The sequence below is a fragment of the Panthera pardus genome, unplaced genomic scaffold (genome assembly GCF_024362965.1).
Source record: "Panthera pardus isolate Hobbes unplaced genomic scaffold, ASM2436296v1 HiC_scaffold_8, whole genome shotgun sequence".
In the NCBI taxonomy this organism is placed as follows: Eukaryota; Metazoa; Chordata; class Mammalia; order Carnivora; family Felidae; genus Panthera; species Panthera pardus.
The window spans coordinates 21,246,281-21,819,924 of NW_026527013.1; the positions used below are offsets into that span (position 1 = coordinate 21,246,281).

Below are 573,644 nucleotides of genomic sequence, written 5' to 3' on the forward strand. Positions count from 1 at the left end.
CTTGCCACATTTATGTGCAACCCACAAGAAGTGAATAAATACTATGTCTATTGTGGGGATAGAAATAGTCTGTTAATTTGCTCAGTTCTGAACATTCATTCAGCTGACCTAGCACACTTCCAAGCTAAAAAGGAACACAGTAACAGTACTTGTTTGCTCATGGTGTTCAGCAGGAAATGTCTGACTACATATCAATGATCATTCAAAATATGCCCATGAGCATAGATGCAGTACAGCCCCAAACATTTAGGAGAACAGAGCCACAGGGATTTGCAAAGTGATATTAGAGGAAAACAGTTGGTTGATTTTACCAACACTTTCTATTAAAAGTGTGGTCATGTCTTTAAGAGCTGTATTACAAGCATGTGTAAAGACATAACTGGGCCACTGGTCTCTTCTGGCCACAGGCAGCTATTTCAAATGGCTTACACTGCTTTATGATATAAGACACGCTTTCCTGACTTCCACCATCAGTAACTACAATTTAAACTTCGACCTGTATTTCCACCCATGGTGAGGACATGTCAGGAATTCCTTGACTGCCTGCCTGAGACGCTTGGCGTGGGGCATGTCAAGCTGCAGTGTGACTACATTCAGCTTGTGTTAATGCAGCCTAAGCCCTGAACCAGGGTCTGGTCACTGACTTGTGCCTCCACCTGAGGAGCTTTGTTCCCTTAAATTGGCAGCTGTGTCCCTGTCAGCATAAAATCTAGACTTGCAGCAATTAAATCTGCTTGACACTTACATCTGACACAAGCTTTAACAGAACAACCAAACCTGGTTAATCCAAATCACTTTGCAAACTCCATTTTTATTTGGATTAAAAAGCTTTAAATGAACAAACATATGATACATACATGTTATAAGACTAGTTCCCACTTAAACCTCCTTTGATACAGAAATTAGAATAAACCAAGTTTTAATTAGGTCTGAAAATGTTCAAGCTCAAAAGTCAACAACACCAGTTTGAGATTTCACACAGGGAAGCATCCCCTTTCAGTGCTTCCTCATAGGAAGAGAAGGGGGGGTTCAAAACAAGGCAATTCAGTGCCTTTTAAATCAGTTGGCTGACCTACTATTTTAAACCAATAGGTTTTTCCCCCATATAAACAAAACTCTTTTCCATATGAACTTACATTTTGAAAACATTTAGGCCATTATACTTTCTAAGCCATATCACTAGTTCCTAAAATTCATTGGGGAAAAAAAAAAAAAAAAAAAAAGATGTATATAGTTTACTTGTACTTTTTTAAGTCAGGACTTTTTTTTTTTTTTTTTTTTTTGGCTTATCTTTTTTGGAAGATGGTTGACCTCAAATCTTATATCCTAAATATTAACTGATATTCTCCAAGTTAATATACAGAAAGACATGATTCTAAAATAAATACATAGATTTTCTTTTTTAAACTTAATTAGGGCCTGCCTACCGGCCCCCTGGCCCGGCTCTGCACTGCCTTCGGGAAGCCCCTGGCTGGATCTATGGTTTCTACAGCACCTCTGGACACTGGGAAGGAGCCGGGAGGAGGAGTGCCCTGGCTTCTAATGCCCCACCCTAGCCCACAGTGAAGAGTTTGTAGAGGCTTCCCAAAGAAGTCTCATCCAGACCTTAAAAGGGGAAATAAAATGGGTGAATGAAATAAATAAATAACTTAACCAAAATTAGATTTCAGGTTCTTTGGTGTAATTCAAGAATGTCTAGAAATAAAATAATCTGATTGTATTATACAGTCCATGATGATTCAATGGCCCAAATAACTAGGAACTGAAGATTTCTTTATCTGATTCAGTTTAACAATAAGGTACTGACATACTACTGCAATACATTTTTTAAAAGTCAGAATTATTTAAAATACTTGATGCAAACTGAGATCCAGTGGTTGACTATACGCAATTAAGTTACAAGGGCCTCCTGTATTTAAAGCACCTAGATACAAGAGGCTTTTCTTCCATTCTACACTCTTTTTGTCCTCATGATTTAGTAAGAATGGCAATTAAATATCCAGGTATTGATTTATACCAGATTAAAAGAAGAAAGTATCCTGTGAGGGTCACTCTCTCCATTTACAAACAGTAAGGGAAGCTCCACCAGCATGGCAACCATCTTGTTACAAAAAAGCAGGTTTCAAAACCGTGGAGTTTTCTACCTGTCTGAGCATCATACACTACCTGAAAATATTTCTTCTAGGGTCACCTAGGAGAGACAGGGTCAAGCCCAAGTGTCTGGGATCCGTAATGGTCTTTTTTAGTATTTTCTTAAATTATAATTATTTTCTCCTGAAATTCAAAAGCACAAGCTAAATTTAAAAAAACATTCTAGAAAGCCTTAAATTTCTGGTTGAGATTTGCAATGCTGAAAGTCAGAAGGAAAAAAATGCCACATCTGATGAGGAAATAAAGGTACGAAAACATATTTGCATATGTAGACAATCTACTCTTTTACAATTATGCTTCTGACACAGCTCATATACACTCCCTTCCCTATGCTGGGTTAGGTGTTAGGTTTGAAAAATAAATCACCTCCATGCACACCTCAATGCTTTCTTCAAGGTAAACTTCAATTTTTTCAATGTAAGAGATTTAAAATTTTAAATCTAAGAAGTATAGGATTAAATTGTGAATTCATTATAAATAGATCAAAAGTACCCTTAAACTTACCTGCCAAGACTAAATACAATTCAGGGTTGTGCACATGTTCTGCAAAAATAACTGACACCATATATGACCAACAGCACAAGAAACAGTGCTCTGCCCCGCAGGTGTCTGGGCAATGTACCAGCTGCAGAAGGATGCACAGCACTGACTTCAGATTTCTGGAGCAAGCCTCTGAGTCCATAGAGCAAATGTGCCATGTCTGCCAAACACCTAGAACCTAAAAACCACCCTTCACTTCTGCTAAAGTGACTTGAGATACTGAGGCACATGAAGCAGACATCAGTGCACTCCCCTCTGTAAGATGTAAACTAGGACCAACTTCACATTTCATTGTCAAATTAAACTAATCTGTAAACTCTCATGGGTGCGTGTGTGTGCGTGTGTGTGTACGTATTTTTTTTTCATTTTGTTTGTTCTTTTTTAAAAAACAAAACCAAAAACCAAAATCAAAAACCCCAAGCCAAGACAAAAACCTTTGATGGTTTCAGTTCCATGGCAACAAGTAAAAAGATAAAACTCCAAGTCTACATATACAACCAATTATGAAACTGGTTTTAAACGAAGGAAACATATGCAAAAAAATCTCTGTGTATTTGATAAAATCAACTTAATATAACAAAAACAAATTGAAATAGCTTATTAAAAGTGTCCTTATATAAAAATGGCCTTGTGATGTACAGTAAAATGCAATAAAAATCATCCTTTGTTCCTCCCCCCCCCGCCCCCAGTAACTAAAATGGCTACTGTTCCACAAAACTCTTTATGCTTCTATAAAAGAAACGTAATTGACGTGATTAAAGATTTTCTAGATTGTATGCTTGGCGAATGTTGAGGGTATCTCGGAGCATCAAATCCCGAAGGCGCCAGAGGGCATCTGCCATGGTGGTATGGGCCCCTTTACTTTTCAGCCAGTGAGAGGGCAGGCGGCTCTCCTGTTCTTTTGACAAATGGACATCGCGTCTTCGAGCTGAAAATTAAAATACACACGGAGAAATATAAGTAGGAATAAGGAGAAATATAAGTAGGAATAAGGAGAAATATAAGTAGGTAACAATTCCCCCTCAGCCCTAAGGCCTGACAGATTTACTAAAGCATATAACATTTAATATTTTTTAAAGATTTTTTTAAAGTTTAAAGTTTATTTATTTTGAGGTGCACGCATGCTCCAGTGGGGGAGGCTCAGAGAGAAAGAATCCCAGGCCGGCTCCGTATTGTCAGCGCAGAGCCCAGCGCAGGGCTTGAACCCACGAACTAACTGTGAGACTGTGGCCTGGATGGAAACCAGGAGTTGGATGCTTAACCAGCTGCGTCACCCAGGTACCCCTAACACTTATTATTTATTAAATATTATGAATTTTAACCCTGCAGTGTATTTCCAAGCAAATGCCTATTATTTTATTAGGCATCTTGGTTTTTAGAAAACCACGTGCTTAGGTATGAGACTACCTAGCTAAGGATGTCTTATTTTATGCTATGTATTTTAGAAATTATCTAATTTATAATAATGACTTCACAAAAGAGCTGCACAATATAACATAATTCTCTAAAAGGGAACACATGAGTTGCACAAACACCTAAAAGATCTGATCACTACTATTTTGTTGTAGGCAGTCCTGATAATCAATTTCTTTAGTGTTAACAAAAATTCCTAAAAAGGTAAATGTGAGGAAAGGGAAACCATACTTCTGAAAGAAATCAAATTAGGTTTAGAAATGAAGAATGAGTAGGAACTTCCACATTTCTTCCCAGAAGCCAGGCACGTTATTTTAGTGGGTACTGAAAACACAGGAAGTCCTCTGAGCTAAATGAAGACTCAACAGGTTATCTGAAACATGTTTTCCAATATTCTTTTCTTTTTTAAAATTGAACTTAATTTTTAATTTACCCAAGTGCATCTGTGCTGATGCTCAAATGCCTGAAAAACTGTTGAAAAAATTCAGAATATACTTTTATTTTTTACTTATTTATTTTTTTAACGTTTATTTATTTTTGAGACAGAGAGAGACAGAACATGAACGGGGGAGGGTCAGAGAGAGGGAGACACAGAATCTGAAACAGGCTCCAGGCTGAGCTGTCAGCACAGAGCCTGACGCGGGGCTCGAACTCACAGACCGTGAGATCATGACCTGAGCCGAAGTGGGCCGCTCAACCGACTGAGCCACCCAGGCGCCCCCAGAATATACTTAAAAAGACAGCAGTGATGCTTATGACAAAACAAAGTCTAGAAATTGAGCAAAAAAACCCCACCATCTTCGGTGTGTCATGTTCAAGATAAAATTTATTTTACTTATATACGAAAAGTAGATCTCTACCCCATGACATAACACGCCAATCACAGTGAGAGGACTTTGATGATGCACGGCTTTCACAAAGGCTTGTTGAGAAGGACTCTCCTTACCTGCCAGGGTTTGGTCCCACTTGCTAATGCTGTTGGACTCAGCACTGAGTCCTTCAATGTACTTCAGGTAGGCCTCTGAGTGGAGAAGCCGTTGTGTCTTCGGTGGGGGAGCCACAAACATGGGTGTTGTTGGCTGCTGTATGACAGGGGGGCCGGCTGGATGTGGGCCAGGATACGGAGGTGGCGCCTGCTGCCCTGGAGGCCCCAAAACTCCCACCTGAAAGAGCACAGGGCACATGGTGAGGGAAAAAATACTTGGCACATGCTCTGAGAAAGAGGATAACCTGAATTCTGTCAAGTCCTAGAAAATCCAGCTGGGAGGCTCACCTGCTGTCCGTACGGACTTCCGCCTGGCGCTGGAGTCCCTACCATAGGGGCCACTCCTTGGTTCATCACACCTATAATTCAGAACGCAATGGCACAGTTAGAGGTTCTGAGTTGAGATGGCTACTGAAAAACTACTGTCTGATAAGAAATGATGCCATTTATAATGCAAACCTATGGATCTCTGCCCTTGAATCTTTGTGGATAAGAACCCTAAGCACCCAGAACAGGATGCAGCATTCAAATAGAAAGTTCACATTCTTTGGTTTTCTAGCTATTTTAAGTACAAAGGTAGTACAACTTGTCAGATGTACATTAATTATTCATGGCTTAGAAATGATTTGAACCCTGCATAAAATTCTAGTATTTCCCTAGGTAAACTATAGTCAGAATACACCTCTATTTTCAAGGTATTGTTCTTCTGACAACACATTTTCCTGAAACTGGAGCCCATGTTTCATTTTGGCAGTGATGGTGCCGCAGTCAGGCTCAGCAGCAGGCGGTGTGCTAGGACAGCAGGGACACAGGGGAGAGGCTGTGCAAGTGCACGGTTAAATGAGCTCTGTGGTGGCTGGAGGCACATCCTTGCGGTCCACTCACAGGCCCCCAGCACCCCTGGTTCTAACTGGAGTCACTAATACTGGCAGACAGGTCACTTCCATCTGGTAGAGCAGTACTTGGAAAAGGATCATCTGGAAGTAAATCAGCCTCGTTGCTATCACTTCAAATGCAAAAATGACAAAGGGAAAGAGAAAAGATTTCGTGGTCTTACTACATTTGCACTCTGTTATGTTTATAAACTTTGTACTCTTTCTACATTTGTACTCTGTAAGTTTATAAACTTCCCAGTGATGATGCCTCACAAGCAACTTCTGTCCCACAGGTACTAGCTGATAAAGGTGAGATGTCCTAACTTTAGTGTCTGGGGCTGTTTTCATCTCAGGACTGTCCATTTATTATTCTCATAAAACACTGAAATAAGGAAGGGTTCCAGTTTGTTAAAAACTAACAAACTACAGTCAAACAAACCCCTGTTTAAACTTTTAAACAAGTCCTGCTGGCTGCAAAGAAGGGTCTAAAGGAGCTCACTTCACATACTAGATTTTCTAGATTCAAAATGTTGCTATTTTGGCCAGGCAGCACCAGTACACTATTCTAAGGTTCTGAATTGCTAAATGCCACTTCAGGAAGTATTAGACATTTGTTAAAGAGAACGTAGTAGTACAAATAAGCTTTCTGTTTACAAAGTGGGGATTTTTATATTCCAGATCACCACAGCAGAATCCTGATGATTATTTGTGACTGGGTTAAGAGGCTGTGGTGGGTAAGCTGCTGCTCCAACATACTAACCCCTGTGCACTGCCCCCCTCCGGGACACTCACCCTCCTCAGATCCCACAACATGGGGGGCCTCCCTGAGCTGCCTTTCTCCTTTTCTGCAGGGGAGCACAGACAACTCAGCAATCCCCTCTGCTTCCTGTTTTAAAATGCCATGCAAAGGGGCAGCCAGTGAGAGCATGGGCTGAGTCAGCAGAGGAGCTCCCAGAGTCCTCCTCTCCTCCAAGCCTAAGCAGGTGTGTGCTGCATGTGTGTGGGCACTAAGAGTTCTTCCCTGTCTCCCCGACTAAAAGTTAAGTGTGTGCCTCCTTCAAATGCACTTTAAACACCCGAAGAAGTGGGGAAAGGGACACAGATGTGCTCAACACCCACCAAAAGGTATCTGCTACTTAGAGGGTACTGGCCTCAGACGTGGCTCCCACTGAGTACCAAATGCACCCAGAAGTCAACTCCAACCTGGTCTGAGTCAGTCAGATAGGGTACCCTAAGTCAAGGTGAGAAGGTACAGAATTAAGGCCAATTCTACTTGCCACAGGGGCACACCCATCTTATGACTGACTTTTGCTGCAAGAGTAACTCCCACACAGGCCACTACTTCTAAAATGAAGTATCCACTGCCATAAACATTTCCTCTTCGGGTATATCTGAATCAAACACTTGTGTGGAGTTATGGCCATTCTCTAAGCAATACTCATAAGAGTGTGGCCGGAGGCTCTAGGCCAAGCCACCAGGTTCACTCACCCTGCCCACTGCTGGGTGTACCTCTGAAGCACTTCTGGAACTCTGTATAACCCAACACTGCTGGAGGCAAGTCTAACATTTCTACATTTTGTCCTCTGGGCCAGGCCTTTAGCTGGTATTTTGGATAATGGCCCCAGTGCTCTTCTAAGTTATCTTCAGGTCACATTCCCTCCAACTAGATTACGGCTAAAGGTCAGTTCTTTTGCATTTGATGGCAATCAATATGGGAACCTGCGATCTTCCTTTCACAATAAAGTAATATTTCAACTTACTATTTACAAAGTAAATCTGTAGCTAGTTCTGAACTCCATTTATATGCTTCTACATGAAATAAATTCTGAGCTTCTGCTGACAGATAAACCAGTGTCCACAGTTAGTATGGGAGGGCTATGCTGCTCTTTAAGGTCTTATGTCATACTTCTTAGGGGACTCATATACAGAAAGCGTGTTCATTGCAAATTCGTTCCCTCCCTCCTTTTTGTTCCTAGAATGACTGGCTGAAGGATTTATTCACCGTGATCAGTGACTCTGCAATCCCCTTAGAAGGGCTATTTGAGAAGCAGGAGATGGAGCAGGGATTCCATACAGAAGACCTTGTGAGAGAACTGAATCAGAGGAAGAAGTGCCCTCAGGACCCAAAGTGCTTTCCTATGTGACTCAGAACTAGCCATTTGGGATATCGTTCACTGATCATCCATGTATCATTCACTGATAAAGAGGGCATGACCTTCCTAGGCTGTATTCGGTTTTCTGAGCACACGTCAAATTGTTTGAGTGGTATGAGAGTATGCCTTCTGCCCCCTGGTCTGCTGAGTCTGGTCTCTGCCATGTGTCCTCTGCTGCTGCTAGGGAGCCAGGTGCCCAAGGGCACAGGTGCTGAGCCGCCTGCTCAAATACACGGGACAGGCCCTGCTGCTGACATCCCTGGGATTCTCAGTGAGGAAAGGCCTGGCCACAGTGGGCAGCAGGTACCTCCGGGAACAACTGGCTGAGGGAGGAAAAAAGAATATGAAGATGAGATTAATGAGTGAAGGAGGATGAAGTTCTTACCCGGTGGTGGGATGCCCGGGAGGCCGGGCACACCTGGCGGAAGATGGTGGGGTGGAGGCCCCCCAGGGTGAAGTGGCTGCATGCTGCCCATGCTAACAAGGCCATCAACTGGGCCCTGCAAAGGTGGAAGGCCTGGCGGATAGCCACCCATCATGCCTTGAAGGACACAACAAATTTCAGACATGCATCATTAACATGCAACATGAGCGAAGTAATAACAAATCCCCCCCATGCACTACCAATGAATAAAGCGCCCTTAGTACTGTGTGAGATAACAGCAATTAGTGCAATTATTTTGTTGCAATAATGAACAAAATAAAAAGTTACAAATATGAAATCCAACACTTGTGGATGAATTAGTACTTAGTAGATTATTATTTGTAGTTATCTTCCCTGGGATAAATATGTTGCGTGTTTTTAATTAAATAATAATAAAGAGGAGTTCCAGTAACAGCCTTCCCAAGGTCATGTTATTGCAAGCTGTTCAAACAGAGTGACCAGTTCTGCAACTGCGGTTCTAATTCAACAGACTAAACCCCATCACCCCACTCTGCCCACACTCTTACGCCTATCATGGGTACACATGAGGGCACACTGGAATGGAGGGAAATGAGGCGCATAGCCCTGATCACAAAGCATGGTTCTCCAGCTTGGGGTGCGTGGGGGTGGAGGGGGGGAGTGGGCAAGAGCCTTTCAAGGCTTCCTCTTCCCTTCTGGCCCCACCACTACTTGGTAAAAATGGATCATGTTCAGGCTTGAGCTGGGGAACAGAGAAGAGCCATCACAATGGATGATGTTTCATCTTTAGATCTCTAAACATGTAAAACAAAGGTAAAACCTAAACCCTCCCAAGCCAAGCTAAGCTAATCCCAGGTCACTCGGTAGCAGGCACGCAGACCTCAGAAGGAATGGCTGGAGAATCAGGCTCTGCTGATGTGAGAAAATGCCAATTGTCATTACTGTCTCCAAGTTCACAAATGCCCTCACATAAACCTTCAGTTAACAGGGAACATTTTAAATGAGGTACAGACTTTCTGTGAACAGAGGCCTTTATTCCTTTATTTTCAAAGCGTATCTTCATAACACAAAATATTTTCTGCTGGCTAGGGAAGAGTTTCAGGAAACCAGTATTTTTGGCAAAAGGAGTGAAAGAAAGAAAATAATTTCAAAATGTCAAAAACTCACCTATCAAAAGAACTTTAAAGCCACACGACATTTTTTTTGAGCAAGAAAAACAACTTAACTCTTCTGGGATTTGAAATGATCACAATAAACAAAACATAAGGCTCCCCCCAGAATGCAATCACCTTTCGTCCCAGCTTCCCGCACGAAGGGAAGCTTGAGGGACGGGTGCCAAACCTCATTTTTACAAAACACTCTTTGTAGGAGGACCCTGGGAAACAGTGGAAAACTCCAGATTCTAAGGACTTTACTCTTTGACTTTCCCGTAAGGATTATTGAAAGGTATCTATTGATAAAAGTTTAGTCTTTTGAAGCTATAAAATTACTGAAAATTCTGAGATTGGTTCAGCCTGCTTCATTAGTCATATCTAAGCTGACTGAAAAACTTAAAATCACACACACCAATAAAGCGAATTCTAAATAGTACCTCTATACATGAAATAGGATTATGAGTTTCATGGTTTTTAAAATGAGAGTTCAGAGAGTAAAAACTACTTTTGAACAGATACCATCATCTTAAACAAAACTGCCAAACTGCCTTTTAACCACACCACCAGCTCCAGCTCTTATGGGTAAATAGGTGGGAATTTAAGGACATTAGGAGGCTTTGCTTTCAATTACAAAAGCCCATCTGAACGCAGCCTTCACGGGCTGTGGTTGAAGAAAAGTATTAAGAACTGAAAGCCATGACACTTGTCTTCATTAAACTGTACTTTGGCACTTATTATCCCAGTCACATGTGTTCAAATGAGCTTTAATGCTTGTAAGCAAAGCTGGTCTCAGACAGCAACAAGGCTAAGACTTAGGCCCTAAGCAATCTGTAAACCCAAGAAAAATCACCCTGTCAGCTGCAAAGTTCCCACTGTGGACCAAAGACTGGTGACCGTACAGGATGCTTGCTTGCCCTTCACTCCCATGGCCTGGAATCTGGGCAGCACATGCTTAATAATGTGAAGGGGTCCCCCCCTCCTTGCCCCTCAGAGCGCTATGATGGTATTCCCCAACAGGGAGCTAAAATGCTGCAGCTGCTGTGTTTTAATAGTTTTAGCTGTTTGAATTCATTTTGTTAATGTGTCCCTGGGCTTTTTAGTCAAGGGCACAGTGCTACAGTATCACATATCAAACGCAACAAAACAGGATGTCAACGAGGGAATTCTAACTTTCAAAAGTCCCCATGTTCAAGGCCTGATTTCTAAAACCCTCTGGAATCCCGTTAACCAAAATGGGCCATGGAATAGAGCAGGCGATTATGAGATTTGTTAGATCAACGTCAGTTACACTGAGAGTACTGAAAAGCCATGATTCAGATGTGCTCTGGCGAGTGCAACTGCTGAGTTGAGCGACAGTGCATTTGAGAACTTGCCATCACAAAAGGTAGGAGCGACAATGAAAAAGTTATCCTATGCTACTCTTCCTTCAAAAGCAAATACAAAAAAGCAAAAACAAAAACAGCATCCCAATGAGCCTGCCTTGAACAACACTGTCTTGGACTCCCTGCGAAAAGAAGTCAGACCGCTTGCTTCAGAAGACACTCAGGTGGCTTGTATGGACCTCACCAGGCTTAGGGAGATCACGAAGGAAGGACCCGAGAAGTGATCTACGGGCTTCTCGTTGGAGACACATCAGACAAGGCTATTCAATTCAAGAACAGCCAAATTTGCCATGGCTACCAGAACCAGAGACAACACACACAAGCAAACCACATTCATCATTTTCTTTTCTTTTTTTTAAAAATATGTGACTGGGATACTAACAGAAAATGCAGTTTAATGTAATTAAATAGAAAAGCATTACAGAGTGGGCACAATGAATTGAATAAGGACTTTGTACTCCACTTAGCAGTCATGCACATTAGTGACCAAGAAAGGATTTAGAATTCACTGTCAAAAATCCTTTTAAATGGTCAGTCTTTTAAGGATGGCTGCAGCAGAACAAGGCAAACTGAACCCTGGAATGAGACGGGAAAATCGGTATCACCTAAGAGCTTAGTTTCGTGTTTTCTCTCGGGAGCCCCTCCAGAACAGAATTCAGGGTCTGTTTAGGTTTTCTGCTATAGGGCTCTATATCCAGAGCAGTCTGGGGTGGAGAGTATCGCCAGACCATGCCCACAGCCAGGCTAGAGCTGCTCCCTACTAATTCCCAGGGCTGGGCCCAGGGCCCATTTCTGGGGCAGAGGGGAGGCATTGCCCATATGGGAAAGGCGACAGAAGGACGACATGGACGACTGGAAACTTTGACTCTGCCATGAGAAAAGCCTAGAGATTGTGGCCTACTCCTCATTGGAGAAAAAAAAAAATGAAGGAATTTCTTAAAGTGGAAAAAAATGGTCTTAGCTCCTGTTTTTACCTGCAACAGGTGTCAACTGCTGATTGAGCATCCCCATTGGTGTTGGTGGTGGCACCACCCCCATGAGAGCCCCCACAGGGGTGCCTGCTCGGGGAGAAGCACTCGGCTGCTGTTGCTGTGCTGCTCGCTCTCTCTCCTGCTGCTCAGCAACTTTAGCTGCCCGCTCTGTAAAGGCATTTCAGATTTTCAATTCTGTTTTTAACCCAGGAATTCAAAATACCATCCATTGCATTCAACAGGACTAGTAAAAACACAGGCAACAGTTCTGTCTCAACGGAAGGAACAGTAGATGACTAGTCTCAACACAGGAGGAGTCGGGCCGATTTCACTTGGTAACCTAGCGTCCAGCTTTCCTATCCCATCTTGAGAACTGGTCTGCAAAGATTTCAAGAATGTTAAGACTGCAACACACATTCAGAAAGCACAGGTTTTATTTAAACACGTCACCAGCGTAACCAACGTGGTTAATCTCACAAGGCACCCTGAAGATGAGAAGCGCTACCATTATTCTAGTATTAATAGCATTATAAATTATTTATAATTTCAACATGAAGCAATTCCATGGCCCATTATAATTTTTGGCACAATTGTTACTTACACTATTTTCCTGATTCCTTGCACCCAATTTTACTACGATTTGAGGATTCTTGTCATTAGTGTCATGGGGTTTAGCAGCTGAAGAAAATTAACTCTGTAAGGGAAAAGTAGCTTACTGCCTCCTTCACAAGGTTTTAGGGAAAATTAAACACTACTTTCTACATCCTAATGAAGCAAAGAGGTCATGTTTAATAAACCCCGAGGGGAAAAAATGCATGATACTCCAGGCTACAGTCATCAGAAGCAGGGAATATATATACACATATGAAACAATGGACAATGTACTGACAGAACCAGGTTTCCTGAGGCTGAGCAGTTCAATACTGACCATAGATCATCCTAAATCAGCTAAAGTTCCAAGAAATCACTCTTCTTTCATCCAAAATACAAGAGGAGCATTTGCTTGTGCCAGTTCTGGGTTGTGGAGCACCGCTTGCTGTACCCTTTTCTCCTTCGAGCTGCTCTGTCCTACCCCTCCATAGCCAGTAGCCCCAACAATCACATTCCCAGTCTTTTTGGGAGCTAGCAGGCTGGACCGTTACTAGAAAAGTCTAGAAATGTGCTCCCAAAGCTCTCACAATACAGGGATTATTTTGCTTCACTATTCATAAACGGGAAATCTTCCCCACTCCTCACATGGGCAAGCTGAGGTTGGGAGATAGGTAGTAACTTGTCCAAGGATACAGAGAGAACCAGCAACATGTAGCCCTGACTTATGATAGCACATTCCACTGCCACACATTAACCCTCCAACATGGAATTCAAAAGGCTACTGTTGGCTGATCTAAGGAGTGGAAAATAGCTCAAGATCACATGGCTTTAAAGAGAATCAAGAAGCAACAGCTCCAGTCCTCCATGAGCATAAGAATGTGAAAGTCAAGCAAGTCAGAGCTTCCTTGCTGTGAGAGTTGCCTGTATGGGCCTGTCATCACTCATTAACACTGTCCCAGTTTATAGATCCTCTGTACAATGAACGTGAGGGACAAAGGCCATTGGAACAACCCACTTCCTTGTGCTAGCAGTAAAAAAAAAAACAAAAAACAAAACCACTGAATGACCTAGACCCCCACATTAAATTCTAGTATTTTCATTACACAAATGACACAGTAAAATGGGAGAGTAAAAAAATGAAGTTGAAAAAAGAAAAATTCAGGTCTGTGGATCGAATATTGGACTGGCTACCTGTTGGCTCCTTCTGGGAAGAGCCCAACGGGCTGCGTTGGAAAAGACTGTTAAATGAAACTAGCCCAACTCGAAACTTTGGGTTTTGAGTTCAAACCCACACTGGGTTTTGGTCCAAATACCACAAGTTCAGATTTTGTGTCTCAGGCAGACACTGCTGAGTCATACCCAGCTCATTCTCACTTGGTTTTCCCATTTCAGACTCCTATTTGAATTTAGGAGACTTTCCTGGAAGCCCTCCTTTCCCCCTCTCTCCAGCCCTGCTCCAGTGTTTGTACTTTTACATCCAGCACATTTGTCTCTCTTGTTCACGCTCTAAATAACCAGCCACATGTGACTGGCTTCATCTGCCCTAGACTGGGCTTTACATTCACATGAGCTTTGTTTCCAATATTCCTCCAATGGAGTGATATTTGGTCTTAACTGTCAGTAAGGTCTAATACCAAAGAAAAGTTTGAGGTTTTTATGGAATTGACTAGGGTTTCTTAAAGAGTGTTCTGCAAAATATTTGTTCTTTATGATTCTAGAAAGTATTATATGAATACTTGATCAAGTTTCAGAAAATGCCAGGTGACAAAACACAGGTGTTTATGGTAGGTCTTAAAGACTTTACTATGGGAATATGCACTATAAGTTTCCAAGAGTGGAAGTGTTTGGAATGCTTCTCAAACTGGTTTTGCCACAAAGGTTTTTCTGTCTGAGCATCTTGTAGGATTAGAATTCTGCAGAAGATGTTTGGGGAAGCCTGTCAGATAATTTTACAATTATCAATCAATTGATATAAATGAAAAGACTAAAATCTTTTTTTTAGAAAAATTTCTTAGGAAATACCATAAATTTTAATAAAGGAGGCAGGCTTAACAATTAATTTCTTTATTCTTGCTGGAAAATAGCAGATTTAGACCCAGCCAAGAAGAGTAATGGTTGATCACAGTGGTGAACCATAGAGACACAGCTCTAAGCTGGCAAAATGAACAATATATACAATTCCAAATGGAAAAAATATAGCTCCACGGCAAGAGTCCTGCCTAATCTAATGTTCACTACTCATTTCTTTATTAAAGGTATGTCTGACATTTAAAAAAAACAATACCTGCCCCCCCCCCCCCCCCCCAGTATCTCTCAGGTATTCGTCCCTAAAGGCTAATTAAGAACCACCAAATCTTTAAATGATAGCTCATGGCCCCAAATAACTTAATTACAGAGTTAAAAGGAAAATGAAGGCAGGTGAACTTTATCAGGGACTCCAAGTGCCTTAAAAGTAGCTATGACTGCAGACATAGCACAGGCCAAGACTGGCCTAGGAAACCAAGCGCTTTCAGCCAAGCCTCAGCCTGGAGCTTAAATATGTGGCTTATCGAGAGCCATAATAGATCCTGATTTTGAATGTTCCCTTTTGGATGAATTTTAACCAAAATTCGACTTAACATTCTTATATAATCATTCCCCAGCTCAACACACGTATGCTTATAGGACTCAACAAAAGAAGAAAACCATGCAATTTTTAATAGCAAAATATTTGAGAAATTTTTTTAGGGGAAAAAAAAAACCCACCAGGACCAAAGGCCAAGTCAGGGGCAGTGCTTGCTCAGTCAGGACAAGGCTGGCATTTAAACTGTTGGCTGGGAGCCATTTGAGACAGTCCCCAACACACAGTTCATGTGCAAGAGGTAAGAACAAGAGAGTAAAACCTGTCTACGCACGTGCATTCCTGAAAACACCCCCTTGTTTAGAAAGCTGAGATAGTTGCACCTAGTCTCTATTTACCTTCATATTCTGCTTTCTTAGCTGTCTCAAGGTTTCTCCATTCTGTCCCCACCAGTCGGCTGAGCTCCCCAAAAGAGTAGTCTGGATGCTGGGCCTTAATCACAGCTCTCATCTCACTGCTGAACAGGATGTAGCCACTCATGTTGATTTTCCGTTTGGAGCCTTCCTTCTTTGCACTGCCTTTGGCAGACTTTGGGGTAGACTGTAAGACAGAAAGCTCTTATAGTGCATCAGAACACTCCATCTGGTCAACTGCTCAAGGTTTCTGGAAGCCAGGAACATGTGATTCAATAGTTATTATTATTTTGCAGACACGTTTAGTTTATAGCTGGTCATTTTCTTGGTCAAAACAGTTCTTCCTTGCCTCTTACCATTTAAGAAATAAATGAAAGTTTCTCTGAATTCCATGACTGTAATCTGTAATGGTGACCTCACAATTATGTCTTGGGAAAATTCTGAATGAGAACAAAATACCACCAGGGATCACCTCGACCCAGATAAGGGCCTGAAGGAGGAGAGACGAGAAAGATATGGGCAGGAAAGGCTAAAGTCACAGGGCGATGCTGCTCCTCACTGCTCACCTTCAACACAAGGTAGGCAGAGCTTTCTAAGTTAACATGCCATTAAAAATAGCTATCTATGAAAAGTTTAAAACGGTATGAAATTTAAAATTCTTTGTGGCATCAAGAAAGAAAAAAAATTTGTTCCTTCCTGCATAATTCTAGGTTGAAGCTCACATATATGAGGGCTGGGTATCTCCTTCCTTCAGCTTGAGTGTGCTATGAACCAAAGCTGAGAGAAAGACAAGTAACAGGAACTTGTTACCATCACCTGTGGGGGTGTGTAGGGCATGAGATCCAGCTCACTGGCCAGTGGGGTCTGAAGCTGAGGCAGAGAAGGAGGTTCAATGACCTCACTATCTTCTTCCCCCATCTCTTCAATATCATCATCTCCACCTTCTAACTCAGCAAATTTAGCTTCTAGCAACTGGATCTTCTTTTCCAACAGAGGTGAGGGCTCCTTCTGAGGAACTATTGGTTTTCTAAAAGAAGTGAAATTAAAAAAAAAAGAAAACAATCACCAAATACCACTCCAGGATTGGTCAGAAAGCAATGCTCTGCCTTAATATTTAGAAAAGACTTCCTGCAATCTGCAATGTATGTTCTAAGTCAGCAAAGGAAAGAATTTAAATGGGTATTTATAAAGTCACCCCTATTTATAGACGTTTGTTTTTCAAAGAATTCTGCTGAAAATCCACCCAAAATCCACAAAACTGGATCCAAAGTTGAGATCTAGTTGCCTATATAATACAGTGAAGAGAATTTTCATACTGTGGAACTAGGCAAGATCTCTTAATAGATAGGCTATAAACCAGAACCAAGGATTTCTGCCTCCAAATTACAATTACTGGAGTCTATGCCAAGGGCAGTTATTACATCTCGACAATGAGGATTTTCCTTTAATTTTTAGCCGAATTAATATTTTCTATTTGAAATGTACACAGCTCTAGTTTAAGAATAAGAAAAACAAACAAAAAACCACCATGGGCTATACTATTTGGGTATCAATTTTCCTATTGGGAGTTGAAGTTTTTTAAGCTTTACCTGAAGTAATAAATTTCATCATCTACCACTTTAGCAGACAGCGAAAACCTCTTCAGTCCTTTGAATTTCTTCATCTGCTTGTCACTCTCGTTGTAGCGGCTCTCACAAAGCAGAATGTCATTTTCTGGTATTTCAGTTGGTCTGCAGGAGAGGAAGTCCTTGAATGACAACACAGCGCACTTTCCTGAAAGGCAAATTGGAGGGGAATTAAAGGAGTAAATTGTGGTCATAGCTAACAATCATTTTAAAATTTTATTATTTTTGAATGAATATATTCGCATGACTCAAAAGTCAGAAGATTTAAAAGGTGTACACAGGCATAAAAATAGACACGCAGATCAACAGAATAGAATTACAAGTCTAGAAACAAACCCACACAGTTGGGTTTTTACAAGCAACTGATTTTTTTTTTTAATGTTTATTTTTGAGAGAGAGAGAGGTGGGGAGGGGGAGTGCACGAGTATGAGCAGAAAAGGGGCAGAGAGAGAGGGAGACAGAGGATCCAAAGCAGGCTCTGCCCTGTCAGCTCAGGGCCTGATGTGGAGCTCGAGCTCACAAACCATGAAAGATCATGACCTAAGCTGAAGTTGGATTCTTAACCGACTGAGACACCTAGGCACCGCCTACAAGAAACTGATTTTTTACAAGGGTGCCAAGACAATTTTTTTTTTGTTTTTAATGTTTGTTTAGTTTTGAGAGGCTGCAGGCCCTAGGCTCTGATCTGTCAGCAGAGCCCGATGAGGGGCTCAAACCCATGAACCATGAGATCATGACCTGAGCCGAAGTTGGACGCTTAACTGACTGAGGCGCCCAGGTACCCCAAGGGTGCCAAGACAATTTGATGGGGAGAAGAGTCATGTTAACACTGGCACAAGTGAATTTCCACATGCAGAAGAGTGGACTCTGAACCTTACCTCACACCATATGCAAAATGTAACTTCAAAATGGATCAAAGACCCAAACATAAGAGCTCCAACTATAAAACTCTTAGAAGAAAATATAGGTATAAATCTTTATGACCTTCTATTAGGCAGATGTGACATCAAAATCACAAGCAAGCAAAGAAAATAAACCGGACTTCATCGAAATGAAAACCTTTTGTGCTTCAGAGCCCACTATCAAGAAAGTGAAAAGGCAACCCACAGAAGAAAATATGTGTAAATCGTGTCTCTGGTGTAAGTCTAATACCCAGAACATACAAAGAACTCCTACAGCTCAACAATAACCAGACAAATAACCTAATTAAAAAACAGGCAAAGGATCTGAACAGACCTTTCCCCATAAACCCACAAAAAAATGAAAATAACAAGTGTGGGCAAGGATGTGGAGAAATTGGAATCCTTACGCATTGCTGATGGGACTGTAAACGGCTACAACTTCTGTGGAAAACTGCATGGCAGTTTCTCAAAAAGTTAAACAGGGCTGCTGTATGATCCAGCAATTCTACTTCTAGATAAATATCCAAAAGAACTGAAAGCAAGAACTCAATTAGATACTCATACACCAATGTTCACAGCAGCATTATTCACAACAGCCAGAAGGTAAAAACTACCCAAATGTCCATCTACAGATGAGTGAATAAACAAAATGTTATGTATACATCAATGGAATACTATTCAGCCATAAAAGGGAATAAAATTCTGATAATGCTACACCATGGATGAACCTTGAAACATTATGCTAAGCAAAAAAAGCCAGACACAAAAAGGCAAACAGCACATCATTTCACTATTATGAGGTACCTAGAATAGACAAAAATCATAGAGACAGAAAGTAGAACAGATATTACCAAGGACTGGGAGTAGTGGGTAGTTACAGCTTGTCGGGTAGCAAGTTTCTACTTGGGAAGGTGACAAGTTCTAGAAATGAATAGTGACGGTTGCACAATATTGTCATGGGACTTAAGGTCAATGAATTGTACACTTAGAAATGATTAAAAAACTCCATTTTATGTTATGTATTTTACAATTAAAAAATGGTAGCATATCACTTACATTATTTTACAACTAAATTTTGTTGTAAAATAATGTATCTTGAGGATCACTGCTGGTGTTAACATATTTATTGAACTAATTCCCTATTGATGGACATTTAGGCTATTTCCAATTTTTTGCTCTCCCCCTGAAACAAATAATGCTGATATAAATAATTTAACACATATATCAATTTGTACATGTGTGAGTATATCCGAGGTACAAACTTCTAAAAGTATACAACCTGGGTCAAAGGTATGGGCACTGTAATTTTTATAGGTATAACCAAATTACCTTCCATAAAAGTTGTGCTAATTCATAAACCCACCACAAAGTAGGTAAATGCCACTTCCCTATGTTCTTGTCAACTAGTTAATACTGGAAATTTTGACAATCTGGTAGGTAATTAAAATAAAGAAAAAGAACATCTGGGTACGTTTATTTCTCTAAGGGCTGAGGTTGGGCATATTTTCATTTAAGAAACACTGGTAACTTCTGTCTATTCTTATCCTTTGCCCATTTTTCTGTTCAGTGTTGATCTTTTCTATTTTTTATTTTTATTTTGACAGAAAGAGAGAGTGGGCATGAGTGGGGGAGAAGGACGGGGGGGGGGGGGAGAGGGGGAGGGGGAGGGAGAGAGGGGGAGGGAGGGAGGGAGGGAGGGAGGGAGGGAGAGAGAGAGAGAGAGAGAGAGAGAGAGAGAGATTGATTGATTCCCAAGCAGGCTCCATGCTCAGTGCAGATCTTGATGCGGGGCTTGATCCTATGACCCTGGGATCATGACCTGAGCTGAAAAGCTGAAATCAAGAGTTGGATGCTCGACAGACTGAGCCACCCAGGTGCCCCATGTTGATTTTTTCTAAAGGTTTTATAGAAGTTCTTCATATGTGAAGGAAATTTGATCTTTATGTATTACATACATTGCAAGTACTTTCCTAAAAGTTGTCATTTATCTTTGTTTCTGCCTGTTTTGGTTATGCGAACATTTTCAACTTTTACATAGTCCAATTTATCCCTGTTTTTCTGTATGGGTTCTAGGTTTATGTCAAAGGTTATCAAAATTTCTTTCCCATCATTTCTTTTGGTATCTTTGCTGTTTCACTTTATGTTCATTTAAACCTGTAATTCATCTGGATATTTATTCTGAAGTTGATGTGAGGGATGAATACAAGTTTATTTTTTCCAAATGTCTATGCTCTTTCCAAATACCACTTAACAGAAAAATCCATCTTTTCCCCCTTACCTGGGATGTCACCTTTATCATAAGTTAGTTTATATTTGATTCTACTGCTAAACTTTCTATTCTGTTCAAAGAATCTGTGTATTTATATCATATAAATAATTTTAATATCTGATCAGGACAGACCCTCACCCCCTATTATACTTTTCATATTTTCCTGATTTTTGCTTCTCTTTGAGATTTTTTTTTTAAGTTTATTTATTTGGGGGGTGGGGCAGAGAGAGAAAGAATTCCAAGCATGCTTTGCACCATCAGTGTGGAGCCGGAAATAGGGCTTGACCTGAGCCAAAATCAAGAGTCAATGCTTAACCAACTGAGCCACCCAGGCACCCCATTATTTTAAACATCAGTTTATTTAAGTCCCAAAGTCCTCACAAGAAAATTCCCATTGGTACATATACTGGAACCACATTAAAGATTAACTTAGGGAGAATGAACATCTCTATGATGTTGAGACTTCTCATTCAAGTACACGGTATGCTTTTCAATTTGTTCAAGCACTCCCTTTTAAATGCATTAAAAGCAGCATTTAAAAACTTTATACAGATGTGGCATGTATCTTGTTAAATTTATCCCAACGTGTTTTATCTTTTTATTATTATTCAATCTCTTAAGGCAGTTGCTTTGTTATCCATGTTATACTCAATCTTATCTTCCTTCTAATTTTTTTAAACTATTTTTTTTTCAAATGTTTATTTATTTTTGAGACAGAGAGAGATGGAGCATGAGTTGGGGAGGGGCAGAGAGAGAGGGAGACAGAATCCGAAGCAGGCTCCAGGCTCTGAGCTGTCAGCACAGAGCCGGAGGCAGGGCTCGAACCCACAGACTGTGAGATCATGACCTGAGCTGAAGTCGGACGCCTAACCAACTGAACCACCCAGGTGCCCCTAATTTAATATTTTTATGTTTATTTTTGAGAGAGAGAAAGACAGAGCGTGAGCAGGGGAGGGGAAGAGAAAGGAGACACAGATCCAAAGCAGGCTCCAGGCTCTGAGCTGTCAGTACAGATCCTGACGCGGGGTTCAAACTCATGGACTGTGAGATCATGACCTGAGCTGAAGTCAGACACTTAACCAAATGAGCCACCCAGGTATACCACATTTTTTCTTCTTCTAAATGTTAACTTATTTTGAAAGAGAGAGTGTGAAGGGGAGGGCAGAGAGAGACGGAGAGAGAGAGAATCCCAAGCAGGTTCTGGACTGTCAGTGCAGAGCCCCATGTGGGGCTCGATCTCACAACTGTGAGATCATGACCTGAACAGAAATCAAGAGTCAGATGCTTAACCAACTGAGCCACCTGTGAACCCCCCATCTTCTCCTATTATGGAGTAATTCCTAGTTGATCCTCCTGAATTATCACCCCACTGTAGATCTTGTTTCTTACTTTTAATTGTGCTGGCTAGTACCTCCACAACTCAGTTAAATAACAATGATAAGAACACCCTGATTTTGCTCTTGACTTTAACAGGAGTGTTCATAGCTAATAACTTATTAACCATTTACATGCAAAATAGCTAAAACATGGAAAAACAGGTCAGAAACATTTTAGAAGCTGAAAATAGCTATAATTATTATCACTGCTTCTGACTTACAGCACTTGACTTACACAATCCAAAGCCTTTTCAATTCAGAGGAGGCATAGTTACCATTTTCCATATTTCACAGAAGGAAAAAGAGAGATTTGGAAAAGGTAAGAATTGTGCTCATAGCTAAAGAGTAAAATTGACTGGTAGCCCTGGAATGGATGTGGTCTCTCTGTGCCCTGACCTGGGCTTCCTCCCAGGCCTTCAGAAGACATGGAAAAGATAAAAGCTTAGAAAGCTTCATTAAAAAAATTTTTTTTAAATGTTTTATTTTATATTTCAGAGAGAGAGAGAAAGAGAATGAGCAAGGGAGGGACAGAGAGAGATGGAGACACAGAATCCAAAGCAGGCTCCAGGCTCCAAGCTGCCAGCACAGAGCCCAACATGGGGCTCAAACTACTGAACCGCGAGATCATGACCTGAGCCGAAGTCGGACTCTCAACCGACTGAGCCACCCAGGTGCCCCAGGAAGCTTCATTTAACAAAGCATACAAAACTGATAAAAGCCTGCTGGATTCTGACTGGAACTATAATGAATTAGATAGATCGATATGGGAGAAAATGACTTCTTTTAATACTGAACTTTTGGGGCACCCAGGGTGGCTCAGTGGGTTAAGCGTTTGACTTTGGCTCAGGTCATGATACCATGGTTCGTGAGTTCAAGCCCTGCGTCGGGCTCTGTGCTGAAAGCTTGGAGCCTGCTTTGGATTCTGTGTCTCCCCCCTCTCTGCTCCTTCCCTGTTCATGCCTGGTCTCTCTCAAAAATAAATAAACATTATAAAAATAATTTATAATACTGAACTTACAGCTATACACATGATGAATCACTTCATTAATTTAGGTCTTTTTTGATTTCATTCAATCATTTCCTCAGAGGGGTGTGTGTGTAGAAGTCTTATACATCTTTTGTAAAATTTTTTAATTTTTTAATGTTTGAGAGTGAGAGAGTGCAAATGGGAGAGGGGCAGAAAGAGAGGGAGACTATATCCATAGTCTTATACAACTTTTTAAAATATTTATTCCTAGGTATGTAACATAAATGGTGTATTTTTAAACTTCAACTTTCTGTTCATTGACCACAAATAAAAGTATAGATAATCTTGGTATTTTCATTTATTAATTCTAAATGTTTGAGAGAGAGAGACTGCACATGAGTGGGAGAGGGGCAGAAAGGGAGAGAGAACCCGAAGCAGATCATGACCTGAGCCAAAAGCAAGAGTCGGATGTTTAATCAACTGAGCCACCCAGGCACCTCTCATTTATTAATTCTAATAGTTTATCCAAATACCTTTTCAATTTTCTATGTACCTAACAATCTCTTTGCAAAACCTGATTCTTTTAATTTTTCCTTTCTAATCTTTAAAAACCTTTTAATTTTCTTACCTTAGTAAGAACAGTTTTTCAATTAATGCAGCATTAAAAAAAACCTACTATAAAGAAAACAGAACTGGCAAATAAATTAGGAATTGACATGTTTCAGAAACCCAGGTTCCTGGAAATTTTATGATCCAAGTGCCTAGGCTGGAGGCACTTTCTGTCAGGTGTGGCCATGTTCATTCCTAAAAGCAACTTCTCTGTGGCTGTCTGATTACTATTTAAGTTACTGAAGGCAATGAACAAAAAGCATTAGTTAGCAAAACAGTACTGTCTCCTGAGTGAAATATGCCCATCAGGTCTACATTACAGAAGATGAGAAATGCACAAGCCGGGCTGAAATCCCATTTTGTGACCACTAGATCCATTTCCTTTTGGGGAATGCATCATCTCAAGATGAAGTAACCATACATCTCACTGCTTTCCTGGTATCCTGCCTAATAATACTAGCACCTCTTTTCACTCTCAAAAGCGTTCCAAACACCAGTACAGAAGTAGAAGTGAAAAGACCCAGGTTTTAGTTTTGGCCATGTATTGGACAGTAACTTCAATTTTCTGAGAATGACAGCATCTTTAGTATGGGGTCATGGTGAGAAATAAGTGAGAGCCTGGATATGTGGTTTATAAACTACAGAGTGCAACAAATTCTACTAAGCGTCTATAAAAAGGAATTACTCCAAATGATGTTTGGCTGTTTTCCAGAGTTCTAATAATGTCGATTCTGACAGCTTTTGTGGGCTTTTCTCCCATGTTTCTGTGAGGGAATGGCCCTCAAATCTTCCTACTTCACTATTTTCACTGACATCATTTGGAAAACTATTCCAAAAGATGGAGAGTAGCTGGTTTGTAAGTAAGCCGTAGTGTTAACTCTGGGCCGGAAGAAATGCAATAGCTGAAAATAATGACAGTATATGATGCACAGAACTACGTTTGAGCAGCAGAGTGTGTGTGAACACTCAGGATGACTGAATGGAAACCTCAGCACGAGCCCTGCACATTTCTGGATCAGGGACAGTAACATTGCTAGGGTTGAGTCCAAGAGACTAGAAGTCTTTCAACTCCTTCCCCCGAATCCTACCTTATTCTTACACATTCCCCATCCTGCAGCTGCAGGGACTCCTCCAGTGCATATGCTGGCCCACACAGCTGCTCTGCTCACACCCAGACAGGACTTCCCATCTGCTCCAAACTCCATCTGAGCACTGTCTAGTAGACCTACTGTGAGTGTGCCCCCAGGCACCTCAGGGGGCTCATTCTCTACCACACCCTCCTGGTCTGCCCCAGCCACCTGGCTTTCTTACTGTTATCTCAACCATGCCCAGCTACTTTGCCTTAAGGGCTTTGCATTTCATGTTTGCTGTGCCTAAAATGAGTAAAATCTCAGACACAGGCACACTTCAGAGATATTGCAGGTTCAGCTCCAGATCACCTCAATAAAGCAAATATCATAATAAAGTGATTGAAATGATTTTCTGGTTTCCATTAAAAGTAATGTTTACATTATACTGTAGTCTATTAGGTGTGCAATAGCATTGAGTCTAAAAAAACAATATATATACTGTAATTAAAAACCACTTTATTGCCACAAAATGCTAACCATCATCTGAGCTTTCAGTGAGTTGTAATCTTTTTTTTTTTTTAAGTAAACTCTATGCCCAACATGGGGCTCAAACTCATGACCCCGAGATCAAAAATCACATGCTCTACCGACTGAGCCAGCCAGGTGTCCCCATCTTTTTGGGGATAGAGGGTCTTGCTTCAATGTTGATGGTTGCTGATTGCTCAGGATGGTGTTTGCTAAAGGCTGGGGTAGCGGTGGCAATTTCTTAAAATATGACAACAGTGAAGTTTGCAACATCAGCAGACTCTTCCTTTCACAAATGATTTCTCAGTAGCACGTGATGTGATTTGATAGCATTTTACCCACAAACTTCTTTCAAAATTGGGAGTTAATCCTCTCAAATCCTGCTGATGCATTATCAACTAAGTTTATGTGATATTCACAATCCTTTGTTGTCATTTCAACAACCTTCACAGCGTCTTCACCAGGAGATTCTGCCTCAAGAAGCCACATTCTTTGCTCCTCCATAACAAGCAATTCCTCGTCCATTAAAGTTTTATCATAAGACTGCAGCATCTCAAATATAATAGCAATCAAGTTTGAAATATTGTGAGAGTTACCAAAATGTGACACAGGAACGTGAAATGAGCAAATGCTGCTGGGAAAATGGCGCCAACAGACTTGCTCCACACAGGGTTGCTGCAAACCTTCATTCTGTAACAAACCTAGCATCTGGGAAGGGCAATAAAGCAAAGCGCACTAAAATGAAGCATGCCTGTATTTGGGTGGATTTCTCCCTGACTGCCTTCAGGGCTCTATTCACGTCACCCATCAGAAATGCTTTTGGTGACCACATTACCTACAAGACCTCCCCTCAACATTTTGCTCTATCCTCTTCCTCTGCCTTATTCTCATTCAGAGCTCTAATTACTATCTGATGTTCTATAGATTTAATTTTAATTTACTTACTGACTCTGGTCTGTTTACTGCTGTATACCTAGCACCTAGAGCAGTGCCTAACACAGGAGGAGTATTCAGTCAACTGTAGCAGAATCAATGTGATTAAGTGAAAAGGCAGAAATACGTACCCAGAATACATGTCATGGGGCAGGTTTCTTCCAGATTACTCAGAAACACTTCTTTTTTGTAGAACATTTTTGTGGGCTCATGTTCTGTCTCTTCTGGGTGAATGAAGATAGGGCCATAAAAATATGCAGCTCCATCTCGGACCCATACCTTTTCAATTCTTGGGGGAAAAACGGAGAAATTCCATTAAAATGAATTGACAGGTTTCATTCTTGAAGGATTAATCTACCAAAAATTCTGCTAGCCAAAAACCTAATGATATTTACTATTTAAAAAAAATAAAAATTTGAGAGAGAATGAGCGCGAGTCAGGGAGGGGCAGGGGAAGAGGGCGAGAGAATCTTAAGCAGGCTCCACACCCAGTACGGAGCCTGACATGGGGTCCATCTCACGACTGTGAGATCATGACCTGAGCTGAAATCAAGAGTGGGATGCTTAACCCACTGAGCCACCCAGGCGCCTCGATGATATTTACTATTTTAGAGAAGTTTCACTGACTATTTTGATAAAAAGACAATTTCTTTGATGTTTCGCCCTCTTTGAGCACAGGAGAAGATACTCAGAAAGAGAAACAAACATTTGGCTACTTATCTAAGGGGAAAACAATTTTTTTTTTAAATGTTTATTTATTTTTGAGACAGAGAGAGACAGAGCATGAACGGGGGAGGGTCAGAGAGAGAGGGAGACACAGAATCTGAAACAGGCTCCAGGCTCTGAGCCGTCAGCACAGAGCCCGACGCGGGGCTCGAACTCACGGACCGTGAGATCATGACCTGAGCCGAAGTCGGACGCTTAACCGACTGAGCCACCCAGGTGCCCCAGGGGAAAACAATTTTAACACAATACTAAGGCATATCTCCCAGGTGTTTTCCCTGAGATGCTCATGGTGAAACAAAACTAAGCATCTGTCATTGGACTTGTCAGCCAAATACACACGCAAACCATCGATATTTGGGGTCAGCTCACATGAATGGCAGATATTCCTGTAAGGCAATGGTTGGTTCATGACTTTTGAGTGCCAAGAAATAAGAGCCCTTCACCCCTTGAGAATCTGACCAAAGCCAGATACTATCTCCCTAGAAAAAAATAAAAATTCACATGTGACTGCTATGTACTAGGAACTGTATCATTCCTCACAACCACCCCACCAGCTTGGTATTATGGTCTCCAATGTCTTGTGGTTCCTAACAAGAAGCAGTATCCTCATCTCAGTTACTGTTAACTCTACCTTCCAGTTCCTCAAGACAAGAGACAGAAGTTACCCTTGACTCCTTTCTCTCTCTCAGACCACACATCTCATTTATCAGAAATCCTATTAACTCAACCTTTTAAAACAGGGTCTGACTACTGGTCTGAGCCATCATCGTTTGCTGCCTGGATTACTGCAACAGCCAGCCTTCTAGCAGATCTCCTTGCTTCTCTTTGATCCTTTAAGTCTATTCTCAACAACCAGTAGGCAGAGCAATCTTGCTAAGAACTAATTCAACTGTCACACTGATGCTTAAAAGAATCCAATGGTATTCTTTTTAATTCAGTGAAAGCCCAAGTGCCTACATCGGTCTCTGAGGTCCACAAGGGTTGCACTGTATGCCGTGGCCCTCATCTCCTATCTAACTCAACACGCTGCTTACTCCCCCTGTAACAAACTCTCCTGATTTGACAGGCCAGGAACGCTTCTCTCTCAGGTCTTTATCTTGCCTGTTCTCACTTCCCGGAAAGCTTTCCCCATGGATATTCACATAACTCACTCAGTTTCTTCGTTGACTCAACTATTAACTCTCAGTGAGGCCTATATACATCACCCTACTTAAACTTTTGCACTTCCTCACTGTGACCACGGCATTCCTGAGTGTTCTCATACTCTTATTTTTTCGTGACCTAATGTACCTTACACTTTACTTTTTCATGATGTTTACTGTTTGTCTTCCCACTGGAACGAAGATCCCGGGCACTAAGAATGTTTGTTTTATTCACTAATGTAGCTTCAGAGCCTGGCAAATAGGTTTGTAATAAATGATTACTGAATGAGGAAAAAATGGAATGAGGAAACTGAAGCTCAGGGAAGTAAATCATTTGCCTAAGGACATGAAGCTAGCAGGGCTGGACTTACACCAGGATCTCTTGGAACCAACTACTACTCTTAACCACTATCCTCTACTGCCCAATTCTGTACCTGACTCCGTCACTGCTATTTTATGCCATGCAAACACTCTTCCATCCATTTACTTGTTCAACCAATATCTGAGCCCTTACTATGTTTCATGAACTGTATGCTTGAAGCAGGGAAGACAAAGGTGAGCAAAAAGACAGGGACCCTACTGTCAGGGCATTTGCAGTCTGGTATGGCAACCTGACAGTAAAATAACATGACAAGTGCTCTGAGAATACAAGGACACCTAATCCAGTCTGGAGGGTACAGGAGAAGCTTCCTTAAGGAAGTGTCATCTTAAATTGAAGCTAAAGAGAGTTCATCATGTGAGGTGGGCAGGGAGATTTCTGGGTTGAGAATTGAGTAAATGGTAAGAGAAGAAAAAAAAAGTTCACAAGAGGAATTTAAAGAAGCATGGCTAGAGACGAAAGCAGGGCAAGGGTGTTCAAGGAAGCTGGGGAAGTTAACAGGATTGCGGGGTGTGGGGGGGTTGATGATGACGTGTGTCTTCATCCTCAAGAGTGATGAATTTCCACTTGCTCCAAATCTCTCCGACCGAACTGCATCTTCGCTGCTTCAGTAACACTCACCTGCCCACACGTGGGCGCACCAGGCCATGGGACTTGATGAACACACAGTCACCAACCTTCAGCCACATGTCATTGTAACGGAGCTGCTCAAAGTAGTGGCAACCTGGCTCACCGTTTGACATTTCCACAGGGACATCTTCTTTCTCCTGTGGTAAAGGAAACTGGTTGAAGAGAGGCAGCTCATAATTAAGGAGTAGACAGAGAAGGTAAGAAAGGAAAATTGACTTTCCTTCATATTAACTTAGAAGAAAAAAATAACCATAAACATAAGTTTTGATGAAGATCAGAAACCAAAAGATTAGGGCACTGAAACCAAACTAAGTCTTCTCAAATAATGCATTTATTTTAAATTTCTAGTTAAGTTTCACAAAATGTTACTCCAAGATGCTTTTATTCCCCTAGTCCAGTGCAAAAAGAGCACCGGAGAGGACTTAGCAGCATTCAGGAGCAGCCTCACTCATGTGTTACCATGGAGGATAAGGAGCAAATGCTGCATAAGCTTCCTCTTCACCACATTTACTGAGCTCTCAATGTCTTAGCATTAACAGCTGATAGATTTAAAATGATAATTTTGCTTTATTCTAGCATGGAAAGGAATAGTATAGCCTCTGTGATACAAACACATACTCTCAATTTTTAAATAAATTACAAGGTCTGTCACCTACTGGCTACTGTGACATTAGGCAAATTACTTGACCTCTTAGGCCTTAGTTTCCTCATCTGGAAAATGAAGACAGTGTGCCTATTACATGGGATTGTTAGGAAGCTTTAAGGATATTCTCCCCATTAACTACACAGAGCAATGCCTGACTTATGAAAAGCGCTTTAACAAACATTATTATTGTTTTATAGTGTTGGCAGAAAAAGGGAAAAAAAGAAAAACAAGTTCTGATCTGATGCAGATAGTGGGCACAGCACGAGGTGTTGTAAACATATTAATTTCAAAACATATAAAAGCTCCTCGAGGAAACCCCAGAACCCCCAAGTTTTCTACTGCACCTCCCTGAGAGTATCTGAAACTTCAAACAAAAATCTCTCTTTCAGAAGGTCCAAACGGTTTGCTTCTTTCTTTACAACTATAAATGTGCAATCTAAATGCTCCTCCTGGAAAACCCTTAAGAATGAGATGTGCTGGATGAGGAACACCTGCAGGAAAGGGAGCTATAAAGTGACCCTTGAGAGTAAGAATAACTTTTTCTTTCAGGAATGGTCTGTTCTGAAGTTCTTTTCTTTTCTTTTTTTTTTCTGTAACGTCATCTTCCCGCCCAATGTGGGGCTTGACCTCACAATCCCAAGACTGAGAGCTGCATGCTCTACCTGCTGAAGGTATTCTTTTAAAAAGTTCCAGGAATGACCTGTTTTGGCCAGGCAGCATTAAAATAGATAGGAGACAAGAACAGAAAAAAAAAAAAGAAAAAAAAAATGTGTGCACAGAGAGGATCCTGGGGACTTATGAATTTTAAGAAAAAATTGCTAACTTGGACGTAAATTAAAAAATTAACTAATTAATTTTAAAAAAAGAAAAAGAAGAAATCTATGTTATTCCCACACTGGCTTCCTTTGGTATTTCTTATTCTTTCGTAATTAACGTCTCTACAATTCCCAGACATATTGGTAAAGTGTAAAAAATATCATGTTCTTTCCCAGGCTCCCTTTCTCTTGTAAAACTGTTAGGACACTGAAATGGACTCAAGGAATTCAATATTTTCCAGTTTTTATGTTAACAATATAAAAGTTTTATCTTTCTTGATTATATAAAAGAAGTACATTCATTGGCAACAAGTCAACATTACAGCATGTAAAACTTAAAAACAATCTTCTGTGATCCAACTCCAGAGATAAGCACCTAGTTTAGCACACAGCAGTATTTCATGCTGTTTTCATTTTCTCATTCATGTATGTAAATATACATTTTTCTTTGTTTTGAATAATGATGGAACTGCATCCCATTCTGCTGCCTGTTAATCATGAACATCCTCCTACCACAGGACTTGGAAAATTTTCCACGTGACATGTATAAACCTACTTCAATGCTTTCACTGGCCGTACAGCTGGCATGCTATGGATGTATGACAACTTACTCAATTCCTATTCATGGCATTTGAGTTTGGCCAAGGGTTTTGCTTTACAGGTAACACTGATGTCACTCCTTGTAGACAACCCTTTGGTGTGCCTGAGTACTGAGTTGGAACACATTCCCTGGCATCAAACTGTAGGGTCAAAGGGAATGCCATGGATGGGAGAGAAGTGTACTGCCCACACTCACATCAGGTGTGCCCAGTATTAGCAGTCTTTAGAACTCCTGACAATCTGCCAGGCATTTAAAAACATTTTACCTTTTTGGCTATCTTCCCTCTTACAAATCATCTATTTGGTCCTTTGCCTATTTTTCTAGTGTAGCTTTTTTCCTAGGTTTCCAAGAGCTCATTGTGTTAAAAATGGCAGTCCTTAGACTCTTTTATTAAACTAATGGATATTTTCCATTGTACACTGATAAAATGCCCCCCCCCCTTTTATGGATACTGGATTTTATATCATGTATAGAATGGACCCATTCCAAGCTTATAAATACATACATACATACATAAAAGAATATAGGTAAATAATAGTAAATATGTTTATGTTAGCAACTAGTACTCTGTTTTTTGATCTTTTTGGAATATCAAGAGAGAATTCAGATGGGTTTTTTCCTTCTTTTTTTTCTTTTATTTTCAAATGGCTACCAGTTTTTCCAGTATCATTTGATTCCATCCTCTCCTGCTGATTTAAAATCCTACCTTTATATTCTAGATTTTAGTTGTGAAAAGCCTATTCCTTCCACTGACTGGTCCTGAGCTACTATCCCAATTTTTAAAAAATGTTGTTTTATAAAATACAATAGTACCTAGCAGGGCAAAGCACTTTGATTACTTTTCTCCCTTTTTTTCCTGGTAACTAACATGTTGATCCCTTCATAAGAATGCCAGCATAATTCTGTCAGGTTCCAAAAACAAGTCTTTCATGTCCATAGACTGTTTCTCTTCCCATAGATTCCATATATTCCTTTTAAGGTTATTTCTTTTTTATTGTTGTTTGTTTAGAGAGAGAGAGAGAGAGAGAGAGAGAGAGACAGAGAGACAGAGAGACAGAGAGACAGAGTGGAGTGGGGAGGGGCAGAGAGAGAATCCCAAGCAGGCTTCACGCTGTCAGCACAGAGCCTGATATGGGGCTTGAATTCACAAACCGTGAGATCATGACCCGAGCCGAAATCAAGAGTCAGACACTTACCCAACTGAGCCACCCAGCAGCGCTCCCAAGATTATTTCTTAATGAATCTTGTGGTTAAGATGAATCAGATATTTTCTTCTACATGACTTTCCTAACAGCTGCTAAAGCGTATTCAACATTTTTATCTTACTCTCAAAAGTCTTGTGAATTACTGTTTTGTTTATATAAGAAAGCTATTGACTTGTATATGGACTTTGAAATTCCTATTTGTTGAATTCTTGGTTTTCAAAACTTTAGTTAATTTCTCCCCCATTATCTGCAAAAAAAAGTTTTGCCTCTATTGTCAATATTTTTAGTATTTTGTTTGTCTGCATTGGCTACTTTCAGAAAAATATAGATAATAGTAGTAGAGCAAGCACATTTAGGTGTGAGAAACAAATGTAATTTTAAAAAATCACTTTGAGGAAATATCCATCTAAAGACTTAAGTAAATGAAGACAGTTACTATACTTTATCAAATAATTTCTCCTTAGATCTATTAATGCAATGAAATGTTTTACTGAATTTTCCTAATTTTGACCAATCCTTGCATTTGTAGAATGAACTTCCACCTACTTGGTCATATTGTTCTTAAATAACTACTTTGATTTCATTTATAAAAATATATTTTCTCCGAGTATTTTTTGCATTAATATTCATAAGTTAGACTGAACTATAGCTTTTCCGGTTTTATTTTGTCAGGCTTTGAAATCAAGATTATTCTGGTTTTGTAAAATAACTGGGAAGTTTTCTTTGTTTTCTATGCTCTGAAAGAATTTAAACCATAGTATAATTATAGGTCTCTTAAAGGGTTAAAAGAACTCACCTACAGAATTATCTGATCTGAGTACTCTGTGATTAGCTCTCAAGACATTAAAAAAAATTTCTTCTTGTTGTTGTCCACTTACGTGTTACACCTCTTCTTGATGCCACTTTAGTGATTTATATTGTCCTAGGAAATTATTCATTTTATTCAGGATTTCAATTTATTAACAAAATTTACAAGTCTTTAAATTTCTTCCACATTTATATGTCTGAGCTTAATTCTCTTCTTTTTTTTATTAGGAGAGTTGGTCATTTATTTCACTGGACTTGTCAAATGATTAGCACTTGGATTCACTTCTTTCTTTATTATTTGAGAGAGGGAGGGAGAGGGAGAGAGGACGTGAGCACATGCATGCACGTAAGCCAGCAGGAGAGAGGGGAAGAGGGGGAGAAACCAAATCTCAAGCAGGCTCCATGCTTAGTGTGGAGCCTGACACGGGGCTCAATCCCATGACCCTGAGACCATGACACGAGCTGAAATCAAGTCAATCGACTGAGCCACCCAGGCGCTCCTATTTAATTTTTTTTTAAAGTAGGCTGCATGCCCAACGGGGGACTTAAACTCATGACCCTGAGATCAAGAGTCTCATGCTCTACTCATTGAACCAGTAGGTGCCCCTGGATTTACTTTTCAGCTCTACTGTTGTTTTCTAAGTATTAATTTCTGTCTCTTTTATAGTTCCCTTCTTTCTGTTTATGTAAGGTTTTATGTTGTTGCTCTTTTTCTAATTCTGATTTTGAATGCTTTATTCATTTATTTTCTGGAATAGGTATTTTGAAGTGTAAAATTCTTTTCTGTGTGGCTTTTAGCTACATACCTTTTCCAAGTTAAAACTGTCTTCAGTTCGACTATCCTCTGAGTTGTCTGTGTTCTTCTCATCATCCCCTTTATCTGCATTTGCAAATACAGAGGCCACTCGGACCACAGGCAAGGGCACATCCCGAGGGACAAACCTCACTGAACTGATGGGCATGGTCCACAGTTTAATTTTCTTAAAAGATTTGGTTTTGGCAGAATACCGTGATTCACAGACAAAAACATCCTCATCTCGAAAGTTTTCTGGGCATAATTTAAAGTATTCCTGGGAGATATAATAAAATTAATAAGTTAGGTGAATATTCTGAAAACCAGTCAACCATAAAAACCAAAACCACACATCAATCAAGCAAACAAACAAAAGCTAAACTGTTAAGACTTTTTGACAGTTAACCACAAATAGTAAATGGCTAGAGATGTAGGAGCAATTTCTTGCTACAAAATAGCCTTATTAAATACACACCCTTTAGCTTATTTAAAAAAAAATTTTTTTAATGTTTATTTTATTTTTGACAGAGAGAGACAGAGCATGAGTGGGGGAGGGGCAGAGAAAGAGGGAGACCCAGAATCCAAAGCAGGCTCCAGGCTCTGAGCTGTCAGCACAGAGCCTGATGTGGGGCTCGAACTCACAGACCGTGAGATCATGACCTAAGCTGAAGTTGGACGCTCAATCGACTGAGCCACCCAGGCGCCCCCACACCCTTTAGCTTATTTAGCTTACCAACAGCCCTTCTGAAAATATATTAACATTTCATAATACAGCTATAACGTTCTTGAAAGCTTTGGGGCAGGGGTCAATGTGCCTGTATCAGATAGATACACAAAAAGTATACTTTATTACCTAAAAAAGCATACTGACAGTTTTCAGAAAATTATCTTTCAGAAAATGTCATCCTCAAAAATTAACCTCGCAGTATAAAAAAAACTTTAAGCTAACTGCATTCAACTATATGATGTAGGCAGCAAATGGTCTTCCATCATCATGATCAGATTAATTTCTTCCCAAATCTTTTACACACAGCCATACAGATACAGTTTAAAAAAAAAAAATCAAACGGTTTAAAACAGAGCTTCTAATTTGTAAATACTGATTTTTCCATGTTCGTAAATTTTATTTTCATGGAATGATTTGTACTTTGGGAACTAATGAGTTTCTTACCTTGACAAACATGACCACACATTTTCCTAGAATTTTACTAACAGGAACTTTATTGTAATAGTCACTCTTAAAAACTTCTTTTTCTAGAAATTTTCGTGTAGCCAGATGGAATGTTTCATTTGGCCGATAAAACCAACAGCCATACAACCATTTTTCACCTCAAAAACAAAAAGGGAGAGAGAGAGAGAGAGAGAGAGAGAGACAGAATTACCATTAACAGAAATCACACATTCTTTGCAAAACGAGCAAATTCTCCATCTATTCTCTTATGGCCCGAACCCAATGATGTGCTTTTTAAGCCACAGGTCCTTAAAATAATTATCTTAGAAGAAATGATACTTGAAAATAATGAAGTATAAGAAGGCCTAAAAAATGCTACTCTCCCTCTCACATGAAAAGATAGGTAATATACCAGATGAGGAGGGTGATGAGAGCTGCTCCACTCTGCCGGGGCCAGGACACGGCCAGGGATGCATGCTTAAGAAGGATACCACATACTAAAGGACGCAGTTAGCACTCAGGGCAAGGGATGCAAAGCTGAGGGAATTGGATTGCCTGGATCACATTTCTGCCTGCTTCTGGCTTCATTAACTCCTAAGGTAAAGGCAACTGTTCTAGGACACCTTTTTAAAATCAAATTCTAGGGGCGCCTGGGTGGCTCAGTCGGTTAAGCGTCTGACTTTGGCTCAGGTCACGATCTCGCGGTATGTGAGTTCGAGCCCCGTGTCGGGCTCTGTGCTGACAGCTCAGAGCCTGGAGCCTGTTTCAGATTCTGTGTCTCCCTCTCTCTCTGACCCTCCCCCGTTCATGCTCTGTCTCTCTCTGTCTCAAAAATAAATAAACGTTAAAAAAAAAAAAAAAATTTAAAATCAAATTCTAAGCCAAGGCACATGTCTCTCTATAATTTATTCTTCACTTGTGATTTATACCAGACTGGTTTTGCCAGAAGCAAAACGTGAGCCTTTAGTTCCTGTGAGTCTCTGCCATCCTCCAGAGTTTGGCTGACTGGTTTTAATAAACACCAGTGGAGCAAATGAATCTCAGCTTCACTTCAAGAAGATGCATTTCTTTTGACTCAATTGTACCACTCACTGGCCCAAGAGTGCTAGATCCCATGTTTTCATATAGTGGGTGCTTACTTATATTTACTGATACACTATAGAACAACTATTGTCTGAGTGACAGTTTTCTTCCTTGAGACCCAAGGAGGAGTAAAATAGTTACATGTCACCAATCTGTCCTTTGATTTAAAATGAACTTACCAGCAGAATCTTCCCACAGTCTCTCAATACAGACTATGTGTGGCTGCAGGCTGGCCTCCGCGGGCTCCACGTAGACGTAATCTCCAACATGGTACATGCTGTTCTTAAAGCTGCAGTCCTGGCTGTATGTGCGGTGTAAGCCTGAGAGGCCTGCAGTGCCTGAGGAGTCTTCACTCTTTTCAGCTTCTTAGGTGAAAAAGAAAAAAAGGTTCCCATTCAAAGCATGTTGGAATCAGACATAGGATTCAAACAACACATACTACTACATTTCATTCTTTTCTAGACCTTCAAGGTCTAGTGCCTTTTTGAATTATAACCGCCATTAATTTAAGTAAGTCCATAAATAAAGGATCTACAGAATAAAAATAACCACCTTAATAATAAATGCTCGAGACAGTCATTCTGGATAATAATGAAAGGTATAAAGAAGAAAATAGGTAGAAGGTAAAGAAGGTAAAGAAGAAAATAGATTACATGTAAATCATGTAATCTGGAAATAATCTCATATGTACTTCCTCTTCATCTTAATGCCTCTGAAAAAATTTTCCCTAAGTTACTCTATGGGTATGTCACAATTAATGGAATCTTAGAACTGAGAAAATACGAACATGCATATTATGCAATATAATGTGAACTATACATGTCTACACTAAAGACAGAACTGTGCAGTTCCCCTGAGATTAATGCTTTTCAATAGGACTTATTTTTGTTAAATAATACTTTTTAATGGCTCCCATACAAGCCATCATTTACAAATACCACAGGGTTTTTGTTTTTTAAGATAAAACTGTGCCCACATCTTTGATTACTTCTTTATGGTAATTTTCTATAAATAGGACAGCTAGAAAGAAGCATTTTAAATGTTTTTAATATGCCTATTCCAAACCAACCCCCCAAATTCTGTACCAATTTAAGTCCCTCACTGTGTGGCTACAGGGTCTGTTTCTCCATTCTCATGCTCCAACATTTCTAATTTTTTAAGTTTTGACAATATTGGTGGAAAATGTTATCTAGTATTCGATTAGTCAAATATAACAAATATAACATATAACATATACAAGAAATTCTGTAACATATACAAGAAATTCACAAGGTACTTGAGATTATACACCAACAAGAACATGGTCAACTGTATGGAAAAGGACAGAGAGAGTACAAAACCCCCAAATTCTAGAGACAGGAAACAGGATGATAAAACAACTCAGCTGAAAATATGAAAAAGGATGATTTAGAGGGCAGAGTCCTGAGCCATAAAGGACTATTTCTAGGCCTTGAAACCTAATGGTTCTGCCTCGCTGGATTTCAAGATTGCTTGGAATTGAAGACCCTTTCCCTTCCATTTCTCCCTTTCTCAATGGGAATGTCTCTTAATTATTATTCTATGCATGTCCCATCAATGTATTGTAGGAGCAAAGGACTTGTTTTTGGTTTCATAGGTCCACAGAGGGAGAGGAACTGTGTCCCAGGATGGGTCACACCCAGAGCCTCACCTATATATACCAACTTAAATGATTTAATTAAAAAAATTTTTTTAACATTTATTTATTTTTGAGACAGAGAGAGACAGAGCATGAACAGGGAAGGGGCAGAGAGAGAGGGAGACACAGAATCTGAAACAGGCTCCAGGCTCTGAGCTGTCAGCACAGAGCCCGACACGGGGCTCGAACTCACGGACCGTGAGATCATGACCTGAGCTGAAGTCGGATGCTTAACCGACCAAGCCACCCAGGCACCCCTTAAATGATTTAAATAGTAAGATTGGAGGCTTTTGAGCTCATAAAGCTGATAATATTTAGATAAGATTTTGATACCCGCCAGCAGGGTGTTATTGCAACAAATAACTAAGAAATATGAAGCGACTTTGGAATTGGGCAGTAACAGAAACTGGGAGAATTTTGAACAGAGCAAAGGCCTCAGTTGCCTTGCATAGACTATGGTAGAGAAACGGACATTAAAGACTTGGCAGTAGAAGGCTCAGGTGGAAATGAAAATGTTACTGGAAAGGGGGTCCTTGTTACACAGTGGCAGAAAGCTTAGCAGAACTATGTCTGCAATTACTTGGATTCTGGCTTCCTGGGCTGATCTTTGGTTATCTTTCTCCTTCTTTGTTCATTTGTTGTTCTGCTACCTCTTGAGATTTCTTCCACTTCATCTTCTAATCCTTCTCTAAATGATTCCTTTCTGCTATCATTAAAAATATATATATTTATTTATGTATGTACATATTTCTTTATTTTTAGGAGAGTGCAAGCAGGCGAGGGGCAGTGAGGGGGACAGAGGACCTGAAGCAGGCTCTGTGCTGACAGCAGTGAGCCTGATGTGGGGCTGGAACTCACGAACCGCAAGATCATCACCTGAGCTGAAGTCAGACGTTCAACTGACTGAGCCACCTGGGGGGCTCATTAAAAAAATTTTTAAACGAATCAATTTGACATATAACAATGTGTAAATTTAAGCTGTACAACCAGTTACTTCAATACACTTATATATTGTTGCCACTACAGTGACACTTACCACATTACTTAATCATAGTACAGTACTATTGGCTATATTCACTTTACTGTGCATTAGCTCTCCATGGCTATTTACCACTCCTTACAAGGTTGTACCCTTAAACACCCTCACTCTTATCGCCTCACCCCACTCTATTGTTTTTATTCAAAGGGGACCTTATTTAAAAAAAAATTTTTTTTAAGTTTATTTATTTTTGAGAGAGAGAGAGAGAGAATGCAAGCAGGGGAGGGACAGAGAGAGGGAGAGAGAGAGCATTCAAAACAGGCTCTGCACTGTCAGTACAGAGTCTGATGTGGGGCTCGAACCCAAGAACCGTGAGATCATGACATGAGCTGAACTCAAGAGCCAGGTGCTCAGCCAACTGAGCCACCCAGGCGCCCCTCTGCTATCATTTTTTAAAAACAGTTGCATTGAGGGCGCCTGTGGCTCAGTCAGTTAAGCATCCGACTCTTGGTTTCAGCTCAGGTCATGATCTCAGGGCTTCTTCGTGAGTCTGAGCTCCATATCAGGCTCTGTGCTGGCAGTGTGGAGTCTGCTTGGGATTCTTTCTCTCTGCCCCTTCACCACTTGTGCTGTCTCTGTCTCTCTCAAAAGTAAATAAACTTAAAACAAAAAAAGTTTCATTGAGATATAATTTACACAACATATACATACAATTCCCCTACTTCAAGTGTGTAATTCAGTTTCTTGGTATGTTACTAATTTAAAAAAGTGTAGGGGCGCCTGGGTGGCGCAGTCGGTTAAGCGTCCGACTTCAGCCAGGTCACGATCTCGCGGCCCGTGAGTTCGAGCCCCGCGTCAGGCTCTGGGCTGATGGCTCGGAGCCTGGAGCCTGTTTCCGATTCTGTGTCTCCCTCTCTCTCTGCCCCTCCCCCGTTCATGCTCTGTCTCTCTCTGTCCCAAAAATAAATAAAAAACGTTGAAAAAAAAAAATTAAAAAAAAAAAAAAAGTGTGATAATATACCACATAAAATTTGCCATTTTTTGACCATTCTTAAGCACGTATTTCAGTGGCATTAATTACATTCACAATGTTGTGCAGTCAGAACCACTTCTATTTACAAAACTTTTCATTTCAAACAGAAACTCTGTAACCATTAAGCACATTTCTCATCCCCACCAGACCCTGGTAACCTCTATACTACTTTCTGTCTCTATGAATTTGCTACTCTAGGTACCTTATGTAAGTGGAATCATACACTATTTGTCCTTTCATGTCTGGCCTATTTCAGTTAGCATAATGTTTTCAAGGTTCATCCATGTTGTAGCATGTCGTTATCACCATTTCATTACATTTTATGGGGGAATAACACTCTATTGTATGTATATGTACCACATTCATCCGTTGTTAATGGACATTTGGGTTGTATCTGTCTTTTGCCTCTTGTGAATAATGCTGTTCTGGATATTGGTATACAATTATGTGCAGGAGTCCCTGCTTTCAGTTCTTTGGGTATACACCACGAGTGGAACTAATGGATCACATGGTAATTCAATAATTACCTTTGTAAGGAATTGCCAAACTGTTTTGCCATAATGGCGGTACCATTTTACATTCCCACCATCAATGTATAAGGGCGCCAATTTCTCCACATCCTCAACAACACTTGCTGGTTGTTGTTTGTTTGTTTGTTTTTTATAACAGCCATCCTAAAAAGAAGTGGTATCTCAATGTAGGTTTGATTTGCATTCCCCTAACGATTAATGATATTGAACATTCTTCATGTGATTACAGCCATCTGTACAATTTCTTTGGAGATAGGTCTGTTTCCATACTTTGCCCAGTTTTGAATTGTTTTGTTACTGAATTTACATATCCTGGACATCAGACTCTTATCAGATGTATGATTTGTGAATATTTTCTCTCATTCTGTTGGTTTGCCGTATTTTCAATTTCCAAGAAATTTTCTGTTCTGTGACTATTCGTTTTTATGGCCTCCTGTTTTTATTTTATGGATGCAGTAGCTTGTCATCTCTCTGAAGGTCTAAATCTTTATCAGTTTTTTTTTTAATGTTTATATATTATTTATTTATTATTATTTTTAATATTTATTTATTTTTGAAAGAGATAGGGAGAGCACAAGCAGGGGAGAGGCAGAGAGGATCTGAAGCAGGCTCTGTGCTGACAGCTGAGAGCCCATGTGGGGCTCAAACTCATGAACCCCGAGATCATGACCCGACCTGAAGTCGGATGCTCAACTGACAGAGCCACCCAGGTGCCCCTAAATGTTTATTTTTGAGAGAGAGAGGGAGAGCATGAGCGGGGGAGGGCAGAGAGAGATGGGTACAGAGGATCTGAAGCAGGATCTGAGCTGACAGACAGCTGACAGCAGACAGCCGGGCATGGGGCTCACACAAACTGTGAGATCATGACCTGAGCCGATGTGGGATGCTCAACCGAGCCACTCAGGCACCCGTTTTTGTTTTGTTTTTAAAAATTTTCTCCATCTGCCTTGTTTTTTTCCAAGGTCCTTTTTCTCTTTTTGTTTTGTTCTCTATCTTACATCTTAGAGGTTTGCCTTAAATATTTGATCCTATTTAAATTAAGTACCTGCTCCTATTTAAAAGCAAAATACTAAAAAAACTGACTAGAAGCTCTTTATGTACATAATTTTGCCCCACTGCCTGATCCATTTCTCAAGAGAAAAATCTCCTATTTCAAAACTAGAAGCCTGACTGCCAGCATTCTTGGAGCAAAAGAGTTACAAGGGGTCTCACTACTTAGTATAAACCCTCTTATGACCCCCCTCTTCAGAACTGTACCTCTAACCTTTCAGTATGCTGCTGTCTCTCAGACTAGACTCTTGAAGGCAAACAGTCACAGGAAAGGTTGGTAAGTGATCTGGTGGTTGAACTCAAATTTAGAGTTAACTAATCCTCCTGTTTTCAGCACCTCCATTTGTAGAAGTACCTGGTGCTCTAATCCCTGCACCATTCTAGACAGGAATTGGCCTACTTAAGGTCTTCATCTGATGCCAGCACTGAAGTCAGTGTTAGCAACCTACTCGTACATTTTCTAGCTCCCAAATTCCCATTGCCACCGTCTCCTTTTCAATGGTTTCCCTTTTTTTTTTTTTTTTTTTTTTTTTTGAGGGAGGGGAATGTTTTACATTTATGTCTTTTGTTTTGCTTTAAAATCCATTTTCCATCATTTTAGAGGTGTTTTGGGATGTACTAGTAGTACGCATCTGTACAACCTGCCACATTTAGGTGACAAGTCCTTCATATTGTTTTACTTTTGCTTACTTACCTTTGAGTACTTAGTTCTGGTAGTTAATACAAAAACACAGTGTGTGAGATCTTCTCGTTTCCCTCAATTTTCATCATTATTAAGAAAACTCCTCTTATGGCTTAAAGGCAGAGAAGAATGACTGACACACACAACCACTACACTACTTTCTGGTGATTGCTGTCTTTTTAATATTCATTAAGTAACTCAACATAGGATGATCTGAAGCAGACTACAGTTGTCTCACGGCTAGTAATAACTAGTTACAATAACCCTCTGGGTCCCCTTTCTTAGTCCTTCCAGTGTTAACTTCACATTCTATGGCAAACACCACTTCTTACCTACTTCCAGTTACACTGCTGGGAAATACAGTCCCTGAGTTGGTATATATAAAAAAGAAGTATTAACAGAGCTGGTCTTGGCAGCCTTAGAAAGTAGCTTTGGGCAGCAGGGCTCTGGCTCCTCTCATCAACAAAGGCCTGCAGGCTCCTGAGATAGGCACAGTGATGGGAAAGGAAAATCTCCTACATATAGATTTTTTTTTCTTTTCTAAGTTTTTGTTTTTGTTTTTTTAATGCTTATTTTGTGTGTGTTTGTGTGGGGGAGAAGAGAGAGAGGAGAGGAGAGGAGAGGAGAGGAGAGGAGAGGAGAGGAGAGAGAGGAGAGGAGAGGAGAGGAGAAGAGAGGAGAGGAGAGGAGAGGAGAGGAGAGGAGAGGAGAGGAGAGGAGAGGAGAGGAGAGGAGAAGAGAGGAGAGGAGAAGAGAGGAGAGGAGAGGAGAGGAGAGGAGAGGAGAGGACAGGAGAGGAGAGGAGAGGACAGGAGAGGAGAGGACAGGAGAGGAGAGGACAGGAGAGGAGAGGAGAGGACAGGAGAGGACAGGAGAGGAGAGGAGAGGACAGGAGAGGAGAGGACAGGAGAGGAGAGGACAGGAGAGGAGAGGAGAGGACAGGAGAGGAGAGGAGAGGACAGGAGAGGAGAGGAGAGGACAGGAGAGGAGAGGAGAGGAGAGGACAGGAGAGGAGAGGAGAGGACAGGAGAGGAGAGGAGAGGAGAGGACAGGAGAGGAGAGGAGAGGACAGGAGAGGACAGGAGAGGAGAGGAGAGGACAGGAGAGGAGAGGAGAGGACAGGAGAGGAGAGGAGAGGAGAGGACAGGAGAGGAGAGGAGAGGACAGGAGAGGAGAGGAGAGGAGAGGACAGGAGAGGAGAGGAGAGGACAGGAGAGGACAGGAGAGGAGAGGAGAGGAGAGGAGAGGACAGGAGAGGAGAGGAGAGGAGAGGAGAGGACAGGAGAGGAGAGGACAGGAGAGGAGAGGAGAGGACAGGAGAGGAGAGGACAGGAGAGGAGAGGAGAGGAGAGGAGAGGAGAGGAGAGGACAGGAGAGGAGAGGAGAGGACAGGAGAGGAGAGGACAGGAGAGGAGAGGACAGGAGAGGAGAGGAGAGGACAGAAGAGGAGAGGAGAGGACAGGAGAGGAGAGGAGAGGACAGGAGAGGAGAGGAGAGGAGAGGAGAGGAGAGGACAGGAGAGGAGAGGAGAGGAGAGGACAGGAGAGGAGAGGAGAGGAGAGGACAGGAGAGGAGAGGGAGAATCCTAAGCAGGCTCCATGCTCAGCATGGAGCCCAACGTAGGGCTTGAGGTAGGGCTCAAACTCACGTACTGTGAGATCATGATCTGAACAGAAATCAAGAGTCAGACACTTAACCAACTGAGCCACCCAGGTGCCCCTCCTGGGGCACCCCTCCTGTCTTTTTATATGGCTTTGCTTTTCTACCACATGTCTTCTTCACAGACTAAGTCACTGGAAATATTTCCTGGTAGCAAAGGATCAATCAAGGGTAGTGACCAATAATCTTTAAAATGTCAGTATTGGGGTGCCTGGGTCCATTAAGTGTCCGACTTTGGCTCAGGTCATGATCTTGCAGTTCGTGAGTTCGAGTCCCACAGCAGGCTCTGTGCTGACTGCACAGAGCCTGGAACCTGTTTCAGATTCTGTGTCTTCCTCTCTCTGCCCCTCCCCTGCTCATGCTCATGCTCTGTCTCTCTCTCTCTCTCTCAAAACTAAATACATTTAAAAAAAAGAAAATGTCAGAACTATTTTTTCTCTAGAATGTACGAGGATTACATAATGGGTTCATGTATCATTACTAATCCACCATGAAGCAAGATAGGTGTCCTAAGTTCCTGCTCCTCTATTAGATCCAAGGCCCAAGAAGCAGTAAGTCCCACAACTAAGTGTGCATCAGAACCACCTACGGGGCTTGTTAAAACATAGACTCTGCCTTCAGAGTTTCTGAGTCTGTAGGTCTGGAGTGGGACCAGAGAACGTGTATTTCTAACAAGCTCTCAGGTGATGCTGATGTGATGCTGCTTGCCTTTAGGTCACATTTTGAGAACTGCCTCAGTAATTCAAGAAGCCACTGTTGCTAATTTTGTATCACCAGATAAAGTGTCAACAAAACTTAAAAAAAAAAAAAAAATCCCAAGTATAAGAAATTTTGTCAGTAGAAACAATGTGAATCGTCCTAAATGTCATACCCATTACAGCACTGGCATTTTCTGTTTTCTCTTTCACTGATTTCCATTCTGATCTTTAGTATTTCTTTTTTTTTTTTTTTACGTTTATTTATTTTTGAGACAGAGAGAGACAAAGCATGAACGGGGGAGGGTCAGAGAGAGGGAGACGGGGGAGGGTCAGAGAGAGGGAGACACAGAATCTGAAACAGGCTCCAGGCTCTGAGCTGTCAGCAAAGAGCCCGACGCGAGGCTCGAACTCACAGACCGTGAGATCATGACCTGAGCCGAAGTCGGCCGCTTAACCGACTGAGCCACCCAGGCGCCCCTGATCTTTAGTATTTCTACTTCAAGTGTGATTGGCTTTTCTTTTGCTAACTTCCTGAGGTGCAAACGTAGACTTATTTTAGCTCTTTATTCCTTTCCTGGTATATGTATCTAAAGCTGTAAGTTTCCTTTCACAAACTCCTTTAGCTATATCCCATAAATTTTAATATACTGTGTTTTCATTTGGGTTCAGTTCAAGATTTTCCTAATTGTCCTTGCAATATCTTCTATGATCCACGGATTATTTAGAAGTGTACTGCTTCATTTTCAAATATTTGGGGATTTTCCAGCTTTCTTTCTTTGCTGATTTCTAGTCTAATCCCATTGTGTTCAGAAAACTGGGTATGATTTCAATCCTTTTAAATCTTCTGAAACTTGCTTCATGACCTAACATATGGTCCATCCTTGATAATGTTCCATGTGTGCTTGATAAGAATGTGCATTTTGCAGTCCTTGGGTGCAGGTTTCACATCTCAGTCAGGTCAAGCTGGTTGACAGTCCATCTTAGTCAGCTCAGGCTGCTATAAAAAACCTACCACAGCCAGGGTGGCTTAAACAGCATTGATTTCTCATAGTTCTGGGGGGTAAGAAATCCAAGATCAAGGTGCCACCAGACGTAGTTTCTGGTGAGAAGTCCGCTTTCTGGTTCATGGACAGTTGTCTTCTTGCTCTTCATCCCCTTACAATGGTAATGAGCCCATTGTGGTGGCTCCACCTCTATGACCACATTCAATTACCTCCTAAAGGCCTGACCTCCAAATACATCACACAGGAGATGAGGCTACAATATATGAATTTTGGGGAGACAAACTTTCAGTCCATATTCAAGTCTTCTGTACTTTTTGCTAGTTGGTCTATCAATTGCTGAGAAAAGAGTATTGATTTTTGGTGTACTTGGTCTATCATTGCTGAGAAAGGAGTATTGAGACTTAATTGCTAAACAATTTCTCTTTTCCATTATGGTCAGTTTTGCTTTATGTATTTCCAGGCTCCATTGTTAGGTGTATATACATTTATAAATATTGTATGTTCCAATGTCCCCACCCTTTTAATATTATGAGATATCCCTCTTTGTTTTCAGCAATATTTCTTCTCTTAAAGTCTATCTGAGGGATGCCTGGGTGGCTCAGTCAGTTAAGCATCCGACTCCTGGCTTCACCTCAGGGCATGATCTCAGAGTTCATGAGTTCGAACCCTGGGTCGGGCTCTGTGCTGCCTGTGCAGAGCCTTCTTGGGATTGTCTCTCTCTCCCTCTTTCTCCGCTCGTTCTCTGTTAGTGCTCGCTCTCTTTCAAAATAAATAAATAAACTTAAAAAAAAAAGTCTATTGATGTTAATACAGCCATTCCAACTCACTACAGTTACTATCTGCACGGTGTATCTTTCCCCCTCCTTCTCCTTTCAACCTATTTGTGTTTTCGAATCTGAAATGAGTTTCTTACACATAGCACAGAGTTGGATCTCTTAAAATTCAGTCTGTATTTTGATTGGAGTGCTTAGTCTATTCGCAACATATAATAAAATTATTGCTATGACTGAATTCACATCTACCATTTGCTACTTTTTTTTTTTACATGTCTTACGTTTTTTGTTCCTCTTTTCCTTCCTTACTGCCTTCTTTTAAGCAAGTATTTCTGGTGTACCATTTTAATTCTATGTTGGATTTTTATTGCTATTTGTTTTTAGTGGCATTCCAGTATGCATCTTTCACTTATCACCATCTACTTCAGGTTAATACTGACTTGATTTTGTTAAATAGTGCAACTTTGCTCCAAAATAGCTCTATTCCTTTGTGCTACTACTGTTCACATACATTACTTCTATAAATGTTGTAAACCTAAAATTGATGATGCAACTATTTCTTTAAACAATCTAATGTTTTCTAAAGAAATTAAGAAAAGAGAAAAAATATATAGTGTTCTATATTTACCCACATATTTACCATTTCCACTACTCTTCAGTCCTTCTTGTGGATTTGAGTCAACCATCTGGTGGTATTTTCTTTTGGCCTGAAGCTCTTCCTTTAGGATTTCTTATAGGGAAGATCTGGCAGCAGTGAATTCTGTTTCTATTTATCTAGGAATGTCTTATTTCAGCTTCATTTTTGAAAGATGGTGTCACTGGATATACAATTGTTGGTTCAGTTTTTGTCCCTTTCAGCACTTTGAATATCGTGTCACTGCTTTCTGGTTTCCATGATTTCTTATGAACCATTATCATATTTCTGTTTTCTTGGACCTGAGAAGTTTTGCTACCTTCACAGTTTTCTCTTTCAGTAGTTTATGGTGTACCTAGATGTGGTCTCTCTGTGTTCTCTTAGTGTTCTTAGAGCTGTAGGTTAATATTCTCCATCAAATTTGAAGTTTTCAGCCATTATGTCTTCAGGTATTTCCTCCCGCTTTCTTTCTCTTCCGTCGAGACTCCCAATATAAGTATACTAGAATACATGGCATGAGGGTTTGCTCCTAAGTCTGCTTAGCTATGGGTCAGCCAATGATTTAGGTGAAGACTGTCCTCAAACACTTAAAACTTTTAAGGATTCACCTTCCAATGACTGATGTGCATGTGGCTTGGGGGACCCACTCAAAGCTGTAACCAATGTCCAAGGACCGCTTGCATTTTGCTTGCAAAATGGTTCTCCTAGCTCCTTTGCACAGGCATGGTTTCCCAGTCAGCCAAGAACGTGTGAGAGCTAGCTCACTCCTCTATGGCTGACTTCCAGGATAGTCCTCACCCTCAACTGTAATGTTGGCCCGTTTATCTCTGCATCGACCACTTTTAGCTGGCAAAGACATCCCCTGCCCATACACTCTCGCCATCCTGAATCAGTACATCTCCTCTGGCAGAAAAGTCGCTGGGTCTTGCAGATAGCCTTATGCTGGTAAATTATTCTCACCAACCAGGTTCCCTTCTCGTCTTTGCATATGCCACTGCTTATGAGAATTTGCTTCAAATCAACTTTGTTTTCTGGCCTAAGGAAAAAAAAGCCCTAAGGAGCAGATGTGATGTTGAAACTAATGTAACTCTCAGAAAATCACATAGTCTAGGTATCTATGTGAACTCAAATTTTACAAGATATGCACCTGAAACTAATGTAACGTTGTGTGTCAACTATGCTCAAAAAAAAAAAATAAATAAATAAAAAGATAGCTATCTAATGAAAATAAATAAAAATAATGATAAAAACTTTACAAGAAATGATCAAATTTTTTTTCATTACAATAATGCTTCTTAATATTCTGAGTAAAAAAGCTATTTTACCAGGTTTAATATAAATCATTTTTCTTAAACAGAAGCTATTTGCTGCATTTCAGGTAAATTCATTTTGTAGTTTTCAAACATAATGACTTATATTCAACTTCCTTTCTTTTAGCCATGTAAGGATTAAGCACCTTGGTTCCTGACACACTTCTTTATGAGACCTTATATCATCTTCTCAAATCATGTAAATAGATGGTAAAAGCAAACAGTCTCTTCTTTTCTGAAGAAATGTGCTTTTTTTTTTTTTTTTTAACATTATCTTCTCCCTGACGACCCGGTTAAGGTAGTAACAGCACGGGAACCATTTAAAGATTTACAGCAACTAAGGAAGCCTTAGGACACTACTGAGAGCAGCATTATTTAAAAAGCTACAGAGTGGGGGCACCTGGGTGGCTCAGTTGGTTAAGTGTCCAACTTCGGCTCAGGTCATGATCTCATAGTTCATGGGTTTGAGCCCCGCACCGGGCTCTGTGTGGACAGCTTGGGGCCTGGAACCTGCTTCTGATGCTGTCTCTCTCTCTCTCTCTCTGCCCCTCCCCCACTCATGCCTTGTCTCTCAAAAATGAATAAACGTTTAAAAAAAAAAAAAAAGAAAAGCTACAGAGTGAAGTTGGGGGCATGGAGTTTTGGACCTGACCTAAGTTGGTCCATGTCTGGTACACCTTACAAAAGGACACCAGAAATGACTTACACAAAATTCCCTGCATCCTTTTTTCTTTTGCAAGCCCACTTATGGGCAACAAATAAATAAATAATAAAATAAAATAAAATAAAATAAAATAAAATAAAATAAAATAAAAGTAAAATAAAAGTGTAAATGTGTGTATGTATGTGTTTTGAGTGGAGGACACTGATTATACAGTGTCCACCTAGGTGGGGAAATCAAATTCAGGAAAAGTTTTATGAACTTTTGCTCTAGGTAAGGTAGTTATTACTTTAGATTTGAAAAGTGGAAGAAAAAAAAAAGTTCTTTATAAGAAATGGTCTTGCCCTATGTTGGATCAATAACACCCAGTCCTGTCAGACACAAATGGACCATGAGGTGGAAGTTCCATTTGTGTCTCACTAGGTGTGGTTTGGCCACACATACACATGTGCACAGTAACACAGGCCAGTCCTGCCGGACAGACTTGGGCAGCTCAGACACAGCTGTGGGTGAGTGAGGTCCTCTCTCCAACACGATGGCTTCCAGGAATTAAGAACACATCTTTGAGTACCTTCAAATGCCAATGGGCAATCTGAATCTGGTACTTGCTCCTCTTCAAGGAGCACAGTTTGAAAATTATTTGCAATTGAAGGAGAAAAACTTGTAATGAAAGATACCTCTATGAAAATGGCTTCAAAATATGAAAAAAATCTAGCAACCACATCTTCCAAGAAATCCACGAACAGTCCAACTGTATTTTATAAACAGGCAAGCAAGCAAATAAACAAACCAGCACGTGAAACAAAACTAGTTAATGTGGGAATCGTTCCACAGAGAAACATTAATCCCTTCAAACCTTATTTGAGCCATTCTAAGCAACCTCACATACGCTGTTAAATCTATTTTCTGCTTCACTGAAATATGACATAATATTCTTGAGGTGGCCCTATTTTTGGTCCACCAAAGTAGTCCAGGACCTGGAGGTTGGCTATATTCAACTTAGCAAAAAACCAATGATGGTTGCAAGGCCAGGTTTTCAAATCAGGGTGTCGGATGAACAGTGAACCCTTGGCAAAGACCATTTCCATTTCATTTACCTCAGTAATAATTCCTGACACTATTGTGTGAGCACAGAAGGGACTCTGGGGATCAAATCCATGCTTCCTGTAGAAGTTAGTGTGTGCCAGACATGGTGAGTGTAGCATATGGATTCTTCTGCAGGTTGCCCACCAACTGTGGTAGTAGGTTCAGGTGGAAGTAGGGCATACTGCTGCCCAGTCACAGATGTGCGTCCAGAAGTAGGCCATGCATACCACGTCCTCGCGGGGAGGGGGAAGGCAGGCAGCGGCGGCAGAGAGAGGTGCCCCAGCCCTGCACCAGCCCCGTGCCAGTGCTGCGGCCAGCACAACTATTAGCGCCAGCTCCGGCAGGGTGAGGAGCAGCGCGCATGCATGGCTTGGTGGGCCACGGTGGTGACTCCAGTGAGAGCCCAGAAATGGCCAAATTCTTTTTTTTTTTTTTTAATTTTTTATTATGTTTCTTTATTTTTGAGAGGCAGAGAGAAACAGAGCACCAGCGGGGGAGGGGCAGAGAGAGAGAGGGAGACACAGAATCCGAAGCCGGCTCCAGGCTCCCAGCTGTTGGCACAGAGCCTGAGGCGGGGCTTCAACCCACGAACCGTGAGATCATGACCTGAGCTGAAGTCGGACCCTCAACCGTCTGAGCCACCCAGGCGCCCCTAGAAATGGTCAAATTTCTAACAAGAGTTCTCACTGTCAAAATATTTCTAAATTCTAGCAAGTGACTCCAAGTAACATTTTTGGGTTGATAAATGAAAATAAAAATTTCCTCCTAGTATTGTGGTTCAACCAAAGTATCATCTACTAATCTGGCCTGAGTCTGCGGGAGGAAAGTCAGTCTACTAAATGGCAGGGTAGAGCCTTGATGCACTCACTGCTGAGAATGCTTTCTAGCTCCAGATGGGCTCCTTAGGTTTTATCTCCTCACAATACTAGACTGTTGAGCTCCCACACTTGTGAACGAACGGACTCCATTCCTGAAATACTAGGATAACAGCTGTGCCACATGAAACTTCCCATTTAACAGTCTGATGACCAAACTGATGATGATAAAATCATTTCTATCAATACATGATTTTGAAAGAGTCAACATTTACACACACAGGATTCATGCCCACAGCTCCCAGTGCGAACCACAACTAGAACACAGTATAACGTTTCCTCATATTTAACAAGATGAAAAGAAACCAACCTCTTTTTTCTTCTTCTCTCTTTAATTTGTCTTCCTCGATTTCTTTTGGTAATTTTTCCTTTTTCTCTTTCTCCACGTCGTTATGCAAGTGCTTCGTGGTGTAGCTGAGCGCTGGTGATAGGAGGATCTCCCCATTTTTGCAGAGCTCATCACGGATTTTAATAAAAAACTGCTGCAGCTCCACTGCATCCTCATATATTTCAGAGTCTGTCCTATAAGGGGATCAAGAGTATCCACTGACATACAAGCTGCTTCCTTTACACACCTCGATTACATGTTTAGTTACCAATAATGTTACAGGACATAAGGGTACTTCTGTACAGTAGGGCATCTCCTTGAAAAGTTTTACAACAGAATCTGAAGTGTTGTTTGACCTCGAGGAGGAGTCCCATGGCCACCAGTCTGCTTTTCCTTACGGTTTACTCCTTGTACAGCACATATAAAAGAAAAGGCCTCATATGGTTTTGGGGGAGAAATGTGGTGCAAATATCAACTGATTTTGGCAACAGAAGGGGGCAGCCAGAATCAAGGACTACACCGAGCCTCCCCACCGTGTACAGCACTTGTATCTAATCCTTGGATTAATTTTTACTTTCTCTTAATTGAGGGACCAACACATTATATAAAGTGTTAACAGAAGACTTAGGCAGTGTCGGCTTTCTTCTTTTTGAATCTGTATCATCCTTGCCTCAGCTGGGAGGCCTCAGCAAAAATTTGACCCTAAACTGCAAAGTCATGAGGGCATTCACCCTACAACGGCGAAAGGCCTCAAAGTCTGTGTTCATGTTAGTTTCCCCAGCAGTAACTACACAATGCTGGGGAATCAGCAGAGACAACATAGTGAAAAAGAGAAAAATAATTATCTGTCATACTGAAAGCTTTTTAAAGACTCTTTCTTCATTTACAGAATGAGAGACCTGGGCAAAATCAACTTCAGAATTCAGACTGGAAGAACTTTTATTACTATCTCTATTCCACTGTGGTCTGAGGATCGCTTAAACAGAATTCTATTAACTAAGAATCCCAGGGGCTGAAAAATCATTCACAAAGGAAACCACAAAGTCTCAGCAGCATCTACAGAGACATTCTGGTCAGAGGGGTGTGGCAGGTGTAGCAAGCCCAGTGAGCTGCTTGTTGCCACTGACCACTAGAGCATCACATTTTAGTAAAGCCTCCAGAATGCTTCTCCTCATCAACAAAAGTGAACTGGCAAACAATCTAAAAACACTGCCAACAATACCCTAAATGAATGTTTCTGGAAAGGTTTTAAAACTCCTTTCAAATTACAGAAATGCTAACACTTGTAGGAAACCAATACAAAAAGTGGTCAAAGGAAGAAATTCCTATGATCTCTCGATGCCTGTTTTCTGAAGAGATGTCTGAAGACTGTTCACTTGACATTAAAATTCATTTTATAATAGCTTACAATTTTAAGTATAAAATTAAAGTGAAAATCCATTTTTGGTAATCCCTGTTACACTGAAAGGGGAGATTCCTAACTCCATCATGTCATGTTGTCTAGTAAGGAAAGTTCTGTACATAGCCATTAGACGTCTGACAGATCTTTCCTGTTTTATTTAAACAAAGTAATATGAACAATTAATTTATTAATCTAAGAGGCTCGGTATTCCCTGTACACACAAGAACAAAAACTCAAGCTGGCAAAACAAAGAGCTCTTATTCCCTTACTAGTATATAATCTTTATTTGTAACGTAGACATTCAATAGAATGAAATAATTAAGAGTTTAGGAAGCTCTTACTGCTTCCATTGTCCTGGTCGTCCCAAGTCCCTGTAAGGTAGTCAGAGAACTTAATTCAGGAATACTGCCAGCATATTATTAGGAAAGCCAGCAGCTAACTGGCATGAGTCAGTGCTGTGCTGTTACCGAGTATTGCTGATGGACAAACCACTCTCCCGAGTGAACTTTTCTACACCTCACTTTTCAGACTCCTTCTATTTCAGGATGTAAAGTCCTAGGTGATACTGGCTGGTAGTGGTAGGTAGGGGTGAGTGTAAAGAAGCATGAACACTGCTGGATATCAACATGGAAATCTAGTGCATATGGACTTCATTAAATTCATGAAATTATGTTTCTGAGAGGTCTTTTTTTTTTTAAATGTTTTTATTTTTGATAAATAGTGTGCATGGAGAAGGGGCAGAGAGAGAGGGAGACAGAGGATCTGAAGTGGACTCTGGGCTGACAGCAGAGAGCCCAACATGGGGCTCGAACTCACGAACTGTGAGATCATGACCTGAACTGAAGTCGGACACTTAACCAACTGAGCTACCCAAGCGCCCCTAAGATGTCTATCTTCATTACTGGCAAAGTAGATAAAATGATGGTTTATCATTCAACTAAACGGATGCATCTCTACCTCAGCAGCATGGGGTTACCCTTAAGTACTATAAGCAGTCATAAGATGACCTTCATTCGCAAAGGTAAAAATGGCTTCCCATAAAAATGGTTTTGCAAAGCTCTGGGCCAAAGAGTGAAACTCCTCATTGTATCATATAAATAAATGCACCCTAGACTCTACCTCCCAGGCCTCAAAAGCAAATTATCAATCATGTCAGTAATGGGAGAATGAAAAGAGCTCATTTCCTAGAGATACAAATCTGTTTATTTCTTGAAATTGTCACGTCATCTATATAAGATACACAAAGCTGTTAATGATTTAAGAGACAAACGCACTTTTAGAAGACTCACAGAACTAACCCCAAGATGTAATGGGGATGGGGCAGGGGTGGAGGAGAGGGGTGACTTTAGATTTAAGAACTATTTAAAAAAACTGAGAACAAAAATGAAGTCTAAGCTCCATGAAAGCAGGATTCGTCTGTTTTGTCCATTGGTATATCCTATGTATCTAGAACAGACTTATAACTCGTAGCCACTCAATTAACATTTGTTGAATAAATGAAAATAATGAATGTAAATTCTGACTGCAAGATGTCTCCCCATCTTTCTCTTCATTTGTATCTCCAACGTTGAACAATAAGGACCATTTCCTACATGTGTCATCACTCAAGGGCCTCTCCAATCTGACCTCCACTTCACCCATCTCTTGAACATATTAGTTTCCTAACCCTATGCCTTTCCTCAGGCCACTTGCCTTATCTGCATCCCACCCATTCCCCCATTCTTCCCTGATGCCTCATGTCTTTTATAGAACTCCAGTGCAGAGTTTCTACTCCACCGTCTTTACTACCTATCAAGTTGTTATATGTTGTCTCATGCCTGGAATTATTCTTCCCCAAGCATAGGACCGATCCCAACTGTCAGGCTTCAAGCTCTTAGAGCACAGAGCACAAGCCTTATCATCCATGGCTGGGCTCCATGACTGGTGTCTTAGTGACTGGCTCTGTGGTGGGGAATAAGATGAACCACTTACAAGTTGTGTGACTTTAGGCAACTTCTATAAGTTTAGGTACCACTTTTTCATATGCAAAGTGGGAAGATTATCATCTAGAATGGCTACAAGGGTTAGAGACTATCTACATAAAGTGTTCAGCACGCTTCTTTATAAAGAGCAGGTGCTTAATGGGAAGAGCATACCTTATTACTAATTTTTCTTTCAAAATCCAGAGCGAATGCAGGCTTCACCCGATTCCCCAGCTAGAATTACCTCACACCCAATGCCTAAAAGTCTCCTTTCAGCATGGTACCCTATAAGCTCCAGAAAGGTTTGTATCTTTGGCTTTTTATATTTCCCCAAGTGACTCTAAGAGCAACCAGAAGACATGCCATAACCACTGAACTGAAATTGTTTTAATAGTCGATTTATACCAGTGTTATGTGACAAAGATATACTGTAGATCAAAATTAAAAGGGAATTCAAATTTGATGGAAAATTAAACTTGACTGCTTCTTTCAGTGCTTCTAATGCTACAAAAGGCACTTAAAAGTGAGAAATCTGAGATTAAAAAAAAAAAAAGAAGCCACCCTTTTAGGAACAGGAAATGGTGATCAAATTTAAATCAGTCTAACCTCAGATCAAGAACTTAGGGCTATCTGCATTTATTTAAAGCATGCTCGGATTGAACTCAAAGTTTAAAAGAAAATCACAATACGATTTCAATTTATAAGTACTTTATCCTTTAGAAACGTGTTCTGTGAAAGGCTATATTTTAAGAGTTTATGCTTTTCAACAGATCTTCAACTCCGCCCTCTACTCTTTCTCAAAGGTCCTTACCTAGATGATTTAGTAGCGTGACTTCTCTACGCTGTAGCATACACTTGCTCTCTACAAGTTGTGGCAAATTAGAATTCAAAACAGCACCCCACCAACTGGAATCATGTACCTAAGCTGAAATAGTATATCAAAGCAGAATTTTCTTCTGTTTTGTATTAAATATCACACCTTCTCAAAAAGAAATAGCTTTGAAAACCTACCGATTCATCCTTCTTGCCCTTTCCAAGACTTCAAACATATGCTCTTGAAATAAATCAAGCCGCCGGTAGCGATTATTTTCAACATTCTTTCTAATTATGTCAAAAGTAAGAGGAGGTTTGTTTGGAAAGTTGGGATCCACAGCAGGAATTTCTGCTAAGGAATCACTGTAGCATCTTCCCTCATCATCCTGATGACTCATGACTGACACAAAAAGATTGTGGATAAGCTCTTGAATCAGCAAGGTCACATTTGGGACATGAGAGTCCTCATCTCCCTCCAGGTCTCTCCGAGTTTCAAGCAGGACTTTGTGCAGGACAAGAGCATCTTTGTAGATCAAAGACTCAGGCTCATTGTATGTGCACGCATTGTTAAACATCATGACGAAGTCCTCAACCATGGAGTCTATATCTTGGTATTTATTGGCCATCATGTGACTTCGAATTTTTTCCATGTCCATGGGCTTTTTAATGGTCAGGTAGTAGTCAGGCAGCTCAGATCTAGAGGGAAGCCTCAGAAATATGGCACTGAGGCGGCGACCCCTCTTATCAGTATAGTTCTTTACAGCTTCATAGACTTCATTTAGTTTCTGCTGCATTGGAGTCATGTATTTTGATTTTTTAGGAGAAATTCCACTCTTCCTACCTAAAGGAAGCGATTTAATGTTAAATGGGTAAAATGAAATAAATGAACCCAAATTTGTATACAGTTGGTAAAGCATAACCATAACAAAGGGACTACTCCAAACGATTCGTAAAACACAATTTAATGTATATCCTAGGGACAACAAAAAAACTGGAAAAAAATTTAAACTGTTTTCAGTAATCATTTTTTAGTGAGAGAGCTAGCACTACCATGTTGAGATAGTTGTGAATAAGGTAGAATAAAGCAAATGAATAGCTATGTGGCATTCTAATTCCATCACCTGTAGTACCCTTGAGAACTGAGATTTTTATCACAGTAGGAAAAAAGATACAGATGTTAAAACAGAGAACACTGCATAAAAACCCTACAGCCATAAAGCTCAGTTAAGAGCATCAGTATGAACTTATGATGTATTTTATCTTTATTTTTATTTAAAAAAAATTTTTTTAACATTTATTCATCTTTGAGAGACAGAGAGAGACAGAGCATGAGCGGGGAAGGGGCAGAGAGAGGGAGACACAGAATCTGAAGCAGGCTCCAGGCTCCGAGCTGTCAGCACAGAGCGCGACGCAGGGCTCAAACTCACGAATGTGAGATCATGACCTGAGTTGAAGTCAGACGCTCAACTGACTGAACCACCCAGGCGCCCCTTGATGTATTTTATCTTTAAATATAAAACAAACACACACAAAATTTCTTATCTCTGTCCACTGAAAATCTTAGAAACAATGACCAATCCAGTATCAGTATAATCCCATGGGGTTTTGACTATAATTTTGAAATAGGGATTTCAAATACTGACACCAGTAACTCTTCAGCAAATGGCAGATGCACAGTTGGCATAAGATGAACCTCGTGTATCTTGAAACACGAGATAGTAAAGAATCTATCAATGCCTCCTTACTATGGTCATGTCAAAAGAACATGGCAGCCAGCCTGGGACAACAGGAGCATCAATAAAGGCAACTGCAATGGGTTAAAACCCAGCTACATGTCTAAATTTAGGAGTTCTTAATGATATATAAAACTGAACAAATGAGCTGGGTAAATGTTGGAGGATGTTGGTAAATCAATGCATTATTCTGAAAAGTAGTAAGCCAAGGGGGGAGGGGGGCATCTTTTATCCTTTCAAAACAAAAAACCAAACCAAACCAAACCAAACCAAACCAAACCAAACCAAGATGAACAAAAAACTACCACTGGGTAACCAAATTCTGGATGAGGCATAGTTTCTCTATACAGAAGTATTCCAGTTGGTAAATGAGCAAGGAATGATAAAATCCCACTATTGCTATTTTATACCTCTTTAATGAATTAAGGTAGTCAGCATCAATAGCTGTTAACACATGGGAGAAACAACCAGCTGTTACAGGGTCACCCAATGAAAGCCCATATACCACCTCTGAAGTTCGTTTCTGTACCAAAAGGAGGGGATGAAGATCAAATCTAATTTAAATCTGATCAAGCCTCTTGCTCCAATTGCCAATTTAAAGGAAATGTCAAGCACACTAAAACATGTTAAACTATAGCAAAGGAACGCAATTAGCAAAACCCAGACTACGGGAAGCTACAGTAAAATCCCAGTTTCTTCAACAAATAAACTGCAAGGCAAAAAAAAAAAAGAAAGATGAGAGGAGAATTTATGGATTAGAAGTATCAATCAAATGCACTATACGGACCTTATTTAGATTCTACCTCAACCAGACACTGCTTCAACCTGTGATGTAATGTATGTATAGAAAACCTATTACGAAGCATCCTTGCTGAACTGAAACTTAATCTAATCAAGCCTCTGGAGTAAATGTTTTTAAGAAATGAGAGGAATAAAGACGAAAAGTTAGCTGATATCACAAAGAAGTGAACTGATTAATCCAGAACATGAAAGTGTACAAGAAAGTGATCTAGGAGGGCACCTGGGTGGCTCAGTTGGTTAAGCACCTGACTTCAGCTCAGGTCATGATCTCATGGTGGGTTCGAGCCCCGTGTTGGGCTCTGTGCTGACAGTTCAGAGCCTGGAGCCTGCTTCGGGTTCTGTGTCTCTCACTCTCTCTGCTCCTCTCCCACTCATGCTCGGTCTCTCTCTTCCTCTCTCTCTCTCTCTCTCTCTCTCTCAAAAATAAATAAAAACATTAAAAAGATTAAAAAAAAAAAGTGGTCTGGTTTTTGAAGAGTCAATGGCTTGACCATAAAAAAAAAAAAGGGAGGGGTTTGCTCTAGGTTAGGCCAGAGGGCATAATGATTAAATAGAACATAAAGAACTTAACTAAATCCTGATTTGAAGAAACCAACTGTAAAAATACATTTTGAGACAATCAGCAAAATTTGGAAATTTGTCAGGTATTAGGTGAAACCAAGAAATGGTTTTGTTAGTTGCAATGATTTTATGGATATTTAACAAAATACCTGCAAATATTAGAGATATGTACTGAATTATGTAAAAATGAAGTGACATGCCTGAATTTCCTTTAAAATAATTTAGAACAAAAAACACAGAGAGAAAAGTGGATATAGGAGATAAGGCACAACCTTGATAAATGCTGAGTAACAGTACTACTCTTCATATCTGTAGATGTTTGAAATTTTTCATAATACAAAACAGAAATGAAAAGGAAATCAACATTAAAATTTCTTTTCCCTGAGCTTTAAAAAATATATGTATATTTAGTTACTGTTGAATTATCTACCATTTCCTAACTCAACTTATGGAATTATTTCCATTTTTTAAAAACCCTTCTTAAAAATTTTATTTATTTATTTATTTACTTGGGTTATTTGTTTATTCATTTATTTAGAGGGGGGAGGGGCAGAAAGAGAGGGAGAGAGATAATCCCAAGCAGACTCTGCTCTGTCAGCATAGAGCCCAATATGATGCTTGATCCGAGCTGTGAAATCACGACCTGAGCCAAAATCAAGAGTTAGACACTTATTTGACTGAGCCACCCAGGTGCCCCTTAAATTAATTTTTAAAAGTAATCTCTAAACCAATCTGGGGCTTGAACACATGCCCCCAAGATCAAGAGTTGCATGCTCCACTGAGCTAGTCAGATGCTCCCTAGAATGAATACTATTTTTATAAGGCACTGTGTCCCTAAAAAGTAAAACAAAGGTTTTCATTTCTGCAAAACTTCTGCATGCTTTTACAATTCCATAAAAAGATAAATCCCTTAATATGAAGGAATCACCACTTAGCAGTAAGTCATGCTCAAAACTATTATAATACTTCATTTATAGTAATTTCATATAAAAAAGCAAGGTCTGTTTGTTTTTCCCCTTTCAGCAAATATACTTCCAAAGAATATTTGACGACACCATTATCATAGGCTTGGTATTTATTTTACTTACATACTGTAAATAAGGCAGAAACCTCTTGTTTAGCCCAATGCTATTAACTGCTTTTGTTGTCTTTTCTCCCCTCAGTTTTTTTGTTTTGCTTTGAATTTCTTTAACATTTATTTAATTTTGGGGGAGAGAGAGAGAGAGAGAGAGAGAGACAGTGAGCGAGCATGGGGGAGGGGCAGAGAGAGAGGGAGACACAGAATCTGAAGCAGGCTCCAGGTTCTGAGCTGTCAGTACAGAGACCGATGCGGGGCTTAAACTCATGGAGAGTGAGATCATGACCTGAGTGGAAGTCAGATGCTTAACCGACTGAGCCACCCAGGAGCCCCTCCTTCCCTCACAGTTTTAATAAAATCACCATCCACAAACCAACTCAAAAGACAAGTGCAGTGGCTGAGCATCTAATACTTTGAATTCTATGTAGGATCTGCTGCTGGGATTCACTTTTAATTCCAGTAATCAGCAAACAAGCAAACATATAAAATACCAAATCTGCCACTACACTCTTGCAGGCATAATATGTGGGAAAAGTTATCTATTCTTACCATTTAAATTTTACAAAATGTCCCCAGCATTTAAGAAAGTTAACAAAACCTCTGACATTATATACTATTCCCCACATGCTCTTCACATTTTAACTACTTAAAATATAGAAGAGAGTGCTTGAGGGGAAGAGAAAAAACTCCATGCTGGAAGTGTCAGTCCAAACATATTCACCAATAAATTAAGTATTATCTCGGTGAATCAGTACTATCCTTGACAGACTAAACTGAAAAACAAAGTGTGAGGCTGCCTTACTCAGCTTGAGTTTGGGAGAAGCCACGTCATCATCATCAGGCAATGGGCCCAGCTCTTTCCTTTTATCCTTGAGTAACTTTTCCAGGATATGCGCATCGTTGTACACCTATATTCCATAAATATATTTAAAATTATTTTCTAAAAAATGTTCTATTCAAGTATAACATACATCTATAAAGAAGTTTTCAAGACACAGGTTAGCATAGATGAGAACTAAAGAAATAAAGCTTGAGATCACTACAGAGTAACAAAATCGCATCTTTGAGGGGTGGGCCTCAGCCTCAAATGGTTTGTTGTTTAAGCTTTCCAGGTGATTCTAATGTGCAGACATGCATGCTACAGTTTCAGAACTATTGCAGTAGAATCACTGCAAGTTTTTACAGAACTTCTGAAACATATTTACGTGTGTTGCTTTTTTCATAAATCTCTCTCCCACTGGACCCTCAAGGTAGCTGACTTAGTTCAATGGGAATTAAAACTGAAAAATATCTGATAGACAGTAATAGCTCAAATATTGTTAAATGGGATTTAATATCAGTCTGAGTTCACAATGTAGACTCTGATCTGTGAAAAGCAACAATCCCTGCTTGGGATTGCTCTCTGAAGACTGAGCCAAGGGTGGTAATATGTAGCCAAGAACAAGGTTATTCACCTAATGGCCACACCACAAGAGCTATATCCCCCTGACTCTCTCCACAGAGGCTCCCCTGACCGCCACCACAGCAGAGGGGCTGAAGGAATAAATGCTCTCTCTTCTTTGGCTACTTTTCTTAAGGGTGGCTTTTTTCTCAATCAGTAGCAGACAAGTGGCAAATTCGCCAATAATACTAAGGAGAGTGTAAACCCCTATGATAGGGTGTTTGATCACAAGTACCCTCAATGCCTAGTTTATTTTGTAAGAGCAAAAGAAAAGAAATACATGATTTTAAAGTTATTTTATTTCTGGGAGATTTAATGTAGAAAAAGGAAATTCGAAAAGTATATGCACTCTCACCCATGTTCAGTGCATTATTTACCATAACCAAGGTATGGAAGCAAACTAAGTGTCCATCAATAGATGAATGGATAAAGAAAACACACGTGCGTGCGCACGCATGCATGGGGAGGGAGAGGGAGAGGGAGTGGGGGAGAGTATTATTCAGCCATAAAAAAAAAAATGAAATCTTGTCCTTTGTGACAATGTGGATGAACTCTGATGGCATTATGCTAGCTGAAATAAGTCAGACAGAGAAAGACAAACACCATATCATCTCACATATATGCAGATTCTAAACAAACAAACAAACAAACAAACCAAAAACCCAAGCTCATACAGAACAGATCAGTGGTTCGCAGAGAGAGGGGGTGGGGATAGGTGGAATGGATGAAGGGGGTCAAAAGCACAAACTTCTAGTTAGAAAATAAGATATAGTGTACAGCATGGTGACTAGTTATTAAAACTGTAGTGCATATCTGAAAGCTGCTAAGAGAGTAGATCTAAAGATTTCACCACAAGAAAAAAAATTTTGTAACTATGCATGATGACAGATGTTAATGAGGTTTACTATAATCACATGGCAATATATACAAATACAAAAGCATTATGTTGCACACTTGAAACTAATATAATGGTACAGGTCAATTAAATTTCAACAAAAAATAAAGAATATGAAATAAAAAAACAAAAGAATATATCATAGTTATACTGATAAAGAACTGAAAATCAAGATGCTTCATAACAAAATCAATGATTTAGAGGTACATTTATGAATATATCTTAATTCTTATATGACCATACCATTCTGTGGACTCTCCCCGGAGAAGTATGTTATTGAGGGTAGTAATAATGAGGAAAGATTTTAATGTCACTGGTTTTCATTTGAATGCTTATTTGAACACCAGGCACCATGCCACATGCTCTGTGTACATTCTCTCATTTAAATCCTATGATAACCCTGTTGGAAGTACTATTATTATCTCCACTGCACAGATGAGGAAAATGAAGCTCAGAGAAGATAAGTTACTTACATGGGCTTTGGAAGAGCAGAATTCAAATTTGGGATGTCAAACTACATAGCATAAGCTTTTAACCTATACAGTGTACTGTCTCCCATTTTAAACAATTAAGAAAAGACAAAGTATTAAGCTACTCATTGAGAAGAGTAACCTGAGTGAGGCATCTAGATCTGGTCTCTCAAGATGTATTACTCTACCAGCACCCAAAAGAAAATGTGCCTCCTGCAGGATTCCTACACATTTTTTACCTGGGAGCCCTCCTCGTTGTAATGCCTGGCATTCCGGAACATCAGCTTCATGTCTTCTATCATTCCCTCTTCCCCTGCGTATTTGTCATTGCGGATGTTATGTTCAATTATTTTCAAGTCCATTGGCTCCAATATGATTTTATAATAATCAGGATAGTCCTTTTTGGATGGTTTAACCATAAACAGATCACAAAGCCTTCTGCCTGAACCTGGCTCACGAGCTTCAAGAACAACATTGAATAAGATTTTCATTCGCTGCTTTCTTATGTTCTTTTTACTGTTGAGGCGGGAGGTAGAAAAGGGGAGAAATGAGAAGAGGTTCAGTTTTCTTTATACAGGGATGAACATGAGATGAAACAAACTAAACTTGTGGGAAGGTGCTTTATAATGATCATAATTTACTGATTACATATGCCACAAACACAGTAAACATGCTGGAAGCTATAAGCAAATATTAGGAGAATTTCCAAATAGTTAAAATTAAAACAGTGACTCTAGTAGGAGCAGCCAATGAACACCAGACAAACCTGTTTAAAATATTTATGAAATGCAATGCTTAAAAAAAAGCCTTCTCTAACATCCAAAGAAAATGAAACTCTATTATCAGTTGAAATATACTTTTTGTTTTTAAGAACACAGCAAAAGTGGAATAAAACTACTGATTCCCTGCTGTTACTAACAGTCTCACTTCAAAACACCAAAACCAGGGGAGCCTGGGTGGCTCAGTCGGTTAAGTGACCAACTTTGGCTCAGGTCATGATCTCACGGTTTGTGAGTTCGAGCCCTGTGTCGGGTTCTTGTGCTGACAGCTCAGAGCCTGGAGCCCCTCCCCTACTCATGCTGTCTCTGTCTCAGAAATACACAAACATTAAAAAAAAAAAAAATTTTTTTTTAAAAGACACCAAAACCAAACACACACACAGAGAATATCCCATCTCTTAAAACAACCACTCTGAGTACCTGCATATCCTGGTTACCAGAAAACAAAGGGAGGCTACCTGCAAGACTAGAGTCTCTACAATGCATACAGGTCTCTCTTGCATTTATCCTGTCTAGGTCAGTCCCTGCTCCCTCCAGCTCTGTCAGCATTACTCCAAAATCCCAATCTAGCCTAAGGAATAAATGCTCAGTGGTTCACCTGAGCTCTTGAGAAAATTTTCATCTTGAATGTGAGTCCTTGTCTTGTTCTCCAAATTCTCCCTGTGAGATGTGATGTGAAACTAAGCCACAAATATGTGTAGTGTGGAACAAAGTCAAGGGGCCACAGGTTAGAACCTGAGTTAAAAAGGAGACCAAGAGAACAGACAGTCTGTCTCTTAACTGTTGAGGAAACTGGCTCAGAGAGGCTAAATGACTTGCCCAAGGCGAGTGGTCCAGTGAATTATTAGAAGAGATGATTTTCCAGCATGATTTCCGGCCCACTATGTGTATGTTTTCAGGACACTGATAAATTCCACCAAAGCTCAGACCAGCAGTCTCAAGATGAATACTCAGGTAGGTAATAAAACGAAATGATTTATGACTTAATTTCTATTCAACAAATGCTTATAAGGTGCTATAATGTAGTACTTAGAGGTAAATATTTTTTATCTGTTTCCTGTCTTATAAATGGAAGGAAGTTCATTTCTGAAGAAAACTATGTGGACAAATGGGTCTTCTGGTTCAGTGACTCACTCTACTGTGTCACGATGAGGCCAAAGGCCAGATATTTTCTCTCCCAAGTTCAAAATATGTCTTTTAAAAAAGAAAACCCAATACCGAATAATTAATAGACAAGAAAAGAAATATCCACCTTTAAGTCAAGCTTTTAAAATGTGTCAGAAACGAGGGGCGCCTGGGTAGCTCAGTCACCTTGGTTTGGCTCAGGTCATGTTCTCTTACAGTTTCGTGGATTCAAGCCCTGCATCGGGCTCTGCGCTGGCAGCATGGAGTCTGCTTGGGATTCTCTCTCTTTTTCTCTTTCTCTCTCTCTCTCTCTCTCTCTCTCTCTCTGCCCCACCCCCACTCATGCTATCTCTGTCTCTCTCAAAATAAATAAACTTAAATGTGTCAGAAATGGGAAAATAAAAATAAGTAATAAAATGTCAAAAATGCCTATCTTCCAAGCATCATGGAGCTAAGACAGTGTGGAAGTGGTTAGTTAGGAAGGGAAAAAGAACCTGTTTCCTTTGCCTTCACTCAGACTGCTCATTTCCCTTGGGTAATCCTGAATGGCCCTGGGGCCATTTCTGCTGTTTTCCCCTCTTAGTACTTTTGTGTCTCTGCATCAGGTAAATAATTGTTAGATATGTTAGAAGTTTCATCCAGTGGGAATTATTTCCCTGAAGAGACATCTGGGGAGAGCCAAGAGTCCTCTTAGTCCAGGACTCTAGCAAATGGATAATGGAAAGGGAACTTGGGACAGAGCTCCAAAACCACAGAGCTCCACATCTGGGCAGAGATTAGAACACAGATGACATTAACCTTCAGGAAGCCTCTAAAGAAAAATTTCAGAATCTCAATTTGATACCCAGGAAATCTATGTTAGAACTACTAAAGACACTTATGGTTTCTTTGGGTCTCACTTGTGTGTGAGGGGGTAGAACTTCAAAACGAAGACTCAGAAATCCCATTTTGGTTTTTCTGTTTGTTTTCCAGAATTAATTGTTTTCTTTCTTTTTTAAAAAAATATAATTTATTATCAACTTGGCTAACACACAGTGTATACAGTGTGCTGTTGGTTTTGGGAGTAGATTCCCATGGTTCATCGCTTACATACAACACCCAGTGCTCATCCCAGCAAGTGCCCTCCTCAATGCCCATCACCCATTTTCCCCTCTCCCCAACTCCCATCATCCATCCCTCAGTCTGTTCTCTGTATTTCAGAGTCTCTTATGGTTTGCTTCCCTCCCTTTCTGCTTGTAACTATTTTTTCCATTCCCCTCCCCCACGGTCTTCTGTTAAGTTTCTCAAGATCCACATGAGTGACAACATACGGTATCTGTCTTTCTCTGACTGACTTAATTCACTTAGCATGATACTTTCAGTTCCATCCACAGAAATCCCATTTTGAACCCAAGCTTAAAAAATCTCTTCAATCATCAACTCAAAATGAAATCACTCCTCATTCCAGGAATACCATACATAACAATTCAAGGTGCCTTACTTAGTCCAGGTAAGCTCTCTTCCTTTCCTAGTTCTAGTACACTACTCCCAATTACCACTGGACTTTTCTATATGAAGCTACAAATACTCTGACAGTGGATCTAGGGCAGATTTTCATGAGCTTTTTGAAGAGGAGGGAAAGCTTTTAACTGGATTTTAGAAAAAGGGTCAACAAAGGAAAAGATGGGCGAGTGGGATAACTCTGACACTAGGCAGCCTTATATGAGACATATCCAAAACATGAAATCTGGGGCACCTGGGTAGCTCAGCTGGTTAGGCATCTCACTTTGACTCAGGTCATGATCTCACGGTTCATGAGTTCGAGCCCTGCTTCGGGCTCTGTGCTGACAGCTCAGTGCCTGGAGCCTACTTCGGATTCTGTGCCCCCCACCCCTGCCCCTCCCCTGCTTGTGTTCTCTCTCTCTCTCTCTCTCTCTCAAAAAAAACCCCAAAAAACCAAACATGTAAAAAAATATATAATTCAAAATGGGAAATCTGAGTTTATTTAAGACAGTGCTCTAATAACTGAAATGTACCGTTTTAGGACTTTTATTACCAATAGTATCCTTTTCCCATTTGTATCATTCACTCTTTAAGAGAGTGATGTGTAATTGGTTTCTATCCTCAAAGGCAAGCAAAACTTTTGTTATCAGGGCCACTTATAACCTTGTCTGAACAAACTCAGTTTTGTTACTTTGCTGACATTTTCCTGGATCCTTATATTGCCTTTGTGACTGAGAACTACTGGTTCATTAGTTTTAATCTGGCTGCCAGAAAAAACTCAAGAGCTAAATTTCATTCTCTCTATAGCAACTGTTTTAGCTTGGGTGGCTGGCGTATTTACTTTATCTCTTTGCAATATGGATGCTGAACTTTATTATATCCATGACTCTTGGAAGTAACTTCAAGTACTTTCTGAAAGCAGTAAACTCTACATTACAAAAAACAGATACCATATTCCCCTAACTGGTACTTTCTGTTCAGTTTTCTTTCTTTTTTTTTTTTTTTTTTTTTAGCGTTTATTCATTTTTGAGAGATGGAAAGATGAATACAAAGCAGAGATGGCGGAGGGAGAGGAGGAAACACAGAATCTGAAGCAGGCTCCAGGCTCTGAGCTGTCAGCACAGAGCCCGATGCAGGGCTTGACCTTACCAACTGCGAGATCATGACCTGAGCTGAAGTCGGACGCTCAACAGACTGAGCCACCTAGCTGCCCTTCTGTTCACTGTTTTCAATGTTACTTTGTTTTTCAGATTCTTCTTAGAATGCTTCCTTCCATGCGTCTTACCTGTCCTCCTCTCTCAGACCACCAACTGTAAATAGTTTGTTTACTCCTCCCCATTTTGGGAAAGGCACATAAATCTCGGACCTTGTAACTGGCATACTCATTCTTTTTTTAATCAGCACCTTTGAACATACTAAAGTAAACTATATCTCAAGGGAGTTCAAATCCAGGGCTGTTTATCATTGTGCACTTACAGGTGCCACACTTAAGGGGATGCCAATTCAGAAAACAGACACTGTTGTAATAAATATGCAGTTCTAGAATTTTATAAGGGATGGGCCATAAAGGGGTCTGTGCTAACAAAATCATTCTATTATAGCAATTTTCTAACAAATGAAAGTGTCTTGAGAAATGGGTGCTTTTTCTAATTTGCACAATGATTAGAAGCTAGAAAAGGCTCTGTTCTGAATCTGATTTTCCAGGGCTACCACTACCACATCCTCCTGACTCCCAACCAGTCTCAAACACTGTAATCACTGTCACTTTTTGCTTCTCTTAGTTTATCACCAAGTTTTAGAGGGCCTCCACAGCCCTTCTGGGTCTGATCTTGCCTTTCAATTTTTCATGCCACAGTGTTAGTCCTCACCCTCACACTCTGAGGCTGACCACTTTCTCAAATGTCCTTAACAATTACTCTTCCTCGGAAGCTGTTATTTTTTATATGTATTCATATTTGCATGTAAACACAAAATTCCCATTTATAGTTACAGTTAACACTTCTTCCATGTGCCAGGGACTGTGCTAATGAGCACTACATGTGCAACCTCATTCAATCCTCAAACTCTAAGAACCGGAGGTACACTTACAATCCCAACTTTGCCGATGGAAAACTGGAGGATTAGAGAAATCAAGCAAATACCTAACGTCATAAAGTGACCAACGAGAACTGAGACCAGGCTGCTTTTATGATGTGGCTCCCAGGGCACCTGGGTGGTCAGTTGGTTAGGCGACCGACTTCGGCTCAGGTCACGATCTTGCAGTCTGTGAGTTTGAGCCCTGTGTCAGGCTCTGTGCTGACAGCTCAGAGCCTGGAGCCTGCTTCAGATTCTGTGTCTCCCTCTCTTTCTCCCCCTCCCCCCTGCTCACACTCTATGTCTCTCTGTCTCTCAATAATAAATAAATGTTAAAACAAACAAAGAAAAATGTATGATGTTGCTCCCTTTCCTAAAAGTCAGCACTTACCAAGAGCCTCTCTACCCTCATAGGCGTCCAGGTCTACCAGCATTTAACAACCTGGTCCTAGAGTTTCAGCGGTGTCTGCTGTTAAGCTAAGTAAACCCAAAGGTTCTCTCCTTTACAAGTCTCACTACATTCACTGCATCTTAAGCCTTTAAGGAATAAAACCTTTTAATAAGTAAAACCTTTTAATAAATAATAAACCTTTTCCAATGAGTTTCCCAGACTACACACTGGACTAAACACAAAATGAAATCTACCGAGTCTTAATGTCATAGGAACTACTCCCAGGAAATAATCAGAGTTACAATCAGAGTACTAACTGCATCTAGGTCCAGTTCTAAGGGCTTCAAACACATTAACCACTCAGGTCCCCACAACAATCTTATGTAGGTATAGTTACCAATTCCCTTTTCAGATGAGGAAATTGAGGCGAGGTTCAGATCACAAAGCTAATTAGAATAACTAGGATTTGAACTTGGGAAGTTAAGTTCTAGAGCTCGGGAGTATGATACTACTCCATGATGTCCCACGTTTCTATTTCTACTACTACCCAGAGCTAGTGGCATACACTATGAACGATACAAAAAAAATACAACCCGTGGTCTTTTCCTTAAATTTGTGACCTAAGAAACCTTTTCTTAAGCACGATAGGGAAATCATATTTCCTAGAGCTACCTGGGCAATCATGCATGTAGTTCTATAGTACTACACAACAGTGTACCTTGTGCAATTATTTTCTTACATTGCTTCCACATAATTTCATTTGTTTTCAACCTGCCGCTTCTGGCCAGTAAGTTCCCGGCAGGTAGAGATGATGCCTAACCATTTTCCTTTATGGCCTGTAAGAGCAGAGTCTGGTGTTCTTAATAGCAATTGACACTCCATGAATGCCAGAAGGCTAAGGTAAAAATAAAAGCACCACACAATGATCACTGAGACTATAACATGGCAACTTGCAGGCTGTTTTCAAAATCATAAGTGACATGCAAAAGAATGGATGCTATCAAAGAAACAAAACATGGGCAAGATCAGAGACTGAGGAGATGTATTCATGCTCGAGAAGCACTAACCCAACGCACAGGCGCCAATACAGGCTGACATCACCTGGAATGTCAACATTGATTTTGATCCTTCCACCACCCCTCAATCTGTAAAAGACATCCTGAAAGGGAATCAGCATCCGCCAGCCTCTGGACCCTGGCGATGCCACCGTATTCCCAGCCTCAGCCTTCTGCTGCACAAGCACAACCACAACGACTGGTGAGGGGGATTGCTGCCCCTGGCAAAGCTGGCAACAAATTAAGGCTTCTGAACTACCTAGGCTAACTAATTCTGAATTGATTTTACCAACTATACTTCCAAACAATACTGCTTTCTTTATTCATAAAATAAACTGGCTCCCAAATAAAAACTGTCATTTCACATGCTTAAGTCTTCACTTTTCACCTTCTGACCATGCTACAGAAGTTATACTTTTAAAAATATGTTTATGCATAAAAAAGGACTGCACACCTGGAGAGCCTCCTGAGACCCAACATCTCACTGTCAAGAGTGTTCCTGGGAAAGCAGAAACAAACATTACATGTGAAGAGAAACAAAACAAGCAACATCGGAGGATCACGTATAAACCAAATAAGGTTGCGAAAAAAGAAGATTCTTCAATCCAAAGGATAAAAGACATTAAGAATACTTGGAACATTTTAACCTGGAAGACAGCAGGTAGGTTTTTGGGCAAAGGGGTGGGGGAGAAGAATGCACTCCCAGAATGAAGAAAACATACATTAATTGTTTTCATACTCTGTGATATTAAAAAAAATAAGGCAAAGATCGAGTCATACACAATATTCAGGAGTCATCAAGTCGAATGGTACTTGGAAAACCTGGCCCTGACTTCTGTGGACAAGCTGAACTTATTAACCTATTAGGCAGCTATGTTTGCCTGAATTCTGGAAAAAGTCTATTTCTCATCAGCAAAACCTCTTAACATAACTAGCTACCTTCTAAAGGCTCATTATGTTTCTTCCTTTGCCACACAGTTCAGAGTATAGGACTTGCTTCTCTCAACTTCTTACTGGCTGCTCATGCCTAGATTTCAAAACCAGGTATGTTCTTTTACTGCCTGAGCTTTGATTTATGTTTGCTCTTCTCTTGTGTTTTTCACCTCATTATTCAAAACACTTCCTAGGAAACCTGCTCATGGAGACTTTTTGTCTGAAGTGGGATTTTTATGATTTCAACAACATAATTCTTAGTTTTGTTTTTAATGGGAGGTTTTAGAGTAATAACTTTTTTTTGATGTACTTGGGTTGTCCCACAAACTACAAGTGACAGAGAGAGATAGGTACTTTTAAGTTTCTGGCCTGGGCTAAGGCTTCTTCGGAACTGCTTTTTTAACACTCAACTAGTTTAAGATCTCTCTTTTCATTCAGTGTTGGCACTAACTGTACCATCACTTTTGCCTCCATTACCTTCTTTTGCCTTAGAAGTTTTTATCTTTGATGGGTGACTGATCTGGAAAACACAGGTGATGCTGTAGTAGAGTTATATAATTATACTCAAAGATGTTCTTGATTTGATGTCTCTGATCTGGTTTCACATTTTTCCTCCGTTGTCCCTGGTATAACAAGGAATTAAGAACTTGGAAGGATGAAATTCATAGGCCAGCAATGGAGGAGACTCACATCTCAGGGCACACCAATCAATTTAATTCCCATGGCATAGCACAGCAGTTATTTTCAAAGCTAAAACATTTTTCCCAAATGCTATTTCTAAGAGGAAAAGACAGGACAGCTTCTCTTTTGTAAACCACTTCTTTAATCCTCTGATCTTAGTGGATCTGTTAGTGCATGAACAGAACAGTGTCAACAGTTACTAGTAACTTCTTTATTCAACTTTGAACCTGTCCCCGCTATTAGTGATTAGCTTATTTCTTGTTTAAGGTGTCCTCCCTGGAGTGACTGCTGCTACAGAGATGGTGAAACAGTTAAGGCTGAGGGAGAATATGGTGTTCCACAAAGATCAAGCCAGAGAAACTCTGTGTGGGAGGCGTAGATAGAAGAGATGTTCTTGTATGACTTTTTATGGAGTCCAGCTTCAGAATCTCACAGTGAGGTGCCCTTCCATACAACCCGTGAGAGAAAGGAAGGGTTAGGGAAGTTCAGAGAGAGATTAGAAAGAGGAGAAAAGCAAACATCTAGCTTAGCATTTTATGATCTACAAGAAGTTATGACTTGGTAGTTTACAATCTGATATCCTTAAAATGGCAAATAAAGATCAGATTCATAAGGAAAAACAAGGATGTAAGAGTATCAATGACTTACTTCACTGCAGTGATAGTACTGAATGTTTTGCAATTCACCATGTAGAAATTACCTAAATCACATTTAAGTGGCACTCTTGAAATGCCACATTAAACAAAATAACCTGGACAGCAAAAAGAGGAACACATTCTTCCAAGCTACGTAAGTAGTCACCATTTTTCATCTTGATCATCTAACACCCGTACGGTACTTGCACCAACAAAAGTGCTAATCACACAATTTACAAATGAATTCTAACAAAAGATGTGTTATTAGATAATTAAAGCTTATAAGAAAATTCATACCTGATCACTTAAAAACACATTTTTCTGCATTTCTCAAAAACAAAATAATAGAAACGGAGGTGTCTCCAGCTGTGAGAAGAGTGTGTACCTTTTTCTTTTGGCGCTACCAGCGTCAGAGGTGGCCGAAGAGATCATGCTGTCTCCATCCTCAATGTCGTCCCTCCTGGCAAGCTCCTTTTTCTTTGCCTGAAACAGAGCAGATCCCAGGAGTCAAGCTCACTTGTTGAACACTCCTAGAATATATGATTATTAATGAGCTAGACATAGCAGATTCTTTTAGAAAAACACAACCGCATGGAGGATGCACAAAATTAGAGTCCGTAAAGATTTTCAATAACCCAATCAACAAAAGCCTGCTTGACAGAAAAGTAGGTTAAAAAAACAGATCCAGAGGGTTGAGGAATCAACAATAGCTAAAATGCAAGACTACAAAGGGCACAGACATTAAAAGCACTGAAGCAAGTTGTAGGGGCATCCGGCCCCAGGGGTCATTTTAAGTAAAGCCAATTCAAAGACGGTTTCTGGTACCCTTAACTTCTTAAGCAATGGTGTGGCTAAGAAGAAAGTTTAATGTGAGAGGTGAAAGAAGATCTACTTTTCAACACATGCATTTTTAAAGACCTTCTGCAAAACAGCTGAAAGTCCAACCACCGCACTTAGAGAAGATATACAGAGTACTGAAAGAAAATACTTGAAATCCACAGCACTGATGCTAGTATTGACTATACAAAATGAAGATTCTATAGGTGGTCTAAAATTGCTTTTGTTGCTTCCTTGCTCTGAGATTCTCTTTCCAGAAAGAGTCTACCCAAAACCAACGGACACACTTTGTATTTCGTATCTATGCCTTTATCTTTCAAAACCCATAAGGGACCCATGACTCCAGATGCCCATCAGAAAGGATCTGATAAATTCATGGACACTGTACAATGATGAATTAGCTCTAAGGTGTCCTTTCTCCTAGGACTAATCCTACCTTAGCAAAGTCTAGGACAAAAGAAATAAAATCTAAATAACAGAATATTGTCTGTGATTGGAAGGAAACTTCCTGAGGACTGTAAAATTACTCCCCAGGCACAAATCCCCGCTCCTTCCACTCACAAAGGCAACTAAGTCTAAACTATTCTTTTACTCTACATGGTCCTGACAACTCTAAAAAAGTACCCAGCAGGACTTGTGGCTGAAATAAATGATGTGTCATTGCTGGGAGAAATCACACCTCTTAAAAGCGCAGCCTCGTACTTTGTGAAATCACCTCAGTCACACACGCTGCAGCCAAGCAAACCCAAGGCATCATACCTGCATGACTTGCTGCAATCTTAGGACCCGCTTGTAGATGGCTGAGTTGGGAACATTATAGCGCTTGGCATTTTCAAACATTAAATTCAGATCACACTCCAAATGATCTAAAGTTTCATATTCTTGGTTCTTGAGCTTTGTTCTGTGAAAGACAAACACATAGCTACACTTTGCCTTTACGAAAACGATGGAACATCCTTACTGAAAGTCTTAACAAGCAGTGACTGGCCTCTTCACTGGTGACGCTGATTAGAGGCCTGGTAGGGGCACTTTCAATACAGGAAGCAAAAGCACCATTGTAGTTAACACAACAGTCTACCTGAAAATCCAGAAGAATGAAACACTAGAAGAAGTAATAAGAGGACCTAGGTGTCAAGGTGGTCAATTACAAAGCACATATACTAGCAAAAATCCTAATGGAAAACCCATAGTGGCTAATATTCAAACCCCAAGAAGAGAAAAAAAAAATCAAGGAGGTTTTAAGCTACCTTAATGAAGAACCATGGTGATCTAGCCACTTCTGAAAATAAAAGTCCGTTCCCATTCATAAGGGTGAAAGAAAAGAGAAAGTACTGGCAACACCATGAAAGAGCAACTCAGGGGATACATGTATGTACAACGAAGATATCTTAAGATGGTAAATGAGACGCACACACATCAGAGTCCATTCACCACCACCCTTCCAATACAAACATTTGTAACTCATTATGATGGCTTAAAATTGACATTTTTACTTATTTTACTTAAAAGTCTTAAGAATTCTTTTTTTTTTTTTTTAATTTTTTAACATTTAGTTATTTTTGAGAGAGAGAGCATGCAAGCAGGGGAGGGGCAGAGTGAGAGGGAGACACAGAATCTGAAGCGGGCTCCAGGTTCCGAGCTGTCAGCACAGAGCCCAACGCGGGGCTTGAATTCACAAGCTATGACACATCATGACTGGAGTCAAAGTCGCTCAACCGAGCCACCCAGGCACCCCAAAAGCCTTAAGAATTCTGATACGTCTCTCAGACACTATGGCTATTGCTAATACCAATTCTCATAAAGTCCCTTATACATTTTATATGAAGTTAAGAGTCAGTTTGCCCTAACTATATGCACTTAGGATAGACTTTGAAATCTTCTGATGGAAGCACCCACAAACTATGTGCAGATTCCATGTGGGCTTAAAAAGACACGAGTGTTAGAGGACATCTCTGGGATGAAGCAAACAACAACGATGCAGAAACTCAGTTCTCAGTACCAGCTTATGTAGCTAGCACCCAGAATTTAAATTACAGCCTCAGACATCATTATTCAGGCCAACTCCCGGGGTAATGTGCTGAGTATTCTCAATACCCACAAAGAACAGACATGGAACTCAAACTTGTAAGTGACAATCTACAGTAAATCTTCAGATATTCATCAGACTGATGTTAATCAAGCATAGTAGGGATGGGATGGGCCGAATGGGGAATAAAAGACGGGGCTGACAAGCCTCAGCACAGTGATAGGTGGCATATGGAGCCACACTGTCTAGTTCCTGACCACTCTTCCATTTCTGTTGCTTTTGATGACACTCAACTATCATACTTCTGCCAACAAATCTTCCTAGGACTAGGCTATATAATAGAGTAGCCACTAGCCACGTGTAGCTATTTAAATCAAAATAAAATTTAAAATCTAGCTCCTTAGTTGCACCTGCCACGTATCAAGTGCTCCACAGTCACGTGTGACTAGTGGTTGCCATAATGGACAGGGCAGAGAAAACAGCATTTCCACCATCACAGAAAGTTCTAGTCAGCAGTACTGCTGTCAATTTCCCTGTCGCTCCTATGGAGAGACAACGGAAGGTGGTCCAGCTCCTGTCAGGCACCACTGGCTTGTGGGTCCTTAGAAAGGAGGTAGATGAGTCACCCTAAAAACTGACCCTGCAGAATTCTACTGTGCTCCCAGCTAGTTCTCAGCCACTTCTCCATTCCTCACACTCCCCTACCTGTGTGCCAGACAACTGTCAAAAAGTAAATTTAAAAAGGGGGAAGGCGCAGAATTATTGACTTAACAAAGCAAGGTTTAGACTAGAAAATTTTAACCAGAAGAAGGTTGTAGGCAGGTGACTGAGTTGGCTTGAAATATGTCTTCTTTTGAATTAATTAGACTGAACAACAACAACAAAGACTGAGGGAGAAAAGAAACTAAGGACAAAAATTGCTGAGTTAAAAGAGAACCTCTCAACATCTAGAAGACTGTCACTACCTTTTCCAACATAAAGAGTATAAAAGACAATTTCCAAATGATTTTCTTCATGAATGGCAGCTTTAATTTCAATATTATTTTAAGAGGGCAAAATAAGCTGATTTTCTATTATCCTACCTGTGTACAAAACCTCCAAAGTTTGGATTAAGTAAAAACACCATAAATTTTACTGATCAAATAATGAACATGGAAATTACAAATGCAAAACCATGAAACACCTGTTGCTAGCCAAACTTATTTTCTAGGATCCAGCAAGTATAAGAATTTTAATTTCTATTATTTGGAAAGTGAGTTACCTGCCCTGGTAAATATCAGCTTAGTGTGATTTTACCCAATTATTTTTGTGTTGTTACCTCTATTTAGGTATACTATAAAACCTAACCCACACTGTGAGAGTTACAATATTACTTATTTCCTATTATTTTTAATAATGTGGTGGTTTCAGTATTCTGTCTGGCTGATTTCCCAATGATTATTTATTTGTTTGTTTATTTAAAAGTAGTCTCCATGCCCAATGTGGGGCTAGAACTCACAACCCTGAGATCAAGAGTTACCATGCTCTACCAACTGAGCCAGCCAGTCATCCCTCAATGGTAATTTTCTTTTTTTTTAAAGTTTATTTATTTTTGAGAGAGTGAGAGAGAGAGAATGCACACAAGCAGGGGAGGGGCAGAGAGAGAGGAAGAGAGAGGATCCCAAGCAGGCTCTGCACTATCAGCACAGAGCCCCACAAGGGGCCTGAACCCACAAACTGTGAGATCATGACCTGAGCCAAAATCAAGAGTTGGATGCTTAACCAACTGAGCCACCTAGGCTCTTCTGATTATTTTACCATTTTCTATACAGAAAAGGGAAACCAAGATGGGCCATCTTTCAGGTATTGTTTCAAATAATGAATTCTCTAAGAGCTAACTATACTTATTCTGGGGGCTCAACTGTAGATACAAAATTTAAATACAGTTAAACTGTTATAATTAAAATATCACTGAGAGGTATAAGCAGAAAGATTTTTGTGTTTTGCTCAGTTGTAAGAAAATGGACAGTTAAATTCTGAGCTACATGACTTTTGAGTTGCCTAGCTGGAATAACTTTGGTTCACTTGCCTTGACTCTATTGTAGTACAAAGAATACCATTTGAATGTAATCAAATTTATTTCTCACCCTTCACATAGGAGTAATATTCAAGCATACTCTAGACATGCAAACATTTTTACCTTTAATATCCTTATCCATTTTAGGAAGGAGATAGATATGCAGGGCTCAACCATAAGAAAATGGATTTCTACGGAATAATGTAGAAGACATCTTACCTGATCTGTTGTAGGGATATGGGCATTTTAATTTGCTGATAATAATCAGGGTATTTTTTCTTTGAAGGCAAATGAAAAAAAGGTTCAGCTATAAGCTGCCCTTGGTTATTCCGACAGCTCCTAACTGTGTCATAAAGCTGATAAAAAGGATTTGAAACATCCATAAATGAAGTAATGCTCTCTGCTTCCGACTCTCCTTCTTCATAACGTGCAGCTAAATAAAAGACAAAAAAGGTATTTATTTATAAGGGGAAGAGAGAACCAACCTCTAAAGCTTCTAACCACCTTCCAGTTTAAGCTTATGTATGTTTGAGAATACTTACATTAAAAGAATAGCTTCCAGCCCTCATTAAAGATGTTAGTAATGCTTAATTGCATGTGTAGAGAAATGTTACACAGAAACAGAATAAAATGTTACATAGAATATGTTATACTGTTTTTTAAAAGTTACAAAATAGTTTCTTTAAAGAAAATTTTTTTTAATGTTTATTTATTTTGGAGAATGAGAGAGATAGAGCATGAGTGGGGGAGAGTCGGAAAGAGAGGGAGACACAGAGTCCGAAGCAGGCTCCAGGCTCTGAGCTGTCAGCACAGAGCCCAACGCGGGGCCCGAACTCACAAACGGTGAGATCATGACCTGAGCCGAAGTCAGACGCCCAAATGACTGAGCCACCCAGGTGCCCCAAAATAGTTTCTCTTTTTTAAATGTGACTCCTTTAGAGACTCCTTGCTGTATGTGTCTGGCCAAGAAAAGCAGCAACCAGCCATACACAGATCTCAGAACTAAAGCAACAGCATGCAGTTTATGGTCATAGAAATGTATACTGATGTTGGGTTGATATTGGTAGATCTGGTTTTGCTTTAACTCTGTGTGATTTTGCCCCACTCATCTATAGCATCCCTTAAGAATGAGGTCTTCCCTTACTGAGGGAAGTTTCAGACAGAAGCTTATCATAAAAACACCAAAACAAACAACATATAGTCATTTTTATAGAAAAACAAAATATATTCTTCATTTCCCTAAATTCTGTAACAGCATATAAGGACCATAATTTAAGTTTTCCTTAATCAAAATCACTACTGTTCCCAGGTAAGAATGACAATCATTTATTAATTAAGTACTTAGTTACAGTGTTAAGAGATGGGTACACTACCAGTCTCAGGGGATTTGAGAGAGGATCTGGATCTAGTCATGGAGACAGAAGCAAAGAGAGGATCTGAAACTAGTTTTTTCTGACCCTACTACTGCTGACTTTCTCTGTAGAGAGCTTGCACATAGGTAGTTGATTTATATACCTAGATATGTTTTGTTGCTACTTCAACCCTATCTTTAAAAAATTACATTTTTTGGGGCGCCTGGGTGGCTCAGTCGGTTGAGCGTCCGACTTCAGCTCAGGTCATGATCTCATAGTCGGTGAGTTCGAGCCCCATGTCGGGCTCTGTGTGGACAGCTCAGAGCCTGGAGCCTACTTCAGATTCTGTGTCTCCCTTTCTCTGCCCCAAACCCACTCGCATTCTGTCTCCGTCTCTCTCAAAAATAAACGTTAAGAAAAAAAAATTACATTTTCTTTTTGTGGCTGATTCCAGAAATTAAATAAATTTTTAGATAATGATCTTATATCTAGCACCTTATTATTCTTATTAATTCCAATAATTTATCTGTATAGTCTTTTCAGTAGAAAACTCAAAAAACAATCTTTCAACTGCAATCTTTATAAATCCTTCTTCTTTTCTGATTCTTACTCCTTCATTGTTGTCTGGCCTCTGATCAAAAGAGGTAACAACATTCTTACTTACAGTAAAGGGAATGCTGTAAGTATTTCCCTTGTGCTCTTTTTACCTTATTCTAATACTGAAGTGACCTAGCATTCCTGGAGCAAAACCAACTGTGTCATCATGCATTATCTTTTACAAATACTGCTAGATACAGTGTGTTTCTTTTTGTTTAGTTTGAATATCTAGGTTCTATCAGATTTAAAAAATAAACTGGAGAGCTCCTTTTTGGAGCTCCTTTTCTATTTTATGCAGGAGTTTGTATATAATTCTGTTCCTTGAATGTCTGGCCTGGTGTTTTTATGGGAAAAGATTTATAATAATTTTTTTAATGCTGATACAACTAATAAGCCTTTTTCTTCTTGAACCAGTTTTAGGTTTGTTTGTTTACTTACTTATTTATTTAATTTATGGGGGAGCGCACGTGGGGGAGGGGTAGAGAGATGGGCACAGAGGATCTGAGGCGGGCTCCACATTGACACACTGACAGCAGTGAGCCTGATGTGGGGCTCGAGCTCATGAACTGCGAGACTGTGACCTGTGCCAAAGTCGGACACTCAACTGACTGAAACACCCAGGTGCCCCAGGTATTTATCACTTTCTAGGAGTTTGCCCATTTCAACTTTCTAGGAGTTTGCCCATTTCATCTAAATGTTCAAATTTGTTTGCATAAAGCAGTTCATACATTCTTTCTAATCTGTATGCTCCCTGTTTCCCCTAGTATTTTTTATTTGTTCCTTCAGTTTCTTTCTTGATATTCTCACCACAGATTTGCCTATTTTATTAACAGTTGTAACAGAAAAACTTTGACTTCACTGATCTTCTCTACTATAGGGTTTCTTTTCAAACAAATTAGTTTCTGCTCTTAGCTTTCTTACCTTTTTTCCTATGTCTCTGCTTTTATTCTCTTATTATTTACTTATGTTGGGTGCTTAGTTCATTGACTTTCAGTTGCTTTTCTAAACAGAAGCAATCAGCCCTGTAAGTTTCCCTCCAAAATAGCCCTTTAGTGTATCCCTACTGTTTCGACATATACTATGTTCATTATTGCTATTGTTCAATTTCAGGTAATTAAATTTCTATTATAATTTTTCTTTTTAAAAAAGAGAAACCCAAACATTTGGAAATTTTTCTCTTTCCTAAGTGTTTGGTTTTTTAAATTTTATCTTTTCAAGATTGGGTGCTTATGATAGGTGCATTATGGTCAGAAATTTGGTCTGTAAAATACCGAACTTTCAAATTGGTTGAAATTTGTTTCATGGCTAAGTACATGGGCAATTTTTATGACTATTCTATGTGAATCTGAGAAGAACATGTATTCTCTAACTGCAGAACATTTGCCTGTTTATATTGATCTTGTTGTCTTAGGCTGCTCTGGTTGTAATTTATGTCTGTCTTCAATCAGAAGTTCCTGCCAAAAAGAAACTATAGCTTACTAAAAATGTAAGGCAGTGGCCTGGAAATCTAAGATGGCGTGAATGTCTCTCTCGGGGTTTCCTGATGGCATCACTAGTACTCACTATTTATCATTTATAGGCTTGAAACCGGGATGTGCTAAGGCTAGCAAACGAACTGTTTGGCAAAAGTATTTACTTATTAGATACAAGCTATAACACAAAATAAACAAGCTTTTGATAAGTTTGCCAACCAAAGAGTGGAATCAAAATGCAACAAAATAGCATGTACTCCAAAACTGACAAACTCCCAGATAGACCAAAGTTACTGTAACTTTCCTTCACCAGAAGGATCAGCTGAGAAGGCATTAACTTGTCAAGACCTAACACCTACCAGCTAAAGCATCCTCCTCACTTTCTGAGCCATACTGAAGTGCCATGGTAATTGCTGACAAACGACCCCCTTGGACTGTTCTTTTATTTCTACAAAGAAAAACAAGCAATCAGAAGACAGGAAAAAAATGTTATAATAATTTGGTTACTTTACAGGAAATAGGAACTATTAACAAAGCATTCACATAAAAAAAAAAAAAGAATTTCTATTCAACTGTGTGCTCAATTTATCTTTATACTTTTTATATTCCCCATAATTAATCTAATCCAAGAAGACCAATTTTTTTCTCTCAGAGTGGTAGAAAGCCTAAAGCAGGCTACTTGCAATTGTGTTACTTAAATGTAGCACTACTCTTTATTTTATGAAAAATACAGATTCATTCATAATTACTGGTTAATTCTCTTCTAAGATGCTCATATTCTACAGTGAAAAGAAATCTTACTTTTGATACCAAATCTTTTAGTATTTTACTACACATTTATTTTATTGTAAATATTAAACATTACCAGACAAACAACTTATGCTTATGCATTTTTCAGAGGTGAGATCAGGCCAACTATAGCACTTAACTTTTAAAAAGGCATTTGATAACAATTCTCATAATAACCCAATTATACCCAAAAGAAGTATTTCAAGATAGCCATCAGGCAAACACTAATATGCCTCGCCTCAAAAACATGGTCAGTTCTCAGATTAAACACACTCACTCTCTCACCGGTAATACTTGCTAGTGGGATTTCTCTCTTCACTAAGGCTGCCTTTACTGTGTGAAGGACCTGTCAGCCTGGCTGTGGCCAAATTTGATGGAGTCCTATCACAGATAAGATAAAAAAACCTTAGAAAATTGACAGCTGAAATCAGAATGCTGGGTAGACAAAAAGGAAACAAGCATTTTTTGGTTTCTAAATAGAAATGTTCAAGTATTTCTGAGCCTCCACAGCAGGCTTTGCTCCAAAGCCTGAAGACTGCAGAAGAGAATGGACCAGGGCTGGTCCTAGAGAGCTCAAGGTCCCTGCCGTAACAGAGGATCTGGTAATGAAACAAATGTCAGGGTCAGGAGAAAGCTTTGAAAGCAGCCACTCCAGCTTCCATTTCCAGTAGGAAGAAATGGAATCCAAGAAATAAGACTTGTTCAAAGTCCTGGAAGAGCCAGGATGAGACTTTAGATCTCCTGACACCTGGCTATATGCTCTCGCTGCTGATATAAATATATACTATTATGTGTTACATACAAATACCATATTACACATGCACTTATCACATATAATGTGTTATATACATGTTATATATAGTATATATAAAAACAAATATATACATATATAGCAATAAAAGTAAATAGTGATGTTAAGCCTCAAAAATTGTTTCTTTTTATTTTTTATTTATTTTTAAAGAAGAATGTTTTTATTTTTTTTATTTTTATTTTTTTTTAACGTTTATTTATTTTTGAGACAGAGAGAGAGACAGAGCATGAACGGGGGAGGGTCAGAGAGAGGGAGACACAGAATCCGAAACAGGCTCCAGGCTCCGAGCTGTCAGCACAGAGCCCGACGCGGGGCTTGAACTCACGGACCGTGAGATCATGACCTGAGCCGAAGTCGGCCGCTCAACTGACTGAGCCACCCAGGCGCCCCAAAAATTGTTTCTTTTTAAATAAAGCCTTTCAGCTGCAACGAAGGGGCTGGGTAAGAGTTAATCTCTCTTCTCTTCAGAATTACATTACTAACTGTAAACATAATCTTCGAATGCAACATACATTTTGTTTTACACTGCACTGATCCCACTAGCTAGAAAATTTGGCAAATAATAAAGGCACAAGGATTTTAAACATTTTAAAAACATACCTCATTCGAAGGCTTGACTTAGCCATTTCATGATGTTCAATTTCTGCCTTTTTCATATAAAATATTTTTTTTATAGAATTTGCATCCTGTCAACATAAAATTATTTGGTTTAGAAAAAAAGGACAGTTTAAAATGCCATCAATCATGCACTGGACACTTTACGGCACTCTTCCATTTGGAGTAGACTTCCATGTAATGCCCATAAAGCTGCATCCTCTAACCTTTCCGTAACTTTCAAAAACACAGTCATAATTCTATAGAAGTTAAAAAGCCTCCTACCTCTTTCACAATTAGTCAAGTAATACACAAAAATCTAACAGTGAACAAGGAAAAATGAGTGAAAATGAACAACTCTACCTATGTCCACTGACCTAAAAATTGATATACTTCTAAGATTAAAGATTACACACACAAATTTAGGATGAATGTACTTACTGAAATCAATAGCATACAATAGATCAAATCTAGTTTCCCTTTTCTCTAAAATTTATTTTAGGGAAAATAATCAGACCAAAAAGTACAATCTTAACTGCATCAACAAACTATTGGTACTGTACTACTAAAGTGTCCTATTAAGGACTAAAAATTTAAGAACTTTATTGTTCGTTTCTCTGATTTTTCACTTGAAGTTTCTTAAAAGATGAAAGTTTACTAAAAGATGAAAGATAAATGAACTACCAAAAGCAACTATATATGAATCAGTATTCTGGAAGTCAATGATTTTATTCTCAAAAGGTTTTCTGAGAATCCTTTGCTAAATTCCCAATGACATATGATTAATTCAAGGCATTTCTAAAGCAACTGTGTTATAGGACTACAAAATTTCTAGGAAAGACTCACATCACAAAGCAGTGAAGTAGTCATTTTACATTGTGTATTATACTATAGAAGTCGCTTTCTATATTTATGAGGTTTAAAAGGAGACATTAAATCAATGTTTAAAGTGGCTCAAAAATGAACCTTACCTCTGGCATAAAGAGACATATAAATGAATGGAAGAGTACTGAGCTTCCAGAAATAAACCCATGCACTGATAGTCAACCTCTAGCCAACACAACTCAATGGGGAAAGAACAGTCTTTTCAATATAAGGTGGTGGGACAAATGAGTATCTCATGGGGAAGAATCAATGTAGATCCCCTACCTCACACCTACCTCAGGTATACACAAATTAATTCAAAATGGATACATTTAGATCTAAGAGCTGAATCTATAAAGTTCCTAGAAGAGAACAAAGGTGTAAATCTTTGTGGCTTTGGATTAAGTAATATATGACACTGAAAATTATAAGCAACCAACAGAAAAACAGACAAACTGCACTAAATAACATTAAAAACTCTGTGTCAAAGGACACTATCATGAAGGTGAAAACAATCCACAGAATGGGAGAAAATATTTGTAAATCATATATCTACTCTAATGTCCAGACTATGTAAAGAAATCTAACAATTCAACAATAAAAAGACAAGTAACCCAATAAAAAAATGGGCTAAGGATCTGAACAGAAATTTTTTCAAAGAAGATATATGAATGGCTGATATGCACATAAAAAGATGTTCAACATCACTAATCATCAGGGAAATGCTAATCAAAACACAATGAGATACTACTTCACACCCATGAGCATGGCTATCATAAAAACAAAAACAAAAACAAAAACAAAAATGGCAAGGAAATGTTAGTGAGAAGGTGGAGAAATTTCAACTGCACATTGCTAGTGGGAATGTAAAATGGTGTATCTACTTTGGAAAACAATGTGGTGGTTCCTCAAAAAGTTAAATATAAAGTTAACCATGTGAACCGACAATTCCATTCCTAGGTATGTACCTAAGGAAAATGAAGATATTATGTCTACATAAAAGCTTACACAGCATTATTTATAATAGCCAAAACGTGGAAATAACCAAATGTCTAGCAACTGACAAGCGGGTAAACAATAAGCGGTATATAAATGTAACAGACGAGAACAAAGTACTGACACCTACTGCAGCATGAGCTCCGTGAGAGCACCGTAAAAGCACTGCGCTCAGGGCAAGAGGCCAGACACACAGGACCACATGCTGTATGACTCCACTGATATGAAATGTCCAGAACAGGCAAGCAAATTCAGAGACAGAGAGTGGACTGAGCTCCTAGGGCTGAGAGACGGGGGGCAGGGGAGGAATGGAGCGACTGCTACCCGATTGTGGTGATGGCTGCACAACTCTGTGAACACACTAAAAACTATTAAATTAACCTGGAGTGAAATGTATGGTATGTGAATTTTAACTCAATAAAGTCATTATATAAAAACTGTTGGCTCGGGTGCCTGGGTGGCTCAGTCAATTAAGTGTCCGACTTTGGCTCAGGTCATGATCTCATGGTTCATGAGTTCAAGTCCCGCATCGGACTCTGTGCTGACAGCTCAGAGCCTGGAGCCTGCTTCAGATTCTGTGTTTCCCTCTCCCTCTTTCTCTGCACCCCCCCCCCCCACTCTGTCTTTCTCTCTCAAAATAAATAAACATTAAAAAATTAAAAAGAAAAACAAAAAACTGTTGGCTCTACATTAAGGTATCACTCTTACCAATGAAAACAACAACAAAACACTAACCTTGAATACTTGAGAACCAGGCTCATTATAAGTTTTGGCATTTTTTGCTAGGAGATCTATATCTTTGGCCATTGCATGAATGCTCTTGTAGCTTCCATTCTAGAGTAAACAACAAAATACAACAGTTCCTCTTATTGAGAGTTAATCGGTATGACCTTTTAAAAAAAAGAACTCCACATATTTTTATTATTATTATTTTTTAATGTTTATTTATTTTTGAGAGCAAGAGAGACAGAGCATGAGTGGAAGAGGGGCAGAGAGAGAGGGAGATATAGAATCCGAAGCAGGCTCCAGGCTCGGAGCTGTCAGCACAGAGCTTGATGCGGGGCTCAAACTCACAGACTGCGAGATCATGACCTGAGCCAAAGTCGGCCACTTAACCAACTGAGCCACCCAGGCGCCCCCTAACTCCATACAATTGTCACCATATTCAAAGACTTCATTGGAAAATACACGTCAACAATATATAAAGTCATTCTCTCTTTTATAAACTATTACAATAGTCCATTTACACACAAGTTTTTGAGATAGATAACAAAACTAGAGCTATGTTAAGAATCATAAAAACATAACTTTTAAAAGATCAAATAAGACAAAAGTCATTTAATTTAGCAAACATGTAGTGCTTACTATGTGTTAAGCACTGTTCTAAGTGCTTTATGAATACTAATCCATTAAGGTGGACTTGAGAGTGTGAAGTAAGACTCCTCTAGTTTTTTGTTTTTTTTGTTTTTTTTTTTTTTTAACGTTTATTTATTTTTGAGACAGAGAGAGGCAGAGCATGAACAGGGGAGGGTCAGAGAGAGAGGGAGACACAGAATCGGAAGCAGGCTCCAGGCTCTGGGCCATCATCAGCCCACAGCCCGACGCGGGGCTTGAACTCACGGACCATGAGATCGTGACCCGAGCTGAAGTCGGACGCTTAACCGACTGAGCCACCCAGGCGCCCCTAGACTCCTCTAGTTGTACAGACTACTTCAGATGAAATAGCCTAGCACAGAGGTTAACATTTTGTGAGTACCTACTATGCACTAGGCTCCATGTTAGAGCTGTTACATCTTAAAGCTCACTCAGGTCCAAATAACCGAGGGAAACTTAGAACTGCCTTCAATTTACAAAGAAAAGGAAGAAGGGAGACAATCTAGGCTAAAGGTACACATGACTAATGAGAAAGACACAGAAATGAACAAACACATTCTAGAAAGACTGAGAAAACCAAATTAAGTAGAGTGGAAGGTTAGGGAGGGCAGAACCACAGCACAGGCTGCAAAGGTGAGGATAAATAAGGCAGAATCCAGGCAGCCAAAGGAGAGTAGCGGGTTATTTGCCATGTGAGAATACCCAACATCTGAGCATCCTCTTTTTTTTTTTTTTTTTTTTTAAGATTTTATTTTTAAGTTATCTCTACACCCAACATGGGGCTCAAACTCACAACCCCAAGATCAAGAGTCACACGCTCTACTGAAGGAGCTGGCCAGGAGCCCCTGAGCACCCTACCCTCTTTATTTGGAGAAAATCCCAGCATAGGTGGTAGGGAGGGACCTGTCCTACACAACAGTGGGTAGAAGTAAGCAGATGGTAGCACTGCCAGCAGCCTGGCACCCAGGCAAGGGGAGATCACTCATGCTTGAGTCTTGAGGGACTAGAGTGAGGGCAAAGGAATAGAGAAAATGAATTCCTAACCCCCATGAAGGGCACGTAAAGCAGAGTGGAGCAGCGAGCAACCAGGGCCCATAGTGGTGAATGACATTAGGAACAGCAATGGCACCACAAAGACACTGTGCGTTGACCTCAGCTGTACCACAATGTCCCTGAGTTCCTCCCACTTCTCTAAGGCTACTTCTCCTGCCTATCTTCCTAACAATTCCATGAGCTACCCAGTATCCTTTCAATGGATACCACTTCTACTGGAGTTATTCAGAGTTGGTTACTATTGCACCAGTACAAGAAACTGGGACTCGCTGCAAAAGGCACTAGAAAACAAGTGACAAGGCTCTGGGCTGTGGAATCAAAAAGAAAAGAAAGAGGAAGGAAGCTAGGGTCAGGAAGCAACATGCAGAAAGGACTAGAGAGTCTTTCATCAGAGAGGTAAGAAAGACCATTACAGTAATTTGGACATAAATGGATGAGATCTTGATTAGGGTGATGGCAAAAGGAGGTGCTTCTATGGGGTTTCTAGAAGGAAGAACAGACAAGATAAGAAGTGAGGTCTTGGAGAGAAGACTGGGGCTAGGGCAGGGGTTTCCAAAGATCTGATTTGAACTTCAGGATTATAAAAACATCTTCCCCCCCAGATAGACATTAGGAACCGCAGAAATTTAGGTTCCAGGAGACTAAGTCATTACCAGCAGCAGCTAGGGAGCTGCCTTAAAAACCAGGTGATACATTAGGGAATCTGTATTTTAACATTCTGTGAAAATGTATTACAATACCAGTAATTACTACACTGTTATTCTTTACGGCTCTCCTAGAACTTGATTTAAAAAAAATTTTTTTAATGTTTATTTATTTTTGAGAGAGAGCACGCGAGCGAGAGAGCCCAGCAGGGGAGGATCAGAGAAAGAGGGAGACACAGAATCCGAAGCAGGCTCCAGGCTCCGAGCTGTCAGCCCAGAGCCCAACGTGGGGCTAGAACTCCCAAACTGCGAGATCATGACCTAAGCTGAAGTCGGACGCTTAACCAACTGAGCCACCTAGGCACCCCAAACTCTCCTAGAACTTTAAAGCCAATGAAGTTTCTCCCTTCTGGCAAACCACTTGCTTTCAGTCTCCTTTCTCAACAAGACTATGCAACACATTAAAATTTCCTTTTTGTTTTATCTACCAGGAGCCCCAAACCTTCCTTACTCTGGGAGGATCAGTAACTCACACAGTCCAAGGCCACATCCCATAGGTGCTCTGTGAGATGCTTCACATGCATGATCATTGCCCCCTCCAACTCTGCAAAGTGGGAACACTACACTCAGTGCACAACAGAGGAAAGCAGGAAAGTCGCCTGACCGAAGCAACACAGCCAGTAAGGAACAGAGCTAGGAAATTAACCCACGTCAGCACAACTCTAAAGACCAGATTTTTTGTAAAATTTAGCTCCTTCTCCCTACACTTTCCTTAACCTCTGATCATCAAGTTTTAAATTTCAGTCACTGATTCACTCAATAAATATCTATGGAGAGGTAGGAATAGTGCAGGGGTTAAGAGTACAGACTCTGGAGGCAGAATGTCTGGATTCAAATCCTAACCCTTCTCCTTACTAGCTGATGACTTACGCAAGTGACTTATCACCTCTGTGCTTCAGTTTTCTCATCTGTGAAACAGGAATAATAATAGAGTCCACCTCACGGAGTGGCTATAAAAATTAATCAGCTAATGCATATAAAGCACTTAGAACAGAGCAGACACCTACCAATGCCAGGTGAGTGTTCTGCTGCTATTGCTGGAGATACAGGGAGGAAGGCACTCGAAGAGAATGAAGTCTCTGTTTTCACTAACCTTACACTCTAAAATATGTTGCAGGTAACTTATTCTGAGATATCCTAAAACTATTTGGAAGCAGGTAAGAATAAACAACAAAGCTTTAATGCCAATGTATCTTTCACAACCAGAAACGTCTATGCCCAATGCTTTTTAATTACTGTCCTAATTATTGTCTTTTTAAAATATTGTCCTATTGTTACCATGCCAATGAAAATTCTGCTTTCCTCCCTATAGAAAAAATGCTAAAGAGACACCATGCTGCCTTTTCCAAAGCTATAATCAACTAATCCATTTACATTATATGCTAAAAATCCCTTACAGAGACATCTGCTTCTCCATTTTCTAAAAGCCTCTAAAAGAGACCACAAGCCAATCTTCCCTAAACTACATATAGTTACATATGGTAATCTGCATACCTGTATCCTCTGGGCAATGGTCTTGAGATCTATAGGCTCCTTAATTATTGCATAATAATCTGGATATTGCTGGAAGACAAAAACCCAGGCAGGCTAAATAAATGAGAAGTATCCAACTAATAAGAAAACAAAGAAGTGCACTGACAACGTATTGATCAACTGAACAGCTCTGTGAGGTGCAAGGTTACTGACAAAGCTGTACAGCATACTGTTATGTTTGAAGCAGACAGAATTTGATTTTAACCAGCTTCATGAAATACACAAGAGTATGCTGTAGGAGTTTATAGTTAGCATTTGGTAATTATCATTATCCAACTAACACACCATAATTTAATGTTTTAAAAAATTCTAAATTCACAGAATCACACAGTTTTAAATTTAAGGTTCTAACGTATCTATTCCTGGCAATGAAGTAGAGGAATGTTTCTGAATGTTCTCATAAACTCTTAAAACTGCAATCTAAATCACACAATATTATCCTATTTCATATAAAATTGTTAATGGTCTACAAGACATAAGGGTGCATGCTTGTTAGCTTCAGGTTTAAAGCTTTCACTTATTTTGGCCAAATTAATTTTCTACAAAATAAAACATATTTTAAGTAAAACTACATTAAAGAAACAGTAAAATCATAAGCACGTTCTGCTTTCTCAGCAAAGACTACGTCAACACAAGAAGTTAAGCGTGTTAGAGGAATGTCCCTGAAGCATCTCACAAAGCCCACAGTGTGTTCACTGCCTTGAGCCTTTCCTACATCTTTAGTTCCTTAGAGGAAACAACTGAAGTTGACCAAAAGTCAAAAGTTGGTAGGTGAGAGAGGTGTCAGGGAAGGTGAGGCTGTGCTCTCCATGCTCTTCTGACCTGTTCAAATCCTTGCAGCCCGTACAATAACAAAAAGCCAAGAGGTTACAGCCTTCACTCAGTTGCTGGGCTGAGGGCATGATCTCAGGGATGCTACCTCTCATCTGAGTCCTCAGCGTATCCCTTCTTTTTTAACCCCTACTGTGTGTGTGGGGGGGGGGGCCGGGAGGGGTTGTTTTTGGGGGTTTTTTGGCTTGATCCAACCCCTTTTCTGCCCCCCTCTTAACCAATACTACTTCTGAGAAACAGTTCAGAAGACAAATTATGACAAGGCCACCCAGGCTGGGATAGCATGTAATCCCGGCTGTTGGGCCCACAATAGTCAGAATCTCCTCTCCCACTTAGCCAGTCCAGCCTAGGAAGGGCTCATAAAGGAAAGGTAAACACTGCTCCACCCTCCCAGCCTCAGTCCTTACTGTCTTTGAAACTGTCACTCTCTGAGGGGCCAATGGGAACCTGCTTTTTCCAACCAACTCCTGCTGCATGGTGTCCCTGGAAGCCGTCCCGGAATGGGGGAACAGAATATCAATGTTTTAGTGCTCCAAGTCACCTTTGGTGGCTTGACCACTAGGGATGATCTCCTGCTACTCAGGAGTAGATCTTGAGTAAAGGCTATACTCTTTTCTCATAGTTTTATTGTGATTAAAGATACAAAAGATTTACCATTTAACCTTCTAAGTGTGTGGTTCGGTGGCATTAAGTACATTCACATTATTGTGCAGTCATTGCCATCGTCCACCTCCCAAACTTTTCATCTTCCCAAACTGAAACTCCATACCCACTGAACAGCAGCTCCCCCCTTTCCCTTCCTGTCAGCCCCTAGAAACCACAATTCTACTTTCTCTCTCTATGAATTTGACTACTCTGAATACTTCCTACAAGAGGAGTCATGCAATATTGGTCCTTTTGTGACTCTCTTCTTTCACTTATGTGTTCCGGGTTCATTCTTACTGTAGTGTGTGTCAGAATTTCATTCTTTCTTAAACGCTGAATAACGCTCCATTGTGTGTATATGCCACATTTCATTTATCTATTCATCTGTCGAAGGACATATGGTTTGCTCCCATGTTTCAGCTACTGTGAATAATGCTGCTATGAACATGACTGTACAAATACCTCTTTGAGATCTTGCTTTCAGTTCCTTTAGGTATGCACCCAAAGTGGAATTGTGGGATCATGCGGTAATTCTAAGTTTAATTATTTGAGAAATCATCATACTGTTTTCCTTTTTTTTTTTTAAATTTAAAACATTTGAAAAAAAAATTTAAACATATGACCAATATCATCATTATGTTTTTGTAATCAGATCCACATTTAGGATAGATAGCAGTAGTCATATATGCTTTCTTTCTTTTTTTAACTTTTTTTTTAAAGTCTATACCCAACATGGGGCTTGAACACATAACCCTGAGATCAAGAATCACATGTTCTACCAACTGAGCCACCCAACTGCCTCTAGGCTTTATTTCTATGTGAGAACTGTCTTACAACTAGTCAAGACACACCTTTAAATAACCAGTCTTGTCGGTGACTGATGGGGAAAGCTGCAAGCCACTTATCAGTCAATAAGCACTTCTTACACACCTAGGACATGCTGGGTTCCAGCTACATGGCAGGGACACAAAAGAAAATATGATATAATCTTTGTTTTTCAATTCAAGAACCAGGGAAGAAGGTAGATAAATAGTAAATGATCACAAAGGAGTTATGTGCTACAGTGGAGTACCTCTGAAAGTATATTCTTGTCTAGAAATACAAGAATGCTGAGGCCATGGAAATTTTTGTAGTTCCACAGCTAAAGTGGAACTTTAGCTATGTTCATTGCCTTTTAGGTATGAAGCCACAACAGGCCCTCCCACTTTTAAAGTGTCTCACTACTCTAGAAAGTTCCTCCTCTTTGGGGTAGAAGAGTACTAGTCAGTCTCTCTCTTCTCCATCACCAGGAAATCCAGAGACATAAAAGAGGAAGAACTCATTTAGCTTCCTCTCATTCTGTCCCTGAGCAAAGAGAATGTTTCGTCTCTGTTATAAATAAAAGGTTTAGTTTAGGTACTTACTTTGTTATTTAAGAATTACCAATCTTGGAAACAACCCAAATGTCAATTGACAGATGAACGGATAAACAAAATGTGGTATATGCATACGGTAATATATTATTTAATGTTTATTTTAGAGAGAGAGAGAGACAGTGACAGAGAGTAGAGGAGGGACAGAGAGAGGGAGACACAGAACCCAAAGCAGGCTCTAGGCTCTGAGCTGTCAGCACAAATCCTGACACAGGGCTCGAACCCACGAACTGCGAGATCGTGACCTGGGCTGAAGTGGGACACGTAACCGACTGAGCAACCTAGGCACCCCCAGTGGAGTATTATTTAGCCTTAAAAAGGAAGGAAATTCTTCATGGATTCCATGAATGAACACTGGGAAGGAAATTCCATGGATGAACCCTGGAATACATAATGCTAAATGAAATAAGCCAGATATAAAAGGAGAGATATTGTGTGAGTCCTCTTATTATCAGGTACTTAGAGTGGTCAAATTCATAGAGAGAGAACAGAGAATGGTAGTTGCCAGGGCTGGGGGATGGGAGGACATGGGGAATTACTATTGAATGGATACGGAATTTCAGTTAAGGCAATAGACGTACAATATGAATGTACTTGACATCACTGAACCACACACTTAAAGAGGTTAAATGGTAAATCATGTGTATTTTATGACCATGAAAAACAAAAAACAAACAGTAAGAATTACCAATCAAAAACAAATATTTAAAAAAAACTACAACCTTTAGGCAAGTAAAATTATAGAACATGTCTTATGTGGTTGCTATTGAGGCCACAAGAAGGATCTCTCAGCAGCCTCCAATGCCTTCCGTTAACTTACCTTATTTGCTAAGAACTAAGTACAAAACCAAAAACAAAACAAAAATAAAAACACTTTAATTGATTCCCCTGTCTTTAATTACATCACTTACCACTTTAGAAGGCAGTTTCTGAAAAAGCTCACTAATGAGACGTCCTGATGGATTTGTGGCTACAACTATGGCTTCAAGAAGCTGCTCCAGGATCTCCTTCAAGTAACTTGGAGAAGACTGGGAGGAGGGGGTTAGCAGGAAGGAGAGAAAGGAGAAAGACTGTGAGAAAAATCCAAAAATAAATGCCAATATTAAACAGCTTCTAAATTTTAAAGCTAATTGAAAAAAACAACTTCTAAACAGTACTTATTTTAAATGTAAGTTTCAAGAATACCACAAAAGTGCTCTGATGTTGGACCCCCAGAATGATGTATGTGAAACTAATGAGGCTCCTTGTATTAGTTCAGTAACTAAATCTCTTAGATCAGGTCCTTTTACCAAACTCTAATGGTGCCATATGTGTGAAATGATGGAAATACATACCTTTTTAGGGTTTGAGCAACTGAGACAGAGAAAACATGCTCGGTGATACCTGACCATCTCTATATCTGCTGTTCATATCTACTGAAGTGTTGATATTCTGGTACAACGACATACGTTTTTTACCCATGGGGTGCATGGCCAGATCTAACAATAGAATTCAAGCTATCTCAAAAGTGAAGGACTGGGGCACCTGGGTGGCTCAGTCAGTTAAGTGTCTTAGTTCGACTCAGGTCATGATCTTGCACTCTGTGAGTTCGAGCCCCGTGTCGGGCTCTGTGCTGACAGCTCAGAGCCTGGAGCCTGCTTCGGATTCTGTGTCTCCTTCTCTCTCTGCTCCTCTAGCTCTCATGCTGTCGCTGTGTCTCTCTCTCTCTCTCTCAAAAATAAATAAACATTAAAAAAATTTTAAAAAGTAAGGACTATTATTAAGTCAACTAAAGTATCTCATTTCTGCTCTGCAGACTGGCTGACTTACTCCTCCTGCCTTAGCCATCATTTCAACATGAGAAAGTTTATGCCCCAAAGAGTACATGGCAGGGAAGGGTCTGAGTCTGAAGCTAGTTTTTATTGTGAGCAATGGCATGTGTCAGTCAAGAGTTATATTAAATGTACTTCATGTCCAAACCATGTTTTGTACATATAAAAGAAAGATTAATGGTATTTCTGGTTTAAATCATAAAAGCACTGTTATTTGCGTCCTCATCCATCCAACATGTCTTTTTTATTTAGTATAGTCTCAATTTTAAGGTCCAACGTTAACTCCACAGAGAGCAATAACATCTCTTGGGCCTTGTGCATCGTATCTGGAAATAGCAGACACACAACAAACATTTAACATATAAAAAACATGTGATTAGCTGTGAGTCCCTAACCATATAAGCTTAGAGAACCACCAGAACACCAATGATAGCAGACTAAAAATAACCCATGTTTAAGTCATTTACTTCCTGGCTGAAACACAGCACCACAGAGTTAGCTTCAAAGAGAGGAGAGTTCTATTCTGCAGCCAAGATTCCTCTCCTTCCAACCCAACTAGCTACTTTGGAAACATGCATTGCACGTGACAAAGGGAGTGGGGTGTGCAAATGCATTCATAAACCTATTTCCACAACTGGGAAAACTCCAAGGAAATCATTCTGAATTTAAAAATAAAAGCTTGAAAATTCCCTCTCTCTCCACAAGAGCTTAGAATAAGGAAGAAGCTTGGGAGGTATAAATATGAGTGTGCAAGATCCTCCCAATTTCTCACCAAAAGAAACATAGGCAAGTCCTAAATGTAGGCAATTTCATTTTTTGACTAGAACCTTGGAGGCCTATAAGACTCAGCCCTCTGTAGGTAATGTTCTACCCGAGAAAGCATGGGGTAAGCTGCTGTTCCTATATTAATATCAGAGAGTAAAATTCCAGGGAAACCCTAGTTAACTGCCTTCTACCTATTTTAATTTTTTTTAAACGTTTATTTATTTTTGAGACAGAGAGAGACAGAGCATGAACGGGGGAGGGTCAGAGAGAGAGAGGGAGGGAGACACAGAATCGGAAACAGGCTCCAGGCTCTGAGCTCTCAGCACAGAGCCTGACGCGGGGCTTGAACTCACGAACCTCAAGATCATGACCTGAGCCGAAGTCGGGCGCTTAACCGGCTGAGCCACCCAGGTGCCCCGCCTTCTACCTATTTTAATCATTTAACTGCGAGAAAGAAATTGACAAAGTGCCTAGGAAGTACATTTTGAGACTCTAAGTAGTTACATTTTTGAGAAATTCACCCTACCACTTCTTTTTTCTGTGTTGAGAGTTTCAGCAAAAGGCCTATTTAGATTAATTTAGGGAAGAAAGGGGAAGGCTCTGCTTTAGGTATCTCACTATTTAGCTACAGATGAGATGTCCTTCCTTTTACTATCCTTTTCCCTTTTTTAAACATGTGTGTTCACTCATCAAGTATTTAACAGTACCTACATGCCACACACAGTCTAGATGCCAGGAACAGGTGAATAAGGCAGTATCTTTTGTGGAGCTATCATTCTCCTTGGTAGAAGACAGAAAGTAAACATGTAAACAAATAAACAAGCTATTTCACATACATTGATACAAACTAAAGACCACAGAACAGAGTGATGTGATGATGGGAAAGGAGGGATGTGAGGCAAACAATTTAGATAGAGGGTCAAGAAAGTCCTCTCCTAGCTGACGTTGTTTTAATGGATGTTACAATCATGAAAAAAAAGGGAAGCCTGGGTGGCTCAGTCAGTTGAACGTCCGACTCCTGATCTCGGCTCAGGTCATATCTCACAATTTGTGAGTTCGAGCCCCATGTCGGGCTCCTCGCTGACAGTGCAGAGCCTGCTTGGGATTCTCTCTTTCGCTCTCTCTCTGTCCCTCCCCACCCCCCCAAAAAAGAAAAAAGAACCATGAAAAAGAGCAAGTCACAGAAAGAGCCAAAGGAAGCACGTTCTAGGCAGAAGAGCAACTGCAAAATTCCAGAGGCAGGAGCATACCCTGGCATGTTCTAGGAACAGCACCAGTCTAATCTACAAAAATATCCCTAAGGTGATTCTCCTGATTCTGCAACTTTTAATCACAACACTGCCCACCCTTATAAGATACCTCAATCTAGCAATACTGAACAATCCTTGATAATATGAAGGTTCTCCTTAAAACTGGGCAGGAAATATGCATTAATGTAAGAGCAACTCATGAAAATAACCACTCATGGCATACACTGTCCAGGATGTCCTAGTATCCCTTGCAATTGCAGTGGGGCTCTCTGGCTGTATGCCCCTTTGCCCTCCTAGTTACCAACACAACTCCACAGGAAGCCCAGCTGCCCAAGCAGCACAGAAGAAATCACAGGCAGGGCCCTTGTCTACCTCCCAGTGGTCCATCTCACCCATTCCAGCTGCACACTTACTCCTTCAGTCACTGTGCCTTGATTGTCTTGCCCATCGTCATCATCATCTTCATCATCTGCTTCTCCTTTCTGAACAAACTCATTTCTTGTTCGAAGGTACAAATCCCAGAGTTTGCAAGCAGCTTTATATTCAGGAGAATCTGGCTGTACATTAACAAAGAGAAGAGAAAAAAATAGCACTTTAGTTATTTTATTGTAAGTCAGTGATTACTTTTAAAGTATCCTAATCCAGAAGAGACTAGTATTCTAAGACATAACTTTGAAACTTAATTATAAATTTAGAAACCCTTGTGATTAAAGATACACGGGCCTTAATTCCTCCTTGGAACTAAGTGTATGTTTTAAAGGCATTCTAGAATCATATTATTTTATTGATTTATAACCTACTACCTCATTACAGAAAGACTTGAGGGATAATATAGATGATTTGCTAAATTAAGACAAATTATTAGTGATACACTATGAAAAACACTTTTAAATTTTATTAAATTTTTTTTTCATGTTTGTTTATTTTGAGAGAGAGAGAGCACAAGCAGGGGAGGGGCAGAGAGAGAGGGGGAGACAGAGAATCCCAAGCATGGGGCTTGATCTCACAAACCATGAGATGATGACCTGAGCTGAAATCAAGAGCTAGATGCTCAACCAACTGAGCCACCCAGGAGCCCCAAGAAAGACAATTTAAAAAATAAGACCCAATTTAAGGGATATAAGTAAAAAGGATAGAAGCTAATGATTTTTCTAATACTACTTCTATTTTTTAAAACTATTTATTATTTTATTTGAAGATTTATTTTCCTGAATAGGGATGAACTCAAACTGAAACTTTCCAGTAAAAGCAATGCTGGATGCAATCTTAAAACCAATCAATCAAATAAACAAAACTTCCAAAATGCATCCATGTGCTGCCAATAAGGAGTAAGCTATGTTCAAAAAAGCAAGAGTAGAGGGGCGCCTGGGTGGCTTAGTCGGTTAAATGTCAGACTTCAGCTCAGGTCATGATCTCACAATTTGTGGGTTCAAGCCCCACATGGGGCTCCGTGCTGACAGCTCGGAGCCTGGAGCCTACTTCCGATTCTGTGTCTCCCTCTCTCTCTGCCCCTGGCCTGCTCACACTCTGTTTCCCTCTCTCTCAAAAATAAATAAACATAAAAAAAAATTTTTTTAAAAGCAATAGTAGAATAAAAGCAGGAACTCAGATGAATAAGCAGAACACAGAAGCCAATGTTCACCTGAGGATATTTTTTATTTTGTTTTGTGTTTTTTTGTTTGTTTTTTTTTTTTTTTTGTATTTTAGAGAGAAAGAGAGAATCTCAAGTAGGCTCCATGCTCAGTGTGGAGCTCAACACAGGGCTTGATCCCATAACTCTGGGATCATGATCTGAGCCGAAATCAAGAGCCAAAATCAAGACTCAACCAACTAAGCCACCCAGGTGCCCCTCACCTGAGGACATCTGTAAGACAAGATAAAGCTAAGCTTTAGTTTTCAAGGCTCCCTGAGGCTACAAGAACAAGAGATATAGGTCAAGGCCCACCAAAAGCTGGGATTCCAAAGGCCACAGTTGCTGTGTAAGTGGGAATTCAAAACAATTCAGCCTCCACCTCAGCCTCCACACAGTTCAACCTGTTCCTATCTCAAACCATGGCATTGCAGGGAGAAAGAGAGGTACGGGAATGCTCTGCTCTGAGAACTCTTCATAAGCTAGCCCTAACAGAGACAGGCCAGTGCCTGGGATAAGCAACACGCTTCCCTGAATGAACTCAACTTCAATATAAGCCTCAAAGGATCTCTAGAGATCAAGTTCCAAGAAATATGAGCTCAAGGTTAAAATCCATGAAACACACAAGAGTGATGTCAGCAGAAATGACCACAAAATCAGACATGCAAGTATTTCAGATACTGGAACTATCTGCCACAGAATTAAAAATAAGTAGCTTGAACACGCTTAAAGAACCAAGGGGGTAGAAAATATAAGTACAGAAGACCCTGAAAAAGAAACTATTTCCAAAATATGAAAAATATAAAATTAAAATGTAAGAACTGAATAGATTAGTTTAAGAGGAGATTACAAAGTAAACTGGCAGAACTAAAGAAATTACCTAAAAAGTAATACAGGAGGGGCACCTGGGTGGCTCAGTCAGTTAAGCATCCGACTTCAGCGCAGGTCATGATCTTACAGTTTGTGGGTTCGAGCCCCGTGTCAGGCTTTGTGCTGACAGCTCAGAGCCTGGAGCCTGCTTTGGATTCTGTGTCTCCCTCTCTCTCTCTCTGCCCCTCCCCTTCAAAAATAAATGTTAAAAAAAAAAAAAAAAAGGCAACACAGGCACTATAAAGGGAACTATGAACTGTTAGGAGAGACAGAGACCTGAGGGAGGTCTAACAGAACCCCAATCAGAGTTCCATCAGGGGAGAGAGAGAGAGGAGTGGGGCAGGGGCAGTATACAAAGACATAACAGCTGCAAACTTGTCACAGTTGATGAAAAACACCAACTCCAAAGATTTAGGAAGCCCTACAACTTCCAAATTATACAAAGAAAAAGACATTCATATCTAGACATATCACCATGAAACTACAGAACACAAAAGACACAAGGAAGATACCAAAGACAGCCAGAAAGAAAAGATAGCTAACCTTTAAAGGAACTAAAATTATACTGACAGAGAACTTCCTGATGGCAATAAAAGAATAAAGAATAGGAGCACCTGGCTGGCTGAGTAGGAAAAGCATGTAACTCTTGATCTCGGGGTGATGAGTTCAAGCCCCACATTGGATGTAGAGATTACATAAGATAAATAAATAGACTTAAGAGGCGCCTGCGTGGCTCAGTCGGTTAAGCATCTGACTTCGGCTTAGGTCATGATCTCACAGCTTGTGAGTTTGGGCCCCGTGTCGGGCTCTGTGCTGACAGTTTGGAGCCTAGAGCCTGCTTCAGATTTTGCGTCTCCCTCTCTCTGACCTTCCCCCACTCATGCTCGCTCGTTTTCTCTCTCTCTCAAAAATAAACACTAAAATAACTTTTTTAAAAAGAATAAAGAGTATAATGCAAATAAAAACAAATACCATATATAAAACAACATTACTTTATGGGATTAAAAATCTGTCAACAACAGCGGCACCTGGCTGGCTCAGTTGGTGGAGCATGGGACTCCTGATCTCGGAGTTGTGGGTTTTAGCCCCACATTTGGTACAAAGATTACTTAAAAATAAAATCTTAAAAAAAACCCTGCCACAACAGAACTAAAATACAAAACATCAGTAGCATAAATAGGGAGATCTGAGTTGAGTTATGCTAAAGTCTTTGTGTTGTTTAGAGGGAGGTTTAAGATGCTGATTAACTTTTGACTTTGATAAGTTAATTATGCATATTAAAACTTCTTAAGAATAGATTATCAACAGATCTTAGAATCCCCAAATCACAAGAAAAGAAGAGGGAATAATAACAAAATGAAACCAAAAGGCAGAAAGAAAAACAAAATAAGAAAAAAAAAATTTACAAAATGAAATAGAAAGTAGAAATTTAGATGACAGGAATACATCCAAACATAATGCTAATTACTAAAACTGTAAAGACATGAAATGTTCCAGTTAAAAGGCAAAGATTATCACCTGTATTAATAGAAATTCATGTATATGCTGTTTACAAGTGATATATCAGCATGAAAAGGTTGAAGGAAAAGAAGGCAAAAAAATAAACTAGGTAAACATAAAAATAAAAGCTGACATAACTACACTAATATCATATAAAACAGACTTCAACAAAAGACACTAGTAATGATACAACAGAACCCCCCCAAAACTTCAATTTGCTAGGACAATATAACAATTTTAAACTTGTATGCTCACATTTGCATATTAAAACTTAAATAATACACAAAAATACATAAAGCAGGAGGGCCAGGGTGGCTCAGTCAAGCATCTGACTCTTGACTTTGGCTGAGGTCATGATCTCATGGTTCCAGAGTTCGAGCCCCCTCATCAAACTCTGCTGATAGCGCAGAGCCTGCTTGGGATCCTCTGTTTCCCTCTCTCTCTGTCCCTCCCCTGCTTGCTCTCTCTCGAAATAAATAAAAAAGATTCTCTCTCTCTCTCCTGCCCCTCTCCCCTACTTTGCATGAGCGCTCCCTCTTAAAAAAAAAAAAAGAAAAAAAAAAAACAACTAAGAAAGCAAGCAAAAAAAAAAAAAAAAGGTGGTATAGCGATATAATAGCATATTATATAGTCATAAGAAGGAATGAAATACTGGGGCACCTGGGTGGCTTACTCAGTCAGTTGAGCCTCTGACTTTGGCTCAGGTCATATCTCATGGTTCCTGAGTTCAAGCCCCACATCGAGCTCGCTGCTGTCAGCACAGAGCCTCCTTTGCGTCCTCTGTCCCCCGCCTCTATCTGCCCCTCCCCGACTTGTGCTCTCTCTCAAAAATAAATAAAACGCTAAAAAGAAAAGTTGGGAATGCAAGCTGGTGCAGCCACTCTGGAAAACAGTATGGAGGTTCCTCAAAAAACTAAAATTAGAACTACCCTCTGACCCAGCAATGGCACTACTAGGCATTTATCCAAGGGATACAGGTGTGCTGTTTCAAAGGGACACATGCACCCCTATGTTTATAGCAGCACTATCAACAATAGCCGAAGTATGGAAAGAGCCCAAATGTCCCTTGATGGATGAATGGATAAAGAAGATGTGGTATGTACGTACACACACACACACACACACACACACACACACACACACACACACACAATGGAATATTACTCAGCAGTCAAAAAGAATGAAATCTTGCCATTTGCAACTACATGGATGGAACTGGAGGGTATTATGCTAAGTGAAATTAGTCAGTCAGAGAAAGACAAAAATCATATGACTTCACTCATATGAGGACTTTAAGAGACAAAACAGATGAACATAAGGGAAGGGAAACAAAAATAATATAAAAACAAGGAGGGGGACAAAACAGAAGAGACTTAAATATGGAGAACAAACTGAGGGTTACTGGAGGAGTTGTGGGAGGGGGGATGGGCTAAATGGGTAAGGGGCACAAAGGAATCTACTCCTGAAATCATTGTTGCACTATATGCTAACTAATTTGGATGTAAATTAAAAAAAATAAAAAATAAAACAAGTTAAAATAAAAATAAATAAATAAATAATTAAAAAAGAGAAAAAGAAATGAAAAGTAAAGAAAGAAGTACTAATATATGTTACAGCATGGATGAACTTTGAAGACACCTCCGTGAAAGCAGCTAGTAACCTAAGGCCATACAGTATTCGATTCCATTTACATGCAGTGTGCTGAACAGGAAAATCCACAAGGAAAGAAAGTAGATTAGTGGTTGCCAGAGGCAGGGAGGAAGGGAAATGGAGAACACCTGTTAATGGTATGGTTTTCATCTTGGAGTAGTGAAAATATTCTGGAGGTAGATAATGGTGATCTTTGCACAACTTTGTGAGTATACTAACCCTCCCAGAATTCTACACTTTTTTAAAAAGTGTGAATTGTATCTCAATTAAAGAAAAAAAAACCATAATATATATACACACAATATTAAGAATAAATCTAATAACATTTTGCAGAATCTTTAAGAAGCTTTACTAAGATAAATTAAAGAAGACTTAAATAAATGAAGACATATCAAATTCAAAGACTGGAAAAGTCAGTATCACAATTATGTCAATTCCCCAAAATATGATATAAGGAGTCAATGCAATCCAATAAAACTTCCAACAATTTTTTTGTGCTTGACCTAACATACTAATAATATAGACATGTATGAGAAAAGGGCTGAGAAGGGGCGCCTGGGTGGCTCAGTCGGTTAAGCATCCGACTCTGGCTCAGGTCATGATCTTGCGGTCCGTGAGTTCGAGCCCCGCGTTGGGCTCTGTGCTGACAGCTCAGAGCCTGGAGCCTGTTTCGGATTCTGTGTCTCCCTCTCTCTCTGACCCTCCCCCGTTCATGCTCTGTCTCTCCCTGTCTCAAAAATAAATAAAAACGTTAAAAAAAAAAAGGGCTGAGAATAATCAAGAATGATCAATAACCAGTGCTTTCCTTACCTAATAAGGAATTATAAAGGCATAATAATTAAGGCAAGAATGTAATAGCCCAATAATAGATAAACTTGCTAGAACAAAAAGAACAAAATAAAAGGCCAGAAAGGGACCCATGAGTACATGGAAATGGTGTCAGCACTGACAGAGCAAACAAATATGGAGAGGTTGCCACTTCAAGGTGCTGCTTATCCCTGTTAGGAAAAAAAAAATAGGTCCTTACCTCACAGAAGACACCAAAAGCCAATGTGAGCTGCCTTAAAGGCTTACATGCGAAAAACAAACATTTAGGAGAAAATATATAAGAACTTTTTTGTTTGTTTGTTTCAAGGTTTTAGTTGAGTTCTAGTTAGTTAACATATACTGTAATATTTAAGAGAAGAATATCTTTGGGCGCCTGGGTGGCTCAGTCGTTAAGCATCTGACTTTGGCTCAGCTCATTATCCTACAGTTTGTGAATTAGAGTCCCACATTGGGTGAGCTCGTGCCCCACTTCAGGTGAGCTCATGCCCCACTTAGGGTAAAACACGAGCGGCGGGTAAGCTCCGCTTCTCTCGTTCTCTCTGCCCCTTGCTCACTTGTGCCCTCTCTCTTTCAAAAAAAAAAAAAGAGAGAGAAAGAGAGGAAGAGAGAGAGAGATTATCTCTATAATCTTTGAATAAGAGGGATTTTTGAAATAAGACACAAATAACAAACTACAAAGACTAATAAGTTTGATTATATTAACATAAAAATATTCTGTTCATCAAGACATCACAAAGAATGAAAATAGCTACATAGTGGGAAAAGATACTTGCAACAAATACAACAAAAGAGGATTAGTCTCTACAGTATATAAAAAATTTCTAAAAATATGAAAATGACAACTCCAGAGAAAAATGGGCAAAAGATTTGAACAGACTCAAAAGGAACAAAAATGGTTCATGTTATATGAATCTTCAGTCTATTTTATTTTCTTTAACATGTTTATTTTTGAGAGAGCACGAGTAGGGGAGGAGCAGAGAGAGGTGGGGACAGAAGATCCAAAGTGGGCTTTGCACTGACAGCAGTAAGCCCAATGTGGGGCTCGAACTCAGGAATTGTGAGATCATGACCTAAAATGAAGTCAGATGCCCAACCAACTGAGCCATGCAGGTGCCCCCAGTCTCTTTAGTAGCAAGAGAAACACAAACTCAAACCACTCAATGAGTAAACACTACTTACCTACCAGACTGATAAATATTAAAAAAGCCAAATTATTATCAAATAGGATACCTTCCAAGTTTGATGGTTTCTTACCTTATAATAGGCCTTTGCATTGTTAAAAAGGAGCTGGAAGTCAGCAGTCAGCAGATTAACATCATCATACTCTTCCATTTTTAACTTTTGTTGGATTTTCATCAAATCAATGGGCTGAGAAACCACTTCATAATAGTCTGGTTGATTTCTGTTATAATTTTTTTAAAAAAAGTATTAGTCCAAAGCCTATGAAAAGTTATATTTCAAAACTATTTTTTGTCCAACATTCCAAGTGACAGAACATATTAGACTTATTCCATTAGAACTAAAAGGGAGTAACAAAAGGTGCATATGCAAGGCCTTTTTTAAGTATATGTTAGTGACATAAAAACCTAACAACGCTTGTGATGATCATTTTTATGCTAAATATTTAAGATTTAGGGCACTAACACTAAAACTATATGTATCTTCTGCAAATGAAAATAACTTACCTTTCATGTTCAATAGTGGCTGAAAACAGATTCAGGTTTCAAAACTCTTTAAAACTTATTTTCTGTATGACCTTCACTATCCTCCCTTCCAAGAAATAATTACCATCCTGGATTTTGTATTTACCATTCCTATGTGTTTTTCTTTTTTTAATAGTTTGGTCATGTTTATTTGTTCTTACGCCCTTTTATCTTTGGTAAGCTCTTTGTGCCAAGGACCACATCTTTCTTCTTTGTAAGTTTAGTAATTGATATTAGAGAAGTTTATACATAACAGGCACTTGATAGTACTTGGCAGAAAAAGCTCCATGGTCACCAAGCAAAGGTCATGCAGGAAATTTCAAAAGTAGTGTTTTTTTTAAGTTTTTTTTTTTTTTTTTTTTTTTTTTATATTGAGAGAGAGAGAGAAAGAATGTGAGCGCACACACATGTGCCGGGGAGGAAACGAGAGAGAGGACAGAGAACCCCAAGCAGGATGTCAATGCAGAGCCTGATGTGGGGGCTTGATCTCAGGAACTATGAGATCATGATCTGAACAGAGACCAAAAGTTGGACACTCAATAGACTGAGCTACCCCGACGTTTTCATGGTTTTTTTTTTTTAATGTTTATTTATTTTGAGAGAAAGAGAGCATGAGTGGGGGAGGGGCAGAGAGAGAGAGGAAGGAAGAGAATCCCAAGCAGGCTCCATACTGTCAGAGCAGAGCTTGACACAAGGGTCAAACTCATGAACTGTGAGACCAAAACCTGAGCTGAAATTAAGAGTCAGATGCTTAAGTGACTCAGCCACCCAGGTGTCCCTCAAAGGCAGTTCTAATGATAATGTCTTAGGTTGGGTTTTGGGTTCATGGATGTTTATTCTTCTTCTTTCTGGCTTTTTTTCAAACGAAATTTCATGAGACAAGTATATAAGTGACTATTTCTCTCAATTCTCCTTCAGGGGTAGGTAGTTAACTCCATTCTAGATGTATAAGAAACCTGTTATTACATACAAAGAATGTCATGGTCATTAAGGCTTTACTCTCTCTTGGGACTGTGATTGACATATTATAGCCATATATGTAGGATATATTTAATTTTTAAAATCATCTTATTCTGACATAAAAATTGCAGTAACAGTACAAAGCGTGTTTCCCGGAACCACTAGAAAGCTGCTCAGATGAGGTCTTATCACCCCTAAATAGTTTAGTATTTCCTACAAACAAGGACCACTGCTCAACCAACAAAATCAGAAAACTGACTTTGATAGTATCACTATCTAATCCTCAGACCCCATTCATGTTCTGCAACTGTTCCAAAATCGTCTTTTATAGCAAAAGGATCAAGTCCAGAATCGCATGTTGCATTTAGTTCTATTTCTTTAGTCTCTTTCATTCTGAAACAGTTCCTCAGTCCTTCCTCAACTTTCAGGATCTTCATACTTTTGAAGATTACGGGCCATTTATTTTATAGGGTGTCCCTCAATTTGAGTTTGTCTGTTTTCCCAATGAATAAACGCAGGTTACACTTCTTTGGCAGGACTATGACAGACATGATATTGTGTTCGTCACACCTGATAAAATATTAGGTGGCACACAATTTCAACTTGTCTCAGTACTTAGGCGAGGCTGAATTTGATCACTTGATTTTAGTGGTGTCCACCAAGCTTCTCAATTGCTCCCTGTATTTTATAGAGCAGTACCTCCTGACTATATTAAGTCCATTCCTAATCAATTTACTCATTTATTTATATCCATATGGATTCCTGGATTCCTATTTGGAAGTCATTAAAATCCATTAACTATTCTGATGTTCAATCTGTTCAAGGTTGGGCCAGTTGGAATCCTTTCAAGATGGTTTCTATTCTCTATGTCCTTTTGACACCCATCACCCTTTGAACATCTGCTTACTTTCTGGCTGCCTAAGATATTACAGGCTCATCTTGTACTTTCCCTGCCATTAAAATCAGCCATTTCCCCAAAGAACTACTGGTGTGTTGCTGCTCCCAGGCTGTGTCAATGGACAAAGCTGTGGATAGACATAAGCTCACTTATACCTAAATTTCTATTACCAACATATGTTGGAAACCATGAATTCACACCAACGTTTCCAATTCCAATCCTACAACAGAGTTCATTCTAGTTTCCTTGCCATATTTGTACTCCCTTTCTTAGATAATGAGAAGCCCGGGTCATATTATTCACAATGTATCTACTACAATGATTCATCTCCTGTATGTAACCAATCTCCTCTTGCTGCTGTCTACCCGGACCCCACAAGGCTTCTCCTCACCTCACTAAGGCTATAGCCCCCTGCCTGGGCTAGGTCACAACCCCAGCAGATGTCCTCCCGACCCCATCCATGATAGGCCACTACCAACACCACTCTCCCAACATGGACATCCTCCCCTCTCCACTCAGGCCTCCAGACCCTGTGCCAGGAAGTCCTACTACATGACCCCCCTCTTTCCCATGCTCAAGCTGACACTCCGTGACGTGATACTGCTACTGTCCAAACCCTCTCCCCAACACCCCAACACCTGTCTTCCCTGTAGATGTCAAGCTTGCTCAGTCTCACCTAATGGCTTCTGGATTAAGTTCTTCAGGAAGAGAAATGAGGAGGAAGAACAAACTGAATTTTTTAAAACTTTTACCAATCATTTATGATTTTAGTGAACTATAAAATTAAGTATAAGGGAAATAAAAGGAGTACTCATTCTGCTATTCAGACAAAGTACAAGAACATAAAGGTCTTAGCGAGTAACAACAAAGGACCACCTAGGCCTAATATCGATGTCGTCAGTGGCATCAAGGGACTTTCCTAGGGTGAGCGTTAGGGCTTTGTTAACCTGACGTTCACAATGGCTCTCTCCACCTGGACCTGACAGGCCAGTCCACTGCTCCTTGCTGAGGCTGGACCTCAGCAGCCTTTCAGGCTTGGGAGATTATCTGTAGACAACTGAGCACCCAATGAGTACATGTGCCTAGAAAGAACACTCTCTCCCAGAAGCTCTGTGAGAGGGCTCCTCACAAACATTTTCAGACTTACCAGACAAAACAGAAATCAGGATCCCCAGATTTCACTCTCTGTGATAAGGTTAAGACAAGGTCCTCATCTTTTGAAAACAAAATAGTTCTACTAATTTTTCCCGCTTAAATCAACATACGGAAAAGAATAAAATAACAAACATTGTCCCTATTCATCTAGAGGTAAAAGCACAATCAGTATTCTTTCAGACTTCCAGGCACACACATACACAAACAGCACTGTGCAATACATACATGTTCTTGCATAGCAGCTTTTCTCTTTCAACAATAGGCGAGGGCACCCTGCTATGATATGGCAGAACAGTCAAACCGTAAGTGACATTTTTAACCAGAAAAGTGAAAAATACTAGGCTTGACAGGCAGAGCCTACTGGCTATCCCCAAATTCATTTTCCCTTATCCTCAGGATGGCAGCACTCTGAGCTGCTGTGTGGGTACTAAAGAGCATATTCCCCAGCCTTGCTGCACCCAAGTTCTGACCAATACAAGAGCCAAGGTGTACGATACCCTTAACAGACTTTCTTTTTCCTATGGGCTGAAAGACAGCTGTGCTGGTGAGCCATCTCAGGCTATACAGCTAAGAGCGATACCCCAACGACAGCAAAAGAAAGACGGTTCCTAGACCCTGAGAACTTGACAGAACAGAACTTTTACATGAGAAAAAGCAGTTTTTCTTGTTTCGGCCATTGTTAATTTGGGTATCTTAGCACAAGTAGCTTAATATACTAATCAAAACAAAGTCTCAAAAAGAGATTCACAATTGTGTAGCTCTGAGCATTACTGCTCCCCACAAACTCTTAAGAAAACATACCCATTCCAAAGAAGGTAGAGCTGTCCTCTGGTACAGCACTGGGGGAAGGCAATCAGTGCTCACAGGGTGCCACATCTTGGGAAGCAAGGAGACAGTGCTCTAGCACCCAAAGTCTGTATCCTCCACCCCTCAGGACTCACTAACCTGCTGGGGGTGGAAGGCAGCAGATGGGCAGTCCTTTTCAATGAGGGGCTTGTGTGCTCCAGTACGATGCTGTTCCTCTATACAACATACTGGTTAAGAGCACTGGCTCTAGAATCAGAAAGACTGGAGTCTGTACCCTGGTTATCTTTTAGTAGTTCTGAGAACTTGTGCAAGTTCTCACCTATAAACCATGATAATAATATTTTACAAGTTTGAACAATATGAAGAAAGTACTTGGCAATACATCTAATATATAGTACGAAATAAATATGGGCTTTTATTATATGCTAAGTAACTTTTAAAAGATGACTATGGTAAACCAAATGAAATCTGGAGAGTTACCTCATTTTAAAAAGAACCCTTCTTTTTTAGCCATGACTAATTTACATTCTTTAATTCAGGATGTTGTGCTGTGTTCTTAATGGCTCTGCTCTCTGAGGTGAAAAGTTTGCCTTCAACTTCAGCTTGGCATTAACAACCACGAATGAACCTAAATCTTTAGTTAACTCAATGTACTAGTTTCCTAGAGCTGCTGTAAAAAGCTACTACAAACTTAATGGCTTAAAACAACACAAATTTATTATTTTACAGAAGTCCAAAATGGGTCTTGCAGGGCTAAAAATCAAGATGTTGGTGTTCCTCCTGGAGGTTCTAGGGAAGAATCCATTCTTCACCTTTTCTAGCTTCTAGAGGCTGCCTGAATTTATTGGCTTGTAGCCCTCTTCCTCCATCTTCAAAAGTCAGGAGTGTAGCATCTTCAAATCTCTCTCTGACTCTGACTCTTCTGTCTCCCTCCTCTCTGTTTAAGGACTCTTGTGATTACACTGAGCCCATCTAGATAATCCAGGATAATGTCTCCAAGTCAGAGTCAGTTGGTTAACAATTTAATTTCTTTCTAGCATGTAATCTAACATATTTATAGGTTCTAGGGATTGAAACATGGACATATCTGGGGACCATCATTCTGTCTACCACACTTCTGTATGTTTTCAGAACAAATAACTTCAACTTCCTGAGTTAGAAGGGAATAGTGATGTTATCTTGATAGCAAGAGAAGAAGGAAGTTCTAGTCAGGGAGAACATAGCTTCTAAAGGGAGGTGTGTGCAATGTGCATACTAGGCCAGCAATTTTTTTTGTTTGTTTCACTGGACTACAGAAGTCAAGCCCAAGAGTATGGGGACAAAGCAAAAAAGCAAGATGAAAACAATGTGCGCTCTCTGTATACTTTGAAAAATTTACTTCTTTTAATGATAACAGCTATAACTTTAATGTTACCTTAAATGCTATAAATAAATTTTAAAAATATGCTTCACTCTCAAGAACTAGAGAAAGAACATAAGCCCCAAACCAGCAGGAGGAAGGAAATGATATATAGAGATAAAAGAAAACAAAAAATAGAAAAACATAAAAATCAATTAAAGCTAAGAGTCAGTTTTTTGAAAGGATCAATATAATGGACAAACCCTTATCCAGATGAACTAAGAAAAAGAGAAGACTTAAAAAAAATCAGAAATGCCATTAAAACCAATGCCACAGAAATAAAAAGGATTATAAAAGAATACTATGAATAACTGTATGCCAATAAACTGGATAACTTAGAAGAAAGGGATAAATTCCTAGGAACATAAAACCTATCAAGACTGGATATGAAGAAACAGAAAATCTGAATAGACCTATGACTATTATGAAAATTGAACCAGTAACCAAAAATCTTCCGGCAAAACCACTGGGTATTTACCCAAAAAATACAAAAACGGTAATTCAATGGGATACATACACTTCTACGTTTACTGCAGCATTATTTTATAACAGCCAAATATGGAAGTAACCCAAGAGTCCACTGATAGATGAATGGATAAAGAAGACATGGTATATATGTACAATGGAATATTATTCAGCCATAAGAAAGAAATCTTGCCTGTCGTAACAACGCGGATAGAGCAGGAGACTATAATGCTAAGTCAAATTAAGTTAGAGGAAGACAAATACCATATGATTTCATTCATATGTGGAATTCAAGAGGTAAAACAAGCAAAGGAAAAAAAAGAGGCAAACCAAGAAAGAGACTCTTAACAAACTGAAGAACTGAAGGTTACCAGAATGGAGGTGTGTGGCTGGGGGTGGGCATACTAGGTGATGGGGATTAAAGAGTACACTTATCGTGATGAACACTGAGTAATGTACAGAACTGTTTAACCACTATATCGCACACCTGAAACTAATATTACACTGTATACTAACTATACTGGAATTTAAAATTTTAATTAAAAAAAAAAAAAAAAAAAAACAACTCCCAGAAAAGTCCTGGACCTAATGGCTTTATTGGTGAATTCTACCAAACATTTAAAGAACATTAATCCTTCTCAAACTTTTCCCAAAAAATTGGAGGAAAAATTCACTTATTTTGTGAGGCCAGCAATACCCTCATACCAAAGCCAAAAGACACTATAAGGAAAGTATAGACCAATGTCCCTTATGAACACTGATAAAAATTCCTCAACAAAATACTAGCAAAATGAAGTCAGCAGCATATTAAAAGGATAATACACCATAAACAAGTGGGATTTATTCCTGGAATTCAAGGATGATTCAACCTATGAAAATTGTTAAAAGTAACTCGTCACAGTAACAAATGAAGGAAAATAACCTCATGATCATCTCAATTGATGCAAAAAAAGAATCTGACAAAATTCATGATAAAAACTCTCAACAAATTAGGTATAGATGGAAAGTACCTCAACATAATAAAGACCATATATGAAAAGCACACAACTGCCATCATACTCAAAATCATGAAAGACTGAAAGCTTTTCCTCTAAGTTGAGGAAAAAAAACAAGGATGTTTGCTCTCACTTCTTTTCAGCACATTACTGGAAGTCCAAACCAAAACAATTAGGCAACAAAAAGAAAAGCTCTCCTAATTGAAGAGGAAGAAGTAAAATTATCTCTGTTCACAGGTAACATGATCTCACATGCAAAAAACTTAAAGATTAAAAAAAAAAAAAAAGTAGAATGAGTGAATTTGCAGTTTCATTATACAAAATTACCACATGCAAAAATCCATTGCATTTCTATACACTAAGACTGAACAATCCAAAAAGGAAATTAGGAAAACAATTCAACTTTAATACCATCAAAACAAAAAACAAAACAAAAAAACTTATGAATAAACCTAACCAACAAGTTGAAAAACTTGTACACTGAAAACTACACATTTCTGTAAGAAATTAAAGACATAAATAAATGGAAAGATATCCCATGTTCATGGATTAGTAAACTTAAGTACTGTTAAAATACCAATACTACCCAAAGCTATCTACAAATTCAACGCAATGCCTATCAAAATTCCCACAGCATTTTTTACAGAAACAGAAAAATCCATCCTGAAATTCACATGGTATCTCAAAGAGCCCCAAATAGCCAAAACTATCCTGAAAAGGAAGAACAAAGTTGGAAGACTGTATTAGGGTTTTTCAGAGAAACAAAACCAACAGGAGATACACACACACACACACGTATGTTATAGGAATTGGCTCATGAGATTATAGAGGCCAAGAAGCCCAGGATCTGCCATCTGCCAGTCAGAGAACCAGAAAAGTCAGTGGTATGTATAATTCAGTATGAGTCTGAAGGCCCAAGAACCAGGAGCTCTGAGATCTAAAGGCAGGAGGAAATGGATGTCTCAGCTCAGAGAGCACTAATTCATCCTTCCTTCCCCCTTTTGTTCTATTCAAGGCCTCAGGGCATTGGATGATACCCAACTGCGCAGGTTAAGGCCATCTTCTTTACTCAGTCTACTTATTCAGATGCTAACCTCTTCCAGAGACATCCCTATAGACGCACTCAGAAATGCTTCCCCAGCTATGTGGCCATGCCTTAGACCAGCCAAGCTGACACATAGAATTAACCATCACAATGACTCACACTTTTGATTTCAAAACTTACTACAAAACTACAAGTGTAGCAAGGATATGGAGAAATTGGAACCTTTGTACATCGTTAGTGGGAATGTAAAATGGTACAGTGATGTGGAAAACAGTATGGTAGTTGCTCAAAAAATTAAAAATAGAATTACTATAAGATCCAGAGATGCCACTTCCGGGAATATATCCAAAAGAACTGAAAGCAGCATCAGAGGTATTTACACACCCATGTTCACTGCAGCATTATTCCCAATAGCCAAGAGGTGAAAGCAACCCAAGTGTTTATCAATGGATAAATGGACAAACAAAAGACAGTATATCCATACAATGGAGTATTATTCTGCCTTTAAAAAGAAGAAAATCCTATCACATGCTACAACATGGATGACCATTAAAAACATTATACTAAGTTAAAGAAGCCAGTCACAAAAGACAAATATTGTATGATTCCACTTACATAAAATCCCTAACATAGTTAAATTTAGAAAAACAAAGTGTAATGGTGGCTGTCAGGGGCTGGGGGCAGGAGGAGAGGCATTGGGAGTTCTCTAATGGGTACAGAGTTTGAATTTTGCATTATGAAAAAGTTTTGTAGATCTGTTGTACACCCATGTGAATAAAAAACACTCAATGAACTGCTGCTGTCCACTTAAAAATGTAAAATGCATAAATTTTACGTTGTGTATTTTACAATAAATTTTTTTTTAAATATGCTTCACTGCATCTTGACAACTAAAACTAAAATGGGGACTCCAGTTATCATTTAAGCCATTCCTTCTAAAAAAACTCAACTACCAAACACCATAAACATGGACCCAGGACCAAATCCCTCCCATTCACCTTCCAACTCACCTTCGCTTTGGTGCCCTAATGAAGAGCTCACAGAGTAGCCTGCCCTGCTCATCCTTATAGTCTCGAATGGTGTTGTAGAGTTCATGGCACACAGCAATCTACACATATGAAAAGATGAAAAAAATCACCAGAAATGTGAAAACAGAGCCAGTGTAGGCATAAGGACTATCCTTAATAAAAAGAGACCCCTAAAAGGCAAGCAGAGAAAATGGACAAATCCCCAAGTTCCCACATAGGATCCCAGGTCTGAAATGTGCTGACATGACAGTATCTCCTTATTTAAAATAATTTAACTTTGGCGCCTGGGTGGTTCAGTCAGCTGAGCATCCAACTTCAGCTCAGGTCATGATCTTACAGTTTGTAAGTTCAAGCCCCACATCAGGCTCACTGCTATCATCCCAGAACCTGCTTCAGATCCTCTATCCCTGTCTCTCTGCCCTTCTCCCCCCTCTCAAAAATTTAAAAAAAACATTAAAAAATTTTTTAATAATTTAACTTCATGGGGTGCCTGGGTGGCTCAGTCGGTTGAGCGTCCAACTCCTGATGTTGGCTCAGGTCATGATCCCACAGTGGTGGGACTGAGCCCCGTATTGGGCTCCACACTGAGCATGGAACCTGCTTGGGATTCTCTCTCTCACTCTCTCTCTCTCTCAAAATAAATAAACATTTTTAAAAATAAAATAAAATAACTTATTAAACATTTTGGTATCTTTCATCAGATTTATGCTATTGGTGATTATTCTTTTAAGCTAAATCAGTTTATATCACTTTCTTGCTTAAAATCATCCAAAAGAGGGGCTTCTTACTAATCAGAGAATAAAATCTAAATTTGTAATAATGACCACAGAGTAGGTAAGGTAACTACATACTGTGGCTGGGCAGACTCTGCCAGTCTCCTTCTCCCTCTTGACTATTGTTCTGTAATCACAACACAACAAACCCATTCCTGACCTAGTTCTTCTGCATTGGGTCCCTCCTCCCTGGAACACCCTTCCCCAGTATTCTGTGGGGCCAGTGCCTTCCAATCGCAAAGAAATGCCTCAAGGTTTGGACCCAAGAAGCCCAAATCAGCCAAACTCTTCTTCTTAACACTTAATATTAGTTGGGAGTACTTTATTATCTATTTGTTCATCTGTTTACATTCTGCTTCTGCTGCACTAGAATCTAAGCTCCATGTGAAAACTGGCTTGTCCTACACATGGCTATATCCCAACCATCAGAATAGTGAGTGCCTAGCACATGACAAGCACAAAGTTATTTGAATGAACGTATAATGCAAATACCAACATTTTAAAATTTTTTGTCAAAAGGTACAAACTTCTGGTTATTATAAATAAGTACTAGGAATATAAAGTACAACATGGTAACTATAGTTAATACTCCTACACTGTATATTTTAAAGTTGCCACAAGAGTAGATCCTAAGAGTTCTCATCACAAGGAAAAAAAACATTTTTTTTGGTCATCTATATGATACGATAGACGTTAAACTAATTGTGGCAATCATTTCACAAAATATATGTCAAATCATTATAGTGTACACCCTGAACTTATATGGTGCTGTCTGTCAATTACATCTCAATAAAATTACAAAACAAATTTGTACATATTTCTATTTCATTGTCTGCCATTCTCTGGCCTGTTGAATTGCTAACCCATTTGGTTATTTTTAATTAGAATTAAGGTAAGTGCTTCAGCAGATTACACTCTTAGAAAAACATGTTTTCATCAAAACAGGAATCACTTTATGCAAATTTCCCATTCTAAATGTATTCAGAGAAATTACTTTTCTTGAGAGCTCTTGAATACTAATTTTTTAAGTGCATTATTGAATTATACCTGACATACAATATCATATGTACAACAATGATTCAATAAACCTACACATTATTCACTGCTCATTACAGTAAGTGTAGTTACTATCTGTCACCACATAATGTTATTACAACACTGCTGACTGTATTCTCTGTGCTGTGCTTTTCATCTCTGTGACTTTTTTTATTCTGTAACTGGAAGTTTATACCTCTTAATCCCCTTAAATAGGATAACCTATTTTACCCACCCACACCCACCCACCATTATTTCTTAACACTGAATTACACTATTACTGTTAAGATTGTTAGCTACATTAGGAAAGAGATTAGGAATATCTAGCCAGAGGAGAAAGAAGTGGTGAGGCCTGGATCTTAACTGCTTATCCTTAAAGGAAGAGCAGGAAAAGCAGGCAGAAGCTGCAGTGCCAGTTACTCACAGGATCTACAGTCGGAAGATTGGAAAGTCTCCTCCTTTTCCTGCTTGGGCCTGGTGTGGATACAGAATGGTGCCCGTCATCAAAGTCCCCGCTGACACTACTAGAAGGGGAGGTAGCTCGTCTTCTCTTGGAACCCATGGAATCCAACTTCTTCTATAAGAAATAATCAGCCATGTTCTTATACTTAAATTTAGACACTGCCACCAAGCCCTCAGCTAGCCACCTGCTACCAAGATTCGGGTTCACTTAGGAGGATATTTTAACTCTTGTAAAGAAACTTAACTGTCAAGTTTTTTCAGGGGAAATTCTGGACCTTGTTGGCTTTAGCCCCTTCACTTACCAGAATGCTACACTTTCAATTCAGATAGGACAAATTCAACAAAAGTAGATCCGTTTATGTATCACCAATTTTGAATGACCCAATCACGTCTGGCTCCAAATTTACTCCTCACTGGATTTTAAAAACCTGCATGTAGTGCAGTGCAAGCCCCTAAGGCAGCCAGACAGGTCATGGGGACAGAAACCCCAAGGCAATCACCTCTGGAGTCAGCAGCTTCATCTGTTTTCCCCAGTGTGTCTTACAATTATGATCATTTTCCAGGTGGGCCATGATATGGAAAAAATAGAAATCAGTGCTTGAGGAAAATGAGCAGTGGCAGTGTAGAGGGCAGAGGACAATGAATCTTCTAGCATTTTAGATGAACTCTAAGAATAATGCACTGAAAATGAATTTTCTCCACTCATTAAAGAAGGCCACAACACATATTCCTGGAAAACACTTAATGTGACTTACCACACCTATGTCAAAGAAGTAAAACTGCTTTGAAACTTTTCTGTCAATCAGACTGATCTCCTTTTCAGTCAGTCATATGAGGTATTCTATGCTCATGAATCTTGAAATCATAGCTTTAAGTTTCAACAGATAATTTGGAACAGTACCTCAGAAGTGAACTTTTAGGTCCTACTTGGCCTTTCAGAAGCACATAAATATTTGCTCTTGGGTTTAGGTAGGCTGTCTAGTAACTAATATTAACACGACTTTACTAATGTATACATTTGATGGTAACACAAAAAATGCAACCGTTAAAATGATCTGCTACAGCTACAGGGAAAAGGTATATGCCTGAGAAGGTTCTATAATGCTTGTACAATTTAACAATAGTATGAAATAGTATACTATGATTTCAAAGATCTTTCTCTAAAGCTAAAAGAAAAACCTGATCCCAGTTTCACTCATCAACGTTCAACTTCAGTAAACTAAGACACAATCAGCTGAAAGAATGGGTTGCCAGTAGGTATGGAGAAAAAATTGGGCATCTTCAGGGAACAGAAAGGAGGGGCAAAACCAACCAAAAAAAAAAAAAAAATTCTGATTACCAACTAAGAAGCAAGAGGAGTCCCCTATGTCTTCCTCTGAAATACCGTCCACATGGTATTTAAAAACAGCCTACCATGACGATATTCCCTCCTCTAGGCTTTGGTTTGTTATGAGGTATATTAGTTTGCAATTGGCTACAAGTGGCTAAAAGGTTCAACGGGCTTATGCCAAGGACAGCCAGGTTTTGTTGATTTTCTTTTATTTATAATAGGCTGATCAACTGGCCTTAATTCACTAAGATGAAGAAACTAAGGACCAAACCTAATTAAACAAGCTATGACAAGGACACAAGTGAATTTGATGAAAACAAGGAGGGACTCTTTATGGAAAGGATAACAAAATTCAAGAAAAGTGGAAGGCAAAAGGCAGGGAAGGACAGAAAAGAGAAAAGGTGTAGATGATCAGTAATTTACCAGCTTTACCAGAGCACAACCAGCGCCTCGAAAAGCCAGTCTCCTCATTATGTCTGAAGGCCAAGTGAAGCCAGTGGGAGAAGGCAGGGCTTTAGAAGTGCTGATTCAGTGTTAATATATTCAAAACTGAAAGAGAAGAACAAAGCAGAGAAAGGGGAAATAAAAAAAAAAAAGGTCAGAAGGAATAAAAATGAGTACGAATAGATAGAAAACATTAAAGTAGAACTGCTAAAGAAAGATAAGAGAACTGGAAAACATAGGCATATCAGTTCTCTTGAGCCAAACTGCTGCAAAGGCTCAGGCACTAACAGTACCTGACATTTCTTTCCATTTTAAAACCAAATGCTTTTCATATACTTAAAGAAGGCTCACTGAGATTCCACTTTACTCACATGGAATGACTGTCAATTCCAGGAATGAAGCATGCCTGCCCAAATGCCCCCTAGTCAATAAGAGCAGAGTTCAATCACAGAGCTGGAATGGAGAGTGAACACATGTGGAAGGCTCACATGTGACCCCAAGTGTTGGCAAGCTGGAACAAACCAAGAATGGCCCATGTGAGCAGAGTCTGGAAAACTCCTCCCCCCCTAAAAAAAAAAAAAAATTCAGAGAAAGACATTTCTTTCCAAAAGTCCTATCAGCATTGGAAAGACACCACACACAAGTTTAGAAAGATTAAAAACAAAACCTTCAATCATTTTGGCAGGTCATAATTATCTTCATAAATAATCCAGTGAAAAGCAAATGACCAAAAAAAAGTAAATCATTGGTGTGTATACCAGTTTAGACCACACAATATCCAAAACTCCTTAAAGATGCAACTTAAGGGTAATTTTCAATTATTTTCTTATTCAACGGACACATTTTTAAACGTAGTTTGGAAGTTGGCAAGAGAGGCAATGTGACTTGGCAGGTGGGAGAGGTAACAGGACTTGAACTGAGAAGACCACAATGTGAGTTTCAAGTCCGCCACCTTAAATTATCTGTTTGATGTTGCTTGAGTCACAACCTCAGATCTGGTTCTTCACTTCTAAAATGAGAGCAGTCAGGTGTACATATCTCCTTTAGATTATTGGGACTGTGAAACGTACATGAAATCACTTTGAAACTTCAAAGCACAACAAAGAAGTTTCAACTGTAGGATTACATGCTCCCTGGGAACAGGAAGAACATTTTATTCATCTTTGTAGCACTGGCTTATAAAACAGTATTTGGCATAGCGTGAAAGATCAATTCATCTTTTTAATAAATGTGTTAAAAGTATACATAAGTGGGACATTTAGAAAAGTTTGTGCAATTTAAAAAGATTGTGAGCATCCCTTCAGCAATTCTTTTCCCATAAAGAGGAAAGACATCATGAAGCTCGGTTAGAAATTTTAAAATGGCACTGATTACAGTCACATGTCCAAAAGTCTGGCAACCAATAAATTACAGTGGACACTAAAGAATAACTTTATAATGTGCAACTGGGAAAATATTTACTCATTATAACCATATGGTGTATTCTGACAGTTTATAAACTTTTAGTACTCTCCTTTATTTCTCATGATACTCAGTATCGTAATGCATGATTAAAATAAGAATCTTGGAGAACAGGATTCAAAGGGGGAAAAAAAAACCTTACAATCCTTTCTAGAAAAAACCATCCTTAACACTGGCATTCAGTTTTCTGTATTTATTCTATGCTTTATTTACCTTTTTTAACAAAAGTGTTAAACCATATGTATTATTTTGCAACTTGTGTTTTAACTTGGGATTCTTCCGAGTCAACAATCTTCCACGTAATGTTTGATGGCTTGATAACAGCCTATCATATACACATATACCACAATTTATTAATCTTGGGGTTTGGGATAGAATATTAATATTTGAGGTATTTTGTAGACCCCCAAATCAAAGAAAACAATCAAGGCCCTTCCATTTATCCACACACATATTTGTTACTGTTTTAATTGGAAGTATTTCTTCAAAAGATACTTTCTAATCTTCCTTTGAATCTTAAAATACTACAATACGTTAGCAAGTAATAAAGCAAAACCATACTACTCTTCGTGGGGAAAAAAATCACCTCAAAATCATTTTTGAGGAGTCCTAGTTCTTTGGAAAATAAGTTGATAAGAATGTTTTATTCCAACATGTTTCTCTAACTATAGCAATAATTTCTGTATCTGTTTATAATACCGTGTATTTGCCATTTTTCAGTATTTCTTCTACATTTTGCCAATCTTTCTTCATTAAATCACCAAACCTGCCCTATCACAACAAAACTACGCTTCTCTTAGAGTAAAATATTTTAAGAGGTGGACAATTAAAAACCAGGAAACGTACACAGTTTTAAAAGCTTATTTTTTGTGGTGTTACATATAAATAAGATACTTAAATATCTAGCCTTTACTATAAATACAAGTCCCACTGATACAACATTCAGTCTTAACACAGTCATCTGTAAAACGGAAAAAAAAAAAATCACTAGTTGAGTTTGCGTCCGAACCGACAAGAAACAACTAAAAAAGGAGGCCCTGACCTGCGGAAGAAATGAAAGACTTTCCGGACCTGTCACTGGTACGGGGACTAAGGGAAACGTTGACAGCTTTGAAGCTGCCCGCGACGAGCGCTCGGCCAGCGGCTGGGGCGGGAAAGAAGCGGAGTTTCCGGGCCGCGGCGCGCCTTTGTCCCGGCCGGCAGGTGCGGCAAGGCGGCCGGGCCGTCCCGACGCCCGCCGCCGAGCCCCGCCCCGCGCGCCTGGCCCGACCGGCGCGTCCCCACGGCTGGGGCGGGGCCTCCGCTGCTGCTCCCGCCCGCCGGGGCCCACACAAAGGCCCGGCAGCCGGCCGAGTGGGAGCGGCCCCACCCGCCCCGGGCCCGGCCTTACCCAGCCGCTTCGCCGTCTGCAGCCCCGGCCGCGGTCGCCGACCGCCACGCCCCGCCCCGTGGCCGCCACGGCTGCTGCTATTGCTCCTCCGGCTGCGGCCGCTGCCGTCGCTCCAGCACCCGCCGCCCTCACCACCCTCACCCCTCCCGGTGCCGCCGCAAAACCAGTCCCGCGGCCGCCAAGCGAACCCGGCTCCGCACGACACTGCGTGCGCGCGCACGCGGGCGGACGGCGGCGCTGTTTACGGCGGTAGCGTCAGTGCGTGTTGCTCGCGCTTGTCCGCAGTTCACACGTGGCTGTGTCGGAGGCGCGTTGTAGCTTCTGCCGCTGCTTCCTTTCCCGCTACCAGGATGAAGCGACCGAGTGAGTGGGGTCGGAAAGCGGGTATGGAGGGGCTTCTGCCTCTTGGCCGATGCACCACCAGGGCGCTCCTCTGCGGGAATGGGAGAGCCTGCGGGTAGGCCGTCGCGCTGGTCCCTGGTAGTAGAACCAAGAGCGGGAAGGCCCCACGTTAACCGTGGGCCTGTTCTGTTGTACGAAACGAAGACAAAAGTGGAGACTAGGCAAGGAAACTGAGTCTGAACCATGTTTCGGGCCCGGCGTTTTCCCTTCCATGACCACGTTCAGTCTGGCCCTGGTGAGGTCCGAGAGCCGCCTCTGAAACCCACTGTTTGCTCCTAACTTGTAATTCATGGTGTTTGACCAGAAGTGGCTGCTGTTTGGGGTCTCATGTGCTCCTGTGCGCAACCCGTCTATATGAGAAGAGTGGGAGCAAGGAAGCTGGGCTCTGCTCCGGACCTGTTGAGTCTACTTTTCTAGGATTTTAGAGTGGTGTATGTTTATTATCCGCCACATATGATACTTAAATTAAGTTTGAGAGTTACTTAACTACTTAATAGGAAAAGGGATATGATTCTAGAGCACAGTCACTAAAAACGAAACAAATTGATCATTTGTGCCTAATCCTTTTGTGACCGGTTTCTTTGTAGAGTTAAAGAAAGCAAGTAAACGCATGACCTGCCATAAGCGGTATAAAATCCAAAAAAAGGTAAGTCCAGTGCTTAGGAGAACTGTATTAAGTATAATCCTAACGTGATTTCTGCTCCACCTCTCCTCCACTAGGAGGTCTGGATTAATAGGATTTCACCTCATGAAACTGAAGTTAAATAGACTGTCCATGGGTACAAGTTCTTAGGCATCAGGAATATGGCTGTGGGAAAGTGCAGTAATTTGGTGATAAGAAAGTCTGTAAACTCTGATCAGTATGTTAACCCTTGCAGAGAATCTTCTGGTGACATTTTTTTTTGCTACAGCTTTTCTAGGTTATTTAACAGGCATAACTAACTTTAGCCAGATTGGCTAGTAAATTTCATAAACTAATAAAAATTTTTATTATGATAGGTTCGAGAGCACCATCGAAAATTGAGGAAGGAGGCCAAAAAACAGGGTCGCAGAAAGCCTAGAAAAGACCCAGGAGTTCCAAACAGTGCTCCCTTTAAAGAGGCTCTTCTTCGGGAAGCTGAGCTAAGGAAACAGCGAGTAAGATATGTTAGCTGAAACTTTGAACAAGTGATGTGTGGGTATGTGTATTTTTTGAAAGTAAAGTAATACCAAGTTGCTTTGGCTCACCCTTTTCTCTTATGACTTGGATACAGCTTGAAGAACTAAAACAGCAGCAGAAACTCGATAGGCAGAAAGAACAGGAAAAGAAAAGGAAACTTGAAACTAACCCTGGTGTTAAGGCATCTAACTTGGAACCTGTGAACGAGGTATGATCAAGTGTCTTTGTGAATGAGAGTTCTATTGTAGAAGCAAAAGTACAGACTTAGGGCAGGGGCTGTTGTACCTCCTGGGCAGAAAAAGACCATTCTCACTCTGTTTTACCTATAGAAGTAACAATTGCAGTGCTCCTAATTAGCCATGGAAAGTGGAGAAAGACGTTACAACTGAACTGCTAATTTTGTGTCTTTTTTCCTTTGTTTTTTTATCTTGTAGGAATTTGGGCAGCGTAAAGCTAAGAACAAAGCCAAGGCAGGCAAACAGAATCCAAAGAAGTTGTATTGTCAGGAACTTAAAAAGGTATTTTAGTCTAGGCTAGTGTGTAAAAATGGTAATGAGGTTGGAAAAGACTAGAGTCATTCTTTTTTCCTGTTACCAACCCTGAAAAGGTGGAAGTGGAATTCACTTGAGCTAGAAAAATTTTTCAGAAAGTTGGCTTATCCTATTTGTTTATTGTGGCTTATTCTATTTACAGCCTTTTCTGTTTAGCTAAAGGAAATATTCTTGTGTTTTAAATTTTTTGCACAGGAACAGTTTCCTATGAGCATGATTTACAAAAGTGGTACTTTGTGTTAAAGTAACATGATGATATAGCACATTTTAAAATAGAGTAAAACATGGGGTGCTTAGGTGACTCATTCAGTTAAGCATCCATGGTTGTTCCAGCTCAGGTCATGATCTCATGGTTCGTGCGATTGAGTCCCACATCCATGTTGTTAGCATGGAGCCTGCTTAGGATTTTCTCTCTCCCTCTCTCTCTGCCCCTCCCCCAACATGTGGGCACTTGCACTCTCAAAAATAAAACTTAATAGAGAAAAATACATTATAGCAAGCAGTGTGGAAAAAGTCTTTAAAATACTCTTGTTGGAAGTATTGTGTGACCTCCTAAGTGAAGGAGGTCAAGGGAGTGTCTTGGCATAGCTGCTCCCCAGAACTCCCATCCCCAATGCCCATTTTCCTAAGCTCACTCCCCTCTGTGAATAGAACATGACTGCTGCTCAGCAGTCTTGGCAGGGCCACAGGAGCCTATCAAACTACATAATTCACTATGGGAGGGTAATATGTTCAAGACAGTGGGGTATTTCCACTTTGATGAGAGACCAGAGGCTGCCAAGCAAACTTGTGTTTCACTTTCCTATGAGAAATGATATGTGAACATCCTTCATGCCAAAGTGAAGACAAAAGATCCAACTTTGAGTTGCAAAGTGGAAAACGCCAGTATACTTGTATGGAGGGTGTTGCCAGACAGAGTAAGGGATGCTCCTCTGATAGTTTCTGCCTTGACAGGTGATTGAAGCCTCAGATGTTGTGCTGGAGGTGTTGGATGCCAGAGATCCTCTTGGTTGCAGGTGTCCCCAGGTAGAAGAGGCCATTGTCCAGGGTGGACAGAAAAAGCTGGTACTTGTATTAAATAAATCAGGTGAGCAAAAGGGATGTTTTATGTTCCATATGCACTAGTGAGGTATGAGGAAAACATGTGAGCAGTCTGATTTTTACTGAGGACTGTTAAGATCCAACTCTGATCTCAGTAAAGCCAGTGTATATGGTCTTGTTGCCAAAGACAGTGCTGGGCAATGGGGTGGAGGTATTTTCTATGAGAGATCAATTGGTTTCAACTTTCTTTTTGACATTCATTACTTAGCACTTTGTCTTATTCAAGAGTGTAGGCTTCTGTACATAGCTTACTGTGCAGTATATTTCACATAGGAAGAGATGGCAGTATGACAGTATTTATGTGAAGTGCAAGTACGTACGGGTTTGAGCATCAGGGCCAGGAAAACCCAGAACAGAGACTTGGGAAGCAGAAAGTAATATTGGGATCCACAGTTACTGCTGGGGCCAGTAAACATGGCTGATATGTGAGAGTAAATTTTGGAAACATAGCCCTAGGGTTAGTAGGGTAATGATCTACAGGTTGACTTAATTCTGAAAGGGTGAGTAGTACAGAGGAGAATTGAAGAAATATAGAGGTATAGATACCAAAATCTGTTGAGATAAGGGCAGCATAGTGGGGAGCTTACCCTCTCCCCATCTTCCACTTAAATCTTTTTGAAAAAACTGAAGAGACAAACCAGAGTGAAATCCAGTTTATCAGATAGTGCATATTCCTATCAACAAAATTACCAAATTGGAGTATGTGTCTTATTCCTAATTCCTATTAGATTTGGTACCAAAGGAGAATTTGGAGAACTGGCTAAATTATTTGAAGAAGGAATTACCAACAGTGGTGTTCAGAGCCTCAACAAATCTGAAGGACAAGGGCAAGATAATCAAGGTACTCTTCACTGTTAGTGGTGGGAAGTATGGTTCTTTCAGATTTTGGATGGCTGAAATATGATGAGTGTACAAAATCTTGATTAAAAAATGAGAACTCATAAGATCCAACTCTGATTTCATCCAGAGATAATCTGAAAGATAATAGTGTGATTTTAATAGCTGGGTTCTGGAACCAGATTGCTTGGGTTTTATCTGGTGAGTTATCAGAAGTAAACTTGGAATTTTATTTAGCATTTGAAGTTAAAGAAGAGAGCTCCATTCAAAAATGAAGTCTGTGTTGGGAAAGAAGGCCTTTGGAAGCTTCTTAGAAGTTTTCAGGAGACTTACGGCAAAGCCATTCGGGTTGGAGTAATTGGTGAGTTTCAGTTCAACACATCTTACGTATTACCTCTTAAGTGCCGAGAATTTTTCCATGTTAACTGTGTGGGGTTGGTGCTTAATAAAGGGCTTGTTCAAACATTAGCTTCTTGCCCATTTCAGATGCACACAAAGAAACGTTAATTGCTGCCTATTTCAGTCTTTTGCCAGATGTGCACTGTAGGAAGTTGGCTTCTGAAAGCTCCCTAGTTTATTTGAATTAATCCTCCTACCCTTGATTTCTTGTGCAAGAAATGAAGATGCTAAGATTTGTCTTAGTGTTGAAATGAAGACACTCAGATCCAACTCTGATCTTGCTCTAAACATCAGGCAAACCTAAAATAAGGCAGTGGAAATTTGGTAATTACCAATATAATACATAATGCCTTTTGTTCTGTGGATTTCCCACTTGTAGGTTTCCCAAATGTGGGGAAAAGCAGCATCATCAATAGCTTGAAACAAGAACGGATATGTAATGTTGGTGTATCCATGGGGCTGACAAGGTAAAAGTGAGTTCTTACATAATTATAATATTTTATCATAGATGAGTCAATATTTTGTTTTCAATAGCTTAAGGAAGACCATTCTTTCTTTAGAGGTGTCAGTGAAAGGAACAGGGTTAGGTTAGTGCTAGGTTTAGGGAAGAATGGATTAGAGTGGAATAGCTCACATCTAGTTTGAAAGACAAGCAAATAGATTGAGGGGAGGGGAAATCTTTATGGCAGAGGAAACAGCATGCATTTAGGTCAACATATAGGCTATAACGTAGTGTTTCTTTTTAGAAGTAGATGGAGCACCGTTAGGGTTTCAGATAAAACACGAAGCGAATGATGATAAACTGGATCTGACAGACTGTGTGCTGAGTTTGTTCAATCCAACCCTGAGCTTCGCGTTGTCTCTCATCCTTCAGGTAAACCAGTGCTCCCATCAGTTACCATCCCTCTTGTTCTAGGTGCATGCAGGTTGTCACCTTGGACAAACAGATCACAGTCATAGACAGTCCAAGCTGCATCGTGTCTCCGCTTAACTCTGCCAGCACACTTGCTCTGAGGAGTCCAGCGAGTATTGAAATGGTGAAACCAGTAGAGGCCGCTAGCGCCATCTTGTCCCAGGCTGATGCTCGACAGGTATAAGAACCTCTTCCCTTGAGCTCCCATTTTCTCTTTCATCATAAGCATTTAAGTGGGAGATTTTTCAAGGCTTTTTACACTGTATCAGATGAATGAAATTTTCAGTTTTCCTTTTTTTTTTTTCTTAAGGTAGTACTGAAATTTACTGTCCCAGACTTTAAGAATCCTCTGGAATTTTTTACATTGCTTGCTCAGAGAAGAGGACTGCACCAAAAAGGTGGAAGCCCAAATGTAGAAGGTGCAGCCAAACTGATGTGGTCTGAGTGGACAGGGTAAGACTCCTTTCTCTTGGCATTTTGAGGACCACATGGAATGAAGACCCCTGGTTTTTGACAAATCTTGTTTTTAATACTAGTGCCTCCTTAGGTTACTATTGCCATCCCCCTACATCCTGGACTCCTTCTCCACATTTTAATGAGGGCATCATGACAGACATGAAACAGGGCTTTAATCTGGAAGAATTGGAAAAGAACAATGCACACAGCATACACAGTAAGCAAGGCTTGTGTTTGCTCTCTTCGTTGGCTGACAGGGCAGTAAAAGGTCTCTGTGTACATGGACTATGTTCCTTCCCTAGGCATCAGGGGCCCTTGTTCAGCCAGGAGCATCCTTTTCCAGTCTTCAGGTCTAACAAATGGAATAATAGAAGAAAAGGACATTCCTGAAGAACTGCCAAGACAGAAACAGCAGGAGGAGGGGGAGGACCACAACGACCTTGACAGTGACCAGGAAAGTGTTGATGAAGAAGCTGATGTAAGTATGTTGCACACAAGTTGCTTAAGCTTGAGTGCATTTTTTAGCATTAATAATGTTTAACAAATGGGAAAGGGATGAAAGTAGAAATTAAACAGTTCGTGATAGACTACCAAAAAAAAAAAAAACAAGAAAAAAACCTAAGATTTAGTATTTAAGGTTTGCAATCATTAGTCTTAATTTTGTGTGTCTCATTACAAGTACCTTCAGAGTCTTTCCAGATGTGCAGTTACTTAGATTAATGAGCAGACAAGGGTTACTAATCTTGCACTGCTTCTTTGTCCCACAGGAAGAGAGCTTAGCCATGGTCCCGGCGGAAGAGACGTGGGCACTGCCTGAAGAGTCTCAAGCAGGTGGGTTGGTGGAGGGATTTACCAATAACAAAGCGGCATGGTATGGAATTTTAACCTTAACTTTTCTTTTCTCCAATATAGATGAGTCAGCACAATCTTACATCTCAGATAAAATGGCTGAAGAGGAAGATGATGCTTATGACTTCAGTACAGACTATGTGTAACAACCTTGTCTTTTTAGAAGGTGTTTGTTGGGTTTTGTGGTTTGTTTTTTTTTTTACATTTTGAGCAGACTGCTGAGCTGTTCTATTGTGTGTGATGTATAGTTTGTTGCTATATGCCATAAGCTGTGTAAATTTTGCAAATATATATCATGGTACACTCATTCTTTAAAAATGAGGCAATTATAAAGTGTCTGAATTCTATAGCAGCACCGCTCTCTTAACAACTGGGTAGAAGTATACTTAATCACCTGGAAGCAAACCATCAGACACCTATTGAAAAATGTAGGTTTCACTTTATTAACAGATCAGACCACAGGTTAATATTACAAAAGTAAAACCAAGCAGTAGTGTTGAACTAGCCGTACCATCCCTGTCAGTCCTTCAGTATGGCAGTAAGCAAACATTTGGTAAGGCAGATGGAGACATTTATAGCCTATCTGGGAAGCTGACTGCTAAACAGGGTAGTTCATCCTCTTTACCCAGCTGAAATGTCCCTCTTTCCATGGGTTGCTGCAGATAGGCATTGAAGCCTTGCAACTGTTAATTCCCACACATACTGTCTTCCAGGATTTCCTGAGAAATGCTTATAGCATAAATTATGTTTTATTTTGTATTTGAGATCTCCATATGTCTTCGGATCAGGCTGAATTTGCCTGTGGGGTCTGGAATATACCATTTTTCCCAGACATCAGAATAGGAAGCAGTTCTTCCCCATGGCTTAAAGTGACCATTCCAATGAAGTAACTTGGCAGCCTTTACAAACTGGGGTGAATATCGTTTTCCAGCACTGGAACCTTACATTGAGAAAAAAAGAGCCAAATGATTGTACCTAGTACTAGTCAGAAATAAGAATGCTACATCAAACTCCAGAAAACTTAAAGGGAACTGGATATATCCCATCCCTGAGGAAAGACACTTAAATTCTTTATTAGTTAGGCCTTTGGTTAATTTTTTCAACTTACCGAGGTGGCGGACATTCCACATGGGGTCAATTGTAGAGTGCTGTTGATAAAATACGATCAACAGAGGTGGTGTTGTGGTGCTGCCAGCCAGTGTTCTGCTGTACAGTCCCTCTCTTGGGGGGACAAATGACAAATGTAAACTGTTAGTGGAGAATCCTTAAAAATTCCTCTTAAACAAGACTACCCGGGTTGAAATAAGCATCTTTACAGCATGGTCAGCTATATATACTTACTCTACGTTGAGTTTCATCCATTTTTCCAGCTGGTTGGTTATATTCTGTCTTTTCCATTCTGTCAAGTTTGCAACAAAAACTCCAGGATTAAATGAGCAGGTGCTGGCTTTCATGGAAAGTTTACGAATTCTTTCTTTTTTATAGTCAAGATAGCCAATGTAATTATACTAAAACACAAATGGGATATATAGTAGGTTTATTGCTTCAAACAGAATAGATGTAACTGATAGCCAGTTTAAAAAAAAAAAAAACCTGCTTATTAAACTCAGATTATTAGCAAAGGGGCTCTGTGTAAAGCAATGAAAAGTGACATTTGGGGGATGCCTGGGTGGCTTGGTCAGTTAAGCATCCAACTCTTGATCTTGGTTCAGGTCATACGGAGCCTGCTTGGGATGCTCTCTCTCTCTCCCTGCCCTTCCTGCACACATGTGCCCATGCTCTCTCTTCCCCCTCTCCAATAAACATTTTTAACAAAACAGTGACATTTCGGATTCCAAATTAACAATAGGAACCTAGAATAAACCTACTAAGCCAGATGTTCAAGGAGAATCAGGTTGTTAAAATCATGAACCAGTCCACAGAAAAGCGGCCTTGAATTTGGGGATGAACTGGGGAATGGGAAATGTAGCAAAAAGTAAAGGGCCCCTTGATTTTGCTGCCTCTCCCCATTACCCTGCAGTATAGAGAGTGGCGTGTCTATGTAAGATCTTGAATAAGTACTTTACCTGGTTCCCTGCTCCACGGATGACAACTTTGGTAGAGGCTGAGTCACAATCTTCTGAAAATGCAGCTGCATGCCCTGGCTTCAGTGGTGTATTGTAAAGGGTAAGAATATCCCCTGAAACAGACAAGGTGTAAGATTTAGATTTACTTTTTTTTTTCTTTTAAGATTTACACTTTGAGTTGCCTCAAGATGCACATTCCTCCCACTTAGGATGAACTTTTATAAGATACCATAAATAAAACAATTGCTACCGCCCACACTCTGGATAGAGAACAGCACTAATGGTGACAGTCTTTGGTACCTTGCACAATTACATCATCATCCATATATATGGCCTTCTTTGCACTGGGAACCAGAATTGGCAAGTAGAACCTTGCAAAGGTTAACTGGGAAAGGAAAAAGAAAGAGCCATTGGCACAGGATTCATCAGTGACTATGCCTTTATTAGAAACTCCCAGAGTGCTCTCAGTACCCATGCAGGAGAAGACCGCTAAAGGTCTCTCAGAACTGCCCAACCTTGATCCCCAGGGAACCATACCCAGTTACCCAAGTATCCCAATCACTTCCTAACACAGTGGACTCCTGAAGAACTTGGGGTTTAGGGACACTGGCCCCCTGCACAAAAATCCACATACAACTTTTTAAGTCTCCCAAAACTTAATAGCCTACTGTTGACCTTACCTATAACAGTCCATACATCTGGTATACATACTATATGCTGTATTAGAATAACGTAAGCTAGGGAAAAATGTTAAAATCGTAAGAACAAACATTTATAGTACTGTATCGAAAAAAATCTGCATATAGGTGGACCCATGCAGTTCAAACCTGTGTTCGAGTCCACCAAACTCCCAAGTACAAATAAGGATGTATGGAACTCACTGGTTTTATGGATTCACCCTGGTCAGGATCCTCCTTGACTTTCCCTTCCAAAAGTTTAGTGTCAAAATCCACAATTTTGTACCTGATGCTTTTCAAGGTACTGCTGCTGAGCCAGGACCTGATGAAAATAAAGCACCGAATTTGTTTTAAATAACCATGTCCTTGGGGCGCCTGGGTGGCTCAGTCGGTTAAGCACCCAACTTTGGCTCAGGTCATGATCTTGCAGTTGATGGGTTCGAGCCCCGCATTGGGCTCCGTGCTCACAGCTCGGAGCCTGGCGCCTGCTTTGGATTCTGTGTGTGTGTCTCTCTCTCTCTGCCCCTCCCCTACTTGCACTCTCTCTCTCTCAAAAATAGATAAACATTAAAGAAAAATTTTTAAATAACCATGTCCCCAGGAACTCCTGGGTGGCTCAGTCAGTTAAGTGTCCAACTTCAGCTCAGGTCACAATCTCACGTCATGGTTCGTTAGGTATGCTAACAGCTCAGAGCTTGGAGCCCACTTCAGATTCTGTGTCTCCCTCACTTTCTGCCCCTCCCACACATGTGCGTGCGCGTGCTCTCTTTCAAAAATAAACATTAAAAAAAAATTATTTTTTTATTTTTTTTTTTTTAACGTTTATTTTTGAGACAGAGAGAGACAGAGCATGAACGGGGGAGAGTCAGAGACAGAGGGAGACACAGAATCTGAAACAGGCTCCAGGCTCCGAGCTGATAGCACAGAGCCCGACGCAGGGCTTGAACTCACAGACCGTGAGATCATGACCTGAGCCGAAGTCGGCCGCTTAACCAACTGAGCCACCCAGGCGCCCCTAAAAAATTTTTTTAAATAAGTAACTATGTCCCCAAACTATAGCCTTCTCTGTCTTCCAATGAGGGCATAATGTAGTTTAAGAGAAACCCTGGGGACCATATAGATGTCTTCAAGCCTCTTCTATGAGCCTTGGTTTCCTCATCTAAGTGAAGGTATGCCCATCAAAGTCCCTGCCTGAACCAAGATTCTGTGGTGATGGACAGTGCTCCCACCAGGCTCACATTCAGGATCAGTGCTGGAGAGAAACCAGTTGAGAACATCCCATCATCACACGGACCAATCAACTCTTGTTTCTCCAAATACGTGGTGAAGAAAAGTCAAAATATGATGGCAGTGAAAGCTAATTGTCGACAAAACTGGTAGTCAGCCTGTTCTTTTAGACTCATTAATTCACTGTAATGACTAAGTAATTCCTCCACCAGTGTCTAAGGTACTAACTCTAAGAAAGTCTGTGTTCTGTAAATAACTGCACATTTTTCCTGTAGTCTCTGCTAGTGCAGTATTTCTACATTATTTTAGATGGTTTTGGAGTTTTTATTTACTTTTTTAAAGTTTATTTTTGAGACCGAGAGAGAGACAGAGCATGAGCAAGGGAGGGGCAGAGAGAGAGAGGGAGACCCAAAATCTAAAGCAGGCTCCAGGCTCTGAGCTGTTAGCACAGAGCCGGAGGCAGGGCTTGAACCCACGAGCCACGAGATTGTGACCTGAGCCAAAGTCAGACACTCAACAAACTGAGCCACCCAAGCGCCCCTTGGAGTCCTTAAAATATAGGAAAAATAATAACAACTTTCACAAACTAAACAGGAACTATGGAGAAAGTCACAAGGACAGAAATGTTTTAGAACAGTGACAACTGTTAGCCTATTAAATAAGATGTTTCTTTGAATATCATAAATCTGAATTCAGAGCATTTTCAAGATCTGGATGACTTTATCAGATTAGGATTCTTTGATTAATCACAATTACAGTAAGGAACGTTTACTGACTATTATGTTCTTAATGTTTTTTTATATATTCTCATTTTCAACACAATAATCCTCTAAGTTGGACATTTTCACCCCATACTTAGAGATGAGGAAATGGGCTCCCAGGGGTTAAGTAATTCTCCCCAATCACTGGGCCAGGATCCGGATTCTCATCTATATGCTCACTTCACCACACCACCTTGCCATCGTTCCCCTGACCCATCCCACTCTAGAACTAACTACTCAGGGTGTGTCCATGAGATAAGGAACTTGTAACAGAATGTAAATCAACATATTGCTTCCTTCACTGAGAAACTATTACTAAAAAAAACCCTTGATTTAATAATGTGTGTATGACAGAATTAATTTACATCTTGGTACAAATTCCTTATATTCTTTGTCCTACCACAGGGATGTGTTTATGATACAATCACATGGAAAAACCTCTCATGTGCAGTTTTTATGTGGTATGATCTCAATTGTATAGAAGAAGTATACACATATGGAAAAAAACATTCCTGGATTGGCAGCTGGCCTGTTCTAGAGCATCCTCTAGAAGCAGAATCATCAGGCAAGCAGAACTCACCGGAGATGGTCTGCTGTACCATTGAGCGTAACAATGTAAAACATCACATTGGAGCGAGTGTTGTGCTGAATGCTGTTTATGGCTGCAATGGCCCCCCCGAGCCTATCTTCAGATGCAGCGATGACCACAGGAATCTCCTCTTGTCTCCCGTCTACAGCTTGTCGGGGAACATTTGGGACAAAGTCTATGGGCTGAAACCCCACAATTCCTGAATCTGCAAAGAACACACACAAGGAAAGTATTGTGATACAAAACCTCATAAGCTTTCGATCTAGAGTCCAAGACATGATAAGAGGTAAGGTGAGGATTATACTTACTTCATTCTCCCCCCATTACAACATGAGGCAGATAGCCCAGAAACTCTGTGTTTTCCTATGTGTGACAAGGCTTTTGGAAAAATAGAAACATTAAAAAAAATATTGGTGGACTGAATTCTGATACATTACTGGTGGGAATACAATAGAATCTTTCCAGAATGTCTTTTTAGCAATTTGTATCAAGAACCTTAAACAGGTACATGATCTCTGACCCAGTAATTCCCCTTGCCTCTCTTAAGTACAAATCTGAGAGGTAATCCAAAGTCACAAGTGTGTTTATAATTGTGAAAACCTAGAAACTGACTAAACCATTTTTTTCTTTTTTTAAAAAAAAATTTTTTTTTTTAACGTTTATTTATTTTTGAGACAGAGAGAGACAGAGCATGAGCAGGGGAGGGTCAGAGAGAGAGGGAGACACAGAATCTGAAACGGGCTCCAGGCTCTGAGCTGTCAGCACAGAGCCCGACGCGGGGCTTGAACTCACGGACCGTGAGATCATGACCTGAGCTGAAGTCGGCCGCTTAACCGACTGAGCCACCCAGGCGCCCCTAAACCATTTTTTTTCAAACCATGAACTGTGTCCCATAAATAGGCATGAAATCAATTTAGTGGGTCACAATCAGAATTTGAGTAGAAAAGCAATTCCTGAATTGGAATAGAGCACCAAATCAGAAAAGTATCAGACCACACACCACACACAGCAATTCTAAGTACTGTTTTGTAAACGTTCCTTTTTGCCTTTTACAATATATATTCATTCATTTACATTCATTGGACACTGAGCATCTAATATGTGCTAGGCATTGGGGTCATAGCCATAAGTAAAACACAAATCTCTACCACCATGAAGGGTAGATGGACAATAAGCAAATACACATGTATATTTGGGTGCTATCTATAACATGTTACAGTGGGAATGCCATCAAAAAAAGGCTGAGTCACATTGTTCCAAGACTATTTTTCCTGTGGAAAACAAACTATGTGGCATTAAAATTATATATGAAGAATATCTACCATCACGGTGACTTGCTTCAGATATAATCACATGGAAAAACAGGTCATTGCAGTTTATATATTACATCATCTCATGACAGAAAAAATACATACACAGAAAAAAAAGGCAGGAAGGTACTAAGCCAAAATTTTAGTAATAGCTGTATCTAGGCAATGAAATAATTTTCAATGAAAATTTATTGAGCACCTCCTGTGTACTAGCCATCATCCAACTACATAGGAGATAAAGCAGTGAACAAAGTATTCTCGTGGAGCCTGAATGCTGTTTTCCTTTTTCTAAATGTTCCCACCAAGAGCATACATTATGCATACATTATACATATCATACTTGCTTAATGTATGTTGTATGTATATATGTAAATACATACTGTTATTTCAGAGCACTCTGTGAAGGTCAGGCAAAAGCTATTCGTCTTTTCTTGTTCTGGTCAACTAGGGTGGGTAGCAACCGCAAAATGATTTTTGACAAACATCCTGAAACCTCCCAATACTGTAGTAGAGCAATGGAATTATGCAATAAAGTGATTTTTTACATCAGTTAATAAGGCTTTCTGGTTTTGTTTTACTACTATGGTCCCAGTACTACTGTTCCACACGTTAAAGGAAAGAACAGATGAAGGAAAGGAGCCCAATGACACCAGTAAACAGGGCAGGCATCAAGTAGAAGCTTCACATACCTGTCCCCACCTTCTGAAGCCCTCCCCTGCTGCAATGAGCAGACAGTTCCCCTAAGGCCTCTGCTTTGGTGAAAAGGGGTCTGCGGTAAGATCAAACCCTTAGCAAATCTCCACAACAGGGAGGTGGGGGTGGGGCTATAAGAACAAAAGGAGCACCACTACCTTTTCCTAGCAGCTTTTGTAAGGACAAGAAGAAAACTTTATTTTCCTTTAGCCTAGTGTTATAACTTTTAGGATGTGGGACACAGGGAACCCCGGGTCCTCAACAGATGCCAAAACATTAGTAAGGGTTCCCATACCTGAAACCTCATTCCTTAGCAAACTGCTCAGGCCGAGAAAGTTATGGTGCAAAACCAGTAGGAAGAGAACAACAACCAGGACCAGGACGATGATGTTTACTGAAACAAAGAGGAAAAGCCTGCATTACATCTCTTTACCTTTTGAGCAGCTATAAAAACAAGAAAATTTGTAGAAAGAGCATACCTTTACGGAATGACATCTTTCTCTTCTGTCTTATATAAATATTAGTTTTTAACCCTACAAAACAAAAACAAGCCCCCAAAGTCAGCAGGTACATGAGAATGGCCATCGAAATGCCTCAGCATTTTATTTAGATAGAAACAAGAAATGCATACAAGTATTTTCTGCCAGAAGTTCATTCTGAATTAATAGTCTCCAAGAACCCAATTTGGGATCTGAATTTTATATAGTTGTCATGATAATAAAATACTTGCAAATAACCTGGGAGAAATAGATAGCCTTGTATGTTAAATGTCACCAGATGAAAAGCAAAATAAATTCTACCAAGAGGACTACCTGAGGTCTAACCACTATGGAAATGTTCTCCAGGTGAAATTTCTAGTTAAATTAGACATGGACTCTGTTGTCTATAGCCTGAGGTCGGCCTCACTGGCACAAAACGTCCCTGTTCTGAGTTGTATCCCATTCAGCTTTAACTGGAATTAAAGAGAAAAAATTTTCCAACTTCATTTAAAACAAAATTTCATTTAAAGAGAAATTCATTTAAAGAAACATAATTACAAAAATGCACAAAACCCAATTTTGCCGTCAAAATTTGAGACTGCTGTTCTCAAAAATTAAAAATCCCCTAAAAGAAAAATGAGCTTCTTTCCAGGGTTTCATTTCTGTTGGTAACTACTCATCTCTTCCTAAAGTGGTATCCAATACTGTCACTCTGCCTGTGGCTTGTGCTCCCCAGCTCATCTGATGCTTTCACTTAAAAAAAGATTAATAGCCTGGCTGGCTCTGTCAGAAGAGCATGGGGTTGTGAGTTCAAGCCCTGCAATGAGTGTAAAGATTACTTAAAAAATAAATAAAAAAGAAAACTGTAAAATAATAATAATGATCATCCAATGAAAATGAGATTGTGTGTGGAACAAAATTAAATGATGAGATTTCTACAACAATCTCTGGGTAACATTTCCTTATAAAAACAGGTTTATGCAACCAGGATATTATAATCCTACCTTTGAGACATTTACCATTTTCTACTTCATCTTCCCCCTCATGGAAGCATCTAACATTTACATAAGGCTACTAACTTCACAATGCACCCTGAATTATAGCATATTTCTACATCAAAGTGTGGTGCCTGGGTGGCTCAATTGGTTAAGCATCTGACTTCAGCTCAGGTCATGATCTTACAGCTAGCTGTACTGAGCTGTACAGCAAGCCCCATGTCGGGCTCTGTGCTGACAGCTCAGAGCCTGGATCCTGCTTTGGATTCTGTGTCTCCCTCTCTCTCTGCCCCTCCTCCACTTGTACTCTGTCTCTCAAAAATGAATAAAGATTAAAAAAAAATTTTTTTTAATAAAAAAAATTTAAATAATTAAATAAAAGTAAGTTTGAATTAATTTCATCTTAAGTGTGTGCCTATCAGGCACTTGATTTCTCAAGACCTTTGAAAAAAAGAGAAAAAAAAGAAATCTATTGAAGGGTTGTTTTAAGAACTGAGAATCACAGATTAGACTACAAACTGGGGAGAAAATAATTCAGACTCCCAAAGAACAATCTAAAATACGTACACACACACTCTCTCCCTCTCTCCCATTTCTTTCTAGAGCAGTATATATAAAGTACATTATACCAGTGAACTTCTCTAAAGAATGCACGTCATTATATACACTGTGTGCTTTTCACATGGTGGGCTGAGCCTTACTTACCTACAAAAACTGATTGACCAGGAGCCCCGCAGACAAAACTCTAACATCTGCCTGCTTGGAGTCAATTTCCACCACAAATAAAGAGAACCATCTCACTCGAATAAATCTCATTTAACTTAATGATACAAGGGACAGTGTTTTAGCTCAACAACGTCCAGTAAGTTACTTAGAGATAGTATGTGGATTGAGAGGTAATTAGCTAGACACAAGAAAACCACAATCCTGACAGGTACTTGATGTACTTAAATAAACCACCATGGCAGAAACCATTTGCTTCTAAAACTTCCACAGTTATCTCTCTGCCAAATGCTAATTATTATGAAGTATGTCTGATCCATATTTTCTTTCCTATTGCTACTCCTTGTAATGAAACTCACTGATGTGGTTAGAAAGAATTCTCAAAACCTCATGTAGACCCTGGATGTGTAATAGTGGCTATATTTTTTAAGAGTACACAGCTAAGAACAATTTGATCAGCAATATTCAATTTTTCACTAGGGAAGTTAATATTTTGTTTAGAAATTATAAAACCTTTACATTCCCAAATCACTCACAAAACACACACACACAACCAGGACAGGCGTATCCAAAAAATATGGCTGAAGAAACCTTAGGGAGAAAGAATACCATTTTCTTTTTAACTTGCTAGTTACCGGCATTAGCACCCATTCTTGGCAGATGTACCCACCTTTTCTGCTCTCCCTTTTGTTAATATGTAGTCCCAAGAAAGGTCATTCCACTTACGCTCTGTAAGCTAATCTCTACTTGTTTCCTTGGCGCAACATCAGCACACTCACTCTCTGCTGGATCACACCCATCAGCATACTATCATGCTCTTGTATCTTTCCAGTTAATTAATTAAAAAAAAAAAAAAAAAAAGACACCACTCCCCTCACCCAGTTGATCCACGGACCCATTTTTCTGCTCCCCTCACTCTAAATGCTTGAAAAAATTTTACCTCTAGCTCTTCCTCATCCTCTTCTTTTAGCCTCCTCCAGGCCAGACTTCTGTCCCTACTGTTCCATTCAAACTCATCTTGTTGAGGTCACCAAAGCCCAAGGTCATTTTTTAAAATGTTTGTTTATTTTGAGAGAGAGAAAGAGAGAGGGAGGGGCAGAAAGAGAGAGAAAATCCCAAGCAAACTCCACATCCAGCGAGGAGCCCAATACGGAACTCAATCTCACAACTGTATCTCAGGCCAAGGTCATCTTTCTATACTGTTATCCATCCCCTCAGAGGCCATCAGGAAAGTTCACCACATCCCCTCCTCAATTATGAAATCCTCTCATTTATTATTTTTTTTAATGTTTATTTTTGAGAGAGAGAGATAGAGCATGAGCAGGGGAGGGGCAGAGAGCAAGGGAGACACAGAATCTGAAGCAGGGTACAGGCTCTGAGCTGTCAGCACAGAGCCCCTGTATTGGGCTCGAACTCAGGAACGGTGAGATCATGACCAGAGCCCAAGTCGCACACTTAACCAACTGAGCTATCCAGGTGCCCTTCATTTCTTTGTTTCTTTATATCTGTCTTCTGGGCCTAGAATGTGAGCCCTAATGAGAACAGAGACCCCAATGAAACAAAGTGTTTACTGATGCATCCTCACCATCAAAAACCTCCACTGGTAGTGGGCAGGTGATATTTGTTGAATGATCTTGTAAATAGGAGCATTGGTGGTTCTCAGCTCAGAAAGGGAACACAATCTTTGATAATGGTCATGAAAACACATTTCAACATAAGGAACGACATGGATTCCAGCAGAGATCTCTCTCAAATAGAACCTCACAAGCAATTTCCTTTTTTCATATCTTCATAGCTCAAATACCGTACTGCCTCTATAGCAACTGACACGTTGTAAAGTGCATTTAAAAAGGAGTAAAACGGGGGTGCCTGGTTGGCTCAGTTGCAGGAGCAAGCGACTCTTGACACCAGGCTGTGAGTCTGAGCCCCATTTTGGGTGTAGAGATTTCCTAAATAAATAAAATTTTTTAAAAGGAAGGGGGAGGGTGTAACAGAGGGATATGTCAATTTCTACATACAGCAGAAAGTCTATTAAGTCTCTGCCAGGCTGAAAAGTGGAAAAGCACTAAAGATATACATCCACTTTCTCCTACCTCTTCATCTGGCTAACTCCTACTTGGCTTTCAGGACTCGAGGGAGCCTCTCCTCCCCTCCCCCTGCCCCCTTCAAGATGCAGCTGCCCTGAGCTCCCACATCTCCTGGCCCTCCCTATCCAAGAATAAAGCTGGCTGTCATTTATTTCTAGGGTTACACCATTGTCTCCCTTGACACACTCTGGGCTCTAGGAAGGTAAGGACCTGAGGTTGGTCACAGCCGTATCCTAGGCCCACTGCGTGGCAGAGAAAAAGGTACCGCGAAATGTGCTGAATGTATGAATGTGGGCGGCAGCCTGCCCGGGGAAAGCTGAGCATCCCACTGTCTGTGACCCTGACACGCAACACAGCATAGAGGCCAGAGAGCCACCTAGGATTCACAGGCCTAGGTTCCCCAGGGAGGTTTCTCTCCCAAGCGTGGGCACCCCATCTCGCTCAGGGGGTAACAAGGGAGGGCCTAAGTTTTTGAGATAGACACCAGCTTCGAAAGAGAGGCAAAGCGAACCCTTGGCCCCTATAGGGAGGGGCCGGTGCAGCCGGCAAGCGTGTTGGACGGCCAACCTGGGAGACTCTCCGAATGGAGGCCATCTCTCCATTTCGGTGCAAGGGACGGCGGAGGGGGGGGTCCCCTCTTTGAGAGGATGCCCTTTCTATTGGGCGATGTGGCCTGGGGTACTGCCCTCTAAATTCTAGGGGTCAACACGGCCCCCTTACGCTTAGGGGTGCTAAGGACGGTGTGACGCTCCGTAGGACCTCCCCACCCCCCACGCCCAGAGACCCCCGGTTAGGGCCGGGGCAAGCAGCTCATCTCAGACGCTCCCCGCGGCCGCCCTTACCTGCAGCCAGAGGAGGAGGAGCCACCGTCCGGGCCCCGGCCCGCCCCGCCAGCTCAGCGCCCGCGCGGCAGGCCCGGGGGCCCAGTCCGCCGCCGGGCCGCCCGCCTCCCCTGCACTCCGGACCAAACCCGCCCTCCTGCTAGTTCTGCGGCCGCGGCGCAGCCCCGACACCTGAAACCCACCCGCCGCTCCGACCGCGGAATCGTGGCGCCGAACAGGCGCGCCGGGCAGCCCCACCGCCCGGGTCCTCGCAGAGAAAAGCCGGTCGCCATGGAGACGGGGCGCGCTCTGGCGGCCGTTAGGCCGCGGGGGCGCTGAGGAGGACAGTTTGGAGGGCCGGGGCCGCGGCTCCCGCCATTACACTACTGACGGCTAACCCCTCCCGGACGCGCGATGCCTCTGCTCGACCGCCACTGTCGCCACCTCAGCCCTCGCGGGCAGTGCGCCGGGCTACAGCTGGCTCCGAAAGCGCAGATGGCCTAGCGATGGTGCGGGGCGGAGCCTCGGGCCGTTCGGGTCTGTGGGAGACATCCGCTTCCGGGGCCGCGGCCGTCTCATTGCCCGGCTCTGCGGGCCCGCGGTCCTGCACTTGGAACCCGACCCCGGCGCCTACGATCCCTGAGTCGCGCCTGCCTTCGCTCTGCCGCCAGCTTTCTCAGCTAGTCATGCTGGAGCATCTGAGCTCGCTGCCCACGCAAATGGTGAGGGCTCGACCCCAAGACCCCCCGCCCCGCACGCTTCTCTGGAGCTGGCAGCTCCGGCGGCCCTTGTCTCTTCCCTGAATTGTGCTTCCCGGGTCCCCGTCTCTCTTCGCCCGCGAGGAGCCCCCTGCCCATGCGCCGTTAGGATGCTTCAGTTCTCCGGAAAACCTAGAATTTCATTTCTTGTCCGGTCCTTGGGGAGGCCCCTGATGCCGGGGTTGCCCGGTGCCAAAGCTGTGAGGCCAGAGCAGGAACCACCTCTTCGGTGGTGGAACCAATTCCTGCTTTGCTCTCCTTCGCTTCTAGGATTACAAGGGGCAGAAGCTAGCTGAACAGATGTTTCAGGGAATTATTCTTTTTTCTGCAGTAAGTATTGTTTTTGCATAGTATTCTTTTTCTTCTCCCCCTCCCCCAGCCCCCCCCCCCCAACCAGCTTGATTGTATTTAATGTACTTCGTTTGTCTCCAGATAGTTGGATTTATCTACGGGTACGTGGCTGAACAGTTCGGGTGGACTGTGTACATAGTTATGGCCGGATTTGCTTTTTCGTGTTTGGTAAGAAGATTGTGGGTATTTGGATGTTAGTGGCAAGTTTTCTAAATTGGGTTGGTTTGGTTGGAGCTGGTAGTGAGAACCAGCACCAGCTTTTCAAAACCTCCTCTTTTTGCCATCAGTGTTTCACCTTGCTATCTATCACTGGAAAAGTAGAATACCAAATAAGTGGCAGATAAAGTAAGCTGCATAAAAGGATACAGTTTATTTCTTAACAGCAGCTGCTCCAAGCAGTAATCTTAAGGTCAAAACTAGCAGGAATTTCTTAGGGTCTTCACAATGCGCTCTCCTCACTTTTTAGCTTCTAAAGCCTTATGTGTAAATGGTGAGGCTTGTTTGCAATTCTTAAATATCTTATCTGGGTGAATGAGTTTTCACTGGAATGTCAGTTTTGCTGTTGTTTTTTTACCTCTAGTAGCATAGAGGACTTATTTAGGAATATTACACGTAATGCTCTTTTAAACTTTTGATGTTTAATATTGACGGATTTCCTCTGTTCTGGCTCAGTTGACACTTCCTCCATGGCCCATTTATCGCCGGCATCCCCTCAAGTGGTTACCTGTTCAAGATTCAGGCTCCGAAGACAAGAAACCAGGGGAAAGAAAAGTTAAGAGGCATGCTAAAAATAATTAGGGTTTTCATGATTCAGCTTTACTGTTGCACCTGCTTTCGTTTTGTATGAGATGAGCTAAATTGTTTTCGTATCCAAAACATGAGTTGAAACCCATCGCTGCTCCTCCAGCACAGCTGTGTATAGATTTTGTTGTCTTTATATTTCATTTCTAACTCCGTTGGCTTTTGACTTATAATTATTTTAGGCCTTCTCTTCATAATCTTTATCTGAAATGAGAGCAGAAAACACAAGTATGCAAAGTTTCTTTCAGGTCTACAAAAATAATGAATAAATGCCTCATAAAAGTACAATTTGACTGTCAGAGTTTTATAATTCATTATGAGTGGTTAAATCGTTTTAAGGTTTTCAGTTAAAACTCAACACCAGTCTATGTCTAAAGAGTCTTCTGTCCATTGTTGTGAAAGCGAACCTACCAGTAAATGCCAGAGTTAGTTTGTGGTTCTGAAAACATCACTGAGCACCATTTCTATTTTCTGTAGCTGTAAGTTCCTAATACATGTCTTTCTTGACAACAGTAAGTGCCTATGAAAAAATGTAGTGTAAATTTGTGGGACGGTCATAGTTTGGTACCACTAAAATAAGGGTGTTGTTAAGCAGAAAAATTTCAATCCATCCTTTACTTGAGATGGAGCAAAGTGGAAACCTATAAAAACTAAATTCTTTTTAAATTTTCCAGAGGACTGAACAGAAAAATATTCTAAAGGTTTGTGTACAGAATGGAAGTGGGAGAGTTATTGTAGGTAATATTCTATTTCTCAGTACCAGGATACAGGACTTGATAAAATACGTGTTTAAAAAATGAGAACAATGACCTTAATAAACAAAAGTCAGGAAAGCTTAAAGAAAAAAAAAAAGAGAGAGAAAATTAAGACCACATAAATAAGACTAAGCATATAAATAAGAGTAATTAATGTGATTTAAAAGTTAGGAGCTCCCAAATAGTGTTAAAAATCAAGTTACCTTGGGGTGCCTGGGTGAATGACTCTTGGTTTCAGCTCAGCTCATGATCTCACAGTTCATGGGTTTGAGCCCCAAGTTGGGCTGGCTCCGTGCTGACAGCATGGAGCCTGCTTGGGATTCTCTGCCCCTCCCGCATGCATAGGCTTTCTCCATCTCAAAATAAATAAACTTAAAAAAAATCAAGTTACCTCCTGTTTTCCAGATGACACCCAAAGGTTGAAAACAGGGAAAAGGATATCTTAGGTGGATGCAAGCAGAAAGGAGGGGTAATTAGAAAGTCATACTTAACATCAGAAATGCGGCAAGGAGGGACATCTGGAGCTGCCAAAATGTGCTGTTCTGAATCATTATACATTAAATAAGACATGAAATTGTATAAAGAAAGAATTTTACATACGTAAGAGTTTGGCAACGCTACCACTGTGTAGGAGACCCAATACTACCTTTCAGATTTTGGTAGATAAGTGGGCATATATTGAAAGGGAAGACTTTTGCACTTGTTCTCTATACTTGGAACATTTCCCCTCAGATACACAGGACTTGTTCTTTACTTTCATTCAGGTCTCTACTCGGATGGGACTATAAAGAAGCATCTCCTACTGCCCTGTCAAAATAAAGTGGTATGCCCCATCCTCTATGCACTGATCTATCTCACATTACATATTTTTCATTGTTGCCACCCCCCCTCCACAGAATGTAAGCTCCATGGGAGGGAACAGGGATCTTGTTTGCTCACTGCTGTTTGCCCAGTACTTCTAAGAGTTGGGGAGACATTGTAGGTGCTCAGTAAATAGTTAATGAATGATTCAGAGGTGCATTGCCATTAGTCACCTGGTCTACTTAAGTTTAATTAAAACTAAAATTAAAAATGGAGTCCTTCAAACTAGCTACATTTCAAGAGCTCAAAAGCCATATATGACCAGTGGCTACCTTATCACAGAATACAGATAAAGAACATTTCCATCATCACAAAACTACTGATCAGGTCTTCTACAGGTTTGAATAATAGAGAAAGGCAAGTGATTGTGTTTGTGCATAACAATCTTTACTAAATGCCCATTGGACTGTTCCCTCTACTGGCTCATCTACTGAGCCACAAGGAAGAACAATCCCAAGAAGTAAAAGTTAATGCAGGTCATATTCAGTAACCACACTGCAATGACTCCCGCCCCGCCAGACAGAGAGCACGTGAGTGAGCACCAGCAGGGAAGGGGCAGCAGGAGAGGGAAGGAGAGAATCGTAAGCAGGCTCCACGCTCAATGCAGAGCCCGATGTGGGGTTCGATCTCACTACTGACTGAGATCATGAGTCGGACACTTAACCGACTGAGACACCCAGGTGCCCCGAATTTTTTTGGCTTTCTAAATACATGTATCCCTACTTTCCAAAAGGTCGTTTCACGCCACTTCACTTTTCTGCAAGTCTTACGTTACTACAGCAATGGCTTTTTTCATAAAAGCAAAAATCCTCTTCAGATTTCTTTCAACAAAAACAGGTACTACTGTAGGTCTTAAGTGTGAAGAACTTTCAGAGAGTGGGAGATACTCTGTTTTTCACCATTTCAGCTTACCAAAGGTTTCATAGGACTGCTTTTTGGGGGTAATGAGAAAATATGTATATGGAAATTAAGGAATATTTCTTAAGGAGAAAACCACAATTACTGACTATTTACAAACTGTCAAAAGTATATCAAAGTCTGAAATATGGTCAAAGGTATAATGAGAAGAAAATTCATACTGTTAAAGGTGTTTTATATTTAAGAAAGATAAAAAATGATTAAGCACTCAAAAACCACAGAGTAACCAAAAGATACTGGGATGAAAACCAAAATGAATGTTTAGACAAAATAAAACTATACAGAATGGGAATAATAACATATGGGGGAGAATTTTTTAATTCTAAGAAAATATGTACATTATACAAATTAGAAAACTTAACTAAAACTGATGTTTCTCCAGAAAGATGTATTCATAAAACATGCAAGAAACGGTGAATAGTTCAGAAAGACCCACCCACAGTTTGCCAAGGATTTGCCTCAGACTGGGACTGGGATGAGATGGTTTTACTGTTGAGTTCTAACAAACCCTTCAAAGTGAAAATAAGAGATCTCAGAAACCAGGCTATGAGCACCTTAAGGACAGGGAGTAAGTGTTTTCCTCACCACCATATCCCCAGCTCCTGCCAGAGCACCTGACACAGAGTAAAAACTAAAAATCTGTTAAGTGGCTAGAAAGGGAACATTTCATTAGAGTATTTTATGTGTGTGTAATTTTAAAGAAGGTAAGATAACACTTTATATTATAAAAAGTGAAAACGTTTCCGGAACAGCATTTATTTTTAAAGTCCCTCGAATACAAAAGTGAAAATTTACTAATCAAGACTTTTATTTTATAAAAACAACTTATTTCCCACATGGGAATTACTCCTCATTAAACAACTAATAAAATATGTGATATACAGTCATACATTTACAACATGGGAAGACAACCAATAATTTGACAGACAAAAAGACAAACTTCAGGAGGTAAGTATGTCCAACATAACTAAAAGGAGCTGGACTTCACTTACAAATTGCTTAACTGGAAAAGGAATTCGTGTTTTAGAAATGTTTTCACTGATGAAAAGTTACTCTAAAAAAAGCCAGCAGAAACATGGATTTACAAAGCCAAATTATTTTAGTTTCAATTCTTGCATATCCTAAATGAGGTTCATATTAAATGAAAATAAAAGGTTTATTAAACATCCATCAATATATAAAAAAGGAACTGCTCAATTACTAGATACTACATATTCTTTATATCTACTCCCAGAATCATGAATTGATTTTCTTAAAAAAATAATTTTTCAACTACTACCTAAGGTTATTAACAATGACAACTCGCATCACTAGACATATTATGTCACTTATTTATCCTATTACTTTTATCACTATAGTGCAATATAAAACTTCCAATCCAATATTTTATGGCCCTTACGTATCAAACTAATCAGTACCTTAGAAAAATAAAATTCTAAATATAAAGTTGGTGGTTTAAGGCTCAGTAAACAGTAACCAAACAAAAGTCTTATAACAGATTTTCCTCATCAAGAGTAAGATTAGCCACAGATTTTTTTCCTTTGTTTTGTGACATTGCTTCATTTTACTCTGTTCCATCCCATTTTTTCCCCAGTTAAAAAAAAAGATATAAGGATGTTGAATGGCCTCCAGCCATTATTATGGGTTTGTTTCTGTTTAAGCCAAAAACCTTTGAAAATAGGTCTTTAGTTCTGGCAGATTAGAATAAATTATCAAAAATTCACATTTTCTTCAAAAAATTTCAACTGGCGAGCTTTCACACTGTAAGTTGTGTATTTTTCACCCATGTGCTCCTGCAAACGTACCTAGTGGAGAAACAAAAAGAAAATCAGTATGTAGTAGAAAAAATATTTTTTGCAATTTTAGAAGAAAGGCTTTTCAAGAAAAAAGAGAAGGGCTTTTCTTTAAAAAAAATTTTTTTTTAATGTTTATTTTTGAGAGAGAGAGTGTGAGTGGTGGACGGGGAGAGAGAGGGAGACACAGAATCAGAAGCTGGCTCCAGGCTCCAAGCTGTCAGCACAGAGCCCAACACGGGCCTTGAACTCACAAACTGAGATCGTGACCTGAGCTGAAGTCAGCGGCCCAACCGACCAAGCCACCCAGGTGTCCCAAGAAGGACTTCTTAAGCATGATACCAGAGGTGGAAACCACATGGGAAAATGCTATCATTTAAAAAACATTTGAAACTTCAAGATGTCAAAAAATTGTCATGAGATGTTAAAGAACAAACAATACACTGGGGAAAATTTGCAACATACATACCAAAGAATTAATACCATTAATATAATATAGAGCCCTTGGGGGTGCCTAGGTGGCTCAGTCCGTTAAGCATCTGACTCTTGGTTTCACCTTAGCTCATGATCTCATAGTTTGTGGGATTGAGCCCTGTGTTGAGCTCTGCATTGACAGTGTGGAGCCTGCTTGGAATTCTCTCTCTCCCTCTCTCTCTGTCCCTCTCCCCCACTCTCTCTCAAGAAATCAAACTTTAAACAGCATAGAGTTTCCCTATTTAAAAAAAAAAAAATAGAGCTCTTAGAACCAGTAAAACACATAATATTAGAACATTAGAATTAGTAAAACAACAAAATCAATCTCATAGATAATTCAGCAAAGGCATTTACAAATTAATACAAATAGCCAATTAAAACAGAAATTTCAATCTAATAAAAAAAAAAATACATACAATGTGACACTCAATATATGCCTGGAATTAAAATAACACCTAACAATATGTTAAACAGATGTCACACACCTCCTATCCAGTGCACAGAGAAGGACACAATATCACTTTTGTGGTATTCCTGCCAAAAATACAGAATCTGAACCTATTTAACAGGAAACACATCAAATCCAAATGGAGGGTCATTTTATAAAACATGGCCAATACTCTTCAAAAATGTCCTAACTGTCCCAGATTAGATGAGACATAACAAATACAATCCCAATTGGTTCCACATCTGGCATGATGGCTTGAAGAGCTCTGAAGACCCCCTCCTCACTGAAACTGGTGAAAATTATTTTCTAAACTAACCATTTAAAGTCTCTGGAAGCGGTCCTGAGGGCATACAGCAAATAAAGACACTTTTTTTTTTTTTTCTCAAGAAAATCTACCAAAACCCATTAAGAACAGTGAGAGCGGGTGGTATCTAAGCTAAGATCAAAGGCCTCCCTCCCCAGTCCCAGCTGAGTGAGACAAAAACTCTACACCAAACTGTAGCCAACAACACAGGGTTCCCTTTCCATCAGCTCCTAGTCCAAAGGCAATCTTCCTGGGAGGGGCAGGACATCATATCTCATCCTGCCCCCCCACATCTGTGGTTAAGGATAAATTTTGAGAGAGTGCAGCCAAGATGTGGGAATTTCCTTTTTATACCAGGTTAGACTTGTAGGATGGAGGCTGTACCTTGGGAGCAAGGCCAATGAAAATACTGGGGCCCCAGTCACCTTTGCCCCAGACCATAAAGTGAAAATCCCATGCTCAGGTGAAGCATGCCAAGAAGACCAGCCCTCCCCGCCACTGAGCTTCTAAAGTAGGGGTATCACTCATAGACAAGTATGCTATTGTCTTTGCTCCCAGCTGTGTTCTGAGATTTTTCCTGGGGTGAGAAGCAAGACCTAAAACAGCACCAAAACTTTTCCTTAATGGACTGACCTCATTTAGAACAGAGTGGAAAAACTCAAGCCTACAAGTGCTCTCAAAAACTGGAAGTAGTGGTGAATGGCAACTAGGAGGAGACTGGTAGAGTCACTGGGTGTATAGGCTAAACTGTGGGCAGCCTACTTTGATGGAGACAACTATGAAGCTGAGAGGAACCCTCCCCCACCCCCGCCCCGCCCCCCACCCTGGGGTCAAAACTAATTTCAAACACGGACCCTGGGAACTATCCCAAATTTTACTGGATCAGTTTGTGGAGCAATGTGTGCCCCAGGACATTGTTGGAAACAGGAGAGCCATCAATTAGCAACTAAAAAACCTTAACAGCTAAGGGAAGGACAGGGAGAGTCAAAAGAGTTCTGCAAAACCCACCATCATCCCAAGGTGGCTGTGGATACAACCAAGGCCTTGCCAGCTGAGAGGCAACATCAGATTTACATTGTGGAGACATGAAGAAGGGATAAAATAGACTTTACTAAAAAATTCAGCCAATCACTAAAGAAGCAAATAATAATAGCAACTCTCCTCCCTGGGGAGGCCAGTGCCCAGACTTGTACAATATACTTTCTGAAATGTCCAGTTTTCAATAGACGGTTATAAGACACATACACTGGGGGAAAAAAGAAGGCAAGAGAGGCACTACCTGGGAGAGTAACCAGATACTAGAGTTAACCAGCAAAGATATCATCAGAAACATGTTCACAGAACTAAAGAAAACTATGATTAAAGTAGTTGTAAGAAGAGCTAAGTGGAAATTCTGGAATGGAAAAGTATAATGACAAATGAAAAACTCAAGAGGGGCTCAACAGTTTATTTGAACTGGCAGAAAGAAAAGTAAGCGGGCTGGAGATAGATCAATATATAATTGATAATCAGTATATAATATCAATATATAATTCACATTATAGATTGATAGATCAATATATAATTCTTTGATTATACAATCAAAGAACAGGGAGAAAAGAAAATGAAGTGAATATCACTTCAGAGAAAAGTGGGACTTCACTCAACACACCAACACATGTATAATGGGACCATCAGAAGGAGAAGAGCGAGAAAGGAGCAGAAAAATTACTTAAAGAAATAATGGCTGGGCAATCCCTATCAAAATAACACCAGCAATCTTCACAGAGCTAGAACAAACAATCCTAAAACTTGTATGGAACCAGAAAAGACCCCAAATAGCCAAAGCCAAATCTTGAAAAAGAAAACCAAAGCTGCAGGCATGACAATCCCGGACTTCAAGCTATATTACAAAGCTGTAATCATCAAGACACAGTATGGTACTGGCACAAAAACAGACACTCAGATCAATGGGACAGAATAGAGTGTGGTAGGGTCCTTTCCCTCAGGAAAGAAAAAAACCTCAAGGTAACCTGGCTATATGCGTATGTGACAACATCCCTCACAATCTTGTAACATGAGACCACTTAATCAGACTACATGTTTGTGGGTTACCATATATGGGAGACAAGGAAGCAAAAAATATATAAAAAGCTACAGCATGTGGCATTCGGGGCTCAGTTCTTTGGGAACCCAACTGAGTGGTGCAGGCAGGAATAAAGTTGCTTCCTGGAAAGAAAAGCCTTGGTGTCACGACTCTGTGCGAGAATCCTGCTACATTACTTGGGGGCTTGTCCGGGATTCAGAGACGGTTCATTTCCTCCTCCTTTGCCACCAGGGATATGGACCTCGGAATGCCGGGAGAGGCAGCCTTGCCTGGTGCCAGCAGACCGCTTGATCTGCAGGAGACTAGCCCTCCCAGCATGCCGGGGCGAGGACCCCGTGTGCCCCAATGGAACTCATGAGGCCCAGACACCAGCTCAGGGAGTGCCACCTGGCAGACTGGTAAGAACCTGGGTTCGTTTTGGCACACCTGCCCCCAAGAGGCAGAAGGGGAGCCTGATCACCTCCCAGAGTTGCCCTAGTAGTTCCACAAATTCCACAACTCTAAGGCACTGGGTAGCAGATTGTGGAGTCGCCATGTGACTGTGTGTGGGGACTTGTCTCTCATTCATTTCCTGGGTTAATGACTATGATAATTAGAGCCAACCATCTCTGGTTATTCTACCTCAGAACAGGGACTTTAAGGAATATTCCCAAGCAGCTGCCGAAACTCCTTTTGTTTCAGGGAAATTCCCTGTCTTCTCCAGACTGACACGGACTGCCCAATTCCACTGGTGGAAAACAAAACAAAACAAAACAAAACAAAACAAAACAAAACAAAACAAACCTGGAGTCTGCTCCTCTGTCTGAGCTGACAAGAGTTAAAACTGGGAATTCTCTTTCTCTGCCTTTTGCTGGCACCTCTCCTCTTCTGCCTTCCCTCCCCCACCTTCTTTTCTGTGCCACTTTGGGGGTGGCCGGCATAACTGGCTCCTCAATGCCTTAGGCACCATCAGCTCCTCCTCCCACCCTAGAGGTTGTGGAGTGAAGACCACCCACTTCAGATTTCCCCACTGGTGCCCCAGATACAAATAGACAAGGGGGAACAAATTGATTAACTTTTAAATGGACACAGATGGAACACATTTGGTATTTAAATGGATTTAAGTTTTTTGGTTTAAAATAGACATGTCTTTAGAGTTATCAGCATTAAACATATAAAACTGTTTTCTAAAGGTCAAGTAAGCTCTTTTATCTCTGTTGCAATTTGTCAGCAAAAAGGTGACTTAAAATGATGGTTAATTTTGTCTGTCTCAAAGCTTTCACGGGTAATTGTTAAGATAGCTTTCAAAGTCTTTGGTAACCTAAAACGTTAAAGTTTGGCTTGCATGATAAATTGAGATTGAATTCATTGGATATCTAAAGAGATAAGAGGCTAAAGCACTAATTACTAGATGTAGGTTTGTGCTTCTGACTTGTTGCAGAGAAACTCTAGACATTTGGATCTATGGGAAAACATGCTTTATCCTTAATGGATTCATAATTTTGCCATCTAAAAACATTCAGATATAACATCAAGTTCACAATTGGTTACTACTTAGTTTTCACTGGAGACTAAGGTTTCTAAGAGGTAAAATTCTACTAAATGTAGTTAAAACTAATAAAAATAAGACAAGCAACTCTGTATCTAGAAAAGTAGGAGATATGAAAGAAAGATATAAGAAATGGAAATATATTTTTGTTGAAGGTAAAAGAAAGTAATTTTGTTCTAAATGGGACTGGTTATTTGGAGAAAAATGGCTTGGACAAAATCTAAATGTAAAGAAAAATTGCAGAAAGTTCATGAAGGAAAATCTTTAAAAAGAAATTTTATGTGTGGTCAGGATGGACTAAGGTTAAAATAAATGGATTTTAAAAGTACATTGGGTTAAGATTAAATTCCTCCTCTTTTGACCCAAAGGCCGAGAAAATGATAGCAATACCCTTGGTGCCAGCCTCCAAATCCTCCACATTTCTGTTGTTCCTGTTCAGCAGAGGACTGGATGCCTCTGCCGTATGAGGGATGGGTGATATATGAAGGGCTTTTACTAAGGTACATGGGAGCCATTTTACTACACTTAGCCCACTGTATGCTAAAAATGGATATTCACACGGCTGAAACATATTTATGTGAGCATTGTTGAAAAAAGGGAATAGACCTTGACTTTGGCCCTTTAACCCCCTCCCTCAGTGGCCAATGATCAATATGGAAGTTACTGTTGGGCCAAAATAAAATTAGTGCATCCTACAACAACCAGGAAAGTCTTGCTTGGTCACAGTCCATACCCCAAGGTCCTGCAGGCAGGAAATGGAGGGGTAAGAAAAAAACAGGAAAGACCAGGTCAGCTCTTGGAGGTGGGGTCAAGCCTGGGTAAGAATGACTATTCTCAGCACCTCCTGAGACTGGCAGGGCTTTTGGCTGACAGCTGCAGAGCCAGCCAAAATGCAGGACAGGAGATGAGGTTTCTCCTGGCCAGCTATAGGAAATTGAGATAAGGGACAACTTTCTTCCTTTTTCCTATAGATGGTTAATTCCCCAACCAAGGCCATTACTCCTTTGGAATGCATTATGATTCGTTTTCTTTTGTACAAAGGTTTGGCCCCAATACAAATTGGAAGAGGGAACCTGGCCCCCAAAGGGAAATATCAATGACAATACTATCCTACAATTGGACTTGTTTTGCAAATGTGAAGGGAAATGGGGAGAATTCCCCTATGTTGTTTTTGGGCCTTAAGAAAAAAAATCGAGATATGTGTAAGCAATATAAGGTGGATCCTAATTTTTTTTTTAATTTTTTTTAATGTTTATTTTATTATTTTTGAGACAGAGAGAGACAGAGCATGAACGGGGGAGGGGCAGAGAGAGAGGGAGACACAGAGTCCAAAGCAGGCTCCAGGCTCTGAGCCATCAGCCCAGAGCCCGACGTGGGGCTCGAACTCACGGACCTCGAGATCGTGACCTGAGCCGAAGTCGGATGCTTAACCGACTGAGCCACCCAGGTGCCCCAGGTGGATCCTAATTTAATGGCAACCCTTTCTGAAGTCCAGCAATCAGTGGGGGAAGTAATTAAGGGCCCCTTACCTGTATCTAAAACAGACCTAGAGAAGGAGGAAGGGAGTTCTTTCACCTCAACCTCCTTCTCCTTGGGTCCTCAATCTATTAAATATATATATATTTATATATATATGTATATATATATATACACATATATATATATACATATATATATATTTATACACACACACATATATATATACACATACACACACAATTCTGCTCGCTGCTACTCACCTTATCCAGGCCCTCCTCATAATGTAACAGGCATGTTTGCCTTACAAGAAAGCTAGAATGCCAGAAGAAAAAACCTTTATATTACAAGATTTAAGGCAGATAAAAGGAGATCTAGGTAAATTTTCTGATCAGATAAGTATATAAGGGCTTTTCAGAACATTATGTATGTTTTTGAGTTGAACTGGAAAGATATAATGTTTTTGTTAAATCAGACTCTTAGTGACACAGATTTTTGGAAAAAAAACTAAGGAAATCTAAGATTTAGCCCTTAAATTATGCTAAATTAGCCACTATTTTACAAACACAAAATGAGAGCCCGATGGCATTCCTGGAGAGGTTGAGGAAGGCTCTCATTAAATATATGGCTATCTCCCCTGACACCCCTAAGGCTGAGATGGTTTGAAAGGACAAATTTGTCACTCAATCAGCCCTAGATATTCAGAGAAAATGCAAAAATTGGCTGTTGGCCTTGAAGGGACCCTGGAGGAACTCTTACAAGTTGCCAATTGAGTATATTACAACCAAAATTAACAAAACAAAACACAAAACAAAACAAAAAACAGAAAAGGAGGCTTAAAAAAAAAAAACCTGAGGCCTTAGTTGTGGCCTTCCGTACTACGTCAGATCAGACTTCCCGAGGTTCTGGCACCAAGTGCCATTTATATCGCCATTCAGAGCACTAAAATGATGAGAATGTCCTCAGAGGGGACAACCAAAATGAAAACCCCATAAGCCATGCCCCTTCTGTGGTGACAATCACTGGAGATCTGAAGGCCCTCGGGGACCTCTATCTGTGAGGGCTCAGATAACCAATGTCCCTGGGAGGGACTAACTGGAGTCTGGGGCTCTTCATGGTGGCTCCCCTAAACAAACTGTCTATCAGAAACCCAGAGCCTCGGGTAACTCAGGTAAATACAGAAAGAAAACTGGTTGATTTCCTTCTTAACACCAGAGCTACCTTTTCTGACCTCCTTTCCACTCCAGGCCAACTATCCAAACACAGCATGACGATTAGAGGTATCTCCGGAAAACTGCTAACTAAATTTTTCTCTAAGCCCCTGGGATGTATGTGGGGAAACCTAATTTTTTTTCTCATTCTTTCCTGATAATGCCAGAGAGTCTTACTCCCTTGCTAGAAAGGGACATTATAACTAAAATAGAGACTATGGTGCTACCAACTCCAGGACAGGTAAACAATATGTGAGTTGTTGGAAATTACTGGATATGGTAGACTGTAGATACCAGGGTTCAGAAAAATAGTTTGCCTGCTATATCAATTATTAAAGGAGACTCCCAAAAAAATAAATAAATAAACTGGGGTCTGACTCCTAGATACCGTCTCCAGCCCTTGGTTACAACAGAGCAAAGCAATTACTATTACCAAGCTCGCAGAAATAAAAGATCATTAAAACACAGGATCAGGCCTTTCATTTAGGGAGAGGCAAAACTTATCAAATGACCCAAAGGATGTTTACTGGGAAAAAAATTTTTCAAAGAGAGTTCTGAAAGTAGTATCAGCCTGTGAAGTATGTCTTAAAAACAATACTTTCAACCACAAACTTGCTCTCCCAGGCAATCAAGGAACTGGAGGCTATCCAGGAAAGACTAACAATTAGGTTTCACTCATATGCCAAGGTCAAAGGAATTCCAACATCTGTGGGTATGGATTGATACTTTCACTAATTGAGTAAAGGCCTTCTTCTGCAAGACAAAAAAGGCATAAAAAGCAATAAAAGTTTTGCTTTATAAAATAATACCCACTTTTGGCTTACCTAAAATTTTGCAAATTAATAATGGTAAATGGCTGTTTTGACTCTTTCTCTAGCAGAACTCCTGGCTCTTAAAAAAGTTTTATACCTCAGGGCGCCTGGGTGGCTCAGTCTGTTGAGCATCCGGCTTCGGCTCAGGTCATGATCTCGCAGTCTGTGACTTCGAGCCCGGCATCAGGCTCTGTGCTGACAGCTCAGAGCCTGGAGCCTGCTTCGGATTCTGTGTCTCCCTCCCTCTGCCCCTCCCCCACTCATGCTCTGTCTCTCTCTGTCTCAGAAATAAATATACATTAAAAAAAAAAGTTTTATACCTCAAAATAAATCAGACTGTCTGCTTATACTCAGCAAAACTCTAAATAACACCTCACAAGTGGTATATGATTTAAAAAAATTTTTTTAATTAAATTAGGGCCAAACTCTTGGAAATAGAGCCACCATTGATTACTTATTACTCCTGCTCTTCCATCACCTGGGTCATGAGAGATTCCCTGACATATGTTGTTTACAAAGTCAGAGTCTCTCCTAGGTTGTTTGACAGGTTTGGAAACTGTAGACATTATCTTAAGATGCCACCTTGTTGGTCAGTATAATCTTTACTTTGCGTTCTTCTCTTTGTGTCTGCTAATAATTATGCCACCTCATGCCTGCCAGCCTTCCTGTAGAACCATACTGTGGGCTACTTGACCGACCCTGGGGTAGACTCTAACTGCTGTACCCCCACACTGTCTCTTATCAGCTTAAAAAAGCTAGAACGGTCATCATCCCTGTTTCCTAACAGCAGGTACAGGCCCTATTCTGGGGGAGAAATAAATAGGGAAAGGGTTAACATTAGGCAGGGAGAGATAGGGAAACTTCAAAAAGCAGACTACAGCTGCAAGTGGGAGGCTAAAGAAGTAGATGGGGTTCTCCCTTTATAAAATCCTTTTTGGGTGCCTTCCCCCCATTATCAAGGGCATAAGGGGGGATCTAAGTGAGATAGGCAATCTAACTCTAAGACAACAGATGCAGGCCCTTGGCTTTACCCTAACCACCTTACACCACTGAGTCAGGGAGCGATTACCTGTGAATCTGACCACAGATGCTCACCCCTTTAAACCAGGAGATGCAATATAGATAAAGGAGTGGAATGTCCAGCCCCTAAAACCCCTCTGCAGGGGCTCATTCACTGTCGTTTTGTCCACCCCTACTGCAGTAAAGGTAGCTGAAGTGGGTCCTTGGATTCACCACAAGCAGAATGAAGCCAGCATCTCAAAACTGGGAGTGCATTCCTAATCCACCAATGCTATGCAAGCTGACCATATGAAAAAAGCAATCCGCAATTCCAGAGGCTCCAAGAGACTACAACCCTGCTTTAGTCACTCCAGAAGCTGACTAATGTAGGCACGGCAGAAGCTTGAGGAATCGATGGTCCGATGAAACAAAAGACTGTGCTTATTTTCTATGTTTCCGTACTGTGATGCACTGTCATGCCTTGTTTCTCACTATTATTGTGATTCGTGCTCTACTCTTTGCCATAGGATTGTCCAAGGCCACCCCAGCCAGCTGGAAATGTGAGAGGTTTCTGTTAACACTCACCTTCCTTTTGTGGATAGGATACTTCATTGGTACCAACATGGGGAAACAATGGCCATAAGAGACTAAAAAATTAGATTCCCACAACTTTATAGTAAAACAACATACCCCAGTCCTACTACCAGGGTTTGGCTCTCAAAAGCTCAATTACTGGGAAAAACTATCTTGCCTAGTGGGGAAAAAGTTCATCATCGTCTCTGTTAAAAACTTAACATGCCTAAGCCAAAGATTTTATAACTCAACTGCCCAGAAAACCCAATGGTGGGGGACCCCAGATCACCTTGAGCCAGATCAGATCCCCACCCCTTGTTTAACTTCTCTCACCTCTGAGAGGTCTGAGACAATATCAATGCAGCCATCAAATGGCAGGCCCCAGGTGGACTATACTAGATATGTGGAAAGACAGCCTATATAGTACTTCCCTCAGTCTGGTCAGGGTCATATGTGCTGAAAACTATTCATCCATCTTTCTTCCTGTTTCCACCTGACAGAGAGAAACATTTGAGAGTTCAAATGTATAGGGACAGGAGACTCAAAGGAAGAAGCGTGCCTTACAAACTGGCAATTAAAAAGATGATAAATGGCCTCCCAAGTGTATAATCCATTATTATAGCCCTGCCACCTGGCCAGAAGATGGGTCTTAGGGTTACCACACTCCCATTTACATGCAAATAAACCACATAATGAGACTATAAGCAGTTATAAAAATTGTAACCAATAAAACTGCCAGAGCTCTTACCTTACTAGCCAAGCAACAAACCAAAATGTGCCATGCTATCTATCAAAATCGCTTGGCCTTAGATTACCTACTTATTTCTGAGGGAAAAGTTTGTAAAAAGTTTAACCTAAGCAACTGCTGCCTACAGATAGATAACAAGAAAAAAAGTCATAGAAGAGATCACAAGTCAAATAAAAAAGACTGCTCATGTCCCTGTCCAGACCTGTAACAGTTAAAACCCCAGGGAGTTATTTGGAAGATGGTTTTCAACTTTCAGGGGATTCCAAAGTCTCATAAAAATTATCCTCCTAATTCTGGGAGGTTGCTTAATCCTCCTACCTTGCTTGGGTCCCCTGGTCTGCCTCCAGTCTCACTGAGGCCATAATTTAAAAAAAAAAAAAAAAAAAAAAAAGGATGGCCACTCATATAATGATGTTATAAAAATATAAACCTCTAAATCAAGATGATGTTCTTTGACCCAAAATAGAGGGGTCCGAGCATCAAAGTGGGGAAGGTGGTAGGGTCCCCTCCCTAAGAAAAAAAATCTCAAGGCAACCTGACTATACGGCCTATATGACAACATCCCTCATGACCTTGTAACATGAGACCACTTAATCAGACTACATGTTTGTGTGTTACCGTATATGGGAGGCAAAGAAGTAAAAAATATATAAAAAAGTATGCCACGTGGCATTCAGGGCTCAGTTCTTTGGGTACGAACCCAACTGAGCAGTGCCAACAGGAATAAAGTTGCTTCCTGGAAAGAAAAGCCTCAGTGTCATGACTCTCTGCGTGAGAATCCTGCTACAAGAGAACCCAGAAATGGACCCACAAACATATGGCCAACTAAATCTTTGACAAAGCAGGAAAGAATATCCAATGGAATAAAGACAGTCTCTTCAGCAAATGGTGCTGGGAAAACTGGACAGCGACATGCAGAAAAATGAACTTGGACCACTTTCTTATACCACGAGAAAAATAAACTCCAAATGGATGAAAGACCTAAATGTAAGACAGGAAGACATCAAAATCCTCAAGGAGAAAGCAGGCAAAACCTCCTTGACCTCAACTACAGCAACTTCTTACTCAACACGTCTCTGGAGGCAAGGGAAACAAAAGCAAAAATGACCTATTGGGACCTCATCAAGATAAAAAGCTTCTGCACAGTGAAGGAAACAATCAGCAAAACTAAAAGGCAACCAACGGAATGGGAGAAGATATTTGCAAAGGACATATCAGATAAAGGGTTAGTATCCGAAATCTATAAAGAACTTATCAAACTCAACACCCAAATAACAAATAATCCAGTGAAGAAATGGGCAAAAGACATGAATAGACATTTCTCCAAAGAAGACATCCAGATGGCCAACTGACACATGAAAAAATGCTCAACATCACTCATCATCAGGGAAATACAAATCAAAATCACAATGAGATACCACCTCACACCTGTCAGAATGGTTAACATTAACAACTCAGGCAACAACAGATGTTGGCGAGGATGCGGAGAAAGAGGATCTCTTTTGCACTGCTGGTGGGAATGCAAACTGGTGCAGCCACTCTGGAAAACAGTACGGAGGTTCCTCAAAAAATTAAAACTAGAACTACCCTATGACCCAGCAATTGCATTACTACGTATTCATCCAGGGGGACACATGCAACCAATGTTTATAGCGGCACTATCAACAATAGCCAAAGTATGAAAAGAGCCCAAATGTCCATCAATGGATGAATGGATAAAGAAGATGTGGTATATACATACACAATGGAGTATTACTCAGCAATCAAAAAGAATGAAATCTTGCCATTTGCAACTACATGGATGGAACTGGAGGGTATTATGCTAAGTGAAATTAGAGAAAGACAAAAGTCATATGACGTTACTCATATGAGGACTTTAAGAGACAAAACAGATGAACATAAGGGAAGGGAAACAAAACTAATATAAAAATAGGGAGGGGGACAAAGCATAAGAGACTCATAAATATGGAGAACAAACAGAGGGTTACTGGAGGGTGTGTGGGAGGGGGGATGGGCTAAATGGGTAAGGGGCACTAAAGAATCTACTCCTAAAATCATTGTTGCACTATATGCTAACTAATTTGGATGTAAATTAAAAATACATATATAAAAAAATAAAAAAAGAATGAAATCTTGCCATTTGCAACTACGTGGATGGAACCAGAGGGTATTATGCTAAGTGAAATTAGTCAGAGAAAGACAAGTATCATATAACTTCACTCATATGAGGAATTTAAGGTATGAACAGATGAAAACAAGGGAAGAGAAGCAAAAATAATATAAAAACAGGGAGGGGGACAAAACATAAGAGACTCTTAAATATAGAGAACAGAGGGTTGCTGGAGCAGTTGTGGGAGGGGGGATGGGCTAAATGGGTAAGGGGCATTAAGGAATCTACTCCTGAAATCATGGTTGCACTATATGCTAACTTGGATATAAATTTAAACAAACAAACAAATAAATAATAAAATACGTCTAAAAAAAAAGGAAATAATGACTGAAAACTTCCAAATGTATTGAAAAACACTGATCTACACATCCAGGAATCTCCATGAACTCCAAGCAGGATCAACTCAAAGAGATCTACAGACACATTAAAGCAAAAGTGCTAAAAGCCAAAGACAAGGAAACAATCATGAAAGTGGCAAGAGGAAAACTGTATCACTTATAAAGGAACTGAAATAACATTAACAGCTAACATAAACAACAGAGACCAAGGGGCAGTGGAATACTATATTCAAAGTGTTCAAAGAAAAAAAATTGTCAAGCAAGAAGAATCCCATAGCCAGTAAAGCTGTCTTTCAAAAATAAAAGGTGAAGTAAAGACATTCCCTGGTGAAGAATTTGTCGCTAGCAGACCACTTTACAAGAACTGTTAAAGGCAGGGTTGCCTGGGTGGCTCACTTGGTTAGGCATCCAACTTCAGCTCAGGTCATGATCTCATGGTTCATGGGTTCAAGCCCTGCATTAGACTCTGGCTGACAGCTCGGAGCCTGGAGCCTGCTTCGGATTCTGTGTCTCCCTCTCTCTCTGCCCCGCCCCCTCTTGCTTTGTCTCTGTCTCTCAAAAATGAATAAACATTAAAAAAAAAAAAAAAAAAAGAAAGAACTACTACTAAAGGTAGTTTATCAAGCTGAAATCAAAAAGACCCTAGACAACAATTTTAATTTACATGGAAACATAAAAGCACTACTTTGAGGGGAGGTTATGGAGAGGATGTGACCTCTGGTTCACTTGTGAACCTAATCCTGGCAACTAGAGGTTCCCATCCTCTCCTGTCCTTGGAATGTACATTCCATTTGCCTTCCCTACTCCCAAAGGCTGCCCAAGGGCATAGCCTTGAGATAGTGATGTGGTGTTGAGACCATCTGGACAGTATATGTGATTGAACTCAGTTAATATAACATATATATATATATATATGTGAACTTCTGAGATTTGGCAGGTAGGTGTGGACATCTACTCATCCTGTGGCTGCCCAAGACAAGCCTCATATGTAAGTTCCCTTCCTTATTAAAACTGCCACCTACCAATGTGGAGCGTTTGCCTCTTCCTTCCCCCTCTCTCTGCCCTCCTCCTACCAGGGGCCAATTTCAGATGACACCTCAGAGTAATTATGAAAATAAAACCTAATATATATGCATATTGTTTTTCCTTTCTTCTCGGAACTGATTTTAAAATAATTATACAATACAGGGTGCCTGGTTGGCTCAGTTGGTTAAGCGTCAGACTTTGGCTCAGGTCATGATCTTGCAGTTTGGGCGTTCCAGCCCAGCATCAGGCTCTATGCTGACAACTCAGAGCCTGAAACGTGCTTTGGATTCTGTGTCTCCCTCTCTCTCTGCCCCTCCTCCACTCATACTCTGTGTTTCTCTCAAAAATAAAAAAAACTAAAAATTTTTTAAAAAGTAATTACACAATATGTATGAAAGCGGGCAGAGGAGAAAGCACCAGGACTTCTTCTCCTCACATGGACAAAAAACTGCCCTGACAAAATGCCTGATGTAACTATATTGGACCTCTGCAGTCTATTAAAGACTTGTAACTTCCAGGGGAAGGCTGGTAAATTGTGGTTAATTTCAGTCAATTTCAGTCCCTAGCACCCCCAAGCCTGGTAGCAGGCAGCTGGGTGGGCAGATGTTCCTGGAGCAGTCTGCACACAGCTTGTGGAGCCAGGGTAGGCAATAAGAACTTGTCCTCCAAGTCCTGGGGGTCTGTGTACTAACAGATGATTGCTTCTTCTGCTCACAGAGTTGCAAACACAGAAGCAGGCAACCACTGTTGCAGCCCTCAGTGACAGTTACAAACCTCTCCCCCTCCAGCTGATGCAACTCTCAGGGGATTTGAAGAGACAGATATATGTGTATAGTGGGAGTCCCAGAAGAGGAAGAAAGAGAAAGAGAGATTTGAAGAAATAATAGCCAAGATGTATGAAGTTTTAACAAAGACATGAATATAAACATCCGAAAGTTCAATGAACTCTAGGATGAAACAAACAGTTCTTACCCAGACACATTATAATCAAACTGTTGAAAGCTGAAGAGAAAGGGAGAATCTTGAAAGCAGCAATAAAGGAGCAACTTATCACATACAAGGGATCTCCAATATGATATCAGATTTCTCATCAGAAGCTTTGGAGGGCGGAAGACAGTAGTGCAGTATTTTCAAAGTGAAACAACAACACAACACAAAAACCCAACTGTCAACCAAGAATCTTTTATCTGGCAAAAATGTCCTTTAAAAGTGAGGGAGAAAAAAACAGTGCCATTTGCAACAACATCAATGAAACTTGAAGGCATTATTCTAAGTGAAATAAGTCAAACAGAGAAATACAAATACTGTATGATCTCACTTATATGCAGAATCTTAAAAAAATGAACTCTCTAGGGGCTCCTGGGTGGCTCCATTGAGTGTCCGACTTCAGCTCAGGTCGTGATCTCATAGTTTCTGAGTTCAAGCCCCGCACCAGGCTCTGTGTTGACAGCTCAGAGACTGGAGCCTGCTTCAGATTCTGTGTCTCCCCTTCTCTCTGCCCCTCTCCCGCTCGCACTCTGTCTCTTTCTGTCTCTCTCAAAAATAAACGTTAAAAAAAATTTTTTTTAATGAACTCTCTCTCTCAAATAAACAACAAAAAAATTAAGAATACCAATTACTCACTAAGTCTTTCAAAAAACAGAAGGTGAGGGAACATTCCCCAACTCATTCTATGAAGCCATTATTACCCCGATAACACAACCAAAGACATCACAGAAAACTAAAGACCAATATCTGGTAAGAATATGACAAAAGAATCTTCAACAAAATACTAGAAACATGACTCCAGTAACATAGAAGTAGTAGTATGACCAAGTGAGGTTTATCTCAGGAATGCAAGGATGGTTTAACATCCCCAAATCAATAATGTTACACACCCTATCAACAGAATTAAAAACAAAAACCATATGATCATTGAAATAAAAAGCATCTGACAAACCTAATACCTTTTCATGATTAAAAAAAAAAAAAAAACAAAACACTCAACAAACCAGGAAAAGAAAGAACCTTCTTCAAGCTGGTAAGTGGTATCTATAAAAACACACAGGCAACTAATGGTGAAAGACTGGATGCTTTCCCTCCTAGATCAGAAACAAGTCAAGGACCTCCACTTGTACCACTTCTACTCAATACTGTACTGGAGGTTTTAGCCAGGGCAATGAGGCAAGAAAAAGAAGTAAAAGACATCCAGACTATAAAGTAAAGCTAACTCTATTCACAGATGATGTGATATTATATAGAGAAGATTCCAAGGAGTGCACAAAAAAAAAAAAAAAAAAAAAGAGTATTAAACCCAATAAACAAGTTAAGCAAGGTTGCAGGACACAAGGTCAAGATTTCCAAAATCAAATTTATTTCTGTGCATTTGCAGTAAATAATCCCAAATAAATATAAGAAAATTCCATTAAGATCAAAAGAATAAAATACTCAGGAATAAATTTAACGAGAGGTATAAAACTTATGCTCTGAAAACTATAAAACATTGTTTAAAGAAATTTAGATCTAAAATTTAATAAACATAAAATCACCTCATGTTTATGAACTGGAAGTCTTAACTCTGTTAAGATGGTAATACTCTATATAAACTAATCTGCAGGTTCAATGCAATCCCTATAAGAATCCCAACTGGCTTCTTTGAAGAAATTGACAAGCAAATTCTAACATTCATAGAATTATAAGGGACCCAGAATAGCCAGAACAATTTTGTTTTTTGTTTTTTTCAATATATGAAATTTATTGTCAAATTGGTTTCCATACAACACCCAGTGCTCATCCCAAAAGGTGCCCTCCTCAATACCCATCACCCACCTCCCCTCCCTCCCACCCCCCATCAACCCTCAGTTTGTTCTCAGTTTCTAAGAGTCTCTTACGCTTTGGCTCTCTCCCACTCTAACCTCTTTTTTTTTTTCCTTCCCCTCCCCCATGGGTTTCTGTTAAGTTTCTCAGGATCCACATAAGAGTGAACACATATGGTGTCTGTCTTTCTCTGTATGGCTTATTTCACTTAGCATAACACTCTCCAGTTCCATCCACGTTGCTACAAAGGGCCATATTTCATTCTTTCTCATTGCCACGTAGAACGCCATTTTGTATATAAACCACAATTTCTTTATCCATTCATCAGTTGATGGACATTGAGGCTCTTTCCATAATTTGGCTATTGTTGAGAGTGCTGCTATAAACATTGGGGTACAAGTGCCCCTATGCATCAGCACTCCTGTATCCCCTGGGTAAATTCCTAGCAGTGCTGTTGCTGGGTCATAGGGTAGGTCTATTTTTAATTTTTTGAGGAACCTCCACACTGTTTTCCAGAGTGGCTGTACCAGTTTGCATTCCCACCAACAGTGCAGGAGGGTTCCCGTTTCTCCACATCCTCTCTAGCATCTATAGTCTCCTGATTTGTTCATTTTGGCCACTCTGACTTAGCCAGAACAATTTTGAAAAATAACCAAGTTGGAGGATTCATCTATCTTGATTTTAAAACTTACTACAAATCAACAGTTAACAAGACTGTATGGTACTGGCATAAGGACAGACACAGATTAAAGGAGCAGAATTGAGAGTCTAAAAATAAGCCCAAGTGTATATGGTCAACTTGTTTCTTTTTTGACCAGGGGGCAGAACAGTCTTTCCAAGAAATGGAGGTCAGACAACAAGATAGCCACATACATAAGAATGAAGATGGACCTTTACTGCATACAATATACAAAAATTAACTCAAAATACATCAAAGACCTAAATACACAGATTAAAACTACAAACCTTTTAGAAGAAAACATAGAGGTAAACCTACATGATCTTGGATTTGGCAAAGGATTCTTTGATGACACCAAAAACACAAGTAGCAAAAGAAAAATAGGGGCGCCTGGGTGGCTCAGTCGGTTGAGCATCCAGCTTCAACTCAGGTCATGATCTAGCGGTTTTTGAGTTTGAGCCCCACGGTGGGCTCTGTGCTGACAGCTCAGAGCCCGGAGCCTGTTTCAGATTCTGTGTCTCCCTCTCTCTCTGCCCCTTCCCTGTTCACGTACTATCTCTCTCCATCTCTCAAAAATAAATAAACATTAAGAAATAAAAATAAAAATAAATTGGACTTCATCAAAAATGAAAATTTTTGTGCTTCAAAGAACACTATCAAGAAAGTAAAAAGACATTCTCCCATTCCCACAGAATGGGAAAAATATACACAGATCATGTATTTGATAATATGACTTGTATCTAGAATATATAGACAATTCCTATAACTCATTAATTAAAATATAAATAACTCAATTTAAAAATAGGCAAAGAACCTAAGTAGACATACCTCCAAAGAAAATATACAAATGCAAAGTAATATATGAAAAGATGCTCAACATCAGTTGCAATCTGGGAAATGCAAACCAAACCACAATAAATACTACTTCACACTTGCTAGGATGGCTATAAACCAAAGGTCAGATAATAACAAGTGTTGACTAAGATGGGGAGAAATCAGAACCCTCTTACACTGGTGGTAGAAATATAAAATGATGCAGTTGCTTTAGAAAGCAGTCTGGAATTGGGGCGCGTGGGTGGCTCAGTTAAGCATTCGACTTTAGCTCAAGTCATGATTTCACGGTCCATGTGTTCGAGCCCCACATCAGGCTTTGTGCTGACAGCTCAGAGCCTGGAGCCTGCTTCGAATTCTGTGTCTCTGTCTTTCTCCGCCCCTCCCCTGCTCATGCTCTCTCTCTCTCAAAAATAAATAAGCATTAAAAACAAAAAAACAAAAAGCACAGTCTGGAAGTTCCTCAAACATTTAAATGAACAGTTACCATGTGACCCAGCAATTCCACTCCTCATTATACATCCAAGGGAACTGAATCCACACTGAAGCCTGCACACCAATGTTTATATCAGATTTAGTCACAATAGGCAAAAGGTGGAAACAATCCAAATGTCCAACAACTTATAAAAAAATTAAACAAAATGTGGCATATCCACACAACAGAACACTATTCAGTTGGAATGAGGTACTGATAAATGTTCCTGTACACATGAACCTTGAAGACATTATGCTAAGTGAAAAAAAGTCACAAAAAACTATATATTTTATATGATTCTATTAAATGAAATGTCCAGAAAGGCAAATCTATACAGAGAGAAGGCAGATTTAGTGGTTCCTTAGGATTGGAAGGAAGAGAAGATAGAGGGTCAATAGCTAAAAGTACAAGGTTTCTTTTTAAGGAGACAAAAATATTTAAAATTGACTGTAGTGATATGTGTATTTGTGAATATATTAAAAACCACTGAAGTGCACATTGAAAATAATTTTTAACATTTACTTATTTTTGACAGAGAGAGAGAGAATGAAAGCAGAGAAGGGGCAGGGAGAGAGGGGGACAGAGGATCTGAAGCAGGCTCTGCACTGACAGCAGAGAGCCCAGTGTGGTGCTCAAACTCATGAACTGTGCGATCATAACCTGAGCCAAAGTCTGACGCTTAACCAACTGAGCTACCCAGGTGCCCCTGAAGTATATACTTTAGTGGGTGAGTTGCATGGTATGTGAATTATATCTTAATAAAGCTATTAAAAAAAGTAATCCTTTATTTAATCACAATTGAGTTGAATCAACTGAATCCTAGAACAGAATGATTTTTTTTTCTTTTGCTATAAAGGATATCAGTGACAACTCATGAAATTTAAATAACGTCTGTAGATTAGATAATGGTATTATATCAGTGTTAACTTTCTGAATCTGATCACTGTGCTGTAGTTATATAAGGACATATTCTTGTTCCTAGGAAATAAAATGAAGAATTCAGGGGTGGAGGGACATCATGTCCACAACATTCTCACAAATGGACAGAAAAATAATTGTACATATGGAGAAAAAGAATAATGAAGCAAAAGTGGTAGAATAGTAATGTTAGGGAATATAGATGAGTATTCAGGAATTCTTTATACTATTTTTGCAACTGCTAGTCTAAAATTATTTTAAAATAAAAAATTAAAACAACACAACAAAGTCATCTAGTATTAAATTGCTGGAGAAGTGACATTCAGTGGCTGTCCAGAGCAATGGCCCAGTTTGTTCATAACCCTGCAGAGAAGGCTCCAGTGCTGCTGTGACTTACTCGAAGCACTGACTGGCCACATTTTGGCACTATGCTGAGGTTGAACTAGTTCCTCCCACCAGTCTTTGCTGAGATCCCTACTGCTATTCAGAGCTTGAAAAAAAGTCAAGAGTGCTAAACTGACAGCTTCCAACAGCTCACAGTCAAGGAAGCTCTGCTGAATAGACTAGAGCGGTAGCCACTGAGGTGTGGACGTGTTGTGTTGTTTTTAATTTATTTAAATCCAAGTTAGTTAACATATAGGGTAATAATGATTTCAGGAATAGAATTTAGTGATTCATCACATATAACACCCAGTGCTCATCCCAACAAGTGCCCTCTTAATGCCCATCACCCATTTAGCCCATCCCCCGCAATACCCCACCAGCAACCCTTACTTTGTTCTCTATATTTGAGTCTTTTATGGTGTGCCTCCCTCTCTGTTTTTATATTATTTATGCTTCCCTTCCCCTATGTTCATCTGTTTTGTTTCTTAAATTCCACATGAGTGAAATGATATATTCCTTTCTCTGACTTACTTTGTTTAGCATAATACACTTTAGTTCCATCCACATTGTTGCAAACGGCAAGATTTCATTCTTTTTGATCACCAAGTAATATTCTATTGTATATACCACATCTTCTTTATCCATTCATCAGTCGATGGACATTTGGGCTCTTTCCATACTTTGGCTATTGTCGATAGCACTGCTATAAATATTGGGGTGCGTGTGCCCCTCTGAATCAGCATTTCTGTATCCTTTGGATAAATACCTAGCAGTGCAATTGCTGAGTTTAGGGTTGTTCTATTTTTAATTTTTTGAGGAATGTCCATACTGTTTTCCAGAGTGGTTGTACCACTCTGCATTCCCACCAGCAGTGCCAAAGGGTTCCTCTTTCTCCACATCCTCACCAATATCTTCACCAATATCTTGTTGTCTGAGTTGTTAATGTTAGCCACTCTGACCAGTGTGAGGTGGTATCTAATTGTGGTTTTGATTTGTATCTCCCTGATGATGAATGATATTGAGCATCTTTTCATGTGTCTGTTAGCCATCTGGATGTCTTCTTTGGAAAAAAGTCTATTTGTGTCTTTTGTTCATTTCTTCACTGGATTATCTTGTTCTTGGATGTTGAGCTTAAGATTTTGGATACTAACCCTTTATTTGATATGTCATTTGCAAATATCTTCTCCCATTCTGGTGGGTGCCTTTTAGTTTTGCCGATTATTTCCTTCGCTGTGCAGCTTTTTATCTTGATAAGGTCCCAATAGTTCATTTTTGCTTGTGTTTCCCTTGCCTCCAGGGACATGTCAAGTAAGAAGCTGCTACAGCCGAGGTCAAAGAAGTTGTTGCCTGTTTTCTCCTCTAGGATTTTGATAGCTTCCTGTCTTACGTTTAGGTCTTTCATCCATTTTCAGTTTATTTTTGTGTATGGTGTAAGAAAGTGGTCCAGGTTCATTCTTCTGCTAAGTCATTGTCCAGTTTTCCCAACACCATTTGCTAAAGAGACTGTCTTTTTTCCACTGGATATTCTTTACTGCTTTGTCCAAGATTAGTTGGCCATACAATCGTGGGTCCATTTCTGGGTTCTCTATTCTGTTCCCATTGACCTGTGTGTCTGTTTTTGTGCCAGTACCATACTGTCTTGATGATTACAGCTTTGTAATACAGCTTGAAGTCTGGAATTGTGATGCCTCCAGCTTTGGTTTTCTTTTTCAACATTACATTGGCTATTCAGAGTCTTTCCTGGTTCCATGCAAATTTTAGAATTGTTTGTTCTAGCTCTGTGAAGAATGCTGGTGTTATTTTGATAGGGATTGTGGTGTGGATGTGGTTTTATGTCAATGAGATCATAGGTAAGCATGGCATCGTTGGCTATAATGTTTGAAGACCAATCTTTAAAAAATTTTTTTTTTGACGTTTATTTATTTTTGAGACAGAGAGAGACAGAGCATGAACGGGGGAGGGTCAGAGAGAGAGAGACACAGAATCCGAAACAGGCTGTAGGCTCTGAGCTGTCAGCACAGAGCCCGATGCGGGGCTCGAACTCACAGACCACGAGATCATGACCTGAGCCGAAGTCGGCTGCCCAGCCGACTGAGCCACCCAGGCGCCCCATGAAGACCAATCTTTAACATCTGTTTATATTTGGTTTATTATTTGAGTGTTCTTGGACCATGTGTGTTCAGACTAGTGTCTGGATAAAATAAGATAATGCATCAAAAACAATATAAATAAATTGGTGGAGAAGCAACTGTATTTCTAGGAATTTAAGGCTTCATTGTCATTGCTATTATTATCACCAAACAACTAGAAATACAAATATTTAAAAATAAAGCTAGTCAAAAGAATGTTTGTTCAGGCACTTCTACTACTTTGAAAATTTTCTGTTTTTTAATTTTTTTAACATTTATTTATTTCTGAAAGACAGAGCATGTGTAGGGGAGGGGCAGAGAGGGAGACACAGAATCTGAAGCAGGCTCCAGGCTCCAAGCTGTCAGCACAGAGCCCAACACGGGGCTTGAACTCATGGACAGCAAGATCATGACCTGAGCCGAAGTCGGACGCTTAACCAACTAAGCCACCCAGGCGCCCCTACTCTGAAAGTTTTCTTATGCAGGTGTGATGTAATGCAGTTGACTCACTGGAGAATAATCTACATGACCCAAAGTGAGTGGTCATCTCAATCAGGAAATAGCCCTGCGACAGTAGGAAAAGAGCAAAGGCCTCAAAAGCACAGGATCGATCAAGTGATTGTTACCACAAGAAGCTGACTATGCTTCTAAGCTCAGTTGTACCATTATGTAAAAATTACATGTTACAAAACTGTGTACAGTATAATTCTATTTGGGCTTTAAAACAAAACAAAAAAAGCCTATGATACATATATGGATGTGATGGATGTGTATATACACAGCAAACTACAGACAAATGCATAGAGGATAAAAGGCAGTATAGAAACAGTGAGGGTAGAGAACCTAAGGAGGCTTCACGCTGTTAGCGCAGACCAGAGCCCGATGTGGAGCTCAATCACATAAACCGCGAGATTACCTGAGCCGAAATCAAGTTTCAGATGCTTAACTGACTGAGCCACCCAGATGCCTCAAAACTGGAATTTATTTAGAGCAAGATCCTATATCATTCTAATAAAAATCCCAGCTAGGGATTCCTACCCGCTAGGATGGCTGAAATCAAAATGATGACACTAACAAGAGTTGACAAGAATGTGGAGAAATTAGAACCCTCATACATTGCTGGTAGGAACGTAAAATGGTGCAGCTGCTTTGGAAAAGAGTTTGGCAGTTCTTCAAAACGTTAAACGCAGACTTTCCATATGATTTAGCAATTTCCACTTCTAGATGCATACCCAAGAAAAATGAAAACCTATGTCCACACAAAAAACTTGTACACAAATGTTCACAGCAGCATTACTCATAATAGCCAAAAAGTGGAAGCCTAAGTGTCCATCAGCTGATGAACAGATAATCAAAATGTGGGATAGCTACAGAATGGAATAAATAGCATTTGACCATATAAAACAATGAAGTATCTGATATATGCTACAACATGGATGAATCTTGAAAACATTATGCTGAGAGAAGCCAATCACAAAAGACCACATGTTTTGTATGATTCCATTTAAATGAAATGTCCAGAACAGGCAAATCTACAGACACAGAAATATCAGTGGCTGCTTAGGGGTGGAGGGCTTGGGGACAATGGAGAGTGACGATACAGGCTCTCTTTTGGAGGTATTAAATGTTCTAACATCAGCTGTGGTAATGGCTGTACAATTCTGTGAACATACTAAAAACCACTGAATTGTATGCTTTAAATGCGTGAAATGGATAATTTCAAAAGTCTGTTAAAAAGAATTCCATCGCACAAGCAGTTGACACATTAGGCTGATGGGACACTCACCTCTCTCTCCACTTCATCCTCCTCTTCCAAAAGATCATACACCTGCTCCAAAAGTTGAATCCCCAGGCCCTGGATTACATCAGCTCTCAAGACTTCAACTATTCTTCTGATCTTTTCAGAACCTGGCATGATAGCTAAAAAGAAATAACAAAGATAGGGAAAAATAAACACTTCACTGCAACAAGAACATGTTTTTGTAAAAATCTTGTCATGTTAAGATTTTTTTCACTTTGACAAGAGCTTGGTTTAAGCACTTCATGTATTTTTAATGACTACAAATGTATACATGAACTTACACTTCATGTCTCGTTACCAATCTCTTAAACCTAAATCTACAGCTATCTAATTTGAAGAAAAGCCACATGAAAAACCCAAACATGCATTTTATTTATATTTATTTTTTAAAAACAATTTGCATGCAACTTTTCAGGAACACAACTATTGTATAAAACAAGATATGCCTTTTATGGAGTTATTGAAAGAAAATAATTAAAAAAAGCAAAAACATTTTGGGAGCATTAGCTTCTTGGTGTGACACATTTCTCCAATAAACATGCTTTCCAGTTTGCTGTAAAAGAATAAACTGATCACCAGAGGGTAGCTCTTTAAAATGGAGTTCCTCAGCTTCTTCTGCAACTTTCCCATGAAGTATCAGTGTATCTCGATACTTCCGATGAAGTTTAAATTCTGACACTGGATCTGGAACGAGGAGATCTTCATAGCTCTCCTTAGGGTCTAATTTTAGGGTCTGAGTCATCAGTTGGACCAAGTCACTCATTTCATTTGTATGACCTTTCCTGGGGGGAGCGGGGGGGGGGGGGGGGAGAAAATAAGTCCCCTTGTGATTTCATTGGCTTTATGAGAATTTTTCATCAAAAAATTAGATGCAAAACAACCTTCAGGAAGTTCTTCTAAATAGGCAAGTAAGCTCTTACAGACAGACCCTTCTGTAAATAATAAGTATAAACCCAACAAAATTAAAACTCAAGCATGTGAAGACAATGGAGCATATACAAAACCTGTATGCAGGTTCTGTAGGGGCGTCAACACCTTTTAGCCTAAGGGCCATAGGCAGCTAAAGTACAAAAGAAAACCCACAGTCTTTCTGGCCTGCAGAGACAAAGGACAAAGTTCAATCATAGCCACTAGAGAGTGAAATTTTAGAAAGGAAAGAGCCAGAAAGAAGCTCCAGGTTCTATGTATAAATTCTGCCCAACTATTTGCAAGTAACTTAATTACATCCACATACAAAGTTCAAGAATATCAAGCAATACAAAAATACCAGCTCCCAATGAGATAAAATTGACAATGTCTGACATCCAGCCAAAAGTATCAAACCTGCAAAGAAGCAGGAAAATAGCACACCTTTATAAAGAGAAAAAAATCAGTTAATAGAAACAGACCCAAAAGTGACACAAGTGATAGAATTAGTTGATAAGGACACTTAAGTGGTTATTATAAATATATTCCGTATGTCCAAGGTAGAGGAAAGCATTAACATCTTAAGGAGAGGCATGGAAGATATAAAAAGACCCAAATAGAACTCCTAGAAATTAAAAGTACACTATGTTAAATACATGAGATAAGATTAGCAAACTAGACGCTGTAGAAGAAAACACTAGTGAACTCAAAGATATGGCAGTAGAATCTATGAAAAATGAAACAGAAAAAAGTCTAAAACACACGAACACCATCAGTGAGCTGTGGGACAACTTTAAACAATCTAATATATAGGTAATTAAAATCCTCAAGAAGGCAAAAATGGATCCAAAAAAATTTTGAAGAAGTAACAGCCAAAATTTTTATGGATCTGATGAAAATTATAAACCCATAGATCTTAAAAGACATTCTAGAAGAATTCTGAATGAAATCAGATGTGTTCATTAGAAGAGATTATTTTTAGCTCTAAGATGTACAAAAACCCATTTATAATGTTATCGATGACAGCACTGCAGGTCTGAACACCATGACAAACGTATATTTAGGATTAATTCAAACAGAAATTGTTTATGAAAGAAGACAGAAAAACAAGAACATACCGTTCTTTGGAATCCCCATCTGATTTATCAGTTGAACTTGTAGAAGAACTTAATTCATCCTCAGAGAGACAGTGGATGACTTTCCTTTCCTATTAATGTTTGGAAAAACACAATTCCACATGACAACACAACCAGAATGTAATGCATGCACCACTCTCAGATGCAATGTCTACATACAACACACACCTACATCCAATTTAACCGGACAATCTAATGATATAAAAATTGAAGTTACTTTCCCCAAATGATGTCCCAGTTCACCTATAAAGTACACAAGTGAACCATGAAGAACCTTAAAGGGAAATTTTACAAGGCCCTGGAAAGTCTCAGCTATGAATAAATTTTCTTTCCAGAGGCGAGTGGACAAACAGTTCTGGTACTCCAACTCCCACACAGAGGGCTGGTGCTCTAAAGAATTTTAAACTAGAAAAAATGCCACATAAATAAAAGCAACCTCAGTTTATATCGGAGACTCTTTGTTAAAATACTTTAAAGGAGTACTTGACTTAATTACACACAAACCTTAAAACTTTAGACAATGGAGAAGACTGTGTTAATTAGTGAAACAATTTATTCATAGAATATTGTTAAAGAAACAAATCTTCCTTACTTTCAAGAGCAAGAAGTTTCTGTTTTTAAAAATAATTATATGCTCCTAGAAATAATGTCAGAAAGTGCAGTACAGAAAAATGGATCATTTTTCCTGAAGTATCAATACACAAAAAAGTGAAAATGGGTTGGAAACCTGCAATTACCTATGTAGCCACTAGGTGCTGCCCCTACATCATCCCTAGGCGAGAAGGTGATGAACTCTGACACAAACAGGAAACTGAGCAAAGATAATAAGCAAGTGAGACTAAAATTTGGCCAGGTAGGTGGGTATATTGGTTACACAGCAGAATAAGCAAAAGGTTGCCTAATGGAAGCCGTTTAAAGTCTTGTTTTAAATACTACCTAAAGAAAGATAGTAACTAACCTACCAACTGCTTATAAGAGCACCTGTAAAACTCATTCCCTTAATGGTACAAAAATAACCTTCTTAATTATTATTCACCAGTTCTTTTCCTTATCAAGAGTGAAAAGGTGGGGTGCTTGGGTGGCTCAGTCAGTTAAGCATTAGACTCTTGATTTCAGCTCAGGTCACGATCTCACAGTTGTGAGATCAAGCCCTGTGTTGGGCTCCACATCCATGCTTAAAATTCTCTCTTCCTCTGCCTCTCCCTTGTGAGCACTTTCTTTCTCTCTCTCTCGCTCTCGCTCTCCTCAAAAAAAAAAAAAAAAAAAAAAAAAGTGAAAAGGCAGAACTTAAGCCAGTTCTGTCCCAGAAATAAATGGAGCTGGCAGTTATGAGGCTTACTGTATTAGGCTTGCCAGATGATATAGACACGTCCCCCCTTTCCATAGGACTATGTAATATACCTGAGCCGCACAGCAGTCAGAAGACAACCATCGGCTAGGGGTGGGCTGGCCTTCCTCTGGTGGTTTCCCTGGTCCTGATGCACTCAGAGAAGCTCTCCTCACTGAAGGGCCTGAAAAAGTGACCACCCCAGCAGTTGTTTGTAGTGGGCTGGCCCCAAAAGAAGAGCGCTTTACACAGGATATATGAAAGATACCCCAGCAAGTGCCAGCCCAGAAGTACCTCAGACAGCATATTCATCATCACTCTGGTACCTGACATCTCAGCTCAAACCTCAGCTCTAGGTCTACCGGTGCTGTGACCCTGGGCAAGTTATTTAAGCCCTCCAAGCCTCAGTTTCCTCAGCTGCAAAATGGAGATAATGCTGCCTGCCTTTGACAGCTACTGTAAACATGAGATGAGACAATGCTCTTAAAACGTTTACCATAATGCTTGAGACATAGTCAGCATTCAATAAATGGAAACTGCTAGTCCTGTTTTTAGATGATAGCGATAAGAATGATCACAGCCCTCAGCCCAGGGAAGCACCATTCTCCCAGCTTCCTCTCTCTGTTCCTGAGAAGATACCACTCTTTGACCAGCAGAATCTGAACATGGAAACAAACTGAACACTCACTCCATTTCCTGTCTGAAATCTCCCAGGAGTTAATGCCACTCAAACCCCTCTTGCTCTCTTTTTAATATCCTTTTCCTCTGATAATACAAGTTCCAGACCCAACAGCCGCATATGTTGATTTTTTTAAAGATTTACCAAGAAATTTTAAAAATTCTCCCAAATCTGTTTCCCAGATGGATCACTGATGCTGAAAATACTTCACATCTCACAATCAGAACCAATGCTACATCCATAAGCCATACCAACAACTTCCAATAGATGAAGGAAAGAGAAAACTTTACCTGAGGGGAACACCTCTTCCTGTGACTGCTTTAGTCGCCTCCTCTCTCTTGCTGATAATGGTCGATCCTTTTAAAGAAAGTCCGTTACTTTCATTCCTTCTTACTATTTTTAGAACACCTGGAATGCGTGACATTATCATCCAGCACTATAGGACAGGCCTTCCACAGGCCTTTAAAGGAACGTGTTTGAAACCAGTCATATCCTGGTTACAACTACTAGCTAGAATGATCAGAACACTCATTTCTGGGAAGTACTCATTTTTGGAAGGGTAAATGGAAAATTTTGCATTTCCTACATTCAGAATCTACTTTGGTATCCTTAATTAAGTGGAAGCAACCATCCCTGGAACTATAGAATCTGTCCATTTCAATGAAAGCTTCTGCTGAGAATCACAAATTTGTCCCCTCCATTGTTTGGCAAAAGGCAGGGCTAAGATGTTTTAACAGAAAACTTCACAATATATATAGGATTTTTATAACGAAAAAGTTTTATAAGAAGGTTGAAACGAATCCAATATACACTCCAACAAACCTTGGATGATGGCACCTCCCTGCTGCTCGAACAGCTCACAGTAGACCCAATGACCACTTTACTTTGATTTTCAGCATCTTTTTGTGATAATGTGATATCCGTTTTTCCGATAGTGGGAAGAGAAGGCAAAAGTCGAGGAGGAGCCTCTTGGAACTTAAATAATTAAAAAGGGGAGGTGGGAATTATCAGTTTCATATACAACCATTTCCAAAGTTCCCCTACCAGTAAGTCTCCTATGTATTTGGCAGTGATTTGCTCTCAAAAACTTCAAAACATTGCATTTTATTGGAAGGAAACTCTGCCAAAAGTGAATTACCATCTGAGAAGCTTATAGACAGGGTGCTTGTGAAAGAAATGAGGTGTCGACATGATTCTATGCAGAAGATAAGGGAGAAACTATTCATCAGTATAACACAGGAGGGATCAGAGAAATACTCTTGTTAGCCTGTTCCTTTAACTCTCAAGAGGATTTGTCCATTTTTGATGGAAAAGATAAGAGCTTTACTCTGTTTCCAACTCACTGACATTTGAAAACTAATATTTAGCATCTTACCATTGCTACCCCTCTCCATATGTTCCCTGCATTTCTTATGTATGTTTTTGGCAACTGTTAGTCATTCTAAATAAAGTCTATTTCCCAAGCAACAGCACAGTGACTTACTTCAAAGAGATCTCCGCTGACCTGTGTCCTTTCCCCACTGTGTTCAGGGTGTTCTCTTTTCTTCTGTCGTCGTTGTCGAGAGAGGGAAGGCTCAGACCCGGAGCTGTGTGGCTGTAAACCTGGGTTGGTCCTGTCTGGTTTTTCTAGAACACATTCACCAGCAACTTGATCCTTAAGAATAATGAAATTAAACAAACAAAAAAGAAAACAGAATAATGAGATAGTCTTGAACTTCCAAGTGACCAAACTATTTTAAAATTATAAATGGAAATGAGTGTCTTTATCAAAATGAATGCTCATTTGCAGTGTGGACAGGCAAAGACAAAATGCTGACATTGGTTATCCACATTTTCTGGCTTTTTTTCCTCTTTTCCCAAATAAAAGTAAGTAATCATTTTAATTACATTACTCAGATTGTTATTAACCCAAACTACTGACGTTCGATTCATGTTTTAAAAAAATACTTCTTTTCATAACTTTTAATAGGATTTGTATTCGGAAAACTAGGAAACGTTTTAAATGAAATCCAATTTAATATATACATACTTCCCAAGTAAATATCAGTTATTTGGATACACCCTAAAAAGCACCAAGAAAACAGCACTGGGTTTGGAGTCAAATGGAATCCTATCTGAGAAACTTAATACTCCTGAACCTCAGTTTCCTCCTCGATAAAGCGGTATAATGCCTCACACACACTGCCTGACTGAAGCAGGCTGGAGGAGATGGTGCATTCAAGTACTTAGGACTCTGTCTAGGACATACTAGATGCTCAAAAAACAGGAGCTATTCCTAGCAGTAGTGATGATAAGGTAAATTACCTTCTAAGTTATAAAGATCACAAAGGACTTAGTATTTTATTTGGATAGCTGGTTTTAGAAACAAATGCATACAAATTATTAAAATAAAATAGATTTTTACATTTCTTTTTTCTCCATTTTTTTTTTTAAGAGAGAGACAGGGAGAGTATGCACAAGCAGGGAAGAGAAGCAGAGAAAGAGAGAGAGAGAAAGAGAGAGAGAGAAAGAGAGAGAGAGAGAGAGAAGAGAGAGAGAGAAAGAGAGAGAGAGACAGAGAATCCTCAAATCCCCAGCAGGCTCCATGCTGAGTGTGGAGCCCAAAGCAGGGCTCAATCCCACAACCTTGGGATCATGACCCCAACCGAAATCAATAATCCGATGCTCAACCAACTGAACCACCCAGGTGCCCTTTATGTTTACTTCTTAAACAATTTTTAACTATCAGAACATCTGACAGATGGACACTGGTAATTGAATCTCATTCAAGCAGCACATTTTTATCAAGAGCCCCTGTGTGGTACATTTTAGAAAGAAAAACAAAAAATGCAATGTTAATACAAGGTGAGGTTGCTTTTTTAAAAAAAATTTTTATGGTTATTTATTTATTTATTGAGAGACAGAGAGCAGGGGAAGGCAGAGAGAGAGAGAGAGAGAGAGAGAGAGAGAGAGAGAGAGAATGAATCCTAAGCAGGCTCCATGCTGTCAGCACAGAGCCCAACATGGGGCTTGAACTCACAAACCATGAGATCATGACCTGAGCCAAAATCAAGAGGCAGACACTTAACCAAGTCCCACCACCCAGGAGTCCCGCCCTGAGGTTGCTTTCTAAGAGTCATTATCATCTACCATTTAGGTTCTCTGCCAAACACAAACTAACAACTCCTGTAAGAAAATAATTTGTAAATTTATTATTTCGAGTCCATGTAACATTATACAAAAAATATAGCAAATGATTACATGTTTACAATATTATACAATAAGCTGGCTGAACAAGGAGACCCTGATAATAAATAGTGATATAATTCTGGACAGTGAAATAAATTTTTCTCTGCTGTTAAGTACAGGATGTTCAAATAAAGTTTATACAGATACAAGAATGACAGAACAAATGACTTAAGCAATTCATTTCTCAATGAAATCCAATTGGTCCTAAAAAACTTCTACCTTTATCAATAAAAACAGTAACAACAACAACAACAACAAAAAAGAGGAAATGCTAGACATGAAGTTCTATCAGAGAAACAAAAAACCCGTGTGATATATGTAAAAAAAAGATAGTGATCAGGAACAAGACAAAGATGTCCACCTTCACTACTTCTACTCAATACCATACTGGAGGTTCTAGCCAGGGCAGTTAGGCAAGAAAAAGAAATAAAGGCAACCACATCTGAAAAGAAGAAATAAAACCATCTCCATTTTCAGATAATATGATATTATATTCAGAAAATCCTATAGTTCATTATAAAAAAATTATTAAAGGGGGTCTGGGTGGCTCAGTCCGTTAAGCATCCAACTCTTGATTTTGGCTCAGGTCATAATCTCACGGTTTGTGAGACCAAGCCTGGTATCGGGCTCTGTGCTGGCGGCACAGAGCCTGCTTAGGATTCTCTCTCTCCCTCTCTCTCTGCCCCTCACCTGCTTGCACTCTCTCTCAAAATAAACATTAAAAAAATTATTAGAACCAATAGAGAATAGATGAGTTCAAGGTTGTAGGACATAGGGCCGATATGCAAAAATCAACTGTATTTCTATACACAAGCAAAGAACACTATGAAGATAAAATTAAGACAACTCCATTTATAGTAGTATCAAAAGGAATAAAATATTTAAAAATGAATTTAATAAAAGAAGTGCAAGGCTTGAATACTAAACAGCAAAAAGTCTGTTAAAGACCTAAATAAATAGAAAGACATCTCATGTTAATGGACTGTAAGACTTAAATATTAAGATAGCAATACTGTGGAAATGATCTACAGATTCAATGCCTACTGAAATCTCAGCCCATTTTGCAGAAATTAACAAGCTGGTCTTAAAATGGAAATGCAAAGGACCCCAAATAGCCAAAACAATACTAAGAAATAATAATAAAGTTGGGGGTGACTGGGTGCCCCAGTCAGTTAAGTGACTGACTTCAGCTCAGGTCATGGTCTCATGGTTCATGAGTTTGAGCCCTGTATTGGGTTATCTGCTCTCAGCACATAGCCTGCTTTGGATCCTCTGTCTCCCTCTGTCTCTGTCCCTCCCCTGCATATGTGCACACATGTGTGCACACTCTCTTTCCCGAAAATAAACATTTAAAAAAGAAAGTTGAAAGACTTCAACTTCTCTACAATAATTAAGACTGTGTTACTGACAGGGGGCAGACATACAGATCAACAGAACAGAACTAAGAGTCTAGAAATAAGCCATTACATTTATAGTCTATTGATTTTCAACAAGAATGCCCAGACAATTCAATGGAGAAAGAATAATCTTTTAATGAATGGTGCTAAGACAAGCTGATATTCATACGAAAGCATGAAGCTGGACCCCTTCTTCACACCATACACAAAAATTTAACTCAAATGGGTCACAGACTTAAATGTAAGAGCTAAAACTATACACTCTTAGAAGAAAACATAGGGATAGGTATCCATAACACCAAAAGCACAAGTGACAAAAGAAAAAATAGACAAAACCGGACTGCATCAAAATTACAAACTCTTGTGCTTCAAAGGATACCATCGAGAAAATGAAGAGAACTCACAGAAAGGGAAATAATATCTTCAAATCTTATACCTGGTAAGGGACTGACATCTAGAATAAAGAACTCTTACAATTCAACAATAAAAAGATGAATAAACCAATTAAAAAGTGGGCAAAGGATCTGAAACAGTACTTCTCCAAAGTAGGTATACAGAAGGCCAATAAGCACATGAAAAGATGCTGAACACAGTTAGTCATTAGGGAGATGCAAATCAAAACCACTGTTAAGATACCACTTCACACTCACTAAGATAAGCTAGGAAAAAAATAATACAAAACAGAAAATACCAAGTATTAGTGAGGATGTGGAGAAACTGCAACTCTTGTATATTGTTGGGAAGTAAAATGATGCAGTTGCTTTGGAAAATAGTTTTAGAGTTCCTCAAAAAGTTAAACGTAGAATTAGCATACGTAAGACCCTGCAATTCCACTCTTAGATACATACCCAAGAGAACTGAAAACGTACGTCCACACAAAAACTTATGTATAAGAATGTTCGTAACAGAATCACCCATAGTAACCAAAAACTGAAAACAACCCAAATGTTCATCAACTGATGAATGAACAAATAAAACATGGTATATACATACAGCGAATTTATTTGGCAATTTAAAAAGGAATGAAATACTGGTATATGCTACAACATGAAGAAATCTTGAAAACATTATGCTAAGTAAAAGACGCCAGACACAAAAGTCCCTAAATTTATGATCCTATTTCTAGGCCTACCTCATTTCATTATACTCCACTTAATTGCGCTTCACAGATACTGTATTTTTTACAAACGGAAAGTCTGTGGTAGCTCTGCAATGACCAAGTCTACCGGCACCATTCTTTCCAGCGGCCTTTTCTTGCTTTCTGACTCTGTCATGTTTTGGTAATTCTCACAATGTTTCAAATGTTCAATAGTACAATAGTTGTTATGGTGATCTGTGATCTGTGGTGTTACTATTGTAGTTGTTTTGGTGCACCACAAATTGTGCCCATAAAAGATGGAGAACTTAACTGATAAATGCGTGTGTTATGATTGCTCCACCTACTGGCCATTCCCCCACCTCTCTCCATCTTCTTGGGACTTCTAACTCCCTGAGACACAACGATATGAAAATTAGGCCAATTACTAACACTACAATGGCTTCTAAGTGTTCAAGGAAAAGGAAGGGTCAACCAATGTATCAAAAACTTCACTGCTGTCTTAAAGAAATTGCCACAGTCACCCTTACCCTTCAGCACCTACGGCATTGGTCAGCACTCATCAGCATTGAGGTAGGACCCTCCACCAGCAAAAAGATTATGATTTCCTGAAAGCTCAGATGATGGTTAGACTATAATGTAAACATAACTCTTACATGCACCAGGAAACCAAAAATTTCATGTGACACCCGGTACTGCAATGTTTGCTTTATTGCAATGATCTGTAATTGAACCCGCAATATCTCTGAAGTATGCCTGTACATGAAATGCTCAGAATAAGCAAATCCATACAAATAATGGTTGCAGGGGCTAGAGAGTGACTATTAGTGGGTATAGGGTTTATTTTTGAGGCTATAAAAATGTTCTGGGGCAGTTGGGTGGCTCAGTCCATTAAGCCTCTGACTCTTGATTTCGGCTCAGGTCACAATCTCATGGTGGTGGGATTAAGCCCCTAGCTGGGCTCCATGCTGAGTGTGGGGCCTGCTTGGGACTCTCTCTCTCCCTCTGCCCCTCCTCCCCTGCTCCTGCTTGCACGCACGCTCTCGGTCTCTCAAAAGAGAAAATAAACATTACAAAAAATGTTTGGGAATTAGACAGTATGATTGTATAACTCTATAAACAGACTAAAAATCACTGAATTAGTACTGTGAAATTAGAAAAAAATGAAAGAAGTATACCTGAATATAATTTGAGAGCCAAGCAGAACACATAATTTTATCTACAAAATACTAAGAATCCCAGTGTCCAAAGAAAGCTTAAGACTTCTGTCTAATGACTTTAAGTGACAAGAGCATTACACGTGGGCTTTTCCACAAAAATAAAATTTTATTAGAAACATTTGAATATAAATGTATAAAATAGTTTTATATATCTATATAAAAATGATATCAAATATATTTAGCATAGTATAAAAACAGTTAATATACAACTTAAATATATTTTTAGAATATTTTACATATAAAAACGTAAAGTTCACCAAATGTTCTTTCTCTCTAATCCTCAGCTATTGCCATGCTTCATTTAACTCGGGCTTCTTTCCAAATTCAAGTAAAAGTTAACCTTTAAATTTACTCAGAACAGTCTCTTAGTATCAAAATCCTTTTGCTCATTTGCTTTTCTCCTTCTTTTCTTTCCCCTTTGGTTCCAATACATATATATATTTTTTTTATTCTTAAGAAATGAGATCAATCACTAACTTTTCAAGAGCAAGAAGAAATGTGATGTTACCTACTTGTTGGAACTACCCATCCATGCGGAGGCCTACGGAAGAGTGACAAAAAAATGGGACAAAACATACAAGTACCCTGCTTCCACCAAATACCCTATGCCAGGGCACAGAAGGGATCTAAGAAGCCCTGGGTCCTATCCTTTAGTTTGTGTAATGTTTATTTAAAAAGAAATTTTTTTTAATGTTTATTTATTTTTGAAGGAGAGAGAGACAGAGAGTGAGCAGGGGAGGGGCAGAGAGAAAGGGAGACACAGAATCCAGAGCAGGTTCCAGGCTCTGAGCTGTCCGCATAGAGCCCAAAATGGGGCTCAAACTCACGAGCCACAAGATCATGACCTGAGCCAAAGTCAGATGCTTAACCGACTGAGCCACCCAAGCACCCCAGTTTGTGGAATGTTTAAACTGGTACACAGAGTAACTAACTTTCCCAAAACACCAACTAGAACAGGACAAACAACACGAGCCACACCTTCATAACTGCACTTTCCAGTCATCTCTCTGAAACCAACACCTCATGCATATCACTCACCTGGTCTTTTGGCTTTTGGTCTGTGTTTAGGGGTTGCAGAGGATTCAGTCGGTCATTCCTTCCCCCAGCAACATCACCAGAGGACCATGTGGGAATCAGGTTTCTGGGGTGAGTGCTGGGCTTTGTGCCATCCTGCAGCTTCTCCTTCACTTGAGAAATACCACATTTACCTTCTAGCTCATTCTCCCGAACTAAGCCATCTTTCAGTGAGTCCCTCCTTTCTGAAGGTAGGATGTCAATATTCACTCTACTGATCGTGGCTAGTGATTCTGCAGTATTGCTCACGTCCAGCTTGGAGGTGTGGACTTTCAGACTTGCTGGTGACTTCAAGGGGCCAGTGACCATGGGTTTCTCCTGGGACAAATATTTGTCTTCACCCTGAGTGAAAATAGGCTTCTAATTTATTACAGCACTCCTCACACCTCATAAAATTAACTCAAAAGGAATGGCAGGTTCCTCAGAAGTTAAACATAGAATCATCACACAACCTGGGAATCTCACTCCTAGGTAAATATCTCGAAGAACTGAAAAGTAAGACTCAAACAGGTTATTTGCTCACCAGTGTTTAGAGCAGCATTATTCACACTGGCCTAAAAGTGGAAACAACCTCAATGTCCATTAGCAGATGAATAAACAAAATATAATATACACATACAATGGAATATTATAAAGCCATTAAAAGGAGTGAAGTACTGACACATGCTATGACATGGGTGAACCTTGAAAACATGCTGAATGAAATAAGCAAGACACAAAAGGACAAATATTGTATGATTAACTTATCTAGAACAGGTAAACTCCTAGAGACGGAAAGTAGATTAGAGGTTACCAGGGCCTGGGAACGGGAGGAATGGGAGACTATTGCTTAATGAGCACAGAGTTTGCTTGGAGCAATGAAAGGGTTTTGGAAGATAGTGGTGATGGTTGCACAACATTGTGAGTGTAGTTAAGGCCACTAAATTGTATGCTTAAAAATGGTTCAAAATGTCAAATTCTATGTCATAGATATTTCACAATAAAAGAAAATTTAAAAATTTAAAAATAAATCAGCAACCTAGATACAAGCGCTAAAATTATAAAACTCCTAGAAAAAAACATAGCCATATGTCATCATGAACTTGGATTTGGCACAGGATTCTTAGATAGGACACCAAAAGTACAAGCAACATAAGAAAAAAAAAAAAAAAGATAAATTGGCTTTCATCAACATTAAAAACTTTTGTGTATAACTGGACATTATCAAGAAAGTAAAAAGCCAGGGCACCTGGGTGGCTCAGTCTGTTAAGCATCTGACTCTGGATTTTGGCTCAGGTCATGATCTCACAGTTTGTGAGTTCGAGCTCCGTGTCTGGCTCTACACTGCCAGTGTGGAGCCTGCTTGGAATTCTCCCCTCCCCTCCCCTCCCCTCCCCTCCCCTCCCCTCTCCCTCTCCCTCTCCCTCTCTCTCTCCCCCTCTCTCTGCCCCTCCCCTGCTCATGTTACTCTGTCTCTCTTTCAAAACAAATAAATAAACTTAAAAAAAAAAAAAAAAGCAAAAAAACCAAAGTATATAGCATGGGAAGAAATATTCGTAAATCATATCTCTGATAAGGAGCTAGTGTCCAGAAAATAGAAAGAACTCTTAGACCTCAACAACAAAACTACAAAAAACTCAATTAAAAAATGGGAAAAGGGCTTAACAGACATTTCTTGAGGGAAGAAATACAAATGGTCACGAAGCTTATGGGAAGGGACTCTATGTCATTGGTCATCAGAGAAATGCAAACCCAGACTACACTCAGCATTTCACATCCACTAGGATGGCTAGAATGAGAAAAGTAGAAAATCACAGGAGCTGCTGAGGTTGTGGAGAAACCAGAACTCTTGTGGACTGCTGGTAGGAAAGTAAAATGGTGCAAACACTTTGGAGAACGGCATTGTGGTACCTCAGAAAGTAAACACAGAATTACCACACGACCCAGCAATTTCATTCCTATGCATATACGCAAAAGAACTGAGAACAGAGACTCAAAGACTTGTACCCAAATGTTCATACCAATAGCCAAAAGGTGGAAACAATTCAATACCCACCAGTGAATGACTGGATAAGCAAACTGTGGTGCACACATATAACGGAGTATCACTCAGACATAAAAACTGATGAAGTGCTGACACATGCTACCTCAAAAACATCATGCTGAGTGAAAGAAGCCAGACGCGAAAAGTCACTTATTATATGGTTCCATTTATATGAAATACTTGGAGTAGGCAAATCCACAGAGACAGAAAACACATTGGTGGTTTCCAGGGACTGGATGGAACAGGGAATGAGGATGATTACTTAATGGTCTGGGGTTTCCTTTTGGGGTGATGTGAAATGTTTTGGAACTAGATAAAGATGGTGGTTGCACAACATTGTGAATGTACTAAATGCAATTAATGGCTTACTTTAAAATGGTTAACTTGATGTTATGTAACTTGCTTTGAATACCTACTATTTTAATAGTTGCTAAAATACATACCCTTTAAAATGAAACATACCATTACATATGTCTTGGAGCCCTCAGAAGAGTGAGGCTGGAGGGGAAAGACTTTATGATTTGATTCAGCCTTTCCAGAAACCACTGCAGCAACAGGTTTCGATTTAGAGTCACCGTTTTTAATATTATTTTTGGAGGTCTTTCTTTATGAGGAAGAAAAGAAAAAATTATCATCAGTATAGTGAAGATTAAAGGTTTTTATATATATAGAGAAATGTGTGTATGTATTATAAGAACCATAGAACTAGTCCATTTAGAGAGAATATTCTTCCAAAAACCAGGCAGCAGCATTCTGCAAAACACCTGACCGGTACTTTTGTTTTTAATGTTTATTTATTTATTTTGAGAGAGAGAGAGAGAGAGAGAGAGAGAGAGAGAGAGAGAGAATCCTAAGCAAGCTCCATGCTGCCAGCATACAGCCTGATGCAGGGGCTCAATCTCATGAAACATGAGGTCATGACCTGAGCCAAAATCCAGAGTTGGATGCTTAACCAGACAGAGCCACCCAGGCACCCCTGACCAGTACTCTTCAAAAACAATCAAGGTCATGAAAAACAAAGAAAGTGAGAAACTGTCACAGACACAAGGTGACTAAGGAGATAGGAGGACTAAATGTAGTATGATATCCTGGATTGGATCCTGGCAGGAAAAGGACATTAGTAGAAAAACTAGAGAAAGCCAAATAAAGTCTGGAGTTGTCAACAGTAAGCCACTGATGCCATTTATGGTATGTCAACGTTTACAACAGGAGAAACTGGGTGACGGGTATACATAAACTCTCTGTGCTCTCTCTGCAACTTGTCTGTAAATACAAGACTATTCCAAAATAAAAAATCTATGAGAAATTACCTTATGTACAGAAGAACCGGCATAATTTTCAAGTTTCATATGTTTGTGATTAAATCACAACTGCTTTGCCAAGTTTCAGAGTATGCTCAGCCTGGACTTGCAGAATAAAAGTGTAGAGGATTAATATCCCCAACTCTTTTAGTGTGACATTTCTACAACTGAGCTAACTAATAACCCTTTGGAGAATTCAATGGGAGGGTGAGACCAGTGCTGTGGAAGGCCAAAGGTCTGTTTGATGCCAAATTATAGACAATGTAAATAAAAAGATGGTCTTTCTTTATCCCCTGGGGCCTCTCTAGTATTGCTCTCCAATCTAACATGTCACAAGACACAGATCACGAAGCTCTTGTCCAGCCCTAACTCTTACATCCTGAAACAGCTGTTTAGTGAAGGTAACACCTGCCAAAGAAAGAAATTTTTCTCTTGAGAAATTTATATGAGTGAAGAGGGAAACTTACAAAAGCTCTCAAATTTGAGTGCTCATTCTTAAACATGACTATTATCTTACATGGCACATAATGTAAGAGGCTTCTTAGACAATCTCACTTTCATATGGTTTCTAAAATATATATTCTTTTGAAAGAATTGTAACTGATAGGTCTTGGAATCCTCTGAGGAATTTAAAGTCATTCTCTAAATGGTTCCCTATATTTCTGATTTTAGCAATTAAGTAAACCTCAACACAAGCCCTAATCACACAATTTTCCTTCATGTTTAAAAACAAAAAATCACCGGGGCACCTGGGTGGCTCAGCCCATGAAGCATCTGACTCTTGATTTCGGCTCAGGTCATGATCTCGAGGTTCGTGAGTTCAAGCCCCTCGTCGGGCTCTCTGCTGACAGTACAGATTCTCTCTCCCCCTCTCTCTCTGCCCTCACCGGCTCATTCGCATGCACTCTCTCACTCTCACTCTTCAAAATAAATAAATAAACTTAAGAAAATAATAAATAAAAATTTAAAAATCACCATAAATTCTAACATACGAAAATTATACAAGCTACCTTCTTTTACTCCGTCTATCTAGCCACCTATTTGCAAGGGAAGTATCTTACGCCTTTGTGGCCTCCAAAAACAAAGAGATTTGGCGCTTTATGTAAGGCTGCCTCAGGATGCTCCTCACAGAGGGTCTTTCTTCAGGCCTTTTGCTCAGCATTGTTCTTATTAGTTCTGCTAGCTCTGGACTATAGTCTTTCGGCATCGGCGGCAGCTACAAAGAGAAATGATATCACAATTACTACTACGATCTTGTGAAGCAAAGTCTGAAAGAAAAGGTAGAGGTTTCCCAATATTATTGGAAATAATTACCCACAGGAGCATCCGACTTCAGCTCAAGTCACGAACTCGCGGTTTGTGAGTTTGAGCCCCACATACAGCTCTCTGCTGTCAGCGCAGAGCCACTTTGGATTCTCTGTCCCCACTTTCTCTCTGCCCCTCCCCTACTCATTCATTTTTTTTTCTCTCTCTCTCTCTCAAAACTAAACATTAAAAATAAATAAATAAAAATAAAAGTACCTGTGTGTGTATGTGCACGCCTAATAAAGACATGTATGTTTTCATACAGACAGGAAAATGCAAGAAGGCTGCACACAAAAGTGTTAGTAATGGTTATCTCCAGAGGATAGATGAGAATCGAAGGAGAGGGGAATTTACTCCTCCTCTCTTGTCTGATTCTTCAAGTAGTGGAATTATGGGCAAATTTTACTTTCTTGTGTGTTTTCAATATTTAAAATTAATTATTATTATTAATAATGTAATATTATTCAATAAATATTATTCAATAAGTATTCAATATTTAAAATTAATTATTAATTAAAATTAATTATTCAATATTTAAAATATTTAAAATTGAGTCTTGGCATAATATTAAAATCAGTAAGTGGGTTATAGCTTTAAAACTTAAGGGTGTGCACAGATGCCTCACACTAGAGAGGACAACCAGACTTATGGAACAAACATAGAAAGTTGGCCACTCTGGTGTCTATATTACACACATTGCTTTCTGCAGTTCTTAACTGCTTACTTGTGATTGCGATAATCATCAAAGGAGCAACATGTGCAATGAGTAGACTCACTTTATTTTTATTTATTATTATTATTATTATTATTATTTTACATTGTTGCAAAGTGTCCTCCAATCACCAGCTACTGAGCAAGCTGGGAATAGAATGGGTACTTCTTGCCCAGAGTAGACTCATTTTAGGTGGGACTCATTTAACCCAAACTACTTATAAGATGCTACCAATATTCCCTCAGGGCACCTGCACATTCTGTGGTTACAAGGTAGAGGTTTTCAAAAAGCCAACTCTTCAGAACGATTAAGCCACCTTCACAAATTAATATTAAAAAATATTAATCCCGTTTCTTTTTTTTAAATATATATATTTGAGACAGAGAGAGAGACAGAGAGAGAGAGAGAGAGAGAGAGAGACAAAGTGAGTGGGGAAGGGGCAGAGAGAGAGGGCAACACAGAAGCCAAAGCAGGCTCCAGGCCCTGATCTGTCAGCACAGAGCCCGATGTGAGGCTTGAACCCATGAGCCATACGATCATGACCTGAGTCGAAGTCGGACACTCAACTGACTGAGCCACCCGGGCGCCCCTAGTCCTGTCTGTTTCTAGTTCAACCTTCCCCATAGAAGGGACATACCATTCTTACCTATCCAACTGACATCAATGATTACTCATTTCTGCCAATAGCTACTTACAAAGGTGCATTAAAGTAACTTTGCTCCAAATATTAAAACAATTAGTTCCAGAATATTCTTTACCTTTCCTTCAATAATCCGATAAACTAAAGAATTCATGTCTTTTGCATTGAAAGCATGCTTCAGGGTGGCCATTTCATAAACACAGCATCCCAGAGCCCAAACATCAGACTAGAAAAGAAAAACAGTAAACAGTTAAATGTCGGAATGCCTTACTTATATTTTTCCTCTTAAAAAAACAAAAACAAAACCAGACATTTTCCTTGAGCCAATTCACAGATAATTCTTCTATCTGATGGGTTCTGAAGTTACGAATACTGTCCTAGAGACAAGGTGAACTGGCATATGCAGCCCAATCCTACCTTATAGTTGTAGGGTTTGTTCGAAAACAGTTCAGGGCTCATGTAATAAGGTGTGCCGATGAGAGTGCTGGCCATGTCACAGTGGTTCTCTAACACCCGGGCAATTCCCAAATCACCCACTTTGATGATGTTTGTTCTTGTCAGGAAGACATTTTGAGTTTTCAGATCTCGGTGAAGGATGTGTTTTTCATGTAAATACTGAGGACAGAAATAAAACTTCATTAAATATTAATATACTGACCTACTTACTTATTCCTGTCTTCTTACATACCAGCAACAATTGCATGAGTTAAATAATCTCAGTTATCTACATAACAAAACACTATTGTTTTACAAAATCTCTAAACAAAAAGTCTGATTCACAACTTTCCAAAGCAAGGAATTAAGTTCCATGCATAGTGTGCCCAAAAATCTTCAAAATTGTTCCCGGTGCCTTGACAATGTTACCATTTAGCATTAAATGGTTCCAGTTAAAATACACTTACAAATTCCCACTGAAGGTAGAAAGACAATTTGTACAGAGTCAGATACACATTCCCTCACACTCATGAAATCTTCAGCTTAATAACATTTTCAAACATAACAAGATAACTCTTATTTAGAGAGAGTACCTTAGAATTTAAACAAAGTCAATCATTTCTGGACAAGTCTGCTCAGCTCCAGAGTAGTATTTCATAAACAGTCTCACTTTTGACTATGTGTATATTCAAACACAAACATATCTTGCATTTCTACTCACTCTGCCACAGCAGGGTTAAAGCCCAAATCCCCACAGTTTCGGCATATTAATTAACCCAACCACCTTGTGGTATGACATAGCTGACCAGCTGGCAACAGAAACGGTCATTCTTTGCTCTTTGTCGACTCAGGGCCCTTAAAATTGATTTTGCTATAAATATTAAGTGAATAGAGAACTGGCATCCCCCGCAAACCGAAATCCATGTCTACCTCAACATAGACATCATTTATTCAAAAACACTCGAATGCTATGGCGAGAGAGACTGGGTCCACCTCATAAATGGATTTTTTTTTTAAATACATTTTTTTTTTCATGAAGCATTTTCCTAAAATCCACCTGCCCTCTGCCTGTCACCTTGGAGCAAATGGAATGCTGGGAGTCTGGACAGTACCTGCAGAGCCATGGCGATCTGAACAAACCACTCCACCACCTGACTCTCAGGCAGAAGCCGCCCCTTCTGTTCTTTGAGCTTTCGGTACAGATCACCTCCTTCGCAGAAGCCCATGACGATGTACAGCAGACCGTCCCCTCCCTCCCATGACTCCTTGTAGGTGACAATGTTAGGGTGCTTCAACTGAGACAGGAGCTGAGCTTCCTGTTCAGCAGCGCGCCGCTCTCGGCTAGAGGCATTTCGGAGGTTCAGCTTTTTGATGACATACTACAGAGAAAACATATGATTTTACGGTGTGCATATAAGCATACAGTTTTATAGGTTTAAGAGTATTTAAGGGTTCTCCTGAATGTCCTCAAAACCAACCTCCCGGAGCCTATCAGATAACCTATTCATTTTGTTATTCACAAAGTGCAAAATTGGGAAAAAGATTTGCTATCACTTACTAATACTTTCAACAGGTTGGACTTAGAGCAGACTGGAGGGTCACAAAAAATGTATACTTCCCATCTGCATTTTATAATTTCATTAATGGATAAAAGAGGAGTCCATCTGAACATACAACTGGATCAATCGTAAAATCCGTGATAGAGATTCCTTAACCTCTAAGTTTCCCCTACAAAAGTATATAATATATGGCTTGAAAATACAGCTGCAGACAGAATGGGTCCTCAGATTGCATTAGATAATCAAAGGGATCCATGGCCTAATAAGGTTAAAAATCACTGATTCTCAACATTAAAAATCATTCCCATTAAAAAAAAAGTCAGGATCCTCTGACACCTAATACATTGCCCTTGACCAATTCATTATTCAACAAACACATATATAAATGTGCTTTGTAAAACATAAACTGCTGCTCACACGTGAGGGGCTGTTATTACAACCAATACCCCATTCTCCACTCAAAAAAAATCCAATGACCTCCCCCACCTCCCCTATTTCTGAATAAATCTCTTATGCCCGAACTTGTGTTCCAGGCAGAGCTACCAGCACCTGACACCAGGCAGAATAGTCTAGAGGGCCTTATACTTGAAGGAACATCTCCTTTCAGCTTGCCTGGGGCACTGTCCCTATCCTGGTGTCATTATTAATAGCACCTCCCTTTAGTTTCAGAACTGTCCCAGTTTGTATGATACATTATATGGTCACCCTACTTATAAACCACTTTAAAGAACTGGCTCATTATCCTGAGGGTCAGGGGATAAAGTGCTTTAAAGAAAGGAATGGCAACATTAGTGTTAAGTTTGAGAAGGATCAGGGAGATGGCAATGAAAGTGATGGGTTCAAGAGTAAGCCATGTGGCAGGGAGGACCAGTGGAGGCCATGGCCACAACTCAGCTAAAGATAATGATGTCCTGGAATGGGGGAAGCGGGGGGTACCACTGGATACAGAACAGGCCTGCTGGCTTAGTGGGCAGGTGAATGGTGGCGGTGGTGTGTGTCAAGAATGACTTCCGGGTATGGCCAGCTTGGGCAACTGGATGGCAAGTGGTACTACTCACTAAAATGGGGACCGTGAAAGGTTTGGCGGGAAGGTGATGAACTGAGTTTTAAGCGAGTCCAGTAGTCTCCAGGTCAGATGTATGGGGCCCTTCGTCCAAAGAGTAATCCTTGCCAGGCGCTGTATGAGATTCTAGGAATGAATGATCTCACGGAATTGTCAGAGTGGAGAGGGTGTGTAGATCAAGCACAACAATTAACACTATAAAGAACTACAGGCAGTTTGGGGCGCATATGACAGTACGGCCTGGCCTACTCTTGGTGGTATGGGGAGGTTTCGCTGAAGAAGGGACATCCGAAGTGAGTCTCCTTTAGACCTCTCCGCGCCTAGCCTTTGAACAGCGGCCTCGGCATACCGCTGCCTGCCCTCCACCCCCTGCCGGGCCCCAACCCCCGCCGACCTGCCTGCCGTCCCGCCGGTGCCTCACGAGCGTCACCTCCCCGTAGCTGCCCCTGCCCACGACCCGCAGGTAGCAGTAGGCGGCCAGGGGCATGTTCCCGGCGCCGGCCCAAAGCTGGGATGCGGCGGCAGCGGCGGCCAGGGTAGCGGGCCGCGGCGGGAGACCCCGCTCATGCCCGAGAAGCCGCGGTACTGGAGGCTGCGGAGACGGCCGGGCCCCGAGGCGAGTACGGAAGCCGGGCCCACAGCGACGCCGCTGCCATAGCGATCCCAGCCAACGCAGCACCGCGCACGCTCCGCCGGTCCGGAAACATCCACCACAGAGCCGAAGCGCCAGGCAGCCAGAGCGGTTCCGCTATTCGGGAGGACCGCCATAGAGCCCAGGCTCAGGACGGCCAGAGCGACTCCTCTGGTCCTTGCGCGCGGACCTTCGGTTCCACCGCCGGGAACTTCCGGGTGCGAGCAAAAATAAAAGCAGGGAAGTTTCCACCTACGTGATCTAAGTGCTTTGAAAGTATTGGTCCTTCTTTCTACAAATAAATTATCGACCGCCTACCGTGTGCCAGGCCGATAAAGTCCCTGTCCTCCTGAGATTCCCATTCTAATCGAGGATGACAGACTAGATTCTACAACTAACATTTGTTACGTTTGCTTTATCACACAATGGTTCAGGTATGCATCTAGCAATACATCTTATTTTTATGCATTTCAAAAGAAATTGAGGAGACCAGTACATTTCCCCTAAACACTTAAGCTTGTGCATTAAGAAATGCAAAGAACTCTCATAACCATCCAAACCACTGCACTGTGATTTGACCAAATTCTGGCATGGTTTTTAACAGCTTGAGGTAGTGTCTGTAGGAGGACCCTCCTTAAAAGGCCCGTGTGTGAAAGTTCAAAGCTGCCGAAAGAATTTATCCTTTGACACAGCGGACACCTCCCTTCCCTTTCCTAGAGCATTTACCTAAAAGAGTTTACAATTGTGAATCTTTCCTATGTCCCTGTTAGATAGATACATGGGTATCTCCTGTAACCAAGAGCACCTTTCTCAAGGACCTATAATCCACCCCTTTGAAGTGTAAGGTTTGCCTACATCCAAGAACCAGTTTTTGCCCAGTTGGAGGCAATATCGCCCCTGTTGAGAATGGGTAATGTTAACAGAAATTCAACCCAGCAAATTTGAAGATCGAATTGACTCTATTAAGCAATTCGTGAGTCAGGCAGCATCCTATATGGCAAGTAGAGAGATGCTCTAAGGAGTTGTTCAAAAGGGAAGGTTTTTACTCGAACTAAGGCAGGGCAAGCAAGTTATCTGAAAGAAAGGATTGTTTCAGGTCAGGACATATTTTTTTGTGAGGAAGGGAGTGGTGGGGTGTTTAATTATACAGATTATCTCACTTAGTGCTGATCAGGAAATTTCAGATTGAGTGTTAGAAGGTCACATTCTTGGGTTTGGTTGAAACTGTAATTAATTCTTGGTTTGCTCTTGGGGGCAGTGGAGGGGGCAAATGACTCCATCTGGGGCTTGTTGTCTCTTTTTTAATAATACTATTACCCCCAGAAAGTTAATTTATGGTTTTCCCCAGTTAATCCCCACTTCCCCATTAGAGCCAAGTACATTAGCTCCTTTAATCCTTATATCAACCCTATGAGGCTGATACTTTTATCATCTTCATTTTACAGTTAAGGAAATTGAATCTCTGGGAAGTTAAGAAACTCATGCTAATGGAGAGAATAAAATGGAGTCAGCGTTGCTAAGAGGATTATTTAAAATTGGGGCACCTGGCTGGCTCAGTTGGAAGAGCATGCAGCTGTTGATCTTGGGGTCATAGGTTGGTGCCCCACACTGGGTGTAGATATTACTTAAATAAATTTTTAAAAATAACTTAAACATTTTTTAAATAAATAAATAAAGGAACCAGGAGGAAATAAAAAAGGAACCAGGAATAAAAAAAATGGAACCAGGAGGATGTTGAGGATGTGGAGCCTATACATGTCTTCTGTCTCAAAGTCTTGGAATTTTTGCTGAATTCAGCTAAAAGCCAAGGCAGCTGCTACATGTGAAAATGGACATAAATGGACTTTCTGCCTAACGCTAGCCCTAGCAAGCAATCACATATATGTTACTGTAACTATAGCTATACACGCACAAGTTACATTTTGTTAAAAACAACTATGTATGTAAATCCTCTCTTCCTTCTTTAAAAACTCTTAATTCCTTTGTCTCTCCAGAGCATGCTTTCAATTTCAATCGAATCTCTGTCTCCTGGATTGCAATCCGTAAAACCCCAAATAAACACACATATTTTATTTTGTAGCTTGCAATTTTCTCTTTCATTGGTCTATACTCAAAACAGGCTGATGGCTTGCTCGCTCCTAAAACGTCTGTAGTTACTTGGTCACACCTGCCGTTGAGAAAGCTTCCTGAAAAATGACTCAGATTCCCTAGATGCCTTTCTTAGTCTTCTTCCATCCATCTTCCCCTTTGCCCCTCTGGTGAATCCTCTCCTTTCTTGGTTTCTAGAACTTTCCTGGTTCTCCTGTCTACTCTTGTTCTCTTTTGACTTCTCATGATCCCCTCAGGTTTGAGGCTCCCCCAGGGTTCTCTACTCTTCTCTCTGCCTTTTACCTTCTCCAACTTGCTCTTCATCAAACCTATCATTCACTCTACAGACATTTAGTACGAGCCTTCATGGTGCAAGACTAGTGCCCTGCCCTGGAGGCACGAAAGGAACAAGACAGACAAAGCCCTGCCCCTGTGGGACTTAGGGTTGAAGAGAGAGATACTTGCCAACTGAGGTCAGTGCCATACTGAAAGGTCACCAGGCCCAGGCTGCCCATCCAGGGGAGGTTGTCCCAAGCAATCATTGCTTGAACTGAAGTTTGAAGGAAAAAATTTTCAGGCAAAGGGAGCGCCATATGCTAAGGTCCAGTGGACTTATTTTGTGACTTCACCTCCTTGCTGCAGTGGGAACTCTCTGAGCATTGGGCCAGCCCTGCCTGCTTCAAGACTCCAAACCCAGCAGTTGACGTGGGGACGGCACACAGTAGATATGAGTGGATGAAATGGGGGCTGATGAATGAACAAGTGAAAAAGCACCCGCCTACACAGACTGGGAAAAAGTCTCTATGATTGAAGCTGAAAGACCCTGGGGGCCCATGGCTGGGTGAGATGGAGGGGTCAGCAGGGGCCAGACCACTCAGGACACAGAAGTGTATACGATGAGGACAGGTCTCAAGCAGATCCACATTTTTAAATGATGACTCTAGTTGCTGCCAGAGAGTAGACTGTAGGAGTAGAGTGGAAATGGGGGGGGGGGGGCAGCCATGTAGGTGAGAGATGAGGGTGGCTTGGACTCGGTGGTGACTGGGGACTTGGAGAGAAGTAAATGGATTAGAAAGATAGAGAGTCTGAGGTGAGGGATGAGGGGTGGGGAGTCTAGGGAAGGAAGCCAGCCAGAATACCACCCAGCTCTCTGGCTTGGATGCCTGGATGGATGGTGGTGGCCTTCACTGGGGTGGACAACAAGAGAGGAAGACCAGGCTTGGTGGTGGAATACAGGAGGGGGAAAAAAAGTCATGAGTTCAGTTAGGATATATCAGGTGGAGGGGCTCTGAGCAAATCAGGCAGGCAGTTGGCTGTGTGGGTGGAGCTCAGAGCAGGTCTGAGGTGTCCTGTGTCCTATGTGTCATCCCTTTGCACCAGCAGCACAAACCCCCTCTCAAGCCCCTAGGCTCAATCCTCAGCAACCTCACCTGCTTTCTGTCCACCCATCTCCCACCTTCCACATCCACAGGGTGAGTCAACGTATCCTCTTCTTCTGTAACATGGGGAGAATCACAGCATCCATCATCCTCGGGACATGAGATAGGACAAAAATGCTGAGAAGCGGGCCAGGTGCTAGTCGCTGTTCTCCTTCCCTTCTGGCCACATAAATGTATTTCTCAAACCTTCTAGGGACCAAGCTTGGTGCTGGTCATCTCCCAACAGTCCAGTCTTGATCTCACCACACCCCTGTGTAGAATATCTTTGGGGTTTTCCAAAAAGACTGGCCACTTCCAGGCCAGGCTGGTCCCAAACCACTTCCCAGCCTCCTTCCCTGCCCTCTTCATCAGGTCCTGCTTCCATCGGGTACACAACTGCACCTCTCCCAAGCACACGTCACACCTACCCATCTATTTTCCCTCCCTCTCCTTTCTCCTTCCCCTGCCCAAGGGCTGCCCTGCTTCCCAGGCACCTCCTCTAGGAGCCTTCCCCGAAGCCTATGGGAGTGAGCTGCACCACTTCCAGATCACTCCAGCCCCTTCGTGCTCCTCTTAGGTTCTGACACTCGCTGGGCTTCCTTTGAGTCATCAGGCTCCTTTTCCCAACACATCAGCTCACTGAACACCGCGAGGCACTTGAGTTCATCACTGTGGCGTGCTGGTGCTTGGCGCTGTGCACAACCCACCATGGGGCTCGTTTGATACAGGTGCAGGAAGTCAACACAGCCTCCAATGCAGTTTCATGTTGATCCACCTCATCTCCCACAAAGGCCAGAAAACAGGCCAGAAGGTCATTCTGGCCTGGGGATGATAAGCCTTTTCCCAGAATCTGCTCTGTGAGACAAAGTCCGAGACAAGCAAACAGAGATCAAAGTGGCCTCTGGGCCCCCTCACCTTATCAGGGTCATAGCAGCCAGCACATCCCACCCAGGGCCATGGAGTGGATTGACAGGGGCCACATCTACCTTGCGTGCTGTGGCTTGTGGGAGACACCGAGGGTTTGGGCATAAAAATTAAGAAATTGAAGGTCCAGGGGCGCCTGGGTGGGTCAGTCGGTTGAACGTCCGGCTTGGGCTCAGGTCATGATCTCACAGTTCGTAGGTTCGAGCCCCACATCGGGCTCTGTGCTGACAGCTGTGCCTGGAGCCTATTTCAAATTCTGTGACTCCCTCTCTCTCTGCTCCTCCCCTGCTGCTCGTGCTCTGTCTCTCTCTCTCTCTCTCTCTCAAAAATAAGCAGTAAAAAAAAAATTAAAAAAAAAAAAAAAGAAATTGAAGGTCCAAAGCTGTCCCTGGGGTTTTCAACTCTACTTCTCCTTTCTTCCTAATAATGCAGAGGGCATTTCTGTCATTATGTGATAGTCTTGGGCTTTGGAGTCTGAAAGATCTGGGTTTGAATACCTGTCTGTTGCCTGCTGCAGGACCAATGTCCCGGGGGCAGGGCCACCATGAGGATAAAATAAGAGGATAAAAGGCTCAGATCAAAAGGCATACTCAGTCCTCCATCATGAACACATAGTATTTACCTTCATCTCCCCTCATCTGCCAGGTGGAGGAATGGTAAGGCTTCCTTCTGCTCCTCTTTCCAAATCTGGACGAGAAGGTCCAGAGGAATGAAGCAACTGTCCTAAAGCATGGGCCCCCCACTACACATCCCCAGGACTGCCCAGCTTGCCTCTGGCAGGACGGACACTAGGGTTGGCGCTGTTGGAGACGTGGGTGTGGGCAGACAGCGTCTACACTACACCATCTGCCACCCGGGCCAGAGTGTGACTGTGCAAAGTTTGTTTAGTTAAAGAATTTTGAAAGTAACACCTAACACAGTTCAGAAGTCCACTTTTAACTGTGGCTTCTTGATGCGGGTCGCCGTGTCGCTGGTGTCGCCTGAGACAGACCCAGGATGAGATGAGCGCGGGGTCTTTGCCACTCACGGCAGCAGAGCGCAGCTCTGTAGGAAGGACATGGTCTGAGTCTGGTCGGGAGTTCACGCGGCCGGGGATCCCCCCAAGGAGAAAGACTTCACTGCCAAATGTTGATCCCTCCAAGTTATAATATTTGCCTTCGCCTTGTCTAATGTTTAATCCATGTTTATCCGGCACCTTATTGATTAACGGTCTGAGGGAAGTGACAGGGCAGCAGGAGCCTTGAGACCATGGACGGCACCATGGGGCTGCGGGTGCTACTGTGCGTGTGCCTGGCCTCGCTCCTCATCCTGCAGGCCATGCCCACTCAGGCTTCACCCCCAGGCAGGCCCAAAGTCAGCAAGGTATGTGGATAAACCCTCAGGCCAGAAACAGGCCGCTGGGCCAGAGTGGGCCCGGGAGGGACACAAGACCCTTACCCTGGGGGCCAGGGCCACCCCACCCACCTCCACCACCACTGACTGGAGAGGTGATGTCCCAGCAGCTAAGGGGAGGTGAGGCCAAGGAGCGGAGGACACAAGTAGTGCCCCGCTCCCACCCCTTCGCAGATAGGCTATGGTCCCCCGCACATTCCCACTCACACTTGTCCCGGTTTTGTTTTACAGAGGCAACAGACTGTGGACACAGTGAGTGAGAGTCCCTGCAAAGGGGTCTGTGGTGGGGCCATACCACAGCCTGTTTTCCCTCGTGCTTCAGGGGGCACCCTGGGCAGAGGGACTCCATTTCCCAGAAATGGGGCCTTTCACGCCCCACTGCGGGGTCTCTGGCAGAGAGGACAGAAGGGTCTTCCCAGGAGATCTGGTCTGTTCTCTGGGCACCCGGCACCTGTGCTGGGTGTCGAGCCCCTGCACAACACGGGAGGCCTCTCACTGGCTCAGGGCCCCCACCCCCCATCACAGCCACAGCCCCTCACATCTCACCCTAGAGTGTCGACGGCGTGACCATCCGGAGTTTGAAAGTCAACTGCAAAGTCACCTCTCGCTTCGCCCACTACGTTATCACCAGCCAAGTGGTCAACAATGCCGATGAAGCCAAGGAAGTGGCCTTCGATGTGGAAATCCCCAAGACGGCCTTCATCAGTGACTTTGCCATGTGCGTGCCCTGGCTGACTCCCACACCCGAGCTGTCCATTCACCAGCCCCAGCCCCAAACCATGGCTCAGGGTGGCCAGATGGTGCAGACCATCTCCTCTGTCCCAAAGGGCCACCAGGCCAGCTCCGGCACTGAGGGGATGAGCAATCCCCTTTAGGTCTGTTCTGGGCTCCCATCTTGGAGGGCGAAGTGGAGCCTCTGACGGTATGTCTTCAGCATAGGGCCCAGGGAACAAAAGCAGGCACCCGAGGCTTCCTGTTGGATTCTGTCGCTGTGGCTGTTCACCTCACTGCCGTGGGGCCTCTGAACAACTCTGCAGGCAGTGGGAGGAGGCAGGAGATGCCTCCCATGACAGGGCCTTCTCAGGATCTAGGCCAGGAGCACCTCCAAGCCGCAGGACTGAGTGGGTGGGGGCAGGGGCACCCCCCCCCTGAGGGCTTCTTCCTCCCTACAGCACAGCAGATGGAAAAGCATTCATTGGGGACATAAAGGACAAAGTGACTGCGTGGAAGCAGTACCGGAAAGCGGCCGTCTCAGGAGAGAATGCTGGCCTTGTCAGGTGAGTGTGGCCTTGCTGCCCCAACCTCTGGTGCTGTCCTCCCCAGCCTTGGGCGAGAGCAGCCCCAGGCTGACGACGGGAAGTGAGCAAACTGCCCAAACGTAGATGCTGGCACAGGTGCACTGGACAAGGCTGGCGTTGACCCGCCCACCTTCCCAGACCAGCCTCTGAGAGAAGGGGCCCTGTCCTTGAGCCCTGACCCTGGCCAGCCAGCTAAGACAAGGGTGAAGGGCAAGGAAACCTGGGAGCAGCATGAATGTAAGAGAAATTGATTCTAGGGCCATGCTTTAGGTGACAAGAACCCACATGTCACTCACCATTTGTCTGTGTGTCGTGGCTGCTGGTGGTATGTGCAGGGCCTCGGGGAGAACGATGGAACAATTCACCATCCACCTCACCATCGGTCCCCGGAGCAAGGCCACCTTCCGGCTGACCTACGAGGAGGTGCTGAAGCGAAGACTTACACAGTACAACATTGACATCAAAGTCAAGCCCAAGCAGCTGGTGCACCATTTTGAGGTAGATCGTGGGTGGCTGTATGCAGGGGAGCCATATCTGGGGCAGGGCTCCCGACTCTCTGTCGCCATGGCTCTGAGGACTGGCTCCGGGCCCACCGTGTGCCATCCCAGGCCTGAGCACACAGGAAGGGGACTGACTCCTTGGGCGGGTTCTAGTGGGTTCTTCATGGGCAGGGAGCTACCTGAACCCTCCAGTCTCCTCTTCCTCTCTGAGCCTCAGCTTGCTCATCTGTTAAGTGGGGCTTCCCGTGTGTCCCAGAGTTGCCACAAGGATCACGACAGATATTAAATATCCAGGTAGTCGGTAGGCTAGGAAGTCCCGGGAAGACCGAGGGGCTGTGACTGTCACTGGCACCTCAGTGGCAGCCGAGTTGAGGGACCCAGGCATGCACACCTTCATTTGGCCGATATTTCTGAAGTGCGTACAACATGCCAGGCCCTGTGCTGAGGGCTGGGTGGGTGTGGCACACAGTAGGTGGCCAGGACACGGGTTGGCTCTTGGCTGAGACTTGATGGTGGCTTGAATGGGAGCCTGGCTGCTTCAATGATGCAGATCGACGTGGACATCTTTGAGCCCCAGGGGATCAGCAAGCTGGATGCCCAGGCGTCCTTCCTCCCCAAGGAACTGGCAAGCCAACTCATCAAGAAATCCTTCTCGGGAAAAAAGGTGTGTGGGCTGGCGGGGGGTGGTGGTGGGCCCCCGGGACTTCTCAGCCTGGTCCAACCCCTCACAAAGTGTCCAGGCTTGGCCCGGGAACCAGGCAGGGGCTGCAAGCCACCGTAGGGGTGAGGAAGGTAGGTGTTGTGTGGTTGGTATCCCAGAGAACTCGGCACTCCTGGTTCTCAGAGCGACTTAGCCAAATCCTGATGCTGAGGCTGGGGAAGGTGTCCCCTCAGCAGGGGCAAGCCCCTGGTTGCATGGTCTGGGGTGAGCTGCTGACTTGCTTGAGCCTCGGTTTCCCCTTTGCCCGTGTCGCATGCATGGGTAAAGCATTCAGGGAAGCACAGGGCACATGCGGAAATCCCAGATGCTGTTGTAGTTAGGGGTTCAAGCTCCAGGCCTCTAGGAAACAGAACTAATTTGGGAAGGCCTTTGGGCTACCCCGCCACTTACCCCTTGTCACTCACTTCCCGTTTGCAGGGATCCCCAAAGTCTCCTGCTTGCCCCTTCCCAGGTCCTGGAGGGGTGTGGCATCCGGGTCGGTGACACCCAGCTAGTGCCCTGCCTTCTAACTTGCCCTCAACTGGAGCCAGGAACAAGCCCTTTAGTCCCCGCCTACCTTTGGTAGTGACCCCACAATAATTCACATAAAGGGAATGTTTCTTATGGTTTTGGAGGGGTTCTTTTTTAAACAAAATATGATACCCCAGAGTGTTACCCAACATGCTTGCTTTTAGTAGGAGACCAAGAAGTGGGTCTGTGTCTTCCTAACAATCCATTTCAAGTTTTGTGGGGGCTTTTTGATAAGTATATCTTACTTCTATAACAAACAAAAAGTAAAAATTAAAAAGTATTTAAAGAAAAAGTGGAAAGTTACAAAAGTATAGAAAAGTATTGAGTGAAAACCATCCCTAATTTCCCTGAGCACCAACACAAAGTCAAACCAGACCTTAGCCTCTGCCCTGTGTCCTTCCTCCCAGCTTCTGCTCTTTGTCTACCTGGTGGCGGGGGGGTGGGGGGGTGGTGGTCCTGTTTTCCAGCACAGTATTATAGTCTTGCTTTTGTACTCCACAGTTTGCATTAACTAATGTCTCTCTACTGCTATTATCTTGTACCCAAAGTGGTGATGCTTATTGTAGAAAAGCCCAATGATTCAGAAGCGTATAAGCAAAGAAACAGATCTTCTCTCCTACCACCTTATAGGTGTGTGCTCCCAGCAGCTGGGTGGAGGGCCCACCACCAGATTCATTTCTATGTCCATGCGACACACACACACACACACACACACACCCCTTATGTTGTGTTTGCGAACACCCTGGCGGCTGCTGCACAAGCCAGTAATGCCTCACAACCTCTGTGGTTCCAGGGTCATGTGCTTTTCCGCCCTACTGTGGGTCAGCAGCAATCCTGCCCCACGTGCTCTACATCCTTGATGAATGGAGACTTCAAGGTGACCTATGATGTCAATCGAGACAAACTCTGTGACCTCCTGGTGAGCCTGAAACTTCTGGCCTGAGACTCAGAGGGCAGGCACGGATGCTTGTGACAGGGGCCTCACTTGTTCCTTTGTATTGTAGGTTGCCAATAACCACTTTGCCCACTTCTTTGCCCCCCAAAACCTGACGAACCTGAACAAGAACTTGGTTTTTGTGATTGACATTAGCACCTCTATGGAAGGCCAGAAAGTGAAGCAGGTAAACTGTGGCTTTAAACAGTTCACCCAGCAGAGCCTTCTTCAGCCTTGGCACGCACCCCTTGGTGTTGTTGCTGGGGTCTGGGTTTGGGATTCCTGCTCCCAGTCGGAGGTGGGCGATCTGACAGGAAATCCCCCCCCTCACCCCCGCACCCCCCCCACCCCGTGGCGGGCTCTGGCATCAGCCACTTCCTCGCTGTGCAACTGTGGCAAGTGCATTCACTTCTCCTCAGTAGCAAAATGAGAATGATAGCAATGCCCACGAGGTCATGAATCCGGCCATGGGGGCGCTTGGAAGATGACAGCTGTCTGCTGAATGTGCCAGGGACAAGCGTGGCTGTCCACGACGAGGAGTCTCTCAGCAGGGCACAGCCCACTGAGTGCCCTGCCCATGGTGCAGTGAGACCATGGCTGAGTGTCAGAAACTGAGCCCCCCTGTGGTCCTCTTTCTTGATCCTGCCCCGTTCGAGCTCCTGGTCCTTTCCTCTTCCCATGCTACGTCCCTTGTCTTCTCCATCCCCTCATCCACCCCCAGGGGTCCATAGGACACTCGTCTTCTGGTGCCACCTGGTTGGCCTGTCCATCCCTCCCACTTGTCCGCTGTGTACCTCTGCCCTGTGGATCTCTCAAAGGGGCATCTGGAGTTGACAGGAGGCACTCTCTAGGGGCCATGTCCCTCTGATGACTGTCCTGTCCTTCCAGACCAAGGAGGCACTCCTTAAAATCCTGGGGGACATGCGGCCAGGGGACTATTTCGACCTGGTCCTCTTTGGGTCTGAAGTGCAGTCATGGAGGGGCTCATTGGTGCCGGCATCTGCCGCCAATGTGCGAGCGGCTCAAGACTTTGTGCGGCGCTTCCACCTGGCTGGGGGTAAGGGCAGGGGTCTTGGGCCACCTTGGTGTCACTTCTGTCCCCTTGGAATGAGGTCATACACTGGCCTACTTTCCTTCTTTTGCAGCCACAAACCTGAATGGAGGTTTGCTCCGGGGAATTGAGATCTTGAATGGAGCTCATGGCAGCGTCCCAGAACTCAGCAACCATGCCTCAGTTCTCATCATGTTGACAGACGGGGAGCCCACAGAGGGTAAGCACCTCAAGGGCTGTGTTGGGAGGTGGCGATCTCTTTGCGACTGAAGGCGTTCAAGCTGAGCTTGGAAACCCAACCACTGGAGGTGCTACTGGGGGGCAGAAAGGCTCCAGGCAAAATCAAGCCCTGGTCTAAAGACAGAGCTCAGACTGTAATGTCTGCAGGAGAGAGAAGGCATACTTCTATGCTGAGCTGGGAAACTGGGGAAGTACCTACATGACCCAAGGTTGCACAGACCCCAGGACGATAGGCAGGATTCCTAGGTTGAATTTAACGAACTATGTATTCAGCGCCGACTGTGTGCCAAGCATAGCGCTAGGGACCAAGAAGAGATACCAAGAGAACAAGATTTGTCTCTGTGCTTAAGGAGCACAGGGTTCACTGGGGGAGGCTGACCCAGGAACAGAAGCTGTGCTGAGGGCCCTGAAAGAACAGGGTGCCAGGAGGCTGCAGGACTGCAGATAAGGGGCATCTGGCCCAGGCAGGGTCCCAGGAAGCCTTCTGGAGGAGGTGACCCATGAGCTTGGGCTGGAAGGAGGAGAGGAGGAGCAGGAAGGGATCCCTGGCAGAGGGAGAAGCTTGAAGGAAAAAAAAAAAGTTTGTGCGATGGCGGGGCCTGCCTAAGAACAACATGTGCAGAATAGGTGAAACTAGGTTTGGGAAGGTCAGTGTGGTCTCACGGGCCATGGCAATGACCCATGGGAGGGTTTAGAGCAGAATCTGGTCTGCTTATGATAGGTCCATATAGTTGGGCAAGTCTTTGAGAGGCTGTTAGGATCTGTTATAGTCGTTGGGAGCCAGTGGGAGACATTGCCTCAAGAGGCTGGTGGGGACTGGAGATGGGGGGGTGGTCTGAGATAGGAGGCTTGTCCCCCAGGGAGTGTGCCCCAAAGGTCCATTGTGCCCTACATGCCTTTGTTTGGTATCCTGTCACTGCCTGGGTGTGTGGCTGCAGGGGTGACAGACCGTTCCCAAATCCTCAAGAACGTCCGCAACGCCATTGGGGGCAGGTTCCCACTCTACAACTTGGGCTTTGGCCACAACGTGGACTTGAACTTCCTGGAGGTCATGTCCATGGAGAACAACGGACGGGCTCAGAGAATTTACGAGGACCACGACGCCACCCAGCAGCTGCAGGTCTCCTCCTACCCCCTCTGCCCCCCAACATACCACCAATGGAATGCCATGGGGGAGCCCGGTCTTAGCAGCCTTTCGCCCATCCATCCAGAGAAGCAGATAAAATTCTGGAATGTGGTTGGAATCAGCTGCGTGACCTCAAACCAATTACTTAACCCCTATGAACCTGCAATTCCATCTATAAAATGGGGGTCCCAATACTCTACTTTGTGAGTGAGTCTCCCCATTGGGTGCCCCAGGTGACCCACCAGCTCTGAGGTTGTGCTCCCCCGCCCCACCCCTGCAGGGTTTCTACGACCAGGTAGCGAACCCCCTACTGGTGGATGTGGAGTTGCTCTATCCCCAGGACACCGTCTCAGCTCTGACCCAGCACCGCCATAAACAGTACTACGAAGGCTCGGAGATCATGGTGGCTGGGCGCATCGCTGACCACAAATCGAGCAGTTTCAAAGCTGATGTGCTGGCCCGTGGGGTAAACACTGGGGCTGCGGAGGGTGGAGAGGTCAGGCAGCACCCAGAGGCTCCAAATCCACACTCATTCTCCACCCGTCCCCGCTGTCCCCAGGCTTCTCTTTCCCCAGAGCAGTGCCCCCACCTCTGCACCGTGCCACACATACCCCAGGCCAGAACATTCCTCCACGCAGGCATCCAGGGGATGGGCTGGGATGGAACCGACATAGCCTTGATTATTTGTAGTCCCTTGGCCCAAAACGGATCACCTGTTATTCCTTACATCGTTCTCCGCAAAGGCATGAGAGAGCAAGAGGCCAGCCTCTTCCGTTTCACTTGACAATCTTTTCCTGAACACCCAGATTGGCGCCACGGTGCAAGTGCATGTGTGTGTGTGTGCATGCTGTGGGGGTCACAGGTGTGTGAGACATGGACCCTGTCCTGCTGGGGGTGGCTTCAAGCCCTGCTGTGTGGTCAAGCATGCAGAACAGGGGCTTTGGGTGAGGAAAGCTGCGCCGGACCCCGGCTCCGCCCTGACCGGCTGGGTGACCTTGAGCGAATGGGTCCAGCTCTCCAGGCCTCAGTTTCTTTTTCTGTACCGTGGGGTGATACTGCCCTGGAGAGTTGTGTGGATTAAGTGAAATAATCTATGTAATATGCTTGCGCAGTGCCTGGGGCACGGGATTCCCTCAGGAAGTGAAGTCCCACTATCGTAGCTGGGGACAGAACAGCATTTGCAGGTGGGGCCGCGGTGGGCATTTGAAGGAGGGGACATGGTGGAAACAGCTAGATGGTCGAAGTAGCTGGATGCTTGCTGGCACGTCCCAGAGAGAGTAACTTCAGGAGGCCAGGGTCTGGTCCTCCCATTCCTGGAGTCCCCAGGGCCGAGGCCCCACTGGCTCACTGACGGTGCTCAGCAAGTGTGTGAGGGATGAAGGGATGAGTGAGCGTTAGGACCGCAGCTCGGGGAAGGGCGGTGCTGAGAAAGAATCGCAGAGCCTGGATGTGTGTGTGTGGGGCGGGGGGGGGGGGGGGTCCCGGGCCCTCCGGCACCAGCCTGCGGTTGTGCCCTTCACGGCGCCTGGCCCCTCTACCCGTGACCACCCTCAGGAGGGCCAAGAATTCAAGGCAACCTGCCTGGTGGATGAAGAGGAGATGAAGAAGCTGCTCCAGGAGCGGGGCCACGTGCTGGAGAACCACGTTGAACGGCTCTGGGCCTACCTCACCATCCAGGAGCTGCTGGCCAAGCGGTACGACCCCTGCGGCGGGGGTGGACACCAGGGCCTCTGGACCAGTGAGGTGAACGGAGAAGGGGTGCTTCCGGGCCTTCGAGGTTGGAAGTGGGTCAGACTGACTGGCGTTCGGCTTCGCTCACTGAGTTCGAACCAACCAGTCAGTCGACAGCGTGGGCGGGACCCGGTTTGCCTCCGCTGAGCTGCCGGGCAGGGGGAGGCTGCCCTTTACTGAGGGGGCCGCTGCGTCCAGACACGCTTGGGCAATCCTCACAGCCTGCGGGGGAATTTCCTCATTATCCCCATTTCGCAGAGGAGTGAGCAGAGGCTCAGAGAAGTTAGACCGCTCCCCAGAATCTCCCAGCTGTTAAATTCTCTGTGTATTTCTGAGGCCCGTCCCCCAACCCTGCCGAATCGCCAGGTTTTCCAGGTGGGAGGGCTTTAAATCACGAGGCCCTTGAAGGTGGCCACGGAACAGGGGCACTGCAGGTGCCTGATTCGTGTTTGCTGAATGAGTGAGTGAGTGACCAAATGAGCAAAAGGGCCGGGGAGTTCAAGTCCGTTGTCATCCAGGCCGTGGGGCTTGGAACCGGTGTGTGTCTCGTAGGATGAAGTTGGAGGGGAAGGAGAAGGCCACCGCGACGGCCAAGGCCCTGCAGATGTCGCTGGCCTACCAGTTTGTGACCCCACTGACCTCCATGACCATCAGAGGCATGACGGATGAGGATGGCCTGGAGCCCATCATTGACAAGCCCCCCGAGGGTAGGGGCGCTGCAAAGGGGGAGGCTGCGGGTCTGCGGAGGCTTCTGAGGGCCAAAAACTTCCTGGGTTTTGATTCTCCTCCCTTTCTCTCCCTTCCAGATTCTCTGCCCTTGGGTGAGTTTTTCAATCACGTTGGTTTCCAGGAGGGGCTCCTGGGGTCAGGCAAGCAGCTGGTGCCCCAGCCCCCAGGGGTGTATCCCCCTGCTCCGCATCCTCCAGCCTTTCACCACAAACCAGCAGTTGCCCCCTGCATGCCTGGGGAGCCCTTGTGCAGCCTCCTCCATCCGGGCCTCCATGTCTGCCTGTGTCTGCCCAGCGGCCAGGGTGGGGGTGCCCAGGGAGGCCTTCGAGCCCAGACCTGCCTGGCCTTTGGGCCTCGGATGCCCTTGGGGAACGAGGCGTGTGCCTTTCAGGTAGGGCGCTGAGGGTGATGCTGTCCTCTCTCGCTGTCCTCCACAGAGATGCTGGGACACAGAAAGAGTAAGTGGCGGCATCCCCCGGACATACATCTCTACCTCTCTCCTCCTTGTGCCATTGTCCCTCAGGCGGTACGTTCAGTCCTGAGCGAAGCTCCTATTTGCCTGAGGAGGAAACGACAGCCGGTCTGAGGCTTCCTCACTGACTCTCCCTGGAATCCTCAGAACTGCCTCCTGACTGTCCCTGGCCTCCCCTTATGCCAGCAGCTCCATCGGGCCCCCATGGAAGGAGGCAGACCGGGGGCCAGCACACCAGGAGGCATCAGGGGCTCGGGGTCGCTCCTGTGGCTTCAGGCCGGCCGCCTGGGTGGAGGGGTCTGGGGAAAGGAGCCAGCAGCCCCAGGGAAGTGGGGTGCCGTCCTCCTAACTGCCATTCATTCCCTGCCAGCGTTCATGCTGTCGGCCTTGCACCCTTCCCCGACTCAATCCAGCTCCAACATCCAGCAGTTGCCAAACCAAGTGACTGGTGGTGAGTCCTGGGGAGGGTCTGGGGGACACCCCTGACTTGCTCCTGGCCGGCCCTAGCCCACCTTCCGGATGCCCAATCTAACAGACTCCATGCTATGCCCCCAGTGGACACTGACCCCCACTTCCTCATCCACGTGCCCCAGAAAGAGGATACCCTGTGCTTCAATATCGATGAGGAGCCCGGTGTGGTCCTGAGCCTGGTGCAGGACCCTGACACAGGTATGGGTGACACCACTGATTCTGCCAGACAGCGTGGGGCCTGGACTCCTCGGCCCTCAGTGTACAGCTGCAGACAGGACAGTGGCAGTGGCCGCCACTTCCCACAGCCCGTGCCCCAGCATCATCTGGCGGGACTCAACCTGCCTCCTTCCCTCCCATCCACCTGCCCTAGATGGCACCTGCTTCGTGGACATGTGACCGGTGGGGGCACACAGGACCCTATGCTTAGAAGGGTCCACGCTTGATTTAATACTCTGCTGTAACTGTTTTGAAATTCTTAATGCTTTTTGAACAAAGGGTCCCTCACTTCCATTTTGTACCAAGTTCTGCAAGTTACATAGTGATCCTGCCCTGCGTTCAGCCTCTGAGGGGGCCTCTGAGTCCATCCCCCGGCAGTGCTCTGGGGTGGGAATGACTCCCTGTCTCTTGGCCACTCTCTCTCCCTCCCTCCCAGTCCAGTCAGGTCATCTGCAAGGGTTCATTGAGTACCTCCTGGGGGCCATGGGTGTAGTAAGTCCCTACTCTTGTGGAGTTTAGGGAAGGGAGACAAACAGGCAAGCAAATTCTCTGATGACAGCCTCAGAGCATGAGGCATGATGTGGTGGTAGTGAGGATGATGAGGGGGCTTTGGGGCTGCTCAGGTCATAGGAGGCCTCTGTGACCTGCTTCTGTGTCAGGGGTTAGAGCCACAGAGAAGGAGCAGGCCCAAGTCCTGCAAGGCATCTTTCATGGCCTGGATGTGAGGGCTCAGTGACAGGTAGTGTTGGGGGGGAGGGGCGCAGAGTGGTGCTGTGTGGCCTCCACCAATCCTGAAAACCCCTCAGGAGGTGAGCCCCTCAAAGCTGGTGTGGGATGGGTGGGGTGTGGGTGTCTCCCGGGGGGAGGTGCGGCATGAGCACAGGCAGGCTGGCGGGGGTCTGGCGAGAGCAGACCCCTCCCTGACCCGGACGGCCCCTCACCCCGCTGCAGGCTTCTCAGTGAATGGGCAGCTCATTGGCAACAAGGCCAGGAGCCCCGGGCAGCATGAGGGCACATACTTCGGGCGGCTGGGGATCGCCAACCCCGCAACGGACTTTCATCTGGAAGTGACTCCCCAGAACATTACGCTGAACCCCGGCTTGGGCGGCCCTGTGTTCTCCTGGGGAGACCAGGCTTCACTGCGGCAGCATGAGTAACCAGGCTGGGGCCGGGGGCTGGGTGGGGAGGCAAGGGCAAGGGTGGTTAGGGACAGGCACGAAGCCCCAGAGCCAGCTCAGCTGCCTGAGCTTGCCGGGCCCTGGTCACCTGCGCCATGGCAGTGAATGACATCCATGTGGCTTCCCTGGGAGCTGGGCAGACATGTGGGACCCTGAGGACCACCCCACCCATTTCCCTCAGTTCCCAGACACGTGTTCCAGGCCCGAATGCCTGCGGGTCTGGGCTCCCAGGCTCCCTCGCCCTACAGTCCATCCCATCTCCACCAAGCAAAGCCGACTCACCTCCCCGGCCCAGGGCAAAGGCTACCCATTCCCTGAAACTCCAGAGTGCTCTTTCAGCACCTGTGTTAGCACGCCTTGCCTTGTGTTTGTTCCTTCCTTCACTCATTCACTCAGCAAACTCTGCTGAGCATCAGAGCCTGACGCCGGGCAGAGAGCTATAGAAAGAGGTGGGCAGAGTCCAGGTGGAGGACACGGATGATGAGTGGCGGTCAAAGAACACAGACTTTGATATTAGACAGGCTGGAGTTTAAGTCCTGGCTTTACCGCTTTCCAGCTGTGTGACCTTGGGCAAGTTACTTAACCTCTTTGAGCCTCACAGGATCACAGTGAGAACTGAATGATGCAGTTTGTAGGGAGGGCTTGGCACAGGGTCTAGCACACTGTAGGGGCCCCATACACAATAACAACATGTGAGAAGGTAACACCCACCATCTGGGAGTGAGGGTGAGGAGCTCATGAGAGCTGGGTCCAAGAGGATGAGGGTGACCGAATGGAGAAAGGTGTAATGTGGCTGCATCTGCCCTCACGGCCACCTGGCCCTGCAGGGTGGTAGTGACCATCAACAGGAAGAGGAACCTGGTGGTGTCTGTGGAGGACGGGGGCACTTTTGAGGTCGTCTTGCACCGGGTGTGGAAGGGGAGTGCCATTCACCAGGACTTCCTGGGCTTCTACGTGCTGGACAGTCACCGGATGTCGGCACGGACACACGGGCTGCTGGGTACGACCTGCTAGGCAGGCAGAGCTGTGGGGTGTGCTGTTGAAGCCAGCGGGCTCGCCATGGGTCGGACTTGCCTCTGGGCACCGAACACGCTTCCCTCCAACTTGGCCATCAAGACTCAAAGGTCCAAAGAGGGCTTGTCCTGGGGAAGGTCTTGTCCCTCAGAAAGGTGATCACACACAAGGTGAAACTCAGGCTTAAGTGGACCTGGGGGCGAGCAGGAGACGTCCGACTAGCAGGAGGGTCCAAACAGACCGGGCTCCCCAAGACCTCCTGGGTGTGATGGGTCACTGGCCACACCGCTTCCCCTGGTGGCCTTCCTGCAGACCCTGCTCTCTGTGGGCACCTCCCTCTCAACCCTCTCTCCCCAGCCATGTTCCTTCGGAGTTGGTCTAAAAGAGGCAGGAGGTACAACCACCTGCCAGTAGGTGCTTCTCTGGAGCAGGTGAACTAAAGGAGGCTTTCGGTGCCCAAATGTATCAGAAATAGTCATGCCCTTAAGAAAAAACACCCAGGCGACCCTAACCCTCCAGTGAGCACCTGCTGAGTGCAAGGCCCCTCAATGGTCACTGCTGCTTCCAATGTACCTTTCCAGGACAATTCTTCCACCCCTTTGATTTTAAAGTGTCTGACCCCCATCCGGGCTCCGACCCCACAAAGACAGATGCCACAATGGTGGTGAAGAGCCGGCAGCTGACCGTCACCAGGTGGGTGGGTGGCTCTCCCAGCATCTCTGCCCTTGGCATTCCTGTGGTTGGTCAGGGCCTTCCTCGTGGTGTCACACAGATGGAATAGGCTTCCTGGAGGGGGTGCAGCCCTGCTGAGTCCAAAAGGTAACCCCAGCTGATTTGTATCTCCCCAGGGGCTTGCAAAAAGACTACAGCAAGGACCCCCGGCATGGGGCTGAGGTGACCTGCTGGTTCGTCCACAACAATGGGGCTGGGCTGATCGATGGCGTTTACACTGACTATATTGTCCCTGACATCTTCTGAGCCCCCGGCCAACACACCTGTCCTTCCTTGGGCTCACGGCAGAGGAGCACAGCATCCTGACCCGCTGCCCAGGACACATCTTGCTGTCCAAGCTGATCCACTGTGTCAAAGCACCCGTGACTTCCATTAAAGAGAAGCTATGTCCAGTCCAGGCAGCTGCTTTCTGGGAGGGAGGGCGATGGGGAGGCAATCCAAGATGCTGCCGCCAGGAAGGACTCAGGGGTCATAGCAGACCTGGAGGCCGGGAGGAAACCCATGCCAACTTTGCCCCCACCCCACCTTGTTTGCTGCAGTTGCCAGACCCTATGCTCTCTGAGCATCTGGAGTGTCCCCTGCATACAGCTATCCCTACAGGTCCAAGGCCCAAAGGACACTGTGGCAGCCTATATAGGCACTGTTCTAAGTGCCTTCATTGAATTAACTAAATGTATGCTCCCAACAGTCCTAGGGGGGATACCGTTTTACCCATTTATAGCTGAGGAAACTGAGGTTAGGTAACTTGTCCCAAGTCACTCATGAATGGCCCAACTGGGATTTGAACCCATACTGTCTGGTGCCATCATCTGTGTGCTTAAGCACCCCCCTGTGAATACTCCTGTCAGGCTGGGCAGCTGATGGCCGCAGCCCACTGAGATTGGGTTCTAGATATTCCAGAGCATCGCTTAAAATGAACAGAAGAGGGGCGCCTGGGTGGCTCAGTCGGTTGAGCGTCCGACTTCGGCTCAGGTCACGATCTCGCGGTTCGTGAGTTCGAGCCCCGCGTCGGGCTCTGGGCTGATGGCTCAGAGCCTGGAGCCTGCTTCGGACTCTGTGTCTCCCTCTCTCTCTGCCCCTCTCCCGTTCATGCTCTGTCTCTCTCTGTCCCAAAAATAAATAAACGTTAAAAAAAAAATGAACATAAGAAAGGCACAAACCATATATGGACTTGGGGTCCCTAGGTAGTCCTGCTGAGAGCTGGATGCTGGACCCCTGGGCACAGGGCCTCCCCTTCAGCTCGACTCTGCAGCTGTGGCTTTGCAACGCCTTACACTGGGGATAGTTCCCAAAGGCAGGGATAGCTAGTCCCCAGAAGCTGTGATTCCAGGGAGCCAGTGACGGCAGCCCGCTGGCTCCTCATGCTGACACCTGGAATGATCTTTTCAGGGCTCCTTCCCTTGGCTTCACCTTGGGGCCCAGTTAAAGTTCAATGTCACAGGGTGCAAGGAGATGAGCCTATACTATACCTTGGGGAGCTTCTGGCCCTCTGGGTGATGGGCATTTCTTTTCCAAAGATTTCTACTTTTTCTCTGCTGGCTTCTGTCCAGTTCCCACTGCAGTGGAGGCCCTTGAAGACCCAGAGCAATAACAAATCTGGGGGTGCCTGGGTGGCTCAGTTGGTCAAGCATCTGGCTTCAGCTCAGATCATGGTCTCACAGCTTGTGGGTTCCAGCCCCATGTTGGGCTCTGTGCTGACAGTTTGGAGCCTGGAGCCTGCCTCGGATTCTGTGTCTCCCTCTCTCTGCCCCTCCTCCGCTCACGAGCTGTCGCTTTCTCCTTCAAAAACAAATAGACATTAAAAAAATTGTTTTAAAGTAACACAGATGCTGAGATCCAGGGCTGCCCCAGGCCCAGGGAACATAGAGCCCTCCCTCAGTGGCAGGTAGTGGGGGGTGGGGGCGGGTGGCCAACAGAGTTTCAGGGACCAACCGCCATCTGCAGCATCCTGGGCTTCTCAAGGGAGAGCCATGGGCTTCCAGATGACCGGCCGCCTGAAGCAAGGCCCTCCTGTAGAGTGGAAAAGGGGGAGCCCAAAGATCTCTTAGATTCTGTCTAATTCTCAAGTCTGCATGGTGACTCTGGGTCCCTCCAAGACCCCAGCTGTCCCTCTGGTGCCTGTTGAGCAGCTTCCGAAGTCCTACTTCGAGTTGTCCCTCCCACAAAAGTCTAAGTAACTGGGGAGGAGGTGGTACCTAGAGGAAAGGCTGGGGAGGCTCCACAGGCAGCTGCGGGGCCACAAGGAGCCACCAGACACTGCTGTGAGGACAACAGTTCTGCCACAGCCCCCATCGCCTGGCAGTCAGTGACCATGGGCGCTGAGAATGACCACATGGACGAGATGTCCTGGGAGCCAGGAACCTTGGGGCCAGGCTGCAGCGCAGGTCTGAGAGGGGTCTTGGCTCTGCTCCTGGGGGTCAGCACTGAGCTCGGCACCAGCCGGCAGCGGGGGTGTGTAAGGATTCCAGAAGCCTGGGGAGCACAGGCACCCCAGCTGGCCTCCTCCACAGGTGGTGACCCTCTCAGTGGCTGCTTCATCTGGTCCAACGTCATCTTGCTGACTTGGCAACTGTCATTGCTTCTGTGGCTCATGCCACTTCCAGCCACTAGTCCAATTTTTCCTCATGGCTTCTGCTGCCTCATGGAGTCTTCTTTCTGCCTTCTTGCCCTTTCTCTGCTCCTGGCAGTCAACTCTCTCTGTATAACTCACAGTTGGGTGTGGAGCTTTCATCCAAGGCCATGGTATGTCATAAATTAGCTGCCTTGTGCCCAGGCAGCCTCGTCAACACCATTCAGTGGTGGCCCCGTGGGAGAGTCACGGGGTCACTTTGCTCAGAAGAGTATGTGTATGGCAGGCACATGGTGGCCACTCTGGAAGGTCTGGGAGCTGGCAGGGTCTTGGCATGACCCAGGGTGGGCCTGGGCTCTTCCTCTGAGGGTCCCATTGTCCTGGAGACCAGAGCTCCAGCCTCACTGGAGACTCTTAGGGGAATGACTCTCCAGGAGGTGAGGGCAGCTGAGTCCCTGGCCATCCCCCAGGAACACAGGGATGAATGTGACATGGCCTGGCCCTCCAGGAGCTCAGACTCTAGAGTCTAGAGGACTCTAGGGTGATTAGACCCAAACATACAAGCCTCAACAAAAGGTGAAATGGAGCAGACCCTCAGGGGCTGGGAGCCTGGAGCAGAGCTGTGTGGGGTCAGCTAGGGGACAAAACAGGAAGGCTTCTGGGACGGGACATCAGGCTGGCAGGGCGAGAGGTGCAAGTGCAGAGATGGGGAGAACATGCCAGTGGGAAGAGAGTAAGTTTGGAAAAGCAAGTTGGAGCTAGATCACAGCGAGCGCTGGCGCACAGGCCTGGGGTTTGTCCTTTCCCTGGGGCCGTGAGAACCCAAGAAGGGTAATGAACAAGGTATTTGGCCATGGAGGTCTGAGCCTCACTGTGGCCGGCCTGGCTTTGCGCCCTGGCTGCCTGGAGAAGGCTGGGAGGCTTCTGTCCAGGAGGTCAGACTCAAGGCCACGTCAGTGGTGCAGGTAACGGACAACAGGCAGCAGTGCTGAGATGCCATTGGCTATCTTTTTTTTGTCTTTCCAAGATTTTATTTAAATTCAAGTTAGTTAACATGCAGTGTAGCATTGGTTTCAGAAGTAGAATTAAGTGATTCATCACTTACACATAACACCCAGTGCTTACCCCAGCAAGTGCCCTCCTTAATGCCCATCACCCATCTAGCCCGTCCCCCCACCCACCTCCGGCCCACAACCCTCAGTTTGTTTTCTGTAGTTAAGGGTCTCTTATGGTTTGCCTCCCTCTCCGTTTTTATCTTATAAAAATTTTCCTTCCCTCTTCCCCTATGGTCATCTGTTGTGTTTCTTAAATTCCACATATGAGTGAAATCATACAATATTTGTCTTTCTCTAATACATTCTAGTTCCATCCACGTTGTTGCAAATGGCAAGATTTCATTCTTTTTGATGGCTGACTAACTAACGTTGCCATTGACTTTCGTTGTGACTCCACACCATCACCCCTACTTGGGGAGCCCCGGACCCATGTGCCAACACACAGCTTGTGTTTTTGCCAGGAGCCTCCATGTCCCAACACTGTTGACAGTCCCCATGGCCCCCTTGGTACAGGCAGAACTAGGGCCTCTTACTCCACCCACGCCCCAGGTTCCCAGAGGAGGCCCCCCTCCCGCTCCTCCCATCCTACACTGCAGGTCACTGACCCCACTTGGAAAACACCAGCCTCACCATATAAGGAGCTCAGGCCAGGCCTGCGTGCTCAGCGATGGCATCTGCTTGGTGGCCCTGCCTCATCTTGGCCCTGCTCTCTGGCTTGGCGGCCTCTGGCTTCCCAAGGAGCCCCTCCCGGCCACTGGGGGTAAGTCTGCCCCCTCTTCACCATCTGGGCTTGTCACATGGGCAGAGGCAACAGGATGGATGGTCCTCTATGTGGGGCAAGGAGGAGGCAGAAGGCTAGGCAGTGAGCTACAGAGGACAGAGCTAGGTGTTGGGCTCTTAAAATCTCCCTGGGCCTCTGTTTCCCCACCTGTTAAATGGGCGATGCACCAGGAACCGCTCAGCTCACTGAGGGGCTGTGCAGGTCCATATCTGAGACAAGGGCAGAGGACTCCAGAAAGGGCTGAGCTGAGCCTTGTGGGGTACACCTCTAGTGGGGGTGCTCTCAGGGGAGGCCTCAGGGGCTTCGGGCCCGGAGCAAGGCAGAGTGGTCAGGGTATGTGAGGCAGGAAGAGAGCTGGTTTAGTTCTCCCAGCCCTGCTCCTCTGTGAAACCTGGAGACCTTCCCTCTCTGAACCTCAGTTTCCATAATCTACTCAGAGCCCTTCCTACTCTGAAGTAGCTCTGGGTAGGCCCTATGTCCAGAGGCCCCTCAAGGGGGGTGTGTGTGGGGGGGTCACTGCTGAACCCTGGCCTCAGCCCAGAGCCTGCTCCCAGGCCATGGTGGCCTTGGCCTTGGCTTGATCCCTGTGTTTGTCTTTGTTTTTGCAGAAACGGAGCCTCCCGGAAGGGGTGAGAACTTTCACCAGGGATGGGGTGGGGTGAGTCAGGGCAGGATGGAGCTGGCTGCCCAATAGTAGAAGGGGTGGGCCATAATGGCAGGTCCCTGACACTGGACAAACAGCCCACAGCCCCCTGCCCTGTCAAGACCCCCATGCGACTCAAAACCCCTGGGAGAGAGTGCCACAGAACCGTGCTCTCAGATCTCTCTGGATACGGCGCAGGACTGCTCTTCCACCAGCCCCTCCTTCCACAAACACTTACCCAGCACTCACTGGTACCAGGGCCCGTGCGCAGGGCTGAGGACACACATCCTCATGAAGCATCTTTATATCCTACCAGATGTCTCCCTCGGCCTTCCCTCAGTCCACCGTCTGCATTGGAGAGAAGGTGCTGGGGGCATGAAGGTCATCCCCACACACTCCCCTTGTTTGGGGACAGAACTGGGCAATTACCAAAGGAGAGGAGGAGGGCGGGGTGTGTGAGACTGTGATTTCTTTCCAAGTGGAGGTGAGCGGGAGGAGCTAGGGTGATCTAGGGCCAGAGACTTGGTGTGGCTGGAGCACAGATGATCAGAGAGGCAGGACCTGCTTGGGGGACCTCAGAGCCATGGGGAAAACCGTCCTGAGGGTGATGGGGAGTGGCAGATTTAGGTTTTTATAAGATCTCCCTGCTACAGCTGGCTACATGTTATGTAAACAGACCCAGGGTTAAGGATGTGGAACAGGGCCCTCTCCCTCTCCCCCTTTCCCCTCCCCCTCCGCTTGGCACCAACACAGGCAATACCACCCAGCATGAAGTTCCTTCTCATGGTGCAAAACCCCTCCCCCAGGGGCTTCTTGGTGCTGAGCTCTAAGGTGGGCTGAGCTAAGGGGCCTGTGAGGCCAGTGAACAGGGAGAGGCAAAGGTTGAATCAGACAAGCATCCCGCCCAACAAGGAGCCCCTGGTCTCCGAGGGGGAGAGAGGTGCTCAGAAAGGCCAGAGAATTCCAGAACCGGGGTAGACAACTGAACACGAAGGTGGAAGATGCTGCCCAGGCTCCAGACACGGTGACTGGGAAACTGGAGGGGCCACTTACCAGGCAGGGGCTCTGGGCTGTGTGGACGGAGCCTGGAAGGGGAGCAGCCAGGTTGAAGGTCTGGTTTCCCAGAGGCAGATCACCACCCCCTCCTGCAGGTCGTCAACGGCATCGAGGTCTACAGCACCAAGATCAGCTGCAAGGTCACCTCCCGCTTTGCTCACAATGTTGTCACCACGAGGGCTGTCAACCGTGCAGACACCGCCAAGGAGGTGTCCTTTGACGTGGAGCTGCCCAAGACGGCCTTCATCACCAACTTCACCTTGTGGGTGTCACCACGGCTGCTGGCTCCAGCGGGGGAGGGGAGTGTGGCTCAGCTTGAGCCCCCAACTCTCCTTTCTTACAGGACCATCGACGGTGTTACCTACCCTGGGAATGTCAAGGAGAAGGAAGTCGCCAAGAAGCAGTATGAAAAGGCTGTGTCCCAGGGCAAGACAGCCGGCTTGGTCAAGTAAGTATGGACCCCCTAGCACTTAGGGAAGAACATGTGGGCTACAAGGGCTCTCAGAGATGCAGACAACAACAGCAATGGCCATTATAATTATTAGTTATTATTTCATTATTATAGCAAAAGTTGCCCGTAATTTTTACATTACCCCACTTTGAAGTGGAGGTAAGCAAGGCTCAGAGAGGGTAGGGTCTCTCCTGAGGGGCTGAGATTGAAACTGAGGGCCCGAGGGCCCAAGAAGTTCTGCAGGGCAGTCATTGTCTGGCACCCGCATTCAGGGCCTCGGGGAGGAAGCTGGAGAAATTCACAGTCTCAGTCAACGTGGCAGCGGGCAGCAAAGTCACGTTTGAGCTAACCTACGAGGAGCTGCTGAAAAGGCACAAAGGCAAATACGAGATGTACCTTAAGGTCCAGCCCAAGCAACTGGTCAAGCACTTTGAGGTAATCAACCACCCCTGCAGCCTCTGCTGAACCTGCAAGGGTGCGGGGGCAGGGAAGGGCCCTGGGGCAGTGCCCAGAGCAGGGTCAAGAATGCAGAAGTCGGCCCCACCATGGCTGAGGAGCATAGGAGCTGAAAGCCAAAGGGAAATGCTTTAGTGGTAGCATGGAGGCCAATATGGCGGGTGATGGAAGAGCCTTGGGGTCACGGACCCGTCCACAGCTCTTGAAGCCATTTTCTTGGTGGGAGACACCAGGCTTAGTCATCATGAGTTGTCTGGAAGTTGTCCCTGTGCCCTCACCCACCATCTCAGTCCCCTTGGCCTTGTCCTGGAGTTCGGCCTCTGCACTGTCACTGAGTGACCCCTCCTTACTCTTGCCTTTTCCAGATCGAGGCAGACATCTTCGAGCCCCAGGGCATCAGCACGTTGGATGCTGAGGCCTCATTCATCACCAATGACCTCCTGGGCAGCGCCCTCACCAAGTCCTTCTCAGGGAGGAAGGTGGTGTAGATGCCTCTCAGGCCTGGGAGGGGGGCAGGGGCAGGAACCCTGAAACCAACAGGACAAGTGTGAACCCTGGGGCTTGGCTGAAGCAAGTGTGTGTGTGAGAGGGGAAGGGGGAAATATCCACAGCCATTTCCTTTCTCCTGGGGCACCCCAGTCAGGAGTGAGGCTGCTGGAGGCAGGGGCTGCCAGCTGTCGATGATCTGCCAGAAGAACTGGGGTCTCATCTGTACTGCGGGGACAGAGTGACCATTTATAAGGCCAGATCCTGTTCTGCCTTGGGAAGTGGACAGGGCAGGTGACTGGCCATTTTACAGATAAGGACACTGAGGCCAGGGGGAGTCATTTAGGCCTACTGATGCCACGCTGAAGGGTGACAGATGAAAGGGATTCTCTTGGTGTAGGTGGTTGGCTCCAGTTCCCGAGGCCCCCAGCTATCCCAGGGGCCTTGTTTGTTGTGGGCAGTGAATGAATAAAGTTTACATGAATAGCAAACCTTAGTCATTCGGGACTTCCAAGTCAAAGCCAGAGGAGCACAGCTCAGAGGGCTCCTGGCTGTTGCAAGGCTGTGCTTTTGCCTTGGGCCCCCGCCCTCTCCCTGCCCCCTTCATTCCCATCCCCCTCTTCTTGCCACCAATACACACAATACCACCCAACACAAAGTTCCTTCTCATGGTGCAAAACCCCTCCCTGAGTGGCTTCTCGGTGCTGAGCCCCAAAGTAGGCTGAGCCAAGGAGCCTGTGGGGCCCAGCGAACAGGGACAGGCAAAGGCTGAACCAGACAAGGAGCCCCTGGTCTCTGAGGGGGAGAGAGGTGCTCAGAAAGGCCAGAGCTTGCCAGATGGTGGCAGGACTGCCCAGGCGCCTATCTGTGGGCTCCTCCTGTGGGGGCTTGGCCTCACTCCCCAGGAGAGAGCACAGTCGACAGGCCCTGGCCACGCTGAGCGAGGCCCTCCATCACCTCTCCCAGGGCCGTGTGTCCTTCAAGCCCAGCATGGACCAACAGCGTTCGTGCCCAACCTGTACAGACTCCCTCCTCAACGGAGATTTCATCATCACCTACGACGTGAACAGAGAGTCTCCAGCCAACGTACAGGTACCTGCCAACTGGCTTTGCCGGGCTGGTTGATTCTCCATCACCCTGATGGGATGAGAACAGGTACGGGAGGGGCTGCAGTTGCCTCTCGTCCCCAGACCCTGGTGCTCGGCCCAAGGCCGGATTTCCTGCACAGCCTGGGTATGGAGGACGGTCCAGAGCCTTTGTGTGGCACCCCACAGTGGTGGGAAAGAATGGCTTTTTCTGGAGCTGGTAAATGTCTGGCTTCTATTTGCAAGAGTTGCTAAAAGCACTTGCCTGCAGTCTCTCTCTCTCCCCTTTCCAGATAGTCAATGGCTACTTTGTGCACTTCTTTGCACCTCAAGGCCTTCCTGTGGTGCCTAAAAATGTGGTCTTCGTGATTGACATCAGTGGCTCCATGCACGGTCGGAAAATGGAGCAGGTGCGCTTCTCACTGCGACTGGGGGTGACGTGTGGCAGGGAGACACATTTATTTGTAAGTGGACAAAGCTGATATTCCCAGTGAAAGAGGAAGAAGGGAGACAGGATCAAAAAAAAAAAAAGCATCTGCCCCCTTTGGCTGCAGAGTGCAGGCCCCAGTGCCAGCCACACGGGAGACAGCTGGCCGTCTGCTGCTCGTTCCCAGCTTCTTGTCTGCGTGCCCTTCTCTTTCCCAGACAAAGGATGCCCTCCTCAAGATCCTGGAGGATGTGAAAGAGGATGACTACCTGAATTTCATCCTGTTCAGTGGGGATGTGACCACCTGGAAAGATACCCTAGTTCAAGCCACTCCTGAGAACATCGAGGAGGCCAGGACATTTGTGAAGAACATTGATGATCAAGGAAGTATGAGCGGAGGGAAGAACAGACACATCCTGTCACTCCCCTTGGCCCGAGCAGTCTGCCTCTCCTGTGCCTTGGGACAGAGCCTCTGCTGGTCTAGGCCCTGCAGACCTCAGCTTGGGGGTAGAGGTGGGATAGGGGGCAGCTCAGGCTTCTTATTAGGGTGTCTTCTTTGCAGTCTAGGGGAGCCCACTCTTCCTTTCTCTAATCCTTGATCCTGGAGCCCCACTGGTCCCGGCAAGATAACGCCACAGAGAACCCTTATCCTGGGCCGCTCCTTAGGGAAAATGACAAACGACACCGACACTGCTCCCCTCTCCTCCCAGTGAGCATGCCTGGCAGCCCCTCTGATAGCTTTCCAAACTGCTTTTACAATCACCTTCCGGCAGCCCCGACAGGCTGGTCCTTTGGTCCCCAATGAAAGAGTAAGTCATTCATTCATCACTCGCCGATTCACTCGGTCAATACCTACTGAGTACCAGGGCGCCTTGGCTAACAGGGTCCTTGGGCCCAAGAGCGGGGCCTGCTGCCCTCTCCTCCTCCACCCCGGTACTGAGAACACCCTCCCACGGTTCTGTCTGTCTGTGTGCCAGTGACCAACATCAACGATGGGCTGTTGAGGGGCATCAGCATGCTGAACAAGGCCCGGGAAGAACACAGTGTCCCAGAGAGGAGCACCTCCATCGTCATCATGCTGACCGACGGGGACCCCAATGTCGGTGAGGCAGGCGGGTGTGGCTCTGAACCAAAGCCAGTGTGCTGTAGCCACTGGGCTGCAAGATCTTGGGCGGCTCTCCCCAGGGTCCCTCATGGTCTGTGAGCCCTGCAAGGGCACGTGTCCCCCTGCCAAAGACCGCCCCATCTCCCCCCCCACCCCCCACCAGCTCTGCTGATGCAGGTGTCAGACAGCTCCAGACAGAGCTGATCCAGCTAGTTGCTGGGGCTGGGGCTGGGGCTGGGGTGTGAACACCCCTTTCTCCTGCAGGTGAAAGCAGACCTGAAAAAATCCAAGAAAATGTACGCAACGCCATTGGGGGCAAGTTCCCCTTGTATAACCTGGGTTTTGGCAACAATCTGAACTATAACTTCCTGGAGAGCATGGCTCTGGAGAACCATGGGCTGGCCCGACGCATTTATGAGGATTCCGATGCCAACTTGCAGTTGCAGGTATGCCTTGTCTTGCATACCTCCAGGAATGAGGAGCTCATTACTTCCTCAGACAGCTGTTCCATCGAATGACAATTTCACTCTCTAGGAAGAGCCTCTTGGGCTGACATCTACCTCTAGCTCCCTCTTATCCATCAGTGGTGGTTGATTTTGTCCTCAGGCTACACACAACAGACCTGCTTCCTCCACAGGATTGCCAGATCAAATACAGGGCACTTGGCCAAATATGAACAATTTTTTAGTGTAAGCACGAGCCCAAATATTGCAGAGCGCGCTGTGTTAGTTTGCCAGGACTGCTCTAACAAAGTACCACATGCTGGGGGTGGAGTGGGGGGCAGGCAGTGGGCTTCAACAACAGAAATTGTTGCCTCACAGTTCTGGGGGCCAGAAGCCCAATCAACCCCGTCTGCCGGGCCGTTTCCTTCTGAGGGCTGTGGGGGAAGGGTCTGTTCCGGGCCTCTCTCCTTGGCCTGTGGATGGCCACCTTCTCCCCGTCTCTTCCCATCATCTTCCCTATGTGCCTGTCTGTCTCTGGGTCCAAATTGCCCCCTTTTCATAAGGACACCAGATATACTGTTTGGGACCCACCCCAGAGGCCTCATTTTAACTTGATCACCTCTGTAACCACCCTCATCCCCAAAACAGATATGTCTTGAGAGAGTGGGGGTAAAGACTTTAACATGTATTTTGGGGGCACACAATTCATCCCATAACAGACAAACTTAGACTAAAAATAAGTGTGCTATTTACCTGACATTCAAATTCAACTGCATGTCCTGTACTTTCATTTGCGAACTTCAGCAGCCCCATTCCTCCCCAGTGCAGGAGACAGTGCCTGAACCGGTGCAGAGGAAGCCCCACCCCATGCCTCCGTGCCTCTGCCTTCTCCCTCTTGATCTCTGTGCTCCTGTGCCTTGTCACCTCCTCTGGTCGGCCTCTCCTCCTTTCCTTTTCTCTTTCTTGCTTTCATTCCAGCAAACATTTCTCGAGCACTTTCTATATTCCCCAGAACTCTGTCCTTACCTTTCTATTCTTCCCAGGCTCTACCTGAAGGGGGGAGGGCAGGGAAGGCTCCCACAAACTGAAGGACATGATCAGGGCCACGAGGAAGTGAAGATCAGGACCTAAGATGGGCACAGCCTGGGGGACTCAACGCCTAGGGAGGCACCAGTGGGCACCTGCTCACCCTGTCCTCTCCAGATCTGCCCTGTGGCCTGAGATGACCAGGTCCCCCTTTTGGACTCCAGGGCTTCTATGAGGAGGTGGCCAACCCGCTGCTGACAGGTGTGGAGGTAGAGTACCCCGAGAACGCCATCCAGGACCTCACCCAGAGCGCTTACCAGCACTTCTACGATGGCTCTGAGATTGTGGTGGCTGGGCGCCTGCTGGACGAGGACATGAACAACTTTAAGGCGGATGTAAAGGGCCACGGGGTGAGCTGAGCCAGGGCCGGAAGGTGTGCTGTGGATGGGGGATCGGCACCCATGGGGCTTGGCCCCCTGCCTGAGGGTCCAGCGGTGGCGACCCCAAGCTGGGTCCAGGCCTCCTGCCCTCCAGCCTCTGGCCTCCTCTCACCCCCACCTCAGGCCATCAATGATCTGACCTTCACAGAGGAGGTGGACATGAAGGAGATGGAAAAGGCCCTGAAGGAGCAGGATTACATTTTTGGGAACTACATAGAGCGGCTCTGGGCCTACCTCACCATTGAGCAGCTGCTGGAGAAACGGTGATCCTAGCGACCCCTCACACAGCCAGGCCCCACACCTGGGCCTCCCACACTGCCCCACCACCTACCTGCGCTTGCCCCTGTGCTGGCTTCACTCTGGGGGAGCCCAAGAGGAGGAAGACTCAGCCACACCCCAGGGCCCTGCCACACGCCCTGCCAGCTGCCTTCCCCTCTTCTCAGCCCAGCCCCAAAGAATGTTTTCCCGGGGGCAGAGCCCAGCCTGACATCGGGGGCTCAAGCAGCATCCTGGGAGCACCTCGGGGACAGGGGCGGGCCTTGGCACCCTGTACCCCACACCCCTCATGGGCCCACAATGCGGTGAGGCTGAGCACAACTGAAGGCTTGGGTCCTTGCCCGCAGCCCCCAGAAGGCAGAGCTTGGGCCTATTTGAGAGTGCCACGTCAGCCTTCCCTGAGGTGGGATAAGCCTCCAACGCCCCTGGTGCAGGTCTGGCACATGCTGAGTGCTCAGGGCATGGACATTATCATGAGTGATTGTTGGGATGCCATTTCGAGCCCCTTGTATCTTATAGTGGGGAAACTGAGGCCCAGCCTCAGACACAGCCTGTCCATCTGTCCCAGGGAGCTGGTGAACCAGTCTTTTTCTGAGAGCTAGTGGGTTCTACCCTGGGGAAAGGCGTTCCCAGGCTGCCTCTGGGGCTCTAGGCCTGGTTCTGGGAGTCACAGCAGAGGAGGCCAAGCAGGGAAAGGCTCTTTGACTGACACTCCCACCCCTCCCCACAGCAAGAATGCCCATGGTGAGGAGAAGGAGAACCTCACAGCCCAGGCCCTGGACCTGTCCCTCAAGTACCACTTTGTGACTCCACTGACCTCTATGGTGGTGACCAAGCCTGAGGACAATGAGGACCAGACAGCCATCGCTGACAAGCCTGGAGAAGGTGAGCATGGAGAGTGGAGGCCAGACTTCGAAAGCCTTCCAGGCCACTGGGGCCTTGGGTGCCCCGAAGAGGAGTGAGCCAGGCTGGTGAGACCCAGACTTGCTGAAGAGGGGCATGTCCAGGGGGCATAGAGGGAGATGCGGCCGAGGGCTGAGGAGGGTGTCGTGGAGCGGGTGAATCCATCAGCATGGACAGTGGGTAGGGGGTGAATAGGAGCCTCTGGATCTCTAAAGGGTTGTGAGTCATGGGACACCTCGACCAGGGTCACTTCAAGGAAAGGGACTTGGCTGCAGCATGGAAGGGCTCAGTCAGACAGGGAGAAGCACTTCCAGCTTGAAAGTTAGTCCCAGAGCATGTGCCTGGGAATTGTGAGAGGAAAAGGCCTTGAGGCCTTGGACCAGGCCTGCTCAACCAGACTCTAAGAGGGGACTCCTAAGTGCTCCTGTACTTGGGCGTGGGGAGCAGAGAGGTGGCATGGGGCGGCACAGGAGGCAAAGAGCTGGTCCGGGCCAGGCCTCTGGCCTCTAGGAGCCCCTGGCTCCAGGAGACACACAGTGGTGGGGGGTCCGTTGTTGGCTGGGAGGCCCACAGCCTGGAGGTGGGACAGGCAGCCAGTTGATGGCATTGATGCCGACACCAGGAGTCTGTGGCTCCTAACACATTTCTCCTCCTCCTCCCACACAGGGCCTGCAGATACAGAAGGTGAGCTTCAGCCAGCAGTTGGGCAGGTGTCCCAGGAGGGGGACAAGAGAGAACCAAGGAGGCCCTTCCAAGTGCCCAGCCCAGGGAGGGGCCCTTAGGACATCTGCGATCAGGTCCCAGCTCTGCCACCAACTCACGAGCCACCTTGGTCCAGGCTCTGCCCTCTCTGAGCCTCATCAGGTCCTTGTCAGTTGTCTGGAGGTGGCTTCCCCTTACTAACGAGGGACAATCAGTATGAGAGCATTCTGTGACCTGCAAAAATTAGCAAATTCACACATCGGACACTGACATGCCATTAATCCCGCAGCAACCCTCCAAAGGAGTCCTCTCATGGTTCCCATTTTATAGTGAGGAAACTGAGGCATGGAGAGGCTAAGTCTATTTGTTCGAGGACTTAGTCAGCAAGTAGCCAAGCTGGGACTTCAGCCTGGGCAGCCTGGCACCTGTGCCCACTCTGGGATTCATAGCGTTGTGTGTGTCTCTCATTATCAAATTGCATCCTTGCCCCCAATAAACCCAGGACCACCAGGCAGGGGCTCCCAGCCCCTCCCAGCCTGCCCCACCTCCACCGATAGGCGGTTCAATCCTAGCAGTGCATCTGGACCAGGTCATTGTTCTTCCCTCAGCACAGCCCTGTCAGATGCAGTCACTGGTGTGCACACGTGTGTGCATGAGTATGTCGGGAGGGGGGTTACTACCAAGGACAACAGACAGTTTTGAGCTTCACCCCACCCCACCTGGGGAGTGGGAGTTCGGGGTGTGGGATGGTGTCTGCTGTGAACACTATTCATGACAGGGAGGCAGACGATCTCATGGTGTATATATCAGCCACATCACAGCGCCATGACCCCGGCATAAAAATGACATCCATATTACCACCAGCCCTAGAAAGGAACTCCCTGGGCACGCTCCCATTTCTGAAGCCTACATGAGGAGTCCCATCCCAACCCTCTTGTCTACCTGGGTTGGGGCTCTACTGGAGACTGGTAGCCCCAAGCCAGGTAGAAGGCATGGGATTGGGGGAGAGGGAGCCCTCAGACCCAGCTCACGACTGGCCGGTTGCTTCCTTTTTCAGTGGCCCGCTCCATGGCTTACCTGAGTGAGTATATGGCAGCAGCCGCAGCCCCCTTACCCCCACAGGGCGTCTCCCCAGAGACTGGCCCCATGCCACATTCTCCCCCAGAGTCCTTCCTGAACCCGCTCTCTCGAACAGGCAGATGGTTGGGATCCCGAGGAAATGGGAGGCGGTTTGAGAGTATGGGGAAGAGGGAACGGGAGGCGCACGAACCAGAATCCGGATGTGGGTCCTGGCGCCTCCGCAGGCCTGCTTGTTTAGCTCAGCCTCTCCCCCCACTGTGTCCACAGCCAGCTACCAGCCTCCTCAAACGCCCTACTACTACGGTGAGTTCCCCCGCCTCCTCCTGAAGTGAGAGCCGGGCCCCAGAGCCCAGAGCCTCCTACCTGTTAGGAGTCTATCAACAGGGGCCGAGGGGTGAGGGGAGGGCGCCCCGGCACAGTAAGTGAGAGGTCCCGGGAGCCAGCCCTTTCTCTGATGTGCTCTCAGTGGATGGGGACCCCCACTTCATCATCCAAGTCCCGCAGAGAGACGACGCCATCTGCTTCAACGTCGATGAAGACCCAGGCACAGTGCTGCGCCTCATTCAGGACCCCATCACAGGTGGGGGCTGTGGGCAGGAGCCGGGGCCAGGCCCTCACTCTGGCCATAATGCACCGTGTTTATGTGCAGCTTACACCTTGTGGGGCCACAGGCTCACCAAGCCCCCGGGACCCAGTGGTGTTGGAGAGACGGTTAGGGGTGAGGGGGGCCCAGGCGAAGCCTGTGTCTGGGAGATAGTTTTGCTCTGAACACCACTCCCTGGCCCAGGCAGGGGGCAGGTCTGCAACATGGGATCTCAGCTGCCAGAGGGACCCAGGAGTGTCTAGGAACAGGGAGGTTTGGCTCTGAAGTCCTTGTCTCGTCTTGGGGATCCCACGCCGTGTGGGGTCCCTTAGCAGGTCTGGCTGGAGGAGAAGGTGCATCCTAAAAACCAGCCTGGACTCAGAAAGGTCTCACTGGCCCCTCACTACCCCATCCCTCTGGCAGGCCTCACAGTTAACGGGCAGATCATCGGCGAGAAGGGAGGCAACTCTGACTCCAAGACCAGAAAGACTTACTTTGGCAAGCTGGGCATTGCCAGTGCTCACATGGACTTCCGGATGGAGGTGACACCAGAGAAGATCACCCTGTGGAGTGGAGCTGCACAGAGCACCTTCAGCTGGCTGGACACGGTCACAGTCACACAGGACGGGTACAGCCCCGCTCCTGGGTCTCAGAGGTCTAAGGAGCCTCTCTGAGGGATGTGGACAAATCCCAGAATGGAAGACCCACGGGGGTTACAGGAGAGACTGGTGGCCTCAGAGTTCAGCCCTTTTGCCCAGGGAAGGGTGACCACGATGGCCCCAGCCAGAATTGGTAGCTGGACACTTCAGAGGACTGATATTTATTTATTTATTTATTTATTTATTTATTTATTTATTTATTTACTGAGAGAGAGAGAGAGAGAGAGAGAGAGAGAGAGAGGTGAGGCACAGAGACATGGAGAGAGGGAATTCCAAGCAGGCTCTACACTGTCAGCACAAAGCCCGACTCTGAGCTGGATCTCACAAACTGTGAGATCATGACCTGAGCCGAAATCAAGAGTCAGACGTTTAACCACCTGAGCCAGCCAGGAGCCCCCACAGGACTGATCTTGAGGGAAGGGCTGTGTGGATGTAAGCATTAGGGGGACCTGCAATCTAGTAACACACTAACCCTCAGTTTCACCTTCTCTAGCTGAACTTGTTAGCTCTCCAACTGCTCAGCCTCTCCTAGGTCTTCAAGTCACCCAGAGCCCAGTGGACAGGGCAGGGGCGTTACTCCCAGTGAAGCTCAGAGAGGGGTGGAACCTACCCCAGGTCACACAGGAAGCCAGTGGCTGAGCTGAGGATTGATCCCATGTCTCCAGACTCCGAGGACAGCCCTGTCTTCTGCTTAGGGAGGAACGAGGATCCACTTTGGAGAGGGCATAGTCAACACGCATGAGGCATCTTCTCTCCACAGTCAACACACATGAGGCCTCTGAGATCGTTTCCAGAGTCTGTGTGCTCTTGGGTGTCATGTATGGAGAAAGCCCTATCGAGATACCCTTGATTCAGATGCCCAGTACGATGGTCACCACTGAGCCCCGCTTGCTGACTTCCTTCCTCTTCTCTCCTAGGCTGTCTGTGACAATCAACAGGAAAAAGAACATGGTGGTCTCCTTTGGAGACGGGGTTACTTTTGTGGTCGTCCTGCACCAGGTGTGGAAGAAGCATCCTGTCCACCAAGACTTTCTGGGCTTCTATGTGGTGGATAGTCACCGGATGTCAGCACAAACACATGGGCTGCTGGGTATGGAATATTTAAACTTCAGATTGTTCAGGAGACATGGTAGAGGTGAAAAGCCACATGAAAGACTGTCCTCGTCACCCTGGATGAGCACACAACACCCAGTCAGCCTTCGCGTCAACCCTGCAAGACTAGAGGCTGTCTTACCTATGGTGATGGTGGAGGCTGACAGTGTGCAGGGGCTGACAGTGTGAATGTTTCTGTTCCCAGGACAATTCTTCCATCCCTTTGACTTTAAAGTGTCCGACATCCACCCAGGCTCTGACCCCACAAAGCCAGACGCCACAATGGTGGTGAAGGACCATCGGCTGACAGTCACCAGGTGACGGAACTCTGACATCCTCACCCTGCCCAGTAACAAGACAGGAGGAGAGAGCCCTCTCTGCCCAGACACATTGGCCTGGCAGGCTCTTGTCTCCTGTGGGGTACCTACCCTAGTTTCCCTCTGGGGTCCTGACCTCCCCCACCCCCCACTCTAGGCCCCTCCTAATCAGGAAAAGGCCAAACTTGGCCCCCTAGAGGGAGTTAATCATTTGATCTCTTTCTTGACCAAAGGGTTCCTGGACTCACAATTGGCAACTTCAAACCCTTCTCCAGCCTTAGGACCTTGAGTGTAGCAGCCGTCTTGCCTGCCCTGTGTATATCACAGTGTGTCTTTCCTTTTTCCCAGGGGATCCCAGAAAGACTACAGGAAGGATGCCAGTGTCGGCACCAAGGTTGCCTGCTGGTTTGTCCACAACAACGGGCAAGGGCTGATTGACGGTGTCCACAGCGACTACATTGTCCCCAACCTGTTCTGAGTAGACATGCCAGCTCCTGCTGAGACAGCTGGCCCAGCTCACCTGGCCTCTGGAACAGGGACACAGCCCACGGTCTAAGGGAGGGTTGTGACAATAAAGCCCGAGGGGACACTGCCACCAGCCATGTCTGCATGCCTCTGTAAGCCCCTGTTCAAGGGATCAGGCAGTTGGGCCCCGAGGTAGCTCAAAGGAGGGGCTGGCTGCTAGGAAGGCAATTCCCTGGGGCTCTCCCCTGGTGTGAGTGAAAGACCGGGTTGGTTGGGGGTAGCGCTTTTGGGAGCCAAGTGTATGATGGTTTGGGAAGAAAAAAAACAAACAAGAATTGGCTCTAGTGTGAAGGGGCTGAGAAGTCAAGAAGGGTTGAGTGAATTTCAGAGTCCAGGAGGGTAATGAGAAAAGTCAGGGCTCATGGCTCAGCAGCCCCCATCAGGACCCACAGGCCTGAAGATCTTTCTATGATGCAGAAGCAGAGTGCTCCGGAGCGGACATAGCGTGCAGCTCATTATGGATGTCCTTCCTCCCTCCATCTTCCCATTGTCTAGATGTCCACCCCCACCCACCCACCCATCCTCTAGCCATCCAGCCATCTATCCATTCAGCAGATAAACCCAACATTCTGGGCCAGAGTCTGGGGGCACACAGCTTTGTGCCCATTTCCTTTTCGCGTGGGTGCCCCAAGCCTGTGGCAGCTAGGCTGGAAATCCCTAAGATCCTCCAATCACAGCTCATGGTGACAACCCACTCTGCCCTCACAGTAAGTCCTGGGTGGGGTCAGAGGTCGGGGATCAGATAGAAATTCCCAGAGGAGGGGCTCTGAGGGCCCTCAGCCTGGACAACCCTCTCCCACCCAGACAACTGCAACACCCCTTCTCGGGTCTCCCTGCTTCCACAGAAAGACTGTGTAGAGCAGAACCAACCATCACTTCCTGTCTAAAACCCTATTAATAACACCTCCCACCCACTGATCTTGGGAGAAAGGCCAATGTCCTACCTATGGCCTGTCCAGCCTCACCAACCCCACACACCAGGTGTCTCACCTCACTTTCAGGGTTCCAGACATAGACTGCTTCCAGTTCTGTGAACCTAACCCTTCATGTTCCAGATCCTTTGCCTCTGCACTTCTCACTGCCTGAGGGGCTACGGGCCTGCTGGGCAGAGGGTACCCATTGCTGGAAGCAGTGGGCAGCTTTGCTTGATGGCAGAGAAGGGAACACAACCTCCTGGACGAGGTTTGAGTTAGACTGGGAATGGCCACAAATGCCAGTGTGGGTGAGGGTGGGATCTGGTGATGGGTCACCAGGAAGTTCCCCCACCCCCCACTCCAGGGTCCCATCTGCTTGAGTCAGAACAGGGTTTCGCAGGGTCTGGAGGCCTGGCGGAGGGTATTGGGGAGGCCAGTCCAGGAGAAAACCTAAGCGGCCAGGCCCTGCTACCTACTGGGTCCCGGGTTGACTGAGGAACCATGTAACTTTAAACCAGTCAGTTTTCACATCTGTAAAATGGGGAGAAAGATCCTGCCAGATGGTGTAGACACATCATCATTACGGTTTCTGGCCCTCCTGAGGTGCCTGTCTTTGTCCTTCGCCTCCAGCTAGTCTCCTGGCCCAGCGAGCTGGGAGAAAGTCAGGAGGAGGTCCCCAAAACAAATTTTGCCCCTTCCCTCCAACAGTCGGGGAGGCCCTCCACGCAGGTAAAAGCCAGGGGGACCCTGTTTGCTCCCCAGTCCTAGATCATCCTGGCTACACCTGTCTTTGCTTACCCTCAGCTTTCAAGATAGAAGCTATGCTTCATGGCAGGGGGCACTCAGCCAGTGATGGCCTGGTCCTGCTTCTCTACTTCAGCATCTGCTTCCGTCTCACCCCATGGCACTGCACCTTCCCTGACTTGGTGCACAGTGTCCTCGCTCTAGGCCTGGTGTCCTTGCCCTCCTTTTTCACTGGGCTAACTTCTCTTTATTCTTCAAAATCCAACCCCAACCATGCCACTTCTAGGAACCCTTCCCTGTCATTCCCCGGACTCTTGGTGGCACCTGGTTGTTCTCTGGGTGGTAGCTGTCACACGAGGTAATGTGTCTCCATGGTATCCAATGGACCTGCAGCACTCAGCCCCTGGCCTGGCCCAAGTGAGTGCTGGAAAGCACTCGGTGAACAAAACAGCGAAGGGCACCGAACTCCTTTCACCTGTTCACGGAGAACACCTCTGCAAGTACGGCTGGGCCAGAAAGTCACCCATGACCCCTCTGCTGCTGTACCAATTCCACAGCCCAGCCTAGCTGTTGGGGTCCTGGAGGGGTGAGTCGGGGTGGGCACTCATCTCGCATCCCAGTATGTCAGAGCTCTGGTCTGAGCCCCTCGGAGCAACCTTCACAAGGTGACTCAGCCTTGACCCCCACCTGCCCACCAGGCTCAATGGAGACGCAGCAGCTCAGCAGGGGTGTTCCTGTGAATTTGGCAAACCCGCTGCTGGAACCCCCTCCCACTGGCCTCTCCCCTGACCCTTCTAGAAAGACTCACTCTGCAAACAACCTGTAAAGCTCTAGAGCTGAGAACAGAATGCTTTCCCTGGTGATCTAGTTTGCTTCCTCTCAGCAAGCAAACGAGCTCATTTATTGCTTTCCCCTGGCTGCCAGGAAGCTCTGCACAAAGCTTTGTGCCGCTCTAGCTTGCCTTACCCTGGTGCCTGTGATCTAACTCCTCCCCTGCTTGTTTCTTTTATTCTATTCTCATGGTTTTGCTTTTGTTCTCTTCATGGTTTTTATTTGTAAGCCAAAGACGTGTCATTTTTTAAGAAGTAGGTGGAGTAACTGTAGATGTTTAGGTGTGCTTCGCCTATGCAGGGGATTGAGTGCAATCTTGGGGGTGCCCACCCCCAGAGCATGGATGGGAGAGCAGACCCAGGGCCTGGAGCCCAGGCCTGGAGCACCCTCATGAGACTCAAGGCTCCTGGGGACAGACGCTTGCGTCCTCCGTGGGCCGGGGACCTCATCTCTGCCTCCCCCATCTCCAGTGCTGGCCTCTTGACCCGGTGGCGAGCGGACATCCTGAGCACAGGTGCAAAAACCAAACCGTGTCATGCAAATCCCATCACCGAGGGGCCCAAGAGCTTGCTGAGAAGTTGGAGAGTTGGCCTATAAAGAACTTCTACCCAGTTTGTGCCCACCCAGGGCCAGTTGTGTTTCTAATAAGAACTTCTACCCAGTTCACTCTTTTTCTTCTTTTTGTTTTTGTTTTTGTTTTTAGTCGAAACGGGGTTTCACAGACTCAGTGACCATTAAGCAGACTGAACCTTTGCTCCCAGAGAATGTTCTCCCGCCCTAGACCCCCAGCTGGGGGCTGCAGCAACATTTTAAATGGGTGATTTAATCTCTTTAAATCTTAGTTTCTCTGCTTGTAAAATGAAGAGGTTGGACTAAAAGTTCTTCATGGGCCTTACTGGCCACAGGCCTTAGAGGAGCTCACAGTGGAAGGTTCTAATGGGATTCTGAGGCCCTGGGATGTAGCCAGATGCAACCACAGATGTCCATTCCCTGGGCTCACAGCACCTTTATTTGGAATGAGTGGGAATATCCCTCCCCATCGCAGTCCGGGCCCCACGGGCGGTCTTCTGGCCACAGGGTGGCAGCTCTCTGCACACAGTGGGGTGGCCCGGGGTGTGGGCACAACCCCTCCCACATAACTACAGCTCCACGGACCAGCAGGAAATCTCTGTTCCTGGGGAACCCTCTTGGTAATCCAGCTTGAGCAATCTGGGATGGATACGTGGACAGACAGAAAGATAGGTGGTCAGCAAATCCCAGGTGTGGTGGGAAGAGAGGGAGATGGCTGGGGTTAGGAGTGTGGAGGGTAGAGAGGCTGGGAGCCTTAGAATTTCCTCCAGCACAGGACGACAAGGCCTGGTCACCCAAGTGGACCCAGCTGTGTGTGGTCTTCAGGGCCCAGGGCTCTGAGAGTTTGGGAGGAATTTCCTACTGTCCCCGACTCACCCTAGTGATCTCTGGGCTGGGGTGTTTTTTGCAGGTTTGAGCTGACTGTCCTCTGTGAGGTCACTGAGAGCTAGGTCAGAGATATCTAAAGTATCAACCTTTGCCCTCACTGTCTCTAGGTTCCAGGCAAGGACAGAGGAGTAGGGCCACCCGCCAAGCCCAGTTCCCAGCCTCTAGGCCTCCACACCCAGCCAGGCTCAGTGGCCTGCTTGCGCAGTCACCTGGTGGCAGAGTAGTCACGGCCCTGAACGCTCAGTGTTCGCCTGCTGTCATCTGCCGCTGCTGGGGGCCCCCAGAGCACTCCCTGGTAGAACTGGCCTGAAATACAAAGGGCGGGTCAGCAAGGAAAAAAGATGGAGGTTGGGAGACACATAGAGGTGAAGGGCACTGCCAGTTCGCAGGCAGAGGTGGCTTCTGAGGGTGCCCTGAGCCGTGGGCAACATACCAAGGGTCCCGCCAACGTGGCTAGAGAAGCGGTCGGTGTCCCGCAGAAGGAGCCGGAGTCCCTCCCCAGGACCGTCCCAGGGGAGCAGGCCGATGGTCACTTTGTCTGGGCTGCTGAGCAGCAGGAGCCCCGCCTTGTCCATGGTCATGTTGAGGCTGTGGGGAAACCCCGCATCCTGAGCAATCGAGGTGGGAGTGGCCTTGGGCGGGACGTCCCTTAAATGTTCTGGGCTTCGCTTTCCTCACTGGTAAACTGGGACCGTCTTAGCGGTATCTGGTGTATTATTTATAAGATAAACCAGATTCCTTTCCCTCCCTGGTTTTCTTAGATTAGTTTCTCATAAATTAGTTTTATATGATTTAGGCAATTGCCTGATACATTCATTCTATCCCCTTCGTTTTTATGGCTAGTGCCACTTCCTTCTGATGATTAGTGTTACTTATGTCTAGAAGAGCAAGTCCCTTTTCATCCTATCCTGTCCTTTTCTACTTAAGATAAGCTTTGAATGTCAGGCTCCTTAAAGCATGTTGAATAAGACCCTGCTGTTACTCTGAGGTTATTTGAAATGGAACTGCCCTAAATTTACACTGTCCTTGATTCAATGTACAAGATGTGGTCTGTTTTCCCTTAGGTGTATCTTCTGCAGCTCATGAAAGTATTTGGATTTTCTCTCACTGCAGGTGTTAGGAATTCTTCATTCTACCTTCTAGTGTGCACGTCCAGGGCACAGAAACTCTTGTCATTCTTTGTGCATTTATCAGATAATAGGAGACTTTAAGATCTCTTATGAAATTGGATGGTTTTCGGGTAAGCCCCTCAGATTTTCTAGGCACCCACTCATTTGTCAAGTGGAAACCGGTCTCTACAGTGTGGCGCAGTGAGAGGGCAGAGGACAAGACTCTCCGTGCTCAGTATAGGCTGGGGTGTTGCGCACTGCTCAAAGAGGGCCAGGGTCCTTGGCCCCACTCCCAGGCCCCTGGTAGCCTCCAGAGCTGGCAAGCTGCCTCTGGAAAGCTCTGTGGTGGGGCAGCCTCACCCAGAAGAGGTGGCCGTCCACCTCTATGCTAAGGATGACATTCGTAACATCCCCCAGGGAACAGTGCTCTCCAGCTTCTCATTATTGTTGTCATTACCTCACCACACAGACAGCACGGCCCTCCCCTGTACCCAGTGGGCACCATACTGTCCAATGGGCACAGTACTCCTGGATCCCATCCCCTCATTGGACCTTCTCCTCAGCCCTCTGACTCAGGGCTGGATGATTGTCTCTAGTTACGAGTGAGGAAACAGAGCAGCTAGGCAGCCTGCCCAGGGTCACACAGGACTGGCAGTAGAGCTAGCTCCAAACCACACTGTGCCCCACGTCGGGTAGTGACCCGGGTGAGGTGTGAGGGCAGCTGGGTCCCAGCACAACCCCTCTGTGACCTCCAGAACGGGAGGGTATGGTGCAGGGCTCTCTGCGGGGGCAGCCCACCGCAGGAGACGCATGCTCCGCCACCCCATCCCCAGGCGCATGGGCCCAGATCACCTAGCAGCAGTCACCAGCCAACTAATGTGGCCAGAGAAGTACCCAGCGGGGGGCATACCCAGGTGTCACCGAGAACAGCGTCTCTTTCCACTTATAGGCAGAGTTTCTTCGATTTCGAGTCACTACCACGTGCTCAGGGGAGGCGCGGACCTGCAGCTGGGGGTTCTTGAAGGTCACCTCGATCCACGAGAACTGGGCCTTTTCTGTCTCATACTGGCCAGTCACCTCAACCCCTAAGAGGGCCGGGAGCACAGAGGTCAAGGCCATGGCCCCAGCTGGGCGCTGGCCTGGATGACAGGTCCACCCAAACCCCTTCTCACCGGCTCACCTTCTCAGTCCCCTTTTCCTAACACTTCCTCCCACAACCTCTCCCTCATCCCCTGATTTCATGTGGCTTTGGAAGGGCCCCCGAATCCTCAGCGATGGCCACCTTCAGACGAGCCCTTTGAGAGGGCAGATCCTGTCTGAAATCAGGGAATATTCATAAAGCCCCCATAGTGTGGCTGGCCTAATGAGGTGCTGTGGCCAAGAGCGAGATGGAAAACGAGTGACGCCCAGCCTCTGGGAGCAAGCAGACCACGGCCTGGTGAGATGAGCGGTAGACTGGGTGGATGTGGGAGGAAAGGGGGAGCCGCAGAGACTCATTGGCTCTGGGTGGCTCTGCAGGTGTGTGTGAGCATCCCCGAGTGCTGTGTATCCTCACATCTGACCTGACACTCGGTTCAACCAGTAGGACCCTTCTGGGGTTGGGAGTGCAGGCCTGGTCAGCACACCTACCCCTTCCTCCCATTCACCTGCTCCACACCCTCCAGAGTCCTATCAGTACCTTCCAGGGCTCCGCTGCTGCTTTCCCCTTCCTCTGCCCAGTGGGCCCCCACGCGTCTGCCAAGGCCCAATCATTCCTGTATGACCCCGTGCAGCCTCCCCTGACCCTCGGACAGCTCTTGTCTCCTCCTCTGGGCTCACTTCCATGTCACTCTGGGCATTGACTACAGGCCTCCGAGCTTATGTGTGCCCAAGTCTGTCTCGCCACCCCTGAAGTATGGCAGTGCCTGGGGCAAGTCCACATCTGGTCTCCCTGGAGTGCCCAGGCCACCCGGACCTGCATATGTGGTGTTCAGGGGAAAGTCTGTGGGGTGGCCGTGTAAGTGCAAGTGTCAGCGCTCAGAGGCAGGCCACACCGTGATCTTGGGACAGGCCCACATGGGGTAAGGTGTGTCTCCATGGGCTGGTGTCCCATCATTGTCTCTGGGGTGGTTAAGTTGGGAGTGAGTGGTGTCTGGGTCTCTCTGGGTGGATGATTGGGTATGCACCTCTCACCTTGGTCAGGGTCTGAGAGCAGGTTCATTGGCCCCTGAGAGTGCTTGATGTCCACACAGAGATGATTCACACTCTGTCCGGGCAGTGTCAGGATGACAGGAGGTGCCTGGATGGGGGCTGGGACAGCAGGTGTAGTTCCTAGAGCAGGTAGAGCGGGCTGGGAGGTAAGGGCAGGGAGGGGGCCTGAGGGAGGCTGGCAACCTACCTGGGGGTGAGTCTGTCTTGGCTGGTTCTGAAAGAAGAAAAAGTCTGGATTTAGACAACCCCTTCCTGGGGAGTGGGGGAAGAGGTGAGAGATGGAGAAGCAGATGCCCGTGGCCAGGGCTCCCTCTCAACTTCAACACTGGGAAACCCACGTGATGTGTCCTCAGAGCTCCCCGAGTGTTTCCTCTCCTGGTGTCTCTGTGTCATAGTGTCAGAAGGTATTGCAGAAACTCTGGCCTTGATTCTTAAATCCACTTCATCAGGAGTGGAGGGGGCTGATGGTGCCAAAGCAGGCATTAGTGCAGGGGCAGCCAGAAACAGAAAGGAAGAAGGTAGTCAGGATTGAGAGTAATCTTCACATCCTCCAGCCATCGTTGCCACCCGCCACCCCCCCGGCCCCACAACCCCTGCCAAACATACATCCAACTTGGAAGAGCCTTTGTAATGAGATTTTCAAACAGGAGAGCACACTATTAGGGAAAATGCAGAGGACATGGGGTCTAGCCTGACTCTGCCATTTCTGAATCCAGATTTGGGATTGGAAATAGCTCAAGGGACCACTGTTAGCTTTGGAAATGGAAGAAGCCTTCCCTTTCTAGAAGGTTCCATCCTGAGCCAGCCTCCAGAGTGTAATGAATCTGATCCAGTGAAAATAAAGGACACATTACTTCAGGGCACCTGGGTGGCTCAGTCAGTTAAGTGTCTGACTTTGGCTTAGGCCATGGTCTCACAGTTCGTGGGTTTGAGCCCCGTGTCAGGCTCTGTGCTGGTGCTTTACCTCTCCAACTCTACAGGCAGGTTTAATGATCACCTTAAGGAAACTAGACTCTCAGAGGGTCAGAAAGTGGCTTACCTAACAACATGTCTGGTAGCAGCAAGTCCCTAACCCCATGGTAGGTTAGACGATGAGATGGAGAATGAACAGGTCCTTGTGGTCCGATTCTCCCTGGGTTACCAGGTGCTTTCCCAGAAGGTCCAGCTTTGGAAAAGTTGACACACACACAGTCTTCTCTAAAGTGGTGTCATGGTCCCCCCCCAGCCTGGGCTCTGGGACCCACCCCGGGAGAGGGATGTGGAGAGGGTGGATGGCTCCCTTCCCTGCACTCATCACTCTGGGAGCCTCTTCTCCCATGGCCAGAAGAAATTCAAAGTGGGAACAAAGGACCCTTCTTGAACCCCTCCGCCCCTGCCACTGGGATGTCAGCCCCCACCCCCAGTCCCCAATTCAAATTACTTGGTCCTCTATAGCCGCTTCTTTCGGTAAGGAAGGAGTCTGCATAGCTGCTCCCTAATCAGACATAACTGGACGTGAGTCCCAGCCCCGCCAGCCAGCCAGGTAAACCAGGAAAGTCACTCCCCCAACAACCAGGGCAGAGCCCAGTCTGTGGCCAGGGTCACGATTCTGTCAATCTCCCACCCCTCTCCCCTCTCCTCCTTTGCCACCTGTTAATCTGGACCTTCTGTCTCCCATGGTATGAAATCTGGAGAGAGGAAGACCTGGAAATCAGAGGGACCTGGGTTTGCTTGTTAGATGTACCTTTCTGGGGCCTGCAGTTGAACAGGGATTGTATCCCTAGTGCCCAGGGCAGGCCCCAAATGGCAGCCAGTATCTGAATGAACGAAGTGACTAAATGCACCCATTTGCTTAGGCAGATGACATCCCCTGCTGGCAGTGGGGTTGGGCTGGAGAGGCCCTGGCCAGCAACCTTGTGGGGCTGGTGCCTTAGGTCCTGTGTCAGCCAACTGTCCCCCAGCCCAGCCTTTGAGGCTCTTACCTAAGTGGAAGTGCTTGTGTTTGTTTTCTGGATAAAACAAAAAGAGAAAGAAAGAAATACACTGTTAGAGTGATTTCAATAAATTTGACATGCTTGTATTTAACCTTGCTTTCCAACCCCAGCACTAAACAGGTGCAGTGAACTCTGGGGTCAGGAGACCTGGCCTCAGCTTTCACATCAATGAAATGGGAGGAGTCTCCCAGGGCTCCTGGGAGATTAGGGGTGGCAGGGTCGGGGTCTTGGTTGGGATGCAGAGGAAAGGCTGCGGAGGGTGCTGGGTCAAAACTGTGCTGCCAAGGAGGCTGGGGTCCTGCTCTCACACCCACCGGTTTCCACGGGCTTCTCTGCAACTTCAGATCGTTCTTCGCCTTCGGGTTTGGTGACCACCATGGACGTGAGGGGTGTGACAAAGCTGTACTGGAGCGACAAGTTCAGAGCTCGGGTCTCAAGGGCCTGCTTCTCAGCATCAGATGCCAAAATCCTGTAGGTTGAGGACATCACAGGTTCAGCAGGTCCCTGGATGCCTTGTCAGATTCTTCCTCCCTTCCAGACCCTTCTGGGAAGGTTCCACTGGGAGAGTCTGGAGCTTACACGTGGTGCCACAACCCCCTCTCTCTGGACTTGGGAGACACCCTGTGCCCGCTGCTCCCCCCACCGCCCCCGCCGCCATGGGAAGCTTGTGAAGGTGCTCAGGCTATGTGTAGCTGTCCTGGTGGGCCCTCAAAGGTGTGGGCTACCTACATTTTCTCTAGCAGTTGCTGGATGGTCAGGTATGCCCAGAGTCTCTCCATGAAGCTGTGGAAGATGTACTTGGGGCTCTGGAACTCTTCCTCCTTCTCCGCCACTCTAATTTCCGTTTGGAAGGTGATGTTCTGCATGTGCTAGAAAGAGGGGCCCAGCCGGGGCAGGAGCTGTGAGGGCCTAGGTCTTCCAAGTGCTCCCACATGAAACCTGCTTGGAGCTGGGGCAGCCCCCATGCATCGGCTGCAAGGACTGCACCACCTTTGAGTAGAGTGGGGCGTGGGTAGGGAGTTTGGGGAATGAGAGTCTTGGTCACAGAGCCTCCCAAGATGAGAAGGAGGTGGAGATAAAAGGTAGTAAACCGTCCAAGTGCAACATGGCAGACACAGAGCTGGACGCTCAGGTCAGACAGATCCTTCCAGAGAAAGGGAAATGAGAATGGGATGTGAAGCCCAGGACAGTGTAGAAACAGCAGTAGGAAGGAAGTCCAAGTGTGGTGTGTGGACAGAAAGGGTCCCCAGATGCATTCCACACTCACCCCAAAGATAAAGACTCTGGGGACAAAGAGGGAAGAGCTTTCCCCAGCAGTCAGTGGCAGAGTTGAAAAGAGGACTCCGGTGTCATGGCCCTGATAGGGCTTGGGGTCCCGTCCACCCGCAACCAGCTATCCCGGCCCATGCTGATGCCCTCTGCTGGGGCTGGGCACTGTGGGATGGAGGCAGCAAGGCATATGCCGAGCTCCGAGTGACTGCTGCATCCTTCCCCAGGGAGGGGGCTTCTGGTCTGGGGCTGCCCTGCCCACAGCCTGGGAAGTGGCGGGAGGTGGGGGGACAGAGGAAACCCCACCTTTCTTGCCATTGCTCCCCACCGCAGTCGAAGAACTTCTCAGTGTGGATCAGATCCCGCTACCCCTGCTGGAACTACCTCCTCTGTCTCTCACCCAGAGCCAGGCCTCCCCACACTGTCACATGCAGGCCACCTGCACGAATTTTGTCCTATCCACACATAGAGCTATTTGCTTGATGGTTTTCCTTAAATGAACTTTAAATAGTCGAATACTATTTATTTGGCCCTGTCCCAAGCAATAATACCTGTGAAATCTTAGGTCTGGGGTTCAAGTTCTATTTTTCAGGAGACACATTAAAATAAATACACAACTACTAAAACAAACATGTTTGTGAACTACCCTGAGTCACCTTGGGTCCTACACTTTGGGAACGCCTGGGCCTTTAGGTTCATATTAGCAGCTAACATGAATGAAATATTTACACTGGGGCCAGACTGTAATCCCCACAGCAGTCTTACAAGGTGGGTAGGGTGACCTATTCTGATTTTTACACAGGAGGAAACTGAGGCACAGTGAGGTTAAGTGATTTGCCCCAGGACTCACCTCTGGGAGGTGGCAGAGCTGGGTCTGAACCCAGGCAGGCTGGCCATAGGTCACACACTGCCCATCCCACTACTCGGCCACTTCCTCTGAGGTGAGGCCCGGGACCCCCCCATTCTCTTCTGACTCACCTACCTGCTGTTCTTCCCACACACACTGCCTGCTTGCCATGCAAGCCTAGAATGTTCCTCCATCACCCCACCGTCTGGCCTGTACCATCCTCTACTCATCCTTCAGTCTCAGCTGGGCCTCCTTCAGGCATCCCTCCCTGATTCCCAGACCAGGTTTGGGTTCCCAGGGCTGCTCCCCTGAGTTCCCGGGTTTGTTGTGTCAGGGACATCCCAGCCCGAATCTACTTGCTGGTGTGAGGATTTATACGCACTGTCACTGTCGGGAGGACAGCGTCCCCAGGGCCTAGAGAAGGACCTGGTGCATGCAGAGCAGGTGCTGTTTCTCTCTGTGGAATGACAGGGCCTCCTGTGGCACAGAGGCAGGGGAAGACTGGGCAGAGACGGCACCATGTGGGGAGCCAGGCTCTTGACCTGGCTGCAGAGGGGCCCCAGGCAAGTTGCCTGCCCTGCCTGGATCTCAGCCTGCTCATCTGTGAAATGGGAGCAGCCCTCTCTGCCCCATTGCAACCTCAGAGGGCAGTGTGAGGACAGGAGGGAATGCCAGGCCTCTGGTTCTCTCAGGAACAGCAGGAGCACAGACGGACTGCTGAGTGTCATCTCTAAGTGGGAGACAGCACTTCGTGACTTGCTCTCTCAACTGCTGGAGCCCTGTGGGGCTGGGGTGTGAATGAAGCCCTTCTGACTCCCTGCTCCAGCGGCCTTTCCCCTGCAGAATGGCCGGCCACACTCACCAGATGCCCTCTGACTTTGGCTGAGAGCACATCAGGGCTCTGGTCCTGGAGCTTCCCAGCAACCACGATCTCGGAGCCTTTGAAGAGCAGCCGGAAGTTGTCCTGCGAAACCTCCTCCACAGCGTTGCTTGGGTACTCAAAGGTCACTGCTGTCAGCAGTGGGTTGGCCACTTCCTGGTAAAAATCCTGCAAGGTGGCGGGTGTCACGAGTGCGGGGCTGGGGTCTGCCTGCCTCTCTGTGCCATCCCTCACTCAGGGGCCACTGGGGACACTCTGGCACCTGGAGCTGCAGGGCAGAGTCCGAGTCCTCATAGATGCGCCGAGCCAGGCCGCCGTTGTCCAGTGCCAGCTTCTCTAGGAAGGCATAGCTGACATCGAAGCCAAAGCCCAGGCAGAAGAGGCTGTACTGGCCAGCTATGGCTTCCTGCACGTTCTTCTGGATCCTCGCAGGGTTGGTCTCTCCTGGGCCCAGCAGTTTGGGAAGGGGGTGGGGGGCATGAGAAAACAGAGATTTGTTCAATGGATACTTCTGGACTCTAGAGACCCCCCCCCCCTCCCTGCCTCAGATTCCACAGCAAGCCAGGGGAAGGCCTCAGCAGATCCCTCTGGGCCGTGTGCCTTGGAGTTGCTGGTGGTGCCCTCACCCACAGTGGGGTCACCATCGGTGAGCAGGATGATGAGGGAGACACTGCCCGCGGGCAGCAGCTCCTGCCGGTTGGCGTTACTCAGCAGCTGCACGGCCATCAGCATTGCGTCGTTGATGTTGGTCCCTGGGGGGCACACACTCAGGATGGCTTCCAGCCCAGCGCCTCAGGCTGGGCTTGGTGCCCCAGAAGCCCCCACACCATAGCAAGGCTACAGAGGCACTCACCGCCTTGGGCTTGGATGCCAGCCACATATCTCCTGGCCTGGTTCACGTCCTCGGCTGAGGCTGGCACCAGCAATGGCTTCCACTGGGTTGCATCCCCGCTGAAGCTGATAAGGTTGAACTGGTCTCTGGGGCTGAGGTCATCCAGGATCTTGATTAAGGCTTCCCGGGTCTGAGCAGGAGGATCGGAGACAAGGTGGGTGTCTCAGTGGAGCCTCCCTGGGGCTGGCATCCTGTGTACTTGGGCTGGCATCCCCGGACTTGCATGGTGACTGCTCTAGAGCCAGGACCTGCCGATACTCTGACCAATCTCAACCCCTGGGTACCCCATACTCAGGAAGATGGAGGAGGGAGAATCTGCCTACTGGGCCAGAGGTGATGGTGTGAGGCATGTATGAGTTTCCAGAGTTGTGGTCTTAACCTGTGGGACCCACCTGTTGGATCTTCCTGCCCAACATGGAGCCGCTCTTGTCAATGACAAAGATCACATTCTTGGGTATTGTGGGTAGGCCCTCCGGGGCAAAGTAGTGTACAAAGTAGCCATTTTCAATCTGTGATCAGAGTGAAACAAACCCAGGTAATAAGAGCTGCAGCCCTGCCCTGCCCCCAACCAGCCTTCTCAGCTTAATACTTGGGTTCCTCTCTTCACGCAGCCCCATCTGTCTCTGTCCCACTGCTAAATTCCTCAAATCCTCACCATCTTCTAGGGCTCAGTCCAGCCCCTCTCTTGCCTTCCCTGCTCACGTGTGGCCTACTAGAACTCTACCCCCACTTTACCTCCTATTTGTTTTAGTATTTGAGGCAATTTATCCTAAAAGGTTTAGACATAATAAACCTGAGATCCGTTAAAAGAGTAAGGACTTGAAAAACAAGGTCCATAGTGGGGCACCTGGGTGGCTCAGTGGGTTGAGCTTCTGACTTCAGTTCAGGTCGTGACTCACGGTGTGTGAGTTTGAGCCCCGTCATCGGGCTCTGTGCTGACAACTCAGAGCCTGGAGCCTTCTTTGGATTGTGTATCTCCCTCTCTCTCTGCCCCTCCCCCACCCACACTCTGTCTCTCTCAAAAAAAAAAGTTAAAAAAAGTTTTAAAAAACAAGGTCCATCAAAAGAGTAAAGGGAAAGCACAATGAAGCCAGAAACTTGCATGAAAGAAGCTACTGCCATTGGACATCAAACTGAACTGTGAGCCTCCTGTCAGCCAAGGCAATAAGGAAAATCCTGCAAGGCATCTCTTTAGCAGAGATGAAACTTCTGTGCCTCCAAAAGAAAATTGTTTCAGGGACAACATAACAAAATTGCTTGTTTTTGGTCTGTGCTGCCACTGGTTCACACTGATGAGTAGGGGCAGTTACTTTGCCTTTCCTTCTAGAACATGTAAGCTCAAGCCCTTGAGTATGGATGGATTTTCTGGTTGCCCCTATTCTCGCCTGGAGCCCACACACCTGAATAGAGCCCCCGGAGAGGGTCCGGTTCACATCGTAGCGGATGATGAAGTTGCCATTCAGGACTGTGTCCTCCTGCCCTGGTGACTTTTGCTGGGAGAGTGTGGGCTTGAATCGGATGTGAGCCTGGGAAAGGACAGGCTGGGGTTGAGAAGAGCCCCATGGCCACACCCACCCCATCTGAAGCAAGAATTCCAGGATATGGCCTTGGGCCACAGTCCAGGGAATGTTCCCTGAGGCTGAGCTGTTGGAGAGAATGACTCCCCATAGGGGAGTGGGGGAGTGAACCTCTGCTCTTAGAGCTGCACCAGCAGGGGCCCGGCTCAGGATATGCATGATCCAGCTGGCGGGCCCCTTTCCATCCATGGGGCCCTCACTTAAGTTCCTCCCCACAGCCTTCTCCCCACCAAGGCGAAGGTGGTCTCCACACCAGCACCTACCACCCTTCTCTGGGCCTTGTCCTCCACCTCTGCCAAGTGGCAGCATGGACACAGACCTCAGAAGTCCCTCCAGCACAGAGATTCTGCCCACTTGTCCCACTCTCCGGACAGACTCATAAGGCTGGCCGGACAACAGGCCCCTTGGTACCCTTGCCTGCTGACAATGGCAGGCCCACCTTGGTCTTGTTCCGTGAGATGGTGAGAGCATCTGCCAGTTCGTTGGTCATGAAGGTGCTCTCTGTCTCCAGAAAGCTGATGCCCTGAGGCTCAAAGATGTGAATGTCCATCTGGAGACAAGAAGTGGGTCACTGGGTTGGCAGGGAGCTGGGGCTGGGCCTCCGGGGAGGCAGAGGGGGAAGGAGGGGCTGCCCTCAGCAGAGCAGGTGTGTTCCTGGAGACCTCCCTGGAAAAGGCGGTGCCAGTACCTGGAGATGCTTGACCAGTTGCTGGGGCTGGATTTTCAGCAGCAGCTCATACACTTCCAGATGCCGTTTGAGCAGCTCCTCATACACTAGCTCGAAGGTGACCTTGGCAGAGGGAGCCACATTGACTGACACTTGGAACTGCTCCATCTTTCTTCCGGTGGCCCTGGGGGAGAGGGACGTCAGGTTTGTCCCTCCAGGCCGGGCGGGGGTATGGCCACTGGAGGCTGGAGAGGGTCTGAAGGGCTGGAGGCAGGGCAGCCTCTGCCCCCACCCCGCTGGGGTCCCTTCCCACCACCATCTTTGGCTCACTTGATGAGGCCAGCACTCTCCCCTCTGGCCACGGCCGTGCTGTACTGCTCCTGGGCTGCAGCCTTCTCCTTGATGTTCCCGGGGTAAGTCACACCGTCGATGATCCTGCGGCAGGAGGGGAAGATTTGTGGAGGGCCTGATAGGGGCAGCCCACTCCAATCCCATCTCCTCCAGGGAGCCTCCCTTGACTCGGTGTGCCTCTTAACAGAGTAACTCCTGTCTCTGCCTGAGGCCATCCCTGTTTATTATGTACTTACTGTATACAAGTCTCTGCAGGACCCCAGGTGGGGAGGAGAGCTCTGCATGCTATGCCACGCCTCCATCTACCCTGAAGCGTGCACAGTGTTGGCAAACATGTGTTTACCGAACACACAGGGGAAGGAGGCTGCAGAGGAGGCAGGACTGAGCTAAGTCCCAGCCTCTCTTCACCCTTGCAGTCTGGCCCCACATCCCAGCTTTCCCTCTCATCTCACAGCCTGCTCCCAGAAGAACTGGTCAGTCACCAGTGAGCTTTCTGGGGTGCCCCTGTGTCCAGCCCTGCATGCACCTGTGCGGGGAAGACTGGGAAGGGGAGAGATGCCGGGCTCCCAGGTCAGTGGGAAACGCAGCACTGAAAGCCTCTGGCCCCTCCCCCTGCCAGCACAGGGCAGGGGGCTCTTCAGGGAGGTTGGCCTCTGGGGAAGCAGGTGTTGGACAACGGGTGGACTGGACTCCCAGGGGTGTGGGTCCCACAATCCTATTTTTGGGGACTAGAAAGAGCTACCAGGGCTTCTCCTCTGGAATGAAAATGACTACTCCAGATCCTCCTTGGGAGGCGAGCAGGGATGTGTCGGGCAAACACAGCCCTGCTCCACCTGGGGGTGGCATGAAAGGGTGTGCAGGGGTCGGCGGGGGGTAGCCAGGGCATTAGGACCCAGTGTTCCTCCTCCCCACCTTCCTGACATTCCTGGTCATAATTTAACCCTGGGCTAGGGATGGGGCTGCAGAGTGGGCCGCAGGGCTCCTCCTCCTGGACGCCCAGCTGGGGTGCCAAGGCCAGCAGGCTGCCAGGCTCCGGGCCCATCACATGCGCTGAGAGCCCCGGGCTGGCGCCGCTCCCTGGGCCCAGATTGTGTTGCTGCAGGGCATAGGGAAGCAGGGGGCAGGGTGCCCTCCTCCCCAAGCTGGCTGGGGGCCTCCTGCAGAGCGCACACTGCACACAGTGCTCACATAGCACAGGCCCCCGCTCCAGGGTTAGGAGAAGCAGTGGCCAAGAGAGAAGAAGGAGCCGAGCACAGGGACCCAGCCCCCACTATAGTTTTTCAGAGGTCTCAGGGTAGTTTGGGGACCCCGGCTGAGCCCGCTCTCTGTCCCACCCAGCGCCCTCCCTGAGTTGCTGGGATCAGCCTCTTTCTGGCCTGCCCTCAATCACTGCCTCTCTGGTGGGGACAAGGACAGATAGAGAGGGTTCTCATGTATTGGACAAACATTGCAAAACATTCGGGAAGGGTGAGGAGGACAAGGTGAGGATCAGCACTCAGCCACAGAGTCCACAGAAATCCCAGGGGGTCTCCCAATTCTTGGCCTCTGGTCCAGAGCAGAAACGCCCTCTGCAGTATCCCAGGTGGGAGGGAGGGGACTAGCCTGGCTTGGAACTTCCTATGACAAAGAGATCCCCCTCCTCAAGGCATTGCTCCATTGTGGGGCAGTCCCGGAGTTAGGAAGTCTTCTGTATTCTGAGCTGGACTCTGCCTTTGGGTGACTCCCTCCTGCCTGGGCCTGGGCCTCAGGATGCCCCAACTCTGTACTCCTCAGAGGCAAAGAAACCAAGATGCTGTGGTTTTCCACCTGTCAACTGGGCAGTATTTGGGGATGGCGCACAGAGGGATGGACGGTGGGGTGGATGGAAGGAGGGAGGGGTGGAGGGAGGGAGGTGTGGAGGACGGAGGTATGGAATACTTCTGAGAATGTACTGAAGTTCGTGGGTAAAGTCCCTGGTTCCCTGTATTGCCTACAGGCCGAGCACACACACCTAAGGCACACCTCACATCAGGAAGAGAGTCGCTCTTCTTGACTGGGTGCCATCGGGGAAGCTGGTATCATGGTGTTGGGTTGGGGAGGGAGACAAGGAGGGCAGGAAGGTACCTACATGGAGAAGTTGGTGATGAAGGCTCTCTTGGGCAGCTCCACCTGGAAGGTGGCCTCCTGTACAACATTGGCCTTGTTGACCACCCTGCTGGTGACGACTGTGTGGGCAAATCTGGATGAGACCCTGGAGTCCACGGTGAGGCTGTAGATGTCAATGTCATTCTGGACCAATGAAGGAGGAGGAATGGGATTGTCTCAATGCCAGTCCAGCTTGAGGCAGCACTCTTTAAAGAGTCCCGGACCAAGCCCTGGCCCCCATCCCCGACTGAGCCACTGACCAGGCCTCCAGCCAAACCCCATGATACATTCCACATGTGAACACCAGTCTCACATAAGAGGCAGCTATGTGCTTCGTTCCCCACCCTTCAGGGCCACGATGGTGGAGCTTGTGGCCCAGTGCGTCTGGGAAGCAACTCTCACTTACTCCTCAGGCAGGGGGCCCTAGATGGGTCAGGAAGCTTCACATTTGATCTTAGCTCTGTCCACTGAAAGGGTAATGAACAAGTCCTGTGATTTCTGGTGACCTCAGCCTCGTGGAAACTGGGAAAAACAGCTCTTGCCTGTCTCCCACCAGGTGCTCACAGGAGCTAGAACTTGGAGGTGATGAGGACCCAGTCTCTAATTGCTGGGAGCCTTCCTCTTTGCCCCCTTGACCCTGCAGCTGTGGACCCTCCCCAGACATATGCTCTCCTCCAGATCTGTGGTCCCCAGGGAAGGACATGTGCACACCAGCTGCCTGCACACGGTATGTTCCGCTGTGCACGCAGCTTAGCACAGAGACAGGTGACTGGCCCGGCAGCTTATGTATACACGGGAGTGTCTGCTGGGTGGCAGGCACTGTACTAAGTTCTTTATAAATGTTACAGGTTTGAATAGCTTTTCTTTTTAGTGTTTTATAGATGAGGAAACAGACACAGAGTACATAATTCCTGGGGCACCTGGGTGGCTCAATTGGGTAAGCTTCTGACTCTTGATTTCGGCTCAGGTCATCATCTTGCAGTTTGTGAGTTCGAGCCCCGCATTGGGCTCTCTGCTGTTGGCGTAGAGCCTGCTTCGGATCCTCTGTCCCTCTATCTCTCTGCCCCTACCCTGCTTGCATGCCTCTCTCTCTCTTTCAAAATAAATAAACACACTTTAAATAAATAACTCCTTCATGGCCACTCAGCCAGGGAGAGGTAGACTTGGGCTCATGAAACCCATTTTTTAAAAAGTTTATTTACTTATTTTGAAAGAGAGAAAAAGTGCAAGTGGGGGAGGGTCAGAGAGAGAGGAGAGAGCAAAAATCCCAAGCAAGCTCCACACCAAAAGTGCAGAGCCCGATGCGGGGATCAAACCCATGAACTGTGAGATCGTGACCTAAGCCGAAGCTGAATATTCAACTGCCCAACCAACTGAGCCACCCAGGTGCCCCTCGTGAAGCCCATTCCTACCCCTTTCCCCACACCCCCCACTGCCGGCCTCTAGCAGCAACTTATTGGGCTGCATTTTCTCCCCGTAAAATGGGACTAGATCTCCCTACTGTTAAGTAAGAGAGGAACCATACAGCCCGGGCTAGTGCCTGGTGGATGGTCAGCACCAACTCTTTGCACACACACTGATCCACGCTCCCTTGTCCACATAATGCTTGCACGTGCAGAGGCTCTCACCATTGCTAATCAGCTCACACCATTCACACTCAGGCCCCCACGGACACCCACTACCTTTTGGGGGGTGGAGGTGTGAAGGACAGCCAGCAGCGAGAGCAGGACCGTCGCGATGCTACAGGTGCGGCCAGGGGCTGAAGTCTTCATTTTGGCTCCCGTGCCTGGCAGGTTGCTTCTGAACTCGAGAAGAAGTGGGGAATGAATTAATAACATGCTTGCTGTCCCGCCCCTGTGGGGGCAGGTTCTGGGAAATTGGGATCTACAAGCCAAAAACTGCAGTTGCCTCAGATAAGTAAACTGTGAATATCCTGTGGACCTTGGCTGGGGACAGGAACATGTACCGAGGAAGAGCAAGCTCAGGTGGGAGTTGGGTACGGCACCCCTTCTGAAAGGTCCACGGTCACCCCAGGCCACTACCACCCCCCATACCAGCCATTGCACCAGCCAGCTCCCTAGGTCTGGGAGATACACCAGTGAACCAGCCTGCTTTCCAGAAGCCCAGTCTGGGGGAAATAGGGATGGCCCAGAACAGGAGGGCTAGGGGGTGGCTTCCAGGAGGCAGGGGGACCGGAGGCCAGCTTGATGCGATGGGGCAGTGAGGGCCCTAATGGCTCTGAGGAGCCACTGGAGTGTCTGAGTGGGGCAAGATATGCTGGGGCCAAGGCAGGATGGAGACACTTCATTTCTGGGGTGAGAGGGGCTGGGTCCAGGGGTCCCCTTCTCTCTCCTTGGGTCCCCGGCTGCTGTCAGCCCCCATTAACCTAGCCAGGCCTCTTGGCTCAACTCCAGTAAGGCTGCCAGAACAAGACCCGCACTTTGGCAATACAAACTGAGAACCATAAAGATGCCTGCACCTTGTGGCCCGGAAGTCTCCTTCCGGGTAATTTATTGATAGGAAATCGTGCAACACAAGTCCTGAAGGGGGTGATTCATTGTGGGGGTGTGTGCACTCAGATAGCCTGTGGAGGTCGGTCGTGCCAAGGGAGCCCATGATTCACAGCTTGCGTGAGAAAACACAGGACACCCAGCCATCAGCACACCAAGGCAGTGCCACTGTCCTGAGCCCAGACCCGTAGGAATGCACCCGAGGGCCTGGGGTAGGATTACCAATAGCTTTTTTCAATTTTTCTTTAATAAACTTGAAATGCTGCTTTTATAACAAATAGCAATAAAATGAATAAATATTAAGGGATCCGGACGCAGCTGGTGCTCGCGTCCCTGGCGGCTCTGGGATAGCCCAGCTCCCGAGTCTGGCCATAGATAAGGTAAAGTCGCTTCAGGAAAGTGTGGCCAGGTCCCAAGCCCTGGGTTGAGGAAGGAGGGTGACTTGGTGACACTTGTCAGTGGGGGTGGGGAGGACGGGGAGTAGCCATTTTGGGGGTCCACACAAGGTTCTGAGGCAGTGACCGGCCCCCAAGGTCCCCTCCATCAGTGGCAGGAGCATCCAGGACTCTGGAGCTGTGTCTCTGGCTGCAAATCAATGTTCCCCTCCAGAAAGCATCTCTGTGCGCATCTATACTGCTTGCCCTTTGGCTCTGAATATGGTTGGGATCATCCAGGGCTTCACACCCGGTCAGCAATCTGAGCAAAGAGCCCCCCACCCCCACCCCCGAGGAGCACGGTGAGCAGGCCCAGGCCCTGCCCCACAGAAGGGCCACTCGGGGCACAGAGCACGGGCCCAGCCTGAAGACAGCTATATAAGGACGCCATGCTGGCTGAGAACGTGGGGAAGGCTCCAAGCAGCCACCCCACGTGCCCAGGGGACAGGCGGACTTCCGTGTAGGCAGCAGGCAGGACTGCCTATGGCTTTGCCGTCACAGGGGGACAGACTTCTGCAGTCCCCTGGATCTGACAGTTCCACACACACAGGGGACACTGAAGCCTGAGAACGGAAGAACCGCTCATGAGCCAAGGACCTGGAGTTCTCACAATGCAGGCGGAGCGGTGGGAATGGCGAGGGGGAGGCTCACCCCGAGTCTGAGAAAGGAGCAGCTCAGTAAGCAGACTACCACTGGCCAGAAAGGGGCCTCGACCTGGTTTTGTCTTTAAGGGGTGTGAGCTGGCAAGGAGGTGGTACAAATAAGGGCCCCAGAGGAAAGGGGTTTTGAGGTGACCTGGTCCTGCAGAGCCTTGGTGTCCTTGGAAGCATCTCAACATCCTCTGTGGAAGGCAGGGGGAGGGGTGAGCCTCGGGCCCCCACCTGCTTCACTCTGAGCAGTGTTACTGTGGCCTGTTTTATGCAACAGGCTCCAGCTCTAGTCCCTTTTCAGATGGGAGGGAAAACTGAGACTCAGAAAGGCAGAGACTGGTCTGAAGCCACACAGCTCAGCGCCAGTTCACCACGTCCAAGACTTTCTGGCATGTGGCAGTGGCCGTAATGGCACCTGCCTTATCCTCTGGGACCTCCCAAAAGCCCACAAAGGGTACAGAACATGCCCCACCCCCTACCCCACTTGCCCCTCCCCTACACTGAGCGGCTATGGCTGGTGACCAACTAACACCCTCCAAATGCCGGAGTCACTTGGGCATCCTCTTTATTGTTCCCCAGGTGCTGGTGCAGACTCCCTGGGCTGAGGGACCAGGGCTCTGAGGGATAGGCGGCAGTCCCAGAGGCAGCAGGTGAGAAGGTGTATTCTGGCATAAAAAAAGTTTTTGGGAAAGGCTCCTGCATCTAGGAGTTGACAGTGGCGAGAGGAATGGTGTGCACTTCTTAGCCAAAGACACTCTTGGCAGGTCCAGCTTTGGGCTTCTCAAAGACGGTCTCGGTGCCGGTCCGGGTGCCGCTGAACACCGACGGGGCGGTGGAACCAGCTAGTTCTGTGGGCAGGATGGGGAGGTGTGGGCAGGGGCATTTGTGGGGAGTGCCCCCCCCCGGGGAGTGCCCCCCCCCCCCCCCCCCCCCCCCCCCCCCCGCTCAGGAGCTCTGGACTCAGGAAAGGATGCTGGGAGCCCTCTCCCCATCCCCCCCTCCCACTGACACCTCCCTCCTCCACCCCCACTGCCCAGGAGGATACTCACCACACTCCCGCATGACCTGGTAGGTCTTGGACTTGATCTCCTGGTTCTTGGCCAGGTTCCCACGGGCCCCCTTCAGATCTTCCTCCTTCACGGGGGGGCGCTTCTTCTTGATGGGGGCCTCCTGAGCACCAGCCTTGGAGAGCCCAGAACCTCATCTTACAACCCGAGGCCTCAAGGGTGAAAGCCCTTTCCTACCTCAGTGCCTTGGCCCTGAGACCCCTCTTCTCTGGCCACTGAACTCAAGCCAATTTAAGGCTGCACTCCTCTTCCAGGAAGCTCTCCCAACCGTGCTCCACCCCCACCTCCACGTCTCTCTCTACTTCCCCCACAGACCAGGAGCATGGGGACCCTGGCTACTGTGGCCTGATACTGCCTGCCTGGCCAGGCTCAGGCCTGGGAACGAAGGGCAAAGGGGAAAGGGGCTGGTTTTGAGTGGAGTTTCCTTGGGTAAATTCCAAGATCTGCTCATTGGGTGGCAAGGGCCCCTCAGGGATTGTCTCTCTCTCCCCCAAACTGCTGGCATTTACCTCGTGCGTTTTGCGGTGGGAATCTGGTGGAAGAATCAGATGCCCGTGAAGTCGGTCCGAAGTCAGCACCCACCCATGGAGCAGGTAGCAAGGAGAACCTCCACTTAGCATGCCTTAGCACTGACCTACAAGTCCATCCCCCTCCAGACTAGGGATATTCAGACTCAGTGCTTATCCTACCATTCAACCCCAGGCGCCCAGGAGTCTGAGGCCTCATTCCTTCTTAAGCCCTGGGGACAGGTGCAGGGAATTCCTGGTCCCTGAGTCTGGGCTGGGATCCTGTGGCAACACAGTACACCCCCCTGCACCGAGATATATCCTGCTGGGGAGATGCCTGGGGGAAGTTATGCACCCACAGATCCCGCCTGGCATGCACGCGCATACGCACGCACACACACACACACACACACACACACACACACACACGGCTACAAACGAGTCCTATGGTCTTCTTCACACACAAAGGCAGACACAAATTGAAGTATCATACATGTTGTCTCTACCCTCCTGACAAGCCACAGAACACCACCAAACCCAAGATAAATGGGGGTTTGCCGGCAAGCTGGGGCCCAGCGCTGCCCCTCCTGAGCCCTGGCCTCCCAGGGGCTCACAGAGCTTCTCGTTACGCCTGCAGTTCAGCTCAGGACACAACTGTCAGAGGTGACAGTGTCCAGCTGTCCATCCCCACCCCCCCGGCACCAACCCGGCCTGTGCCGGACCCTCCTACCTGGGACATGGTGGGCGTTGTGCGAGAGCTGCTGCAAAGGCTCCCCTCTGGCAGGCAGAAGCCGGTGGAAGAGATCGGGGCAGCGCCAGCCCTCTGGGGCTTATATAGTCCACTTGCCTGCCCCGGAAAGCCACTCCCCTCCTCGATGGGCTTCCCGATGATTCAGGTCCGCACAGCCTGCAGCTTCAGAGTTTATTCTTAGAGATGATAGGGGCTCGCTGAGCACTGCTGCCCGGGGGCCACAGCCCTGTGGAAAAGGACAGCTGGGGAGACCCGGGGCCCTCGAGAACAGGTGCTCTTATGCAGGCGGGAGGTGCCAGGCCTGGCAGTGCGCAATGAGGATTTATGAGCGTGGGTCCTGGAATGTGTGTGGCAGCCTGAGCTGTCCACCTGGGAGAGTCCATCCCAATGCGGTGGGTGTCCCTGAGGGAAGAGAGGGCCCTGGGCTAGGCTGGACCGCTCTGAGCTTATTTTTCCCTCTCTTTTACCCTTCTATGGATTCCAGAGAAAAGAGACTTTCCATCCTGCACGGCAGCAGAGCAGAAGCTTCCTGTGTGTGACACTTGGGAGCACTTGCTCACAGTGAGCACAGCCCCCCATGGTTCACAGGTGAGCAGCTGAGGCTGTGAGAAGCTCGGGGAGCTGCTTCATCTGTGTTTTTGCCCTCTGCCTGGCTCCTAGTGCAAGGGTAGCAAAGGGACAAAAGGCGGGAGGTAAAGTGCCCAGAAAGGACCAGAAGAAAACCTGCTTTGTGGTAAGGGCACCGGTGAGTGTAGGCAGGGAAGGGCACAGAGCCTCTGACTGGGTGAGGTCACCCAAAGGTGCCTGGCCTGACATTTAGGTTGCTGAAAGCAGGTGGGCGAGATCCAAGCCCATTCCAGGCACTGAGCTGTGGAGAGAGGGACAGGCCCAAGGTCTCTCCTGAAGGCCACTTAGCTTTCTGCTAGCTCCTAATAGCCCATCCCTGAAGGGGAGACCCTCGGGGCGCAAGGCAGAATTCTCCACCTGAGATGGGTGTGGGGAGGGGATGTGGGTGGGAGGTTGGCCACATTCCAGCTCCTGGTCAGTGTGTGGTGGGGATTATTTTTATCCTTGGAGGCTCCAGGCAGACAGAACCCCACCAGGCACTGACACTTGGTTATCCGAATACCACTCCACTGCTGTCATGCCTCCAATCTCCCCCTCCAAGTCCCAGGAGGCCAATGAGAGGACTGCCAGGCTCCATCTGAGACCAGCGCTCAGGGGCACGGACCCAGGACTGCAAACGGGGCCGAAAGGCACCAAGGGTGGGCCCAGCCTGGGAAGGGTGCTTTGGCATTGCCCCCAATCCCGCCACCCCAGCTGGCTCTGCCCAGGGAGGCACCTGCCTCCCAGCCCCGTGGCCTTGCTCCTCACCCCTCAACCTCCCAGTACTGCTTGCTCCTCAGGAGGAGGTAAAGCAGCTTTTACTCGCCTTAGCAGGTAAGTGGAAAAGGCAAGAGTACTTTTAGCTTGTTCCCTTGGCAGATTCTGGCTCCGGTGTGTGTCACGAGGTGATGTAGGTTCATTCACACTTGGCTTCCTGGGGGAGAATCTTCTAACTCACTGGGGAAATCTTCTTGACCCCATTAAGCTGTTTCAACTCCAAAGAACACACAACCACAGCCACAAGTGATGGTTTTTTTTTTTAAAAATGTATTAAGATGTGAAACTTTATTGTAAACCATTGTATAATGTTAAGTACATCATCTTCCCTTTCATTTCAAAAACGGGTTTCTGTGAGTCATCACTGATTAAACACCCCCACCAGAAGGGCAGTGGAAATAAGCCACGGTTTGCTCACGTTGGTCTGAGTTCTAAGAAACATCATGAAAAGAGAAATCAAATGAAACCAACCCACCCACCTAGCCAGGAGCTCAAGTAGCTGACAGCCATTGGACCAGAAGTCCCTCACCAAGAGCAAAGCCCTTCAGAGCTGCCAGTGCCGCACAGGGCAAAGCAGAGAGCTCTCCACTCCTGGCTGGAAGTGTGTGCAACATCTCAACGCCAACCCTACACCCTACAAGGTGGCTGCTTTGGCCAATGAGAAGTTCCTAGAGCTGTCTATGTTGGCCTGGCTGTGAAAAGGCCAGTGAGTTGTTGTCTGGAGGCCAGAGTGGGCTCCTGGGCAGCTGACAGATGGGGCCTCTGTGCTGCAGGCCACAGGACTACACTGCCTAGGATTTGAGCCTTATCTTTTCCCTTTAAAGGCATGATAGGACAATACTCGCCTAGGACTCCCTGTTGCCAGGAAGGGGCACCAGTTAAAGCTTGAGGCAGGAGGCCACCAGCATGCCTGTGGGTTAACTAATGGGCCACGGGCCCTTATCTCGAAGGTCTTCTGAGCAGACCAAGAAGCCACTGCGGCCCAGGATCTCACCAACATCCCCCTTTGCCACTGTCCACATGCCACTGACAACAAAAGGAAATAAGGCCAACAATGATTCCTTCCATTGAGATGTGACAGTTTTACCTCATCAGATTATTTCCATCAGTTACAAGAAACTTGTTCATGACCTTGACTTATAAGCTTTCATCATGCATGGCTTGGCCAAGGTCCACTCTTGGACAGATCAGATGGATAGCACACAATGTCCAGTTGGTGTCTCATGGTTTCTCAAGCACAGTGACACTTGCCATGTGGCTGGGTAAAGAGCTGTACCTCGTAAGGCACCTTGGGGCAGGTGGAGAGGAGACTCATCCCAGGGAGGGAGGGAGGACAGCTCAGGGGAAGTTCTGACCATGGTCCTCTGCATCTGGTCTCTCCTGGGACAGTGTACCACAGAAAAACCCCCAGTGACTGCAGGAAACACTCCAGGGAATACAAACTCTGTGTGTGTGTGTGTGTGTGTGTGTGTGTGTGTGTGTGTGTGTGTGTTATACACCCATGCACACACACACACAGGAAGATAAGGCCAAACAGGCAAGGCCACACTGTCCAGTCCCACACACCACAAGGCCCTCTATGATTAGACACTCATCCCCTAGTCAGCCAGCTCTATGACTGTGGCTCAGAGACTAAAGCCCTTATTGAAAATCAGGATACAGGGAAAAACCACCACTCACTCTCCACCACTTTGTCCCCCAAACCCACTGCCCAGCAGGCACTGGGAAGGGCCTTCGGAAGAACAGATTGTCGAGGCTTACATAACCCCTACTTTCCATCTTTCATGGACTGTGTCTCTCCCACTCGCTGTGCCTGGAGCTCAAGGCTGAAAGCACATCTCTGATTCTGAGCTCAGTAAGGTGCAGGAAACAGCGATGGGCACAGGTTGTTCAGACAAAATGAAACAGGAGGGAAAAGTACAGGGAGCCAGCAATGCCACGAGGGGCTGATGTGCAGCAGGCACAACGTCAGTTCTGGTCTTCCCCAGCACCGATTCTCCAGGGCAGACACCTCACCGTGGCCAGGGACGGGAGGGGGTTAACAGCCTAAATGAGGGCAGAAGCGGATACAGCCTCTAGTCTTGCACGCAATCTTGCCTCCTGCGGCAGATGCCCACTTTTGCAGAGTCGCTGCTCATGGCAGTGACAGGTCCCAGTTCCTCTCAGCCCTCTGGGTCCAGACTCCCACGGGAAGAAGGGCTGAGAAGCCCACTCCCCCTGCCCTGCCCCTGGGTGGGATGTGAAAGGTGAGGCAGGCCCAGGGCTTAACAGTTTGGCTCCCATGCTACAATTCAGACCCAATCTACACAAGGGCAGCACTTTTGTATGTAGGTCTAAAAGGAAGGTTCTGGACCAGGTGGCCTCTCTGCACCTGTCTCACTTCCAGCTCCCACCTTAGTGGTGTAGTTATCTATTCCTTAATTTCTGTGGCTGCCTCTGGGCTGTGACAAAACCCTGGCTGCTCCACCGTGCTGCTTCCACAGTAGGACAAGTGCCCAGGCCAACTCATTCCACTGTGGTCAGCAGACTCCTAAAGCTACGGGGGCCTGTGGCCATGCTGAGGAGTGGGGCCGCTCCCCAGGGAGGGCACATGGGCTTAGAAGCACCTCGCCTACCTGTGGAGGCAGATGGTAAGCTCTTGCACCTCAACCTGCCCCGTCCCCAGCTGCCCTGTATCTTTGAAGGACGTGAGAAACAGTATCACTGGGCAGGCAGGGGTTCCTCAGACTATTGTGCAAAACAAGGGGATGACAGTAAGACAACAGGCAGAGGGCAGCCTGGGAGGAAGTTCCTGGGGCTGGTCCAGCAGCTGGTTCTGAAGGCTGCACCAGTGAGAGGCAAGGAGGCCCAGACTGAATTTTAAACTACAGATTTGGAGGCTCTGAAGAGAGACAGGGAACACACAGGGCTGGCCTCGAGGTCTCAGTTTCTCTGGACACAGACCTCTTAGGCTCTTTTCTTGGTCACATTTAACTAAAACCTCTACCTGCCAGCAGAAAAACCAAGCCACTGGACAGAGCACTTCCTGTCCCACACGCACCAGGGCCCTAGCTCGACCTTCAGACCAGCTGCCTCCCAGTCAGGCCTGCCCTACACAGACTCACTGGGTTTGTTCCTTTCAGATAAGGCTTCATTTCCCTTCCTGCTGAGACCATTTACCTCATCTTATCGCAGATTGCCTACAAATATTCCAAATTAACAAAACTCTTGACTTTTTCTTCCCACCAGTTCACATCTCATGGAAGGCAAACAAACCCATTTCTTTGGGGATTAAAAAGAGTTTTTAAATACAATAGTATGAAAATATAACTTAAAAATATAAAAGTCAACAGCGTACGGAAGACTTAAAAAATCTATGTTTTGCCCATTAGTCCCATAGGAAATAAACACATACTCAAAAAACATTAACACTGTGACAGCTCATAAAACCGGCTTTAGAAATCAGTAGTTACAAAGCCATTTCGAGTAAGAAAGCATTGCAGTTCCAACTTGGTCAATGAGTGACTTTTAGCCCCAAACGTGTTATGTGTCCACGCGCCCAGAGCCTTGCGGAAAGGTTCTGCCCACAGCCTGTGTGTGTGCGTGTTTCCCTCCTCGATGCCACCCAGCCAGACACAGGACGGGGCTTCTGGGTCCCTCACAACACCGTCTGGGACAACGACAGACAGACAAAACGCCTTGCTTGCATATTTGGTCAGTGTTTGTAGTGCAACTGAGTGGGAGCCTCCGGCTGCCGCAAACCCCTCGGCGCCGGCCCGTCCTCCCTCTGTCGAGTCACAGTAGTTTGGGAGCGGGCGGAGACGGCAAGAGGGGCGGAGGTAGAAGAGGAAGGGCAGGGAGGAGGGAAGGAAGGACCCGGCAGCCGGCTGGGCCCCCAAACCTGACCCCAGCGCAGGAGTGTGTCACACGGGCAGCCCGAAGCGGTGCTTCTTCTTCTTCGCGGGCTTCAGGGGGGTCAGTCTGCGCAGGTCTTCCTCTACGTCAGACTCCTCCATCTCGTCATCGGCCGAGATCAGGATCTGAGGAGGGGGGCGGGGGAGGCACGGTCTGTGTCACCACCAGCGGTGCCTTCTTCCTCTGCCCTCCCTCCACCCCAGCACCAGGGTGCCGACCCCTGTAGGAGGCCTCTGGTCTCGTGTTTCTTGAGGAAAGGGTGATGGGGAGGCCCCTTTACAGAGTAAGACCACCCCAGACTTCACTTACTCTTAGGATATTCACGGGCTACTGAAACCAGCATCGAGTCGACATACCCGCCTCTCTGGAGTGCTCCCCACTTCTCCATCCAACCTCTGGCTGGAACAGAACCCCAGTCAGAGCAAACTCAGGATGACCTAAGGTCATCCTGGCAAAAAAGCCCAATCTTGACCAGGGGCATCACAAGTCTTTGAAGTTGCCTTCAATAAAGCAAAAGCAAACAAAAGAGTCCTCTTTCTCAAGAGGAAAAGAAAACATCTGTGGAGCACATACGAGGCAGGTGGGTTTCAGAGCAGCTGCTTTAAGCCAACTTTGTAACTTGTGAAGACAAAAGGAGCCCTTCACTCTTCTGAATCCCTGGAATGACTCGGCCACGGAGCAAGGGCATCCAGGGCAAACTCACTCACTGCCAACCTGCCACACCACTTGCCTGGCTCCGCAGACCTCTGGGCATCACAGAAGGACAGGGACAGTTGCAGCTGTACAGGGGACCATGAGCTCATGCTCTCCCGGGGGTAGGATGGGGACATCACCTCTTCCTGGACCACTCCCTTGGTGGCTCCCAGATTAAACCTTCTCTCTGGCTCCCGACTGCCTGTACATGTGTGCCCCAATCACAAAGCACCTTGCCTGTCTCGCCGAGACCTTTGCCTGTACCTCATTTCTTGTCATCCCATCCTACCCTGAGGAACACAGGCTGCTCTGGCCATGATGGATTTCACATTGCCCAGATGCCATACCACATGAGCACGACTGCTCATGAGTCATTGCTTCTGCCTGTAGTGCTGTTTGTCATTCACCCAATGTTCACCAGGCTCTTACAACATGACAGGCCCCGGGTCGGATCCTAGGCACCCCTAGAGAAGACATGGGCTTACCCTCTGTCTTGCTCTTCTACCCAGCTTCCAAAACTCCCTCCAGGATGCCCCCAGGAGTTAAACAAACTGTTCCAGGGTCCTCACAGGGCTTTTGTTAACACCTCAATCTCAAAACGATCAGTCTTACAGAGAGCTCTTCAGACACGTTCACCTCATGCAGTCTGAAGGTCTCTCAGGGAAAATGTCACCTCAGCCATTTCTGTAGCCCCACCCTGGGGGCTGACAAGGCCCTTTGAGGAGGCAGCCTTGGCCTCACCCTGCAGCACACAGAAGTGCAGGCTGCCCAGGGAGTGTAACTTTGCCTCTATGCTCCTAGTTATGACCACCAGTCTCCTCCAAGTCCAAACCCTTGAATGTAGGAAACCTGAAAATATGGGAAGGTGAGGTGCCCTGGGAAGGTCTGGCTACCCCTACGTTTTAGACTTTTCTAGTGAGCTCAGCCAACACTTCTGCTGCTCTGTAGCGGTGGGCAGGGATTCAAACACCTGAATGCTTAAAGGTCAATGATCAGGCTCAGGAGAGTCTGTGCCAGCTTCCCTGGAAGGAAAGGCAGGGAAAGGCAGCCCCTCCCTTCCCTGTCTTCCTCCACTGGCGGAGGGATTGGGGAGGGACTGTCGGGGCCCTCACCACACTGGGTGCTCCACCTTCCTGCCCTGGGAAGGCCAGGGGCTGCAGGGATGGGTCCCTGCCAGATGGAGCTGTCAGCCTCTTCTCCCTCCCCCTGGCTAGTGCTGAGAGGACCAGATGCAAACAGAGACCAGAGACCTCCCTGGGTCGGGTGGTAGCACGGGGGCTCAGCCCTACCTCAGACTCTGACTCCTCGTGGGATGCAGCCCTTCGGTAGCGGACCTTACTCCCATTCCTCGAGTCCTGGTTGGCTCCCCTTTCTTCTAGTTTAGCTTTCGTCCTCCCCTTTCTCATGAGGAAATTGTCCACTACCCAGAACATCAAAGCCTGTGGGGGAGGGAACCTGAGCGTTACTCCGGGATAAGCCGTTTGTGAAAGCAGAGCAGACCCCATCGGCATGCCTCCTACCCGCTCCAGATTACGTCCAGGACAAGGGAAAGAAAACCCTCATCCAGTCCCCCTGCTCTCACAAGCTTTCAAAGAGACACCCACTCTCCACTTCCTTTGTTTCTACTTTCTTATCAGAGAACTGGTAAGAAAGCCCTGGCCCTCTTCACCCCGAGTGGTGGTGACTGATGGGGACAGCCTGCCTTGAGCCTTTGCCTTAGCCACTAACAAGGTCTCTGGGCTCCTGGTTGGGGCTCCTTCCACGGGCTGAGCGGCTGGCCTGCATAGTCGGCCACGTCTGTCAGCCCCAGGTGCCTGTAGCATTTCTTCTCACTGTTTCCTAAGTCTAGCCAGTGTGCTTGTGAGTTTTTCTTGGAGCTCTGTGTAAACGACAGGGATAGAAGCCTGGCATCCTGATCTAGAAATCCTTGTCATGCATGTGGTGGGCCTTGTTGGTGGGAGGTCCCCTGGCAGGGAGGGCAAGACAGTTCCCGGGACCCTCCATCTTGCACAGGGGGCCTGGAGCATGGGGTGTGCCTGTTGAGAAAGCAATCCTGCCATCTTCACGTCTGGAGTGGGGGTGGGGAGAGGGCAAATGCTCACACAGAGGGACGTGGGGGCCAAAAGGGGCTTTCTCTGTCAGACTCTGAACTGTGAATGGGACACTGGAAGGCAGAGAGCACGTGGGGGTAGGAAAATGCAACATGGCACTGACATTGACAAAGAAGGGGACGATCAGCATGACGATGGCCAGTTTCAGGTCTGGGTTTTCAATGGGATTCAACAGGGCCACCTGTAAAGAGAAGCAGACTCCGTGAGGTAGGGAGACACCACAGGGAAGGCACCTGAGGGTGGGGGTGGCGGCACGGGTCAATCCATGAGGCCCTGAGCAGGGCGGCATAGCTTAGACCACAGTCCCCCAAACTCTGATGGGTAGAGCACCTCACGCCCAGGGCTGCACAGCCCGTCCCGAAGTGTGACTGCTAACAAGGCAGGCCAGGGAGAGCACTTGGAGCAGTTAGGGCTTTCACAGCTTGCCCAAGGCTGTGGACTCAGGAAACGTAGTGGGCTTACAACCACACACCAGGAGGCATGGAGGGTGGGGAGGCTTTGGGGAGATAGAGGGAGCGAGGTCAGTGGATGCTCATTACAGACACTAGCAATGAGGCGCCAGGCCGCTTTCTTACAGAAGTCCTGCACCCCAACAACCTCCCGAAGGACAACAGCTCTGAAAAGCCTTGGTTTATTTTCTTAAAAAATAAAAAGCAGATACAAATAAAACCAAAGGAAAGCCAAGTTCTGAGCTACTTGTTTCCAAAGGCTCTTTGGCTGGTTTCATGTGGCCACATGGAGGAAATGGGCACCGGGGCCAGAGGGCAAAGCCAAGGAAACCCTGGGAACAACGTGCAACCAGGAGCTTCCTGTGCCACCAAAGGGCTCAATTAAACCACTGGCAAAGACGGGTGCGTGAGGACATGTGCAGATGTAGAGAACACCCTCCTGAGGGTTGCAGTCATGAGGCCTAAAGACCGCATCAGCCAGTAAGCAATCCGAGGGCAGGGACTCTTACTTCCATTATGTATCCCAAGGCTTAATCTAGAGCAGATGTTTGCATGATCCAAAGAGATGGAGGCTAAGTGGAAAAACAAGCTCCTGCTCTCGACAGGTGGCCCTATCACGTGGAATCCAGGCTGCATTCATGCAGGCAAGAAAGAAAGAAACAACAAATTTGGTTTTCTAATAAGGTTGGGAATGTGTGGGAGGTAGGGGAAAAAGTACCACCTTGCTTGGTGTCCCAAGGAGCTGGTAGAGAAGGGACAAGAGGCAAACCTTTTTCCACTGAAGTATGAGGAGGACGATGAAGACGACAGACTTCTCAAAAATCATGATCACGATGTAAAGAGCACACTGCCCAACCCAGGCTCCACACTGCAGAGGGTCTCCTGTGGGGACAGTGGGTGTGCAGTCACGTGGGGCCCGGACACCACACCTCTGTCCCGTACCCACCGCTGTGAGCCCTCACGCCCCCAGCTCACACCAGAATGCCAGCTCTAAAGCCACTTAATGAGCCCTGAAAGCACTAAGAATCACTTCAGCGCAAGTAGACAAATGTGAGTGTTTTAGACAAAATCAGAGAATTCCTAATTTGGAGATACCAGCGTGGCGTTTCTTTCAAGAGATTCTAAGATATAATTAAAAAAACTAAAGTTAGTAAGTGCTCCCTGCTGGGGCTCGGAGAGCTGGCTCTTTTTGTCCACTGGCAGAGCTGTGTGAAGCAAGACTGCTATTATTATCCGTTGTTGATTTTTCCAGTGACTGTGGTGCCACCCATCCTTTCCTCCATCTGTGGGCTGGCTGATGTTTGTGACTGTGATGGCAGCAGATAACCTCTTTGCTCATCTGCTACCCCCACCTACCCTCCCCGGCTGTCCCTGCCGCCCTCAGCCCTGAAGGCAGAATTCGGACTGGAGGGATTCTGATTCTGTCTACACAGGGCAGCCCAAGACAGCTTTGGCTGGGGACAAAGAAGAAAAGTGGGCAGCCCTCACAGCAAGGGGGCAGCAGTGAGGGGCTGTGCCTTGGGGCTGTGCCAAGGGTCCATCTGTGATCCCATCAGTCACCGTGTTTGAGAAATGGAGAAATCCCAACAGTCCAAGCTGGGGTACACGCAGGCCCTGGAGGGCCTCCAGAATGTTTCAACAGGGACTAGAAGGAAGGGTGGAGGACCAGTCCCAGGGAAGGATCTGTATCCTCAGGGACAGGCAGAACCCACAGGATGGGCCTCCCGGGGAGCCACACATGCCTCCCCAAAGTGGGAGATGCAGGGAGAGTGGGGTGGGGTCCCCCGGGGCCGGCTCTGGGAGCTCTGCTGCACTTGTATGACCACCGCTGACCAGAAGAGCAGGGTAGACGGTAGCTTTTCAGGGGAGGCAAAGGCCCTAATATAGGCAGTGAGAAGAGAACGTGACCCAGAGAGAAGGCACCAGCTTCTCGTTGGAGTCTATGGTTTCCGTAGCCATCCCTGTCACAGGCCCCAGCCCTGCCAGAGCCTGCCAGTGGAAGAGCAAGTGAATGCCTTCACGCAGCTGTAATGGACACAACATCAGGCCATTCCCTTTTCTGGAAAGCCTTGGGAGAAGGGTACAGAAGGCATGCAGAAGAGCCAAAGGGCCTTCCTTTGAGCTCGTTCTGTCTACTTTCACTTTTGGGATTAGATGCAGCTGAGCCAAGAAACCACTTCAGAAGCACAATCCCTCCTAGCCAGACTTTTAATGGAGTTCTGTAATCCCCTCAGTAAACTACGTGACCTTACTGAGAAAAGTTCTCAGAAACAACCAATCAAAATATTTGTTAAAAATCATTAAGATTGGAGACAGAGCACTAGCAGGCAGTATCTCTGAATGGGGACTGCCGTGTTTAAAGTCAACAGAACAAGGGGCCACACTTAATGTCAAGAGAAAACCCACTTGCTCTGTGTGTCTGCTCCCTCTGCCCTTCAGCTTGAGGTGACTGACAAAGGGGGACGTGTTTTCCTCCCTCCCCTCGTGTTGCCCCCTCAAAGCTTAGCTGCAGCTGCGGCTTGTTTCATTTACACGCTTTAATAAAAACATGGTGGAAAAAAATGAAAAAAAACCTGTGCAAACCTGCTCCCACACGTCCCTTCCTCTGCTGTGTCCGGACCACATGCAGCCCCAGCTGGAATTGGCACATGTGCGGTTTGTTTTTCAGATTTGTTTCATTTGAGAGCCTTTCAGATGTTCCCCACTGTCTCATCGTTTAAAAACAGACACGTCAGGCATTCTCGATGTGTCCTGCTTTTTACCACAATGGACAGCCTCAGGTTCACACATGGGTTTTTTTTTGTTTTTTTTTTTAATTTTTTTTTTTAATGTTTATTTATTTCTGACAGAGAGAGAGAGACAGAGCATGAGCAGGGGAGAGGCAGAGAGAGAGGGAGACACAGAATCGAAAGCAGGCTCCAGGCTCTGAGCTGCCAGCACAGAGCCCGATGCGGGGCTCGAACTCACAGACCGCGAGATCATGACCTGAGCCAAAGTCGGACGCTCAACCGACTGAGCCACCCAGGTGCCCCCATGGGTGTTTTTTTATTGAATAAGTTCCTCAGGATAAATCGCAGGAATAGGGGACAAACGGACAGAACATGTTTGTCTCTCAAGGCTTCAGGAAGGGACCATTAGGACAGGGGCAGGCAGCAAAACCCACAAACCACTGGTGCCCCTGGGGCAGAGACCCCACTTTCAGAGCTTCCGCTTGGGGAGAAGCTGCCTGGTCATCTGACTGTAAGCACACCTGTCACCTGGATCTCGTCTCACCCCTCAGGGCTGCGTGGCTGATTCCTCAAGTCCCAGGTGCTTCTCAGCAAGTTCACCCTCTCCTCTAGGGACAAAGGAAGCACCTAGAAAACAAGCCCTTCTTCTTCGCTTAGCTGAGAAGAGAGCTCTGGGGCTTACATGGAACCATGGCCTCAAGCAGTGGGCTGGTCAACAGGTGCAGGAGACAGAATAACAGTCCCACAGAGAGACCACATCCTAGTCCCAGGAACCTGTGCGCGTGTCAGGTAACCTGGCAGAGGGGAGGGAGGTCACTAACCAGCCGATTCTAAGAAAGGGAGAGCATCCTGCAGTATCCAGGTGGGCCCAGAGTGCTCACAAGGGCACTTCAAGCTGGAAGGAGGTGCTGGAAGGTCAGCGTGATACCGCGTGAGAGGACCAGTTGCGGGCCCCTCGGAGGGAGGAAGGGGCCACGACCAGGCAGTGCAGGCAGCCTCTAGGAGCGGGAAAAGGCAAGGACACGGGTGCCCCCCTAGAGACTCCAGAAGGAACCAGTCCTGCCGACACCTTGACTTTAGCCCAGGGAGGCGCACGTGGGATGTCTGAACTACGACTGTAAGGCAAGAAATCCGTGTTATTTGAAGCCACTAATTTCCCGGTAACTTTTTATAGCAGCGATAGAAACCGGTAACATGGACAGAAACAGAATGAGGTAACATCACATGCGCTGTCCTCCGTCAGCCTAGGGAGGGAGGACTCGGGATGGTCCTGGATAAGGGGCAGCTACATCTGGAGACACCCGGCTTGAAGACTTGGGTTCCTAAATGCAGTGGTGGGAAGACAGGACTGCACGGAAGCAAGCAGCTCAGACAGCTGCTGCCTCCCCGACGCACTGGGGATGGGTGCAGTGCCTGCTGTGACAGGGCCAGCCTGGCCTCCCCTCCCGCGAGTCATCAAGGGGCCATGGGTGCACCTCCCACAGCACTGGTCACCACAGTGCAGTCCAGAGCCCCGCCTTCTGGGACGGGTCTCAGTGGCAAGCAGTGAGCAGCACCGTCCTTGGAGTTGGTGGGAGAGGAGACCCCCCCCCCCCCCCGCCCCCCGCCCCACCTCAGCTGTGCACTGGCTCGCTGTGTCACTTAACTTCTCTGGGCATGAGCCTATAAATGAGGATGGCACCGCTGTGGTCCGAGTGTGTCCTCTAAGCTGAGGAGTCATGACTCGGGGCTTCTCAGAAGCCTTCTCTTGAGCCACAGGAGCACACACTGTGTGTCAGACACTATCTTTAAGTCCATGACTCACCAGGCATTGAGTAACGGGGCTAAGAAAAGCCCTCCCCTGAGTTCATCTCCCCTCAGTGGAGACAAACAATTACTTAAGATTTCTAGAAATACCCAAGGCATTCAGAGCCAGCTCCATGAATCGGCTCCTTTTACATGTTGGTGCCTTGTGAGTTTTCAGTCATCTAGGAGTGACCGGCCCTGAGGCCCAGACCCAGGAGCTCTGTGGAAGGTATGAACAGGAAACAGAGTGGAGGTCCAGAATTCCTTCCCTTCTGTTCTGTGTGTGCCCCTATGTGGCCAAGGCCCCGCTGATGCTGTTCCCACTGAGACCAGGAGCTCCTGCTCCCAGACAGTAGGGACCAGCTATGAAGGTGGTCCTGAATTCCCAGGGTGTGGCAAGGCCTGAAGGAGGCACCTGTCTCTGCAGCCCGGCTCAGGCCACAGCCAGCCGCTTCCCTGGGAGTACGAAGTCGAAGTCAAGGGCAATGTGTTTGTGCTGGGAGACAGCCTCAGGGGAACTTCCTGCCCAGGCCATTGTCCCTGGGGCCTGAGGAGAGGGGGGTGGGTCAAAGATGAGCCAGCAGCCAGAGGTCACCTGTTTTAAGCCACGTCTCTTTGAGGGAGGATGCACCTGGTGTCCCTGGCAGCCGTATGTGCCAGAAACCGGTGGGGGCCAGCCTACTGTCAGGAGACAGCAAGGCAACTTGGCCCCAGGGAGAGGAGAATCCTCCATCCTGCCCCTGCAGCCCCTGTAGTGAAATGGCCCAATGGCAGGACAAGCACAGACATGCGGCACAAAGAGGGCCAGCTCCCTACTGAGCACCTCCCAAACCAAGAGCTGTCCCTTCTCTAACGAGGTGGGCAGGCGGTGTGTACTCAGTGGGAAGCTCGGCACAGTGAGGTGGCCTTACAGCCAGCAGGTGTGGCCTCCAGTGCCCTCTGGTGGAAGAGGCCAATGCTGTGGCTCTCCCTGTGTCCAGGGTCTCTTGGCTCCTGTGGTCTAGTGGCAGTGATGTGCGTACCTACCCACCTCAGACGTGTGGCACTCAGATACCAGCAGGGGACCAGAATTGGCCCCACAAGCACACAGAGGAGACAGTCACCGGCTCCTGAACCCTTGAATCCACTGGCCTGGAGGGCTGTATGGGACAAGGAGCAGAGCCCCCTCTAGGAAGCGCCCCCCACACTCCATACGACGTTACCAATGTCCGTGCTACGTTACCATATTCGCCAAAACGCAGAGACTCCCACTGCTGCCACTCCACCAAGACGCTGACAGCACGCACGCCCACGTAGATGAGCAGCATGCCTACGGTGGCGTCCAGGAGGAAGTTGATGAGGTACCTGGGAGGAGAGGACATAGCAGCACTGTCAGGAAGCAAGAGCCCCTGGTGGGCCAACTTTAAGCCTGATGCCCTGGTACTTTGGCCTGTTCTGGGGCCCGTGCAAGAGGCTGCGGGGCTCACTCCCAGGAACCCCAACGAAGCCTCCCCACGACAGTGTGCTGACACTCATCAGGGACAAAGAAACTTGGAAGACCTCAAACACTCCCAGCAAATAAAGACCTCTCATAAGACAGAGTGCCTGGAAACAGCAAGGGAGTCAGCAGGGAAACAGAACTTAATTCAGTAAAAGAAGTCTGTTCCATGACACTGTTCACATCCTGACGGTCCAGTCCACCCAAAGCCCTGAGACAGTGCTCCTGTTCCAGGTCAGGGCCATGTGGCCCTTGTTCATCCCCATATTTCAAATTCAGAGCCTACCATGGAGGCAAGTACAAGTACTTCTAAGGAGTAGAAGCTTTATTCCCATGGAAAAGGCACGATGACGGGAGAAGGAGAGGAGGAGGGTCGGAAGAGCACTCCCACCTTGATCATGTGTTCTTGTAAGGTCTGTTCCCATGTATCTGATACGCACCTCTTCCCTCACCAAGGAAAGGGCCTCCCTCGAGGGCCTGTACCCAGATCTTACTGATCATAGGCCCCAGTTCTCCACACAAAGCAGGAGACAGGCCATCACTGGGTCAGGTACAGCCCTCTGGGATGCCAAGTGGCTCGGAAAGCCTTCAAAGTAGTGCCAGATGCCACAGATCAACTGTGACACTTTCCACTTTCTGAGGCTTCAGACATTTTATGCAGACTCACAGCCCCCACCCTAAGATAAGGCCCAGGCTTTGGCGATACGCACAGCACACTGATACTGGAGGGGCGCCCTGGAGTGGCAAGAAAACCAGAGGGGAAGGTGGTTTCTCCCGTCTGCCCTTCCTCTTTAAAATCACAAGGGGTCACTCTCAGACCAGAGACCAAAGCACAGCAACTGCTTCCAAGGCAATTTCTCCAAGTTCACAGCTGGCCCTAAGCTAAACTGCTCTCGGACGCTTACATCTAATTGGTTTCAAGTGGTTCTCACATCTGAGGCTCACCCTGAAAATAACAAGAACACCTGATACATATATACACGTCAGTTCATTCATTCCCTCACCAAATATTTATGCCTACTGTGCACCAGGCCCTGGGAACAAAGACAGAAAGCTCCATACCCTCTATCCAGCACAGATGAGACCGGCAGACAGCAGTGGGCCCCGAGCCAGACTGGCCAGCTTCAAATTCCACTCTGTCACTACTGAGCCGTGAGAACTTAACTTACATCCTCTCTGTGTGCCTCAGTTCCCCAAGCTGTAAAATGAGGATAACCAAAGTATCTAAATTGTAGGGCAGGATCAAATGAATTAACACATGTGAACAGTGCTTGCCACCTAGTAGATACTACACAAATGTGTTGTCTGAATCATAGCTCCTCAGAGTCACGAAAGCTTACCCCCTCCCCCCCCCCCCCCACACCTGGCCAACAAAGCTGTCCAGAGGAAGGAGCAGAGCCCCCAGCACACGGGACCCATGCAGCCACAGGGAGCAGTTGTCTCCTTCTGTTTGAGCTTTCCCTGTGCTGGGGCCGGCTTCCTTTCCGGTCTGCAGACTCCCATGATGCCCCAGGGCCAGCCCAACCCAGCCCACCTGTAAAAAGTCACAGGACAGAGCAAGGATGGTAGGACCTGGAACAGATCCCAGGGCACATGCAATCTACTCCCCAAGCACCACCTGTTCTTGTCCCCACTGCTGGGGCTCTCATGCCTTTCCTAAGTTTTAACAACAACTTCCTCTAACTGAACTGTTAACTTCCTGAGAAGTGCCCCACTGGTTGGTTTCCAGTGGCGTTTATACTCATCAACTCCTGAAACCTTCATAGGAATCCTGGGGATCTGGCAGGACACACAGGACAGGGGAGCAAACTATGGCTCAGTCTGGCCTCTCAGGCAAGTGCCTTCACCATACCAAGCTCCATCTTGGGCCTTTTCTCCTCCAGGCTGAGCACTCAAGATCGGTCAACAGCCCTTTCTCCATCCTGGCTATGATTCAGTTTGTCAATGTCCCTCTTAAAGCTGTATCATCTTCTTTTTGCAGACGGGCAATGGAGGTGCTGCAAGGGAGAGTCCTGCACATGGCCGAGGCTACACCAGGAGTTAGGTTAGAGGCTCCTGTGCAAGCAGCTGGGTCTCAGTCTATCCTGGTCAACAACATCAAGATGATTAACAAGATCAGACAATGACTCAAGCCTGCTGGGGGACTCAAGAGTTGGAAGGACAAGGCCCTTTCCTAACCATCTCCCCTACAGAAGGGTCACCTTTCTACTCCTCTACTTTGTGACTACATACACCCAAACATCCAAACAGATCACAACCTGTCCAATTCTTAGAGAAAGATTCCGGGAGACTTCATAACTTCCTTCTGAAATCTAAATCTACACAGTCACCAAGGAAGGAGCCTTAAAAGAATCTTCCAGTCCAAATGTTCTTAAATACACACTAAACCTCTTGGCAAGGGACTCACCAGCCATCCGCCCTGCTCTCTCAGAGGCAGGGGCAGGACAGGGGTGGGGGTGGGGGTGGTGGTGGGGCGGGGAGGGGGCAGTGTGTTCCAGGCAGAGGGCAGCATGAGCAAAGGCACAGAAGCAGGAGGTAGCTGGTGGCGTTCAGGGCCACCAGCACAGCACTGGCTGGAGCAAGCCTGAGCCAGGAAGGTAGGAGATGGAGCCAGGATAGGGCAGGTGAGCCTCCTTTTCCACTCCATCTGCCAGGAGAGGCACAATTTGGGGATTCAGTCAGATTTCTTGGGGTGGGGGATTGTGTGGAAGGCACACACCGCAGGGATGTGCCGGAACAACCTGTGGTCTTCAGGTCAAAGAGGTCAATGATGGTCAACAATGGCTTTGACCCTGAGCGGGTGGCACCACAGAGGAGCCCTTGTGTGTCCAGTTCCAGCAGAGATACTCCTTCAGGGCACGATGCCATCCTGCCAGGGACTGCTCCCTGCCAGGAGGCATGAAAGTACCAGAACACCAAGCGCCAGAGTTCTGATGAGGCGAAAGCCAATGCGCAGGGCAACCGTAAGCAGGCAAAGCCCTAATGGTCAACTGACAGCTGTGTTTGAGCAACCACAGGGAGCACATAGAATATGGTCATTTGGGGGAACACAGAGCACAATGGGGGGTTGCTCCCTCCCCAAGCTAGAGGGAACATGACTGGTGGCAGAAAGCAAGACCAGCCTACAATTTCAGTGGACGGGTGGGTGATGTTTGTACTGGAATATCAGCCACTTACAGTGAACAAGGGTCCTCTTCAGTGAGATCTGCTAGGTACACATTTGCAAAGTGGATGAACAGCATTCCTATGGCTTGTTTGGAAGTGTCTAAAAACCTGCACAAAATAGGATCAGCACTTGTTATCACCCCAATAGGAGGGTAATATCCAATTTAGGGGAAATGAGAAGTCTGAAACAGGAAGAAAGCTAGCAGGGAGATCTCAACCTCACCATTACTAGTCACCTCTTCCCCCGGCATCAGCACTAACTCAGGCTTGGCATCTCGGCTACCTTTTGAACCCTTCAATAACACTAAAAGGCCACTGATGTATAACATCATAAATAATGTATAAATCCCTAAAAGGCCACTGATGTATAACACATGTTTAAACATATATTTAAATTAGGTGTGTTTACTTTTTCATTTTTTGTTATTTCAAAATGCTCGACCATAGCTTTGCGATGAAGTCCAAGGTGCCTCTGTTTTAAAGAGCTCCCATTCGGGGAGCCTGAGTGGCTCAGTCGGTTAAGCGTCCGACTTCAGCTCAGGTCACGATCTCACGGTCCGTGAGTTCGAGCCCCGCGTCGGGCTCTGGGCTGATGGCTCGGAGCCTGGAGCCTGCTTCCAGTTCTGTGTCTCCCTCTCTCTCTGCCCCTCCCCCGTTCATGCTCTGTCTCTCTCTGTTTCAAAAATAAATAAACGTTAAAAAAAATTTTTTTTAAAATAAAGAGCTCCCATTCAACCTCACTCAGAGCTAAATGCTGTGCAAGACTAACAAGACGCCCAAATCCAGCACTGCAGCTCAAACTCTAACGACTTCTGGCTGCTGCCATTTATGCCCTGGGCCAGCCTGGGGTGGACAGATGTTTTCTGTAAAGGGCCAGAGAGTAAATATTTTAGGCTTTGCAGGCCACTGTTTGCAGCAACTGGTCACCCCCCTGCCACTGCAGTGTGAGAGCAGCTGTAGAGCCCGCCATTCTTGCAACCCTTTATGAAAATGGACAGCGTGCCAGATTGGGCCTGTGGGCTATAGTTTGTCAACCCTTGGGCTAGATGGCAGGGTGTTCGTTCTGGAGATACTATGTTGCCCCATCCATGAGGGGTCTTTAGTTTCTCCCCTGCCACGAACACCTCGAAACCACAGGTAGTCTTTGGATTGCAGTCAATCTCCTGGTCTCCCAGGCTGGGCATCCAGGGTTGGGCTAGGCCACTGAAGGGAGTGGTGAGGGGCACACAGGCACGGACCATCAGCCTTGGGGTCTTAGGGCTGAATGGACTTTGGAGATTATCCAGACCAACCCCGTGACTGAAGCTTGAAAATCATTTCCTGAAATAATGGCAAAGTAGAAGTCCCCCCTCCAAAGGACAATGTGTGCCCCACAGAGTGCCCCAGCTCCAGACCCTCCCCAGGTCCCCCAGCCCAAGCTAGATACCCAGATTCAAGAGAAACCGACCGGGGAAAATAAAAACAAGAATGATCAACATTCACAAATAATGCACTGCAGATCAATAAGGAGATGCTTAAAATGTTGTAAAGGGCCTTTATCACAGTGATTTATCTGACGTCTTCTCCGGAGGGGAAAATGGCTATTTTGTTAGCACACCTGCAAGCCTAACACAGCCCAAGAAAGTTAGCTTCTTGTGGACATGTTGTTTCGAAGAGCTGGCTGTCGCCTTATTTTCTGGAGTTTTGTGTTTGGAAGCCGTGTCTGAAGCTTTACGCTCCTTTTATGAAGGAAAAACTGCTACCACAGGGTCATCCTAGGACTAGGAAAGACTAGTTTTGGGGAGAGAAACATATACATAGTATATCTGAGTAATCTCCAAATATAGATAATGTTCTGCTCACACACACAGACTACAGAATCTGAGGATTTATCACAATCTAACACCAGGGAGACATAATTAAAGGGACTTGCAGCACACAGTGATATATCTGTCTGATCCTCCATTTTCTAAAACTGGCCAGCGGTGTGATGATAGACTAAAGGCAAAGCTCAATGTTATCTGGAGAAATAGAAGTCTTTCATATTACTCGTAGTTCCTAATGATTGATTCAACTAAGGGATCCTAACACTTTATGTTCTGGAGAACCGCTCACATTGCCCCCTGCCCTCCCTGCAAATAAACCCCAAATAGCCCATGGCATTCTAGGAAGGTGTTAATATTTAAATACGCACCATATCCTCCACGGCCGTCTCTCATGCTTTGGCTCTCTGAAGCGCTTGACTGGAAGAAAACACACACCATTCAGCGGCTTTCCACAGCGACAACGAAGCAAAATGCATTCAACAAGTGGGGTTATCAGTACACTCGGGGTTGACACTACTAAGTTAAGGTACTTGTTCTTTTAACATGTGCCAATGCACAATAAGCTGTGAAGGTCACTGAGGCCCCAGGCCCTGCACTGGCTGCTGACCAGTACAGACTCTTCAGAACTGGACACTTATGAAGAAAGACTCCTCACAATGTGTGGAAAACTGTGTTTTCTTCTCTTTTGTGATGAGGTTCCCTCAGGGCCTGGAAACCACAAAGTGGAATGCAGCTACCTCCAACTTCAGAATTTGCTCTACATGATGACAAATCCATTCATCCACCCATCTAGTGGCTGGGCCACTAGCCAGGCACTGAGACAAAGGCGAAGGCAGCTGTCCAGCAGGAGGGCAGGCACGCAACCATATAGTGAGGCAAGTGCTAGAGAAGAGGTATGTCTGAGGCAGAGTGAGGGCATGAGGGAAGGATGACCACGTCTGCCTGCCTGGGAGGGCCTTGGTCAGGAGACACTTCACTGGTGCGAGGCAGCCAACCCAGGTCCTGAAGGTTAGCAAAGTTGAGCGAATGGACCAGGGAGGGGACAGAGCACACACCATGAGCTCATAGGTGCAGGGACATAACACGGCAGACAAATGGAGCAGAAGCCACATGACGGAGGGTCTTGAATGCCAGGCTAAGGAACCTGGAATGAATTCATAGGGAAGGAAAAGCCAGGGCAGAGTGCTAAGCAGAGTCAAAGACATAGTTGGGATTGTGTTTTAGAAACATGGTTCCGAATCATGTAGATGGTGGGTTTCTGGGGCTGGAGAAAATGCTGGCTGAGCCCTAGCACCAGGCGGGGGTGCTCCTGGCTACAGAACAGCCAGCGGGGTGGGGCGCTCCTTCACCAGCAGGTCGACCTCAAAAGGCAAAGGACCGCCCACACTGGCACTTTCACCTCGGGTCTGCAGACTGTCTCCACGGGTCTATCCCCTGACACAAACACCAAAAGTGCTGCATGTGTGATGTCGCTTTTGTCACAAAAGTATCAAGGAAGAAACACAACAACGCAAGCCTATGGAGGGTCCTCGTTACTAAGGCAGTGGGTGAAAACCAACAGCAGAGCTCCGAGTTGCCAATGAGCATGCAGGAGGAGGACACAGGGAGGGAGAGCTTGGTGCCCGAATCAACCGACCCTGCTACTTTAAATGAAAACAGGCAGTCTGCAGTCTGCAAAGCAAGGACTACCTGTACACAGAAACAAAACAGGTATGGTGTTCAGAGAGACATTTTGATAGACCAACAAGCAGGAGGAACTGTAAGGACGTCTGTCACTCTGCTGATACATCACAGATCCCCAAATGTCAACAACGTCAAAGAATCTGGAGGTGGGGCCAGGAGGTTCTGCTGGCCCAAAAGGTTCTCAAAGGCAGGGGTCTCCTCCCCACAAGTACCCAAGTCTCACTGAGGGCCTGGGTGCTGGGGGATGGAGACGCAGAGGAAACTGGGCCGGGAGAAAACAATCTGGAGGGAAAGCCCCCAGTCAGGACCAGGGCCACTTCATGGGCGTTTGTGCTTCTGCCTCAGGGGCCTCTGTCCTCATCAGTATAAAATAAACATGTCCCGAGGGGCAGCACCTTCTCATTCTGAGGAGACACATGCTCAAGTACCAGGATGGCTGCAACTCACTGGCAGTTAGTTTAGGGAAAAAATTACACCTTATATAATCATATAAAGTAACTACATATTACACAGGGTGTAATTATAACACATTGTAATAAATACAATCTCAGTAATTATGTAATAAACCTATTATTTATATTAATATGACACATAACATATGAACGGAGGTAAATGTGGTGTCATGGGAAAAATTGTATCCTCACTCCCTGAATTCACACTGGGGGAGTTCCTAACCCCCAGTACCTCAGAATGTGGCTGTAGTTGGAGAGAAAGTCTTAAAAGAGGGAATTAAGGTAAAAGGAGGTAATACGGGTGGGTCCTATTCCAACACGACTGGTGTCCTTTTACAGAGATTAGGACCCACACAGACTGAGGGGCGGTCCTGTGAGGTGCCATCTGCGAGCCAGGGAGAAAGGACTTGGAAGAATCTGATCCTGCCCACATCTTGACCTGGCACTTCCAGCCTCCAGACCTGTGAGAAGAGACATTTCTGGTGTCCAAGCCCTCCAGTCTGTGGTACTTTATGGCAGCCCTAGCACACTAACACGTGTGGCAACACAGTAGTTGGAGAACCCAGAGGAAGGCTATTTGAGTATTCACTAAATTACTATTTAGATTTTTCTGTAGGTTGAACATTCAAAAACAATTGTTTTATATTTATTTGAGAAAGAGAGAGAGAGAGAAAAAGAGAAGGAATGAACAGGGGAGGGGCAGAGAGAAAGGGAGACAGAGGATCTGAAGCAGGCTCCATGCTGACAGCACAGAGCCTGAAGCGGGGCTCAAACGAACCGTGAGATCATGAGCTGAGCTGAAGTCAGATGCTTGACTGACTGAGCCACCCAGGCGCCCCAACATTTTGAAATAAAAAGTTGAGAGGAAAACATACTGTAAAAGCATACACCAGGACAACCATTTCATCTGGCAATATCAATCAAAATTTTAAGTGCCCAGACCCCTTTAACCTGCAATGCACTGCCAGATGTGTGTTCTACAGGCACAACATGTGCCAAGATATACAGGGATCTTCACTGTAATATTGTCCTAACAAGTACCCGGAAAGACACCAACGTTTGCCAGTGTGTGGCTAGGTATATACGTCATGGTACTATGCAACATTAGGCTGTCACTGAAAACAACAAGGTAATCTGCATGGACTCATGTGGAAAGATTTCCAAATTATATTAATAAATTGCAGAAAAATATGCCTACCACCATTCTGTTCATACCCTTTTTATTTTTTTAGCCTTTAAAAAAGATTTTATTTTTATTTTAAGAGGGTAGCTTTTTTTTTCTTTTATTTTTGAGAGAGAGAGAGAGAGAGAGAGAGAGAGAGAGAGAGAGAATGAATCCCAAGTAGGCTCTATGCCATCAGCATAGAGCCTGATGTGGGGCTTGATCTCACAAAACCTAAGAACATGACCTGAGCCAAAATCAAGAGTCAGACGCTCAACTGACTGAGCCACTTAGGTATCCTAAAGATTTTAAGTAATCCTTACACTCAATGTGGGGCTTGAACTCAAAACCCGAGATCAAGAGTTGCATGCTCTACTGAGCCAGCCACGTGCCCATGTTTATATCCATTTTTTTTAATTAAAAAAATTTTCTTAATGTTTACTTATTTTTGAGAGAGACAAAGAAGGGGGGGAGGGGCAGAGAGAGAGGGAGACACAGAATCCGAAGCAGGCTCCAGGCTCTGAGCTGTCAGCACAGAGCCTGACATGGGGCTTGAACTCGTGAACTGCAAGACCATGACCTGAGCCAACGTTAGATGTTTAACCAACTGAGCCACCCAGGCACTCCTGTTCATATCCATTTTTAAAGGATATATATTTATGTTGGTGTTATGCATGTGTTTTTTCCCTAGAAGGGTACATGGCTATTAACAAGAGCTGCCTTTGGTGAAAGGAATTATAGATCAGGGGAGTAGACTTTCTACATCATTCTGAATGGTTTAAAACATTCTTCTAATCTCACGTTTTTATTTCAATGAATTAAAAATAAACCCATCAGACACCTGTGCTAATACAGCAAAGCGGGACATGGGGAGATGTGGTGTGGGTCATGGGGGCCTATGGGACAAGAAGAGAGAAGAATGTGTGCGCGTGCTGATCATGCTCACAGGTAGGGGTGCAGCCTCATGTAGGAGCACCTCAGACAGAATTCAGAACCTACTCGTGATTCTCCAGAACAGAGCAGTGTGACTCCTGCCTTCTTCCTCTCCATCTGCCATCCCCTCCCCCCCAGAACATTTCAAAGTCTAAAATCTTTTTATTTTTTAATTAAAGGCAGAAGAAACATTAAAAGAACTCCTCCAGATCTAATGTGGCAGGAAAACTCTGGAAGCTGCTCTGCCACGCAGTCATGCTGTACTGCGGGGCCTGCGGTGTGACAGGCCCCATTCAGCAGCAGACGAAATAGACACAATTCTTGCACTTCTCCCATTCTCTGGGCAGGGAGAGGGGAGAGGATATGTGGAGAGTGGCAGGATGGCGACTTGACACCAAAGCGGGAAAGGACAGTGGGCTGGAAATGGGTTGGCAGACTGCAGATCAGGAGGTCTAGAAGGTGAGCCAACGTCCAAAGAAAGGCAGGGGTGAGTCATAGGTGTCTGCGGAAGAGCCCTCAGGTGGAGGGCTGGGGCCAGCGAGCGGCAAGAATGTGGGCATGAGGTCAGATAGCCCAGGCCTCGTGGCCAGGGTGACCTGGGGGTGGCCAAGGGCAGGGGGGGCTGTGGTCTACTGTTGCTGTGCTGAGAGTGGCCTGAGGGCACCAAGGCGGGAGCGGAGAGGCAGATTAGGCCACTACAATAACCCTGGGTGACTGGGTGCTCGGCCTGGGTGGTGGAGGAGAGCGCGACCAGAGGTGGGAGCCGCAGGGTACCTTCAGCAGTGAACCTACAGGATTTGCCGACAAGGTGGATGCGGGTATGGTGGGGGCTGACACAGTTCTGCCCATTTCTGGTTTTGTTTTGGTGGTGGTGGTTGGACGGGGAGGGGGGGTGTTGGGGGGGGTTTGTGGGAACCTGGAAGACACGAGACTTCTGTGCACAAGAAATGAGCTGCCCCTGAGTCCCTCATGGACAGTGAGCCAGGCACCAGTCCCATGGAAACACGCCCGTTCCCTGCAGGAGCCTGGAAGCTGCTCCCTGGGAAGCCATGAACAACAAAGCTTGAGCAGAGAGTGGCTCAGGCAGAGCCACAGGACAGATGAGTTTTGCTCAATTATTGGTGGTGCTTCTATAGGATGCAGAGAACTGAGATGGGGCCAGAAACCAAAGCAAAGCACAATCCACCCTAACATTCACCGCACAGCCTGAGGCAAGAGGCTGGGAAGGACAGCACAACTCAAGGGTAGGTCAGGTCCTTGAAGGCGGGACACCAGAATCTCAGGCTGACAGCCTCAAAGAGCCCCCAGTAAGAAAAGGAAGGAGCAGAGTGGGGGGTGGAGCAGGGACAGGAGAGGGACTGTCGGGGTGTGCAGTACTCAGTGGTCCCTGAAACCTGGCACACAGACCCCATTCCACTCCTTTGACAACACTGTGCACCACCACCTCCAGGCTGTGGTGGGCCCCTAAGCAGGTGCTCTGCATTTACGCACACGTGTCCTGAAGACAGGCATGGGGTCCTGTCACCTCTGAAAAGGAGTAGTGGCCAAGAGCCAGACAGATATGGCTTGGAGTTCTGTCTTTGCTACTATACAGCCAACTGACTGTGTGTAAAAAAAAAAGGGGGGGGGGGGCTGCCAGGTTGGTGTCAGGATTACATGAGAACAAACAGGGGGAAGATGCTGGCACAGACACATGCTCAGGAAAGCGATGTGCACTCAGGGGTCCCTGCCCTGGCCCTGCTTTCCCATTCCTCCTCTCGGTGTCTACTCTCCTCAGGCCTGGGGCTGAACCACCTCGTCTTAGTCTCTGGGTCCCTGAGAAGCATGTGACCTTGGGTCTGCCATCTGCAACATGACCTCTCTACAGGGGCCTAAATGCTAGGAGGGTCCCAGGGTTCCCCAACCCTGTTATCCTCCCTGGGCTGACTCCCCAGTGCTCTGAGTACTCTTCTGTGTCTCTCTTCTGCCTCTCCATGGTCTGTCCTCTCTCCACAGGCTCCCCTTCTAACCAGGATTTCCAAGGTGAGGGCTCTCCAGCCTCCTCCCCCGGCCAGCCCTCGCTCCCTGGCTTCACAGAATGGATGTATCCTCTGTTTGGGGACTCCTTACCTTCCTCTCCGACTCAACTGTCAATCGCCCCTGCCAATTGTGCAACTCAAGTCTTCTGGATGTGTCCTTTTCCCCATTTCTACCACCAAAGTAGTCGGGGCCTCATGACTGCTTTCCTGTGCTAAGCAGACTGCCTCCTAACAGGGCTCCCTGCCCCTGGCTCTCTGACCACCCCACCCACCTGTGCCTCCCTCCGCTACACTGAGCACCAACTGTGCCTGGGACATATCACTGGATAATACAGCTGGGTCCCTGCCCTCAGGCAACTTTCCATCCATAACAGTGCACATCACTGTTGACTTGCCTGAAACACCGCTCCCTTCTTTCCTAATCTTACACATTTTTTAATTTGGGAGAGAGCACGTGTGCCTGCACATGGGATAGGGGCAGAGGGAAGGCGGGAGAGGGAGGGGGAGAGAGAGGGTGGGACGGCGAGGGAGAGGGAGAGAGAATCTTAAGCAGACTCTCAGTGAGAGCCTGATAGGTGCCTAGATTGTAACCTAGGCCGAAATCCAAGAGTCAGATGTGCAAACTACTGAGCTGCCCAGGTGCCCCTCTTACCCATTTTTGAATTAAAATACATCTTTTGGAAGAGATGAACATATACAAACTTCAGAGCACATTCTTTTGGCTAATATTTGGATGGTATATCCTTTTTAATGTCTTTTTTTTTTCAACATTATATTTAAGGTGGGTCTACCGTAAACAGCATATAGGTGAGCTTTCCCCTATAAATCTGGCTCACAAATGTAGTGGGTTGAATAGTTGTCTCCAAAAAGGTGTCCAAATCCTGACCCCCCACCCATACCTGTGAATGTGACCTTATTTGGAAAAAGGGTCGTTACAGGTGATTAGGATATGGAACTTGAGATAAGATCATCCTGGATAAATGAGGTGGGCCCTAAATCTAATTACCAGTGTCACTGAGAGACAGTAGAAGGCAAGGGGAAAGGAGAAGGCCTTGTAAAGGCAAAGGCAGAGGCTGGAGCATTGCAGCCACACCCCCGAAGAGGAGGAGATGGGGAAGGATTCACCCCCAGACTCACTGGAGGGAGTGTGGCTCTGCCAACAGCTTGATTCTGGGCTTTGAGCTTCCAGAAAGGTTGTGTTAAGCGAAGAAGTTTGTGATTATTTGTATGGCACCTCTAGTAAATAAAGGCATTTTTTTTTCTCCTAAAAAAAAATCTGAAGAGTACAAACACACTCAGTGAGAAGTCTCCCTTCTGTCTGAAATCCTAGGTCATGTTTCCCTTCTCAGAGACAACCACTGTCACCCAGATCTTGCACAGCCTTCCAGAGACATGCCACATGAGACCAAAGATGGACAGATGTCTCTTTTCAGAGACAGACACCCACATAGTTTACACACTGTGGGACCTTGCTGCTCTCATTGAAATTTCACCTCCTGGACACGCAGCTCTGCCTCTTTTGTCAGAGGCTCTGTGGTCTGCCATGGCGTGGCCGTGCACCACGCAGTGAACGTCCTTGCCACGTACCGGCCATGCCTGTGTGGGTGAATGTCTAGTGGCGGACTCGCCGCGTCAAAGGTCGCGTACATGCAGCTGATTCTGTCACACCGCTGTCCAGGGGGTGTGGCAATTCCCACGACTGCCCGTTTCCCCACATCCCCGCCGGCAGGGAGCAGGAGCAAACCTTGCCAATCTGATCACCGGACAGGCTGCCTCCTCCGCGTGGCTTCAGTGTGTACTAACCGGGTCACATGGGTGCCCAGATGCCCGCAGGGCTTGCTGCTGCCCAGCACCTCCGGTGGGGCTGGCAAGGCCCCCACCTGGCCCCTTCTCTCACACGTGCTCTTGGCTCACGCCCTCCCTTGAGGGGGCAAGGCACAGTGATCACTCCTGTAGAAGTTCTGCATACCCCATTTCGCTCTCCCTTTCAGAGCCTTGCCGGTGGTGCTCCCATAGCCTTGCTGCATGACAGAGGACAGCTGAGTTTCACATACAGGTGTTTTCTTTCATGTCACAAGGAGGAAGACATAAGAGGTGGTGTTAAAAATCACAGGGCTTGACGGGGGCGCCCGGCTGGCTCAGTTGGTGGAGCATGTGACTCTTGATCTCGGGGGTTCTGAGTTTGAGCCCCATGTTGGGTATTGGAGATTGCTTAAAAATAAAACCTTTAAAAAAATCACGGGGTTTGGAAGGGGAACAATTACCATGTAGTCCTATCTAGAAACTGAGTCATAAAAAGCACAACTGTTTTGAAATTAAACCACACAATTAAGAGAGCCATTTGGTCAATGTCAGGCACAGCCTGAGAGAAGCAGAGTTGCCAGGAATGGAAGAGACAGTAAGAAGCTGCTTAGCTACCAGGTGGAGAGAAAGAAAGGTTTATGGTCGAATGGAGGTGGGGTTAACAGGGATTTTGCAGACTCAGTTACTGGGTAGTGGCAGTCCGTTGCACCTCTCCTGATCTGAGGACATTTCCCAAACCAGCATGTGGAGGGAAGACTGCCACCCCGCCCTGTGGATACAGCACAGGAAGAGACTCCTGAACCCGGCAGTGCTCTTGGCACAGCGCTACCCTCTGCTGTGAAAATCCACGGAGGCAATCCAACTACATATGGAATATAAATGTGTGGAATGTTCACGTTCTTGCGCCCAAAGCATAATCTTTTTTTTTTTTTTAATTTTTTTTTTTTAACGTTTATTTATTTTTGAGACACAGAGAGACAGAGCATGAACGGGGGAGGGTCACAGAGAGAGGGAGACACAAAATCTGAAACAGGCTCCAGGCTCTGAGCTGTCAGCACAGAGCCCGACATGGGGCTCGAACTCACAAACCGCGAGATCATGACCTGAGCTGAAGTCAGCCGCTTAACCGACTGAGCCACCCAGGCGCCCCCCAAAGCATAATCTTAAAGCAGGGGGGTGATCACAGACCACACTGTGGCCACATTAGCTTCTATTTCAAAATGTGACACAACAGAAGACAACTTGGATGGCTCTGCCCCACATGCTACAGGGAATCACAGACGCATGCTCTTCCCTGGGGCCAGGAAACCACAGGTCCTTTCATGACATCATGAGTCAAGGGATGTGAGAAGGTTTCCCACCCCACGGGAAGCTCCAGAGACCATGAGCTCATGCCAGAAGTTGATGTACTTTCTTGCTTTCTTCTTTCTTTTCTTGCTTTCTTCCAATGGGCTGGAGCCAAAAAAATCCCTCGCACTTTTGGAGCTTTCTGTCCACTGACACACTGCTGACCTGGACGTGATGGCCTCTTTTTTCAAGGTGTACCACAGGTCAGTGTCCCATCCAAGACAGGGTTCCATCGAGGGCAACAGACCGTTCACCACGGCGAATGGCAAACAGCTCCAGGCCCCACTCAACAGCAAGTCTGCAGCAAAACAGCTGCCATTAATGCCAGCAAGGGACTGGTTCACAAAGTAGGCAGTTTGGACTCTCAGTCAGAGTCAGAAGGGTCTTTGAGGGTCCAACACCTCCAGTGTAAAGAGCGGAGAAAATGGAGGGGAAGGGGTGATCCCTCCAGGATCACCGCATAGTTACTAGTGGACCTGGGATGAAGTACAAGCCACCTGAGCCAACTTCTTCCGCCAACTGGCCCTGGCTGGGCCAGAGACCTCAAGCCACACTTTGCTGGTTCTGTAAGCCCAGTACCCCAGTGCTCAGAAAGGAAAGAAACTGTTCTGGGTGGTGGTGAGCAAATCCACTCTCACTAGCAGAACCAGCAATCAAGGAAAATGTTTCTGCACTTTCCCTAGATTATAAACAGCCAAGCCCTATTCCAAACCTCCTAATGCCCGCAGTGGTAGGAAAACCCCAGAGGTACCAGTTCCTTTAGGGCAGGACAAAGTCCCAGAAAGTCACTGAGGCAGACTGCTGGTTGCCTCCCCAAAACCTACATACCCCCTTCCTCCCTTCCTTCCTAAGGCCTCAGCTACACAGCTGACAGACCACAATCCCAGCTGGGGGAATGACCTTGCAGCTGGCGGTGACCACAGGACTAAGTCCTAGCCTATGAGAGTGTTAAACACAGGGTGATTACTTTTCAAGGAGAAATGAAGGGCCCACTGATTCTTACAGCAAGGAACTAAAGGCAGCCAAGTTGGGGTTGCCTTGAAATCTAGTCCCTGTTTTATGAAAAATGTTGTCATTTTAAGCAAGTCACTTTTCTGGGTCTCAGTTTCCTCAACTGTCTACTTAAGAGGGTCAATGTGGGGAGAAAAGCATCTGCAGCTGTGGCCACCATCACTGGCTACTTATGACAGGTACTTTACACACCATTATTTCTAACCTTTATGACAACCCTGAAAGGTATCATTCTCATTTTACGGGTAAGGCCAAAAACGGCACAGGTAAGGTCTGTCTACATGCATGGCCCTCTGACTGCAAAGCCCATATCTCCACTGTCTCGAGGAAGCCTAATACAAGGCAACGAAGATTCTCACATGAATGAGCCATAAGGGTAGAAGGGGCATTGCCTTGGTGCTCAGGAGGCTTCCTGAGACCAGGGCCCATCTCCATCACCTCAACAGGGAGGCCTCCTGACCCCAGTCTTCTTCTCTTAAACCCGCCCTCACATGAGCTAGAGTGAACTGAGCATGACACCCCCTTGGTCAAGCCTTTCAGTGTGTGTCCCACCTCCCCTTCCTCAGGGAACACAACTCAGGCTATTTGGGCTCACAAACTGGGCCATCCCCAGGGCGTGGCACCTTCCTTGGTGCTGTCACTCACACAGTCACTTTGGCTTGGGAGGGCCCTCACATTTCTTCTCCCAGATAACGCTTAGGCATCCTTCCACATTTAGGTCTGGCAGCTCTCAGACTTTCCTGCTTTGCAGCGGAGCTAAGCATCCATCCGCATGGCTCCCCAGAGTCTCCTATGCGTACTACACATACCTCTGTACTGGCATTTCCCATGCAATATTGAGGATCTGTCTGTCTCTCCCACCAGACAATTAGATTAAGGAAGCAGGTAGGGACCTTGTCTTATTCATGCTTATAACCTCAGCACCTGGCCCTGTACCTGGAAGGAAGCAGACACTTAACTACTAACCAGAACAAACAGAGCAGAACATACTGGAAGAATGCTCAAGTCAAAAGAGGCAATAGCTTAGTGCGGGGGATGCAACCTTTGGTCCAAAATCTTGCTGCAACACTTACTGCGGGGCCAGGGAAAGTTGTTTAACCTCTCTGGGCCTTAATCTGCCCCTTTGTAAAATGGAAGAAGTTATAGTACCCACTTCTTACAGGTAAGAGTAAGACAATATATCAGAGTACTTAGAAAGTACTGTGCACATTTTAGCAGGGAGTAGCAGTGCCGTTACTGCTGGAGAAAGAGTCCATCCTCAGGCACAAAGCCCAGTGGCAGAGAGCAGGAAAGCACACATCAGAGTATAACCTGTGCATCCCCAGAGTCTTTCTCCTTCCTTTTCTGTTACAAATCACTGTAACAAGTTTGGAAACTTAAGAGAAGTTATCTAAAGTGTAACCATGGGATACAACCAAGCCCGCGTTGTTACAACATGTTAGTTCTGGTTCCAAAGCTCCTCCTGGCCTATATGTCCCAGGAGGGAGCAGTACAAAGCCCCGTCAGGCTGTGCTCTGTTCCCTGGTCTGTCAGCCTCTATCAGCCCCAAAGGTTGATCACTCAGAATTCTCTAGGTGCGGCGGCTCTCTGAGGTGAGCACACAAGAACAGTGACAGGCATGACTCAGGCAGGGCGGCACGGCACGCTCCAGGCTGCAGCACGGGGGTGGGGGTGCAGGCACCAGTCTTGTCCTCCCGCCTCGCAGGGGGACCCAGGGGAGGTGTAGAAATGCTTAAGGGCTGGCAAGACAGGGGCTCAAAACTAACTGCGAAGGTTCAGAAGACCACTGTCTGGACAGGGCTGGTTCCTGTCCTACCTTGCACTACTCTCAGCTGCTGAGAGGAGACGCGCTGGGAAATCAAGTCGGGGCACTGAAGAATTTCTTCTATTATCAGAGTCAGGAAAAAACTAGAACCGATGTGGCGCTGATTCAAGAAACACCACGAGACCCGACCCCTGTCACCAGAATGTGATCCAGGAGGAGGAGCAGGTCAGAGCCCATGCGGGCTGGATGATGGACACCCCAGAATTCAGCACCTTTCAGCACTCTTGCACACTCTAGCCTTCCTGGTCTATGTAACCACGGGCCCCTCGCTTGGGCCTGTCGGTCAAGACAGAGTGCTGCCGCCCCGGGTCCTTCTCAGTCCCCAAGCCACCTTCCTAACCCACCTGCCCTGCACCTTGCTTCCTTTCACCGTTACACTGGGAAGCAAATCAAAATACTACCACCATCCGTGTCAGACAGAAAGGTGGCTTCACACACTCAAAATCAAGACATTTTTAAGTTTTTTACAATGGGAGTCGATTTTTTGAAGTTTTAATTTAAATTCCATTAGTTAACAGCGTACTATTAGTTTCAGCATACAATATAGTGATTCCACACTTCCATACGTCACCCGGTGTTCATCACTAGTGCCCTCCTTAATCCCCATCACCTACTTAACCCATCCCCCCATCCACCTCCCTTCTGGTGACCATCAGTTTGTCCTCTATAGTTTCTTGGTTTGTCTCTCTCTCGTTCTTCTCCCTTTGCTTGTTTCTTAAATTCCACATGAGTGAAATTATATGGTATTTGTCTTTCTCTGACTTATTTTGCTTAGCATTATACTCTCTAGCACCATCCATGTTGTTGCAAATGGCAAGATTTCATTTTTTATAGCTGAGTAATATTCCACTGTGTGCACGCATGTGTGTGTGTGTGTGTGTGTGCGCGCACTGCTTCTTTTTTGTCCATTCATCCATTGATGGACTCTTGGGTTGTTTCCATAATTTGGCTTTGTGGATAATACTATCCACATCGGGGTGCATGTATCCTTCTGAATTAGTGTTTTTGTACTCTCTGGATAAATTCCTGATAGTGCAATTGCTGGGTTGTAGGGTAGCTCTATTTTTTACTTTGTGAGGAACCTCCACACTGTTTTCCACAGTGGCTGTACCAGTTTGCATTCCCACCAACAGTGCATGAGGGTTCCCCTTTCTCCACATCCTCACCAACACCTGTTGTTTCTAAAATCAAGACGTTTTAATGGTGGAACTTCAGGCACCAAAAAAGGTAGATGCAAAAGCTATCTTTGAAGAGAGACCTTTCTAGTGACCCTCAAAAATCACACCCCGTGGGTCAGTGCCATTGCCCTTTTGATCATAGGACTGATATTTACCCCAGGCAGAGAAAAGGCTGAGTTAGCTGGGCCCAGTCAGAGAGCAGAGACCAGGCTAGATTTGCCCAATACAATCAACAAGGGCCTCGTCTGAGCAGAAACAACCGCTAATGCCACTAGAGAGCTGAAGAACATGCAGGGTGGAGCCAGCGTGAGCCAGCGTGAGCCTGCGCTGGACTGTGCGGTTCCCACTTGACACCTGCCCCTTAGCCTTTTCCTGGGGCAAGGCCAGCAGAGGAAGCGAGCTTCAGAGGCCACCTGCAATGGCTCCTGGCCACAAAATGGCCCGCTCAGAGTGACTCTACGCTTTATGTAATAAGACACAATTAATCGTTCCATTTGTTTGTCCATCTGTCCATCTATCCTCCAAATGGCTGCCGGTAGAGGTCTCAATGTTAACAGAATTACGTCACCCTCTGCTCCACTTAAAACTTCCATGACACATAAATGTGTCAAAAGCCAAACTTTACACTGAAGATGGGTGCATTTTACTTTAGGTAAACGATATCTCAATAGAAAATTTAAAAACAACAAAACGAACACCAATCCTTCCCGTGCCTTTCCATAGCAGCTCCTTCTCCTGGCCAAGGGACCATATGACTTAGGGCTCTGCCTCTGGCCTCATCTTCTCCTTCCCTCCAACGCCTGCCACCAGGGCCTCCTCTCTATGCATCACACACACCAAGCTGCATCCTGCCTCAGCACCCCTGGCTCACACTGGACTTCTGTCTGGAACACTCTTCTCCCAGTTTGCCAACCAGCGGGTGGCTCCTCCTTTTCATTCTTGTCTTGGCTCCCAGGTCACCTCCTTGGAGGCCTCTCGCAACCACTACATGCCTGGGTGTGCACATCTTGCCTTGCCCCCCGCCCTCACTCTCACTTCCCTGTTCTATTTTCTTCGCCACTATTACCCCTCTCATCTCTTTACTATCTTTTTTTCTCCCCCTGGAAAGTAGGCTCTGCAAGACCAGGAGCTTTGGTTCTGTTTACCCCCATATTCCTAGCATCTAGAAAGTGCCGGGCTCTTAACAGGTAGCTAAACAATATTTGTTGAACAAAGGAATTGATTCAGTCTGTCGCTTCAGATGTATTTAGAGTACTGTCCAGGTATTTATTTTTAATTCAATAAGGTCTGTGAATCTGCCTGGCAGGTTCTCCCAGAAACTTAGCTTGCAAGCCCTTAGTCCTGCAACAGGACAAAATTGCTTAGCTCTTTGGTTTTGGACATGGTAATCTGCCCGCAAGACTCCCAAAGGACAGCCACCCAAAACCTCTCTTCCTCCTCCCCGACCACAGGGCAGGGAGAACCGGCCCGTCAAGGTCTCCCTCACCAAATTTGGCCTTAGATGCAAGAACCAGACAATCTGGGTTTGTAAACAGCTGAAGTGTTCATGAACATTTTTTAGTAAGGACTAGATGAAGCCAAGGTTCACAGTTAGCCAGCTTTAATCCTCCTACGCAGAGGTTCTGCCAAAGGCTGAGGAAGAAATAAGAAAAAACCCCAAACTGTGTAGCAAATAAATATGCTTAGCTCTAAACACGGGGCTTCCTTAGGACCGCAGCTTCCCCTGGGAGCAGGGCGGTGGCGCCATCTGCTGACAATGACGACACCTCAGCAGGGTGAGGGGCGCACTGTCACTGTGTGAGCATCCATCCCGCAGGGCTCTGTTTGATGGAAAGAAATATGAATAGCTGATAAACACAGGAGAAGATATGCAACCCCAATAAGGTGGGTTTTAAAAATGTGAATTAATAATTAACCCTCAGCCAGATTAGCAAACACAAAAACATCGGGTGAGGATATTAGAAAACAGGGGCTCTTAAATTGTTGGTGGAAAAGTAAATGTTAGGACCCCTGGGGATGTGTGGGGGAGTGGCTTTGTGATCTTGTCCCCCGAGCTCCCAGGTGAGAGGGAACGTTCGTTCTTGGTGCTGGGGTGGCCCCAGTGAACGGAGCCCTCTGGGAACTGGGGATGTGCTGGACGTGGCATGACCGCGGCCTTCAGCAGGAGCGGGAGACAAGTTACCTTGTCAGTGTAACTTCCTCGTTCACACTGATGGAAGCACCGAGAGTAAATGGGCTGTCCAAGAAGGACCCTACCCCGCAAGCCGCGAGCCGGCATCAGGGAATCCTGAGACATGCTGTACCTGCTCCCACCCTGTGCTGTCCCTGCACTGCCGACCCCATACTCCCTGGCTGTAAATGTAGGAATTTAATTTGATCTCACAGCAGATGGAGATGTGTGTGGTTTTTTTTCCCCCATCGATCCATAGATCACTTGAAAAGTTGCAGTGGGTATTTTGGGAATATCTATTATGACTTCAACTATTTAAATGCTGTGACCCAGAAACTCCACTCCTAGGATTTTCTTCTTTAATTACACTCACACAAATGCCCAAAATCTACATAAAAGGGTGTACTACAGCACTGTCTATAAGCGTGGAGGATTTAAAAACCACCTAAATGTCCATCAATGGGGGAGGAGTTAAATGTAAGTTATCATGCACTGGAAGTTATGCTTAGAAAGTCAGCAGACGGGGTACCCCTGCAATGGGCAGATTTTATGGCATGTAAATTACACCTCAGCAAAACTGTTTAAAAAGTAAATTTATCTGTTTTGATTTGGAAAAATTCCCACGTTAAATGGGAAAAAAAGCAAGTCACCAAAGCAGTAATTGTGTCGTGTGAACCTACTTTCATTTTTTTTTAAGTAACTTATACAAACAGACATTTCAAAGCACACACATTAACTGTGAACCATGGTTAACTCTCTAGAGGATGGTATTATAGGGAACTTTCACATTTTATGCTGTGTATTTATTTCCATAATGTTTTAGTTATTTACAAAGAGCATGCATTATTTTCATAGTTAAAAAAAAGTCTTAAAAAAGGTTACTTGGGGAAAAAAACTAAAAACAAGAATTAAAAAATGACAAAATTACAATTTTGCACATTAGGTCATTAAAAGCCTTCCTCAAACCTAACTCATTAGCAAATCTCCTTCTAAGAGAAAGGCTTCCAGCAGGCAGAACTCCCTGGGGACAGAAAACACCTCAGCCTCTGCAACCTCATGGCTAATCAAACAGAAGACACAGACCCAGAGCCTGCATTTCTCACAGGTAACATGTGCAGCCCCTGGCCCAGGCCCACCACGAGTGTGTGACCCCCCTCTTCCATCACCACATTTCTCTGCCACCTTCCACTGGCCACTGATTTTGGCTCAGGTCATGATCTCACAGTTCACGAGTTCAAGCCCCACGTCGGGCTCTGTGCTGACAGCTCAGAGCCTGCTTGGGATTCTCTCTCTCGTCCCCTCCCCTGCTCATGCGCATGTTCTCTGTCTCTCTCTAAATAAACAAATAAATAAATATTAAAAAAAAAAAAAAAAAAAGGGAAATCACCTCCCTCATTTTGAGGACAAGAAACAATCTCAGAGGCATAAAGTCACCTGGGATGAAGTTGCACAGTTGTAACGTTACATGGTGGTCATGAGAGGCACCATGTCTCCTGTGAGAGTACCACGCATTCACCCAGCAGAAGACTTTGTCTGGGACACACTGGGGCTTCACCTTTGAATTTTATTAGTGGAAGTGAATCAATAAGCACCCGCAGCAGAAAAATTAATAGAAGATTGGCTCTTCTCTTGATATCAGAGTTACAAAGCTACATTTAAGACCTTTTCCCTAGCTTCTCAACCCAGGGCAATTAGTACCCAGAGTCTTCTCTTTTCAAACAATCCAAGGTATATAACCAACTAGAACCTCAGCAGAAGAGAAGCAACAGACTTCATTTCGCCAGTCTCAAAGCCTCGGAATCAGGGGCCAGGGAAGAGAGCAGCTGAGGAAGCCTTCACCCTACAATAATAAGCTGACCTTATTATATAATAAGCTGGCCTAAGGAGGCCTGGGACCTTACTTGCTGAGATCATCAGGCCCCTAGCAGCTACAACATCTGAAGTACTCTTCGGTGGGCAGTGGGAATCCTATCCAAAGTGGTATGGTGGATGCTTCAGGTGCCTTGGGTTCTGCTCACAGCTATTTCTCCTCTTCTCCATGTAGAAGAACAGGTGGATGGGGTGAGAGGAATAAGTGAGCAGTGCATACACCAGTAAAGGAAGAGGAAGGATGTAAAGGGACCATGACTCAGGACCAGGAGCACTGGGCTGCCCTAAGAAAGGCAGATCTGAGTCAAATTAGCATTTCTCAACTCCCAGTGCTCACTCTGTCCACCTGTCTGCTGGGATCCCTCCAATTCTTCTTCCATGAGGACATTAACAAACTACCATCGTATGGCATGGTGGTCACAAGAGTCACTTTCAAATTTTTCTGCAATCGTCCCATTATGCAGACTGCAGAGTGAGTGGTCGCAGGGATGAAGGCTAGGCAGACAGCCTGGATGAAGAGCAAGTCAAAAGGGAGGTCTGCCTCCATTTTTTCCTTTGGGGGCAACAAAAACCACAGCTACAGGTAGTGAGGGAAAGCCACCGAGCCTCTTGGGTTTTAGAGAGGGGCTTGCTGGGTGCTGTTTTGGGACTGACTCACAACATATCCTCCTTGGTTCCAGCCTTCTTAGAAGTCTAGAATTAACATAAATCAATCTCAGAAAATCACAATACCCTGGCCTGGCTACTTAGCATTTTAAACAGGCCTGCCTATGCCAGCCCTCAATCAGGAAGGCCAGGCACAATTCACAAGACGCTGGGCAAAAAGGAGGCATAGGGCCCTACCTGTCCTCAGACTCTCCAACCCAGCAATAGTGCCAGGGAGCATGCTTCCCTTGGGCTTGCTGGTCCACCAAGACACCTGCAGAAGGCTTAAATAATAAGCACCTTTCCACATCTGACGCCATCCATGCAAGAGGAGCCAGAGGTTGCACTGCTCATGTGGGTGGGCAAGTACAGAACCCAGAGAAAGCAGAATACTCTGTCAGGAAATGACCAAAATAATCTGACACAAGTATCAGGAGAGTGACCATGCCTATATATACGCTAGGGGCAAGGGAAGAGTAGGTGGCTAGGAAGAGACTTACTGAGGGCTCAGGGCAGTGAGCATTCTATACAAAGAAAGACTCTATAGAACAAAGCTCTATACTGTACACAAGTCAGAACTTTGGCACTTCTTCTCTCTCACCATTGAAATATGAACTCCTTGAGCTGCTGGTATCTTTGAAAGAGGGGTGAAAAGGAAGATCCATCAACTGCGTTCTTATAAAAAAGGTACTGAGAAGACCGAACACGTGTAAAAAGTCACTGTACACACAGAATGAATAGGCTCCATTTCAATTACTAGTCCCTGTTTTCCTCCCACACATAACTCAAAGGCTCATTATACAAATTAGTCTGAAGTGTATCTTGTTCAACAATCTAGTGTAGACTGTAGAAACTCTGATTTCCTACCAGTTAAAATATAAGCAGTGAGCAACCAAGTTGGCTTGGCAAATAGAATATGACAAGTTGCTTCTCTGAGGCTCTTAAGACTAAAGAAGCAGCCAGGGCGCCTGGGTAGTTCAGTTTGTTGAACGCCTGGCTCTTGATTTTGGCTCAGGCCATGATCTCACAGTTTGGTTAGTGAGATCGAGCCCCGTGTTGGACACTGTGCTGACAGTGCAGAGCCTGCTTGGGATTCCCTCTCTCTCTGCGCCTCCTCAGCTCTTTCTCTCTGAAAAGTAAACATGAACAAAAATTCAAAAGAAAGGCTAAAGCAGCAGCCAACTCTTGTCTTGGAGGAGCTGTCCACTGGCATCCTGGGCCTGTTCCAACCACGTCTGAGGGCTCAGCCCACTCACCAAGATAAAATCCAATCAACAAGCTCTCACTTATCTACCCAATATAGAGATATACCCGAATCGATCCTCTTTGGCCACTCAGCATACAAATCTGGAAGTATTAGTTACTGGTTCAAGTGATTTGTCTTCCTAAGTAGATCACAGTCTCTTGGAGAACAGGGATCAAGTCTCCTAAACTTTTCTCATGCCCACCTTCACTATATCAGTTTTGTACTGCTATGTGACATATTGTTCCACAACTTGGTGGCTTAAAACCAGAAGATTTATTGTCAGCTTAGCTGCGTAGTTCTGGCTCCATGATCTCTTGTAAGGCTGCAAACTTACAAAGCATGGGAAGCTTTGGCTGGGGCTGGAAGAGCCACTTCCGAGAAGGTTCACACACACATGGCTGTTGGCTGGACTCCCCAGCTCCTCACCAGAAGGGTCCTTCCAAAGGACTGTCTGAGTGTCCTCAAGACATGGCAGCTGGCTTTTCCCAGAGCAAGTGATCCAAGAGGGAGAACATCCAAGACAAAAGCTGCGGTTTTTAATAACTTAATCTCCAAAGTGATATACCATCACTTCTGCTATATTCTATGGTCACATAGACTAACCCTGATGCAATGTGGGAGAGGACCACACAGGGCGTTGAGTATCAGGAGTGGGGATCACTGGGGTCTGTGGTGGAGGCTGGCTGCCACATGAGCCCTTCTACGTCTGCAGGAAATTTTTACTGAATGTGGAATGGATGAACCTTTCCAGGGGGACCTGGAAGCTGTTCCTTTGCTTTTCAATTCCATCTTTGCCAACACACTCATGCTCTTTGCTGTCCTGGCTGGCTAACACCTTCCAAAGAAGGAAAACCGAACAAGGCACTAGAAGGAATCACCAGTGTTTCTGTCCAACCTTACAAGAGCTTTCCCTTCCCCTTTGGTTGTTACTGAAAACAACCAAAAAGGTGTTTTCAGCCAAATTCAGCTTCTCGCTTACCCAAACAAGGGGACATCCTATCAGTGCGATGAAGTCTGCCGACAAGGGCAGTGTAGACCCAAATGTTCCTGTGGAGGGGTACCAAGAAGGGCCAAGGTCCTGGCACTTATGGCCTGCGACAGCCAAGCAGGGCAGACTATTTGACCACACAAAGGAGGCACTGGGATCATGATTTCCCACATGGCCTCTTGGAGCCCAAAGCCATACTGTTGCACTGCTTCTTAGTGTGGTGGTGGTAATTTTTTAAAATTAGCAAAGTGACTCAATTTCTCCCCAATTTACATAATTCCTACCATCAAACATAGGTCCTGAGATTACAACTAGAGTTGACAAAATTTGTAAAAGGGTCCAAGAGCTAAGTTGATAAGGCAGTATGTAAGGATTGGGGCCACTTGCTTTGGGTAAGGAAGGATCAAAGTGCCTTTACCCATTTTTTTTTTTTTTTTTCCCTGCCTTCATTTATGAAAGCTATTTCTCCCTGGACAGAGAATCCTAGATTCACAGGGTTTTCCATTCAGCACTTTACAGATGTTGTTCCATTGTCTTCTGGCTTGAATAATTTGATGAAAAGTCTGTATCAGTTCTTATGTCTCTCTGTACAGAGTGTCTTTTTTTCTCTTGGTGCTCTCATAATTTTCTTTTTATCATTGTTCGTCAGCAATTTGATTACGATGTGGCTTAGTGTCATTTACTTTGTGTGGTTCATCTGCTTGGGGTTTATGAAGCTTCTTGGATCTATGTTTACAGTTTTCATCAACTTTAGAAAATGTTCAGCCATTAGTCTTCAAATATGTTTCCTGCCCTCTCTTCTGCCTCTTTTAGAAATCTAATTACAGGTTGGCCCTCTATTTTCCCATGGGTCACTGGGGCTCTGTTTGTTATTTGACTTCCTTTTGTGTTTCATTCTTAATTCATTTATATGGACTGACTTTTCTCCTGATTATAGGTCATAATTTTCTGCTTCTTCACCTGTCCCATAATTTTTTATTAGAAGCTATACATTATGATTGCCACATTGTTAGGTATTTGAATTTTGTGGTCTTCCTTTAATGAGTACCGAAGTTTGCTGGAGTAAGCAGTTAAGTCTGTAAAACAGTTTGATAATTCTGAGGCTTCTGCCCCTTCTCTCTCTTTTTAAGTTTATTTATCTTGAGAGAGAGATAGAGAGCATGCGTGAGGAGGGGTCAGTCAGAGAAGGAGAGAGAAAGAATTCCAAGCTGTGCTGACAGCACAGAGACCAATGCAGGCTTGAGCCCACAAACTGTGAGATCATGACCTGAGATGAAACTAAGAGTTAGACGCTCAACCAACTGAGCCACCCAGGCGCCCCTCTCTCCCTTCTCTTTTATATCAATTCAGAGGTATAATTTATATACCCAATACATCCATATTAAATACAGTTCAAGAATTTCGAGAAATGTATACACTGATGTGACCCTCACTACCAACACAGTAATTTCCATTACCCCCAAAAGTTATCTCATGTTCCTTTGTGGTCAGTCTCACCGTTACCACTCCAAGGCAACCACTAATCTGCTTGCTGTCACTAAAGATTCCGTTTCTGGAATTTCATACAAATGGACTCACATAGGACATATTCTCTTGAGCTGGAATCTTTTGCTCAGCATGTTCATCTATGTTGTTGCACGAATCAGTAGTTCATTCCTCTTTGTTGCTGACTGTATCCCCTCATTTGGATAGATCACAATTTGTTCATCCATTCACATGCTGATGAACATTTGGATCGTTTCCAGCTTGGGGCAATTATGAATAAAGTTGTTATGAATATTCATGTACAAGTCCTTTTGTGGCCCTGTTTTCTCTTAAGTAAACGTCTAGGGACAACATTGCTGGGTTATATGGCAGGTGTGATTTTCTTTGTAAGAAACTTTCAGTTTCCCAAAATGGTTGTGTCATTTTACATTTCTGCTATCAGTATACAAGAATGTCAAAGTTCATATTCTCTTCAACTTTTGGTATTGTCAATCTTTTAAATTTTAGCCATCCTTGCTGGGTATGCAGTGGTATCATTTAATGTGCACTTCCCTGATGAACATCTTTTCATGTGCTTATTGGCCACCTGTATATCTTCTTCAGAGAAATGCCTATTCCAATCCTTTGCCTATCATTAAACAACACTGTCTTTTAACTGAGTTGTTAGAATTCTTCACCTATGCTGGATGCAAGTCCTTTGTCAGATAGTTTTTCCCCAGTCTGCGTCTCACCTTTCCATTTTCTTTACAGTCTATTCTGAATGTCAGAAATGCTTAATTTAGATGAAGTCTGACTTATCTTCCATTTACTTTATTTTTTTTTAAGTTCAAGCTTTTTGTGTCCTAAGATCTCTCTGCCTATCCCAAGGTCACAAAGACTTTCTCCGATGTTTCTTTCTAGAAGTGTCAGAGCTTTTGCTTCTACATCCAGATCTGTGATATATTTCTGCTCAATTTCTGTGTATGGTATCTGGTTTGTTTTTAAGCTCTGTGCCCTTTCCTGGGTTGGCAGTTAAGTTTGCAAGCAGCTTTCTCAAATAAGGCACAATCTTTTGAGGTATCCACCCAGTGCCCCCGGTGTTCAGTAAGGTCTCTCACCTAACTGGGAAGAAAAACATCTCCCGGCCCTAGAAAGAGTTGAGCTTACATCTTCCCAGCAGCTATTCTTGGCTTTGCCTCATGAGTTTTACCCCATGCACGTACAAACCAATGTTCAGAAAGAGCCTTGAGGAGACCCCTGAGCAAATGTCTAGAGCTTTTCTTTTATGTAGTTTGTTTTTCTCCATATTGTTCCTGGAAATTCCAACTGCTCTGGCTTCCTCAATTCTGTCTTCTCAACTTGGCAAGGCTGCTCGGCTCTGCTTGGGTTTCTGCTTGGGATTTGGAAATTGCCTCCGGCAGAAAGACCACAGGGCTCACCTCATCATTTTCTTTCTCTCAGGGACCACTATCCTGAGCCGCCCGTTGCCCAATGTTTGCAAAGAGTTGTTTCACACATTTTGGTCTGTTTTCTGGTTGCTAACAGAAGATGGGCAAGTTCTATACCAGTGACTCCTTCATTGGCAAAAGTCTCTTTACCCACTTTTGTACAGGCTCAAATGTTAAATTTATCCACATGGGAGAGAGTCCTCGGACTTCAATGACAAGCCCTACGGGATTCCAATCTCAAAAGGAAAAGCCTATGGCTTTTTCCTGGCACACCTATCATGACTACAAAAATGATTGCAATGATGCTCTTGAAGGAAAACCAAGCAGATGAAAGACAATGGGAACCAAATGGTGGTAAAGAATTCCATGTGCAGAGAAGACAGGAAGTCTACAGAGGTTAGGAAAGCAGTGTCCCCATGTCATGAAATACACGTGAACACTGCACACAACAGGCGGGCAGAGCAGTGGAAAGTCCCAGCACTGGGGTGAAACTCACCGGTTTGAATTCCAGGATTCCAATTAGGAGCTGCCACAACCTTAGACAGTTCATTCAGCCTCTCTGTGCCTCAGTTTCCCCAGGTATACAATATAACAGGAGTACCTGCTTCGTGTGGCGAATGTGAGAAATAAATGAGTTAACATATATTTATGGTGCTTGCAGGACTTGGCACATAATAAGCACTAAAAAACGTGACTCAGTATCGTCACCAGATCAAACACTGGCCAAAGCACCTTTGGCCAAAATACCTTCAGTGCCTGTGGTTCTGACCTCCCAAGCAGGGGAGGCTTTACAAGAAGAATGAAAACACATCTTACATTTACACAGTGTCAGAATACCTCCCCAAAATTTACTTATTAATTGCAAAGGGAAAATTTTTCACTTCAGGGGAGAGACCTGGAGGGACCACCTTCCTCAAATCATCACGAGAACTTCACCAGCGCTGGGGTAAACCCACATCAGGTGCCCCAGGTTCTGACGCACTGAGGAGGTCACAACATCACTTATGCAACATACCCCCCCTCCCCCAAACAACCCAAAGGTAACCATGAGAAAACATTAAACAAACCCAATCTGGGACATTTACAAAACCACTGGCCTGTACTTTTCAAAAACATCAAGGCCAAGGCGCCTGGGTGGCTCAGCTGGTTAAGCATTCAACTCTTGGTTTTGGCTCAGGTCATGCTCTCATGGCTCATGGGTTTGAGTCCCTCATCGGGCTCTGTGCTGATAGTGTGGAGCCTGCTTTGCATTCTCTTTCTCCCTCTCTCTCTGCCCTTCCCCCGCTGACTCTCTCTCTCTCAAAAATAAACTTAAAAAAAAATTAATTAGTTTTTAAAAAGCATCAAGGCCAAGAAAGACAAAGAAAGGTGGAGAAACTATTCCAAGACCAATAGAGACTAAGTGTACTATGTCTCACTGCTGTCTTCCTGACCAGCTTCCAGGTGGGGAGCACCCAGTCAGAGCGCCCGCATGTGCCAGCCCCGAGCCTGGCCAGTAAGCCAGACAAGGCCCAAGGAAAGGCAGAGCCACACGGAGGTCATACCTGATTAGTACTGACTGACTGTCCTGCAACTTCAAAGGAGACTAGTATGGGCAAAGGTCATTAGGGGGAAGTTTCTTGGAAGCTGGGGAGGATGTGGCTAGGCCGGAAGGAAGGAGAAAAGCATTCAGGGGAAGGAACGTGAGTAAGGGGAAGAGGCAGGAACGGGTCTGGCAGGTTCAGGGGGCTGGGAGAAGAGCAGCCCTGGGGCATCTTGCTGCATCCCAGTGTCCAATAACATTGCTGTTCTTGGCTTAGGTTATAGGGCAGACCATGGTGGCTGCACTGCCTGCAGTACAGAGAGAGTTCAGAAAAGGAGGATGGGGGCACCAGGTCCAGGAGCTTAGCTGTCCTGCAGGATGCCAGGACACCACACCACTTTAGGTCAAGGCAAAGAAGGACCTGCCACATAAGAGTACCTATGGCACCTATGCTATGGTCAGCGTGAGTGAGGGCAGAGGAGCTCCCTGGTACAGCTCAATGCTTCACCAGCTATGAACACCTTCAGACAGCAATCGCCTGCTCCACCCCCGCCCCCGCATCACCTCTCCTCACCCTCGTGCCTCACGTGATCAGAGACCAAAATTCAGCTTAAGCCACGTCCACCCACATTGGCCCAGCCCAAGAATGTCCATTTTGGGGGGAACAAGATCACTATAAAAAAGCTGCACCCAGAATGTTGTCCCATCCACAGCAGTGGCCCTTGAACTACGGTGGTCCATAGCAAGACTACAGTGTATTTGTCGGCTGTATTCACTGATGATTTTTACCTGTTAGGGCAGGGGGTATTAGTAAGTTGTTTACTTAAACACGCTGAAAAAAACCAAACCCATACGTAATCTGCTCAGTGGACTGAAAGGCAACTTAACGTTCTTGTTAATTCTCATTTCATGGAATTTTTTTTTTTTTTTTTTTTGCCAGCAACTAATGAGATTTCTCACAGAGAAATTTGGGGATAGAATTACAAACCAGGGCCCCCTCCGCTGTGTCTAAAGGACCCCCCAGACCCATCTCTTTCTTTCCTAGGCTTCTGGAGCCCAGTTGCCTGCAGAGCTCAGACAGAGGGTGGGAACAGCAGTGGAAACAGCAGACCTATAATCTTCAAGTCTGCTGCGTCAGAACGACCTGCAAATATTTTGGGCCCAAACGCATCACCCAAATAGAAACCCTGCCCTGGCACTCTCACGCCGCTTCGGCCAAAATGCTCACACTGTGCTTGGGTCTGGGCAAGAGAGGCGGTGTGCCCTGCTCCCGCAGGATTGTGTCTCAGGCTTGTCATTTAACTGGGACGATGCCAGTACCTCATTTCTCTACATCATTTTTCATGTTACTAAGTGAAGATGTCTTCTAAGAAAACAAAAAAGTCCATGAAGAACACTGATGAGCGTAAGAGGCTAGAGGAGCCCATGGACTAGAACAAAAGCTGGGGGCAGAAAAGCATTTTGAGAGAAGTGAGCATATGAAAAATATAAGGTTGGTCCTGCTTGTGTCCTGAACTATTGTGCATATAACTTAGCCCACGAAAGAGAAAACTAAAGAAAAAGCATGAAAGCTCCTGATACCTCTCACTGACTGAATATAGGAAAAGCCACAGATACTCAACACCAAGTCTTTCAAAGAAATTTTAGAGCCAAGAAAAAAACACCGGTCGAGTGCCCCAGCCAGCCGAGTGACCCTTCTTCCCCTACCCGCGTGCCACTCCACTGCCCCCACATGAAAGCCCGCCCCAGGTAAGGCCCAGCCTCACACAAAGCTGCTCGAGCTGGGCCTGCCTACAGCACGGCATGCCCTTTAGAATGAGGAGGACACTACATCAAACTAAATGTGGGAGGGATGTGTCAGATGCTAAGACAGGATTGCAGTAACTCCAGTTCGAAGTCTTTTCATCATAGGTACAGAGGTGGTTTTAGTGGCTGACAATCCTGTGGCAGGTACAGGATTTCTAGAATGTACCTGACAATTGGCATTCTCATAAGACGTTCTTCAGCAGAACCCAAGCTCACCAAAGCCTGGGACCATGCTCACAGACCATGCCTCCCCCGCCCTGGCATCAGTCTTGTAGCCACACCAGGCAGCTGTCCAGAATGGAGGCCAGGAGCATCCCTGCTTCCTCTACACCTGGGTGGAATATGGTGGGCAGCCAACAAAGCTAGTTAACAATAAGGAACAGCTTCATTTATTAGCTAAAAGCAAGGTCTCTGGAGCTGGACAGCCTGTTCCTCAGGGGGACCCCATGAGATCCAAAAGGGACATGATCAGGGTGCATGGGTGGCTCAGTTGAGCATCTGACTCTTGATTTCAGCTCAGGTGATGATCCCAGCCCTCTCTCTCTCTCTCTCTCCAGCCCTCTCTCTCTCTCTCTCTCTCTCTCTCTCTCTCTCTCCAGAGGCACTTGGGTGGCTCAGTCAGTTGAGCATCTGACTTCGGTTCAGGTCATGATCTCACAGTTTGAGTTTGAGCCCCACATTGGGCTCTGTGCTGACAGCTCAGAGCCTGGAGCCTGCTTCAGGTTCTGTGTGTGTCTCTCTCTCTGCCCCTCCCCAGCTCATGCTCTCTCTCTCTGCTTCAAAAACAAATAAACATTAAAAAAAAAAAAAAAAAAAAAAAAGATTCTCTCTCACCTTCTGCCCCTCTCCCTCACTTATTCTCTCTCTAAAAAAACAAAAATAAAAAATACATGGGACATGATAAAGTTGCTTCAAAAGAAAGGCTCTCAGAAAAACAGTCCAAATGGAGCATGAGGTAAATGCAGAGGCTGACTTGCCATCCAATAATTTAACGCATCCTCCTTTTTAAGTGCAAGCTATAGGAAAAGACGCTGAACAAGGAAAGCCATCTAGAAGTCTCTGGAACACTTGGCCTCCTTCTCTGAGAGCCTCTGTCCCATGCTCTCCAGCCCCGAGGAGGACGGCCCTGCTCACAGCCTCCTCGGGACTTCAGCTCTCACCACCGCATGTCCCCTTCCCATTGCTTCCCTCCCTGGTGCTGTGCTCCAGCAGGGCTCCCCCAAGGACACTTCCCGAGCTGTAGGCAGAACCCCTCATCTCTCCCCTCAAGGCTTCATTGACTCCCTTCACACTCTCCGGGACACAGCCCCCTCCAGCCAAGAGCCCCCGGAGGACGGGGTGTGGGTCCTAGCAGTCCCTTGTCGAGGCAACACCCAGCACCACGTGTGGCACCCAGGCCCTTAAGCCCTGTCGCTGCACTGTTCTCATCCTTCAGGAGCAACACACTGACTGAATCTGCTCTCCAGGGCTCCCCTGAGAGTTCACTGAGTGATCCACAAACTGAACACATGTAGTTCTTAACAGGGACAACTGTGCGCCCTCCCCGCCAGGACATACTGGGCAGTGCCTGGAGACATTTTTGTCTGTCTCAGCTTGAGGGAGGAGGGTGCTATTAGCATCTAGTGGGTAGAGGTCAGGGATGCTGCGAAACACCCAACAACACACATGACAGCCCCCGCAGTAAAGAATTACTTGGCCCCAAATGTCAACAGTGTCAAAGTGAAAAACTGTGGGTTTGATGGAGAACTTCCCAGGAGTGGGGTGCCTGAGACACTCAAAGGCTACTTCTATGCATACGTGAGGAAAAGGATAACTTATGGGTTATCCCTAACTCAAGGTTATCAACCACACTCCTTAGACCCCAAGGAAACACAGCAGGAGGGGGGCGCCTGGGTGGCTCAGTCGGTTAAGCGTCCGACTTCGGCTCAGGTCACGATCTCGCGGTCCGTGAGTTTAAGCCCCGCGTCAGGCTCTGGGCTGATGGCTCAGAGCCTGGAGCCTGTTTCCGATTCTGTGTCTCCCTCTCTCTCTGCCCCTCCCCCATTCATGCTCTGTCTCAAAAATAAATAAACGTTAAAAAAAAAAAAAAAAAAGAAAGAAACACAGCAGGAGGGCTGTGGATAGGCCTCCTCCTCACCAGTTCCTCAATGGACTCGGGTACCCCCTCCCCAGTGCTTCTGGGAGGCTCCGTCTCTGGGTACAAGTGCCATCCTCATGCAGCCACGGAGAACCTGCATGAAGGCCCAGGCTGAGAAAGCAAAACCTCAGATGTAACTCGTACGTGCACAAAATGATTGGTTAAGTAATTTCAAACGTATATTTTCATGCTATCAATAGCCATAGAACAGCCTGAAGTTCCAGATAACACTTTGGACACAAAAAAAGAATCATAAAGAAAGAAAATCAGAGTTGTTTAAACAGGAAAAAATGAGGCAAAGTAGCCAGGGTATAGGGTAATCAGAGGGCACGCCTGTGTGGAAAGAGAGGCAAGAAGGCAGGCTGGAGTAGAGGAAGCGGCTAAGGGGGTTTGGAGTCTGACCGATCTGGCTTACATTTCAGCTCTACAGCTACTAACCAGGACCTTGCTTGCTGTCCCCATTCCTTCCAGGGTGCTTGGGAGGTCCATGAAGTGCTGGGCACAAGAGCCAGCACAGTGGAGACTCAGTACAGAGCAAGCAGCAAGAAAGACACCGGCTCTAGCTGCCGGCGCCCCCCACCTGCCATCACAGGCCCTGGGGCGTGTAAGGCCAGGAACTCGGATACAGGTTAATAACCTGTAACCAGGCTGCCCCATTCTACCCACTGCCCTCTCCAGGCCCACATGAGACTCTGCAGGTGAAAACACAGGGTAGGGTTAGGTGAAGAAAGGAGAGCATTACCTGTACTATAGCCACCTGCTTCGGGTACATGCTAATCAAGTTTTCTACCATTGTGCAGTCTATGAAAAGAGGGCTGAAGGTAAAGATGTTGTGCAAACAAGACAGCAAGGGAAATGTTTAACCTAATTCAGAAAACAAGTTACTCAAGCACCTGTGAAACGTTCTTCAATGGGACTCATGAGTGCAAATACTGTACTAACAATGAGGATGACTTCGCTCCCTGCCCCTTACAAATGCCTGATACTGATCCAGCTTCCTTACACACATTCTTTCTAATCCCCACAGTCCCAGAAAAATTATTATTCCCCTCTTACTGGGGAGCAAACAGAACCTTTGGGAAATATACATAGGTTGCTCAAGGGCACGGTGTGGCAGAAGCAGACGTGGAAGCCAGGTCAGACTGGTTCCAGAGCCAGGGATCCCACTATTTTTATTTTTTTATTTATTTTTTTTTTATTAAATTTTTTTTTTTCAACGTTTATTTTATTTTTGGGACAGAGAGAGACAGAGCATGAATGGGGGAGGGACAGAGAGAGAGGGAGACACAGAATCGGAAACAGGCTCCAGGCTCCGAGCCATCAGCCCAGAGCCCGACGCGGGGCTCGAACTCACGGACCGCGAGATCGTGACCTGGCTGAAGTCGGACGCTTAACCGCCTGCGCCACCCAGGTGCCCCCCCACTATTTTTAACCACCTCTAAAATTCCTTCAAAGGGACTTCATCTTCATACAAATATTATACTAACTGCAAAGGATTTTGAACAGATCATTAAAGCAATAGAGGCTTGATAGGCCCCTATAGGGTAACGCTTGACAAACATTATTGAAAAGGCTAAAAAAAATGCATTTCCTTAACTTATCCTACAACTCAGACTGGCCTCTAATTCAGACAACTCTTGCCCTCTTGCCCCAATTTGGCTCCAAATTAATTAAGTTTTACTATAAATAAAGGAGTAGATCACCATTATGGATCCATGCTATACCAGATAAATCAGCATTTAGAAACCTTGAAAACTTTCTAAAAATGAAGACTCCTAACCGGCTACCACACTAATGTCAGCCGTCCTCCTTTCCCCTGTGGGCACAATACCAGCCTGGGAAAGAAAAAGGGAAGTTCTTCCTTAGCTTTGGCTGGCACTCGGGAGGCAGGAAGGAAATGGACATTTACTGAGTGTGCTGGGTGCCAGGCCCAGAGACAGGTGCCTTTTCTCCTGAGATCCAGTTCAGCCATCACTGTGTTTCATTATCTTACCAGGTGACCACGGAGTGAAAAGTTACTGCAGAATAGGACATTCATGCGATCTCAAAGTATTACCACCACCAGAGAGATAATTTATTCATTGTGAAGGGGAAAACGTACCTTTTCAAGGGAGAGATCAGGAAACCTCACCCCTCCACCAAGTAGTCAGCCTTATTATTACTAATCGCAAGACTGCCTGATGTTACATGCTTCCTGGTGCAATGTAGAATGAAGCACACAGCACTGCCTACAGAGTGTTCTTGCTGTAAAAAAGGTTACCTTAATGGAAAACCTCCTCCAGAAAAAACTCAGGAAACACAGGGGTCAGTGAAACAGCTCAAACACCACAAGGAAACACCCAGACAACTCCAGAACATGGAACACTGCACATGACGATTGGCCTGCACTGTTAAAATTAAAAAAAAAAAAAGAGAAGGGGCGCCTGGGTGGCTTAGTTGGTTGAGTGTCCGACTTCAGCTCAGATCATGATCTCGCGGTTCGTGGGTTCGAGCCCCACGTCAGGCTCTGTGCTAACAGCTTGGAGCCTGGAGCCTGCTCTGGATTGTGTCTCCCCCTCTCTCTCTGCCCCTCCCCAACTTGTGCTCAGTCTCTCCTTCAAAAATAAATAAACATTAAAAAGAAAGGCAAGGCCATTAAAAACAAGTAACAACAAAAACCAGTGTGTGAGTGTGTAAGTGTGTGTGTGCGTGTGTGTGTGTTTAGGGGGAGATTTTTCTACTGTAAAAGTGACTTCAAAACACAACCAAATGCTATGTGTGGACCGTGACTGGCTCACAGATTTTAAAAACTCCAGCTATGGGAGATTTGTGATGTGTGGGGTAGTGTGAACATGGACTGGATGTTAGATGATATTGTGGAGTTATCCATTTTCTTACGCATGATCGTGAAACTGTGATTATGTAGAAGACTGTCCTTATTCTCAGGAGACTCAACTGAAATTTTTCGGGGTAAAGTATGATCCTGGCTGCAACTCAGCTTCAAATGGCTTGGCCAAAAAAAAAAAAGAAAAAAAAAGTACAAAGAGAGGAAACAGATGTGGCAAAACATGAACAATTTCTGAACTAGGCAGAGGGCAGATAGTGTATTATCACTGTATTATTTTTCATCTTTGCTGCATGTTTGACGTTTTGTATGATAAAAACTGGAATAGGGTAGGCAGAGGTGATTCCAGGAAGGGGTGGTCCCAGCAGGTCTGTGTGTACAGAACACATAAGGAGGCTGTTCACCACGTGAGAAAACACCAGGGACTCTTGTATAAGATTAAGATTTCGGGGCGCCTGGGTGGCGCAGTCGGTTAAGCGTCCGACTTCAGCCAGGTCACGATCTCGCGGTCCGTGAGTTCGAGCCCCGCGTCAGGCTCTGTGCTGACAGCTCGGGGCCTGGAGCCTGTTTCCGATTCTGTGTCTCCCTCTCTCTCTGCCCCTCCCCCATTCATGCTCTGTCTCTCTCTGTCCCAAAAATTAAAAAAAAAAAAAAAAAAAAAAACGTTGAAAAAAAAAGATTAAGATTTCAAGGCTGGGCAGACTGGTTTGTGATGTTACTTTGGGTCTCAGGAACACTATCATTTCTCAATGCCAGCAGTATTTTTGTAAAACACGACTACCCTCACCCAGCTGGCTAGTCCCCACATCTGTAACACGAAAATAGGCACAGGTAGATTTATCCAAGCTTTCAAAATGCTTGTTGTGTTAAAAACCAACTCTGTCTATACTTTGGTCCAGAACTTCAACTGTGCACGGCGAAAGAGGCTTGCGTTTGCTTTGCATCACACGTCCTGGGAGTAAACACTCCCAAATGCCAACACACACACTGGTCGACGCTGACCTTTGGCTGGCAGCTGGGCCGCTGCCCTGCAGTGGAACAGTGTGCTGAGTTTCCGGGGCTGCTCAGCTCTGCTCTGCTGGGACTCTGGGCTGAGTGACTTCATTGAGCCACAGACTGGAGATAAAACCACCAAAACATGAGGAACTGCTCAGCAGGCAGGTCATGACAAGTCCCTCATTTATTTATTTTTTGACTTTTTTTTTTTTTTTTAAATATAATTTATTGTCAAGTTGGCTAACATACAGTGTGTACAGCGTGCTCTTGGTTTCGGGGGTAGATTCCCGTGATTCATCGCTTACATGTAACACCCAGTGCTCATCCCCACAAGTGCCCTCCTCAATGCCCATCACCCATTTTCCCCTGTCCCGCCCCCCAACAAGTCCCTCATTTAAAGCATTTTTTTCTACTCAGACACCAAGGCTTCTCAGTGATGTCCCAGAGAACCAGAGCGGGAAGTCCCTTAATAAGCTTGCCTCTGAGTGTGTTCAGCTTTCCTCACATACAGAGGGTAGCTTAGGTGGAGCCTCTGGAAAGCTCACTACTTAGCAAGGTGTCACTGACACTGAAACATGTCTGTGGATGCTGGCCCATAATAGTCAGTGTGTTTATGTAGCTCGAAGAAAGACTCCAGGCATCACTTGGCACTCAAACTCTCATCCACCTGGGCTGAGACCGTCTAAAAACCCCCACAACAGAGGTAAGCACTGCAATGGGAGATCCTTGTGGGGATCAAAATCCTCCCCTGAGACATTAATATATACTATAATAATGTTATTAATTATTAATATAATAATATTATGTAGCAATAATTATAATAAATTAATCTATATTGTATATTGTTATATATTATGTTATAATATGTTATATATATTATACATTGTTATATATAATAACATTATCATTAATATATATGTTAACATCTCAGGGGAGGATTTTGATTGTATATATATATCAGAAGCCATCCTCCAGGACAAAACCCTCCAGGTAAAAAACACAACAACCTGTAAATGGAGACCAAAAGTGATATTCTGGGTAGAAAAAGAAACAAAGACAGTGGTCTAAGGATCCACTGAAATCAGGGATGTGAAGTGATGAAAAGTCCCTCGGCCTGTCTGGCAGAGAAGGGGGTGCAGCTGATGGCACAGAGCTGGTCTGACAGGAAAATGGGACAGTACCTGCCCGCAGAGCTGGGGAACTGTCAGAGAAGAGAGGAAGTAAGCCCATGGCACAGGGGGACAAAAGCTCTCAGGAAGAAAAGACTATGACCCCAAAAGAGGGTAGGGACTGTTAAACTGCTCAGCAGAGATGACTGCTATTTAAAATATGCTTGACAATGGGGCGCCTGGGTGGCTCAGTCGGTTAAGCATCAGTATCTTGGTTTTGGCTCAGGTCATGTTCTCATGGTTCGTGGGTTCGAGCCCAATATTGGGCTCCATGCTGACAGAAGCCTGCTTGGGATTCTTTCTCTTTCTCTCTCTGCCCATCCCCTACTCGTGAGCTCGCCTGTACACTCTCTCAAATAAACTTAAAAAAAAAAAATTTTAAATATGCTCAACAAAATAAACGGTGGAATTGATGATGAAGGATGGAGTGGCCTCATCTTCACACACCAAGACCTCCCGCAAGGGCTGCAAGGTGGACGCTCCTGTCATGGGAGCCTGGCACTCTAGCCAGCAGCTCTGCTGGACTGGGGAGCCGACGCCATGTCTGGGAAGACAGAGCCCCCCAAAGCCAAACCACTCACAGACTTCCCTGAGAGACCCCCTCCCTTTTCCCAGAGGGAAAAGCCCCACAGTTCTCTGGACAGAACCAACAAGTCTAGGAGATGAGCAAGGGCAGACACAGTCCTCGCCCTTCTACCTCTTCTCCCCGACCCTCCTCCTCATCACAGTCCCAGGACCCAGTGCCCATTTCCACACGCTCCCTCCACGTCTAGCCTTACGCTGAGCAAAAGGCCATGCTGTCGTCCGGTCTTTGCATACAGAAAGCGCCAACCGCAGTGGGGTTTGCACATGTGCTCGCACCGAAGATTAAGCAAAGCGAGTGTGTCCCTGAAGGCTTCAGGGCCAGTGCCATCACTTTGAACACAGGCAACCTGGCACACTTCTCAGCAGTGGGCAACTCTGCCCGTCATAATCACATTTCATTCTCTCAACCACAAGTATCAAGCCCTCAGGAATAAGTCGGGCCATCGGCATTAATCAAATCCACGGAAACAGCCAGAGCTAGGCTAGGAAATCTTAGGTCAGGGAACACAATGCAAAGTAAGCCTGTAGTTCCTTCAGAGAGAAAGGAGGGCCAGCTGGAGGAGACAGAAGTAGGAGGGGAGTGGAGACCCACGCACAATGTCTTGAAAACACACACATACAGTTCATGCACCCAAGTCAGCAGCTGATTTGGGCTAAGTCATCACAAATTATTCCTGGGGGAACAAGTCGGTATTTGTTCAACAGGGAAAATAGCAAGACAAGTAGAGACTAAAAAGGAAAGAAAAAGTGGCAAACATATACAGTCAGGCACTTGTTGTAAGACTTATCAAGGCCAGACAACCAGAAGAAAATGGCATCCAAGAAAAGCCTCTTCGGGTTTACCTGGAGCCTGGGATAATTCACTCAAATAAGCCCTGTGTTAGTTATAACAAGCAAAACTCTAAGTCTAGCAACTCCACGCTGTAAGATGCACACAGCTGCAGGACCCCTCCCTAACGCTAAGGAGCATACTCTCTGCAGAAACTTCCCACTCTGCCCATGTGAGCACAGTGGGGAAGTTTTGAGAACCAGTCATTTTGGAATTAATGCCTCTGTACAGATAGTTATAACCCTTCCTTCCCCAAAATGCAATCACAGGGGCACTCCTAGGCCTACAGCCAACCAAAGCCTCCTGTTACTGTAATAAAGGTAAGGATGTGCGCCAAGAAAACAATACAAACCCATGACACACAGCACACATGACAACAGGGTGGAACTTCTAGTTCTCCAGAAGGGCCATCTGGGGTTTTCTCCTCCATCAGCAAACCCTCAAGGAAGAACCAACGGGGACTTAGCACAGGGATTCGGAGACCTCCCCAGACCCTCTGAACCTCCTCCTCCATTCAGCAAGCCACTTGGTTGTCCCAAGTCTCATGGAAAGGAAGAAAAGTTGAAATACAAATAACAGAACTGCGCTGGGAAAGGGAACCACCAGGGGAGGCCTGAGAAGCAACTTAATTAGGAAAGCTTGGGACAGGGACGGAACAGGCGGACCTATTCAGGAAGGAGGGGAAAGAGGAGACGTGGGGAAGAAGGCAGTCAGAGTGGGTCCTGCTCCAACCAAAACAGAAAAAAAAAGCTGGGGGGAAAGGTGAGGGCGAAGGGGCAGGAGGGAGTAGTACTGGGGACGCAATGCATGGCCTTACAATCCAGACATTGCAAAGTAACAGGATTTAAAAGCGAACTGGAGATAGCAAAGCTTTGGGATGTGAAAGAGCAGGAAAAAGCCCAGCATCAGACTAGGGATTTAGAGATGCAGGTTAAAAGTGAGAAGGGGAGGCTAGGAAGAGACTCTAAAAGGGGGCACAAAGGACTGTTCCAACTGGGCGTTCACGGCCCCAGGCTGGAAAGTGGAGTAGCCTTAAGTCGCGGTAACAAGGTAGCGGGAATGGGGGGGGGGGGGGGGGGGAGGGGCGGGGAGCTAGTTTTAGTTTTAGGCAGGTATCTCGGAAGAGAGGCATGAGCAAGCTGGAGGAAAGGAGGTGGGGTGAACCCTGGCTAGAGGCTGCAGCGATAAGGCGAGAGACTCAGGACCCTGGGTCGGGGCCAGAGCCTCCTCTAGTTTGGGAATGCCCAGCCCGGGCTCGCGGGCAGAAGGCACCCCAGGCCTTAACTCTGGAGGCGGGAGGGTCCCCGAGGCTGGGCAGGGCCTGCGGTGGTCGTACAGGGCCTCAGGAGAGTGGGGGTCCGGGACTCACGCATCAACGTGCTGAAGGCCACGACGCCGAGCAGCCCCTGCAGGAAGATGCCGAAACTGTGCATGAGTGCGCCGCTCTCGCAGCGGCCCGCACCGGACGCGACGGTCGACGGTGGCCCGCCCGGCAGCCCGCGGCTCGCGTTCCCGGCGGGGCCCTGCATGGCGGGCCTGGCGGAGGGGCGCGGGGTGCCGCGGCCAGCCCGCCAGCCCGGCCGGCCTCGCTGCGTGCGGGGGCCGCACCGCTGAGCCCCGGGCCGGGAGTCCGAGACAGGAGCCGGTACCTCCGCCCCGCGGCCCACTCGCCGCCGCGCGTAACCCGACGTCTGAGATCGCAGCGCCCGATTGGCTCGGCCGGGCGTGGGGGCGGGCCTCGGCCGCTCCAGCTCTCTCCCACCACGGGCGGGGCTCCCGCCAGGCGTGGGGGCGGGGTGGTGCGTCCGGGCCACAGGTAGAGCGGACCAGGTGAGCCGGGCAGCACGGACTGGAGGGAGCGAGTCCCGGGACCCTGAGCTCCAGGTCGGCAAGGCAGGAGCAGGGATCGTCTGCGACTAAATTCTTTTCCTTTCCAAGATTAAGCCATCGTAGCTTGCAGAATTTACTAAAAACACTCCTGGATTCCACCCTCAATTTCCGATTCAGTAGCTCTGAGACCAAGCAGAATAATCTACATTTTCAGCAAGCGGCCTAGATTATTCTGAAGGAGGCAGTGAGGCAAACAATCCAAGACTCTGCACACAGTAATATTCCTTCCAGTACAGACGTTCGACGTTCTTCTATTTTCCTTGTTAGTACGAAATTGTGGCCAAGAGCTTATCTTAGATTGATCAATCCGCCTGAGTTGACTTTTTTTTCTTCCCTGAGCATAATGTAAATGGTTATTTCAATCCAGTTGTGGTCGTTTAGAAATATACAAGGTTTATACTGAAAATAGGTCAACATATCCCCATCATGTCCATTTTGAACGTGCTTCATAAAGCCAAGTTGTTGGTAACTCTCAGAGTCTCTAATGCCTCCCTTCACGCATGCACGTTTACTCCCACCTTAACCCCTTGACTCCTTGGAAGGAGCTCTCTACCTCTATTAGGGCCTCTAGTCTCTATTGTCCCATCTATCCTCCCAACACCTCTGCCTTTTCTCCAGACACTTCTTGTTGATTCCCTCAAGTCTCCAGCCTTCCTGCTGCATTTGCTTAATGACCATGTACACATATTATTCCAATAGACATTGGGCTGTATTTGTGGAACAATAGATACTCCACCTAGGGAAACTTACCCTTAAAAGATAGTCACCAACGAATTCCAATTATATAAAAGGGCTAAATGCCACACAAAAGCTTTCATCACTAACAGGAATACTAACCTGATTATCCAGAGAACAGAAATGCTGTTGGCTCTTTAGAGCCCTTCTCTTACAATGCACTTCATAGCTCTGGGTCTTAAACGGCATTTCAGCTGTGTGTACTACTGTTCCCTTTTCTGCTGAATGAACTACTCCTCGTGCTTAAGGCCTGCCTGACCTCCCTCTCCGGTGGGCTTCCATACTACCTTGCATATACTGCTCCACTAGAGCTTTTCATACTGCTAATCAGATGGTTTTACATGTGTCTCTCACACAGCTGAGTGTGAGTTCCCGGAGGGAGGGAACTGGTTTACATTATTCACCCTTACATCCAACATAGCGCCTGGCACACAGAACATGGCAACACTTTTTTTAAATTAAACTGAATTTTAATTTATAAAATTTAAAACTCTCCACAAGTATTGACCATGGGAAAATACAGAAAATCAGGTTAAGAAAATAAATAGGTAAGGGAAAATTGCATTACTGCCTTTAAATCTAAGAAGGTCTCTTACGGGGATGCTCAACAGTTACAGTCCATGTTCAGAGGGAATCAAACAAGAGGATGTGTACTTAAAGCAGAAGAGACTGTGGGCTGAGTATAAGGAGACTGTTAATTGCTTGAAGATACAGGCAGCCTAAGGGAAGTTGCACATAAGAGCTGGAGAATGACGTTTTTGACAAAGCACTGCTCTGTCCTTCCAGGTGAGGGATCCTTAAGGCCCGTTGCTGCTGTACCAAGACAAATGTAGACAAACAAGAAGCACTCTTCCGAGATCAGGGGCAGATTCCCCAACGCCAGGAGCAAGGTCGCTGTGGGGAAATTCTGCTCTTCCTACCTTTCCTGACCTGCAATTAAAAAGTCCCTAAGTCCAGAGGGTAAAGGTCAGACAGCAGGAGAAGGGGGGAGAATTCTGGAAAGGCTCAGTTTATTAAAGTAGAAAGGAACTTTCTCCTCCTTCCAGAGATGATTCTGAGGCCCCACTGGAAAGAGTTTTGAAGGATTTACTCTGGCCAAGATGTCTTCTTTGCTGTCAAATGAAGTTAAACATAGCTTAAGACCTGTATTAATGTTCTTACAACCACTTAAAACTGCCATAATATGCCACAAGTTTATATACACTCTTAATTACAAAAAAAACCCACGCAAAATATTAATCCAAAATAGTTATTTTTTAATCCCTTGAAGTTATACCCATCAAACTTGATGGGAATTATTTTTAATAGGTATTCTTGTGCATATTTCTCCTTAATTATACTTTATCCTCAACTCATAACTTTTAAAATTAAGAGAAAAACAGCAAGCAGGAAGGATACAATGCAATATGCATTTTGTTTTGTTCCAAACAAGCAGCTTAAAAAAAAAAAAAAAAAAAAAAAAGGATAGCATACAATAAACAAAGTGCATCAGTTCCAACAAGTTAGTATTAGAAAGAGGCCTAAGGAGAGGGCTGGAACCAGCCAGAAGTCCCACCCTGGCAGGCCTCTGATTGTCTTTAGAGAATATTCAACCAAAACAAGGAAGAAAGGAAGAAGGGAAGAGGAAAAGAAATGAGCACTTTAAAATCTCAAAAGAAACATTTGAACTACACTTCCTTAGAGCCTTCTTGCAAAAGGAGATAAGGAACTGTCCAGTTTTAATTCTGTCTCAACTTTGTAGGGGCCCTTTAGTCATCTGCTTTGTGACTTGATTTTACCCCTAAAGCCTGTCCTCATCCTTCTTCAAGCACTATTTGCCCACCTCCGTTTGGCCAAGCTAAGCACGCAGTTAGGTTGACTAAACCACGTAGAAACCTCAGGACTGAGCTTCCACACACTGTGAGAACAGGCACCATCAGCAATGGTGGCATCATTTCACTAGTCAATATCATCCTTTGTCCCCAGAAATAGTCAGAGGCCCTTGCCTCCCATGGCTCAGGGTCCACACTTGACTGCTGGTGTTGAGGACTTGTCCGGCAAGGCTGTAGATTGTTTTCCTTTTAAAACAGTCCTTTGTGATAGGCCATAGCACCAGGACAGACCAGACCCAAACAGTGTGTTAAGTCAGAAAAGACCTAAGTAGGGAGGGAGTTTTAGGCCTGTTTCTCCATTCCCCCCTCTCCTAGTTTTGCTGGTTCTTGTGAAAAATCCAAGAGTTCTGAAACACCAGAAGCAAGAAAACCTCCAGTGCATTTAGTGCCCACCACCTTTTCTATACCTTTACCCCGAAGGTGCCCTCAGAAATAAGGCTACTTATGTGGTCTGGAAAAAGTACAGAGGAAACCCCAAGTGGGAAAGCTTGGAACCAGATCCACATGGACTGGGCTTTGAGTTTAGAACTCTTCTGCAAAAACTCCAAGTCCACAGGTGGCTTACTTGGATAGATTCAAATTTCCAAAGTATGTACATTCTCACACAAGGGGTGAGAATCATAAAATTCACGAACAGAACGTTGTAAAGTGAATAAAGTCATGAAAGAATTATAACTGCATGAAAGGGGCTTTTTTTTTTTTTTTTTTTGGTTTCGCAGGAGGCTTTGTTCTACAGTTTCTGAGACAGCACCATGACCATAACCATGGTTACTTACAGTGGACCCAGGACCAAGACATTCAAATTTTAAAAGGGGGTCCCTGGTTCCCACTAAGATTTATACTTCACTTGTTAGTGATCTCTTCTCCTTTATTTTCATAAGGCCAAATGATAGCACAGAACACTTGAACTTATGCTTACACACACACACACACACCCCTAGAATACAGGACCAGTGTTCAAACCAAGTACATGTTTCCACTGTTGAGACTAAGCTCCTAACATCTCTCTCAGAGCCGCTGTGGGTATCAATCAAACTAGTGAATGGTGTCTTAAATACAAGTCTTTGGTGATAGGTGCCAAGTAAATATAAGTGTCTGTGAGTTTTCCCCATGTTCCCATCTAGATAATTCTTGCCTACTGTTAACAATTCCCTGATGTTCTGTGTGTCCCCTAGAACTAGTTTTTGGCTTGAGACAGGGGAATGGTTCTGAGTCCTACTCTACCTAAGGCCTCCTAAAGCTTGTAATCTGTATTCAGATGCCACATTAGTGACAGGATTAATACAAGAGTGAGTAAAATATATTCAAGTCCTCAGGAAGCTTTGGTCCAAGGCCCTCTCTCTCACAGTGAGAATAATTTTACTTCCAGGAGAAGAGGCATATAAAGGCCAAGTTCTGAATTGGTTTTCCACATCTGCCTCTATTGTAATTCAATAAACATTTACCAAGAAGCCCATCTCTTCCAGAGGTTGCTAGGTATCCTTCCCTGACCTCATGTATCTACAACATAGATGCTGAGAGCCACCTACATTGCTGAAGAAAGGCAGATAAGTAAAGCCCCATTAAATGCATCCCCTGCATTAGATACCTCAACTCTCCTTCAAATGAGAAGGATGAGGGCAGTTTACAAAGGAAAATAGCACAGTTCCCAGAAGCCCACAAAATATAGTCAAAATGTTACAGCAAATCTTCACGTGCAATGAAAGATTTCCCTAACACACTAACATGGGCTAATAGTGGTCAATCAACTTCAAGTTCCAGGGGGCTGATATAAGTCCATTCACCTGTTTCCAAGCTTGTTAATTCAGGATCAAAAAGTGGATCATGGAAAACTTTCTGACCTCAGGCAGCTGTGGGGCCAGCTGAAGGTGAAATTCAGACAAATGCAGCCCCTCACAATGTGCCTCTCATAAATTTAAGAGGTTGATACCTTTAAAAAACAAAGTTCATGTACCATGTACCTATGTGCAATATACAAACATCTTATCCCAACATGGTGAGTTATTATCAGGTTTAAAATCTGTGTTTCAGAATCACAGGAATCAGACTGTCAATGTTGTCCAGCCAAGCCCCAGCAGCTTTATAAGGGAAATGGAGTCTAAATTTTATACATTAGAAAAAAAAAAAAAAAGCCCTGGACCAAATTCCCAAACAATTATCCTCTCTCATTTGATATCTAGGAGTGGGGCAGGGGTATATAATTCTCTTTAATGAGGTTGCCTGAGAAACTATATCTCACTATGAGGAACACAAGAAACATTAAGGGAAACCCAACTTCGAGTCAGCTTCTCTCTAAGACAAAGCTGAGCCTGAATAATCATGGTATAGACAGACAAGCCGGCTGAGCCCGGACTACATCCAGATCCAAGACTACTCAGGGCCGTGAGTTTCACCTTTCCAGGGGCTTTGCCCCCCCTTCCATCTATGGTTTCTGGAGAAGGCAAAGAGAGACAATATAACATATTCATTGTTGAATTTGGTAAATTCCCTCTCATAGGAAGTAAATCTCATTTCCCTAAATAAAACAACATTGTTAATTAAGTCGATTTTTTTTCCATTGATCTTCTTTAAGGAACCCCCTTTGCCTTAGTGCCTTAACTGCTGAGCTCTCCGGAAATTTAATTGTGTAAGGTACACCTCTCTCCCCCAATTCTATCTACTTTATACTAATTGTTCCCAAGCATCATATATATATATATATATATATATATATATATATATATATATATAAAAGATGCTTGGGAACAATTAGTGTGTGTATATATATATATATATATATATATACACACACACACACTATATATATACACACACATATATAGTATATACATATATATATATACTATATAATTGTTATATATATATAACAATTAGTATATATATATAGTATATACATATATATATATACATATATATATATATATATGTATATATATATATAAAAGTTTCTCTTCCATGGGCACAGAATTAATTACATTTTTTAAACTTGGATCTCTGAGTAAGTTCCAACATATTAATTTTTATTTAAATGAAGCTTCTTTCCAGGTCTACATGGTGCTAACCTAAGCAAAGAGTGGATGCTTTAATATATGATTTGGTTGGAGGCTTGAGTTAAGGTGGTTCATAAATGATCCAATGAAGATAGGGGTGCAGACCACAGAATGTCTGCCAATGTCTATAAACTGGTGTGGATGGGGGAGAGGAAGAAAAGGGAAGTATCACAGTCCGTTTAAATCTGTAATAGTATTACCTTATATTTGTATAGCTGTTGAGAATTTACTCAGTTTTGTAGTTTTAAAACATTTTTATATCCTAAAGATGAGTGATTAGGTTATAAATTTGTGGGTGACTAGGATAATTAAAACACAAAACAGTCAGCAATGCAAACCACTTAAAGGAAGCAATCTACGTGTGTGTGTTTCCTCATTTGTCTCAGCTGGAATGGTACAGCAAATGCCATTACTTAATAGTAGCTAGCAGTGCTGTCTTAAGTGAAAATTCGCCTGTAGTTTCATGTCAACTTGAGCCGGGCCAAGAGAAACACCGAAAAGAAAACCAAGTTGTTGAACTGCTGAGTGGGAACCTTCAGCTTGTAGATTACATGCCATTTAAAGGTTTAACCAAAAAGACATGTAAATGTGACTAGGCAAAGAGGTTTCCAGAATCCTTAACCACCTCTCAATCTTTGTGCAGCCACTGAGGATATGAGGACACAGTTTTACAGAAACTCCGTGCTCTGCATCACCCCCTGAAACATTTTCTCTCTGGTACTTCTACTCTATCTGCCTGGAGACCCCAAGAAAGAAAGGGAGATGGGTTTACTGTAGGTCCAAGGAACACCTACTGATTTTTACCCAAAGTGAGGACTCTAGAAAGCAAACAGACAACTGTAGAGAAAAGTAAACATAGAATAAAAGCCACTGAAGTCCCTCTGAGAACTGACAGGAAGAGAGCAACTAAATAGAAATGCCCACAATCTCTGAGAGACCACCTAAAACCGGGAGCCCACGCTGGGTCCAGACAGGGAACAATGACAGTGGGGTTCTCAGATCAGGTCAGGAACTGTGTAAGTGCTCGCATGTGATTTTTAAGCAGTGTTTTTTTTCCCCCTCCAGCTTCTGTCATAGATTTAGTGTTCATGTTGCTTAAAAAATGGCATCATACAAAAAAGCTTATACATGGCTGTAAGCTCAATCATCAACAGAGGTAGTAAACAAAGGAACTCCTAAGAATAGCTTTTAAATGGATCAAAGTGTGACTGTACATTCAAAACCCTAGAGCCACGTAATCATCCCCAAAATGAACTGTTTTAATTTAAAAAAGCTTAAAAACACAATGACAATGAAGCACTGATGTGCCTTAGGCACAGTCCCAAATCAGTGCTGACTTAAAGCTATGTCCTCTCTTTCCAAGAAAGGGAAAGCAGAGAACAAAGTTCACTCTACAATGGGAAGGAACAGAACAAAAAGAAAACAACCATAAGGATGCTTTCCAGCAGCCTAGATTATTCTTTGTTTTCAGGCCACACCACTGGAAATGCTTATTCTTCTTACAGGAGTCTTTTCTTCACAACCTTTATTTTTTTTAAAACTGCAATCTGCTGACCAACAGATGCCCACATTTCCACTGGCAGGAGAGCCACTTCTGTGCAGTGTTTGCTTCCTCAGTGTGGGTCCTCCTTCCCTGAAAGTGCAAAGAGAGCAAGCCGACGTCTGCAGGGCCCGGAGCCCCAGGACCGTGTCAGCGCCACTTGCAGAGTGGGGAGAAGGATTCGCTGCATTTGTGCTTCAAAGACACAGCTCACTTTGGTTGTCCTTCTCAGTTGGCAAACTGCTCATAGAAAGCAAACTTGATCCTCTCTATGTGATGGCAGAGTTTGATGGCAGGGCCCAATTTTAAGTCCATGCATTCTTGAACAGTGGGAAGGGTAAGGAGCAATAGGGCCTGCCCATCAATTTCCTGTTAAGGCATAAAATACAAATTATCTATGATGTGCACATGGATGGCAGCTCCATCAAGTCAGCCCCTGTTCACTTTGGCTTGTGTCAAAATCAGAGTCCCTGTGCTTTCCTTTATAATTTTTCCCCTTTAAACAAGTATCACACAGTTTCTCCTAAGCGCCCCTCACAGTCCTCCATACTAATGAGTCTTCAGAATTAATGACAAACTTTTACCAAGGATAAGAAACCATTCTACACTTTTTGCTCTGCAGAAATTCAATAAACAAACTAGTTTTGTAACTGGCAACTAGATGTGCCAAAGAAACATCTCTTTAGAGAACTCTTTCTAAAACTGAAAGAAAATATTAATTATAAATTTCAACATTTTCCTACTCTGTAACATTCATAAAAGGCTGATGAGCTCTTCAAACATGGTCAGTTTGGAATCTCCCCAATTATCCAAACAAAATTTAATTTAGTATTTATTTAAGGTCACAGACTATTCGTTTCAGAAAACTTGCCTCCAAACTGATCACCACTTTAGATTCTAACACATTATAGATGTTAATTATTTTTAAAAACAAGCAAGTCATTCTTTTGGAAAAGAGCACAATTAAGCATGGCATGCTTGATTTTAAGCCATTTAAACATTTGGGGGATGGAAACAAAGTCTTAGGAAAACTGGCAATGCAATGATAATCTGCTTCAACTGTGAAACAAGTCAGCTCAATAGCCTTTTAAAATCATCTTTCGGGGCGCCTGGGTGGCTCAGTCGGTTGAGCGTCCGACTTCGGCTCAGGTCACGATCTCGCGGTCTGTGAGTTTGAGCCCCGCGTGGGGCTCTGTGCTGACAGCTCAGAGCCTGGAGCCTGTTTCGGATTCTGTGTCTCCCTCTCTCTGACCCTCCCCTGTTCATGCTCTGTCTCTCTCTGTCTCAAAAATAAATAAACGTTAAGAAAAAAAAATTTAAAAAAAAATAAATAAAAATAAATAAAATCATCTTTCTACTACTCGTAAAAGAGGAAATACATTTCTTTCCTTTTGGATAGAAATATTTTTCTTCTGACTTGTAAATAAATTGCTGTTACATCCATAGTCCTTTGCAAAAGAGACAAATTAATGAACATCAAAGGTCTCTAAAATTACCTGGTCTAGAAATATTCTTGCTAATGGAGCACAGTCGGTGGATCTGATGAACCGAACAACATCTGCCACACTCCACTTCAGGGGGTTACTGTCCAGATGAAGCCTTTCAGCAACTTCAATCCTTATTTCCTTCAGTCCCCATAACAAAAGCAAACCAAAAGATGTCAGAGCTATTTTATTCTAAAAAAAAAAAAAAGTCTCTCTATAGAAATCCATAACCCTTTGAGGCAAGATTTAAAGTGGTTTTAGGGCATGATTTCTCCCAGCAAAGATGGCCAAGGTCCATATACGTTAGGTATTCAGGAAATATTTGTCTTTGATAATAAGAAATACCAATGGGGAAGAATTTATCTCGAAGTTTCAGCACAAATAATTTGGACAATTTAACAGAGAAAAATGGTTTTTAAATCTCCCATTTGTTCCTTGGTCTATTTCAACTCAGTCTCTGGTAGGGTGCTGAAGCAAATGGGATGCTACTTGGGAAGAGAGAAGGCTTAACTAAATCATAAGGAGAAATCATTTACTGCTTCAGTTCATGCAATACATTTAAAATACAGTTTTATTTTTTTAATATATTTATTTTTTAATTAATTAATTAATTTATTTATTGAGAGAGAGAGAGAGAGAGAGAGAGAGAGAGAGAGAATGAGAATGAATATCCCAAGCAGGCTCCACACCGTCAGCATGTAGCCCAATGTAGGGCTTGAACTCATGAACTGTGAGATCATGACCTGAGCCGAAACCAAGAGTCAGACACTGAACCACCCAGGTGCACCTACAGCCCAGTTTTAAAACAGTAACTTAACTGCCATTCTTATAGTGTGTATGTTACGTAATATGCATGTATGTGTATGTTAAATACACCAAACAAAATAGTTTAACAAGAATCAAAAGGATAAATAACTTGTTTCTACAGGACCATATATATTATTAAAAAAAAAAAGGGCAGTTTTCCCTAAACTAAATGACAGGCTACTACAGATAAATTAGCAATGAAACTTTTTTTGTTTTTTTTTTTACTTAAAATAAGCAGCCACTGAAATAAATGGAATGACAACATCATTAACAATCATTTCTCAGAGGGCAAGTCTAGAGAGAGAAAAAAATGACAGTGCATTTTAAAAATGGTACCTTTGGTGAAGGAGGTTTATTCTCATCATCAGAAAATGAAAAAGTGCGAAGCTCCCTTTTTCTCCGTTGTCTGTCTGGAGGCAGTGATGTAGATATCTCACTTTGGGTGGGAGAGGAAGAGCATGACTTTTTTTCGGACGTTTCTGACTCTTCCTGTAGCTCGTCCTGTTGCTCAGATGTACTGCCCTCACTTAGGGAATCATCATCTCCTTCATCTGGATCATCCTCATCTTCACCTCCACTTCCCTAGAGGAAATGGGAGAGAAAAGTCTCACTGAAATTCAAGACAAACCAGCTCTCAGGTCACAAAACCACCTTCTATTGAGCAGGGATCTGAGTTAGAGAGGCCTGCAGGTGTTCCTTCTGTGTCTGGACTACAGAGCAGTAAATCTCGGCTTCTAGACAAGACGGTACCTCACAGATCTCATACCTGGGGCGAGCCCGCTGGGGTGTTATCAACAGATGCAGAGGAGCGTTTCTTCTTATGGACAAAAACATTTTTCCGTCTCTTCCTTCTCTTACTGGCTTTTTTCAGGGCACATGCTAAGTTACTATGCCCACCAGGTGGCCTTCCGATTCTTTTATTTTTCTTCTTTCCATAATAGTGTGCTAAATGTGAATGACAAAGAAAAATGAGACAACTTCATGACTTCTGTACACCTCGCACTGCAAGAGATTCTACTAGCACAGCAGAAAACAGGTACAGTGTATTTGATTAAGGTTAAACTCCATCCTGTGGAGTAATCTCATCTGTCCAGATCTTAAATGTACAGTATAATTAGTACTAACAAATGCATAAACCTGAATTAACCTTCCCCCTATGAAGATACAGAATGTCTCCATCAACCTAGGAAGTCCCCAGGGTCCCTTCCCAGTCAGTCCCCCTCACCAGAAGCAACCACAACTGTATTCTAATTTCTGTTGGTATAGATTAGTTTTGCCTCATCTATGGAACCATTCAGTAGATACTTTAGGGACAAGGTTTCTTTCACTCAGCATAATGTTCCTGAGTTTCACCTATGCTGCAGTACGTATAAATAGTTCATTCTCTTCTATTGATGAACAGCATTCCATTGTATAGAATATACTAGTTTAACTATTCTCCTGTTGACAGGCATCTTGGCTGTTCCCAGGTTCTGGCTGTTATTATGTGCCAATGAACATTCTTGTACAGGCTTTTGGTGGGCATGTTTTCACTTTCCTGGAGTAAAACTGCTGGACCATACCATAGATGTATGGAACTGCCAGTTTTCTAAAAGGGTTACATAATTTGACATCCCAACCAGCAATGTATGAGTTGCTCTACACCTCTGCCAACTTGAAGGACTGTCAAATCTTTTTCATTTTAGCCAATCTAGTGGATGTGCAGTAATTTCTCATTATAGATTAGATCTGCATCTCCCCAGACGAATGGTATTGGCATGTTTTCATGTGCTTATTGGCCATGTGTGTATCTTTTTTGTGAAGTGCCTATACAAGCTTTTTATTCATTTTTAGAATGGTTTTCTCTTTTTGCTTTTTTATTGAGATATAATTCACGATATAAAATCCATCATTTTAAAGTGTACATATTCAGTGATTTTCAGTATATTCAGTATGTTGTGTGACAATCACCACTATCTAATTCCAGAACATTTTCTTTTTAATTTTTAAAAAATTGAGGTAAAAGTCGCATACAATTAACCTATGTTCAAATGCACAATTGGTGGCATTTAGCTTATTCACAATGTCGTACAACCACCAGCTTTCTGTTGCTGCCACACTTCTCTTACTACTGAGTTGTGGGAGTATTTGCTCTATTCTGGAGAGGAATTCTCTGAGAAGTTTTTAATTTTGGTGATTTCTTCCTTTATGTTAGTGCATCCTCTCTAAGAAATCTCTCCTTACCCCAGGGTCTTGAGGCTATCTTATTTTCTTCTAGAAACTTTATAGTTTTAGCTTTTTACACTAGGTCTGTGATACACCTTGAATTAGTTTTCATATACAGTGAGGTAGGGGCCAAGGAGTTTTGTTCTTGTTTTTTGGATTTGGAAATCTAATTGTACCAGTACCATTTGTTGAGAGAATTTCCCTTCCCTGTTACGTTTTTCATCTTTGCTGAAAATCATGTAACCACATAAACTTGGGTCTATTTGTGGGCTCTGTGTTCTGTCCCATCACTGTGTGTAACTATTTAATCAATACCCCACTACTGATAACTAAACCTTTGTAGTAAAACTTTAAGTCAGAGTAAGTTCTCCAACTTTATTCTTCTTTTTCAGGATTGTTTTGGCTATTCTAGATCCTGTGCATTTTCATATAAATTTTAGAATACAAAGACAAGTCCAAAAATGAACCATATGTATTCTAATTTTAAATATATATGTTACCTATTAAAGTAGTAACAAAATAGAATGTAATTTTTTGTAAAAAATGAATTCTAAAGTATATAAATCCATTTGGTATCACTCAAATTACTAACTGGGAAAAATTATAAACACTCTCTCCAAAGTCTAGGCTTATATCATTACGAAAAATAAATTTAGACAAAAAGCATAATAAAATCCACATATCTTCCATAAGCTCAAAGTGACATACATGTATTTAGAGAACAGATATATTTCACTTAGATACTAATACCTGCAATATGCTAAACTTAGTGCTGAATTTGACACAATAATAAGCCAAGACAATCCCTGCTTTTAAGTCCAACAAATATAAATAGAAACAACAAAGTTAGGCTCCTATATGACCTTGTGATTCAAACATTGATTAGCAAGCTCATCATGCTAAATGACCTCAGCTCAGCAGCATCAAACACAGTGTCTCAGAGCTCGCTGGAAAAGCAGACACATTTAGATCCCAGATACCCACAGACCTGATGAATCAGAACTTTCATTTTAACAAGATCCTCCGCTGATCTGCATGCATGATAAAGCTTAAGAGGCACAGGATTAGAGGTCCCTAAAAGAAATCTTCAAATTTAACAAGGTAAAATCTTCCTCTGTATTAAGTCTCCCAAGTGACATCAGGGCTTGTAAAATTTAAGGAAGGGTAGGATCAGAATTTTGTCTTTGGGCAACAATGCCGTGACAAGGCTCCAAATTGGAAATTTCATCTTGTATGACTTTTTTTTTTTTTTTTTGGGTACAGTTTCACATGGGAGAAGATAAGCAATGAGAGGGAACAGGTGTTGTTTTGACAGTTCTGAGTCAGGCCCGCAGCCACCTCCTCTCCTGTTATTGATGCCTCCCAACTACCCAGGCTTCTGTGCCGCTCCCGGCAGACTCGAGGCATGCTTTGGCTGCCCCCTGCCCAGAGCACTCTCACCCTGCGGTCTACATAGCTGGCTCTCTTGCTTCCTTTGGCTTGTTACCTTGCATGAAGACCTCTCTAGCCATCTGTGAACAGCAACCCACCCTAGCCTTCCTCACACCCCTACTTCGCTTAAGTTGCTTCACTTTTCTCCACGGTACCTATCTTTATTTGTTCACTTGTTTATTATCTATCTCCCACATTAAAATGTAAACTCAATGAGGACAGGAATTTTCTTTTTCTTTACTGTAGCATCCCAATCTCAGTGCTAGAACAGTGGTGGCACACAGTAGACACATAATAAATACTCGCACACTGTATGAATGAATTACATATCCTATTCAATGCAACAGCTAATTTATATACATACTGTATGTGAAAGTTAGCAAACTTGGGCTTGTGGGCCAAATCTGGTTCATGGCCTCGAGCTTAAAATGGCTTTTCCATCTTTAAAAGTGTTTTTTAAAAAGTAAAAATAAAACTGAGAAGAATATGCAATAGAGATCATCTGACCAACAGCCTAAAATATTCATTATCTGGCCCTTTACAGAAACAGTTTGCATACCTCTGCTATAGGTGAAGGTCTGCAAAATAAAAACTTTCCAAGATATAAAGTATGGCCAGCTGTTATAGTTAACAAGTTTGAAAAACCTGACTCACTATATTTGGTCTTTGTAAGCACAGAGCAGTTCTCAGAACACTTGTCCAGAACCATCCGTGGGCCGAAGAGATTAGGACAGCACTCCAGTTTGATGCAGGTTTGCCGGCAGAACTCAGTCACCCGGTCCGCTGTCTTCACTACCTCAACAGTAGCCCGGTAACTCTTTCCTTTGTATCTGCCGTGGAAGATGCCAGACACAAAGTTTACTGGGCTGGTGATTACCCAGAAAAAAATCAAGTGCATTCAAAGACCTGAAAAATATCTTTGCTTTTCAGAAGAGTCTATGCCCTTTATAGTCTGAGGATTCTGAATATGAGTTTATGCATATCGTACTTAAATCAAATTTATCACTTTAGTAGCTCTAACAGCTAAGCACTGAATTTTTATAGTAGCAAATAAGACTCTTGTTTTCTAGTTCCTCAGTTTAAGGTTTTCACATAGGTGCTTCTACACTAACTACTAAAAGCAAAGTGACTTCTAGGAAGTCTTTCTTTACCCTTGGGCAGTGATCCTCAGAGCGTGGTCATGGACCAGGTTGACCTGCTAACTGTCCCCCATCCCTGCATGGCAAGACCAGGTCAGAAAACAAGAGCAAATGTTTTTAAACTTTCACAGTAATTTGCAAAAGTAATTTTATGGCTCTTAAATCTAAAAACAAATTATTTTTGCGTTCTATGTCCTTTCAATTTCCTATTCCTTACACCTCATTTTTACCGTATTTCATAACAGTGCTGGCCTACAACAGGATAGAAACTTAAAAAAGAAAACAAACCTGGTCCTTCACCACAAACAGTTGAAGAACTGTCTGAGGGAACATAACTACTCTAACATTATTCATGAAAGAAGGAATTCTATGGCCCATTAAAGACAAATAAGAATAAAGGGCAGAAAAGTCTACTCACTTGGCTTTTAGGACCTCCCCACATCCATGCCACACAGAGTCTTTGTCTAGCTGCAGCTCCCGAAGGACACGACTGGGTTTATAGGCTGCATTGATAAGTAAGGTGAGGACCTGTGCTCCGTTTTTAAAGCCGAAATATGGGTTGGGAATGAGAAAAGCAGACCATTAGAATCTTGCTATCCCCCAGAATGTCATTTAGGAGATCACACCCTCTTAGACCTTCAAAACATTATTATGGTCAGGAAGAAATAGGCACCATGAATTAAAAACTACTCTGGCACATGCTTCTAAATCCTTTGCCAGTCATGGTATACACAGAAGCTCGGCCTCCCCAGACCTTGCCCTGCCATCCCACGGACTAAAAATCCCAACAGTCTTTTTAGCTGTTGTGCACAGCGAACGGCGGCTGGCTGGAAAGCTCAGGAGGTACAGCCGGTGAGCAGCTGTCTCATGGTCCCGTGAGCGCCACACAGCCTCTGACTCCCAGACGATGCCCCTGCTTATCCTTGCACAGCGCTCAGGTGGCCTCTGACAAAAGACCTGTCTATGCTGGCAGAGGTGAACCTGCTGCTGTATATGGAGAAATGCTTAGGTGATATTCCCTCGGAAGCAAAAGTAATGATGTGTCTGGTTTGTGGAACAATACATAAAAAGAGTGAGCTGCTTCCAATAACCCCAGAGTTGCCACATTTATGGAGGGCGGACTCTTGTGTACACGGGTCTCTGAGGCTGCTGTGAAATCCCCAAGTTCTCTAGCCCGAGGCAAGAATCTCACCTCTCTGAGGACTAGAACACAGTTCCCAGGTCCTACACATTGAGGCAGCTCAGCGATTCTTCCTTTGTTCAGATATGGCCCTGAGAAGCAACGGTGGTTGAAGTATATCTTTGGACAGCAGTATTTTCCATTGATCATAACTGGGGAGTGAAGAGAAATGAATGTTTACAATGGTCATTTTCCACTCTGTCTTTCCAAAATTGGGTTACTGGGGGGGGGGGGGGGGAGGGGAACAAGCTTATCCACCATTACATATTCTGAAGCTTAGGGTTGTCTGAGTGTGCCTTGAAATGCCTTATCCTTATGACAGCTCCATCGTGGAGCTTATCCCTCTGCCCAAATCAAGCACCGACCTGAATTATCTGCAGATTACCTTCAGGGTTAATTCAACACTGTTCCAGAGTCCCACATGGCTATCAATAAAGGAAGTGAAGGACTGACTTTAAGAACCCATGGAGATTCTTGATGATCAGCTATTCAATAATCTATTTTGGAAAAGTTTCTAGACAGTGATAGTGAATCTTTTCCAAAACTACAGTTTGTCCCCTTAAAACCCACCAAACTAGCATGTTGGCAATGTTCTTTCCATGAGGTGGATACCCTCCCATGTCTGGGACTCCTCAGAGGGCTGAAAGTGTACTATGAACACATCTCTAAGTTCTTTAAGTACCGTGGGGTCTAAGTGTGCCTAGAGACCCCTCTTCTCAACTATTTTTCTGTGTGAATGCTATACTTCAATGTAATGGTTTTTTATTCCTCATCATGTTTGTCAATTCCACTAATAAATAGGAGAGACTCAAAGACACTAGCAAATCTTCCTCTCCACATAAAACGGAGAGAAGCCCTGCTGATGGACACCGGTGGGGAAAGGGCACGCAAGCACTGCCCACTGCTGACAGGATCCTGAAGCACACAACGCTCCCTGCGGAACTAAGGATGCAGTCTTGGCACAGAGATCAGCAGGTCTGTGCCCCCTTCTCCACCTGAACTATGCCACCCACATCCCCCTCTTCAGGATTAAGGCCCGTACGCTCCCCGCTGCTGGCAGTGTTGGCAGCTTATGGCTTTCAGCTGTAAGGCATCCCAGAATTACCCTCTGTCTACCCTCTCACTAGGAGGCACCCTGCCCAAAGTCCCACTCTATGTGAGTGGGCAGGGAGCAGCAGCCCACTTCTAACCACTGACCAAAGAGGGAGTACAAAGGTGTGGCCACCACCCCTCAATTAGGGACAACTCCAAGTGGCCACACCAGCTAAAAGGCTCCCCCACAGGCTGGAAGAAACTTCTGTTACATCCGCACTGCAACTCAACTTCTCCCTCTGCCCAATCCTGCTTCCTTTACCTTCCCGCACCCTGGAGCTGTTCCCAAAAAGCACTGCCCAGTGAAACTCCTGCATGCAAATACCAGTCTGACTGTTTCCAAGGTAACCAGAACAATGACAAAACGCAAACCAAAAAGAACATGGCTGAGGTCACTTGAGAAATATTAATGTCTTAATCCTAGAATTTTAGTAGGCATTAGAATAGCCAGTAGCGCATCAAAATTAAAGAGTTACCTTACCTTTTGATACCAAATCAAAACCACAATGAGATATTACCTCATTAGAGATACCTGTTAGAATGGCTATTATCAAAAAGACAAACAAAAAGTGTGGGGGCACCGGGCTGGCTCAGTCGGTAGAGCATGCGACGCTTGATCTTGGGGTTGTAAGTTCCAGCCCCACAAAGGGTATAGAAATCACTTAAAAATAAAATCTTAAAAAAATGAAAAGAAATAACAAGTGTTGACAAGGTGGTGGAGAAAAGAGAACACTGGTACACCATTAGAATGTAAATTGGTACAGCCACCAGGAAAAAGCGTATCAAGGTTCCTCAAAAAGTTAAAAATTGAACTATCATATGATCCAGCAATTCCACTTTGGTTGGAATTTAACTGAAAGAAACAAAAATACTAACTTGAAAGGACATCTGCACCTACTGCTGCCATGTTCAGTGCAGCACTATTTACCACAGTCAAGGCAATGGAAGCTACCTAAGTGGCCATGGATAGATGAATGGACACAGAGTGGAATATTATTCAGCCATTTAAAAAAAGGAAGTCCTGGAACATCTGGGTGGCTCAGTCAGTTAAGCGACCAACTCTTGATTTTGGCTCGGATCATGATCAAGCCCCACGTCAGGCTCTATGCTGACAGTGTGGAGCCTGCTTGAGATTCTCTCCCTCCCTCTACCCCTTCCCCGCTCATAAGCACGTGCACTCTCTCTCAAAATAATAATAATTAAAAATGCAAAAAAAAGGAAGTCCTGCCATTTGTGACACCATGAACAGACCCTGAGTTCACTCCCTAAGTGAAATAATTCAGAAAAAGACAAATATCATATGATGTCACTTGAATGTGGGATCTAAACAACAACAACAACAAAGCCATAACTCACAGATACAGAGAACAGTCTGGTGGTTTCCAGAGCAGGGGCAGGGAGTGGGCGAAATGGGTGAAGGTGGCCAAAAGGTACAACCCCTCCCGTTATAAAATATAAATAAGTCCTGGGGAATGTAATGTGCAGCATGGTGAGTATAGTAATAATCCCATGTATTGTACATTTGCATGTTGCTAAGAGAGCAGATCTTAAAAGTTCTCATCACAAGAAAAAAAATGTATAATATGTGGTGGTAGGTATTAACTAGATTTTCTGTGGTGATCATTTTGTAATATATGTAAATATCATATCACTATGTTGCACTGCTAAAACTAATATAATGTTATATGTCACTTTTATCTCAATAAAAAAGTGGGTAATTTTTAAAAAGATATTCACTAATGCTATTCTGCTGGGTACTCAAAAGATACCATTATAGTCAAGTAAGAGTTACCCTAGCAAGCAACAGAAGGATGATTCAACATTAGGAAAAAAAATCTACCACTGAAATGCACCACATTAATAAGCTTAGACAGAAAAATCATATGATCATCCAATGCTAAGGAAAAATTATTTTGTAAATGTGAGCATGTGTTGATGACCAAGGTTCCTAGAAAACCAGAAATAGAAAGGAACTTCTTTAGCAATTACATGCCAGTCACCTATTTAATAGGGAAAGATTAAATACCTTCCCTTTAATATTATGAATAGGGGTACCCGGGTGGCTCAGTCGGTTAAGCGTCCGACTTCAGCTTAGGTCATGATCTCATGGGTCACAAGTTCAAGCCCCATGTTGGGCTCTGTGTGGACAGCTCAGAGCCTGGAGCCTGCTTTGGATTCTGTGTCTCTGTCTCTCTCTGCCCCTCCCCCACTCATGCTCGGTCTCTCTCTCTTTCAAAAATAAACAAACATTAAAAAAAAAAATCAAAAACAGTACTATGAATAAAACAATAGTGCCACTATCACCAGGCATGTTAAACACAGGGAAAAGCCGGGGTGCCTGGGTGGCTCAGCTGGTTAAGCGTCCGACTTTAGCTCAGGTCATGATCTCACGGTTTGTGAGTTCAAGCCCGGCCCCAGGCTCTGTGCTGACAGCTCTGAGCCTGCAGCCTACTTTGGATTCTGTGTCTCCTTCTCTCTCTGTCCCTCCCCCACTGGTACTCTGTCTCTCTCTGTCTCTCAAAAATAAATAAGTATAAAAAAAATTAAAAAAAAAAAAACACAGGGAAAAGTCTCATAAGGAGCTATCAGAAAATAAAAGTAAGCAAGTATAGCAAACTGGTTATTATACTAAAGTTAATTACTTTTTTATGTGTAAGTGACATAATGAGAAGGCAGTGGGTGGAAGAGACAAAAGTGTGTGTTTTGAACCAAGAAAGATCCAAGTTGTATTTTTGACCCATCTATATTCATAAAGCTGTGTGGCCTCTCTGAGCTTTGATTTCTTTTCTTTTCTAAGCATTTACTAAATACCATCCAAATGCATAATCTGTGCTAGAATACACACAGCCAAGATGCTAAGCATACAACAAGCAAAGGTGGAGCCAAGAACAATTCCAAGGAGAGACCCCCTGACAACAGGCTTTGGCCTCCAGCAATGATTCTTGTTTCATTTATCAGGCATTGCCTCTGGGACAATCTGTTTTTCCAGCGCTGTTTTTTAATTGTGAAATATATACACACAACCTGTATCACAAAAAAGGTTTAAAGAGCAATAAACATCCACCTCCCAACCACACAGCTTAAGAAAGTGCACTGCCTGGGGGCGCCTGGGTGGCTCAGGTCGGTTAAGCGTCCCACTTCAGCTCAGGTCACGATCTCACAGTTCGTGAGTTCGAGCCCCGCGTCGGGCTCTGTGATGACAGCTCAGAGCCTGGAGCCTGCTTCACGTTCCGTGTCTCCCTCTCTCTCTGCCCCTTCCCTGCTCATGCTCTGTCTCCCTCTGTTTCAAAAATAAATAAACATTAAAAAAAAAAAATTAAAAAAAAAAAAAAAAAAAAAAAAAAGAAAGTGCACTGCCTGGAAAGCCTCTGGTTCTTTATCTAAACTCAGGAACGAGAATATTGACCTCCAGCAACCTTGGCACCCAAGTGATCAGCAGAGAATAGTTATAAATGGACAGAAATATCATCCTAGAGATAGTTATTAAACTAGATACATCTTGGACAATTGTAAGTCTTTAAAGTCACAATTAAGAGAACCCTCGAGGTATCTGGATGGTTCAGTCGGTTAAGTGTCTGACTTTGGCTCAGGTCGTGATCTCACAGTTTGTGGGTTCGAGCACCGCCATCAGGGCTCTGTGCTGACAGCTCAGAGCCTGGAGCCTGCTTCAGATTCTGTCTCCGTCTCTCTCTGCCCCTCCCCCACTCGCACTCTTTCTCTCAAAAATAAACAAGCAAAAAACATAAAATAAAAAAAAGAGAACCCTCTATGGGGGCGCCTGGGTGGCTCAGTCGGTTAAGTGTCTGACTTCGGCTCAGCTCATGATCTCACAGTTTGTGAGGTCATCATGCTCTGCACTGACGGTGCAGAGCCTGCCTGTGATCCCCTCTCTCTGCCCCTCTCCCACTTTCTCTCAAAATAAATAAATAAACTTAAAAAAAAAAAAAGGGCCCCCTCTATGAAGCTACATTCTGGGGGCACCTAGCTGGCTCAGTCAGTAAAGCATGCAACTCTTGATCGCAGGGTTGTGAGTTCAAGCACCAGGCTGGGTGTAGCAATTACTTAAAAATAAAGGTCCTCCTTTCCATAAGACTGCATACACTTATACCTGAGTCTGTGGAGTTCAGCTCCTGATTCTTCAGGCCCTCATGGACAGTCCTGGAGGATGGTATTCTGAGTCAAGATAACACAACAAAATAGTGAGATAATCCTTATGGTCAGTAAAGTTTGAGGGTTAGTTTCCTTCAAATCTAAGAAGAAAGCAAATGTGGCAGATTGCAAAATGTGTAACAGAAGGTGCTTCCCTGCTCATATTTTTTCTTTTTAACAATTGTTTTTAAAACTATGTACATGGTTTAATGAGCCAACAGACAGTCTGCAGACAGTGCTGTAATACTTCATATTTAAATCAACTTTTTTTCATTCATGTGAACAACAAATTATAGAATTCCTTCTGGAATTCTCAAACCATAAGTAAATTGTTCATTTTTTTCAATAGTCAAAGAACAACCACATTTATTACAAGGGTCTGTTTTCTTCTTTTATTAGCTTCAAAATTAAGACAAATTATGTTTTACAAATCAGAGAATTATTCTATATGCACCAATCAATGAAAAAGGCTGATTTATCTTTTTGGGAATGCTTTCTGACTAAAACTCTGGATCCGTCTTGGCAACTAAGTCAAGGAGAAGTCCGAGACCGGATTTTTGACACTGCTATCTCACTTCTCTGCCTGGGACTGAAGTCTGTGGCCTTTCTCTCCACTTCTGCTGTCCGTTTTATTACTTACACCGCCACAGAAATAGCCATAACTTACAGAGAATCTGCTCTTGATTGAATTGTGTCCCCTTAAAATTCACTTGTTGTGTCTCTTAGCCCCACTGTGACTGTGTCTGGAGATAGAACGCTTATGAGGTAAATAAAGGCAGGACTCTGATCTAGGAGGGCTGGCTCTCCCTTCCAGCTGGTGCCACCATGTGAGGATGCATGGGAAGCTGACAGTCTGTAGGGAGAGCCAAGCCAGGAATGGAATCAGGCTGGCACTTTGATCTCGGACTTCCCAGCCTGCACAACTGGGAGAAAATAAATTTCTGTTGTTTGAGCCATCCAGTCCATGGTATTCTGTTATGGCAGCTTGAGCAAACTAATATAGACTTGAAAACCCAGCATCTGGAAACACGCATGTATGTGTATTTTTAAGGCACCACTAATTAAATAAATGCCTCCCAAAAGCTGTGTATGAAGGTATGCTACAAAGGGTTCCCCAATGGGACACCAAGTCACCCCTTTGAGTGCACCTTTTCTTATAGAGCTGCTGTCTTCCACCTCAAGGTTTTTTTCACTGTGACAAGTCATATCCTAATTTATAATTTCTGTTCTTCCGTAACAAATAACAGCACAGAGATTCTATTTCCTCTCTTATTCAAATGCCTTCAGGCTTTAAAAGCCAAAGAAGACCCAATGGGGGGAACATCTTGAGAAGGTATTTTACCCTTTTGTATACAATGCCATTTTAGAGAACATATATGCTGTAAGGAAAAATATGTAACCTAACAAAAGCTGAATTAAAGAATTATGCTTCCACCTGAGAAAATAACACATGAGATATACTCTCTGAAATAGTGATTTCTTTTTCTAGATACTCTAATTTTCAAATGTCAATTATTTAAACATACTATTATACTATTCTATTACTTACTGTTTTTCTGGTTGAACCACTGCAATTTTCCTCTGTTTCTGGACTGTAAGAAGAAAACAAAACTATAAATGTCAAGAAAAACAAACAGACAAAAGAATAGTGTCTATATGTATTAAGCTAACATTAGCACATTTAAAAACCTGGTCATTGTGTATATTTAACTAGTAAGTACTATGAATTAAGTGCTGATATGTCTGAATATCTAGACTGAGGCACATTTTCTGGGTACGAAGAGTCTTTACACAAAGACCAAAAATAATATTTTCAAGGCTCACAAGTCAGTTGACTCCTATGAATATTTTCTACACAGGAAAAGATATTCAAAAGAAAAACTGATTTCAGCAAGGATGCCAGGACCATTCAATGGGACAAGTACAGCCTTTCCAACAAATAGTGCTGGGAAAACTGACTACCCACAGTAATGAAGTTGGACTCTTACCTTACACCATATACAAAAATTAACTCAAAATGGATCAAAGACCTAAACATAAAGGCTAAAACTATAAAACTCTTAGAAGACAACATAGGGAAAATCTTTCATGACATCAGATTTGGCAATGATTTTCTAGACATGACACCAAAAGCGCAGGTGACAAAAGAAAAAATAAATTGGACTACATTAAGAGTTAAAACTCCTGTGCGTAGAGAGAGAGAAAAGGCAACCCACAGAATGGGGAGAAAATATTTGCAAGTCACATATCTGATAACGAAGGTATTAATATCTAGAATATGTAACAAAATCCTACAACTCAACAACAACACAACAACAAAAAACAATTAAAAAATGGGCAGAAGACTTGAACAGACATTCCTCCGAAGAAGATATACCAATGTCCAATAAGCACATGAAAAGATACTCAACATTGCTGATGATCAGGGAAGTACAACTCAAGACCACAGTAAGATACCACCCTACATCTACCAGCATGGCTATTATAAAACACAAATAAAAAACCCAGAAAGTAACAAGGGTTGGGGTAGTGAGAAGAAAGGAGAATCCCCGTACACTGTTGGTGGGGATGTAAGATGGTGCAGCCACTTCAGCCAACAGTCTAACAGTTCCTCAGAGTGTTAAACACAGAGTTATACTCGAGAAATGAAAACATGTGTCCACATAAAAACCTGTACACAAATGTTCACAGCTGCATTTTTCATAATGACTTAGGAACGGAAAACAACCCAAATGGCCACTGACTGATGCCTGGATAAAGAAAATGCGGCATATCACTACAATGGAATAGTATTAAAACATATGAAGGAACGCAGTACTGAGAACACACTGCCACATGGATGAACTCTGAAAACATCATGCTGAGCAAAGGAAGCCAGTCATAAAAGATCATACATCATTTGGCTCCACAGGAAATGTCCAGAATAGGCAAATCTATATAGTAGAAAACAGTAGAGAAGTAACTACCTAGGGCTGGGGGGACAAAGAGGTGACTGCCAAGGGGTACAGGGTTTCCTTCTGAGATGATGAAAATATTGTCAAATTTACTGCGGTGATAGTTGTACAACTCCATGAACGTACTAAAAACCACTAAATAACAGGATCAAATTTTATGTTACGTAAATGCTATCCCAATAGAGCTGTTTTTAAAATGGTGGTGGGTGCCTGGGTGGCTCAGTCAGTTAAGTGTCCGGCTCTTGATTTCGGCTCAGGTCGTGATCTCTCGGTTCGTGGGTTTGAGCCCCGCGGAGGGTTCTGCATTGACAGTGCAGAGTCTGCTTGGGATTCTGTCTCCCTTTCTCTCTGCCCCTTCCCTGCTTGGGCACGCTCACTCGCTCTCAAAAATAAACAAACTTTATGGGATGGGATGTCACTTTTAAGATTAGGTTACAAAAACACCCTGGCTTCTACCTTCCTCAACCTTGCTCTGTTCCCTGGCTGGTTCTGATGGAAGCCAACTGCCCTGCTGCGGGCTCCCCGACGAAGAGGTCCACATGGCAAGAAACTGAGGGAAGACTCCCACCAACAGCCAGCGAGGACCTGAGGCCCTCAGTCCAAAAGCCACGAGGAAGTGAGTCTTGTTAACAACCATCTGAGTACACTTGGTGGCAGAGCCTCCCTGCCTTGAGCCCTAAGATGACTGGGGTCCTGGCTGATACCCTGACTGCAGGCTCATAAGGGGCCTGGATCCAAAGCACCCAGCTATGTTGTGCCCACATTCCTGACCCACAGAAACTGTTCAGGCAATCCAGGCAGGTTGCAATAAGTGATTTCCCTATGTAGGAATAAACAATCAGAACACCACTCTGCTTTTCTCTGAAATGTCCACATTCATCCTAATTGATGGCAGCCACACGACAGATTATTTAACAATCAACCCCTTGGCCCAGAAATAGACCACTACCTCGTGCTCGGCGAGGGGCGCTGAGGGGATGGCCATTGGTTTCACACCAGCCCAAAGGAAATATATCCATGGATTCCACACTCACAATACATTCAGGTATGGGCTTCTGAGAACCTGTTTAGATTAAAAAAAAAATTTTAGACCATTAAATAGCCTTCTTCATAAAGTACTTCCTGGACAATGTTCTACTGTTGCAATAATGCAGACACAAAGTCTTTCGATAAGTTCCTTTTACACAGAATTCATACTTGTTCATGTGTAACAAACATTAAGAAAAAAGGGTAAACCATCCCCTACGCATAACTGTATAAAAATGAAAGTGGGGAGCAAATACACAGAATGACCCCTAGTTACGGAACGGCAAATAGGCAACTGGAACTAACAGTAGAAACACTCGGCTGAATGACAAATACAGTCAGTTCCATGCAATAACTGGGAAACAAAAGGCAGCAGGGGCAGCTCCACACACTAAGAACATTGGTTCTGGTACTCATAGACTGTGGGTGCCAATCAGGAAGTGAGGCTGCCCAGCAGGGACTACACAGAAGTCTGTATTCAATACCATCCTTGACATCTGCATTAAATATCAAGTCTACAAACCGGAAACAGTAGGTACCAAGTCTGACTGTTTGGTAGCCGAACAAAAAAAGAAACCCAGGCCATATTCAGTAATTGCAGCTGAGTGCTCACGTAACGCTCTCCAGCCACAAACCCATTCAATCACTGAATATTACTTTCAGTATGTCTTTTCTATTTTACATACACTTTGGTTCTATTGGTTAGGGCAAACAAAATATTCTCTCTTAAATAAGCTACGTGTGAATGCTCATGCTCATATATTCTGGTGACATTAAAACACATGCCACTTGCCTTATACTTTCCCTTCAAGAAAACAGGACTCTGCAGTGAAGGCTTTTTATTTACATTCATTTCCTAAAATTTGAAACTCAAGGACTTGAAACTCAAGTTTTTAGCTAAGAATCTTGCATTACAAATTACAAGTCTCTGGGGCGCCTGGGTGGCTCAGTCCGACTTCAGCTCAGGTCATGATCTTGCAGTCCATGAGTTTAAGCCCCACGTCAGAGCCTGGAGCCTGCTTCAGATTCTGTGTCTCCCTCTCTCTCTGCCCCTCCCCCACTCATGCTCTGTCTCTCTCACTCTCAAAAATGAATAAATGTTAAAGAAAAATTTTAAAAAAACCAGAACAACAAATTACAAGTCTCTGAGCAAGGCCCCTATTTAGCTAATTGACTAAGTCTAACAAGTCACATCACAGGGGTAAACAGGAAGGCTCAGAAGAGTGGGCCACAGGAAGGCTTCTCAGGAGTGTGGCACTTACCCTCCAGCTGGAGCCATACGTAGGAGCCTCTCACTGCAGTAATGGTGGCAACGCACACTTCTTCGGGGAGAAGAGGGTTCACTGCCTCAAGCTTCATATTCTCCTTAAATTCATGCTCAGTAATTGACTAGAAAATATTTGAATCAAATCCAAACACATACTCAGTATTAACTCGTGCTGATCCGAGAGATTTATTATTCCAAGTAATATTTAACCCTAGAGTAACACTTAAAGCTATAAATGTATTTTGCTTTGTTTCTTAAAGAAGCAAAGGAAAACTGTCTGTCTCTCTTGGTGTTATAAGCAGTATGGTCTTTAAGGTCAGGTATACCCATATTACTGCTACCTGTATGACCTCACTCAAGCTGTGGAACCTCTTTTTGCCTGAGTTTTGTCATCTGTCAGATGACCTTGAGAACATTACCTCACTGGGTTATTATGAGTTTTTAATAAATAAAGTACCTAAGGCTCTGTGCCCTGAACCAATTGGCTCTCACCCATGGCTGGTTTGCTTCCCTTCCACAAAGGGCTCTAACACACGATAGATAAGCTGCCTGGTTCCTACTTCCGTGTAGATCATGAAAGTCAGTCAGGATAAATGACACTTATGAACAGAAGGAAAATATGTGTTTTTAAAATCTGCAGCTTCTGGGTCAAAACGGAGAACTGAATTTCCGTATTTGATTATTCTCTCTTCCTTCTGACGGCACTAAAACTAAAGTGGGGTTTTTGTTTTGTTTTTTTACATAAACCTACTAGTATGGATGTAACGGGAGACAACAGCAACGTTTTATAAGCTAAAATTTAGAACAGTATCTAGAACTAATTTGTTGAAAACATTTAAGAAGCACTTAGGTCATGTCTCCACACCCCAGGGAAACTATCCCATTTCTTCCTGTATATGAGATGAGATTTATCTTTCAGAGATGATAGGACACAAGACTCCAGGGCAGAAGGACACAGGAACCACTGAGGGCATGTATGCAGCACCCAAAACAGGGGTTTGCACGTGGGATGCTGAGAGGTCCAGCCCTCGCCTCTACCCTCCAGGCAGGGATTGGAAAAGACTTCTTATGGTAATATGACAAGCCCGGGAAGAAACACGTGAAGATACGTTAGGAGTCTCCAACAAATGGCCAGCCAGACCCCACCCTAAAGAGAACTTTAGGGTTGACAATCCCCACCAACATGCTCAGAACTTCCAATCAGCTTTATTTATTTTTAGTCCCCCATTCTCAAATAGGAGCAAACCACCAAGCATTATCAGACATCTAAAAATATGAAAGCTAGAGACCAAAATAGACAAAACAAGCAACATGGAGAAAACTTCTTATGCAAGAAGAAAATTTCTCAAAAGGCAGGGGTAATTAACATCCTCTGAGTGATAAGAAAAACTATCACATCCTTAAAACAAGAATAGCACACTGCTAAAAATAAATATTCAGAGAACAGAAATAGTTCTGGAAAATTAAAAAATGTGATATTAAAAATTAAAAACTCTAAAGAAGGACTGAAATAAAGTTTAGGAAATCTTTCATCAAGCAAAGCAAAAAGACTTAAGAAACAGAAAACAGGAGAAAAAGGTAAGAAAAGTAGAGGTCTGATCGAGAGGGCCAACATACAAATAAAAGAAATTCCAGAAAAAGAGGAGAGAGAAAATGAAAGGAAGGAAATCAAAGAAGAGATTCAAGAGAACTTCCCAGCACAGAGGAACAAGTGTCTATAGAGAATGTGCTCACTGAGAACCCAGCAAGTGAATGAAGACAGGCCATGCCATGGCTTAGCTATGAAACATGGTGACAAAGAGAATCTATAACCCCTCAGGGAGGAGTAAAAGGCAGGTCATCTATAAAAGATCAAGAATAAAGATAGATGTCAACTTCTCAACTGCTACGCTGGAAGGTAGAAAACAACTAAATGATGTTTTCAAAATTCTCAGGTAAAGTAACTTCTAACCTAAAATTCCACATTGAGCCAAACTATCAATCAAGTTAATAGAACGAAGACCTTTTCAAACATGCGAAGTCTATAAAAATTTACCTCTCTTGCATTCCTTTTCAGGAAGCTACTAGGAGATGGGCTCCATCAAAACAAGGGAATAAACCAAGAAAGAGGAAGGAGGCCATTAGATGTAGAAAACAGGAATCTCAAATCTTAAGAAAGGGGAAAGACAAATCCCTGGGTGGCACTGAAGGACAGTTCCCAGGATTAAAATTTTATGGCAAGTCTAGTGAGCAACCTGTCTAAAGAAAGAGAGAATGGAGGTTGCTAAGAAGGATGTCTCTCAGAAAAATCTTAGAAATGACAAAGTTCCAGGGCCCCGGGGTGGCTCAGTCAGTTAAGCGTCTGACTTCAGCTCAGGTCATGATCTCAGAGTTCACGAGTTTGAGCCCCATGTTGGGCTCTGTGCTGGCAGCTCAGAACCTGGAGTCTACTTTGGATTCTGTGTCTCCCTCTCTCTCTCTCAAAAATAAACAAACATTAAAACAAAATTAAAAAAAAAAAAAAAAAAAGAAATGACAAAGTTCCTACATCAGGGTATCTAAGTGGTCATGGACATGAGGAAAAGAGAACATGCCTAGGGAACATCTTGCATTTTAACCCTTCTATCCTAAAATACAAAGAAATAACTTTAAACAGCAAAAATATACACAGGTCTAGTTGGACCAAAGAGACTTCTGGGAAAGGCTACAGGGTGGCAATGCGAGCATCTGGCTCTAAACATGGAACTAGGACCCAGGCACAAATGCTTGCATTCTTCACAGTCCTCTTGGTCAGGGCCCACTCCTGAGGCGGAGGGAGCCAAAGCAACCTGTGCTAATGGCAGAACCTGAGACGCCGGCAGAAGTGGTTGGTTGCAGAGCCTTTTCTTGGTGCTCCTGGGTTCCTACTGGTGAGACAGCTGCCGTCCTCCACCACACACCCACATATAACTATAGCCGCTACTGAGAACAATACGTGGGAGTAACCAGGAAACTGCTGCCAAAACAGGTGGGCAAGACAAGTGTGAAAGGATGGGGGGGGGGGAGGGGAACGGAAAAGTAATGACAAATTGAGAACTTTGCATTCATATTGTTTCAAAGTATCAAGAGTTCTCACTGTACTAAAAAATCCTAGGGTGTATGTGATGTATATACACATGTGTGTACAGCATATATGTTAGGTACATGTCAGGAAAAGACTCAAGGGAACACGAGATGACAACCCATATGCAAAGGGAAGGCCTTACCAAAAGATTAGCACATGAATGCAGATTTATACATCTTAAGTTAAAATAGACTGTTTCATCAAAAGATGACTCCCTGATTTAGATGACTTTCAATGACAGAGTCAGGTAAGGGAATTTCTGCATATATAATTAATGTTTCCTCCACCCCTCAAATAAACTGTAAGTTTCATAGAATTGGGGGGGGGGGGGGGGAATGACAGATTTCCCGATGTGACCGACTTAGGAGAAGCTACTGGAAGGTGTGGGAAGAACTACAATAGAAACGGAAAAAATTAAGCCATGAAAAAACAAGGCAATTATTAACTTGAGGATAAATAAAAAAGAGAAAACCATAAAATACTGCAGTGCTTGGCTGTGAATAATACCTGAATACATATCATAGTGTAAATAATCAATTCAGATTTAATCAAAAATTATAGGAAGAAAGAGGTGGGTTAAGACTGAGGAAAAATGTAATATAAAATAGCTAAGTGTTCACTTACCATAACATAGACATGTCTAAAATCAATGACTCATAAGACGGCAGCATACTATTTTGAAAATTATTTAAGTATAAGCATCAGAACAACAGTGAGAACAATAGGAGCGAATCTTCCCGGGAAGGGAGACCACGGAGAGGGATGGGACAGGGACCTACCGCTTTATGCTGTGAGTTTTTTACTGCTATTTAGCGTTGTAAACCATACGCATGTAATATTTTCATACAAGTATTTTTAAATAAGTTTAACCATTTCTTTCCACTTAACACTTTTTCATATTTTGAAGCAACCAAAAATAATTATGAACTAAAAAAATTCACGATTTTAGCTAATAAAAAACCTGATAAACTTTAAAAATTCATTAACTTCCACAGTCGATGAATTTTCCTTGCACCACTGTATTACAATCAATGAGATGCTTATTTGAGCTGAGCGAGGGGACTGAGTACGAAGCATACGAGCGTGAAAAGCACAGCAGTCCCCAGCGGACCCGGAGCGTGGCAGCGAGGGGACCAGGGTTCTCACCGGGGGGAAGCACCTCTGGGGAGCAGCTTCGGCACCACACTGTTTGAGGTAGTCAGCCCAATCAAAGTCCTGGCCCGGGTAGCCTAGGTAAGAATATGAGAACAAAAATTCACACCACACATGCCTGCCTGGCTTTTCCATTCCCCCAGATATCCACCCACAACTTCTCATTGGCTAATTTGAGGACTTTGTTCTTTTTAAGGAGGAGGAAAAACACCCTATAAATCAGAAGCGTTTTTCATGTTTTAAAACAGATCAACTTTGGTCAAACTATAGCAATACAATAAAATCCTTTGAATAAATTAAAAAAATTGTTTTTCATGTTTATTTATTTTCTTGAGACAGACACAGACAGAGAGAGAGAGACAGAGAGAGAGAGAGATGTGCAGAGAGGGGCAGAAAGAGAGGGAGAGAGAAGAGCCCTATGCAGAGTTCCATCTCATGAACCATGAGACCATGACACGAGCCGAAATCAAGGGCAGAAGGCTTAACACAGATTGAGCCACTCAGGCGTCCCACTTTGAATAAATTTTTAAACTTTCAAGCTTCAAACTAGGCATTTATTTTCCACAATATTTTATATGATTAGCTGCTAGCAGTTTACCAAAAGAATTTAAAACAGTTATGACTGGATTTGATTTGTACTAATAAATCCAGTCTTACTATCCATTCTATTCCAACTTAGGCTCTAAAGGACGGGACAGCAAATAATCTTTCTTCCCTCATGAAGCTCTGTCCTTACACATCTTAGCCACTCCTGACATAAAAGTCTCAGCACTGTTTCCAGATTCATGTTGTACAGAAGCGCAACGCCATCTTGTAACCTGAATCATGAAGTCATTTCCGAAGAAAAAAGTTGAGCTTAACTGTCTGCTTAAGTCCACCATGGTTCTTGGTAGAAGCCTCTCAGATCTGATGCCCTGGCAACACTATCTGCCCAGCTGCCCCACCGTTTTGGACCAGCTCTCCGCCGTGCAGAGCTGAGCAACAGCGGGCTACCACACCACACCACACCACACCAGCTGATAGCCACACAGCCCCTGCAGTCCCTCCCCCGCCCAACTCAGACTGTTACCATGTCCCCCCTACTCCACTTCTGCCTCCACCTCTATTCCTCACAGTAAACCAGCTGCCATTTCCAGTGACATAATCCACTACTTTCCTCCTACTTACAGAGATAGATGATTGTCTGTAACAAAGCTGAAAGCTCCAGTATCGTTAATAATTGTTTTTTCCTTTTCACACAAAGGCAGCGGTAAGATAAAGAACTTGGGATGTCCAGAGTCTTCCAGCAAAGCAAGAACTTCCTCCTGTAGTCATGTCCCCCTCTGCCACCACCACCAGGCAGGTGTGCCCACTGTGTGTTCACTGATGAGAGAACCTGGGAGGCTCCATTACTGTTTCTCCTACTTGCTCCTTGAAGGAACCATCATACTCACTTTTGCCTCCCCAGTGACAGACACGCCCAATACCTGGCTCATAACAAACATTCCATAAATGTTTTTTGGATGAATGAAGGCTGAATAAACAGCACAAGTTCTGAGTTTATGACTCTTGTTAACACATAAGAGCAATTCCAGCCCAGTGTTCCAGCACTCACCGTTTAAGAAGCGAAGTTGTATTTGCCCAAAGCCTACTAATAAAGGATACACAGACTTCCAATCAAGTAATCTGATTGCTGATATAAAAAGCAGATAAACATTTAACATGTCCAGATATTCTATGCTATAATTATTAAAAATTTCAGTCAAGGTCAACGAAATCATATTTAAGAGCATTGATTAAAGGATCAAAGATATTTTGCAAAGTTGCAAACACCAGGAAAATGAGTTGCTGGTTTCCTACCTACAGCCTCTCTGAGTCCTACTCTTAATCATAAACCTCCCTCTCAAGTCTGAAGAGCTGCACTCCAAGCGGATGCCCAGAAACCTGAAAGTCATCTGATATCTGCCTCCTACCTCCGAGTTCTGGTTCTGAGGTCTCTCCTCCCCTACCAACTCCCAACCCTGCTGACACTCTCTGTGTGTCCTACTCTCACACTCCTCTGTGCCCTCATGACACACATAGGAGGGGCCAACCAAGAACGTGCATGGGACCCCAGGTGTTATGAAGATATATTTGTCAAGGTAGGAGGACAGAACGTAACTCGACTTAATCATTTTAGCTTAACTTATAACTTGCAAATATTTAAATATATGGAATCGAGGCCTTCACTTATACTTGTTTTGGGACCCAAAAAATGTTGAGGACAAGCTGGGGCATGAAGAGAGAGAGAGACAGAGAGACACACACACACACACAGAGAGAGAGAGAGAGAGGGAGATAAATGCCATTTCAAAAAGAAGCCCCTGATGGACAATTCAGAAAACAACAACTACATACCGGGAGGGGGGCTGATGTGTAAACCATTCTTCAGACTCCACTGCACGGGGAAAAGACCGGGACTGTCAGCATGACACACAAAACATCGCCGTGCGTGATTCTCTGGTCGCAAATCATCCATTTCTACCAGGAAGTACTTCTCATCAAAAACCTGCACATACAATTGAACAGACAACGCAGACAAATGGTTTTATGTGTATGTATACACACACATATGTGTGTATGTCATTCCTCGGCATAGACAAACATGTTACAAAACTTCATAGACACAGTGGGTATAGCAACACTAAGCACTCAATAAATGTTACCTCTGTGTCAGGCACTGGTTTGTTTTTGTTTTTTTTTTGTTTACTCATTTTTGAGTGAAAGAGCGCGAGCAGGGAAGGGGCAGAGAGAGGGGGAGACCCAGAATCCAAAGCAGGCTCTAGGCTCTGAACTGTCAGCACAGAGCCCAACATGGGGCTTGAACTCACGAATTGTGAAATCATGATCTGAGCCGACTAAGCCACCCAGGTGCCACCAGGCACTGTTTTAATTAAATGCTTTCCACACATCAATTCTGTTTTAATCTTCCTTACAACTTAATAAGGTAGGGACCATTATCAACCTCATTTTGCAGATAAGGAAGCTGGATTTAAAAAGAAGTTAAATAACTTGCCCCATTTTGCCCAGCAAAGAAGCAGCAGAACCTGGGCTCAAATCTAAGTACTTGGGCTCCAAACACAATTTAGGTTTAGTGAGGAGTCGGCCACACTTGTATATTAAATTTTTGGATCCTAGCTGAGTTTCAAATGCCTAAAAAGGTTTAACCTTCTCTGGCTCCTGGCCACCCAACAGCCCTTTAGACTTCAGATAGGGCCTTCTGACCCCACTGTAGGTTGAGAATCCCTCCCTGTTCAAAAATAATCTTCTCCTAAAGCAAAACAATTTAAATCTCGACCAATCAGATGATTCAGCATCCAAGCAACTTCTGCTCCAGTCATGCCAGTCTTCTGGTTCTACTCTGGGTAAATGGGCTTCTGCTCCAGTGCCGAACTAACCCCTTCTCTTGGGCCTCAGTTCTAGTAATTGAGTAACCAGGGCCTGACAACCTGCCCAGCTCCTGTGGTTACTCTCAACCAGAGCCTTACGTTAGTCAGCCTTCCAAAAGATTGAAGTCTGAGTCTGGACTCCATGCTGGAGCAATCCTGGGCAGATCTCATGACATGAACCACCTGCTTCCCCAACATCCCCTCACCCAGTGAGCCCTGCACCTGGGTGGATACCGACGCTGATGCCTGTGCCCGTACTTCTCAGACACTGCAAGCTGCCTGCCAGGTTAAGTCCCCTCTAGTGTTCAGTAAGGCCTGCTCCCAAGACCACACACCCCACTACTCTGGCACTCGAGCTTTGGTTGGTTGGGGTGAGCAGGCCCAGAAGAAGGAACGGGCTGCAGAGACCTGGACAGTACAAATACAAAATGTGCACAGAAGTCATTCTAGCCTCACAGCTTAGGAGAAACATGGCTCAGATCAGCAGAGCCTGAAGATCAAAACACTACCACTTTCCTAAACCAGTCACCCTGACAGGAATTCTTACCAAGAGAGCTGCCCCCATTTTACCTTAACAACCGTAGCAGGAGAGATCCCAAAAGGAGACCAGGGGTCCACAGCTTCCAATTTCATATTTACAGAGAATGAATGAGTGCTAATCACTTGTTTGTCCTGAAATGCAAACACCAAGAGGGAATAAAACTATAGTATTTTCACATTAATTTTATACTCATATATAGCAGAATATTACTCTTAATTAAAATAACATAACTGTCCAACTTCTGGTAAAGAATTTAATCCTGTAATTTTCTTTCCTTGAATAAATTAGTCAGAAAAAAAATTATTCAGAAAAAATTATTCAAAAAAAAAAAGTATTGGAAGTACTCCTACTCTCTCTATTTGGCACACAAAGGCCATCTGGAGGAAAACAAGTTTATTTTATAACAACTGGGGCTATGTAGTTACAAGTGGAAAAGACAAGACTCAAACACTTTAAGAGAACTCTGGGAGAAAACCTAGACTACCTTTAGAAGAGAAACAGGATGCCCATCACTCAAACCTCTTTCCTCAAACTTCAAACCTCTTTCCTCCTCCAACTATCACAGCGTGTTCACTGACCCGGGGTTACTGTGCCCTAGCCCACTGTGAGAGGTAAGTACTATCCATCATGTTTTTGTTCTTACCTTAAATAAGTACGATGGCAATGGCTCTTCCTCCTCCTCTTTCACTTTGGCCAGGATCTCCTGCCACTCAGCTTCATTCTTTAGATGCTGGATGGCTTTAGTAAAACAAGACAGGATGTTTTAAATGAGGAGAACTTACTTTATAACTGTTTTGAAAGCATTCGTGTAAACAAAAAAGTCACTTTCCACGGGGAAAAGAAAGGGCTCCAGCCCACTTATACCATCTTCATTCAAAAGAACCTGCATCTTAACTTCAGTACTCTGTCTCCCCTATTCAGAGCGTGGGTAGCAAGTCTGGTGAAAATACCTACAGGGAGATTATAAGGATTGCTGTAGGCCACAAAATAACAGAACGTCCAAACTTGCTTTAAACAGTCATTCCCGTTTTGATCTCACTGTTATTTCTTTTAATCACGTTAATCCACTTTGAACCAAGACCTAGACTACTCCTATATGTATCTAAATGCTACCTAGAGAATTTTTCTTCAATTTTGGTGAGGCAGGAGTCCATGAGTACATCAATATGTGTGGCAAGTTACTAATAAACCAAAAAAACAAAACAAAACAAAACAAAACCAAAAAACAAAAAAATAGGCACGAAACTGCATACACATTTTTTTGAAATATCTCTATTACACAAAGGCTTTTGTAATATGTAGAGTAATGCGTTTTTCAGTCTTATCAACATTAATAAAAACATACTATGACCATAACGTAACAGTTAAAGTTAAAAAGTCCTATTACTCTTCACCTAATGGGGGCTGAAGCTCATATCCCTGTTGAGCAGCCCAACCAACGTGATGAAGAAATGGATCCAAGTAATACAACCAAAAGTCAAAACTGTCAGAACTTTCCAGTCCTTCATAGCGCAGCTTCAGCCTTCCTCCGATGTTCTCTACTACCGTAACGATCCAAGTGCTCAACAAGTCCCGGAAAGCTTGACACTCTAGCCTGGAGCCCGGGGCAATGAGATCTAAAGGGTTCCTCCCATTACGGAGCTGTAGGTACAAGATGTAAAATGATTAAGAGAAGTTAACACAGTATTCTAAAAAGTCAAGTTTTAAATTATCTCAGATTAGCCTTTATATTTTTATCCACTCAAAGTCATGTCACTGAATGGCCTAATATCATACAAGTCTCTACAGTATTATTTCTAGATGATATGAAAATGTTTATCTTATAGAAAATCTTACTTACAATGCAATGAAACTATTCTAAGATCTCTAAGACTATGGTATATAGTCTCATCTAATAAGAATTTTTAAAATATCGTCGTTACTGAGTCTTATTACTAAGTCTTACTTAGCACTTAGTCTTACTCTGACACTGGGTTTTCTGCACCCAAGTCAGTATCTACCTGTGTCTGTCTATCTTATATTTTTTCAACAATGGGAGCACTGTATACTCTTTTTTAATTTGTGTTTGTTACTGAATACACCACAGCTTTCTTTCTATTATAGTACATATAAATCCTCTTCATTGTGTTAGACCATTTTATTGATATTCTGTGTTATAAGTGAGCAGTAATTTACCCACTTATCTACTGATGGCATTTCAGTTGTTTCTGATTTTTCACTCATTTCACAACAATGTTCCTATGAACACAGTGTTTTGATTATGCTGATGGAAAGAAAAAGTTTAATTATCACTCTCTAGAAATACATTAAAAGCTACAATAAAGAATAGAAAAGAATGCTGATTCCATTATCACTTAGTCATTTCTTAATATTCAAACTTACTTTTTCCCCCTAATAAGAACGGCTCTGTGACGCTACTCACATATTCATATGTATGCAAAAGAACATACGAACAAATGGAGAAACACATTCACAGCTAAGTATTAGAATGTCAGAATCATGGTCGATGTAGAGCTGGGTATCTATTAATTCATTGTTCATGACTTCATTCCATCATTAGAATTTTACTGTTTACTTAGTATGTGCCAGGCTCTGGCTAAGCATAATGAAATGAGTCTGAGTATAAAATATAAAGATCAGCCGGGAGAGTATTTACCAATCGAGTTTTAAAGGGGGAATGTGAATGGATCACAGAATTAGACATAAGAGTCAAACCTATGAAACACTTAGGAGGAAACATAGGAGTAAATCTTTGTGACCTTGCATTAAACAAAGCCTTCTTAGGTATGACACCAAAAGCATAAGCAACAGCAACAAAACAGATAAATTGGGCTACATCAAAATAAACTTTTGTGCTATAAACAATATCGTCAAACAAGTGAAAAGACGATCCACAAAACATCTGGAAATATATCTGGTCTGGATTTGTTATCAGATACAAGGAGCTCTTACAATTCTGTAATAAAAAACAAACAAACAAAAAACCCAATTTAAAAACAGGCAAAGACATTTCCTCCAAAAAGATATACAAATGGCCAACAGTATAGAAAAAGATGCTCAACATCATTAGTCATTAGGAAAATGTGCGTCCAAAATTGGATACCACTTCACACTCACTAGCATAGCTATAACCAAAAGAGAGTAACTAGTGTCGGCAAAGATGTAGAGAAACTGGAACATTCATACATTGCATTTCACATATGCCACAAAGCATGTAAGTGGTAGGACAGAAAGCGACAAAATAGAACTTAGAAATGTCATAACCAATAAACTGATTTCACAAAGACAAGAAACCTATATTATGTTCACTAACAAGCTCAAAAGCTACTCTAATTTAAAAGGACTGTTGGAAGAAGGTAGGTGGTAAGGATACGATAGGTCCAGCGTCTTCTGAGTGAAAGAAAAGGGGGTCTCAATCCACCTGGGGTGGGAGTTACAAATTCCTGAAGTAGAATCAACACCTGCTCAGTTACAGAGAGCCCAAAAAGGCCACATTTTCCAACTTCATAAAAGAATCTGGAAAGCTAGATTTTTATGTGTCAGCAACTAATTTGGAATATTCTAGGCACTAAGGCACCAGTTGGCAACTTCTGAGGATACGTTTAAACCCAGCAGTACCCATTGTCTATGTCTGTAGTAATGATGCTTATTTGCTTTAGAGTGCTAAACGAGCAACCAATTTTAAGATTCCTTGGACAAGAAATATCACTGAAGATGAAAAGAGTTTTCCTCACTGGTTCTGCAAGCAGTAATACTCACGCCCTCTAGCAGGGGAACAGGAGGGCTACACGCTCCCACCAGGGTCTGCCGCAGAAACTCATCCCAATCAGACACTTTGTCTCTGATGCCTAGATGAGGGAATAAATGAGTGATTACTCATAATGTCAGCTACAGAACAGAGAAACAAAACCTAATACAGAGAAGTTAAACCAGTGAAAATGGGTTTAGAGGTGCATTTGTACTTTTAATATCTAAGTCCAACATGTTACTTCTTTCAGAGCTTAAAAAAATCCCCAGCTAGATAAAGCTCCTTCCTAATTAGTTTAATAAAAGGGATACACAAAACAAGAGAATACAGTAACAGCGGCCTAATTTTATCCAAAAGCTAACTACTTTATTTTTTTTTTATTTATTTTGAGAGAGAGAGCGAGAGAGAGAGAGAGCGAGCGTGCACATGTGAGAGACCGTGGGAGAGGGGCAACGAGAGAGAGGGAAAGAGAATCCCAAGCAGGCTCCGCACTCTGAGCACAGAGTCTAATGCAGGGCTCGAACACACAAATTGTGAGATCATGACCTGAGCCAAAATCAAGAGTCAGACGCTTAACTGACTGAGCCACCCAGGTGCCCCACTACTTTATTTTTTATCATGGGAATTCTCAAATATATATAGAAGTAGAGAAAATAGTATAATGAATCTCCATGTACCTTAGCTTCAACAACTGTCACTTCATGGTCAACTTTTCCATCCAGACCAGGAGTTGTTAGCAAACAACAACCTTTGGGCTAACTTTGGTCCACTGTCTATTTTTGTAAATAAGGTTTTATTGGAACACATCCATGCACATTTGTTTACACACTGTTTGTGGCTGCTTTCACACCACAAAGGTAGTGTTAGGTATCTGTTACAAGGATCACATGGACTGTAAAACCTAAAATATTTACTGTCTGGTCCTTTACAGATGTTTTGCCAACCAACCACAGATTATTTAGAACCCAATTCCTGATATAACTGTATCATATAATATCATGTAATTTCATCCAATATAATCTCAGTGGTTTTGGTTTCTGTTTTTGTTTTTTGTAGACGGCGAGCATGAACTGGGGAGAGGGGCAGAGGGAGAGAGAGAAAGAAAATCTTAAACAGGCTCCACACTTAGTCCAGAGCCCGATGCAGGGCTCCATCCCATGATCCTGGGATCACGACCTGAACTAAAATCAAGAGTCAGATGCTCAGGGTGCTTGGGTGGCTCAATCACGTAAGCGTCCAACTCTTGATGTTGGCTCAGATCACGATTTTATGGTAGTGGAATCGAGCCCCCTTGCTGGCTCTGCTCTGGGTGTGGAGCCTGCTTGGAATTCTGTCTCTGCCCCTTCCCCACTCTCTCTCACCTGTGCACACATACACACACACGCACTCTTTCTCTCAAAATAAATAAACAAAAACGGTCGGATGCTCAACCAACTGAGCTACCCAGGCGCCCCTCAGTACGTATTTCTAAAAAAATAACTTTTTATGTAAGCACAATATGACGCCTTTAAAAATTAATAATTCTTCAATATCAAATATCTAGTCCATGTTTAAATGCCCCCAAATGTCTCACAGTTTTTTCCAATTTGCTTGATCAAATCAGGATCCCAATGAGATGTACACACTGCAAATGGTTGATTTATTGCTTAAGTCTCTTTTAAGGTGTATGTTCTTTCTCCCCTCCATCTCCCCATTCTCTTTCTAGCAGCATATTTGTTGAAAAACAGCCTTTTGTCTGTTTAGCATTTTTCTGAGTCTGCTTTTACTGGTAGCCTCCATGTGGGAGGTAACCGGTTGTTCCAATGACCTCTGTATTCTGTATAAATCAGTGTTTACAGCTACAGGCTTGATCAAATTCAGATTTGACTCTTTTGAGGGGGAGTCAAGAACAGCTCAAAAGCGGAGTCGTAATCTTCCACCACTACCATCAGGAAGCAGACTCAGTCTGGTTGTCTCTCCTTTTGTGGTGTTAGCAGCTTTTAATGGTCACTACACAGATACATGATTCGTTAGGGCTAAAAGTGGTGATTTTCCCATCATCCCTTTTTTTGTTTACTAACCAAAAATATTCTATGAAGAAAAATTTCTCTTCTTCAACTACTTCATTACCTTGCGTTATAGTTCACAAAGAAAAAAAGCAGGATATATGTTTGATTCTCTATCTTTCCCTGTATTTACCAGCTTTCAAAATCGTCAGTGGCGTCCCCATCATCCTCCAAAGGCGATCAAGGAGAGTTCTGTTTAAAAGTCACACTAGGAAATTATAGATTAAAGCACATCCGATATGCTTCAGGTCATCGCAGCTGTTCTCCTACTGATGCTCACACTGTCCTGTCTTTAACCAGAAGGAGTCTCTTTTGATATGACCCTAGTAAACAGGCACTGACATCTTTCTCACTTTTGGTATGAACGGTGTCCCAGGCTCAGCTGGCACCTTTCCTGCCCCGGTACAAGAACCAGCTCCTTCTCCAAGGAGCTCGAATTTGTCTGGGTGAAAATGGTATTCAGAGATCATACTTAGGGTGCTGAGTGCTCGTTTTTAAAAAAATATTCTTTATACTAAGTTTGTGTTTCTAGTTTTTTTCAGTATCTAGAACGAATAAAGATCCTTTTTAAAAGACATAAATCAGATTAGGAGTTCATATGGATACTGCCAATACAAATTCATGAAGACATTGTTTCTACTTCATATACCTAAGCTCTCCTTTCTATCCTGCTGAAAACCCTAGTTCTTAATTATACATTTCATAATGACTTTATTCCACAATACCCAAATATTATTTCAAAATAGTATCAACTTTGCGACCAACAATGATTACTAAAAACAGCTTACTTTTATTGTTGTTGTTATGCTATACCCCTATTAGGGATGTACCTTTACTTTAAATTAGTGTATTTGAAAGCCAACGAAATAGTTGTCTGAGAGGTCACTTCACAACCTCCATACACAGTTACATTTCTCTGCTGCTTTTGTTTTTGTGATTTTTTTTGTTTGTTTGTTTAGAAATTTCTTTAGAATGTTTTATAGTTCTATAAAATACTTACATAATTCAAAAATCAAATCTACAAAATAGACGCATTCAGAAAATCTAGCTTCTATCCCTTTCCCCACTTCATTCCATTCCCTTGTTTCCCCACAGGTAACTTTTTAAAATGATTTATCCTTTTATTTAAAAAAAAATGAACTTCACACATACATATTCATATGTTCTCCCCCTCCTTCATTTCTTACACATTTTCTCTTTCCATAAAATAAGACATCCTGGAGAATGCTCCTGCCTGTATGCAGATGGTCCCCATTTCTTTTTACCAGGCACTGCAGCTTTTTTCATTATAAAGTATCCTTTTGTCTCCTGTAATGCTTTCTAATCTGCATACTACCTTTGTAAAATACCAAGAATGACACTCCTACTTTCTTTTTTATTTGATTTATCTTTGTCCATCCTTGTATTTTAACCCTTTCAGAATCTTTCCATTTATGTATATCTCCTATAAACAGCACAAAAGTAGGCTTTGCCTTGTGGACCAACCTGAACTTTTTTTTTACTTTTAGAAGAGTAAGCCCATTGACATTTATGGATATTATCAATAGGTATGGCTTCAATTCTGTCATATTGTTAAATATCATATAGATTATTGGTGTGTGTGTGTATGTATATATAATAGTCTTTCACTATGTTATCTATTTTATTTGAACATATACTTTTTCTTTTTTTCTTTTTAAAATTTATATTTTGGCATTTAGAAAGGTTTGTATTTTTATTCTCCTCGTTCCCTTTATACTAATACCTTTGTATAACACTTTAGTTCTATTTTTGGACTATTTCCTATTCTTTTATAAACAGCAGTAACATTAGCCAAAACTTCTTTTTTCTCTTCTTCCTCACCATCTCATTTCAGGCAATAGCCTTTTATTCTCAATTAACATTTAAAAGGTAATTAGCTAAAAAAATAAAAGGCAATTAAATTACTCTGCAATAAAGCTGGTTTTTAAAAAAAGAAAAAAAGGCAGTGAGTGAGCTTTACCACTACGCACATGCCCTCCCTACTCTGCTGTCCCACATTTTTAGTGACACTGTATCTACATTGTCATAGTATGTAGCTATTATATATTACACTGTCTCCTTCATACCCTTCATTTAGTTCCAAGTTCTATAGCTACATATATATTTAATGTTTCATTAACAGTTCTTATGCTGATGTTTCTTCATTCATTGGGTTTTCTAAAGTTCAGTCTCCAGTGGATGTCTTAGGAAGGGCTCAAAGGAACCTGAATCTTCATATCTTCATAGCAATATGCATATGGCCTTTACACCTAAAGCTCAGTGTGACGAGATGTAAAACTCTTGTCTCATAGATTCTTTTACTGAATTTCTTAACTATGTTACCCTACTATTTTTTATCAAAAAGCTCAATTGTCAAGGGGCATCTGGGTGGCTCAGTTGGTTAAGCACCTGACTTCACCCAGGTCATGATCTCGCAGTTCATGGGTTCGAGCCCCACATCAGACTCTGTGCTGGCAGCTCAGAGCCTGGACCCTGCTTTGGATTTTGTGTCTCCCTTTCTCTGCCCCTCACCCACTCACGCTCTCTCTCTCTCTCTCTCTCAAAAATAAACATTAAAAAAAGTTGAAAAAAAAAAAAAAGAAAAGCACTATTGTCAATTAGTCTGAAATAATCTTGTTTTCCTTCCTTTTTAAGAAATTTAGACTTTTTGCCTAGGATTATTTTTTACTTTGAAGTCCAAGTGTCATTAGAACACATCTTGATGTAGCTGTTCTCACTGGATTTTCCCCTGTACATAGTGAGCCCTTTCTAGATGTATTTCAAGTCCTATTTTATTTCAGTAAGGTTTTCTTGAATTATAGTTTATAGTATTTTATTGCTTCTCTGTTGCCGTTTTCTTTAGGGACTTTACCCCGTCTTTTTTCTTTTCTCATATCTTTTTTATTTTGCAATTTTTCTTCCTTTTCATCTGCTATTTCTCTTCAGATATTATCCATGGTAAATGTGCTCCTGTGTTCATTTTAATAAACTTAGTCTTCATTTCTAATATATTTTTTTATATTTCTAGTTCTTGCCTTTTACTTTTTCTCTTTTCAAATCTTCCTTTTCTCCAATCATCTCATTTCTGAATTTTTACAAATTTTATTTATACTTTTTCTCACTGCTTCTATCATTGTTACTACTTCCTCTTAGCTTGTTTTGAAATGTTTTTATGTGACACAGTATTCATCTCTTTTGTGGTTATGCTTCTCCAGAAGTATTTTATTCCATCCTTCTCTCTTATTATAATAACCTTGTATTCAACTAAAATCATGTAAATGAGATGAATTTTCCTAGACTCAAGATGAGATGGTAGGCTAGGTAGCTTCATGTCTCTAGAGCTTCCTTAGATTTTTTTTTTTTTCCCACAAAACACTTAAAAATATGGCAGATAGAAGCCCACAGAACCCCAAGAACCCTAACACCTAAATATTCATTTCAAAATTTTTTTTAATGTTTATTTATTTTTGAAAGAGAAACAGCATGAGTGGGGGAGGAGCAGAGAGACAGGGAGACAGAATCCGAAGCAGGCTCCAGGCTCTGAGCTGTCAGCACAGAGCCTGATGCAGGGCTCGAACTCACCAACTGCAAGATCATAACCTGAGCCAAAGTTGGATGCTTAAATGACTGAGCCACCCAGGCACCCCCTAAATATTCATTTCAAAATACCATTATTCACCAAAAGAAACCAGGACTTCTTGGAGAAATGACTGATTTCAGTGCTGAGACAGAGAAAAGCTTCTTGAACTAAAATATAAATTACTCAAAGAATGATGGGAACATAACAAAGGACACATTAGTGGCAGCTTAAAGGGGTGCCCACTTGCCAAATCTAGGACAATGTGAGCATCAAGATAAATAATGACAGTAAAGGAACATAATCCATTGAGTAAAATAAGAATCATGAGTCTACACTGACATACATGTGTACGTAAATACACATACACATATATAAGTATATGTATGTAAGTGGAGGAAAAGGAAAGCTCTTTCTATTGCAGAAAGCCAATTATGAAATGTAGACAGAATTAGAAAATACTATTTGGTGATATTAGAGTAATAATTGTTTCAGATAAAAATGATCCATCAATGCTAAAAATAGCGGGTAACAGTTTGAAGAGCAGTGAGATATTTATATCACCTCAAAGTATCTTCCTACAAGATACTTATTAATTAAAAGCTGTACAAGTAATTTTATGGTGGAAAAACCTGACATACATCAAATTAGTCAAGTGATGAAAGTTACTGTATCACCAGCTATAGAACAAACCAACAACAGGTGTCTCATCCTAATAATGACTGATGCCCTAAAGGACACAGTGTCACTTCTGCAGTTTTCCTACCAAAAGTGCATAATCTGAGTCTAAGGAAACATCAGACAAACCCAAACTGCGGGACAGTCCAAAAGACTAACTGGCTTGTACTCTTCAAAAACATTAACACCAAGAAAGACAAAGAAAGGTTAAGAAAACTAAAAAGACGTGACAATCAAATACAATGTGTGATCCTGGACTGAATCCTGGACTAGGAAAAGAAACAAGGCATAATCAACATTATTGGGAAAATTGTCCCATAACTTTCAAAAATGTCAGTCACAAAAAACAAAGTCTGAGAAACATCCAGATTAAAGGAATCTTATGAGACATGACACCTGAATACAATACATGATCTGGGATTTCCTTTTACTATCAAAACATTACGTGCAAAAACTGAGTAAGATCTACAAATTATAGTATTAAATCAAAGTTAATTTCTTTATTTTGTTATTTTACTGTGCCAATGGATGTCCTTGTTTTTTCTTAAATTCTTTTTAATTTATTTATTATTATTTTTTTTCATTTTAGAAAGAGAGTGCATGCCAAGTGGGAGAGGGGCAGAGGAGGAGAGAAAGAAAATTTCAAACAGACTCCATGCCCAATGCAGGGCCGGAGGCAGGGCTCGATCCCACAATCCTGGGATTTCCTAAGCCGAAATTGAGAGTTGGACACTCAACCGACTGAGCCACCCAGACGCCCCGTCCTTATTTTTGTAAGAACATTAAAGTAAGAGTAAAAGGGCATCATGTCTGTAACTGACTTTCAAATGGTTCAGTAAAAAATCATGCATGTGTGTGTATGAGAGTGAGAGGGAAGGAGGGAGAAGGAAGGACACCGTAAGTTTGGTAAAATGTCAACATTTAGGGAAACCTGGCAAAAAGTCTCTAAGAATTTTCTATACTATTTTTGCAACTTTTCTGTAAATCTGAAATTATATCAAAATAAGTAAAGAAAAACATATAAGCTCTGGTATTTTCTTGAAGAGTGAAGCCTTTCCTCCCTTTCTCCACCTTTACATGACCCTCCTCCTCCTGCTTAATTTGGATTCTTCCCTTTCTCCACCTTTACATGACCCTCTGTCCTGCTTAATTTGGATTCTACTCCCAGTAAGGCTCTTTCCTGGAGAGGAACTTCAGTTCCTCATTTTAAGTTAAGACTCATTTTAAGAGTTCATAGGTCCCAGATATAACCTAGGGCTGAGAAGAGAGAAGACAATAAACTCAGAAGATATCGAGCATCAATAGCATAGCAATCTGGCCCAACGTACTTAAAGACAAACAGACCTACAAGTCCCACCAAACTCAGAGAGCCTCACGGTCTGACAAGATGATAAGCAACTGATGCTCCCAATGAGTACCATAAAAACCCAAGGATTTATGAAGCCCAGAAAATAATTTTTAAAAATAGGGAAATGTGCATTATTCCTTATAAATATTTTCATTCAAAATGCTAACCCGAAAAAGTTAGAGAAAGCTATGTGCGTGGAGAATGGAAACCTCAAGGGTGTAGCCACGGCCATACCATATCATGTCTTGATAACATGTATTTTATTACCTTCCGGGGCTTCCAGGGTCTTCTTGTTCTGCTTACACCACCCAATGGGGTAGAGGCCGGCCTTCCTGATGTCACACCAGAAGTCCGCCCTCCGGTCCTCGCCATAGCCATCGTAGCGGAGCAGCAGCAACTGCTCACAGGTGGTGATGATGGTGGCAACCCAGTAGGTTTCAGGGTCTGTTTTCACAGCCACCTCCAGCTTCATCCCAGGAGCAAAGCCATTTTGCAAGCGTGTGTCCACCTGAACAGGGAAATTTTATTAACCACCAAATAAGTATCTCAAATGAGTATTTCTTTTGCCATTCTTTCCTTTTAAGTTTTTTTATTTCGAGGGTGGGGAGGGGCAGAGAGAGGGAGATAGAGAAAGAATCCTAAGCAGGCTCCTCACTGACAGCATGGATCCAGATGCGGGGCTCGATCCCACAAACTGTGAGATCATGACCTGAGCCAAAATCAAGAGTTGGCCGCTTACCCAACTGAGCTAACCCAGGCGCCCCTCCGACAGCCTTTTTTAGACTTACAATTCTGAAGCACTAAACGCAATAAAACCTCAAGGGAAACCTGAGAAATTCCAATGCTACCTCACAGGAGTGATCCAAACAAAACAAGGAACAGCAATGCTGCTCTGTTCTAGCCGACTCCAAAGGAATTTTAATAGAACTCAATATTTTCACAAAAGCAGTCTACTATGATTACAGAAAATGTTTTCTATTAAGTACATAAATCACTAAATGTTCACTATTTTAATAGCCTTCAACACATTATGTTTTCAAGAGTGATTTCTAGATCATTCCAAAAAGATTTATGATGCTAGAAAAGGGGAAAGACAAAATAAGCTATAATGATAATAAATTAGTATAACATGTACCATATGTAGAGACCCATACCTCCCAGTTTCCCTCAAATAGTCTACGTTTATACCTGTCTTCCTTGAATGATAATTAACAGCAGCCCGTTTCTCTCTCAAAGTGTCCTGATTTCAATGACAAATTATATGATCACAAAGGCATGGGTGAGCAATTCTGGAACTACTTCATGTGTATACTAAGATTAAAGTATGTACATATATTGTGAGAAATGAGAGCCAGGTTTCTCACTGTGGGAGAAAGAAGTACAAACAAGGAAAGGGGAGAATAGAATGAAACTCGTGTTGGACTGGAATCAGCAGTATCAGAACGAGGTCACAATGACAGAAAATAGTACAGATGTGTATGTATGTGTGTGCAAATACATCTCCTACCTCTGTGAACTGACAGGGACTGGAAATAATGATACTCATTAGCAATAAGCAAATTCAGTGTACAAATCTTGATTTATAAATGCCATTCTCCAATGAAAAGAACAAGGGCTCCACAGAGAAATAAGTGACACCAATTTGGGGGTACAGAAAACATAGGAAGAGCCTGGAATATCTTGTGATACCAGAAAGTAAAGAAATTCTTCAAAAATGATGAGGGCATTTGTAAAGGACATGGGAGCCAACCAGAAGGATCCCCCAATGGTCACATTAGGAATCATTTGAGCAATAAAGTAAATAATCAGACTAATGGATTATAACCCATAGATTTAAATAATATCTGTGAGTCCACAGTGTAAAAAATAATTAACAGAGAAGAGGGGATAGATCCTTAGAATAGAAGACCAAATAATATAGAAAAAAATGATAGCAATAGAAAATCACCATTAGAAAAAACACAGAAATAAACACTGCAGGCAAGAATCATGCATCAGTGCAAAAATGACTATGATATTCACAGAATCTCAAAGGTTCTCCTATAAGATTCTTACCAATTATAAAGGGGAAAACAGTAACATCACAGTGAAGAACTACGGCAGACACCACCTTAACTAACTGATCAAAGTTAACATTACCAGTTCTAAAACATCAAAATCATACACCCTTGATGTCATACAACGAGAAAAGCACAGTATCGTTCTATGAAATTCTTCCCAAATCTGCATAAGCTCAAGCTAATCATGAATTATCCAAATTGAGGAATATTCCACAAGATAACTGATACATTATATGCTCTTCAAAATGTCTAGGCCATGAGAGACAAAGAAGGAACGAGGAACTCTTAAGCACCGGAGGAGACTATGAAGACCTGACAAATAAATGCAACCCAGCAATCACAAACACTGGGCAGTTGAGGGGAGTCCTGGAAAGACAGCCAGGGAGGGAAAGTCCTACGTCCTGTACAAACCCCCCTGCCCTTCCCATCAACTGCCCTGTTGTACTCCTCACTGTATTAGAATTATGCAGTATGAATGCTGTCCTGTGTGTGCTTTTCTCCAGCCCAACACTGCTTATAGATTTGCTCATGCTACATTTAACAGTCTATTTTTCACCCCTGTATAGTATTCCATTATACAAATATGCCACAATGTATCCATTCTAATGCTACAAACAGTAGGCCCTGTGAGAAGTTTGCAGCTTTGTAAGACTATAAACAGAATATCTTTGTGTCTCTGGGGCAAACATACATGGAATGCTATAACAGATATGGTCAAACCATTTCCAAAGTGGCTGCACCAGTTTACTTTCCCAGTAGTATAAAAAAAATCCTTTTGCTGCAACACTCTAGGCAACGTTTGTGTATTTTCAGTCCTTTTCATTTTAACCATTTTGGAAGGTGTGTTATGTATCTCATTGAGATTTTATTTTATTTTTTAATGTTTATTTATTCATTTTGAGAGAGAGAGTGAGAGAGCAGGGAGAGAGGAGAGAGAATCCTAAGCAGGCTCCTTGCTGTCAGCGCAGGGCCCGACCCAGGGCTCAATCTCACCAATTGTAAGACCAGGATCTGAGCCAAAATCCAGAGTGGGACCGATGGAGCTACCTGTGCACCCCTCTCACTGTGATTTTAATTTGGACTTTTTCGTTATTAATGAAGATGGAAACCTTTATATTTTTTAGCCATTTACTTTTCTTCTTTTGGGAAATGGCTAAGATTCTTGCCTATTTTTGGTCAAGTCTGCATTTTGGATATCAGTTCTTTGTCAGTTACTTGTGTTGCAAACATTACCTCAATTTCTTTATGGTTCTGATTGATGAACAGAAGTTCTTAATTTTAATGTACTCTGATTTATCAATGTTTTTTCTTTAAAAAGTTAGTGCTTTTTCTGTATTTTTAAACAAAATTTCCCTATCCCTAGAAGTCATAAAGATGTATTTTCCATAAGCCTTTCATATTTAGAACTAATATCCACTTTGAATTATTCTCCATGTATGGTATTAGGTAGGAGTCAGGTTTTATTTGTTTGAAGATGCATACACAATTGACCTTTCCTCACCACTGGAAACTGCCACCTTTGTTTTAAGTCAAGTGTCCCCACAAAAGTGGATCTGCTTCTGATTTTTTGTTTTTCCTTTGAGTCGTACTGCAGTGCTATAATTCAGTTCACTACCTAGTACAGCAAGTCTTCTTGTTTTGTCTTATTCCTTAGCTGCATCTGGTTATCCTGGCTCCTTCGCATTTCCACATGAACTTTAGAATCAGACCGTCAATTCCTATCTGAATTTTCTTTTGGTATTTGACATGGGTTGCAGTAAATCTACAGATCTACTATAGATTTATTTATTATTGGGAGAACTGTCATCTTTACAACAGTGAGTCTTCCATTACATAAACAAGGCATATTCCTTTATTTTAACTTACATCAATAATGGTTTGAAGTTACTCTGCAAATCTGTTACATTTATTAGTCATTTGATGTATTTATGGTATTGTAAATTACATCTTTCAGTCCCACTTTTCTTTGTTGCTAGTATACAGAAATGTAATAATTTTTCATGCTACCCTGTATCTAATAATCTTATTAAAGTTACTCATTAATCCTATATCTGTAAATTATTTTATTCATCTGTATATAATGACATTTTTCCTTTCTTCCTAATCCTTATACATTTTAGTTGTTTTGCTTACCTTACTGTATTAGCCAGAACCTCCAATACACTAGCAAACAGAAGTCATGTTAGCCAACATTTTTATCTTGTTGCATATGTAAAAGAAAGTATGCATCATATTACCATTAACAAAGTTTGCTGTAGATTTTTTATAGATATCCTTTAGCAAATTAAAGATTTCTTTAATTTTCTCATCTACAGTTTGCTAAGAGTTTTTGTCATGACTAGGTATGGAATTTTACCAATTATTTTTCTCTTTATATTGAGGTGATAATGTATTTTTTTCTCCTTTATTCTGCTACTATGGTGAATTATGCTCTTCAAAGTTATCTTCCTCACTTTCTCGCCTTTCTCCTGAGATTCCAATTGCACATGCATTAGACTTTTTTTTATACTGTCCGTAGCTCTTGGATGTTCTGGTCTGGTTTTTTCCCCACTCTTTTCCTCTTTGCATTTCAGTTTGGGAAATTTATATTGACTTATCTTCAAGTATACTCTTTCCTCATCTGTTTGAGGATGACCAATGAGCTTGTCAAAGGCATTTAACATCTCTTATTACCATGTTTTTCATTTCTATAATTTCCACTTCACTGTGTCTAATAGTGTCGATTGCTAAGTGTTTTTTGTTGTTGTTGTTGTTTTTTTTACAGTTTATTTACTTATTTTCAGAGAGAGAGAGAGAGTGCACGACTAGCAGAGGGGTAGAGAGAGAGGGAGAGAGAGAATCCCAAGCAGGCTCTGTGCTCTCAGTACGAGTATGATGCAGGGCTCGGTCCCATGAACCATGAGATCCTGACCTGAGCTGAAATCAAGAGTCAGATGCTTAACTGAGACACCCAGGCGCCCCTGATTTCCTTTTCTGTTCACACATGTTGTCCACCTATTCTGCCACAGCCTTTAAGCTATTACTCTTAGTTATTTAAAATTCTCTGATAGTTCCAGTATCTGGGCCTTATGAGTCTGGTTCTGTGGAATGCTTTGTCTGTTGACAGTTTGCTGTTTTTCTCTTGGTTCTTCTTGTGTCCCATAATTTTTCACTGAAAGCCAGACATCCTGTACAGAATAACTGAGGTTGAGCAGACAGTATTTATGCCTGGACATGGGGATGTTTCTTTTTAGGCCTTAAATTTGAGGGAGAAGGTTAAATCAATGCAGTGAGGAGTGCAATTGGGTTTGGGTTTTGTTGTTTGGTTTTCACAGTACACCAGAGGCTCCAAACTACATTAGCATTTTCTACTGAGGGTCTAGGCTCATTTGCCAGAGGGCTTTCTCCCTTCAATATTTGCTGCTCCACCCTGAGATTTAGGCCCTCTCTTTGTGACTACATCTCAAAGACCATCTATCTCCACACTCTTGCCCTCTTCTACAAACAGACCTCTGTTGCCCAACATTTTCTAACTTGGTCATTGAAGACAAGCAGGAAGGGACACTCTCTGAGATTCAGCCTCAGTCTCAGGTTCTGTGTCCTGGGTGTTGGGAGTGCAAACTTCTCAGTGATCTTACTCCTCTCCCAACTGTAGGGGACCTTTAATGGTCTAGCATGTATTCCTACCCCTCTCCAGGACAGAGGGCTTTTATTTCTTCTGTTCTTTCCCCAGGCTGCAAAGAATCTTCACCTGCACCCGGTCGGGGGCGGGGGGGGGGGGGGGGGGCAGTTAAAAGGTTTGCATTCCTTCCCCTAGAAGCTTAAAGCTTTTGTTCCAGAAGATTCAGGTAAGCTTAGTGTCTTTCCCATAGTTTGTGCTGTTTCCTTGACCAGATATGAGGAAAACTGTTTTACTATCTTAGAATTGTCATCCTTGCAAATGTGGTTTACTTCTAATTTCTTCTTCAGCCCCACCTTCCCCCCCCCCCCCCCTTCCAAATTGGGTACTATAAAACTTGCCAGTGGCTCACAAGTCCTGGAGATGAGTTCCAGCAGCTTTGGCTGTGATCAGCTAGCCACAGGCACTTCTTCTCGGCCTCTTCCTATACCTGTGCTTGGTTTTTACCACATGTGGCAGTCTTTCACCATATACTGATTCAAGCTTACAAATATTGTCTACATTTGATGATCAGAGAGTATACATCTATTTTTCATTCTCCTTGTTGCTTTGACATTCAAAGAGGAGAGGTGGAACCTGTTTCTTTAAAATGATATTTTTTGGGGTGCTTGGGTGGCTCCGTTGGTTAAGTGTCTAACTTTGGCTCAGGTCATAATATTCGAGCCCCGCGTCGGGCTCTGTGCTGACAGCTCGGAGCCTGGAGCCTGCTCCGGATTCTGTGTCTCCCTCTCACTCTGCCTCTCCCCTGCTCACACTCTGTCTCTCTCTCTCAAAAATAAACATGAATGAATAATGAATGAATGAATGAATGAATGAATGACTTTTTTAGGGGCACCTGGGTGCCTCAGTCCATTAAGCATGTGACTTTGGCTCAGGTCATGATCTCGCGGTCGAGCCCTGCATCAGGTTCTGCACTGATGGTACAGAGCCTGCTTGGGATTCTCTGTCTCTCCCTCTGTCTCTCTGCCCCTTCCCCATTTGCTCTCTTTCTCTCAAACTAAATGAATAAACTTTTTTTTAAATGTTAAAATGACATTTTTTTAGATCCAGAATTTTGCTCAGGAAATTTATCCCCCATTTTCATTTTAGTATAAATATGTATAAATACCTATCAGATTAGTAATAACATTAAAAACAAGAACTCAAAGGCATTACATGATCATGAATAAACTTCCCTTGTTAAAAAATATACTGAAAACAATTATAAAATATTAGTCAATGTAATATAAAATGAAATCCTTACTTAAAATATGTAGTTCTCACTACTTCAATTTAAGAAAGGCATAAGTGAACTAAAAAATAGGGCAACTATTATGACTGAGTTTTTACACAAACTGAAAATAGCAAGACTCTCTGGCATATACAACACCTACAATACAGTTTAACCTCACAAAATCAGACAATTCTGAGTGAGCATTTGTGTCTTCCTAAATCCTGGAACAAAGGAACTATGCCCTGCTGAACACTGCTATGGACTAAACTGTGTGTCCCCCAAAATCCACATGTTCAAATCCTAACTCCCTATGTGACTGTATTTTAAGACAGTACCCTGTTGAGGATTTTTGCAACCATGTTCATCAGGGAAATTGGTCTTAGTTCTCCTTTTTAGTGGGGTCTCTGTCTGGTTTTGGAATCAAGGTAATGTTGGCTTCATAGAAAGAGTTTGGAAGTTTTCCTTCCATTTCTATTTTTTGGAACAGCTTCAAGAGAATAGGTGTTAACTCCTCCTTAAATGTTTGGTAGAATTCCCCTGGAAAGCCATCTGGCCCTGGACTCTTGTTTTGTGGCAGATTTTTGATTACTAATTCGATTTCCTTACTGGTTATGGTCGATTTCCTTACTGTTCAAATTTTCTATTTCTTCCTGTTTCAGTTTTGGTAGTGTATATGTTTCTAGGAATTTGTTCATTTCTTCCAGATTGCCCATTTTATTGGCATATTATTGCTCATAATATTCTCTTATTATTGTTTTTATTTCTGCTGTGTTGGTTGTGATCTCTCCTCTTTCATTCTTGATTTTATTTACTTGGGTCCTTTCCTTTTTCTTTTTGATCAAACTGGCTAGTGGTTCATCAATTTTTTTTTTTTTAATTTTTTTTTTTCAATGTTTTTTATTTTTGGGACAGAGAGAGACAGAGCATGAACGGGGGAGGGGCAGAGAGAGAGGGAGACACAGAATCGGAAACAGGCTCCAGGCTTCGAGCCATCAGCCCAGAGCCCGACGCGGGGCTCGAACTCACGGACCGCGAGATCGTGACCTGGCTGAAGTCGGACGCTTAACCGACTGCGCCACCCAGGCGCCCCATCATCAATTTTGTTAATTCTTTCAAAGAACCAGCTTTTGGTTTCATTAATCTGTTCTACTGTTTTTTTTTATTTTGATAGCATTAATTTCTGCTCTAATCTTTATTATTTCCTGCCTTCTGCTGGTTTTGGGTTTTATTTGCTGTTCTTTTTCCAGCTCCTTAAGGTGTAAGGTTAGGTTGTGTATCTGAGATCTTTCTTCCTTCTTTAGGAAGGCCTGGATTGCTATGTACTTTCCTCTTATGACTGCCTTTGCTGCATCCCAGAGGTTTTGGGTTGTGGTGTTATCATTTTCACTGATCTTGAAAAAGAAAACCAGAGCAGGAGGCATCACAATCCCGGACTTCAAGCTATACTACAAAGCTGTAATCATCAAGACAGTATGGTACTGGCACAAGAACAGACACTCAGATCAATGGAACAGAATAGAGAACCCAGAAATGGAACCCACAAAGGTATGGCCAACTAATCTTTGACAAAGCAGGAAAGAATATCCAACGGAATAAAGACAATCTCTTCAGCAAGTGGTGCTGGGAAAACTGGACAGGAACATGAAGAAAAATGAACCTGGACCACTTTCTTACACCATACACAAAAATAAACTCAAAATGGATGAAAGACCTCAATGTAAGACAGGAAGCCATCAAAATCCTCGAGGAGAAAGCAGGCAAAAACCTCTTTGATCTTGGCTGCAGCAACTTCTTACTCAACACGTCTCCAGAGGCAAGGGAAGCAAAAGCAAAAATGACCTATTGGGACCTCATCAAAATAAAAAGCTTCTGCACAGCAAAGGAAGCAATCAGCAAAACTAAAAGGCAACCAACGGAATGGGAGAAGACATTTGCAAATGACATATCAGATAAAGGGTTAGTATCCAAAATCTATAAAGAACTTATCAAACTCAACACCCCAAAAAAAAAAAAAAAAAAATCCGGTGAAGAAATGGGCAAAAGACATGAATAGACACTTCTCCAAAGAAGACATCCAGATGGCCAAACGGACACATGAAAAAATGCTCCACATCACTCATCATCAGGGCAATACAAATCAAAACCTTACACCTGTCAGAATGGCTAACATTAACAACTCAGGCAACAACAGATGTTGGCGAGGATGCGGAGAAAGAGGATCTCTTTTGCATTGTTGGTGGCAATGCAAGCTGGTGCAGCCACTCTGGAAAACAGTATGGAGGTTCCTCAAAAAACTAAAAATAGAACTACCCTACGACCTAGCAATTGCACTACTAGGCATTTATCCAAGGGATACAGGTGTTCTGTTTCGAAGGGACACATGCACCCCATGTTTATAGCAGCACTATCAACAATAGCCAAAGTATGGAAAGAGCCCAATGTTCACCGATGGATGAATGGATAAAGAAGAGGTGGCACACACACACACAATGGAGTATTACTCGGCAATCAAAAAGAATGAAATCTTGCCATTTGCAACTATGTGAATGGAACTGGATGGTATTATGCTGAGTGAAATTAGTCAGAGAGAGACAAAAATCATATGACTTCACTCATATGAGGACTTTAAGAGACAAAACAGATGAACATAAGCAAAGGGAAACAAAACTAATATAAAAACAGGGAGGGGTACCAAACATAAGAGACTCATAAATATGGAGAACAAACTGAGGGTTGCTGGAGGGGTTGTGGGAGGGGGAATGGGCTAAATAGGGAAGGGGCACTAAGGAATCTACTCCTGAAATCATTGTTGCACTATATGCTAACTAATTTGGATGTGAATTAAAAAAATAAATAAAACAAGAAAAAAAAAAAAAGACAGCACCCTTATGGAGGTAGTCTTTTCCTGCTTTTTCCTCTAGGGTTTTGATGGTTTCCTGTCTCACATTCAGGTCCTTTATCCATTTTGAGTTTATTTTTGTGAATGGTGTGAGAAAGTGGTCTAGTTTCAACCTTCTGCATGTTGCTGTCCAGTTCTCCCAGCACCATTTGTTAAAGAGACTGTCTTTTTTCCATTGGATATTCTTTCTTGCTTTGTCAAAGATTAGTTGGCCATACTTTTGTGGGTCTAGTTATGGGGTTTCTATTCTATTCCATTGGTCTATGTGTCTGTTTTTGTGCCAATACCATGCTGTCTTGATGATTAAAGCTTTGTAGTAGAGGCTAAAGTCTGGGATTGTGATGCCTCCTGCTTCGGTCTTCTTCAAAAGTACTTTGGCTATTCGGGGCCTTTTGTGGTTTCATATGAATTTTAGGTTTGCTTGTTCTAGTTTCGAGAAGAATGCTGGTGCAATTTTGATTGGGATTGCACTGAATGTGTAGATAGCTTTGGGTAGTATTGACATTTTGACAATATTTATTCTTCCAATCCATGAGCACCCTTATGGAGGTAGTAAAGGGTAAATGAGGTCCTAAGAGTGGAGCCCCGATTCAAGGAGAGTCTGCTCTCTCACTCTCTGCCATGTGAGGACACAGTGACCAGGCTGTCAGCAAACCAGGAAGAGAGCCCTCACCAGAGCCTAAAACCCTGCTGGCAGCCTGATCTCAGACTTCTAGTCTCCAGAACTGTGAGACAATAAACTTCTGTTGTTCAAGCCACCCAGTCTATGGCAGCCTGAACAGACTAAGACAAACGTGAAATCAACAGATCAATAATTCTGTGTTTTAAGAGGGAATGTAAGTGAAAAGGCTCAAAAACTAGGTCTGAATATAAATTATTAATAAAACTTGGACTGTTTTCTTCCACTCTAAAGGCATCATATGGGGCAAGTATGTGGTCAATGGATTAAGCATTAAATTGAGCTATTAAGACATAAAACTATACTGCCCCAGCCACGAATATAACCCACTGATGATATTACTTACGTTTCTGCTCAACGTGAGAGAAAGCAATGACATTACTGAACTTATTTTCAATGTGCAAACCAACAGTCATAACACACAGTGTAAGAAAATAAACCATTTTCTTCAATTTATGAGGGGTTTTATTGACAAAAAAAAAAAAAAAAAAAGGAATATTCATGACGAGTGAAAAAGACAAGTGTTGCGTTGAGTGATAGAAAATAAACAAAACCAAAAAAAGACTTTAAAGTATGTCCAGGGGCACCTGGCTGGTTTGGTCAGTAGAGCACTCTGATCAGTGTGACTCTTGATCTCAGAGTTGTCAGTTCGAGCCCCAAGTTGGATGTAGAGGTTACTTTAAAATAATAAAATAAAGTATGTCCAGTTTTTTAAATGAGGGTGGCAAGAGGAGGAAAAAAGGAAAAAGCACCCAAATCCTTTCAAGTGTCCCAACTTAAAACAACTCTAAACCCTCTAATGATGGTACCGTGAGTCAAAGGAACAAGGTGCAGTCAGTAAAACAAATACAGGTAGTGCTTACATGTTTAAAAGATCCGTAGGGTACTGCAGCGGACCCTGTCTCTTCTAGGTAATCTTCCCAGCTTAACTCCACTTCTTCCACACCAGATCCAGCATCTGGAATTAAAATCAGAACAAAAGAAAACTCAAAACTGTGAAAACATAAACTTAGTAACCCTAACTTACACAATTTACTTCACATCAAATTAACCGATTTGATTTTACACACAAAATAATCAGACGTTCAGGTTTTTAAAAAATTTTTTTAATGTTTGTTTTTGAGAGACAGACACACAGAGTGTGAGCAGGGGAGGGGCAGAGAGAGAGGGAGACACAGAATCCGAAGCAGGCTCCAGGCTCTGACATGTCAGCACAGAGCCTGACGCGGGGCTCAAACTCATGAACCACGAGACCGTGACCTGAGCTGGAGTCTGACGCTCAACCGACCGAGCCACCCAAGCACCCCTCACATGTTCATTGTAAATGGCAGGTTCCCTTTGTGTACTGATGATCAATGAATCTCAACGACATGGAAGGGTGACATGCTGTCTCCTGCTGGGCTCCATCAGGGAGGGATTCACCCAGATGGGCCATATAAAAGCTGGTGAGAGTATAACTATTATAATCACTTTGGACTATAATTTGGTATCTAATGCCAACTACCTGAGATACTTAATAGGCATTTCTTTTTTTTTTTTAATTCTTTAAATGTTTGTTTATATTTGAGAGAGAGAGAGAGAGAGAGAGAGAGAGAGAGACAATGCACGAGCAGGGGAGGGGCAGAGAGAGGCCAGGACAGAATCTGAAGCAGGCTCCGGGCTCCAAGCTGTCAGCACACAGTCTGACGTGGGGCTTGGCCTCAGGAGCTGTGAGATCGTGACCTGAGCCGAAGTCGGACGCTCAGCTGACTGAGCCACCCGGGTGTCTTAATAGGCATTTCAAACTTGAATTTTCAACCTGAATCCTCCTTAGTACTCTCCAATTGCGTAAAAGATACCACCACCAGTCCGTATTTTGGCTCAATCCAAAAATGTGGGGTTATCCTTTTTTTCCGACTTCTCTTTCACATCTACAGATACATCAAAATCATCAGAAAACTCTGTAGGTACCACCTTTAAAATACACTCCAAATCAAATCACTTCCCACCATTTCTACTGCTCTCTCTCTAGCCCAAGACCTAATCACTATATCCTTTCACCTTTTAATCAAAATTACAACGAAATCTAAACTCTTTGGAAGACTGTGAAGGCCCAATCTGGTGTGAGCCCTGGCTACCTTCCCTGCCACTTCATCCCCAACCAGCCCCTTGTGTGCTCACTGCACTCAAGTGACCCTGGGATTCTTACTATTCTTCTCTAAACATGCTCTTTCCTCATTGATTTCCTCAGCTCAAAGACTCCTTCCCCAGTGTCATTCACCGCTTCATTACATTCAAGCCTCTCCTCAAACGTCCTGTTTCCAGAAAGGCCTCCCATCACTACTTCTCTAAAGCAGACACCCCAGACTGTGCTTCCGTTATCTTATAGGCATTCATTCAGAAGTACTTGCCAGTATGCCATACACCTTTGTATCCTCCCCGTTAGAAAACAAACTCTACCAAGACAAGACTTCATTTTGGTCACTCCTGTATCTCTGTCACAGCAGACTCAATAAATTTTTGTTGAGTGAGCAAAGATTCAAATATTCCAAAATCCAGTAATTCCAATTTACATAATAAACTCTCTAAGAGCAGGATTTTGTTTCCTGACGTATCCTCACTGCCCAAAACGATGAGGGGCACTAGCAGGTTCACAACAGACAGCTGCTGAATGAGTACACCCTAGGGGAGTCCATGGTAGGAGGCAAGTACAAGGATGCTCACCACAGCACTGTCTGTGACAGCAACAGACAGAAGAAGAGATAAATTATGGCAATTCTACAGTGGAGTAGTACTATATCGCAGCTGAAATGAATGAACCAGTATTGACACAGATAAATCTCAAAAAAAAAAAAAAACCCACATCAAATAAAAATAGCAAGTACAGAATGAAAAGCACAAGATACAGTTTAGGCTTCAAAGCAAACTTTGCAGTATAAACGTTTATAAATGCATGCATATTAATAAGAGTACAGAAACAAAGGTGGGAAGGATATACATCAACTACCTTTGGGAGATGGAGAGGAGAAAACAGGAAGAGAAGTACAAAAGAGGCTTAAACTCTATTAGGCTTTATTTCTTAAAAAAAAATGGAAAGACATGAAAACATGTTCAACATCATTAGGGAAGTGCAAATCAAAATCACAATGAGATACCACTTCATACCCACTAGAATGATTATTATCCCAAAAAAGCAGAAAGTAAGTGTTGCCAAGGATGTGAGAAATTGGAATCTTTGTGCATTGCTGGTCTGCGGATGTAAAATGGTGCAGCCACTGTGGAAAACTATACAGTGGTTCCTCAAACAATTAAAAATACAATCACCCTGTGACCTAGCCATTCCACTTCTGGATATATACCCCAAAGAATTGAAAGCAAGGACTCAAACAGATAGTTGTACACAAATGTTCATAGCAATAATATTCACAATAGTCAAAAGGTGGAAGCAACTCAAGTGTCCATAAACGGATGAACAGATAAACAAAATGAGGTGTATACATACATACACTGGAGTATTATTCAGCCTTAAAAAGGAAGGACATCCTGGCACATATGACAACATGAATGAACCGGAGGACGCGACGCTGAATGAAGTAAGCCACTTGCAAAAGGACAGATACTGTATGGTTCCACTTACATGCCAATAGCTAGAGTACTCAAATCCACAGAGACACAAACGAGAATGTAATTCCCAAGGACTGGGGGGAAAGGGAAATGGGAAGTTATCATCATGTAATAGGTACAGAGTTGCAGTCTGAGAAGATGAAAAAGTGCTGGATTGGGCGCCTGGGTGAGTTAGTTAAGTGTCCAACTCTGGATTTCGGCTCAGGTCATGATCTCACGGTTTGTGGGTTTGAGCCCCGCACTGGGCTCTATGCTGACAGCGCAGAGCCTGCTTGGGATTCTCTCTCCCACTCTCAGCTGCTCCCCTGCTCACATGTACACACACTCTCTCTTTCTCTCCAAATAAATAAATAAACTTAAAAAAAAGTGCTGGAGATCACTGCGGTGATGCACAACAGTCTGAATGGACTTCATGCCACTGAACTCTTTACCTAAAAATGGTTCACAAGTAAACTTTGTGTTAAGGACATTTTATAACAATTTAAAAAATGGAAACAAATACTGGACAACGTTAACATTAATTCTTCACAGTAGGTACCACAGGTGTTTGTTATATTGTTTTCCACTCATTTTTATCAATGTGTGTTTGTTATATTGTTTTCCATGTTTGAAAATTTTCACCAGAAATTTAACAAGCCAACAAAGACTACATGGGCAGCATCCTGGAAAGTATGGGTCAGTAGAAACTCAATTTCCATTATTAAAACATAACAAGGCTGACGATTCATGGTCCTCAGCCAGGAACCTACTCCCTCAAACAGCGTGCTAATTTACAAATAAAAAATAAACAACAAGGGGCGCCTGGGTGGCGCAGTCGGTTGAGCATCCGACTTCAGCCAGGTCACGATCTCGCGGTCCGTGAGTTCGAGCCCGCATCAGGCTCTGGGCTGATGGCTCGGAGCCTGGAGCCTGTTTCCGATTCTGTGTCTCCCTCTCTCTCTGCCCCTCCCCCGTTCATGCTCTCTCTCTGTCCCCAAAATAAATAAAAAAAAAAAAAACGTTGAAAAAAAATTAAAAAAAAAAAAAATAAACAACAAAAGGGGCAACTGGATGTCTCAGATGGCTGGGTGTCTGATTCCTGATTTCAGGTCAGGTTGTGATCTCATAGTTTGTGGGTTTGAGTCTAGTGCTGGGCTCTGCACTGAGCGCTCAGGGCCCACTTACGATTCTCTCTCTCCCTTGCCCAGCTCACGTTCTCTCTCCCAAGATAAATAAATAAACATTAAAAAAATAATGAAAAAATACTAAAAATAATGAATTAAAGAACTAAAACCTCTAATAATTAAAAACTACTAACAAGCCAAGAAGAAAGAAACTAATAATCTGATCAAAAAATGAGCAAAATAGGGGAGTCTGGGTGGCTCAGTTGGCTAAGCAACCGATTCTTGATATCAGCTCAGGTCACGATCTCGCAGTTGTGGGATTGAGCACCCATCGGGATTGGTTGGGATTATCTCTCTCTGCCCCTCCCCTGCTTGTGTGCATGCACACACTCTCTCTCAAAATAAATAATTATTTTATTTATCTCAAAATAAATAATTTTTCTTTAAAAAAAAGAAAAATGAGCAAAATACATGAAAAGAAATGCAAATAGTCCTTAAACATATGGAAAGATGTGTAAATTTACTCATTTTAAAAGATAAGCAAATTAAAACTACACTAAGGTATCAGATTGGAAAAAAATTCCAAAGTTTGACAACATACTCCTCTCTATAGTGAGGCTGTAGTTAAGCAGGTAAACCATAATGTCACAACCCTAGTGAAAGAGAACTTGGCAATATCTAGCAAAATACATACGTATTTGCCTTTTGAGCCAACAATTCCACTTCTAGGAATCTATCCCAAAGATAGATATGCTGGCAAAAATACAAAAAGACGTATGTGCAAAACTATTCATTGCAGCCCTATTTGTAATACCAAGACTGGGATCAACCCAAGTGTCCACCAGCAGGGAACTGGCTGAATTAAATATGGTAGATACATCTATACAGCTGGAAAAAGGAAGGAGAAAGATTACTACATACTGATGTGGGATAATCTCTAGTATAGAAGAGATATGAATATCAATATATATGTACGTATACACATTCTTGTTTATAATTTTTAAATGAGTAATAAAGTAATAAAAACCAGTTATGTATATGAAGAATAAAAAGGATGAATAGTATCAGAATGCCATTATATGTAACTATGTAGACATTTTTACAATTTAGAAACATATTTAAATCAAAAGAAAAAAATTCCAGGGGCACCTGGGTGGTTCGGTCAGTTAGGCTTTGGACTCTGGATTTTCACTCAGGTCATGATTTCATGGATCCTGGCATTGAGCTCCACTAGGTTCTGTGCTCACAGCACGAAGCCTCCTTGAGATTCTCTCTCACCCTCTCTGCAACCTTCCCCACTCGCACACATTCTCGTTCTCTCTCAAAATAAGCAAACATTAAAAAAAAAAAAGAAAAGAAAAAAAAAGAAAAAAATTCCAAATGAAAATGAACTGAAACAAATATGCTTAACTGTTAGTGGCAAAACCAACAGGATTACTTTACGCCATATTAAAATACAATATTTGACTGCAAACCCCGGGGGAATATATTTAACGGCAAAAACCATAAAGAAACTTTAAACCTCACACTGTTATCTTACGAATACTTGGAATATTGGTACTGTTGAAAAAATTATAGAAATATTATAGGGTAGGGATGCCTGGTGGCTCAGTCAGTTAAGCATCAGACTCTTGATTTCAGCTCAGGTCATGATCTCATGGTTCATGAGTTCAAGCCCCATGTTGGGTTCCCTAGAGCCTGCTTGTGATTCTCTCTCTCTCTCTCTCTCTCTCTCTCTCTCCCTCTCTCTCTCTCTCTCTCTCCCTCTCTCTGCCCCTCCCCCCGCACACACATGCTTTCTCTCAAAATAAATAAATATTTTTTAAAAAACAATATAAGGGGGGCCTGGATGGCTCAGTCAGTTAAGCATCCAACTTCAGCTCAGGTCATGATCTCGCCATTCAGGAGTTCAAGTCCCACATTAGGTTCTGTGCTGTCAGCTCGGAGCCTGGAGCCCACTTCAGATTCTGTGTCCCCCTCTCTCTCTAACCCTCCCCTGCTCGTGCTCTGTCTCTCTCTCTTTCAATAATAAATATTAAACATTAAAAAAAAAACAATAAAAAATATGGTAGAGTAAAAATAAGTGATGATATGAACATCATTATGAAACAACACATTTCCAAAAGAAAAGAGACGCAAGCATAAAATCAAAGAAGTAGTTTTAAATTACTGAAATTTTAAATTAAAATTATAAATACAGGGGCGCCTGGGTGGCTCAGTCAGTCAAGCGTTGGACTCTTGATTTCAGCTTAGGTCATGATCTTGCAGTTCCAGAGTCAGAGCCCCACATCTGGCTCTGTGCTGATGGTACAGAGCCTACTTAGGATTCTTTCTCTCTCCCTCTGTCTCTACCACTCCTCCACTCATGTTGACTCTCAAAAAATACACATTAAAAAATAAATAAGTAAGTAAAATTATAAATATAAAATGAAGCCACCTTTTCTAAACATGTGTAGTTTCTACCTATGTCTATGGATAAGGCTTGTAAGAAATGACAACCTAGTATCAATGAGCTACCCCAGTACTCAGACTGTGATCTCCAAATATCGTATCCACTGCCCTAAAGAAAAAATCGTTCCCCAGAGAAATGGTAGGTTGTAAGTCTGGGGTAGAAAATGTGCAAGAAGTACCTGGGAATGTTACTACACCAGAAAGCAAGGACTAGAATTATCACAGATACATTGATATCACACCAAAAAACACAGGAAATAATCTGAAAGAACTCTCATTGCTCTAGAATGTGGCAGTTTGATCATCAAATGAATGACAGCAATAGAATCAAGCTCATCATTTATGTGTGTGTGTGTGTGCGCGCGCGCGCGTGCATGCGTGTGTGTGCGCTTTAAATGCATGAATTAACAATAACATTTAAAACAAGATAAATCAACTTCCTAAATGGCACAGTGAGTACCTCAGTGAACCTACTCTCCCAGAAAAATATCAAGATCACTGACTAAACAATGAAAAGCAACCATTTCAAAGTTATGAAATTAACTGAAGGCACACAACAAACTGAAAAGTACTATTCCAGACAAGCTACTGGACCTGGTTAGAACAGCAGGGTTGTGGCTTTTTAACCTGGGACTATTCCCATTCCTCATCCCTCCTTAGCTCAAAACAGAAACTTTGGAATTGAAAATACAATAACCGTAAGTAAACTCCATGGTAAGCTCCTTAGCAGAATAAGGAGGATACAGGAAAGAACGACTAAAATTAAAAACAGAGCAAAAGAAAACACTCAATCTAAACATCAGAAAGGAAACACTGAAAAAATGAAAAGAGTTTCAAGGAGTTGTGGAACAGCAACAAAAAAATCTAACACTAGGGCCAGCAGAGTACTAGAAAAAGAAAAGGAAGACAGGGTTGAAAAAGTATTTGAAGAAATAATGGCTGAAATTTTTCCAATTTTGGCAAAAAAAAAAATGTCCAATAAGTCTATAGATTCAAGAAACTAAGAAAACCCCAAACAAGATAAATCCAAGGAAATATGTGCAAAGATACAGCAAAAGTCAAACTTCTGAAAGCTAAAAGACAAAAAAATCTTGAAAGCAGCAAGGGAAATAATACCTCTCTTAAGATGAATGGGGGAGAGGGGATTCCAATGACAGATTTCTCACCAGAAATCATGGAATGCATGAATGCCAGAATACATACTACTTTTCAAGAGATGAAAAAAAAAAAGTATTTTCTACCCAAAATTCTATTTCCAGCAAAAATATCCTTCAGTAATGAACAGGGAAGTAAAGACACTTGTCATAGTAAGGTAAAATATTTTTTCACCAGATCAATCCCCCCCACACACAAAATTCCCCACAATCCCCCCACACACACAAAAAAAAAATGGCTTAAGAAAATTCTATAAACAGAAATGGAATGACAGAAGAAGGAATCTTAGAAAATTAGGAAGGAATAAGGGACAATTTCAAGAGTAAAAATATTGGAAAATATAAAACAGTTTCCTTCTCTTCCTGACTTCAAATTATGTTTGACAGTTGAGGCAAAAATTTTAACAGTGCCTGATGTGGTTCTCAAGTATGTGGAGGAAATATTTAAGACAATTATAAAGGTAAAGAGATATAAAAGTGAGTAAAGTTTCCACACTTTGCTCAAATTAATTAAATGATGACACTAGCAAAGTATGAGAAGTTATGTATATATAGTGTTCCACCTAGAGCAGCCACTAAAAAGCCACAGAAACAGATACATTAAAAAACACTACATACAAATCAAAATGGAATTCTAAAAAAGTTCAAGTAACCCACAAGAAGGCAGGAAGAGAGAGGAAAAAAAAAGAAAACAAAAAACAAAAAACCAAAAACCAATGAACAAAAACAGCAGACTTGAGTCCTAATAATTACATTAAATGTAAATGGTCTAAATACATCAACATAAGACTAAAACTCTTTTAAATGACTATATGTTTTATAGGAAATTTTGAATATAATGACATAGGTAGAAAGTGAAAGGATGGAAAAGATATACCATGTAAACATTAATCAAAAGAAAACAAGAATAGGTCAGGATACCTGGGTGGCTCAGCCAGTTGAGTGTCCAACTCTTGATTTCAGCTGAGGTCATAAACTCACCATTCATAAGTTTGAGCCCTGTGTCAGGCTCTGCACTGACAGTGTGGAGCCTGCTTGGGATTCATTCTCTCTCTCTCTCTCTCTCTCTCTCTCTCTGCCTCTTTCTCTGCCCCTCCCCTGCTCACACTCACTCTCTCTCAAAATAAATAAATAAACAAACAAAAAGAAAAAAGGAATAGGTAAATCCATAGAAACAGAAATTAAGTTAATGGTTGCCAAAGACTGGATGGAGCAAGAAATGACTGCTAACAATTTCTCTTTGGGGGGAGATGAAATATTCTGGAATTAGCAGTAATGGTCACACAACCTTGTGAATATAATAAAAATCATTGAATTGTGTACTCTAAACAGGTATATGAATTCATGATATGTGAATCACATCTCAAAAAACAAAAACAGAGGTGCCTGGGTGGTTCAGTTGAGCATCCTACTTTTGATTTTGGCTTAGGTCATGAACCCATGGTCATGGGATCAAGCTCCGTGGCAGGCTCTTGCACCGAATGTGGAGCCTGTTTAAGATTCTCTCTCTCTCCCTCTGCCCCTCTCCCCTGCCCGCACTGTCTCTCTCTCTCTCCAAAATTAAGAAAATTTAAAAAACCTCAATAAAGTTTTTTAAAAACCTCAACAGTGAAAAAAGAATGTCATTATTAATTTAAAAAGCAAACAACATAATAAATGAGCCAAAGACATGAAGACACTTTTACTAAAGAGGATATAAGGATGACAAACAAGCACATGTTCAACATCACTAGCCATTAGGGAAAGGTAAATTAAGACCAGGATAAGGTGTCATTACACACCTTATCAGAAACGACTTAAAAAACAGCGACAATACCCAGTGGCAGAGGGGATGTGCAGAAACTAGATCTCTCATCCATTGCTGATAAAAATGTACAGCTACTCTGGAAAGTAGTTTGGCCATTTCTTTATTAAACATATGACCCAGCAATTGTGGTCCTGGGCATTTATTCCAGAAAGATAAAATCTTACGTATATGATTGCTCACAGCAGCTTTATTTGTAATGGCCAAAAACTGGATGCAACCAAAATATACTACAACAGATGAACAGTTAACCAAACTGTAGTACATGGAATACTACTGAGCAATGAAAGGGAACAAACTTCTGATACACACAAGAATTTGGACAGCTCTCAAGAGCATTATCTTGAGCGAAAAAAGCTAACCTCAAAAAGTCACACACCTGGGGCACCTGGGTGGCTCAGCTGGTTAAGTGTCTGACTTCGGCTCAGGTCATGATCTCACGGTTCGTGAGTTCAAGCCCCGAATCAGACTCTCTGCTGACAGCACAGAGCCTGCTTCAGATCCTCTGTCCCCCTCTCTACCCTTCCCCTGCACCCATGCGCACACTTGTACACGTACGTGTACACACACACACACACACTCTCTCTCTCTCTCTAAAAAATAAACATTTAAAAAAAAGTCACATACTATGTGATTCTATTTATATAACATTTTTGGAATGACACAGAGATGGAGAACAGATTAACAGCTCCCTGGGGTTAGAGGAGGCTGGGGGAAAGTAAGGGGGAGACGTAACTATGAAGAGGTAGCAAGGAAGAGCTCTTTGTGGTGATGGAACAGTTCTGTATCTTGACTGAGGTGGTAGTTACAGGAATCTGCATGTAATAAAATGACAGAGAACTACACACACTTTCTACCTTGTCAGTTTCCTGGCTTTTATGTTGTAATATACTTACAGGAGATGTAACTAGTGGTAAACACAGGACCTGTCAGTACCATCTTTATAACTTCCCATGAATCTACAGTTATTTCAAAATATTTCAAAAGTTACTATCAAAATTTAAAAAAAAACTTGAAGATGTTTGTTCATAAAAGTCATTTGCTTTTCCAGCAAACGTTATGAGTACCCCCTAGTGCCAGGTTCTCTGCTAGGTACAGAGAAAGATGACTCACGCCTTCAAAGGGCTTTCTGTTCAGTGGTAGAAAGACAAGTCGGACAATACAGTACAGGTAAGTAATACAACTGTGCACTGTGCACTATGAAAAATGATTTCTGTTCAGCAAAGCCAGTACCTGCATCAAGCTGCTGCTCCCCGTTCATTTCCACAGAACATGGGCTGTCTTCTCCCCACGCAAAGGACAGGCCTTATGGTTCCGCTATGGTCTGAAAATTACTTGCAGGTCTCAAGCATCTGTTCAGTGGGCATCCAAGGGTCCAAATGAAAGTGCTGAAAGATAAAAAAGAACACATAAACAGCTTGAAGCCCCAGTGTGTTTACTCATTCCTGAGACCTGGCACCCCAGTCCGTTGAGAGTGCACATGAAACAAAAAACACCTTGGCAGAAGAGATGGGATTATAGAAAAAACTGACACCTAATTTTGAAGAATGTATGTGTGGGTGTGAGTGTGTGTGCATACATGGGTATGTGTAGAGACAGCACTATCGAGATCTTGATATCTAAAAATTGCAACAAATTAACACGTATATGAATTAGTACTCTTTAAACTCAGATTGTAATCCTTAGCACCTTGACTCCTACCCACAAAAACTCTAATTCCTAATGAATTCCTGAAGGAAAAACGGTAGCTTTCAATGTTCTATCTTACCCAATGAATAAGATCAAGGATATATTACTTTATCTAGCTTTCCATTCCATTTATCGAGAATATTATGCAGAACCAAAACTTATCAACTACCTTAGTCTACAATTACACTTACAAAGGGAACCCCTCCAAAATAAGCCCTGAACCAATTTATTCCTTTTAAATTTTTTTTTAATGTTTATTTATTTCTGAGACAGAGAGAGACAGAGCATGAGGGGGGAAGGGCAGAGAGAGAGGGAGACACAGAATCAGAAGCAGGCTCCAGGCTCTGAGCTGTCAGCACAGAGCCCAACGCGGGGCTCGAACTCACAAACTGTGAGATCATGACCTGAGCCGAAGTCGGTCGCTCAACTGACTGAGCCACCCAGGTGCCCCTTATTTATTCTTTTTTTAAAAACACAATTTTATTGGGGGCACCAGGGTGGCTCAGTCGGTTAAACATCTGACTCTCGGTATCAGCTCAGGTCATGATCTCATGGTCTCATGAGTTCAAGCCCCACGTCAGGCTCTGTGCTGACAATGAGGAGCCTGCTTGGGATTCTCTCTCTCTCCCTCTCTCTCTGCCCCCCCCCCCACTCACGCTGTCTCTGTCTCTCTCAAAATAAACTGTAAACAAATATATTAACAAAACAACTTTATTGGGATATAATTCACATACCAAAATTTCCCACTTTAAGTGTATAATTCCACAGCTTTAATAAGTTTACAGAGTTGTGTAACTTCCACTATATCCAGTTTCAGAATATCTCTGTTACCATGAAAAAAACTCCATTCCCACTTGCAGCTCCTCCCCATTCTGTCTAGGCACAGAACAGGTACCTGACCTGCCCAGGGCCCAACAACTAGGAAGTAGCAGAACCAGGTTTCAAACCAAGCAAAATGCCTATAGTCCATGTCCTCGAACACTGTATTTTACTGCCTCTCAATGGGAAACAGCTGAGAGTTTCTTTAACCATGGAAAGGAAATGATCAAATCTGTGTTTCACAAAAGATCACTCTGGACCCAAATAGAGAAACCAGAGGGAGTGATAGCAAAGACAACATACAAGTATAAAACTACGTGGCAAAGGACTCCATAATTAATGGGAAGTCTGGGTGGCTCAGTCAGTTGAGTGTCTGACTCTTGATTTTGGCTCAGGTCATGATCTCAGGGTAGCGGGATCAAGCCCCAAGTTGGGCTCCATGCCCAGCATGGAGCCTGCTTGGGATTTTCTCTCTCTCTCTCTCTCTCTCTCTCTCTCTCTCTCTCTCTCTTTCTCCCTAAAATAAAAAAAAAAAAATTTTTTTTTTTAACATTTATTTATTTTTGAGACAGAGAGAGACAGAGCATGAACGGGGGAGGGGCAGAGAGAGAGAGGGAGACACAGAATCGGAAGCAGGCTCCAGGCTCTGAGCCATCAGCCCAGAGCCCGACGCGGGGCTCGAACTCACAGACCGCGAGATCGTGACCTGGGCTGAAGTCGGACGCTTAACCTACTGAGCCACCCAGGCGCCCCCCAAAAAAAATTTTTTTTAAAGAAGACACCATAAATAAAGTTCAAAAGTAAAGGAGTTTACCTTAAAAGTTCTCATTACAAGAAACAATTTTTTGTAACTATGTATGGTGATTGATACTAACTAGACTGAGTTTGGTGATCACTTTGCAATGTATACAAACATCAAATCATTATGTTGTACACCTGAAACTAACAGAATGTTATTTGTCAATTATACTTTACTACAAACAAATAAATAAACAAACAAACAAGACAAATGATATGGGTGAAAATATAATGGGTTAATTTCCATATATAAACTCCTATAATTCAACAACATCAAAAAAGAAAATATGGGCAAAATGCATAACTGATCCACATTTAATGTTTTTATTTATTTTTGAGACAGAGAGAGACAGAGCATGAGCAGGAGAGGAGCAGAGAGAGAGGGAGACACAGAATCTGAAACGGGCTCCAGGCTCTGAGCTGTCAGCACAGAGCCCGATGCGGGGCTTGAACTCACCGACTGTGAGATCACGACCTGAGGAAAGTCGGACGCCCAACCGACTGAGCCACCCAGGTGCCCCATAATTGATCTACATTTAAAAACATCAGAGTTAAAGCTTATAAAAATGTGCTCAATCTTATTAGTAGTGACGAAAATAATTTTTAATTATATACTATTTTTTCACCTTTCAGATTGGTAAAATTTTTAAAACTAAAAAGAATTGTTGGCAAGGAAGGTGGATGAATGGGAGAAATTGGGAGTACAGATTGGTACCTCTTTTTTTTTGAAAAGAAATTTAATGAAACATAATTTAACCTACAAAGATTTATAAGACACAAACTCTCTGAGCAGTAATTCTAGTATTAGGAATCTTTCAGAGTGCCTGGGTGGCTCAGTCAGTTAAGTGTCCTACTCTTGATTTGTGCTCAGGTCGTGATCTCGCAGTTTGTTGAGTTCGAGCCCTGCACTGGGCTCTGCGCTGACAGTGCAGAACCTGCTTGGGATTCTGTCTCTCCATTTCTCTCTGCCCCTCCCTGGCTCTCTCTCTCTCTTTCAAAATAAATAAATAAACCTAAAAAAAATAAAAGAATCTTGGGAATGCAAGCTGGTGCATCCACTCTGGAAAACAGTATGGAGTTTCCTCAAAAAGCTAAAAATAGAACTACCCTACGACCCAGCAATTGCACTACTAGGTATTTATCCAAGGGATACAGGCCTGCTGTTTCGAAGGGACACATGCACCCCAACGTTTATAGCAGCACTATCAACAATAGCCAAAGTATGGAAAGAGCCCAAATGTCCATCGATGGATGAATGGATGAAGAAGATGTGGTGTATACACACACACACACACACACACACACACACACACACACACGATGGAGTATTATTTGGCAATCAAAAAGAATGAAATCTTGCCATTTGCAACTACGTGGATGGAACTGGAGGGTATTACGCTAAATGAATTTAGTCTGTCAGAGAAAGACAAATAGCATATGACTTCACTCATATGAGGACTTTAAGAGACAAACAGATGAATATAAGGAAAGGCAAACAAAAATAATATAAAAACAGCGGGGCGGGGGCGCCTGGGTGGCTCAGTCAGTTAAGTGTCTGACTTCAGCTCAGGTCATGATCTCACACTCTGTGAGTTCAAGCCCCGCGTCGGGCTCTGTGCTGACAGCTCAGAGCCCGGAGCCTGCTTCAGATTCTGGGTCTCCCTCTCTCTCTGCCCCTCCCCTGCTCATGCTCTGTCTCTCTCTGTCTCAAAAATAAAAACATTTAAAAAATTAAAAAAAAAAACAGGGAGGGGAAAAAAACACAAGAGATTCATAAATATGTAGAACAAACAGAGGGTTATGGGGGGGGTGGTGTGGGAGGGGGGATGGACTAAATGGGTAAGGGGCACTAAAGAATCTACTTCTGAAATCACTGTTGCACTATATGCTAATTTAGATGTAAATTTTTAAAAATAAAATTAAAATTAAAAGGGGCGCCTGGGTGGCTCAGTCGGTTAAGCGTCCAACTTCGGCTCAGGTCATGATCTCACAGTTCGTGAGTTCGAGCCCCACGTCAGGCTCTGTGCTGACAGCTCAGAGCCTGAAGCCTGCTTCACATTCTGTGTCTCCCTCTCTCTCTGCCCCTTCCCTGCTCATGCTGTGTCTCTCTCTGTCTCAAAAATAAATAAACATTAAAAAAAAATTTTTTTTTTAATTAAAATTAAAAAAATAAAATAAAAGAACCTTTCATACAAAACACATGTGTTGAAGGCTTCATAACCAGTGATGTTTGCCACAGTACTATCTTGAACAGTGGGAAACCAGATAACCTGTATATCTACCAAATGGGAATGGGATGACCAATACACTATGATACACCTATACTAGGATATACTCTACAATCATTAGAAGAATTTAGGTAGATCCATAAAAGCACATGGGAATGTTATCTATGCTGCTGAGTGGAAAAACCACGTGAAGGGCATTATATTAACTTTTTAAAACCCTGTGTCCATTGTTTACTTGACTACGTGACTTTTAACAAATGACCTAACTCATTTGTGCCAATGGCATCACTTGTAAAAGAGGGAGAATAGTGCTGTACCTACTTCAGAGGACTGCTATGAGGATAAGTAAGACAATCGATGAAGAGCACTTAGCATAAAGCTGGCCACATGTAAATGCTGAGTTAATATTAACTTTATACAATGTTGACTGATTTGAGTTCCTATGGCACTTAGTGCATCATCTCTACACAGAACACCCGATCACTACATCATGGGTTTGACATAGCAAAGTCAGTGCTACGTAAATATCTGTTGGTTCACTAGGTTTTGAAGATGGCATCCACTGCTTATATTCATAAACTCTTGAAATATACCAGAATATTTTGTGCAAAGAGCCACCTAGTACAAAATGATAATATATGAGGAAATATTGAATACATAATATATTCAAATATATAATATAGAATAATCAAAGCCAAAGGCAAGAGAAAATGAAAACCACAAGTCTTATGAAGCTGAAAGCTAAGGCTATGATATTTGTTTTCAAACTTACAACATCACTAAGATTTTAACCAACGAACAATCAGTTCATCATCTTAATAGGATTATGAGAAATAAACTGCTGAAGCTTTTTGCTGTAGAACATCTGTTAAATCTCTTTTTTTATTGCTAGTATGCTCTCTTTCTATGCAATGAAGGGGGAAAAAAACAGTAAAATATCCAGGAGCTTAGAATATAGAAATTTTGTAAAAAAATTTTTTTAACATTTATTTATTTTTGAAAGAGAGAGAGACAGAGTGTGAGCGGGGGGCAGGCAGAGAGAAAGGGAGACACAGAATCAGAAGCAAGCTCCAGGCTCTGAGCTGTCAACACAGAGCCTGACATGGGGCTCAAACTCATGAGCAGTGAGATCATGACCTGAGCTGAAGCCAGATGCTCAACCGACTGAGCCACACAGGTGCCCCTAGAATATGGAAATTTAACTCACTTTTCATTATTTCCTTTTGTTTCATTTATTTCCTATTCATATTAAATTGTTTTACTGTCTTTGTTTATTTTATCACTAATTTTGGTGATAATTTCTCTTGTGGTGACCAGAACACATTAGAGTTATTCATTTAAATAAGTTGTCATGAACTAACTGATCTGAACCTTGCTCATCTTATTTAGAATATTTCAGTGAGGGGCGCTTATATTACCCTATGCCTCTACTACCAGGCTTCACGTTGATGCACTTTGTTTTGAAGGCTAAGATTAAACACTGAGTAAGAGCATTTATTACATGGGAAAAGTTACAATGATGCAACAGATTTCTGTAGGATGGATCCTCAGCCAAATGATTTAACAAATCCAACATAAATAACTCTTAAAGCACTTAGGAAGAAGGATAGGAACTCAGTGTGATTCCAGAGATATGTATCCAGTACATATAGTAGCTGCAAACAAAACAAAACAAAACTTTAATTCAGTAAGTATTTATGAGGTAGTTAAAAGGAAAATTCCCATTGAAATGTTTGAATTTTCACTCCTATCCCTCAACTTAACAGATGGAAGTCCAGTAACAATTTCAACTATGCTGTTAAATATGGTAAATGCAAACAATTCAGCAAATTAGATGCTCCATTTTGGGCATATTTGCAAAGTAAATGCCCTTACAGCAAATGCTAGTGGTAGAGTCACTGTGTTTTTTTGTTCCCCAACAGATATAGATCCCTGCTGGCTTTTTACTCTCTCCAATAGTCCATCATCACTCCCTGACCTTGCATACATCTTATCTGACAGGCTAGCTAAATTAAATGTTTTGCTTCCATCTGTCAAATGTCAATGTAATTTGATTATTAAGCATAGAAATCTTCCATTGTTTCATTAAGTTGTTTATTGCCGTTGTTTTTAACCCACTGCTCCGTGTCTAACTAGGGAGATTAAAAAATAAATTAAGTCTAATAAAGTCAATCTTAGCCACTCACATCATCTAAATTAAATCTGACCCTAATTGAACTTTTCCATGATTATGTAAACCCAACACAGCGCATGTCTATCTCAATTGAACAAATCAGTACTAATGAATTTATAAAACCAAAAGAACTTCTAAACAATACCCAGAACTCAAGAATACCCTAAATTTTTAAGGTGTTCAACGTCACTAATCATGAGAAAAATGCCAATCAAAACCACAATGAAGTATCACCTCACACCTGTTACAAAGCTATTATCAAAAAGACAAGAAAACAAACGTTGACAAGGATGTGGGAAAAGGGAATCCTTGTGCACTGTTGGTGGGAATGTAAATTGATGCAGCCACTGTGGAAAACCGTATGGGGGTTCCTCAGATAATTACAACTAGAAATAACGTATGATCTAGCAATTCCCCTTTTGGGTATTCAAAGGAAACAAAAACACTAACTCAAAAAGATATCTACACTCCCATATCCACTGCAGCATTATTTATGATAGCTAAGACATGGAAGCAACTTACGTGTCCACTGATAGATGAATGGATTTTTAAAAATGTGGTATACACACACATATACACACACAATGGGATATTACTCAGCCATAAAAAAGAAACTCCTGCCATTTGCAACATAGATGGACCCTGAGAGCAGTATGCTAAGTGAAATAAGTCAAACAGAGAAAGACAAATGCCATATGATCTCACACATGGAATAAAAACAAAACACCCAAACCCAAACTCATAGATACAAAGAACAGATTGGTGACTGTCACACAAAATGGGTGAAGGTGATCAAAAGGCACAAATTTTCAGTTAAGAAATATGTAAGTCCTAAAGATATCAAGTGCAGCATGATGACTCACTGTCAACAACACCGTATCGTATATTTCAAAAGACAGTAAATCTTAAAGGTTCTCATCCTAAGACAAAAAGTTTGTATATGTGGTGACAAGTATTACTGAAACTTACTGTGGTCAGCGTTTTGCAATATATTCATATATTAAATCATTATGTTGTACACCCTGGACTAACACAATGTTGTATCTCAATTATATTTCAATTTAAAAAGCTAAATTATGAGGCGATATTTTAAAAGTGTGGTTTTAGACTAACAATGAGAAATTTTTAAGTAAAATATGGCATAAGCATACAATGTAATACTACATGGCCATTAAAAATTGTGTTAGAGAAGCGGCACCTGGGTGGCTCAGTCAGATAAGCATCGGACTCTTGATTTCACTTCAGGTCATGATCTCATGGTTCATGAGACTGAACACCCCATCGGGCTTTGTGCTGACAAAGCGGAGCCTGCTTGGGATTCTCTCTCTCTCTGCCCTTTTGTCTCTCTCTCTAAATAAATAAAGAAACATTTTTTAAAAGTTGTGTTAGGGGGTGCCTGGGTGGCTCAGTCAATCGAGCATCCAACTTCAGCTCAAGTCATGATCTCACGGTTCACAGGTTCAAGCTGTGCCATCAGGCTCTGGGCTGACAACTCAGAGCCTGGAGCCTCCTTCGGGTTCTGTGTCTCCCTCTCTCTCTCTGCCCCTCCCCTGCTTGTGTTCAGTCTCTGTCTCTCAAAAATGAACAAATGTTTAAAAAAATTTTTTTAAGAAGTTGTGTTAGAGAAATGTTTTTCTTTCCAATAAAAATCCCAAAAGGGTATTTTATTTTAAAATGCTAATTTAAAATGCATCTGAAGGAGAAAATGTACAACCCAGCTACATTTTTGTAAAAGATGTATATGATGAGATAGTTCTATCAAAATATTCAAATAGTATGATATTAGTACAAGAAAAGACAAATACATCAGTAAAATAGGAATTAAAGAATTGGCTATCCATTCTGAGAGGCAAAAAACTGGATCCTTACTTCATGCTGCCACATAAATAAATTCCAGGCAAATTAAAAGAGCAAAACATGAAAAACAAGACTCCAAACAAATTTAAAAAATGGGAATATGGTTATAAACCCTGGGACAGCATAGACATCCTCAAGCATTGAGGCCATAAAATGGAACATTTAAAAATATTTAAAACTTCTGACTGGCAGAAAGACAGCATCAACAACTTTAAAAACCAAGCCCTAAGGGGATCCGGGTAGCTCAGTAGGTTGGGCGTCCAACCTCAGCTCAGGTCATGATCTACAATTCGATTCGTGTGTTCAAGTCTCATATAGGGTTTGCTGCTGCCAGTGCAGAGTCAGCTTCCAATCCCGTCCCCCTCTCTCTTTGACCCTCCCCAACTCACACACACGCTCTCTCTCTCTCTCTCAAAAATAAACATTTAAAAAAAATAATAAATACATTATATAAAAACCAAGCCATAGACTAGAAGAAAATATTTCCAGCATATATTAGACATAAAGGATTAACAGTCATAATCACAGAAAACATCTATAAATTAATAAAGAAAAAAAGGCCAAACCTAACGGAGAACAAAAGTCAGGTACGAAGAGGAATTTTAGAGAAGAAATGCAAATGATCAATAAGCATACAAAAACATGTTCAATGTCAAAGGCTAAAATGAGGTTTTTTTCATTCAGAATGACAAAAATAAAAGATTAATAACATCCAATACAGGTGAAATTATGGAGAAATGGATGTTGTCACTACTAGTTGAAGAGCACAAATGGGTATAACACTTTTAGAGAGAAATTTTATTGCATCAAAAAATTTAACTTGCATTCTGTACAAACCAAGCAATTCCATTTCCAATATCTATTTCAGAAAAATATCCAAAGAGAGGGTGCCTGGGTAGCTCAGTCGGTTAAGCAACTGACTCCAGCTTGGGTCACGATCTCGTGGTTCCTGAGTTCAAGCCACGCATCAGACTCTGCGCTGACAGCTGAGAGCCTGGAGCCTGCTTTGGATTCTGTCTCCTTCTCTGTCTCTGCCTCCCCTCCTCCGTCATGCTCTGTCTTTCCCTATCCCTCTCTCTCTCTCTTAAAAATAAATAAGCATTAAAAAAATTTAATACCCAAAGAAGATAAAGAAATAAGCAGCATAACATTTTTTTTAAGTTTATTTATTTTGAGAGAGCGTGAACAGGGAAGGGGCAGAGAGAAAGGAAGAGAAAGAATACCAAGCAGGCTCTGCACTGTCAGTGCAGAGCCCAATGCAGGGCTTGATCTCACAAACCCTGAGACCTGAGCCGAAATCAACAGTCAGACACTTAACCAACTGAACCACCCAGACTCCCTGAAGCATAACATTTTCAAAGAAAGAGGGGCACCAGGGTGGCTCAGTCACTTAAGCGTCCGACTTCAGCTCAGGTCATGACCTCACGATTCAACTCATGAGTTTGAGCCCTGCGTCAGGCTCTCTGCTGTCAGTGCAGAGCCCACTTCAGATCCTCTGTCCCACTCTCTCTCTCTTTCTCTCTGCCCCTCTCCCACAAATAAACATTAAAAAGTTTTTTTAAAAAGGCATGAAGTACTGATACATGCTATAATTTGGATAACTTTGAAAATATACCAAGTGAAAGAAGTCAAACACAAAAGGCCACATATTATATGCTTCCAGTTATATAAAATGGCCAGAACAGGCAAGTCCATAGGGACAGAAGGTAGAGTAGTGAGGGTGCCAAGAGCTAGAGGGAAAGACTACCACTATGCAGAGTTTCTTCTGGGGGCTACTGAAACACTATGAAATTAGATTGTCACAGCAGCCCTACAACTGAATAAAAACCATTATTCAGCTGTGTTGTACACAGCTAGTACACAACTAGTATGACATCGTATATCAACTATACTTCAATAATAAAAAAAAACCACTCTGGGGGTGCCTGGGTGGCTCAGTCGGTTAAGCAGCCGACTTCGGCTCAGGTCATGATCTTGCGGTCCGTGAGCTCGAGCCCCACATCAGGCTCTGTGCTGACAGCTCAGAGCCTGGAGCCTGTTTCGGATTCTGTGTCTCCCTCTCTCTGACCCTCCCCTGTTCATGCTCTGTCTCTCTCTGTCTCAAAAATAAATAAACGTTAAGAAAAAAAAACCACTCTGCACTACTGTACACTTTAAATGAGTGAATTTCATGGTATGTGAAGTGTATCTTGATCGAGTCGCAAAAAAATAAAGTCATCTGTATTAAGAACACAACTGTGGGGGCGCCTGGGTGGCTCAGTCGGTTAAGCGTCCAACTTCAGCCCGGGTCACAATCTCGTGGTCCGTGAGTTCGAGCCCCGCGTCGGGCTCTGCGCTGATGGCTCAGAGCCTGGAGCCCGCTTCCAATTCTGTCTCCCTCTCTCTCTGCCCCTCCCCCGTTCATGCTCTGTCTCTCTCTGTCTCAAAAATAAATAAACGTTAAAAAAAAAAAAAATTAAAAAAAAAAAAAAAAAAAAAGAACACAACTGTGGGGGCGCCTGGATAGCTCAGTCAGTCGAGCGTCTGACTCCTGATCTCAGCTCAGGATCAGGTGAGACCAGGTCATGATCTCCTGTCTGGTGGGTTCGGGCCCCACATCAGGCTCTGCTCTGACAGTATGGAGCCTGCTTGGCGTTCTGTCTCTCCCCCTCTCTGCCCGTTCCCCTCTTGCATGCACTTTCTCTCAAAATAAACCTAAAAGAAGAACACACCTGTGCTTTAAAATAACATTATTTCCATTTTCAAATACAGAAGCTGAGGGCAAGGAATCTGGGTACCATCTGGATATCCAACAGAAAGAACAAGGAGAATTTAGCTGTCACTGGTTTGTTTTAGTTAAGGTAATGCTGTGCTTTAACCAATAAATTCCAAATTACAGTTGCTTAATCCAACAGATATTTCTCACTCAGTGAAAGCCCAAGCAGGTCCTGAAGAGTAGGCAACTGTCCTCTATGTGGTAATTCATCGAGCCAAGCGCCTTCTGACCCAGAGCGCTGCATCTTCAACACAGGTTCCCCAAATCATTCAGCATAGGGATCATTCACGTAGGTTTTCTTGATCCAGGGCTTCTACCCACATTCTATTGTTAAAATTCGGTCACATGACCCCATCTAACTACAAGGGAAGCTGGGAAATATAATGCAATACTTCCCACTATTAAATATGAGTGTTTAGAATTAGTACTACCATTTTTTAGAACTGATATTAACAGATACTACCAGTGATTTTGTTCAAAGAAGCCTCTATGAGTCAACAGCAGTGATACTAATGAACTGCAATGTTACTGCAATTAGTCAATCAATATTTGCTGAGCACATACTATCTGCCACATACTGTGTTAGGCAAACAAATGGCGGGGGAGGGGGGTGCTGCCCTCACAGTTCTCACAATCTAGTGTGGGGAGACAGGTAATAAAGTATATAGTATGCTGAATGAAAATAAATGTTAGGGGCAAAAATGAGGCAAGGAAGGAGGACACAGAGTTACTACTTTCGAAAGAGTACCAAGGCCTTAGTGATGAGGTGACATTAGCCAACACCCAAGGGTACCTGGGGAAGTACATTCCAGACAGAAAGCGCAAAGATCCTGAAGTGGGAGCTTGTGTAGCACTTTCAAGGCCACTGCTGTTGGAGCAGAAGGATCAAGGCAAAGATGCTAGGAGATGAGCTCAGAAAGGTACCAGGGACCAGATTATACACAAACGTGTAGGCTGCTGTGAAGATCTGGGTTTTGAGGAAGACACTGGAGGGCTCTGAGCAGAGGAGGGACATAATCTGACCTCTCTTTCAAAAGGATCACTGTGCAACTGTGTTGAGAATAGACTGTGAAGTGAGCAAGGAGCCCAGGAAGATCAATAAAAAAGATCCTGGAACAATCCCAGCGAGCGTGTTAGTGGCTAGATCCACTAGAGCATCGGTGAAAAAGGTTGAGGAGGGTAGAAGGAAAACTGGATGTGTGGTGTGAGAGAAAGAGCAGCATCTGGGCTGACTCCCAAGTTTTCGGCCTAAGCCACAGAAAGGATGAAATTGCCATTTAGGAGAAAGGTTTAGAGGAGGAGTGGTTTGAGAATGAAAAATCAGGGGTTCCGATGGAAAATCGGTCAGTATGATTAATTTCTTCATCATTAAAGCTTCTTTCTTTGAGTTTCCAGGAAAATTTTTTTCAATCAACAAAAGTGTAATTATTAACACTCCTTATATGAACAGTGGTTCCAACTTATGAGCTCTTTTCATATGCCATAATTCATTCAAGCTTAATAAAAACTCTTAAAAATATCTAGAATGGCTTCAATCTTTATTTCGCACCTTGGAACCTTCTTGTCAGCTTCAGTCCCCACTCTCACACTTCACCTTTCTTTCCGTTAGGTTTACTGATCGATCATCCATGAAGGCATTTCATCACACCAATTCAGTAACTTGCGCTGTTTTAGTGTTTAAAATCCTAATTTCAACACCCATAAATTTTCCATTAAAAGCACCTCAATGTCAACTTTTCTAACCCTTCTTTAATACATGTCTTTCAAAAATTTCAAGCATAAATATTTTTTTAAAACTGATTCATACTATAATGATGTTGGAAATCTCATGTCAACCAATTTATAAATCCCTAGTTCCAGCTATAAGTAGGACCACTTCACAGCCCTGTTCCCTCAGCAATTGCTAATAGTGACAATATTTGTACTCTGCACCACATATCAAGATTATGAAATCATAGTTCTGACATGATCTTTCATTATACCAAGATATGACAGTAGCATTTAAAAATCATTTTTTTAACTTTATTTTTTATTTTTTAAAATTTACATCCAAATTAGTTAGTATATAATGAAGCAATGATTCCAGTAGATTCCTTAATGCCCCTTACCCATTTAACCCATACCCCCTCCCACAACCCCTCCAGCAACCCTCAGTTTGTTCTCCATATTTAGGAGTCTCTTTTGTTTTGTCCCCCTGTTTTTATATTATTTTTGTTTCCTTTCCCTTATGTTCATCGGCTTTGTCTCTTAAAGTCCTCATATGAGTGAAGTCATATGATTTTTCTTTCTCTGACTAATTTCACTTAGCATAATCCCCTCCAGTTCCATCCACGTAGTTGCAAATGGCAAGATTTCATTCTTTTTGATTGCTGAGTAATACTCCATAAAAATCATTTCTTTATCCTTATCCTATAAGCTGGAGAAATGGTAGATGTTCTAGAGTACAAATATTGTCACATTCTTCATGGATGACGACTTTATTTATAGAAGCCAGTTACATGAGCACATGTTGAAATAGTCAATAGGTCTCTGTTCTGATTAAATAAGGAGGTATTTAGTTCACCAACATAAACACTGCCAAAAATGTACCAATTTCAATATTATAAAATGATTACATGAATAGACTATATTCAGTTATGAAAAGGCTTGAAACTGTTGTGTAATTTCATAGTGGCTGTTTCTCAGCCTTCTCACGTCAAATGACAGATCATTCTAACCCTACAAATGGTTGTTAACCATTTATCTAAAAAAAAAAAGAAGTCCTATATGAGTACTTACTGTGTATGTGCCTAGTACTTTTTGTGTGTTATATAGTAAATAAAACACTGCTGATAATATATGGTATGCATAAGTGTTAACTATTTTCAAATTCTATCTTATTTAATCCTAACCACTCTACGTAGCCTATACATGGTAACCCCATTTTACAGATGAGGAAACTGAGGCTCAGAGAAAAGAAATAACCTGTCAGTTCTTTTAGTAAGCAAACAGCAGGGCAGGATGTGAACCCCAGTCTGACTCCGGAGCCTGAACCCCTCTAGACTTCCAGGCTTTCCTCAGAGATCAGGCAGTGAGGGCGACTGTGAGGTGTGTCTCCTGTACCATAATGTGATGGCTCCACATAACTTACACTCTAGTTCTTTTGTTTGTTACTTGTTCAACTACAAAGCTCTATATTGTTCTGGTAGAATGGGGAATAGCCAGGAGTCTGGATGGCACCTAAGTGTTACTATTTATGAACTTCTTCTGAAATGTTATTCTAGCAGGTCCTTAAACTAGTTCCTATGAAAGAATAAAAGCCTAATTAAAATAAAATCTCTGAATTACTGAATACTTATGAAAAGGAAAACAGAAGGCCCTTATTCTTTAAATGACATGATAAACTAATCTTGAAGTGTTTCCAGAGAAAAGGATTTAAAAGAATTTATGTAATTTATGACACTTTTTTGCTTCGAGTGTTAAGATTAAAGTTTGTTCATAAATAGGTTAAAATTCCAGTTTACCTCTGTATGCGCCAAGAAACTACATTCTTCATAGCTCTGCACAAAGTTAAGCTCAGTCCACATCTACCTCTCCAATTCTGTAAATCACACTCCGATTAGCCTTGTTAAGTCCTTCCCTCTCTCTTCCCCTAGCCCTGAATCCTGCATCCGTTTAGCATGGCAAAGCCCCGTTCCACGTAATGGACTGCACTCAGTCAGTCCACTCCTTGCTGTCAGAAAACTGCGTTCTGGGCCTTCTGTATGGCTATATGACCTGGTCCTGGCTACAAAAGAAGAGAAAGTATGCTGGGGAGCTTCTGGGAAATATACTCTCACTCTCAATGAGAGAAGCAAGATAGTTTTAAAATATGGATTACGCATTCTACTTCTCTTGGGGCTCTTTCAGTGCTAGATGTGGGTATAACACCAGCATGTAAACTCCATGAGGACATGCATCGTTTCATTCAACTGATATTACTGAATGCCTATCAGATGCCAGGCTCTGTGCTGGGCAGCAGAGTAATGAACAAATGAGACTAATAATGTCCCTGCTCCTAAAACATAGCTAGCACTCAATTAATATCTGTTGAATTAATGAACTGCAAATTAAAATGATCAATTACTGAACCCCAACTTTGGCAGAACCATTTTTAAATTGTAAAACTTGTAAGTGTAACTGAAACTAATATTCAGATAATTGTATATATTGCACCTCTAGACCAAGCAGTTTTTGCTATATGGCCAAGTAAACACATACACACTTCTTTTTCTTGATACCAAAGAATATGTATGCAAAAAGTACTGGCAGGCAATCATACTTATTATAAGCAATTTTCGATGTCTCATCAAAAAATGTATGTGTGCAGGGGCACCTGGGTGGCTCAGTCAGTTAGGCATCGACTCTTGGTTTCAGCTCAGGTCATGAGCTCACAACTGGGGAGGATTCTGACCCCACATCGGGCTCTGCACTGACAGTGTGGAGCCTGCTTGGGATTCTCTCTTCCTCCCTCTCTCTCTCTCTGCCCCTCCCCCGCTCCCTCTCTCTGTCTCTCTCAAAATAAATAAACTTAAAATATGTGTGTGTGTGTGTGTGTGTGTGTGTGTGCATGCGTGCGCACGCATGCTAACTGAAAGAGAAAGTGCCCCTTTAGTATTAATTTTGCTATACCTCTAAGGAATATGTTTAAAGAGAAGTAGTCAATGAAAATTTAAATCAAAATTCAAAATCTGATTAAAAACAAAACTATCGTGAAAGGTAAAAAGGGAAAGTCAGAGCTAGGAACAAAATAATGAATATTTTTTAACTATTCATGAATTTTGATATCCTTATTCCCCTATTCTCCCTCCAATTACCATGACCAAGAAGAACAAGTCATATGACTGTAATTTGGATATCTGGTAAAGGTGGCCTAAAACTCCCAGACAGTTAATCAAATTTACATTAAGCTAGAAGGGAGTCTGGCAGTGGGACAGAATAATACTTAAAAGGGATTGATCATCAAGAGACCAGAGATACTAATATAGTTTAACTGTAGAGCTCAGCTACAGGCCAAATAAACAGAAACCAGAAATAAAGGCCTCCAAATGTTTTTGAAGTTCTTAGCTCAAGGTTAAGGAATTGACCACAAACCAAAAAGATCCAGAAGTTCAAATCAGGCCTAGAAAGTTACTTAATTGTCTTCACCTTCCAAATAGCTACCCATGTGCTCATCTCATTATAGGTAGCCCCCAGCGAGGGGAAGAGGGAGGGTCTGAAAACTCCCTGATAACTACGTTAGAAATCAGAAAGGCAGGTCAATGAGAGGAAACAGCAAGTACACATACACACTCCAGGAAAAAAAAGCCTGTATCAGATGAGGCCAAAACAAACCTCAGTGTGACAGTCCACATTGCTCTCTCCCTCTAAATTCCTAGTGGCCTTAGATGTGTTATTTTATTGCAAATTCTCTGGTACATGAACTGTTGGAAGTAACATAAAAGCCAATTCTATTTCGTTAAAAGCAGACTATTCTCTTGAAGAGAATGAGAATCAACAGAAGCTAAATAATGAGTACAACTAAATTTGTTCTACCCAAAGTTCAGGACAGTAAGTATCTTTAAAAACATCACTCAGCAAAACCAGTGGAGGTGCTCAGAAGGGAATCCAGGTCTCTTTGACTCTGTGCCTTTGTCTTCGCCGGTTGGGCAAATGCTTCTCTGGACAATGGACAACAAGACTCCTAGCTGGGGAGTGGCAAGTAGCGAGAATGGACTAGACAAACCATAAAAAGGAGACTCAGCTTAAGTTCCCCAGGCTATCATTTTGCTAGCTCAGCTTCCCTGTTACATAGGGAATATACATATATTGAGGGGTTCTGAAGACTAAAGCAGAATTTACATAGAATAGAGCACCACACAAATAGCAGGCACCTAATAAATCCTATTCATTAGATTATTAGAAATATGTCTACACCCTTATATTCCCATACAGTTGTGTCTTCTCAGCTAAGGAAGTTAGGGGTCATAAATTTTAGAGGTGACTGAACCAAAAGTACAGGATGTTTAATAAAAAATTTTAAGTGGTTAACTTAGCCTTCTAAAGGGCAGAAAATCAAGATGTAAGAATGATCAACACCGTATCAAAAGTAACCAGACAGTCCTGATAAGGAAGCGTGAGGCCTTAGGAGCCAGACTGGTGGGTATGAGTCCCAGGTGCATGCCTGCTTGCTGTGTGGCCTTGGACAAGTTGTATCACCAATTTATGCCTCAGTGTCATCACCTATAAAATGGAGATGTTAACAATGGCACCTATCTCATAGTTACTCTGATTATTCAATCCATTAGTGCATGTAAAAGTTTATGGCACAGTAAGCCCTCAGCGCAGATTAGCTATTTTTGCTTTAACAAACCTCTTAGTAGAAGAATAAAGATACTATTTCAAGGATGATTCCCAACCTCTCAGTACTTGGAATACTCTCACTTTGCTTACCAAATACCCTTCTAACTCTTTCTTCCTAGCAAAGTTATACAGTAACTTTGCTTTAATTAACATACATTTCTTTATTATTTGATGGAATGGAAGGAAAGGGAGTTTAAAGAACAGTCAAAAGGCTAAAAAAGAATCAGTGTGATAAACAGCCACCATCAAAAACCTCAGAATCAGCAGGAAAGCACATAAACAAAGCCTCCACCCCCAAGGGAGTGAAGAGGCTTCTTCCTTACCCCCAGAGGCCTGGAGAAGAGTGGGTGGCAGGCAAGCTATAGTGACTAATGTCTCCAGATCCCTGGGAGGCTGCCTTTTGTCCGATCATTCACTCAACTTTAACCTCTACTCACTCTTCTCAAAGCCTTCAACCAAGGGTGTGATGTTGAGGCAGGAGGCTTTGGGGGTTCCACTGCTTTGTTTTGTTCTATTAATATTAAGCACACAGGTATTTTTTTGAAAGCTTTATGTCAGACTTTAAAGACTCCTGGACTATAATCACATGTGCTGTACAATTAATTCATTAGGATGTTTTAAGACATTTAAGGCCCTAAAAGCAGATCATTGGTTGTAACTGCCAAGGACCTTTGGATAGGCTACTACCCCTCAAAATCACTGTAAGCACCAAAACAGCACGATCAGTGGGAACGTCTCCCCACTCCTGGGCAAGGCTGCTGCCCGCCTGGGGCATCCCTGGGAAACTGTGTGGCAACTGTCTACTGCAAATTCGGGCCATCAGGTCACGCTCCACAAACCTAAGAAGCATGATCAACATTTAATAACAATGATAGAAGGAACAAGGATAAGGATTTAGAAAAGGCATAAGTTATTTAGAAAACAAAACAACTCTTCAGTAGCTTTTAAAATAAGTGCTTCGAGGAAAGGAGTAAACCTCTGGTTACTACTAGAGATAAACTGGAACACGTTACATATGTAAAATAATACAGTGCAAAAAAAGCTACGTAGACATAAGGGGGAAAAAAGCCTAAATTATGCGTATTAGGAAACTAATTAAACTCATACATAAAACCAAAACCCCCACCAGGCAGAACAACAGTCTACCTGTTACGCTAGAGATCAGCAGGGTGCTTGTAGCCTGTGGTTTGTTCAGCATTAGAACTTAGTTGCAGCTTGTTACTTGCTTTTGTAGAGTTCAATACCCACATCTATTAATCTATTAAATTTCCTCTGAGAACTAGAAGTGCTTATGTTAAATACACAGAAATTTTTGCTTAAGTCTCTGCCCCTTTTAAACAAGAAATGATGCTTCCCCTTCCCCTTTTCTATTCTTTCTCTAAAAACAGTATTTTTCCTACCATTAAATTATTATTTAAGTAAACTTAAATACACTACTACAAAGACTAACATTTTTCCAAGATTAGCACTTACCAATTCCACTTTCTAGTGTGTAGTACAAAAATATCTATGTAATTTTCAATTCTTACTAATACTGACTATGCTACACTAAGTTTCATATTGTATAGGAAAAAATAGGTTTTATAAAATATAAAACTTCTTTCAGCCTTAGATAAAACTATAACTGAAACAGAGACAGATGCCTGAAGTCATCAAAGTAAGCTGAAAAGAATTCAAACCTTTGTTATTTGCAAACTAACACAGGATGGGCTTGAGGCAAATGGCTATTGATATCTATTTCAGAGGGGCAAATATTCCAGCACCATATATGAAAACTGTTCTGATTTATATTCCAAAGTGCGGAATGGAGTGGGCGGGTGGGTGGGGGAGGCAGAACAAGGTTATTGTTTTAATTGTTGTATTTAAACTGTTGAGAAAATAAATGAGCTAGTTGCTTAAAACACCCAGGAAAAACATCATCATCACAACTCAAAAGCACACACTCAAAATCATTAATGTGTTTTCTTCAATATTTTCTTACAAGACGTGAGATTACAAATGTGGTACTATTCTCTATTAAAGTATAAAAGAAAACTCAATTCACTTGTCTAAACTCACATTAAATCCGCCCAAAATGATAATCTGAAGATGACTACAAAGTCAGCCACATCAGGTTTGCAACTTCACGGCCTCCAGCCAGACGATGAGACAGGACACTCAGTCAATCCTTGCTGACTAGGAAACCCAAAGCTTGAGGAGGCTTAATGCCAAATCTAACTATCAAAAAGTCATAAGCTTACTTCAAATTCCTCTCAAAACAATGTTTTAAGAAAAAAAAATACCAATAAGCCATTCAAACAGCACAGTACTACTCTTACCCGAATCTTAAACAAAATGTCAAATTCAGACTGCCAGTTAGACTTCAAAAAGCCACTTTAATGAAAAAGTCTTGTCAAGACAGTTTTCCCAACTGTAACAAACACTATGGATTTTTGGCATTAAACAGAGACATCTGTAAAGCAAATGATTAAAACTACCAAAACAGACATGACTGCCCCAGGGCTGCCCGGCCAACTTTGCAATTTCAGAGGGATACTGATGGAGAGGGGTGAAGGCTGAAGAAGAAATTTTTTCTACTTTACTCAAATGACGAGTGATTAAGTTCAATACGTAAACATTTTCCTTTTGCTCATTCCTCCCCCCGAATAATTAGGTACTTTATGCTCACATCACTCTCTCCTTTTCAGACATTTGCTTCGTGCCATCAGAAACTATACAACACACTGCACGTGGACATGAACTCAACTGCCTGGGAGATGTTTAAAAAACCTTTGTTTCACTAACCACAGAGATTGGTGAATCTAAAAGCTGGAAGAAACTTTAATAGGTAGCACCTAGTCCAATGGTCCTCATAGTTTTGTGGTTACCTATCCACCATTCTCATGCCCCAACATTTCCACAAATAATTCCTCTCCATTAACCTAGGGTGCTTCTCTAGCATGTTCCTTGAGGAGGAACCTATCTACGCATCCTTGAGTGGAAGAAGTTATCTATTCTATGTCAAACACCACTGATGACACAGTAACAAAAAACTCCCATAAGTGCCTTCTGGGACAATCTATACCACTTCTGAGTTGCTTCACCACAAAGTTTTTCCATTCAACTGCCCCAAGTCCCAAAGGCTTCCTTCTACCCATAGGTATTTCCCACTCACAATGAGTCTGTACCTTTGCTCACACAAAAGCCCTTCACACCGTTGAGAGAACTAACAGTTATTCCAAAGACAGGTCCTAAGTTCCCTCACCATCCTGAACTTCCTCTGAAATACATTTCAGTTTATCTGTATTCCAACAGGACACAAAAGAATAAATTAAAGCCTGAAAATGATTATGATTTCATTTTATTTCTTAAAGAATTCTCTTTTTTAATGTTTATTTATTTTTGAGACAGAGGGAGGGAAGGAGAGAGACAGAGAATCTGAAGCAGGCTCCCCACTGTTAGTGCAGAACCCAACGTAGGACTCAAACTCACAAACGGTGAGATCATGACCTGAACTAAAGTTGGCCGCTTAACCAACTGAGCCACCCAGGCGTCGCTATGATTTCACTTTAAATAACCTACTACTTATGTGACCAGGCAAAATATTTCAAAGCTAAGTTTGCTCAGTTTATCAGACTTTGATCCTGAGATCATGGTAATCAGGCTTAATGGAACAAAGAACGGTTCCTTTCTCAATGTGTTCCTTTAAAGTCAACCAATCACAGAACTAAATAGATTTTTTTTTCCAAAAAAAGATATATAATAGCCAATAGGTACATGAAATGGTGCTCAATATCATGAATCTTCAGGGAAATGAAAATCAAAACCAAAATGAGATATCACCCCATACATGTTAGAACAGCTATTATCAAAAAGACAGAAAGTACTGATGAGAATGTGGAGAAAAGGGAACCCTCATGCACTGTTGGTGGGAATGTAAACTGGTGCTGCCACTATGTAAAACAGTATGGAGGTTCCTCAGAAAATTAAAAATAACACTACCATATGAGCCAGCAATTCCATTTCTAAGTATCTGAAAGAAACAAAATCACTACCTGAAAAGATATCTGCACCACCAAGTTCACTGCGGCATTATTTAGAATAGCCAAGACATGGAAGCAACCTATGCGACCAACAATAGATTAATGAATAAAGAAAAGATACTGTACTTACACAACAGAACACTCTTCAGCCACAAAAAAAGAAGGAAATCCTGCCATTTGCAACAACATGGATGGACCTCGAGAGCACTATGCTAAATGAAGTAAGTCTGAGAAAGACAAATGCTGTATGATCTCACTTATATGTGGAATCTAAAAAACCAAATGGGGCGCCTAAGTGGCTCAGCTGGTTAAGTGTGCAACTTTGGCTCAGGTCATGATCTCACGGTTCGTGGGTTCGAATCCCACGTCGGGCTCTGTGCTGACAGCTCAGAGCCTAGAGCCTGCTTCAGATTCTGTGTCTCCCTCTCTCTGTGTCCCTCCCCTGCTTACACACTCTCTCTCTCAAAAATAAACATTAAAAAAGTGTTTTGAAAGATGTAAAATTAAAATAAAATAAAATCTAAATAAAAAAACCAAACTCATAGATTCAGAGGATAGATTGGTGGTTGCCAGAGATGAGGGAGGCAGGGTGTGAATGGGTAAACATGCTCAAAAGGTACAAACGCCCAGTTAATGGGCAAATAAGTCCTGGGGATGTAACATACAGCATGGTGGCTATAGTTAACAATATCACATCGTATATTTGAAGGCTGTTAAGAAAGTAGACCTTAAAAGTTACTGTCGTAAGAAAAAAAATGTGAGGTGACTGATGTTAACTAAACTTATTGTAGTCCTAATTTTGCAATATATACATATATCAAATCACTATATTGTACTCCTTGGACTAATACAATGTTATATGACAACTGTATCTCAATAAAACTGGATGGGGTGCCTGGGTGGCTCAGTCGGTTGAGCATCTGACTTTGGCTCAGGTCATGATCTCATGGCTCATGAGTTTGAGCCCCATGTCGGGCTCTGTGCTGACAGCTCGGAGCCTGGAGTCTGCTTCGGATTCTGTGTCCCTCTCTCACTGTGACCCTTCCTCGTTCATGCTCTGTCTCTCTCTCAAGAATAAAACATTAAAAATTTTTTTTTTAATTGGAGAAAAAAGGAATGCTGATGTTGATACCCATGGTTACTCTTAAAGTCAGGGACTTGGTTATTTTCTCTCTCTAGCCCAGTTCCAAATAGATACTCAATATATGTGTGCAAGAAAGAAAAAAAAGGAATAAGAACGAACTCTCAAGCTAAAAAGTAGGTGTGAGAAAGTAAAATTTATAATGCAGGTCAAGATAATGCAGAATAATAAACAGGTACAAGCAAATAGGCTGGTGGCCTCTGTAGAGACTTAGAAGAAATACTGAGGAAATTAAGTTTCAAGAATGAAATCTAGCCACTGGTATTCAGGAGTTCAAGGCACCAACTTAATCATTATATAACTAGGGGAAATGGCAAGGATCTGGTTATTGGAAACCGTACTCAACAGTAAGGCTGCAGTAGTGAGTTATTGCCATACTTAAGCAATTCATTTATGTATCTCCTTTGGGGTGAAGATTAGTCCCAGAGTCTGGGTAGAAGCTAGCTCTCTTGGCAGGATCTCAGTTGGCATCCTGAGGTTGTAACTGTAGAAGCGGAGAGCTAAATGGAAATGACAAAGGCCACAGAAGGAAAAAAAAGCCAATTCTCAAGATCTAAGGTGGTTACAGCTCAGTTTGTGATTTTTAAATTTTCAGATTCCCAAGTCTGAACACTGCCTTTCAAAAAAAAAAAAAAAAAGAAAAAATGCCAATCATTTTGCAAAACCAGGGTACCTTTCAGGAGAAACTAAGAGAAATCATAGGTATATCTGAATACCCTACAACGTGAAGGGGAAAAGAACTAAACACACATTCCAGAATTCACTTCTCCCCCTTAAAAATGACCACAGCACCTTTGGACCCTTCTAGAGGGGCCCACCTGCACCTGAGGCCCACTCCTGCCTCAGTCTCTATGGTGCCATGCCTAGCCGCTGTAAGCGCTCAGTCTGTGGTCTACTCAGTGAAATTAATGGGGATAGTTCTGCCATCTATTAGGTGGGATTCCAGTCTCAACTCTCAATACTTCTTATAGTCATCCTTTAACTTAAAAAGTGCCAAGAAACTAAAATAATTATTGAAAAGCATCTCAACTCTGAAAATTAAGCCCCACCCAACATGGGACTCGAAGTCATGACCCCAAGATCAAGAGTTACATGCTCTTCCAACTGAGTTAGCTAGCCGGGCACCCCATTTTGGCAGTATTTTTTTATTTGTGGCAAATCTGTTACATCTGATACATAACATATTAAAGTCCACTTTAATACAAATTACTTTGAAACCTAGACTATTGTATATGTGACACAGACTAGCTGTTCTGCTGCACTGCTTTAATACCTGCTACATTCACAGCAGCTCCTTACCAAACATGTGATAACTTTAGGTGCTGGCACTAAACTTCTACACCTTCAAGGGCTAATTAGTACACAAACCTTCTCCACTCTTGCCCCCCTCCATTCACTGAGCTCTGCCCCTTTTATCCGAAGTACAGTGTATCTACTTACAGCATGCTACAAAGTTATTGTGACATTAGATTAGTGTTTAAAACAGATACACTGACAGCCAAAAGAAGAAAAACATCATCCCATTTGGGAAGAATTGTGAAAATGGAGTTAATGGCTAAGATACAAAAAGTGAAAAAAGTAATAATAGTAAAAGTACATTTACATGTATGAATTTACATCAATTTTGTAACTTTTCTTATTTATAGTTAAGATCAAGGAAAGAACAGAAAACCATTTCATAACAATAAAGCAGCATAAGAGACAGCAACATCATAAATCAAACCTGTAAAAAAAAAAAAAAAAGAAGCAAGCAATTACTATATGCTCATTACAAAATACTATGCTGGAAAAAAAATTGGTCGAGATTGTAATTTGCTCTTATAAAGCAATAATTCACCATACACACAGTCTTCGCCTACAAATGAAGAAGCCAAGAAGGATACTCTTATACAGAGTTTCCAACAGAAGGGTCTGTTCATAAGACATTTATGCAGAGAGAAGAGAAAAACCTTCAACTTGCTTATCAGTTGCAACTGTTTGTCTACCAATTCAACTGGGTAGTGGTGCATTAGAAAAAATACCTACCACAAACGACTTGCTAAGAGTCACTGCATTTTGTAATTAAAGAGATCATACACAACTATACCACTGGGTAACAGAATAGAAGAGAAGGAGATGTTTCTTTTAACAAAAGTAATCCAACTAATAAATGATGAGGGAATAACAGAGCCTCTAATAAAATCAATTAATGGATCTAAGTGTTGACCATCAGTAACAGCTCACATCAATCACAAAACAAAAGACAACCTGAAACATTACGTATCCCCTGATGGAAGAATACAACACCAACTATGAAAAAGTCTTGGGGGGGGGGGGGGGGTGGTGGGAAATCAAACCAGAATTGGATGGATGGCGCTTCTAGATCCAAGAGAGAGGTCAGAGGAACAGGACAAACATCACCATTTACCTCAACTTTTACCATTTACCTCAACTTTTACTTCACACCATACATAAAAACTCAAAATGAATCATAAACCTAAATGTAAGAGCTAAAATTACAAAAGAAAAAAAAAGAGAGAGCTAAAATTATAAAACACCTAAAAAAAAAATAGGAGAAAATCTTTTGACCTGGATTGGTGAACATTTTTTGTTTTTTATTTTTAAAGAGAATTTTATTTTAAGTAGGCTCCACACCCAATGTGGGGCTTGAACTCACGACCCCAAGATCCAGAGGAGTATGCTCTACTGACTGAGTCAGCCAGGTGCCCCCAAAGATTTTTTTTTAGATATGACCCCCAAAAGGCAGAAATAATAAAGAAAATATAACAAACTGGGATTGCATCAAAGTTTAAAACATTTTGCTATTCAAAGATTTCATTAAGAAAAAGAAAAGAGGGGCGCCTGGGTGGCTCAGTCGGTTAAGCGGCCGACTTCGGCTCAGGTCATGATCTCGCGGTCCGTGAGTTCGGGCCCCGCGTCGGGCTCTGTGCTGACAGCTCAGAGCCTGGAGCCTGTTTCAGATTCTGTGTCTCCCTCTCTCTGACCGTCCCCTGTTCATGCTCTGTCTCTCCCTGTCTCAAAAATAAATAAAACGTTAAAAAAAAAATTTTTTTTAAAAAGGAAAAGAAAAGATATGGGGCACCTGAGTGGTTCAGTTGATTTGGCACCTGCCTCTTGATGTCAGCTCAAGTCATGATCTCACTCACGGTTCATTGCGTTTGAGCCCCGAGTCAGGCTCCTTACTGGCAGTGTGGAGCCTGCTTGGGATTTTCTCACCTCACTCTCCCCCTCTCTGCCCCTCCCCCACTCACTCTCTCTCAAAATGAATAAAGTTAAAAAATAATAATAATAGAATAAAATATTAACCATTAAAAAAGTCACAAACTGGGTGGAAAATTTGCAAAACATTTATCTGCCAATAAATGATTTGTATATAAAAGCTCTCTTACAACTCAATAAACAATCCAATTTTTTTTAAACAGGCAAAAAATGTGAATAGAGACTTTAACAAAGAAGATGTATGAATGGCAAAGAAACATAGGAAAAGACACTTCATTAGTCATTAAGGAAAATTAAAACCTCAACGAAATATTATTACATACCAACGATAATGGCTAAAATGAATGACTAGCAATACCAAGAGTTAACAAGGATGTAAAGAGACTGCAGCTCTCACACAATGCTGGTGCCTTGAGCTCACAGTTCGTGAGTTCAAGCCCCACATCGGGCTCCACACTGACAGTGCGTGGAGCCTGCTTCTGATTCTCTTTCTCCCTCTCTCTCTGCTCCTTCCCTGCTGGCACTTGCTCTCTCAAAATAAATAAAACTTAAAAAACAAAACAAAACCATAACCATAAAAAACATTTACACAAGTGCTCACTGCTATGAACTGGAAACAGCCCAAATGGCCACCTATTAGTGAAGACATACACAACAGAATAATCCTCAGCAATAAAATGAACTACTACTGATACTTGCAGTAACAGGGATAAATTTCAAAAACATCATACTAAATGAAATATGCCAGACATAAAAGACTACATACTGTATGATTCTATTTATATGAAATATGTACAAAAAGCAAAACTGTAGAGAAAAATGCCATCAGTGGTTGCCTGAGGCCAGGGCATAAGCAGGGGTTATTGGTAATGGTCACAAGATCATTTGGGGAGGTGATGGAACTATTCTAAAACTAAATTGTGGTGATAGTTGTGTGACTGTATCAATTTATTACACTCAATTTAATTAATAATATCAACATGGGGAAAGGGGTTCTATAACACCTAAACAAGTGCGTATATATATATGTACGTGTATGTGTATGTATGTATGTATGTACGTATGTATTTATCAACGTTCCAGAAACCTCAATTTTTCCAAATCCTCTGGTCATCCTGAGCAGAGAATCTCTCACTTTCAAACATTTTGAATCCAATAGAAAGTGGCTGGCAGCTCACATTCCCCATGCTCTCACCAATGAGTCGCTCTTCATTTCTAACACAGAAACCACACTACTGTTCTAGCTAAGGAAGGAAATGAGTGGAGAAAAGAAGATCACCACCTGTTTTAAGCTTTGTTTTCTGTGTCACTGTCCAGTTTATCCTTTGAAAGTTTCAAATATTAATTGCACTGTATACTGTGTTATTTCTGAATTATAACAAAGGTAAGAAAATTATTATTTCAAATTAACTCCACATTCAGTAGTTAGGAAGTATTCTCTCCTGTTTAATTGCATACAGTAAGTGCTCATTTAAGTGAAATGCCCTGCACAGAATAAGTGGGGCAAAAACCGATGCCTGTCCTGAGGGCCCTAAACCCCACAGTCCAAGACCGCTGCCTGCGACCCAAAGCCCTATAGCCATGGGGCTGATGAGCCCACAACTCTGGACCTAGTCAGCACCAGCTTGCTAAGCCTGGAGCAAAAATTCTCAAAACAGCCTCCTCTTTTCCCCAAGATGCAGGTTATTAAGCACAAAAACAATAAGAAAATAAAATAAGTCAAGTTTAATTTAATCAGAATTATTATTTATACATAGATTTCCAGTAGCTGGTTGTTTGTGTGTTTTGAGTCTTTGCCCAAAATATTTTACAAAAATATATTACATTTTCATTCCAAAAACAGAGCTATTCTTTTTATATCTTAGTTTCAAAAGAGAAAAACCTCTATAGGTTCTGCATAACAGCCAATACCACAAATCAAATTGCAATCTTCATACAGAAAAGAACTTAAAATAATGACAATACCAACTGGATATTAATACTATTAAAAAGATTAACTGATTTTTACATGTGATAAAGGATGTTATAGTTTTAAAAAGTCATAAGTTTAGAGATAAATACTGAATTACTTACGAAGTAATGTAATACTCAAGATTTGCTGCAAAATGATGCAGTGAAGGAGGCAAAACTGTGTGTACCTGTCAGAAAGGAAAGTATAGATAAAATGAGCCAGCCACATGTTGCTAACTGTGGAAACCCAGTAATGGGATTTTCTGATTCTGTGTATTGAATACTGCCATAATAAAAAGTAAACCATGAAGTAAAATTACACTGATAAATCAGCCTTCTCAGAAGTTACAACAAAGAAGCAGCATGACCATTAATTGTTTTAAACACAGAAATAAAAAGGATGCATAGTAAGTGACATTGTGATATTCACGGTGCTATTACTCTACTGGAGAGACTGCTGCATTTTGAGGAGTGAGACGGGTGGTTCCCAAGACTAACATCCAAAACACAGTTTGTATTTTAGAGTCTTTCTGGAAAATCAATGCTATTTAACAAGTATGTATTGACTAAAAGATCATCGCTGTTACCTGGCTATTTCCAATTTCTGACCATTCTTTTATTCAAACATGTATTCTTTCAACAATGAATTTGTTGAAGCTAGAAAAGTAAGAGGAAAAAAACTGGTCTATCATTGGAAACTCATCTTCTGAAGTTATAAACATGGGATTTTAACTAAAAAAGAAGCAACTGCTAGGTCACATTTAGTTAATGGAACAGAAATTTATGGTTCCTCCTGTTTTATGTTCTCACAGCATGGACATTTTCCTTCATAGTACTCAGGGGCATTTCTTTCTACTTTTTAATGAATTGCTTTTAATGACTTAGGTAGTTTTATCCTGATTTTCACTTTCTTTAACTCTTTATGTTTATTTTTGAGAGAGAGAGAGCGAGCGAGCGAGTGCATGCGTGCATAGGGGAAGGGCAGAGAGAGAGGGAGACAGAGGATCTGAATCGGGTTCTGTGAGATCATGAACTGAGCCTGAGTTGGAGGTTTAAATGACGGAGCCATCAAGGCGCCCCCTGATTTTCATTTTTACTTATGGTAGGTAATCAAGTGGCAAATTCCTGAGATTTTGAGACAAACTTCTTTATCTCTCACGTACATGGATCTTAAGCCACTCAAGCCTTGAGTAGCATAATCATTCACTTGTACCACCTTGAACCTCCAACTTGACCTCAGCCACTACATGCATCTGCTAAGCTGAAGTGATCCATCCCTGATACCAAAATGGGTCAAAGGGAGGGACAAAAGGGGTCGCAACTATCTCAGTTTCTTGACAAGGTACTCACAGTGCAAAAGTATTCATCTTTTGCTGAGGCAAAAGGACAGTTAAGTCAGATGTGCTGTGACTTAACAAAATGCAGTATTAGTACAGAGTAATACCTTTTTTCAGTGCAAATTCAGATTTTTTTGTGTGTTTCTGTTTTTAAATTCTTCGGAGTGGGGTTAAAAGTAGTCAGATCACTTTCCTTATCAAATAGAAAAAAACATACTGAATATGGTCCCTATACTTTGAGGGCTTGGACATCAGTTGAGAAAAACCTAAAAGCACAAAAGAGGGCAAATGAGGACTACTAAATGCTCAGGAGAGACTGTACGTACAACGGGAGTAAAGTACAGGGAGGCTGTGGTTTAAAAGCCAGGTCCAGGATGAGAATGTAATTTTGAAAAACAGGAGAGATGAACACCGTTCCGGGCAAAGGGTAAGAGCAAAGGCACAGAGATGGGAAGTGCAATGTGTGTCTCAGACACAGCAACTTGACCAGTTTGGTTTGGGTTGAGGACTTCAAGACAAGAAAGAGGGTAAGACTGGAAAGTTAGGTTGGACTCCAATCTGAAGGAAATACGGGCACACTCAAGGTTTGTGAACAGGGCTAAGTGACCTGAAAGTAAGTGGTAGCATGCACCCAGAGAGACAGGCAGTGATGCTCAGGACAGAGAGGAAGAGCCTGGAAGCTGGTTCAGGGGGTGCTTCCTTAGTAATTCTAAAAAGACCAGAAATATGAGAAAAGGAAGTGACAAGAAAAAAATACCTCATTTTTTTTAATGTTTATTTATTTTCGAGAGAAAGAGAGAGACAGAGTATGAGCAAGGGTGGGGCAGAGAGAGGGAGACACAGAATCTGAAGAAGGCTCCAGGTTCTGAGCTGTCAGCACACAGCCCAATGCAGGGCTCGAACTAACTGACAGCAAGACCATGACCTGAGCTGAAGTCGGATGCTTACCCAACTGAGACACCAGAAATACTTCATTTTCGTAACACATCTACAATTCACAAAGGACTTTTGCTTAAATGATCTCATTTTACCCTCAGAACAATTTGTAGTGGAACATGTGTCATTTCACATATAAGAATCATTGCTCGGGGCAGTTCCTTTGGTGACTGTCACTCCATGTTTCTGTGACTACTTATCTCTTAGCCACTAGACTGTAAGCTCGATGAGGGTACTGCAGGGACCATGTAGATTTCTGTTTGCCCCGGTATGCCTGTAGCCTTGCAAAGGGCTCCACTCGGTGCCTGCCTCCAGTAGATCTTCATTACATATGTGATAGATGAGGCAGCAAGTGAAGAGCATATTTCTTTTTCTACTCTTGTTCCAACGGCATGAAAATGCTTTTTCAACCAAAAATGTTTATTTTGTTCTGCTTTTTTTTTTTTAATGTTTTATTTATTTTTGAGAGAGAGGGAGAGAGGGAGCATGAGAGGCGGAGGGGCAGAGAGAGAAGGAGACACAGAATCCAAAGCAGGCTCCAGGCTCTGAGCTGACAGCACAGAGACCGACGTGGGGCTCAAACTCACAAACCGTGAGTTCATGACCGGAGCCAAAGTCGATGCTTAACTGACTGAGCCACCCAGGTGCCCCTGTTCTGCTTTGTTTTAAATGACTGTTCTGACAATAAAAAGGCTTTGACAATTACAATACTTTTTCCCTTAAGTACCTCTTACAATACCTCTTTTTCCCTTCAGAAGGGAAAAGAAAAAACTGCACAAAAGTAAAGCAGGTTCTCCCACCTTCACAGAAGTTACCAGAAAGTCACTCTGAGTGATATATTACTAAGAATACAAAAAAGGTTAACATTTGGTATTTTTTCAAAAATTTTCTATTTTCTTGCAGAATGGACTGGATACTAAGAAAAATAACTATGTACATGAGCACTGACAGAGCTGAGGTGAGAAACCCTGGCCTAGAACATTTGTGGCAGAAAGCAAGAAAATGCTCCAGAGAATAATGGAAAGTGTGCTTGAGAGGGCTCCCACCGGCCAAATCTGGGATGATTTACACATCAATATAAGCAATGAGGATAGCAAGATTATACTTCACTGAAAAGAACAGAAAAAATGAGTCCATATTGATATAAATTTATGATAAATTAATTGAAAGACTGATGAGGAATGGGATAGTTTCAAAATACCCACAAAATACTAATTATAAAAATACTAATTGCCAATAAGATATGAGACACAGCATCATTTCTGTGATATTCCTGCCAAAAATTCATAACCTGAGTTTATTTTTTTTTAATGTTTATTTATTTTTGAGAGAGACTGCAAGCAGGGGAGGGGCAGAGAGAGAGAGGAAGACAGAGAATCCCAAGCAGGCTCCGTGCTGCCAGCATGGACATGGGGCTTGAACCCACAAACCATGAGATCATGACCTGAGCTGAAATCAAGAGTTGGATGCTTAACCAACTGAGCCACCCAGGTGCTTCTCTGTTTTTTTGTTGTTGTTGTTGTTTATTTACCTTGAGAGTGAGAGAGACAGAGACAGTGTGAGCGGGGGAAGGGCAGAGACAGAGGGAGAGAGAGAGAAAATCCCAAGCAGGCTCTGCACTGCCCGACACAGGGCTTGAATTCACGGAAACCATGACCAACCATGAAATCATGACCTATGCCTAAACCAACAAGAGACGGATGCTTAACTGACTGAGCCAACCAGGTACCCCATATATGTATATATGAAGATTATATTTATTACTTTCAGTTTGGAGAGATACTAATTATTTTTAAAATACTTAACAATTTTTGAAACAGTAAAAAGCAGAGAAAAGTTTATGTACAGTACAGAAATCTTCCCTACCTCTCCAACCTTCAGCAGTAGGTTGTAGGTTTGGCATATGTAGATAAATATATGTGGTTAAAAAAAAAAATACACACACATATTCTCTCCAACAGAGGAAAGAATTCTTCCTACAAAGGATTCTCTTTGTATGAAGAGTACTCAGTGAGTCTCACATCTGGTTACTAGGGAAGTAATGTGAAATAGTGTTGCATAATAAAAAACAGGCTTTACACATAGTAATTCCGACTTCAAACTCCAGTTCATCACATACAAATTCATGACCTTGGAAGATTTTTCACTGTCTGGGTCTCAATGTTCCAGGCTATAAAGTGGGAATGCCACCTTTTCGTAGAGTGGCTCTGAGGAGGAAATGAGATGGCATGTTTGAGAGTGCCTTCCCGGTTAATAGCACTCAAAACTAGTTAGTTCTCTCCTGCTCCAAGCAACTGATTCACAGCTGTGTCTAACTGGTAAGTTGGCATCTTGGTAAACCTGAGAAGTACGCTTACTAACACCAAACAACTTTTCAGGCTAAAGGGATACAAAAGATCCCTTTGTTACAATACTCTTGCTTTAAAGATAGGAAATAAGACCCTGGACTCCTGCTATGCAGAGACGAACCACCTCCCACCACAGAGAAACCAGCACTGGCTTGGAGCTCTGATCACTTGCACATGCTCTCATTTCATCTTCACAAAACTCAGACACAAGCATTATCATAATTGAACAGGCGAGGAAACCAAGGCTCAAGCAAGACTGAGAAACTTATTTAGAATCCTGACTCCAAAATTCACGAATTTCCCACTATATGCCATCTCTGTTGTTTCCAAACATGACTAAGAAAGACACAACATGCGGGGATGCCTGGGTGGCTCAGTTGGTTAAGCATCCAACTTCAGCTCAGGTCATGATCTCCCGGTTTGTGAGTTCGAGCCCCACGTCGGGTTCTGTGCTGACAGCTCAGAGCCTGGAGCCTGCTTCTGATTCTGTGTCTCCCTCTCTCTCTCTGCCCCTTCCCCACTAATGCTCTAACTCTGTCTCAGAAATAAATAAACGTAAAAAAAAAAATTAAAAAAAAAAAAAGAAAAAGAAAGACACCACATGTATAGGTTTAAAAGCTTTTCTGGGGGCACCTGGGCGGCTCAGTTGGTTAAGTGTCTGACTCTCGATTTAAGCTCAGATCATGATCTCATGGTTGTGAGGTTGAGCCCTGCATCTTGCTTCACACTGAGTGGGGGGCCTACTTGGTATTCATTCTCCCTCCCTCCCTCCCTCTCTCTCTCTCTCTCTCTCTCTCTCTCTCTCTCTCTCTCTCCCTCCCTCAGCCCCTCCCCCACCTATCCTCTCAATCTCTAAACAAACAAAAAACAAACAAATAAAAGCTTTTCTGTGCCCTAGACACTCAAGCTATTAGTCCTTTACTCCCATGTTCCCAAAATGTTATCACTATAAAACAGAAATTACTTAACCCCTAAATCTATCAATATTCTCAGCAATTTACAATATTCACTCTCCTATCGTAGACTTGTTTACTGAAAATCAGCAACAGTGCTAATAAATAAGGTAAATTTCTTAAAATGTCTTCCTACCTTTGTATGTTCTCTTATTCCCACCTTTTTTTTTTTTTTAAGTTTATTTATTTATTTTGAAAGAGAGAAAGCAGTAAGAGGCACAGAGAGAGTGAGAGAAAGAATCCCAAGCAGGCTCTACACTGTCTGCACGGAGCCCGTCATGGGGCTCAAATTCACAAACCATGAGATCATGACCTGAGCCGAAATCAAGAGTCAAATGCTTAACCAACTGAGCCACCCAGGTGCCTCTATTCCCACCTTTTTAGAAGTTTATTTATTTCTTTTAGTAAGCTCTACACCCAATGTGGGGTTCAAATTCACAACCCAGAGATCAAGAGTCACATTGCTTCTCCAATGGAGCCACTCAGGCGTCCCTACAGCAAGGTTCTTAAGCTGGAGTCCTAGGGTCTACAAAGAGAACTCAGGGGTCCGAGAATATGAACAAGAGGAAGTTGTGACACCTGTTTTCATTAACCTCCAACTAAAGTTAAGATTGCCCTCAGGGGCACCAAAGATTGCCTTCAAACATGAGTGTAGGCAACAAATCACAGCAACATTCACAGTAACTGTAACTCTGTCACCACTGAAAGAACAGATATTTTCATATCATGTTACAGGTGTTACAGATCTATGTAACTAACTGCCTTTGTGATCGTATATATTTCATTTGTTTAAAACCTGAGAACAGGTCTATACACTTCACTAGCTTACCAAAGGGGTTCATGAATATCAAAAAGCTTAAGAACCCTTGGTTTTGAACAACAAAGTTGATAACTGATGAGAATTTGAGAGAATACAGGAAAAAAAGTTTGGTGCCGGATAATATAATCCTCCATTCTATGAGTAAATTTGGCTTTTAAACACAACATGAGTTTCATTCAACAAATATTTTCTGGTTTCTATACTGTGCTCTGTTGTGTAGCCACTATAGACATAAACATTATCCCTTTGCTTCAACTAGTGGAAGAGAAAACAGAAGCAAGTAACAAGGTAGAATAACTTAAATACTAAAAGAGAAGGACAATAGAAACCTTTGAGCTCAAACAATGGATTCTCTCATTGTGGTCAAGCAAACAAGCAGGGCACATCTGGGAAAGGGAGAAGAATCAGAAAACTATTCTAGCTCTCAGTTGCTCCTACAGCCTGGAGTGCAGGGGGAGAAGGCAAAGGGAGACAGATATCAAGAGGGAACAGCTAGGCAGTGAATGCACACTGCTTCCTGTCTGTCCAGCCAGGGGAAAACAGCTCATGGGTCCTGATTCAACCCTGTGTTGAGCTGGGCTGGTAGGCCCTTTCTATTCCTTTTTTTTTTTTTTTTTTTAGTGTTTATTTATTTTTGAGAGAGAGAGGGAGAGACAGAGTATGAGCAGAGGAGTGGCATAGAGAGAGGGAGACACAGAATCCAAAGCAAGCTCCAGGCTCTGAGCTGTCAGTACAGAGACCGATGCGGGGCTCGAACTCACAGACCGCGAGATCGTGACCTGAGCCACCCAGGCGCCCCTGGCCCTTTCTATTCCTAAGATGCTTTAGGGAAAGGAAATTATACAGGAATTTGCTTAATTTTCTTTACACAAAGTAAATAGGAAAAATACACATGGGGGCACATGGAGCCATGTTTCAAAGTAAGGTGACATTCCCTTAATTTGTCAAACAAAATATAGTATGTCTGCCTAATGACATTTTATTTATAGCATAGTATTTGTTTTACAGTAGCTGACTCTGAAAGTGGCAAAAGGGCCTCTGTCAATATATATAGAACCTAACTCATAAAACAAGATGTTTAAATACAGAATGTGCTCAAAGTTTCCCCTACTGAAATTTAATCCCATAATATTTTCTATATCCTATCAACAAAGGACACCAAGTAAAAGATAAAACTATCCTAGGCAAAGACCACTAACCTTATAACATCCATTTCATATCTTTAGAACTGTCTCCCAGTATTTACCAACACAATTAGAAACCAACATGTTTACAAGGTTTTTTTTTTTAATGTTTATGTATTTTTGAGAGAGAGAGAGAGAGCGCACAAGCAGGGGAGGGACAGAGAGAAAGAGAGGGAGACACAGAATCGGCAGCCTCCGGGGTCTGAGCTGTCAGCACACAGCCTGATGCAGGGCTCAAGCTCGTGTACCGCAAGATCATGACCTGAGTTGAGCCAAAGTCGGACGCTTAACCAAGTGAGCCACCCAGGTGCCCCTGTTTACAATGTTTTCTTGACCATTCTCACAATTTACCTGTGACCACTACTGAGCATCTCCTTTGTTCCTGGCACTACCCCAGGGATAGCCAAGCAAGTTACAAAGCTCAGTCTTGTCCTGCCCTAAAGGATTTTACAATTAGGGACAGAACCACTGGGAGAATCTTTGAAATGCAAGGCATTAGAAAAAGCTGCACAGAGAAAAGAGCATTAACTGTGAGCCAAGATAGCTGCAAACAGCTTATCAAAATCAAAGCATGAGCTTCACCTTGAAGGATGGAAAAAACCTTGGAAAGCCAGAGGAAAGGGTAGAAGACATTCCCAACAGAGCAAGCAGCATGCAAAAGCCAGAAAAGTAACATGAGGCTGGCATCAGCTGGCAGGGGTGGGAGGCGTGGGGTGGGGGGGTATATGCTTGCATGTAAGGTGGCGGGAGAAATCAGTCTCCTGGTATACAGAATAACAAGGCCACAAAGAAGAGTGTATGTAACATGCGAAAGCTGTATACTCCAAAAAGGCACTGATGAGGAAGGACTTGAGGAGTACCAGATTTTAATCTGTCACCTGACATACACACAATTATAGGACACTTAGGACTAGAGGCAGACCAGCAGGAAGGTACTGACTAGCCCTGGCATGAGCTCTTGGCGCAGAGAAGCAGGCCTCAGAATGGCAAGGAAAAGACAGCTTGAGAGACATTTCAAAGTAGGAGATAAGAGAAAAATCAAAGAGGATTCCCAGTCGTATCACAGCAAAGGCCAAAGAGCGAAGAAGAACATGAGATTTGGGACTCTGGTGTGCTCCACTGGGACACTATCCAGATGAAGCATCCCAGAAGCAGTTGATGGCAGGAGACAGAGTGTGAGGCTGAGCTGCAGGTGGACGAGTCCATCGGCACAGCACAGGTGGCTGGATATCAAAATCTCCAGGAGTGACCACAGAATGAAGAAAAGGAGGTGAAATAAGGGCAGGGAGGGGTGAGAAATTAACACTTTGTCAGCCACTGGATGACTCACTTTGTATACACTACACAGAGAAACCAAGAGGTAAGAAGAAAACTTCTTGTCCCCAAGAGTGAGCCACCGACAAAGCCAAGTAGAAAGAAGTTCAAGGGAGAACGAAGACTGAGAAAAGGGCGCTGGTCTTGCCAAAGTGAAGACCGCTGGCAACCTCCCCTCCAGGAGGCTCTCCAAGGGCTGCCACAGGCAGGGGCTGTGATGCAGGTGGCTGAGGAGAGAGTGGGTAAATACAAAGTGAATTCAATGAAGGGCAGGTAAGTGTAAATTCAGATATCTGGGCAAGTGAACAAGACTTAATTGCCACTGAAAAAGGACAGCATGCTGTGCAGTTCTCACAATGCTTTGTTTATCTTAGTGACCAGGAAAACACTGACCAATAAGCACAAAGGTCAAGAGTTAGGGCCCACACTTCTTATTATTCGAGGTGCTCAAACTAAAGGAAAGTGACAACCACATTTTCATTTTTGCAAGTTCAAGCCCATGACCGACAAATAGAGTTCAGCTATCAATATAATAAATTAACATATACTTATTAGAACATATTCCACCTGCTTTACTGTTGGAAAACAGTCTCTCAAAATGGAGTGCTGGGCTGCCTGGGTGGCTCAGTCGGTTAAGCATCCAACTTTGGCTCAAGTCATGATCTCACGGTTCATGAGTTCAAGTCCCACATCAGGCTCTGTGCTGGCAGCTCAGAGCCTGGAGTCTGCTTCTGATTCTGTGTCTCCCTCTCTCTCTGCCCCTCCCCCACTCACACTCTGTCTCTCTCTGTCTCTCAAAAATAAATAAGTGTGACAAAAAAAATTTTTTAAATGGAGTGCTAAAGAGACTAATACAAAAACACAGAGACTGTTATGCTATTAAGAAATTAAATATTTTATACTAACTTTCCCAAAACTGAAATCATGTTATTATAAATAAAACATCCAAAAGACTAATCAAAATCATCCAGAAACTTGCTGGGATGCCTGGCTGGTTCAGTCGGTGGAGCATGCAACTCTTGATCTCAGGATTGTAAATTTGAGCCCCATGTTGAGTATAGAGACTACTTAAAAATATTAAAAAAAAAAATCTAGAAACTTGCTCTAGGATTTGATTATAATGTTAGCAAAAACACCCACCGGTTCGATGGAAAATCTTTCTCCATCTGCTCTCAGTACGGAGTCTTAAGTGGATATAGTCTGACCCCTTCACAAAAAGTGCTAAGTTATAACTCATGCGTTAGTGTGTACTCAAAATAATAAATTCATTTCTTCAATCCTTTACCTACAGGGTAAATCCTTCTAACAGAGGGAATCATAAGTAACAGTTAAACCAAGAATGGGCAGAATATGGCATCATGAGTACAACTCTCGATGACATTCGTGGCTGAGTTGTTCAGAGCCAGCCAGAGGCAAGCATTCTGCTAAGTTCACCTTTCTATCCACCACTGTTTCAAAATTTCATAATACTGAACACAATGCAAGAACTATGCCACCAGATAAACAAATTCCAGATAACAGGTTCCTTGCAGATTCTGGAGCTAACTGGAACTATAACAGACATTCACCATCCTTAATGAGTCATGAACTCAGGATGCAAACCTCACCTGTTACAAAACATGATCTGATACCATCTTACCTTACATAAAAGAAGAGATGTTTTCTTAAAGACGTGTTAACGATTTTCAACAAAAGAATGGGTAAAAAATGATGAACTGATGACCATTTCCCTCTGCCTTTTATCAGAAACATTTTTACAAATTTCTGTTGCAGAAAAATACATTTTGGGGCGCCTGGGTGGCTCAGTCAGTTAAGCATCCGACTTCAGCTCAGGTCACGATCTCACGGTCCATGAGTTCGAGCCCCGCGTCGGGCTCTGGGCTGACAGCTCAGAGCCTGGAGCCTGTTTCAGATTCTGTGTCTCCCTCTCTCTGACCCTCCCCCGTTCATGCTCTGTCTCTGTCTCAAAAATAAATAAACATTAAAAAAAAATAAAAAAAAAATCATAATCTTTACACTTAAACTTTTTCCAAATGGATTTCCTCATCTTCTATCATTTCCTCTTAGATATTTTACTGCACATTCTAAAGCCCCAATTCAGGAAAGAATACAGACCACTTTGCAGAAAGTTTTTAGAACCACACTACCCAATGAATCATTTAACAATAAATAAAAAAATCCACCTAAGAGTTGTCACGGGCAACAGGTATTCCTTGGTAAAAAGTTCTGAAGAAAAACAGCACATCTAGTCCTACCTTGTAACTGTACAGCCATTTACAACATTCTTTATTTGCAAATCACAAAATCAGATGTCCTAGGCCTGACAGGGGTGTCCTAGGCTCTCTTGGGACTGGACTCTTGAGAGCAGACACGCCTTCACTGAGTGTTGATGGAGTGAATAAATCAACAGACACAGCTGGCATCAACTTCAATACAGCAGAGAGAAATCATGAAGTGGAAGGGCCCCCAAAACGAAAACGTAACACAACCTCATCTTGGGGGGCCTGGCTGGCTCACCTCGTAGAACGTGAGACTCCTGATTTTGGGGTGGGGAGTTCCAACCCCACACTGGGTATGGAGTTTACTTAAAAAAAAAAAAAAATTTTTTTTTAAATAAAGCAACCTCACCTCAATAATCATTTAAAATGCCAAAATCATCTTGGAGTCATATAAAAACCAAGAGACCTCCATCTACTCATTTTCTAGTCAATTGTTAACTACTGGCATGTCTAATGACTGTGTAATGATATCTCACTGTGTTTTTTCTTCTTTGTGCGCAATCTGTTTTTTTTTTTCTTCGCATTTCACTGTGTTTTAATATCTATTCCCTCAATTAAAGCCACAAGTATGGCTGTAAACAAAAAGAGAGAGACAGACAGACAGGCAGAAACAAATATCAGCAAAGATATAGAGAAACTACAACTCTCACATATTGCTAGTGGGAATGTAAAATGACACAGCCACCTTGGAAAAAGTCTGGCAATTTCTAAAAAAGTTATGACTTGGCAATTCTACTCCTAGATACCTATCCAAGAAAATATTACACACAAAACTTGTACATAACAGCATTATTTATAACACCAAAAAGTGGAAACAACCAGAATGTCTATCAATTGATGAATGGACACATAAAATATATCCATACAGTAGAATATTGTCTAGCAATAAAAAGAGATAAAACACTGATACATGCTACAACATGGATGGACCTCAAAAACTTCATGCTAAATTAAAGAAGCCAATAACAAAAATTCATGTCTATCATTTATACAAAATGTCAGGAATAGGCAAATCTAGGTGCACCTGGGTGGCACAGTCGGTGAAACCTCCGACTTCGGCTCAGGTCATGATGTCACAGTCTGTGAGTTCAAGCCCTACGTCAGGCTCTGTGCTGACAGCTCAAGCCTGGAGCGTGCTTCAGATTCTGTGTTCCTTCTCTCTCTGCCCTTCCCCCACTTGTGCTCTGTCTCTCTCAGTCTCTCAAAAATAAACAAATGTAAAAAAAAAAAAAAAGAATAGGCAAATCTAAAGAGACAAAAAGTAGAGATCGCCTCGGGCTGAGGAAGGAGGGGGACAGGGACAGGAGGTAACCACTAATGTGTACAAAGTTTCTTTCTGGAATAATGAAAATGTTGTAAAATTAGATTACGATGATAGTGGCACACCGTAAATATACGAAAAACCAATGAATTGTGTAAGCAGGTGAACTTTATGATATGTAAATCATATCTCAATAAAACTATTTTTAAAATAAGAGAAAAAATAAAGTCTACAATTGTCTTTTAATTTTCTGCCTCAGATGGTAAGGTATGCAGTAGGGAAGATTTATTTCATCAAAACCAATATAAGTTTTTCTCTTAGACTACTGTCTTTTTTAGTATCATACTTTAGCAGCAAAAGAAAATTTAGAGCATTCTAAGATACAGAACATAGTCATTAATAAATTAAAGGACAATGGAAGAGGGGCGCCTGGGTGGCTCAGTCGGTTAAGCATCTGACTTCAGCTCAGGTCATGATCTCACAGTCCGTGAGTTCAAGCCCTGCGTCGGGCTCTGTGCTGACAGCTCAGAGCCCGGAGCCTGCTTCAGATTCTGTGTCTCCCTTTCTCTCTGCCCCTCCCCTGCTCATGCTCTCTCTCTGTCTCAAAAATAAATAAAAACATTAAAAAAAATTTTTTTTAAAGGACAATCAAAGAAAAAGTACTAGAACTCTTTTTTTTTTTTTTTTTGGCTTAGTAATTTAGAATTTACTTTTGTAAAAGCAAGTTGACAAATATTAAAATGTTAGCTGACTCAGTGCATTTCTGTTCATTCAAAGATCAAACTCAGTTACTGCTTTTCTACAACTAGCCACAGGAGTTACAAGGGCACTCCTAAACTTGTAATGTAAACTGAGAAAAATCTGCTTAAAACATAATGCCAAGAGGCGCACCTGGGTGCCTTAGTCAGTTAAGCATCTGACTCCTGATTTCAGCTCAGGTCATGATCTCACACTTTGTGAGATCAAGCCCTGCACTGAGCTCTGCAGTGCAGAGTCCGCTTGCTATTCTCTCTCTTCCTCTCTCTGAGCCACCCCCCCAGCTCCCTCCCCTACACATACATACACACACACACACACACACACACACACACACACACACACACACACGCCTGTTCTCTCTCTCTCTCCCTCTCTCAAAATAAATAAACTTTTTAAAAAATGATTTAAAAAAAACAATGCCAAGAAGAAGAAAATATAAAATCCAAGTGTTTTATGCCTAAATTCATTACAATGCCTCTAAAATAACAAAGCATTAATGTGGGATTATCTGTAAATGGGGGTACATCATATTACTATCTCTTCATTTGTGTATGTTTAAAACGTCCCATAATAGGAGCACGTGGGTGGCTCAGTCAGCTAAGCAGCCGACTTTAGCTCAGGTCATCTCATGGTTCATGGGTTCAAGCCCCACATTGGGCTCCGTGCTGACAGTGCAGAGCCTGCTTGGGATTCTTTCTCTCCCTCTTTCTCTACCCCTCCCCCATTCGCTCTCTTTCTCTCTCAAAATAAATGAATAAACTTAAAAAACATAAAATGAAATAAAATGTCCCATAATAAAAAAAAGTCCCAAAATAAAAAGTTAAATAAATAAAAGCAAATGCCTCTAAGAAGTCAAAAGTAAGTGTCTCTGGGTCACAGATATTTTCCTGGCTCAAGTGCACTCTCTTGCCACTTGGAGATTTAATTTAAATGAATTGACGACAGGTTCTAAAGGTGTTTTCATAAGACATCAACTCCTTGGGAACACATGAGGACACAGGAAAGCAGGACTGCCCTGCCACCTGCTCTGGGTCACAGCCTCCCAGCCCCTGCATTGTCGGCCCAGCACCTTCCTACAGAGTTTCCAATAACCACGGTTCCAAACCAGACCAACTTCAGGGTAGGAATAAAACCATTTGAAGGGAGAAAGTAGGGGAAGCATGCAGAAGAAGAAAATAAGTGTTTTTTGCTTAAATTCAAATAGAACATTTTTCTCACAGAATTTTGATGCGGTAATAGTTCTAACATGGTGTTTCAAATTCAGAAAAGGACATTCAGAAGACTAAACAGGCAAACACACCAGAGGCCAGAGTCGCTCCCACCCCTCAGTACAGTCCTTCCTCGCAAGGATTCCATCTCTATAGCATTCAATAAAATGCTACGGTTGTCAGTAGAGATGCAAATATTAAGCCTTCATTTATTTGGTGACACAAAGGACACAAGGATCTAAGCTGCTCTGCCAGTTAATTTTTTTGCTATAGAAATTATTCTGGTGTGCGGGAAAATAAAAATAACAGAAGCATATTTTCAGTTTGTTTGGATGAAGAAAATAATTTTTAAATCCTATTACAAAGTTAGGGACTGAACTAGATACAATTTTAAGAAATCGATTACATGCTTACAAGTGAATCCATGAATATGATGAGACGGATCCAAACCAGCACATGAAAGATTCATTAATTTATGTTTACAAGTAGCACAGGATCATCCTTAAATAAAAGTAATCAGCATTACAGAAATCAAAAATAATCTGATGAATAAAATAAGCTGGTACTTGAACATAAATTATTTAACTCACCAAAAAAAAAAACATGATAAATTACGCTCTGAAGAGACCTTTTTAACATTAATAGCCCTCAGAATTTCAGCTTTTAAGGAGAAAAAAGGATGTGAATTTCATAAAAAAACAAAATCATGGTAGAGTTCCAAATCTATAAATATAACCATTGCACAGGATTTCATTTTGTTGGGGGGGCAGGGAGGGGAGGAGTTAGTTCCTTGATCTACCAATGACAAACTTCACATCTAAGAAACATACACTCAACCTAAATCCCTGGGCCAGTCTTAATTGGGGCCTACGGTAGTGAGGAAAAGGGCAAAGGGAACAGGGGTCCCACCAATTCCTAACATTTCCACTATTTTCTCCCTCCACATCATGAGAGATTAAAAATGCTATCATCTAGGGGTGCCTGGGTAGCTCAGTTGGTTAAAAACATCTGACTCTTGATCTCGGCTCAGGTCATGATCTCAGAGTTCGTGGGTTCAAGCCCCACGTAGAGCTCTGCACTGACAGTGCGGAGCTTGCTTGGGATCCTCTCTCTCCCTCTCTCTCTACCCCTCCCCTGCTCACTCGCTCATTCTCTCTCAAAAATAAACTTTAAGAAATGCTATCATCCTAATAAAAATAAGCTTATTATTGATAGATCAATGTCATAAATATTGATGAGTACTGAACATGAATATGGTTAGCAATCAAATACATTTAGACTTTGTTGCCCTTGTTATAAAGTCAGAAGAGAAAGGAAGGGAGAAGAGCAAGAAAATGCTGGCGATTGGTCTTGGGGGATGGGGAGCGAGGGACAATTTCGGCAGCAGAGAAAGGAGCACTTGGTCAGAGGTACCATAAATACAAGCCTGTCACATCCTAGGCCTGTAAATGACAGCAAGACTCTGAGTAACCAGTCTGTAATCAGATTAGGAGAGGCCAGTATGATCCTTTAGGTGACAAAGATCTAATCTGGGACACAATTGGGCCTAAATACAGATTTACTGAACGAACTCACGGAAATGAGCACTTAATCATGCTAAGAGATCATGGCCACAGTAAAGATATGTTTCCTGTCGTGTTCCATTTCTAGAAGCTGAGTTCAGTTTTGCGGTTCAACACATGGATGTGACTAGGCTAAGCTGGGATTTCTTAGCTTTCTATGTTTCACTCATGATCTCAAATCTTACCCTGTGCTATTAATTTGGCATCACAGCCCAAACTACTCAATTTAGTTTGTCCTACAGCTAAGTTTATCTCCCCAAATGAATTAAATAAATACCCCCTGTGCTGGACAGTTTGTGCCAGTACTTAGCCCCAAGCCTACCCTTCTAGACTGTCCCCGAATCAGCGGGCCTGAAATCTACATTTCCAGGCCCTTGTAGCTGGGTTCCCCCATGAGGCTCTGCCAGCAGCCCCAAGAGGAGGACAGGTTCCTACTTGGTGATAGTGAACTCCAGCAGCATCAAATCAAAATGGGGGTGTGTGGGCTCTTAGTAATACCACCTTCCCCATTTGCTCCTCCAGCCCTTCTATCTAGTTCCTAGAGATACACCCCTTTTTGACTGAAGCACCTGGAGTGGTTTCCAACTAGACACTGACAGTCCACTAAATTCAGAATTTATATAATTCACAGACCAGGGTGAACCTATGCTATTTCTGTGCTAAGAAATATTCATTTGTTCATTCACTCATTCAACAAATTTTTACTGCACACCTACCATAGGCCAGACCCTGTTATAGGTGCTAGACACACAGGAGTAAACAACACAGACAAAAATCCCTGTCCTCAAAGAGCTTACATTCTAGTGGAAGGGAGAGATAATACATAAAACATAAATACAACACACAGTGTTAGATAATCAATGCTTAGGAGAAAAAAAAAGTAAACTAAGCAGGGCAGGGATATGAAGCGGAGGAGGGCTGAAATTTTAAATACACAGGTCACGGAGGTGATTTTTGGGAAAAGAGCCCAAGGAAGTGAGGGAGCCAGTCGTGCACATATCTACAGGAAGAGCATTCCAGGCAGAGGAACAACACGTGCAAAGGCCCTAAGGAGGGAGCCTTCTTGCCTGCTAGAGAAAAGCAGGAGTCCTACGTGGCCAGAACAGATAAAGGGAGGAAGTCTGAGAGGTGGGGGGGTAGGCCACGAAGCCTTGTAGGATACAATAAAGACATTAGCTATAGTAGTAGATTCTGAGCAGAGGAGTGACATCACATGACTTAGCTGTCAACAGAATCCCTCTGTGTCAAGGGCAGACTTGGAAGCAGCAAGGGCAGAAAGCAGGGGACCAGTTAGGAGACTACTGAAACAGTCCAAAGGAGACTGGATGATAGCTAGGACCAAGGTGGTGACAATGAGGACGCTGAGCAAATTCTGAATAGATTGTGAACTCCTACCTGATCCTTAAAAAGTCAGGGGCTGGTCCGTGAATCTTGCTGGAATTCACACAATAGAAATTCCTATAGGACTCCTACCCAGTGAGAATATAATAGCTTTAGCCAAAGAAAATTAAATTGTAAATTAACATTCTGCAATAGTCAACACAGGGAAAAACTATGTATAACATGATACGGTTATAATATTTTTATACAAATGTAAAGAAGCAATATAGAAATACAGAATTTATAGTACCTATAAATTTAGCTGACCAGATTAAAGTATTACCTTATTAGCTAATTTCTTTTAATTTTTTTTTAATATTTATTTTTGAGAGAGAGAGAGAGAGAGAGAGAGAGAGAGAGAGAGAGAGGAAGGGATAGAAAGAAAGAAAGGGAGACACAGAATCTGAAGCTGGCTCCAGGTTCCAAGCTGTCCCACCAGAGCCCAATGTGGGGCTTGAACTCCCAAACCGCGAGATCATGACCTGAGCCAAATTTGGACGCTTAACTGACTGAGCCACCTAGGTGCCCCATTATTAACTATAGTTCTAAGAGAAAAATAATCATATGTAAATTTTCTAGAAAGCAATGAGAAATTTTTCTTTCTTTTTTTTTTAGAGAGAGCGCCAGCACGCACATGAGCCAGAGACAGGCAGAGAGAGAGAGAGAGAGAGAGAGAGAGAGAAGGCTCCACGCTCAGTGGGGAGCCCAATGTGGGGTTCAATCCCATGACCCTGGGATCATGACCTGAGCCAAAGTCAAGAATCAGACGCTCAAGTGATTCAGCCAACCAAGCGCCTGCAGTGAAGAATTTTAAAACTAGAAGAAATCTGAAAGTCCCATTCCCTTAATTTTTGGATGAAGGCAATAAAGCCTAGATATAAATGAAGCTTGGTCTTTCTTCATGAACCAAAACATAGTTTAACAGTGGATGGCAGTATTTCTGAAATATATTTTTACTTTCTTGTATGTTTAAGAGTGAGGGTCCTGAACACATTCTCAGTTTTCCTTGGTAACTCCAGCCTCTCAAAAGAACCCTTATGTCCAGCCCCAAAGTAATGCTGGGCTTTTGCGAACTGCTGCCACCACTATCTCCACTCATAGTCCTCCCTGCTGAAAGGGTCTGCTTTGAACATGAGACTGGAAACTAGTTCAGACCCATTCATAAACAGAAGTGAGACGAGGTAAGAACCAAAGAAGAGAAGTCAGCTTTGGCACACAAGCTTTATAACAATTATTGCCAACACTTAGAAATGGATTTTGCTTGTTAAAGGTGTTGGGCTGTGTTGTGGGAACGAAGCTTGCCCCCAAATGGATGGCTGGAGCAGCGACGTATGTGCAGTCCTTTAGAGAAAGTTCTGCCCCAAAATGTAATTCATCACTCCTAAGAAAGCATAAAGTTTAAAATTATTTAAAGAAAAATTAACTTTTGACCATTAGTACTACAAATATCACCACATATAAAAGCAAATTGCTGGGACCCCTGGGTGGCTCAGTCAGTTAAGCATCGGACTCTTGATTTCAGTTCAGGTCATGATTTCACGGTTTGTGTGTTCAAGCCCCCCATCAGACTGAGACTGCCTGAGGTTCTCTCTCTTTCTCTCTCTCTGCTCTTCCCCACTCGTTCCGTTTCTCTCTCAAAATAAACAAACTTTAAAAACTTAAAAACAGAAAAAAAAACAAATTGCCAAGGTAATATTTACTTCTCAAACAAGCACTTAAAAGTATAAATAGCAGGGCACCTGGGTGGCTTGGTCCGTTAAGCATCCGACCATGATTTCACTGTACGTGGGATGGAGCCCCAAGTCGGACTCTGTGCCGACAGTGCAGAGCCTGCTTGGGATTCTCTCTCTCCCTCTCTGCCCCTTCCCCATGCACATGCATGCTCTCTTACTCTCCTCCTCTCTCTCTCTCTCTCTCTCTCTCTCTCTCTCTCTCAAAAATAAATAAATAAATAAGCAAACAAACAAACACCCAGAAAGTATAAATAGGAAAAGTAACAAGCTTTAACAAACAGGCACTTCTTTTCATCTACAACCTACCCCACCAAAATTCTCTAGTCAGCTGACATAAACTTACATTTGTGGTCCCTTATTACCATTCTACCGAAACTAGTTTATTTTAAAAATTAATAGGGGCGCCTGGGTGGCGCAGTCGGTTAAGCGTCCGACTTCAGCCAGGTCACGATCTCGCGGTCCGTGAGTTCGAGCCCCGCGTCGGGCTCTGGGCTGATGGCTCGGAGCCTGGAGCCTGTTTCCGATTCTGTGTGTCCCTCTCTCTCTGCCCCTCCCCCGTTCAGGCTCTGTCTCTCTCTGTCCCAAAAATAAATTAAAAACGTTGAAAAAAAAAAATTAAAAATTAATAATAAAAAAAAAGTTTAAGATTAACCTGTATTGGAAAGGGAAGATTCACAAAATGAGAACCATAAATCGAAACAGTTAAAATGATTCACATATAAGCACTCAACATAATAAGCTCCCTCAGCAATTAAAGAGCAAATACGGGAGCTCAACAGATAACATAAAGTACAAAGTTTGGGGCCCACTAAGGACATAATATAACTCTTGCCAAGCTGCAAGCTCACAGCCAGAGGATGAGTTTTCCCTCCACCCCCATATCCTGACTACTACACACTCCTCCAATTCCAGGTGGGTCCCTTATAGGCCTAAGTTCCAGATGTGAACAGCCCAGGAAACATTAGAGCTAGCTCTTTGCTTCCTCTACTGCTTTCAAAGAGAAAGAGCTAGAAGGAATCTCACCAGGGTTAAAGCTTTTAGGAGGAAACAGCGCTAAAGATAAAGGCTTGGAAAGGGATTTTTAAAGGAAAAGTTCAGGGTTATTTTCTTCTTTACACTGAGCACTTCCTCCATTAAAAAACCAAATAATTTAGTTTATCAGGAAGTCTTACACTAACAATACAATATATGAATAAGTATTCACTGATCACTCATTCCCTGACCTTTCCTCCCACAAAAATGATTTCCCAAAACAATACCCTGTAAGACATCAGCCCCTCCGACACCCCTGCCAAAATACATTCCACGGCAGGCACTCTGTACCTCTTTTGACAGCACTTAAACACCAGCTATTCCGTGGCATGTCTTACCACAGAACCGTAAGCTTCTCCAGGGCAGGGAGCTCACTCCACTTGGCATTCCTGAAACTCCTGACACTAATGCTTCACACTTCATAGCTATTTAGCCATGGTATCATGGTTACCTCTGATTCAGTACTGAGGGGAAAACATACAACTTTCTACGGCAGCAATAACACTCCTGCCACCAGGGAGGAGCACTGCCACCGTCACAAAAGAAAGAAATCCGCCTACCTCTGCCTCAGGTACCTCGGACTTGTCCTAGGGTGCGCACTAGCCAATCGGGAGCACCTTTTTCAACAAGAATGAATGGAAGAATCTCAGAGCTCGTTAAAGCAGAGTCCCTGTATAAATGTATCAGGCATTGTCCACAAGTAATTGGCTTGCCCTTCAAATTCTTCAAGTGAAAACATGTCTTCAAGCCACCTGTTCTTTAAGCACTCGATGGTCCAACTCACCAGGCTCTCCTGTGGTCTTACAAAGCCTTTCACAAGATAAAGAATCTGACTAACCTACTGATTTCTATACTTCTCATATCCCTTCTTGTAGGCACCTTTAAAACTTGCTTTCCGACATAGTATCTGATACTGTGTGACACTTTCTTCGCCACAACCCAAGTCTACAAGTCACAGCCTTCTGCCTGCCTCCATAGGTCAGAACTATTCACTAGAACATAAAATAAGTGGCAGAAAGAAGGCCACAGCAGAGCAAACACACTTGGCTCAGGAACATCCAGGGGCACCCTCGGTGGCTGACCATCACTACAGCCAAGAGCAATGACGCTCACAGACCACTAGCACATGCCCACCTGCCCGCCACTGGCTCAGCGTGCACGTCCTCTGAACACAGGACACAGTCACGGGTTAGGACTGTACGAACGCAAAGAGAAAGAATACACTACCAAGAACTGTCACACATGTTTTGAGGAAAGTATTTTAGAAGCAACAGCAGTACACAGAGGAGACACTGATGGGGGTATGAATATGTGCTCTGAGTAGTGTTCTGAAGTGTCATAACTAAGAACTCGGACTACTGGGATATACTGAGTTGAACAGGGTTCAACTACAGAATGCATCAACATTCCAAATTCAGTTTCTTCAGAAATTACTGTACTGGAACCAAAGCATCATGTTTAAAGTTCCTTGCCAAGTAGCTCAAATAAAAATCAACTGGTTTTTATTTTTTAATTTAGGTACATATCTGCCAAACGAGCAAAGGAACACAAATACACTTCCAGAAAGTGATATAATTTGTTAGCCAATCCATGGTGCTGCAATTGTCTCAAAACCAAAAACCAAAACAAATTATCTAAATTTGTAACAAGCAGCATGCACTCAGGGCTTGGACTCTAAAGGCCTGGTCCACACGTCAGCAGCCTATGGACATCTACGGACATCTACAGACGCTTCAGGAACTCAGTCTGCAGCACCTCTCCTGCAGCAGGGAAAGGGGGGAAAGTGGCAGAGCAGGCAGAAGGCCTCTACATGACTCTGCCTCCTACTACGCTTACTCCACTGCACCCACTTCCTCTTTTCTCTGGATTTGGGGGACAGGGACGGGTTGGAGAACATTTTTCTACAGATACACTAACTCAGAAAAAAACTTTAAATATTACAAAGCTCATCTTAATCCAAGCACATTCAGTTTTCATTAATCCATGGTACTGTTTGTAGCATTAAAAAACTGGAAATAACACAAAATGTATACAAATAGGGAACTGGCTGAATAAATTAACATGCATCCTGGGAGCACCTGGCTGGCTCAGTAGGTAGAGCATGCAACTCTTCAGCTTGGGGTCATGAGTTCAAATCCCATGTTGGGCATGAAGCCTGCTTTATTTTTTCTTAAAGAAACATTTTTTCTAACGTTTATTTATTTTTCAGAGAGAAAACGTGTGAAAGCAGAGGAGGAACAGAGAGAGAGGGAGACAGAGGATCTGAAGCGGGCTCTGTGCTGACACTGGAACAGCCTGACATGGGGCTCGAACTCATGAACTGTGAGATCATGACCTGAGCTGAAGTCAGTTGCTTAACCGACTGAACCACCCAGGCGCCCATGAAGCCTACTTTAAAAGAAAAAGAGGAAGAAAAAGAACAAGGTGCATCCAATATAACAGACTCCTAGATAATCATTAAAAGAATGAGGCAGGGGGCGCCTGGGTGGCTCAGTCGGTTAAGTGTTGGACTTCGACTCAGGTCATGATCTCACAGTTCGTGGGTTCAAGCCCCACATCAGACTCTGTGCTGGCGGCTCAGAGCCTGGAGCCTGCTTCAGATTCTGTGTCTCCATCTCTCTCTGCCCCTCCCCCATTGTGCTCTGTCTCTCAAAGGTGAATAAATGTTAAAAAATAATAATAATATAAAAAAAAGAATGAGGCAGGGCTTTGTGTACTTTGATATACCTCAGATATTTTAAATGAAGGGTACCGGTGCGACTGGGTGGCTCAGTCGGTAAAGCACTAACTCTTGGCTGTGGCTCAGGTCATGCCTGCCGTTAGCACAGAGCCTGCTTAGGATTCTATCTCCCTCTCTCTTTCTCCCTCCTGCTTGCTCTCCATCTCTCTCAAAACAAATAGAAATAAACTTAAAAAAAATAAAAATAAATGAAAAGAGCCCTACCAATTGTTTTTTTTTTTTTTTAAGTGGGTAGGGAAATATATGTTTTTATACAAATAGAATTTTTCTGGAAAGAAAAAAGAAAGTAGGAGTAACAGTGGCCTACAGAAGGGACTGAGGGTCTCAGTAAAGGAGTACACTTTTTCACAATTTGAAAATATTTTACTAGGTACACGTATCCCTGTTAAAATTAACAAGTCCTTAAGTCTGTGATCATGATAAAATTAAAGCAATGGAAGAAAAAGTGTTGCTATTAAAAGCAATCTCAGGGCGCCCAGCTGGCTCAGTTGGTAGAGCATGTGAGTCTGATCTCAGGGTTGTGAGTTCAAGCCCCATGTTGGATGTAGAGATTACTCAATGATAAAATCTTAAAAAATAAAAATAATAATATGCAATCTCTTCTTTCTTATCCATCTCTAATTCTTTGCAGAAAAATTTGAATTTATTTAAACAAGTGTGGCGTGGATATACAGAGGTCCACTCTACCTTCCTCCTCCAAAGCCATAGCCAATTTCTTGCCATAATGTTAAAAAAAAATTTTTTTTTTCACTTGCTTCTCAAACCAAGATGCAAAAATCTCCTAAATGTCTGGCTCTAATGTAACCAAAGTTTAAAGGATTCAAATACATTAGTAAGTCCATAACTAAAGTCAGTTACATTTCATATGTTAATATTGTGTTCTAATCAGATTTTATGAGGAAACAGTTTCACCGAAGATCTTCTTATCTCTAAACTTACAAAGAACTTTAGAATTTCTGAAGAGTCCAAATTTCCTACTCACCCCAGCAAAAGTCACTTCAGTAAAAAAACTAGAGGGTTTCTCCCTATAGCTTCAAAATTTCCAAAGCTTCTCCAAAGCAGGACTGGGGAGAGGGACTGCAGATAAAGCTTCAGTAAGCATGTCCAACTCTCCTCCACCTCTGCAGATGCCTTCCCTGGCCTCAGGGACCCCAGAGCACCGATTCAGTTAACAACAGTGAGAGGACAGCGGATCCGCTCAGTCTGATCCCGAAGCTCAGCATGGGGCTCACACACCTGCCAGTAACAGGCTCTCATCAGTCAGTCACACCTGGGCAAACGAAGTGGCAGGTGGCACAACCTCACCCCCACACAGAACCAGACTGCTGACCACCTCTACAACTACTACCAGAAAAAGTAAAGCAAATGACTGTAACTAATGCCCTCCAACTGGATTTTTACTAATGGAAATATATTTGTTGAAGACCTATAGATGTGCAGTTACCTTGGAAAAAATACTAAGTTGAAATAATGACAATGAAGTTAAGGAAAGAAATTTTGCTAACCTAAAACATTAACCAAAATAGATACTCTAAGCAGCAAAATGCTGAGTTCTCATGAAAAAAATTCTAAACATCCAGAATTAAACTATATAACACTGTACAAAAATCTCTGGACTCTGGGGGAAAAAATGACTTCCTAGATCATCTACAGGTTGATTGTTTATTCACACCTCCATTTAACATAGATGTATTTGCCATGCACTATCTCAGTAGCAGGCACGCCATGCTGGTTAAGACAGACCCAATTCCTCCTCCTGCACTGCTGGTGGGGATGCCAAATGGTGCAGCCAGTGTGGAAAACAGTATGGAGGTTCCTCAAAAAGTTACAAATAGAACTACCCTATGATCCAGCAATTGTACTACTGGGTATTTACCCCCAAAATACAAAAACATTAACTGAAATGGATACATGCACCCCTGTGTTTATTGCAGCATTATTTACAAAAGCCACATTAAGAGAAGCAGCTCAAGTGTTCACTGACTGATGAATGGGTAAAGAAGATGTGGTATGTACATACAATGGAATATTACTCAGCCCTAAAAAAGAATGGAATCTTGCCATTTAGAACATGGATGGAGCTAGAGAGTATTATGCTAAGTGAAATAAGCCAGTCAGAGAAAGACAAATACCATAGGATTTCACTCATATGTGGAATTTAAGAAACAAAACAAACAAGAAAGGGGAAAGAGAGAGAGAGAAAGGGAGAGAGGCAAATCAAGAAACAGACTCTTAACTACAGAGAACTGATAGTCACCAGAGGGGATGGGGTAGGGGATGAGGGAAATAGGTGATGGAGATTAAAGAGGGCACTTGCTGTGATGAGCACCAGGTGTTGTATGGAAGTGTTGAATCACTGTGTTGTGCCCTTGAAATTAATATAGCATTCTGTTAACTACACTGGAATTGAAATTAAAAACCTAATTAAAAAAAAAAAAAGACCCAGTTCCTGTCTTCATGAAGTTTACAATAGTATATACAAGAACAATGCATCAGGGCATTGTCTAGTTCTCCCACAAGGAGCAATAAGGAAAAACATCACTGGAGTAGATTTTAATATTCTCTACAGTGTGCCTTCAAAGCATATACAATAAATTAAATTTTTTAATTTAAATACAAAAGTGAGCTGAAAATAAGATAATTTCATATAGTGATAAATGCCATAAAGAAAACCAAACAGCCATATGAAAGTAGTACCTGGAGTGAAGGTAAGGATATTGAAGCAAGTTTCACCCCTGAGCTGAAGCCCCTATCATCCTATGATGAAAAGGAACTAACTATAATAAACTTGGTGTGCTTGGAGGGACAGAAAAAACATGGGAAAGCAGTGGAAACATGGCAGAGACGAGTAGGGGACAAATCACAAAAGGCATTACAGGCCACAAAAGGAGTTTGGATTTTACTGTAATGACTACGGAAAGTCACTGGCAGGCTCTAAACCTGGGAGTGACAAGATGGAATCTGACTAAACATGATAGCTTCTTGTTTTGCACACAATGCATTTTCGTGGGGAAAGAAATGTTACAGACGATGGTACTGCAATGCTGCCTGTGTGCCTCCATCAGGTGTAGTTACCCACCGCCTGCTCTCTGCTAGGCTGTGCGAGGTACTGATGGGGAGGAAAACACAGTCTCTGACCTTGAGCTCACGTTCTGGTAGAGATGAGAAACACTGAATACATAATTACAACTGTAATATTTGTAAGAGTAGAATACTAGCACATGAGCACCCAGGGTAGTTAATGTGGCCAAGAGCAGTCTAGGAAGGGAGACCTCACACACTACTGGAGTCTTACAGGGCAAGCAGGGATTTCCTCAGTGCATTCCACTCTGCACAACACCCAAGCCACTGGTGGGACAGAAGAAAATGTAGGGGCTGTAAAGGCTCTTTCTTTTAAAGAATATTGTATAGAATTTTTATGGTGGGATGGTGGGGGGGGGGGGTGTTAACACATAAAACTTGCAACTGTAAGTTCACAGCTATTGCTTAAATAAAATCTTATTAAAAACTTCAAAAGCACAAACTTCCAATTATAAAATAAATTAAGTCCTGGGATGTAACGTACAGCACAGCGATTATAGTTAATAATACTGTATTGCATATATGCTAAGAGAGTAAATCTTAAAAGTCCTCATCACACACACAAAAAAAAGCTTTGTAATTGTGTGTGGTGAAGAATGTTAACTAGACTTGCTGTGGTCATCATCCCCTAATATATACAAATATTGAATCATTGTGTTGCACACCTGAAACCAATACAATGCTGTATATCAACCATATCTCAATTTTAAAGTTAATTATCTTTTAAAAAGAACTTCAATTATGTGGTGTTCCCGCCACACAAAAATGCAAGTCTACATGTCACTTCAACAAGTGGATCTGTGCTGTGTGTGTGTCTGTGTGTCTGTGTGTTACTCGTCATGAGCTGAGATTAAAAACTTGTTTTATTTTATTTTTTTTAATTTACTTATTTTGAGAGATGAGGCAGAGAGAGAGGGAGAGAGAGAATCCCCAGCAGGCTCCATGCTGTCAGCGCAGAGACCAACGCAGGGCTTGATCCCACGAACTGCGAGATCATGACCTGAGCCAAAATCAAGAGTCAGACACTCAACCAACAGCACCACCCAGGTGCCCCTAAAAATTTTTATTAATACCAACTTTTCTCGCAGCCATTTTTATACTCTCCCCATCTCAAACAAAAACAGGCTTTCATCAAAATTTTCAAAGAAAAAATCCAAATACTCTCCACTTAGATTCAAAAATGATTAACTATTTCCCAATTAGCTTTATCTGTGTATATGTACCTACATGTATGTATACTTCCTGAGCTATCTGGAAGTATTGGAGACATCATGACACCTCACCTCTAAACGCTTCAGCTGCTGTCCCCCAGGAATAAGGGCATTCTCCTATATAATCACAATGTCATTAGCACACCTAAAAAAAAGAAAAAGGAAAAATAATCAACAATTCCTTAATATCATCTACTATCAGGTACCTAGTTTTAAAAATATTTAAGTATGGGGGTGCCTGGGTAGCTCAGTTGGTTAAGCATCCAACTTTGGCTCAGGTCATGATCTCATGGCTTGTGAGTTCAAGCCCCGTGTTGGGCTCTGTGCTGACAGCTCAGAGGCTGGAGCCTGCTTCGGATTCCGTGTCTCCCTCTCTCTCTCTGCCCCTCCCTCACTCATGCTCTGTCTCTCTCAAGAATAAACATTAAAAAAATAATTTAAAAAATTTAAAAAATAAAAATATTTAAGTATGAAGAAAGGGCTTTGTTGAAAACCTTACTGAAGTATTTTAATAAACTGATTAGATTTATTACTTGTATTTCATTATTTTTCATTTTTAAATGTAATAATACTTTATAAAATTTAAGTTAAAAATCAAATATTCAAAAGTCAATTTTTTAATATTAAAAGTGATTATGGTAATTGAATACGGCAAAAAGCATGAAAGTGGTACACGCAAGATTGACATTTCTGAAGTGCTGTGTTAGTGGAAGGACACTCTAGACAGAGGGACATCCATGGAAAAGGATTTGCAGAAGAGCAGGGTCTCGGTGCAGCTGGGAGCAGGGGGAAGCATGTGAGAGAGAGGGAGATGAGTGGGACAGGTCACACAAGAGGAGCTCTTCGAAGATTCTGCATGCTTTCCGGAGGAGTTTGGACTTCATCCCTACTGGCAGTGAGAGTTCTCCATGATAAAATCAAATTTGTTTAGAGAGCTCTATCTGGCCACAGTGTCAGATTAACTGGAGAGCAGGGAAGATGGGGGGACCATTTGGAGTCAATAGAACAATGTTTACATTTTTCACTACAAATACTTAACATTTTAGTAACACTGTGGGTTGAATAAACCTGCTATACTGGTCAAGGGACAAAACAAAAACAGTAAAATTAAACTAAGTTTATCTTGAATGTTCATGTTATAGAAATGCAGCTTTAAAGACAGAAAAGTACAGTCAGAAGAGACATGTAAATTTTGAAAGAAGCCGTTGGGCACTTCTGAAGGTTTCAGCATTTAAGGAGCTGGCTCTTTTAATACCCAGTTTCACTTTCCAAAGTGGCTTTCCGTTTTCTTGGCAGATTCATCACTGGCACTAATTTTATGTTTATCAGTCACAATTAAAAATTTCCAAAGGAAAACCAATGGGAAAGAGGTGGGTGCAAAACATAAAGCGATTTTCAAATACACAGAGTGCCCTCAGGGCAGTACTAGAAGTAACTGCAGAAGCTCCCTGTACAGAGTCCAGGCGCCGGATGCCAAATCTGCCCAGAGGAGGGGGGGGGGGGAAGGGGGAGGAGGGGGGGGAAGGGGGAGGAGGGGAGGGAGGGAAAGGAGGGAGGAGGAGGGGGAAGGATGGAGAGGGGAGGGGGAGGAGGGAGTAGGAGGGGGGAGGATGGAGGAGGGGGAGGAAGAAGAGGAGGGGGAGGAAGGAGAGGAGTGGAGAGGAGTGGAGAGGAGTTGGGAGGGGGAGGAAGGAGAGGAGTGGGGAGGAGGTGGGAGGGGGAGGAAGGAGAGAAGTGGGGAGGAGGTGGGAGGGGGAGGAAGGAGAGAAGTGGGGAGGAGGTGGGAGGGGGAGGAAGGAGAGGAGTGGGGAGGAGGTGGGAGGGGGAGGAGGAGGGCAGCCCTGGGAGGCTGGCTAAGCAACAGGGCAGGATGGGATGCTAGCCCTTTACTCCCTTCCCCCAGGAGACCTCTAGTTTTATTTAGGTTACATATCAGGCTTCCTAGAAAGATTTCATTTGAACAAAGGGTTCCATAGCTTTAAAAACGTTTGAAAGCTAACAAGTCTGAATTGCATGAACGTTCTTAAGTCAGAGGCTGGTAACTGAAGAAGACTGAGTTCCACAGGAGAGCTGCCGCACGATGAAACAAACACCATTACTACCATCGCTGAGGAGGAACGTAGAGAAGGAGATCTCGGCAGACAGGCCTACTGGAAGAGTAGCAGCTTTGGAGTAGAATAAGGAATTGTTTTGGACCTGTGCCTTTTGAGGGACCAGTGGGGCATTCAAATTGGAAAGGTCCAGACAGTAAAGGACATGTGGATACAAAGCTTAACAGAAAGGTTTAAGAGGGCTAGGTGGTCTAAACGTGGATGAATCCACCAAGAGAGCTGTAAACAGAGAAACAAGGGTGGGTCTGAAAAGGTCATGGAAGGCAAAAAGAAAAGGGTCTTCCTCAAGACAGGACCCTGTGGGGCCATCCACACACAGGGCCACTTTAGGAGGAGACCCTGAATTTGCAATAGCCTGTGTCCGATAACAGAGAGGGCACAGGCTAGACTGGTTAGAAATGGTTTTCTACAAAGCAGAGGCTACAGAAGGGCAAGGGGGTAAGAGTAAGGGTACTGGCTAGGAAGCAAGTGAAAGACTGGACAATGGGTCCAGATCTGAAGGGGCTGGAACTCAGAGAAAAAGGAGATCACAATGAGATGGGGGCGTATGGAAGCCTCCTGAGGAGGCTGTAGAAAAACACCACACCAGAATCTAAGATTTCACTAGTAGAGGTATTCTGGAAAGAGCTCCTTTTAGACATGTTAATAGGAAGCCAAGATGAGGGTAAAGACTGGGCGGGGACATTGGGACAAGGTCTTCAGAACCCTGTAGTGCCTTAAGGCCCTGGGTCTGGCAGCAGGAGTCATGCAACCCTCCTCAAGCACTCATTGCAAAAAAGGGAGATCCACCCTACAAGGGAAGGCCACAAGAGCCCACCCAACTCTCCATTCCCTTGTCATGCCCACTACTGGCAACCGGATCTGACAACTGAGTCATTTAAAGCTGCTCTCAGTTCACCCTGGAGACCCTACGTGCCCCTTAAGGAAAAAGCACCCTCCCACCCCTGTAACATCTAGGAGCAGATCTGTTTCCCAATTTATGTACAATGTTATTTGTATTAATAATAAAAACTATGTACATTTTAAATGTAAATATAACTCATCATTGAAGACTGGGAAACCAGCTTTAAAAAGGAAACAAAATGGGGGGCGCCTGGGTGGCTCAGTTGGTTGGGCGTCCGACTTCGGCTCAGGTCATGATCTCGCGGTCCGTGGGTTTGAGCCCCGCGTCGGGCTCTGTGCGGACAGCTGAGGGCCTGGAGCCTGTTTCGGATTCTGTGTCTCCCTCTTTCTCTGACCCTTCCCTGTTCATGCTCTCTCTCTCTCTCTGTCTCAAAAATAAATAAATGTTAAAAAAAAATTTTTTAAAAAGGAAACAAAATGGAAATAATAAACATTAATTACATTGAGAAGTTGAGGGGTTCAAATATCATAAATGACCATAATCACAACAACAAAACACTCAAAGTTTTTCAAATTTCTACCTTTAGTTACCAGACTACCTACTCCTGCCCATTTTGCTCAATAATAAAAATGAAAACGAATAAAAAGGAAACTATACTCCTGGAAAGAACACCTATCTACTAATTTTTTTTTTTAAAAAAGGAAAGGATGGGGCGCCTGGCTGGCTGGGTTGGTAGAGCATATGACTCGATCTCAGGGTTGTGAGTTCAGGCCCCGTGTTGAGCAGGAAGCTCACTTAAAAAAGAAAAAAAAAAAAAAAAAAAAAAAGAATGTCTAACAGTTTACTCACAAACACCAATGTTTATTTTAAAAAATTAACAAAATGACTCTGGTGTATAAATTGGGCTTTTCAAAATATCTAACTGACAATTCAGGAGCACCAATGACCCACAATAGGGAGAGAATGGTGTAAAAGAGGTGCTCACTAGTGTCCTAGGGACGGTATCTGTCAAAGAAACTGACACATTCAGAAAAACCTTACTAACTCTAGGAAGCAACTAACCACTCTGATTTCCTTAAGAACTGAGCAATAAGTTAAGGCACCAAAAAAAAAAAAAAAGAAAAGAAAAGAAAAGAGAGAAAGAAAAGAAAAGAAAAAAGAAAAGAAAAGAAAAGAAAAGAAATCAGGCTTCATGCCATTGTCAATTTTTCAAGGGTTTCAAGAAAGATAACCAAAAGCAGCCTTGTCAAGAAGGCAGTCATAGGAGCAGTGATCAAGAAATGCCCCAAAGTATCTGCCCTTTTCCAGTAACAGAGTATTCAGTAGACTCACCCATGTTTACTACACTAATACAGGCATTTAAACATTAAGAGTTAAAACAACAATGAAAGAAAAAATGTACAGCTCTTTAGCCATTCTGAAAGTGCTAACTGTTCAACGTGTAATCCTTAATTCTGTCAAACCTGCTTTCCCTCTATGACTGGATATCTGTATTTCACAAATGTAAAGTTAAAGGAATACAATAAATTTAAAATATAAAGCATTATTTATGTAGTAATATTATTAAGTAGATTATTGAGCCTCTTTAAAAACTCACTAGTTTTCCATGAATACAGAAATGAGATGTTAAATATGGCAAAACCTCAACTAACCGGAACAGCTGGTCAATGAGTCACTGACTAATCATGCCTCTCAGATAGCTGAAGGCCTATTTACAACTTTGAATACGCAAACTTTTTTGGTTAACTGTTCTGGATAGATGTTTTGACCCAGACCTACATTGTGAACACGTGATTACGCGGTAAGATGTAATCCTAAGACACACAAGGCTCTCTGTTCCACCCAAGTGAGACCCCAGACTGTAGCAACCCCTGCTTCTACACTTTCCTGTCTTCTACACTGTTGGCACAGTCCGCTTCCATCCGTCTCTGGCATCCCAATAACCAAGTATGTCAGGACCTGGTTCTCCCAGCTCTGCCGGCAACCTACAGAGTTCTTCCACGCAAGATAAACGAGTCCTAGTGTAGAAATCTAGAGGTTTCTGTGACCTCTATTTTACATGCTGTGAAAATACATTTTTAAAAATGTACTTCCTCAAAAAGAAATTCTGATGCACATGCTACAGTACCTATGGATGACCCTCAAGGACACTATGCGGAAACAAGCCATTCACGAGAGGACAAAAACAGTATGATTCCACGTATATGAAGTGGCCAGAGTAGCCAAGTTCATAAGAGGGAAAGTAGAATCGTGTTTGCTAGGGCCTGGCAGGGAAAGGGAAATGGGAGTTACTGTCAGTGGGCTCAGAATTTCAGTTTGGGAAACGTTCTAGAAATGGATAGTGGTGACAACTGCCTGCACAACATCGTGAATGTATTTAACGCCACTGAATTGTACACTTCAAAATTGTTCTCTCTCTCTCTCTAAAAAAAATTTTTTTAAAAAAAGGGAGCACCTGAGTGGCTCAGTACGTTTAAGTGTCCAACTTTGGTTCAGGTCATGATCTCATGGTTTGTGGGTTTAAGCCCCGTGTCGAGCTCTGTGCTGACAGCTCAGAGCCTGGAGCCTGCTTCAGATTCTGTGTCTCCCTCTGTCTCTGCCCCTCCCCCACTCGCACTCTCTCTCAAAAATAAACATTAAAAAAAAAGTAAACAAATAAAATGGTGAATTTGGGAGCACCTCGGTGGCTCATTAGCTTGAGCGTCTGATGTCAGCCCAGGTCATGATCTCATGGTTAGTAAGTTCAAGGCCCACATCAGGCTCACTACTGACAGCACAGAGCCCACTTTGGGTCCTCTGTTCCCCTCCCTCTCTGCCCCTCCCTCACTTGTGCGCATGTTCTCTCAAAAATAAACGTTAAAAAAAAAAATAAAATGGTAAATTTTATGTTATGTATATTTTACAAGCAAAATAATTAAAAATTTTAAATATAATGAAGATTTACTTCCTCACTGTGTTCACTATGTTCTAGACAGGTGACATGCTAAGTGATTCTGTGTCTTCTTCATTCAACTACCCCAAGGAGGTTATTTATTTACACACAAGCAAAAATGGGCCAAAATGGTACCTTAAAATTATGATTCCAAATTACCATATATTGTTTTTCACACGGAGAAAGCATGCTTTACAGGAAATGACCCATTAGAAAGACCACTAGTAAAAATTCAGAGCCAGAAAGCACTCTAATGTGGGCAACAAATAGATGGGAAAAGAATGCAAAACTAGCGGTAGCTCATAGGTAGCCTTACCACTGAGGAGATGCTACACAGCGACCACCTCAAATGTTTTTTTAAAACTCTGCAGGAGGGGGACACCCGAGTGGCTCAGTCAGTTGAGTCGGACTTCAGTTTAGATCATAATCCCACGGTTTGTGGGTTCAAGCCCCACATTGGGCTCTCAGCCATCAGCACAGAGCCCACTTCAGATCCTGTCTCCCTCTCTCTGTCCCTCCCCAGCTCGCGCTCTCTCTCCTTCTCTCAAAATTAAAAAAATGTAAAAGGAAAAAACTATCCAGGGTAACACAGTGCCTGGATGGCTCAGTGGGTTAAGCGTCCAACTCTTGATTTCAGCTCAGGTCATGATCTTACAGTTCATAGGATGGAGCCTCGCGTCAGACTCTGCACTGACAGTGTGGAGCCTGCTTGGGATTCTGTCTCTCCCTCTCTTTCTCTCTCTCTGCCCCTCTCATACGTGCTCTCGCTCTCTCTCATAAATAAATAAATGGAAAAAAAAAAAAAAAACTATTCAGGGGCACCTGCGTGGTTCAGTTGGTTGAGCCTCCCCAACTCTTGATCTTGGCTCAGCTCTTTGATCTCAGCTCCTTCCCTGCTTGTGCAGTCTTTCTCTGTCTCTCAAAATAAATAAATAAACTTTTAAAAAATTAAAACAAAACTATTCAGTGTAAAAAAAATAATTTGGAATCCAAATCAAAATATTTGTTGGTTAACACTGTCAACTGAACGTCAGCATCAGAAACTCTTGAGGTATTTTAGTAGTTGCTAAAGTTCTCTGCCCGTCCGTCTCATGTTGTCACTCCAAGTACGTTAACTATCTTGCACTTGCAACTGCCGACAAACCACCTTCCATCTCTCATCTAAGACCCTCTCCAAACGTCATCTCAGACTAAAACCAACTTTCCCAGACCAAACAGATACTCTGAACTGCCCTATGCCAAATCGGTTTAGCAACTAACCTTTCCCGAGATTAAGCAAAAGTGTCAAAAAGAAACCTACACACAACACGGTTAGAAATGCCACCTCATAGCCTCTCTCTGCACAGCCAAATGCCTGACTCTGATGGTACCAAACTTTCAAACCACAAAGTTCAGTACTTAGTATCTTTTAGCACAACATAAAGACTACATCTTTTGTTTTTTAATTACACTCTTGAGTGATCACCTAAAGACTAAGAGAGCTCAATAAGGTTAAAAACATCCTCTTGGATAAGAGACTAGAAATTAATTATATACAAATCTTCAGGTGCCTCTGAATTACAGGCAAAGGTTTACATCCAAACTTGTTAAAACTTCTGCAGTGAAGTCATAATTTTTCTATTAATAACTTGTCTTTGTTCTCATTCTCTCTCCCACTTTTGTAAAATTTAAAAATGAACTGGCAACAACCTGACCACATCCTTTTTATTTTAAATCATTTCCAATGGGGCTAGTACCACTTGAAGAAACAGAATCCTATCAAAATCCCACTCCCTGAAGTATAATGGTTCAAAATCTCCCCATAACCAAAATCCCCAGAGACCTTCGCCCAATTTAACAACTATGTATGGGGAGAAATATTGTTTCAATTGCAAAGCATCCCAGTTAGGTAACAAATGCTACTTACAGAAAGATAACTGCCCGCCCTAACAAAGCTACACCATTTACTGATCATGTGCTTTTTATGTACAAAAATATTTGGCATTCAAAATACCTGCCTACAGGGGCGCCTGGGTGGCTCAGTCGGTTAAGCGGCCGACTTCGGCTCAGGTCATGATCTCGCGGTCCGTGAGTTCGAGCCCCGCGTCGGGCTCTGTGCTGACAGCTGGGAGCCTGGAGCCTGTTTCAGAGTCTGTGTCTCCCTCTCTCTGACCCTCCCCCGTTCATGCTCTGTCTCTCTCTGTCTCAAAAATAAATAAACGTTAAAAAAAATTTAAAAAAAAAACAAAAAAAAAAAAAACAAAATACCTGCCTACATAATGGTCTGCTTTTTGGATCATATTCATTTATTTAACATGAGCATAACATGAAGTCTTAATAAAAAGGCCAATGAAGTTTTGAGAGTTCACCTGTTCTATAGACTTTAAAGTCAAACGATGTCTGTATCCATACCCTCGTTCTGTAGCTAAGCCCAGTCTATCACCACTGTGAAAGCAAAAGTACCCTACAGAAGCAGCAAGTTACGGACAGGAAAACCATTTTTAAAGAGAAAAATTAAAATTCAAAGGAACAAATATTAAAAGGGGAAATGACCTTTCCTATGTATTTTGTTTCTCATTTTGCATCTTTAGTTGCAACTCTCAAAATTTAACAAGGTTTAAGTTAAACAGTTGATCATGTAAAAGCTAAGAAATCTCTAAAAAAAAAAAAAAAAAAAGGCATACACACAACCAGTGGATCAATTACTAAGTGATGAATTACTGTCTTAACTAATGATGCTATGAATCTTGGAGTAGAGTAACCAAACCTAGCTTAGCTGTTGGCTAGTTAACTGACTGGCTGGCTTAGTCACAGAAAACAATTATTCAGCGAAATCCATTTCACAAAAGAAAATCTTTTTCTTTTAAGTTTATTTTTTTGAGAGAGTGCTCGCGCAGGCACAAGTGGGAGAGGGGAAGACAGGGAGGGAGAGGGAGAATCCCAAGCAGGCTCCTCATTATCAGCATAGAGCCACATGCGGGGCTTAAACTCACAAACCTCAAGATCATCACCTGAGCCAAAGTCAGATGCTTAACTGACTGAGCCACCCAGAAATCCCCAAGAAAATCTTTGAACTTAGTGGACTATGCCCCATACATCACTACCACAGGCCTTAGGCAGTTCCCAACTTTGTATCACAAAGACATCCTTGCAATAAAAAACACAGGCCATTGTGAAGAATCGACAAGAATTCACTTACAACTTCTAACTCCTCTCCTTCAGAAGCAGAAACAAGAAAATGTACAGGAATATATTAAAAGGCATTTGGGAAGAGTAAGCAAATTGCTGAAGTACTTGCTTCAGTGAAAAAACAAAACAAAACAAAAACTTCCTAGATGGCTAATACAAAAAGGTATCCTAATCATGTTGAAATAAAAAAAATAATCACACTTGACATAATTTTTAGTTACCTTTTGTTTTTGCTTTCATCACTAAAGTTTTAATGACTGGATAAGCCAGGCGAATATCCTGCATATATAAATCAAGTTAATTGCTGTCATTTAAAAGGTTGTTAAAGCTTTATGCCCACATTCTTTAATTCACTGAACTTTAAAAAATCAATTTTCATTCAATTTTCTCAGCAAATTGTAGGCTTTAAGGAACTGATTCATCTAACACCTTAAACACTTACTTGTTGGGAAAGTTCATGATCCATCCTCCAAGCCTACTATCTAGAAATACCTCAGTATTCCAAAAATGGGAAGTAACACACTGATACTGGGCCTGTGACCACAAGGATGCCCAACAACCACAGATCCAAATCTGCAAAGCCCTGCTTCAGCTGAAAAGTGGCCTTCTAACTAAGAAGTTTCCTGGGTCAGAATTTTTTGTTATTCTAGGTAGTAACAACCATTAAGAATTTTTATAAAAGCATTTAGGGTCATGGCAAAAATGACCATAACTCCAGATTTACGCACCTGCTGTCCTTTAGCTTAGTATCACCCTCACCCTCAAAAGGGTTCTGTTATGAAGCAAAACGCACTAGTGATGCCAGAAGTCAGAACTGTGGTGTCCCCTTAGGGAGAGGGTACATTCCTCTCTTACTCATGAGAGGAATGTAAAGGAAGCCCATTGGGAGGCTGAAAATTCTGTGAATCTTGATCTGAGTGTGGTTATCAGGGCATATGCATATGCATTTAAGGTCTTACTGTAAATCAGACCTCAATTTAAAAAAATTAAATAGAATTTTTAGAACACGCTGAATAAATATGTAAATGTCTGTGTTCAAATAATAAGTGATATAAAATAATCCTAGGTGTAGCAACTAAGATGTTTTTTCCAAATGTATTTTGATAAAGATGTATATTTATTGTGAGCACTTTAATGTAAAACCGGTCAAAACACAGACCATGATTTTTTTAATCTCTCATTTTAAAAAGTTGCCAAATTTGAGATCTGAAAGCATGCAGAAAGATGACCTATTCATCCTCTGATTTTGCGAATAAGGAAAACCAAATCTTGAGGGTAAGAACCATACCGAGATAAGGCAGCTAGTCAATGACAACAGTAGTAACAGAACTGTTTCCTGATCTTGAGCCACTCCCGTTTCCACCAGGCCGTTACTTTTGTGACACTGTAAACAAATATGAACTCTGGATCTACCTGTGGCCTAGAAGGATTCAACATAGCCTTCAAAATAGCAGACCAACAGGCCCCAAAGTGTATGCACAAAGACACGCTCATCTTCCTCCTCTCAAGACAGTTGGCAAAGGATTGATCATATTTTCAGGCAAGCATTTTTCTTGTGATGCAATCAAGTGTGACATCTTTAAAATGTGGTTCAAGAGGAAAAGGTATATGCAGGGATTGGCAAAATCCATCCTATTTCCTTTCAAATCTCTTTGATGGTTACTTGGTTCAGAATACTATGTCACTAGGTAGGACTCATGAAAACATCACTTGGGGCCGTTCAGGAGCACGGCTTGGAGTGACCCGCTGGGAAAAACCCTCACTGAACAAAAATCTTGTCTCTGCCTTGGGTGTCCTACCCAGCTCCCTGCACATACCAACACTTGCAGGTGACCTGTGCCTTACAGCTTAGTTTTAGAGCCCAGCGAAGAGCTGACATCTTGCTAAAAACTTAACATACATCCTTTCCGCGGGAATTTATTTCTGTTCTCACAAGGCGTTTCTGCTCCCCACAGAGCAGGCCTTGCTTCTCAGGACTCTCTGCTCGCCTCTCCACAGCCTCTTCTTCACGGTTTAAAACGAGACTTTAAGAACAGAAATCGAAACGGTCACGGCCCTCCCGAGCGAGCGGGTCCGGCTGGGGTCGGGCGGCGGGTGCCCGGCGAGCCCACTGCCAGCTCGCGCGCGGCGCCAGGGAGGCCCGACGCACTCCACCACGCCGGCCCGAAGCAACCGGTTGCGGGGGCCGCTAGACGCTCCGCAACAGCGCAGCGGCCACCTCGGCCCTCGGAAGTTCGGACCGCCGCGAGGGCAGCACGTCCCCGGCCTCAGCTGCGGGTTCGCGCCCCGGCCCCGGAGCGAGCCCGGGGGGCGGGTCCGCGGGGGCTCGGCGGGCGGGAGCGCGGGACGCGCGGGGAGGGGCGCGCGGCGGGCCCAGAGCGCCGGGGAACTTGGGCGCCCGCCGGTGCCGCCGCCCGGCCACTTTCCTTTCACGCCCCCGGGGCTGCCGCGCGCCGCGCCGCCCTCCCGGGGCCGCCAGCCGCCGCGGCCGCTCGCCGCCGCGGCGAGGCGCCCAGGCGCGCTCCTGCAACCCGGCCGGCCGGCGCGCGGGGCCGCGGGGGCGCGCGAGGCCGCGCGCGGGCGCCGCGCTGCCCCCCCCCCCGCCCCGCCCCCGCCCCCAACGTGCCGCCGCCGCCCGTTGGCGCCTCAGCCGGCGCGCCCGCCGCCCGCCGGCTGAGGCGGTTTTTCGTTGGCAAAGTTGCGCGGCCCCCTCGAGGGGGGCGCCGCGCGGTCCCCCGCCCCAGCTCCGCCGCCGCCCCTTCAGGCCGCCGCGCGGGAAGGCCCAGCTGGCGGCCCCGCTTTTTTACCTGCCGGGAGTTTTCGCGCGCGCCCTCGCTCGATCGCTGGCTTTTCCCTCCTCTCGCGCCCGTTTTCTTTCTTTCTTTCCTTCTTTTCGCTTCCCCGCGCGGGCGCTTTTTCCGCTCGCGCCGCCCGCGCTCGCCCGCTCGCGCCCTCCTTCCTGCTGGGCTCGGCGGAGCGGGGCGGCCGGCAGCTCTCCCCGCCCCCCTCCACCCGCGCTCCGGCGGAGGCGGCGGCGGCGGCGGCGCTCCGCGCTCCGACTCATTCCAATATGGCACGGGTGCAGGGCGCATGCGCCCGCGCCCCCCCCCCCCCCCACCACCATTCCGCGCTCCTCCCGGCAGCCCGCGCCCCTCGCGCCGTGCGCGTGGCGCCCCCGGGCCGGGCCTCCCCGAGCCGGCCCGCAAGTCTTCCAACCCGGCTGGGGCCGCGCGGGATGCGAGGCGTTAGGGGAGTGAGGGGCCGGGGTCGGGCGCCGCCGGCTACCCCGCCCCTCGTGCCCCGAGTCACAACTTGCCACGGACATCCCCGAGGCCGTGGCGTGGGGCACGCGGCGGAGCCTCCGGCCCCCGACGGCGCGGCGACCCCGTGCGGTCGGGCCCCGAAAGGGAGACGCGCCCCGGGACCAAGCACCCACCCTATCCCTTCTCCGACCCACGAGGGAAGGGCCCTCGAGTCTCACCTCCGGCTGTGCAGGGAGCCCAGTGGTGTCCGCGGGTCGGTCCTGGCGCCCGGGCCGGACGAAGCGCGCCGCTGTCGTCCGCACGTGACCGCCTCCGGCAAGATGGCATTAGCGGAGGAACGGACGGAGCCGCCACCGATCCCAGATGTGCGCGCGTGTCGCAGCGGGAGAGGGCTGCGTCCACCCGCCTGGCCCACGTCGGGAATCTGGTGCGTCCTTCCGAGACCTGGAAGGGCACCCAAGTGCCCCTTGTCTACGAAGTCGGCCCCGGGCCCCCAGGCGCACTGGGTTTCTCCAGGCTTCCGCAGGAGGCGCCCTGTAAATCCGAGTTTTCCAGCCGCTCGGGGCCCCAGCGAGGGGGCACAAGACGGCTGCCGAATTCGGGCAGGAGAGCTGGGGGCCCGGGGTTGGAACAGAAGCTTAAAGGTGGCTGCAAGCCGGCCCCGCAACCCGAGGTGCCCACAGGCTGTTATGTTCTCCGAGCTCGCCCCTTCCCCAGTGAGCGCAGATGCCCGTGGGACAACCATACCCCTCCCCTTCTGCTGTGGAAAGTTCCCTCCGGAAGGAGTCTACATGCCGCAGAGACCCAGGAGTGTCCGGACTCCCGAGCCCAGGGAGAAGGTCTCGGACAGGGCGCTGATGTCTTCTACCTTTCAGGAAGGAGGAGGCGCCCCCACTGCAAGAACGAGGTTTGAGGTGCCAAACGCGGGCTCAGGCCACTTCCCGCTGACCTCACTACCGTGCTGGGAAATATTACCCCACTTTACAAACTTGCCCAAAGTCCCGCTGCTGGCTGGATTTGAATCCAGATTTTTTTTAACCACCACTTGAAAGACAGCTGACAACCAGAGAAAGAAAAATGTACAAATAAAGTATCCATAATACTAGGGAAAGCATAAAACCTTCCATCTATATACATGTCTTTACATAGTTGCAAGCAACCACACATTTTCTTTTGTGTGTGTTACTGCCACTTAACATTTTCTTTTGTTCTTGGTTCATTCTTAAAGTGTGCAGGTATCCTCATCCATTCACTCAGTCTCCTAATATGGTATATTTGGATTCTTTACCATTGTTTGCTAATATGTCCTCTCATTCTGCACTTGGGACAAATTCCTGGCAGTTGAGTAAGCAGGTACAAGGCAGAGGGGTTTTGGTCCACAGTGCCCCAGAACTTTTGCAAAGAGTTGCAAGGCTCATGCTACTACTGCCTCCCAGGAACGAGCGGTAAGAGGCATAATACACATCTCTAAGCAGTTGGTACCACCCTTTTTTTCTCCTGCTTTACTAGTGTCTGTCAGTAGTTCAAGGTTACTTTAGCCTTTCTTAGATGACTTTAAAAATGTTATTTTTCTCATCATTTACTATTCATTCTCCTTTCTGTGAATGATTGTTCATATCCATTCATCAGCTGGCAGACTTGAGCCTCTTCTAACTTTGAATAAGCATTTTTTATATTATCAATATTATTCCTGTATCATCAGTGATGCAAGTATTTCCCAGTCTGTTTTTTTTTGTCTTATTTTAATGTTCAATCTGTCATTCTTGTCCTTTTTTATTTTATTGCTTGAATGCTAACAAATTGAGCTTTCTTCCATCCATCTGATGGTCCATTTTCTGCTAGTTTTCTAAAATCTCATTTTATACTTAATTCTTTGACGACTATCCATCCCAAGTTTATTTTGCTGTGTGAAGTAAAATATGGACTCAACTCCCCACCAGCATCACCAGGTTTTATTGCTTATGCAGTCAGCACTTATTAAATATTTCCCCCCTGCCCTTTGTTTAGTAAAATCTGATTGGGTCAATCTGTTTCTGAATTCTTCATTTCTTTTCACAGACCTCACTCTGAGCAGATACCATATGGATCTAACTATTGGTTCTTTAGAATAGGTTCTAACATCTAACAGGGAGGGCTATATTGCCCTTCATAGAATTTTCTGTTATGTAGAATATCACTTGGTAACCATACTGGTGTCTGTGTCCATATACATTCTAGTTAACATATAGGGATTAAGAATGCTGGTTTTGAAGACGGTACCATCCAGATCCAACACTTGCAGCCCTGTGACCTTGACAAATTACTTATCCCATCTAGGCCTAGGGGATATATAAAATGGGGATAAAAGTAATCCCTGCTTCACAAGCTCAATGCCAGGCACATAGTAAATGCTCAGTAAATGTCAGCTGTTGTTACTGATATTTTTAGTTCTAAAAAACCTGAGGTTTTTGCCTGGAGTTGCATTAAACCTATGAATTAATTTAAACAGATTAAATATCCTATAAAGTTTCATCTTCCCAACCAGGACTTGTGCTATCTTTCGATTTATTTGAAAAATTTAAAACTCAGAAACGAGGTTCTTTGTTGACTCCTGCCTCCTCCCACTTCATGACCTCTGAGGAAGAAGAAGAGAGGAGAGCCACAAAGAAGACTTAAAACCTACCACTGGAGAGTCTCCCTTGTGCCCGGCTGGTGTGGGTATGGGTGTGGGCGCACATGCACAAAATCTCCTTTAACCCTTCACCATCCCTCAGGGTAGATCATGGTGTTCCCTGTGGACAAAGAGCAAACCGGGAACTTCCAGGTCACTCTTAGTGAGAGGCAGAGCTACGCCACTAACCAGGGACACCAGCTCTTCAACCGCTCTGCTGCTTGGAATTTCAGGTGGGAATCATGCACAGAAGGGGCAGCCCCCAGCAGAGCTGGGAGAAAACTAACTTCTGGTCATGGCACACCCTGGCCTAAAAACCTCCCAGGGATTTCCATTGCACTTTGAATAAGTCCAAAAGACTGACTTTGGCCTATGAGCCTGGCCCTGCCCACCCTCCAACCTTACCAGTCACCACTCATCTGCCTTGCTTGCTGAGGTTCAGCTGTGCTCATCTCCTTTCCACCCCATAAGTATGCCAAGCTCCTTCCCACCACAGGGCCCTTGCACACACCGTTTCCAATGTCTGGTACACTCTTTTCTCCTCCTGCACCCACCTTCACGTAGCTGGTACCCTCCCATTGTTCCAGTATCTGTTTAACAAGGTGGTCTCCTCAGAGAAGACTTCCCTACCTATCCCACATAAACAGGTTCTCTCTCTCTTCTCACCCTCCCTCCCTCCTAGTTTTTTCTTTACAATTGGTATTTATAATTTACCTCTGTATTTGTCATTTGTTTGGCTTCTGTCACCTTGTCTAATCCCATAGACAGATCTCAGTCCCCCTGAGGGCAGAGATGAATCTAGCCCTTTCCCTGACAGGCAGTGGGTGGCTGAGAGGCTTACTCCCACATCAGCCAGCAGCATCTAAGACCAGAGGTTGGCACACCCATGAGGCATCTTGGCCATTCCTAACACTGTCTCTACTTCAAACTGGCTCTGTGGGGTAGAGGTTATTCCTCCCATTCCCACTGACCAAGGACTGAGTGCTTCTCTGGTCTCTGTGGGTGTGTATCCACCCAGGGCCTTGTTTTGAATGAGAACATGAGGGCCAGGTCTGGACCCTGGGAACCAACAGAGCCCTCAACCGGGGCTTGGGGCTGTATTCAACCCCAGAAAAACTTAATTAAGTTCCAAAGCCTGCCAGGCCCTCCTGTCAGGAATCAGCAGTCCTCCATTGCTACTGGGCAGCCAGTACCCTTTAATCAGCCCAAGTGAGACAAGTCACATAATGACTCCCTGTGGCTAATTACCCAGGTGATCAAGTGATTACCACCACCAAGTAACTGCTCACATCATGCCACTCTCCACGGAGGCCTGGTCCACTTGCTGGGCCTGCTGCCCTGGGGGCACAGGCTACTGCCATATGTTCCCCCAACACCTGCCCTGATCCGCCTCCATGTTTTAGCTCCTGCAAACACCCCCACCAGGGTTCCTCTCTCCTAGCCTGTGTTGGCATGGAAAAAGCAGTGTGCTTGGAGGCAGACAGCTCAGGGTCAAGTCCAGATTTAGTAGTCACTGCTTCTTTATGGGACTTTCTTTACGGGAGCTTTCACCTCTCTGGACCTCAGTTTCCTTATCTCTGTAAAATGGGGATGAAGCCACCCGTCTGCCTGGGTCCTGAGAATCCAAGGACATAATGTTTGTAAATGTTCTTTGCAAACCATAAAGCACAACAGAATTGTGAGAAATAATTGGCCTAGCCCCAAAGCCACCTCCTCCAGGAGGCCTCTCAAGATCTCTCCATTTCTTTCTCTGTCTGCCTAAGTCACTTAGCTTGTTTCTCCCCAGTTGCCTATCCTGGGAAAGGCACAGGCCTCAGGACTCCATTTTCCATCCTTGAGCACTACAAGCCCAAGGCTATGTTACACTCATTCCCAGGGGGCCCTCTCTGCCTCCACACCCCTCTTTTCTCAATTGATGGGGGAAAATAAATTAATGAGCACAATGTTCTCAATTTTATATTATTGGGTCCTGCATTTTGTTAAGCCTTTTTGCACCTTCAACTTCTTATCTATTAATGAGAGCTCACAGATACCAAAGGGCTGGGGGTGGGGGTGGGGGGTGGGCATCAAGGACACTCAGCAACGCAAAGGCAACAGGGCTGGAGTTTCTCTTTGGGGTGGCAAAATGTTCTAAAATTCGATACAGTGATGGCTGCACAACTTCATCATACACTAAAAAAACGCAAAATTGTACACCTTAAAAGGGCGAATTTTATGGTATGTGACTAGGACCTCAATCAAAAAATTGTATGAGAGGAGCACCTGGCTGGCTCAGTTGGTAGAACATCTGACTCTTGATCTCAGGGTCATAAGTTCAAGCCCCACAGTGGACAGAAAGCTTACTTTAAAAAAAATTATGAGGGGCACCTGGGTGGCTCAGTCAGTTGAGGATCTGATTTCGGCTCAGGTCATGATCTCGTGGTTCCTGGGTGCCAGCCCTGCATCGGGCTCTGTGCCGACAGCAAGGAGCATGGAGCCTGCTTCAAATTCTATGTCTCCCTCTCTCACTGCCCCTCTCCCCACTCTCTTTCTCAAAAATGAATAAACAGTAAAAAGATTTTAATGTATGAGAAAAGTCTACGAGACAGTCTATAGTGACTGTCACAGCGGACATAAACTGGTAACTCTTGGGTCAGATGTGACCTATGTGGTACATTGCTTGGACAGCACAGTGAGGTTGTTCACAATATTCTTTTTTTTTTTTTTTTTTAGGTACACTTTGCATATAATAAAATGTACCCATTTTATAGGTGTACAGTTCTCTGAGTGCTGACAGAAGTGACCACCAGCACAATTAAGATACAACTTTCTGAGGGCACCTGGGTGGCTCAGTTGGTTAAGTGTCTGACTTCAGCTCAGGTCATGATCTCATGATTCATGGGTTTGAGCCCCACATCAGGCTCTGTGCTGACAGCTCGGAGCCTGGAGCCTGCTTCGGATTCTGTGTCTCCCTCTCTCTCTCTGCCCCTCTCCTGCTCATGCTCTGTCTCTCTCCCTCTCAAAAATAAATAAACGTCTAAAAAAAATTTTTTTAAAGATACAACATTCTATCACCCCACAAAATTCCTCTCATCCCATTCCAGGGTTTCCCCCACCCACAGGCAACTACTGATCTGATTTCTATCTCTGTAGATAAGTTTTGTCTGCTTTTTAAAAATTCATCATAGAATAGTACTCTTTTGTGTCTGTTTTTGAAATTCACCCACAGTTGTTGGATGCATCAGAAGATGATTTTTTTTAAGTAGGCTCCACACCCAACATGGGGCTTACACTCACCACCCTGAGATCAAGAGTCAAATGCTCTACCAACTGAGCCAGCAGGCATCCTGATGATTCCCTTTTTTTTTTTTTTTCATTCTAACGTTCCACCACTCCTTTATTTCAGGTTAAATAATATTATTTCAATCATACAGAATGCCCAAGGAATGGAAGTTCAGCAGCTGTTTATTCTATTGGTCTTCAAAATATTGTGTCCACATCAGTGACATTTTCAGTACATACTTTCCAGTATGTTTATTTATGTTTTTTAATGTTTATTTTATTTTTAAGAGAGAGAACATGAGCAGGGGAGGGACAGAGAGAGAGAGGGAGACACAGGATCTGAAGCAGGCTCCAGGCTCTGAGCTGTCCGCACAGAGCCCAATGCAGGGCTTGAACTCATGAACCTGAGATGATGATCTGAGTCAAAGTCAGATGCTTGACTGACTGAGCCACCTAGGCACCCCTTTATCTATGTTTAAATCATATTATTTTATGCACGTATACTATTCTGGTAAAACATCACATCTATTATAAAACATATGCAAATATATATTTTCAAAGGGAGTTGAGAAAATATCAAATATTATGTTAAATGATTGTATAATGATATTAAAGAAAATCATATTAATGATATCATTAAAGAAAGGAATGGGATTGAAAATGCTTTTTTACATTGCTGAAGTATATGAAGACATACAATAAATTACACATATTTAATTACACAACATGGTTAGTTTTGACATGCAACCATACCTATGAAACCATCAGTACAGAAAACAAATATTTTCATCATCCCCAGAAGTGTCTTCACATCCCTTTGCAATCTATCCCTCCCTTCGTCACCACCTCAGGCAGTCACTCATCTGCTTTTTTAAACTACAGATTCGTTTTGGGGCACCTGGGTAGCTCAGTTGATTAAGCCTCCAACTTCGACTCAGGTCATGATCTCCCAGTTTGGTGGGGTCAAGCCCTGCCTCAGGCTCTGTGCTGACAGCTTAGAGCCTGGAGCCTGCTTTGGATTCTGTGTCTCCCTCACTCTCTGCCCTTCCCGGGCTCACACTCTGTCTGTCTCTCTCTCTCTCTCTCAAGAATAAATAAACATTAAAAAAAATTGTAACGTTTGCATTTTTTAGAATCCTATATAAATGGAATTATATAATAGCTTGTGTGTGTATGTGTGTGTGTGTGTGTGTGTGTGTGTGTGTGTCTGAGAGAAGATAGGTACTATCTTCTCTCATATAGCATGATATTGAGATCCTTTTATGCTATTGTACTTAATAGTTGCTGATTCTTTTTTCTTGCTGAGTAGTATTCCTCGTATGGGTATACCACCACTTTGCTTATCCATTCCTTTGTTGATGGGCATTTGGGTTCTTTCCAGTGTAGGGTTGTTATGAACATATAATTATTAATTAGTAATATAACATATTTATGAAAATATATATAATAAAATGTAATGTGAAATAGTAAGTGAATCTGTATATGTAATGTGAAATATGTAAATGAAAATATAATGTAATTTTATAATAATTTATATACTATAATTGTATTATGTAATAATATAACATGTATTAAATATATTCTATATATATAAATGCCTTATTTACAGTCATACATATCAATTATATACACACACACTTATATATGCAAACATATAAACACACACTTTTATTTAACTTGTATGTCCTTAATGGGCCTTTTAGTCCCCATGCCTTGTGGTCCTCTACCCATTTGCTGTGGATAGCACATTGAAAAGAAACAGTCACTCAGGCTTCACCCCAGAAAGGCAAATCCTAAGACCTAAGGGTCAGGTTGGGGCTGAGGGGCTGGCATTTGAAGCCAGGACACCAAGTCTCCCTGTGCTGGCCAAGGATTCCTATCTCTGGCTGCTTGCACCCCATAGCCAGGAAGGAGTAGGGAGCAAAGCCAACTTAGCCACAGAACATTCTCCAGATCTGTCATGGCCCTCTTGGAGGGTCAAAAGTAGGACATTTGTGAAGATAACTTGCTATTGGGCCCTTGGAAAGGAGTCGGCAGCTCAAGCCCACCAGGAGAAGAGAAGGTAAAGGGAGATGTGACCACAGACCCTCCTATTCTCTACTGGAGCCACTTGCTGGGCTTGCGCAAACATAGCCTGAATCCCTCTGATGCTCAGGTCCTCTCTCCATACCCTGCCTGCTTGAACTGGAGACCACAGTCTCCACCTGTCCTAGCCCTGTGTCTCATCCCCCACCCTTTCCCATGCTGCCATTTTTCCTTTTTTTATTTTATTTTATTATTTTTTTTTTTACATTTATTTATTTTTGAGAAACAGAGTGAGACAAAGCGTGAGTGGGGGAGGGGCAGAGAGAGAAGGAGACACAGAATCTGAAGCAGACTCCAGGCTCTGAGCAAGCAGTCAGCACAGAGCCTGATGTGGGGCTCGAACCCACAAACTGTGAGATCATGACCTGAGCTGAAGCCGGACGCTCAATTGACTGAGCCACCCAGGCGCCCCCCTTTTTTTATTGAGCTACAGCTTATATACAATAACTGTTAGCATACTGGTGTTAATCTATAAAATGTTAACAAGGACATTTAATAGGTTTGTTTGATGCCTCTTATAGTAACAGGGCAGCTTAATCTCCCTGATGCACAAAAGCCTCACAGTAACCTGGCCAGGCTCACCAGCCAAAAGCATGGTGCTGCCTCTAGGCCCCCAACTTGGTCCCTGCCTGTCAGCACTGGGTAGATTTGGGAGGAAAGAGATTTCTGCATAATATAGACATAATCCAGGAAAATGCCAATGGACCTTGCTTTACCCAACGGCTTTGTACAAAATGAAGTGTGATCAATTGAATCCTAATTTTCTCATTACTTACTACGTAATTCCTGAGGTGTGTGATCTTCATTCGTGCTGGGTCTTGCTCCTGAGGCCTCCAATTTCCATTCTCCACTGTCTTCATCCAGTCAGGTCTGGAGTACAAAACCTGGGGCAGTCACTTCACTTCCTGATATCAATTACTTTATCCTTAAAATTTGGCTGGTAGCACCCGGGCTGTTGAAAGCCGAGCACTGCACTCAGTGATGTCTTCAGCTCTGAGATTCGGGCTTTGAGCTGTGAACACACTTGTGACCATTTAAGAGAAGGACTTTGCTAGCATGTTTCCAAGCAGCAGAGCCAGACTAAAGCACTCATCCATCCCTCCTCTCGTTGATGCCTGCTGTGTGCCTGTGCAGGCTGAGCTGATGCTCACAGACAGGACTGTAACATGCCCTGCACCCAGAGGTGTTCCCAGCTGGGTGAAGCTCTCCCTAGGGTTGGTTCCATGACAGAGGAGCATAGAAAAAGCCTCTCTCCAAGGGAGGAGGCCTGATTTCCTCTCCCGAGAAGGAAGCAGGAAATCTCAGTTGTAACCCAGCTCTGCTTATTACTGTAGGGGCACAATCCCTTCTTTCTCAGGGCCTTCTCTTCCTCTGTGCAGGGGGGTGGGGTGGGTGGGCAGGTTGAAGAGAGGCTTTACAGACCTTCTCAGTGCCTTTGTGCTGGGTCATGTAATAGATCCAATATGGTGCCAGGGGAAGAAGGGCTGCTAGGGACAGGCAGCCTTGGGCACAGGCTGTCTTCAAACAGCAAAGTCTATCTGCCCTTTGTCACAGGACCCCAGAAACCAGAGGATTCCACGAGACCATGTACCTAAAGGTTTTTGTGTGGTGCTTGATTTTTAGTTGGTGCTCACCAAATGTGAGTTCTCTGCTCCCTCCCAGAGGGTGTAGCCCTCACCTGCCCACATCAGCCAGACCCCTCTATTGCAGCAGGATTCTGGGTCCCTGGAGGAGGTCTGCCACTTCTAACAGCCAGGTTCATCTCCAGATGGGGCCAGGGAGTGGGCTCTTTGAGGCACCTGAGGGTTTGGAGCAGAAGGACTTCCAAGGATGAGAAACTGAAATTTGCATACATTGCTATTGGCAGTTTCTTACAAAGTTCAACATAGACTTACCCTGTGATCCAGTTTCCTCACTCATAGGTGAAGAAATAAAACCACAGAAATAAAAACACGTCCACACATAGACTTTCACAAGAAACATTCACGGCACTTTTATTCATGATAGATAAAAACTGGAAACAACCCAATTGCCCACCAACAGAAGAAAAGATACCCAAATTGTGGTACACTCATACAATGGAACACTACCCAGTAATAAAATGGGATGAATGAATGTTACACGTGACAGCAAGGATAAATCTAAAACACATTATACTGAGCAAAAGGAGACAGACTCAGGGCGCCTGGGTGGCTCAGTCGGTTAAGCAGCCGACTTTGTTCGGCTCAGGTCATGATCTCACGGTTGGTGGGTTGGAGCCTCACGTCGGGCTCTGTGCTGACAGCTCAGAGCCTGGAGCCTGCTTCAGATTCTGTGTCTCCCTCTCTCTCTGCCCCTCCCCAGTTCGCACTCTGTCTCTCTCAAAAATAAAATAAAAAACGTTAATAATAATAATAATAAAAGAAGACAGACCCAAAAATGAACATACTGTATGAGTACATTTACTTGGTGTTCTAGGACATCAAGACCAATCTCTGATGCTAGAGGTCAGAATAGTGGTTTCTTCTGGGGCAGGATATACCCCAGAAGAAGGGACCCCAGTCCCTACCCCAGTCCCTGACTGGGAAGGGACACAAGTGAATTTTCTGGAATGACGAATCTTGCTCAGGGTCACAATTACACAGGTGTCCATCTATATAAATGCCGTCAAGTTGCACAGTTATGATCAGTGCACTTTACCGAATGTAAGTTATTCTTCAATAGGAAAAATTAGCCTCCAGGGTGTGCCCTTGGGAAGGGGCAGCTTTGGGGGAAAGCAGGTGGTGGCTTGTGCCTGCACACTAGTGCCCTCTCTGTCCACCCCATCCTGCAGAACCCTGGCTGGGAACTCATCCTCCTCGCTCGGGTATCAGTCACAACTGAATGTCTAGCCCACTGGCTGGGGAAGGAGCTCAGAAACACGTATGGAGGGTTTACAGCATGGAGACTCTTACCACTGGCCAGCAGATCACAGCCTGATAGTCTATCTCCTGCCCTCAAGTGAGCTGGACCACCTTTTGCCGCTGGATCCCAGGGCTTTTCTGAGGCCCTTGGATTGCGTGGTTGGGGTGGATCATGAGGGCCAGTGAAAGCCAACTTTGCCGGGAGGTGGTGCTCAGCACAACCCTTTCCTGAGGGCCCGCCCTGGTGTAGGAGACAACAGGGCTTGCCGCTAACAGACCTCAGCAACTGCACCCAAAATGGAGTGACCTGTCTCTGTTGTTATTGTTGTTTCCTGCCTTGTTTCTCCCCAAGCTCAACCTGTCCCTTCCTCCCTCCACTCATGCACCAGCCTTCCTCAGACTGCCTCCTACCTGCTGCCTTCTGAGCACTGGTTCTTCAGGAGAAACGATTCCCAGGGACCCACACCTACACCTGTGCCAAGACATGGTTGTCCTCACGTGGAAACAGACCACACACACACACACACACGCACACACATCCCAGGAGGACCCACAGCAACAGGCATGGACTTACAGGTGTGCACAGGGGCTGCAGACATGGCCCCACTAACAACCGGCACCAGGATAGCAGTCACCATGGATTGGGCATCAATCTACTAAATCCAGGGCAATTTCAGCCGAGCAATCGCTTGTGGCCCGTGTCGTATGTGTGCAGCACCGTGCTGGGTGGTCTGTCCCCATGCCAGCTCAGCCAGTCCTCACCACGGCCCTGTGAGGTAGGCAGTAGCCTGCCCCTTTACAGACTGTAAAGCAGAAGCTCAGAGAACAATCACTTGCCTGTGAACCATCTACTCAGACATTCTCCAACATGGCCTCCAAATTGCCTCAGTCAGGCAGAAGGCCCATCCTGCCATCCCCCCTGGTCACCCCCTCGCATGCGGAGCCTTCTTTGGTCAAAGGGAAGTGAGTTGGGACCTCCTAAGAACAGGCTTTTCCATCACAACTGGGGTTCCATCCCAACTCTATTTCCCCGGAGCCCTTGGTGGCTAGCCAGAAATCTCCAGTGCTCTTTGTGGGAGGGCATGGGAGAGGGATGGGGAGCTCTAGGAGGAAGTGCAGAAACACTTGACACAGGTCCAGGACACTTGAGCCTCTCCCAGCACCTAGAATCCACATGGAGCTCTCAGGAACTGGGCCCAAACTTCCAGCTGCCCAAAGCCTCTCAACCTCCTGTCCCAGGTGCCCCTTCACCCCATTTTCTGGAGGCAGAAAGTAAAGCCAGAGATAATGAGATTACTCATCCAGAGGCAGAGGTCCAGGAAAGGTTGACCTTTTCCAAGTGGGTCACTTTTAGGCCCAGGCAAGGACCATGCCAGGCGCATCTTCAGCCAGCCCTGCTGTCAGATGTCAGGGAGAACCTGGGGCCAGGGAGTAGCCTAGGTCCAGCCTGGAGGAGAGGGCCCCTCCAGCAGCTGACCCCAGTCTCCAGGGTCTCCCAGGCTCAGGGAAGGAGCCGAGGTCAGGGGCTGGCAGGCTGTGCTTCCTGAGAGGCCTTATCAGACAGCTCCTGCCTCAGTAGACACAAAGACCTTTGGGACCAGGTGCCTCCCACCTCTGTAATCTGGGCATGTCCCATGGGGTTGGGCAGAGGTCAGGCCTTAGGGCGATCTCCCCCTGCCCCTCCACGTGAGCTGAGTGTGAACCTCCTTGGTTTGGTAATTCAGATAAGAGGGCAGGATAGGCTACAGGTCCCATGGAGATTCTCAGATGGGCCAGGGAGGGGGGAGGCTAATAGAAATGAGTAACACCTGGCTCCCCTCCCTGAGAAGAGCACCGTCAATGGGAAGACCAGCTGGGCCCCAAATCATGGCAGCTCTGGATCAAGGGCAGGGGGTGGGCCTCAGGAGAGGGAGAAAAGTGGGAGTTGGGTGGGGTGAAGGCACCAGGTCTCCACCAACGGAGGGGGGATGGAAATTTAGTGGGGTTAGACTAAGAAATTGTGAGAGGCCTGGGGAGGTCAGGGACAGAGAATGAGAAACGCACAGACAAAATCTGGAGGTGGGGACGTGGGCAGGTGCAGGGAACGGTGAGCGGTGCCCCTGGCTGGAGTGCAGGAGATAAGACCAGAAATGGTTTGGGGGGGTTGATCACAAAGGCCTTGATGCTGGGACGGTAATGATAATGACGCTGACAGTACCAAGGGCTCATTCCCACTGTGATCTTCCTACTGCAGCCGCCAGAGGCAGGGACTGGCATTAGCCCTATTGACAGCTGTGAACCCTGAGGTCAGAGAGGGCCACTCCAGGAACGATTGGTGGAGGCCCTGGCTTTCAGTCCCTGAGCTCCCCCGACAGGCTGCAGGCATGTACTGCACTCTGTGGATACAGCCAGGAATTTCTGCAAGGAAGAGACAAGGTCAGGCATGCATTTTAGAAAGCAATATATGTCTGTGTGACAAGTGACACCATAAACAAAGTTATAATGCAAGTGGAAGGCTGGAGAAAATACCTGCCATATGTGTAACAAAGGATTAAAATCCCTAATGCATAGTGCTACAAATCAATAAGAAAAAGGTAAACACATAGTGGGGAATGGACCAAGGATATGAACAGACTCTTGGGGTGCCTGGGTGGCTCAGTCAGTTAAGCATCTGACTCTTGGTTTCAGCTCAGGTGATGATCTCCTGGTTTCTGAGTTCGAGCCCCGCAACTGGCTTCGTGCTGACAGTAGGGAGCCTGGTTGGGTTTCTCTGTCTCCCTCTCTCTCTGCCCCTCCCCCACTTGCGCGCATGCACTCTCTCTCTCTCTCTCTTAAAGATAAAAAAATAAAACTTAAAAAATTTTAAACAGACTCTTTATAGAAGAGGAAATAAAAGTGATCACTAAATTAGAAAAGACGAGTCAGCAAAATGAAAAGGCAACCTAGAGGGGCACCTGGGTGGCTCAGTTTGTTGAGCATCTGACTCTTGATTTGGGCTCAGGTTCATGGTTCATGGGATTGAGCTCCGGGTCAGGTTCTGTGCTGACAGTGCAGAGCCTGCTTGGAATTCTCTCTCTCTGCCTCTGCCCCTCCCCTGCTCACACTCTCTGTCTCTCTCTCAAAATAAATAAATAAACATTAAAAAAAAAAAACTTAAAAAGAAGAGACAACCTACAGAATGGGAGAAAATGTTTGCAAACCTTGTATCTGACAAGGGGTTAATATCCAAAATATAGAAGGAACTTGGACACCTCAAAAGCAAAAACAAAAATAAATTACTTGATTAAGAAATGGGCAAAGGAACTGAATAAACATTTTTCCAGAGAAGACACACAGATGACAAATAGCCAACAGGTATATGCAAAAGTGCTCACCATCACTAATCAAAACCACAATGAGATATCACCTCGCACCTATTAGGATGGCTATTATTTAACAACAACAACAACAACAACAACAAAAAGGTAAGTGTTGGTTAGCACATGGAGGAAAGAGAACCTTGGTACATTGTTGCTGGGAATGCAAAATATGGAAAACAGTATGGAGGTTCCTCATACAATTAAAAGTAGAACTACCGTGTGACCCAGCAACACCACTTGTGCTTATTTATCCACAGAAATTGAAATCGGGATCTTAAAGAGACATCTATACTCCAGGTTTGATGCAGCATTATTCACAATAGCCAAGACATGGAAGCAACCTAAGTGCCCATCAATGGATAAATGGATACAGAAAATGTACACACATATACAGGAATATTATACAGCTCTAAAAAAGAAAGAAATTCTGCCAGTGGAGACATGGATGGACCTGGAGAGCGTTATGCCAAGCGAATTAAGCCAGACACAAAAAACAAATACTGTATGATCTCACTTATATGTGAAATCTAAAATAGTCAAACTCACAGAAGCAAGGAGACTGGTTACCAGGGTCTGGGGGGAGGGCTATATTGGGAGTCATTGATCAAGGTGTACAAAGTTTCAGTTATGCAAGATGAATGGGTTCTGGAGATCTAGTGTGCAATATGGTGACTGTAGGTAACAATACCATACTGTGTACTTGAACTTTGGAAGAAAGTGGATCCTAAGTTCTCAGCATATGCACACAAAAAAGGCAACTACGTGAAGTGATGGATATATTGATTATCTTGATTATCACAATGCATATGCATTTTTCCTTTTTTTTTTTTTTTTTTTTTTAGGGAGAGAGAAAGAGCGTCCAGGGGAGGGGCAGAGAGAGAATCCCAAGCAGGCTCTGCCCTGTCAGCACAGAGCCCGATGTGGGGCTCAGTCTCACGACTATGAGGTCATGACCTGAGCAGAAATCAAGAGTCGGATGTTTAACCGACTGAGCCACCCAGGCGCCCTGTGTATTACATTTTTAAAATGAGGATGTGTTCATGTATTTTTTATATAATAAAAACTAAGTAATTACTTTTAGAAGTTAAAATAATTTTTTTTGAAAGCTGAAAATAAGGAAGAAAAAGAAAAAACTGAAGCTGAGGAGACCCATGAAGAAGCTATTGGCAAAAGGGTGGTGAAGACTGAGCCTGGGTATCCTCGTCTGTGGGCCCTGAAGCTGCTGAGAGGACCCTTGCACTAATGGGGGTGCATTCTGTAGTCTGAAGGGTTTATTCTCCAGATACTTGGCTGGAGGGCAAGGTTCCTCTCTGCCCTTGTTTGTACTGCCAGTAGAGTTACCCTAGTTACCCTCCCAGGCCTGCCTGATGCTCATGGTTTTAACACACCAGGGACCAGTCTGGGCTGTAGAGAAAGATCTGGTTTCAGGACTACCTCCCCATCGGACCCCAGCCCTTGACAGGGCCCTGAACTCCAACCCAACAGCCAAGCTGGGGTCTCCATTCCGATCAACCTCATGAGCCCTTTATGGACCACAACACAACAACAGCTCCACGAACAGGCCCCCAACCCACCCTGGATCTCCAGTGGTCCCTGGCAGTATCGGGACAGCCAGGATCAGCCTCCAACTGCCTGGGCTGTCACTAGGGATCTGATGCCCAGCTGCTCCAGGGCTTGAGGGCTTCTCCCTCTCTGTCACAGGGCAGAGGTGGGGCTGCCTGAGCCAGGAACTACTCATCCCCTGCCTTGGTCAGAGAGCTCCAAGCTTGGTTGAAGGAGCTAGGCCAAGCAAAGGGCTCAAAGCTGGTCCTTGATCTCCGTGGCTGCAGGCACGGCCTCATGAGGTCAGCAATCTGCCATTGGTTCTCTTAATCAGCACCCACTTCCCCCTAGCACCAAGTAGGCCTAAATGAGAAGTGGTCAGAGCATGGAGAAGCTTCTGGCCCAGGGGAGTGGAGGGGGAGCATCCTCATGGAGCATGTGCCCCAGAGGCAGTGCTCCTTGGCCTCGCTGTTGGCCAGGTCCAGATGAGGGCAAGAGGCCTCAGGCTGGGAGAGGTGCCCCATTCCTGCCATAGCTACTAAGGGCCCTGTGGCATGCAGACACATACTCATGTCAGGAGGGTTACAGGAGGGTGTGTGATCAAAACCGTGTGGTGGCTCAAACAGAGGCTCTGCCGTTACCCTGCCTGGGCTGGAATCTGGGTACCACCCTTGCTCAGGCAAATGAAAACTTCTCTGAGCCTCAGTTTCCTCATCTGCAAAAGAAGGATAATTCTAACAGCACTGACACAGGGAGTTACCGTGTGGCTGCCTGGCTCATGGTCAGCTCCCAGGAAATGTCTACCCCGACCGAAATGTCAGGATGCAGTCAGGTGAATCCTTCCCTGCCTCTGTTTCCTTAATGTACCCAGAGGAGGCTGGAGGGCCTGTTCTAATTGCTCCTCACCTGCTGATGTTCTAAGAAGAGGAGACTGGGCAGTCTCAGGAACGGACACCCCCACCCCAGAAGTGAAAGTCTAAAGGCTCAGGGCGGTTTTGTGGGGTCTCGGGCCCCAGGTGGACTTCTGGCCAGCATCCCAGGCTCCCCTGGAGCCTAAGAGAGTCCCTGTAGCATAGGGCATCTGCATCCAGGGGCCCGCAGCGCCATTGTTTCCCTTCAGCCCGGCTCACCTGCTCACTAGCCTTCTGGAGGAAACACATGGGAAGGTTCTGCCCTCTAGTGGCCACTGGTGGCCGGACCTCTCCCCAGCTCCTGGGCCTCATAGAAGCCCACTTCCCCCTCTGCCTTCTCTAGTGCCTATTTGCCGCACAGGAACAAGCCCATTTCATAGAGATGGAAACTGAGCTGGTCCCTAGAGCCAGCACCCAGGAATCTTCATCTCTGAGCTCCTTTGAGCCCTGAGAGCCCTGCTTCCAGATATGAGCCCCCTAGCCCGAGGCCCTGAATGGTCCTAGGGTGACAGGGTCTGAGTCCGCTATGAGGGATGCCTGCCTGTGCCCAGAATGAGGGCACTCACAGATGGTCAACACAAGCACTCCAGGGGGGTAGGAGAGCCTTAGCTCTGGAATGGGGAATGTGTCTTGCCCAGGCTGGCGTGTGGTCTTCCCTGACTGTAGCCTCTGTCATCAGGCTGTGACCAGTGCCTGTAGCGGGGGGAAGTATCACTGGAGTTGAGAACTTAGCCTAGAGCTTGACACAAAATGTGCTTTGCCTCTGGACACCCCCATCTCCGCCCCAAGAGAAAGGGGGCAAGGGACATGGGGAGGAGGGGAATCTAAGGGGAAGTCCCACCTCTCCAGGGAGGCAAGAGTGTGTGCCTGGGCAGACAAGCAAGGCTCTTCTTGCCTTTACTGAGCCATGGGCTGAGGCTGGGACCTCAGGTTCAGGAGACCCCCAGCCCCTCCATGCCAGGCCCCGCATCCTTCTACCCTTCGTTTCTAGAGTCTGAAACTGAAGAGTTAGTGGATCTTGCCAGGCACAAGATTCAACACGAACAAGGGTGGGTGGGCCTGCCCATCCCTGGGGGCAGCTGGCACCATGGCTAGGAGGTGACCGGGACAGCCCAAGCCCCCTGGACAGAAGGACTCTGTGCACATGTGGTTCGGTATAATCTCATTTGGGTCCCACAGGAGACCCCGCAGCTCTGGGGAAGGGCCTGTTCCAGGAAGCCTCTAGGTTCTGCCAAGGACATCAGAGTGCCCCCCGCCCCTGACTTCCTGTTCCCAATTAGCACTAATTGAACAAGAGGGAGGACTCACAGACTGTGCAGCAAAAACAGTCACGTCTGCAGGGTCCCAGGAGGCAGGCCCCACTAGGGGCCAGGTGAGCGAGGCTTTGGGGGATGGGGCCCTAGGGTCCCTGTCTCTCTGAGCGGGGATCAAATGACAAGGCCACATCTGCCAGGGACCCCAATGGTCCCTCTGGAAGGTGGGAGCTTCTCCAGGACTAGGACAGAAGCTGGGGGATGGGGGGCCTGACAAACAGCCCCCTCTCAGCCTCGCATTTGAGGCCTTCACACCAGCTACTCATCCCAACCTGTTCTCTCATTTCCTCTCCTCCCAGTCCTCACACATCCATGCCTCCAGCCACTCATTCATTCATGCATTAAGTGTTCGTTGAGCCCCTCTTATGGCCAGGCCCTGCAACCACAAAAATGACATGTAGCTATGCAGGGCCTTCGAGGCCAGCTGAGGGTCAGGACCTCATCCTAAGGGCACTGGATGGTCAGAGGCCGACCAGTGATAAGGTGGGCCTCAGGGTAGGAAGGTTCTGGTGCTTAACTCCTCCACTGGAACAGCCCTCTCCTTCCTCTACCACTCACCCCCACCCAGGCCTGAACCCAGGTTGGCATGGACCACATTGGCAACCCATTGGGCTGGCTCCATTTTGTTCTTGGTGGGAAGAAAAAGCCAGGCTGGCAGCATGGCGTGCTTGTTATGGGAAGGATCAGCCCCATATCCTCCTCCGTGTGGCTGTGGTTGGCACTCTCTGGGTGAGGCTGCTGTTCCCTTGATCATTCAGACTGGACACAGGGGATGTGCCATCCGTGAGCAGGCCTGTGGGTGCAAGCCCTGGCAGGAAGGCCCAGGCCGGGGGGTCGGGAGGAGCAGGGGGCTCCAAGTCCAAGGTGCTGTGTGGTGGGGCTGGAACACCTATGCCTGAGCCCAGACCCCAGAGTGAGTGCCCTGAGCCGGCCAGCCCCCTTTGTGCCACACCGCAAGGCTCAGGCCCTCAGTCCTGAGCTGGGGTGATGGGAAGAATGCAGGTGTGTCCAGCCTGGCCCCCATCCCCCAGAACATCCCCACCAGGGAGACAGAGATTTCGCTCTGCTCCCCTCCCTTCCCCACCTTAGAGATCAACCAGTCCCGGGCAATTTGGTGTTGCCATGACAACCACACACCTTCTTTTCTACTTAGCAGATTGAATCTGAGTTGCAGATTAAATCCTAGTGAGTTGTCTGTTTTGAAAGCATGTGGCTGCTTGGAGAGATCTATGCATCTTCAATTTCCCAAGTGCCTCTGACATCCACTCCTTGTTTCCTGATGGCTGAAGCAGGGGAGATGTGCCGAGCACTGCTTCCTGTGCCCCTGGGGTGGTCCTGGCCCAGTGGCAGACCCCCTGAGATCTGGCTTCCCACCTGCTCAATCACACGGACAGCATCTGGTGTGTAGCCTCTGAGGTAAGCTGGACAGTGGCCGACAGTGGCCCCAGACGATGGGTTTCTGGCAAGAGCTCTGGACTCAGGAGGCTCTCTCTGTCCCTGTCAGGGATGTGTGCTGCTTTTAGGGACTCGGAAAGCCATGGCTGGAGTTGCCTTTATGTGAACAACTGGACGAGTGGGCCTGCGGGCCCCCAGAATGACCTTAACCTCCACGCTTTCCACAGAGCTGACCTTAGCCACTCTGCCCAGCAAAGGTGGGGAGTGGGTCAGAGATCAGGCCCCCGATGAGGGAGACCTGGGGGGTGGAAAAGAATGGCCCTGTCTGGGATGAGGAGGGCACTGGTGGCCCTGGGAGGCATGCAGGGCGGTTGGGTGGGGGCATCACGTGCACGGACGGGTCCTTCTCTCTAGAGGGCTTGAGCTGTCAGTGGTTACCTCCTACCCTGGGTTCCAGCTGCCCCCAGGGCTGGGAAGGCCCACCTTGTTCATGCTGAATCCCTGGCCCCTGTTATAGAGCCACGACTCTTCACGGTTTCAGCCTGGCAGTTGGATGCGGCCTGGTTTTGCGTATCTAAGGGAAGGTGGCCATAGGGTGGTCAGAGAAAGGAGTGGCCTAGCCTGTGGTCAAGTCTGCCTGGGGATAAGGACGGAAGGTACAGGGCAACGTCCCGGGAAGGGCCGTTCGGGATGAGCAGCGGGACCTGCCTCTGCCCTCCGCACTCAGCCCTCCGCAGGGCTACACGTTAAACCCTCTGCGAGGTTCCACTGACAGAGCCACCACCCTGCTGGGCTGTGGCAGCTCGAGGCTGTCTTCTGGTCTAGGCCCCCAGGTCCACCTGATCCTACTACCTCTAGGCTGTCTGGCAATGTCCCTCAACTTGTCTTAGCCTCAGTATTTTCCCTCCAGGGAAGAAGGGCCCATGGGTGGGATAGTGAGGGCATGGGGCAACGTCTCTGGGGAGAACATGGAATCTACCAGACTGCAGGGCTTAGTCACATTGATAAGAGCTTTATGGTGTTTGCTCAGAGTTTTCTGATTTGGTAGGGGAGAGCATAAAACACACACACACAAAGAAGCAGCAAATGGAAAAAAAGAGATAATTAATAGCTTGAGGAAAAACAATGGATTCTAGCAAAAGGAAATAGTGTACTACTTGGTTTAGCAGAGAACAATGTTTACATAGTTTTAGACACATAAACACTGAATATCAATTTGCCCCAGATTGTGACGTTGGGAGGATGGGAGGGAAGTGTTTGGAGAAGTGGCTGTCAGAGCTCCTACTATGAAGCCCCATACTATGGAGGCCATATTCTAAAGGGGGAAAATCAAGAAATAGCCACATAGGGGGTCCCTGGGTGGCTCAGTCAATTAAACGTCCAACTTTGGCTGAGGTCATGATCTCACGGTTTGTGAATTCAAGCCCCGCACTGGGCTTTCTGCTATCAGTGCAGAGCCTACTTTGGATCCTCTGTGCTCCTCTCTCTGCCCCTCCCCCACTCGTGCTCCCCCCACCCCCCACCTTCTCTCTCAATAGCAATATGAGCAAATTGAGAAATAAGAAGGGAAACAGAAGAAGAAATGGCCAGCAGAACTGAAAGGAGAGGGGACCTTGGGGTGGGGGCAGAACCTGCCAGTGTGGGGCTATCAGCCTTGTAGTATTGTTCCACATTTAAAACTTTGGACATGTATTATTTTTGATCAAAAGAAAAATTGAAGGGGTGCCTGGGTGGCTCAGTCAGTTAAGTGTCCGACTTCGGCTCAGGTCATGATCTCGTGGTTCATGAATTCGAGCCCCACGTCAGGCTCTGTGCTGACAGCTCAGAGCCTGGAGCCCGCTTCAGATTCTGTGTCTTCCTCTCTCTCTCTGCCCCTCCCCACTCCTTGCACTCTCTCAAAAATAAATAGACATTAAAAAAAAAAAAAGAAAAATTGAAAATAAAAACAGACAGGGTTTAGATAGAGAGCAGGCTGAGGCCCGAGAGGGAGTAACCACGCAGGGTCGCAGAGTCAGGAGACAGCATGGTGCTCAGGTCTGTGGCCAAAGGCACGAGAGCTTGGGGTGACCTTGTCAACACCAGGGACTCAATCTATGGACCGGGCAGCTCACCAAGCACCCACAAAGGCTGCAAAAATGGGCCACGAGCCTAAGGGGATGCATGCCATGCCTCTGGGTGGGGAGACAAGGTCCAAAGCCACTAGCCCATGGAGGGCACATCATCCCAGGGGTAGAGCGGGAGCAGCAAGCAGAGATGCCTTCCCAGACTGCTCTGCCTCCTTTCTGCTTACCGGTGGCTTTTGTCCCCAAGTCCTCCATGTAGCCAGGCTGATTAGTCATCTGAAACAAAGGAGAGCTGGGGCATCAGTGACTTCCCTGACACCTTTTGGGAAGCAATGCCTTCTGACAGACGCACACTGCCCGCAACGAGCCTGCCGCACCCTTCTGTCTGCGGCTGAGGATCCAGTGGAGGCTGAAGTCTCGGGTCCCGGTCGCTGGCTGCGGTCACCAGGGACGGCAAGGCCCGCTGCTCCTCCAGGGTTTTCCTGGCCTCGGCAGTTGTTGGTTGAATGACCGAGTGACAGGCTGTCGTGACACCACAGTTAATGTTCACCATTGCTGGGTGCCTGGCATCATGTGTAGTCCTTTCCAGACATGGAACCCAAGTGAAAGGAGGGATTCAGCCCACTGGCCAGCAGGTCCTGAGTCAGGGGCTCTCTAGCCGGTCAGTCATAACCTTGGCTTGGCCCCGGCAGTCTTCTCTCCGTCCCAGGCTTCTGGGCCCAGATTAGTGCCGAGACAGTGACCTGCTCTGCTACAGCAAGTGGCTATCAGGGCTAATCTGCAGGCAAAATGCAGAAGAAGGCCCGATACTTAGAGGTCTCCACATCAGGATAGTCACTGTCATACAGTTTATAACAGCAAAAAACTGCAGGCAGCCTTAAATTGTACACCAGGAGGTGAGGAAGAGCATTGCAGATGGCAACATAAGCAGGGCAAGGTGAGTGCACCACATGCGAAGTGAAGAGACCACGGACAGGATGTTGTCTTTTTAACTGTCTACAGGGCTGCCCTGGCATAATTTATAATTTATAATATAATATTACAAAATATATAACATACATAACAGTATCAGGAGATAAAATCATTTAAAATTTTTTTTTAATTTGAGAGAGAGAGAGAGGGAGAGAGAGCGTGAGCAGGAGAGGGATAGAGACAGAGAGAGAGAATCCCAAGCAGGCCCCACACTGTCAGCACAGCGCCTGATGTGGGACTCGAACCCACGACTGTGAGATTGTGACCTGAGCCGAAATCAAGAGTTGGACGCTTAACTGACTGAGCCACCCAGGTGCCCATAAAATCATTTGCTATCAGGAAAAAGTGCATGCAGACATCTGACTCTGGTCTACTTCCCTGCTTCAGTCTTGGAGCACACAGGCACACTTGCTCTCCGGCTCACCACGCCAGCCCCCGAGAAATGCTGCACGGGGACTTTTCCTTGGCTCCCATGATGGCCCCAGAACAACAGGGCAGGGATTAGAACCTTCTGGAGATGGAGAAGAGGTCAAGTTAACCCCCAGGATCTTACGAAGAGACAAAGGCGGGGCTGGAGTTAGAATGTGATTCTCAGGCTCTCTGGTTCTGTTGGTCATCTGGATCAGCAGCCGGTCCCAGGGCCAAAACATCTCCCAGGCTGCGAAGGCAACGGGAGCCCTGGCAGAGGTTGGAGGAATGGCCCACAGAGGCTGATGGGAATGGGGGGCCTGGGGCAGTGGGCTGTGTGAGTCACAACCAGGCACACCCAGGTCACAGTTCTTTAAGGAGGAGCAAGAGGAGCAAGAGGAGCAAAAGGAAGGCCTGATGGACCCCTGCCACTCAGATATGACCCAGATACTGAATGTCAACAGCCTTACTCCTTCCCCAAGGATCAGACACGTCTGGTGCCTTCGTGCTGTCTACAAGTCCTAACTGTGGCCAGAACACCTGTCCCTTCTTAGGAAACCCACCTAACAGTAGTACTCAAGACAGCACCTGATGGGTACCCCCAACAATTGGCCTTTCTCTTTCTCCTGGGCTGCTTCTGGAAGGAGAAAGCCAGCTGATCTGCACCTGGCACCCTCCTCCCAGTCCAGCCAGGGAACCACAAGGAACAAACATGGAGTTTACAGAGGTTAAATCAGATGGGCTGATTGCAGAGATAGTGCTTGTTTTTTGTGGTCTTTTTTTTAGGGTGAGGAGGAAGAATTCAACAGGTTTTAGATCAGCCATGATGAGTGGGTTCAAGGTGAGGGCACTGGCAAACTGGTGAGTGAGGCCGTGTAGGGGTGCCACGGCCTGGGCCTAAAGCTGAGGCTGTGGGAGCCAGAGCCACGGCCGCCCACCCACATGGCAGGACCAACTCAGGCCTTTCCGTCTTCTTTGGGAGCTGCCGACAGCGGCTGGCCCTCCTGGGACAAAGCCACGTTCTCCTCTATCGCCAAGGGCCCTTTTTCTTTCTGCTTTAATCTAAGGCTGCAGGGAAATCTAAACAACAAGCTGAGGCAATTTCTGAAATGGCTGAAAATCATTTAACAAGCTTCTGAAGCATCCCCTTTTGTTCTGGGGAGCCGCTCAGGCTGGGCTTCCCCGGAAGCTGTGGCTTTGCCTCTCTGGGCCTGGCTACCAGAGTTCACTGAGATTCAGGGGCCCTAGGGCCTGGTTCTGCACAGTCTCCCTGACCCACATCTCACCCTTGTAAACCCCTCCAGGCAAGCTGGGCTGAGAAGGGGCTTTCATTTCCTCTTCAGTTGTAGCTTTGCCTTCAAGGAAAGGAGAAAGAAAGGTTTCTATTTAAGGAAGAAAGGACTCAACCACAGGCACATAGCTTCTGTGGACTGGGGTTCGATGGGGAAGAGGAAGCAGGTAGGGGTGAAACAAATGCTCCCAGGGCCACAGTTCCTCACAAACGCTGTTTGGCAGACTTATTCCACTCACAGGGCAAACACTAGGCTGGTGCTGGGCACCCTCTGCAGCCTCTCCTTTATTTCTTGCCACACCCTATGAGGCAAGTGGTCTTATGCCCATTTTTGGATGAGTAAACAGAGACTCAAAGGGAAACTGCCTTGCTCAAGGTCACACAGTTTGAAGTGGGGCTGGGTCTGCCTCCAGGCCCCTCTCTGGGACCCCCACCAAAAACCACCTTCCTCATTCTAGAAGTAGAAGGTAAACAGGGCTGTCGGAAGAAAGGGAAAGGCATGGGATGGGGACAGAGCAGCCTGGAAGGTCAGAAGCACAGGCAACTGAGCCTGACCGGGGCAAATGCCCAGTAGCCGGGGAGGAGAGGAGAGGTGTGAGGGTTGGAGGCTGGACAGGTGTGGACAGCAGCTGGGTTCCCCAGGGCGCCCTTCCCATCAGCCAGGGCAAGAGCCGAGGAAAGGGACGGGGACTGTGTTTATAATACCGTGCATTCTGGGTCAATGCCTTTCGTGGGTGACAGTGCCAAGGAAAAGCAGTGAACTCCGCGGGTGTAATGCCTGTGCTTCTCTCTCCTCTGCTAGCTCATCCAGAAATAGGCCTTTGAGTTGGGTCCACAGGGTGGGAGAGTGGAGCCTGGGTGGGCACGGATGTGGGTGGGGTGTCCAGAGAGTGAACCTGGCCAAGGGATGGAGAGCAGAAAAGAAAGACAGGACCACGAGGTGTTTAGGAAGACTTGCTGTGGGCTGTTTCCCACAGCTCTCAGAGCTGCCTCTGTTCTTACACGCCCCTTGGGCCCTGCGGGGTGCCTAGTGACAGATGACAGAGAGCAAGATCTCCTGGTAAGGAAGTGGCCTGGGAGTCCCAAAGCCAGCCACCCTCCCACTCCTTGGTGGCGTCACCTGTGGTCAAGGACGTTCATAGACAGGGGGCCGTGGGCTTCAGAGAGCTTTCTTTGTAATGTAACATCATTTTTTGGCCAGATTTATTTCTTCCAGATATTTCTTATTCAAGCTAATGCTAATGGCTGTGCAAAGCAGTGACCTTGCATTCTTTAAGACAAAACGAAGGCTGAGGCAGGGGAGGAGTTGCAGGGGAAAACGAGCCCTAGAAGGTCAGAGCTTTCAGACATCAAACCCTGTGGATTTCAGGATTTATTCTGTTTTGTTTTCTAACAAAAAGAATTTTTCTGTCAAGCAAACTCTTAAACTAATCCTCAAATTGCAAAACGAATAAAATCAGCGCTGCCCCTGCTGGAACAGGAGCAGGACAGCACCTGCACCTGCTCAGGCCCAGGCCTTACCTCCACAGATCACACTGGGCCCGCATCAGGGAGGAAGGGCTGGGGTCCAGGGCAGGGCTCAGGAAGCAGGCACACAGGGTCGACCCCAGTTCTGCCACCTTCTTCTTTTTTTAAATTTTTTAAAAAATGTTTATCTTTGAGACAGAGTGTGAGCAGGGGAGGGGCAGAGAGAGAGAGAGGGAGACACAGAATCCAAAGCAGGCTGACATGGGGCTCAAACCCACAAACCATGAGATCATGACCTGAGCCGAAGTCAGTCACTTAACTGAGCCACCCAGGCTCCCCTTGTCACCTTCTTCCTAGCTGGGTGGCCAAGGAGCAAATCAAGCCACATCTCTGTGCCTCAGCTTTCTCACCTGTAACACACAGACGACAGATGGGGCAGCTTGAAGGTCTAACTGCTAACACATACCAAGTGTGTGGTCACCCAGTACCTGGCACGCGCTCAGTGCTCCATAATTGGCCGAGTGGGGGAGACTTGTTCAAGGTCACCCAGTGAGTGAGGAAAGGGCAGCCAGGCTGGCGTATAATTGACGGCATGTGTTCACCACCAAGTGCCATTTAAAAAACAAAACCCTGGGGCGCCTGGGTGGCTCAGTCAGTTGAGCATCTGATTTTGGCTCAGGTCATGATCTCACAGCTTGTGAGTTTGAGCCCCGCGTTGGGCTCTGTGCTGACAGCTCTGAGCCTGGAGCCTGCTTCAGATTCTGTGTCTCCCTCTCTCTGCCCCTTCCCTGTTCACGCTCTGTGTCTCTCTCAAAAATAAGTAAACATTAAAACAAAAACAAAACAAAACCCTGCTTGTGTGCTTCCGAAGGCAGACATGGATGCAAGTGGGTTTCCTCAGTGACCCTGCGGATGGAAGAAACACTGCAGGCAGGACGCCTCTGGGGTCCTGCCGCCCAGAGCCTGGCTCTCAGCCCTGTGTTTGCAGGTTTGCTGCAGGAGAGCCGAGGAGGCGAGGACAAGTCGCCAGTGTGCCTGGGCATCATGCCATCAGCCCCGCTGGGGAGCCAGGGCGCCACATGATTTTACTCATGGATACAAAAGAAAAAATGGAAAGGAGCTCTGTCCCTTCTATTGACCCCCCACAGCCTGACATCTGCACACCTGCCAGAGCATTCTTTTGTCATTGGAGAGATGCCACTCAAGGATCTCATGAGCTACAGAAGAAAGGAATCTTGAGCTGTGGTTCAGAACATTAAAAATGCGCTCTGTTCATCTGGTTTGTTCATAAAATTGTTGTGTTAATGCCCTAGGGGAAACGGAAAGCTATTTTAGCAACATTCCCTAGTTTGGTTGGGATTACGTTTGGAGGAAAACATTCCCATGTCTGTCATGGCTACAGTCTCGCTTTTCCTGTTTTCATGGTTCCCCCTGCATGGCCACGGGAGGCTCTGATGAGGGCTGGACAAGAATGTGCTCCGAGACCGGGGAGGCTGGAGTTAACCAGCGCTGAGGGGTTCACGCACCTGTCGAAAGGATGGAGGCTCCCGTGTCACCGGAATTGTGTCATAGTTCTCCTGGGGACAGGGTGGAAACGAAAAGGCCATCTGGGAGAGGCCCTCTGGTACCCTGTATGCCATTCTGCCCTTGTGTCACCTTTTGTGATTTACAAAAGCGAGTGCAAAGAAGTGAGCGTGGGGTAGGTGAGCCGGGAACAAACCAGCGCTGCCCTCAGTGAGTCACGCTTTCCTTCCAGACCGCCTCCTCCCTTGCCAGACATGGCCGTGTGGAAGCCACACACTATTACTTCCACATAATTGAAAAGGGTGTCAGGGTCTCCCAGACACGAACCAGAAACATGCTGCTCAGCTGTCATGTCCAATGTGACTAATGCAGTCGTGTCTTAATCAGTCCCTGCTCACTGCCTGCTCTAACGGAATCAGAGCCCTGCTCCAAGGCCCCACTTTGTGACAGGGTGGTGCAGAAGAGAGGCAAGGACCAAGAGGTGTCAGTTTTCCGGGCCCCTTTCCCACCTGGCACTGTGAACCAGGCGGCCTCTGCCAAATGCACTTGTCAGGCCAGGGCAACATTGAGACAGTGTAGCCAACGGGGTCATAACTTTGGGACACATTTACATTTTGGAGGGAGGGAGGAAACGAGACAAATCAACGGTGATTGCGGAGATTCCTTTGCAAGTTGGCTGTTCTATCACAGGCCCTCAGGCAGCTCCTGCAGCTGAAGGAGCAGCCCTGGATGAAGTGTGCCACCCTGCCCAGCCCCTACCCAGCAAGAGCTGACTGAACCAGGGCTCAGCTGCCCCAAGAGCGGCCCATCCCCTGGCTCACTGTGCCCTTGCCCCACAGCCTCTGCCCGCTATGGACAACCTGGGCCGAATCCTTTTTTCCTGCAGGGGCTTGGCATCGGGAACAGAAGTTACAGCTGAGAGGACTGGGGGCTGGAGACAAAAAGTGGTGAGAAAGAAGGTCTCATCAATGACAGTGCTGCTCAGCCTGAGGCAGCATCTGGTTCTGAAGACTCCTCTTGGCACCGCCCGCCAGCCCGACCGCCCTGCCCACCATCTGGGGCCCCAGGAGAGGTAAGAATCACCCCAGGAGGAAGTCAGGAGAAGCAGAGAGGGCCAGGAGCTCGCTGGTGCCTCACCTCCAGCCTCATGGTGAGGGGGCTTCACAGCCCCCCTTCCCGAGTTCCCGGGGCCTGTTGTCAGCAACCAGGGGCCCTCAACTCCTCAGGAACCTGACACAGCAACAAAACAGCATGCCAACTGGCCAACTACGGCTCTTGTGCACCTGTGCACCCTTTATGTTCAGTGGGGGGCACAGGGTACTGCACTAGGTCTCACAAGCCGTGGGGAGGGTCTCCAGAGGGTGCTGGGGCCTGCAGAGGCTAGCATGGAGTTCTGGGTGCACGGACTCTGGTGAGGACTTAACTCATGAGGGGAAAGACCTAACTCCCTGCATCGCACTTCCAAGCCCCTTCCACCTATGCCGCATTGCCCAGGAGTGATGGAGAAGTTCCTGGGCAAGGAATTGACTGCACTTTGGGACAGGGGCACCCAGCCACTTCTGTTCATTAAGAAGAATTTATAAGACCTTCTTAATTAGGCCCCTAAAGGAGGCTGAATGACACTAAGAGCCCAGTTTTCCAATTTTACTATGTTGTACCCAGATGACTCTGGTTAAAAAGCAATGACATTGACTAACAGGACTGATCGTGCCATGGTAAGTGGGGTCAGATGATGATGCAAATCAGTACGCATCTTCCTTTCCCTCAAATTCTTCAAATAAAGCACCTTTTTTCTTCTTTCTTTGAAAGTTAACTAGCAAATGAAATATTTACATTAAGGGCTACTTCACCCAGGTACAGCAAGTAAGAGCAAAATAAAACAAGAGCATCTGATGGGCTCAAAAGTCAAATTTCCAAATTAAATACATACATGGTCAAGCACCTGATGGAGGAAGATGTGAAGGTGAGAGGGTACCCAGGACTCCCCCAAATCATGGTCTAAAATCACACACTTGCCCTACCTGCCTGACAGGAGTCCTGATCCGTCAAAGGATGGCTGCTTAATTTTTAAAAAATGACCAAGACAAGGACCAGGCCAGACAGAGAAGACAGGAGACAGAAAAGCCCAGCAAATGATGGGAAACGGTGCTTGGGGCAGGAAGGGGAGAAGAGGAGCGTGCTGCTAGGCCTTTCTGTCCCAGACACAGAAGATCCCCCTGCAGAGGCTGGGTAACTGCCCCTCTTTCAGAGTTAGGGCCCACATGCCAGTCACAGCATCACTGCAGGAGAAAAAGTTCCCAGGAGGAATAAAGGTGGTTCACATACTCCAGCTATCTGCCCACCGTCCTTCTGAATTTTTTTCTTCTGTGGAAGGAAAAGATGTGAATAAAAGAATGGATTTGTTTTAAAATCAGGGGACTGACAGGAAACTAGCAACACAATCGAATTCCACAGGAAACAGGCAGGAGGGTGTGCCCCCTGCTGGATGCAGGCTGGCGCGTGGCCACACGGCACTTCCAGAGCCAGGAGTGAGCGTTAAGTAGCGTGGCAGCAGCATCCCCTCACCAAGGGACCCAAATGGCCGAATCTGAAGTCACCAACACATGCACACAGCCAGAGCAGCACAGAAGGAATACTGTTATTCTCACCATCAAAGGCTTCTTCGTTTCATAAAAGGACGTGCTTTAGACGTGCTTGTTGCCACAGCACATATACTAAAAGGATGTGCTTTAGAGACTGGTTTCCATGGAGAAGCAGCCTCACTGTATTTTAAGTGGTACTTAAAGCCAAATGTGTAGTTCCCCCCAGAAACTCTGCTCAGGTACAGTGAGGGAGCTCGGCACACATGTCCACAAACATGGTGTGGCGTTAGGGCACTGGCAAGGGAAAGCCCTCAAGCCAGCGCTCGGGCCCAACTACATTTCCAGGAGGTGGCCAGGGGGTAGAGGCAGAGGTCAGCAGAGTCTAGAGGGCCTGCTGCCAACGTGCTGACAGCCCAGGAGGCAGGTGCTCATAGTGAGAACACACCTGCTTGCCCAAAACTCAGCCGTGGGACTACTTTTCCTATAAACAGGGAGGTAGGACATGGGAAGGAGCCCTGGACCGCTGGCCTAGCTGGCCATCTTTCAAGAGGAGCTGGCCCTGGGGCACCAGGATGGATGGCTCAGTAGGGTAAGCGACCGACTCTTGGTTTCAGCTCAGGTCGTGATCTCACAGTTTTGTGAGTTTGAGCACTGCATCAGGTTCTGCGTGGACAGTTGGAGCCTGCTTGGGATTCTCTGTCTCCCTCTCTCTCTGCTCCTCCCCAGCTTGCGCTTTCTCTGTCTTGCCTCAGAATAAATAAACTAAAAATAAAAAAATAAAAAACAACAACAGAGGAGCTGGCCCTGACCGCAGCAGCCCTGTGCTGACAGCAGTTCCAGGTGGACCGTGCGGGGTGAGGGATGAGAGACCAGAGCACCAGCTGTCAGGCACAGCCTCCACACCGGGGAGCACAGCAGAAACCTGGCTGGGCCCATTCCCGAGAGCTGGGGAGTTGGCAATATTGTTAGGCAATAGCAGCTCTTCCTGGAGCAGAGAATGAACATTGTGAACGTGTGCACAACTGGTCCTGAACCCTGATGCGGGTGAGGACGATGGGGTGTGCTAACCTTAGTTTGCCAAAAAGGCTGATTCCAGTGCCCTGCCCCCAGACATGATGGTTCCAAAGGTCTGGAGTGGGTCCTGGGAAGCTGTATTTCTAACTTGCAACCAGGCAATCCTGAGGCAGGTAGTTTAAGGGCCACTTTTGGAGTCTGGGGTCAAATGGGCATGCGGTGGGTAACAGGGTTCCAGGGGAGAGGGTGGTGGCCAAGGGCAGCAGAGGAGGAACTTGCGAGCCCTAAAGGTCGATTTCTGTACACTCAAGAGGTAAATAAAAGTACACAGAGGGAGGGAGGGCTGCTTCAGTGCGTGCCGCCCACCCCACCCCACGGGACAATCAGTTCTAAGCTAGCCCGACCATGCCTTACATGAGCATAATCAAGGCCACGCTTTGGGAGGGTCTCTGACTGGGCAATGATACCTTGCATTTAGCTACTTTTCCAATTAGCACAAAGCATTCTCCCTTTGAACAGATAAAAAGTCCAAGTGGCTTGGTGCTAGTCTCCATGTGCTGTGGGTCTTGGTCCTTGGCCCCTGGGTGTGTATTAAAGGGGTGCATTTTAGCCAAACCACCACCTGATACAAGTTGCCCTGTTTCTGGGTATAAATGGAAAGTGTGGGACATCAGCACCACTATGACCATCACCATTATCACTATTACCATCCAGGATACGGTTTGTGTCAATGATACCCAAAAGGAATTAATATATCAGTGAAAGAAGAAAAATGCTTTGCCACCTGAGAACGATGCCTGATGATGTTGCCTGCTGGCTGCAGGGTGCGGGATGCAGGGCTCAGACCATCATCTGGGGGACCAGATCCCCAGGCCTGCCACTCTTGTCCGGAAGCTGGCATTCAGGGTTACTGAGCAGTGCTGGAAGCAATGGGCCAGAGGGAGGGGCTTGCCACACAGAAAGCACCCCATTTTATTCTGAAGGAAAAAAATACCCCACTTCTGCTTCAACTGCCATCTGTGCAATTTCCGCGAGAGCAGCGCTCCCTTCAGGGGCCAAGGCCGCTCACACCGGGTCACCGCTCCCTCAGAGCCTTCTTGCAGGTAGCCAAGCCGGGGGTCTTGAGCCAGCCTGCACTGAATCTGGAAAGGCACGTGGTCTGGGGTGCACAGCAGCCAAGATGAGGTGTGTGAGTCCTCCTAGCTAACTCCGGGAAATGTGACCCAAAAGACTCTGCGTTTTCATTTCTTGGGTTTCTCATTGAGGAACGTTGTTCCCTCTCTAAAAACCCAGACCACAGTGCTGACATGGGGAAAGCCACAACTCCAGGGCCATCTCTGTTCTAATTTGGTGCATAACATCAGGTCTCCTTCCTTCTCTTACGGAGTAAGTTCCATGTTCCTGTGAAGGGTCAAGTGGCCACATCTGTTTCCGGGCCAGGATGTTAACTATAACGTCCAGGAGATAGTTTGCTGGTGTATGTGGCGCCTTAGGTCAATCACAGCAGAAAGGAATACATTAATCAAAGGGAAAAATACTGATTAGAACAGACTGGTGACAAAAATAATGTTATCGATTTTAAAAGAGCTTTTTGGTCTTCCCTTAGAAGCGGAACTCCTCCTTCCCGTTGGGAGGTTCGAACGGACAGCGTTCAGTCCGGCAGCTCTCCGACGTGTCACCTGCCTGGGTCAGTCCTACTCCACCGCAGACCCCCAGCAGGGCTCTTCTGCACCTGCACAAAACTACCCCGCGGCTGGTCCAGGTGCCACAGGTGTCCACGCCTCTGCGGTCACAAGGTTTTGTCAGCCAGTCTGGACACACCTAACTGAGTCCTAACAAAGTGGATCAGCCTGGTTTCTGTGAGGAACGCTGTCCCAACAGTCATTCCCAAGCAAAGGGCCCCCACGGCAATGTGCGCCAGCCTGGCTGGCCAGCCCTGCTCACAGCAGAGCAACACCTGTGGGAAGAAAGCATGGTCATCACCCCTCCATCCGTATGGCCTTCCTCTGGGGTAAGCCAGGGAAAGCGGAGGCCCTAATATTCCAGCTTCAGGTCAGAAAGGGGTGACAACCGCACACCGAGGGGCTTCTCTGTTCCCACTGATAACACTGTTTGGCCACGTCTATCATAAGATGCTGTCCTAGAGGCTTAGGGGAAGGGGTGGCAAATACAGTAGAACCTTGGATTGTGAGTAACTTGTTCTGCAAGTGTTCTGCAAGATGAGTAAACACTTCTAATACATTTTAACTTGATAAATGAGCGATGTCTTGCAAAACGAGTGTATGTGACGCTGAATGTCACATGATCACAACTGAGTCAATGGTTCCTAAAATTTGCTTTGATATATGAGTGCTTTGGATTACAAGCATGTTTCTGGAATGAATTATGCTCACAAACCAAGGTTTCACGGCACTTGCCCAGCTGATTCAGGAAGAGGAGGAAGGGGGAGCCGAGAGTAAGGGACAGTGGGCAGCTTGCAAAATCATGTAGTGTGAAGGCTGCTGGGAGTCTCACCTCAGAAATACCAGTAATCCCACCACTGAGGGCGAATGCTCCGAGGAGGGCCGGTGATAGGCACAAGCCCGCCAGGGGCCTATGAGGGCTCTTTCGGTAGTAGCGGTGGATGAAGCAAAGGCTCTGTGTGATCCGAATGCCCATGTTAAAGCAGTTGGCCAAGATGAAACCCACACTGCCACACCACTGGGTCAGGAGGTAGGATAACACCAGGAATGAAGATGATAGGGCCAGCATTGTGAAATTGTACCTGCAGAGAGGGAGACAAGCAAAGCAGGGCAGTGGGTACGTTCTCCCAAGATAAGATTGCTCCAAAATAAGTGGCTGTGAACATGAGATCACAGAAAGCACCTCTGAGTTGCCATGACCCAGCTAGTTTTCATAACCATGAATGCTATATGGGTAGCACGGAAATGTCATTGTCCCGCCGCCCCCCAGCCCCCCACCGAATAGAAGAGTGAGAAAATGAGTAATTCAAGATGTTTATGGTTTTTAAGGATAAGTGATTTGACACTTTGTGGTCAAAACACATAAAAATCCTGTTCAGCCCAGGTCTTCAATGTGAGGCACAAAGAATATGACAGGGTAATCATTACATATGAATGCAAACTCTGAGACAGGCACTGTGAGGGGTGCGGGGATACGTTGGTGAGTGACACACGTGGCCCTGCTCTGAGGGTTCGATGCATTTTACAGACAAGGAAACCAGGCACAGAGAGGCTGAATAATCTGCTTAAGGAGTGACCTGACTCTGGGCCCTAAACTTGGGGAAATGCATACTGCTTCCCTTGGGAAATGCAGAAGCCCTGTAACCTTGGCCAGGAGACTTTACCCACAACAGGTGACCAGCCTCCGAAGTGACATGCACACAGGGAGCAAGGCCTGAACCACTGCAGTGTCCCCATCCTTCCATCTGCTCTTCATGTCACCAGAGCTCTCTGGATTCCTGACTGGATGGACTATGCTGCCCTTCTACTTCTCTGGCTTCAAGCAGCATGAGCTTAGTTACCTTTAGGTCTCAGCAAGGGCAACTGAGTCTTAGCAAAGAGAAAACAGCTGCTGTAGTCTTCCAAAAGGCTGTACAGTCATGAACAAAATTCTCCAGCATCTGGTTTCTGCCTAGCGAGCAACAGGCATTCTAGGTACATAGTTTTTGAGGGAACCAAACCATTAGGTCCCCCAGCTATGTCTGCTGGGTTAGGAAACCTCATAGGTCACCCAGGTTCAGCACGCAAGGGGTGGTAAGAAAGCCACTATGGCAAATGCCCAGGTACTAGTCCTCAGGCTGACCAAGCCCAAGGTGCTATGGAGATATACTTTATCAGAGGAGGTGATAAGAATACCACACACACACACACACACACACACACACACACACACACACACAATCCTCCAACAAGGGAGGTATACTTTTCACTGACACCTGATCAATGATCAGAATTGCCAACTTCATAACAAGCCACTGAGGGTGGGGACCATCACAGACCAGTTACGTGACCTCTTTTACAAAAAGAAGTAGAGCTATATAATCTTTTTTTTTCTCCCCCAGAAAATATCTCAGACAGCTCTACTACACTAATTCTTGGATTTGAGGCAAGAGATTCCAAAACTTTCAAAGTCATTCTCACCCAACTCTAAGTAAAATGTCAATAATGGGTGAAACCAGTAGCTAATTCATACTAATTCAAGCAGCAAGGAATTCAACAGTGTGGCTTCTTTGGTGTGGCCATTTGGGAAGAGCTGATAATGATAAGGGTCCAGTGTTTTTCACTGTCAGAAGATGGCTCTACAGCTGTTGAAATTTCCAGAACTCACAAATCTATAGCCTTAAAGGCATAATCCACTTCAGGAAAATAAGGGAAATTTAAAGATGCAATTAAAATACCACTTTTTAAATCAATTCAAAATTAGTGACAATAATGACTATTCTATAAGGTTTGGTTAATGTAAACAGTAAATTCTTTATGAATGCTGATTTTTTTCATGGCCCCAAGAAAATACTAGGCTTAAAATCATGCTTATCAAGACATAGATGGTCAAAGATGTGGGCTGTGGCAACAACTGCAGTGTCCCCCAGCGGGTGCTGGTTGAGCACATCAAGGCACAGCCATCAATGTGGCCTCCGCAGCCATGAAAAGGATGGTGCCAGTCTCTCATGAGCCAACATGAGAAAATGGCACTCGTCCTTCACTCAACAATTATGGAGACCAGCTCCATGCTGGACATTCAAAGGCCAACAAATCAGTCTTGGGCCTTTGTGTCCCTGTCCCCTGTGCCTGAGAGGCTCTGCCCCATCTTTGTACAGCAGACTCTGCTTGGTCACCCAGCCTCAGCCTGAATGCCACCTCCTCAGAGGGGCCTCCCAATCCAAAAGAGCCTCACTCTCTCTGCATAACCCTGTTGTAGTTATCTGAGCTGCACAGTATTTCCTTATTTATTTACGTGTTTGCTGTCTGCCTCCCCCACCGTCAGCTTCAGGAGAGCAGGGATCTCGTCTGTCTCTTCATTGCTGTATTCCTGGAGCTTAACACGATGCCTATTAGAAAGCAAATGCTCAAAAAGCATTTGTCAAATGAAAAGAAATGGAGAGCTCCTTAACAAAACAGAACAAAAATTCTTCAACAGGGAAGACGAAAAGGCCATCAATCAGAGTCTATATATATTATGAGGTTATTAACAAAAAAACTTGGAATTCAAAGGATTTTCTAATATTCCAGGTCCAACCAAATGCCCTATTTTAATTTAGAAAAACACTGATTAAAGTTTTAAGTAAAAGCCCATGACTTTATCAATACAGTATTTTTTTTTCAATTCAGAATCTAAAATGCCCAATGTAAATCAATCATAACATTTAACTAAACTGCCCAAACCCACTATAAAAATCCTTACTGGAGTTGTATGTCTGGTTAAAGAGATAAAAAATGCTGTGGTCTGTGATGAGGCCAGGTGCCATGTGCTCACACGAGGGCTGGGGGCTGGGCCGCAGGCCCAGACAGAACCTGGCTGCTGGGTTTAATACACACAGGGGGAACACATTTCACTCTTTGGGGAAGTGCGTTGCTACAGATGAAAACTGCATTAGAAGGCGCTTTGGTTCTGTGTTTTCTCCATGCTGACTACTAATACCATGGAAATAATTTTCCAGATGTTTATATATCATCAAAATCGCATTACAGCGAATTTAGAAAGTTGTTTCTTTTGGTTCATTGCAATGTAAGAGGAAAGAAAGCAGCCAGCCACTGTCTATATTCCCTCATGATTTGATTGTAAGATACATTTTACCATTTTAAGCAGGCTTAGTGCTGATTCTCCCCCTTAACACTAATGCTGAAATTATTACAACAAAATTCCTTCCAAAGAGATAGATTCCTTGTCCAAAGCTCTTTGTACTGTGGCCCAGTGCCTCATTTAGTATATTTTACATTATATCTAAAAATTATTTCACGTTTGAAACACCTTTCAAATAACAACACAGTATTTCAAAATTAAACTTAAATAGACCTTTTCATCCATGGGGAAAAAAAGGGTGGGGAGGATGACTCCAAGTAGTTTTATAGCTACACATTTAACTATCTGAAGTAAAAACCCTATCTGGACCAGTATCTGAGAACTGCAGGTTGTGACTTAAAAGTAGGCTGAGAGGGGCGCCTGGGTGGCGCAGTCGGTTAAGCGTCCGACTTCAGCCAGGTCACGATCTCGCGGTCCGTGAGTTCGAGCCCCGCGTCAGGCTCTGTGCTGACGGCTCGGAGCCTGGAGCCTGTTTCCGATTCTGTGTCTCCCTCTCTCTCTGCCCCTCCCCCGTTCATGCTCTGTCTCTCTCTGTCCCAAAAATAAATAAAAAAAAAGTTGAAAAAAAATTAAAAAAAAAAAAAAAAGTAGGCTGAGAAATCAGTTTACTGGGTCATGACATGGCAGTTTGAAAAATGCAATCTAACAGAATTAAGAATCATCAGTGTGTCTGCACATAACTGGGTATTTGCTGCTTCGTGAGGGCTTCATTCAGTCATGTCCACCTAATATGTACAGGGTCACAGTGCTCAATGTAGTTTTTACCGATAAACTGGTCTGGGCCAGTGGTTCCTCAGACCGTAGCTGCCCATCAGAAATCTCCTAGAGCTATGTGATGAAAGATTCCTTGGCCCCAGCCCCTTACAGGCTAATTCAGTTGGTCTAGGAGGGGCTGGAACTCCTAGGGGACTCTGGTGGGTCTGGGCTAAGATGCTGCTCTGGGCTCCAGTTCTCGACTGTGCGGTAGCAAAGTCACCAAGCTTCCTTGTGAAACAGCCCCAGGCTGGAAGCATAAAGAGGCTGCTCTGAATGAGAGGAAGGTTCTCCAACTCTCTGAGTTACCCTTTCTTGTCCCACCTCCACCCCTGGGCCTGAGGGCTACTGATGGCACTCAAGGCCTTAGAAAGGCAGTACAAGGCCTCCCACAAGGGATCCAGGCCTCAGGGGACAAGAGGATCACCAGGACCACTTGCCTCGTTATCTGCACCCGTCCCTCTACGGTCTTTCCCTTTTCCTCCTCTCCTTTTCCCCTATCAGTTTTACCCCTCTCCTCAACCTCATCCTGTAGTGATGCCTTAAGATACTGCCATGCTACTTCTGGCATTTGGGACACAAGAGATGAATGATGCTGGGTGAGGGTCAGAAGCTCTAAGCTAGGAGGTGGTGTCAGAATCACTGAGGAGCTTTTAAAAAACACACATGTCGGGAGGTGGCTGGTTTCGCAAGCGTGCTAGGAGAGTGGTGGAAGAAGGAATCTGCACATCAAACAAGCTCCAGGGGGCATTCTGACTGACGGCCAGTGCTAAGAACCAGTCTGAGGCACCAGAGCAGAGGTCCTGATCTGGGGTCAATGGATGGGAAAAAATTGTGGCAAACATATATGCGCACTTGGGCCTTTCTCTGAGGAAAGGTGTCACAGATCCCTGAGTTTCTCCAAGGCCTACAAATCAGAGTCTCAGGTGGAGGACTCTGGATCTTGCAGAAGCTCCGTGGTAACCCACAGGGGCACTGGGCAAGGCGGTGGAGGAGTGGAGCTGGTCCTGTGCCTGTCTCTGCAAACCTGGACTAACACAGCCCCACGGGGCCCAGATTTCTTCCTCCTCCAAAGGGAGGCGAAGGGGGGTTGCTGCCCCGGCCGTGCGTGGGGAAGACTAACCGGATGGTGCGCGCGCAGACACCGGAGAGCCCGGACATGGCGCTAGTGCTGTAGGTGCTGCCTCTGCGAGAGCTTTCCGTGAATCCACACTCAGGACGAAAAGAGAGAAGACTGGCAACTCGGGGGAAGGCCGTGATTAAAGGCGGGTCTTTCAGGTTACCTACCTGTCGACCTCCTCTTTGCTCATGGCAGCAAATGTGAAACACTCGGTCACTCCGTTGATGGCAAGCAGGAGGACGTAGAGACAGTAGGAACGCAGCAAAACAGGACCTATGAGGAAACAACCCACGGAGACTCCAGAGCCCAAACAGAAGGCCCACACGTACCAGAACTGGCTCAGGAGCCCTGCTGGTACCGTCAATGGGCAGACATGTGCTCAAGACTATGGTCTTAACTATCTGGAAGGCCTCCCAGTATTCCATGGCACTGATTAAAAGAAACGGCTAAAAACAAAAGAGCAATTGAGATTAAGCCTACAAATCTCTCTTAACAACTAAATTCTCATCTGGCCAGGAAGCAAGTCTTCTCACTTTGTAAATCTGCACGAAGAGGTCTGCTGGTTTGAGCACTCAAGGCCACTAGTGGCCCTGCATGTATGAGAACCTCGGCTGAACAGGTCCTGGACGAAAGACACTGGGGAGAAGCCCAGGGCTCAGGAGCGGCAGAAAACTAGAGACAGAACCCCTCTGCAAATCTGCAGGGAGAATCAGAGTAACCATCGTGTTATTTTCTTCTAAAACATAGTGATGTAGTTCTATAGCTAACTAACAAGCTTTGGAAAAATCTGCTAACAAAAGACTGGGAGCCTTAAAAATGGAATTGATCCCCTCTTTTAGGAGGGCCATTACCAAGAGGCAGCCAAGCAACTTTTTTTTTTTAATATTCCTGTTTATTTTTGAGAGAGCACGCATGAGCGGGGGAGGGGCAGAGAGAAAGAGGGGACACAGAATCTGAAGAGGCTCCAGGCTCTGAGCTGGCAGCACAGAGCAACGTGGGGCTCGAACCCACCAGCCAGAGATTATGACCTGAGCCAAAGTCAGATGCTCAACGGACTAAGCCACCCAGGCGCCCCACAGCCAAGCAACTTCTAATAAAACCTATGACCCAGCAATTCCACCCATAAATATCCATCCAACAAAAATAAATGTATGTGTTCACAAAACACCTTGTACAAAAATGTCCATAGCGGTTTTACTCATAATAGCCCAAACTGATCATCAACAAGAGAAAGAATAAACTGTGGGCCAGCCATATAAAGGAATACTTCTCAGAGAAGTGATCAAAGAGAAAAAAACTACTGATCCGTGTAAAAACATGGATGAATCCCAAAAACTGTATATTAAGGGAAAAAAAACCAAACATTAAAGTGTCCATACTTTATGATTTCATTTGCTTTTTAAAAAAACTTATTTATTTTTTAAATGTTTATTTATTTATTTTTGAGGGGGAGAGAGAGAGAGTGAGTAGAGGGGGCAGAAAGAGAAGGGGACAGAAGAACCAAAGTGGGCTCTGTGCTGACAGCAGAGAGCCCGATGCGGGGCTCAAACTACGAACCAAGAGATCGTGATCTGAGCTGACGTTGGACGCTTAACCAACTGAGCCACGCAGGTGCCCCATGTGATTTCATTTATATGAAGTCCCTTTTAAAAGCAACACTGGGGCGCCTGGGTGGCTCAGCTGATTGAGCTTCTGACCAGCTCAGGTCACGATCTCACGGTTCGTGGGTTCAAGCCTCGCACTGGGTTCTGTGCTGACAGCAAGAGCCTGCGTCAGATTCCATCTCCCTCTCTCTCTGCCCCTCCCCTGCTTTCTCTCTCTCAAAAATAAACATTAAAAAAAAAAAAAAGCAATACTAATCTGTAGTGATAGAAATCAGAACAGTGGTTGCCTCTGAGGTAGAGGGAGGCAGATGACTGGAAAGGGTCCTGAGAGAACTCTCTGGGGTGATGAAAGTGTTGAACCTATCAACCAGGATGTTGGTTACATGGGTGTATATATTTGTCAAAACTCATCAAATTGTACTCTTAAGAGTACAGAATCTTACTTTATGTAAATTAGGCCTCAATAACTTAGTCACTAAAAGAATTCCAGTGTTCATATTTTCTGGCAAAGGAAAGGCATTCAGATCCACAGCATGAGTCCAAAGAGTCAGGAGCAGAGCAAGGAGATGAGGGAAGGAAAGCCAGCAGGGGCCAAGGTTGGGGATATACTACCAGAAGCCACCATTGGTGTTAGAGAGAGAGCTGAAGGTTCGGTCAATGTGAGAGGCAGCTACCACAAGGAGAAAAATGCTAGAAGACCCTGCTAGGACAGTGGCACTGATGGAACCCTGGGCCAGGCAAGAAATAACAACAGTGCTGATTCACCAAACAGCACATTTTTTTCAGAGACTGAGAATCCAGACTATTCTTAAGACTCTCCTATTTCTGAAGAGGATACCAAAGGAGTATCTTTTTGAATCTAAAATTGTTATTTTCTTTAACGGTGTTGTATTAGTTTCAGGTGTACAATATAGTGATTCAATAATTCTACACATTACTCAGTGCTCATCATGTTGAATCTAAAATTATTAATGACTGACATAAAACATTAGAAACAGAATTTATTACCTTAGAAATCAACTAACACTGACCCTTGTAACTGATAAATCTATCAATGCTGAAAACTGGGACCAGCCTCTTACTTGAGCAAAAGGGCTACACAATCACAGCAGTCTGTTTCTGTACCTTCTATGACTAATTACTCCACCAGGTGAACACTGTATTGATGGGACAGCCTTCTCCTCATGAAAATGTCCTGTGATTTCATTACAATACAAGCTGTTTCTTGGTGATTACCTTTTTTAAGGAGGCCCTGCTACTGTGAAATAGTCAAGTCCCCAATCTCTGCACACTGACTCATACTAATGGCTTCCTAATGAGGCCTCCCTGCCTGTCTGATGGAATCCCAGGGTCTCACAGCACAAGCCCGCAGGGAGCTGCAAACCACCTCATTGGGTTCACAGCAGGTGTTTCTCCAAACTTAATGACCTTGGCTCTTGTGTAGAAACTTGGCCCCTCCTCCCCTAATACCCTAAGTTTGGGACCATTATAGTGGAGACCAAAACATGCCAGGGAACTTGTAAAATGGCATCTGACAAAGCCCTTTACATTGAGATGGGGCAGCAGAAAGAAGACTTCAGGGTTCTTGTCTAGTGCCTTGAGGAACTGAAAACATCTTTACCCAACCCAAGATGAAACACTGCAAGTGGATTGCCAGCCTGTGGCGTAGCACATTTTGAAATTGGTGAAGTCCCCAGGGCCTAACAAGTGCTGTGAGGTGCTCAGTGGCCTGGGCACCGCTGTTTCAAAGTTAGACACGTTCGATAATTTTGTCCTTCAAAGACCAAGAGTCACTGGATTAAATATACCATTTTACTTGCCGAGATCAATTTTATTCTCTGCAAATGGCTCTGAGTTATCCTTCAGAGGCTCTCGTGCATCAGGCCGTGAGATTTATGTGGCATTTACTACCTTCACATGTGTTTAGTATCAAGCGGAGACTCATTAGAGCCTGCTCTCTGCCTTCCTCCCTCATCCGAGAGGGTGCACAGGGAAGTGCCCCGCAAGACACATCTTAAGCCTGGGAGGAGAGCCAAAGATTCATAATGACTTCTCCAAGTGAATTTGGGGGACTGGCTGATGTGGTGCCAAACCCCCCTAATGGTACCCAGATGTTTCTGACCTTGTATGAGGGGAACGGCCTCAGAATCCCAACCACTGACAATGTCCCCTATACCGACAAGTATCAACCCATATGCATGCAAGTTTTTGAATTTCATAAGACTCTTCTATTTCTGTTTAGAAATTAGAATCAATCTGACAAAACTCTTGCACGTACCTGATCCAGAGCTAAGCATGACCCCTCCGTAGATATCCAAAGCCAGCTGAGAATAGGCAAAGCCAAAAACGGTGATGGTCAGGCCGGCCAGCAGGGCCAGCTTGAGCAGGGACTCCAACACGGTGGCGGCCACAGCCATGTCCTCCTGGGACAGGGGGAGAGGGAAGGAAGTTGGATGAATCATGAGCTAAAGAAAAACTTCACATCTGGCCTTATCTCTCTTTGCTGTCTTACAGATCACTTGTTCACCTGCTGAGAGGCGTCACTGCTTTTCTGCAGCCTATGCTGTTTCCATGTCAATTAGCACAAAGGAAATGAAGGAAAAAAAGACAATCTGTGCCTTCTTAGGTAGTTCAGGGGAGGTCTGGTTTTTAACTCATTCAGGATAAGTTATTTCAAAGGTTGTTTAGGAAACATTAGCTTTCCTCTCTGATATTTATTCTTTTTTTTTTTTTAACGTTTATTTATTTTTGAGAGAAAGAGAGGGAGAGACAGAGTGTGAGCTGAGAAGGGGCAGAGAGAGAGGGAGACACAGCATCCGAAGCAGGCTCCAGGCTGTCTGCACAGAGCCCGATGCGGGGCTCGAACCCACGAACTGTGAGATCATGACCTGAGCCGAAGTCTGGCACTTAACCAACTGAGCCACCCAGGCGCCCCTGGTATTTATTCTTAAATGGACAGCAAGTTTTTACATTGCTAGCCGGCTGGCTTTGTCAGTGTGCTTCTCCTGACAAACGTCTCCAAATTCTGACATTCCTGTCAAAGTATGCTTAGGAAAATATTCCTAAATCAACTGAGAACCAGTCGACTGTGCATAAACTGTATTTTTCAAAATGTCTTCTAAGACATGTAAGAGGGTGATTTAGCTTCCTTTTAATTCTAAGAGAAGTCAGACATTTTCGATGGTTTTAGAAAAAGGGAAGTTTCGACAACCAAATACGCCTGGATTAAAATCTCTTCTGTTATTTATCAATAGGAGTATATAGAAGAGTGTAGCTCTGGGCACTTCACGGTCTTTAAGAAGCTTATTAAGCAACTGGTGTGGTGAGTGACACCAAATGACCACATCCTTTTCTCCCCACGCCCTACACGAGCCTTGTCCCAGACTCTGCATCCTTCGGCTCGCCTGTGGTTCTTGAGAATGTGAGGATGGAGGAGGCAACCTCGATTCTTCCAGCTACACCTAGACCAGGGGAGGGGTATGCGCCGCACTGGGGACGGCTGCAGAGAGTTCTGAGAAGGCTGGATCAAGAGTGAGCTTACAAAGAAGGACTAAGAATGAGAAGGGAGGGGCCAGCCAGGGCAAAGGGAGAAGGCTTCAAAAGAAGTGAGCTCAGAGTCCTACCATCATTTGGAAGGCGATGGAAGAATGAAATCTAGAAGGAAATTTCAGATCAAACAGAAGGGAAACTGGCTGCTGCACATTTCAGTCTGTTTACCCTGAAATTGGAGCATTCACCAGAGAGACAGTGACCTAAGAACCAAGACTACCTGCTTCTGAAGTGTGGCGTCCTTTCCTCTCTCTAGCACCTTGGCGAAAAATATGTAAAAACTCTCCTCTATTGGCTGGAAAATTAATCTGGCCACAAGGGAGCCAAGATTATTCACTATATCGTATACACCTACAAGAAAAAAAGGAAGAAACAATAATCCTACTAGTTTTCTGATTTGAGTTTTCATGGCACCATTAACATTCTTTCTAATTTAATTAAAAAACATTTTTTTAAAATGTTTTATTTATTCTTGAGAGAGAGAGAGACAAAGCATGAGTGAAGGAGGGGCAGAGCCAGAGAGGGACACAGAATCCGAAGCAGACTCCAGGCTCTAATCTGTCAGCACAGAGCTCAATGTGGGGCTTGAACTCACAAGCCCTGAGATCATGACCTGAGACAAAGTCAGACGCTCAACCGACTGAGCCACCCAGGTGCCCCACTAATTTAATTTTTTTAATGGAACTTTTTTGAGGTAATTATAGATTCACAGGTAGTTTTAAGAAATCACAGATCCATTACTCAGTTTCATGAATAGTAACATTTTGTGAGAGCAGGGCACAGTATTGCAGCTGGGATACTGACACTGACACAGTCAAGACAGAACATTTCCAGCACCAGCACTTTTTTTTAATAGAAATCATTAATGCCGAGTTGATTTAAAATTTTTTTTCTTTCCACTACTTCAGGATTATAGTCAAAAATAAATACAAAGAAAGTATTGAGACTTATCTAGCCGCACGATCACAGGGCAACTCTGTGACTGTGATGGCAAGCTCCCTTTTCTGTCAGTGCCCCCAAACCCCAGACGGACACCAGAGCTCTGCAGGAACCAGGGGATCTCAACAGAGAACCTGCCACCCGAGTCACAAGAGAGGGGGCGGTCAGTACACTCTATATATTTACAGAGACCAACAATTTTCAATCTTTAGGAATCATTTTTTTCCAATCTTCATCTTTTATAATCATCAGGTATATTTTTCATTAACTGTATCAAACCGCAGAGAAAACTATTACTAATTATCTACTAATGGTGTTCACTACAGAATTTCATCTTACCCTGATCGCCAAAATTTAACACGTTCAAAAAGGTCATTACATATCGCTCGCCTACAAATAGAAAACCAAAATAATTAGCATTTCAAGGGCACATTATTTTCTTGTTTCCTTTTCTCTTATCGACTATCAACTTTCCAGCTGGCAAATAGTCTCAAAGGAGAAAAATAATATAGTCAGTTAAAGACATGTTCTTAATATTGATTTCAAACAAGATTCTATCCATAATCTCAAAATAGTAATAACGGCAAGTGATGGGGGATTTATTGACAGCAAATCTCCAAACCAGTTAAATTGAAACAAAAACAAAATCAATAAGACCAGTCTGATAACTTAAAAAAAGGGAGGAAGGTAAGATTACTATATGTTAATAATAAAAATGACTGTTCCAAATTTTAAGTGTAGGTTCTGTGAAATGAGAGGTCCATGATTATGTGCACAGGCTCATCAGGTTTCCTCCTTGTGTGGCCCACTGTGGATGGATGGAGCTCTGAGCAGTGCCCACAGCCGTAAAGGGCAAATTCTCACTTCCTAGAAACTTGCTCAAAAAGGAAAGCGATGTTCAGAGACTAGAAGCAGTGAGGATCTTCTCTCAAGTCTCCCTTTGGTCCTCCCTGCACCCTCTCAGACTCAGCCCACATGACCACAGGACATCACTAGCTCCTATCTGTGTCTCTGCACTGCCTTGATCCATCCTCATTGCTAACAGTCCCAGCTTCTGCAAATACAGATCTTAAGGTGACCCCTGCTTTCACACCTTTAAATGGCTCTTGATGTTTACAAAAAGTCCAGGCTCCGTAATTCTGCACCTGAGGCCTTTTGTAAATCGACCCCAGGCTATCTTTTCAGCTTTCCTTCACCAACCTCATCCCCACCTACCATCACATAGTCATCCTCTGCTTTGCCCCATCAGGCTTTAGCCCCTCCAGCTGCTCTGCTTCAGGCTGGGCCCCTCCTGCTCCCAGCCTCCACTCTAAGCATGCTGGCCACCTAGACTGGCTTTTCCACAGGAACCTCTATGTGTTCTGGTACAAGCGGCTTCTCCTTCCCAACTCTGTAAGCTCCCTGGGGAAGGAACCACATCTCCCTCACATTGCTGTCCCTTGTTTCCTAGCAGAGCTCCAGGAAATGCGAGGGCACTCGAAAGAGCTAATGTTTCCAAGTATAGCTCTCGCAGCCCTGGTTCAAAGCTAACCACACAACTGTTTGTGTCTCTGGTGAGAGAATGAGCTCCTTGAGGCTGTGGCCTGTAACTCATTCATCTGTGTATTCTCAGCACCTGGCACACAGTGTTCAGGAAATGTGGGGGCAGAAGTTAACAGCACCTATATTTTTGCTATTACAATGAATGATTTCAACTGTTTTTTAGAGTTGTAGTTTGTAGATAAAAAGAACCTCGTGGGGGTGGTCCTTGTCCAGCCACTTCCTCGTTTCACAGCCATGGAGATGAAAGCCCTGAGAGGTTCCTAACAGCCCTGGGCAGTCAGGCCAGGGTGGCCCCACCGTGGAAGCCATCGGTACCACATTCAGGCCTGGCTAACTCACACCTGTTGCCACAAACCTAGCCACTACAATCTAGACAATCAGGCCATCGCTTGACTGGATCCACTTCTTAACTCATTTCAGCTGCTCTTAAAACTCTGGGAGGAAAACAAAGTGCATAAAAGCAAATGCCCTTTCCAAACTCCTTCCAATGATTTTCCCATTCTAACAACGTGAACTATCACAATATACAATTTCACTACAGATACCTTTATCAATAAAATTTGTTGAACACTGATCACAAGCAGTCCCAGCAGGGTTCTGGGGAGACGGTGGTAAACAGCACATCCTGCTCCCAAGCAACATAGAGGTAAGGCACCTTCACTCAGCTCTCCAAAGGCTTCTGACCTTACTTTCCCCAGAAGTCCTATGAGTGAGTTTCACTTTTGTAATGGCAATGTTACAGACTCAGGCTAGAAATAAGCACTGTCAAAGCTCAAGAGCCCTCAGAGCCCTCCTGGTTCTATGCCTTAACTCACAGACGGGGAAAGTGGCTCAGGGGAGTTACTTCCCTTTGGAACCATAATTAATGAAAAATAAAGACAGGGGAAAAAAGGAAAATAACGAGATAATAATAATGATGGTTATATTAGAATGCTAGAATTATAGGGAACTTTCTATTTTCTAAAATTTTTGTAATGAATTATATTATTTTTATAATTAAAATACAATTTTTTGAAAAGATTTAAAAACATGTTCAGTAACAAATATGTAGGTGTACGACATATGACATTTATGCGGAGAGAAGCCACTGCCTTTACTGGCTTCCAGCTGCCTCCAGCCTCACTCTCTGAGCTACAGCTGGGCATAAATAAACCAATACACACATGGAGAAAGACTAGCTGTATGTGCAGCTCTGTGCCAACCCTCTGCCTGCATTGCTCTGTCACTGTTAAACTGGAAAGCTTTAAGAAACTGGAAGCCTGGCCACACTATCACATAAGGGTGACTCTGCTTAAAAAAATAAAATGATGAAAACTCGGTTCTTAAAAAAAAAAAAGTTCAAAAAAAGAAATGTCTAAAAAGTTAGGACAGGATAATGAGATTATGGATAATTTTCTTTATTTTCCAAGTTTTGTGTAATTCATAAAGAACTTGCATAATACATTTCTTTAAATGATAAAACATGGGGTTTAGGAATTAGATGTGGATTCAAATTAAATCGTTCCTCATTACTGTAGGACCCTGTAGAAATTAGATAATGGCACTGACCCTCGGTATGTAAATGTCAGTGTCCTCCTTATTTAAAAAGCTCCAATTTCTGAGGTTCCTCAGGTCAGGGAGCTCTATAAAGCAAATGGTCCAGGTCTAGGTAATCAGCAGTTCCGTGAAATTCCCTCACCTATATATACTATGGTATCCAGACTGCTCAGGGTGACCTTTCACTTACCTTCTGTCAAGATCTGCTTCAAGAAAGACTGTTTGAAAAAACTCCAAGTCAGTTTAGCCTCTTTCCAATTTACAAAAGCCTAGAAGAGAAAACAAAACAAAAACAAAATCTCCCAGGCATTGCAAGTCTAAGGGTACAATAATGCTACACGAGAGGGAAACTCATTTTGGTGCCTAAATCCCAATTTGGAGTGTCCATTAATTTTTCATTTAATGCTAAGCACACAGAAGGCAACCAACAAATCCTGGCAAATCCTAGCAAAGAGCTTCCACTGCTAAACATGAAGACAAAGTCCTAGGTGGAAAGAGCCTCTCTGTAAAGGGCCTACAAAGATTCATTCACTGAGACCCCTAAGGAACTGTGCTATCCCCTTGTTGCACAGATGGTAAGCTGACCGTATCTAACACACAGCTCACAGTCGTTTATCTCCTTGAGATAGGTCTGAAGCATTCCAAGCTGCAGAACAAATTCTGCTCCACACACCCCACATCTTAATGCTGTATTTTGCCATCCAGGGTCCCTTTATACAAAGTATATGAGCTTTGCTTGTGTATTTCAAAAGGGAGCCGGGCTTCCCAGGTCAGTCAAACCACTCAAAATGGTTATGATACAGGGGAGGAAAAAACAAACCCAAAACTTTTGATATGGCTCTTCCAAAACTCCCAGGGAGGCACCAAACTGCCCATTTCCTAAGGATAGGAAGGTAAGGAGAAAGTAAATGCTTAGGAAGGGCAGAGTTTAACCTGTAAGACACAGGCAGTCTCAAGGCCAGACTGCTGACCACAAACTGGAAGAGTGGAGCAGCTAGCTGGATGTGACTTTTGTCTTTCTATCTCCCCCAGTTCCCTCTGGAGGCCCCTCCTCTCTCATGTAGGCATCCTGAGATCCCATAATGTTCAGTCTAGGTGTTAGGTTCTTAATCTCAGGGTACCTGCATTTTGAAAAATTCTTATTAACTCAAAGTGATGACTTTGAAAGGGAGGATTTCAGGGGGGCTCTTTGGGAGGAAAGGGGTGAATCACAAAGGCAAAGTCCACTCCACCTCTCCAAAAGATCAGTTACAGCTATGGAAGTTGGCCCAAGGGCAGATGTGGAACCTGTCCTGATCACATGAACCCCTGATCTTGGCCCCAAAACCATCTGTGTAGAGCACGGCTGTCCAGTGGAAATATAATGCAGGCTATATATATCATTTTAAATTTTACAGCAGCCACAGTGAACAGTAAAAGGGAAATAAAATTATTTTAGTATATTTTATTTAGCCCAAAATATTATCATTTCGACATGTAAAAAAATATTAGAGGCATTTCATATTATCTTTTTCATACTAAGTCTTTGAAATCCAGTGCTTATGGTGTGCTTACGGCCTGTCTCAATGTCCAGGGTAGCTGGTGGCTACCATTCAGGACAGAGGAAGTCTAGAGCATCCCTTAAAAACGAAGGTCATTTTCAGGCTTCAAATATCTTCACTCCTTGTTTTCAGAGCGTTTCTTCTAGACACTGTGAGGACAAGCCTGAATCTCCCAAGCCATGCTGTCCTCAGAGCATCACTGGACCTGGAGCAGATGCCATGGGGAGCACTAACCCAGGAGTAAATCTTCCCCAGTGTCAAGGAAATTGGGCATCTCCTTTCCCAAGAGCAAAAAGCGCCAGAGTACCTACCACCACTAGGGGGCACTGTGAGCCACATCATCACCAGCACTGATCCCTCCCTTAGCTCCAGGGGAGCCATGGGCAGCTCGCCTGCACCCCAATGCCAAGTGGTCCTTTTTGGCTGGGTGGGGGGTGGGGGGTGCTGCACAGCAGTGCCTGAGCTCTTTTCAAAGGAAATGAACAGTTACAGCTGCCCATGGGGCTTTTGTGAAGCCTACTTGCCAGGAGGTTGTAAATGGGGTTGGGAAGATGACTGAACTCTAAAATTTAGATTGTTTACCAGGGGCACCTGGGTGGCTCAGTTGGTTAAGTGTCCAACTTCGGCTCAGGTCATGATCTCACAGTTCCTGGGTTCAAACCCCACGTCGGGCTTGCTGCTGACAGCTCAGAGGCTGGAGCATGCTTCTGATTCTGTGTGTGTCTCTCTCTCTGCTCCTCTCCTACTCATGCTCTGTCTCTCTCTCTCTCTCTCTCAAAAATAAACATTAAAAAAAAAAAAAAGATTGTTTACCAGAGTGAAATCTTGACACTGTATTTGACCTGAAAGCTCACACGTGAGCATTCCATTCTCCTAATGCCTTCAATTTAAATGGACCCACAGTTTAGAAGGAATGGTCACACTGCTTACTATCTCCAAAATGCTCATTCAGGACATAGAGACAGGAAGTCTGATCAGAGACTGGATTTCTTCTCAGTGGTCTCTGCTGAGAAGAAGTGGGAGAAAAGAAGCAGCACATTCTTTGGGCTTTTACTATTTTGTTTAGGATGGATATGTCACTTGGCAGGAGGTCAAAGAGGCCTATTTCACAAGAGCTAGGTTGGTACTGTTTAGCTGGTCTACGTGGCTGTGCATTTCTCTGGAATCCCCTGACCAACAAGCCATTCCATTGCCTCCTGTACTGATGGAGAAATAGAGGCGTGGATGGCAAAAGGTAATGGGCAGAACCACAGGGGAATGTCTGCAATCTGAACTTGGGGGCTCACAATGCTTTAATGAGTCACTCTTCCCCTTTCCAAACTCTCCTGCCTTAGGACGGTCCAGAAGCCACGTGCCTCCCACACTGACAACAGTCACCAGGGAGTCTGCAGCCACGGTCTAGTCTCCATATCACCTCCACATCCCACATAGTACCCCTTCCTCCCCCTCTTGCTCTGGGCCTATGGCCTCTGCCCCAGCTGTGTTCACGCTCATATGTCCTCTGACTGTCCTCATCACTTCTCATCTGGACTGCCTCCTCATGAGCTTCTTCACTTCCAGCCTCTTCTCTAGCTCATCCTGCTGGGAGGGTTCAGGCTTTGGAGTCAAGCTCACAGACTGAGGCTCAAACTGCAGGTCCCAACTTCTTAGTGCTAAGCCTCAGTTTTCTCATATGCAAAATGGGATAAGGAGTCTATCTCCTGGTATGAGGACTGAATGAGAGAAAACAAGACACTTGATAAATCTGAAACAGATGGTAAGTTCCTCGACACAGGCACCTGGATCACAGCTCTGTTCACAAACCTTTCATTAGGCTCCGCTGCCCCTGAATCAAGCCCACGCTCCACAGCACCAAGGCCACCTCCATCTGGCCTTAGCCCAGCAGGCCATAAACTCCTTCCACCTTGTTTCCTCTCCCCTCCCCCACTGTTCAGCCAACCTAAGTACCCCAGTCATCTCTGCAATCCCAGTGCCAACACAGTGATGGGCAGATAATGGGGCCCAAGCAAACGTCTTCTTCCCGCAGCCACAAGTGAGCATTTCTACCACACATGCCCATTCACCTCTGTCCACCCATGTGTCAAGGTCCAGTTCAAAAGTAGCTTCCTCCAAGAAGCCTTCCTCAATGCTGCTGCATGAATTCATCAGTCCCTTCCCTATGCTTCTATTTTGTCAACACTACACACACACACTGTCTTGCAATGGTTAGTTGAGTACACATCTTACCTCCCCATCACAATGCAAGTTCTGAGGGCAGGGACCCCACTCAGGGCACCTGGTACAGTGCTTAACACAGAATACTGCTTCTGACATGCTTGCTGTGTTAAATGCCTCAGCTTTACTTAAATATTAGCAGATCTCTCATATGAAATTACTCAGAAGTGGGGCGCCTGGGTGGCTCAGTCGGTTGAGCGGCTGACTTCGGCTCAGGTCATGATCTTGTGGTCCGTGAGTTCGAGCCCCGCGTTGGGCTCTGTGCTGACAGCTCAGAGCCTGGAGTCTGCTTCCGATTCTGTGTCTCCCTCTCTCTCTGACCCTCCCCCATTCATGCTCTGTCTCTCTCTGTCTCAAAAATAAAATAAACGTTAAAAAAAAAAATTAAAAAAAAAAAATCACTCAGAAGTGTCAAAAAATAGAAAAGATCTAAAAGCAGCCATTATTTGAAGTATCACTTATTTATTTTAAGGCTAAGTAAGTCTCTTTTGCAGAAGATGGAATTCTACAAGTACAGGAAATAAATCTCCCATTTTGGTCAAATTGATTTTGAATGGAATTGACCAGCTCTCTATGTGGGAACCCCCAGTGCAGAAAACTGCTCCCAAGGGTCAAGGTAGGTACATGCTGCTGGTGGTAAAGCCATCCACTGCATTCAGATGCAGCTCATTTCTTTTCTCTTAAAAAAAACAAAAAACAACTTGAATAATGAATTGTTCCACCTAGAACTTCCCAATTTTTAAGTCAACAAATAACTACTTTGGGCAATAAGCCAATTTCTTCTGGAAGACTACACAGCAGGGAGATTAAAAACACAGACTAAGATTAGTTCACAGATACAAGTTAGAGAGAAGTGGGTCCAAATTCAGATGTGGGATTTTGGTTTGGTCAGTTAACTACTCTGAACCTCAGTTTTCTCATCTGTGAAATGGAGACAATATCTCATAAGGTTATTACTATGAGGTTTAAGCACATGAGTCCATGTAAAGTGCTTAGCAGAGTGCCACTCACAGAGTAAGCATGCAGTCAGTGGTAGTTATTATAAACAGTTCTTTGTTGAAGTTCAAATACTTTCACAATTCCTTAAGTCTTCAAAGGGGCCTCACAGGTTGTGCAGACTAATTATCTCACCTTAAAAATAAGGCCCCTGAGGGGAGCCTGGGTGGCTCAGTCAGCTGAGTGTCAGACTTCGGCTCAGGTCATGATCTCATGATTCGTGGGTTTGAGCCCTACATCGGGCTCTGTGCTGACAGCTCAGAGCCTGGAGCCTGCTTAGGATTCTGTGTCTCCCTCTCTCTCTGCCCCTCCCCCACTCATGCTCACTCATGCGCTCTCTCTCCCTCTCTCTCTCTCAAAAATAAATAAATCATTAAAAAAAGAAAATAAGGACCCTGAGGTCTGGAGAGAGTGATGCAGGCTTCATATCAGCATCCCATAGCTGCCTCCCAAAAGCACAGGAAGCTCCCTGAGGCCCAGCAATCACTTTACATATCTGTATCCCAGACAGCACTTGGCAGAGGGCTGTGCTCTGTCAGCAAGAATGGCCCACTGTGTGTAACAGGTACACATACCTTCTCATGGTCAAGACTTCTGTCCCAGAAATATGAGCCTGGGTGCCTTCAGGACGGAGTGCCAGATCAAACCACTGGGTTCCTGCCCCGATGCCACCAGCGTCTGCTTTGCTAGGATGTGCCGGTGGAGCTATCCCTACTGAGAGCAGCAGTGGCATGGGGGGCGGGGGCATGGTATCAGCTGTCACTTATGGACACCCACCTGTGCCAGCCATGGTGTTAAGTATTCAGATGCCCCATCTCATCCCGTTCCTACAAGCACCTTAGGAGAAAGGTACTTTTAGTATCCCCATTTGACAGATGAGTAAACTACAGCTCAGAGTTGTACGCCTACCACAGAATTAAATACACACTGAGGCTCTTTTCATTACCCTCTCCTTGCCTGTGTTAATAGTCCAAATGCTCTTTTCCAAAATACTCCCAGGCCCAGGGGCTGGCCCGGTATGAAAAGCTGCTCTGTGGGCAGGTGGCAGAAGCTCTACGCAGGAGAAGCGATCCCGAGTCCTTATCCTCCAAGTCTGCAGATGAGGCAGCATGGTATCTCAAAACTGCCATGCTGATTTAGGCTAAAGGTGAGCTCTGTGTGATTGGAATGGAGAACTCTTATCTAACAAATGAGAACATATCTGGCTTTGTTACATAACATCTGGTCTTTCTTGAAAAGCTGTCTAACAGGATTCCATAAGTTCTGAGACTTATATCTCAAATACTTTCCTACTTTCTCAAGTAATCACAAAAGAGGAATAAGGAGAAGTCCAGCTGAAGCCTCACCTCCACTACGTGCACCACATGTGGGCGGCAAACAAGTATGGGAAAAGGGAAAGTGAGTCGGCCCAGTTCACAAAGCATCTGAGCAGAGGCAACGTGGCATAACATCACGTGTACCACGCCGGGGCCACAGGCAGCAGTGACCCCACCAGAGTCAGGAAATAGAAGTCAAATGGACTGAGAGCTGGAGAGTTCAGAAGAAAAAGGTTATTCCTCGCTCCCACACATCAGCAGCTAGAATCCTTAGTGGTCTACATGGGAAAGTGGGTCACCGGAGAGACTGGCCTGACACTAGGTAATGGAGCTCTGGAGGGGTCACCCTGCATTGTCAGCAGGCTGGACCATTTGTGCTGGAAGGCAGTCCTGAGAAAAACCAAGACACAGCAAAACAGAGAGTGGCCCGTGGTGGTTACAGCCTGTGCTCTGTGGCGATTCAAGCCACTCCAGGCTCCTGCCCTCACTCTGACCCTCACCTCGGGCAGATATTTAGTCTCTAAGCCTCAGTTCCTTAACCCTAAAATTGCAATAATAATGTCAGGCAAACAGAGTTGGTATAAGCATTAAATAAGGCACGAAAGCACCCAGCATAGGAGCTAGCAAAGTGGTTCTCGAGGGGGGCAGTTTTATCCCCCAGGGGACATTTGTGTCTAGAGACATTTTTGGTTATTACAGCTGAGAGGTGGTAGCTACTGGCAACTACTGGGTTAAGATCAAGAATGCTGCTAAACATCCTACAATCTACAAGACAGCCCCCACAACAAAGAATTATCTAGCCCAAAATGTCAACAATGTCAAGGCTGAGAAACCTTGGCCTAGCACTTAGTGAGCACTCAATAAATATAAGCTATGGAACTATCCTTGCTATTATAGCAATAAACAGGAAAGTAATAGTTTCTTCCTTTCAAGGATAATGAGGATCTGTGATTAAAATGATAAGAGAATGTATTACTTACTCTACTTCTTGTAATACTGGGTAACATATCTGTCATTCTGGAGACAGGAAGAGTCTGTTGCTTGGTTGATTCTGAGGAGCCCAATAACTTTGTGAAATAAATAACATAGCAGAGCACCAGAACTGCAGTATAGAAAAGCTGAAAAAAGAAAATAATGGATTTAAATTGCACAGTTTTAATATAGGCAGAATTAAGATATAACTATGAATTTGACCTCAAAGGCCAATCAAGAAATGGCTTGTGGTGCCTGGGTGGCTCAGTTGGTTAAGCATCCGACTCTTGATTTTGGCTCAGGTCATGATCTCACGGTTCGTGAGTATGAGCCCTGAATCAGGCTCTGTGCTGATGGCGCAGAGCCGGTTGGGATTCTCTCTCTCTCCCTCTCTCTGCCCTTCCCGCTCTCTCTCTCTCTCTCTCATCAATCAATCAATCAGTCAATCTTAAAAAAAAGAGAAATAGAACCGTCTTTATTAACTGTACCTTCTAGCGAGCAATGCCCCACCCTCTGGAAAAGAGCACTACTCACTAAAAGCCAGCTCTGCTGGGGCATCTCTGGGAAAAGTGCTCCAAACCCTTGACCTGACTAGGAGAACAGTGCTTCCAGGCAGGCAGAACATAATTTCCATGACAGACATCCCATAGTGTCACCACCACAGCAATGTCACATATGTGCTCAAAATGTTTGTAGTTGGCCAAAGGAACGAGTCTCCCGCCTAGACAACACACCGTGAGGACCCATATGTGCTGTGCTAATATCCGGGGACTTGCCATCATCTAGGATGGGGGCTTTTCCATAAACCCAGGAAGCCTGTCACACTGTGATTACAAAGCAGAAAAAAGCTGTTGGCTCCCTCCTCTCAGTCCACTGTGTGGGCAAGGCAAGAGCTACTACAGGACAGGGGAGGGAGTCAGGGGGGTGATAGGAGGGCCCACCCTTCCCTCCACTCACCCAGGACAAAAGGGTGGCTTTTGGCCAGGAGCGGCAGCCTGGGGTTTTGTTTGCAGGTTGGGAGGAGTATCCAAACAGCCCCTTTCACAAGCTCTCTTCTTCCTTCTCTCCCCCCTGGGAACAGCAATGTGCACTAGCTCAGGAAGGAACAGGACCTCCAGGCCCCGCTTTCAATCTGGTAACGTCAGGTCTGCTCCTGTGGCAAAGGCACAGAGCAAGGAGAAAGGGGAGTCTTGTCTAGTGGGTTCAGGCTCCTCAGCTCTCCACCCTTATCCATGCCTGAGGACAGAGCCCGCCATCCACCATCCTTCTTTCATGCCTCAAGCCCTCTGAGACACAGCAGCTCTGCTGTGAGCCATAGCACCAGATGCAACATCTTCTGTGACAAGAGGACCCGTTCCCTACCTCCCTTCATCTTCCCACAGAGCAGCGCCTGGGGGCAGTAACAACCTGTGAGTAGTCTTCATGCACTGAATCCCAACTACATGATCCTTCCCTCTTTTTATTGGGAAAAATTCACATAACATGACGTTGACTATTTTAACCATTTTAAAACATACAATTCAGTGGCTTTTCGTACATTCACAGTGCTGTACAACCATCACCACTATTTCATTCCAGAACATTTCCATCACTCCAAAAGGAAATTCTGTGCCCATTAAGCAGTCACTTTCTACTCCTCTGTCCCTGGCAACCAAATTCTGCTTTGTCTCTATGGACTTGCCTATTCTGGACATTTTATATTAATGGAATCATACAATAGGTGGCCTTTTGTGTCTGGCTTTGTTCATTTGGTATAATGTTTTCAAAGTTCATGGTGTCGTGGCACATTATCATTTTTATGGCTGAGTAATATTCCATGGCATAGATATGCCACATTTTGTTTATCCTTTCATCAGTTGATGAACATCTGGTTCTTTCCTCCTTTTGGCTATGGTGAATAGTGTTGCTGTGTACAAGTTGTTTGAACTCATGCTTTCATTCTTTTGGGTATATACCTAGGGTGGAATTGCTGGGCATACATCAGTTCTACATTTAACTTTTTTTTTTAATGTTTATTTTTGACAGAGACAGAGACAGAGAGAGAGAGAGAGAGCACAAGCAGGGGAGGGGCAGAGAGACAGGGGGACAGAGGATCTGAAGTGGGCTCTGTGCTGACAGCAGAGGGCTCGATGCGGGAGATCATGACCTGAGCCAAAGTCCAACACTTAACCAACTGAACCACCCAGGCACCCCTACGTTTGAACCTTCTGAGGAACTGCCAAACTGTTTTCCACAGTGGCTGCACCATTTTATAGTCCCACCAGCAATGTATGAGGGTTCCAATTTCTCCATATCCTCAGCAACACTTGCTATTTTCTGGGTTTTATTTTTATTTTTTTTGATAACAGCCATCCTAATTAGTATAAAGTTATCTCATTATTTTTAATTCACATTTGCCTAATGACTGATGATATTAAGCATCTTTTCATGTGCTTATTGGCTATTTATTTGCATATCTTCTTTGGAAAAATGTTTATTCAGGTCCTTTACCCCCTTTTATTATTTATTTATTTATTTTATTATTTTTTTAATATGAAATTTATTGTCAAATTGGTTCCCATACAACACCCAGTGCTGATCCCAACAGGTGCCCTCCTCAATGTCCATCACCCACTTCCCCCTCCCTCCCACCTCCAATCAACCCTCAGTTTATTCTCAGTTTTTAAGAGTCTCTTATGGTTTGCCTCCTTCCCTCTCTGTAACTTTTTTTCCCCTTCCCCTCCCCCATGGTCTTCTGTTAAGTTTCTCAGGATCCACATAAGAGTGAAAACATATGGTATCTGTCTTTCTCTGTATGACTTATGTCACTTAGCATAACACTCTCCAGTTCCCTCCACGTTGCTACAAAAGGCCATGTTTCATTCTTTCTCATTGCCAAGTAGTATTCCATTCCTTTACCCACTTTTAGGGTAGTCTGTCTTTTTGTTGTTGAGTTGTAAGAATTCTTTATATATTCTAAAGATGGGGTATTTGATATATGATGGGGTAAGGAGCTGTTTAAGGAGGAACCTGGAAGTGCATTGGACAAAGGAGAATCCCAGAGCCCTGGGCAGGGATCGCCTGCTGATATGAGGCGCTGATGGCCCTCAGGCCTCTCATACAGACACTGACAGAGAATGTACCAGAGAAGAGCTCTCTGAAGTCTTATAATAAGAAAGCAAATAAACTTAGAATGAGCCTTGCTGACCTATGATGTATCCTGAGTGGGAGCTAGGACCATCAGAAAGTCATAATGCAAGCACCTTTCCCAAGAAGGGCCAACCAATAACTGGGCGTCTCCATGGCCTCCTGTTCTATTAGGAAGAATATATCAAAAACATGATGAATGCAGAGTACTGTAATCCCAGATCTAATAAAACATGGCAAAAATAATCACAAATAACTTCTCTAAAATATACAACTGTTTGCAAACTGCTTTTGGGAGGTAATTGTCATTCTTATAATATTATTTTTAAATCTACTTTTACTGTGTTCACAAATACATTTGCGGTTTTTGCTTAGGACACAGGAAAGACTTTCACTAAAACTGTGACTAAGAATTTTAATTTACCTTCCTATACATTAAGAAAAATTACAAACTGCTTTGTCCTATAAGATGTTCTGATATCTATCTGATCTTAGGTTTTGTTTTTAAAATGAGCACTATACTCTAGTCGTACTTTTATTCAAGCTACAGATATGAACTAGAACTAGAAACTGGGATGGCAACGAGGCCAGAGCTGCTGAAAGTGAGAGTGCGCCTGCTAACACTCAATTCATGCGCTCTGCATTGTGTGAGATTTCAATGCAAGCTTCAAACAGGCTTGGCAGTTTCTTCCTATCCTGAGAACAACTGATTAAAATCCAGGGAAAAAAAACGCACATGCAATTTGGTTCCCACCCCACTCCCTCACTGCTTTTCTCCCTCCTCCATGAGACAGTAAGACAATCAAAGGTGAGTTTGGTACAGGCTCGCCCACAGAACATCTAAAGGAGTTGTTATGTTTGACAATGAGGCCGAGTGCTGGGGCTTCACGGGGCCCCTGGGGATATCAGTAGCATCAGCACGTGGTGTAGAATGGACAGCCAAAAGAAAAGAACTGTCACGACCATCTTACTAGAGCTTCCAGCCTGCCTCACATGCATGAATACTGCAAATGTAAACCACACAGTAACGGGAACAAGAAGAAAAAAATCAGGGGCACGTGGGTAGCTCAGTCAGTTAAACTTTTGACTTTAGCTCAGGTCATGATCTCGCGGTCAGAGTTCGAGCTCCGCCTCAGGCTCTGTGCTGACAGCTCAGAGCCTGGAGCCTGCTTTGGATTCTGTCTCTCCCTCTCTCTCTCTGCCCATCTCCCACTTGTGCTCACTCACCCTTCCTCCCTCCCTCCCTCCCTTTCTTTCTTTCTTTCTTTCTTTCTTTCTTTCTTTCTTTCTTTCTTTCTTTCTCTCTCTCTCTCTCTCTCTCTCAGAAATAATAAACTTAAAAAAAAAGAAGAAGAAAATCAAATGGAGAAACATAGATTATACAAAAGTGAAAAGCCATAACCCTTACCTGGGCCAAAGAGAAAATGTATAGCCCCCAGTGAGGCGACCATAGCACAAGAAAAGCTGTCAGGACACTCTTGAAGATGACCGACAGGCTCTCAGCAATCACCTGCAAATATGTAGTAAAGGGTGCACTTTACATTATTAAAAACTAAAGATGCACAGGAATGACAAATAGAAACCTGGGATAGTGGTTACCCCAGCAATGGGGGTGGGGCATGTGGTTAGACATAGCATGACAATGTTCTAGTTGGGCTGGGTGGTAAGTTCATAGATTTTCAGTATTATCATGCTTTAAGATTTACACATACAGCAGGGTGCCTGGGGGGCTCAGTTGATTAAGTGTCTGACTCTTGATTTCAGCTCAGGTCATGATCTCACGGTTTGTGAGTTCAAGCCCCGCATAGGGCTCTTTGCTTGGGATTCTCTCTCTCTCCCTCTCTGTGTCCCTCCCCAACTCACATTGTCCCTATTCTCTCAAAAATAAATAAACTTAAAAAAAAGATTTACACATACAGCATATATTCTTTTGTACATATTAAACAACAGATTTTAAAAGACGAAAAATTAATATTAGCACACAATTAAAAATAGAATCACTAGGAAAATCTGAAAAACCTTCACAGTCCTCTTAAATTCTTATCTAAGCTAATAACTTCCCTATTAGCAAACCTGTTTTTGCATTAATAGTATAGCAGATGTAAACTTAAGCCCAGCCCATCTGCCAAATTTCAAGGGAATGAATTAAACTGATCATGTTACCTTTTTCCAAATTTCTTTTTAAATGCAAATCTGAAAAAAATCATCACTCCTAGAAAATCTTTTTAAGAAACCACTCTTTCCCTTCTTCGAATTTCCCACTAGAGCAGAAGGCATGCTGACCTTGAGCTTGACAAACATCTGTGCTTGTGCCAAGACCCAGAAGGGCTCTCCCAGAAGCTCCACCACAGCCGAAAGACCGAACAACACCACTCCACTTCCATAGTGGGGGACGGCATTAGGATCAGGCACTTCCAGCAACTGTAACCACACCCAGCCCAGGAGCAAGGACCAAAACATACCCAGGGGGACCCTAGAAAAAGAAAAAAAAAATGTTTTTTTAATATGCTAAAAATAAAAAATATATATATTAAAATAGTAACATTGAACAGAAAAGAAATAGAATTTTAAAAATAGCTACCACTTATTAAGGCACTTACTACATGCCAGGCACTCAGATCTACCCCTTTTACACAGACCCCTCACAATGATCCTGCTATTACCCCATTGAAATGATGGGGAAACTAAGGCTGACAAGCACTGGGGAATTTGGCCAAGGTCATGGACAATTAGCCAAGGGCAGAAGCAGGGCCCAATCCCCATCTAACTCGTAAGTATATGCTCCTATCCACAGTGTGACACTGACGAGATAAACAAAACTCCTGGCAAGTATGTGCCTGTTGTTTGCACACAAATGACTAAAATATAGTATACAGTCAGTTCTTGCACCCAAATAAGCAACAGTCCAGTGCACAGTGTCCCCTAGCATGTGCACCACAGAGCACTTAAATATGACTGGGTAGCCAACAGTCATCCTCTAATAAAATGAATACCTACCAGCCTCGTGACAGTCATTTCCATGAGGCAAGAAGGAGTTACGGAAGGCAGCACTGAGAAAAAACCTCAAGTGCCAGCCCTCCCTGCAGGAATCTAACTGCAGAAAGGCCATTACAAGTTTTAGCTGATGTACTTGATCTTCAAGAATATTCTCAAGGGCTGAGAATTGAAATCAACATTACAAAATTGAAGAAAGATATAATGAAAGCCCTAAAAGGCTTTCAAAGAATGCTAAGTGGTTGTTAAAAGCTCAGAAAAGACCACAGGGAGGGGGAAAGATTAGGACTAAAGAAGACGGCACAGGCCCACTGGGGCCCAGAGTGGGCATCAGGAAGGGCAGAAACAACCTCCCAAGAGGGTAGAAACCTGGCCCTGAAGCCCCCACCCACAGCCTCCTCCTGGCTCCTGGCCATCCAGAGAGGAAACAGCCAAGATGTTGGATGCCTTCTCCTTCCTGTCCCATGCCCAGGCCCCAGAAACCCAGGCTGGAGACAATTCAGCTTTGGGCAAGTGTTGCTGTTTAACTTACAACACTTACGACGCTTGCTTTTGCACGTTCTCCTGCCAAAGCACAACTCACGTTAGCCACAAGAGGTTGAAGGTCTGGTTCCAGTCTCGCTGGGCACCCCCACTCAGACATGCTCTACGGAAGGCCTCTCTGGCCAGGAAGACGGTGGTCGAGTAAAGCAGTGTTAGCCTTTAAAGGAAAAGCAGAAATCAATAATGGGGGTGCCTGGGTGGCTCAGTAGGTTAACCTTCCGACTTCAGCTTGGGTTATGATTTCGTGGTTTGTGTGTTTGAGCCCTGAATTGGGCTCTGTGCTGACAGCTCAGAGCCTGGAGCCTGCTTAGGTTTCTCAGTCCCCCCGCCCCCCACTCACTCTGCCCCTCCCCCGCTCGCTCTTGCGCGCTCTCTCAAAAATAAACAAACATTAACAAAAAATAATCAATAGTGACTCTAATTATTTTTCATAGAGAGAATTTCTGAGATTTTGCCAGCGACAGAAAGAAAAAGTCTTGGTCATAAATCACTGGTGGTGATGTGAAGGGCAGTGAGTTTTTACAGGGTCCGCGTACTAGTCTGATCCATTTGAACAACAGAGTTAGGAACCAAATTAAGGACACCTGAGTGTGTGCCTATAGAGCATTATATCCGGGATAGAAAGTGCCACAGTGGCCCCCAAAGCCTAAGGCCTCATGGCTGTAGGCAGAGGTATGGCTCTGACAATAGGAGAAAAGGACAAGATATGACCACACAGAGCAAGGGGACCTCTTGGTCACTCTGAGACTGGTGACCAATGAGAGCTCTTATGAGAGAAGCTGAGGCTCTGAGTGGCAGCAAAAGCTGGCCAAAAGCATCTCAGGACAGGCAATAGGCAATAGGCAATAGGCAATAGGCTGGTGGCCATTACAGAGGCCGCTGCAGCCCAGGTCAGCAAGGCTTGTCTGCCATCTTTCCCGGGTGGGCAATATTTAGGTGGACCCTCTTGCACCTGCATGAGTAAGAGCTGAGATTTTCCCTCATCAACAGGCCATGTGTGATGAAGTCAGAATGGAGACAGCCGTGGAGACAGACCTTAGCTGGGCTAAGGTCTCTCTGAGGATGTCCAAGGACCATGCTGCTATGCAGTGCTTCTGTTCAACATTGGGAAGGAGGAGACTGAACTGTATGTTAAGCAGAGGGCAGGCCAGATAAAGGTTGTCAAAGCAGAGACCTGAGAATCTGGGGAAGACCAGATGGCAAGAGGCCCAAACTGCTTTCAAATCTGAACACCTAAGAGATTTGGTCCTCTTCCTTCCTGCTTGCTTGCTTGCTTGATTTATTTTTAAGATTTTTTTTTAAGTTTATTTATTTTGAAAGAGAGAGAGAGAGAGAGAACCAGTGGGTGAGGGGCCGAGAAAGGGTGGGGGGGACAGAGAAAGCAGGCTCCGTGCTGACAGCAGTGAGTGAGCCTGATGTGGGGCTCGAACCCACGAACCATGAGGTCATGACCCAAGCTGAAGTCAGATGCTCAACCAATAAGCCACCCAGGTGCCCCTAGGATTTTATTTTTAAGTAATCTCTACACCCAATATGGGACTTAAATTTACAACCCTGAGATCACAGAGTCACACACTTGACCCACTGAGCCAATCAGGTGCCCCCCTTCCCACTTTTAAAACAGTATTTCTCAAAATATGATCCCTGCTTCAAAATCACTTAAGGAACTTGTCAAAATCCTGATTTCTGGACCCCTTCTCAGCCCCACCTAGTGCAAAACTCCCCCAGATGATTCCTTTGCCATCAAAGTTTGAGAACCTTCTCTAAGCTCTGAAAACGGAGCCCAGAGCATACATTTGGTGGGTATTCGATGTAAAATGCTGTCTGGAACATATGGTCTTGTTTATGAGGACATGAAGATACACCTGAGAAGCTGAGCTAACCTGAGCATTCACATCACTTCATAGACTTTTGTGTCATTTGTGAATACAGAATGTGCGTGGGTGCCCTTGAACAGAAAAGAGAGTAGAAGGAACAAATGGAGTCTAAAAGACAAAGCAAGCAGCTTTCTAAGAGCTGCCAAGGGACTCATGACAAGGATGCACACTGTCACCCTAACCACCATTTTCCAATTATAAAAGTCACCGAGGAGGGAAGGCAGGCTGCTCCAGCCTTGCAATTATGAAGCACATCCTCACCAGCCGCGGGATTCCTGCTTCCTGTGCTGTCAGCAGGACAAGAACACAGGATTATACCTGAGACAGGGTTTGCAGTGAATTACTCCCACTCCTTTCCTGGGTTCTAAGAGCAGACAAACCGGAACAGCTGGCAGAGAAATGTGCATTTGGAGGCTGCTAATGGAAAACACTCCATGGGTCCATTAAAAGTAGCATTGCCTGCTCATTCCCCCATCCCAGCGTGCTCTTCCTCAGCCCACTGCTAGAACACTCCACTTCCAGTAAAGGCCCCTGCTTCCAAAATCTGAGGGTGACACACAGGTGCCCTGACTGGGGACGTGAGCTGTGGGCAATGCCAGGGTACTCCCTTCTTACCTCACGTTCACTATGCCAACGATTTCCTTTGACAGGAAGCGAAGAATAAATGCATTCAAGACAAAGGTGATCAATCGAAACAACACCTACAGAGAAAGAAGAAAAATACATGAGAATAAATTATGTTGGGAATATTTATTTTGTTGAAATGAAAACAATGTGGCTGCTCTTTCTAATAACACACTGATGTACAGCAGCTCTGCCATAGAGACCCTCCTGAAGACATACCACCTGTCTGTTTCTGCTGAAATTTCATTCCTGGAGGGGTCCCCTGGCACTTCTGTGCGATGGTAGAACAGCACACAAAGGCACTTGGAAATCTCTCTAATTTACTGATAAGAGGGAGGGCCTGACAAGTCAGTGAATTCCTTTGGGCTCAAAGTCAGGCACTTCAGGAGACAGAGAATTCTAGTCAGTGCTTCACATTGGCCCTCCCTCCAGCTTGTTGAGAAATAGCACACACTTAGCAAGTGGGAGCCTGCAGGGAATGGCAGAATCTCCAGGAATCACAGGGTCTAATCTCTCTTCTCTGCCTAGCAATATCTGGGGATTCTGATAATGACATTCAATCTCTTTCCAGCTATTACCATTTGAAAGGGATATATCCCAAGACTTCAAACCTGTCAATTCAAACCTGAGCAAAGAATTCTTCCATGAGACAGAGAACAGGGTGCTAAGTGGGGATGCTAAAGGGGGATGCTGAGCGGGGTGCAAACCTCAGCCCCCGTCTGCATCCAGGAAGCATGACAGGTGTACTCCACAGTGTGCTCCAGAGCAAATGACAAATCTCTCATAGTTATCTGTGAACAGGTGCAATTTGAAAGACTCAATCAAAATATGCCAGTGGACCACAACAGTCTAAAAATCTCCAGGGAAAGGTATGACCAAAAAGGGAGAGTACAGTTTAACACTGTCCCTGAAGTGTCACAGAGCAGCAAGGTCTCCAAAGCCAAGATATCACAATATGGAGTCAAAGGCGGCCTTTTGAGAGTCTGATGAAAAGTTCTCCTTAGAAACATGCAGATACATACCTACTTACCAAATTTTTTACTCAAATTTAGACATTTGAAGCCAATTCATGGAGCCCTGAATGGAAAAACCACTCAGCTGAGAGTCTCAAATCACCATTTAGCTGTTAAGCCCTTCGTCTCCTAACTCTTATAAGCTTCAATTTCCTCCTGTCAAATGAGGTTACCTATCTTACAGGGTTGGTAACAACCATCAAATAAGACCTTAGAGGTGAAAGCATTTTTGACAATGAAAGTGAAAGGCATGGGGGCCGCTGGGTGGCTCAGTCAGTTAAGCCTCTCTTGATTTTGGCTCAGGTCATGATCTCACAGTTCATGGGGTTGAGCACTGCCTGGGGCTCCCCGCTGACAGTGTGGAGCCTGCTTGGGATTGTGTCTGTCCTTCTCTCCTCACCCCTTGCCCACTCATGAGCTCTCTCCCTTACAAAATAAATAAATTTTTAAAAAAGATGAAAGGAATTAACACTTTCACTATGGCCAGCTCAAATTCTTTCAGGATACAATGTAATTGCAAAGCTACCTCAAGTGTCTGCATTGTAATTTGAGAATACATCCAAGACCAGATTAAAACACTTAGGAAGCCTAGATTATGGCTGTTTTTAAAAAAATGACGTACATACAGTTAGTGTCAAATTTAATGTCAAAGTTACCATGGTCTAAACCTAACTGGTTTGAAGAAAGGGCCAAGTTAATGAAGCTCTAATGTTGTTCATGCGACCCAGTATTTGCTCCATGTAAGTGGCCCTTAGCAACACAGTCTTCATTTAACTTTGTAACGGACTTTACAGTTTTAAAAAAGCTTTCACATCTGTTATTTGACCCTTAAAAGCAATTGGATAAATGCACAGGAAGCAAGTTAAGACTCAGAGCAAAGTGATTTGCCCAATGTCACATAATAATCATATGACCCAGCTTGACTTTATGGTAGGCCACCTGACTCCCAGTCCATTGTGTTTTCTGCTAAGACTGGTTTTCCTTCCTTCCTTCCTTCCTTCTTTCTTTTTTAATGTTTATTGATTTTGAGAGAAAGTCTGTATGCGCACGAGCAGGGAAGGGGCAGAGAGCGAGAATCCCAAGCAGGCTTCATGCTGTCAGCACAAAGCCCGACACGGGGCTCGACCTCACAACCTCGAGGTCACGATCTGAGTCACTATCAAGAGTTGGACACTTAACTGACTGAGCAACCAAGGCGCCCCAAGACTTGTTTTCTTTTTATGAAGCCAATCTGGGCCGTAAGGTATCATCAAAGCCTGAACAATCAGCACTGCGGATAAAGCAATGAACTCAGTTTTTTATGTCGTGGATAGAAGAAAAAACTTGGTACCTTCAAGGTTTAGTTAATTTAGGGTTAGGTGAATGTTTATTAAGCACATGACTTGTGCAAGGAACTCTTCTACATGCTTTATGTAAATTGTTTCATTCCATTCCTATAATGACCATTTAAGAAAATCCTTATTACTATAATAAAAATACCTAACATTCACTAAGTACTTATAATGCGCCAGGCACTTAACAGGCATGTCATCTAATCTTGCTAATGACCCCATGAGGTTGCACTAATGTTCTCATTTAAGATGAGGAAACTGATATTCAAAGTAAAGCGATTTTCACAAGGGCAGGGAACTACCAAGTGACAAGGACCAAACCTGAGCTCACATGTGCCTGGTTCTCTCTCTTAACATCCAAGTGAAATGCTGCCTCTAAAATATAGGGGAAGGGTGGATTCAGGACTCTTCTGAATAAGGGCTGAACTGAGCCACTTAGAATGACTAACTCCTAGTGTTAAAAGAATCTTTAGACACCATTTGGACCAACTGGTATGTACCTTAACTGACAGATGATGAAAATTAGGGCCAGGAAGGGGAAGTGACTTATCTAAGATCACATAGCCAGAAGGAAAATGCAGCTAACATTTACTAAGTGCCCACCAAGAGCCAGGTACAGCATTAAATACAATTATCTGAATGACTTCAGTCAAGCCTCATAGAAACTTTATGAGCTAGGTACTATTATTACCCCAATTTTCCCGATGAGGAGCTGAGGCTTAGCAAGAGAAATCCTTTGTCTTGGTTCATGCAGAAAGCACGTAGTAGAACCAGGTTTCCTATCTAGGGCTGCCTAAGCCCAGGTATCTTTTTCTTAGCTATGCCATACTGTCTCTATGAACTCAGTCAGAGTCAGAGAGCTTGAAGGTGTTTGAGGGTCAGCGGTGGGAGAAGGAGAGAGTGAACTCCTTGCCTTAAAAATATCCAATTCTAGAGCACCAAAGGCGCCCCTGCCACCTGACCTAACCCTGTCCTACTACCATATGGGAAATATAACGCTCAGAAGGAAAACGACTTGTTTGTAGTCTCCCAGCCAGGCCTCTGAACTCCTGCCCAGGTGCCGGTTCTCCGCCGCCACCGTCTCCTGTTGAACCCTCAGTAGTGGGGGTCCACGACGGGACTGGGTGTGCCCCGAAGCGCGCTCTCAAGGGCCCCAGGGCCGCCTCCCCGCGCCTCCGGACTGCGGGTTGGTCTGCGGCCGGTCGGGCAGAATACCTGCAGGAGCAGACCGGAGGAGGCCAGCCGGGCCGCCTGGCCCAGCACCTCTCGGCTGCCCATCTCCTCGGCGCCCCGCCTCGGTCACCAGGAAACGCCGCCGCCGCCAGCCGGCCTAGTCGCGGGGAGACAGCGTCATGGGGCGGCTCGCTCTCTGATTGGTGATTTGGGGGCGGCGGGGACGAAGCAAGAAACGTTCTGGCCCTTTAAGTGAGCGGCTTGAGTGACGTCAGTGTTCCTGCGCCGCATCTCTTTTCCCTTTTGTGTGAGCTTAGGCGTTTTCTGTGCCTATCCCTCCCCGTCCCAAATAAGTTAGGAGAAGCTGTTAAAGTAGCCCAAAGCCTCTTCCCTGAGGATCTCAGCCTGCTAACCAAGAAACACTGATTTCTCCGGCCTTGTTAATAAGATTCTTCCCTTTTGGCCTTGATTACAAAGTTGCGCCACAGCCCCCTAAATGAGGCAGGGCAGGAATTGTCCCTGTTTTACAAAGAAAGGACTGAGGACCAGAAGTTAAGTGCAGCATTTTTTCACGTGTGTGCTCTTGTGTAATCCTTCCTAAACTTGTGAGAATTGGGTCCTGTTGTCAGAGGAGTAAGGGGAGACAGTGGAGATGTAAGACGACTTGTTCAAGACTGCACAACTTTTGCCTCAGTGGAGCGGACCCTGGGCTCCTGATCCTAAACTTGCAGCGTTTGCTCGCATGTTCCAGCTGTGAGGACAGAGCAGAGGAATGGCTGGGAATTGCTTTGTAAAACGTAAAGCACCCAACACACAGCATCAGCTGCTCTGTCCTTGTTCTTATTATCTACTATGCATCCCTAGGGAGGGCACTTTCCCAGTCTCTTTTAGGCTTTCCGTGATTTGACCCCAGCCTACCTTCTGAACCACCTTTCAGACCATCACCACCATTCCCCAGCATTCTCCAGGCCTAGCCATCGGAGCCCTTACCATTCCTCAAACAGGCCCTCTCTCATTGGCCTTTATTCCTGTTGCCCTCTGCCCAAGGCACCTTCTCTGATGGCATTCCCCCTGCAACCACTCTCCAAGACCCCATTGTCCAGGATTTCCCGAGTAATACAGTCAGCACCTGCTATGGACTGGATGTTGTTGCCCTCCCCAAATTCATCTGTTTAAGCCCTAATTCCCAACGTGATGGTATTTGGAGGTGGGGTGTTTGGGAGGTAATTAGGTCATGAGTGGGGTACCCTCATGAATAGGGTTAGTGCCCTTTTAAGAAGAGACGAGAGAGAGGAATAGGAATGCTGTCTCTCTGCCATGTGAGGATACAGCAAGAAGGCAGCCATCTACAAACCAGCCAGCACTTTATCCTGGACTTTCCAGCCTCCAGAACTGCAATAAATAAATTCCTGTTGTTTAAGCCACCTAGTCCATGGTATTTTGTGATAGCAGTCTAAGCAGACTACGACAGCACCTGGAAAGCACTTTGTGAACTTTATAGCTTCTAGCGCAGTCTGCTTTGCAGTGAAGAGGCTAGAATGTGTGTCTCTGTCTAAACAGCCCATGAGCTGAATTCAAGAAGGCAAGAGTGAAGCCCACCTGACTTTGCCTCCTGCAGCAGTGCTGGAGAAGGCTCCTAGGAGTTCCATAAATGCCTCCTGCCCTGTTATAGCTGCTATTGCTGCTGGAAGCAGACTATGGGACTCAAGGCCTATGCCTTCTCCTCCACCACTCCATCTTGCCAGGTTCATCAAGCTCTGTCTTATGGTAGAGGTTCAGAATGTATTTGACTATGAGACAGACCTAGCCCTGAATCTTCATTCTGCTACTCACTAACCTGGTGACTTCAGTATGCTCACCAATTTTTTTAAATTTCTAATGTTTATTTACTTTTGAGAGAAAGACAGAGAGACACAGAGAGAGACAGACAGAGAATGAGCAGGGGAGGGGCAGAGAGAGGAAGACACAGAATCCAAAGCAGGCTCCAGGCTCTGAGCTGTCAGCACAGAGACTGACACGGGGCTTGAACTCATGAACCGTGAGGTCATGACCTGAGCTAAAGTCAGACCCTTAACCAACTGAGCCACCCAGGTGCCCCAGTATGCTCACCTATTAAATAAGAGAGATTATCTATCCATCTGTTCTGCGAAGGTAATCAATCACAAAACAGACAAAAGTCTAGCCCTTAAGGAACTTAAATTCTATTGGAAGGGATACCGAAAAATTCCTAATAATAAAATTTCAGGGTGCCTGAGTGGCTTAGTTGTTCAAGCGTCTGACTCTTGATTTCGGCTCAGGTCATGATCTCAAGGTTTGTGAGTTTGGGCCCTACATGGGGCTCAGTGCAGAGCCTGCTTGGGATTCTCTCCTCTCTCTATGTTGCTCCCCTGCTTGCAGTCTCTTTCTCTCAAAATAAATAGACATTTAAAAACATAAATAAAAATAAAATTTCACATAGTGATAAGTGTTATGAAAAAAATGAAATAAATAAGGTAATAGAGGTTTTTGGAGGGGGAGAGAGGATGCTGTTCTGGAAGGCAGAGTAAATCAACACATGGGAGAGGAGTGTACCTAGAGAGGAGGGAAAAAAATGCTAGGAGGCTGGGGTATTTGGCCCAATGGCTGAGATGCCCAAGGGCTTGACCTGGGCAGGCTGTCCACCGCCATGGACCTTGGGCTGGCAGGCAAGGTAGGCTCCTGCTCCCTTTATCCCCAGCCAAGCAGCCACCTCCTCCATAGCTCATCCCTGAAGCAGAACCAACCAAGAGCTCTTCATGTCCACATACTCCTAACCCTGGGCAACCTGCTGGGCTGGTCTAGGAGGGACAAGGAGGTCATTTTGCTGGGGGCAAAGAAGCCAAAAGGGAAATGCTCCAAGTGAAGTCCGGAGGGCAAAGCCTCCGTATCCGGAGTCCAGGATACGGACCCCAAGGGATCCTGGGCATGGAGTTGGAGGCCTTTTCTCTCATTCTGGAAGTCAGGACTTAGTGAGGAGAGACTGAGCACACACTTTGTGCCCAGAGCCATACTGGGTGCTGGGGTGGGTGGGGGAAAGGACTGTGCTCAGTGTCAATGAGCACTGACCACTGGCTCCATGTCAGGCACTCACGTATGCACTGTACATGCGTGTTTCAACTCCTTTATCCCCTCAACAACTCATGGGGTGGGTATTACAATGGAGGACAATGGAGCACAGAGACATTAGTGACTCACCCGAGGTCATTCAGCTAGGGAGCAGTCAAGCTGCTATTTGAACCCAGATGCTTTCTGACTCTGAATGCTTGAAGATGTTCCTGCCCTGAAAAACTTCTGGTCTCAGGGGCACCCGGGTGGCTCAGTCGGTTGAGCATCTGACTTCAGCTCAGGTCATGATCTCATGGTTTGTGAGTTCGGGCCCTGCGTTGGGCTGTGCACTGACAGCTCAGAGCCTGGAGCCTACTTCAGAGACTCTGCTTCGGGTTCTGTGTCTTCCTCTTTCTCTCTGCCCCTCCCCCACTTGTGCTTTCTCTCTCTCAAAAATAAATGAATAAACTTGAAAAAAAAAAAAAAGCTGCAAGTCCCAAAGGAGACGTAACAGTCTGCATATCTAAACCACAGGGAACTTATGTGGCATTGAGGGGATGGACTCTGGGAGGGCTGCAGTGGTTGAGCGGCAGTGGGCTTGGAGGCTTCCCTCACCTCCATGCTGAGCCTCTCCAAAGGACTTTCCTCTCCTAACAGCATTGGCACCAACAGGGCATGGCATACCCCACGGTTTTTGTGTGGAGGGCTAAGCTCACGGATGGTGAACGGCTATCTGCTGGCTGTTGACTGTTTTATCCAGCCTGTGAACTAAAAATTGTTTTTACACGTTCAAACTGTTGGGGGGAAAACCAAAAGAAGAATATTTTATGACACATGAAAATGATATAAAATTCAAATTCCAGTGTCCGCAAATAAAGTGTTACTGGAATGTAGCCACATCTACCCATTTGTCTGCATACTATCTACAGCTACTGTCTTGCTACAAGAGCAGACGAGTGTGACCTGAAAAGCTGAAAATATTTGCTATTTTACAGAAAAAGTTTGCCAATCCTGGTGATCACCGTCAAGCCTCAGTGCCTGACACACATTAGACATTTTGCTATTGAATGAGTGAATGCATGGATAAATGAATGATGAAACTCTAGGAAAAGCAGGAAGACAAGAAGGGTTCTTTCTCAGGGGTCACCTGGTTTGAGGAACCAGTGAGGACACCAGACTATAATCAGTGGTCACTGAAGGATCTGTTTCCCCAGGCTTTCCCCCCTCCGTCCTGCCCTCTGTGCCAGGTGGCCTCCCTGCCAAGGAAAGCTGACCCAAACAGGCTATTTTATTACAAAGCTAGAGGGAGTGCCAGGGTTGACGCCAAGCCAGCTAGGCTCCCCAGGCAGCAGGCAGGGAGGGGGGCTGCCAGGTGGTGGCGAGGCAGGGGGGAAGCTAGGGCAAGTGGTGCCCCTGGCCTCTGCAGAGTGGAGACAGAGCTGGGCACGGTCCCATACACCAGCCACTAGGTGGCAGGTGTCTTGGGTGAGGGCCCTGCTCTACCAAGGTTTCTTGCTTGCCTGGAGGACCTCCCCCAGGGCCCCTCCCCACAGGAAAACCTCAAGGCTCTGCCCCTCATTCAGAAGTCCCGGACATGAGAACGTGGCTGTGCGACTAATAGTCCATATTTGTTGACCCCATGCCGGCACTGTGCCAGGCACTTCGCTTTCATGATCTCATTTTACTCCCACAGCAGCCCCACGATAATAATAGGCACCATTATTATCCCCATTTTACAGACCAGGAAACTGAGGCTCAGTGAAATTAAGGGACTTGCCGAAGGGCTAGTAAATAGTGGTGCTGGAATTTGACCCTGGCAGTATGGTTCTCAGACTCCAAACCAGGACTAAACTAGAGTGTTTATTGATAATGCTGATTCCTCAGCAGTTCCGATTCAAGAAGGCTGGGGTGGGCCTGGGAATATATGCATTAACCAGCACCCTAGATGGTTCTGATACAGTGCACCAGGCTCCGAGAAGCACTGCTTAAGGGCAGTTCTTCAGGCACCCAGGAAAATCTCCTTCGATGAGCTGAGAGAGTCTGTCTGCTTAAAGCAGGCAAAGTAAGTCCTGAGATCTGCCCCCAGGCTTGTCCAGGCTGCAGGGGTTTGCTGTCAGGATTCAGCTCTGGGTCAGTGGGCAGGGCAGCAGGGGCTGGATGCAGTGCCTAGGTGAGGGTCTTGGAGAAATTCCAGGCCGGAAAGGGTGTACAGTGCAGCACTGGGGGCCCAGGGTTTGCCCATGGGTTGAGGGTGAGCAGCCCCAGGCCCCTGGTTTTGCTGGCTCCTCTGGTCATTGACTTGTGCAGAGATAAGAGGGTAACCTGCCATGCTCAGTGTGGTTCACTTCAAAACAGCCTCTATTTAAGAGTCACCGCCTCCCCTGTGCTGTTCGTTGGGAGGGGGCATGAGGGTGAATGAGCCATAACCACTGTCCTCTCAGAACCCCAGTGTCCCTCTCCAGGAAAACACAAGAGTGATACCAGGCCCACTGAGGTGGAAAAAACGGGCCGGGAGAATTCAGGGGGAGGGGTCAGATCTTTCTGGCTGGGGCATCAGGGAAGCTTTCTGGCCGGGGCTGTTTTTGAGCTGTGCCTGAAAGGGCAAGAGGGCTTGGTCAAACAGAGGGACGTGCTGAGCCCAGAGAGCAGTAGCAGTGAGGGCTCATAGGAGGCAACTGGCACAGCCCGTTGGAGGATTTAGGAATAGACTCTGACCGCCCTGGAGTGCAGACTTCTATTACTGGTCTGGGGCCTAGTGCTGGACTGAGGGCTCTGTGAAGAACAAGTTCAAGGGTGTGGACACATATGTGTGAAAGAATACAAGTTCAGGTACATGTGTCCATATGCATGCGGGGAAGGCGAGTGTGCACGTGCATGGGTGAGCAGGTGATTTGCCAGGGTCTGCCTTCAGATATGAGTCTGTGTAAGGACGCATGTAGACATGCACGTGATGGCTACATGCTTGCGAGTTCACATGTACGTATGGATATGGTCACGTGCAGTGCAGACGCCGTGTGAGGATCTGAAGGTGTGGATGCATGCAGGTAGACAAATACGCGTGCTGCTCTGGGAGTCAGCCTTCAGGCTGATTCTGGGTCCTTAGACCCTGTGAGTGTAGTAATGGTTAATGTTGTAGAGTCAGGCCCCCACTTGCCATGCGTCACTTTAATTCATCCTCTCATCAATCTTATGAGGTGGGCTTACAATAGTTATATAATAATCTCAGTTGTTATTATCCCCATTTTACAGAGGAAGAAGCGGAGGCTCAGGAGAGTAAAGTGATTTGCTTAGGGTTAATCAGCCACCAGGTAGCAGAGCCAAGGCTAAGCCCAGGCTGTGGGACCCCAGAGGCCCACCCCTTACCATTTCCTCCAAGCAGCTGCTAAGCAATTCCTGAAGTTCCTGGGGAGGAGATGCCCTGGCGTTTAGCTGGCCTGGATGTGGCGCAGACACCCAGAGCTACTCATGGGCTAAATAGGAAGGCGCTGTCCCTGGGGCCTGGCTCTTGGGACCCATGCCTACACGTGTACAAAGGTCACACAGAGGTGAAATGGAGCAGCCCTTGTTTATCCAAAACCCCAAAGAATTTGGGCTGGAGCCAGCGAGAGGCCCCTAGCCTGAGCAATGCTGTGTGTCCTGCTCTTTAGAACAGCAGCCCAGCATAGAGAGTTGTCCCAGACTCCACTGTGCTAGTTTCTTGAAGGCCTGAAGGCCTGCTGTGAAGCACCTGCCCCTGAACAAGGCCAGGATCCTGGACTGAGGACCAGTGGTGAAGCTGGGAAGCAGGGCAGGCCCTCCCTGGGCCCCACCAGCCCGTTAGCTGCTGCAGCACCAAGCACCAACTTGCATTCCTGTCTTTCTTCCTGCAGTCGGCCTGCCGGCCCGTGTTACAAAACAAAACAAACAGCAACACACAAAAGGGTCTCTCCAAATCATTGTCCCTACCATTTGGAGGTGGGCTGATCTGAGGTCAAATGCCTTTGGGGCAACTCATCTCACTTCTCTGAGCCTCCCTTCCTCATCTGTATAATGCGGGTAATAATAGCCCCTGCCCCGTGGGTTACAGTGAGAACTGAATGAGGTCATGCATGGAGAGGCCGCCACACCGCCAGGCACATGGAATGAGCATGCCTCATCAACAGGAGCCATCAGTGACATTTTCACCGGATTTGCTATAACGGGGCTGACATCATTTCTCCCTGTGACCTTGACAAAGCATTGAATCTTTCTGGACCTCCATCCCCCACCCCCATAGAGATTTTTTTTACTTTTTTTTTTTTTGGTTAGCCTTATTTAAACATTTTTAAATATAATTTATTTTCATAATTCCGTGACAGAAAATTCACCCTTTCTAAAATGTACAATCTAGCGGGTGTTAGTGTATTCACACAGTTGTACAACTGTTGCCTCTGATCTCATCCAGAGCATTTCCATCACTCCAAAAAGGAACCCCAGACTCACTAGCAGACATTCCCCTTCACCACTTCTTCACAGCTCCTGCATGCCAAGAATCTACTTTGTATCACTTTGGATTTGCCTACTCTGGATAATTCATATAAATGGAATCATACAGAATGCGGTCTTTTACATCTGGATTCTTTCACTTAACATAATGTTTGTGAGAATCATCCGTGTTGTGCAATGTGTCAGGACATCCTTCCTTTTTATTGGTTGAATAATAAATACTCCATTGTATGGGTAGACCACATTTTGTTTATCTGCTCAACTGCTGATGGGCTTTTGCGTTGTTTTCACTTTCTGGCTATCATGGATACTGCTGCTTTGAACATTTATATAAAGATTTTTGTGTGGATACCTGTTTTCAATTCTCGGGTGGGTACATAGGTGTGGGGTTGTGCCAACCCTATGTTAACCTGTTTGGCACAGTGGCTTGCACTATTTTACATCCCCACCAGTAGCATGGGAGGGCTCCGATTTCTCCACACCCTCACCATTGCTTACTGTTGTCCATGTTCTGATCATAGGCATGCTAGTGGGTGTCAGGCGGTAACTTGTTTTGATTTGCATTTCCCTAATGACTAATGATGTTGAGCATCTTTTCATGTGCTTGTTGACCATTTGTGAGTCTTTTTTTTTTTTTTTTTTGAGACGTGTCTGTTCAAATCCTTTGCCAATTTTAAAGTTCTTTTTATTTTAGCCAGTGGTTACTGAGCACCTGCTCTGTGCTGACATAACTTAGGGACTCCGCTTGGGGCATGAAAGCTTGCCCTGCTCTGCCTCCCAGGAGTATCGCATTGGAGCATGTGTGTGAAGGAAGGGACACCGCTCCAAAAAGGGGAGGAGGCACAGACTTGACAAGGGCTTCGGATTTCAGAGGTTCTGTTTGTGCAATGCACCCTCCCAGGGCCTCCCCTGCCCATTGGCTGCCCTGTCACACCTGACACCGGTGTGATCAGTACCATGCAGCCAGAAGCTGACCGGAGTGGCAGGTACCCCCTGAGTATGCTCCCTTAGGGATTCTTGATTTAAACCTACTACTACCCAGCCATGGCCAGCCACATAGCTCCTGGTCATCTCCAGGCAGCTCTGCAGGGTAGGTGCTGGTGACAGCGGGGCTGCTGAGGCCTGAGCCATAAGAAGACAGAAGGACCCTGCTCTGTCCCCAATGCTGTGTGCCTTATGCGTGTTTCTTGGCCTCCCCGAGCCTCAGTTTTCTTATCTGTGAAACAGGAGGATACTAGCACAATCTCTCAAGGTGGTTATAAAGCTGAAATGAAATGATGCATGTAAAGGCCTTTACACAGGTTGGGGCAGAGGAAATGTTCACTAAATATAACTCATGTTCTTTATTTTGTCATCTGAAAACTGTGAGGGACAAGACGATCTCTAAAGGCTTGACTCCCTTAGAGAAAAGAGAGGTTGGTAAGGAGTTAGGGACACCCCCAGGTCAGATGGAAAAAGGAAAGAGGGGTGCCAAGTTACCCCAGCCACAGTTGCCTCTCTGGGAAGCAGGTGCCCTGAGTTCAGAGTTACCCAAAAGGGATTTCAGAGTTGGGGCCCCAGCTTGGGCAGAAACACCACCCCAGGAAGCCCTCTGGCCTCTGTGACTCTCTGGTCTCCATCCTGGCTTTGCCTCAGCCCTCCTGGCCCACATCATGGCAGCTGAGCCTTCTCACTAATCTGCCGAGCTCATGGCCAAGGGGAAATATGTTTCCAGATAGGGTGAAAATAGATCCTTCTCCAAATATGCGCATCATGACTAAGAAAAATAAATGGAACCAAGAGGGAAAAGAGAGGGGGGAGAAGCCACCAGACGAGGCCAGGCCCATGCAATTCTAGAAGGACAAGCTGCCAGACAGGTGGGGGTTGGGCTTGTGCAACAGTATGTGATTGTGTATGAGTGTGTGCATGTGTATGTGGCTGAATGAGTTTGTACTTGACTGTGTGAGTAAGCATGTGTGACAGTAAATGTGAGTGTGTGTGTGTGTGTGCAGGTGTGAGAGGGTATATGTAAATGTGTGAGGAAGCATCTGTACGTGTGTGTGTGAGTGTGAACGTGTCTGAGTAAGCATGCACAGAGTACATATGTGGGTGAATGTTCACCTGTGTTGTGTCGTGTACATGTGTGAACAGGTATACGTAAGTATGCATATGCAGGTGTAAGAGTTGTGCATACAGATTGTGTGAGTGCCTGTGTGAGTGCATGAGCTTGTGCGTGTGTGTGAATAATGTGTGCGTGCATGTGCTCCTGTGTGTGGGTGCCTCAAGTCACGCGCTGTGGAAAGCAGCCCCGAGGAAAGGGAGAATTCTTTGGGCTTAGTCACCCAGAGCTCAGACATAGCCAATCCAAGAACGTATTTCAATATAGACCTGGTTGCATTTGTCATAGGGACTTCCTGTTACCCAGTGGCAGAGGAGGCTTCCTTGAGTTGCAGCTTGGCAGACACCCCTTGGAGGCATAAAATGTTGGAACCCGAAAAGATCTCTGAGCTCCTTTTACCAAAGACTTCATGGTACACGTGGGGTGGCTATGGCCCAAGGGCACACAGCTGGGGCAGAGCTAGGCTGGGAACTCAGGCCTTCTCGTCTCTGTCCAGTGTTCTTCTTGTACCTCCTACAAGATTCACCTTTTGCCTCCCTGTCATCGCTCATCCGTGCGTTCAGCAAATGTTTACCAAGTACCTATTAAGTGCTACACACCAAACTGGGAGCTAAGATAGACAAGGACCCTGCCTCAAGGAGCATTCCTCCCAGTGTGGAGAGGTAGACCACAAACCAGTAGGCAAGTTGATAAGATAATTCCAGATCTCTGTAAGTGCCTTGAAGTCAGGAAGGCAGGGTGGTACGATACGAGGCCTACTTCAGTGGGGTGGTCAGGGAGGGCCTCTGCAGAGTGACATTAGTGCTGAGACCAGGGCAGGGAGCCAGCTACTCACAGCAGAGTCTTAAGTGACCTCGGCCTCACAGAGGTGGGTAAAACTGTCAGAAGTGCCTCGGCTACTCCCCTAGCCCAAGTCTGATGGGAAGTGATGGGGACCAGAGGAATGCTCCCTCAGACAAGGCCAAAGCTGAGAAGCCAGTGGGCCTTGGGACCCAGGAAATACCACCGGAGCCATAGAGGACAGTCACCTTCTATTCATGCCCCAAAGCTCTTGTCCAGCCATCGTGAAAATAATAGTAACCACGGATGTTCAATAACAGCTACTATCAATATTAGTTAAAAGCACTTAGCATGTGCCAGGCACATACTGGGCATTTCAGGTGCATTATTGCATTTCACTTCCTCAGCATACCTTAGGAAATAGACATTGGTGACACCCTCATTTTACAGAAGAAAGTGAGGCCCCATCGAAATAACTTGCACAAGGTCATACCACCAGGAAGGGGTAGAGCCACCATTTGCACCCAGGAGTTTTGTGATCCCCGAGGCCAGAGCCGCTGAGCACACACCTCAGCCCCTCCTGCCTGCCTGACCTTCACCTTGCATGGACCCTCCTCACTTCCCTGACCCCCTAGAATCACCCTGGCTGCCTCGGAGCTCCTTCTGACTCAGGCCTCATGGCCTGCCATGTAGCCATGAGTTATGCCAACATCAGCTTCACTTCTACTCTGTGCCTGGAGCATTGGGACTTTTACATATGTGATTGCAGTCTTCACAAGAACTCTTCAAGGTCAGGATTATGTATCTCATCTTACAGCTGAGGAGATAAAGGGATGGCTCACAGGCAACTGTAGTCGGGGCGGGGGTGGGAGGGTAACCTGACCCCAGAGCCTGATAGCCCCCATGCCTTTCCACAGGGTGCTGGCGAGGAGTTCAGCCTGCTTTGCTTCGCTTAAGCCTCAAAATCAGCCTCCCACCGCCTGCCTTGACCTATACAAGGTTCAAATCCATGCCTCAGCCATGCATTGAATGACAGAAAGTCCCTGACCTTTGCCGTTACTCTTAAACACTCGAAGCCCCTCATGCTGAAATGGCAAATGCCAAGTGCTCTCAACGTCTGTACCTCAGGGCTGTGCGGGAATAAATGTAAAGTAGCACAGCCTCATCTTAGTGTCGGGACCTTGGGCAAGTGACCCTTTGAAGGTTCTATTTCCCCATCTGTAAAATGGGCTTATATCATAATACCTACCTCACAGGTTTGGAGTCAGGTAAAACCAAGGTGACATAAAGATGCCTGGCTCACAGTAGGTGTTCAGTAAAGATTTGTGGGTCCACTGGCTGATGGAGCATTGGCCTCAAGACCCTGAGGGGCTGTTGCTATTTGTAGTTTAGATGGTGGGATGGAGATTTCAACTTTCTGGGTTTCCAGGGCCTTGCTCATCAGAAGGCCTCACTCTTCAGCTCTCTCCCCAGGTCCCTAGTGTAAAGGCCCAGCAGGCCCCCTCTGGACACTGTAGGAGTGATGCACAGGCCGCAGCCTCTCCAGTCCCAGACAAGCTGGGCAGATGAAGCAGCAGTTTTCCAGAAGACTGTGTGCCCTAGAGCTGCAGCCAAGGGACGGAAGTATGTGCAAAATGGGGAAGTTGCTGCTGCAAACACCCCGGTTGAGAAACACGATGGGGAAAATCCAACAGGCTGCTGAGCTCTGGGGAGGGGATCTCCAGGGCTAGCACATGCACACCACCACCTCATCCTTTGTCCCTTTACCCTGGGGTTAGTGGTGGCTGCCTGCTGATGCTTCTCTCTGGGCTGCCTTTCCAGTCCCTGTATAACGTCTCCACTTTTCCACGACTTGCGCAATGGATTCCCTACATTTAATTCCGTCTATTTGAAATACCTAGACTGGCTTCTCTTTTGCTGCCAGACCCTAGAAGTCCAGAGAGGTGAGGCTACTTGCCCAGCATGAAGGGGCTTGCCTGTGGCAGCCCACTCTCTGCTTCCTCAGCCTCCTCTCCTTTCCTCACCCCACCTCTGTGCCAGCTTTTCTGCTTTATGGGTCTGCCTGGGAATACATTGAACTTAAGGAACCAATCAATTGATTCTCACTAAAGTATTACTGATTGATATGCATGTCATCCAGAAGAAGCTAAAACCTCATTGGGTCTGTCCAGGGGGTCTGAGTCCATGAAGGAGATGTCGCCACAAGCTGGAGACATTGCCTAAGGGGTCTCTCTTCCTGTCTCTGTCCATTTTCCCCCACAGGACCCCCACAGGCTAAACCAAGCCACACAGACGTTTGGGGAGTGCAGCCTGAAGAGATTGGGCCCCTTCCATGGACAAAGATCAGAGCTGGGAAAGGCAAACAGGTCCAGGATGTGCACATTCCTCTTTTGTGCACTGTCACAGGGGGTCAGAAAATGATGGTCCCTGAGGACCTTTGCTCTCTGAAAGTCCACAGATCTGTGACTCTTAGAGCAAGGGCATGACATCCCTGGGTTCTGGTCCCAGTTCTGATTCTATGTGGCCTTTTGATCCTTTCTCTCTTTGACCTTAGCATGCCCATCTGCTCAATGGGGAGGTTGGTCAGACAGGTCCAGGAGGGCCCTGGAAGAAGACCCTGGTCCACATCCACAACCAGGCCACGATTCTCCAGGAGCCTCCCTCAGGAATCTGCTGACCTCACCATCCCTTCTCACCTAATGTCCTATTCATCCTGCTGTCCCAGGCTGGAGCCCACCTGGTCCTATGCCCACTTTTCCCTGTAGTCCTAGCTGCATAAGCCTGAGAGCCCATTAGCCCCAGTCTAGACCTACCACCCACAGGGCCAGGAGTGATTCCAGCCATCAGGGCTCTGCCTTCTGCCTGGCTGAGGGGTTACTTCCCCTTAGAGGAATAGGGGGCACCACTTGGCCTAGACAGAGGTCCTCTTGAGTCCCCTACCCCACTGCCCTCCCACTGTCTGGGGCTCTTCCTTTCTTCCTTTCCAGAAATGAACCGGAAACTGGGCTACTTTCTAGGAAGACTCCAAGAGAGGAGTTGGAGCAGAGGAAGCTGGTCTCCCTCCCATGAACACTGAGGTCAGACCCTTCTAAGGTTTCTGCAGGCTCAGCTCACAACCCAAGCAGGTTAAAATATACCCACTTCCCACGTCATAAAACACTTTTGAATCACTTTATAAGAGTTGAGGTGTGCTACATTTGACAAGTTGTCCTAATATTACACTTTGCAGACATTTAGTGAAACATGTAGGAATTTCAAGCTTCCTGTCACTGAGCTCATATCCTGTGCCATGTGATCTCAATCTACTCAAAATATCATACTACTATTAACCCCATTTTATAGGGGAGAAAACAGGGTGAGAAAGGCCCAGAACCTAAGACCACACATCCAGTGAGCACTGGGCCACTGTCTGGGTCTGCCTCTCTCTGCAGCCTGGACCTCCGTCATCCTGGGTTCCTGGCTCTTCCCTGGGGACCCCGGGGGCAGGGGATTCAGGCCTGTGGGGCTTACATTTCATTAGAACTCAGAGCCAGTGCACGGCTTGGCTGGCTGGACCAGAGCCCTCCTCCTGGCCCAGTTAGGTGCTTGGCACCCGCACCTCAGGGCTCCTCCCAGGGTGAGCTCTAGGGCACATGGTTTACCTGCAGGAGCCTGGAGGTAGGAAAGCAAACACCATAAATCATCAGGAAGCCCGTGTAAATATTTTATAGCTGGGACAGTAAATAATGCAGCTCCCTGGACACACTCAACCCAGTTCATCTGTCCCACATCCAGCACTCTGTCTGGGCCCGTCTCTTGCCTTGTATTTTTTAAACAAATGCTGAAGCCCAGTGCTGGGCACTTTCCTATGCACCATCTTCACTGCCTAGCCTTTGCTCAGACTGCTCCCTCTGCCTGGAACACCTTTGTCCCTAAGCCTGGCTATTCCTCCTCCTCCCTAAGGAATCACCTCCTCCAGGAAGCCTTCTTTGATTTTCTGGTCAGGGGTTCTTCTGACTCTCACAGTGCTTTCCCCATCTGGGCTCTGCTAGACTTCCCCCATCTGGGCTCTGCTCACTCTGTGAGGTCTTTTCCTGGTGATTTGCCTGCTCTCTCTCTGTCAGCTCTAAGAGAGCAATCACATCCCTTGAGTTGAATGCAAGTCTTGGCATACAGTAAGTGCTCAACGAATAATGTTGAAAGATGGAATGTTATCTCGGTCAGTCCTTAAATAAGTCTGTGAGGCAGGTGTTGCTGTGTTATTACTATAATCCTATGTCACACACAACAAAACTGAGGCCCCAGTGGCAGAGCTGGGACTGACTTCCCACCTGTCTGGCCCTCCCTGAGTCTGATGCTTTCTCAATAACCCATCTGGGAATACACCCCTTTCCCCTGCAGACCTCAAACTCCTTGAATCAGGGACCCTCTGTTTCTGCTTAGGGAGGCTCTTGACCCCTGCCACAGGCTCTGATGTTCAGTGGGTGTTAATCTATGTGTATGAAAGACTACAAAAGGCAAGTCATGGTCAGGACCTTGTCTTCAACCTGGGCGGGAAGGCACAATGCGGGCCTGGGGAGCAGGAGGCCAGGCAAGGGGACCTGTGCTTCTTGGGCCCCAAGGCAGCCCTGGAAAGAGGTTTGTTCAGGGAGGGTCCCTGATGCAGCAGCTGTGGAAGGTGCTCAGATGCAGCAGCCCAGATGCCTTGGGTCTCTAGGCACTGCACCACTTTGGGGTCAAGTCCCTAACCAGGCCATCACTGCCTCACAGGAACCTGAGACATGAAGACAGATGATCCTGTCTACCCTCTTCCCATCTTGTGTCAGGCGCTGAGAACGAGGACAAAGAAATCAGGGCACAGGCAGTGCAAGGTGGGACAGCACAAGGATAGCTTTGCACAGAAGCCCTGGCCTGACCCTGGCCTCAATCCTCAGCAGAAAGTGGGTGGCAGAAGGGTGGGTAGATGGGTTTCTACTTGTATGTCAATTCTGGCTGGTTGCTGATGGCTCCCTGAAGCTGTTGTTAAGAAGGATTCTAGGGGCACCTGGGTGGCTCAGTCAGTTAAGAGTACAACTTCGGCTCAGGACATGATCTCGTGGTTTGTGGGTTCGAGCCCTATGTCAGGCTCTGTGCTGACAGTACAGAGCCTGGAGCCTGCTTCAGATTCTGTGTCTCCCTCTGTCTCTCCCCATGCCCTGCTTGCATTCTGTCTCCCTCTCAGAAATAAGTAAACATTTAAAAAAATTATATATATATATATAAAATAATGCATATAATAATATATAATATTGCATATTATATATATATACATATATATGTATATATATGTATATACACTCACGTATATATATACATGAAGGAGTTTGAGCTGTATCTCTCCAGGCTCAGCAAGAAGTGCTGTGATCAATTACCAATACCTGCCATAAGCAGAGTGGGGCACACTAACCCACCTCAGAATTTGCTCCCTCATTTGACTTCTCAGCTCTCTGAACAGAAGAGGACAAAATAAAGGGTGGTGGGTTCCTTGTTGATTGCTAACAAGGTCAGTGCAGAAGTCATTACCCTTTGTGGAGATGGAAATACGAACACATGGCCTCTTTACCAGTGTATCTGTAAGAGCCAGGAAGGGAATAGGGAGAAGAGAATGGGAAAGAATAACAGAGAGCAAGTGAGAAGTCAGATGCTCATAAGGATTTCCTGGCAATGTGACTGAGACCCTGAGTCCAGGGACAAGGGCAGGCCTGGCTCTGCCCTCACCAGTAAGCAGGAACCAAGAGTTTTCCAAGGCAAATTCCAGAGATAATCCAGACAAAGGCCCAGGTGTTGGGGCCTTGTGTTGCAGGGGGCAGGCCCAAGCTTTCCATGCCTGTTAGACCCGGGTGTCCCCACTGGGCCCAGCTTGTTTGAGGGGCACACAGGGTCAGGTGGGGCTCTGCGTGAGCCCCTGCCCTCACACAGTTTTCCAAGTTGTGGGGGAAGAATCTAGTAGGATCAGAGCAGGCAGGGATGGGCAGGATGTCCCCTCTGGGCTGAGAAAGTCTGGGCGGGCCCCCGGGGAGGGGTGGCAGGGTCGAGAGGGCCAACTGTGAGGCTGCCAGACCATATGTGCTGCCCTTGTTCCCCCAACTCCCACTGCCCCTTGGGCATTTACCCTGTGAGGCCATGCAGGCAGGATCTGCACAGACATTCACAGTTGGGGAAGAAGCCTCTGGAAGAGGAGCTCTGTCCTTCCCCTGCCAGCTGCCAATGCCTCCACACCTGTCTCTTGTCTGGCTCCACCTGGGCCAGGTACCAACTGTCACACCCTTGCTCCTGTGGCTTTAGGGGAAGCCTGGCCTAATGACTATGAACTCTGGCCTGGAATGCAGAACGGTGGGGTGTGAGGCTCAGTTTTGCTGTGTCTTGAGCATGTCATTCAGCCTCCCTGGCCTTCAGTATTCCCTCCTGTGAAATGGGGTTCCTGATGGTACCCACTCACATCATAAAGGCTTTGTGGGAGGCTTGTCAGTTAAAGAACATCAAGTGTTATCTCAGGGCCTGGTAGGTTGTGAGCACTTGATAGGTGGGGGCTGGAATTATTATAATTATTATTCTAATCTGAGACCAAGTTAATGTTTTCCACACCATCTGCAGAGTCCAGATTCTACCCAGACTCCCAGGGGACCACTTCCAAGACTGGTAGACGCGCAGGATGGTGGCAGGTCCTGGTGCTGGGGATCTGGGATGCTCTGAACCTGAAGGCCTAGGACAGAGAAAGATGGGGCAGGCAGGGGCTCCCTGTAGTCCGTGGCCCCTGAGCTGCCGAGTTCTGTGCGGTGCATAGTCGGCCATCCCAGGCCACTTACAATTCTCTTTCGGCACTAACAAGGTTAGTAGCAGGGTCAGCGCAGGAGCTCTGGGGCACTGAGCAGGAGCAGCTATTGTCAAGTTTTATTATGATGCCCAGACAGTGCTCTTGGGCAGCCCTTACCAGCTGGCCATTGCCTAGTACAGATAAAGGTTGAGTTCTTTGGGGAGAAGGCCCTTCCAAAAAGGTTGACCTCTGCAGGGTGCAAAGGTTTTGGGAGCCCACGTCTCCCCAGAACCACCTCTGCTCTGAGGAGCCTGGAGCAGCTGGGAAAGCTGATGGGGAGCACCCAGGGCACTTTTAGACACAGTGTGAAGCCATAGTATGGAGCAGCCTAGGGAGCCAGGGACCCACAGTGGACTCTCCATCTTTGTCCCCTTCCCTTCGGTCTCCCCCACCTCCTCCTCCCCTTAGCCACCCAGGCCTTGGTCTTATGCGGGAAGATGCTGGCATGACTCCCACTGGGGTGGCTAGGAGTAAGGGTGCCTCAAGGGCAGACCCTGAGCTGGGGAAGTCAAGAAATGCGTGGTGGACAAACGCTTCTGGGCCGTGTCTCTGGGCACGGGGATGCCACTACAGGAAAGCCAGTCTTTACTATGTGTCCACACTGTATTTGGCTCTCACAGGGTGGTGTCACATGGGTGGTGGCATAGGGAGTGACCAGGAGAAGAGGACATGGCCCTCAAGGGAGTGACCCTGCAGGCATATAGGCCCAAGATGGTCACATGCCAGAACCGTGGCACCAGGGAGTACGAGACCCAAGGACAAAAGTTCCAGGATCAACGGTGAAGGAAAGAAGTGTGTTTGAGGTGGCCCAGGAGCCCCCTCCACACACTCATACCCTTACCATTGAGCTGCTGGTCAGATTCCCAGTAGCCCTTGGTGAGGGCTGAGCCACCGAGCTCAAAGGTCAGAAGGGCAAAGACTGGTGAAGGTTCCTTGGATTCACACCCACTGGTGCCTTCTCAGGTAGCCAAACCTTATGCTCAAGGAGCAGGCTGTCATCAGCCTCAGGCACTGCCTTGGGGGAGGGAAGCTGGGAACTTGAGCAAGTAGAATTCTGTCTCCCCACCCCGACTGGGCCAGGGCCATTAAGAGCATGGGGCAGGGCACTCCAGTCCCTGCCCCTTGGGCCCCAAGAACGCCTGGCAGCATGAATATGAATAATAAAGGCCATGCCTTCATTTATCCATTCACTTAAAGGTGCTTTTTGCAGCCATTCCTGCTTCTAGGCTTTTGCTTTCGTTGTGTCCTCTACCTAGAAAGCTCTAGTCTCCTGGGGCGCCTGGGTGGCTCAGTCGGTTGAGCGTCCGACTTCGGCTCAGGTCACGATCTCACGATCCAGGAGTTCGAGCCCCGCGTCGGGCTCTGGGCTGATGGCTCAGAGCCTGGAGCCTGCTTCCGATTCTGTGTCTCCCTCTCTCTCTGCCCCTCCCCCGTTCATGCTCTGTCTCTCTCTGTCTCAAAAATAAATAAACGTTAAAAAAAAAAATTAAAAAAAAAAAAAAAGAAAGAAAGCTCTAGTCTCCTGATCTTCTCCCTTCATTCCTGTCTGGGAAACCCCTTCCCCAAGCCTTCATTCCCCATTGTCTTCAGCACAGGCCCACCTGCAGGCTTAGGCCTTCGCATGGCACCCAAGGCACTGAGAATGTAACCACCGTCCCACCCCCGCGCCCCACAACTGACCCTTGGGTTACCTTGCACAAGCCCCAAAGGCCCACCTCACTGTTTACTGGAACTGGGCTTAGATGTAGTGAGTTCATTAGCTCTGAGTCTTTGCTCCAGCTCCTCCTTCTGCCTGGGGTGCCTTCTCTGTCTTCTCACCCCCATTTCCCTTGTCCTCCTGGCCTGGGCCAGGGGCACCTTTGCAGTAGAGCCTTCCTTGCTTCCTCAGCACCCCTGTACAAAACCTATCACACAGTAGGTTCCTGTGAAATGATGGCAGGAAGGAAAGAACAATGAATTATGTTCTATTCTCAGCTCTGTTGGAGTCTGTTGCTGGTAACCTGGGAAAGTCACTTTGCTTGTTGGAAGCTTGGTCTCCCATGACACAGTGTTAAATCAGAGTTGGATGAAATGGCTTGCATTAAGTTTCTAAGAACCTTACATTTAATGCAGAGGCTTCAGGCTATGGAAGCTTCCCTGCCCATCCCCCTATACACCCCGATAATAACAAAATTAAGTCATATAGCAGAAGTCTCAGTGATCTATGGAGAATGCATCTGATCCAGGCACTGTGCCAGACCCTTGTCTGGTCCACACTCCCTGAGCTCTGAGGGGTACAAAGGGCCCCATTTATAGATAAGGGAGTTGAAGCAAGGTGCCTTGCCCAAGGTCACACAGCTCAGGGGCTGAGCTCCCTGCAAGAAGGCCAGCTCCCATCATCCCAAAGGGGCTCCTGACCTCCTACCAGGGCCCCCTATGTTTAGCCACTGCTGTCCAACATAATAGCTGTAAGGATAGGCCCTTTTGCTAACTCTTGTTCCTGATCTCAGGAGGCTCGGGCTCAGGGACTGGGCTGCCTTGTGAGCTGGGAATCTCATAGGCATGTAAAAGGGAATAGGGGTTTCTGGAGGGTAGTCACCCATGCATTTGGCAGCAGGGATACTCCAGCCCCTCATCCCTGCCAGCCAGAGGAAAACAGGTGCCTGGCCTCCCAAATCATGCTAGACCCCATGCCCTCCTCTGGTGGGGATACTTCTAAGTCAATCTGGGCCCAGCCCAGTCTTGTAAATATCTGCCCCCTTTCCATTTCCTGAGAAGTTGTCCTGGCCATGCCCCTGTCAGAACCAACTGCTGGGTGGCAGAGCCTGCCCCCCACCTCAGCACCATCTTTTGTGTAGAGAAGGGACCAGAGACCCTCTGCAGGACAGGTGGACAAACCAGGCCCTGGGCTCCTGTCTCAGTCTCCTCCAGTAACTTGTGTGGCCTAGGGCAAGGATTCACCCGAGCCTCGGTTTCCTCACCTGTGGGATGGGATCAGCACGCCTGCTCTACCCAGGTGTAGGCAATTAGACAGCAATTAGTGGGCTCTCGGTGGAGGTGGGGGAGCCTCTCAGCCAAGGGGTAAAGAGAAGAGTGTGGCTGGGCAGAACTGCAGGACATGATTCCTACACCCCTCCAAACTGTACTCCCATCTGTGCCCTAGGCAGACCCTCATGCATACCTGGGAAGGAGGGAGAGATGAGATGGGGAAGGCAGGAATCCTCCTCCCCCTTCCCTCACTTGGTCAGTTAATCCTTGTGGTCACAGAGAACTAGGTCTCTCATGGTCATTCCGTAGTGTTTCAGAGAAGCTGAACTACCTGCCCAAGGTCACCCAGCCAGAGAAGGTTGAACCACGGAGAAGTCTGGCTGCCTGGGTCTCAGGCTTAACCACCAGGGGCCCCTGCCTCTAAAGCCACCAGCTCTTCCTCCTGAAAGCCTGGAAGCTGTAGCCTCACACAGATCTGGGGACCTGGCCCTGCCACCTGACTTGTCAAGTGGCCTCGGGCAGTAGCCTCACCTATCTGAGTCTCCGTTTCCTCACCTATAAACTGGGGCTACCCTGACTTTGCAGGTTGCCCTGAGCATTAAACAAGAGGCTGTTTTGAACTGCTCAGCCCCTGGCAGGACCCAGTATCATCCTAGTGGCAAACTGATATGAACCATGCTGTCGCTCCCTCATACAGCTGGAGCCATCAAGGCCTGGAGGGGCAGGGGCCTGCCGGGATCCTGCAGCTAGCCAGAGTCAGAGGCATGGCAGGCCAAGCCCCCAGCCTTGTGGTGCTTGCCCAGGCATCTCCCCACGTGTGTCCGCTGGGGGCCCACATTAGCCTCAGCTGTGCTCCAGGTCCACCCTTGGTTAGTCCTCCAGAAGTTTACCTTGTGCCTACCTCCCATCAGACAAGACACAGGATGCCAGGCCTGCCCTCAGCTACTAGGGTTCCCTCTGAGCTGGGACTCAGCTAGGGGACTACGATCAGTGGGGGAGGATGCTGAGGTCCAGGTAACCCAAGACCTGGTGGCTCTGGTGAAAGCAGACTCAGGAGATAATTGGGATAGGAGCAATCAGCTGAGGCTCTATAGAGCAGGTGGGACAGGGCTCCGGGAGTCATCCTGAGACCCCCTGGTTGTCCCCTGCCCTTACTTCTCCCTGTACTCTATTCTCTCTTCCTCGGAGACCTGAGGGAGGAGGCTCAGGCTTGGCAGCTGGACAGGGATGAGTGAAGAAGAAATCCTGGGTGGTGGTGTTCTCCAGGGATAGAAGGCACACTGTGCCTTGATGGCTGAGGTCTGCCTAAGTGGGTACAAGTGGTTAGGGAAAGCTTCCTGGAGGAGGACCTGCCTGAAGATGGAGGAGGAGGTAGCTGGGCCTGGAGCACCAAGCAAAGGGAATTGTACAGGCAAATGCCCGAGGTGAGAAATTGCAGGGTGTTGTCCGGTGGGAACTGAAAGAACTTCCTCTCACTGGAGTTCAGGGGCTAAGCCATGCTGGGCCTGGTGGTCATGTGTGGACTTTGTCCTTTGTCCTGAGAGATCCTTCAGGATGGGGAGTGCATACTTCTTGACATGTTAGGAGGATTGTGTGGATGCTGTGAGGAGAAAAAATTGTGGGGGTGGGGCGGTGGGGTCCTGAGTAGACAACACTGCAGATGGCCAGGCAAGAGACACCAGTGGCCCTGGCCAGGATGGCAACAGTGGAGACAGATGAATGTGAGAAGTCAGAATGGGAGACTGAGGTGCTGAGGGGACAAACACCTGTAGCAGTTTCCACAGTGACCTGGGGCAGGGCTGGGGTGGCAACCACTGTGTGTGGGGGAAACTGAGCATGGGAGAAGGCCAAAAGGCTGCCTAGAGCAGGCTCACTTCAATCCATCCCAGCCTCTGGGAATCCTTTCTTCCCTCCCCATCTTTTGGAACAAACTTTCTGCCTCAGAGAAGAAAAGTTTATGTTATTGATTTTTTTACTTTGTAACATGGCTGTGCCAGGCACACACACACACACACACACACAGCACCCCCAACCACCTGCCTTCTTGAAAGCCTGAGAGAAAGTGTGGAAGCTTCCTTGGGGCCTTCCTCTCTAGATTCCAGTGGCTTCATGAGGAAGGAGGTATGGAAGGAGGGGGTTTGAGGAACAGGAGGAAAAACTGGGCATTTCTGCCACCCACCCCCCTTCCAACCACCCCACCCCCACCCACCCACATATACACCATCAGACCTTAGGTACACACACAAGAACCCAAAGTCAGGTGCCACAGAACACTCCCACTGTAGCCCCTAAAGCCCAGCATTCAAACCCCCTCACAATTTCCCCAATTCCTGCTTTATCTTCCCTCCTGGCTTGCCCTGGAAAGGAGTGGTGCGGGCACACTCACAGGCCCAGGGGAGCTACCTTCCCACCCCAGAGGACACACCAGCATGGCTGCTTTGTAACATGATGGAACTAGAGCAGACGTCAGCATGAACTTCTCAGGCTTCCAGGTTGTGAAACCTGAGGCCAAGTTGAAAGTCTAGTTCATCTTCTTTGCAAGGTCCCCAAGCATGATCCTAGATCTCCCCCACACCTGGCAGCTCCTGTGATTCTGGGCCTGGTACCTGGAGCTGAGGCCTCCGTTCCAGTGCCCACCTTGGGGAAGCCTGCTGCAGCTATACTCAGCTGGCCTGAGTCCTCCCCCCACTGTCCTAGAGTGGGGGTGTAAATGTCCCCACATGAAATCTGCCTGAGGGCTTAGATTCTGTACCCCAGCCTTGACCCAAATGCCATCCTCTATCCAGAAATTTCAGCCTTCTTCCTCCCCTTCCTCCACTGCCCTGGGATGAGGGCCCAGTTGTTCACAGGCCCCAAGGGGCTGGCCTGGGAACTGGCTGTGTTTCTTGCCCTAAGGGCTCACCATTCCTGCTGCCCAGGCCTGCCCAGCAGCCTGGCTGCCTGCCTAGCTGCTGTGGCCAAGGTGGCCACAGCCTGTGCCCACAGAAGCCTGTGGGCAGAGGCAGGGCTCAGGCGTGTGAAGGCGGTGGGGGTGGGCAGTAGTCTGAGGGTGAGACTCTAATCCCCCAGGAGGTTAACTTCTGTCTCTGCCCACTGCAGGCAGAAGTATGTCTCGGCCAAGGGAGCTCACAGTCTGGGGAGATGGGCTTGGATAGCCCAGTAGCAGTCTGTTTCTAGTCCTGGGCACAGGCTGGGTCTTCTGCTCCTAACATTTCTTTCTTTTTTTAATTAAAAAAATGTTTTTTTAAGTTTATTTTTGAGAGAGAGACAGAGAGCACGAGAGGGGTGGGGGCATTGAGAGAGGGAGACATAGAATCCGAAGAAAGCTCTAGGCTCTGAGCTGTCAGCACAAAGCCCACAGCAGGGCTCAAACTCACGAAATCTGAGATCATGACCTGAGCCAAAGTCAGATGCTTAATCAACTGAGCCACCTAGGCACCCCTGCTCCCAACATTTCAATCCATCCTCAGAGCAGCCCTAAGGGGTAAGGGAGCCCCAAGGGGGCTACTCAAGGTCACACAGCCAGTTAGTGTGGAGCTGCATGTTAGTTCTTCCTACTCTGGAGCCTCTGCCCCATGTGGTTGGTGCCTCAGGAGAGACCCTGGACGGGGTGGGTGGGGTGAGTAGAGTTGAGGGGAGAGCTCATAGAAAGCAGAGGACCTCCTTGGTTAGGGGCAGGCATCTGGGAGGCTCCCTGGAGGAGGACTTTTTTTGTAGGGGGCCTGGTTAGATGGTTAAGAACTTGACAGGATGACATTCCAGTGGCAAAGCACAGCTTGAGCAGAGGCAGGGGTTTTGATGAACCGTGGGAGGGTGGGGGGGGGGGAGGGGGCAGGTGAGTGGGTTGGCTAGGGTGTCCTGGTGCCCCAGGGCCTCTTATACCGCTTGAGGACCTGGGATGGAGGGTGCTGGCTATGGGAGTGTGTGGGCACTTTGCTCAGGCTCTGCTGGTCCAACTGGCCCAACCACTTCTTTTCAGGCCCTGCTCACAGTCCTGCTGAAAGCTGTTGGCAAACTCTGGGTGACATCTGGGTCAGGAACCTAGGATCCCCCAGTCCTGATCTCGGGGCAAAATTATTAAGGGGTCCTGAGCCCCATAGTGCTCTGTCATCTCCTCTCGAAAGCCTGCCCTGATTTTGGCCTCCAACAGAACAATTCCTAAGATGCAATCACAGCGTGGAGGGTAGGTCTGTCAGGGGAGATTAAGTTATTGGAGGAATTATGGGAGATTTCTACTTTCCTCTGAAAGCTAGTCTTTATTTTCCTTGTTTGCTCTGTTTTTCATCAGCAACCGCTAATGTGTAACATTACTTTTCTAGGTTTCTGTGACTCTCTCCCTATCTCTCATCCCCCATCCACCCCTGTCCTCCGATCTTCTTACAGGTTCCCAGCTAGCTAGCAGGATGCTGGACCACCTTCACTCCCAGGACCTCTGTTGCGCCATCTATGAAATGGGCGTGTTCAGGTCTCCCCGACTTTCCGGGACTGAGCCGGCAGCGGGGAAGGGCTAGGAGAAGAAGGCGCCGCCCGGCTCCGGGGCCCAGGTGTCAGCGCCAGTCCAACCTCCAGGTGGCTGCGCAACCCGGAATAGAGCAGTCTCTTTTATACCAGGCCCACGTCACAGGGATGGGCGGGGCCTCCGGCCGGCCTCGGAAAGGCTTCCCTGGGGCGGGGCGGGGCTGGGTCCCCGGCCAGTGGGTACCCGAGCGCGGAGACGTGCCTGCGGGGGCGCGTGTGGCTGTCGGGGTGGGGATGGGATGTTTGTGCCGCACGGGGGACGCCAGTGTGCCTGCGGTTCTTCTCTACCCTCCCTACATAGAGGGCTGCCTTCCCGCGCTGGGCCTGCCTCCAGTTCCCCACGGGCTAAAGGGCTCAGTGAGCTACCCGTGCTGGGGGGGGTGGGGGTGTGTGTGGAGTGAAACTGAGGCATGGCCAGGCCAGGGAGCTGGCAAGCCCTGTGGGTGACTGGGCTGCTCAGACTCCCAGGTGTCAGAGCCTAGTGTGAGACCCAGCAGAGCAGAGCAGAGGGTGCTGTTGCGTGTGCGGGATGGGAGAGGTGGAGGTGGTGGAGAAGGCTCCCTTGGGTCTCTGTGTCAAGAAAAAGCCTTCCTTCTGTTTCTGCCTCTGACAGCACCGACGTCTATCCAGCCCCCCTCCACACCCCTTTGGGTGTGGAGCCAGAAGTGGGGACTCAGGCAGGCAGGAGCTGTGCCCTGGTCAACGTGGGACTGGGGCAGGCCAGGTGCTGCATACCGGTAATAGCTCCAGAAAAAACCCTGTGTCCCGTGCTCTCAGAAAACACCTGCCCCTTGCCTACTCCCAAGTATTTCCCAAGTTTCACCTGAACACAAATATACTGACTACAGAACTTGGGGACTATTAGCTGGGCCTCATCAACTCTTTATTTGCTAGTTAACACCAACACAGACTGAGTCTCATGCCTAGTGGCCGGTGAGCCTGGTCTCCCCCATCCTCCCAACCACCCACCAGGCCAGTATTACCTTTATCATCTCCATTCCACAGATGAGGAAGCTGAGGCACAATTAAGTCACAGGTCCAGGGTGTGAGGAGGATGTGAACCTGACCCCTCTAGGACTTGGCTTGGCACTCTACTACCATGTGGCGCTGCTCCCAAACCCACTGCCCTTGCTTGCCTCCTACCCAGTGCCTGAGGCTGAAATCCCTGCTCATGACCATCTTGGTGGCCTGAGATTTAGCCACAGGTTGGACCATGTCCCATGTGCCCTTCCAACCTTCATCCCCCAACTGCTCTGCCATCCCCAGAAATCACCCAGGTGCAACACCCTTGCTGGCCCGGGCCTCCTGCTCCAGAAACATGAGTGACTCTACCTTGGCCAGGCCAGCACTCTGGGTGTGATGAGGATGGTGCTGGCAGCCAAAGCTTCAGGGATGGGGATGATGATACGGAGAAGCAGAAACAGAGCGAGAGGCAGAGAGGCCAGGACAAGGACCAACTCTTGGCAGGGATCAAGGGTGGGGGGGACCCCATTCTGCCGTCAGGTAGGTGGGCCCCAGGGACAGAAGAAGGTTTAGGCCTTTTCTAGGTTGCTTGGCTGAGTCCTGGATTCCCTGCAGAGGGGCCTGGGGGCCCCCAGTGTTCATGGTCTATGGGTGGGGTAGGGGCTGCACTGGTCATGCTAGCCCTCCTCTGGACAAACCCTCTAGGGAATCCACAGAGAACTAGCCCTGGGCGGATGCTGGGGGTAGGAGACTGGATGCTGTCCACCACTATCTGTGATGGGCCTGTTTCCTTGGCTGCAAACCCGGAGGAGGAAGAAGAGAAAGTACCACTTCCTGGTGGCTGCCATGGGCCCAGCCCTGCTTGGGGATTTACACCCTATGTCATGAGAGGCCATCAAGGGCTCTTCCAAGGCTGACAGCCTGTGACTCAGCAAAGTGATGATACCTGTGCCCCTGGCCAGTGTGAGCTGAGCCCTCACCAGGTGTCCACCCTGGCTGAGGTTTCCCGCACATCATCTCACCTAACCCTTACTCAGCCCCTGACATGAGTCTGTCATCAGCCCCTTTTTCAGGTGAGGACTCAGGATCAGAGAGGTGTGGTCGCCTGCCTCAGGTCATACAGTTAGCATGTGATACAGCCAAGGCTAGCTTCCAGGCCTCAGTAGGCCCTTTGAAGGCCTGGAGCAGGCAGGTTATGAGGGCACAGAGGCAAGCTCTCATGGACCCTGCCCTGGCCCACCCAGTGTGGCACCCAGGAACAGTTCCACCATGCACAGTGGCTCCAGCTGACTTTGGTCTGGACTCCCTGGACCCCACCCAAGCTTATTCTCTCTGGGACCCCTGGTCGCAGCGTTTGTCTCTGCATCCTTCCTCTGCCCTTGTCACAGTGTGGCCTGCACAGCCTTAGCCTCTCTGCCACTTTTGGGTTATCACACTTCCCCTTGAAGTCTCCAGAAGAGAAAGATTGGCTGAGGCCAGTGTGTGCTCACAGCCCCTGAGCCCACGTGTCTGCATAATCCTCAGGGCCCAGAAAGTACTTCCTGGTGTCTAATTTCAATCTTGCTCCCACAATACCAGCCCTGCTCTAAAGCCCTAGTTCTCAACAATGTGTGATTTTGCCTGCTCCCCTGCCCCTCTCCCTGCCCCAGGGACATTTGGCAGTGTCTGGAGACATTTTTATCTGTCACAACTTGAGGGAGAGGAGTGCTATTGGCATCTAGTGGGTAGAGGGCAGGCATGCTGCTAAACATCCTGCAAGGCACAGGACAGTCCTCATAACAAAGAATTATCTGGCCCAAAGGGCAATAGTGCTGAAATTGAGAACTCCGGACATAAAACATGGGCTTTGGAGCTAGGCAGACTTTGGTTCGAATCCTGCTTCTACCATTCACTAGCTCTGTACCCCTGGCCAAGTGGTCTTGCTTCTCTTTGAGACTCAGTTTGCTCTTCATTCAAAGTGACACTAACAGTAACCCTTACCTTATAGGGTCTGAGAACTGATTGAATTGAACATATCCAATACTGGGCATGGGGTCTGGCACTGGGAAAGCTCCATTAGTGATAGCCATTATTCTTCCTTTCCATTTTCTAAGGTGAACCTCAGGGTGTGGGAGCAAAGTTCCTGTGGCTGGATCTGGAGATCCCCGAGGGTCAACCCTCCTTTGCCCTCTCTCCAGCAGTCCTTGGTACAGGGTGGACCTATTGTTGATGCTGAGGGAGAGAATACTTAGCTGAGGTAGACCTGGAGGGAGGAGCCAGAAAGGAAACTTGATCCCGGTTCGACAAAAGTCACCTGAAGCTCACCTTCCCTCCAGCCCAGCTCCAGGGAAGCCATGGGGTGGGGTGGGGGTGAGAGAATGAGGACACAAAACACACTAATGAACATGTTCCCTTAGCTCAGGGAAGTACCATGGATTCACAGCTGGGCATCAGGGAGGAGTGTCATGTGAGTGGACACAACCAAGACAGGTAGAGACATGGGGGGGGGGGGGTGGGAAATGGCATTCGGGGCCCAGAGAATAGAATGTTCAAAGGTCCTGTTGTGAGGGGTAAGGCATAAGGTTTATTTTCCAAATGATATCCAGTGTGGTCAGAGGGGTCCAGCTTGGTGGAAAAAGCCTACCCCAATGGGGCAATAGGACTACAAACATGGACATAAACCAGTTCTCAAAATAGGCCCTCCCTTCCAGGTATAGGATACCTGTGTCCCTGTTTGCTCTGTGGTAAAAAGAGTGATTGTAGTTTTTCTCTTTCCAGTCTAAACCCACCCCCGTTAAAACAGAGTTTTGGGATCCACATCTCTGCCAGGGCTCTCCATCCCTGGAGGTCTCACTAAACACCTCCTCCTCCCAATCTAACCACAGCCCCAAGACCCACCTGGTCTGTCCTGTTCTCCCCATACATCTTTCACAACCCAGGGTCCTCCAACCTGCACAATGTGGCAGCCTCTGTCCCTATCCATTCTCCCAGGAGGCCACTCCAGTGTAACAGCTGCCACCACCTGCTCCTTGAGAAAACCAAAGTCTCTGCCATGAGCCCCTTGGATCAACTCAGGCCTCCTCAGGAATTGCCCCTCATTTCCAATCATTAGGCTTCAGCAGGGAAGAGCTGTCTAGGTGTTCCCCTGGAAGGTCTGGGACCTGGAACCCTCTTCTTTGCCTCTGGAAAATGACATTTCTTTGGAGTATGGAGTCATCAGCTCTTTCCTTTCTGAGCTTTGAAGGCAAGGGAATGGACTCCTTGGGTCCCTCACCATCCCCAGACTTTAGGCCCAGAGGGTACCCAGTGAATGAATGAGTTATGCCTGACAACCAAGTTTCAAGTGTGGAAGGAAGCTCAGGTGCCTATTAGGGGCGGTGGGGAGCTATGGACAGTGGGGGCAGGAGAGCAGAAAGCTGAGGGGTCAGGATGGGGGCTGCTCCTGGAATCTCTCGACCAGCAGTGATGGACCAGCTAGAGCCTCCTACCCTGGAGCTTTCTCAGCCACTCTCAGGGCCAGGGACGGGACGAGCCGGCCTGGCAGCAGGCACCGGGCCCAGCCGCGTCTGCACTCCCACCAACAAAAAGGGGGGGGGGGTGGTGGAGAAGAGAGAGAGAGAGAGAGAGAGAGAGAGAGAGAGAGAGAGAGAGAGAGAGAGATACCGGGCGCGGCGGGCCAACTGGCGGGTGGGGAGTCCCGGGCGTGGGCGCTGGGAGCTGGGGAAGCCCCGCCGGCACCTCCCAGGCTACGGTGTGAGAGGGGTGGAGAATGGGGTGGGGGGGGTTGGGAGAGCGTCCTCCTCCCGCGGGCCTCAGCGTCCTCCTCTGTAAAGTGGCGCCCCTTCTGAGGGCTGGTGCGCGCGCCAAGGGTTGGCAGGGGCCGAGGTGCGCCGGGACCGGCCGAGAGTGACCAGCACCGGGAGGAGGAGGCCGGGACCCCCTCCTCTCCGCGGCGGGGGCGGGGCCTTAGGGGGCTGGCCCTTGTGAAGGCGGGCCCTGAGCGGGGGCGGGGCCGTGGCAGGCACCTGGGTGAGGTCGCGCCGCCCCGCCCCCTTGCACTTCCGTGTGCAGCGGCTCGAGAGAGGGAGGCTGCGGCACCGGGATCCCCGGAGCGACCCTCGGCATCCGCACGCAGCGCTGAGGCCCGGACGGGACTCAGCGGCCTCCGGGCCCGTCCCGGTCGGGCCCGCATCGACCCCCCGTCCTCGTGCGCGCCCCGGAACGGAGCAGGGAGCTGGACCCCAGACGTCGAGACCCCTGGCGCCTGGAGGTGCGCGGGAGGTGAGTGAGGGCCGGGACCGGACGAGGGAGCCGGGCTACCCTTAGGGCGCGCCGCCCCTCCCTTCCCCCTCTCCAATCCGGTTCTCGTTTCCAAAACTGTGAAACTGAGCCGCGGCCAGCGAAAGTCCCCGCCGCGCTCCGAGACCCGCCGGTGCCTCCGTCCCCGGTCCGTCGGTCTGTCCCTCCGTTCAGCGGTACGGGCCGAGGCCCTCTCGTTGGTCTGCTCCCGGCCCCTCTACCCGCCAGTATGTCCCTAGACCCTCCGAGCGTCCGCCCGTCCCCGTCGATTCCCTGGGGCCCTCGGTCGGTCCATCTGTCCCCACCCCCTCATGTGTTCCCGCGTCCGCGTCTTCCTAATCTTGATCTGTCTGTCCTTAGACCTCCGCGTGCCCCACCCCCACCGCACCTCCCGCCGCCCCTGGATCCTGTCCTCCCAGAGCCGCGCCCCCAACCCACGCTCGTCGCCCCCTGCCGGTCCCGCCGCCTCTCCTTTTCTACCGCGGAGCAGAAGCCAGGCCGCCCGCCTTGCCTCGCCACCCGCCCCTGGGTCCCTGCCCGGCCCAGCCGGAGCGGCGCCTCCTTCTCGCTCGCTCTCTCCTTTCAGTCTGGGTGTCTCTCTCGGTCTTTCTCCATCTGTCTCCGGCTGGGCGTGGCTCCAGTCTCCACCATCCCCCTTACCGCCCCACCCCTCCTCCCCTCTGAGCCCCCTCGCCTAGAGGCCCCTTCCAGGTCCCGTCGGTCCTAGCCCCTCCGCAATTCAGACGCCACCCCTCCCCCCGTGGGTCCCGGCCAGGTGAGGGGAGAGAGTGGAGGAGATTCGGGGTGAAGAGGCTGGAGGTGGGCACCGTCAGAACTGTCCTACTTCTCTGACTCTCATTTCCTCCCGTGAGAAGGGAGAGCCCCACTGAGCCCCCCACTCACACCTGGTCAGAAGGATTTGCTGTGCTTAAGGGCATCCCCTTCTCCTCTGGTCCCTACGCTGTACGGTTGGACTTGACTCCTTGTAATGAGTTGCCTGTATCTGGACATGTAGGTACATTGTGTGTCTGTGTCTGCCTGTGTGTTCTTTGTCACTGTGTCTGGAACTTGCCTCTGTGGTCTTTTCCCACCTGTGTGCCTTCCCTATGTACATGTGTGTATGTCTGTGTGTCCTGAGGCTCTGTGTGCCCTTCGCAACTCTGTGTGCACTATGTCTTGGTGTGTTCTTTATCACCAGACTCCCGTCAATGTGTTGGGGTGTGTGTGTGTCTTTGTGTACCTATGTGTCCCTTGTGTGCCTGGACAGTCCTATGTTGTACACTGGGCGTGCCATGGTGACCCACTGGCCAAATACATTTGAGCTGTTAGTTTTGGGAGCCTTGTGTTAGAGTATTACCCCACCAGGCTCATGTGTGTGTCTGAGTGTGGGTACGTGTGTAACACTCATTCTTCCTCTCCCTCTGCTACTGAGCCTCTGTGACCAGGCTGACCTGGTCACCAAGGGAGGGGACTGGTCCCTTGAGTTTCCTTGTTCCTGCTGTGGACTGAGTTGGGGTGCGGTGGACAGGCCGGTAGAGGGCAGTCCTGTGTGTGTGTGTGTGTGTGTGTGTGTGTGTGTGTGATGTAGAGGTGTTTGGACAGCTATACCTAGCTATAGGCTGGTATAAGGGATCTGGTGTGTTCAGAACTGTGGCTGGGCGAGACTGGTGAGTGTGTGACTGGTGGGAGACTCACAGTCTGATTGTATGAAACTGCCAGTCTGTGTGCTAGGGAGTCCCTATGATTGTAGGGAACTGAGAGTGTGGTGCCTGTGCCCCGAGGTGACAGTGCTGGGCGGGAAGGTGAGAGCCCCAGTGTGTGTGAGCATGTGGGAGGCTGTGAGGGTGTGGATGTGCACGGGGCACCTCAAGGCCAGCCCTGGTTCCTGGGGAGTTGGGGAAGGGCTCTATCTCTTGCCTTCCTCTGCCCCCCAAGTTGAAGGATACCCGAGGGCAAGTCTTTGGGTTTGCAGTGCTGTGACCAAGACCTAGGGCTCAAATACTCACTGTGCCTCTTACGGGCGCAAGACTGGGGCTAGGCCTCTCTAAGGCTGAGTCCCCTTATCTGCAGAACGGAGAAAGTTGCTGTGAGGACTTGAGGTCCTGTGGCAACAGTCCTCTAACACAGGCTTGCTTGTCAGAGCTCAGCACATGCTAAGTCTTATTTGGAGACCACTCTCCCCTGCCTACTCTATGGTCTCCATTTTCCTGAGAGCTGGGCTAATAAAAGCCCAGATAGTCCCCCACCCAGTTTCTTTTCTGTGATGTGTCTGGTGCCCCCTCCCGTGCCCTTTACCAGACTGCTTTCAGAAGGGCTGAGGGCTGGCAGAGACCCCAGCAGCCTTATTCAGCCCACTTGACACCTGCCCAGTCTCAGCAACACTGATGGGGAAGAAGGGGCTGGGGGGGGGTGATTTGGAGCTTGACTGCAGGATGCTGACACCATTTAGCTGCCACAGCTAATTGGAGTTTAAATTAAAATTAGAAATAAAGTACAGACAAGCCTGAGGATGCCTCAGTCCCTAGGGAGCGGTGATGGGGGTCTTCAGTGGGAGGAGGAGCTCACATCTTGGGGAGAGGAATCTTTCGTGGAGGCCCAGGCCTTTCAATTTTTTTTTTTTAAGTTTATTTATTTTTCACAGAGAGAGAGAGAGAGCATGAACGGGGGAGGGTCAGAGAGAGGGAGACACAGAATCCGAAGCAGGCTCCAGGCTCTGGCCCTCAGCACAGAGCCCGACATGGGGCTCGAACTCACAGACTGCGAGATCATGACCTGAGCCAAAGTCGGACGTTCAACCAACTGAGCCACCCAGGTGCCCCGAGGCCCAGGCCTTTCAGCCAGGAGACCTGGGACACCTTGCTGCCTTGCCATTCCTTCCTTCTAGGATCTCTCTGGGCCTCGGTTTTTTTCAGCTGTATAATGGGCACAATATTAATGTGAGAATCACCTGAGCTAAAAGGTGTAAAACAAAGAATAAAAAAGTGTCACGAGGTACCTGGGTGGCTCAGTTGGTTGAGCATCCAACTTCTGATATCAGTTCAGGTCGTGATCTCCTTGTTCAGAATCGAGCCCCTCGTAGGGCTCCGTGCTCAGCGTGGAGCCTGCTTAAGATCCTCTCTCCCTCTCTCTCTGCCCCCTCCTTCAAAATAAATAAATAAACATTTTTTTAAAAATGTCACTATTCATTTGGTACTCCCAAGGTGAGTCTAGCACAGGAGTTATATCATGCCGCATCACTGGGGCCTCAGAACCACCTGGAGAGATGTAGTCTCCTCATTTTAAAGATAAGATAAACTGAGGCTCAGGGAAATTACCCCAGGCCACAGAGCAGTGGCTTCCCCAATTGCCACTAGGTCTCCTAAGTCATAGGGCAACCTCTTGCAGACAGGAAGATTAGGACAACCTCGGGCGGACAGTGGGAGCTTTCTTGCTGCGTCTGTAGTCTGGAAATGCTCTGAGGGCTGAGACACAGCGATCCAACCCCTAGCGTGGAGAGGACATGGGGCCGGTGCCCTGGAGAAGTTGGGCCCAACACTCCACTTCACAGAAGAGAAAACTGAGTCCAAAGAGGCTGAGGTCTCAGAGCCAGATGGGGCTGAGCCGGGCCTGCATTGGCTGTTCTGGGGCTGACTGATGGGGAAAGCCTGTTTGGCAGTGCCTCCCAGCTCAGCTGTTGCCTCTTGTTCCTGCAGGTCGGCCTGGAACTGGCCCAGGTGAGGGCAGCGGACCTACTTCTGGTGGTGGTAGTGTGGCGGTGGCCGCAGCGGGAGCCAGGACTGAGGGCAAGGGGGAGCCAGGAGCCCCAGGTAAGACTGGATCCTCCTAGACAGATGCACATATGGACAGTGTGCCGGGGTGGCCTTCCTCTTTGGGCTCCTCCCTGTCTGCTGGGGCTGGGGCTGGGGCTGGGTCGGGTAGGGGAAGGGTCACACAGAGTCCCTGGGTTGAGTGAGGGGCCTGGGTGCCCAGAGTGGGCAGCAGTTGGCCTTGCCTATGAGGGCTCCCTGCCTGACTCTGGCTTTTGGCCCAGGGAAGACTGTGGCCTTGGAGCTCAGAGGCCTGGGGCCCACCGGCCGTCTGGGGTGAGGAGGGGTGACATTTTGCTAGTCAGTTAGAAAGAAGGCGGGGTATGTGCCAAGGGTTCAGGGTGGATGTATCAGCTTTTCTATGGCCTCTTGTCTCTGCCTCAGGCTGTTCTCATCATCTCACAGGGAAACTGAGGCTTGCCCTGGGCCCCACAGTGGGTTGGACACCAAACTGAGAATGGAATGAGGTCTCTCCTGAGTTCTTTTCCACATCCCAGTTCCCTCATTTGCCCATCCTCTCTGGGGTGAAGGAGAGATACACAATTCTCCTCCCCAGCCTCCAGATTCTGGGTGAGTTAGGCAGTCTCTAAGTAATACTGGGGAAGGCTGCACTCTCTCAGGCTCCTTATAAAGCTAAAGATTCCTTCTTTTGGGGCCAGACCTCCTTCCTTCTGCCCTCATTATAATGAAAACAACCCTGAGAGTTACCTATCGAATGTCCAAAGTTCAGTGGATAAGATTCTGGGGTGTGATTGACGGGGGGGGGGGGGGGGGGTTGCTGAGGGCACTTGGAACCTAGGGAGTGACAGTGGGGAGGGGTGGCAAAGGTGGTCTTTCCTCAGGGAGACCTCCCTGATCAACCCCTGCTCCTGCCCCTACTGCCCTACTCCCGCCTCTACTGGTATCTACAGATTTTCGAGGGGCAGCAGGGGTGGGGGATGGTGGTGAATAGATCAGTGGGGGCTGGGCTCTCAGAGCTTAACTTGGAGGGGAAGGAGGGCAGGAGGGCAGGGCCCTGGCTCCTGGGATGGGAGTGGGGGCTAAACAAGGGGAGGGTCATCATTGGGTCTGCTGTTTATTCAACTTACCATCAAACCTGGTGAGGGGAGGAGGTGACGTGTCCTTGGCGGGCTGGAGGCCTCTGCTACCTGAGGTCAGGGACCCACCGACTCCCAGCACTGAGCCCCATTCCCTAAGAAATTCAACCAATTAGTCTTGGAGCCAGCCCACTTTCAAAGCTCAAACCTCACCTCCCAGCTGGCGCAGACACAGGTATGCTCACACAGGGATATAGAAACTGAGCTGCCCTCTGCGCCCAGGCCTGCACACCCTCAAGTGCCCACACAGGCACTACACACGCGCACACACATCCACAGGCATGCTCAAACACGCACTCGGGTGCTCGGCCAGTCACCCTTGCATTCAGAAGCCTGCCCACACACACCACACTGCCCATCCTGGGTCAGGAAATGGGGTCCTTGGTCAGGGTCACAACCCAGCTTGCGTCTGGCACTGAGGGTGAGGTTTGAGGTGTGGTTGTGACCACAGGTGCTCCAGGGGGCTGGGCCACACCAGGAGGTGGGCTCTGCCTGCCCAGGCATTCACCAGCCATCCTGCTCACCTGGGCCAGACCCCCCCCCCCGCCCACCCCCCCCACCCCCCCCCCCCCCGGCTGACCAGGACTCTGTAGGGGGTGGGGGGAGGGATGATGGGGGACGACTTCAGCTGTGCTGGCACCGTTTGTGGCTGCTGCCGCAGAGGAGGAAGTGGGCTGCCTGTGGTCATGGGGCTAAGGTGCTCGAAGGTGGGTGGGGGTCCAATCAGTTCCTCTGTCCCCACAGTGTCAGTGCCCACAGCGGAGTTGCTGGGCTCTGGTGACTGGGAGGCAAGCAGGGTACTTCTCCCAGGGCGATCTGTACACTTTCCAAGGCCTGGGCCCAGGGAGAGATCTGTCCATCCGAGGTGTTTCCGGAGGCTCACTTCCCTTGGGCTGCCCAGGAAGTGGTTTCAGAGTGGGACTGACCAGCCGTCCGGCTGTGGCCTGCCCCGCCCCGGCCTTGCCTGTGAGGGGAGCAGTGCCTGACCAGTGGGTTAGGCTGACTGACCAGGCTTCCCACTGCCAGGGCTGACCAGGCCTTGACAGAGGCCCGAGGAGAGGGCTCGGAGAGCTGCGGCTATGAAGTTCCCTGCAACCCCCATCACCCCAGCTCCTCCTTTCCTCTGAGCTCAGAGGCTCAGAGCGCTAACTCTGGCAGGCAGAGCTGCGTCGCGTGAACTGGCATCGGCTGGGTTACGTCTCAGGGATTAGCCAGCTCCAAGCTGTACGAATGAACTTGGACAAGTGGCTTTGATGCCTGGTGCCTCATCTTTCTTCTCTGACAGATGAGACAATGATAGCATCCATCTTCCTGCGGTTGTGCCGGAAGCTACAGATAATGTATGCAAAGTAGCTAGCATCTTGCCTGGCACTTTATTAGTGTTTAAGGGGTAGAAACTGGAGTTATGTAAAGCACTTAGCACTCAGTTTGTGGTAACAATCCCCCAAAACAGCAAGTGGTACTGATGGTGGGGTTATTATTGTCTGAAGGCCTGGGCACTGGCCCAGTGTCACAGGGCCAGGTGGCTGCACAACGAGGCTGAGAAGCCAGGTCTCAGGCTCCTTCACTCCCGCTCTGTTCTGCCTCCCGGTGGCAATGCTGCAGGGTGGGGAGGGTACGTTCCATGTCCTCTGAGGAGAGGAGCTGCAGGGCAGAGCAGCTGTGCCCACTCAGCAGCCCAGCCCCCTCACTCCCTTTCAAAGGGAGGAAAATAGATCTCATGACAAATGGATGCAGGAAAGAGAAAGGCAGCTGCCTGCTGCCCCCTCAGCCTCCCCTGGGCCCCTTCCCTGACTCTGGTCCCCTGCGGGACGTTGGGCCTGGAGAAACTGACACTGGTGATGGGGGGTGGGTGGTGAGCCCTCCTGCCAGACTGCCTGCCCTTTGGACCCCTGGAGTCAGCCTGTGGACTGGGAAGGGGGTAGACATCTGGGGATAGAAACCCCCCCTACACACATGTCCATACATACATCCTTGACACGTGGCAGCTGGTGACAGGGACATGCCTGTGCTAGGGACAGGGAGGGGAAGCCCTTTGCTCTCCAGGGCCCAGAGGCTGGGGGCCTCGGGTGTTGGTGTGGTAATGATAGTGGTATTGTAGGCGGGGGCCAGAAGACTGGAGGGCTGGAGATTGGCAGGGGCCTGGGCTAGGAGTTTTGAGTGAGGGCATATCCTGAAGGTTTAGGAGCAAGACCTCTGCAAGCACCAGACAGACCTGGGTTCGAATTCTCACGTGATATTTACTGGCTGTGTAGTCTTGAGCCAGGGACTAGACTGCTTTGAGCCTCAGCTGCCTCATCTGTGAAATGGGAAGGTCAAGGAGTTGTCCATTTGAGACCTGAATGATAAGGAGCCAGTGTGTGTTTCAGAGGAGGGGCAGGAAGACAGAATAGCAAGTGCGGAGACTCCTAAGGGGGAAGGAACTTGGCTGTTCAGGGAACTGAAAGGGGTCACCGTGGCCTGGGGCAGAGGAGTGAGGGGAAGGCAGTGGCCGAGGAGGTCAGGGAGGGTGGGTTAGGCCTGGGGGAGGCGCCTAGGCTTATTGGGAAGGAAAAGGTAACCATTAGGGACTTGGGCAGGGAGTGACGAGATCTGCCTTAGTTGCTGGGGCAGAAGGACTGTGGGGCCAGAGCAGAGGATGGAGAGCAAGCAGGTGCAGAGCCTGGGGAAGGTGATGGGGTGCTAGGATGGGGACAGCGGTGGACAGAAGAGATGACTTCAGGGTAGAATGCGGCACAGAACTGATGGTGATGCTGTGTGGGGAGGAGGGTGAACCCCCCACCTCCTCTGGTGTCATGGGGCCAGTGCTGGCCCTGCTAGGAGATGAGGGGACACTTGCATGGAGGACATGAGGAAGCCTGGCTCAAGTGCATTTGAGTGTCTCTAGAGCATGGTGAGCTTGGGGAGGCAGGTGGGCCCACAGGCAGGCCTGGAGTTTGTGGGACCTGAGCTGAAAGCAGAGATGTGAGAGTCAAGAGGTAGCGTGCAAGCCTGGGCTGGGGAGGACGGGGTTCGGCGGGTCTTTGGTGGGAAAGTTCAAGAGGCCCTCGGTATGGGGTTGGGATGGCTGTCCCTCAAAGGTCCCTGCCAAGGTGCCCAGGAGGGCAGGCTTGCGGTGGCTGAGCCACTGTTTTCACAACAGCCCCGGAAGCTTTGGATCATGTCACTGGCTTGTTGGGTAAACAGGCACAGTGGAGCGGCTAGATCAGATGCTTGCTTGGTGTGGGCTGCAGGGGCTGGGAGCCCGGACCAGGGTGGAGGGAGACAGGAGGATTGCAGGGCCTTCTAGTACTAGGGCTGGAGAAAGCTTGTGGGTCTGAATCATCAGTACAGGGAGACCGAGGCCCTGAGAGAGAGAGCAGCTAGCCCAGGGTCTGCCAATGGTCTCAGGCTGCCTTTGCCAAGCCTGGTCTTTTCCCAGAGCAGCAGTCCAGAGCAGGGCATTACAGGGGTGGGAGGCTTGAGAGAGCCCCTTTACCACTGATCCTGGTGACAGGACGGCTGGAAATGGGCAGGGGGGCAGGTGTGGAGAGGACAGGTGTGAGGGTGGAGGTGGTGATAAGGATGATGGTGCCAGGTCTTGCACTCAGCACAGCCTCCTAGGCAGGGCAAGATCATTCCCTTTTATAGACGAGGATGCCAGGGCACCTTTACCAGGCTCACAGGGCACCAAGGAACAGATCAGGTCTGAACTAGACCTGTCCAACTCACACCCAGGCCCCCACTCCTAAGTTCCTGTGTTCACTGCCCGCCATGGGATGGCACGCCATGGCCCTGCCTCTCTCCCGGCTTCTCCCGATCCCCAGATGGGGAGGCGTCATCCGAGCCCTGCTCCCCTTGTGGTGATGGGTGGCAAAAGCCTTAGGCGCCCATTTCACCTTCTCCCAAACACAGAGATTAATGTCAACTATGGGGAGAACCATGGGAATCTGGAAGGAGGCCTCTGGGGGTGCAGAGGGACAAGGTGGAGGAAGTAGACTCGGGGCCCACCTCTTTGGAGGCTGGAGGAGGAACCATTCCCACCCCCAGGCACACAGACATGCCCTCACCCCACAGGAGGCCAGGTGGCCAGTTCCAGAGTTAGAACTGGAGGGTCCCTCTCTGCCTCCCCACAAGGCTGCCCCATTGGCATTGTGGCTTTGGGTGAATTGCTCTCTTTTTGTTGAGTTCTGCTCAGTGAGTCTGAGCTCACTGGAGGTCATGTGTGAGGTACCTGGCGTGGCCACCCCACCTGACAGGTGTGAACCTTCCCCTCCTTCCGTGTGCCAGGCCTCGGACTGCCACCTGTGACCCCCGGTCTCGTCCTCAGCCTCCCCTGTCCCCTCAGACGGGTGGGCGGGGAGGCCTGCCCAGTGATGTATGCGACTGGCCCACTTCTTCCTCTGTGCACTTTGGACTTTGCTCTGGGCCAGGAGGGACTTTCTCTGCCTCCTTCCGTGGAGAGGCCCAGCCTGCCTGACACCCAGCTGCTGTTTCCCTCCTTAGCCGTTGTGCCCCAGGGGCTGTGGTCGAAAAGGCTACATTTGGACATTCCTGGTGCCAGACCCTAGCCAGACGTGTGTGGGTGCTTCCAGACTTGTGTGTTTATCCCTGTGTCTGCCTGGAATATCTCTGTCCATTGTGCTGGTGATACCGTGTGTGCACACAGATCTCTCTGTGCTTATGAGTGCATGAGGGTATCGATGTCTGTCAACAGGTGACAGCGGTTGTGGGGGGTGGTGTTTCTCAGTGTGTGTCACTGAGTCATCCTAGGAGTGTGTATGTGCCTGTGGTTACAACCATCTGTGTGTGTGTCTAACTGCAAGCAGGGTTCCCCATGTGTAACTGTGTGTTTGGGTTGGTGGGTGTGCCCGTGTGTGCACACATGTGCGGTTATTCTGGGAAAGACCCTCATGTACCCCCCACCCCAGCTCTTCACAGAGGCCCCCTTGTCCTCAGTCCTGCCGTGAAGGGGCCTTTGTTTCTCCCTCAGGGGGTACCTGGAACTCTCCCTCTGACTGAGTCCAGGGCTTCCCCAATCCTAGGACTAGCTGAGTGACTCAAGGCCTGGGCCTGGCATGGACTATGCCCCCAAGAAGGTCCTATCCTCACCCCTCCCCTTACCATGTGCTGGCAGGAGTGAGTGTAAGTCAGTGACAGCCAGGGTCCCAAGTCTTGCCTCTCAGACCCTTCCAGATCCTCTGACTGGCTGGGCCAGCTGCACCCCTGCACATCTCTCAGATTGAAGCCTGGTCCCCATTCTACCCCAGCCCCTCTCGCTCCCTTCCACTCACTACCTGAGCAGCGGTCATATCCTCCTCTGTAATTACATATTTATGTGACTGTCCCCTACCTTCCTAGCTGTGAGTTCCATGGCCCAGTATGTCTTGTCACTGTGGTGCCTGCTGGCTGGGCCTGAGGAGGGCTGGACTGGGCCTTTGGGACTTAGAGCCCCCACCCCATCGTGTGCAGAATTATGTCACCACCTGTACGTACTTTCCTGGGAAGAGGGTCCACATCTTTCATTGGTTCTCAGGGTATGACCACCCCTTTGCAATTGCAGAGGCTTCATTCATGCTGCTCAGGCCTCACCTGTGATTCCCACTGGATCCCTGTGGACTGGGTCAGCCTGGCAGAATGATTTTTGAATGTCCCCAGGACATTCATATGTGTGGCCAGAGCTGAGAAGCCCAAGACAGGGATTGAGACAGTGCCCAGAGAACAGACCCAGGTCCTCAGCATGCACTTCTCAGACAACTGCACAGGGTACCTGTAGTGAGTACATGAGGCAGGGGAGAAGCTGGCTTCCTGATTCCCCAGGGTTGGCCTTTAGAACTGTCTGCAAGGATATGTAGGAATTCAGGACATTCTGGCTGAGGGAATAGCATATGTAAAAGAGGGGGCTTAAAAGCGAGACAGGAGTTCACAGAGTAGCCAGAGGTGAGACCTGAGGTGAAGCAAGCCAGGGCCAGGCTGAGGTCTGGGGTTTCTCCAAGGGCAGTGGGAGCCCAGGAGGTTTCATGGGTTGGTGGTGACTGGTAGGGGTCGCTGGGGAAAGGGAGGAGAGTCCACTGCAGTGGTTGGTCTGTGAGGGGCGGGGCAAGAAGGAGCACGAGTGGGGGTTGAGGGTTGGGAGCAAGTGTCTGGACTTGCTCTGGGACTTGGCCATGATCTGAGACCATAGCTGGTCCTCCTCCAAGACAAAGCTGGTCATATGGAGGCTGGGGCACAGGCCCTGGTGGAAGGGCCTTAGAGGGGACCTTGCCTAGCCCTTCCCCTCCCCCACCTCCTGCTCTTCTTGCTGAGCCCATTTCCTGGGTTGTGAAACCCCTGTGGCCTCTCTGACTTGCTTCCGTCTGGGAAGGCCATCTGGGGAGGCCATCCTCCCTGCCAAGCCCGGCTGCCTTGCCCTGTTGCTGCTCTGCCAGAGTCAGCCCTGCTCCATACTACTGATCACACTGCCTTTCACTGGCCTACCCTCCCACTCCCTGGGCCTCATGTGTCCTCCCTCCTTCATTCATCCTTTTAGGCCCAAGTGGGCTAGACCTTGAACTACTCCCCAGGCCGGGTCTGTATCCCGAGGAAAGCCTGGGCCGACACTGCCTCCACTTTGCAGCCACCTCCACCCAGCCTTGACTGGCAGCGGGTGGTGCCTTCCATGGGCAGGCGACAGGGGCTGGCCCCAAGATTGGGCAGATATGTGTGGGAAAGGGTTGCATGGGAGGAGGGCATCTTCTGCCCCAGCAGGTGCCCCAGCTCTGTTTGCTTGCCTTTCTCGACCTCAGCCTGCCCCCTCTTATTTCTCTGGCAGATTTTCTGAGGGAGCCTCCATCTATGTTTGCACACACTCCCCAAGAGCCTGGCCAAGTCTCTCTTCTTGGGGCCCCACTTTGCTCCTCGGTCCAGTGGGCATGTCCCTGTGGCCTATGAGACAGAATCCAGTGCCAGGGAAGGACCGGAGTAGAGGGGCCAGGTCGGGTCTGGGGACCTGGAGACTCTCATTGCAGGACCTCATTCTTGGTTTCCCCCTCCCTGCAAAGAGGAGATGGGCGGGTCAGTGTCTAAAGGTCCATCTCTTAGATATGTTTTGACTTAATGGGTTTTATTTTTCACCTTTAACAAAACTGTTATTGAACAAATTACACATGATTGCTGTGGAAGAGTTAGAAAGTACACTTCTATTCCGGTTGGCACACCTCAGGCCATGTCTCCCACATCACCCCCATTGCTGGAACACACTCATGGGCGTACACGTGGATGTGCAGCATGCACACTTGTCCTCTGTGCCCCAGGAGTCCTCACCAGTGTGGTCACTCTGCTCACCTCAAGGTTGGCCTTGTCCACTGCCCTGGACGGCCTGGGAGTACATTGCCCTGGAGGAGGTGACCTGCCTGCTCTGGTCCTGCCCAGCACCACCTTTCCTTACCTCTGGGTGGCTGGTCTAGGGTGGGGTGGGGAGCCGAGTCAGTGGGCCCTCATGCCTTGGGACTGGAATCTAGTATGGCCTAGGGTTCCCCAGGTTTTGAGCACCAGAGGCTGGCCCAAGGGGCTGGGATGGGCGGGAAGGTAGAATTCAGGGGTCTGTACCACCCTCATACAGAAAAGGAAGAGGTCCTCAAGGTCAGGTCTAGGACCGGCCCAGAGGGGGTTGGGCAGATAGACTCTGATTAAGCACAGGGCACCACTCTCCTGGTGCCCTTACCCCTCTCCTCGTTTCCTCTGTCCTCAGTGTCTGTGTGTAGTGCTTGGCACATTTATCTGTCTGTACCTTTGCTCCCTCTTTCCCTTTGTCTCTTCTTCCTGACATGGTATACGGGAAAGAACATCGGCTGCAAGATGCAGGCCTGGATTCAAATCCTTCTACCACTTACTGGCTGTGTGACCTTGGGCAGGGCATTTAACCTCTCCAAATCTGTTTCTTCATCAGTAAAATACCCACTTCCAGAACCAGCACGGACACGAAGTGAGCTAATGCCATTACAAGGTTAATCTGGTGTGTGTTGGCCTTAGGGAAGGATGATCCTTCTTATAAGTGAGGGTGCTGAGATTCACCCCCAGATCCTCTGACTCTGTGTCCGGTGCTCCCCCAACTTCATAGGGCTGCCTCTGCTATGGGCTGAAGAAATTGGAGAGTAGAGATTAACAGCCCACTGCTAGCTGGGAAAGGCCTGGCTGGCCTCAGCCAGCTCTGAGGGGCAGGTCCCATGGAGGTCTGTGTGGGATCAGCCCTTGCCACTTCCATGGCCTGGCAGAGCGGCAGTGAGGCTGAGCCAGTGGCCTTCCTTTGGGGCCTATGGGCCTGGGCCTATTTGCATGGGGGCTATAAATAATCGGCACACCTTGCTTTTGTGCTGTTACTTCAGTCCCTGGTTTCCCCACCAGTGTTCAGACTGCAAGGTAGATGGGCAGTGCTGGCTTCACTGTGCAGGGCCCAAGACCTCTCTCAGGGTCACGTGGTAATAGAAGAAGATCCTGGTTCATGGTGTCTGTCTCCCTCCTGGGGTCTGGGCCGTGCAGTGGGGTGGAGGGCCCATGCCCTAGTGTTAGTCTACGAAATTGGGGCTTGGGTGACCCAACCCTGGGGTTGCTGCTGAGTAGCCCCATGGGTCCCCCTCCTCATGGCACTGCGGCCTGGCTGTACAGGTTTGGGGCTAGGGCTGGGGCTTGCTGTGGTTACGGTTTCCCTCCAGTGGCTTCTAACTGAGCAGCAGCTGCTCTGAGTGTGATCATTGGGTGCTGGAGCGCAGGCCTGATTGGCGGCCTGCGAGGCTGGGCTCTGCCTCACATTCCTGGGGCTTCTCTGATTCCATCTCCTCCATGCAGCCCCCTGGGGTGGTCCCCATGGACAGAGGTGGGTGAGGTCATGGAGCTGGGACCATCTGGACTGGGCCCCAAGGGGAGGCGGTGGGGAGGCATCTTGACCGCTTGCCTCAAATGCCCAGATCATTTTGCCACCAAGGCTACCCTGACCCCCTCTCTCGCAGGAACCCAGGCCCCTGCAGCGTGACTACTGCTCCTTTGTCCCTGCCTGTGTGACCACTCAGCCCTCATCCTCTGAGACACTCAGAAAGCCCGTCAGTGCCCCACCCTGGGTCCCAGGGTTATCCTGTTGGGAAGCACACGGCCCAGCGTGTCTGCTGGGGTCGGGCCTGGGAGTTGTGGATGCAAACTTGTGGCAAACGTGTGCTGTGCAGGGGCCCTGCCGATCATCTGGACCCCCCAGGGAGAACTCGGCTGGGTGCTCCACACCTTGGGTCCCCAGGCCAGCAGGGTGGCCTCACGAAGGGCACGATGTCCTTTTTGCCCGACAGTTTGGGACATTCACCCAGATTCACACACACACACACACACACACACACACACACACACACACACAGAGCCAGCCTGGCCCATGCAGCCTGCTCTCTTTCCCATTCACATTAGCTCAGTGCCCACTTTGTGCCACCCACTCACACCTTCAGACACTCCAGCTCACACACTCACACACGCTTGAGTTCAGGGAGGAGCCAGCAGCCCCCCACGGCCGGCTCCTCCTCCCTGCCTACCAAGAGGTCATAGTGGCTGGTTTGGCTGGTCTTACGCTGAAGGCTTTGGGACCTGAGCTCAGATGTGAGCTTACACACCCATTCTGGCTCCTTCTGAGTAGGAGCCAGGCCTGGGCAGGGGACGTGGTGGGGTCTGCCTCGCCTGGCGCGCCTCCCCTCTCCCCTGGCTGCTGGCCTCAGAAGACCGGCGGGGCCCCTGGGCTGGGCTTCAGGCTGAGGTCAGTGTTTCCTGTGAGCTCATCTGGGCTGGGAGCTCTCGGCAGACCCGGCTGCTGCTCTGGCTGCTTTGTGGAGGAGCTGGGGGAGCTATCCCGGGGGCAGGACAGCTCTGGCATATTCACATGTATGTGGGGGGGGGGGGGGGGGTCTAGGGGCACGTGTCTGAGATTGCCGCCACGCTGACTTACATTCAATATGGAGTGAGTACATACGTATGTGCATGTACATGAGTGAGTGTTCGTTCAACCATGTTTATGGAGCAGCCTCGTGTGTGGGGCCCAGAGCCAGTGTCCACGTAGGTGTATGAGGGTACACCCAGGGGCTTGCACATGTGGCCCTCCTCCAGGAATAACAACCCAAAAGACCCTCAGGGTCACCTCCTTTAGTGACCCTTGATTTGAGGAAGAGCAAGGAATAGGGCGAGATGTGAGGGTGACCTGTGTGGTTTAAAAAACAAATTCAGTGTTACGTTCAACATTAAAATAGTTTTATATTTGGGAAAAATTAGTTGGAAAGCGCAGGCAACCTCTGTAGGATGAGGGGCACCTGACCCAGAGGGGCTGGCATTCAAAAGGTCAGGGGTGAGGGCGGGGCCTTTCCCTGCCCTGGTCCCTGAATGAAGTGGGTGCTTAATTAGTGGAATCTCAGCTTTAGTTTCTGGCTCAGCCTCAGGGTTTCCGTTTTTCCATCTGAACGGTGGGGGTGGTCATCTTGGCCCTATTTGTCCTCCTGGGTAGTTATGAATAAAAAACAAACTTCGAAAACCAAGAAGATCTGCAAGGGAACAGGGTGCAGGGAGGCGGGGGGTACCGTCCTGCCCATCTTGGCTGGCACTGACGTGCTGGAGCCCAGCATATACCGAGTGCTCAGCACATAGTATGTGCACAGGAATTGGGTATTACAGGGGGCCTTAAATGAGTCCCCAAATAAATGACTCGTGGTCACAGACTCAATGCCTCCAGGGTCCCGGTAGGTTTTGGAAAGGAGTAAAAAGGGGGCCCCTGGCCTGGAGTAGACTGGCAGGGGTGCCAGCCAGCTGTTGCCCAGTGTGCTTGAGGTCACATCTTCATTTTACCAGGGATGCCACAAATCCAGACTTCCAGAAAACTTCTCAGTTTTGACAACAGCAACTAGAACTAGCGCCCTGTAAGCACTAACTCAATGGGCCAAACTCAATGCAGAGAGAGTCCCCCGGGGGCACCCGAGCAGCACCTCCTGGGACTGTCCCTTGCTGCCCAGCCTCACCCATTCTGTCCGTACAGCCGTACTGCAGGCCCCAGCATGGCACCGTTCCTGCGTATCGCCTTCACCTCCTATGAGCTCGGCTCCCTGCAGGCTGCGGATGAGGCCAGCCAGCCCTTCTGTGCCGTGAAGATGAAGGAGGCACTTAGCACAGGTAGGACTGAGAATCCAGGCTCGGTGGGAGGCCCTGCAGGGCCCATGCCTTGTTCCCCTAGAACTTCCGAGGGATCCTTCTCTTCCTCATCCTCACCTCCCGGCCCAGCCCAGCTGTGGATATAGGACCGTGGAGACCACCGAGTGCCCGTAGGGTCTCTAGCACTGGCTGTGTAGAGCCTTCTCCAGGGTGATCGTGGGGTGGAGGTGGGGGGGAGGGGGGATTCTGGCTCCTCCCCCATTGGTGGGTTCACCCAACAATTTCCTCATGCTCATCTGTGCCAGCCCCTGTGCTGGGCACTGAGGACACTGCCATGCTCCAGGGCTGACTTAGCCCTGCCCTCATGGGGCTCACAGTCAGGTGTGGGAGCCAGACAATGAGTCCCGTGACAGGGAAGCCCACAGGAGGCACTGTCCCAGGCTGGGCTCAGCAAGGTCCTCCTGGAAGAGGCAAACATCTCACACCATTCCTTCTTGCTTCTGTCCTCACTTGCTGAGCCCCTGGCTCATCCCTTAGGTCCCAGCTGAGCTGTCCCTTCTTCCAGGAGGCATTCCCTGACCCTTAGGCTGGGGCATGCCACCTGACCATGACCCAGAGCAGGTCTAAAGCCCTGGCCTTGCCATCTTCAATCTCATCACAGCTGTGATTTAACATTTACTTGAGGAATTAATGGGCTCATGTCTCTGCCCTGGACCAGGCTCTAGGGAGACAGGCACTGTTTTTCACTTTTCTTTCTGTCGTGTGCTTCACCTCCAAATGCCAAGGCTGGCATGACGGGCCTCCACATGTGTTCACTGAGTGCATGAAGGGAGGTGACAGCTAAGTGGGGCTGAGGAAGAGGGTCACAGGAAGAGGGAAGAGCAGGGGCTGGGATGGGACCTAGCAGGGCTTCCTAGAGGAGCTGCAGGCAGCTGTGTGCTCTAGGGTGTGTTAGGAATGACATGAGGCTGGGGAGGTGAGCAGAGCACAGTTGTGAAGGCGGGGGAGTGGAAATATCAGAGGGAGAGCCAGGAGGATTCTCTCTGGCTGAAGGCTATGGGAAGTCTGGGGGTGGGGTGGTGGGACAGAGGGACCCCAGCCGGACCTTGCCTGCCTGGCCATGTTGCAGAGCGCGGGAAGACACTGGTGCAGAAGAAGCCCACCATGTACCCCGAGTGGAAGTCGACGTTCGATGCCCACATCTATGAGGGCCGCGTCATCCAGATCGTGCTGATGCGGGCAGCCGAAGAGCCGATGTCTGAGGTGACAGTGGGTGTGTCGGTACTGGCCGAGCGCTGCAAGAAGAACAACGGCAAGGCCGAGTTCTGGGTGAGGACGTGAGGGCTGCAGCGTGTGCACGCACGTGTGTGGGCCCCTGGGTGAGCCTGGCTGCGGGGTGCAGGTCCTGTCTGGCCACTGGAGCAGCTCTGCGATCGGTGCTGGCTCTGTGATTTACCAGATCCCAGATCTTCTGAGCCCAGTTCTAAATCTGTAAAAGGAGAAGCTAGCAAAAGACCCCACCTCAGGGTCATTTGTTCAGGTGACATGAGTCACTGGATGCCAAGGGCTTATTGTAGCGCTGGGCACATAGTAGGTGCTCAAGGGAGCCATCCTTGCCATTGCGACTACTCTTTTCCCTTTTAATTTTGTGAAAGCACGATATGCACAAGGTAAAACATTTCAGAATGTATGTAAGGGTATGTCCTGGCCCCACCACCAGGCACCGCACCCACTTCTCAGAGGCCCCCATTGTTCCAAGTTCTGTTTGGAGCCTTCACAGATATTCCAGGCCCAGGCAGGCATTAGGGAACATATGTCTCCTCAACGAGGAGGAGGTGGGAGAAAGGGAGGGCTTATGGCCATCACTCACCTGCTGAAACCTGGACTTTGCACACGCATATGGCCATGTGGCCCTCATGGCCACGGATGTCAGTGCTGGCAGAGCACCTCTTGCCCCCTGGGGTTACATGTGGGCTCCTGCATCCAAGATGTCCCCACTGGAAAGACACTATGACTGTGAGGGACTCTGGTGAGCCTCCAGTGAGGTATGAAGGGGCCAGGAGAGAAGTTGACCTAGGGCTGTACGAACACTTGGCTGGCCAGGTAGAGATACTTGCTGTGCTGTCTGTCTACTCCACCAAGAAACGATATCAGTCACCAGGCATGGGTGTTGGCAGAGGTGAAGGTCCTGCCAGAAGCAGCCAGTCTATGTGAGGAGGCTGGGCATGCAGAGACTCGGACACAGAGAACCAGTGTGGGTGTCTCAACACGCATGTGTCTGTGTCTCTGTGTGTGCAGGGACTTGGGGGTGTGGGGGGGCATTCTAAGATCCTCGTTAAGGGGGCAGCCAGGAGTGGGGGTGGGGAGTTTCCCTTCCCACTCTGTTCCTGGGCCATGTGGCCGGGCTGGGTGTGGGCTGGATCTTTTCACTTCCCCAAATGTAATAATACCTCTGGGTAGAGGGTGGGGGCGGGGCTCAGGGGCGGGGCCGTGCCCACACTGGGCAGACAGGTGTCTGGCTAGGCTGCCAGGACTCCCTTGGCCTTGGGGGACCAACCATGGGGGCGGGTTCTGAGTCCAGCATGGCTGGAGCCCGCCCTCATTGACCCCCCACCCCCACCCCTTCCCTACCCTCACCCCTGCAGCTGGACCTGCAACCCCAGGCCAAGGTGTTGATGTCTGTGCAGTATTTCCTGGAAGACATAGGTAAGACCCTCCCTATCTGGGCTGGAGGTGTAGGTTCAGAGGCCAGAGCCAGGACAGAACCTTAGGGAAGCAGTCCCTGTGGGCAGTCTGTCCAGGGCCACCCTGGGAGGGACTACAGGAATGTTACCCTTTCCGGGGCTGGGGCTGACTTCACTACTCCACGGCCACCAGATTGCAAACAGTCTATGCGGGGTGAAGACGAGGCCAAGTTTCCAACAATGAACCGCCGTGGAGCCATCAAGCAGGCCAAGATCCACTACATCAAGAACCATGAGTTTATTGCCACCTTCTTCAGACAGCCCACCTTCTGTTCTGTATGCAAAGACTTTGTTTGGTGAGGGCTGGCTGTGCCTCCTGAGAGTGGGGTCTGGGGAGGGAGGGCCCCACACCCAGAACTCACCCTGCCTGGGGATTTGCCTTTCAGGGGTCTCAACAAGCAAGGCTACAAATGCAGGCGTAAGTGTCTCCACTGCCCGGTCTGTTTGCACACGTGTGTCTGCCAGTACCTGCGTGCGTTCTCAGGAAAGCCCATGTCCCTGTGCAGGGATCACATGTCTAGACTCTGTGTGCTTGCATGCGTGCATGTGAGATTTTCCACGTCATTGTCTATGTACAAGAACCACACTCAGTGGGTGCATGAGTGGGCTTGCTCTGGCTCATGAAAGCCAGTTCTCTGTGTCTTTTCCCAGGCTTTGGTGCAGTATTTACATAGAAATCAGCCAATGCTACTTATCACGGCTCTTTTCCCCTGCAGAGGCTATTAGACCTTTTATAGTATACCCTTGGCTGCACATGTGCTTCTGTTTAGACATGTGTGTATATGGGTACACACATATAAGATACCTCCACAGTGGTGCTGGTTCTGAACACAAGCTCTGGGGGCACCTGGATGGCTCAGTCAGCTAATCGTTCAACTTTGGCTCAGGTCATGATCTCATGGTTCATGGGTTCGAGCCCCACATTAGGCTCTGTGCTGACAGCTCAGAGCCTGGAGCCTGCTTCAGATTCTGTGTCTCCCTCTCTCTCTGCCCCTCCCCCACTCATGCTCTGCCTCTATCTCAAAAATAAATAAACATTAAAAAAAAAATTGAGCACAAGCTCTGGAGCCAGATGGCCTGGGTTTGAATCCTAACTCTGCCACTTCCTATTTGTAGGGCCTTAGAGTGACTTAACCTTTCTGTGCCTCAGTAAAATGGGGATAATAGCCTTTATGAAGATCAAATGGGATAAAATATATAAAGCTGCAGTTTAGGTGACTAGTACATAGTAAGCATTTTATATAGAGAGCGTATTGTCATTATGCAGCAGTGTGTATATTCTGGTGTCTTTGTGGTGGTGGTGGTGGTGGTGGTGGTGTGTGTGCGCATGTGTGTGCATGTGCATGAGAGAGCTTAGGACCCGTTTGCTGTCCCAAGCATAGCAGAGAGACAGGGGGCTCTCTGCCTGCAGTCCTCTCACTGCAATACTCTGTGCCCTCATTGCTGCCCCCACTGCCCACTAGGACCCCTTGAACCTTCCCTAATCTCTGAGATCCTCCAATTGGCCCGCCCTCCCTGCTCCTCCCCTTTCCAGGCCCCTCCTGCAAGGGCAGGCAGGAGGAGAGAAAAAGCAAGCTGTGGGCCCCAGGCGTCTGTGGGGTGAGGGTGTGGGCGATCAGGGAAAACAGTGGCTTTGTATAGAGGGCTGGACTGGGCCAGTGGGCGCCAGCTCACAGCTCTGCCCCTCCTGGTGCCTTCCCATCCCCCTCCTGGCCTGTGCCTCCTCAAGAATGCAACGCTGCCATCCACAAGAAATGCATCGACAAGATCATCGGCCGGTGCACCGGCACCGCAGCCAACAGCCGGGACACCATAGTGAGGCTGGGCCCAGGGCGGGGGACCTGGGGGGGCTTGGCCAGCTGGGAGGGATTTGGGTTCTCCCCACCCCTTCCCTGTGGAGCTTGTCCTTCTCCCCATTTTTCTTGGTTGCCTCCTTGGACTTCCAGATTGCCCAGTTCCTGTACCTTCCCCCTTGCCCCCCCTACCCCATGGCCCAGTGGAGCCCTTTTGAGCATCTTGCCTTGCACGGGGTTGAGGAGAACTAGGGGTTGAGGAAGGAGCTAGAGCTGGCATGTGACCCTCAACCTGTGACACTCTCCTTCCCAGTTCCAGAAAGAACGTTTCAACATCGACATGCCGCACCGATTCAAGGTTTACAACTACATGAGCCCCACCTTCTGTGACCACTGTGGCAGCCTGCTGTGGGGGCTGGTGAAGCAGGGACTAAAATGTGAAGGTGCGTGCCACCCAGCTCCGGGGACTAGGGCTGGGCAGGAGGGCACTCCCAGCTGGTGCCTACCCACCCAGACCTCCTAAACTCCCACTAACTAATGCTGCCTTTGCCCCGCTGCTGGGGAAGGCCTCGATGTCCCCTCCCCACTGGCTTCCCCATTTACCTGCTGTGTGACCAGGAGTCCCCACTGCTCTGAGCTCAGTGTCCTCAAGTGGAAGATAGGGGTAAGAGTAGAGTAGGGCCCAAGGAATCACTGAGGGACAAGCAGGCGGAAGGTGTTGAGCAAACACGTTTCACAGACCCCTTCCCTGGACCCAGGCTTTAGTGAGGCAGAAACAGGGGGCCCCCTGAGAGGAAAAGTGGCTTGTCTACGTTGCCCTAGACATTCTTTGAAGGGTTTAGAGTTAGGTCTCCTATCTTGTGCCTTTTTTTTTTCTTTTTCTTCTTTAAATAATGAAAGATTTAAAGCACTCACGATGGCTTCAGATGCATTTTTTTTTAAAGACCAGAAACCCAGCAGACTCCACCAAAGCCCTGCTTCCTCCTGCTCCCTCCTCCCCTCCTCCCCTCCTCTCTGCACTTGGCTGAGCCTGGGGGGACGGGGACAGTTCTCCCAGAGCCTGCCGGCAGCCTGTCAGGCCCTGCCTGAGCGGGGGCCCTGATGGCCCTGTGTCTGCTTCACCCCAGACTGTGGCATGAATGTGCACCATAAGTGCCAGAAGAAGGTGGCCAACCTCTGTGGCATTAACCAGAAGCTCTTGGCTGAGGCGTTGAACCAAGTGAGCCAGGTAGGCAGACACGGTGGGAACCCTGGACACAAGGTGGCAGGATTGGGGGTGAGCCGTCAGGGCTCATGCTACTATTAGAGAACCCTGGGGTGTGGAGTGGGTGGGCAGCATTTGTATTCATGACCCCACTTCTGGAAGATGTAGTCCAAGAATTAGCAGAAGGCGGTGGGCTTGTTCTCATATAAGAAATTATTCAAGTGGTTGTGTACTTGGTGAGCCCGGAGGACCACAAGGTTGGAATGCTTGGAACTAAGAGCCCTTATTGTGTGTATGTTTTATGTGTTGTGTATGTTGTGTGTTTGGGTGTGGGTGGAGCTTGAGAAATGCCATAACACTTTAAGGTAAAATTCTAGAATCAATTACCAGTGAAGGCAACACAAATAATCCATTGAGTAAGTGGTGGGAGGATTCAATGTGCAAAATTTTCTTTCTATTCAGTGCCTTCCAGGCCATCAAGGTATCCCTGTGCTACAGGGTGTGTGTGTGTGTGCGTGTGTGTGTGTGTGCGTGCGTGTGTGCGCGCGCGCACGCTCCCTGGAGTCCTGGGCTTTGCCCCTGCTGTCCCCCATTGGTTTTGAGAGTGGAGTCATGGATGGTTGGGGTTCTCCTTCTTGGCTGAGAGTTCTGATCCTGGTATGACTGACTGGATGTCTCCCTAACCTCTACGCTCTCCTCCAGAGACCCTTCCGGAAGTCAGAAACAGAGCCCATTGGGATCTACCAGAATTTTGAGAAGAAGCCAGAAATCTCTGGAGAAATTGTCGCAGGTGAAGCTGGGCCCATTTCCCCCCGGAAAGTTCCCACTCCCCACTAGGACCCAAGATGGGACCCAACCTCCCTCTACTGTTGAGACCTGAAGGGAGACACCACCCCTGGAGAGGGAGTCCCTTCCTCTTTGAGGCCCCTTACCCCACCCCACCACTTGGCCCCAGGGGAGGGGACTCAGCAGACAGACACCTGAGTCTAAAGTGCCATCTCTTGGGCAGACAATGGGACCTACGGCAAGATCTGGGAGGGCAGCACCAGGTGCAACATTGAGAACTTCACCTTCCACAAGGTCCTGGGCAAAGGCAGCTTTGGGAAGGTAAGGGGCTGTTTGGCCCTGGGGCAACTCAATGGACCTGGGCCCAGGAACCCAGGAGCCCAGGGGCACCTGCATCCCACCCTACCTGGCTTCTTCCTGATGGGGTGCGGTTGTGGTGTCCTAGCTTTTGGCCTGGCCTTCCCCCCGCTCGACATCCTGCCCACCCATCAGGTGCTGCTTGCAGAGCTGAAGGGCAGGAAGGAGTTCTTTGCGGTCAAGGCCCTCAAGAAGGACGTGGTTCTGATCGATGATGATGTGGAGTGCACCATGGTGGAGAAGCGGGTGCTGGCACTCGCCTGGGAGAATCCCTTTCTCACCCACCTCTTCTGTACATTCCAGACCAAGGTACCCAGCCCTCCCACCGTCATTGTGTCTGGAGCCACAGCCCCCCTTGGCCTCCCAGCGGGGCCATGTCTCCCCTGCTTGTGTCCTCCAGGGCAGAGTTGTCCCCTAATTCCTTCCGCCCTTGGTAGCCCTCAGTAGAGTTGCTTCAGCCCTTTTCTGTGCCTCTGCTCACTGCTCTTTCCACCCCAGGACCACTTGTTCTTCGTGATGGAGTTCCTCAACGGGGGGGACCTGATGTACCACATCCAGGACAAAGGCCGCTTCGAGCTCTACCGTGCTACGTATGTAAGGGACCTGTGGGGGGAGGAGCCCTGCTGGTCTGCCCTCTTTTCCTTCTTCCCTGTCCCTGGAGAAGCCAGCCTGGGCTAGAGCTGGGCTTGGAGAGATTTGGGGTGCCTGGGGCTATCCCCACCATATGGGAAGCCATGGGTGGTGAGTGAGCTCTGGCTGACAGCACAGCACAGGCGTACTGGGGTCCTGTCCCCTGCTCCTTGAGCCTCAGCTTGGGCAGCCTTGCAGATGGTAATGCTGTACAACACAGGACCCTGGTGTACAACACAAGACCCCAGACTAGTATGTACCCCTTCCCAAACTCTGTGGTGTGTGTGTGTGTGTGTGTGTGTGTGTGTGTGTGTGTGTGTGTGTATGTCTGTATAAATGTATACACTCATGACAGAACTGTCTCATTTGGAGCTTTTCCTTAATAATTTTCTTTTTGGTTGCCAGGCCCCCTCCCCCTCTTGCCTGATACAAGATGTGCTTAATCAGACCCAGGTGGCCCATGGGGTTTTTTGCAGCATTTCCTGACCCTGGGGATAGGGGTGAAGGCCCAGGAAGAAGCAGGGGTTGGTCACGGAAATCCCAGAACACTTCGTCTCTCTCTGTCATCCAGGTTTTATGCAGCCGAGATCGTCTGTGGACTACAGTTTCTACACAACAAAGGGATCATTTACAGGTATGAGGAGGGGAGTGGTTGGGAGCCTTTCAGGAGGGAAAGCTCCACCCCACAATGCTCTGAGTGAGGCCCAGCCCAGCCATGGCCCTATCTCTGCTTAGAGTCCGTTGTTAGTTGGGTGTTTGCCTAAACCTCCTACTCCATTGCTGGGATTCCTGTGGCCCCTCTGCTGAGGCTGGCCCAGCTCCAGGCACTGGGGACTCATTGCCCATACTTGGTTCCACTGGTGGGAGTACGCACTGCCTGGTAGTGTCTCCCTTCCTTGGAGCAATCGATCTTGCTCCGAGGCCCCATCTGAGCAGTCTAAGCTTCCATCAGTAGGGACTGGTTCCATCAATTCTCACCTAATAAATGACAGTCCCATCCTGCAGTGGATTAGTAAGGACCCATCAGAAAGGCTGACTGAACTCTGTGCACTGATGTGGGACGGGGCTAAGCTACGTTGCCAGGTGGGTTACTAATCCTTGGGACAGTGTGCCTTGAATATTAGGATTCAGGATTTAGAAGGTGGGGGCGAGCGGCACATGGTGATGTGCTTGTCCGTGCCTGGGATTGCTCTGGGTATCGAGGTTAGGGAAAATGGACTTTGTGCTGTTTGCCCTTCTCTGGTACTTGTTACCGTGTGCGTAAATTACCTCCTCCAACCACAGACTGTGTAGAGCAGATGTGGTCCCTGCCCTCATGGAGTCAGACCAAACTGAGCTCGGGGCCGCCTCCACCGCTGACCAGCTAGGTGACCCTGGGCAAGTGACATCACCGCTCTGAGCCTCGATTCGGGCTTTAGGAAGTAGGATGGTGTATATCCAGCATGTAGCACACCAGCAGGTGTTTTGCAGGGAACACCCGTTTTTAGCACGTCTTTCTCCTTCTGCATCCTTGCCTCTTTGTCATTCCCTTGTCCCCTTGGGGAGATTCCTAGGCTTACAGGGTTGGAAATGGGGCCATGGGGGCTGAGGGGAGAGGAGGGGGATTGGTCCCTGATGACTCCCTTTCCCACACCATCCTCTCAGGGACCTCAAGCTGGACAACGTGATGCTGGACCAGGATGGCCACATCAAGATCGCCGACTTTGGGATGTGCAAGGAGAACATCTTCGGGGAGAAACAGGCCAGCACCTTCTGTGGCACCCCTGACTATATCGCCCCCGAGGTGAGTGGACACCGTCCTAGCCACCAGCCCAGTGAGATACCTTGTCTCAGTGGGGGTGGGGACTGTGATGTCCGAGCCACAGCTAGGAGGGTGAAGAGGCCTGGTGGGTGCTGCGCATGCCCTGGGGCACCTCTCAGCTCCTGCACCCCTTCTCCTGCCCCAGATTCTGCAGGGCCTGAAGTACTCATTCTCCGTGGATTGGTGGTCCTTTGGAGTCCTTCTCTATGAGATGCTCATTGGTCAGTCCCCCTTCCATGGTGACGATGAGGACGAACTGTTTGAGTCCATCCGCGTGGACACACCACATTATCCCCGCTGGATCACCAAGGAGTCCAAGGATATCCTGGAGAAGGTGGGAGGCCCCGGGCTGGGTTGGCTGGGGCAGGGGTCAGTACACATTCAGATCGTGGGATGGCCAGAAGCCCCTCATCTCTGGAATGGTAGCCTCACTGATGCTCTGGTCCTAACACACTGGGGGGTATCGCTCGCTCTCCGTGTTCCCGGGAGCTCCTGAGTCCACTGCGCCGAGTCAGCCTGGTATGGTGATTATGAGCTTAGGGTCATAAGCTGAAGCTCAGCTGAGTCTGTCTCCTTGTCTGCAAAATGGAGGCTACAGGGGAAACTGCCTCACAGAGTTTTTGGGAAAAAAACCATAAACGTGTGGTGCTCAGGTCTATGCCAGGCAGACAATAAACACCCAATGAACTCTACTGCTTTTAAGCACGGTCCCACCAGCAGGAAGTCCTGGCAGCCCTACTCCATGGACTGTCATCTCTGAGGGGCCCAGCGGTGCAGCGGGGCCAGAGAGGACCCTCTTGGCTCCAGGGACCCTGGGTTGTGCTGCTGGGTTGGACTAGACCCGCCTGGGCACCCCTGGGCCTGCTCGGGGGGTTTGTGGAGGCTCTGGCCTCCCTGCAGCCCTCAGGTGCTAACCAGGGCCCCTACTGGGTTGCAGCTGCTTGAAAGGGATACAACCAAGAGGCTGGGAGTGACAGGGAACATCAAAATCCACCCCTTCTTCAAGACCATCAACTGGACTCTTCTGGAGAAACGAGCCGTGGAACCGCCCTTCAAGCCCAAAGTGGTACGTGATCCCACTCCCATGGGGGCCCCTACTGGATGTTGCCCTCCGCTGCCTTCCTGTTGGGCATCTCCTTTGCTCTGCTTCTCTCTTGCTTCATTTACATGCCTTCCTCCTCTCCATTCTGCCAGCAAACCTGCTTTCCCGGCCTCACGTGCACATTCGGTCACAGCCTCTACCCTTGTGTTCTTACCCTCTCTCTCCCTCACTCAGTCAGTCAAGAAACAGTGGGAACTGCAGATCCAGACATTCTTTAGGGCCCCCTGTATGCAGGCGACTAGGCTGTGGGAATCAGAGTTAAGACCTCGCTCCCTCCCTCCCATCTGTCTTCCAAGAAATACTGGAAATGCTGGGAGCCTGCTGGCTGCCTGTTGAGTGCCTGATGGGTACCGTGCTGAGCTGCACTCCCAGGCCCAGAGCCAGAGAAACTCCAGCCCCTGGGGGAGATTATCACTTGCACACTGATGATCATTTGTGATAGGAAACGACAGCACGAGAGCTGTCACAAGGCCACACATGACCAGTTGTCACTGGGCGGGGGTGGGAGGGTCTGTCAGCAGGAGCCCAGATGTAGAGAACAGAGTGGGTCTGAGAAGAAGTGGGGTATGGGCAGGGTGGGGAGACTAGGCCAGGCAGAGGGCAGCTGCGAGGCATTCCAGACAGAGGAGGAATGTTCACACAAAGGCCCAGAATCTACAGAGGCCACCTAGGAGCCAGCAGGAGAGCAGAGGCAGGTTGGGGCCAGAATTCTTAGGTAAGAAGTTAGACTCTGTAGCCCTTCTCTGACCATAGCTCTTCCCTCTCGCTTCCTTTGTCTCTGTCAGGACACACTGCCCCCAGGCAGGCAGCCTGTGTAATGTGCCCCACATTTGTGTTTTGTCACCAGAGAGCATCGCCCTTGCTCCAGGGGTCTCAAACTCGGGGGCCCCTGGGCTGGGCACCGTATCACCAGGCCAGGCCAGCTGTAGGAAGGCCACACAGCCTGCTTTCGGTCTCTCGCTTTTGCTAGAAAGAGGGGCCGATTTATTTCTCTGCACTAGAAAACACAGGGCAGGTGTGTAGGTCAGCAGGGCCGTCAGTGGGAAATTATGGGGCCTCTGGCGAGCTGTCCGAGGGGCTTCAGTACCAAGAGTGGACCTCCCGGGAAATGGGACCAAGGCTGTTTGCTCTGCCAGTTTTCAAAAGCCAGAAATCTGGGTTTTTATGTCAAATTGTCCAATTTTAAAATAATTGGCTAGGGGCGCCTGGGTGGCTCAGTCTGTTAAGCGTCCAACTTTAGTTCAGGTCATGATCTCACAGTTCATGGGTTTGAGCCCCGCATCGGGCTCTGTGCTAACAGTTCGGAGCCTGGAGTCTGCTTTGGATTTTGTGTTTGCTCCTCTCCCGCTCATGCTCTGTCTCTCTCTCTCAAAAATAAATAAACATTATATATATATATATATAATTCTTTTAAAAAATAAAAAATAAAATAATTGACTCAAATCCCATTAAAAACCCAGTACCAGTCAAAATGATTGTACCTACCTGCTCAGTTTGGCCTGAAGGCCACCAGCCTGAGATCTAGTATCATTCCATTGTATCGCCAGAAGCAGAGTTGGCAAACTTTTCCTGGAACAGGCTGGTGCTAAATATTTCAGGCTTTGCAGGCCAGTCTCAAAGCAGCCATAGAAGATTTATCAACGAATGGGTATAGTCTTATACTAATAAAACTTTATTTACAGGCACTGAAATTTGGATTTCATTTAAATTTTACATATCATGAAATATTAATCTCCTTTTGATTTTTTTTTCCTAAACATTAAAAATGTGAAAGCCATTCTTTTTTTTTTTTTTTTTTGAAGCCATTCTTAAAGCTTTTGGTGGGTGGGGTTCGCTCACGGGCTGTGGTTTGCTAGAACCCTGTTCAGGATGATGCCCACCTCTCCTTATCCAGGCCCAGAGTTCCTTGATGGCTTCCTTTATCCCCCCTGGTGAGATAGCACCCACTATCCAGCTGGGATGCTCTCAGGCTCTTGGGAGAGACTCCCTTTTCTGTTCTTAATAAGGCTGGCTCAGGGCACCTGGGTGACTTAGTCAGTTAAGCATCTGACTTCAGCTTAGGTCATGATCTCACAGTTCACAAGTTTGAGCCCTGCATTGGGCTCTGTGCTGACAGCTCAGAGCCTGGAGCCTGCTTTGGATTCTGTGTCTCCCTGTCTCTCTGCCCTCCCCTACTCATGTTCTGTCTCTCTCAAAAATAAATAAACATTAAAAAAAAAAAACAAGTAAAATAAACATTAAAGAAAAAAAAAAGGCCAGCTCTGGTCTGGCCCAGCACTATGGGGATTCTGAGGTGTTTGGGACGCAGTCTTGGGAACTCAGGAACCTTTGGAGGGCCACCCCTTGGGTCCCACTCACTTGCACCTGCATTCTGCCCACAGAAGTCCCCTGGAGACTACAGCAACTTTGACCAGGAGTTCCTGAACGAGAAGGCACGCCTCTCCTACACCGACAAGAACCTCATCGACTCCATGGATCAAACTGCATTTGCTGGCTTCTCCTTTGTGAACCCCAAATTTGAGAGACTCCTGGAAAAGTGAGACTTCCAGACATGCCCCCCAACCCTCCCCAGCTGGGGAGCCTGCGTCAGCCAGCATGGCCTGCCCATCCAGCCCGAGGCAGAGCAGACTGGGCGTCCCCCTTCATCGGTACCTGCCCGCCCCCCCCCCCCCCAACAATGAGCAACAGTGTGATTGTCTGATTTCTGCTGCTGCCACCCCCTTACCTCCAGGAGGGGCCTCAGCTCCTGTCTGGCTGGGCTCTTATGGTACTTCTGTGAACTATGTGTGAATTTGCTTTTCCTCTGCCATCAGAGGGAAATTGTAAATCCTGTGTTTCATTACTTGAATGTAGTTATCTATTGAAAAAATATATTATACACACACACACACACATATATATATATAATAGGCTGTATATATTGCTCAGTATAGAAGAAACATATGAGGGACTGGCGATCTATTGATTTTTTAAAATATATATGTATATATATATACACATATATACACAGATACATATATGTGACCACAAAAAACAAAAAAGAGCACAAGCTGTTTGAACCACCAGGTTCTTTTATCTGTGTGTCTGAATAAACACCAAATGGTACTGACCTGGCTGTCGGGACACATTTGTCCCAGGAACGCTGGTGGCCGCTGCTCCCACTTCTGGAAGCTCTATCCCGGAAGCTAACTGAGCTGTTAGCTGCAAACACAGACGCCTGGGCTTTCATGCAAATGTGTTTGTATTTATGGGTTTCCTGTGCCTCTAAGGCCCTGGGCCTAAAGCAGAAACCTTTTTCTGGGTGGCTAAAGGGAGTCCTGAATGTGTCTGTGGGGCGATGGGAGGAGGTGGGACCCACCACAGACTGTGTTAGGAGAGTGAGGGCCAGTCTGGAAGAGCAGAGAGACATGAGCAAAGTCTTGGAGGCTGGCCCGGACTGGAGAGGACAGAGAAGAGGAAGGAAATAGGGCTGAGGCTTCAGGCCCCTCTAGATTCAAATCCCAGTGTAGCCAAAAGACATGGGCCTATCACTTAATCATCTTAAAGCTCAGCTTCCTCAACTGTAAAATGGGGACAAGGCGAGGTGATAACTAGATGGAACTCTGTATCTCATCGCTATTTTTCCCTGTCCCTGCCACAGAGAAGTCTGTGTTAGAGTTCTAGAATCTACTTCTCAAGAGTCCCTGCCTGCCTGGGGAAGGGGAGGGGAGCAGGATGGGAGAAGAAGGATGAGAACATGCTGAGCAGCTACATCGGGGTTGAGCACCATGCTCCAGTGTGCCTGCGGTGTAGTGAGGACACTGGCTCCGAGAGACTAAGGTGGCGACCAGTGACCCCTGAGCATGGGCAGATCTCCCTTACCGCCACCTCGGTGTTTCCCTCCCTCTGGCTTCCCATTTCTTCCTCTCAGCCTCTTCCCCTACTCCTCCCCCCTTCTCTACCACCCCCTCTCTCTGGGCCACAGGCCTGAGGCAGGGCCTGCCCTCCAGCCCCCCTGGTCCAGCCCCTGGCCCTTCATCCCTGGAGGTGGGCAAAATGCCCCAGTGCCTGATTGGTTGGCCCTGACAGCCAGGCAGCTGACTTCCAGCAAGTTCATTTTTCTGGGCTGAGGTACAAGTTTCCAAGGCTGGAGAGAGGTGGGATGAGGTGGGGCTGGTGCTGGCCAGGGGAGGGGGCTGCGGGGATGGGGGCAGCAAACTCTCCCCAGAGAGACTAAAGGCCCCCTCCCCTCTCCATCCACCAGCCATACTCTCTGGAAAGCAGTTGTTGAATCCCCCCTCTGCTGAACAGCAGTGAAAAGCCCTGAAGTGGGACTCACGGTCAGGTGGAAGAGACAGCGTGGCATGGGCTGTGCTGGGGGATCCTGACCCCTACCTCTGCTGCAATACACACAAGGCCCCGAGAGACCCCGTGGGGCTGTGCAGAGTGAGTTTAGAACGAAAGTACAGTTGGTGTTTGAACTCCAAGCCTCTCTCCATTGTTCTGCAGCTCCAAGGCAGAGCCTTGCACCGAGAGCCCCAGCTTCCTCCTGTGTGGAGTGGGGATGAGTGGTTTATCAGTCAGAGGCAGCAGAGGGTGATGGGAAGAACGTGGTGCTGAGAGTCAGGAGCCTGGAGTTTGAGTTTCACTCTGCCATCCACGAGGTTTTTCATTGAGCTTCAGTTCCCTCATCTGTAAAATGGGACAATCTTGCCGCTTTGAGGAGCTCTTGGCTTTAGGGAGCCCCTTAAGGACTGATGCTTGTACCCCACGGGGCCAGGCAGAGCCCAGGAAAGGGCAGGGGCTGGGCCTGTGGAGCCCACCTCAAGCAGCCTGGGAAGGGGAAGCAATGGCCAGGGTGCTGCCAAACTCCCTGGGAGGCTGTGCGGCTCCAGGCCTGTTGTCAGAGCTGGGTAGGTGCCAGGCCTGACCCGGCAGCCTCAGGAAATGCCTCTTGTGGCTGGGCCCAGAACCACATTTACACTGAAACCTGGGGGTCCAGAAGCAGGCAGGCTGTTCCCCTCCACCTACCAAGTAGGTGTGCAAACGGAGCAGTGAGCTCAGCCCCCCTCACCCCCTGCAGGGGTCAGATGGAGTGCTGTGCCCTGCCCAAAATGTGTGCCAGGCCTTGAACTCAGTGCTAGGCAGGCATGGTAACGGATGCAGGAGGGCCTGGGGGGCAGGAGCATGGGCTCTGCTGTCAGATGGCTCCGGGTTCGACTCCTGCTTGTCTCTAGTTGGTGACCTCAGGGAGTGACAACCTCCTGGAGCTTCAACCTCCTTTTCTGTGAAGTGGGGATAACCATACTGCTGCTTGTGGGTGAGGAGGAGGTCTCTAAGAGCTCCCCACGGACTCAGGACACAAAAATAGGCTTAGTCAACAACAGTCATGTGATTCCATTCCCTCAATCAGGACAGAGGACCTACCAGCTGCACGTGCAGTTTGAATTCCTGGGCCTCTGACTGGACAGTGGGGGGCAACTTGGCAGTTTCGATTAAAACCTCAGACGCCCCCGCCCCATGTCCCAGCCATCCCCCTTCTCAGGCAGAGCTGCTCAGAGGAACCTCACCCACAGGCCCCAGGAGGCTGGCCCAGGATGCCTGCCATCTCATGGATTAATTGGGAAGGAAGCAGAAAGCCCAGCAGTTGGGGAGCTGGTTGAATACTTTCCTAACATAAAAAGTGGTGCAAGGCCAGGAGACCAAAATGAGCAAGTTAGAAAGATTCAGAGTGACTCCACCCAGTAGTTCTATGTGCCAGCTTATGAAGGCACCCATAGGTTCTGGGAGCACAGGGCGGGGCTACAGAGAGGGCTGAATGAATGAATGGACTGCCCAGACCAAAGTCCCTTTAAGGCTCTCAAATTCAGCGTGCAGCACGTACTGATGAGACATGGCCACTATGCCAAGTTCTAAGCAGCAGGTCTCAGCGCTGACAGCACGTTGGAACCCCATGCTCAGGGTGCCTGTGTCTAATAAAAAATGGTGATCTCTGGAGAAGGACCAGGCATCAGCATTTTTAAAGCTCCCTGGAGGGTCCAACCTGCATCAGGATTGGGAGCCAGTTAGGTGGGAGCCATGAATCTGCATTTTGCCCAGTCATCCAAGGGAAGTCAGGAAACGCTGCTCTGGAGCACCTGGGTGGCTCAGTTGGTTTAAGAGTCTGACTTCGATCTCACAGCTCTTGAGTTCAGGCCTGCACCAGTCTTTCTGCTCAGAGCCCACTTCGGATCATCTGTTTCCCCACCCCCACCCCCCTCTCTGCCCTCTCCGGCTCTCTCTCTCTCTCAAAAAATAAGTAAACATTAAAAAAAAATAATAAAAAGGAAACGCTGAAAAAAAAAAAAAAGAGGTTAGAGTGGGAGAGAACCAAAGCATAAGAGACTATTAAAAACTGAGAACAAACTGAGGGCTGATGGGGGGTGGGAGGGAGGGGAGGGTGGGTGATGGGTATTGAGGAGGGCACCTTTTGGGATGAGCACTGGGTGTTGTATGGAAACCAATTTGACAATAAAATTCATATATTAAAAAAAAAAAAAAAAAAAAAAAAAAAAAAAAAAGGAAACGCTGCTCTGAACAGGCCACACCCTGGAAGGTGAAGTCACCAGGCTTTACCGCTGGGACCCTGAGTCCAGGAGCTCCGTGGCCAGAAAGCCTGAATCTGACTGTGCTACAGCGCCCTCTGGTGGCTGGTTTTGCTGCAGGCTCAGGCCAGGGAGGACCCGCTTTGTGGCAGATACTGTTGAGTTCTTAATCCCCATCGTGTCAGTAGTCCCTGGGGAAATATTCCAGCAAGGAGATGCTGGAGGACCATTTTTAAGAGACTCAGGGATGCGAAGGTTATACATCTAGACGTCTGTCCTGACCTGTAAGAGGATCCTGGGGCTGGTCCATATCTCTAACCCATTCTCTGGCATTCATCCCAACATTACAGTCACATTTCTTTAATTTATTCCTTATTAAAGTGTGCATAGCTGATATGAGCTGGGAGCTCCCTGTTCTCCTCAAGTTTTAATAGCAGGAAACGAGGTGTGTCGAGTTTGCCAAGGTGGGAGGGGCTAGTGAGTCCAGGACCTCCCACTGATGCTCTTGGCCTCATTCCAGCAGGCTGGGGGTTTGTACTCTGGAGCCCACCGTGCACCTGCCTTCTCTTTGGCCCCTCTAAGCTGGATGGGACCTCTGGCTCCCTCTTGCGGCCTGACTGTGCCCAGCAGGTGACCTCAGACTACCCTGTGTGTGGTTAGAGGCTGGAAAAGCTCCTGTTGGTTCCTCTGAGTCCTGACTACCTTCCCAGGCACCTTCTTATCTCCTTGGTTCTGGCGAAGGGGAGATGCACGCAACTGGAAAATGGAACCTGGTAGCAGAGAAGGGGAAGGGGGGCAAAGGAAGACCCTCAAAGGTGGATTCTAGGCCCAAGTCCGTACGGCTCAGGTGAGGCCAGACCTGTGAGGTTTGGGGCACTCCCTGGGTCTTTCATGTGATTGAATGCAACCCTCTATAGTCTCAGTGATTTAAACCTTTGAAACTTTGAAACTTTGAGCCTGGGTGGCTCAGTCGGTTAAGCGTCCGACTTCAGCTCATGTCATGATCTCACACTCCATGAGTTCAAGCCCCGTGTCGGGCTCTGTGCTGACAGCTCAGAGCTTGGAGCCTTCTTCAGATTCTGTGTCTCCCTCTCTCTCTGCCGCTCCCCTGCTCATGCTCTCTCTGTGTCTCAAAAATAAATAAAAACATTAAAAAAAATAAAAAATAAACCTTTGAAACTTTAACACCAGTCCCCAGATCAGGCTTTTTCAGCGGCCTTAGAAGACCCCCAATTTATTCTCTTTCCCTGCTGAGAAATACATACTCTGAAAGCCCTGCCATTTACTGCTCAGCCCACATTAAGCACCATACAAAGCTCCAAGTCTTCTGGGGGAAGATATTTTTCCTTTTTATTCTTCTGAGACGGGAGTTTAGCTTTCTGCTGATTTCACCTGTGTTGGTGGAGGGACGATTTCTGTGGGTGGCATGGCAGTTTGGGGCTCTGTTACCAAATTCATGCATTCTGACACAGAATGGGTGCCTGCTCTGTGCCAGGAGCTCAACAGGCAGCCTTTGGAGCTGTCACTCAACAGGGCTGATCTAGCACTTACTGTGTGTGTTTTTAAAACCTCGTGAAGGGGACACCCTGGGTCTAGCACCGTGCTTGATGCTTTCCCTACAGCATCGAAGGCAATTAATCCTCACAACAGTCCCATGAGAAGAAAACTGGTAGTCT

The 573,644-nt window shown here is 45.3% G+C and overlaps 14 protein-coding genes, 2 long non-coding RNA genes and 4 other non-coding genes across 91 annotated transcripts; 10 read left to right on the plus strand and 10 right to left on the minus strand.

The window, feature by feature from the left end:
• Window positions 1-791: 791 nt before the first annotated feature.
• On the minus strand, window positions 792-118,859 carry PBRM1 (polybromo 1). Of its 47 annotated transcripts, none has more exons than XM_019417116.2 (34): window positions 118,733-118,849; window positions 116,253-116,392; window positions 115,861-115,986; window positions 114,070-114,222; window positions 111,820-111,917; window positions 102,637-102,784; window positions 95,318-95,461; window positions 91,990-92,106; window positions 88,152-88,220; window positions 84,262-84,360; window positions 81,673-81,758; window positions 80,547-80,642; window positions 79,832-79,920; window positions 76,271-76,484; window positions 72,729-72,870; window positions 71,518-71,615; window positions 69,338-69,382; window positions 62,218-62,494; window positions 59,975-60,080; window positions 55,198-55,840; window positions 50,806-51,017; window positions 36,044-36,229; window positions 34,782-34,939; window positions 33,624-33,887; window positions 28,735-28,880; window positions 25,999-26,156; window positions 17,181-17,364; window positions 16,408-16,618; window positions 15,577-15,778; window positions 12,031-12,195; window positions 8,503-8,658; window positions 5,378-5,448; window positions 5,051-5,267; window positions 792-3,619 (listed from the first exon to the last, which is right to left on the minus strand). In XM_019417116.2, the coding sequence occupies exons 3-34, from the start codon at window positions 115,906-115,908 to the stop codon at window positions 3,447-3,449; spliced, it is 5,175 nt and encodes a 1,724-aa protein (XP_019272661.2). In that variant the 5' UTR covers window positions 115,909-115,986; window positions 116,253-116,392; window positions 118,733-118,849; the 3' UTR covers window positions 792-3,446. The 47 variants fall into 47 exon arrangements, 46 of the variants coding, with proteins under 46 accessions (XP_019272661.2, XP_019272665.2, XP_019272668.2 ...); XM_019417120.2 differs by lacking the exon at window positions 118,733-118,849 and adding an exon at window positions 118,385-118,581 and having other exon boundaries at window positions 36,044-36,226; XM_019417123.2 differs by lacking the exon at window positions 118,733-118,849 and adding an exon at window positions 118,385-118,580 and having other exon boundaries at window positions 114,070-114,219; window positions 115,870-115,986.
• TRNAK-UUU (transfer RNA lysine (anticodon UUU)) lies at window positions 25,002-25,074 on the minus strand. Its single transcript has one exon. It is a non-coding gene; the product is annotated as a tRNA-Lys (tRNA).
• A 10-nt stretch (window positions 118,860-118,869) lies between the features above and the next one.
• On the plus strand, window positions 118,870-131,190 carry GNL3 (G protein nucleolar 3). Of its 2 annotated transcripts, none has more exons than XM_019417153.2 (15): window positions 118,870-119,095; window positions 119,722-119,780; window positions 120,134-120,271; window positions 120,388-120,501; window positions 120,728-120,811; window positions 121,799-121,931; window positions 122,674-122,786; window positions 123,020-123,143; window positions 123,561-123,648; window positions 124,098-124,272; window positions 124,405-124,547; window positions 124,631-124,767; window positions 124,853-125,028; window positions 125,318-125,381; window positions 130,536-131,190. In XM_019417153.2, exons 1-15 carry the CDS (start codon window positions 119,083-119,085, stop codon window positions 130,547-130,549), a joined length of 1,575 nt encoding a protein of 524 aa, XP_019272698.2. In that variant the 5' UTR covers window positions 118,870-119,082; the 3' UTR covers window positions 130,550-131,190. The 2 variants fall into 2 exon arrangements, with proteins under 2 accessions (XP_019272698.2, XP_019272697.2); XM_019417152.2 differs by lacking the exon at window positions 130,536-131,190 and adding an exon at window positions 125,463-127,218.
• On the plus strand, window positions 121,971-122,047 carry LOC128775795 (small nucleolar RNA SNORD19). The gene has a single exon (XR_008420767.1). It is a non-coding gene; the product is annotated as a small nucleolar RNA SNORD19 (small nucleolar RNA).
• On the plus strand, window positions 122,833-122,914 carry LOC128775804 (small nucleolar RNA SNORD19B). Its single transcript, XR_008420776.1, has one exon. It is a non-coding gene; the product is annotated as a small nucleolar RNA SNORD19B (small nucleolar RNA).
• On the plus strand, window positions 123,961-124,039 carry LOC128775796 (small nucleolar RNA SNORD69). Its single transcript, XR_008420768.1, has one exon. It is a non-coding gene; the product is annotated as a small nucleolar RNA SNORD69 (small nucleolar RNA).
• GLT8D1 (glycosyltransferase 8 domain containing 1) lies at window positions 124,707-137,955 on the minus strand. Of its 2 annotated transcripts, none has more exons than XM_019417157.2 (10): window positions 137,849-137,955; window positions 133,202-133,255; window positions 133,018-133,116; window positions 130,711-130,924; window positions 128,347-128,464; window positions 127,766-127,850; window positions 127,466-127,578; window positions 126,741-126,907; window positions 126,508-126,620; window positions 124,707-125,363 (listed from the first exon to the last, which is right to left on the minus strand). In XM_019417157.2, exons 2-10 carry the CDS (start codon window positions 133,215-133,217, stop codon window positions 125,176-125,178), a joined length of 1,113 nt encoding a protein of 370 aa, XP_019272702.2. In that variant the 5' UTR covers window positions 133,218-133,255; window positions 137,849-137,955; the 3' UTR covers window positions 124,707-125,175. The 2 variants fall into 2 exon arrangements, with proteins under 2 accessions (XP_019272702.2, XP_019272703.1); XM_019417158.2 differs by lacking the exon at window positions 124,707-125,363 and adding an exon at window positions 125,819-126,339.
• Window positions 137,956-138,333: 378 nt separating this feature from the next.
• SPCS1 (signal peptidase complex subunit 1) lies at window positions 138,334-140,025 on the plus strand. Its single transcript, XM_019417159.2, has 4 exons — window positions 138,334-138,549; window positions 138,856-138,915; window positions 139,018-139,104; window positions 139,609-140,025. Exons 1-4 carry the CDS (start codon window positions 138,334-138,336, stop codon window positions 139,732-139,734), a joined length of 489 nt encoding a protein of 162 aa, XP_019272704.1. The 3' UTR covers window positions 139,735-140,025.
• Window positions 139,731-190,073, minus strand: NEK4 (NIMA related kinase 4). Of its 5 annotated transcripts, none has more exons than XM_019417150.2 (15): window positions 189,766-190,072; window positions 187,862-188,128; window positions 186,732-186,929; window positions 186,433-186,540; window positions 184,719-184,873; window positions 182,819-182,960; window positions 180,298-180,675; window positions 173,802-173,972; window positions 173,141-173,293; window positions 172,609-172,675; window positions 171,714-171,823; window positions 170,295-170,383; window positions 168,847-169,052; window positions 168,256-168,389; window positions 139,731-140,257 (listed from the first exon to the last, which is right to left on the minus strand). In XM_019417150.2, exons 1-15 carry the CDS (start codon window positions 189,856-189,858, stop codon window positions 140,225-140,227), a joined length of 2,304 nt encoding a protein of 767 aa, XP_019272695.1. In that variant the 5' UTR covers window positions 189,859-190,072; the 3' UTR covers window positions 139,731-140,224. The 5 variants fall into 5 exon arrangements, with proteins under 5 accessions (XP_019272695.1, XP_053753979.1, XP_019272690.1 ...); XM_053898004.1 differs by lacking the exon at window positions 139,731-140,257 and adding an exon at window positions 143,056-144,076; XM_019417145.2 differs by lacking the exon at window positions 139,731-140,257 and adding an exon at window positions 166,594-167,034 and having other exon boundaries at window positions 189,766-190,073.
• A 5,574-nt stretch (window positions 190,074-195,647) lies between these two features.
• Window positions 195,648-209,142, plus strand: ITIH1 (inter-alpha-trypsin inhibitor heavy chain 1). The gene is made up of 22 exons (XM_019417162.2): window positions 195,648-195,794; window positions 196,056-196,076; window positions 196,376-196,542; window positions 196,997-197,101; window positions 197,458-197,620; window positions 198,173-198,286; window positions 199,647-199,772; window positions 199,858-199,974; window positions 200,676-200,844; window positions 200,933-201,058; window positions 202,017-202,198; window positions 202,485-202,670; window positions 203,759-203,898; window positions 204,488-204,642; window positions 204,742-204,756; window positions 205,102-205,122; window positions 205,507-205,587; window positions 205,692-205,805; window positions 206,775-206,976; window positions 207,829-208,001; window positions 208,597-208,708; window positions 208,864-209,142. Exons 1-22 carry the CDS (start codon window positions 195,681-195,683, stop codon window positions 208,991-208,993), a joined length of 2,733 nt encoding a protein of 910 aa, XP_019272707.1. The 5' UTR covers window positions 195,648-195,680; the 3' UTR covers window positions 208,994-209,142.
• A 3,876-nt stretch (window positions 209,143-213,018) lies between these two features.
• Window positions 213,019-226,977, plus strand: ITIH3 (inter-alpha-trypsin inhibitor heavy chain 3). 2 transcript variants are annotated; one of them, XM_053898008.1, is made up of 22 exons: window positions 213,019-213,131; window positions 213,761-213,781; window positions 214,947-215,113; window positions 215,195-215,299; window positions 215,575-215,737; window positions 216,124-216,237; window positions 217,211-217,336; window positions 217,623-217,739; window positions 217,975-218,143; window positions 218,734-218,859; window positions 219,126-219,307; window positions 220,555-220,740; window positions 220,894-221,033; window positions 221,777-221,931; window positions 223,260-223,268; window positions 223,709-223,732; window positions 223,999-224,034; window positions 224,198-224,311; window positions 224,738-224,942; window positions 225,891-226,063; window positions 226,271-226,382; window positions 226,731-226,977. In XM_053898008.1, the coding sequence occupies exons 1-22, from the start codon at window positions 213,039-213,041 to the stop codon at window positions 226,858-226,860; spliced, it is 2,667 nt and encodes an 888-aa protein (XP_053753983.1). In that variant the 5' UTR covers window positions 213,019-213,038; the 3' UTR covers window positions 226,861-226,977. The 2 variants fall into 2 exon arrangements, with proteins under 2 accessions (XP_053753983.1, XP_053753982.1); XM_053898007.1 differs by lacking the exon at window positions 223,260-223,268 and having other exon boundaries at window positions 221,777-221,973; window positions 224,738-224,969.
• A 3,401-nt stretch (window positions 226,978-230,378) lies between these two features.
• ITIH4 (inter-alpha-trypsin inhibitor heavy chain 4) lies at window positions 230,379-246,550 on the minus strand. 6 transcript variants are annotated; one of them, XM_019417168.2, is made up of 24 exons: window positions 246,416-246,550; window positions 244,717-244,877; window positions 242,589-242,693; window positions 242,280-242,442; window positions 242,031-242,141; window positions 241,415-241,540; window positions 240,407-240,523; window positions 239,976-240,144; window positions 239,749-239,874; window positions 239,385-239,566; window positions 239,105-239,290; window positions 236,856-236,995; window positions 236,441-236,595; window positions 236,115-236,141; window positions 235,783-235,836; window positions 235,574-235,627; window positions 235,193-235,318; window positions 234,492-234,614; window positions 234,341-234,367; window positions 234,136-234,252; window positions 232,874-233,048; window positions 231,288-231,442; window positions 231,064-231,160; window positions 230,379-230,605 (listed from the first exon to the last, which is right to left on the minus strand). In XM_019417168.2, the coding sequence occupies exons 1-24, from the start codon at window positions 246,503-246,505 to the stop codon at window positions 230,536-230,538; spliced, it is 2,856 nt and encodes a 951-aa protein (XP_019272713.2). In that variant the 5' UTR covers window positions 246,506-246,550; the 3' UTR covers window positions 230,379-230,535. The 6 variants fall into 6 exon arrangements, with proteins under 6 accessions (XP_019272713.2, XP_019272712.2, XP_019272717.2 ...); XM_019417167.2 differs by having other exon boundaries at window positions 235,193-235,345; XM_019417172.2 differs by lacking the exon at window positions 235,783-235,836.
• A 2,325-nt stretch (window positions 246,551-248,875) lies between these two features.
• Window positions 248,876-250,894, minus strand: MUSTN1 (musculoskeletal, embryonic nuclear protein 1). The gene is made up of 3 exons (XM_019417176.2): window positions 250,631-250,894; window positions 249,377-249,509; window positions 248,876-249,175 (listed from the first exon to the last, which is right to left on the minus strand). Exons 1-3 carry the CDS (start codon window positions 250,637-250,639, stop codon window positions 249,069-249,071), a joined length of 249 nt encoding a protein of 82 aa, XP_019272721.1. The 5' UTR covers window positions 250,640-250,894; the 3' UTR covers window positions 248,876-249,068.
• A 1,390-nt stretch (window positions 250,895-252,284) lies between these two features.
• Window positions 252,285-306,926, minus strand: STIMATE (STIM activating enhancer). 2 transcript variants are annotated; one of them, XM_053898006.1, is made up of 9 exons: window positions 306,622-306,926; window positions 305,605-305,691; window positions 270,511-270,559; window positions 268,350-268,445; window positions 264,918-265,039; window positions 259,951-260,063; window positions 258,836-258,913; window positions 257,911-258,060; window positions 252,285-256,053 (listed from the first exon to the last, which is right to left on the minus strand). In XM_053898006.1, exons 1-9 carry the CDS (start codon window positions 306,779-306,781, stop codon window positions 255,937-255,939), a joined length of 972 nt encoding a protein of 323 aa, XP_053753981.1. In that variant the 5' UTR covers window positions 306,782-306,926; the 3' UTR covers window positions 252,285-255,936. The 2 variants fall into 2 exon arrangements, with proteins under 2 accessions (XP_053753981.1, XP_019272720.1); XM_019417175.2 differs by lacking the exon at window positions 305,605-305,691.
• Window positions 306,927-314,036: 7,110 nt separating this feature from the next.
• On the minus strand, window positions 314,037-442,055 carry SFMBT1 (Scm like with four mbt domains 1). Of its 12 annotated transcripts, none has more exons than XM_053897090.1 (23): window positions 441,960-442,055; window positions 429,496-429,568; window positions 382,180-382,331; window positions 374,508-374,662; window positions 364,023-364,117; window positions 352,918-353,158; window positions 345,014-345,102; window positions 342,649-342,895; window positions 341,898-341,992; window positions 341,284-341,385; window positions 339,683-339,833; window positions 337,301-337,383; window positions 333,068-333,194; window positions 331,729-331,842; window positions 329,375-329,417; window positions 327,785-327,849; window positions 322,597-322,736; window positions 321,823-321,932; window positions 320,920-321,095; window positions 317,396-317,574; window positions 316,966-317,211; window positions 315,835-315,963; window positions 314,037-314,707 (listed from the first exon to the last, which is right to left on the minus strand). In XM_053897090.1, the coding sequence occupies exons 4-23, from the start codon at window positions 374,533-374,535 to the stop codon at window positions 314,567-314,569; spliced, it is 2,601 nt and encodes an 866-aa protein (XP_053753065.1). In that variant the 5' UTR covers window positions 374,536-374,662; window positions 382,180-382,331; window positions 429,496-429,568; window positions 441,960-442,055; the 3' UTR covers window positions 314,037-314,566. The 12 variants fall into 12 exon arrangements, with proteins under 12 accessions (XP_053753065.1, XP_019272727.2, XP_053753061.1 ...); XM_019417182.2 differs by lacking the exon at window positions 382,180-382,331 and adding an exon at window positions 419,642-419,715; XM_053897086.1 differs by lacking the exon at window positions 441,960-442,055 and adding an exon at window positions 441,286-441,539.
• LOC128775512 (sterile alpha motif domain-containing protein 1-like) lies at window positions 441,711-442,846 on the plus strand. Its single transcript, XM_053897106.1, has 2 exons — window positions 441,711-442,168; window positions 442,617-442,846. The coding sequence occupies exons 1-2, from the start codon at window positions 441,714-441,716 to the stop codon at window positions 442,687-442,689; spliced, it is 528 nt and encodes a 175-aa protein (XP_053753081.1). The 5' UTR covers window positions 441,711-441,713; the 3' UTR covers window positions 442,690-442,846.
• Window positions 442,847-460,925: 18,079 nt separating this feature from the next.
• LOC109247924 (uncharacterized) lies at window positions 460,926-468,594 on the plus strand. Its single transcript, XR_002071891.2, has 2 exons — window positions 460,926-461,139; window positions 468,308-468,594. It is a non-coding gene; the product is annotated as an uncharacterized LOC109247924 (long non-coding RNA).
• A 1,879-nt stretch (window positions 468,595-470,473) lies between these two features.
• Window positions 470,474-509,156, minus strand: RFT1 (RFT1 homolog). 2 transcript variants are annotated; one of them, XM_019417187.2, is made up of 13 exons: window positions 509,047-509,156; window positions 505,479-505,564; window positions 503,027-503,143; window positions 501,733-501,922; window positions 500,858-500,959; window positions 496,332-496,469; window positions 489,475-489,553; window positions 486,546-486,596; window positions 485,488-485,618; window positions 483,997-484,141; window positions 480,282-480,387; window positions 474,954-475,203; window positions 470,474-474,396 (listed from the first exon to the last, which is right to left on the minus strand). In XM_019417187.2, the coding sequence occupies exons 1-13, from the start codon at window positions 509,107-509,109 to the stop codon at window positions 474,229-474,231; spliced, it is 1,626 nt and encodes a 541-aa protein (XP_019272732.1). In that variant the 5' UTR covers window positions 509,110-509,156; the 3' UTR covers window positions 470,474-474,228. The 2 variants fall into 2 exon arrangements, with proteins under 2 accessions (XP_019272732.1, XP_019272731.1); XM_019417186.2 differs by lacking the exon at window positions 509,047-509,156 and adding an exon at window positions 506,195-506,265.
• A 29,561-nt stretch (window positions 509,157-538,717) lies between these two features.
• Window positions 538,718-568,514, plus strand: PRKCD (protein kinase C delta). The gene is made up of 19 exons (XM_053897097.1): window positions 538,718-538,949; window positions 542,660-542,773; window positions 554,876-555,009; window positions 556,118-556,317; window positions 557,634-557,694; window positions 557,866-558,028; window positions 558,119-558,150; window positions 559,462-559,547; window positions 559,839-559,968; window positions 560,653-560,753; window positions 561,432-561,519; window positions 561,739-561,836; window positions 562,008-562,181; window positions 562,371-562,462; window positions 563,074-563,136; window positions 564,147-564,285; window positions 564,449-564,637; window positions 565,241-565,369; window positions 567,787-568,514. The coding sequence occupies exons 3-19, from the start codon at window positions 554,895-554,897 to the stop codon at window positions 567,943-567,945; spliced, it is 2,019 nt and encodes a 672-aa protein (XP_053753072.1). The 5' UTR covers window positions 538,718-538,949; window positions 542,660-542,773; window positions 554,876-554,894; the 3' UTR covers window positions 567,946-568,514.
• On the minus strand, window positions 566,367-569,325 carry LOC128775513 (uncharacterized). Its single transcript, XR_008420219.1, has 2 exons — window positions 568,512-569,325; window positions 566,367-566,770 (listed from the first exon to the last, which is right to left on the minus strand). It is a non-coding gene; the product is annotated as an uncharacterized LOC128775513 (long non-coding RNA).
• Between the last annotated feature and the right edge of the window lie 4,319 nt (window positions 569,326-573,644).

Bases quoted from the DNA above. Each gene is read 5' to 3' on its own strand.
- ITIH3 (XM_053898007.1), top strand. From the start codon at position 213,039: ATGGCATCTGCTTGGTGGCCCTGCCTCATCTTGGCCCTGCTCTCTGGC. The intron at 218,144-218,733 runs GTATGAGCGGAG...TCTGTGTGCCAG, and splicing joins GAACATTGATGATCAAGGAA to TGACCAACATCAACGATGGG. The intron at 223,733-223,998 runs GTGAGTATATGG...CTGTGTCCACAG, and splicing joins CCGCTCCATGGCTTACCTGA to CCAGCTACCAGCCTCCTCAA.
- LOC128775512 (XM_053897106.1), top strand. From the start codon at position 441,714: ATGCGAGGCGTTAGGGGAGTGAGGGGCCGGGGTCGGGCGCCGCCGGCT. The intron at 442,169-442,616 runs GTGCGTCCTTCC...TCTACCTTTCAG, and splicing joins TGGCCCACGTCGGGAATCTG to GAAGGAGGAGGCGCCCCCAC.
- SPCS1 (XM_019417159.2), top strand. From the start codon at position 138,334: ATGGTGCGGGGCGGAGCCTCGGGCCGTTCGGGTCTGTGGGAGACATCC. The intron at 138,550-138,855 runs GTGAGGGCTCGA...CTTCGCTTCTAG, and splicing joins GCTCGCTGCCCACGCAAATG to GATTACAAGGGGCAGAAGCT. The intron at 138,916-139,017 runs GTAAGTATTGTT...GTTTGTCTCCAG, and splicing joins GAATTATTCTTTTTTCTGCA to ATAGTTGGATTTATCTACGG.
- NEK4 (XM_019417145.2), bottom strand. From the start codon at position 189,858: ATGCCCCTGGCCGCCTACTGCTACCTGCGGGTCGTGGGCAGGGGCAGC. The intron at 171,824-172,608 runs GTAAAGTTTTCT...TCACTTTTTCAG, and splicing joins GGAAGAGGTGTTCCCCTCAG to GCCCTTCAGTGAGGAGAGCT. The intron at 168,390-168,846 runs GTGATCAGTTTA...ATTTCTTTTTAG, and splicing joins TTTTAAAGAGCTACCCTCTG to CTATCATGCCAGGTTCTGAA.
- RFT1 (XM_019417187.2), bottom strand. From the start codon at position 509,109: ATGGGCAGCCGAGAGGTGCTGGGCCAGGCGGCCCGGCTGGCCTCCTCC. The intron at 500,960-501,732 runs GTCAGCATGCCT...ACATATTTGCAG, and splicing joins AGATGTTTGTCAAGCTCAAG to GTGATTGCTGAGAGCCTGTC. The intron at 484,142-485,487 runs GTAGTCTTGGTT...CCCCTGTCCCAG, and splicing joins ACGCCACACTTCAGAAGCAG to GAGGACATGGCTGTGGCCGC.
- ITIH1 (XM_019417162.2), top strand. From the start codon at position 195,681: ATGGACGGCACCATGGGGCTGCGGGTGCTACTGTGCGTGTGCCTGGCC. The intron at 200,845-200,932 runs GTAAGGGCAGGG...CTTCTTTTGCAG, and splicing joins GCGCTTCCACCTGGCTGGGG to CCACAAACCTGAATGGAGGT. The intron at 202,199-202,484 runs GTCTCCTCCTAC...CCACCCCTGCAG, and splicing joins ACGCCACCCAGCAGCTGCAG to GGTTTCTACGACCAGGTAGC.
- GLT8D1 (XM_019417158.2), bottom strand. The intron at 127,851-128,346 runs GTGAGTTCCATA...TTCCTTTCCCAG, and splicing joins AGGGTGAATCCATAAAACCA to TTAACCTTTGCAAGGTTCTA. The intron at 127,579-127,765 runs GTACCAAAGACT...TGTCTGTTTCAG, and splicing joins TGATGATGTAATTGTGCAAG to GGGATATTCTTACCCTTTAC.
- ITIH4 (XM_019417167.2), bottom strand. From the start codon at position 246,505: ATGAAGACTTCAGCCCCTGGCCGCACCTGTAGCATCGCGACGGTCCTG. The intron at 244,878-246,415 runs GTAGTGGGTGTC...TCATTGGTCCAG, and splicing joins ACACCTCCACCCCCCAAAAG to AATGACATTGACATCTACAG. The intron at 235,837-236,114 runs GTAAGAGCCTCA...TCTGATTTCCAG, and splicing joins ACACAAGCACTTCCACTTAG to GTCTTCCTCTCTCCAGATTT.
- PRKCD (XM_053897097.1), top strand. From the start codon at position 554,895: ATGGCACCGTTCCTGCGTATCGCCTTCACCTCCTATGAGCTCGGCTCC. The intron at 555,010-556,117 runs GTAGGACTGAGA...GCCATGTTGCAG, and splicing joins GAAGGAGGCACTTAGCACAG to AGCGCGGGAAGACACTGGTG. The intron at 557,695-557,865 runs GTAAGACCCTCC...CACGGCCACCAG, and splicing joins GTATTTCCTGGAAGACATAG to ATTGCAAACAGTCTATGCGG.
- SFMBT1 (XM_019417177.2), bottom strand. From the start codon at position 374,535: ATGAACGGGGAGCAGCAGCTTGATGCAG. The intron at 321,933-322,596 runs GTGAGATTCTTG...AACGGAGCACAG, and splicing joins GTGTTCTAGTCCTCAGAGAG to GTCCTCACCTTACTTATCAA. The intron at 314,708-315,834 runs GTAATTTTAGAG...ATGCCTTAACAG, and splicing joins CAAGAATATTTCTAGACCAG to GAAATTGATGGGCAGGCCCT.
- PBRM1 (XM_019417117.2), bottom strand. From the start codon at position 115,908: ATGAGGAGACTGGCTTTTCGAGGCGCTGGTTGTGCTCTGGTAAAGCTG. The intron at 84,361-88,151 runs GTATGCAGATTA...TGTTTACTCTAG, and splicing joins CCATTGCCCAGAGGATACAG to AATGGAAGCTACAAGAGCAT. The intron at 60,081-62,217 runs GTAAAAAATGTG...TATGGAATATAG, and splicing joins ACAACGAGGAGGGCTCCCAG to GTGTACAACGATGCGCATAT.
- GNL3 (XM_019417152.2), top strand. The intron at 120,812-121,798 runs GTATTTTAGTCT...CTGCCTTGACAG, and splicing joins ATTGTCAGGAACTTAAAAAG to GTGATTGAAGCCTCAGATGT. The intron at 123,144-123,560 runs GTGAGTTTCAGT...TCCCACTTGTAG, and splicing joins CATTCGGGTTGGAGTAATTG to GTTTCCCAAATGTGGGGAAA.
- STIMATE (XM_053898006.1), bottom strand. From the start codon at position 306,781: ATGCAGGGCCCCGCCGGGAACGCGAGCCGCGGGCTGCCGGGCGGGCCA. The intron at 268,446-270,510 runs GTGCGTATTTAA...TATTTTGTGCAG, and splicing joins AGACGGCCGTGGAGGATATG to GTTTTTAGACACTTCCAAAC. The intron at 265,040-268,349 runs GTAAGTGGCTGA...CTCTCCTCCCAG, and splicing joins GAAGAGGACCCTTGTTCACT to GTACCTCATCAACTTCCTCC.
- MUSTN1 (XM_019417176.2), bottom strand. The intron at 249,176-249,376 runs GTGAGTATCCTC...TCCTGCCCACAG, and splicing joins CCAGGTCATGCGGGAGTGTG to AACTAGCTGGTTCCACCGCC.